Here is a 549,236-nt window from a genome sequence, read left to right as displayed (position 1 = left end):
TTCATGGGGGGTATATCTACTAAATATTGATTTCATTTAAATTTGAAAATCAATTAGAATTCCTGACATTTCTCACTTAGTGAGTTACCCTGATAGTATTTGCATATTTGTATGTGCAGAAGAAAAGAATGAGCAATTCGATGCTCTCATGTGTGTCCTGTAAGTAATAGAGAAAGCAAAAAATTGCTGAATGTTTATTTTTTTATTTATTTTTTACAATATATCATATCTATTGATAATTTTCTGTTGTAGGTATAAGTACAAACAACATTAATAATAGTCACTGCAGCAATGTAAGTACCAAATCTTTGAAGGGTTGATTGGCGTACCTGAGTATAATGTGCCTATAGGCACCTGAGATGTAAATTAAGCCTTGCCAATGATTGGAAGTGAAAAACATAATATATATAAATATCATGAACGTCATGATGCGGACTTTCTCATTTTTCCACACACACTCCGCCCGGCTAATTGCACTTCCGGAATCACTTCACACAGGTGGGGTAAGTTAATCACTCACTTTTGTGTATATATTTGTATGCTATGTGCATTATCACTATCTTGATAAAGACCCTGAAGGGTCGAAACGTTGATGTTAAAGTTGTGATTAAACACTTGATCCACTGTTGAAAAATCCAAGCGAGTGCTCCTGATTCTTACCTTCTATCTACTGGCCTGGAGGCACCCTGGTAATATACATTGCATATATGTTGCTTTAAGGTTGAGTGCCAGAGTCTGGACTATATATATATATATATATATATATATATATATATATATATATATATATATATATATATATATATATATATATATATATATATATATATATATATATATATGTGCAACATGAGACCAGTACTCCAGGAAATATATGAAGAATTTGGAGTTTATATGCTGAACACAGTATTGCAGTGTTTAAGAGGGACAGTATAGTCACCAGAACAACTACAGATTAATGTAGTTGTTCTAGGGGGTACAATCAGTCCATGCAGGCTTTTTGCATTAACATTATCTTTTCAGAGAAAAGGCAGTTTTTACATTAAAGCCTAGGGACACCTCCACTGGTCCCTCCTAGACGCTCTGCATGGAGACACTGAACAATTCCCATAGAGATGCATTGATTGTCCAGGCTGGCGTTTGGCTCCACCCCTCCCCGCCTCCTTGACAATCCCAGCCAATTCTGATGATGTCAGTCGAAGATGGTGGATCAGGGGCGGGGCCAGCACCAGCAGAGCTGGGCAGCACTGTAAATACGGTAAGTTTTAACCCTTAATAACGAGGCTAAGAGGGGCAAGCCACCTAAATGGTGGTATTAACACTATAGGGTCAGGAATACATGTTTGTGTGCCTCACTCTATAGTGTTCCTCCAAAAACAGATTTTCTAAATTTAGGCTAAATTATCAAAGCGGTGCCGATCAGAGACTCAGAGATTGTTTTAAATATTAAATTCTGTAAAAGCTGCCATTTCCACCTACCTCTGACAAGAATTGCATTCATTTTATTTATTTATAACATATGCCGCCAAGTATGTTCATTACGCCCTAGCTGTGATGTCACCATTACAGAGTAAGGAGTGGGGACCGCTGACTTCATTGCCTGTCAGTACAAAAATATTGTGAGGTGAAAATGTTTAAAACTATCAGGCATTTATGGATTTATTCACTAGATTTAGAATTTTGCTTGTCAGCTCTCTGCCAATCCCAAAGTGAAAAAAACTGAGTATTCACTTTTGCGAACATAGTGAAAATTCTGTAAAATGTGATTGAATAATAAAAAAAAAAAAAATGCAATTTTAGGCCAAAATAATCAATTTGGAAAAATGCTCCAACTATTTAGCTGTAATTTTGCAATTCAGTATTCAATTGAACGCGACTCACAGCTTGTGAATAAATAGCACATATAATCGCTATAACTCGTGGTTTAGTGAACCACGTATCCAATATCTACAATCAGTTGCCTTTCCAACATACATTGATAGAAAGGTATTTTAGATTTTTACACAAGAAAATGTTATTTTAAAAAAGCAGAAGATAACTAAGCAGTAAATGTAACTGAGATTCAACATGAGTGATTATGTTACTATATAAACGCAGGTTAATTAATTAATTAATACAGTGCTAATGAATTCAGGGAAAGTACATCAACGGTGTAAACTTCCAGAACTGAATCGTGAACATGAGCAATGGAACCTCCTCCACAACAAAGAAAATAATAACCTTGAAAAAAAAAAAAAAATGAATAAAATAGGTGCTAACCGTGCTATTCTGAGCTTAATGACTGGAAGCAAATTGTGAAATAATTAAAAGATCTCACACTGTCCATAAATAAATAGTGGTGTTAATGGAGCAGCTCATTTGAGCCTTGGTGATTAAAACATCTCGACAAACATCAAAATGGACAGTGTCTCTCCAATATACTGCTTTTTCCAAACTCTCCTCTCGTCCTACGGCAAATTAATGGATGAAATAAACAAACTCTTGACACATTATTGCTAAAATAAACACAGAGTGAAGGGCCCTTTTCTTTTATTATTGGCAATTATTATAAAAAAATTAAGGATCCAGAAAGGTCACCGGTGTGACAAACTTTATAGAAAGTAATCACAGCACATTGGTTTCATTTATGCATATTTTTTGTAAAAATAAATTGTGTGCACAGACCTTCAAACCATATCATTGTATTCTTGTGCATCAAGTTTTGTTAAGCAAAAGGAAAATACATACGACAAGTGGTCCCTTCTTTGTTTTATGATACCTCATGACAGCAATGGTATGTCAGTAAAATTCTAACACGGTCACTGTAAGCATTTAAAGGGATGCTATAGTCACTAAAACAAATTATTTAGCTTAATGAAGCCATTTTGGTGCATAGCTAAAGCCCCTGCAGTTTTACTACTCAATCATCTGCCATTTAGGAGTTAAATCACTTTGTTTCTGTTTATGCAGCACTAGTCACATCTCTTTTGGCTGTGACTGACACAGCCTGCATGAAAACAAAATGGTTTCATTTCCAATCAGATGTAACTTACTTTAAAACTTTAGATCTTCCGCTCTGTAAATTAAACTTTAATTACACACAGGAGCATCTCACAGGGTCTAGCAAGCTGTTAACAGAGCAGGAGGTAAGAAATTATAAATTAAACGGACAATAAAGGAAGTGTAAATATTAGATGACTCTTTACAGGAAGCGTTTAGGAAGGCTGTGTAAGTCACGTTCAGGGAGGTGTGACTAGGGCTGTATAAACAAAGTGATGTATCTCCTAATGGTAGAGAATTGAGCAGTGTGACTGCAGGGTCATGATCTATACACCAAAAACGATTCATTAAGCTAAAGTTGTTTTGGTGACTAAAGATTTCCTTTAATAAAGATTTTATGTTTATGAAATACAAATTTTTTATTATTATTATTTTTTTTTGTGGGTGGGTAACAGAGTTGCTTTTTTTAAGATTCATATTGGAATTTTCAACTTTTTTTGACTCAGAATGACAAACAGTAGTAGTCAAGAATGAAATACAATAGCAGAATAAATCAGCGAGGTTTGGATGACAGAGCCACTATAAGTATCGGGTATCTTTTTTTCTTCAAAAAGTTATTCCTCCTTCTGCCTCACTCTTCATCCCCCTCTGGCAAAAGAACAAACAAGCCACAGGGTAAGCTGATGGTATTATTATTATTATTATTATTTATTAGTAGATATTTATTATTGAACATTAAGGGTGAGTGTACTAATCAGGGACAACTGAAAAAAATAATTCTAGAAATGAAGAGTTTATTAAAGAGCACAATAATGAATTTCAGGGGCATTGCTGTGTTCCAGAAACACCTGGGGCTTGAGTCCAAATCAAAACTCAAACAGAGAGGTGTAGATATGTTGTGATTTTTGCCACCTGCTTATGTTATGTCTTCTCCTCGCTACCCATGTATAACGTGCTGCTGCTGTCCAGGCTGTCCAGGAAACACAGGCAGAAACAAGCACATGGTGCATAGTTGGGCAGCATAGGCAACCTTCGGCACTCCAGATGTTTTTGACTACACCTCCCATGATGCTTTGCCTTTGAGCATTATGGGGGATGTATTCAACAACATCTTGAGTGCCGAAAGTTGCATATCCCTGCTATCTAACTAATAGGTGGATGTGCAGCAAAACCCTGTCCCTAACTACCTTCTGCTCATGGTTATCTGGGTGGGCCTCCTCACCCCTTCCAGACCCCTTCCTAGTCTGGAGCAGCGCTATAATGCTGATCTTTCTTTTTATAATAGGTGTCTGAGTAAAATTCATAATTCTAATCCCCATTAATATCTCCTGCTACCCCCTACATCAAGTGTAGAAATCTGGGGCTAAAGATCCCACACATCTGTGGCTTGAGCCCTCAAAGCCCCTCCCCAGCAATGCCTATGATGACCGCTCTATCTAATTTTCCTTATTAAGATTGAAAAATCGAGGATACATAATTGTGCTACGGTGATGAACAGTGAATAAAATGATGCAGGTAAATTTAACCTGTACTAAATAACATGCTTATACAATACATTACCGGAATTTATTTGCGTGTGACCTGACAACATGCTAAAATGGTTCTAATTGGTAATTTACCAATGAAAATTATTAATAAATAACCGCCTGAGTAGTAAAGTCCTAAATGACAAAAAGTGGTGATTTTTTTTCTAACATCTATTTAAAAAAAAAACAAAAAAAAAACTGTATTACATGCCCTACTAAGGTCTCTTGGTAGTTCCTGAATTTTGACTCAAAAGAGGTTTATACACTAAACACCCATAGTAGTGAATTGAAAACCAAATTGCTAAATGTAATCTATATTAGCCAAGCTGTGACTATAGCAGACTTGTATAATCTTTCCAAATGTACTATTTTACAATAAATTTTGCAATTTACTTTTCAATTCAGTATAATGCAGTGTTTAGTATAGAATTCCCATTGTGTTTCCACAAAGTCTTTTTTTATAAGTTTGTATAATTTGAAAGCAATTCTTAATTTTTCAATGAGACTATTATTATTAAAACTGTGTTATAAACAAGGCAGAACAATGTCCCATTGGTTGGTCCAATCAGAACCAAAGGGTAATTTACTTAACTGAGGAGAGTGAAGAATTGCAGACATATTTCACATGTTATGAAAAAAAGATTGAACATTTGAAAAACTCTCCAATTCTGCTAATTTTTGCAACTCGGCTATTGTGATCTAAAAATCCTAATTATTTCCTGGTTTCATGCATAAACCCCATCAAGCCTAGTTCATGTTACAGGGGATCCGAATGCCAGTATGGGATGTGTGGAAAGTCGAATTAAAGAATTCAGGCAAGAAAAAAAAGTTTCACTTTATAGTTTATTTTTAGATGAACAAGTCTTAAACATAAGACCATTTACTGTTTTTGGCATTTCCTTTCCTTTCAATCTCAGCATAAGATGTGGTTGGGTGGGAGTTTAAATAGTTTCTTACAAACATTTTGGTGAAGCCACATAAAAAGATTCCTTAATAGCCCAATCTCATACAGCCCTTTGCAGAGTCAATTTTCGGTTTCTTTAGAACATCTCGCTGCTACTATATAAAAATGATAATTAAATAACTACATGTATTTTGAGCTGATGATAAATCCAATACTGTTTCCATTTACAATCTCTTTTAAATTGAACTTTCATTCATTTAATTATAATCTAAAATAAAGACCTCGAAAGTCAGTAAAATATATATCTCACATGGTTTATTTACAAACTGTTCTTGATGTTCTTCTGGGTGTTCCAATTGAATTAAAATCAAGCTAGAATTCTTCTAACCACATGATTAGTGATGAGAACATGCATTGATGAAAGTAAATAAATTAAAGATTCTTTGAGTGTCAGAAAATGTTGAATACTTGTCGTCATATAGCACTTATATCCTTTCCAATAATTCCTCACCCCTCAGTTAAACAGTCTTGTACCAACCATGGCCCCCTTACCTCCACTTTCTTCACATACCCTAAGTATCCCCCTTTCTCTCTCCTCACCTCTTTTTTTCCTTCTCTCTGCTCTCTGTTTAATTCCTTTTTCCATAGTCTGTCACTTTTTGATTCTTTCAATCCCATCTATTATCCAACTAATTTTTCCCCAAGTCAGGGCCACATTTGGCACTACAGATATTTTGGACTGTGTCTCCCATGATGCTTTGCCAGTACTATGGCTGTAAGAGCATTGTGGGTGTTGTAGTCCTGGAGTGCCTACGTTTGCCTAGGAATATAAACATGTATTTCTAAAGCTAGAATGTCCTAGTGCCTAGTTAGATTATTGCCTCCCACTCCCACATCAGGTTAGCGAAGAGATTTAATTACCTTTACTCAATCGCTGCGTCGTTCTGCTGTGCAGCTCCGTCTCCTTGGTTGAGATGATCAGTCTTGATGATGTCAGCCAATCCAATGCTTGCCTATAGGGATGCATTGGGAGGATAGTGCGCAAGTGCAGCAAAACGCAAGGCTCACCAATCAAATGCTCTCTCCGAGAAGCAAGTAATTGAGAATCGAGTCTCACTTGGCTTTCATAGTGCTGCATCTCTAGTGGTTGTGATGAAGACAGCTATTAGTGGTGTGTGTTAACCCTGCAATCATAACATGATTTACATTGTAACATTACAACTAAAGGGCCACTGCATCCAGAGCACATTGAGATGTGGTCTGGTTGCATTTAGTGGTCCTTTAAAGTGTCTCTGTCACTGTCTGTAGACTTTACAGAATTTGCGAAGACCCCTGATGGTAACATCGCAGCTGGGTGTTCGGAGGCTGGGGGGTCAGGCAAAGGTGAGTTATACTCAGCTGAACCTTTCCCACGCAGGCGCCACCATCTTCTCCCGGCGGGTCCTCTTCAACTCCAGGTGCTGGAAACTGAATGTATACATGTATCAATTTTTCAATTCAAATTACTTGTGGTTTGAATGTCTGGCTGGCGACGGGGGAGACCTAATGCGCGTGCCCCATAGGAAAGCATTGAAAATGCTTTCAATGCTTTCCTATGGGGATTTCAGCGACGCTGGAGGTCCTCACATAGCGTGAGGACGTCCAGTGACGCTATAGCACAGAAAATCTGTGCTATAAACCCGGAAGTGCCCTCTAGTAGACAGCCACTAGAGGAGGAGTTAACCCTGCAAGGTAAATATTGCAGTTCATGAAAACGGCAATATTTACAGTTGCAGGGTTAGGAGTAGTGGGAGTTGGCACCCAGACCACTCCGATGTGCAGAAGTGGTCTGGGTGCCTGGAGTGTCCCTTTAACTCATGGAGAGCAAAAGCAAACATAGCCTCCAGCCTGTAAGAAAAAGGTTTTACAAATGTACTGATAGCACATTGATTGAAATCTATATGTAAAGGTCATTTGTCTGTTCTGTCTTTATTCAAAATCCATTTTTTAGGAAAAGCAGGTGATGGGAGCTCCTGGGAGTTAACTTACCTATTTCACATCACAGCTGTGTTTTGATTAAATCTTCCAGGGTTATTGATGAAAGTGAGAATTTAAAATGAATTCAGAGAGAAATGTTATATTTAAGAACAAAATAGACGAACTGGAAAAATTCTCTTAGTCAGCTATGCTTTTAGATTGACTGCTCTGGCCTTAAAAGTGAAATTCACATTGAATTCGCTTTGAAGTTTCACTGTAGTAAATTACCCTGTTGGTTAATTTAGCAGAAACACTGTGTGATTTCTATAGGATGACTGCCAGGTGTGACTTACATAGCTTATAACAGTGATTGACAGGGAAACAAAATGGTGATGAGTAAGCCTAATATAATAATTTCTGGGAAGTGTCAGTCCCCCTTTAAATGAAAATACTTAGCCAGAATTACTGTGTATTAGAAGGATATGGACCTATCCCACTGGTATTGCATCCTCTAAGTGATATGACCCACCCGTAAAAACTGTTCGCATATGATGAATTTATAATGCGTTCCACATGATGGGAGTGTCATGGCAAAAGCAAATAAAACATAGCACAAACACAGTTTAAAAGGTGACGAAAGAACACAAAAAACACATTCTACTCATACTGTATATATTAATGAAAGGGAAGGGATAATGTCATGCATAAAATTGCATACTTTGTACTTGAGAGAAATTGTAACTGTGTAGCTAGCTGTGTGGACAGACGGAAAAAGATGTAGTTAAGAAAAAATCTAAAATTTTAAATGTTTGCTCATCTTTCTATTTATATAGTACAAAGTATAATTAAATGATTAATTGGTTAACATAGGATTGTCTCATTATGCACAAAGTCCCCCCCCCCCCCTCCCCCCCCACTGCTCTCTCTCTGTATATATATATATATATCTAAAAGCACCTCCATATATAAATATAGATAATCTTACCGGCCCTCCTTTTTTTCCTCCATTGGTTACTTCTCACTTGATCTCTGTTACCAAAATCGAGAAGTAGTGGCTCTCCCCTAGCCGTCAACCATCTTTTTCCCCATCAATCATTTATTTTTTTGGTGCCATGGTCATAATTCTGAGTCATGAATCAAGCAAACATGTTGGAAGATTGTGTGATTTGTTTGATCGTGTCTCGGCTATATTTTAGCTTAGAGTTTGGGAGTTTGTATAATCACACGAATGGCCCAATTTCTGAATTGCAGTTCATAATGAAACAAATCTCCAGTTCTAATGACGTCTATGAAGATACAATATTGCAGATCCCTAGACACAAGATTCTTGTTTCCAGTGCATTGTGTTATAAATAGAAGTTGGAAAATACCTTCCTTTCTAGAACTGCCTGTAGAGCACCTGAGGCTATGTTTTCAGCACTGATGCATTCTACATTTCATGAGCGAATTTTATTTTTTAACAGGAAGCAAATGCTGTTATGGCTTCAGCAAAATCATTTGTTGCAATAAAATATATTTTCAGACTTGAAATTTTGTATAGGTTAGTATAAACCCTTGCTGGTTCAAAAAGAAGAAGGTATCAATTATATTATTTCTATTAATACATTTATTAAAAACAACAAACCAGGTGGTTTTCAATGTATTTATGTACACTGGTCAGCTAAAACATTAAAACCACATGCCTGATATCGTGTGGGTCCCTCTCATGCTGCCAAAACAGCTCTGATGCATTGAGGCATGGACACCACAAGACCTCTGAACATCTCCAGTGGTATCTGGCACCAACACATTAGCAGCAGATCCTTTAAATTCTACAAGTTGTGAGATGGGCTCTCCATGGATCGGATTTGTTGTTCCTACACATCTAACACATGCTCAATCAGATTGAGGTCTGAGGAATTTGGAGGCCAAAGCAGCACCTTGAACTCTTTGTCATGTTCCTCAAACTAATCCTGAACAATTTTTGCAGTGTTGCAGGGTACATTATTCTGCTGAAAGAGGCCACTGGCCATGAAGGAGTGTACGTGGTCTGCAGCAATCTCTTAGTAGGTGGTGTCAAAGTCACATTCACATGAATTTGAGGACCCAAGGTTTTCCAGAAGAACATGGCCCAGAGTATAACACTGCCCCCACCAGTCTGCCTTATTCTCATAGTGCATCCAGCTACCATGTTTCCCCCAGTTAAATGATGCACACGCAAGCGGCCATTCACCTGATCTAAAAGAAATCAGATTAATCAGACCAGGCAACCTTCTTCCATTGCTCCATGGTCCAGTTCCTATTTCTCACGTTCCCATTGAAGGTGGTTTCGGTGGTGGACACGGGTTATCGCGTGCAGTCTGACCGGTCTGCGGTACTAACTACTGCATACAATGAACACCCCACAAGTCTTGCCGTTTTAGAAATGCTCTGACCCGGTCATCTAGCCATCACTATCAGGCCCTTGCCGAAGTCACTCAGATCTTTTTGCTTGACAATTTTTCCTGCTTCCAACACATGAAATTCAAAAACTGACTGTTCACTTGCTGCCTTATATATCCTACCCCTTGACAGGTGCCCTTGTAATAATATAATCAATGATGTACACTGCCTTTTCGGTTATTTCACTGAACTTCAAATAGCACTTAGTTTAAGTGAACTTCAAATAGCACTTAGTTTAAGCCCTAGTTTACACTTGGTAAAATAACTTTAGAATAATTCAAACAAATACAGGACATTATAAGAAACAAACACAAGTGGTATATCCAATGATAGTAAAAAGCTCAAAACACCTGTGAGGTATCACTTAACCCTACACCTTAAATCATATATAACACAAACAAATTAGGTGGAGCAAATACTATACTTTCCTCTCTTCTTAGTATATCCAGCAATGCTAAAAAAGATAGAGGGGTATGTAATAGTGCAGATATCTTTAAAACATACAAATATTTCGATTTCAAGAAACACACTCACAAGCGTAGAGCCATATACTAGACCTGGCTCTGGTGTGGATATCCTTAGGATCTTTTTGGGTGATCCAAATCCCCATGCAGATAGTCTGGAGGTCTGGAGGTGTTCCAATATTCTCCCCAAAATCAACTGCAGAATTGAAATTGGGTCAAAGAATTTATTAGATAAAAAAAAAAAAACAATGGATAAAATAAACGGAAAATGAACTCTTAATAATGTCCAGTGAATACAGGACATTAGACTACACTGTTAATGCAGGCATTTGTTCTAAAAAGAACAATCAAGAAAAACGAAATCAGAGAATAAAATTGAGATCAGGACACAATACTAATTTCTTCTGTAAAAAGAGCTCCACCTACTGACGGGTCTGCCAAAGACACTCATTATATATGAAAAATTACATTCATACTCCAACAGTACCATTGCTACAAACTATCTCAGCCACTCCCTGATCTTTGATTCATTTGACAATCAATGAAAATAAGCATGTCAATAACATCATATGCTTATGCTAATATGCACAACAACTGGTTTCTTTTGATGACCAAAGTTGAGAACGAATTAATGAACTAAAGCTTACTCTCTAATTAAAAAATGGTGTATATCTAAAGTATATGTAACCCTGTGAGAAATATATCTAAAAAGTGGTCTAAAGTACTACAAATGGGGCAAGCAAAATGGAAAAACAGTGGGCTGAGCACATTTGACAGGTGTTGATAATCACCCTATGCTGCAGTCTACCTTTGCTCACCATTGAGGCAATGTTCTCCTTTAGATGCAACTAGACATTTGGTTATGCTGGGTCAATCTGCTGTACACCTTACAGTTATGTACCTCCGTCTGACTTTTACTACTTAGCTGTTCTCTAGAGATTCCCGACAAATATCTACTATTCGCATTGACAGTCATAATCGGCTAATGGTTATCCTTTCTTTTTGGCAGCACTCTGGACCCCCTTATGCGTTATTTGACCATTCCATTGATGTACAATATCCAAACAGCATCTAGGAACAACAATGCCTTAAATCTTAGTACATATTATTTGACCTAATAATATAATAATATAATAATATTCTCTATATCCTTATGAGTAATATCCACCTATGGTCTAACAAGACTTCAATCTCAATTTCAACCTCCAATGTCAATGAGCTCTTCACTCTCTCCCCCCAATGAATGAGTGTTTTTTTCCAAGAATTCTAAATTTCTTCAGACCTTCACCCCCTCCAGAATTATACAAATTGTGATAGGAAAACTGCATAGTTAGAGTAATTTCACTCACTTATTTTGGCAGAGTCACTTTAATTAAATCAACTTTTTAAATTGTTTTACCCTCTACTGGTACTTTCTCGTTAAATATTTTAAGTCTCCAGCTGAATGGATAGAGATCCAAAATTGGTCTTTTCCAATATCTGCAGACTAGCAGCAATTTGGCTATGGATCTTGATAAAATATACATCTATGACTCTCAACTGGATCAGCAATCTCCGAACATGTCCCTGCTGCACATTTTGTCTCATACCTTCCATGATTAGTGCCTGGAAGATGGTAAGGCTTTATTTGACCTCCAGGGACAACACTTACTTTCTAAGACTTTTTGTAAGTGTACTTCTACCCAAGACCCATCCCGGCACTGGTGTGAAGTCTCTTGATCTGATATCACATCTGGAATAATTTTTAATGGGTTGTTTGTCCTTTTTTTTAGTTTAATTTACATTGTTTGTTGATCAAAATTGATTCCCCATTCAACGTTATGTTATTTTTTTTGTTGCCATACCACAGTCATATCCTGTACCTTTGTGCTCTTTCATAACGTCCCAATATTTACAACAAGGTAATTAATATAATCCTGAAGAGCATATTAAAGTCCACATCAGGATTTAGAATGACTAGATTGTAATTATGTTCAGGAAGCAAAACAACAGCCCAACAACACTTTAAAACTGTTTTACAAGTGACAAATGCGTCTTGTTCAGTAACTTTATTTTACTAATGCAGTCAGATTAAGTGTTCATTTACTGTATGTAATGAATAAAACACCTGTGAAAAGGTTAAGAGCATTTTAAGTATGTTAACATGTTACAGGCAGGTCCCTGGAACTAGCATTTACACATGATTGCACAGGTTTGAAGCCAACATTAAATCTGGGATTCTGTGACCAAATAAGAAACACCCAATTTAAGACATGATTAAAGGGAACTGTCACTTCTCATTATTTTAACATTATGTTTACTTATCCCTACATTTAACAAATATGTACTTGCTAGGGGTGACAAATGAATTTAAATGAAGAAATTCCTGCAACTGGGTTCCTCCATCTTAGCTCCCTGTCAATCATTTGCATCAGGTTATGAACACAGAGAAAGCATACAGAAAGTAACAGAAGTTAAGCATTGTTTGTATTTCTTCTCCTCATTTGCAAAGTGTGACTTGGCTGTGCTAGGACTGAACTGCATTATTATGTAATTTGTTAAATCTTTAATATAAATTTAAAAGAAAAATACAATACAAGATAAGTTCACTTTAAATTTTTGTGTGAGAGAGAGAGAGATCACATTTCACTGTATAATAGTCACAGATTTTATGTCTAATGCCTTTCCTTAAAAATTGAAATGCGGTGTGTGACCATTATGCGGTGTATGACCATTATGCGGTGTGTGACCATTATGCGGTGTGTGACCATTATGCGGTGTGTGACCATTATGCGGTGTGCGAGCATTATGTGAAGCTTTCTATTTTTGCAATATTATGGGAAGCTTTCTTTTTTTGCAATATTATATGCGAGCATTATGGGAAGCTTTCTTTTTTATGATATTATATGCGAGCATTATGTGAAGCTTTCTTTTTTTGCAATATTATATGCGAGCATTATGTGAAGCTTTCTTTTTTTGTGATATTATATGCGATCATTATGTGAAGCTTTCTTTTTTGCGATATTATATGCGATCATTATGTGAAGCTTTCTTTTTTTGCAATATTATATGCGAGCATTATGGGAAGCTTTCTTTTTTGCAATATTATATGCGAGCATTATGTGAGACTTTCTTTTTTTGCGATATTATATGCGAGCATTATGAGTCCTGTCCTCCTGCCATTTTAGATAAAAACATGCATATTTTCTAAAGCATTACATAGATAAAATGCACTAAAATACAACAAACTGATAGGTGATAAATCCGACAGACAGACAGATGTATTAAACCAGGGGGGGGGGGGAAGGGGAGGTTCACTCATCTGAACATGCATAAATGGGACGCTGCTAGGGGCCAAATTATACAATACACAAGATCTAGCGCACTCAATTAACCACTAAAGAGCAACTTCAATGCTGACGGATTTTATTAGTTTTTTTTTTTTTTTTTAAAACACCTAATCTAGGCAAAAATAATGGGGTTTAGTTATATTATATGATCATAAGCCTGCCACAACGTCAATGTACCGCATCTTTGGCAGGTCCTACTCTAACAGTCTAATGTCTGCTCTTATGAGATTAACCCACTTACTTGGGGGAAAAAATCCACATGGGACTCTCTGCAGTACAAGGCTAAATAGGGCCCTGGGATGAGGCACCTGTGACAGATAGATATATAGATAGATAGTCAGACAGACAGACGGACAGAAAGACAGACAGATAGATCATAGATAGATAGATATATCTTTGTACAGCGCTACGGAATCTGATGGCGCTATATAAATAATAAAATAATAATGATAGATAGATAGATAGATAGATAGATAGACAGTGTTCTGTATGCTTGAATGTGAATTCTTCAATATGACACTTGGATACTCAGTTTTGTTTTTGTCTTTAAACTAAATTTGGAAAAACAGGAATTCCTGTTTATCCTTTTTTGAGAGCCAAAAAAAAACTGAAAAGAAGATAATGAATTTATTTATAGTCTTTTTGCGCTTAGTCCTACACGTAAACAGGAATTTTAGTAATATGAATATTGATCTTGCTATCTGATAGTATGTGACATGGGTTGGCAAGCTTTTTCATTTTTGAAAAAGTACTTTGAGAAAAAACAATATTTTATTAACAGAAGATCATTAGTCAGATAGTGATGTGTCTGTCAACAGCTAATTCTGATTGGCTGATGTGGTCTTCCCTACCCTCCCCCGGTCTGATCAGTTATAACATAGTTATTCATAGAGAATGTGAACTCTTACTATTGTACGATTTATTTAGGTTTTATTCTGCCATGTGTCTGCATTTTAGTATTTGCATTCACCACATGATATTGTTTCTTTCCCTTTACATAATGAAAGGTTTTATGCTTTTTTACAATGTTCCCTTGCCCATTCGAGTCTTACAATCTAGGAGTTTTACAATCTTGCTAACACTTCTATAGTTGAGGTTATTTTTGCTAAGAGTCAGTTTCTGTGCTCGTCAATAAAAAAAACTCTTAATAGAAGATTTATTGGGAGTTTGCAGTAACTAAATAGTATTTTCCTTTTTACATCTAGACGGCCCTTCGGAATATTAGGCAGATTTTAATCAGATAGCATGGAAACCAGGTATTAGTTAAAGTTTAGCACCCCCTGTTAACCTCTTTGGGAGACATTAAAACTTTCAGCACCAGTCTTTAACTATTTGAGTTTCTGTAAAAAAAAATAAAAAAAATAACAGAAGTTACAATCGTTACAACATGGGTAACCCATACGTAGATTGGCAGCACAGCCGGAGTTGTAGTTCTGCTATAGCAGGTGGTCAACCGTACTGGACAAATAGTCTAATAGACAAATAGTCGTACTGGACAAATAGTCTAAAAACTTAATAAAGATGTGCACATGAATGCAATCATCGTGGTGTAATAGAGAAAATTCAATGTTTTGTGGACCCAGGACATACTTGAAAACAAGACAAATCTCAATGTATCTTTCCTGGTAAAATATTTTATAAATATCCTGTCACACCATAGCGACCTATAATCATCTAGACTTAACAGCCATAGTTGTAATATTGACCAGCGACCACACGCAGCCACCACTAGGACGAAGGGACACCTTACGACCCCTTGCACACTACGCACACAGGTGCAACCCAATGACCTCAGTCAGAAACAGACAAGAGAGCGGACTTAGCCCTCGAAGGGAAACCCACAGAAGGACCCCGCGACCACCATAACCCACTCCAGGTCTACGTGCAGTTGAACCACATCTTACACCCACAACCTCGAGACACAAGGCAGGGCATTAGACGTAATACCCAGACTTAGTCGTGACCATCCTCTCCCCGCCACCCAAGACCCCATAAAACAAGGGGTGACATAAGCAGACAGGTGCCCTCTACCATCACGGTTACATGACTTAACTTACTCACTATAACATTGAGACCAATTGTAATTACAAAATGTGTGTGAAAAGGATCTAGTAATGACTGTGTACGATATACACTGTTTTGACGTGTAGTGGCTGTTGTATGTTTATCACTTTGCCACACGAAAAATAAAGATTTATAAAAAAAATATATATATATTTTATAAATAAATAAATAAAATTGAGCAGTCTAAAATATGACAGATTGCTTTCAGCCACCACTCCCCTGTAAATCCTTTAATACCATTTTACATGACTTGGTTACTGTAATATTCTATTTTATGAGGCTGATGATGATAGTTCTGCAGCCAACACGTACAGTTTAGAACTGCACAAATGAATCTTTCTTTTCTGTGTTACTTTTAAAATATTATCAGTTAACGCCTTATCCTGCAGATCAATAAATCTGAGTAAGGTTTTTGAAGCTCCCCAGAGGAAAGTTTGAAGCAGATCAATAGACTGCATTTTTTTTCTAATTTGTTCACACTTTTTTTTTTTTCTCGAGGGGCCTTACTGTATTTTAAAATGCATTATTTCGTACATTATTAATGTTTAGTAAAGCGTATTTACAGGATATTCTAATGAGAGAACAATTCTGCTCATAAAACTGATGCATCCATATAGTGGCTATTTTAAAAGAACTCCTAGCACCGCCATCACTATACCTCGCTGTAGTGGTTATGGTGCCAGGATTGACAGTAGTCAAACTGTTTGAGCGTGATTTGACAACTTCAGAGTATGAGGTGGTGGGTGACTGGCCCGCGCTAGCCAAGTTGTCTAGCTGTTCTCAAATGGTTTGGCTACTTACCCTGGGTGGGCACCGGGGCACTTGTTGCACCATAACTACTAAGCAGAGGAAGCAATTACATTTCTTTCTTGCTTCTGCATAACTTATTATAAGTTGTGCCTACATGAAATGTCACTGTAAATCAATGTTTGTGGCCCCCATGAGATGATATATCTCTTTTTTAGTACTATTCTTCATTTAGTTTGGCTGACCTTATGTGTCTGACGTCACTTTTTGCTTAATCGGGTTCTGGTTCATTGGTGCATATTCACATGGATTATGTTTGCGGCACTCTGTAAGAAGTAATTATTTTATTAATTAAGTGTTTTGTTACTAATTGTTTAATTAATTGAATGGTTAATGTGAAGGTACATAGGTACATATGGTCGAATTATTTGTGGCTTTAGAAAGGCACTTGTGTGAGGCAAAATGTTGCCATTCCACTTCAATAAGGTCTACATTTTGGACACCCTGTGTAGTCTCCCTTGTTCGTGTGGCATCAGCATGTGAATCTTCTAAGAAAAATTCATGTTGTGTATTTTGAAGCTCGTTAATAGATTGGTTTCTGGATTGGCTAATGTCAATTCTGTGAAAGATTTGTTACACATAATGTCAGCCAGTAGCTGACAGTGGCCAACTGATGCTCTCATCCAATGAATGCTGATGCCACAGCTTACACCATTTGTAGCTCTGTAGAATTTGGAAGCACAACACCAGACCACCAAAGAGAACTAAAGCCTGGTGGGGATCCAGATAATGGGTCAAATCGGTACTATATGGTTTACCCTATTAGAAAGGAACCAGGCCATAGTACTCCTAGCATCATAGCCACTAGAGCAGGCTGTAGCAGTTATTATGATTGGAGTAACCCTCAAAAAAGGTATAATATATAATAGAGCAGCATTTACTATAAAACAGCTGTAAGATAGACAAAGGGAATGGGTCTGGTTCTGCAAAAGAAAACTGAGTGTCATTGATAAACGGGGAGAAAATTCAGTGTGATTAATAGTATTTATGAGGAAGAGTCCATGAGTGGCCCTAAGATAGAGAGTGTGGTTAACTACTTTAATATGCAGCTGTTCACAGCAAGGAATGCTGGGTTTATTTTAAATATATCACCTCTTGATCTGTCTATAATTCTGGAGCTTTGGAACGTGACTGTAGAGATTTAAATTATGACAACGTTCGACATATTCTAGCACAAGCCCCTTATATTGATTTGATTTATTTGTTCTTTTTTGCTGGAAAGGAAATTTATATAAATTAAAAAAAGGAAAGCGATCTGATCCCATGACTCTTAAATAAACCCAGGTTAAAATCATGCAATGAACTCAGTAGCAGAGTCAATCCTTACAAAAACAATTACGAAGCCCATGAATTACGATGATCCTTACATCTTCTTGGTGGTCAATATATTTGCCAAGTTGAGCTATAAAATCATTTAGCAGATGACACTGGAAACCTATTTTTAAGAAGTGCCTTTGTCTCCATAACTTAAGATGTATATGTTAGTAGGTAAGGTACGTAATAAATTATCTACAGGGATTTCTTGCCCTTTCCTGTTTTCTCTTCTTTAAGAAAGAAAAGTCAGAAGACAAGCAGCATAAGTAGTGTTGCCGTATTGACACTGTGACCTTTTGAAGAATCCGTTTATAATCCAAACAATGTGGAGTCCAGCCCACTTAAGTATAATAATTTCCCTTCCTCGGTAACACAATGTCTTGACCTTGGGAGATTTCTACTCAACTTTCTCTTATTATTGCAGGATTCCAAAAACATCAGCCCTGTCTTTGGAGACACCCATTCCAACAATTTCAGGCTACACTACAATAACACTTCCAACTGCAACAAACCTAACAGCAAAACTCAAACAGCACATGAAACACATAATAAACACATGTGACGAATTGTCAGATTAAATGGAGTTGACCCTTTAATATTTGTAAAATTTTCCCAAAAGGAAATAATGAGTTACAAAAAAATCCAATATATAAATTAATTAAAAAGAAAGAGAAAAACATGATATTCACCTTTGATGGTTTCTTCGATTTTGTAAATGTGTTACTTTTGTTACTTAGAAATATACATTTTTATTTTTTAAATAATATTAAAACATCTACATAGCCTCTTTAATCTAAAGTAGAGACCAGCAAATATAATAATATCACATAAATATATTATTAAAATATATATATATATATATATATACTCGTAGGATTTAATTGATGCTTTTATTGGTGCAAATTCATGAAAACAATTGTAGTCCTGCCTGAACTTTTTTCAGTGCATTAATCTTGAAACTTTAATTCAAGTGTATATATAATAAAAGAATAGGATTTGTAAAAAAAAATTTGATAAAGACCTCCTGGGTCGAAACGTTGATCGCTTAAATAATACACGAATACAACTTTAAAAAATCCACTGAGTGCTCTCTCTGCATTCATTTTTACTATATATATTGTATTCATGAATTTGCACCAATAAAAGCATCAATTAAATCCTAGGAGTGCGCTTATCTTGGAACGTGTATATCTGTGGTGTTTTGCACCGAGGTACAGACAAAATATATATACACGCACGCACGCACATGTTATTTCGATGCATAAAGCAGTGTTTTAAAAAAACCTGATGAATTATTGCTTTCACGAGGACCCCTGCTGGCTAAATAGGTAATTCAATTATACTTTGAATACTGTCATTGTATTATGACTCAATAAAGATTATTCTTTTTGCCCCTGTTTCTAATTTTTTTTTTTTTACATGTGATGCTTTCACACAATATATGGATTCTGTATTAATTCATTATTTAAGTTATTGATTAAACTTGTAAATGTTTATCTGGACTTTCATACTTCATATGTGTTGCCCTGTTCCCGCTGATTACAAAGGAGTTGCTTTTCACAGTGAAAAGACGCCAGCGTCCATAGGAAAACATTGAGAATGCTTTCCTATGGACTGGCTGAATGCTCGCGCGGCTCCTGCCGCGCATGCGCATTCAGCCGATGACGTCACTATGGAGAAGGAGAGTTCCCCGCCCGGAGCTGGAGAAAGAGGTAAGTTTAAGTTTAACCCCCTTCCTCCCCCTAGAGCCCGGCGGGAGGGGGACCCTGAGGGTGGGGGCACCCTCAGGGCACTATAGTGCCAGGAAAATGAGTATGTTTTCCTGGCACTATAGTGGTCCTTTAAAGAGACACTCTAAGCACTATAACTACTAATGTTTATGGTAGTGACTTGGGTGCATAGACAGCATTTATGTTTGTCAAACCATTTTCAAATGTGTGTGTGTTACATTCTTCTAAAATTCTGTTAGCATGCTTATTCACTTTATTATTTAGAAATCAAAAAAGTCTATTTTGATAGTGAGTCCCAAAATCTGAATTTCACTTTCAATTCTCGAATGACTATGGCCTCAATTTAATAAGCTTTCCAAAATATTTATTTTCAAAAAACGTCATAGTCTTTAATGGTGACTTTTGTAGATAAATAATTTGGAAAGTGATTTTAGCAGTATTGAAAGTTTATCAAATTTGATTATATTTAAGGTATTCTGTTCATACTACATGCATGTGTCATTAAATTGCACAAAGAAATGCAACATTAAAAAATAACATACGCTTAGTATTAGGGGAGTTAAAGCTTTTATGAGTTGAGAGGCCAGGATTGGGTTAGCACACCTTGGAGAATCCGGTCATGACAAGGGTCTTCCTAAAAGACGTAACTTGCGTCCCTGGTGATGCCCATAAGGGGTAGACCCACCCACTACATCACTGGTGACATCACCGGATGCGGGACAGCAGGGAACAAAATTGGGAAGGCGGGACATAACCCCAAAATTGGTGCTGTTGTGCTGAAAGCACAGTCACTTGGATTTGTGGGGTTTAGGATTGGGGTTATATAGGTTAATGAGACTGAAGGGTAGGGTGTCCTGCCATCATGCAGCTGTAAAGTGTAAATTCTAAATCTAATCCAGACTTTTCATAATTCCATTTAATCACTAATTTTTAACATGCAATTTTGTTCTACACAACCTTCACACATACAGTACATGCTTTCTGTATATTTTACAACAGCTACTGTGCCCTGCTACTATTACACCACGATCTGTATTTAGCTGCATCTCCTGCCTACATCAACACCCTAAACATCTTAATACATTATAAAAATAGCCATGGTCATCCCAGCTTTACATTAGAAAACTTTCTCTAACAGTAGTGTAATTTAAAGGAGAACTGTCAATTGCTTGGAGTTTTTAAATGTAGCTTTATTTATCCCTAATATTTAAAGGACCACTATAGTGCCAGGAAAGCACTATAGTGCCCTGAGGGTGCCCCCACCCTCAGGGACCCCCTCCCGCCGGGCTCTGGGGAGAGTAAAGGGTTAAAACTTACCTTTATTCCAGCGCTGGGCGGGGAGCTCTCCTCCTCCTCTCCGCCTCCGATCCTCACTAGGGGCTGAATGTGCATGCGCGGCAAGAGCTGCGCGCGCATTCAGCTGGTCTCATAGGAAAACATTTACAATGCTTTCCTATGGACGCTTGCGTGCTCTCACTATGATTTTCACAGTGAGAATCACGCAAGCGCCTCTAGCGGCTGTCAGTGAGACAGCCACTACAGGATTTGGAGGCTGGATTAACCCTATTATAAACATAGCAGTTTCTCTGAAACTGCTATGTTTATAAAAAAAAAAGGGTTAATCCTAGAGGGACCAGGCACCCAGACCACTTCATTAAGCTGAAGTGGTCTGGGTGCCTAGAGTGGTCCTTTAACAAATATGTATTTATTAGGTCTGAAAATTTTCTTTACTAAAGTGAATTCAGAGTAAATTTTAAATTTAAAGCTGGAGCAGCTGTACTCAAAGCATGCTGACAGAGAGAATATTCCAAGTTCAACTATTTTAACCATGTAAATGTAAAATTCCACCCTGGTATATTCACATTTATCCTGGAAGTGAGCGGCACTATCTTGGCTCATGGTTAATTATTGTTATAAGTCCGTCAGCAAAGGTGGAACTAATGTAGAGAGGGCACTGATGCAGGGAATTATGCTTGGCCAATTTCAGCTCAAGGGTGGCCAAAAGGTAATATTATTATTATTATTATTTATATAGCGCCACCAGGTTCCGTAGCGCTGTACACTGGTAGGTAGATCTTCAGCTGTCATACAAGCTACACAATTATTTGCCAGCTGGGGATCTATTATTTGCCCACCCTTTCAAGATTACTTAATTGTGAACAGTGTCAGTGTGTTTAAATGCAAGCATGTTTTTTATGGAATGTGTGTGTGATTGTATGGGTTTATTTGTGTGTAGTGTGTTTGCATGTACTCTTGCCATTTGAATGCAGTGGTGTATTGGTGTGTATTGTTGGTGTTTGAATGCAAGGGTGTATTTGTCTCTAGTTTTGGCATTTCAATTCAGTTGTGTTTGTATGTAGTTATGGTGTTTGAATGCAGGTATCCATTTGTGTGAAGTGTTGGTATTTAATTGCAATGGTGTGTTTATATGTAGTGTTGGCATTTGATTGCACAAGTGTATTTGTGTGTAGTGTTGACTTTTGAATGCTGAGATGTATGCACATATACACATACACTGCCATACACACAGATATACACACACAGACACACACAAACAAACTGACACGCACAAGATACACACAGATATGCGTACACATTTAGGTCTCAGTTTGCATATTTTAAGCCAGCCTCCTTCTTTCATAGCTTTTGAATGCTTGCCTCGGATCTGGCTTTAGCAGGTGCTGGCTGTGACTGATTGGCGTCTGAGGTTTGTCCAGGCTTTCAGTCTGCTCTTCCCACTCCTTGCTCTGCCCAATCTTCATTCTTTTTCTCTCTTTCTGGATCTCTGTAATATGGGAGGAAGTAACCTGCCCTCACTTCCTCCAAACACCGTAACCATTTGGGCAAAGGACTGGCACGGCCAGTGTCCATGAGGTGGCCCTAAGTTTGAGGTCCACCTGATGGGCCTCCCCGCTTGTGGGCTGCGATGCAGTCACAACAGCCTCATCGGTGGTAGTTTCTCCACTGCTTGGCAGTCAGCACAGAGAGATCATAAAGAGGAGAAAATTGTATGTACAAAAAGTACAGTACATATGTATTTTATGATCTTGTGTTTCACAACAGTTATGACTTCACAAATCTCTTTTACATCATGTATAGATTTTACATAAACTCTGTGTAAATCATTGCAATGCTTTAAAATTGGTGGCAGAACATTGCTGTACAATTGATCTCAGCCTGCAGTTATCATGCTGCTTAGCAAACATTGTTTAAATCTATAAAAGTATTGCTTTATAAATTAACATTTTATAGATAAATTACCTACAGCACAACGCCAACTTCCCAGCCATGAAGTAAATACTGGCCAAGGCTAGAGGTTACAGGAAAGGAGTTTAATTTTACAACTATTGTATTTTTAAAGGTCATCTTTAATAGTGCAAACATGACCCTTAGAATGTCATTCATTCCCCCAGTGCGGTTAGCTTGTTTCACAGTCCTCTGTTATTGCTTAATACCATGCTGTGATATGTTTGCTTGCATTTTTTTTCCATCTCCAAGTGTATTTTAGGGATGGTTCGTTTCAAACAGGAAAAGGTATGTGAATGTTTAATAGTAAGTTTTTCCTCTACTGCATTTTGATGTCATTTTGATAAGTATATATGTAATATTTATTTAATCAACAATATTCCTCTCAGCCAATGAAATTTTGGTTCATATTACTCTCTCATCTTTCTGGAGTCAATAAAATGAGTACCAATAAGTTGGGAAATTAAAACATCAATACCTTTGGACAAGCAAAATTAGTATGGAGGGGTGGAATTGTCAGGGTCTTACCTGAGTTGGGAGTCTGTAGCACAGATATGTCGCTCACCCTTGCAGATAGCCACAGGCCGAGGTGGTCAGGTAAGAATTCACCTGGCCTGTGGGTCTGTGCACGGGGGCTGTGCAGGATGCAGTACCAAATTCGCAGGACAGGCAAGGGCAGAACCAGCAGGATAGTCGAGGGATAGCCGAGGTCAAAGGATGCCAGAGGTTAGAATAAACGTAGTCACAAGCCGAGGTCAAATATACGAAGCAGAATAAACAGGAACACTGGTACGACACAGGAACACAGATCAAAGACTTGACAATGAGTGCAGGGCGAGGCTGGGTTTAAATACCCTGCTAATGAAGATCAGAGTCAGGTGAGAAGCAGACAAGTCAAGGTGCAGATTCCGGTGTAGTAGCCAAGCCAGGATGAACAAGACCGGAATCAGAAGTCTCTGGTAAAGCTGCTGTGGCTCAGAGGCAGAGAGCAGGACTGGGATAGATAAGTACCCCGGTTCAAGTCCCCTGTTGGGAATTCCAGGAGCGACCACGTCTGACCGTCTGTCTCACAGGTGAGTACCCTGACAGTACCTCCCCCTTCAAAAACGACCTCTGGGCGCAGGTAGGCTCCTCATTGAAATAATCCGTCTCACCAGAGTCACTCTCAGAATCCGTCGAGTCCCCATAGTGAAAGTCCTCAGTATGGGATCCCTGATTAGCTCGGGATTTCCCAGTACCAGCTTCTGGTACAGCTGACGATCGGTCTAGGTTCCGGGTAGGGGTGACAAAAACTTCCACAACTTCGGGGGGGACAGTGCTCGCAGCTAGCAGTGCTTTTTCGAACACTTCCAGGTCTTTTTTACAGACCGTAGTGCCATTAGAAGCAATGACACAATCCTTAGGTAAATCCTTTTCAAGTGGGCAGGAAGTAGTGGTGATAATACAGGAAGCAACTTTGGTAGTAAAGACAGACGACTCTGGAGCAGGAGGTCTAGGAGGGCGAACAGGACAAAGCGTGATGAAGTGTCCACCTTCTCCACAGTAAAAACACAGACCATGGCTTCTCCTTCGGTCCCTCTCCCCCGGTGTGACTTTGCAGTGGACACGTCCAATTTGCATAGGTTCCTCAGGATCAAGTTGAACACAGGATACCTCTGGAGTTCTCCTGGGAACTGGATCATAAGAGGGTATCACCGGGGTGTGGTGACGTAGACTCCGCGATTTTTTAGTAGGTGGAGCTGGCTTGGGCTTAGTGGTCCTGCACTGTGAGTCCAAAGCAATAATAAAGGACTCCCAGCTGACAAGGACAGGACTCTTCCTCTGCAACATTTGGTAAGCCCAAACTTTAATGCGTCCAGACAACAGGTTGATAGCCGCTCTGACCCTGATGAAATCCGTGGCGTAAGTTCGAGGCTTTAAAGAGAACAATACCTCGCAATCCATCCTGAATGACTGGAAGGACGTGTAGTTACCATCAAATCTGTCGGGCATGATGACAAAGGGTTCCGGAGCTGGATGTACTGCGCCTTTAAGAGAAAAAAGTTCCTGCTGCAACTCCGAAACAATCTGGGCCAGGCTGGACACTTGCTGGAGTGAGGGTGAGCACATTTCTGCGGACTCCATATGGGTCAAGTCTTTTGTCAGGGTCTTACCTGAGTTGGGAGTCTGTAGCGCAGATATGTCGCTCACCCTTGCAGATAGCCACAGGCCGAGGTGGTCAGGTAAGAATTCACCTGGCCTGTGGGTCTGTGCACGGGGGCTGTGCAGGATGCAGTACCAAATTCGCAGGACAGGCAAGGGCAGAACCAGCAGGATAGTCGAGGGATAGCCGAGGTCAAAGGATGCCAGAGGTTAGAATAAACGTAGTCACAAGCCGAGGTCAAATATACGAAGCAGAATAAACAGGAACACTGGTACAACACAGATCAAAGACTTGACAATGAGTGCAGGGCGAGGCTGGGTTTAAATACCCTGCTAATGAAGATCAGAGTCAGGTGAGAAGCAGACAAGTCAAGGTGCAGATTCCGGTGTAGTAGCCAAGCCAGGATGAACAAGACCGGAATCAGAAGTCTCTGGTAAAGCTGCTGTGGCTCAGAGGCAGAGAGCAGGACTGGGATAGATAAGTACCCCGGTTCAAGTCCCCTGTTGGGAATTCCAGGAGCGACCACGTCTGACCGTCTGTCTCACAGGTGAGTACCCTGACAGGAATATACAACAGAAAATATGCACAACGTGGAAGTAGGTATAGTGTACTAGCTCAAAAACACCTGTAAAGTGGTATCCCCTACACCACTTAAAACATAGAATAATACATACATAAAACAAGTGGAGCTTTTAGATTTCAGCAGGCGTTCTGTAAAAGTAAAATACATACAGAAAATAGTGCAATATGTCTATAACACAGTATATAGAAAAGGGTTAAAATATTTGTCAAACTCACAAGCCTGGAGTCATACCCTCATATGACTCTGGTGGTATAAGCCTCTGGACCATTTGGGGGTTGTCCAGACCCTTCTTTGGCAGCGTGCTGGATGTTGAGTAATTCCTTTGGTGTCTTTCTGACTGGTTTCCAAAATAGGAGTAAGTACCCAGTGTGTCAGGATTTAAAAAACGATTTATTCCAAAGAAATATAAAAACAAGATATATATATAATAAAAAATACTTATCCCAGGTAATACTGAGTAGACTCAATAGTCTCAAGTTCAAGTAGATAGTCCAATATATAGTTGGACTATCTACTTGAACTTGAGACTATTGAGTCTACCCAGTATTACCTGGGATAAGTATTTTTTATTATATATATATCTTGTTTTTATATTTCTTTGGAATAAATCGTTTTTTAAATCCTGACACACTGGGTACTTACTCCTATTTTGGAAACCAGTCAGAAAGACACCAAAGGAATTACTCAACATCCAGCACGCTGCCAAAGAAGGGTCTGGACAACCCCCAAATGGTCCAGAGGCTTATACCACCAGAGTCATATGAGGGTATGACTCCAGGCTTGGGAGTTTGACAAATATTTTAACCCTTTTCTATATACTGTGTTATAGACATATTGCACTATTTTCTGTATGTATTTTACTTTTACAGAACGCCTGCTGAAATCTAAAAGCTCCACTTGTTTTATGTATGTAGTATGGAGGGGTGTCCACAGAAAATATTCCAAGGGAAGGGTGCAAAGCAAAGATCAGAATAGGCACTGTAACTAGGCGCCATTTCAATTAGCTGAATCTTGTATCTGGGATTACACTCAAACCTGCTAATGCAATCAACAAGGGCTCCATGCCTCACGCCCCCCATACTACTCCCCAATGGTGGCATGTCAGCGGTGGAATTCGTCTGAAATGTGCCCTTCCGTACCTTGGGCCTTTGGTCAATAATTATACCTTAATAAATGTACTTTGGTCACTTGAACTATAATATCTAAATATTGTACTGTAAAAAGAATGATTAAATATTATGTAAATGGGTTGATTGGAAATGCTTCATATTTAGTGGAATATCATGTCTGAAAATTAGGTCCAAGTAGTCTTGAAAGCTTGTATTTAAAATGTTATACTTTGTATACATCTTATAATTATATGACACATTGTAACACTCTTTACCTGCATAAAGACTTGGGACATCTTTTCACTATCATAAAATTCAATGTTCTCTCTATGAGATGTAAAAAAAAAAAAAGTCTTAGTCAATTTAATCTCAGAGTAATAGTCCTAGAGGAATAGATAGATAGATAGACAGACAGACAGACATATAGATAGATAGATAGAGAGATAGATAGACAGACAGACAGACAGATAGAGAGATAGAGAGATAGATAGACAGACAGACAGACAGACAGACAGATAGATAGTATAAGAACCTTATTCTGAAAGAGAGATTAAATGCTCATAGTGCAAAACTGAAAGTCAAAATTATTACAATTATAACTCTATATAAGGAACCACTCACATATTACTGAGCTTACAGCCAAGCTCAGGGATATACGCTCTCAGGTCCGTAAAGGCGACCTTTCCCCTTCTTGTGTCCGAAAAACGTATCTCACGCTGTGGCTAGAGCTCAAGCAGAAATATATATGGTGCAATATAGTCTGGAATCCGTATTGGTATAAAAAATATATGTATTTATACTCACAAGTATGGAGCCACTCTTATAGGCTCTTTAACAGCGCGTTGTGTAGTTAAGGACTACACACCTATATAGCAGGAACCAATAGCCCAATATAAGAAATCCAAATGTTTTATTAAGGTATTCCTGGGGACTTCAATACTATCACCTTTATGCCCTTTTTTGAATATAATTATTTTTTAATTGTTTTTGAAGTATAAGTGTTTTTATACATTCTAATTGGCCATTAGAATTTTAAATTCAGAATACCTTAATAAAACATTTGGATTTCTTATATTGGGCTATTGGTTCCTGCTATATAGGTGTGCAGTCCTTAACTACACAATGCGCTGTTAAAGAGCCTATAAGAGTGGCTCCATACTTGTGAGTATAAATACATATATTTTTTATACCAATACGGATTCCAGACTATATTGCACCATATATATTTCTGCTTGAGCTCTAGCCACAGCGTGAGATACGTTTTTCGGACACAAGAAGGGGAAAGGTCGCCTTTACGGACCTGAGAGTGATGTGGAATTATTAAAAATTACTATTGTACTTGTATTGAATTATTGTACTAACTCCATTTTAACTTTATACTGTGACTTCCTCCTCCATTTTGTCCCCCTAACCTGACTCTTTCAATCCTCCATTTTGTCCTCATGACTTGACTTGTTCATTTTAAAACTACGTTACGTGACTGAACTTCTCAACCCAATTAGTACAGTAGACAAAGACTGTGTTTTCCTACAAGGACAAATACCAGGAGGTGCTGGTTACTCCTTAAGACTTGCTGGCTACTCCTTAGAACTTGTGAGATAGTATAGTTTGAAGGCCACAGAACACAGTAGTAATGAAATGTTCTATTCATAAGAGACCTTGCACCTGGACATGAAGCCTGATATCATTGACCGTGTAAAATGACGCTTAGGACCCCCTTATCCCCACCCGTGTCCAGAATAATCCCACCTCTGATGGGTGGGCACGGGACTAACCTTTTTTTATTTTTGAACCAATAGGTAAGACACTAACACCGACACTTAACAATTAATCCAATTGATGGTGTTTATTTGCTGATATTCTAATAATCAATGATGACGCAAAATGCCTCTTAAAAGGGCCTGCGCGCCCGCTTTTTCTTCACTTGCCAATAAACTTTCCCGAAGTTATTTTAACCTGAACCTTGTGTGTCAGACTTAATTACTTCAGCGTATATACGCAATTTAATTTTATTGATTTGGACAGGAACAGATAGACATTTGAACATTTTGGTTTACTTTCAAAAAGTACCATAACAACTTGGCGCCCAACGTGGGGCATCGGGCTATGTCCGGCCGGTGAGCCGTCCTAAGGAAGACAAGGGTGGACGGAGGAATCCGGGGGGAAGGAAAGGAGATTGATCTCCTCCAGGTACACGGTAGAGACTTCTGCAGAGCCACCGGTATGTTCCGGCCCCTTTGATTGACCCGTCCACGTGTCTGTGACTGCTTCCCGGGAGGACATCAAAGACAGGTAATATCTTGCCCGGTGCCTCGTTACTCACTTGTTTACCTGCATTTTAGTCTATCTGTTGCCTGGGTGTGTCTGAATTGTTTGTCTGTTTCCCCATTTTGGGATAAAGGGGGGCGGACCTGAGGGGACTTGCCTGGATTTTCAGTATATCTGTCTATCTGTTTGTATTTTACCCCTTTTGGGATAAAGGGGGGTTGACCTGTGGATGTGTTCCTGGGGGTCTTCCGTTGCCTGTTTACTTCTTTTAGGAGCCTCGTGGCTGTGGCTGTATGGAAAAAGAAGTTTGTGGAACTGTGGGATCTGTGTAGAATCATAGTTTCCTGTGATCCAATTTTGTGTCACTTTGATAGCCTAGCTAGCTTCACTGTGCGCTTTCGGACCATCCAGCTCTAGTTGAGTTGGGGACGTCCTGACCCGGACCATCCAGCTCTAGTTGAGTTGGGGACGTCCTGACCCGGACCACCCAGCTCTAGTTGAGTTGGGGATGTCCTGACCCGGACCATCCAGCTCTAGTTGAGTTGGGGACGTCCTGACCCGGACCCTTCGGCTCTAGTTGAGTTGAAGGTCCACTGATTATTTAATTGTGATAGTGAGACTTGAGGAAGTCATTCTCCGAGCGGGGACACTACGAGGTTGAGGGAGGTGACTTTGGAGTAAGCACATGTAAAAGGAAAGGGATTATTGTTGATTTCATTTGTACTGTGATGCATGCACTGTATTTCAATTGTATTGTTGTCTTGTTTGTCTAATTAGGAGTCTCATGAACTCCTGTGTCTGTCTCTAAGGATTTTCCTTGCCTTTCATCTTTTCTATACTTCCTATATTATTATACTATCCACTCCCATTCCTCTTAAAAGAGAAGTGATTGGTCACACACTTCTCACCTCGCTCCAATCCGTGTCTACCACCCCGGGTAGGCGGATTCAGTGACTAGTCTACGTTTTGGGAAGACGCACCTGAGAAAGTCCCACGGTTCTCGGGTGGCAGTCGAGCATTGTAGACGTTCTTGTTCAGTTTTCTCTCTCTCTCTCTATATCTAGGACGCTGGTATAGGGGTAGGGGGATTATGGGGCAGGATTTGGGTAAGCCCAGTAAGGGCTGGTTAGCATGTGATTTGGTAGAAAACAGAGAGGGTGAGGAGATGGTTAAAGGTGTTGTAAAGATTGCAAAAGTATGTAAAATTACTGTACCAACGGGTGGAAGATTGCAACCAGAAAGTTGGCGTAAGTTACTGGCAGAAATGAAAGGCAAGCTTACAGATAATGGTTTATTAAAGACTGCTGAAGCATGGTACAGAGTAGCGAAGGCTATTCAGCTAGAAGGTTGGGTTGAGGAAGAAATAAATCACAAAGGTGTGAAATTGTTTGTGTATCATCAGAATTGTGTTGCTGGGGTCTACCCTCAGCCAGCGCCCCAAAGTGGCGCCCAGGGGACGTCTATCCCCAAGGTTCAGTCAGCAGTAGGTGATAGCCAGCTGACTATGTTCCCCACTCCCAATCCTCCTAACACCCATCCCGCCACCTCCCCTGTTTGCCCGGTCCTGAATTCTGATGGATCTTTCTTTTCCCCCTCCCCGTCCCTAACATTCCCATCATCCTCATCCATCCCTACGCTACCTGCTGTACCTCTCCCTAACATTTCATCTGCCATTCCTTCCCTACGCTCCCTCTCCGTTCATGATCCCCTCCCCTCCTCATCCGCCCAACTAACCACCTCTTCCACCCTCGCCCCGACCCCTCCCCCTCCACCCACCCCTACCAATCCCTCTCCGTCCCCTCCCATTTCCACCCCAGTCCAATACCCCACCTCCTTCCCCTCCCCAGCCTGGCCCTACCCCTTCCCGTATCCCATGACTCTGCCCTATCCCGGATATCCACTACCCCTTCCCCAAGCCACTCCCCAGGTCCCGGTCATGCCCAGTCCGACACAGTCTGCTCCGGATGTGCCCACATCCAACATGGCCACCACTTCTTCCCTTAACCCTAATACAATACCCTTTCCGGCCACTAATATGGCGGCCCCCAGTACAGCCCTGATGCCGGTAATTCCCGGTGACTACCTATCCCCCGGTTATGACTCGCTAGCCACCCCCGCATCTGGGACCCCCGCTCATCCTCCGGTCCTGTCACCTTACCCGGGCCCTGCACGAAAGAAAGCTCAGATCATAGAATTAGATGAGGGAGATGAGGATAGTTCATCCCAGGACTCGTCGGAGGCTGCAGGAGCCGCTGCAGGAGCCTCAACTCATCGTTCCATCGATGATCCCTTTGGACACAAGGGCCGGGGTGAATGGACCCCTCCTAAATATGTTGCCTTTAACCCCACTCAAGCTAGCGCATTAATGAAATCGCTCCCCGACCCAGAAAAACAGCCTATGCCTTTTTACCGAGGGATAGTTCAAATTCAAAAGACCTATTCCGCCGCATGGCGTGATTTGCTGAGCATTTGTGCTATTAAAGCAGGGGATGCATACTGGCCGAGCATGGCCCGTCACTTCAGTACAGATCTACTTTCCAGTGATGTTGATTACCCCTCCGGGGTAACCTTTTGCACCCAATTAAGAGAATGGGCTAAAGACAAACTTGCGGATCAGGCTGCTGGCCTCACTGATGTTATTCAAGACAAAGGAGAATCAGTAGAAAGGTTCCATGCAAGACTGTATCAAATGTTTACAGATTTAGGATTTGATCTTACAGACAAAATTCATTCACAAATGCTGTCAGGTGCGTTAAAGACTCTATACGTAAGGGAATCATTGCTGCACGCCCTGAATATAAGGTTGTTCCCCTGGATACCCTGCTTCTAGTTGCTAGAGGTTTGGAATCTGTTCAGACCCCAAGGAGATCCAATCCAGCTCCCCTCATGGTGGCCCGCGCTACCCCCATCACCTCTGGCACCAAGGGAGTCAAGTTAGAGGATGTAATTTGTTTTAATTGTGGAGCTCAGGGACACTACAGAAGTGACTGTCCGGAACCTAAAAGGGAACCAGGGGCACCCAAAAAGTTCTCCAAGCCTGCCCCAGGCCCCAAGACCGAGAAAAAGGTTCCAATTGTTGAAGAACCAGATGATTAGGAAGCTGGCAAGCCTGTGTCTGTAACCCCTGTAATGGCAGTGTCTACAGGGGATAAAGGGGGGGCACTTGCCACAGTGACTTTGCCCATTGAAGGCCACCCCACCACATTTCTTGTTGACACAGGTGCAGCCCGTAGTGTTCTGCGAGAACAAGACCTGCCAGACCCATCTTTTCTGTCAAATATTGATGTCTCTTGTGTTGGAGTGGATGGCCAGCCGAGACATAGCCCTTTAACAACTCCACTACGAGTTGGTTCTAGCCTGCTCGCTCGCTTTGTAGTATCCTCCACATGCCCAATTAACCTGTTAGGTGCTGATGTTCTCTCACGCCTGCAAGCATCCATCACCTTTACCCCGGATGGGCAGGTAGAAATGTTTACACCTCTATCTGTATCAGACACTTCAGCCCTGTGCTCCTTGCCTCTGATGCTGCATTTAGAAAAGCCCCGTGAGGAAGCAGCAGAATTAAGGTCTAATTTCCCAGAGGAATTAAAAACACAGGTGCCCGCCAAGTTATGGTCCTCAGGCCCAGAGGACATAGGTCACCTAAATGTTCCCCCTGTGGTGGTGAAGCTCATTTCAGGAGCTAAGCTACCAAGAAAACCACAATATCCCTTAAAACCAGCACAGTCTGCTGCCATTTCTATCCACATCAAGGCACTCTTAGAGAAGGGTGCCCTGGTAAAATGTAAATCTGAATGCAACACCCCACTATTTCCTGTGAAAAAGAAAACTCCAAAGGGTGAGCCGGAGAAGTACAGGATGGTCCAGGATCTCCGTGCTGTCAATGAAGCTACCGTCCTGGATACCCCTCTTGTACCAAATCCCCATACTCTGCTCTCTGGAGTCCCACCATCTGCAAAATTCTTCACAGTCATTGACCTGGCCAATGCCTTTTTCAGTGTTCCCCTGGACCCTTCCTGTCAATACCTATTTGCTTTCACTCATGAGATGCAACAGTATACCTGGACTGTCATGCCCCAAGGGGCACAAAATTCTCCAAGTCAATTTGCAAAGGCCATGGGTACCATCCTTGATCCATGGCAAGCCGAGCACCCAGAAGTTGTTCTGCTCCAGTATGTGGATGATTTGTTACTCTGTGGAGCTGATATACCCACTACTGAAAATTGCTCAATTAGTCTCCTTTGCTATTTGGCAGAACAAGGATGCAAAGCTTCGCTCATCAAGCTACAGTTCTGTCAATCTTCAGTGATCTTCCTTGGACATTGCCTATCTCAAGGTACCAGACATCTTACTCGGGACCGGGTAAGAGCTGTTCTGGACATTCCACCTCCAAGGACTTCAAAGTCTCTTCATGCCTTCCTAGGCCTCATTTCCTACTGCAGAGCATGGATCCCAGAAGCCTCTCTGCTTATGCAACCTCTCTATGATGCTCTTAAGTCTGACCCGTTCTGTCTGACCAATGAAGCTCTGGACAATTTCGGTGCTTTAAAACGTGCCATTGCTTCTGCTCCTGCCTTGGGCCTACCTGACTACTCCAAACCCTTCAAATTATTTGTCTCTGAAAGACAAGGCCACGCAACAGGAGTTCTCACCCAAACGAATGACTTAAGAGGCCGCCAGAGGCCTATTGGATATTTCTCATGTCAACTAGACATTGTGGCCAGAGGGACTCCTTCCTGTCTCAGGGCTGTTTTTGCCGCAAGAGAGCTCATTGAAAGAACCTCGGACCTGGTCCTTGGCCACCCTCTGGTTGTTTTGGCCCCTCATGACATTTCTGCTATTATCAACCAAGTCCAGCTCAAGCACGTGTCTCCAGCCAGACACCTGCGCCTACAGTGTCATCTTCTTTTGCCTGACAACATTTCCATCCAAAGATGTCAAGTGCTTAATCCGTCCACTCTTCTTCCACTCCCTGAGGGGGGTATCTATTATGGATTTATCACAGATGAAACCTACATCTACCTGCTCTGTGGATGTATCAAGAAAGTCATGCATCCACATTTGTCATTTTATGAAGATGAGACACCTCTTTGTGAAGGCCCGGATTACGCCTTCTGTACCATGTGGTACAAGCCAAACATTACTCCCGAACCTTGCTATGAAGATGAGCTTTACCACTGGACCGATGTAAAGCTCACTGCACAAGACTTCTATTGTGACTCTGAAGGTAATAGCATGGTCTTGGTCCAGCTACCTCAACAACTTAACTACCTCTACCGCCACTGGGATACCGCTATCCCACATATTCCTGTTACCAAGTTGAAGACAAGGTCATGGAATGATCTTGGGCCCATGGCAAAACTATGGGCCACCATGAATGAAGAACAGCTACAGGAAAATGGTATTGCCAAATACCCAACAACTGACCTTCTGGAAGCATGGCCACGCCATTTCCTGGAAAAGGAATTTCAAGACCTGGTCATAAAGAATGATTATGACCCAGAAACACCTCATGACTGTTTTGAACAGATGAAAATGGAAACAGTACACTTACCAACTGTGCATGAGAATCCATTACCAGATCCGGATTTTACCCTGTTTGTGGACGGATCAAGATATGCCGATGAAGGAGGAACATATCACACAGGATATGCCGTAACCACAACAGACGAAGTCATCAAATCATCATCCTTACCGCCAGCAATGTCTGCGCAAGAAGCTGAATTACAGGCTCTGACTTCAGCATGCAAAATTTCCGAAGGAAAACGTGCCAACATCTATACAGATTCAAGATATGCTCTGGGTGTGGCACATGACTTCGGCCTAATTTGGAAGACACGAGGATTTCTTACCACCGCCGGTACACCAGTCAAACACAGCACTGCAATCAAGGAGCTAATGGATGCCCTCCTACTTCCCGAAGAAGTGGCCGTTTTGAAAGTCAAGGCCCATGGGAAATTGGATACAGATGTAGCAAAGGGCAACCATTTAGCTGATCAGGCTGCTAAGCTAGCGGCCAGGGATCTGCAGGAAGTGGATGAAGAAGTGTCCGGACAAGAAGAAGAAGAAGTCCCTATTTTTGCTCTGCAAACTCTTCCTACTGATTTGCGAATTTTACAAGAACAACAAGCTGCAGTCACTCCTGAAGAAATCCAGAAATGGAAAAAGAAAGGAGCTGTCCAAAAGGACGGAATATATTACAACAACTTCAAATTTTGTCTTCCCAGAAATTTGTATCCAGCAGTTGTCCAATGGGCACATGGGCCTGCACACCTGTCAAAAGAATTGATGGCCGCCCTCATACAGAAGTATTATGAAGCACCTGGAATCACAACATTGATCAATAGCTTCTGCAAGGCCTGTGTCATTTGTGCAAAATGCAATCCAGGAAGACCAGTTAAAGTACCTGCGAAACACCTGGCAAAGCCCATGTACCCCTTCCAGCGGATTCAAATTGACCACATCCAAATACCCAAGAGTGGGCCCCATGAATATGCACTAGTAATAGTGGACATGTTCTCAGGCTGGCCAGAAGCCTACCCAGTGGCCAATATCACTGCAAAAACAACCGCAAGGCGCCTACTTACAGATATTGTATGTAGATTCGGACTCCCAGAAGTCATTGAGAGTGATCAAGGCCCAGCCTTTACAGCAACTGTGACTAAAGAAATTTGGACTGCCCTAGGGGTGACTCTAGCCTTCCATACCCCTTACCACCCACAAAGTAGTGGTAAAGTGGAGCGCATGAATGGCACTCTAAAAACCAGAATGTTAAAAATGTCACAAGAAACAAAGATGCCCTGGCCAGAAAGCCTACCAATAGCTTTATTTAGTGTTAGACACACACCTAGAGGGAAGCATTCACTGTCCCCATATGAGGTTCTATTTGGGACAGCACCCAGGCTAGGTTGTTATTATCCGCAGCAGTTGCAACTCCAATCAGATGTTTTAGTAGACTATGTAACTGAACTTGCAAATGTCCTAAACAAAATACATGCCCAAGTTTTCTCTTCAATTCCAGATCCCGAATTGGATACAGGTTCCCATAACCTACTTCCCGGAGATTGGGTCCTGGTCAAGAAGTTTGTGCGGAAAAATACCCTAGAACCAAGATTTGACGGTCCATTCCAAGTTCTCCTGATTACCGCAACCTCCGTCAAATTGGCCGGTAGGCCAAATTGGATCCACGCTTCCCACTGCAAGAAATCTCCTGCCCCAGAGGAAGCGAATATCGCACAAACATGTATCTCTGGTACATCTTCTCCTTAATTAACCTTATGAAGGCCCAGCAAGTAGCCATTACCAAAGACATTAGTGGGTACACCTTCTGGTATAATTCATCGTGCACCCAGGTGGCTACTTATACCTTTGACTACTGTGATATTGTAGAATGCCCATTTCCCACACCACAAATCCAGAGCATCTATAGAGATATCCCTCATTCGAAAGACCCATATGTTTGTGTAGTTGACAAGCAATGGGGGCACAATTGTGACCATTGGGGGGCGGCGGGATGGAATGCCGGGCCTGCCTGGGGTTACAAACCAAAAAGTGCCGTATCTAAAGTAGATGATCATGGTAGATCCCTCCTCCAGAGGATGACTTTGAGAAAGCCTGGGGGGAGTACACCAATGAAATTAATTCTTAACATTGAGCATCCAAGCCCAACAGATGCGGACCAGTATGTGATGGGAATGTATTGGAAAAAGGGTTCCTACCAAAAATTAGGGCATTTCTACCTCAAAGATATGTGCAACTCTTCTGAGTGGCAAGGGGCCACCCATATGGTCCCTAACCCATTAAAACCTCATATCCAGACCTTTCAAGACATGATGGCCATTGCTAACCCCACTTTTGAAGATACCATGGCCGCTGAAACAGGTTTTAATGATGTAAATCTATGGTTAGAATGGATGAAATACAATGCTAATAAGCATAATAGAACTGCATGTTATGTGTGTGGCGGTGCCCGGCCTCACCTGGGTACCGTGCCTTTAATCCTACCAGTAGATATAGAAGAATGTGTTTTAAGCCTTTTTGCCTATCACTATAATTTTAACAGGTCCATATGTATTGCATGGACAAAGGAGTATCCTCTCCTAACCCAGGATGTCAAACCCCCAGATGGTATTACAATATATAAAGGTAATTACACTTGCTATGCCATGGACGATGGGATTGGTAAATTTGTGGGTAACTTTCCCGAAGGATATTGTGCTACATATCGAACTGTTCCTGTACGTTTACTGCAGCATCACACTAGGTCATTAGGAGATATTTACTGGTTGTGTGGGGATTTACAGTTAAGATCCAGAATGGACACAGAGTGGTGGGGGGAGTGTACTTTGACTAAGGCCATTATGCCTATACACATCATCTCTGACACACACCTCAACACCCATGAGCCCAGCCACACTAAGGTTAAACGTGAAGCCCCAGTAAAAGGAAGTTTTGACCCTCACATTTACATTGATGCCATTGGGGTGCCTAGGGGGGTACCCAATAAGTTTAAAGCAAGAGATGAGGTTGCTGCAGGATTTGAATCAATTTTTACCATAGTTACCGCAAACAAGAATTTAAACTGGATAAATTATATTTATTACAACCAACAGCGTTTTGTTAATTACACCAGAGACGCCCTCCAGGGGTTGGCCGAACAGCTGCAGGCCACATCCCAAATGACTTTTCAGAATAGAATGGCCCTAGATATGATCTTAGCCGAGAAAGGAGGGGTTTGTAAAATTTTGCCCGACACCATGACATGTTGTACCTATATCCCAGAAAACACAGGCCCTAATGGTAAAGTTACATTAGCCATAGAAAAGTTAAACGACCTGTCTGAAGAATTAAAAAGGAATTCTGGGATAAAAGATCCCTGGGAAAGATGGTTTGGTTGGATGACAGGATGGCAAAAGGCTTTAATGCAGATTGGTATGGCTATACTAATTTTTCTTTTTATCTTTGCTCTTCTCTTTTGTTGTATCCTCCCATGTCTGAGAAAATCCCTCATGAAGACTGTTGACCAAGCGGCACCCACTTTCACCCATCTCGAAGTTGATGACCAAGAATCCCAAGACATCAATTCACCCTGTCTGCCGCTGCAAACATTCCCTTTTGTTGATAAAGTGCAGGAATTCTAGGAAGGGACTAGCTTAGGGACAGCATCTGTCAGTGAATGGTAAAGGCCCCGTGCGGAGAAGTGGTGGGTTAGCTGCCATGGGACACCCATGGGTGTGAAGTGTTCGAGAGCCATACTGATGGATGAGTTAGCCTATTATTAGGGTCAGCTCTAGGGACAGACTTGCACTTTGCATTAACACCTAACTAGCGGCCACGGGGTTTCTGTGCCTTTGGGTTAACACGTCTTCTGATACTAACATAATAAAGTTTTATCTCTTAGAATCTAACATTTCATAGGGGGGACTGATGTGGAATTATTAAAAATTACTATTGTACTTGTATTGAATTATTGTACTAACTCCATTTTAACTTTATACTGTGACTTCCTCCTCCATTTTGTCCCCCTAACCTGACTCTTTCAATCCTCCATTTTGTCCTCATGACTTGACTTGTTCATTTTAAAACTACGTTACGTGACTGAACTTCTCAACCCAATTAGTACAGTAGACAAAGACTGTGTTTTCCTACAAGGACAAATACCAGGAGGTGCTGGTTACTCCTTAAGACTTGCTGGCTACTCCTTAGAACTTGTGAGATAGTATAGTTTGAAGGCCACAGAACACAGTAGTAATGAAATGTTCTATTCATAAGAGACCTTGCACCTGGACATGAAGCCTGATATCATTGACCGTGTAAAATGACGCTTAGGACCCCCTTATCCCCACCCGTGTCCAGAATAATCCCACCTCTGATGGGTGGGCACGGGACTAACCTTTTTTTATTTTTGAACCAATAGGTAAGACACTAACACCGACACTTAACAATTAATCCAATTGATGGTGTTTATTTGCTGATATTCTATTAATCAATGATGACGCAAAATGCCTCTTAAAAGGGCCTGCGCGCCCGCTTTTTCTTCACTTGCCAATAAACTTTCCCGAAGTTATTTTAACCTGAACCTTGTGTGTCAGACTTAATTACTTCAGCGTATATACGCAATTTAATTTTATTGATTTGGACAGGAACAGATAGACATTTGAACATTTTGGTTTACTTTCAAAAAGTACCATAACAAGAGCGTATATCCCTGAGCTTGGCTGTAAGCTCAGTAATATGTGAGTGGTTCCAGGGGCGGGCTGGGCCGGGGGGCAGGGAGGCAATTGCCCCCCAGGCCGCCCGAAATTCTTTTAGGACCGGCCGCGGCGGGCCGGCCCTTTAAATGCTGCAGCCGCCGAGCGCTCTGTAAAGAGCGCTCAGGCGGCTGCAGAACAGATTCTCCCCTCCCTCCCCTCCCTTGTAGGTGGCCGAGCTGGTCTCCGGTCCGCGGTCCCGGCCGGAGTGATAGGAAAGTGCACTAAGTGTGCACTTCCTGTCAGTCCGGCCGGGTACAGGAAACAGAAACCCCTGTTCCGCGCGGAACAGGACTTTCTGTTTCCTGTACCCGGCCGGACTGACAGGAAGGTGCACACTGAGCACCTTCCTGTCACTCCGGCCGGGACCGCGGACCGGAGTGCAGCTCGGCCACCTACAGGGGAGGGGGTAAGAAGAAGGGGGGGAGAGTAAGAAGAGGGGAGGGGGGGAGAGTAAGAATAGGGGAGGGGGGGAGAGTAAGAAGAGGGGGGGGAGAGTAAGAACAGGGGAGGGGGGAAGAGTAAAAAGAGGGGAGGGGGGAAGAGTAAAAAGAGGGGAGGGGGGAGAGTATAAAGAGGGGAGGGGGGAGAGTATAAAGAGGGGAGGGGGGAGAGTATAAAGAGGGGAGGGGGGAGAGTTTAAAGAGGGGAGGGGGGAGAGTAAAAAGAGGGGAGAGGGGGGAGAGTAAGAAAAGGGGAGGGGGGGAGAGTAAGAAAAGGGGAGGGGGGAGAGTAAGAAGAGGGGAGGGGGGAGAGTAAGAAGAGGGGAGGGGGGAGAGTAAGAAGAGGGGAGGGGGGAAGAGTAAAAAGAGGGGAGGGGGAAGAGTAAAAAGAGGGGAGGGGGGAGAGTAAAAAGAGGGGAGGGGGGGAGAGTAAAAAGAGGGGAGGGGGGAGAGTAAAAAGAGGGGAGGGGGGAGAGTATAAAGAGGGGAGGGGGGGAGAGTAAAAAGAGGGGAGGGGGGAGAGTAAAAAGAGGGGAGGGGGGAGAGTAAGAAAAGGGGAGGGGGAGAGTAAGAAGAAGGGGGGAGTAAGAAGAGGGGAGGGGGGAGTAAGAAGAGGGGAGGGGGAGTAAGAAGAGGGGGGAGTAAGAGGGGCGGGGGGAGTAAGAAGAGGGAAGAGAGGGAGTAAGAAGAGGGGAGGGGGATAATAAGAGGGGGGAGTAAGAAGAAGGGGAGATAAGAAAAAGAGGGGGGTAAGAAGAAGAAGGGGGGAGTAAGAACAAGAGTGGGGAGTAATTAGAAGAAGGGGTAAGAAGAAGAGGGGGGTAAGAAGAAGAAGGGGAGTAAGAAGAAGAGGGGGTAAGAAGAAGAAGGGGGAGTAAGAAGAAGAGGGTGGAGTAAGAAGAAGAGGGGGGAGTAAGAAGAAGAGGGGGGAGTAAGAAGAAGAGGGGGGAGTAAGAAGAAGAAGGGGGTAAGAAGAAGAAGGGGGGTAAGAAGAAGAAGGGGGGTAAGAAGAAGAAGGAAGGGGTAAGAAGAAGAAGAAGGAAGGGGTAAGAAGAAGAAGGAGGGTAAGAAGAAGGGGGAGTAATAAGAAGAAGGGGGTAAGAAGAACAAGGGGGGGAGTAAGAAGAAGAGGGGGGAGTAAGAAGAAGAGGGGGGAGTAAGAAGAAGAGGGGGGAGTAAAAAGAAGAAGGGGTAAGAAGAAGAAGGGGGTAAGAAGAAGAAGGGGGTAAGAAGAAGAAGGGGGTAAGAAGAAGAAGGGGGGTAAGAAGAAGAAGGAAGGGGTAAGAAGAAGGAGGAGGGTAAGAAGAAGGGGGAGTAATAAGAAGAAGGGGTAAGAAGAACAAGGGGGGAGTAAGAAGAACACAGGGAGGAGGGGGGTAAGAAGAACACGGGGGGGTGAGAACACACAGAGGGAGGAGTGAGAAGAACACAGGGAGGGTGGAGGGTGGAGGGGGGATGAGAAGAGCACAGGGAGGGTGGGTGAGTGTGAGAAGAGACCGCTAGGGGAGTGTGGGGGAGAGGAGAGACCACTAAGGGGCAGAGGAGAGCTCTAAGGGACAGAAGGGACAGCTCTATAGGACAGGGGGCAAGACAGGGAGCTCTTTAACACTACGCGCACACACACACACACACACACACACACAATGCATCCCTATACATACACAGAAACACAATGCATCCCTATACATACACAGAAACACACAATGCATCCCTATACATACACAGAAACAGAACATGCTTCCCTTACACACAGAGAAACACACAATGCATCCATTACACACACACACAATGCAACCCTTACACACAAAGACAATGCATCATTTGCACACATACACAGAAACATACAATGCAAACCCTTACACACACATGCAAACACACACACTGTTTTTCTTACATACACACAGAAACACAATGCATCTCTTACACTCAATGCACACACATACAGACACACACCTTGCATCCCTTATGCATACAAACACAGATTCACACAATGCATCCCTCACACACAACCAGAAACACATAATACATCCCTTATACACAAATACACACTGCTTCCACTACACACAAACACACTGCATCACCTGCACAAACTGGTATCCCTATACACTACATACCATAAGCACACATATTAGATAACACATAACACATTCCCTACACACTCCACTCCCTGTGAGCGAGCTCATGGGTGGGTGGAACATACAAGTGGACTTATGAGTGGGCCTTATGGGCATACTCACCGTCAGGCACTGGAGCCCAGACCTTGAGCTGTGTAAGAGGCCCCCAAAAAATGGAGCTGCTTCCAATTCTCCCAGAACGTTGAATTTTGTGACCACAGTTGCAAACAGCCTCCAGAGGTCCTGTTCTACACCAGACCAGTGGAGCCAAACTGCAGCCCATCATCATCCTCATCTAATTGTAAGTAGGCAATCTAGTATATTATTAGTGACACTAATCTATAATTTACCTCACATTAAAGGGACACTATAGCTTAATGAAGTGGTTCTGGTGTCTTTAGCTGGTCCCTGCAGGCTTTTTAATGTAAACACACACTGTGTGCAGCACTGGCGTTAGTTCATATGGCAGATCATACGGGTGGGGCATTGTGATGTCACATGGGGGGGGGGGCGGCGGCAAATTTAGATTTTGTCTAGGGCGGCAAAAATCCTTGCACCGGCTCTGATCCTGGGCAGGTGCACCAGTCTACTGGTGACCCACAGGAGGGGAGTGCACTGATTGCACTGCACTCTCCTCCTGCCCAGACCCGTCTTGACCGCAGTGCAAGTGCCCTCTGCCCCTAATTTACAGTGGCTCACACTCACAACAAGCAGTGCCTGGAGCCCTTTGCAGAGACGGAAACAAAGAGGTTCTGCGGCAGCTGGCCGTCCTGCAAGCATTACATTAAACAGCTGTTCCCCATGCAGCCACAGGTGGCGTTGTGCTGGGAGACTGTGATTACTCTTCATTTCCTCCCAGCCTACAGAGCAGCGCATGGGGGAGAGAGGAGGAGGCATGATTTAATCTTGAATAAATCCTCTAAGCAAACCTTTATAAATTTGGGGGGGATCAGCTCTAGTTTCCACAGTTTATTTGTGTTTACTCTCATCTCTGTATTAATATTGAGGGATGTCTAAGTAGTAACATCAGTGTGTGTCAGCAGGGCCAGCCGTTGGGGTGGGCAAGCTGTGCGGTCACGCAGGGTGCCATGACCACAGAGGTGCCCGGCGGCCAACACAGCTCACAAGTTGGGTACACCAGCATATTTAATTTAAACGATTCGCTGGTGGTCCACTGGTGCGCACCAGCAGTAGGTGCAGTCAGATCATATCCTCTCCCTCGTGGTTCCGGCGCTCAGTTACTGAGTCAGAGCACAGGCTCAGAGATTCTCAGCCTGTGCTCTGACAACATTGAAAGTCAGAGCCGTGAAGGAGCGGGTATGGCAAAGAGCTACTGATTAGCATTACATCAATATCCGTTATAAAACCAGAAAAAGGTGGGCATGGATGGTGAACTGATTTGGTGGCGCAATGGGCCACTTGACTGGTTTTGCCCCCCAGGCCTAAGGCTGCCAGCCCTCCCCTGAGTGGTTCCTTATATAGAGTTATAATTGTAATAATGTTGACTTGCAGTTTTGCACTATGAGCATTTAATCTCTCTTTCAGAATAAGGTTCTTATACCATCGACTCAGTGAATTTTGTTCGGGAGTGACAACTAAAGAGTTTGAACATATTTCAATTTGTATGTAGCGCTACACCTTTTGTTATATTTATGTTTTTGTGATTAGTGTATGAGGAAAGATTACACATGGTGATACAGCAGCTATTATAAAGTTTATCTTAGCATATTTTGTGGAAATTAGGTTTGTATAGAGCGCCAGTATATTCCTATATTTACTTAGACAGATAGATAGATAGATAGATAGATAGATAGATAGACAGATAGATAGATAATAGATAGACAGATAGATAATAGATAGATAGAGAGATATTCTATATAAGTAACAGAAAAGAACTTACAACTTACATTGAACTTCAGTTTACTAGAGTAGTTAATGAAGAAATGCAATATTAACCACCCAGTCAAATAATATGAATAGTTCATCTCTCTCCACTTACTGCGATCTTGCTTTATTTAATACTTGGCTGGAATATTTGCAGAAATGCACCAGTTTCTTCTTGTGTAAAGCACCATTTACTTTCAAAACATATTCAATTTTTACATCTCGTTTGGCCTTGCATGCTTTTTTGCTTTTACAGCTTACTCTATCTATACCATCTAAACTAATCAATAACACTCTTAATTTGTCATGACTTTTGTGTGTGTTTGCATATAGATTGCCTTGGCTAAGCCATTTAAAGGTTTCCTGTTATGGATTGGAAAGGAAAATATCAATAATGAAGGCAGCATCTTCCTAACAGCCCCAATAAGCAAAACGTTCATATAGAACTGTCTCCGAGAATATAAGCGATCTGGGCATTAGGCATGTACATTAATAGACCTATCATGATATAAATCAATTAAATGCACTGTACAGTACAGTCTACAGATGCAGAGTAAGACACGTCACAGGTAAATACAACTCCTGTCAGACAAGTTTGTTGAAATTCAATATAAATGAAAATCTTTTTTTCAGAGTGTGGTACAGCATCCATTATGCACAATAAATAGATAGATACATAGATAGATAAATAGATATACTGACAGATATGGACGGACAGACAGATAGATGTGGTACTTTTTCATTCATTGTATCTATTGTATTTTGGGCCAGGTTTCTCTAAATATGTCAAAATATGAATTTATATTAAATTAACATTTTCAGTGGGACTGGCACAGAAGTTGGCAAACCTCAGATACCAGTAGACATGTGCAATTCGTTTCGATCCGAATATGAATTTGGACGAATTTCGAGCAATCCGGGTACTTCCGAATGTCCGAATAGCCGAAGTTCCGAAAATACTGAATTTCCGAAGTGTCGAAGTTCCGAAGCACAGTATTGCCTAAGTACTAATATACTTACCCAGTGGAAGAAGAAGAATGTTACACTGCATACAAGTTTAAATAAAAAGTATACAAACATAGCCAGGATTCAGCTGTAAGCATTTGCAACACTAATATATATAAAATGTAAGTTACTTAGCCTGTCGAATGAATGACAGGAATGAATAAGTATATAACTCCCTAATTCCCACGGTATTAGGGAGCTATCTACTAAAAGGATGAAAGATCTGAATTGGTCTTTCAGCCAAATTTACTAATACTAAGTAAAGATTACTTAGTATTAGTAAATTATGCCCCTACTCGCTATACCGCGAGTAGGGGCATGTGTACTAAACAGTGAGCAGACTATGGCTGCTCACTGTAAAAAAAAACAAAAAAAACATGTCCCCCCTCCCAAGCCCCCACCCGTGCCGCACGAGTGGGGGCTTCTAACCTGAAGGGGGAACCTATTGCCCCCCCACCCCGAATGGCGGTAGGGGCCCTAAAGTAAAATAAGGGGGGGACCTTTGTCCACCCCCCACCCCCCACCCATGAGCGGTGGGTGGGGGCCCTAAATCAGAATAAGGGGGGGGCTAATGTCCTCCCCCCTGAGCGGTGGGTGGGAGCCCTAAATACTAATTAGGGGGGAACCTAATGTCCTACCCCCTGGCCCCCACCCCTGAGTGATGGGTGGGGGCCCAAAATTAGAATGAGGGGGGACCTAATGTCCTCCCCCCTGGCCCCCCACCCCTGAGCAGTGGGTGGGGGCCCTAAATACTAACTAGGGGGGGACCTAATGTCCTCCCCCCTGGCCCCCACCCCTGAGCGGTAGGGGCACGAAATTAGAATGAGGGGGAGACCTAATGTCCTCCCCCTTGGCCCCCACCCTATAGCGGTGGGTGGGAGCCCTAAATACTAATTAGGGGGGGACCTAATGTCCTCCCCCCGGCCCCCACCCCTGAGCGCTGGGTGGGGCCCCTAAATTAGAATGAGGGGGGGGACATAATGCCGAAGTGTCAAAGTTCCGAAGTGTCGAAATGCCGAATTGCCAAAGTCACGAATTTCGGAATGCCGAAACGAACCGAACTGAAATTTTTTCCCATGCACATGCCTAGATACCAGTGAGTTTAATTCAAATCAGTAGTTAAATCTAAGCAATTTATATCAAACACAATAAGTTCCCAATAGATTGCCTCTTACATTACTTTGGTGACTACCCAGAGCCCTGAGACAATTTGATAAAATTGTCTGGTAAACATATCTTATAATTTTCTCAAGCCTCAACCCCTCCCCCCAAAAAAGATAAAAAGATAGATTTGATTCTAATGGCAAAGTCTCATCATAAGAATGTTGGCATAATCCTAAATTTTAGAATAATTTTCGACTTTCCATTAAAATGTTAATTTGAAAAATATTTGGCTTTCTATATCTTGAAAAAAAAAAGTACAATCTGAATCTATGTATGCATAGATATAAATCTGAATTATAGATTTAGACAGGTAATAATGTCTGGGATACAGTGTTGTAATACAAAATTATTTGTGCTACGTTTCATACAGTTTTAAATAACTAACTGCTAAAAAATTATAAACGTCAGAACTCTCAAATAAACTGATACCTTAAAAATACAGAGCATTACAAAAATATATAGTGGTGTTATAAAAAGTTACCAGTTCTAAAAATCTATACAGACAGGTACACTTTATATCTGCGATGATTGTGCACTGTTGAAAAAATTTTGAACTTTTTGATTTCAGATAACTTTTTCAAAGACTGACTCAGAACTAATTTGTGCGTAAGAAAAGTCATCTAATTAAGAATTCAGTGGCAGCTGGTGTTGTGAAGTCTGTATAGTGTAGTTAATCCTGTTAAACGAGTCATCTGCTGGAGGCTTAAGATCCAAAATTAAAGAGATCTTTTTAAAAGTGAATTAATGTAAAGTAAACTGTATTCTCTATTACAGCATGATATAAATAATTCTGGCGCTCGTCAGAATTTTATTCAACCAAAACAACCAAATGGTTAATCTATCTTTGTGCAATATCTGTAGGACACAATCTTTTTATTCAGTTAGGAACCTTGTGATTGTATTTGCATACATATTGCAGGCAGTCTCACTTGATGGATAGGCCTCTATTCAGTCTGTTGAGTTAGCACTGATGTGAAATTGAGCCAAGTGTATAGAAATAAAGGAGAGTACAATATACCCAGGAAAGCTAAGATGCTTGACGGAATATAAATATCCTTTCACGCTACAATCATTGTAGGTTCTCTCTTTATTCAGGCAAGGAGGCTGGCAATCAAACATTCAGTAGCATTAAACCAAAACAGTAGGGGGTGCAGCTGTTACCAAGATGCAACCCCAAAGGGCCTGACAATTCTTCACTACTGCGGTCCTCTTCCATGATTGTATTTTTTAAGGAAGATCTGTACCTTCTGGGGTAAAATTTATTGACTCATCTTAAAAGGACACTGCACTGCATTAGTGACACTGAGGGCATAATTTCAGACATTGGTATCACCTCTTATGAATGCAGTAGAACATCATAATGTAGAGAGGTCTACAAGAAGTTTATTGATTTGCACATGGTATTTGTTCTCTTAACGTTGGATTGCAGGGAACTAAAATTTGCACTGCAAGATTTGGACTAAAATAGCCAAGCGGTGACTGTAGCAGAGTAAGAGAATTTTTCCAGACCAGCTATTTTTTGCCATTCATATTTAAAAGGAAACGTGACGGAAATGTTCTGTCATGCTGCCCTTTCACTTTTTGAAGCTGTGTCCTTAATGGGTTCATTGGCTACAAACAGTTTTGTGTCAGATTACTCCTAGATGAAACTATGCAAAATCTCCCCACTGATTTAAGTAAACTTTCAATGAGGAAGCTGTTCAACAATACCTTACCATAAGGTACTTTTAAAACAAACATACATATGATATACAGTATTTCACAAAGTGAGTACTTCTCTCATATTTTTGTAAATATTTTATTATATCTTTTCATGTGACAACACTGAAGAAATGACACTCTGCTACAATGTAAAGTAGTAAGCGTACAGCCTGTATAACAGTGTAAATTTGCTGTCCCATCAAAATAACTCAACACACAACCATTTATGTCTAAACCGTTGGCAACAAAAGGGAGTACACCCATAAGTGGAATTGTCCAAATTGGGCCCAATTAGCCAGTTTCCCTACGAAGTTTCATGTGACTCGTTAGTGTTACAAGGTCTCTGGTGTAAACGGGGACAGGTGTGTTAAATTTGGTGTTATGGCTCTCACACTCTCTCATACTGGTCTCTGGTAGTTCAACATGGCACCTCATGGCATAGAACTCTCCGAGGATCTAAAAAAAAGAATTGCTGCTCTACATAAAGATGGCCTAGGCTATAAGAAGATTGCCAAGACCCTGAAACTGAGCTGCAGCATGGTGGGCAAGACCATACAGCAGTTTCACAGGCAGTTTTCACTCAGAACAGGCCTCGCCATGGTTGACCAAATAAGTTGAGTGCACGTCATATCCAGGGGTTGTCTATATAGACCTATGAGTGCTGTCAGCATTGCTGCAGAGGTTGAAGAGGTGGGGGGTCAGCCTGTCAGTGCTCAGACCATATGCCACACACTGCATCAAATTGGTCTGCATGGCTATCGTCCCAGAAGAAAGCCTCTTCTAAAGATGATGCACAAGAAAGCCTGCAAACAGTTTGTTGAGGACAAGCAGACTAAGAACATGGATTACTGGAACCATGTCCCGATGAGACCAAGATAAACCTATTTGGTTCAGATGGTGTCAAGCGTGTGTGGCAGCAACCAGGTGAGGAGTACAAAGAAAGTGTGTCTTGCCTAAAGACAGTCACGCATGGTGGTAGGAATATCATGGTCTGGGCCTGCATGAGTACTGCCGGCACTGGGGAGCTACAGTTCACTGAGGGAACCATGAATGCCAACATGTACTGTGACATACTAAAGCAGAGCTTGATCCCCTCCCTTCAGAGACTGGGCCAGAGGGCAGTATTCCAACATAATAACTACCCCAAACACGCCTCCAAGACGACCACTGCCTTGCTAACGAAGCTGAAGGTAAAGGTGATGGACTGGCCAAGCATGTCTCCAGACCTAAACCCTATTGAGCATCTGTGGGGCATCCTCAAAGGAAAAGTGGGGGAGCGCAAGGTCTCTAACATCCACCAGCTCCATGATGTCGTCATGGAGGAGTGGAAGAGGACTCCAGTGGCAACCTGTGAAGCTCTGGTGAACTCCATGCCCATGAGGGTTAAGGCAGGGCTTGTAAATATTGACACTTTGGGCCCAATTTGGCCATTTCCACTTAGGGGTATACTCACTTTTGTTGCCAACAGTCTATAGACATTAATGGCTGTGTGTTGAGTTATTTTGATGGGACAGCAAATTTACACTGTTATACAAGCTGTACACTTACTACTTTACATTGTAGCAGAGTGTCATTTCTTCAGTGTTGTCACATGAAAAGATATAATAAAATAGTTACAAAAATGTGAGGGGTGTACTCATTTTTTGGAGATACTGTATATCCTATACTTAGCAGTGCCTAGAAATTGTATATCCACAGCAGTCCCCGGTTGCAAAGCAAGATTTCAATGTCCATAATTTTCTACATCGCTGCTGGCTCTAACTAGGACTCTGATTATCTAAGGCTAGAATTGGACCTCGGAGCTTTGCTTTCACATCACCAGTCACCTTGCTGTCAGCTTGGAGTAAGGCTGACATTTCAGCAGCATCACAGAAAAAAACATGCCAATTAAAGTGGATCTGCAACATTTGTAGTAAGCAAATAAAAAGTAGCTATTACTTTAATGGAAAATAACTTGCATTTATCATTATTCTAGCCCCATCTATTGGAGACTTGAACAGAAACCTTCCCAAACAATAGGTACCACTAGGAAAACCAGTGCAGGATAACTTTGGGCAAATTTGTTGCACTCCGAATGAAGAGTTCTCAATACAGTCAATGTACGCTGTACTGACAAGCTGATTTAATTATTAGAAATGGGAACAATGACAACATTAAGTAGATCAGCACAAAATCTGGGAAGAAGCAAACATTAATAAATCAAAATGGTGGAGTCAATAATCCAGATAAGTTGGCAAAGTTGAGTATTAGTCTTTTATGCACTTCTGCTCCATTGGAGGAAATAAGGGTAAATTGAAATGGAAAAAGTGGAAGAGTCCAGACAGTCAGAAAAAGTAATGGTGTCATTCACAAGAGGCGAGGGACAACACAAAAAGGAGAGTAAGTACCCACTCCACCAACACACAGAGGAGCAAATTTGGAGGAGCTGGAGAACAGCTATCACTGCAATTATCTCTGTGTACAAATGGTGAAGATTCCCATATATAATGAGCAATATTTAATTTTTGTTATAGGAGCATGGCCATTACTCTTTAAGAAAAAAATAAACAACAAATTAAATAATATAAAATGGACAAAACTAAATCGGAATGTGTGGGCAAAATGTAAGGAACGATCAGGCTGGAAATGTAAATGTAATGGGAAGGCTATATTAGTGATATATTTTAGGAAGAATCACATTACATTTGGACTGGTGAACTTGTATAATATTGCTCAGGCAACAGAATTACAGCCCATAGCTATTACTTACAGGTTATCTAGCGCTTAGAATATTCCTAAAACAACTGGCAACACTTGGGCGCCACTAATTCCTCTCTGCATGCAAAGTTTCCATAATTCAAGCCAAAGAAATTCATGGAGAGCTTTCAATATTTCTAAAAAGAACAAAAATGTAATAAAAAAAACTGTTATAAACACAAAACAATTAGGCAATGTACTTACAAATATTTATAAAATGGTTGGATCACTTTATCGCTCAAAAACAAAAAATTATTAAGCCGGTGTCAAAATACTTTTTCTTTTAATCAATATTTAAAAAGAGTTGTATGAATTAAATGAACATATTTTCTACGGGAAATGAGCACCAACTCTCAAACTTTCTTCAAGCACTATTTTTTTGCCAACGTTTGCTTATGATACATTGTCCTTAAAACCAATCAACAACCCAAACACGTAACCACAAGCTCTCTTTTGTGAGCCAAGTGTAGTATTTCAGTGATGGAATCAAGATAAATTTTGATGGTTGACTTGCAATACATTACGCATTACAATTGCTTTATGTGGTTGTTCGATGTTGCTGTATACTGATGCAAATGCTATAGCAAGATTCTAAAAAAAAACAAAAAACTAAAAAAACTATATCCACTTGATTTCAAATACGTATGTTCGGAGAAAATAATGGACAAATTTAATATTTATTAGGAATGATCTCTTGCTGATTATAATTGTGTAGATGAATTGATCCATTACAAACAATAATTATGTGCAACTGCTCTCTGACTCACAGCTAAAGCTTACCTTTATTACATTACTACCTTTATACCTGGCATTTAATAAATGTTTTGGTTTGTAGATTAAGTCCCCTCAGTGCTATAATGTTGTTCTTAAATTCTCCTTCCAATTACCAAGCTTGTGGCGTTTCCTGTTACGTTATTCTCAGCTTAATACTCCCTGATAGTCCCTTCAAATCAGGATCCCCTTTAAATAGAAGCCTTTGTTTGGGAAAGTCTATCATGATGTTCTGAGTTCTTGGCTTTTGATCTGCTTTTTTTGTATTGAAATCATCCGAAGTTCCAGAATAGAGACAGCCCCATGGACATTTAGCTGCTCCTTTGTGGTGTGGAAATAACAACTAAGACAAAGGTAAATGAACCAGAGCAGAATGATGGGCAGTCTTTACATTCAACACAGGTAACAGCTCATTTCAGGATGTAATATACCAATAGTTATGGTGATTATAGAATGGCCATGCCAGCGAATGTTACCACCCAGTTTTTTGAACAAACACAAGTCCTGGTTCACACCTCTTTGCATCCTTTCATGCGGTTAAACCAGCACCCAAATCAACAACAACTCTTATCATCCCCTGCTAGTGTACAGTGTAACAAGGAAGAATTCACTCTGAGATAAGTAGAAGATATTATAAAAACCAAAGAAAAGAAAATGTTACTTGCGCTTTTTCCTTAATCCCTATGTATATTTAGACAAATGGAGGTCATTTAGTTGCTCCAATGGCCATTGGAGGGATGCCCGCCTGCCAACGTCAAGGCAGACCCCCCCCCTAAGCGGGTCCTAACACTGACCCTTCAGCCTCCAGTGTTAGGACCCGCTTAGGGGGGGTCTGCCTTGACGTTGGCAGGCGGGCATCCCTCCAATGGCCATTGGAGCAACTAAATGACCTCCATTTGTCTAAATATACACAGGGATTAAGGAAAAAGCGCAAGTAACATTTTCTTTTCTTTGGTTTTTACTATATATTGGGGCTGATGTGTGTTGTAGTCCTTGCTGCTTAAGCGCAGGACTTCTCTTTTTGTATTTGTATTAGAAGATATTATGGCTACCAAAACCTATGAGCACGTGGCTCTCAGGTGGGACTGATGAACTCTGAAGGGATAATCCATCACGTGTAAATGATGATGTTATATTCAAAATGATGGGCCCTTTAAATAAAATACAAATGGTATACTCCAAATGGAACGATAAATGAGCTGATGTTCTTGAAATTATTAACTCTTTCATATTCTATTGCCATGATTCTGTGTATTGATTAATCATTTTTATGTTATGGACAATTTAATTAAAACAAAAAATAGCTGCAGCCACATCTTACATCAAAGGATTAATTTGGAGCACCCATCCGAGGCATTCAATCGAAAATGGCAAACACCTTACAGATGTATTGGTTGGAATCATCCAATTATAAAGATAGTCTTACCAAGAAACTCGCAGAATTGGGGGCTCTTTATTAATTCTTTAGAGAATGAACTTAGGAAATTAATTTGGGAGAAACACTCATCCATTCTTCACATTAGCTTCAGTCAACCTTAAAGTGTTACGTTTGTACTTACAATGGGAGGGAAAGGCTGAGGATACATTGGAAATGCTATATAATTGTGGCATCACTTACCTCCACTGAGCTGCTTAGACCTCCTCCTGCCGCACGGTGTGGATGAAACACGCGGCCGCGCGGCAGGACGTCTATAAATAGATATGGACTTGACATCACGCCCACTCTTAAAGTGACCACGTCATCATTGCGATCCTAATCTGTTTTGGATCTCAGTGATGACGTGGACCTTAAAGTACATAGGTAAGCCTATTTAAGGCTTGTTTTAGCCCCCATTCATTCCCCTATTGTGGTTTCTGTTAGATCCTTGTTTAGTGCTCCTAGGCATTCACTTGTGATTTCCTGTGTTTGACCTCAGCTTTGTATTTGACTTGTGATTTCTGGTATCCTTACATCGGCTTTCTTATTTGACTCAAGATATCTGGTATCCTGACCACGGCTTTGTATTTGACTCGTGATTTCTGGTATCCTTACATCGGCTTTCTTATTTGACTCAAGATATCTGGTATCCTGACCTCAGCTTTGTATTTGACTCGTGATTTCTGGTATCCCGGCTTTGTCGTGACTCTGAGTATTTCTGTAATCCTGACCTTGATTTATCTTGACCCTGTTTCTTGTTGTATTAATACGTTAAGACCGGCCAATCTAAGGCTCGGTAGTACATCTTTCGGATCCACCTTTTGTGAGTTTCCTCTTTCCTGCGTATTAGGGTATGACTTCCGTGACAATAATGACCCTAATGTGAAATGAGAGAGAAATGACACTCAAACATGCTGCACTGTTTGTATTTGTTAAGTTAAAAATTAGATGGCTGAAGTTGCTCTGAGGCTTGAAGTAACACTTCAAGAGAATTTAGAATTATACTGGATGCACTTGTTTGTAATTTTTTCTTTACATGTTTGTATTTCTCACGCTATAGCGTTCCTTTATACCAATATTACATACTGTGACGTTTACACTGTATTTTATTTATTATTCTATTGAATGTATTTGCTTACCTCCTACTAATAAAGAATTATTACAAAATATAGTTGAGCTAGAAAGAGGGCTGACTGGGAGATATTTTCCAGTTTGGTTATTTCGGCCTACAATGTGCAATCGCCTGAGTTTCCAAGAATTCACTATTTAGAAAATAGCCCTGTGAGTGATTTAATTTAGCATATTTAGAAAGTTTTGCAGTTTAATAAACAATGTTACATTTCCCAAACACTAAGACATACCTCCCAGTGTTACCAGATATGAAATAAGGACAGGGGGGTGGGGCAGGCCAGTGACAATACTTGTGTCAATGGCGACATTAATGAATATATAGCGGGCATGGCCATTTAGACAAAAGGTGTGTCAGACTGGAGTAAAAGCGTTCCAGGTTCACAGCCTCTATGGATGGCCTTACTACGGGCACTTTGCCGTGGGCAACACTGCTTCAGTAGTTGTCTCTGCATGGTCCTAATACCATCTGCACCACAAAAGCGCATCTAATGATGAGCTCCCGCTGTGCTGGCTGGGGACAGTTGCCTGTTGAGCCTGGACACTGGTCACCAGGAAATGAAATCAGTTTGGCGGAATAGGAGCCCGAAATTGGGATGCTCCTGACGAAATCAGGCCATGCTGATTTACTAAACCAGCACCTGGAGAAGGTATAAAGGGAAAACGCACTTTTTAAAAACACAAACGCCGAACTGGATTAGTAGCTAGGTTGTAGAATGCTTTCTAACTTTGGTATAACAAATGCAATTGTTTTATTCCTCAGAATTCCCAGTTTAGTGAATAAATCCCTGCAAATCTTCAAAGGAGTACATGGGAAAATAAGCATGCACAGCCTTGCTCCAGCTACATGTGGACAAAACCATAACACCTATATCTCCCAGTTTCATTACACCTCCAACTATTAAATCATATTAATGTTTCATTATCTATCCAAATTATACTTTGGGGGAAAAAAACATGTTTTATGTTTGAGCAAATAAAGAAAGCTTTGCCATTTCAGGTAAAATAAAGTGCCCATTGCTATTTTCATACATCCATTCTGGGCGCCATGACATTGGAGACCAATACCATCTTCCCATCTCAATGAATGCAGCACTGTAGCTCGCTGGCTTCACAATGATGGCCGTGCAGTGACGTCACTCACATGACATTCCAGCTCTCAGGCAATCTGCCCTTCCTCCTTTCGAGGGCCTCCCTGGGATAAAAAAGCCCCTCAATGCCTTGTGATTTTGGTGTCCACGTTACTGCCTGATAAAGATATAGGAGCAAAAATAAACAAAAGGCCGCACAAAATCATCTAATAGTGACGGGAACTTCCCGCAGAGGTTTCTAAACCCAGTGTGAGCTGGCTGAGAAGGTTCTGGGGCCGGGGAGGGAGCTGAGCTAAGGGAGGTTGTTCTGACAGGCGGTGCGCGGGCACCTCAGAGCACACGGAAGCCTGCTGGGTAGCTTGCTTGTTGTGACGGGAGAAGCCGGAGCAGGAAGAGGGTGACTGGAGCGGGGCCTGAGACAACTTCACGGACACAACTTCGCCTCATCTCCCGGCCATGCCGCTCTTCGGCTCCAACCCCTTCGATCAGGATGTGGGTGAGTGAGACGGGGCCTTGGTATAAGGCAGCGATACTGTGTGACCATGGGATAACTGGGCACCATGTCACAATACCTGGGCACAGTGTCAGGATACCTGGGCACAGTGTCAGGATACCTGGGCACCATGTCAGGATACCTGGGCACCGTGTCACAATACTTGGGAACCATGTCAGGATACCTGGGCACAATGTCACAATACCTGGGCCCCTGGGCACAATGTCACGATACCTGGGTGCTCTCAGAGGGCGATTGATCCCAGTGTCAGGATACTTGGGTGCTCTCAGAGGGTGATTGATCACAGTTTCAGGGTGTCAGGATACCTGGGTGCTCTCAGAGGGTGATTGATCCCGGTGTCAGGATACCTGGGCGCTCTCAGAGGGTGATTGATCCCAGTCTCAGGTTGTCAGGATACCTGGGTGCTCTCAGAGGGTGATTGATCCCGGTGTCAGGATACCTGGGTGCTCTCAGAGGGCGATTGATCCCGGTGTCAGGGTGTCAGGATACCTGGGCGCTCTCAGAGGGTGATTGATCCCAGTCTCAGGTTGTCAGGATACCTGGGTGCTCTCAGAGGGTGATTGATCCCGGTGTCAGGATACTTGGGTGCTCTCAGAGGGTGATTGATCCCAGTGTCAGGATACCTGGGTGCTCTCAGAGGGCGATTGATCCCGGTGTCAGGATACTTGGGTACTCTCAGAGGGTGATTGATCCCAGTGTCAGGGTGTCAGGATACCTGGGTGCTCTCAGAGGGTGATTGATCCCAGTCTCAGGGTGTCAGGATACCTGGGTGCTCTCAGAATCAGAGGGCGATTGATCCCGGTGTCAGGATACTTGGGTGCTCTCAGAGGGTGACTGATCCCAGTGTCCCAGTGTCAGGGTGTCAGGATACCTGGGTGCCTTCAGAGGGTGATTGATCCCAGTGTCAAGGTGTCAGGATACCTGGGTGCTCTCAGAGGGTGATTGATCCAATTGTCAGGGTGTCAGGATACCTGGGTGCTCTCAGAGGGCGATTGATCCCGGTGTCAGGATACCTGGGCGCTCTCAGAGGGTGATTGATCCCAGTGTCAGGATACCTGGGTGCTCTCAGAGGGTGATTGATCCAATTGTCAGGGTGTCAGGATACCTGGGTGCTCTCAGAGGGCGATTGATCCCGGTGTCAGGATACCTGGGCGCTCTCAGAGGGTGATTGATCCCAGTCTTAGGGTGTCAGGATACCTGGGTGCTCTCAGAGGGTGATTGATCCCGGTATCAGGATACCTGGGTGCTCTAAGAGGGTGATTGATCCCAGTGTCAGGGTGTCAGGATACCTGGGTGCTCTCAGAGGGTGATTGATCCCAGTGTCAGGGTGTCAGGATACCTGGGTGCTCTCAGAGGGTGATTGATCCCAGTCTCAGGGTGTCAGGATACCTGGGCGCTCTCAGAGGGTGATTGATCCCAGTGTCAGGATACCTGGGTGCTCTCAGAGGGTGATTGATCCCAGTCTTAGGGTGTCAGGATACCTGGGTGCTCTCAGAGGGCGATTGATCCCAGTGTCAGGGTGTCAGGATACCTGGGCGCTCTCAGAGGGTGATTGATCCCAGTGTCAGGATACCTGGGTGCTCTCAGAGGGTGATTGATCCCAGTCTTAGGGTCTCAGGATACCTGGGCGCTCTCAGAGGGTGATTGATCCCAGTGTCAGGGTGTCAGGATACCTGGGTGCTCTCAGAGGGTGATTTGGTCTAAACCCTGCATGCCCCCTGGTGGTCCGATTTGCAGTGGAAACGCTCACGTGAATAAGCTGGACCATTTTATACCTTCCGAACCACACCGTTCAGTGGAAACGAGGCATTAAGGGTGATCTGGGTACTTTCAGAGGTTGATTGATGGGGCTTTGGTATAAGGCAGCAATACTGACAGACCATGGAATACCTGGGTATTCTGAGGGTGATTGGTCCCAATTTTAGGGTACCAGGATACCTGGATGCTCTCAGAATGTGATTGGTCCTAGTCTTAGGGTCTCCAGCCACATCTTGGCTGTTCGCGGCCAACTTGTTGGTTTGCGCTATTGTATAGAGAGAGTTTTAAGAAACAGTCTAAACATCATGATAACTTCAGGTCATGGTAGAAGGCATGGTGCTTGCTATAAGTCTTTGGCACCGTCCTCTGTACTTTTTAATTATGTTGATCCTTCACAGAACCGTAGCATGCCGATAATTTCCTGTCAACTATTTCCACATTATCAAGCAGTAATGGCAGTCTGAACGTGCTGGAGGCAGCTGAGCCCTACATTCTCAGCCTGTCTTAGACATACATGATGTTCAATACTGATAGATGTAGAGATGGTACAGAAATTAGTACTTACCGATGTCCTCACACTTTTTGAACCAGTGGCTGCGACGTGTTTCTGGACAAGACTCAAGATGCATTCACAATTACTTGGCATTGCATATATCATTAGTTGTGTACAAACTGTCCTCTTACCTGACATTAACTGAGCCAATTTTGCTAGTACACACTTTTTAAACGGTCACAATTAGGACACAGCTGCCCCCTGTCCAATGTTGGTAAGAAAGTAGGGCAGGAGGTTAAAAAGCCAACCACGTCTACTTTCAGCAGGGTAGGTTTGATTTAAATCACTAGTCATTAAGATTAAATTTAAATCAAGATTTGTTTGTCACGTTCATAGGCTTTTGGCCCCGCTAAGACAGTTGGGAGAGTACTGAAGTGAAATGATTAATGACTCCAGATCCCTGGTTACCTGGTGCTAGTCCCAGCAACCAAATGAACTCCTGCAATCCCTTATACACTAACACCCTAGTACACATTTACTGCTACCACCAAGACTTAATTCAGTGTCTTGGGTTACCCCACACACAGTAGAATTATAGTATCACAATCTTACTTTACTGATCAGACATATATAAATAACCTTTTAGTGACTTGTTTACCTGAGCTTTCCTCAGGAGAGTGAGCTCATAGAGAACAAAGACACAAGCTGATTAAGCAAACATTTTACATTCTTATTATATAGCTTAAACTGTTTCTTTCTAAGTGGCCAGACCCCTGGGTGGATCAGAGGGGTTTGCCCTGGCAGGTTATTGTCCACTCCATCAAACCTGTCCAGGGCACTAGTGTGGATTTACTTGAAAACACAATAGGCTTTCCAAAATGTCCCATTTACAGTATCTCTCTATAATTATGTTATCATATTCCTCCAATTCTTGTGAGTTGTTAGAGATCAAACATGCTAACGTTAAAGGACCACTATAGGCACTCAGACCACTTCAGCTCAATGAAGTGGTCTGGGTGCCAGGTCCCTCTAGTGTTAAGCCTGCAGCTGTAAAACTGCTATGTTTACAATAGGGTTAATCCAGCCTCTATTGGCTATCTTACTGACAGCCGCTAGAGGCGCTTCTGCGCTTCTCACTGTGAAAATCACAGTGAGAAGGCGCTGACGTCGGCAGAGGGAGGAGAGTTCTCCGGCGCTGGAGAAAGGTAAGTGTTTAACCCATTCAGCCCCCCTCAGCCCGGCGGGAGGGGGGCCATGAGGGTGGGGGGGGACCTAAAGACCCTATAGTGCCATGAAAACGAGTTTGAAAATAGGGGAAAAATCGTGGGAGCGTGTTATACGCCGATATCCCATAATTACTTACCTGTCCTGAAGCATGGGCCGGCTTCACAGCTTGCACCGCGGTACAGGAACTTTAATTTCATGTTCCGGTTTCCGGCGGGACTGAAAGGAAGTGTGCACTATGGGAGGGGAGGGGGAGAGAATACTATGGGGGGGGGAATACTATGGAAAGGGGGGGGGACACTATGGGATGAGGGGGGAACACTATTGGATGAGGGGGGAACACTATGGGATGGGGGGGGGAATACTATGGGAGGGGGGAAATTTCCTGGAATTTCTTTCTAAAAATGAGGTGCGTGTTATACGCCGGTGCGTGTTATACGCCGATAAATACGGTACTCCATTGACTACAACCCTCTGTTGCCTGTCACTCAGCCACTGCCTTACCCATTCAACAATATTGGAATCTAAATTTAAAGATTGCAGTTTATTGATAAGCCTTCTATGTGCAACAGTATCAAACGCCTTACTGAAATCTAGGTAAGCAATGTCTACTGCACCACCCTGATCTATTATTGTTAAGTGTAAAGACTCATTATTGCTGGTAGTTATAATCTTTAATATTTGCAACCAGACAAAGATTTCATATTTTGAATAATAACTTGTCAGATTAGTAAAACAGCTATATCAGAACTGATTTTAGTTTAATAGGTTAATCACGCATATTTGGAGAACGACTTCAATTGTTTTAACTAAAAAAATAACTTTACATAGTATACATATTCAAGTCCAAAGGAAGAGTATATTGTTTCAGACCAGCAGAAGATACCACTTCCGGTAAAAGTGAAATTGTTACTTTAACAATTTATGAATCCAAATGCTTAAGTGACTTCCACCAGATCTCTGGTGTAACTTTCTTTCTTTAAAATGTCATTAGCAAACATATATTTCTTGAATGGTTGGTTCCCTCTTAGCTCTGAAGTTTATTATAGTTGGCAGTAGAAATCGATGATTGCTGGATACCCATGTCATGGCTAACTCCTCTTTTTTAGCACTTAAGGTTTGCGAGAAAATGAGAGTGCTTGTCCATCTGTTTTTTTTGTGGTTTTTTTTAAGCGCGTCATTTAATTTTGTCAGTGATATAATTTAATTAAAATACAAATAAAAATCAGATTTTTTTTTTAAATCATAGATTTTAATCAACCATGCTTTACAGGTAATATTGTATTATAATTAAATTTTGTGTTATGATGCCAAAGTCCTCTGGCTCATTCCCAGAGTAAGAGTGAAACCATTTTCAAATCAGTCTGTCCACTCTTCACAAATATATCTGAAGTAGACATTTCTGTATTGTAGTAGATGCATTAGTTTTGTCGATGTTATGATGCCTAGACCAGGGGTAGGCAACCTTTCAGCAGCACTGTGCCGAAATAGGATTGTGATGTCCTATTTTTTAAAATTGCGGTGTACATGTTGCCATATTCTGCTTGTGTTATTTATACTTCAGTGGCTTTGTATCGTTGTATTTGTGCGTATATGAGCTACTATATTGTATGTGTTCATGAGTAGTTTGTGGTATTGTGAACCAATGATGTGGGCTGCGTATGGGGACTCCTTGTGGAATATTGTGTGTGTGTGGATGGATTCGTCACCTTGTGTGTTGGGTAGTGTTTGTATGGGTGGGGCTGTTTGGGGTATTGCATGTGTAGTTGTGTGCATGTATGTGGATTGATAGTGGTGTTGAGTTTGTGGGGATTGTGTGTTTGTTTGTGTGTGGGCTGTTCGTATTATTTGAAGTAGGGAGGGTTATTCTGCAGGTCTGTGTATATCTAGCAGTGTGGGTGGCTTCCCTGGGTTCCAGTGGGGACCAGGCCGGCCAGGTAAAAATTAATACATTGGGATATATATATATATATTTGTGTAAGGGGCAAATAGCTGTATATGGAGTAAGGATCCAGCATAAGCGTAGGATAGTATAAAGGGAGCAAGTCGGTTGTGGTGTGCCGAGACCGACGATACGGTAGGCCTGTAAATAAAGAGGGCCCACCAAGGAGTAAGAAAGTAAAGTGTTGAAGTGTGTGTGTGTGTGTGTGTGTGTGTGTGTGTGTGTGTGTATATATATATATATATACAAGCGAAGAAAAATCAGCACTCCCAGGATTTATCCAAAGTGAAATGTTATTTCTTTATTCCAACAGTCAACGTTTCAGTTCCTCTAGGGAACTTTCATCAGGACAGAATACACTGTATTCTGTCCTGATGAAAGTTCCCTAGAGGAACTGAAACGTTGACTGTTGGAATAAAGAAATAACATTTCACTTTGGATAAATCCTGGGAGTGCTGATTTTTCTTCGCTTGTATCTATTCAGTGCAATCAAGCACCGGGTCCGTATTGATGTGAGTTGGAGTGCAAGGCTTTTTTTCTTTATATATATATATATATATATATATATATATATATATATATATATATATATATAAATAATGCCTTATGAACCATTGTCAAAACTAAACTATTTATAGTTGGAAGGATATATTTTTATATACGTAATTTTATAAGATTCATCAAAAACTGCACACTGGGCCTTGAACATGGTCTTCGTCTTATTTTAATGCCAATGTGATTGCGGTCCAAATAGTTTTTTTTTTAAATTTATTAACTACTACTTTCTTTTCTTTTTAGAAAAAGCCACAAATGAATACAACACCAGTGAAGACTGGGGTCTTATTATGGACATTTGTGATAAAATTAGCAATACTCACAACGGGTAAGATGTTCTTCTCCAGAACAGAGAGTTCTTTTTATACTCCTCTTCATTTATTTTTATTCTGTTTTATTCTTTTTTTTTTTTTTTTTTACTGGATTTTGAGCATTTTGGTGTAGTATATAGAGAAGGACAGGTATGGAAGACCAGGCAAACTAGATATTGCTGCGTGTAGCGTTCTCAGTTCCCTTCAAACCTTAAAAATCAAACAATATACCGTATTTATCGGCGTATAACACGCACCGGCGTATAACACGCACCTCATTTTTAGAAAGAAATTCCAGGAAATTTCCCCCCCTCCCATAGTATTCCCCCCCCTCGTCCCATAGTATTCCCCCCTCATCCCATAGTGTTCCCCCCTCATCCCATAGTTCCCCCCCCTTTCCATAGTATTCCCCCCCCTCCCATAGTATTCTCCCCCCCTCCCCTCCCATAGTATTCTCCCCCCTCCCCTCCCATAGTATTCTCCCCCTCCCCTGCCATAGTATTCTCCCCCCCTCCCCTCCCATAGTATTCTCCCCCCCTCCCCTCCCATAGTATTCTCCCCCCCTCCCCTCCCATAGTATTCTCCCCCCCTCCTCTCCCATAGTATTCTCCCCCTCCCCTCCCATAGTATTCTCCCCCTCCCCTCCCATAGTATTCTCCCCCTCCCCTCCCATAGTATTCTCCCCCTCCCCTCCCATAGTATTCTCCCCCTCCCCTCCCATAGTATTCTCCCCCTCCCCTCCCATAGTATTCTCCCCCCCTCCCCTCCCATAGTATTCTCCCCCCTCCCATAGTATTCTCCCCCCTCCCATAGTATTTTCCCCCTCCCCTCCCATAGTATTCTCCCCCTCCCCTCCCATAGTATTCTCCCCCTCCCCTCCCATTCTCCCCTCCCCTCCCATAGTATTCTCCCCCCCTCCCATAGTGTACTTCCCCCCTCCCCTCCCCACCCATAGTGTACTTCCCCCCTCCCCTCCCCACCCATAGTGTACTTCCCCCCCTCCCCTCCCATAGTGTACTTCCCCCCCCATAGTGTACTTCCCCCCCCCCCATAGTGTACTTCTCCCCCCCCCCCTCCCATAGTGTACTTCCCCCCCCCCCCCCCTCCCCTCCCATAGTGTACTTCCCCTCCCATAATTACTTACCTGTCCTGAAGCGTGGGCCGGCTTCACAGCTTGCACCGCGGTACAGGAACTTTAATTTCATGTTTCCGGCGGGACTGAAAGGAAGTGTGCACACTATTGTGCACACTTCCTTTCAGTCCCGCCGGAAACCGGAACATGAAATTAAAGTTCCTGTACCGCGGTGCAAGCTGTGAAGCCGGCCCACGCTTCAGGACAGGTAAGTAATTATGGGATATCGGCGTATAACACGCACCCACGATTTTCCCCCTATTTTCAGGGGAGAAAAGTGCGTGTTATACGCCGATAAATACGGTAATTGGCGCCACTACAGCAGTATTATGGTGGAATAAACTTTGTTTGGCATAAGACTGATGTTGTGGCTCCATTTCGAACTTGTTTAATTTTGTATTTTTTGTATTTTTTTTTTAGAGTACAGACTGCAAAAATACTTTTGAACTCTGCTTTGCTGCTGCTCCTTGCTTATAGTGTATTATTACTTTTTGTACTGCTAGAATAAATAAGATAAAGCTAAAGTTGGTTTGGTTACATACAATACTGCTTCCATCTTTTATATATTAGAAACGTTTTCTTACTTTCTGTTAATGTCGCATTCTTAAGTGTCATTATGTGCCAAAGTCAGCACCATCCGGTACCTGGTATCATATTTCTCTTGTTTATTATTGGTAATGATAACAGGGTTATAAACCATAGATTGTTGGGACTTCTCATGTGAATTCTAATATAAGTGAAACAATAAATGGCTAGAGCAAGTATTCACACTAAGTGTGGAACACAGATGTTTAAATATACCTTGCAGGTTCTGTTTTTGTGTAAAACTTCAAATTGGGCTGAAATGATGAATTCCTCCTACGAAGAGAGGAAAAATACCACAATTCACAGAAAAAGGGGGGTAAAAAAAAGAATGTTTATTCAAGTAAAGTTACATACAGCTTGTGCATACAGAGGGAAGGGCTGGATCTGTGCTCCCACTGCATGATTGGTTTAGCAGCATGATCGAGACTTGATCTAGCACTTCCCTCTGTAAGTCCCAGCTGTATGTAACTTTACTTAAGTAAATGGTTTTTTTTATCCATTTTTCTGGGAATTGTCATTTTCCTGTCTTCATGGAGAAAACCGGCACTTGAGCCCAATATTGGACTGCAAAATACATAGTTTAACACTTTAAAAAAAATAAAATAGTATAGATTAGAAACCTTTCTGTGTTTTTTTTATTTAATTTTTTTCATTTTCCTCTAATGCTTCCAGACAATTGGCCAATTATTATTTTTACTTTTCAGAGCAAAAGATGGCCTGAAATCCATAATGAAGCGAGTCAATCATAAAGTGCCCCATGTGGCGTTGCAATCGCTTACTGTAAGTAGTGTTCTCATTGATTTCTCCCTCCTTAACATCTGTTTACATTTGTCACATGACATGTTTCTCATCTGATTGACTTCTTATTTGTCCATAGCTATTGGGGGCCTGCGTGTCAAACTGCGGAAAAGCTTTTCATTTAGAAATATGTTCCAGAGATTTTGCAAGCGAAGTGCGCGGTGTTATAAACAAGGTACTTTTCAAAGGGCAACAGATTTTTTTTTCATCATTTCCTTAATTTACATTACTCTCTCTAAAAGAGGTTTTTTTTTTGTGTTAGCGTGTGTGTATGTAAAAGGTCACATATTACAAAAGAAATAGGAAATAACACGTAAATAAATGGTAATCTTTTACTCCATGTAAATATTTTATGAAAATCTACTTTATACAACATTAAAAGTTACTGGCTCACATACTTTCAATACAAAGCAAGCTGATTGCTTAGATTAGACTCAGAGTTATTCACTAAAATGAGAATTGCCAATAATAGGAATTTAAAATGTGTATATATAGTGTGTGTGTGTGTGTGTGTGTGTGTATATATATATATATATATATATATATATCTTTTTGAATGAATATATATATATATATATATAATTACTCATTATTACCAAGCCTACTAATAAAGAAAAAGAGTGCATGTAAACAAGGATAGGACCGACTCAAGGGACAAGCAAGGGTAAAAAGTGAAATGGACCTGGGAAATCAAGAATAAGGTGATTATGACACAGTCATGATATGTGTCATATTCTTAGCTCATTGTATAACTCGAAAAATTTGAAAAAAAACATAATCTTGCCCCAGCAGGTGCATATAGAATCTGAAAAGGGGAGTTTTAGTGAATTTGCTATGTATAAAGAATCTTTTGAAAGAAAAAATTATAAACCGTAAATGTAAAAATTATTTAAAAAAAACCCAAAAACTAAGAATAATCAAGATTTGCATTCTTGCTTAGGCATGCAGAGACCCTAATTCCCTTCCATTTATGCAGCGTTTAGGCATCTGTTAACGTTGCATTAAAAAGCAATTCAGTGGGTTTTTATTTAAACCTTTTGGAGTCTGTGTCTAGTGTGTGGATCCAACAAGCCTTCCGTCTCTGAAGCTCCTGGAGCCTATCACTTCCTTGTTGTGGCTCTTTAATATGTATTCTTGTTATAGAATATAGATATGTTTTCTGGTGCGGTAGTTCAGTGATTAGTGCTCCATCTACTTTTAAAAGCTATATGTAAATGTAGATGTAGAACTAAATGTGTTCGGTCGCTTTGCAAACTATTTTATTGATCTGGTTGCTTGAGAAGCAGTACTTATTCACAGCATCACCTTTGGGAATTAATTCCTTTATGACACACAAGAAAAAACAGTTTCCCATCATGTGATCTTTATTACTTTGCTGAAACATGTTTTACCCATAACTGGTTTGAGGCAGAATATTCCCTACTTGAAGGTGATGAATCTGTCATTCTAAATTCCATAGACGTCACTTACTGAATTCTTAGCTACATATCATGTGCCTCAGGAGCAGGTAATAGGTCACAAATGGCAAAAGAAATCGGAAATATCACGTGAATAAATGGTAATCTTTTACTCCATGAAAATTAACTTTATACAACATTAAAAGTTGCTGGCTCACCCAGCAAGCTGGTTGCTTAGGAGACACAAAGTTATTCACTAAAATGAGAATTGCCAATAATTCAACAGGAATTTAAAATGTAAAACCAATATAGTCAAGTTGGAATAATGATCTATTCTAGCTTAGCTATTTTGGACTTAAATTCTGATTCTTACTTTTTTGAATTACTCTATCATTCAACCTACATTCACATCTTATTCCCGAGGAAGGGAATATGGTGCAAGATTGTAATAGGAGGCAAATAGTACTGTGTGAGTTTTTTTGAAAACCGTGTGACTCCCCTCTGTTAAAAGAACTTTCAGGCTGAAAGGACACCCCTGCATGGAAAAAATTGCATTTAGTTTGATTGGCACGTCTTTGTTTAGGAAATTAAATATTCACTTTTGTGCAGGTTGTACACAGAGTGACCCTCTTCACTGGTGCTGGGGGGATTAAGAAATTGAGATTCAAGTCCAGGATCAAATATGATTAAGATCTATAATAGATAGAAAATGTCCACACTGAACCGGCCAAAAGTAGGAATCCATCATGTTTTCCCAGACATGTATCATTGTCAAATGCTGCTGGGCAGTACATGTAAAGTGCTGCCCGACCTTATATAGATTTCCTATGCCACAAGGATGGAATCCGTGAAGCAAATTATTATACAGAGGGGAAAAAAAAACTACATATTTTAAACCAGCTTCTTAGTGAACACTTGTCATTGGTAAAGTGTCCTACTTATATATTACAAATTACCTGGCCTCTCCCCAAGCTTGGCTAAGATGCTGCAGCCTTGCCACTTCAGCTTTTGTTGGACCACAATTATCTTCACTGTCAGCAAATCACTGGCCATGTCCAAGTATCTAGTCAAAACACACTTTGTGTATATAAGAAGAACTACGAAATCCAAGTCTGATGTAAGTTCACCTTGGTTTTGGTGCTGTCCAAAAACCTCCAGCAGCATATTTTGATCCCGATCTGAAATATATACTGACTTTATATTGTAATTGTGACTGCAAGTTTGGATTAAATGCATAGTCTGTAGATCTGGGTTAATCAGCAAGAAGCTCTCCAGTCAGAATACAAGTACATGTATTCTGCTCTGCAATCACTCTTACATCTTATCACTGTGTGAACTTCAGAACTACACGGGGAGTTGCGCTCGCACAAAAACGGTAGAGCTGTTTTGGCAGATAATGATCTACAGAATCCTATATACTGCTAGGTGAACCAAGATTTCTAATTATTGTATCAGAAGAATACTTATTTCAATATTGTGTGTGTTATTATTAGCTCGTTGTTATTCATATTTTAGCATTAATATGTACAGCGTCTGTGATTTTCTCTTTTGAAACTTCTAACATTTTATTTCAGGCCCACCCAAAGGTCTGTGACAAGCTGAAAGCTTTGATGGTGGAGTGGTCAGATGAATTTCAGAAGGATCCACAGTTTAGTCTTATATCTGCCACCATAAAATCCCTGAAGGAAGAAGGTGTCTCTTTTCCGACTTCAGGTTCTCAGGTAGGATTGCATGCAATGCATGACAGCCATAATTCTGTGGCTCAGAGATGTGTGCTAAAGACACATTTTTCCAATTTAGTTGTTGTGACATAGTATTTGAAATGCCCTGGTTACATTGTGCAGCAGTGACGGTCAGCATCTCCATACTCTGTATTGATTCAATGCATTATTGGCACAAAGATACCGAACTTGGGCAGGGCCGGCCACGAGGAGACCCGCATAGCGCTGAAAAAAAATGTGTAAACTGCCTTTTTCACCAGGGAAGTGGCAAAGGGGGCCAGACACCTAAGATGTGTTTTACACCTATAGGGTCAGAAATACATGTTTGTATTTGTAGACACTATAGTATCCCTTTAATCCTAAAAGACTCCAAATCTTGTCCAGTGACCTCCTCTTTCATTAGGAAACGTCTTAGATGTTGTGCACAATTCTGGTTCCTCTAAATCATCCCATTAGAGAAACACTGAGCATGTTAGCATGATGAGTTTCATGGGTTCTCCTCATCCTAGTTCTTCTAATTAAAAGATAAGCTGCAAAATGAGTATAGAAGTGTTGCTTGTTGGCTTGAATAAGCTCTTAATGCTCATTGGATTATGGGAAGTTATTTGTGTCTTACTAACTCACTTGCACTTACTGTTGAAAAGGAGTGCAGGAGGTTTTGAAGCTGTAAAATTGCTTTCCCTTCAAAGAGCTATGCTCCAAGCATCATGAAATACTGGATACTTTATGCTTGATGTTGCGTGATATATTATTGTACTTTTATCATTTGGGGTGCACTTTGCTCAGTTCATGTACAAAGCAGAAAAACAATAGGTGCATAGCTGTTGGCAGAGGTAGAGAAAACGTGAACTGAAGTTTTGTGGTATAGGTTAGAGCAGGCTTCCCCAATCTCCGGCCCTCCAGATGTTGCTGAACTACAACTCCCATGATTCTATGTGTGAAATCGATAGGCTGAGAATCATGGGAGTTGTAGTTCAGCAACATCTGGAGGGCTGGAATTTAGGGAAGCCTGGGTTAGAGTATAGGACATAGAAGTCCTTCATACAACAAGAGGGATTCCTGAACAAACAAAGAATAAATGGCCTATTCTGTGCATGGGCTGATCTTAAAGCGGCACTGTCATGCCGAGCTTACCTTTTCCCAGTAGATTCCTCTTCTCTACCTCTGTCAGGATCTGTTCTTCATTTCTTCCTATCTGCTCTAGTTTTCTTTAAAACATAAGACAAAGTAGAAACTATTTTGTCTTACGGTGGTTTCGTACGCTTGACCAGCGGAGGAACAAAGTGTGCTCCGTTTCCAGTGGTCAAAGCAATTTTCCCACAATTCTTACCTTTGCTCTGTGATCTTGCAATGCTTCCTGTCAGTATTCCTGAACGTCCTGTCACGCCGGTGAAACTACCAAATTTCGTCCTAACAGAATGAGAACAGTTTGTTCATTCATGTTAGGACGACATTCGGTACTTTTAGGTCGGTTCGAAATTTCATTCTAATGAATGAAATTCTGATCTGATTCGTGCCGCGTCTTGCAGCCGCTTAGTAGATAACTTCCTAATTCCCACGGTATTAGGGAGTTATTCACCAAAATGCTGAAAGACCCCCACCCCCCCCACCCCCATTTTCATTTAGGGCTCCCACCTGCCGCTCATGGGTGGGGTGGTGGCCTTATTGTAATTTAGGGCCCAATCTACCGCTCAGAGGTGATGGGTGGTGGCTAAGGGGGTCCCTATTTCCCCCGTTTACTTTTATAGCCTTTATAACACTGTCCCCCCGCTAGTTAATAGATGGGGTCATTTGTTGGGGGAGGGGCTTAGGAAGTGGAGGGGGGCTTAGAAAGTGGTGGGGAGCACTGCTCCCTGACGCTTTTATTTTTGCATATTACAAGGAGGGAGCTCTGCGACGGTAGCTCCCTCCTTGTAATAAACCAAACGAAGAGATCTTCTTTTGTTTGTTTGAAATGTCTATTCATTTATCCGTCTTTCTGACAAATGAATGACAAATAGATGAAATTCCCATTCGAATGCCCAAGTGTTTAACTGGGCATGCACAGGAATTTCGCAGCGCTATCTAGTGTGGGCAGATGACTTGTCCCACAGGGACTTCATATACCCACACAAAGATGGCGGTGCCCAGGACCTAGGTTCGAGCACAAAATAAGGATGCAAAAATAGGTAAGGGGGGCATAGGGGCATTTGGGTATGACTAGGGGAACAATTAGATGTAGTGGAGCCGGGAGGGGGTTAAAAAAAAAAATCGTGATTCGGCCATGACAGTGCCGCTATAAGTGCACTTCTAAGAAGTAATTACTTGCATAATTACACGTTAATTAACTTATTTGTTGATCTTTTTATTTCAGAGTGCATCAAATACTCCTAAAAATGGTGCAGTACCTGTAAAAAACAAAGAGGATGAAGATATTGCTAAAGGTATGTGTACTCTGTCTATAGATTTTATTCTAATGGATCAGATTTTTTTTTTTTTCTTTCGACTTCAAATAAACCGTTAAGTTAAAATATGAAGCAGCGTTGCAACAGAAACAAGCTATGCCTATAAATGGAAATAAACTGGATAGGTACTTTATAGGGTGGACTTCTTCAGCATTTGGGTAAGATATGTTCAGTTCAGGTTTCCTCCTAAGGAACATTCGGTAGTTATGTTGTGGTCCTATCTGTATTGCAGTTACAATCCTTAGCATTTTCATTAATGGTGCATTATAGGCACCATAACCCCTACAGAGTGTTATATATATATATATATATATATATATATATATATATATATATATATATATATATATTGGCTATGGTGCCATATGTCCCCTGGCACTGTCCTGTGGTAATGAATAAAACTGTTTTTCCAAAGGTTTTACTCTTAACTGAGTCCCCCAGGCACTCCCAGTCATTTTGTCTGTCTGTGATAATGGGAGGGTTGTCGGTGTCACAATTAGGACAAAATGTATAGTACAAAAATGAGATGAAAACCTTTGCTTTAGCAATGTCACAGAAGGACTACAGGTGGCCATGGGACCCAGGTAAGTTTCAAACAGTTACAAAAACAGTTTGATTAACTCTGTGGGGTGCACCACGGGAGCCACTAATATTGGCTAGTGGACAGTGAAGCTATCTCTTCCCATGAATTTTAATGCTCTGTTAACTTATCCCCATATTTAACAAATGCCTTTGTGAGGTGTGAAACATAAAGTGAAATGTGCGGAATTCAAACCACTGCATTTACCTCTACACTGTAACAGAGCACCCCCATCCTTAACCTTTAGCAATCGCTGCTATTAGTTCTGCCCTTAAATACAGAAACCCATCGTTTGCGCCTGTCAGTCAGCATAAAGAGTACGTAGGGACAGGAGGAATAATCAAGAAACAAGGTTTCTGTATCTTCCAATTCAATGTATACTTTGGGTGGACTTGGACTGGATTGTAATGTAATTTGCTAAAACTTTAATTGTTTATTGAAAATTTGGTTGTCAACCTGCCACAGTTCATAATTTTAGTAAATTTCCGCACCGGAAATTCAGAAAGCTTAAAGTTCATTTTTGCTTTTAAATAACAGCAATTGAATTGTCATTGCAAGAGCATAAGCCGACAGAGACGAAATCTCTGTATCCATCTGTGGAATCCCAGCCTGACAGTCAGAAGATGCCAAGAAAGGTCCGGGCGCTGTATGATTTTGAAGCTGTTGAAGACAATGAATTGACATTTAAAAGTGGAGAAGTCATCATTGTTTTGGATGATAGGTATGAAGTTTTTAATGGATTTATCCTGTACCGTGCCTCTCTTTTTATTACGATTGATTTCCTTTGTTCAGTATTATAAAATACAGTCCTTGTTTAAACAAAGGGTAGGTGTTTAGCAAAATTGAAAAAATTCATATTCAATCTCTAAAGCAAATCTGTTATGACACATAACGCTTTTAACCCCTTAAGGACCAAACTTCTGGAATAAAAGGGAATCATGACATGTCACACATGACCTGTGTCCTTAAGGGGTTAAAGCAATACACATATAATTTATCCTAACTATTTTTCGGTGGGCTTTATACTAAGGTTACACCTATCCCGCTTTGCTCTGTTTCTTCACTGACGCAAGTGGTCCTGCTTAGGAAAACTTCTGTCAATCATTCTCGGTGACGCCAACCCACTGGCTTCATTGCTAACGCATCTGTGTCAGAAAGGAGTGATATTTGTCACTCCATTTCTATATTCCGCTTGCAAGGTTTGGGAATAGTCACAGAAACTGTAGAAAGGACAATTTTCGTTGTAAATGAACATAATCTGTCTCTCAGTTTTAAAGCATACATATAAGTGTCTATCTCCAGGCTTGCCCTTTAAGGCTATTTTAAGTTCTCTTTGGTCGGATGTGTGGTTATTAATGTATAAATGGATAATGCCACCTGACTGCGCAATTTTTATTTGCCCAGCAATTGTGCTTTCAACTTTCCTGAATGGGCTTTGATCAGATAAACTGTGCTTTTAAATAAGGAACTTAAGGATAGTCTCTCCCACAAAGCAAGGGTAAGCCAGGAGATAATACATGCATCGCAAAATAATACACACACAAGCTACAATAAATGGAATATGTCATTTTAAAGAATGTGCAACATGTTCCTTTACTTCTCCATGTAATTATAGAGAATATATCCTGTCTCTTTTAAAAGGATGCTATAGTCACCAAAACACCTTAAGCCTAATGAAGCAGTTTTTGTGTATAGATCATGCCTCTCAAGTTTTATTGTTCAATTAATTGCCATTTACGAGTTAAAACACTTTTGTTTCTGTTTATGCAGCCCCAGACACATCTCCCCTGGCTGTGACTGACACAGCCTGCATGAAAACAGAATAGTATAATTTTTAATCAGTTGTTAACTTACTTTAAAACGTATCTCATACTCTGTGAATTGAAGTTTAATTACATACAGGGGGCTCCTGAAGGGTCTAGCAAGCTATTAACAGAGCAGGAGATAAGTTCTAAATTAAACAGAATTTGCAATAAAGGAAGTATAAACATTAGATGACTCTTTAAAATGAAGTGTTTAAGAAGGCTGTGCATGTCTCATGCAGGGAGGGGTGACTAGGGCTGTATAAAAAGTGATTTAACATAAAGTAATTTATTTAAAGTTTAGCATCTATTGAAATGGTACCAGTTAGTTGTATGTTTTTTTTTTTTAAATTTCTTAACAGTGACACTAACTGGTGGAAAGGTGAAAATCACAGAGGCATAGGACTTTTCCCATCAAATTTTGTGTCTTCAATTTTAAATGTTGAACCTGAAGCAGGTATGTGCCTATATTTTTGTGGTGTATTTTTATTGTTTATTACATGCAATTTGTGTAATGTTGGCACATTTACTAACCTATAGAAACCAACGATGATGAGAACATACTAGAATTCCTTGGTAGTTTCAGTAAAGCATGGTTCTAGAAATCCCACGGTGCATTTTGCGGCCGTGTGTTAGCAGCTATGGTGTCATAGGTAATCCTTGAATTATAGCTTAGTAGGGTTTCAACTGCACTATTTCCATTGCAGCTTTGGTTCTAGCAAGGTCAATTCACCCTCTAGTTCTTCTGAGGTCAATTGAATGATAGCAGTAAGATCCCAGGATGTGCTTGGAATCTCAATGTACCTTCCTAGTGAAATATTTTGATTCTATAATGAGTAATTTTGTAATATTTTTTTTTTATTGCCCCAACTCTTTTTAGTTTGAGAAGTATGCATATTGTTATTATATGCAACTCCAACTCCCCTTGACAGGGCTTCTTTACTTTTTATTAAAATCCTCCCATTTGTATCCAGGTTTGTTTTTAATGTAACAAACAGAAGTATCTGCCTCCTAAATCTGCGTTGGTTACATTAACAGTTAAACAATATCTAACAGATGGCAGCACCATTTCCTGTTTTCTCAGTTCCTGGAACAGTAAATGTTAATTGATGTCACGTTAATGAGCTGTGTTTATGACGATAATAGTTGCCATATTTTTCATGATATCTGTCTTTGCAGATAAGGATATTACTATGTTCTTCTGCTTTTTAATATGTTATAAATTCTCTCTGGCAAAAATGAGACTGACATTTGGATTCAAACATATCGGGCCACCACACAGTACTTCCCTTATTGAATATTTATTATTATTATTATTATTATTATTTATATAGCGCCATCAAAATTCCGTAGCGCTGTACAATGGGGTAGTTGTCCTCTTCCTGAGACTTTTCTCAGTGCTTAGTAAGGCAGGCAGTTGCAGGGGAGCACTTAAATCGGAAATATTTCAAATTGAACTGACCTTGTTGCCATTTAAGACCTTTAAGTGTTTGTGTTCCAAATTTTTTTTTTTTATAGAATGGATCCACAACTGTCTTAAAATATTGGTCATTGCGGAAACACTGACTTGCTCATGTAGCACCAAATCTGTGTGTATCAAGGAAGAATTGGCCTTAGGTTGTGTGTTCTAAAACCATGAAGCCCTGGGGTTGAAGTATAAAATGATAGTCCTGGTGAAACCAAGAAAAATGTGATGTCACTAGGTGTGGATGACCACCTATAAACACCTATGTTTCTAGCTTAGGGGTAGAAAAACATTAACTAGCAGAGAGTATTGTGCTAGTCCAAAGGAGCAATGAAATTTGCAACTTTGGTGATTTAAATGTCCTCCCATACAAAGAAAATGTAGTAAATGCAGTAGTTTAAATATGACTGGATGCAGGCTACCCTTGGTCCGGGCTACCTTTGGTAGGCCATGTTGAAGGTGCACTAGGCTGCAACCTTCCAAAGTGTTTTACAAAGGTGCACTTGCTAATACTGCTAATTTGATAATATAATGAGGGTACAGCCCTGTGTTTATAAAAAGAAAACACAATCACTTTCATTATATCACACGATCACTTGTTTCTCAATTAATTTAGTATATTTTTTAATTTCTACAGCAGTTGTTGAAAAAAGTGCTGTCTTTGAAGAAATCCCAGAACCCACCACAACAGCTGAACCTGAACCAGTATTCATTGATGAAGTAAGTAAAGGGAAGAGATTTGCAATGACTTACTAATGGCTGTGCAAACCTGTTGTGCAAGTTAGGATCAGATTCTTAAAATAATGAAATAAAACTTTCACTTCTGACTTTTTGGGGCGAGGTTTCATGATTCTAAGATAAGGGCAAGTTACTCGTCCAGGTCCGCATTTTAAATTGCCTGTGGCATAGCATTTCATCACAGGTGAAACTCTCTAGATTGTCACTGCATCCGATATCTGGTTCAGTGACTTCATAACTCTTGGAAGTGAAAATTAGAATAGCTTATCAATGATCCTGCACTAGGATGTCCGTGATGAGAAAAAAATGTCTGAAAAAGATTACTGCCTTCACAGTTTGTCTACGCAGCCAAACGTCAATCCCCTACACTGATACTAATAGGTTATAGATACTAAACACACTTGGGTTATGACAATGCCTCGTCTGACCTGATGCTGCTTGCTTTGGTTTTGTTTTATTTATTGTAGATGTCTTTCAAATGTTTTTATAGGAGAAAATGAATCACGCATTGCAGTTACTCCAGAGCATTGATCCCACCGACCCCAAGCCTGATTCTGCTGATCTACTGGATTTAGAGGGTACTGGATGAATGCATGTGTTTTATTTCAGCAAATGCTGGCAGGAGCTGAGGCTTCCCACTGTATATATTGTTGGACCTCTGTAATAAGGCTTGCAATACGAAGCCTTTGTTTTTTCAGTAATAACTTCAAACCTGCTTTATAAGCCCATTGTACAGCGCTACGGAATCTGATGGCGCTATATAAATAATACTAAGTCTTTCTTTTAAAGCTGGAACTAAGTGTCCACTATGTAAGTATTAAACAGCTGCTCAGCCCATTAAATTGCTTTTGGAACAGTGTGATAGCTGCACAGCGCAATGTCAGTGTACTTCTGTTTTAAGGATATTTCTTTGATGTAAAAGTGGTATATTTTTGTTTCCTGTGCTAGTTTCAAGGCACACTTTTCTTAAAGGCCAGGTGTTACAATGAACTGTTGTGTGAACACAACTGTAAAAGTGTTTTAAACATTCTATTCAGTGGTGTAATGGTTCCCCTTTATGTTACTGTTCCAGAATGGCCTTATCTCACCTTTTGTCCCACTTCCAACCCATCTTATAGCATGTAAACTGTTGAGCTATGTCTTCATCTCTTATGCAAAATGTTTATTTTTTTTTAATTAATCTACTAAATCATAGAATAGTATTGTAATCCAAGTGCTAGAAATCAAAGCCTATTGTCCTATCACTACAGTCACTTCGCTTATGCTAGAGGTCACCGATGTAATTTTGTCCCACTCTTACAAATTAAATTATTTGTGTTATAACCTAGTACGTATTTAAGGCATGAAATTAGAGAATCGCCTGATTCCTCGTGTTTATTTGAAATGCTAGAGAATACAACATCGGTCATTACTCCAGAAAAAAAGTAATGCAAACCATTCTTTTATTTTTGCAGACGTCTGCCAGCAAATGGGTCCAATGATCGATGACAGATTAGAAGAAATTGACAGGTGAGTCCAGAGAATACAAGCTTAATCTACTTGGCACAATGGCTGGCATTTGCTTGTGCCAAGTTTGCCATGAAATTGGTAAAAATTCCCCAAACCCCATCAGCTATTAGTTTCTTAAACAATGGTCTAATATGGAACACTGTTCCATGCATCCTGTGCATATCCTCGCTAGTCAGTTTGTTCAGTTGATATGTCTGTAAACAAATAAAAGCTTTTAAATGCATTGCTCATATTTATTCTTTGTGAATTTTAAAGTGTGTGTATATATATATGATATGTCTCTTGTTTTGTTTCTCCCAACTAGGAAGCATTCTGAACTCTCAGAGCTAAATGTGAAGGTTCTTGAAGCATTAGAGTTATACAATAAACTAGTGAATGAAGCTCCAATGTATTCAGTATACAGTAAGCCACCTCCACAAACTCATTATAACCCACCATCCCTTGGAGTTTCCATGCAGGTTCGTACTTGTCTGTCAAATGTTTTGTATTTCAACATTTATAACTGACTGAGCAGCCAAACATGAGTCATTTATGAAAATAGCAGTTCGCTCTTGTGCTTGGCAAGGTTACTAACCAAATCCTATTAGAGGCTATGCCAGTAGGCAGTTTGAACTTGGCCAGACAAGTTGTAATAAAATGCATTTTAAAGCGTATAGTTCAGGGCCATGGTCATGCATCACCAGAACAGGACTTCAAAAGAGCGAATTTTACAAATCCCCAGGGGAAGAAATAATCTGAAGCAAAGAATCACATTTTTCAATACTAAGGTTTATTGTGGATTTGGGTTTCCTGGAGAAATCACCAAACCTTTTCATGACTGTTATTAACACCCTAACTCCTTCATCTTATTGTAGTGCTTAAGGGCTATGAGACTATGAGAGAAGTCCCTCTAGTTTCTATTAAATTGTTTTACAGGGTCCCCAGCATTCTCTAGTCCCCCTCCCTCATAAAGATTCATCATGAGAAATTTACCTCCTTATGTCTCCAAAATAAAGCTATGAGCACTGGGTTATAAAAAAAATTGGTTGTTCTTTAATACAGGTTAAACTCAACAGAAGGAATTCACCCATAGATTTCTAACACCATAACCACTGGCATGATAATAGTGGTTATGGTACTTGGAATGTCCCTCTTTATGTGGCCTGCTAATCTTCACTTTTACTCTGTGTATTTTTATGGGCATGCTTATGTATACATGTATATTCTAATTTGAGAAGAAAATCATGCATGCTCCCCAATCAAACAATATAATTGTGAGTGTTATCTGTTATCCAGCTTATTTAATGTAGCACAGTACTTGGCCCCTGCATGGGATTCAAGTTTTGGATCCTCTTTGGGCAAGCACATTTTATTTATTCGGCTCCAGTTAACTGTGTACAATCAACTTATTGTAGCAGCACTGCCTTCTCAATGCAGTCAATAGTACCTTGATACTGCAGTGTTTCTAATGAATGTGTTTAATGCAATGTATTTTAGAATGTACTATTTTTTTATTTTATTTTTTTACAAATGAGGTATAGGTCCTTAAAAGGACACTATAGTCACCAGATCAACTACAGCTTAATGTAGTTGTTTTGGTGTCTATGGCCTGCCCCTGTAGTCTTTCTAATGTAAACATTGCCTTTACAGAGAAAAGGCAGTGTTTACATTGCTGCCTAGTAACACCTCTAGAAGCAGTTCTTCAGAGGGCCACTAGATGTGCTTCCTATCTTAGTGCTGCACAGAGGGCAGTACCGGCGTTCACCGTTTCGCGATTCCCATAGAGATGCCTTGATTCAATGTATCTCTATGGGGAGATGATGATGGGATTAGCTGATAAAGTCAAAGTGGATGATCTCGGCCATGGAGGCAGAGCAAGGTGGGACAAGCTGTGGTGAGACAGGATTGGTGCTTATGAAAGGTGAGTAAGAACACCTTTTAATGTATAGAGGGGGACCATGGACCTACGTAGTTCTTTTAACATGATAGTATCAAGAATACATGTTTGTGTTCCTGACACTATACTGTTCCTTTCAGCTAAATTTATAATGGAAGAATGGGGTCCCTTTGATTTTTTTCTGTATATTAAAGGACCGCTATAGTGCCAGGAAAACATACTCGTTTTCCTGGCACTATAGTGCCCTGAGGGTGCCCCCACCCTCAGGGTCCCCCTCCCGCCCGGCTCTGGAAAGGGGAAAAGGGGTAAAACTTACCTTTTTCCAGCACTGGGCGGGGAGCTCTCTGCCTCCGATCCTCCTCCGTTCCGCCCCGTCGGCTGAATGCGCACGCGCGGCAAGAACTGCGCGCGCATTCAGCCGGTCGCATAGCAAAGCATTTACAATGCTTTCCTATGGACGCATGCGTGCTCTCACTGTGATTTTCACAGTGAGAATCACGCAAGCGCCTCTAGCAACAGTCAGTGAGACAGCCACTAGAGGCTTTGGGGGAAGGCTTAACCCATTTATAAACATAGCAGTTTCTCTGAAACAGCTATGTTCATAAAAAAAATGGGTTAACCCTAGCTGGACCTGGCACCCAGACCACTTCATTAAGCTGAAGTGGTCTGGGTGCCTAGAGTGGTCCTTTAAATTTAGCTCCTTGTCAAAAATGCTTAGTTTGTCTTGTCTGTGTTGTGGAATCCAAATTACATAGGAAAAAATCTCACTGTAACAGAACTTACCTGTTGGTATTTCTCAGATTGCATTTAACATTTATAGCTAGGAAGCGTGAACACAAACTTGACATACCAACTGCTGTCTCCCTTTACCAGTCTAATTATCACATCTATTTATAACTCTAATTCTGTGGTTATATATAATCCGAGACGTTCGTTAAAAAAGGACCCTCAGACTTTCTCACCATTTAACAGGTTTATTAATATTTTTTTCACTTTATCGGAGTGTTCACTGCAACCAAGTGTTTAAATAGTACACAGCCTGAAACCCTTTCTTTAAAGGAAAATTCTCCCTTTCCAGGACATTGTGGCATACATTCAGAACTAGTTTATAGGAGCAGCGACGTAAAATAAACCTATTTTAGATATAGTAAGAACAGTAGGTTACTCGACAAAGATTACATATGAGTTGCAATATTGTAAAAAGATTGAAACAGACTTTGGTTAGGAAGAATAGACTATCCTAAAACGGCATAGAATTGCGAAAATAAATGCTATAGGTGTTTTCTCGTTTAAGAGAAACAACAGCAAGACATCTCAAGGTGCATAAAATCTATATCTGTGGCGGCAGAATATGCACTGCTTGCAGTATGGAGCATACATATCCCCAGGATTAAGTAAGAGCACTGAGACATTAATCCAGCATCTTCTTCAGAGGAAATGAGGAACCCTTGGGTTGTAACAGAAATATCCCATCACCATAAAATGTGACATAATAATTAGAGAAATCTATAACACAAACAAGAAAACTAGTAGGGGATCCAGTTAATCATGACGCTACAAGGATACATAGGTTAAATTTATGTACAGGCTGGATTTTTTTTTTCTGGACGGGTCGTCACAACAGATTCTAGAGAGAACTGTGTGCAGCTTCTTGCAGGCCCAAAGTGACGATAGTCTTGGGAATTACCCAGAAGTATTAAGTCAGAGTTGGCCTATATCAGTGTTAACCAATGGCAGTAGTTAAGTCACCATCGGTATGGGAATCAATTGTGCCCTGATGGTAATTTGTTTAACAGACTGTCTCCATCTTAAGGCATGTCTAATAAGGAAAGAAGAAGAAAGTGGATTCCATACTGCTCTCATGAATAAAACCTGGGCGATACAGAGGGTAACACCTCTGGGAAAATCTCTCTGTGCTCCATATAACTTTAGACAAAATGCACAATGCAAAGTTGAATATTTTTTAGAGTTTTGGTGGAAGCAATAAGGTGAAAGTCTCGAATTGGTAGTTACTCGGTACTGGCATCATATAAAACGCCATTCACATGCCAGGGTCCTCCTGTGACCATCGTACTTAGCTGCCATCTTAGATGAACAATCCGCCTGTGCCTTTTACATCTGTGATGGAATGGATGCCAGAGATGCCTTATTACCCTGCGCGCTTTTCCCTCCAATTTGTGTATTTCCTCACAGATTACTTTAATGTCCAATATAAATTTTGCCCCAGATATCTTGTTATAGCATCTTAATGTCCGGTTTTGTTGCTGTGAGAAGACTGGGTACTGAGTCCTTTAATGGGAATTGTATTCATCAAGCTTAGTCGATTCTCATCTGAGGTGAGTGAGCTGGATTCATTATAAGCAGCAGGCTCCGAAAGGGCAATTCCTCCGAATAGACCTCAGGAGCAAGCCGCCTACATCTCTTGTTCCCAGCATTTAAATTCTTCTTTTTTATTCCTTAGATTTTCTCCACATGTTTTGATATTCCATAACTACAGGGAATATTCAGTTTCTGCATATTCTATAAAGCAAGCACAGAGCTCACAGAATGTGTCACTGCTCGCACGGATGGCTGGCTCTTCCTCCATTATAAGTGATTTTCAGCATCATCTCAAGACACGGTTTCCCTTTAAAAACAGACTAACAGTTTGAAATATTACAAAAAGCCTTCAGTACGAACTCTAGTGACACAGAATCCTCCCTTTTACCCTCTCTCCCTTTATTTGATGTTTCTTTTCAGAGATCCTTGCTAAGAAACCTATCTTTAGGGCTAAAAATAGTTATAAAGAGAACGCAAGAAAGATCAGTTTGATTCAGTTATTTTATTGTATTATTACTATAAAGAAAAGAAAGTGTCATAAGGGTATTGTTAAATTGCCAGAATGTGTTTTGTTCTTATTACCACTTAAATATTGACCCATGACACTGACTGCTGGAGTACAGAATGATAGCAAAAGGGTTTTACTTAACACCTGAAATCAAAGGAGTGTGAAAGAGCTTTTCCCTGTACAATGTGTTTTACGACATTTCTGTTTGTATTAACTTGTATCTTTTGTGTGATATGTTTACAAAGTCATTAAAGGTACACTCTAAGCACCATAACCTCTACAATATATTTTAAGGTTATGATGCAAGAAGTGCTTGGGTGATGTTTTCCTGTTTTGACAAAAGCCTTTGCTATGTTGGTACCCAAAGCCTCCCCACTCAGATAATGCTAACGGATGACTTTTACATCATCCATTCAAAGCCATGGAACCTTGGACAGCAGTGTTAGGCTTGGTGGTGGGTTTTCAAACTGATTGAAAATTATTTGAATATTAGACTCTAAACATCACAACAACTATTTGCTATTTTGATTAGTGCAAGGCGCCTTTGTGTGTCTTTCCCTTTTTTATCAGCAGGGGGAAATAAGCATATATTTTGGTATAACTTCCATTTTATAGACTGGTACAATGATAATAAAAAAAAAAAAGTTAGAATCAATTTCATATAAAGCCTATAATTAAGCAATATTTCATTTAAAACATGTAAAGTGCTTTGCTCCTACCCCTTCAGTATGTGTTGTACAATTAACTTATAATTTATATATCACCAATAAATTCTACAGCACCTTACAATTGTAGAAGTGAAAGTATACCATAGTATGTTAATCTGACTTTGCATTTACCCTCCTTAGGGCTATCATGGACAACCACAGGGTGGCAACTATATGGTCCAGGGCATGCACCAGATTCAGCCACCATCACATTCCCAAGGATACATGAACACTGATCAGATTGGTCCACTGCGATCTCTGCCACCAAATATGAACTCCACTGTAAATACACAAACTGCTCAAACATCATACATGAGGTAACTATGAAGCAATTCTCTTCCTTGTATTTTCGGAGCTGATTTTATAAGATCAAGTGTGTGTGTAGTGAATGAAGCAAACTTTGTAGAAGACATTTAGGGGAAGCCCTGATATTTCTCAGGAAATAAAGTAGGGTTAAAAAGATTGTTTTACTGAGGAAGTGGGACCTAGATTTCTTCTTCTACAGACTAGCTTGAGGGAAAAATAAAGACTTGTGTACAATAGACTTGTTTTAAAGCACTTTAAGTGTGTATTAACGTTTATTTGTTTTCCCCCTCCCAGCACTGGACATGACGGCGTGGCAAATCCTCCATATTTAAACCAGAACTCAGGACATCAGTCAAACGCGGGAGCATACGGCCAACCAATTGGAATGTCAGCAGACATGCCTGCTTATCAGAACACTACAGCTTCCATGCCACATGTGTCTGGCTATTCAGTAGCAGGCCCCCTGCATTCTATTTCCCAACAACCCCCAAATTACTACCAGCAACCTCTGCTTTGAAACAAAATTTCATAGACCTATGTGAAGCAATCCTCAAGTTGCTCTCATATCACCAGATTATTGGTAATTAGATACAATAGGAGCATTTCCTATAAAATCGGACCACACACACACACAAATCTAAGATTCCAACAATACAACTGATGCGAGTTTCCCCTTCATTTTTTGTGTATCGTTATGTGTTTTTTTTTCTTCTTCTTCTGGTTTCAAGCTGTTTTCTTTACAAATAGCTTGATAGGTTATCACCTCCAGCTGCAAAGGCTTGTAAGGTAATTAACGGAACCTGGTTTGGGCCGACTGGCTGCTTCATGTCAAATGCCTAAATATAGAAAAGCTGTTAAGTCTTATTTTATGCAGGTGAAATGAAGCCATTCTACTTTTGCATTGATCTCTCCACGTACGTCATGCAGTCTTTGTAATTATGCTAATTTAAGCTTAGCTATTTCGATTTTTTTTTTTCTTTTACCCGTGAGGCTTATTGTACAGAGTTGACATTTTAAAAACACATCAAGTGCATTAGACTATTAACTTAGTTTCAGTGTTAAAGTGAAACAAGCAAAAAAACAATATATATATATATATTGGGCTAACGGAATTTCTAGCAAATATATGAATATCTAGCTTTAAATCTGGTAGGCTATTTTGTTTAACTGAGTGAGCTTGATTAAAAATATTGTAAAGTCATTAAGAGTTAGCTTGGTTTCTAGAGTTGTTTTTTTTTTGTTTTTTTTTTAACACCAGAAATGGACCAAATAAACGCCCACTTAGATTAAAGTATGACTTTGTTATTCTTGCAATCCCTTTATTTCATATCAATGTTACCTTGTTATCATGCTTTTGATAGCATGAGCTGCTGTTATGGACTTTTTTTCCCCTCAATATAGTCAGCCTTTGGTCCACAAGTGCAACAATGAAAATATTTACTGAAGAAACGAACAATGATACAAGTTCTCCTTTCCAAACAGGGCTACGTTTAAACATACTTTACTGTATATGTTGTATGTCCCAGAAGCCCCCATTTATTTAATAGCCTGAACGCTATTGACATTGGGCCACCTCAGATATGATGTTGAGCATCACTTTTCCTCAATTTACATATTTATTTATTTTGACTATAATAACATGCATACATAGGACATTGGTTATAGTAACTCTGCTACAACCATGAGGTAAACAGCCAATTCCTCTCCAGAATTTGGCAGGTTCTCTTGTGGGTTCCAAGTTCTGTTGGCCATATTGCAATGTCAAAGGCAATATGTGCTCTGTGGCAATCATTGAGTGCAGTCCTATACGGTGCTATGGGAGCTCAGTGGTGTATACTTACCTTTTTCTGCCACTATAGAATTGCTGTAACTTGCATTTGCAGTATCCAAGTAACATGAACTAAAGCTATAAGTAAAATATAGAAAAAAAGATACATTTTTGTAAATAGTTTCTAATTCTGTGTGTAGCTGTAAAATGATGTTGCCCCATTTGCTCTAAAGGTGCACTTCAAACCATATTTAACTGGCTTTCAACATAAAGATAAGTGTTAGTTACCTTAAAAAGTTCAGAGCATTTGCTTCTCCTGTGTACAATGTATGTTTCATTTAAATGTTTTAAAGTGAGCAAAAATCTATATTTTTTACAAGCCTATTCTTCATAATGTATAGATATGGGATCGGCAACCATTGACACTCCAGATTTTGTGGACCACATCTATCGTAATGTTATAACTTCCATAATTCTGGCAAAGCACCTTGGGAGATGTAGTCCACATCATCTAACATGCCAAAGGTTGCCTAATCCTGGTATAGATAATGCATAGCTTATAGCCAAACCATCGTATAGAGCTGGTCAACACAGAGTGGATAAGTATTTTACATTAATGCACATTGCAAATAGTCATGCTGCCTTAAAATTGTAGCCATTCTTTGTTTAATTTTACTTATCTGCCATAGACAGCGAGGTAGGTACTGTCTCTGCTGGCTGGCTGCCTTTCACTTTCCTCTCTGACATGTATATCACCCCTACATCACTGCCATGTTTTTGAAGCCTCACCCCCACCAGGCACTTGATAACACCCTCCAAAGCACGCTTTTTAAAAACACCCATCAAACCCAGCCGTTTTAACCCCAGCAAGCTTATTAGGCGACTTGCCTTTTCCTCATTTGTCCACAACATTATAAAGAAAGTTGCATAGTACTAAAACAATTGGAAACCAATTTTTCTGAACTTAAAGCTAGGAAATACTGTGTTCTGAAGCACATGGTAACAGTATAAGAAAAAAAGTTTAAAATAAAACCACTAAATAACGGTTTGCTCAACACGTAAATTTAGAATTTCCTATGGCTGATTTGTATAAAAAAAAAAAAACTAAAACAAAATTGTGTGTTGGTTTTTATTTTTATTTTGGAAGAGACTTTTTAGGGGCAGGGCAAGTTAAACCCTTCTCTGCCATAGGAGGGAATAGTTTGGAGAAGTGCAGAATCATGTGCTAGCATGTCCTCTTTAGCCTTTTTTGAACTTTAGGTCCAAAGTCATCTCAGTCACTAACTAAGATACATGATTTGGATAATTCGCAAACCTGTGAGAGAGATGCATGAAGTATTGTTGAAATCTGTTTTCAGTGTAACATTCTGCAACTAAATATAGTTCATTTCACCATTACAGTTTCCGTGTTATTTTTGTATTTTCTTAATTTTCCTTGAAATTGGGAAAGATGTTTTTTGGTATTATTTTTCTTCTTTTTTACTTCTGCATAGTCTTTCACTTGTGTGGTTGTAGTATGACATATGCTACATCTTTGTTTATTTCTCTTTAAGACTTGTTTAAAAGAGTTTTTTCACAAAGCATATGACCAGCTTAATCCCAGAGAATGTTTTACAGCAGCACAGATCTTTCAGTTTAATATATTGTATATGTCTGTAAGAATTAATGGAATGTCAACCCCCCATCCCATACCTTTACTCAACATAAAAACATGATTGCTTCTCGTATCCTATAAATCCCAACCCTTCTCAATAGTTGGTGTTATAGTATGCTGCTGCATATGGTTTCTCCTAAGATGCTGTTTGTTTGCAAGGGAGGTATAATACAATTAAAATGCTGAATCAGTTCCCACTTGCCTGAAAAAAACATATAACTTAAGTTTTTGTAGCAGATTATCTTTAAAGACTCCGTTTCTGTTGTCGTTTATGAAATAACACGTTATTTGTGTGTTTTATGTTTATGATCTGACTCTCCCCACTATCGATACTTTATCTAGCTCACCCATCCTTGTGGTGTAGACACATAGATGCTGAATAACAAACAGGAATTTGTCAAAGTTCCTACCTTACTCAATGCACTGAAGCAGCCAAATAGAACTTTGTTCATCTAGTGTAATTTGCAACGGTTGCTATAGGAAAAACCAGGTGGCTTAAATGTTCTCAATATGGACAGCGATCGAAAATAACAGCACCTTAATCAAAATCTTTGAAATGAATGTTCTTAATTGTAGCTCAACTAAAAAAACTAAACAAAAAAAAAACCTGATGTGAAAGTTATGTCATTTGAATACTTTTCTGTATGCACATAATATATGTATTTTATGTTTTGTTTCTTCTATCTCTTCATTTTATTATTTAGTGTCATTATATTCAAATAAGATTTATTACGGGGGCAGAGGGATGTTTTCCAAACTCTGTAAATTTTGCTTGGTATGCTGGAGTGATGTTATAACTTAAAATGAACCTTGCGAGTGAATTGATTTAGAGTTTAATGCGTTTATCAACAGATGTAGTCATTTATGATATAATAAATATATATAGTGTATATAGACAATTGTCTATGTTAAAATTTTATAGATAATGTTGCATAAACAATTTCTCTTAAGGAGAAAATACTTACATTTGTATATATGGCAGCATTTGAAAACTCATTTTGCTGATGTCTTAACTTGGATTCTAATCACATAATTTCAATGACATTATGTAGATTGTGTAAGAATAATTGTATCCATTTTTCCCCCCCTGAATAGAACATTTAGTAGATCTGTTGGTGTTAACAGGATAATTTTTGTTCTGTTCTCTCTGCACAGTACTAAATTGTCATATTTATTTTCAAGATTGTTCCCAATTAAACATTTTGCTGCCAACGTTTATTTTTGTGTAATTTTTTTATTTCTATATTTTGTTATCATATTCGTAATTCTCACCATTGTGAAACTACTCCCTAATTACCTCAGAGAAAGAAACTGCAACACATGCAGTGGCCCTGCTGTAACGTGACATCTGATATAAAAGTTAATCACATTAAAGTTAGTGGAGCCAGTACATTATTGTTAATTACTACGACATGTATTACATTTGCCGTGATTAACACTTATCTTTGAGTGTCCTGGCAAATCTACATTTATGAAAAAGAGAGAGGTACCTTCTCTTGATCTCTCCCACCTAAAAATCTGTCAGGCTTTGTTACAGTATTTGAAGTACACACTACACAGTATTTGACTTTGTTGTGAGCTGTTGGGTGACAGACAGATTTATACAATCTCTCTATAGAGCTTGAAACCATCGGTGCCCGGCCATATTGTTTAATGTCACTCTTGATGGCAGCATATGAGTCTTTCAAACACTATAGATCTGCTGATGCTTTTAAACGGCACTGAGCTTGGTCCTCAAGGCAGGGCTCAAAATATCTACTTCGTTTAGCAGGTCGAAATAGAGCCCATGCAAGTTACAATTAATTGAACATGTCTCATGTAACTCAAAGCATACCTCAAATTCCATCAAGGCTTGGTTGCAAAAGAAGTCCTGGAAAATTCTACAGTGGCCATCACCGTCACCTGATCTGAACTCCATAGAAATTCTGTAGTGGGATTTGAAGAAGGCAGTTACAGCATTCAAGCCCAAGAATATTACTGAACTAGAGGCCATTGATCATGAGCAATGGGCTAAGATGCCTCAGAAAAGCTGTCAGAAGCTGGAGTCTGGCTATGCATCTCTTTCGCAGCAGGTCATAACAGCAAAAGAGTGCTCTACTAAGTACAAAATGCTTACCTTCAAGAGGTTGAATAATTTTGAGACTGGATAAGTCATTATAAGTTGTATTTTCAGTTAAATTTGGGGAAACCACTTGAAGCATTTGTTGTGTTGAGCTATTTCAATTGCTTTTGTTTGATTTGTTCATTGCAAACTGCTGAAAGTCTGTACATTTTGATAATAAACCTGATTTTTAAAGGGGGTTGAATAATGTTGATTGCAAGTGTGCGGATATAAATATTGATCTATATCAGACCTACTGCTTTCGGAACACCGTTCTGGTTCTCCCTGGGGTGGAAGTTACATAAGATTTTGGGGCATTTTCCATGATTCAGGATATTTATAATCACATCCCAGCAGGATTTGCTGAAGCCAAATGCATCAATGAACTGCATTCAGTAACAAGCAAGTCAAATTACTAACTGTTAATCTCATGAGCCTGGGAAACTTTACCCACAAGTCATTTGAGACAACCTGCTGTCTCCATTCTGTGTCCTATATGCAACATTTCTATGGCTTTTGTTCTCAATGCGTCACATCCACTAGCCCTTCAGGTGACAAGGATAATGCTGTCACGAGTCTCTTCATGTGTGTGTATATATATTATATACCTTTTTTTTCATTAAAACCTATTTACTGTTGGGTTCTTTTAACCCCTTAAGGACCAAACGTCTGGAATAAAAGGGAATCATGACATGTCACACATGTCATGTGTCCTTAAGGGGTTAATTTATCTAAATAAAAATATCATTTATTTCAGGTATTGGATGGATAGTTTGCACAAAACATTTGTTGACTGTAAACTGATAATTACGGATGCCAAAAAAACAAATGAATATACATGTACGGATTTTCATTGGTACGGATTTTTTTATTTATTGACATGCACGTACGGAAATACATATGCTGTCATGATGGGTATACATGTCAAAGGTATGTTTCAGATAATAAAATATTTGTAACAGAAGGTGCTCTTATTTAGTAATTACAAATTCATTTCTGACAATATATATTGATTACAATAAACCATTTGTATGCGTTGAGACATGAATGTGTTGCAGAGGTAAGTGCACGTAAAACATACGGAAGAAGCCATGAAGTGTATTGCACTCCAAGGCGCTTTAACATATAATGCGTTTTAACATATAATGTGTTGAGTGCTTCATAGTACAGATATGTTCGGTTGAGGTGCACTTTGCTATCATGAAATCACATGACAAAATTATTTTATAAACTTAACTAAGAACTTCTGGATCAACCCGGATGGATGGGGAATCCCTGTCTGTCTATTCTCTGCAACCCTCTCCTGATCCCGAGGACCTTATGACACCTCGTTAGTCAATAAACTGTTCCCACAGGTCCCACACTTTTTGGAAAGTTTTAAGAGAATTTCGAACCTGTGCAGTTAATTTACCCATGAAGTAGTTGTCTTTAATTTTGGAAATGACTAGTGACAGTGGGGGATAGTTATTGGCTCACGTATGTCTTTGTTAAGGCACATGGGACAGCTAGGTAAACCATGTTGAGTAGTTTTTGTTTGTGTCGAGTTAAGCCTTCAGAAGCATATGTCTACTATAGACTAGCAATTTGCAGACTCCTGTTGCAGTAAGCAAAGAATGCCTGTAGTATCCTCAGTCTTCTTCGCCTTTCCTGGTTACTAAACTGAAACCCTGTAGTTTGACCTGCAAAGGCTTCTGTAGAGTTGGGATTCAGCATTTCTAATCATTCTGCACAAATACGGAGGGTAATATTCAAATTTTGGTAGAGAATTATGTTTATGTCACAGGTCACAAGAAATACACCGAAGGGTAAGATGAGTTTTACACAAATACAAAAAAAGGTGTAGCACTACATAGAAATAAGAGAGTCTGTTGAACCAGTCGAGGGGGGTATGTTCCACAGTGGACACAGCAACATTGATATATTCTATCTGGAGTGTGCCTAGAAAATGAATTAAAGCTTCAATAGTGTGATACTGTTGGATATTTAATATTAATATATAAATTTAGGAGAAAACACTCGCATTCTCCTGAGCTATACACCAAGCTCTGGGATAAAGATTGGCAGGTCCGTAAAGGCGACCTTCCCCTTCAGGTTGGGTGGTCTTGCACGGTATGCACTAGGGCTCAAACAGAAACGGATATATGGTGCAGTATATCTTTAAACCAGTGATCCAAATTTAGGTAGTAAATAATATACTCACAAAGATGGAGCCTATGTATCGGCTCTTTCACAGCAGGTATTGTAGTATAAGGACTACACTCCTATATGCAGGAACCGATAGCCCAGATATATAAACAAATAAACTTTTATTGTTCATCTTAGTAAAATTCTAATGGCCAATTAGAAAAAATTACAACATCGAAACTAACAATATAAAAAAATCTAGAAGAGATATATCAATAAAATATCATAAGAGCATACAGGTGATAAGTTGAAGTTCCCAGGACGCGTTTCGCCATAATCCAATCGGCTTCCTCAGCTGGGTGAAATTCAATATAATCATCCGTCTACCTGAAGTCCTGCTTTTATACGTCCGTGTGCTTTATACCATTTTCGCGCCAATTCTCTGGCGGTTTCGGCGGGCGTTGCGTTGTATTCCAAGCCTCTTTTTCGTTGCCGATGACTTCCTCGTGTGACATCACTTTTGTCGGTAACGTGTTCCGAAATTGTCCATAAAAATATGATTTCTCATATTAGATGACCATATGTCCGTTTAAAAATAAAATGAAATAAGAAGAGGGGTGAGGATAGGGAGAATGCATGAGTATAATAGATATAGTACATTGATACAATACAACGATGAACATTCTCTTATTAGCGGCTACATAGTAAAAGTGTATACGTTTGGATTCAAAGATGCAATTTTAATGGAGCGACAAATGTTTTGATATTACAAGTCCTATTCCTGGCTAAAAGTGGATGTCTGTGAAACTATATCTTTCCATGTACACAGTTTCACGTTAACCTATCTCTCTATTAACATCCAAAAAATAGTTCTTTTTTATATATATATATGTGAAAACAAGGACTGTATATAAATAAATAAGCTAACAAACAATATTAGAACTGGATGCCAGAACATAAATAGTAATATAAATAGTCATATAAAAGTATTCTGGTCGCAAAACAGTTTAAAATGTCTATAAAAATCTTTATGTAGTGAAACTACTATGCGAAAAAGTAAAAAAAAAAAAAAAAAGATTTGTGACAGGGTGGAGCTTCCTGGCGGCGGGGGCAGAGCTAAAAGTGCCGGAAGGAGTCCCTGCTTCCCCAACTAACAGTCTCCTGGACCTGCACTGCCTCTACAATGAACATAGGTAACTATATGTGATTGTCAGTGTAAGTGTGACTGTGTGTGATTGTGTGTATGACTGTCTGCCTCTGTGTGTGTGTTTGTGTGTATGACTGTCTGCCTCTGTGTGTGTGTTTGTGTGTGTCTGTCTGCCTGTGTGTGTGTGACTGTGTGTATGACTGTCTGCCTGTGTGTGTATGACTGTCTGCCTGTGTGTGTGTGACTGTGTGTATGACTGCCTCTGTGTGTGTGCGTGACTGCCTGCCTGTGTGTGTGCGCGCGTGACTGTCTGCCTGTGTGTGTGAGTGACTGTCTGCCTGTGTGTGTTTGTGTGGATGTCTTCCTGTGTGTGTGTGGCCGTCTGCCTCTGTGTGTGTGTGTGTATATGACTGTCTGCCTGTGTGTGTGTCTGTCTGCCTGTGTGTGTGTCTTCCTGTGTGTGTATGGCTGTCTGCCTGTGTGTGTGTGTGTGTGTTTGACTGTCTGCCTGTGTGTGTGCGTGACTGCCTGTGTGTGACTGACTGACTGTATGTGTGTGTGTATGACTGTCTGCCTGTGTGTGTGTATGACTGTCTGCCTGTGTGTGTGTGTGTGTGTGTGTGTGACTGACTGTCTGCCTGTGTGTGTGTGTGTGTGTGTGTGACTGCCTGTCTGCCTGTGTGTATGACTGTCTGCCTGTGTGTGTGTGACTGTCTGCCTGTGTGTGTGCGTGACTGCCTGTGTGTGTGTGTGTGTGACTGCCTGCCTGTGTGTGTGTGTGTGTGTACGCGTGACTGCCTGTGTGTGTGTGTTTGTGTGGCTGCCTGTGTCATTACAAATATCACACACAGCCAACACAGAGCATACATATCACACACAGTCATCACACCTATCACATACACAGACAACACAAACATTACATCATACATGAATGGGGCCGGCCCTGAACACTACACACATACATCTTTTTATTGTTGTAAGAAAGTAATAAATTGTATTTATGACGTCATGATCTTTGTGCTAGCTTTGTTTCTTGTTTACACATGTGTGTATGTATACATTTTATGCCTTTGGCCTTCCTTATCTATTTCAGTGGACAATCTGGCCCTCCAGAAAAAAAGTATTTTGACTCCCCTGCTTTAGGCGGCTCAGAGCGAGTTCTTTAATTTCCATTTGTAAACCCAACAACCGATATGAGGCCTGTTGTAGTCTATTTTTCTTACTTTTTATAATATTAAACCTTTGTAAGAAATCATTTCAAATCAGGTTTTGTAAAGTCTGTTTCATGTCTGGAATTCTTTCACTATTCCGCTGTTTTTATATTATTTAACATCAGATGTTTCTTTTTCATTTTATTAGTGTTTTATGTGCAGTTTCCATTCACGGCTCCATAAAGGTTAATGTGTTCTGTATATTTTATAAATTGGCAAGAAAAATACTCAAAGGCTCCACAGTAAGGGAATATAAATCAGGCATAATTCCATGGTTTGAATTAGCAAAATCTCCAGTTATCAGCTTCTTTGATATACACAGTTGTTTTCAAGGTTAATATTGTAAAGCGCTACGGAATCTGTTGGCGCTATATAAATGGCAATAATAATAATAAAGGTAGAGTGAGGCTCCTTATTTCAGTCATATGTGATATCATAGGGTGTGATACATATGGCCTAGATACACAATTGTATTTCTAGCATTATAGTATCCCTTTAAGTGCGACCACTCTTGGAGAGCCAAGTTGTATGAATTCTTGGAATAACCACACATTTTTTAAGTGTCGGGTGTCTAAATGGATGCTTAAAGCCAGAAAGGGGAAGAAGAAGGATGACACGTAGAGTCCTTAGAATATATAAACAAAGATGCAAGAACTTCTTAGAATAAATAAATAAAAAATAATTATTATTTGAGCATCGATGGAGGGTATGAATAAGACGGTAGCAGAATTTCTAAAAGGAAGTGCACAGATTAGGCTCCAGAAATTCAACAATAAACACTCCAAAATTACATCCAAATTGTAAATTTTAAGCTACCTGTTAAAATAATGGATGTGAATATCATTCACATAGGGACAATGTCAGGACTAGGGGCACAATGACATCTGGTTCATATTACACAGTAAATAACTGATATTATTGTACACCTATAAAATATTTTGAATATATTTAAGGGACATTATATGGTCAGTGTTTACAGCAAAAACATGTTCCTGACCCTATAGGGTAAAAACCATAATCTATTCCCCCCACCCTTGCCTCCGTATATATAGCAAAATCTTACTTTTGTTCAAGTCTGCCGCTGCTGGCTCTGCCCCTAATCTTGTAGCAAAGAAAGGTGCAACCTTAAATTAGTGATTAAGTGCAGCCTAAAAGACAGAACCCCCTCTTATGGTTCTAAAGATAAAGTGTAACCTATGTCTTGGGCACAAAAAACTAATTACATAATAATGCCATCACACCACTTAATAGTGAAAAGGTGTTAATGATAATAAATCTGTTACCTGGAGCAAGTATAATAAATTAATTTTACAAATGTAGATAAAGAGTGGGGAAAAGGAAAAAAACTTATAGTGTAGTATTTATTGTAACATAGTATGTGCAAACATAAAAAAAAAATACACACACAATATAAAATGGCACAAAAAGAACATTTTGTGCAAAAGAGCCTTGCCCCTCGTGGGTGCCACTTATCTCCAAAGGAATGTCCTCTCGAAAGTGTAGTAAGTCCTGTGGAGTCTTACCAGTCCTAAAACACCAAAATATGTCCTTCTTATCAGTCCCCAAATACGGAATGGAGAATGAGGGAAAGTACTCCTTTGTACAGGCTTATCCGAGAGTTCAAAGTAATGGATACTCGCTTGACGCGTTTCGTCTCTGGAATAGACTTTTTCAAGAGCTGTCTCCTATCAGGCTCTGTTTTGTTTAAATATCCCGCTCCGAGTATGCCTGCCCTCTTTCTTTGACATCATCCATGTGTCGGACGCAGCCGCATGATCGTGGAGTCGCATGAGATCATTTCTGCCCCTGATCTGCCTGCTTGGCTGACATCATCAGAAGTGTTGTTCTTGCCATAGGATTGGCTTAGACTGGCAATGAGGCAGATCAGGCAATGAGGCAGATCAGGGGTAGAGCCAGCACAAGCAAAACACAGCCCTAGCCAATCAGCATCTCCTCATAGAGACGAATTGAAGAATGCATCTCTATGAGGAAAGTTCAGTGTCTCCATGCAGAGGGTGGATACACTGAATGGCAGTGCTGCTTACTCTGCAGCACTGCCCCAGGAAGCACCTCTAGTAGCCATTTAAGGAGTGGCCAGTGGAGTTATCCCTAGGCTGTAATGTAAACACTATATTTTTTTCTGAAAACACAGTGTTTACAGCAAAAAGCCTGAAGGGAATGATTCTACTCACCAGAACAAATACATTAAGCTGTAGTTGTTCTGGTGACTATAGTGTCCCTTTAATGAGAATTGCCCATGTTCTGGATCTCTTCAATTAATGTATGTTAAAACAAAAACCTATAGAAACAAAAGCTTGTATAAGCAAACACAAAACAATATATTCTCAAATGTCCCACTCATTTAGAGCAGTGGCGTACATACCGGGGTCGCAGGGGTCGCGGCTGCGACCGGGCCCGGCCCACCAGGGGGCCCGGCCGCCCTGCGACCCCGGTATGTATGTCACTGGGCCAGCCTCTTCTCCTGGGGGGCCCAAGAGCCGGCCACCTCAGGGCCCCCCGAGGCTGGCCCTGCTGTCACCCGGCTGGCCGGTCCTGCAGGCGCGCGAGGGAGCACTGTCTCCTAGGTGCTTCCTCTTCAGCTCCCTCGCGCACCGCACTGATACCGGAGCCGGAAGATGACGTCATCTTCCGGCTCCGGTATCAGTGCGGCGCGCGAGGGAGCTGAAGAGGAAGCACACAGGAGACAGTGCTCCCTCGCGCGCCCGCAGGGCCGGCCAGCCTGACTGCTCGCCGGGTGACCGGCCCCCCAGGAGCCCAGCAGCACCACTGGACCCCAGGGAATCCCCTCAGCTCTCCCACAGGTAAGGAGGCTGGGGGGATTTAAAAAAAAATGTGTTTGTGAGTGTTAGTGTATGTTAGTGTTTGTGAGTGTGAGTGTATGTTAGTGTGTGTGAGTGTATGTTAGTGTGTGTGAGTGTATGTTAGTGTGTGTGAGTGTGTTAGTGTGTGTTAGTGTGTGTGAGTGTGTGTTAGTGTGTGTTTGTGAGTGTGTGTTTGTGAGTGTGAGTGTATGTTAGTGTGTGTGAGTGTATGTTAGTGTGTGTGAGTGTGTTAGAGTGTGTTATAGTGTGAGTGTGTTATAGTGTGAGTGTGTTAGTGTGTGAGTGTATGTTAGTGTGTGTTTGTGAGTGTGAGTGTGTGTTAGTCTTAGAGTGTGTGTGTGAGTGTATGTTAATGTGTGTGTGTGTGTTAGAGTGTGTGTTAGTGTGTGTGTCTGTTACTGAGTATGTTTGTGTGCATCTGTTAGTGAGTGTGTATGTATGTCTGTCACTGAGTGTGTGTCTGTCAGTAAATGTGTGCGTCTGTTCATGAGAGTGTGTGTGTCTTAAGCACTTACCTTTCTCCAGCGCCGGACTCCCTTGGCGCTGGGAATCTCTCCGCCCCGATCCGCCTCTCAGCTCCGAATGCGCATGCGTGGCAAGAGCCTCGCGCACATTCAAACCGCCCATAGGAAAGCATTATTCAATGCTTTCCTATGGACGTTCAGCGTCTCCTCACTGTGATTTTCACAGTGAGAATCGCAGAAAATCCTCTAGCGGCTGTCAATGAGACAGCCGCTAGAGGCTGGATTAACCCTCAGTGAAACATAGCCGTTTCTCTGAAACGGCTATGTTTTCAGCTGCAGGGTTAAAACTAGAGACCTGGCACCCAGACCACTTCATTGAGCTGATGTGATCTGGGTGTCTGTAGTGGTCCTTTAAGTGTATGTGTTTATGCATGCACTGGCGTACATACCGCGGTCACACAGGTCGCAGCCCTGCGACCCGGTGCCCGCCGCCATGTGTTGCGGCCCCAGCCCGCACAGAGTAAGCGCGCGGGGGGGCCCACGGATCAGTTTTCGCACCGGGGCCCCATGGGTTGTGTGTACGCCACTGATTTAGAGTAAGCAGATAAAATGCATGTAACATACAACATCCAGTGCACTCACTCATCCACTAAACAGCAATTTCAAGTCTCACAGAATATAATAGTTTGATCTACAAACACCTTACCTAGGCAAAAATAAAAAAAATGACAGTATATGATCATACATTGAAAACAAGAGAAATCTCAATGTATGCTTCCTGGTAAAATATTTTATAAATAAACAAACAAAGATGTTAAGTGTTTATTTACTAAGTAATAGGGCACAATAGGGCACAATGCAATCTCAATACAAAATCTCAATACAAAACAAATGCTAAAATACAGTGGTTGTGACAATAACCAATTTGGGGAATTCATCCAAATCAGCTACTTTGGACAAACTTTGCAATTTTGTTATCAGATCACCACAAGTCACTGTTTAATGTATACATCCCATGGCCATAATTTGGCAGTATGACCTTGTTGCTACAAAATAAACAAGAAGGGGCATATAATTTAACTAGATTAGGAGTGGAATTTGGAATGTTAGAGGTTATTTCCTTAACAGTCAAATTATTCCAAATCAAATGATCATACTCAGGGTTTATTCTCTAAATGTACATTTGAATTGCCTTCCACAAAAAGCATAAATGCAATTTTAGGTCAAATTATTTTTCTTCACCAATGTAATTAGACGTTTAGGAAATATATCTGATGTTTGGAATATGCTGGCTGTTTTTTGTTTTTTTTTTTGTTTTTTTTTTCTCAATAAACCACAAATATGTCAGGCAAAAAAATATGTTGAAAATCATATCAAGTGGCTTGTTGGGGTGGTTTGACTGTATCACTAAGTCCAGACAAAGTAAATCCCAATCTAATACTGAAAGTATCACAATATCATGTGAGTTAAGAATGGTTCATTAACATAACAATAAGTGATGTCAATGCATGGCACTCCAAAAGTTTCTGGAGCAGCTACATGTCTGACACCCTTTTCATAGTTTTTCTAAAAATGTCAAAAATATGATTAGGTGTAAAAAAATAAATTATATTCCTATCTGCTGAATTGACAGACTCACTGCTGCACCAATACTATAGCTCCTAACAGCATATTATTATGCAATAATTAATTAACTTGACTTGCAAACTCCTCTGCACTGAGAGTATTATTTTCACATAATAAATGGGTATACATATTCCAAAGTAGATCAAAGAATAGACAGGCAGTGGAGTAGAACACAGCAAGGTTACAATTATCTGGAATCATTTCAATATTCAGGGTTCTAATGAATGATTTGCTTGAGAGTATAGGGAAACAAATCTTACAATTTAATGCCAGAAGCATCTATATTCCCCTTCTGCACATAAATGGTTAAACCATGTTCAAATGTTAGCAGGTCTGCAATTAGATCTTTGCACACAATGTCCTTAAGAAATCTAAAAGCCTTGTTCTGCACACTGATGGATGTAGGCAATGGCATATGGTACTGTAGATGTGGAGCAAAATGCTTGTGAAATGTGATCCGGGACACACACAGCTCTAGAGCATTTAGCACACCGCACTAGAAGAGGATGGATTGTATACATTGTATCTGAGATATTTAGCACTTACATCCAGACAGCATCACACAACCAGAGCAGGCAGTCCTCTCTGGGGATGTAGAGGTTAATTCCCAGCTAAGGCAGTTCCTTGGAGAATCAGCAGCCTATCAGGTATCCGTATAAAATCCACATTTTAAGACTGGCAGAGCAGCTCTCCCTTCCTGGAAGACCTTGAGAGCTAGGTCACTCTCTGAAGCCTTGCTTGGCAGCCCCTTCGCAGTGATGCCTTGAAGAATGGATGTCTTCTCCCCTGCACTGGACCTGCATCTGCTGATGGGCTGAAAAGACTTCATAAAGGGTGTTGGTTCAAGCCTTGTTCATCTGAGGATGATGATGCTGAAACGGATATTAGCGAAGGGGGCTTTGATTTGCTGAAAGGAGAGGGGTCTCTGGAAGCACTCACTCTGGTGTAGTTGAGGTTAGATGTTCCTCACACTATAGATAACCTCATGTTTGGCTTGAGTAGACATGTCTAGGAATTCCTGCCCAGAAAAGGGCATCTGGGAAGAGCTGCACAAACTATTAGACTGGGACATCTTCTCCATCACCAACTCCTGATCACTCAACCAGGACATCTCAGCACTGGAGCTATGCATAAAAATGAGGTAAGTGTGGAGTTAAGTGGTCACACAGCATGGCAGTGACGGAGTTCATATTTTATTATTGTGTCGTTTGATGTAAAATTTCGGGCTATTTCCTGCAGGTGTATGTTGCTTATAACCATATTTCGTGTTTTCTGTCATTCTGGACAAGATTTCTTAGTTATAATTGAATGAGGACAGGTGTTTCTATAGATACAAAGTATATTGTAGGGTTCTAATCTTTTGTGTGAGTTCTATAATGTTTACTGTGACTCTACTTAATTTACCATTCTTTTATCTATCACAAATAAATAAATACAAGGTGAAATGATCACACGTATAATAATTTATTAAAATCCTATTATGCTCATTTATAGTCCATTCCTTTCTTTTTCCCCTAATGATAATGATATTGTTATGATTATTTAAATTCCCCCTATAAACATAATTTCATACATATTGTAAAATATATAAAGTAGGGATAGTTATGTTATAGTCATGAAAAATAATATATTTGTTGTGAGCCTGCCAGACACTGCTGGTTATTATGGATAGGGTCGATATGTGTTAAACTAGAATCTGTGTGATCTATTTTAGATCAAGGGTAGGCAACCTTTGGCACACCAGATGTTGTGGACTATTTTTCTCATAATGCTGTTACAGCCTTAATGTTGGCAAAACATCACTAGATGTGCCCCATCTAGTACGTGTGGTCCATCCAGAAGGATTTGCCCATCTAGTATGGTATTGTCCATCTAGTATGATGGTCCATCCAGTAGGGTATGTACATCCAGTAGGGTTTGCCATCTAGTAGGTTATGTCCATCTAGTATGATGGTCCATCCAGTAGGATTTGCCCATCTAGTAGGGTATTGTCCATCTAGTATGATGGTCCATCCAGTAGGGTATATACATCCAGTAGGGTTTGCCCATCTAGTAGGTTATGTCCATCTAGTATGATGGTCCATCCAGTAGGGTTTGCCCATCTAGTAGGGTATGTCCATCTAGTAAGGTATGGTCTTTCCAGTAAGGTATGGTCTTTTTTAGTTTTGGAAGGTTTAGATTAGCTGATGACATTGCTGTAAGCAAGTTCCTGATTAGACTCAGAGTTATTCCTTGTTGACAATATTAGGTATCCCGAGGGACCACATCCAGGAGGAGCAGGCTGAAGAGGTCAGATGGAAGCACCACTTCCACCAGTTTTATTCTCAGACAGGTAAGAACACGGTGTTCGATGTGAAACATGTTATTGGAGTAGAGAAAGTTAACCCCTTGTTTCAAAAAAATGTGTTCCCATTTTATATTGAGCTGTATGACAGATGGCCTGCAACTCCCCCAGTTCTAATGATTTATGGCGCTTGTGAAGTAATATTTTTTGGGGGGGTTGGGGGTGTGGGGTGTAATACAGCACCCTGGTTTTTAAGACAAGGCATTGATGAAATAAACTAAAAAAACACCTTTTGGGTCGAAGTTGTTTCCAAGGCAAATATGACCTTGCTATGCATGAACTTTAACTCATTCAGAACCATATGCCAGAATTGGCAAATTAGCAAGATGTATCATATTATTCCTGTGATCGTTTTGGTTTTCTTTGTAACAAACAAACATGTTGACATGCACATTTTGTCTCGCAGTTTATGCATTGTAATATTCATTATTAAAGCTCTGTTGGGTCCTTTGCTGTAAAAAGGAAACTACAATTCCGAACGTAAAGAGACTTCAAAGAGTTAATAAGATACGTTGTTTATATTTGGAATTTTTGCTTTGAAGGTTATTGATGGTGTCAGTAAGAAAATACAGGCTGTGATTTGAAATATAGATTATTTTAACCCTTTCAGAGTCAGAGGAGGGTATAGTTAAAACCGTTCTGTAATTTTCATTCAGAATAATCAGGCATTTAAACTACACACCTTCACAAAATTTACTCTAATATTATGACTCAATGCCAAGCTGACATCCCTTTAATGATTAATAACGTGTCTTGAATTTGTAACAAGCTGGCTTGAAAAATGTTGCATGATGGCCCCAAACTCTGCATTTATGTCCCTTTCACATTATATACAATGTCACGTAATGTCACGTAGTTTGAATGTAGAGAGTAACCCAGGCACTCCAAAATGTTCCAAAAGATAGGCAATTTTATTGGACCCAAGAACCAAAAAACAACGTTTCGACCCCGTAGGGCCTTTGTCAAGCTTGTTTACGAAAGCAAGTTATACAAATATATTTTATTTTGTTTCTTTAATCTTGCATTTAAAGAGTTAATGGTTTTCCCATAACTGATACGGTCATAGTACTAGAATTCAGCCTTTGATTTAATTGAAATGTCAAGTAAATATTCTTTGATCTTCATTCTAAATGTATTTTTCTGTTTGTTTAAACCTCTTCCATCTTCTAGTCATTTAAAATACATAAACTGTAAGTCCATTTCTACTATGAACAATCAATAAAACAACACACTTTGCACAGCATAAAACTGCATATTCTGTTTAGGAAGATGTATTTTTGCCGAGGAATAATAGCACCGTCTTAACCAGCAATTAACACACTCAACAATGAAGTATAATGGTTAATTCTTGCAATGACTTTTGTTGTGTTTGTTTATTATTGGTTGTTATAGAAATGTCAATTCTCTTTGGAATTAACAATGCACGGACATAACATACATTTATTTTTTATACCCCATAATAAATGGGCACGTCAGCCCCCTAGTGAGTTAGATGCAATAAATACAATACATGGTTATGTTGGATTTTTAAAACAATGGTTAAAAAAAAAAAAATTAAAAATTATTTTAAAGAGTAATAAAATTTGCTCCACAACCCATCTTTCTGGCCCTCCAACCCACGGTGCCTAGGGAGATATCAGCTATGCCTCACTGATGATGCCTTACAAGGCTAAAACGATCGTCTGGGGTTGCTGTGTCTCTCGTGCAGAGGGAACTTGCTGGCATTTCGGATCTGGACTGCCCGTATGGGTGGGACCAGTCTGATATGTTTCAGAGAAGTTCTCTCTGTAATGGCACAAGATGAGCAAAAAACAGCTTGAGAACTGAGCGGTGACCGACCGAAGGGCAGGCTATTTCAGTTGCTGCCCGTTCTCAGTATTCTCTTGCGACCCATTTTTTACTCTCCACAGTTTAAGGGATAATCCAGACGTGGACCCCTTGCTCACGGTGCCTAGGGAGATATCAGCTATGCCTCACTGATGATGCCTTACAAGGCTGAAACGATTGTCTGGGGTTGCTGTGTCTCTCGTGCAGAGGGAACTTGCTGGCATTTCGGATCTGGACTGCCCGTATGGGTGGGACCAGTCTGATATGTTTCAGAGAAGTTCTCTCTGTAATGGCACAAGATGAGCAAAAAACAGCTTGAGAACTGAGCGGTGACCGACCGAAGGGCAGGCTATTTCAGTTGCTGCCCGTTCTCAGTATTCTCTTGCGACCCATTTTTTACTCTCCACAAGTTTAAGGGATAATCCAGACGTGGACCCCTTGCTCACGGTGCCTAGGGAGATATCAGCTATGCCTCACTGATGATGCCTTACAAGGCTGAAACGATCGTCTGGGGTTGCTGTGTCTCTCGTGCAGAGGGAACTTGCTGGCATTTCGGATCTGGACTGCCCGTATGGGTGGGACCAGTCTGATATGTTTCAGAGAAGTTCTCTCTGTAATGGCACAAGATGAGCAAAAAACAGCTTGAGAACTGAGCGGTGACCGACCGAAGGGCAGGCTATTTCAGTTGCTGCCCGTTCTCAGTATTCTCTTGCGACCCATTTTTTACTCTCCACAAGTTTAAGGGATAATCCAGACGTGGACCCCTTGCTCACGGTGCCTAGGGAGATATCAGCTATGCCTCACTGATGATGCCTTACAAGGCTGAAACGATCGTCTGGGGTTGCTGTGTCTCTCGTGCAGAGGGAACTTGCTGGCATTTCGGATCTGGACTGCCCGTATGGGTGGGACCAGTCTGATATGTTTCAGAGAAGTTCTCTCTGTAATGGCACAAGATGAGCAAAAAACAGCTTGAGAACTGAGCGGTGACCGACCGAAGGGCAGGCTATTTCAGTTGCTGCCCGTTCTCAGTATTCTCTTGCGACCCATTTTTTACTCTCCACAAGTTTAAGGGATAATCCAGATGTGGACCCCTTGCTCACGGTGCCTAGGGAGATATCAGCTATGCCTCACTGATGATGCCTTACAAGGCTGAAACGATCGTCTGGGGTTGCTGTGTCTCTCGTGCAGAGGGAACTTGCTGGCATTTCGGATCTGGACTGCCCATATGGGTGGGACCAGTCTGATATGTTTCAGAGAAGTTCTCTCTGTAATGGCACAAGATGAGCAAAAAACAGCTTGAGAACTGAGCTATTTCAGTTGCTGCCCGTTCTCAGTATTCTCTTGCGACCCATTTTTTACTCTCCACAAGTTTAAGGGATAATCCAGACGTGGACCCCTTGCTCACGGTGCCTAGGGAGATATCAGCTATGCCTCACTGATGATGCCTTACAAGGCTGAAACGATCGTCTGGGGTTGCTGTGTCTCTCGTGCAGAGGGAACTTGCTGGCATTTCGGATCTGGACTGCCCATATGGGTGGGACCAGTCTGATATGTTTCAGAGAAGTTCTCTCTGTAATGGCACAAGATGAGCAAAAAACAGCTTGAGAACTGAGCGGTGACCGACCGAAGGGCAGGCTATTTCAGTTGCTGCCCGTTCTCAGTATTCTCTTGCGACCCATTTTTTACTCTCCACAAGTTTAAGGGATAATCCAGACGTGGACCCCTTGCTCACGGTGCCTAGGGAGATATCAGCTATGCCTCACTGATGATGCCTTACAAGGCTGAAACGATCGTCTGGGGTTGCTGTGTCTCTCGTGCAGAGGGAACTTGCTGGCATTTCGGATCTGGACTGCCCGTATGGGTGGGACCAGTCTGATATGTTTCAGAGAAGTTCTTTCTGTAATGGCACAAGATGAGCAAAAAACAGCTTGAGAACTGAGCGGTGACCGACCGAAGGGCAGGCTATTTCAGTTGCTGCCCGTTCTCAGTATTCTCTTGCGACCCATTTTTTACTCTCCACAAGTTTAAGGGATAATCCAGACGTGGACCCCTTGCTCACGGTGACTAGGGAGATATCAGCTATGCCTCACTGATGATGCCTTACAAGGCTGAAACGATCGTCTGGGGTTGCTGTGTCTCTCGTGGAGAGGGAACTTGCTGGCATTTCGGATCTGGACTGCCCGTATGGGTGGGACCAGTCTGATATGTTTCAGAGAAGTTCTCTCTGTAATGGCACAAGATGAGCAAAAAACAGCTTGAGAACTGAGCGGTGACCGACCGAAGGGCAGGCTATTTCAGTTGCTGCCCGTTCTCAGTATTCTCTTGCGACCCATTTTTTACTCTCCACAGTTTAAGGGATAATCCAGACGTGGACCCCTTGCTCACGGTGCCTAGGGAGATATCAGCTATGCCTCACTGATGATGCCTTACAAGGCTGAAACGATTGTCTGGGGTTGCTGTGTCTCTCGTGCAGAGGGAACTTGCTGGCATTTCGGATCTGGACTGCCCGTATGGGTGGGACCAGTCTGATATGTTTCAGAGAAGTTCTCTCTGTAATGGCACAAGATGAGCAAAAAACAGCTTGAGAACTGAGCGGTGACCGACCGAAGGGCAGGCTATTTCAGTTGCTGCCCGTTCTCAGTATTCTCTTGCGACCCATTTTTTACTCTCCACAAGTTTAAGGGATAATCCAGACGTGGACCCCTTGCTCACGGTGCCTAGGGAGATATCAGCTATGCCTCACTGATGATGCCTTACAAGGCTGAAACGATCGTCTGGGGTTGCTGTGTCTCTCGTGCAGAGGGAACTTGCTGGCATTTCGGATCTGGACTGCCCGTATGGGTGGGACCAGTCTGATATGTTTCAGAGAAGTTCTCTCTGTAATGGCACAAGATGAGCAAAAAACAGCTTGAGAACTGAGCGGTGACCGACCGAAGGGCAGGCTATTTCAGTTGCTGCCCGTTCTCAGTATTCTCTTGCGACCCATTTTTTACTCTCCACAAGTTTAAGGGATAATCCAGACGTGGACCCCTTGCTCACGGTGCCTAGGGAGATATCAGCTATGCCTCACTGATGATGCCTTACAAGGCTGAAACGATCGTCTGGGGTTGCTGTGTCTCTCGTGCAGAGGGAACTTGCTGGCATTTCGGATCTGGACTGCCCGTATGGGTGGGACCAGTCTGATATGTTTCAGAGAAGTTCTCTCTGTAATGGCACAAGATGAGCAAAAAACAGCTTGAGAACTGAGCGGTGACCGACCGAAGGGCAGGCTATTTCAGTTGCTGCCCGTTCTCAGTATTCTCTTGCGACCCATTTTTTACTCTCCACAAGTTTAAGGGATAATCCAGATGTGGACCCCTTGCTCACGGTGCCTAGGGAGATATCAGCTATGCCTCACTGATGATGCCTTACAAGGCTGAAACGATCGTCTGGGGTTGCTGTGTCTCTCGTGCAGAGGGAACTTGCTGGCATTTCGGATCTGGACTGCCCATATGGGTGGGACCAGTCTGATATGTTTCAGAGAAGTTCTCTCTGTAATGGCACAAGATGAGCAAAAAACAGCTTGAGAACTGAGCTATTTCAGTTGCTGCCCGTTCTCAGTATTCTCTTGCGACCCATTTTTTACTCTCCACAAGTTTAAGGGATAATCCAGACGTGGACCCCTTGCTCACGGTGCCTAGGGAGATATCAGCTATGCCTCACTGATGATGCCTTACAAGGCTGAAACGATCGTCTGGGGTTGCTGTGTCTCTCGTGCAGAGGGAACTTGCTGGCATTTCGGATCTGGACTGCCCATATGGGTGGGACCAGTCTGATATGTTTCAGAGAAGTTCTCTCTGTAATGGCACAAGATGAGCAAAAAACAGCTTGAGAACTGAGCGGTGACCGACCGAAGGGCAGGCTATTTCAGTTGCTGCCCGTTCTCAGTATTCTCTTGCGACCCATTTTTTACTCTCCACAAGTTTAAGGGATAATCCAGACGTGGACCCCTTGCTCACGGTGCCTAGGGAGATATCAGCTATGCCTCACTGATGATGCCTTACAAGGCTGAAACGATCGTCTGGGGTTGCTGTGTCTCTCGTGCAGAGGGAACTTGCTGGCATTTCGGATCTGGACTGCCCGTATGGGTGGGACCAGTCTGATATGTTTCAGAGAAGTTCTTTCTGTAATGGCACAAGATGAGCAAAAAACAGCTTGAGAACTGAGCGGTGACCGACCGAAGGGCAGGCTATTTCAGTTGCTGCCCGTTCTCAGTATTCTCTTGCGACCCATTTTTTACTCTCCACAAGTTTAAGGGATAATCCAGACGTGGACCCCTTGCTCACGGTGCCTAGGGAGATATCAGCTATGCCTCACTGATGATGCCTTACAAGGCTGAAACGATCGTCTGGGGTTGCTGTGTCTCTCGTGCAGAGGGAACTTGCTGGCATTTCGGATCTGGACTGCCCGTATGGGTGGGACCAGTCTGATATGTTTCAGAGAAGTTCTCTCTGTAATGGCACAAGATGAGCAAAAAACAGCTTGAGAACTGAGCGGTGACCGACCGAAGGGCAGGCTATTTCAGTTGCTGCCCGTTCTCAGTATTCTCTTGCGACCCATTTTTTACTCTCCACAAGTTTAAGGGATAATCCAGACGTGGACCCCTTGCTCACGGTGACTAGGGAGATATCAGCTATGCCTCACTGATGATGCCTTACAAGGCTGAAACGATCGTCTGGGGTTGCTGTGTCTCTCGTGGAGAGGGAACTTGCTGGCATTTCGGATCTGGACTGCCCGTATGGGTGGGACCAGTCTGATATGTTTCAGAGAAGTTCTCTCTGTAATGGCACAAGATGAGCAAAAAACAGCTTGAGAACTGAGCGGTGACCGACCGAAGGGCAGGCTATTTCAGTTGCTGCCCGTTCTCAGTATTCTCTTGCGACCCATTTTTTACTCTCCACAAGTTTAAGGGATAATCCAGACGTGGACCCCTTGCTCACGGTGCCTAGGGAGATATCAGCTATGCCTCACTGATGATGCCTTACAAGGCTGAAACGATCGTCTGGGGTTGCTGTGTCTCTCGTGCAGAGGGAACTTGCTGGCATTTCGGATCTGGACTGCCCGTATGGGTGGGACCAGTCTGATATGTTTCAGAGAAGTTCTCTCTGTAATGGCACAAGATGAGCAAAAAACAGCTTGAGAACTGAGCGGTGACCGACCGAAGGGCAGGCTATTTCAGTTGCTGCCCGTTCTCAGTATTCTCTTGCGACCCATTTTTTACTCTCCACAAGTTTAAGGGATAATCCAGACGTGGACCCCTTGCTCACGGTGCCTAGGGAGATATCAGCTATGCCTCACTGATGATGCCTTACAAGGCTGAAACGATCGTCTGGGGTTGCTGTGTCTCTCGTGCAGAGGGAACTTGCTGGCATTTCGGATCTGGACTGCCCGTATGGGTGGGACCAGTCTGATATATTTCAGAGAAGTTCTCTCTGTAATGGCACAAGATGAGCAAAAAACAGCTTGAGAACTGAGCGGTGACCGACCGAAGGGCAGGCTATTTCAGTTGCTGCCCGTTCTCAGTATTCTCTTGCGACCCATTTTTTACTCTCCACAAGTTTAAGGGATAATCCAGACGTGGACCCCTTGCTCACGGTGCCTAGGGAGATATCAGCTATGCCTCACTGATGATGCCTTACAAGGCTGAAACGATCGTCTGGGGTTGCTGTGTCTCTCGTGCAGAGGGAACTTGCTGGCATTTCGGATCTGGACTGCCCGTATGGGTGGGACCAGTCTGATATGTTTCAGAGAAGTTCTCTCTGTAATGGCACAAGATGAGCAAAAAACAGCTTGAGAACTGAGCGGTGACCGACCGAAGGGCAGGCTATTTCAGTTGCTGCCCGTTCTCAGTATTCTCTTGCGACCCATTTTTTACTGGCCCTCCAACCCAAAATCACATTGTTTCCTGTTTTGCTCCTAAAATACTGCTGTACATGATTACTTTGCCCCCAATTTTCTACTTTTGGGGTTTGCTCAGCAGTACTATAGACATTTACGTGAATATCAGTAAATTCCTGGTTTGCTGAGAGGTCACTATATATATATATATAGGCAATAAAATATATAGCTAGGTACCAAAATGATGAGACCAAACAAGACAAAAATCCCCACAGTTTAAATATATAAAAAAATATCAAAGGGATCGTCCGGGCTGTACGTGCATTTAAAAATGATGTATGTTGTTGTGTTTATAGTCACTGTGAGTCAATGTATGTATGTATGCAGTGTGTGCAGTGTCAGGAAGTGTGGCTTCAGAATATAATTAAATACATGTTGTTTTTGGATACATTTTTATATTTTTTATGTGTGTTTGTATAGCATGACAATATTTAGGAGTTATTTTTAGATTGTGGCAATGTGTTTGTATGAGGTATGCAAGGCTCAATATTTTGTGTCTTAAGTTGCTATTCTGGTGTTAAACATTACAAGCCACCTCAAATACTGGTGCAAGTGGTTATTCTTTTATCCCCACCCTCAATCATTAAAGAATGTCTATGACATCAGTATGTGTATGCAGGCCATATTTGTATTGAGAGCCTGTATATGCGTGGGTAATGCATATTTCTATGTAATTTGTGTGTGTGACCACAGGCTTGCATGCAGGTCTGTGTGCGTGAATGCAGGGGTGTATATGTGTGATGAGTGAATGTGCTTGAATACAGGGGCAAAGGTGTGTGAATTCAGGGGTGATTTTGTCTGTTGTTGCACTGTCTGTGTCGGGATCCCGCGGGCGGCTGCGAGGGGAGGCTGCAGTCCGCTCGCGGCTCTCACCCTCCAGCCGTCCGCGGTCCCCTTCCTGGCGTACGCTGGGCGGGCGGCATCCTCCCAGCCTCGGATGCTGTCCGCGTCTTCCTCTCCGTCCCCCAGCGGCAGCATGCATGACGCTGCACGCTGGGAGACTGCCCAGTTTTATAAACGCCGGGGTCAGCCACCTGACCCAGCGTTAAAGGCACAGTGCCTCAATCACAGTGGGAGGTATAGATATCTCCCACGTGTGATTGTTAATTCTGATTGGAAATTATCCAATCAGAATTAATCTAGGGGTTTAAATACTTACCTTTCCTGTCTCTCTCTGCCCTGTTGTGGTCTTTGCTTTCTAGTATTGCTGTGCTACTTGTGGTTCTCTCTGATTACGTACTCTCTGGCTTGTTTATCCGACCTTGCGACTTTCTCCTACCCTTTGACCTCGGCTTGTTTCTCGTTATTCTGTCTTCTAGTTCCCCTTACTCGGCTTGTCTCCTGACTATTCTTTGTGTGCTTAGCCCGGCCACTCTAAGGTCCGGTACTGCACCTTTTCTGTGTGTGTGTGTGATAGCGTGTTTTGGTTCCCAGAATCGTGACAGTCTGTGTGAATGAAGTAGTGTACATGTACTTTACATTGTCTGTAGTCTATTACAAACTCTAATAGACAGTTTTGTTTTGCTGGTTTGATCCAAAAAGGTATAAAGACCTGGAATGGTCTCAAGCAAATGCAGCTTGTGGAGTGGTACTGGCCTGCCCGTGTGAGGCCCTTATGTGATTCTGCCATGAACACCAAGAATAATGTAGCAAATTTGGAGGGTAGTGAATACATTGTTAGACACAGATCTGTACACACCTAAACATGCCATAAGAATTGCTTTTTCCATAAAAATCTCACATGTGCAGTGTTGTTACTGCTGCAAGGGATTCTGGGTGGACATATGCAAATGAGCGCAACAAAGAATCATCTTTTTGCCTCATGAATTTCACTTTAAACATGGATTCCTTGTTGAATATGTCTGCTGTATACAATAGCTTTTAAACACAACTCAGAAAGAGATACAAAGCCAGTGAACCACTCATGGACAGCTGTTTCATTGTTAATGCAACTCAGCAACATGAGGTTGGTTACTGGCTTGCTACTGAGGCTTAGCGTTACTTGCGGAGCACAAGCCAAGAAAGTTATGAGAGATTGAAAGGTGATTGAAAACCCCTTTCACCAGAAAATCAATAGATAGTAAATAAATATATAGACGAAATCCATACAAATACAAATAGCTTTAGAAGATAATTCCCTTAATAAAGCATACAAATCCGCAACCATCAGCCGAAGTCAAGAAGAAGGGTACAACAGAACTGGCTTTTAATGACCACACACAGGCTTTTATGCAAGTCTCCATGCAAGGGGACATCCCACAGGGAGGGACACAGTATAACCAATCGGTTACAGGAAAACAATAAAACACACCCAGCACAAACATACAATTCCCTCCCCTAGTCCTGGAGATAATCAAGTCTGATAAAGTAATAACTTGATTATCTCCAGGCAGAAAAATCACAATCAGAACACCCTTTTAGACATGGGGTAGCCCCACAAATAATATGTCCCCTGATATCCCCGATCTGGGTGACCAACATATTCAAATTTCACCCTGATCGGTTCAGGGGTTCTCAAAAAGTGTGGTAGTCCTTTGTGACCGGCTAACCGAGAGGTGGCTGCCCAAAATAGTTCTAGGAGTTTGGGTGGTTTTGCCGGTCTATTCAGTTAAGTGGTAAAAACCGAATACTTCCACAAATGGATTCCCCTGGCTCTTAGCAGCGATTGTTCCCCTCATTCGAATGCACAAAAGTACAGAATAGCGCTCTTCTAGCTATTCGGGAAAAAGAGATCCAGCATTTGCTTGTTGAGACGGGTGTTCGGGAAGTCGAGTGTCCGATTTTAGTTCCAGACCCTCAACGACCAAGTCCCGCTGCCTTTGTTCGCCTGAAAAAAGATGGCCGCCGTTTTCTCAGCCACGTGGCGTTCGGTAGTACGAATGCTGGCCGCACAGATAGAAGGTTCAATTGAAGCATTCTTTGAAGTTTAACGAGCCAGGGGGTGGTCTCTGATCGGTAGTTATATCTACCGAATGAATATGAAAGAAATAGTACACATAAAGAGGGATTTCTTCACAATTATGTAAACATACACATATAAAATCATAAACTCTGGTCTGTCTACTCTAACAAATGTTTATTCAGAGAGAAAAAAAAACAACATACAAATAATGACACACAATCTAACTAAGTATACCAACAACAACATACAAATAACAACTAAATCTTATAAAGTCACAGGATCCCACTCACAGTTCACCATTATAAAAATTAGCCCATGTCTGCTCACATCTGCTCAGTAGCACAGCCAAAAAGAAACAGGGAGGAATGAAGATAGAAGGAAGTGGTTATCCCTTTCCTGACTTGTAAAGGTGTTGAATTACCCAATTACCATATCAAAGGGTCAAGCTTATCCCCCTGTAAGCTGCTGCAAAGGTAACAGCTCGCTCCCGGTCCCCCCCCCCCCACATGATACACACCACTGGGCCACCAGGGATTTACATAGCCTCCCTCCCTGGCCAGGCAACAAGCAGGGAGGGGGGACAAAATAAGAAACAATTAAATATTAAAATAATCAAAATAATATTAAAATAAAATAAAAATAATATAAAAAAATACAAATTAAATAATATTAAAAATAATAAAAATGCCCTCCCCCACCCAGTTTACACACACTACACAAACACACACTCTGCATTCACACAAACACACACACACACTGCATTATATACACACACTCTGCATTATATACACACAGAGTGTGTGTGTGTATATAATGCAAAGTGTGTGTGTGTATATAATGCAGAACACACACTCTGCATTATATACATACACACACACTGCATTATACACACTCACTCTGCATTATATACACACACTGCATTCATACAAACACACACACTGCATTATACACACTCACTCTGTATTATATACACACACTGCATTCATACAAACACACACACTGCATTATACACACACACACTGCATTCATACAAACACACACTGCATTCATTATATACACACACACACACACTGCATTCACACAAACACACACTCTGCATTCATTATATACAAACACACACACACACACTGCATGCATTATATACACACACTACACACAAACACACGCACACTACATTCATTATATATACACACTGTAAATAAATATTCAATTAATATAATTTTTTGGGATCTAATTTTATTTAGAAATTTACCAGTAGCTGCTACATTTCCCACCCTAGGCTTATACTCGAATCAAGTTTTCCCATTTTTTTGTGGTAAAATTAGGGGCCTCGGCTTATATTTGGGTCGACTTATACTCGAGTATATACGGTAGTTATTTTCTGCCTCTGTGATAATTTTGTAAATTAAGATTATATGAGAAAGAAGAGGGGAGATATATTACATGTATATTACAAGGGTGACTAGAGGCCTAAGAGAGCATGTGGTTCAATGACAGTGGGATCAATGTTGTATATTAATGTATGTCTATTAATTAATTAATATCAATGTATTTAAAAGATTCATATATGACTTAGAACATAACAATTATTGACACAGAAAGAAATCAAATTATTACTACTGTTAGATGCAGTTAGGTCAAAAATTGAAGGTCACAGAGAATAGTATCATAATAGAATCAGTTCTGGATTTTGTCTTCACTGTGTTATCTAAGATTAAAATTATCATTTTATTCAGTGTCCATGTGGTGCTAAGATCTGGATAGTACATTTTTATAAATGGCCCGATTACTAAAGAAAAGCAATAAAACAAAGTCATCAAATGTTTAAATTTAACTAGAACAGAAATGTCAGCAGATTTTATGTCTATTGTAACACAGCCACACCAGTGTAATACAATATATATATATATGGAGTCTACCACACCAGGCAAGACCCAAGGTGCAGCCTGTGCAAAGAGGCCTCTGAGACAGGCCAGCACCTAGTAGCCAGATGCAAGATGTTAGCACGAACAGCATACACGGAGAGACACAACCAAGTTGCTGGGATTGTGTACCAAAACATCTGCACAGATTATGGATTGGACCTGCCTAAGTCCAGATGGGAGATACCACAGAGGGTAGTCGAGAATGACAGGGCTAAGATCTTGTGGGACTTTAAGATCCAGGCAGACAAGCTGAACGCTCCTGGAGGAAGTCTCGTACCCAATCAGACTTTCTCCATTATAGATTCATATTGTGTTCATACAGTGCAGCCCTTGCCCTTGCCAAACAGTCCTATTTTTCTCACTCATTAGTTCATGTTCCCGCAACCCCAGGCGTCTCTTTGACACCTTTAATTCTCTTCTTCGCCCTGCTGTGGCCACCCCCAAATCTAACCTTACTGCTGATAACTTTGCATGTTACTTCACTGACAAGATTGAACAGCTAAGGAAAGAATTCTCCCCTCCTTGCCTTTCTGTTTCTCAATCACACATAGATCATGCCTTTCCTACCCTTCAGACATTCTCCCCAGCTACTGACCAAGAGGTGGCTGCTCTTCTTTGCTCCTCTCGCCCCACCACTTGCCCGCTCGATCCTGTCCCATCTCACCTTATCAGATCTCTCTCCACTTGTCTCGTGCCTTCTCTAACACACATCTTCAACTGCTCACTCTCTTCTGGCATCCCTGCTGACCTTAAACATGCCACTGTAGTACCTATACTAAAAAAAACATCCCTCGACCCATCCACCCTCTCTAACTACCGTCCCATATCCCTGCTCCCTTTTTCCTCAAAGCTTCTGGAAAGACTTGTCTTTACCCGTGTGTCTCATTTCCTCAATTCCAACTCTCTCCTTGACCCCCTTCAATCTGGCTTCCGCCCTCTCCACTCTACAGAGACTGCCCTTATCAAAGTTACTAACGATATAATCGCAGCTAAATCCAAAGGCCACTACTCCATACTAATTCTTCTTGACCTCTCAGCGGCCTTTGACACCGTTGATCTTGCTCTCCTTCTTCAAACTCTTCAATCGCTTGGTCTCTGTGACTCTGTCCTCTCGTGGTTTTCCTCTTATCTCTCCCAACGCTTATTCAGTGTCTCCTTTTCAAATGATACCTCCTCCCCCCGCCCTGTCTCGGTTGGAGTCCCCCAAGGCTCCGTCCTTGGTCCCCTTCTATTTTCTCTTTATACTGCCTCTCTTGGCAAACTTATTACCTCTTTTGGATTCCACTACCACCTGTACGCTGATGACACCCAGCTATATCTCTCCTCCCCGGACCTCTCCCCTGCCGTCCTGCAACGTGTCACTGCTTGCCTTTCTTCCATCTCTGACTGGATGTCCTCCCGCTTTCTGAAACTCAATCTCTCAAAAACGGAGCTCCTTGTCTTTCCTCCTCCTAATACTGATCCTCTTCTTTCGCTCTCCCTTCAAGTTTGTGGTACCAACATCAGTCCATCCTTGCAAGCACGCTGTCTCGGCGTCATACTTGACTCTGGTCTCACCTTTGAGCCTCACATCCAGCATGTTGCCAAATCCTGTAGATTCCATCTTAAAAACATAGCCCGCATCCGCCCCTGTCTTGCACCAGATACTACCAAGGAGCTTGTCCATGCTCTAGTAATTTCCTGCATGGATTATTGTAACCCTTTCCTGATTGGTCTTCCCAATAGCTGTACTGCACCCCTACAGTCCGTAATGAACGCTGCTGCTAGATTGATTTTCCTCTCTAGTCGGTTCTCTCACACCTCACCCCTCTGCCAGTCCTTACATTGGCTTCCTGTATGCTATAGGAGTCAATTCAAGGTACTAACTCACACCTATAAAGCACTGAACAACTCTAGCCCCTCTTATATCTCCTCACAGATCCATAGGTCTCGGCCTTCTCGGTCTCCCCGCTCTGCCCGTGACCACCTCCTGTCCGTTGTCCGCACTCGTACGGCCAACTCGCGCTTGCAGGACTTCTCGCGGGCGGCTCCCTTCCTATGGAATAGCCTGCCTATGCCATCAGACTCTCCCCTAGTCTTGCATCTTTTAAGAAGTGCCTTAAAACCCATCTCTTTAGGAAAGCTTATGGCCTCCTAGACTAACCTCTACCTCACATACCTGTCTCTTGCCCTCTCCTAAAGGGCAGCCCACCTTATTTGATTGCAAATTCCTGTCCTAATGTGTTTTACACCCCACCTCCTATAGAATGTAAGCTCGATTGAGCAGGGTCCTCTTCAACCTATTGTTCCTGTAATTTTATTTGTAATTGTCCTATTTATAGTTAAATCCCCTCTCATAATATTGTAAAGCGCTACGGAATCTGTTGGCGCTATATAAATGGCAATAATAATAATAATAATAATAAGAAAGTGGTGGCCAACCAACCAGACATTGTGGTGATAGACAAGGAACGAAAGACTGCAGTCGTGGTGGATGTGGCAATACCCAGTGACTATAACATCAGGAAGAAGGAACATGAGAAGGTGGACAAATACCAAGGACTGAAAGAAGACCTAGAAAGGATGTGGAAAGTGTAGTCACAATTGTGATAGGAGCACTCAGGGCTGTGACTCCCAAGTTAGGGAAGTGGCTTCAACAGATTCCAGGTGGGACATCTGAGATCGCTGTCCAGAAGAGTGCAGTTCTAGGAACAGCTAAAATACTGCGCAGAACCCTCAAACTCCCAGGCCTCTGGTAGAAGACCCGAGAAGGAGGAATAAACATACCACCCAGTAGGGGTGAGAAAATCAATTTTTTATATATATATATATATATATATAAGTAGATATAAGCACAGTAGAATGTCTTAATTTGATATTCCTCAATATCCAATGAGATCAAGTTCAGGATGTACATTTTACCTGTAGCTAAGCACAGTGGCGTACACACAACCCATGGGGCCCCGGTGCGAAAAATGATCTGTGGGCCCCCCCTCCGCGCTTACTCTGCCAGTGCATGCAGATACACATACACTTAAATGACCACTACAGACACCCAGATCACATCAGCTCAATGAAGTGATCTGGGTGCCAGGTCCCTCTAGTTTTAACCCTGTAGCTGAAAACACTGAGGGTTAATCCACCCTTTAGTGGCTGCCTCATTGACAGCCGCTAGAGGAGCTTCCGCGATTCTCACTGTGAAAATCCCAGTAAGAAGACACTGAACGTCCATAGGAAAGCATTGAGTAATGCTTTCCTGTAGGCGGTTTGAATGCGCGTGCGCATTCGGAGCTGAGAGGCGGATCGGGGCGGAGGGATCCTCAGCGCCAAGGGAGTCCGGCGCTGGAGAAAGGTAAGTGCTGAAGACACACACTCTCACGAACAGACGCATACACACTAGCTAACAGACACACACATTTACTGATAGACACACACTCACTGACAGATATACATACACACTCACTGACAGACAGACACATACACACTCACTTACAAAACACAGACACCAAACAGACTCACTAACAGACGCACACAAACTAACACACTCAGTAACACACACTAACACACACACACACACACACACACTAACACACTCAGCAACATACACACACACACACACTAACATACATACACACTAACACACACTTTTTTTTTTTTTTAATTCATCCCCCAGCCTCCCTACCTTTGGGAGAGCTGAGGGGATTCCCTGGGGTCCAGTGGTGCTCCTCGGCAGCCGGTCAGCGGACGGGCTGGTGGGCGCGCGAGGGAGCACTCTCCCCTGAGTGCTCCCTTTTCAGCTCCCTTGCGCGCCGCGTACTGATATGACATCATCTTCCGGCTCCTGCATCAGTACGGTTCGCGAGGGAGCTGAACAGGGAGCACTCAGAGGAGAGTGCTCCCTCGCGCGCCCGCCAGCCTGTCCACTGGGTGATACCAGGGCTAGCCTCAGGGGGCCCAGAGGGGGGCCCCCCAGGAGAAGAGGCTGGCCACAGTTGGTTCATACCGGGTTGCAGGGCTAACCAGGTAATGCACCCAGTTTGAAAAGGCAACATTTGTAGTTCCCTAACAACCTAATTTCACGTGCAGTATCTGTTTTCAAAAAGGAAAAAAAATGCATAGCCCAGCTACAGACTCATTTTATTATCTAAGCACTTTTTGGAGATGAAGAGTCGTTCCAAACTGGGCTTATCCTGATGGATCGAAGACTATTTGAAGGTGTGTATCGGAGAATTGTGACTATTTTGGCCTTAAAGTTGCAATCCCTTTGTCAATTCTCTGCAGACACCTCAGTCAGTGTCAATAGAACTGCAGTGGCTAAGGTTGTACAGCACTGTCGTTAGAATCTTAGGCACTTATTGCCGGCTGTGACAATCCATAGATTCGCAGTATTTTTAGTAGTCTGGGCTGCACCTATAAATACCTAATGCAGATGAATAATGATTTATGGTTCACTGAGCTGTGATGATTTTCAGAAATATCGTCTGAAACACAAGGCCTTTAACGCTCCTGTTTTTAAGTAGAGTGATCACCTGCCTCCAATTAATATTTGTCACCTGACTTTATAGAGCAGGAGGGTCCAATTTGAATCTTCCAGTTGTAATTGGACTACAGTTTTTGGCAGCTAATTGGCCTTAAACATAATTTCCAGAGCCTTTGTAGCCTTTCAAATTTTCATGAAATAAAAATATAATTTAGCCAGTACAAGTAGTGGTATGGAAATTCACACTACCTAGAACTAACTTAATTCATTAAAAAATTAGTTGACAGCTGAAATTGTACAGCAGCTTCCATCCTGTGCAGTAGTGTCATTCATGTCTTTTCATAAATCAAATTACTGTTGAGTGGTGAATTACATATTTCATAATACTGGTGGTTTTAGAACCATAATAACTTAAATAAAGGTTAACAAATTTAAATCTGTTTAGTTTAGAAAAACAGCGCCTCAGAGGGCATATGATAGCATTATGTATTTATTCGGGGCTGATACAAACCATTGTCTGGAAATCTATTCATAAACAGGACGATACATAGGACCCAAGGTCATGCATTTAGACTGGAAGAAAGGAGATTTAGCATAAGGCAAAGTTTCTTACAGGTCTGTGGAATTTTATGTCTGAAGAGGTGGTTTTATTAGAGTCTGTGAAGGGATACCATTTTTATGTGGGGTAACAGCTGTATGATCGAAGGAGAGATATGACTGCCATTCTGGGGTTGAGGAGAATTTTTTTCCCCCCTAGTTTCCTGCAAAATTGGAGGCATTCTAAAGGCTTGCGAAGCATCATGGGAGTTGTAGTTCAACATCTGGGGATCTACCTTTTGGGCACCTCTGCAACACATTATAGAAAAGAAAGGCAAGTGGTGGCCCTTCATAACATAATATATGGGAAGACTCTCTTCCATATGTCTGTTTAATTAAACTTACGTTTATACAGCTGATCTTCCCACAGAAACTAAATATAGCATCTTAGGTGTGAATTTACAAAGATTTAAATAGAAAAGAACATTAACCTGGAAGGACTGAAATGAAACGTGTTGGCAAATAACTAAACACAGGTCTAAGAATAAATGCCATTTAGCTGCAGCTATAAAGAGAAGAATGGGGTTTGTCAGTTAGGCAGTATTTTAATAAGCCTGGTTTTAGTAGGAAGTAATATACCTCTGCATTAAGTATGTTATTTGTTCTCATACGATGCATTAATATATTATTATACATACAAACCACATGTGAGTGTAATGCAAATGCAAACTGGGTTATTTATTAAAGGGGCACTCCACTGCCCAACTGAAAAATAAACAAATCACTATTTGGTAGATATACCCCCAAATAAAAACATACATGTATTTAATCATGCAATTTTTATTTGGGGTATATTGTTCTCTTGTCTGAAGCATTTGCAAGTCCTCCCCTTCTTTCCCAGCCCAGACTTTCTGTGGATGTCCAATCACAGACTTCCCAAATGCAGCTCAAGTCTTGCAAGGCAGGTAGGTGCTCTGGGCAATTGCTGCCTCTTGAATTTAGTTTCATTTTTTTGCAAAATCAAAGAATAGGACACACTTTTCAGCAAGCTAAAGTGCTTTAGTGGCCTGGAGAGCCCCTTTAAATTTTATATTAAAGGACTTCTCCAAATCCCCACCATTCTGATTCCGAAACAGATACCAATATCTATTCAGTGAGAAAGAGCCCAATAACTTAACCCCTTAAGGACACATGACATGTGTGACGTGTCATGATTCCCTTTTATTCCAGAGGTTTGGTCCTTAAGAGGTTAAAGAACTACTAAAGGCACCAACACCACTTCATCTCAGTGAAGACTCACAGTCAGCTCTAAGGAAACAGCATGGATCAATATAATCCCACTTTGGGATCTATATATAGCGTCTACTTTATATTTCAGTGGAATATAGAATACAAGCACAAAAAAGAAAACATATAGTGCTCACTGTTTATGACAATGCTTATGGTAAGATGGACACCTACTTAAATTTTTGGGAGAATACAAATTCTCTGCTATGTCAGTAAGGGTGCTATAAGCCCCACCTAGGTTCAAGGTAAGTAAATGCAGAGGGTTTGATGCCAAACAATCTTCAGTTAGGTTACCAATAGTAATTAATTCAGTATTTAAACAATAGTTTAAAATAATTTTTAAAAAACCCAAGATAACAGTAAATTCACAACGCATTTCACATCAAGGGCTCTATCAAGTGAAGTTTTTAGACTCTTTCATATATAGTTTATTATTGTGTTTCTGTTTGCATTCTTTGTACTACCAGGCACAACCTGTTCTTTTATCCTGTATGTATGTAACTTCTTCTGTTAGGATCTTCGAGGGTAACCAAATTATCAGTGTTTGCTGCCCCATAAGTTAACGCCGTTTCCACTCTTTTTCTTTGATCTAATTCAGGTTTTGCCTAAGGTCTCAAAAAGCCAGTGCTTTCTCTTTTTCTGAGTGTTTGCGTATAAACAAAACAAACACCACAAACAGCAAACGAGTTTTATTGATATACTCATGCACACTGGACATTACTGAGAGTTTTATTGTCACGGAGCTCTGTGATTTGTTCACATACTGCCCATTACTGTGAGTTTAATCGTTTGATACAGTCACAAACTACACGTTGATGCTGATTTGATTGCTGCGATACACTTCTAAATGCCATTCATTCTGTCAGTTGTGTTGTTATGGAACTCTGTGACATACATCAAGCAGGGACAACTTGGTGACATGCAAGTACCATTTAGATATCGTAATCAGTAAATCGGTTTAGTCTGGCTGAGCACCATGAAACATGGAGGTCAGAAACATATTGGCTTCCAGGGTTAGACATTTTTTGTGCTTTATCAATGATTGCATTTAATCCGTCCATTAATTTTCATATAGTAAAGTGCAGTTACACGTCATTAAATATACTTTCTTTGATTTATTATTTTTTGTAACACCTGGGAAGTGAAAAATCCCTTTAAATATTAGAGCCAGCCAAAGAAGAGCCCGGGAGCTACGTATTGGGAATCGACGAGATACATTTTATCCGTTTTATCTGCCACAGCATCTGAATCAAAGTTTCATTAGGGAATTTAACCAATTACTGGGATATGGGGCAGCAGGAGTAAGTGGGTCAGCATAATGATAGAATCATGTGAATGTCACACTAATAAGACGGATTCTTCCTTTTACCGAATTCAGGCTGTAAGATACTAGTAACAAAAAAAAAATAAAAGTCCTTATATTTCATAGCAGGTGCTAGCCGTTTGAGTTTGGTGGTAGTCCATTAACTGGCGGTGAGTCTCCAGATCCCAGAGGATTATGGGAGTTGTAGTTTATCAGCAGATAAGAAAATTAACCCCTTAAGGACCAAACTTCTGGAATAAAAGGGAATCATGACATGTCACACATGTCATGTGTCCTTAAGGGGTTAAACCTTTTCTACTTAAGCCTTGGATTACAATTCCTATGATGCACAGCCAGCAATACGATTGGCTGAATATCAGGAAAACAGACCATCTGGTTAGCTGTTATCACGGTTTCAGGGTATGTTCTATCCAGATTTTGACCTTTTAGAAAGAAATTTTGGATTGAATCCAAGCTTTGATTCAGGATATATCCATTTTTAGCTCCTACTGAATTATTCTTTATTTTCTGCACAAGTTGTTTCTTTAGAGGAAATGGGGGAAAAAGAAAAATGGTAATAATGACCAAGATTTCCTTTAAAAAAAAATTTTTTTTGTTACTCAATGCTGCCCCCTGCTGGAATGATAAACTCACTTCACATTTTTTGAAACAATATTCAGATATCATAAAAACTGCAGTTAAGTGTTTGTTTTTGCTGTGTCAAAATAAGTAACTTTATACATTAATACATTTTTTTATAAAAACACACAAAAATCACTATTTACGTATTTTAGGTGAATAAAAACATAGCTTAGTTACTTAGTTGGCTCTAAAATCTGGTCAATTCCCAATTTAGTGAATAACTCAGTTAGAAATTGAAATAGCTTACAGTTTTAATTATTGTTCACTTTTTAATTGTTGTCATTGGCGAAGTACAATCTGAAGAGATAGTAACACTCAGCTCATCTTGTATAGTCTATGGGGGGGGGGGCAAACTTAATGTCAAACTTAATGTCTTTTAAAATTTAGAAATATTCAAGAGCTGCAATTACATTTATTGGAGTATTCAACAGAACCAAATATTGTCTCATTCCAAATATTGTTCCATGTGTCTCATTTCCCCAGCCCCTCCATGTGTCTCATTCCCCCAGCCCCTCAATTAATTCCCTCCCCCCTAGTTACTCATTCTCCCAGACCCACCAGTTGTTTCATTCCCCCACAACACCTCCATTCGTATGTTTCATTCCCTCCCCACCATGTGTCTCATTGCCCCAGTCCCCAATGTGTCTCATTCCCCCAGTGCCCCATATGTCTCATTCCCTCAGCCCCCAATGTGTCTCATTCCCCCAGTCCCACCATGTGTCTCATTCCCTCAGTCCCACCATGTGTCTCATTCCGCCTGCCCCGAAGGTGTCTCATTCTCTCCAGTCCCCCCCATGTGTCTCATTCCCCTAGTCCCCCTCATGTCCCCCCCCCGTGTCTCATTCCACCAGGCCTGAAGGTGTCTCATTCTCCCAGGTCCCCCCATGTATCTCATTCCCCTAGTCCCCCCCATATGTCCCTCCATGTGTCTCATTCCCCCAGCCCACAAGGTGTCTCATTCCTCCAGTCACCCCCATGTGCCTCATTCCCCGAGCCCCCAATGTGTCTCATTACCCCAGACTTCCATGTGTTTCATTCTGCCAGCCCCCAATGTGTCTCATTCCCCCAGTGCCCCCTATGTGTCTAATTCCCCAAGCCCCCCCATGTGTCTCATTCACCAGCCCCCAATGTGTCTCATTCTCCCAGTCCTCCCATGTGTCTCATAGCTCATGCACGGTACAAGTAATGACTGTCAGGAGGGGAGCACTGCGCCCCCAGGCTGGTGTTGCCGTAAGCCGCTTCCGCCTTGAAAGTTTTGTGAGCCTCATTAGACCGTCTTAAGACCGTCTAGACCCTATAGATGCTGCATCTGTTGTGGAGGCTTGTGGTCTAATTTAAATAGGAACAGTCACAGTTTTCCAGGAGTTTAACCTTTTGTTTACACATCCCCAATATTTAAAATATATGTGTTAGCAATGTCGGTAAATTAAAATTAAAGTTAGAAATCAATACTATATTGATCGCTGGTTAGGAACATGCAGTGCTTCCATTTTGACTCCTTGTCAATCATGACTATAAACTCTGCCCTTAGCTGTCATTTTCTTTTAAAAAGCTGTGTTTAACAGTGTCCATTGCTAAGTGTATCTGCAGAAAGGCAAAATTAAGTCTAAAATGCAATGCCTGTCTGTGGTCATTTGCATATCAAGCTGGGGACTCTGGGAAAGTTATGGAAATATGATTTATTGAGTTTCTGTGCCCAAGAAAGACTTCCAAAGTCAAACTTCATATATGCAGATCATGCACAACAATATTTTTTTCTAAGTGCACTGTGGGAGTTGTATTGTGTTTGGCCTCACCACAATCTTTTTGGCACCTAGCTATTTTAAAACAAAGCAACCTTTGCACCTGTTAGTCAGCATAGCGACCACCCACAGTCTGCATCAAATGTCTATAATTAGGGGGAGCTAATAACTGGCTATATTATTATTTTATTATTTATATAGCGCCATCAGATTCCGTAGCGCTATATAGAAATCCACAATGCTCTATTCTATAACTAGGCTCAATCAGTGCTCTGAATTATGTTCTTTGCACTATCAGATGCCAGGCTGTGCCTGGGCGGAACTGGATTGTGATGTAATGTAATACATCTTAATATACATTTAGATAAAACTGAGCGCCATGTGGACAAAGTTTAATAGATGTTATAGGTGGTTTTCAATGTTTTATTCAGTGGTCAAATTTCCAGAGAGGTGATGGACCTCCTTTATGGTTGAGATGTTGTTAGATCATTTATGTTCTAGGGAAGTTCCAACAAATTGTAGAAACACTGTGACTAAGAAAGATTGTGACCACACATATATTTTAAAATTATGTCTATCAACCCTGCCCACATTGAAACACACCACTTATTTCCTTTATTCTTAATGACGTGCTCATTCACATCACAATATTTCTATAATTCCTTTCTAGACTGCCTCCACATTGAGGCAGGACTACTATGTGTGCGTGCAAACTTACAGCTCTCCGGAGCCTAGTGATGGCGAGGTGACATAACTGCAAAGGGAAGTTTTGGACTTCTAGAGTTATAATGCTTCCATTGTTCGTCATTGATTATAATGGAATGTATACTATGCCCATGTTCCCTGAATGGCTTTATAATTACCTGACTATTTGATATTCTGTTTTTCTGTGTTAATCCCTGTTCTTTCTCATTGACAGTAAAATGCATTGCCCTCTTCGTGGGCAAACATATACTTAGAACTCAGATTCTGTGTTCTTTTTTTTAATATTCTTCCTCCTTCCCTGTTTTATGTGATTTACATTGGTTTATAGTATTGATAGATATTCATCGATGTGTCAGTATGTAAATAGTATGTAAATGATTACTCAAATGTAATGCTGTGGAAGCATAATATAAATCTAAGGTATTCCTTCCTCGATGACATATTTTGACTATATGGAGCCGTGGACCGTAGTCTATTGGCCAACACACAATCATTGTCCTGAACACAAGTGGCAACCGCCAAACTTCTCACACACACCCCACCGCCCCGCAGCTCCCATGGTCAGGAGCCACTACAAACGAAACAAGGCATACTTCCTATACCCAACACCTCACCGGGACTCACACAACATAGCCCATACGCCATGTACCAAAGAGGCTACATAACACGCTACACCACAAGCCCATAGGCTGAACGAACAAACCCTAGGACCCTCTATGAGCAACCACAGCACACGACTCTCACCCATAGATCAGCTAGAACACACCACACTCAAACACCTCAGAACAGAGGGGCGATACAATAGCGATCAAGGCCTACACAAACATGTTACAAAAATAAAATAGTGCAAGAATGTACTGTGACCCTGCTAACATACAAAATGTATAAGTTCCCTTTAATGAATGCTGTAATGACCATGCTTTGCACTGAAAAAATAAGGACTTAAAAAAAAAAAATTGTCCTGAATGCCATGTCATATCCTATTGTACATGTATCCTACACTGTTTATATATCAGTGCATTGCATTTCCCATTTAATGACCATGCTTGCAATGTTTGTGCATTGTTTGTATGCAGGTGCAGCTCAATGAGAAGTCTTTGCAAGACAGGTGCTCTCGGCAATTGCTGTCTCTTGAGTTTAGCTCTATTGAGCTAACCAAACCAGGAAGTAACCGGGCCTGTTGTCTGATTGACAACCAGGGGGGGTGTAACCAGGATAATCTATAAAAGTGACAATATCTATTAAAATCTTCACATTTTGTAAAATAATAAAAGAGGCCACATCACACACCAGCATTACATCAAGCTAAAGTGCTTAAGTGATGGGAGTGTCCCTTTATGTAAACTATTCCTAGAGAATTTGAAATGTAATTTTAATTCACTCATAATCTGTAGCAACTCCCTCTTAATAGCATGATGCCTTGCAGGATAAATTATTTCTCAGAGATCTGTTTATACTAAGGTGACTTTGCGAACGTGTCTGGTAAAACAGTGTTAACTGATATTAAATCTGTTCACAAACAATTCATCTTTTAACTTGCCAGAGCCTATAAGGCTCTTATAATGATGTTCGCTTTTGACTTTAAGAAATATTCCCCTTTGTATCTGAAAAGCTGACCTGCTTCCGGTCTCCATGGAAACAGAAATTCCTTCATTCCACTATGACCTGAAATTAAAAGACACGACTGAGAAACCAGACATGGTTCTTTCCGGGAAGGAATTCTTTTTGGTTGAACACTATAATTATTCCATATTATCCAGACTTTATTGATTCACACTGATCATGTTTATTTCAATTAAAACCCGTGAAAAGAATCACATTTATTTTTCGCTTTTTGGTTTACTGACATGGAATCTGTTTTAGAACCGAGTACATGGGGGTATTTAACCTCTTTACAGAAATAGTGGTAACGGCAATGTACTAAGAATTGCAGCCCCTTCCACTTCTAGTACACATAGGGCTTTATTCACTAAACAGTAGATTGTGGCAAATTGACCAGGAAATTCTCCATTTCAGATATTTTAGCTAAAATTTGGAAATCCTTTGTACCTGAATTCATTGTTTAGAGAATTAGCCATGTAGAGTAAGTAATCTGGCGTAGTACTTATTATTTGTTAGAATTAGAAATTCAGTTTTGTCACATACAGTGAGTGTGGCAAAAATAATTAATTCAAATGTCAAATACCTTACTTATTTTTATTTGTAAGGAATTCAACTTCCCAAAAATGCTACCAGAATATATACATAATGCCTGTGTGTAAACACATTTCCAGAGAGAATTCAAAGTGAATTTAACATTTTTTTTTTGTCAATCTGTATTTTATTGAGGCATAATAGATGGGGTACAGAATAAAGAGTGAGGGAAGGTTGCAGTTCAAATACAGTGCAGGGATCAATAACAATGGCATCTAACATTCCCATAGCATCAATACCTCTTTTTTTTTTTTTTTATATAATGATTTAGGGTCGCATTTGTAAACAGGTTTAGGCTATATGCAATTGGAGTCGCTTAACGTTAACTAGTTGGATGAGAAGCATGTCACGTATGTCATAATACGCCAGATTTTTAGCCTACTTAAAACAAGATTAACTGAACAGTTTTTAAGTAGATAAGTTCCAGGCTAGAGTTAGATTGTTCCATGTTCGTGTTGGGGGAGCGTGGTGTAGGTGAGTTGTGTCGGTAGTGCAGGCTATGTGCATGGTAAGGGTAAGTGTCCTGATTAGCCATCTGCTTGGCTTAGGTAAGTGCAGGTTATGTGGACCCCCTGGGGATGCACACATTATCAGGCTGAGCTAGGCATCAATTCAGACTAAGGCAGGGTGAGTGAATAGTAGGGTGCCGCAATAAGCTTTTACAGCAGTCATAGAGCACGTAGCGAGTTTGCCTAGGAGGCTCAGTAATCTGGACTGGGTATCAGAATCGGCTGCTTGATCAGTAGGTTATCACAGCGTTTACCAAGGTTTTCTAGCGTTTGAAGGGGGAGCGAACATATGTCTAAAATGCGCTCACCATAACATTAAACCGTGTAACCGTGAGCGTTTCTCGCGCATTATACATATACTCCTAAGGGGGGGGGGGGGGTTACATGTTCGTGTGCGTGGTGTAAATCGATTGGGCACTACCACCATATAGTATTTCCCCTAACCGTTGCACCCCATTATAACATGCTTGACATAGCCCAAACAAGCCCAAAAGACACTCGCTTAAAAAGCACACTTTAAAGTAAAACAGAATATAGAAAAAATAGTGATAAACAGTGACTCTTCGAAAGAAGCCTGGCATCTAGTGATGCGTTCCAATAACAGGGTACCTAATGGTGCTAAGGCTAATATACTATGTGGTGAGCAGTCTAGCGCTTAGGCTTGCTTAGCCGATGCCTAATGGTGGCGGGCTGCCCGACCCAGGCATCGTAAGTCCACCTGTCAGAGTACGGTGTCGCCGCTATTTTGCTTGACTGCATGCTCCTACGGGAGGGGTCAGTTGGACTTGTGAAGTGTGAGTAAACATGAGATTACAAAAATGCAGGTTACAAGCCATTTAAAAGATAACTTCACATCTGTAACAGTGCTCGTGAGAGGAGACCACAGAATGTGCCGCCGGACAGCATGGTCTCGCCTCCCGGGGTATGGTTAAAACATAAGGGAACAAACTAGTATTATTAAACAAAAAGATAAAGTCTTGCAATAGTGTAGGAGAAGGAAGTAATGTGGCTTCTGCCTGAGTAGGTGGCTTCACTGTGTGAGCTTTGGGCTCGATGCCAGGCTCGACCTATACTAGTAGTTGTCATGAGCAAGGTGTCGCCACGTAAACAGGCAGAGCTGGCGCGTGGCCAGGCTAAACATGTATGTCTAGGTTACCGTGCGAATGGCACGTAGGGGTATCGGCTTGAGAACAATAATAAAGCTATAGCAGTAAACACCGCCACCCTCAGTTAACAGAATGCTAATCTTAGGAAGTGGCCTAGTAGACCATGCATTAAACATATATTGGAGGTATCAGCAACTTTCATTGCCAATGGCGTTCCCGTTTGGGATAGCAAAGTTGAGTAACCCTTAACAGTCCATCAGTGTAAGTGTCCCAAAGTCTCTATGTTGTAACAGTTGCATAGGCCTCTGGAGTGGAGCTCTGGGGTATAAACGGGGCGCTCCGGTCTGGATCCCAGGTATGGGTGCGGTCGGGAGAGCTGGCGTCGCCCTTGTTGGCCAGGTCCACCGGCATTAGCAGATGTTGGGATAAATTCAGGAGCCGGAGGAAGGCCGGGGCGTCCCGCATATCCTGGATGTTGTGTGTGGTCGTCCCTCTTGTGACCGAAAGAGTCCTGGGAGGTCGCCACCTGTAGTCTATTTTGTGGGTTCGGAGGAGTAAGGTGAGAGGTCTGAGCGATTGGCGCCACGCCAAGGTGCCGCTTGATAGATCTGGGAACAGTGAGAGTTCCATGTTTTCAAATTTGAGGGGAGTCTTGCCTCGGAAGGCTGCGAGAACCGTTGCTCTGTGTCCGCTGGTACGGAGGCTCAAAATGAAATCCCTTGTAGCAGTGTTTGGAGCGTTTGGAGGTTTGGGGATTCTGAAGACCCCAACTGGGGTGATCGTGGCCTGCCTTCCCTGTGGCAGGGTTGTGAGTAGCATGCGGTCGATTAGTTTTGGTAGTTCAGCTTCGGCGATTTCGTCAGGAACTCCCCTGATTTTTATGTTTGATGCGCGCTTGGCGTCCTCCAAAGTCGCGAGTCGTTGTTCGAATTGCCGGTTCTGGTGTTCCAGACTTTGCACCGTGTGGTGTAGCCCAGCGATTTCCTGGGCTTGGGATAGCGACGAGCTTTCTAGCGCGGTGATGCGGCCTGTCAGGCCTTGCAGGTCTGCGCGAAGCGCTGAGACCTCCTCACAAAAGCTGTTTTTCAGGTCCGCCATCATCTCCCTCATGACCACCACGGTGAGCGGTTCTGATTCTGCTCTGCTACCACGGTGTTTTTTCTGACGCGGTGGGTCCGGGGGTTGCAGATATCCCCCTTCCTCCTCCTCGGATAAGTACTCAGAGAAGTCCGAGCACCCTCCGTGTTGGGCCGCCATGTTGGCCTCAGTGGCTCCGCGTGCATGCATCCACATTTCCCCGATCGTCAGCCCCGGGGTGGGCTTGTGTGGTACCGTTTTTTTCCCCTTTTTCCCCATCAGGGTTCATGGTGTGTGCCTGTGAGTTGGGGGTAAAAGGAGGGGGTATTTCAGGCGTTTTTCGCTATTTGGGGCTTGGAGCTCCGTTTACATGTGTCTGTTTGCTTCAGCGTTCAAGCCCCGCACCCGAATTTAACATTTAAGATCAAAGTAACCAAATTCAAAGCATAGCTGACTTAGAGAATTTTTCCAATGCTGCTATTTTAAATTTGAAATCTTTATTTTCTCACTAGGAAACAATAAGGTTCTTCACTAAAGTGAGAACAGTAAGGAATTCAAAGTAAATTCAAATTTAAGTTAAAATTAGCCAAAGTGGAAAGAATTCTTAACTCAACCATGCTTCTGCCTTGGCTACTTTGGCTTCAAATTTGAAATTTACTTTAAATTCACGACAATTCTCATTTTAGTAAATAACTCTGCTAATGTTAATTGGCTAAATACCTCTGTTTGTTATTACACTTTTGCATCAGAAGGGTGATTTTTGGAGATGTAAATCATGGTGGTCTAGTTCGGTGACATCTTCACCCTTTGTCTCATACAATACGTGTGTAGAGGTACCTGGAAAGATCTGTGCCACAAAGCCAATCGTTGATGTTATCCTATAAATAAATGGTGGATTTGCCCCGTCGTAGCAAGTGACGTGCTAGGACTGTCATTGTATCACAGAGTTTGTCCTTTGTCCTGAACATGTCAAATCATTTTCTTATGCATTATCTGTAGAATACACTCAAAGACGGATATTAAATGCATCCTAGGGAGGCGCTCACTAGTTAGTTGATAAAACCCATCACTTCATTATCTGAGTTTAACTTTCTTATTCAACTTTACTTTAAAAAAAAAAAAAAATCTTTAATCGCCTGTCACGCATAATGGTATTTATACAAAATGAAGAATGTGTGAAACAAACTAATATCCCGGTGTGTGGGGGAGAACATGAGTCAATCACTTACCACTGGTATAAGCCGTGCGAAGCACAAAGAACATTGCAATGAAAGTAACATAGCTTGAAGAGAAACCTCCCACATACTCTGTCATTAGTAGTGTCTCTTCAAAAATGTATTTTATACAATAATTTAAATGGATGTGACAGCTCTACCTAGTACATAGTCTACTTTTGTCTCAGTAGCTGGAAGACAGAATTTGTAGAACATTGTATAGAAATTGTACAAATGATCAAAGGGTCGTACCTCGTGGGCAAAGGTCATTTCGTTATCACAGAATTAATGCACAGTGTGTCAGAAGAGCAAGTAGTTTAACAGTTCTATATTCGTTTAACCCCTTAAGGACACATGTCATGTGTGACATGTCATGATTCCCTTTTATTCCAGAAGTTTGGTCCTTAAGGGGTTAAAGAGGGACAGTCACTTCTCAGAAAACGACACCAATTAATAACACATTAGAAATTGCCTTTAAGTTGTCTAACCTTTTTTTTCACTGATATTCAGTTTTATTTTATATATATATATATATATTAAAGATTTAGGAATTGACATCACAATCCAGTTTGGACCAGGCACAGCCAAGGCACACGTTGCATTGGAGGAGAAATGTTGTTTCTACTCCTTTCTCTATGCTTTCTCTATGCTTATTGATAGGTGCATAGGGCCTATCTAATAATAATGATTGACAGGGAACGAAGATGGAGACCTTTAGTTCCAGTATAGAGCTGTGTGGATTTCTACATGTAGTAATTTTTAGGCCTCACAAATACATATTTGTTAAATATAAAGAATAAATAAGCATAGTATTACAAATCATGAGAACTGGCATTTCCGATTTATATGCTACCCAAGTGAGCTGTATCTTACAAAGACAACCTTGATTTAACATTGTTCGATACGTTTTTCAAATGATTTAATGTTTTTCAAAATATTTAAATATCAATATATATACATAAGTAAAAAAAATAAATCTATCAATATGTCATATGTAAAATAATAAATCATTTTAAAAGTTTTTCCAAAAATATTTAATGGAAGCCATAATGTTTATGTTGCTCATGTAATGCTCGTTGAAGGCTGGCTGACCACATTTTACTGAGCGCTATTATAGTCCTAGTATAGGTCCCCTTTACCAAGTTATCCTCTTACATGAACTAAAATCTCCCTTTACTCAATGTATCACATTTGCATGCTGCCGTGATTCTCTTGGAAGTGCTCCCTGACAGTATGGGGTATTAATATGCTGTAAGAGTGAAATCACTCACATTGGATCCTTTAATAATTAAAGGGACAATATAAAACATATTTAGTACCCACTTCTATGCAATATATTGATAGTGTCTTATAATAAATCAAGATATTTAATAATAATAATAATAATAATAATAACAAGTTTTGTTCTGCAGATTGCCCCTCTATTCCAGTTTTTTCTTTCCCACTGATCTGATCTGCCTTTCCGGTTTCTGGGCCTCATTCAGGAACTGGCTGGCTTATCTCAGCTAATCCTCGTCTCCGTTCTCCTGAATGGGAAGACAAGAGCATGGCCACTAGCCATTGGCGAGTCAAATCTTAGCCCTGGCAAATAGAAATGTATACCTGCCTGGTGACTGTGACATGGACCCTCCAGGTTTGCAGTGGCAAGTATCTTTTAAAGCCTGGCTAGTAACTAAGAACTTGAAATGTTAAGTCCAGCATGTGCGCATGCACATCCATTTCTAATAATTGCTCATTAATAGAAATGTTTATGCAAAATTGTCTTGTGGACTGATATCTAATAACCGATAAAAATAATGAGAACTGCATGAACAACAAATGAAACGAAAGAAAGAAAGAAAGAAAGACATTCTTAGAAAAACAGTCTAACCAGGATACCTAACTGTAATCTAACTGATATGCTGCACTTAAAATGTGTGTCTTGAATTCCTGTAAATATTTTTTAGCAGATACATAAATTGGGACATTCAAAATGTAAAATAGAGAAATAACTGCATTTCCAATGTTTTACACTAGGTGGCAGTATGCTTTTCTTTATTCCTAACAGACTGTGTTGGGTTGAATCGATATAGAATTATTAAGATCATCTACACTTAAACGATTAAACAAACGACAAAACATACCATTATATGTACAGTTTAAATAACGTTTCAGCATTTTTAAAATGCTTTTATAGACAGCAGTACAACAACGTCATGGGTCAAATACTACAGCACAATGTACTGCACCCATAGTCTGCTTTTTTAAGCAAAAAAGAAGCCAAACTGGTAGAATAAGGGAAACGTTTCAGCAAATTTACATTTATAATAACCTGATTCTTTTCTCATTAACTATGTGTTTTGTTCATGATATTTCCAATCATGCACCTGACCCACTTCCATCTAGGCTGCTTATTTATTTATTCTAAATGTATGTAAACTTGTTTCACAACTGGTACAGATATTATTAAGGAAACTGCGACCATGAATCTGATTATTTACATGATGCAATGTAAGAATTTGGTTCAGAAGTAAGTAAAATAGAACAAACGCCCTGTATTATAGCTCCACCACTCTCCCCACCCCTTTGATCCTCTTGCGTCTAACAGGAAGTGTTTAGACCCTTACAGGAAGTTGTATCTTGATGTTACTTTTACATGTTTGATAATGTAGTTTTTTCTGTGTGGACGTTAATGGAACAAAAAGTGGGAGATTTTAGAAACTGACTGTATAGAGGACTCCTTTCAGTTTGGAAAAAACATGTGGAATTTCTAACTAGACCACGTCTCAACTGAGACATCACAGCACATCATAGGGTGAAGTGCCCAGCTTTGTACACCCATCTGCCCATAAAAGACGTTCAGCCTCTACTTGGGCAGTGATGTGTCCCTTTAATCAATAATGTATAACAATCATTATGTATTGCAGTAATCAGTAATATGTGACAATAGTAGCAGGGGTGTATCCTGGTTTTGTGCTGCCCTAGGCAGGACAAAACTCAGGCGCCCCCACCTCCCCCCGCGCCACCCCCACCCAACCTTTCCCCCCGCCCCGCATTCTAAATACACACACACACACTCGCTAACAGAAACACACACACACTAACAGACACACTCACTAACAGACAAACACACTCACTAACAGACACACACTCAATCACTAGCAGACACAAACTAGCAGACACACACACTCACTGACATACACACACACACTCACAGGCAAACACACACTAACAGACACACAGTCACACACACACTAACAGACACAGACACACAGTCACACACTAACAGACACAGACACACACACACTAACAGACACACACACACACACTAACAGACACAGACACACACTAACAGACACACACTCACCCACCCACATTAACACATTTTTAAAAATTTATTTTTAACACATTTTTTAAAAAAAAATTTAACACATTTTTTTTTTTTAACACAGTTTTTAAAAAAAAAATTTAACACGTTTTTTTTTTTTATTTATTTGTAACACATTTTTTTAAAATTTATTTTTAACACATTTTTTTTAACACCCCCCCCCCCGCCTCCTTACCTTTGGGAATGCTGGGGAGGGGGGTGTCTCTTCCTCCCTGGTGGTCCAGTGGCTGCTGGGCGATCGGGCGGCACTGCCTGGCGGGCGGGCGGGCGGCCGGCCGGCGAGGGAGCACTTCCCCTGAGCTGTCTGCTCAGCTCCCTCGCGCGCCTCAGAGTGAGGCTGTGAGCCGGAATATGACGTCATATTCCGGCTCCGCCTCCCAGCCTCACTCTGCGGCTGGCGAGGGAGCTGAGCAGACAGCTCAGGGGAAGTGCTCCCTCGCCGGCCGTCCGCCCGCCCGCCCGCCCGCCCGCCAGGCAGTGCCGTCCGATCGCCCAGCAGCCCGCCGGCATGTCTTTTAGCCGCAAGGCTAACAAGACATTTGCCTTGGGCATTTGGGGGCGGCTTTTTTTGCCGCCCCCTGGAAAATGCCGCCCAAGGCAAATGCCTTGTTTGCCTCGCGGCAAATACGCCCCTGAATAGTAGTGTTGCAAAACACTGCTATACTATATGCATCCCTCCAATAAATCACATGTCAGATCCAACGGATCAATGCGTCAATCAGACAGTGAAAAATAAATGTGGCAGATACTCCAATATTCCAGATTCTTTTTCCATTTGAGGGTGCGTGTGATAGTGGCAATGCTCTGGCTAATCGATAATAAAATAAAAGTAAAGTACCTCTTATCAAACATTACTCATTGTGCCAAGATCAGTTAATAAGTCAGTTGTTGGATTATTTCCTTAATTATAAAACCCTGACACCCTCAGATCACACATAAACACATGGCGCATGTATATCACTCATTAAATACTAGCAAGCATTAGGTTGTTACTAAAGGATCTGCCAAAAATGGGGTACCCTGGTGTCATGGCAGGCTTATGCAATGTATGGTCATATTCTCTAACCAAATCCCCGTTTTTATTGTCTTAGTCAGGTGTTTTTAAATAATCTATTACATTTTATGAGTTTTGAAGTTGTGCTGGATTCTGTAAAGCCCATTAAATACAAAGCACCCACAAGTCACATGTTAAACAAATGGCACCCATAACCCCCTCAATAAGGAACTACAAGCAGGAATGGGAAATCTTAAGGGAAACAGTTAATGCGATCGGCAGAGCCCAATGTGCAAACAAAAGTTGATATTTCAGGTCATGGATTAGACTGCATTCCAATAAGTACATCACTTATAGAATTAGCAAGTCCCAGAGCAACCAGTTGCAGTTACGTGTATAATAGCAGTATTAGTCAGTGACATTCCCACCCCAGCCGAACCATAGGAGCTTGGATGAAAAAGATCAGAAATGTCTATGCAAATAGCAAAGACAGGAGCAGAGAAGAATGTGAAAATGTATGAACGGCACTTAAAATGACACACAATGGCCACGTCATTTTTGTTTCATTGTAGCTTATTTCCAGGATCAAATTTTATCCAACTTAGTCCTTCATTTATTATTATAAAGTACGTTTTTCAAATGAGTTAATATTTTTGGATAAACTTTTAAGATGTGTAGGTTTTATTTTTTTATTTTTAAGAATATTAAAATATATCAATATATGAAAAAGTATGAAAATAGAACAAAATTAAAATATTTTTCCCAATAGTAAATATTTGAAAAGCTTTTTCAACAATGGCCTCGATTCAATATTGTTTGATACGTTTTCCAAACAATATCATATTTTTACATAACCATTTAAAATGATTTAAGATTATAAAAAATCTTTTAATTTTGTAATTTTTTAAAATTTGTTCAGGGTCAGGAACACAAACATGTTAAAAACACCATCCCATCTACCCCACCTTGTCCCTCTTGCCTCCCTAAATATAGTAAAAATCTGACTTGTATTCATGTCTGCAGCCTCTGCCCCTGATCTGCCTGCTTGGCTGACACCACCAGAAGTGATTCTGTGAGCCAATCACAATGCTTTCCCATAGGATTGGCTGAGACTGTCAAAGAGGGAGATCAGGGACAGAGCCAAACACAGCCCTGACCAAACAGCATCTCCTCATGCACTGAATCAATGTGGAACAAATACAATAAGCTGTAGTTGTTCTGGTAACTTTACTGTCCCTTTAACTTTTCCCCATTGCTTCCACTTTTCCTTCTCTGTCTTTTTTTTTTTTTCATTTTTCATCTATTTCTATGTAGATACCTAAGACAAAGTGGGGACTTTGTCTAAGAAAGTAGCTTGACTTTCTTAGACTCTGGGTGGAGCTTGAGTTCCACTTCCTGTGTCTAGGAAATTTTTCCCAGAATACTCACCTTTCCTCTCTATTCTCACATTGGCTCATTTCGCCCTTTGCAAACGCCCTGAGATGTGGGCATTGCAGAGGTTAGAGGAAGGTGATGCGATAAACATCATGTCCAGGAACACGGCTGATGGCGGTGCTTACGAAATAGATATGAAGAAGAAATGAGGCAGTAAAAAAGGAAATGAGGCATTTGGGGGTGATTGTAGATGATCAGGAGAGGGGTTAAAAATAAAGGATGCGGCCATGCCAGTGCTGCTGTAAATAATGTCCCCATCACCTATTAGTGATACTTTGTTTATCCGGCTTTTAGATGAATGCAATAATCAGGGAGAACCCCCATCAGCGAGGCTAGCTTAGCATCCATGGAGTTTCAGTTCTGCCACTGTATCTCCTTGTATCACAGTGTAACATTATCATATAATTAGCAAATCACATATAAACATGGCTTATATTCTGAATGCCACAGCATTTTTTCACCTAAATAGCCAGTGATTACCACATGTAGTCAAAGATACTAATCAGCTGTAAGAATGGTAAGACCTGAATGCATTCTCAACTCCCTGAAGATACAGGAGCAATGACTCATATTTGTGTTTAAAGCTCACTCCCACACATTTTGCTGGATTTTTTTGAAGCATTTTTTTTCCAGGAAGCCACAATGCAGAAATAAAAAAAAATAATAATAATTTTTTAATCAGGGTGTCCAATCCTTGCCATTCTTATCTTTGACTACAGTTCCCATTCCAAAAGTTCCTTCAAAGAATTATGGGAAATGTATTTTATTAACAACAGGTGGGTCAAGCGTGGACAACCCCTTTGGATAACTATTTGTCAAATGAAGTGCTCTAGCTTCTGAACTGCAACTCACAAGGTGCTCAGCTAATATTTAAAATGTAACACAAAGAATAGTGGCAAAGTCCCCTTTAAATTTAAAATATTTAAAACGAATTAAAGTTAGACAACGCTTACAAAGTCTTTTTCTCATTTCTAATCATCAGCGTTAATGCTGGGATTCTGTCATTGAAAGTGAGAATTCAGCTCATCTGTTTGTGTAAAAATATTCAACATTATAGAATAGAGTTGGTACTTTGCACTGATTTCCATGGTAACAAGTCTTCAGTGAATTTGAAATGGGAACACAGACTTCGGAAGCAAAATCAAGTTTAATTTTTTTCAATGCTTTCTGTACAATACATAGACACATTTTATTTAATACACCAAACAGAAAAGAGTATAGAAATACTTAACTGAGTAAAATTTAACAGCCTCCCAAAGTAGCCCTTTTCCCACCTGGCTACTGACAAATGGAAATATACAATATAAAACAAACTGGGATGTGGCTGTATACCTATAAAAACATAAAATAGAACATATAGTGTAATACCCTAAGGTATAATATGTGACACGCCAATATAGCACACTCACAGGATATAGGATGGTAAGCGCCTTGAGGGTGCCTCCCCCGAAAGCAATGGGGGGCTCAGAGGTATCCTTCGGTCATCCTTCTTGTAACCAAATCCAAATATAAATCGGCACAGGAACGAGGAAGGTAGAAAAACTGATATTTATTTGGTGTATAAAATGCCACTAGAAATACAGTCCTACGCGTTTCGTACCCCGTGCAGGGACTTCTTCAGAGACTCAATAAAAAAATAATAACAAAGTTAATATAATCACATAATACAAAATACAAACTAATTAGTTTGTATTTTGTATTTTGTATTATGTGATTATATTAACTTTGTTATTATAATGGTGTACAAGCCATGGCCGGGGCCATAGCCATGGCCGCCCAGAATTGTCTGTCAAGTTGTCCTTCACATTTGTAGGTCAGAACTATCTGAGGTGCCATCACCCTCCCCCCCCCCGCCCCCATCGCACATTCTGCCATTTCACGTGCCATGGATTTACACTCACTATAAAACTCAGACAAACAAATAAATGGATCAAGAGAATGTGTGAAACTTTGTCTGAGTTTCTAAGAGATGGTCCACATGGCACTTTGCCCATCTATTTTAAGATGCTCCTTATTAATGCCATCTCCAATTCCATATCCGGTCTGCTTGACCAGAATATTTGCAACTTGAGACGGATCATAAAATGGGATGTGAAACAGCAACTGCTACTGGCGGCAAACCTGCAATATGGAGGCATAAGAGTACATCATGTTATTAATTGTATTTATATTATGCCCTTTCATATTATCTAATATTTTCTTTTTCTGAACATTTGCTAATTTGTAATCAAGAAAATTTAATAGGATAGTTTTATTTTCAGAAATAATTTGCTTTTGGTCTGTGAAATTGTACATTTTAATGGTTAGAAAAATATTATTTACGGTATATATGCACAGACATCCCATCTTGTCATGGGACATAGGAAACTAGACTAGATAGATAGATAGCACTAAGGCTGATTTGGCCTACATCTCCCATGATGCTTTGTCATGCTTTAGCTTCCATGCCTGAACTGATGATGGCCTGTTGTATGGTGAGAAGCAGTATTATGGCTGAGACCTCTTCGTGTGGCCTATAAGATTCTATATATTCAATTAAAGTGTAGGCAGTTTCCTACGCAGTGATACAGCTGGTGATGCTAACTACTTCTAAGTTACACCTTTGCACCTGTCTGAGATGTCATATGAAACAGCAGGATGCATACAGCTGGCTAATCACTCCTGGGATTGTCGGGATTGTCATGTGACAGGCTTTACTGTGTCAAAGACAGGGCCAAATTAACATAGGGGCTGATGGAGCAGTAGCTCCAGGCCCCTGGAATAGTACAATTGTTAAAAAATAAAATAAAACAAAATAATATTTTTTTTTACTACTCTTCACATGCTCTTGCTTAAAGGACCACTCTAGGCACCCAGACCACTTCCGCTTAATGAAGTGGTCTGGGTGCCAGGTCCAGCTAGGGTTAACCCATTTTTTTTTATAAACATAGCAGTTTCAGAGAAACTGTTATGTTTATTAATGGGTTAAGCCTTCCCCCAAATCCTCTAGTGGCTGTCTCATTGACAGCCGCTAGGGCGCTTGCGTGATTCTCACTGTGAAAATCACAGTGAGAGCACGCAAGCGTCCATAGGAAAGCATTGTAAATGCTTTCCTATGCGACCGGCTGAATGCGCGCGCAGCTCTTGCCGCGCGTGCGCATTCAGCCGACTGGGCGGAACGGAGGCGGAGAGGAGGAGGAGAGCTCCCCGCCCAGCGCTGGAAAAAGGTAAGTTTTACCCCTTTTCCCCTTTCCAGAGCCGGGCGGGAGGGAGACCCTGAGGGTGGGGGCACCCTCAGGGCACTCTAGTGCCAGGAAAACGAGTATGTTTTCCTGGCACTAGAGTGGTCCTTTAAGCATGAAAACTTAAGTGAGAGATTAGCATAGGGTATGTGTTTTCTGATAGCTAAATCCTGTGAGATTCCCTCCAACACCATCTCCACCAGATATATGATGCTTGGGAGGTATAACTGTATAGGTGTTTTCTGTCCATAATTTTCTGTACTTAGGCCCTTCGTATTTATCAGCACCAGGCCCAATGGGCTCCTAATTTGGCACAGGTCAAAGGATGCCAGTCTTTGTGGAGGGAAAACTTCTGACAGGGAACTAGCTGTAGGAGAAGGTATGGCCTGTAAAACAGACATAGTGCTTGGAAAAAACACCGGATACAATTAGCAAACATTTGTTAAAACAGGGCAGAAAAAATGAGAATATACAAATTTACATTTCAGAGTTGCGGTCAGTGCATGTAACACCTCTTATTGCCAGAGTTAAAGGAGCAGGCCTCCATGACAACTTCATCAAAATAAAGTTGTTATGGTGCAAGTTGGTCCCTGGAGCATTTTACCTTTACAGGTTAAACCATTCATGAACAGTTCAACCCCCCAGTGCCATTCCTCACTGTACTCATCCATATCCACTTTCAGAACATCAGCTAGATGAAGCCACGGGCTGCAGCTGGGCAGGTGCACTGCTGATTGGCAACAGCTTAAGAAAGGTACATAGCTTGTTGTGTGGATGGGGACATCGAGGAATGCCACTGGATGTGAACGGTGCTTGAGAGCCAACTTTGATTTAATCCCTAAAGGTAAGAGAGCGCCAGGGACCTCCTGGCACCACACAAACGTTTTTTCAATTAAGTTGTTGTGGTGGCTGAAGTGTTCCTTTAAGTGAACATGCAACTTATTTTTAATGTTCCCTAAAAACATAATAACTTTTTGTAATACCAGTAAACAGATTTGTTCTGATGCTTTATGTCAGAAAGAGTTGGGAAGTATAGAAAGGGTACAGGATTCTAATGTCGCTCGCCCTAGGTTCCTTATCAGCTTCAGAAAACTGAAAAAAAGAGTTTCTAGTATCAGTTTCACCACTTTTAAAGCATCTTTAAAATATTAATGAGATTAATTATGCGTTTTAGCCCCTACTGGATGTGAAATGTGTGCTTAAAGTTTTCCAGCTAACGACCCTATGACTTCAGAGGTGTGTTTATAAATCCCCACAGCTTCTCTTCCTGCGTGGCAATCATCAATTCCATTTATCAGTGTCTTTCTAAAATGAGCCTGATATTGACACTATTGGAGAAAAATGAACCGATGTTTCCTACATTCCAGGCTTAATATTAATATTTCAGGCTACAAAAACGGTATTTGCAACAGTGTACGCGGCCGCTACAAAACAAAATTAATCTGCTACAGAAAAAAAAATGACAAATGCTTCAAAAAGTAATTTTATGGTCTCATAAAGTTAATTAGTCCAGGCTTCAATTAACCTTGAGCTACAATGTGTGTAAAAGAATATAATCGATAGTTAAATATCCACCCAGCATCAGAATTTCAAATCTCAGCAGCTAACGGCTGAGTGGGTTACACACAGGAGAAACCCACCCTTTACATTCAATGTGACTGATGGTTTATGTTCCCTCTTTACACTTGGCAAAAAGTGATGGATTTCCACTCACTGACTGCTGTAAGGGTTCATTTCCTTCATACTCTTATTTAAAGAGAAACTTTAAAGGAACTGTATGGTCAAATCAAAATTAAGTTGTTATGGTGCCCAGAGGTGTCTGGTGCTTTCTTGCCTGAATGGGTTAAACTGTTTAACCCCAAAAAATTGCAATCCAGCACCAGGTCTAGCTTTTCCTACCAGCATTCATAAAAAAGGTGCATACATTTGTTTTAAATGGGAAGCTACTGATTTGCATAGAGCATCATCTGACCGTTCTGGGCAATCAGCGGTGACCTTGTCCGGTGGCACTCCATACTTCCCGAAACAGAAGAAGTCAGATGCCACTGCGGAAAGGGAAATCCAGCACTGGAGAGCAACCTTTTGGATGAAACTGTTCGAGGAAGGTTTAACCCCTTCAGGTGAGAAAGTGACAGGGACCTATGAGCACCATAACAACTTTATTTTGAGTTGTTATGGTGACGATACAATTCCTTATATCTTTAATTTGTTTAGAAGTGATCTTGAAGTGGGCATTGAAAGTCATTTGTCGGTGTTTGCAGATGACACAAAACTAGCCAAGTTGAACATGATATTTCATTACAGAGGGATTTGGATAAATTGGGGGACTAGGCAGGTAAGTGGCAGATGAGATTTAGATGTCAATGTAAAGTCATGCATTTTGGAATAAGGAACCCACTAAGTACTCGTATACATTAGATGTAGAGTTGAGACTGGAAGAAAGGCGATTTCACTTACAGCAGAGGAAAGGGTACGAACAAGAAAGATGTGGAATGCTCTGCCTTAGATATGCTTCCCAATAGTCCAAATTTTAGCGAGATAGTGACGATTTCTGGGTCCTGTCCAGCTGTCCCACGTTAGTCTCCTGGTGTCCCACTTTTGGGGACACCATGGAACTGTCCCCAACAATCATAGTGTGAGTGCATCATAAGATGCGCTTGCATCAGGGCACTAGGACCCTGCAAAGAGCACTGTTTCAGTGCTCCCTGCAGGGTCATTCCTCAGTGGGCAGGCTAAAATGATTGTTTTTTTTATTCACACTAGGCAGACCAGCCAATAGTGTGGGTGAACATGCCCCCACTGCAGGCAGGTCTGCCCCTTTTCATATAATTCTGCCTCATTTTGGGCAGAGCCAGGAATGCAATAGCATCGCTGGCTCGCCCCCCTTTACCACCACCCCCACCAACATTTAGACTCTGGGACTGCTGATGTTGGGAGGTATGTAAAGAGGTTGGCATCAGATTCTGTAGATATTTTTTTTTTAAATGTGGATTTTTTTTTCTTTTTGCTAAATCAGAATATTCAATAATATAATTATTGTGTATGTTAACAGGTTGTTGATCCAATGAGAGACCTAACAGCCATTATGGAGTCAAGAAGGTTTTGTTTTTCTCCTTTTGTAACATAATTGGAAATCACTACAATTGTTTGTGTTTTGTTTAGGTTTTTTTTGCCTTCCTTTGGATCAACAGTATAAAGGAATAGGTTTTGAAGGTTGAACTTGATGAACTTGAGTATTTTTCTCAACCTAGATTACCATGTAACTATGTAGCTTTCACTTTACTATGTGACACAAGTGTAGCAAGCAATGTATGGATATTATGTGGGCTCATACAAATGCAGTAAATTAAAGGAACACTATAGTCACCTAAATTACTTTAGCTAAATAAAGCAGTTTTAGTGTATAGATCATTCCCCTGCAATTTCACTGCTCAATTCACTGTCATTTAGGAGTTAAATCACTTTGTTTCTGTTTATGCAGCCCTAGCCACACCTCCCCTGGCTATGATTGACAGAGCCTGCATGAAAAAAAAAACTGGTTTCACTTTCAAACAGATGTAATTTACCTTAAATAATTGTATCTCAATCTCTAAATTGAACTTTAATCACATACAGGAGGCTCTTGCAGGGTCTAGCAAGCTATTAACATAGCAGGGGATAAGAAAATCTTAATTAAACAGAACTTGCAATAAAGAAATCCTAAATAGGGCTCTCTTTACAGGAAGTGTTTAGGAAGGCTGTGCAAGTCACATGCAGGGAGGTGTGACTAGGGTTCATAAACAAAGGGATTTAACTCCTAAATGGCAGAGGATTGAGCAGTGAGGCTGCATGTTCTGTACACCAAAACTGCTTCATTAAGCTAAAGTTGTTCAGGTGACTATAGTATCCCTTTAAATTTAACTTTACAGACTCTTCCAAAAGCTAAACTTAAATTGATACATTTATGTTGCAGAGTCTTACAGGGATAAAAGTTTTTGGTATCAATTAATTAAAGTCATTGAAATTAAATTGGCAGAGAAAAAAAATCTTCCTGTCCACACACTAGTAGCTTTTGTTTGACAGAAGTATTGTCCACTTTAATTCAAAGTTGGGTCAGTTGTAAAGTTACATATTCACAACTAACAAACCCCTCGGGTCAGGTATAGTCCAGTATGCACTTTGTATTTGACATTCTGTCTTCAATTGAGAATCTGTCCCCGAGGAAGCCCCTGATAGGGTTGAAACGTCTAGGACTTGGACTTACCCTGTGAATCTCTTGATATCAGTTTCCCCTGCTATTGTTTACTTCTGTGTAAGTAAATACATTTTGCATTGTGCACTTTATCTATATGGTTATCTTATTTGGCTGCACTTTGCTTTTCTTTCATGAACGAGACTGACATCAATAAAACCCAAGAATTAAGACGATATACATCAAATAATTTCTGAAGGCTCTTTATTTGGCTATAAAGTGTGAGTGGCCAATTGGCACTTAATATACACCGATGTTTGGTTACACGGTATTGCACTATGTGTATTGCTTTTATTTCCTCAAGCTGGACAAACCCTATATATTGCATCACCTGATGTCCCAACCTGAACAAGAGGATGATAAAAATAGCCCATTGACAACTCAACAGCTAAATAAAACGATTGGATGTCCTAAAACTACTGTTCACATAAGTGTTAATAAGGATTACAAACACGGAGCATAGAGGACACCCAACTTCTCCCCCAAGCTGTAGGATGGGGCTGATGTAATATGACTTGAGTGTCCATAAGCAGGACCCCATATTAATGACCCCCTATTAATGCGGGGAGCATTTCAATACATGTTTATATTTCGGTATGGTTCGAATGCTCATTTGAGTATCAAATGTCCCACCACCTTGTTATGACTCTGCTGGAGTTACAGACCTCTGATTGGGTAGCTCAATAATTTTAACACGTATTCAACAATGCAGCCAATCTCTTTCAAGAGTCCTTAAGATTTATTGTGGGAAATCTAATACATTTCCTGGAGTATAGCAATGTTATAAGAGATGGCAGACCAGCTCTATGTTTATCACCAGAGTTATGCTTTCAGTAAAGCTACTTTGGCCTTACATTTAACATTCACCTTAAAGGGACACTATAGTCACCTGAACAACTTCAGCTTAATGAGGTTGTTTAGGTGAGTGCTACAGCTACCCGGAGCCTTTTTCTTGTAAGCACTGTATTTTCTGAGAAAATGCAGTGTTTACATTGGAAGCTTGGAACACCTCTTGTTGCAGTCAATCAGACGGCCACCAGAGGGACTTCCGAGTTCAGAGGCCCTAAAAAGGCCTCTCGTCCGATGCATTCTGGGTGAATGCATCAGACGGGCTATCAGCACACAAAGCACTGTGAACGCGCTTTGTGTGCTGACAGCCTGTCAGCACTGCTGTGGGCGTGGCTTCAGCTGACAGCTGAAGCCCGAACCCACAGGGATGCTGTCTGGCCACAATAGTGGTTGAAGGGGGGGGGGGGGGACGGACCTACTCTCCTCCCCCCGGCCCCCACCCCTGAGCGGTGAGTGGGGGCCCTAAAAATAAGGGTGGCACATACTGCCCCCCCGGCCCCCACCCCTGTGCGGCCGGTGGGGGCACTAAAATTATCAATAAGGGGGGACCTATTGTCCCCCCCCGGCCCCCACCCCTGTGCGGTGGGTGGGGGCCTTAAAATAAAAAATAAGGGGGGGACATACTGGCCCCCCCCCCCGGCCCCCACCCCTGTGCGGCGGGTGGGGGCCCTAAAATTCACAATAAGGGGGGGACCTACTGTCCCCCCCCGGCCCCCACCCCTGTGCGGCGGGTGGGGGCCCTAAAATTCACAATAAGGGGGGGGACCTACTGCCCCCCCCCCCCGGCCCCCACCCCTGAGCGGTGGGTGGGGGCCCTAAAATTCACAATAAGGGGGGGACCTACTGTCCCCCCCCGGCCCCCACCCCTGTGCGGCGGGTGGGGGCCCTAAAATTCACAATAAGGGGGGGGACCTACTGCCCCCCCCCCCCGGCCCCCACCCCTGAGCGGTGGGTGGGGGCCCTAAAATTCACAATAGGGGGGGGACCTACTGTCCCCCCCCGGCCCCCACCCCTGTGCGGCGGGTGGGGGCCCTAAAATTCACAATAAGGGGGGGACCTACTGTCCCCCCCCGGCCCCCACCCCTGTGCGGCGGGTGGGGGCCCTAAAATTCACAATAAGGGGGGGGACCTACTGTCCCCCCCCGGCCCCCACCCCTGTGCGGTGGGTGGGGGCCTTAAAATAAAAAATAAGGGGGGGACATACTGGCCCCCCCCCCCGGCCCCCACCCCTGTGCGGCGGGTGGGGGCCCTAAAATTCACAATAAGGGGGGGACCTACTGTCCCCCCCCGGCCCCCACCCCTGTGCGGCGGGTGGGGGCCCTAAAATTCACAATAAGGGGGGGGACCTACTGCCCCCCCCCCCGGCCCCCACCCCTGAGCGGTGGGTGGGGGCCCTAAAATTCACAATAAGGGGGGGACCTACTGTCCCCCCCCGGCCCCCACCCCTGTGCGGCGGGTGGGGGCCCTAAAATTCACAATAAGGGGGGGGACCTACTGCCCCCCCCCCGGCCCCCACCCCTGAGCGGTGGGTGGGGGCCCTAAAATTCACAATAGGGGGGGGACCTACTGTCCCCCCCCGGCCCCCACCCCTGTGCGGCGGGTGGGGGCCCTAAAATTCACAATAAGGGGGGGACCTACTGTCCCCCCCCGGCCCCCACCCCTGTGCGGCGGGTGGGGGCCCTAAAATTCACAATAAGGGGGGGGACCTACTGCCCCCCCCCCCCGGCCCCCACCCCTGAGCGGTGGGTGGGGGCCCTAAAATTCACAATAGGGGGGGGACCTACTGTCCCCCCCCGGCCCCCACCCCTGTGCGGCGGGTGGGGGCCCTAAATACAAAGGGGGTGGGGACCCTAGTTAACCCCCCCCCCCCCACAAAAAAAAGAACTTATCTCCCTACCTACCCCCCTCACCCTAAAAATAATGAGGGGGGACCATTAACTAAAAACCTGTAAAAAAAATGAGATAAAATCAACTTACCATTTGATGTTTTCTTTCTTCTAAAATCTTCTTTCTTCAGCCCCAAAAAAGGCCAAATAAAAATCCATAATAACCGACGCAATAAAAAAAAAAAAAAAAAAAACCCGAGCGCAAAAAAAATAATCCATCTTCACCCATGGAGGGCTCCGCGCAGACTGAGCTCCGCAGGGCGGGGGAAGGCTTATAAAGCCTTGCCCCGCCCTGCAATTAGGCTAAGAACACTCTGATTGGTGGGTTTAAGCCAATCAGAGTGCTCTTTGTCATTTTACAAGCGTGGGAAAGTTCTTTGGAATTTTCCCACGCTTGTAAAATGACACAGAGCAATGTGATTGGATGGCTTGAAATCCATCCAATCACAGTGCTCTTTGTCATTTTACAAGCGTGGGAAAGTTCTTTGGAATTTTCCCACGCTTGTAAAATGACACAGAGCACTGTGATTGGATGGATTTCAAGCCATCGAATCACATTGCTCTGTGTCATTTTACAAGCGTGGGAAAATTCCAAAGAACTTTCCCACGCTTGTAAAATGACAAAGAGCACTCTGATTGGCTTAAACCCACCAATCAGAGTGTTCTTAGCCTAATTGCAGGGCGGGGCAAGGCTTTATAAGCCTTCCCCCGCCCTGCGGAGCTCAGTCTGCGCGGAGCCCTCCATGGGTGAAGATGGATTATTTTTTTTTGCGCTCGGTTTTTTTTTTTTTTTTTTTTAATTGCGTCGGTTATTATGGATTTTTATTTGGCCTTTTTTGGGGCTGAAGAAAGAAGATTTTAGAAGAAAGAAAACATCGAATGGTAAGTTGATTTTATCTCATTTTTTTACAGGTTTTTAGTTAATGGTCCCCCCTCATTATTTTTAGGGTGAGGGGGGTAGGTAGGGAGATATTTTTTTTGGGGGGGGGGAGGGTTAACTAGGGTCCCCCCCCCCCCTTTGTATTTAGGGCCCCCACCCACCGCTCAGGGGTGGGGGCCGGGGGGGGACAATAGGTCCCCCCCCCTTATTGATAATTTTAGGGCCCCCACCCGCCGCTCAGGGGTGGGGGCCGGGGGGGGGACAGTAGGTCCCCCCCTTATTGATCATTTTAGGGCCCCCACCCGCCGCTCAGGGGTGGGGGCCGGGGGGGGGACAGTAGGTCCCCCCCCTTATTGATAATTGTAGGGCCCCCACCCACCGCTCAGGGGTGGGGGCCGGGGGGGGACAATAGGTCCCCCCCCCTTATTGATAATTTTAGGGCCCCCACCCGCCGCTCAGGGGTGGGGGCCGGGGGGGGGACAGTAGGTCCCCCCCCTTATTGATCATTTTAGGGCCCCCACCCGCCGCTCAGGGGTGGGGGCCGGGGGGGGGACAGTAGGTCCCCCCCCTTATTGATAATTGTAGGGCCCCCACCCGCCGCTCAGGGGTGGGGGCCGGGGGGGGACAGTAGGTCCCCCCCTCATTGATAATTTTAGGGCCCCCACCCGCCGCACAGGGGTGGGGGCCGGGGGGGGGACAGTAGGTCCCCCCCCTTATTGATCATTTTAGGGCCCCCACCCGCCGCTCAGGGGTGGGGGCCGGGGGGGGGACAGTAGGTCCCCCCCCTTATTGATAATTGTAGGGCCCCCACCCGCCGCTCAGGGGTGGGGGCCGGGGGGGGACAGTAGGTCCCCCCCTCATTGATAATTTTAGGGCCCCCACCCGCCGCACAGGGGTGGGGGCCGGGGGGGACAGTAGGTCCCCCCCTCATTGATAATTTTAGGGCCCCCACCCGCCGCACAGGGGTGGGGGCCGGGGGGGGACAGTAGGTCCCCCCCTCATTGATAATTTTAGGGCCCCCACCCGCCGCACAGGGGTGGGGGCCGGGGGGGGGACAGTAGGTCCCCCCCTCATTTATAATTTTAGGGCCCCCACCCGCCGCACAGGGCGGGTGGGGGCCCTAAATTATTATTGATAATTTTAGAAAGCGAGCTGAGCTGTCAGTCAGACAGCTCAGCTCGCGAACGCGCATTCCGCGCACATGCGCGGTAAAGCGCTCAGGTTCTTCATAGGGCGGCATTCAATGCCGCTCTATGAAGAACGCGATTGGTCCAGCGCGAAGCCGTCCCATTGGGCCCCGCGATTTCGTCATTTTGACGAAAAAGGGGGCGCGGCCTAGCGGGGAGCTCGGCGCTGGAACGGAGGTAAGTTTTTAATATAAAAACACCGATTTTTTTTTTTTTAATGAATGAAAGTTCATATAAAAGCAAGAAGGAAGGCTGGGGGACCTGTCTTTCTTGCTTTTATATGGTGACTATAGAGTCCCTTTAAATTCACTCCAAATTTAGTAAATAACCCTGTTACACTTTTTAACACTGGCCTCTAATAAAATTGACAATTTTTTAACTGGGCTGCAGCGTGCACTATCATGGTATTGCTCCTGCCACACATAGCTCAAATAATTAGTATTATAATTATTACTGTCACTTTTAGCATGGGGTTACTTAAAGGGAAACTCCAGTGCCAGGAAAACAATCCGTTTTCCTGGCACTGCAGGTCCCCTCTCCCTCCCACCCCGCAATCCCCGGTTGCTGAAGGGGTGATAACCCCTTCAGTCACTTACCTGAGGCAGCGGCGATGTCCCACGTCACTGCTTCCTCCTCCGCCGCCGGTCCTCCTCTGCATTACGTCGACCGGGGGGCGAGACTGACAATGCCGCGCATGCGCATTAGCGCTCCCATAGGAAAGCATTGAAAATGCATTTCAATGCTTTCCTATGGGGAAATGAGCGACGCTGGAGGTCCTCACACAGCGTGAAGACGTCCAGCGACGCTCTAGCACAGATAATCTGTGCTATAATCCAGGAAGTGCCTTCTATTGGCTGTCTAGTAGACAGCCACTAGAGGTGGAGTTAACCCTGCAAGGTAATTATTGCAGTTTATAAAAAAAACTGCAATAATTACACTTGCAGGGTTAAGAGTAGTGGGAGTTGGCACCCAGACCACTCCAATGGGCAGAAGTGATCTGGGTGCCTGGAGTGTCCCTTTAACCATCCTTCTAAATTATACTCTGTCTACACTCTGGCTGGAAAAAAATGATATTTTCCTGGATTTGAAAGGCGCATAGCAGCATATGATAGTGATAAAGAATGGAAATTTGCACTGTGTGATAATAAGAAGTTGCTGGGGAAGGTACTCCAATGAATAAGTAACTGCAATTGAAACACCCGGTACCTAATCAGTTAATTTCATAGGAACCAAAGAACACCAAGTAACAGACTAGGAATTTGACACAAGATAAAGCCTGCACTCCACACTCAGCCATGCTATTTTAAAGATAAGCAGGGTCTAAAAACACAGAACTAATTTTAGGAATTCTAAAGCACATTGTTATGGTTGATTTGCACAAAACCTTTTGCCTACTCCAACAGCATATTTTCTTTCTGAAAAAATGTACAACTCTATGTACCAACCAGTCCAAATAAAAATACAAAAAAATCCAGCAGGCATCTACTTGCCAGTATTAATAGAAAAAAAATATTGTAAAAAATGAAAAGTGCATGAAAAAAAAGTTGCAATATTGATTATTTTTGCCTCATTTTTCTTATTTATCGGACCAAAATCAAAATAGCAAAGAATATAATCGCACCCACAAGAAATAGTCTGTCAAAATAATTAAGCACATGCATTTTTAACATGAGGTCAGCCAATATGCTAAAAGATACAAAAGATTTTTCAATTTAAAAGCGTCAAGCCCTGGATATTCCAAAGCAAACGGTTAGAAATGATACAGTTCAATAAAACAAACCAATTTTAGAAATTAAATGTAGACCATAATAGCCGTTTTTTTTATAGGTAAGGATTAACTCAGTGATATTTTCAAATCCGTCATTAGTGTATTGCATATTTTAGACCATAATATCTCTGGCAGGAAAAATAGGTGACGAAAATTATTTTTTACAGTTTGGCTAGTTAATTCCCCAGTCGGTTTAAGACTATTCACTGTTTAGTAAATAAACAGGTTTACCATTTTTTAGTCTATTTAAAAATGAAAGGTATTTTTCTTACTGGGAAAAAAATTGCAGAGAAAAAAAAAAAGCAAATTCTAAGATGCATTTGAAAATAGCCAAGTTAACGCAGAGGTGGAGAATATTACAAAAGCTGCTGGTTTGGGCTACATTTTGGAATTTGATTTCAATTCAATGAAGTTTAACGATTAACTACCACATCTTCAGAAGTAAAAGAACGTCGTGACGGAACATTTCTGTCGTGTGTCCTTAAGGGGTTAAAATCCTGAGTTGTGTTCATTTATTCATTGATCAGAGTGTTGTGGTGAACCTGCAGCTGTGCTCCAAATTTTTGACTAACTGGCAAGCTGAAAACATTTCAGACTAAACTCATATCAAGCCATCCCAATCCATAATCTAGCACGGCTGTTTTATGGATGGATCAGCAAAGACATTTGTGATGAAAAACAGAGGTTGCCATTGTTGACCGTGTGACTGGTCCCACAAATGACAGGGAGTGTGTGATGGTGTCAGAACATCCATGTCTGATGTAAAGTGCAGTATATCAAGAGGGGGGGAGAACATTGCTATATAGCAGAGGTCTTCAAACTCCGGCCCAAAGATGTTGCTGAACTACAACTCCCATGATTCTTTGAATTACATAGATAGCCAGAGAATCATAGGAGTTGTAGTCCAGTAACATCTGGGGGGCCGGAGTTTGAGGACCCCTGCTATATAGAGTACAGCTTTCCTGATCTCCCATAAGTCCAGTAAAAACCCACGCCTCAACACTTCCAATGGATAGTTGCATAGAATTGGAAAATTCAGACCAAAATAGACGAACTGGAAAAATAGAGTTAGAGAATGTTTCCATTTAGTCAATCTGGAATAAATTCACAATTTATTATTAATAAACAACATAAAACTGTGTTGAGAAAAACCTGGAGACTTAGAAATTGATAAACAGCAGCTAATTGTTGAAAATACCAAGTTTAAGTTTGCTAGTTTGATTTTCAGTTTGGCCTTTTACTTCTGACCTTAAATTTGAATTCACTTTGACATCTCATTTTAGTAAATAATCCTGTAACTATAGGGATAGCAATCAGGCCAAACATATTCATGGTGCCCAGACCCCTATCTCACCAATGGGCTCCAGGCCTAATCATTGATAATTTTACAACTGCATTGCATTCATGACTTCATAATCAATGTAGAATATTAAAGGGACTCTCTATGCACCATGAGCACTTCATTTCATTGGAGTGGTTATGGTGCCTGCAGTCCCCTGGTGCCATCCCACTTAAGTCAGTCATTGTTAAACTGTCCTCGATTGGTTTGATACAGAATGATGGCCATTGAGAATCTGAGGCTGTGCCCCCTGCTGAATGGTATAGTTATTTTGTACTCCACGTTAGCGATACCATCTCATACCAGCGATCCTCATTCAGCGTCAAACTGATCGAGAGGAGTTTGACACTAAATAGTTAGGAGTTGCCAGGGCACTCCAGACACCATAACCACTCCAATGATGTGAATCAAATGGCGATGACGTCTAGAAAGGCCCAGTAAGGTTGAAAGAGTAACACTGAAAGAAACTCTCCAAAAAACCTATACTCTTTATCTCCGGTATTGTAGCCTAAATTTAAGAATCTGGTCCCCAAGTCACCCCATCAAAGAGGGTTTATTCACTTAACAGCGGATTGTAGGGAATTGAACCAGAATCGCTAAATCTTGGCAAAATAGTTTATTTTCCAAAAATCTCCAACTCAGCTACACTCAAGGAGCTTTATTATTCCAGCGTAAACATATTTTGTCAATGTATTGCAAGGCACTATTTAGCGAATAAACTTTATTGTTTAGTAAAAATATCCTATTTATAAAATATGATTCACAGGGGTGTTTAACACACACAACTATATTCACCATAAGGGGAGATTATTAATTTAAGCAGCAATAAATCCAGGTCATATGACAAGAGGCAACAAGAGGCAGCACGTCAAAATGGGTAAATAAAAATGTAATTATGAATGGGTAGAACGTTTAACATGTTTTTAACTTATTATAAATATAATTATGTTAATCTTCTAAAAAAGGTTTTACAAGATACAGCAATACTCGTCATCTGGTATGTATATAGGTGTATGTGTACATGTATTTATATATGTATGTGCGTATACAATAATAATAAAATAATAATAATAACTAGTGCTTATATAGCACATTTCTCCCAGTGGGGCTCAAAGCGCTTGTTAGCGCACGTTCTCGGAATTATTTCAATCGGCAGCTGAATAATAGATGTTATTATTACCCAGTTGATGTTACTCATGTATTGAACTCGGAAGGAGGAGAACCTGAGTTGATCCTGCTGGGTATATGTATATATGTATGTGACTATGTATGTGTGTGTGTATATAAATGTATGTGCATATGTATATGTGCATATGTATATATATGTGTGTGCGTGTGTATATTTATGTGTTATATGTGTATATGTATATATGTATGTGAGTATGCATGTGTGTATATGTATATATGCATGTGTGTGTATATACATGTATGTATTTATGTGTATATATAAATGTATGTATATGTGTTTATATGTGTATATGTATGTGAGTATGTATGTGAGTATGCATGTGTGTGTGTGTGTGTATATATGCATGTGTGTATATTATTTATTTATTACTATTATTTATGAAGCACCAGCATATTTCGTAGCCTTTTACAATATTATCAAAGGGGGAGAGTTAACAATAAATGAGACAATTACAAATGCTTACAGTAACAATAGGTTTAAGAGGGCCCTGCTCAAACAAGCTTATAGTCTATATAGGATATGTATACATATATTTATATATGTCTGTGAATACATATGTGTGTATTTATGTGTATATATGTATGTATGTATGTATGTGTGCATTATGTGAATGGATATTTCTATGCGTATATGTGTGTATATGTGTATGTATGTGTGTGTATGTATATGTGTGTGTGCATTATGTGAATGTATATATCTATGCGTGTATGTGTTTATATGTTTACATATGTGTGTATGTATGTGTGTATATGTATATCTGTCTGTGAATACATATATGTGTATGTGTATATATGTATGTATGTATGTTTGTATGCATGTATGTATGTGTGCATTATGTGAATGTATATATCTATGCGTGTATGTGTGTATATGTGTATGTATGTATGTGTGTGTGTATATGTATACATATGTGTGTATGTATGTGTGTATATGTATATATGTATGTGTGTGTGCATTGTGTTAATGTATAGATCTAGGTATGTATATATATTTATATATGTATGTAAGTATGAATGTATGTCTGTGTGTAGCTATATAAGTATATTAATGTACTTTATCTTTTTGTATTGACATTTAATAAGGATGCTTTCCAAGTAATCCCTAGCAGAGATCTCTCACACACACACACACACACACACAGACACACACACACACACACACACACACACACACACACACACAGAGCAGAGAGAGAGAGGCTCCTTGCATTGTACAGTATGAGGCTCCTGATCGTCATCTACTATCAAAGCGAATGCCTTTCCAGCTGAGTGCATGCAGCCTATCGCAGGGCTCACATTGCTGGCTCTGATCAGCCTGGGAGAGAGAGAGGGCTCGCTTTATGCACTGATTTTGGAAGACAGTTAAAATGCCTCTAGGGATCAGCTCCCCTCTATAATGTGAATGAACAGTGTTTCTGGCTGGGGAATCCACCAAAACCACAAAACCAGAGAAAGCATTGCCAGGCAGGCTTGGTCTGTGTCCCTCCCTGGCCCTCTCTGCCTGTGTTCCCAGCAGTGGTGGTGGTGCCAGACTGCTTTCTGCATTGAGAGGTGGTTTGGATCTGTAGCCCTCCATGTATGACAATTTGTACCTGCATGGATTTGAAGATTCGGAGGCGGTAAGCATTCTGTGTACCCCATCCCTCCCTCCAACCCCCACCCCCAATTTTCATTTTTTAAATTATATTTATTTATCTTTTTTTGTGCAAAATATTTATTTTAGCATTTCAGGTGATGCAGGAGAATGACAGATGTGTGAATGATACAGAGACTTGATTTTTTTTTTTTGTGCTGCATTTTGAAGGTACATGCTGTCTTCTAAAAGCTTAAAATATCCCTTTTTTTTTTTTTTTTTTTTTTTGCTCTACACCAGGCATTTTAACCCTTTCAGGACCATAGAGCTGTGTAGTGCAATGTGATTTTCTACCCATGGTGCTTCAGAGGTTACACCATAATCATAAATAATTTCCTTGTTTATTATACCACATCCTGAATATTTCTAAAAATGCATGACCCCCCCCCCCCTCCCCCCTCCATCCCAAAGGATATTTTTGTTGTGCTTTCTGATTATGTTTACATGCAGTGCAATAGCCTGCTGCATTAGATAGAAAATCTGGATTCAAATCTCATAATAACTGAGCTCACACCCTGGATGGATTCAGTGGAACCTAGATTCATTTTATTTAGTGTTCCATTGTCATTCACAGCAATCCTGAGCAATGTGTTTCACCTTTGGCCAGGTGTTTGAAACATCAGGGTGAAATATTGGCAAAAATCTTTTTTTTTTTTTTTTTTTTTTTTTTTATACTGGTGTAACTTTATCAGGGAGGGTCCTAATATAAGGGTATTGTGTTTGACAATAGAAAATGATTGGTTTAAAATTCTGACTGCATACAGTTGGTCTAATATTTGAGATGAAAAACCTATAAATGTGACTCATTGTCATAAACACGTTTTATTATATAATATGCAATAGGTTATCATGAAAAACCCCATGTAATACGTCATTGCAGATGTGCAAACCTTGTGCTTTGATCATCACAGGGGGAACTGATAGGGCTGGTTTTATGACAGTTCTTAGAATCTCATACTGTTACTCATTGTACAACAGGGAACTACAACTCCCATGATGATTTAACAGCCTTAATACTGGCAAAGCATCATGGAACTTGTAGTTAAGTAATAGCTAGTCATTCCTGCTGTAGCTAGTTTGGGTTTTACGACTGGTTGGCTATCTGTACTAAAACATGTGGCTCCTTTGAATTATGTGGCTGGCAGCCTGGCAGACTGCTATACTAAAAACGTGACTGGCTGGCTAGCTGACTGGCTAGCTCCTATTGAAATATGTGGCTGGCAGCCTGGCAGACAGCTTTACTAAAATGTGACTGGCTGGCTAGCTGACTGGCTATTGAAATTGAAATATGTGACCGGTTGGCTGCTGCACTAAAATGTGGCTGGCTGTATTATAAATGTGGCTAGCTGTACTATACATTTGGCTAGCTGTATTATAAGTATGGCTAGCTGTATTATACATGTGGCTGGCTGTATTATAAATGTGGCTATCTGTACAGTAAATGTGGCTAGCTGTACTATAAATGTGGCTATTTGTACTGTAAGTGTGGCTGGTTGTACAGTAAATATGGCTAGCTTTACTGTAAATGTGGCTAACTGTACTATACATGTGGCTGGCTGTACTGTAAATGTGGCTAGCTGTACAGTAAATGTGGCTAACTGTACTATAAATGTTGCTGGCTGTACTATACATGTGGCTAGCTGTACTGTAAATGTGGCTAGCTGTGCTATAAATGTTGCTGGCTGTACTATAAATGTGGCTAGCTGCACTGTAAATGTGGCTAGCTGTGCTATAAATGTTGCTGGCTGTACTATACATGTGGCTAGCTGTACTGTAAATGTGGCTAGCTGTGCTATAAATGTTGCTGGCTGTACTATAAATGTTGCTGGCTGTGCTATACATGTGGCTAGCTGTACTGTAAATGTGGCTAGATGTGCTATAAATGTTGCTGGCTGTACTATAAATGTGGCTAGCTGTACTGTAAATGTGGCTAGCTGTGCTATAAATGTTACTGGCTGTAATATAAATGTGGCTACCTGTACTGTAAATGTGGCTAGCTGTAAGTAAATGTGGCTAGCTGTACTATAAATGTTGCTGGCTGTACTATAAATGTGGCTATATTGTAAATATGGCTAGCTGTACAGTAAATGTGGCTAGCTGTACTATAAATTTAGCTAGCCATATTGTAAATGTGGCTAGCTGTACTGTAAATGTGGCTGGCTGATACCATATTTGACAGAGGGATTGATTGCAGACCTAGTCCGTGTTTTCGCCACAAGAAAAGCCATATGGGCAGTGCTGCTGGCGGAGAGGGTGCCCATGACCCAGTTTCTCTGCCATCCAATGCCTGTGTCAGTGTTTGATGGTTCCAGTAACAGTGTATCAGCTCAGGTCGAGAGGCCCAGGGAGCTCCTTGTAAGCTGCCTGCAGAGGATGTGCAGAGCCTGTTAGAGACCATTTAATTCCATCCTTTCTGGGGGTGGAAGAGGAGGAGGAGGGCTGCTGGTAACGGAAGAGACACACTCCTCTCAGGGGGATGTATTCTTTGTGTGAAAGCAGCGACTCACATTGGAGGGAAAATCAGAAAGGAGCACAGTGACTCTAACACTATAGGAATTGCCATCCATGCATGTTACTATAGCGTGTTTCTATCTATTCAATTTTCCGTCTGTCCATTATCTATCTATCACTCTATCTATCTATCTATCTATCACTCTATCTATCTATCTATCTATCTATCACTCTATCTATCTATCTATCTATCACTCTATCTATCTATCTATCTATCACTCTATCTATCTATCTATCTATCTATCTATCTATCTATCTATCTATCTATCAATCACTCTATCTATCTATCTATCTATCACTCTATCTATCACTCTATCTATCTATCTATCTATCTATCACTCTATATATCACTCTATCTATCTATCTATCTATCAATCACTCTATCTATCACTCTATCACTATATCTATCTATCTATTTATCTATCTATCTATCTATCACTCTATGTATCTATCTATCTATCTATCTGTCTATTAATCTATCTATCTATCTATCAATCACTCTATCTATCTATCTATCTATCACGCTATCACTCTATCTATCACTCTATCTATCTATCTATCAATCACTCTATCTATCTATCTATCTATCTATCAATCACTCTATCTATCACTCTATCACTCTATCTATCACTCTATCAATCTATCTATCACTCTATCTATCTATCTATCACTCTATGTATCTATCTATCTGTCTATTAATCTATCTATCAATCACTCTATCTATCTATCTATCTATCTATCTATCTATCTATCTATCTATCTGTCTGTCTGTCTATCTATCTATCTATCACTCTATCTATCTATCAATCACTCTATCTATCTATCTATCTATCTATCTGTCTGTCTGTCTATCTATATATCTATCACTCTATCTCTCTATCTATCTCTCTATCTCTCTCTCTATCACTCTATGTATCTATCTATCTGTCTATTAATCTATCTATCTATCTATCTATCACTCTATCTATCTCTCTATCTATCACTCTATCTATCTCTCGATCTATCACTCTATCTATCTTTCACTCTATCTATATATCTACCTATCTATCAATCACTCTATATATCTATCTATCTATCTATCTATCACTCTATCTCTCTCTCTATCTATCTATCTATCTATCGATCTCTCTATCTCTCTATCTATCTATATATCGATCTCTCTATCTCTCTATCTATCGATCTCTCTATCTCTCTATCTATCGATCTCTCTATCTATCTATCACTCTATCTATCTATCACTCTATCTATCTATCTCTCTCTCTATCTATCTATCTCTCTATCTATCACTCTATCACTCTATCTATCTTCCACTCTATCTATATATCTATCTATCTATCAATCACTCTATCTATCTATCACTCTATCTATCTCTCTATCTATCTATCGATCTCTCTATCTCTCTATCTATCGATCTCATCTCTCTATCTACCTATCTGTCTATTAATCTATCTATCTATCTGTATATTAATCTATCTATCTATCTATCACTCTATCTATCTATCTATCACTCTATCTATCTATCTATCTATCTATCTATCTATCTATCTATCTATCTATCTATCTCTCTATCTCTCTATCTATATATCTATCTATCTATCAATCACTCTATCTATCTATCTATCTATCTATCACTCTATCTATCTCTCTATCTCTCTATCTATCTATCGATCTCTCTATCTCTCTATCTATCTATCTATCTACCTATCTGTCTATTAATCTATCTATCTACCTATCTGTATATTAATCTATCTATCTATCTATCTATCTATTAATCTATCTATCTATCTGTCTGTATGTCTATTAATCTATCTATTAATCTATCTATCTATCTATCTATCTATCTATCTATCTATCTATCTATTAATCTATCTATCTATTTCTCTATCTATCTATTAATTTATCTATCTATTAATCTATCTATCTATCTATCTATCTATCTATCTATCTATCATCATATAGCTAACTATCTATCTATTAATCTATCTATCTATCTATCTATCTATTTATCTGTCTGTATGTCTATTTATCTATCTATCTATCTATCTATCTATCTATCACTGTCTGTCTGTCTATCTATCTATCTATCTGTCTGTCTGTCTGTCACGTTAGAATGTTGCTAGTATTCATAAATTATTTTGTTTGCATTTTTTGTTAATGACAGTCAGTTACTTTAATTCACAAATAAAGCCATGTTGCTGAACTGTGCTCAGTGTATAGTATACTGTCAGTTTATTAAAGGACAATTGTTACTTCCCACGTTTTTTTTTTTTTATCTTTTCTTTACTTACCCTCTATATAGTGTAACCCCAAGACCAGTTTAATCGCTAAAGTGTAAGTTTTTGGGAATTCACAGTTAATTTAGAAAGTAGTTGTCAAGCCTCCTGTAACTTATGCTCTTTTAAAAGAGCATCCAATTTCAATCTATTCAATCCTGTTCTAGCAAATGTGTAGTTTGGGTGAAACTAAACTATTTAAAAAATAGGCCTGTGTTCCACCTGTCAGTCAAATCTTCAGTATAGACTCTATGCCAGTGATGGTTAACCATGACACCATAAATTGTTTCTGGACTACATTTCCCATGATGCTCAGCTAGCTTTTCGACTCTAAGAGCTAGCTGAGCATCATGGGAAATGTAGTCCAGAAACATTTTATGGTGTCAAGGTTAGCCATCACTGCTCAATGCCGAAGAATTGGCGGAGTAGAGAGAGCAGAAAGGACCTCCCATTGACCATAGTCCTTCTGCTTTCCACACATAGCAACCACAGCGCATGTACTCTAGTTGCTATGGAAACTACCTAACTGATGCTACTTGCGCTGCTACGGAGTATAGGAACATAGTGACATGATGTCACTCCGTTCAAATTCAGACCGTCAATGAAGACAGCGTGTCGACGTCAGACACAGGAGGCCTGCCCTGCTTGGGAAAGTGTCCCCAAGCAGGGCAAATTAAAGGAACACTACAGCGTTAGGAATATAAATATGTAAAGGAGTTTAAGCATGCGTGGGATAGGCATAAGGCTATCCTAACTATAAGATAAGGCCAGGGACTAATGAAAGTATTTAGAAAACTGGGCAGACTAGATGGGCCGAATGGTTCTTATCTGCCGTCACATTCTATGTTTCTATTTTTCTATGTTTCTATGTTTATATGTTTCTATGTATTCCAAATGCTATTGTGCCTTAATCACCGTTTAGATCACCGTGCCAGCACTGCCATGTTAAAAGAGATAGTAAACTCACCTTTTTCTCCCTCACCGCAATGGTCTCTCTGCTCAAGCTCCACCTCTTTGGCTGAGATCATTAAGACCGATGATCTCAGCCAATTCAATATTGTCCCACAGGAAAGCATTGGGAGGCTAGCATGCATGTGCCGCAAAATGCCACGCTGTACCTGTCAGACGTCTCTCTGAAGCCGTCTGATTAAAGTAAGCAGAGTTTTACGTGCCTATTTTATGGAAGCACCTCTAGTAGCGGACATATTGACAGATACTAGAGGAAGTTTAACCCTGTAGAGAAAACAGTGTTCAGGCTGGGGGATTAAGCCACATTTGTATTACTCATGACAGGTTTTACTAGATTTGGAGGTTTAAATGTGAGATTTCCTGATTGGGTTATTTACTAAACCGTGAGTTTTGGGATTTGATCTTTGCATTTAATCTGTTAGGTCACAATAAGTGATTCTGCAAAAAAAGTCTGACAATTCCCTGTTTAATATATATTATACGATATACATATATCCAATAAATCATTTGACAACTAATAAGGTACCCGCCAGAAAAGCATTTCTTACTCACTATAAGAGCAGCCTGCAGACCTAGACTGCAGAATTTTCATTTTACCTTTTCTGTGGAAACAAATACTGACCAATATGTACTTCTTTATTGTTTGTTATTGACTCTGGTATGGATCATATTTTTCCTGATTTTTTTTTTGGAGAAATAATTCTTGCAAAATTGTAATGATCAAATTTTCTCCTGTAGAGTTATGTTTTCAATTTTGTATCTTTTACAATCCTCAAAAAAGATATTATGTATGTAAGGAAGATGTGTAAATGTGTTTGTAACAGATGCAGTAAAGTTGCAACAAAATTAACATCTGTGTCTACAACTATCATCACTAGAAATAAATGACAACAAACTTGTCATGGGAATTGGCAGAATTTTAAGCAGAGTTGGAGAATATTTCCTAAATCACTTATTGTGACCTAACACATGAAATGCAAAGATCCAGTCCCCAAACTTACGTTTAATTCTTAAAGGACCACTGTAGTGCCAGGAAATCAAACTAGTTTTCTGGGCACTATATAGTCCTTAGGTCCCCCCCCCCCCCCCCACCCTCAGGGAGCCCCTCCTGCTGGGCTGAAGGGGTTAAAACCCCTTCAGCCACTTACCTTAATACAGCGCTGGGCTCCCTCGGCGCTGGTGACCTCTCTACCCCCTCCGACGTCAGCCCCCGAGTGGAGCCGAATGCGCATGCGCGGCCAGTGCCACGAGCGCATTTAAACCGTCCATAGGAAAGCATTACTGAATGCTTTCCTATGGACATTCTGCGTGCTCAATGCGATTTTCGCATTGAGCGTCGTAGTGGTGCCTCTAGCGGCGGTCAGGAAGACAGCCACTAGAGGCTGGATTAACCCTGCAATGTAAACATAACAGTTTCTCTACATCTGAAGGGTTAAAACCTGGGGGACCTGGCACCCAGACAACTTCATTGAGCTGAAGTGATCTGGGTGACTATTAAGATTATTATAATGATTGTTTTGCAGGCTATCCATTAAAAAGGCAGAGGCATTCACTATTTTTTTTAAATCTATTTTAGAAAATTTTAGGTTTTCACTATACTCTAGCATTTCCTTACAAAAGTGTTAGATGTGCACTTTTATGGGTATCTTGGGGGGTTGTTTACTAATGATCACACTTGCAGCTGAAAATATCTAAAAATGTATTTAGTTATCTAAAATCTGGGTTTGGTTGCTAAAAATCAAAAAGTCTTTCTGCAAAGATCCAACTTTTAAACGGTCTTTCAATAAAATAAAAAAAATAAATAAAAAAAAAATCCCTTTGTTTCAGTTAAGGTCAAGCTTTCTTGTAATTGTCTAAATTTGCAATATTGCGACACCATCAACACTAAATATCAGATATCATAGAAACATAGAATGTGACGGCAGATAAGAACCATTCGGCTCATCTAGTCTGCCCAATTTTCTAAATACTTTCATTAGTCCCTGGCCTTATCTTATAGTTAGGATAACCTTATGCCTATCTCATGCATGCTTAAACTCCCTCACTGTGTTAACCTCTACCACTTCAGCTGGAAGGCTATTCCATGCATTCACTACCCTCTCAGTAAAGTACTTCCTGATATTATTTTTAAACCTTTGTCCCTCTAATTTAAGACTATGTCCTCTTGTTGTGGTAGTTTTTCTTCTTTTAAATATAGTCTCCTCCTTTACTGTGTTAATACCATGCAAACTTGGATAGATTTTCACTTGATAATATCGATAGTAATATAATGTCTGCATTATTTGTGCAACCGACCACTCCAACACAGTTTCATAGAAAATCAGGGACTATTGCCCATAGCCTCATAACACTATAACCACTGCAATAAACTGTAGTGGTTGTGGTGCCTAGAGAATCCCTTGAACAATGTAAATTAGTGTATTGTTTTTGAACGATATTTAATTGCAATGATGATAATAATAATATAAAACTTTCAGAATGAGATACAAACAGGGGACTTTTTTTTTAAAGAAATAAAAAGATAAAAAGTGCTATTACGTTAACAGAATAGGTACTCAACTAAATAAAATTAAAAAAAATCATGTATGAAACACTAATTTTAAGAGCAAAGGAGGGGAATGTGTTATATTCCAGGAATAGTGTACATTTGCTTCACTATGTATTGTTTAGCTTGAAAAAACATTTGATTTTCTTTTTGCTGAAACTCCCAGTGGACCAAATGATTAATGTGGATGATGTGAAGGAAGAGATATGTGGGACGAGAGAAGATACAGTGTTTTCTAAATAGCAAACTGCGAAGAATTGAAAACCAAATTATATATTTTTTATACCAATGTAGCTGGATTGGAAATAATAAATAAAATACATTAAAAAAAAAAATCTTTGCTATTTCATTCTGTGAAATATTGTCCAATTTTTCCATTTTATTTGATTAAAATTCACTGTTTAGCAAGTAACCCCCAAAATATTACTTTCTCTGGTAGATGGAGACATGTCATTATGCAGGCGTGAAAAAAACTAACCCTACAGTGAATGCACTGCATTAGGAACAACAAACTCCTACAATGACGTGAATGCAAAGATGCACAATATTTATCAATAAAATTTTTTTACATTTTCCCCTTTAAATCCAACCACTGCTATTGTAGTGTAAAATTATGTCTTATATCAGTATCACTACATAAAACCGAATCATTTAAAAGTATATAAATTAGTATTGTTTAAAAAGCCACATAAAGTTCTGCATTGCTGTATATTATAAATGGGTTGCAAAGATTTTTATTTACACAAATCAAAAGGTAACGAGAGACTCATTTGGGAGACTTTTTTTTAATTTAAAAAAGAAACACCTAAATTGAGATAATTTTCATTTATGAAAGCTAAAAAAGCGAGTTCCGGGCTGGCTAATCTGATTTCTCTGCATATTACTTGCACAGAGGGTCATTCATTGGCTCAGATGATGCTCTCAACTAATGAATGACCACCATAATCAGCATATGGCTTCTGCGTCACCTGACATTGGAAGAGACTTGACACGGGTGGAACCTAGGTAATGGGGCAAACTTTTGCAAAATGGTTTGCCCTATTAGCTGGGAATTATGATAACCACTACAGCGGGCTTTAATGGTTTTCGTGCCACCTAGATGGTTGATGTATCTGATAGCCAACACGTTGTTCATCTTCAGAAGAATTGTGCATTTAGAGTGAGTCAGAGACCAACTGTGGACCACGACGGCTCCAGCCAGAATTTACAGACAATTGATGTGAAGGGTTGATTCTACATCCGACCACCTGCTTATCCGGTTTTACTGCTCAATTCACTGCCATTTAGGAGTTAAATCACCTTGTTTCTGTTTATGCAGCCCTTGCCACACCTCCCTTGGCTATGATTGACACAGCCTGCATGAAAAAAAACTGGTTTCACTTTCAATCAGATGTAATTTACCATAAACTATTTTATCTCTTGCTCTGTAAATCGAACTTTAATCACATATAGGAGGCTCTTGCAGGGTTTAGAAAGCTATTAACATAGCAGGGGATAAGAAAATCTAAATTTAACAGAACTTGCAATAAAGAAAGTATAAACTTTAGATGACTCTTTACAGGAAGTGTTTAGGAAGGCTGTGCAAGTCACATGCAGGGAGGTGTGACTAGGGTTCATAAAAAAGTGATTAAACTCCTAAATGGCAGAGAATTGAGCAGTGAGGCTGCAGGGGCATGTTCTATACACCAAAACTGCTTCATTAAGCTAAAGTTGTTTTGGTGACTATAGTGTCCCTTTAATCATTATGTCTAAAACAATTTAAAGCAACGTGACACAGGGCAGACTGTGCATGTGGTGGTAACATGAGGAAACAACGGACTTGTGCAGACAGATGTTTTCAAACAGGAAAATGAAAAACATGTAAATGTTTTTTTCTTCTCAATAGTGACAGAAGACAGTTCAGGGTAACAATAAACACTATTAGTAAAATGTCAAAAAATTGGAATTTTCAACCCTCTTGAAAAAAAAAAAAATTGTTTTTGAGGGCTGCTGCCAGTGTTTGTGGTTGTTCAATAAAGTGAGAATTGATTGAAGTTAATTAAATCAACTTTCGATTTTAGACCCAAACAACCAAACTGGAATGAATCTATATATTTTCATTTCAGCTATTTAAGCCTAACATTTGAAATATACTTTGAATTTCTTTATTCTCTGAATGCTTTTGATTCTCGACAATTCACATTTTAGTTAATAACTCTGAATTGGAGATTATTAACTCTGAATTGGAGATTATTATTTTTTTTTTTAATCCAGTTAATTTTGACTAAATTTTGAAATTCACTTTACAGGGACATTCATTGAACTAATAATTGTATCTATACAATAAAGGACTTGGCACTAGAGATGTCCCGAACAGTTCGCCGGGAACTGTTCCCCGGAGAACATAGCTTGTCCGCGGTCGCCACGGCGGGCGAACATATGCGATGTTCGGTCCGCCCCCTATTCGTCATGGAGGTGGGAGGATCTGGGAGGGAGGGTCTGCTGCTGATTGGCTGGAATGTGTCTGCTGACTGTGAGGTACAGGGTCAAAGTTTACTCAATGAGGACGAATAGGGGGCCGACCGAACATCGCATATGTTCGCCCGCCGCGGCGACCGCGAACAAGCTATGTTCGCCGGCGAACAGTTCCTGGCGAACTGTTCGGGATATCTCTACTTGGCACATTAGGAAAAGCGCAAGGACACTCACCAATTCTGATAGATCTGTGTCATCTCAGCCACGGTCCCAGGGTATTCCAGTTTTGACGCATTCAAGTTAGCAACCTACCTCTAATATTGATGCATCTGTGCCAAATTGGGCATGATCACAGAAATTTAGATGCAGAGTTACTTATATAAAGCGTGGTTGCATAATTCTGGCTCCAACTGATGCAAGGGCGTTGGTCTATGAATACTCCTGCATTCTTTGTACTAGTGTCCTTTTGTGGTTTCTCATAGCCCTTAAGCGAGTCTTACCTCTGTTCCTTGTTTACTCTTCCTGATCTGGCTACTTCTTTGACCCTGACCTTGTTTATTCCTAGTTATTATGTAATTGGCCCTTTACTGACCATGAGTTTGTCCTTGTTCTGACTCCAGTTCCAGACTGTGGTCCATCCCTGACTCTGAGATTAGCCTGATCATTTTTGGTATCTAGGTTTGTGTTCTTCTACTGGTCTGGATTTTATTTAATTAGTTCTATTACATCTATCTCTATCCAGAGCAATACGTCTGGCCATCCTTACGTCCGGTAATATGCTTTTCCGCTATGTGTTTTGATAGATTGCTAACTTATATCTTGGTCTGGATCATCCGATACCCTGACCAAAAGGTTCAAGTAAGGTTCCATAAATAATGAACCATGTTTCAGCTTGACAAAAATTATTTTGTGAGCCAAAACGTCATTCACAATTCAGTAAACCTGCCTTGGATATTTACTAAGATGCCCAGTCTTTTATTGTATCGATACTTGGCTATTTTAACCTTAATTTTGTCATTTGAATTTTAATGTGCAACAAATCAGAGTTTAGTGGATACATATTTTGCTAAATAAGCTTGTTTAAAAAATTAATACAAACATTCACTGTTTTTTTACTATTTTGGATGTATAGACATGCCTCTGCATTCTCACTAATTATTTCCATTTAAGAGCTATATCACTTTTGTTATTGTCCATGCACCCCTATCCATACTTCAACTGAAAAGTATTTTTTTTCAATCAGATGTTAACTTATGATCAAAATGTTTATCTCCTGCTCTAATCACACACCAGAGGCTTTTGAAAAAAAATCAGAAGGCTATTAACAGGTCAGGAGATAATACATTAAACAAAATGTGAAATAAAGGAAGTTTAAACATTAGATGTCTCTTTACAGGAAGTATTTGCAAGTCACATGCATAGAGGCTGTATAAACAAAGTGATTTATCTCTTATGCCAGTGAATTGAGCAGTGAGACTGCAGGGGCTTGATCTATACACCAAAACTGCCTATAGTTGTTTGGGTGCCTATGGTTTCCCTTTACAATTTAAGGCCAAACTAGCTAATCTAATAAAAAAAGGCCATGCTTTCAGATCAGCTACTCTGGCCTGAAATTTTAAATTATGTTTGTATTCACTTTGAACTCTTTAGTAACTGGAAAATCAACGTAGTAATATGATTGGCTGTTAATGGTAGAGAATCCATTTTGTGTAGGCTCTTGTCTGTGTGTATCTATATATATATTTTTTTTAAATTTTTTTTTTAATTCTTTATTTTTGTGGTGCAAACATTGAGTACAGACGTTTGTTGTGCCACAACAGCAGTAAAAAGAATAGTGAGGTCCATCGTTTTTGGCATAGAAAGGTATTGCACACATTTTTTAGGTTAGTGAAGTAAAGTTGCAGGTTTCATGCTTATCCAACATTTCTAAAGTGAGTTTAAGAGGTTGTCGTCGCTATGTATCTAGACATGTTGGTAAGCTTGCTTAATTAGGTTAAAGAACATACTTTTGAACTAGGCAAATGCTTGTAAAACAGGGTATAACATGCACAGTGCTTACTAGACTAGCTAACAGTTCCCCGTTGAATTATACTAAGTGCGCTGTAGCTAAGTAGATGGTTATGCCTTTAAGATGCTTGTAAAACAGAGTATAACAGAGTATAACATGCACAGTGCCTGCTAGACTAGCTAACAGTTCCCAGTTGAGTATTCAGTGTGCTGACATAACCCTGGATGCAAATAGCATAGAAGAGACATATGGGCTGAAAACACAGTAGTAGTTTGTTGCTAGGTAGACATTTTGCCCAAAGCCCTGAGATTACACAATCCTCTCTGTATGGTAGAGTATTTAAAATAAGCAGTGGTCGCTAATTATACTTAAACAGGAATAGACTATACATGGTAGTAACAAAAGGTGAAAAACAATAATATATACATCTGTAATGTAGCCAGCTTCTTGGAACTGCGGATCAGGAGGCTCTGACAGTCCCAATATCTTTCAGCGTTGATTGCTTCAGTTAAAGTTGGTCTCCGGCAAGAATGCTGCTGTACTGCATGGTGGTTGTTGCTTGGGGTCATCTTAGGTGAGTATTGCATATGTCGGCCAGGAAGGTGCGCGTTGCAGGCCATGGGTACGGTGGTTCACTTGGTCCCTTCGCTCTCCAGTCGGGGTTCACTGCTTACCCGCTGTGCCCTTTGGTTAGGTCAGCGGCATGGTTCTATTTTGCCAAAGCGTTTGGTTAGGTGCTCCGTGTCGCCGCCATCTTTGTTTGTGGGACCTGGGTATTCAGCGCCCTTTAGTCGGCTCGATTTCGTCCCAGTGGGGACCGGGATGACCCCCCCGGCCCAGAGGGGGGGGGAACAGGGCCGGCAAGCCCCCATCCTTATAGCGTGTGGCAGTGTGGTGGGGAGACAGGGCAGCGGCCGTCCACCCCGCTCCCCCCAGGGTAGGCCGCAGCCCCCGAAGTCTCGCGCCTCCCGTGGGGGCCCCGAAACTCCCGATCTCGGGGATCCGCAACCTCTCCCACCGCTTTGTGGGTATTGTCAGGCTCCGTTCAGGTATGGGCATCTGCTGGTTGTGGCTTAAAGGCCCGGTTCCTCCGGAGCCTCTCCGCCATGCGACCGATCAGCATGGCGGTCCGGCCCCGCCCCCTCTATATATATTTTTACATTCACTTTTTTTAAATTTGTATCTCAACATTTATTTTGTTTGCATTGACGCCTCATTTTATTGCCCAATTTTGAGGATATGTGGGCATTGGTTGGCTATTTCACTCTATACTTAGGACATAGGGCTGGCTTTCTCTGGGCACTTGAGTGAGTGGGGGGTCAGAAAAGCGTGGCACACTGTGGGTACTTTATTACTCTTTATCTGTTTCAATCTTATTGTCTGATGGAGGCTGTCAGCCATGTACCATGTGTTCTGCAACACACAACCTTGTATTTATTGGAACTTCAAACAAAGCCCCAATAAGCAAGCAAGGTAATCAGAAAGATGAATAGAGAGAGGGTAGCAATTTGTGGCAATTCTACGTAGGAATGCTTTTATTTTTTGTTTATATCATCTTCACACATTCCATTTCAATTTTAGATGCTCTTTTGCCTGAAAATGTTTTTTTTTTTTCACAAACTCACTATTTTTATATAATTTAATTATTTAGAAGCACGTTGATTGCATTTATCAACAGGTTCAATGAAAAATAGTTTATAAACGGCCAATATTGGAGTATATATAAGCGGCCTACTTAGTACAGGGTATTCCTTACTTCCAAGTTGTTGTGGACTCTGAATTCTTTGATATAGAAATTATTGATAGGAAATGGTAAATGGGGCTCGACGGACTAGTACTGACTTTTTTAATGCATTGTATATGTCACGGCTCAAAATTGCAACTTGCCACTAACCATTGCTAGGGAACATGTAGCCCTGGCAAGTAGGAATTCATCCCTGGTGAGTGTTCCATGTAACCTCCAGACTCCATGTACCCTCCAAATTCCATGTACCGTCCAAATTCCATGTATCCTCCAGATTCTATGTACCTTCCAGATTCTATGTACCCTTCAGACTCCATGAATCCTCCAGACTCCATGTAACCTCCAGACTCCATGTAACCTCCAGACTCCATGTAACCTCCAGACTCCATGTGCCCTCCAGACTCCATGTAACCTCCAGACTCCATGTAACCTCCAGACTCCATGTAACCTCCAGACTCCATGTAACCTCCAGACTCCATGTGCCCTCCAGACTCAATGTACCCTCCAGACTCAATGTACCCTCCAGACTCAATGTACCCTCCAGACTCCATGTATCCTCCAGATTCCATGTACCCTCCAGATTCCATGTATCCTCCAGATTCTATGTATCCTCCAGATTCCATGTGCCCTTCAGATTACATGTACCCTTCAGATTCCATGAATCCTGCAGACTCCATGTATCCTCCAGACTCCATGTAACCTCCAGACTCCATGTATCCTCCAGATTCCATATAAACTCCAGATTCCATGTGCCCTCCAGACTCCATGTATCCCCTAGATTCTATGTACCCACCAGACTCCATGTATTCTCCAGACTCCATGTATCCTACAGATTCCATGTAACCTCCAGACTCCATGTACCCTCCAGATTCTATGTACCCACCAGACTCCATGTACCCACCAGACTCCATGTACCCACCAGACTCCATGTACCCACCAGACTCCATGTACCCACCAGACTCCATGTACCCACCAGACTCCATGTACCCTGCAGACTCCATGTATCCTCCAGACTCTATGTATCCTCCCGACTCCATGTATCCTCCAGTAACTTATAAAGTCTGGCTAGCGATATAGGACTCAGAATGTTAAGCCCTTGTATAGATAATGCGTAAAAAACCATGCAAGCCAACTCATATAGAGTAATAAAAAAATAAAAATGGTACTCACTTTTAAAATGTTTTAGTTAGTTTAGTGCAAATATACACAAATGAATCATCAGTCTTGCGCTCTGATCTCATCAGGAAGTAGCTTGGCCAATCAGAAGCCTCTTATTCAAGTCTGTAAAATCTGAGCTCTTGGGCATGTCGAACCCAGCATTGCAAAAGTTAATGTGCAGTTCTGCCCAGCAGAGCACTGCATGGGTTTCTGGGACATGTAGTTCAGATGTCATCTGCTTTCAAAACTACCACTCTCAGGGAGCTTTGCTGTGCTCCTTGCTGATTATTATTATTATTATTATTATTTTATTATTTATATAGCGCCAACAAATTCCATAGCGCTGTACTGATGACATGCGTTACGAGGAAGCTATACATACCAACAAGAAGAAAGTTTTTTTTTTTTTTTTTTTTTTATGTTAATGCCTGGAGTGTTGTTTATGTATATAGGATGCATTTGTGTATTTTTTTACATTGATAGTTTCTGTTTTTCTTTTGTTGGAATCAGCACATTATGTAGCTTTACTTTATGTTAGAAACACAAGAGAAGAAATCACTAATTAGTCTGATGTTCCTGGAAGCATTTTAATGGTTGGAGCCAAAAACAGGGAATGAAACAAACGTACGAAGCAACAATAAACTAACTATGTCACCTTTGTGAGTAGCAGATGCCAAATATGTCATGTCACTATGTAGATATCAGTGGGACATATAGCAGACGTTCTTTGGAGCTGCTCCAGAATGGAGGTGGGTGACCAGTATTGAGGGTAGGACTTAGCTAAAATTGGCAGGACATAGTGAATGACATCTAGGTTGGGGACAAACAACACTTTCCTGCCAAAAGTTGAATTTAACCTTTTAAAGACCAAAGACAGCTTATGTCACTATTAATTTGGTCTTTGTACACGCTATTCCAAAATGTAATGTCACACTAAGTTAAAGACAGCAATTCTGTACAGAGCTGTCATTAATTCTAAACAGGAAGGACATTGGAATGGAGAATCTTTACTACCAGCCTCTTTAACAAATTCAGAGGGTTTCATGGGTTATTAGTTGGAGTGAGCATATTGTAAGGCAACCCAGACATGGAGAATATAATCTACCGCCAGGATTCATATTATATTTACTTATCCCAAGCTAAATTAAAGGAGCACTTTAGTGTCAGGAATACAAATGTGTTCTCCTGACACTATTGTGTTAAAAACCCATTTTAGGTGGACACTCTTAAGAAGGGTGAAAAGTCACCCATATTCTTGTGCCATGCGGGTCTGCCTCCGCACCACCATCTTGGCTAAGAACATCAGAATTTACAATCCCAGCCAATGCAATGCTTTCCCATAAGACGGTGACATTGACGCTGGTGGACAGGGGGGCAGGGAAAACTGAGTTCTACTTGACTGAACCTGTCCCACACAAGTGCCGCTGTCTTCCTCTGGCAATTCCAGGTGCCAGCAGCTAATGTCACTGAGGCGAGAGTACAGCATTGAGGTCTACGGAGGATCCCGTAGACCCGTGACACTGCATGACACTGGTGACGACTGTCAGAATTGACACTGTAACTCCACCCAGTGTTTAAGAAAGTCAGACAAAGAAAAAATACATGACAAAGTAGTCCCTACTTTGTCTAATGTTTTTAGTTAGAAATAGAATGAAAAAAAAAAAAACAAGAGTAGTGAAGAGGAGAAGAAGAGTGATTGTAAAAAGGTAAGTATGACATGACAGTGTCACTTTAACATTAGTCACAGGCTATTTTTAATGCCCAGTCAATGGTATAATTTCCAGAGATTTTACAGTTTCAGTTGAAGGTCTCAGCAACCAAGCATACATTTTTTATTTCTATTTACTAGCTTACATACCACTCCAGTGTAGTTAAAGGTACAACACATTAGGTTATCCCTCCTTTTGACACAATGTAACAGGGAAAGGACGGGATGTTGAGAAAGTAATGTTGACGATAAGCTCTCCGCCTGAAAACCAGCAGAATACTTAGTGTGATTTTCAAGCAATTTGGAAGCTTTTCTGGGAATATTATTTTCTACAAATTGAAGAGGATCAATTAGCTTTCATATGTAACAGTATCCCATGGAGTAAGTATGGGTTCGACTTTAATCTTTACCTGTGCGATTGTGTTGCATTTGAATCAAATTATTCCGTAGGCTGTGAAAGCAGGCGTCACTCTGTGCAAAGCATCAACATAGGGAGAATTGCTGAATGTTTAATGGCTTCCCGGCTTCTGTCGGAGCAGCTGTAAATATCACAATCGTATAAAATCATATGGCATTTCACCTTCTTTGTTGCGTGTTGGGTTGGGAAACACTCAGCGTGGCTGGTAAGGAGGTTAAACACTGTTGGTGTAAAATGAAAAGAATGGCAAATGTTGGGGTTTATTCACTGAATGTTCAGAACTGAAATTGGAAATTGGAGTTTTAGGCCCAAATTGCAGAGCTTTAAAAAAAAAAAAAAAGAGGTTTGGTTTTCCAAATAAAAGATACAATATTTTGTCAGTTCTTTATTTTGGTAATAATACCAAGTATTTATATAGGGACTTTCTCTTTCACACGGTGAGACTCAAGGCCCTTTCCAGCGCATGCTCTCGGAATTAACCGAATCGGCAGCTGAATAATTATTGTTATTACTCAATTGATGGTACTCATTTATTGATCTTGGAAGGGTGAAGGGCTGAGTGCTCCATAGCGGCAAAGTAAACACCAATTTAAACATTTATGAAGAAACATTTACAGACTTATTCACTAAAGTGTGATTGTAAAGTCTTACGTTTTAAGTTCACTTGGAATTAATTTTTAATTCTCACCTTAGTAAATGAGCCGGTTAGTTTTAAAAGATGCCCTAGCTCAGCTATAGTCACAGTATACCTATTTGGCCTAAATTTACATTTTGAGTGTATATTTTGGGTTGTGTTGCTAGACACAGGTAACAGGTTGGCTATTCCAACTTGGACACAAATTAATTTACATTTTACTGTTTCCTGTGATAATAACTAAGACAGTCTGAGAACCATTTACAAGCATAAGTTATGAAAGGCCAATTACAAGGCCTGCTGATAACAAGTAAATAATGCCATGGGACCCAGGTCGCTCTCAAAGGGAGGCAGCACTTTGAGTTTTAAAGGTGCAACAGATTTGCAAAGGCAGACCTGCTTCTGGCAGCACAATCCTGATTTTGGGGTCCTTTCCCATGGCCCCTCTTCAGTCTTCTGGTGACCTACATCTGGGGGAACAAGGGAACTGTCCCCGGCAAGCACATGATTAGATGCACTTTTGCTGTGCAGCAGGCTCGAGGACCATACAGGGAGTACTTCAGTAGTGCTCTAGCTGCATGATCCTGATAGCTGTCCCTCGTGGCCCCACCCATCCATCCCAATTCACCCCAATGGAATGTTGGGAGGTATGCATAATTAGTGAATGTTTCAGCATTCTGTTTGTATGTATGAATTTGAGTGTATGTATATGTATGTAAATATATATTTTTTCTAAATAAGATGTTTTACACAAATGGCCATCATTAGGTCGTAATGTAACCTAAAATGGTACCACAACAGAAACACTCATAAATACATGGTGTTCCGGACCATTTTTTCATTATAAAAAAAAAAAAAAAAAAAGAGTACTTATGTTTTTAAATAGATTTGAATAATGTGAAAGCTCACTCAAGTGATTTCTTGCACATACATTATGGTAAGGGAACTAAGGCACTCTGCTCCATCAATAAATTATTCTTATTCCACTGCCCAGCGAAGTGGACGTGGTAATGTTTTGACACATGTCGAGGTTTCGTGAAGATAATGTGGGATAAATTGTATCAAAGGGACACTATAGTCAACAAAGTGACTAGCTTCATGAAGCAGTTTTGGTGAAGTTTCACTGCTTCATTTTCTACTGTTTAGGAGTTAGATCACTTTGTTCACATAGCCCCAGGCATACCTCCCTGCATGTGACGTACACAGTCTTCTTAAACACTTCCTGTAAAGTGAGAACTAATGTTTAGACTTCCTTTAATGCACAGTGTGTTTAATTTAGAATGTATTATCTCCTTCAATAATAGCCTACAAGACCTTGCAGGAGCCTCCTGTGTGTGACTAAAGTTACATTTACAGAGCGGGACATAAACACTTCTAAAGTAAGTTAACATCTGATTGAAAAATAAACCCTTTTATTTTCATGCAGGGTGTGTGAGTCACAACCAGGGGAGGAGTGGCCAGAGCATGGACAGAAACAAAAGTGATTTAACTCCTAAATGGCAGAGAATTGAGCAGTGAGACTGTAGGGGCATGATCTATACACCAAAACTGCTTTATTAAGCAAAAGTTCTTTTGGTGACTATAGTGTCATACCAATGGTAAATGAATATCAGTTTCCATGTAGATGTCAATGGGAGAACTGCTACTCAATCATCAGAGTTAAAGGAGCTCTATAGCGTTAGGAATACAAATCTGTTTTCCTAACGCTGTAGTGTCCCAGACCCTACTTGTAGGCAAGTTCACTCGACCGGTGCAAAAAAAAAATTAAAATAAATAAATAAAGATTTACACACCTTGTTCTAGTGCCGAGGTTCTGTTGGCACTGTTCACGTCTCCTTCTCAGGTGATGTCACAGAGTAGGCAGGGTTTTCTCCAGCATGGTCCAATCCCATGTTCCCCATAGGGGAGTATTGTAACCTAATACATATGTGCAGCAGACACCACGTGCACATTCACACTTTCCCATAGGAATGCATTGAATCTATGCTTCGCTATGGAGCTTCTGTGTCACATTACCTAGTTTTACTGAGTCAGTGCAGCGGAAGTGCCTCTAGTGACTGTCATACTTAAAGCCAGTAGAGGTGGACTTAACTCTACAATGTAAACATTCTCAATATAGTCTTAGATCACACAGAGGATAGCACAACAAAAACTAAAGATTCACTCTCCCAACAGAACCTTACTTTCAAATATACTGCACATGCACCAACTGACAGACTGTTGGCGGCTACTTCACCCCTAGGAAAGGGACTCCACTTTTTATTCACATGTTGCAAGCAGTTACTCTAGGCTAGATATGTTCTTCATGGAACATGATAGGAACTATCATGTGGTCTGACCATGCCCCGGTTTTCTTAAGCATACCAATCCAGGGGGAGATCTTACGGAGTACGAGCTGGAGGCTAAATGAGTCCTTGTTGGACGGCCTACGAGTTGTGGAGGATGTCCGTGAACGCAAAAGGTGAGAGCAGTGACCCCTGGGTATGGGAAGCGCATAAAGGTGTAATAAGGGACATTCTCATCAAATGGGGCGCACAAATTAAGAAATAGTGCATGGCAAAAATACATACCCTGACAGATGCTATAAAAGTTGAGGAAGCTGCTCATAAACTTGACCCTACTAGTGAGTCTCTCAGATGACGGACAGCCCTGAGAGTAGAGCTCCGCAACACTCTAACACTATGAGCTTATAGAGCATTACAGCTGACTAGAGGTACTTTCTATGCACATGGGAACAAGAGTGGGAAACTCCTGGCCAGAGCCTTTAAAGCCAAACAACAGAAAGCTTTCTTCTCGAAGATACAGGGGACTGATGGGAAACCTCTCATGACCACAGACACTATAGCCACCGCATTCAATGATTATTACCAAAGCCTACATAACCTCGGCCCACCCCAGGGCCACCCTGCTGACGTAACTGAATACATTGCATCCAACCTGCACTGTACAATACCCAGTTACTTAAAAGAGCAGTTGGAAGCACCCTTCCCAGATACAGAACCGGCATTAGTAATCAATACTCCCCCAAAATGGAAAAGCCCGGGTCCAGATGGCCTTACAGCGCGCTACTTTAAGTTATTCGAATCCTCCCTTAGCCCTCACTTCCTAAAAACAGTAAATGGTATGGCTACTGGAGCACAACTTCCCCCTCCGATGCAACGTGCAGCTATAACTGTGATTCTTAAACGGGGAAGGACCCAACACTCTGCAGTAGCTACAGACCCATTTCCTTAATAATCTGGATCTGAAAATGTTTGCAAAGCTTATTGCTAACTGACTCAAGCCTCTTCTACCTGGACTGGGCCACGCTGATCAGGCGGGGTTTGTCCCGGGCCGAGAGGCCAGGCACAACACCACCAAAGTCTTGAATGTGCTCCATGGAGCGACTGTAACCACAACACCCACGCTCTCAATCAACGCTGAGAAAGCGTTCGACAGGGTGGCCATGCCAGAGAAACTGAAGGCTCACATACAGACCACACTCACATATAAGTGGAATGAGACCGGACTCCCCTACTTGTGTATACGACTCACCCGAACATTCAATGACCTAGTTAAACTGACCTACCTCTCTCTCCTTGGAAACATACGTAGAGATCTGACAAAATGGGAAATTAAGCATTTCTCCATGATAGGTAGGACTAACATAATTAAAATGATGATATCACGCTGACTACTCTACCTGTTTCAAACTTTACCGATCTCATTAGCACACAGCTTTTTCAAGTCCCTCAGGTAGATTTTTACTTCCTATATATGGAAATCCAAACCCGTACAGTTGGCATACACCACACTGACAAATGACAGGAGCAGAGGGGGCCTGGGACTACCCCACATGTATAGGTATTATATAGCAACCCTCCTTACGAGAGTCCGGGAGTGGACGACATACGACAAGAAAAAATCATGGTATGAGTTAGAGCAGAGTTTTGCTAAAGTACCTCTACACACACTCTACTTGCAAAAATACCATTTAAACAGGATCTCCCATGTCCCCCACCTGCTCATACACCATATCCTGGCGAAATGGAGACATCATAAAACCAAGTGGAAATTGGCCCTGGCCTGTCCCCACTCTTTACAATGGCATCAAACCCGGACTTTAACAATAGACAAGGTGCCATTCTAGCGTTCCTGACGGGAGATAGCAACCTGACCATTGACAAGGTACTAACCTATGACACCCCTGCGGAAATCATGGACCATATGAGGTCAGATAGACAAGAAACACTATTGGAAGTCATGAGACTCTCCCAACTTAAGAACTTTTTACATAAGGTGGTAATACCCCTAGGCTAGATTAGGGACCAAACTCCTTTTGAGACTCTCTGTGGGCCTGGTGGGTCCCTCTCCCTCTGGTGGGTCCCACTATCCAAAATGTATAAACTACTGAAAGCAGACTCTGCCGAACACAATGATATGACATTCCAGATGAAATGGATGCAAGGCCTCCATATACATTTGACGGTTGGAGTATGGGCGATGACTCTTTCCACTAGCGTATCCAGGAGAGAGTCATTTTACATAAAGGCAATTAGGTGGTATAGAACCCCCATGCAAATACACAGGTTCTGGCTTGCGCTTAGCGACCGGTGTTGGAGATGTGGGGAGGAACGGGGCCATCAAACATATATGGTGGTTTTGCAGACTGATTAGACCTTACTGGGGACAAATAATACTGACCATAGAAGACATACAGTGGTACCTCAGATTACAAACATCTTGGTTAACATAATTTTCGGTTTTCAAATGGAAATCCATTGAAAATAATTCCTCGGTTTACAATTTTTTTCCACAATATGAACCAAGTTTCCCCAGGATGCATTGCGCCTGGGAAGCTCATAGCTCCGCCCGTGTGCATGCTGGAGTCTGTGGATAGCACGTGGCGTCAAGTGTGGAGGTGTTGGAGTTTTTGCATCGAGTTTTGGAGCCATTCTGGACATTTTTTTTAGCGGTTTTAGGACTTTTTGGAACTTTTGTGTTGCATTTCTCAAGTGGTGGAAGGGTAGGGAGCTGAGATTTGTCATTTGCATGCCTTTTATTGTGTGTTCTGCATTGTGGGTTGGTTTCCATGCCAGCTCATTTTCCGCAATACGAAACGTCCTGGAGAACGCATAACATTCGTAAACCGAGGTACCACTTCCTTTGACAAATAAACTGACACGATCCCAGGTTTTATTAGGCTGGCCGAACTCACTGCTGAACTGCCACAATCAAAAACTGTTGGGCCTCTGCTGGAAGAAGCCAATGCATTAATCCCGGTATTCTGGCGGCAGACCCAAATTCCCACCAAGGTACAATGGCTAAACAGGGTAGAGAATATGAGGGAATTAGAGGACCTACATTGGTCGGTAGATGTTAAAGGTGTGGCATATCTCCGAACATGGGAGCCCTGGTTAGAACATTGGAGATAAAGGAATTGTCGAGCAGCACTACAATAGCAAAATAACTGTTTACTCTCATAGGACATGAGATATAGGACATTCTCCCCTCTAACCCCACCCCACTCTATTTCACCTACCCCATCCGCTATACCAAGCCACAGCATTGCAGAAGTAACTTGAGATTGAGTAGGATTACAGACTCACCAATAGAATATTACGTATAGAGCAGGAGGTAAAGTTGGGCTGACCCCGTGGAGCAGGTCTATGGGAAAGGAGATAACATGATATGCAAACTCACACACTTAGAACCTACATAGCTCCCCATATCGGACAGCTGGCTAATACACCCTCATAAAGGATCCAGAGGGCAGTTGGACAGACACCGGCAAAGCAAACTAGGGAGTCTGGAAATAGAGTTGACACCCTAGACCCACTACTCACTGCCTGATCATATTCCCTGATTGTAACCAAACTTGTAATCAATCGGTGTATAATATGCTCTGTACAATGGCTTGACATCACCCTATGCATGCATAATGTCTTCCCTTTTTTTTCTTTCTGTACCCCAGATTTCTTATTGATTTGAAGAAAAAAAAACATTGAAATAAAATTTTTAAAAAACAATACGTTGCAGGTTTAAAGGGACAGGGACGGTACACTCAGACCACTTTATTGAGATAAAGTGGTCTGGGCGACTATAATGTCCCTTTAACATTATATTGGACTCCAGCCTAATATGCCTTGAAACATTGCTGGCTTCACTTTGTTGGATTTTAAAATAAAAACTGCAAGTTGTGTTGTTGTTTCCATTATGCTCTGTGGTTTAAAGGCATCTTAGGAACAAAGGGGAGTACCCGGTAATAATTACTCTTCAAATTAGGAGACCCCTTAGTACCCCTTGGTTTCATGATTTATTTTCTAAACATTAAATTGGTTAGGGACTCGGTGTATTAAACAATGCTCAGTTTTCATTCCTCCAGGAGTTAAATGTGAAACACACACTTTGAATGGTAGAATTATCCCAATAGATTATGGAACGGAATGCTTGCAGAATAATTATATGAGAGATATCTTGAGATGAGCCATCTCATAGCATCTTCGCAGCATGCTGCTGTCACTCCCATAGAGTGGGCAGTATTCTAAAGGGATATGCTGATGAAATGTGGGGGTGGGAGGTGGACTGCATACTGACACAGACTGGGAAACACACATAGATACAAGGTAGCCCGTCTCCTGGTATTAACCTCGTAAAAGCTAGGGAGAGCAAACAACAAAAAATGTGTTAAACCCCCCTTTAAACAATAAAATAGCAATAACATTATATATATATGTATAAAAAAAAACTTCAATCAACATTAAAGACAGTGTAATTAAAGGGCTGGCAGATGTTTGTATAAACCCAGGGGCTGGTGGCTCGGTGCCCCATACAATCTCTTTTACTGGTTTCTTACTGTAGGATCGCTGGCCTTCCAACTGACACACGTACAAACCATACAAACACACACATAGAAACTAAAACATACATACACACATACAATCATACATGGGCACACCTGCCTACAAACACAAATATATACATACAGATGTACATACTGACAAATATACTGACACACTCTCACAGATGGATGCTCAAAGGATGTCAAAAAAACAAACTCACAAACTAACGCACAAGCATAAACATACAGACACAGAAACTAATGCACGGCACATACACTTATTCACTTATTTGTGCTCACCAGGCAGAGAAACTTCCCATCGTTTTTAAGACTATAATGTGCATTTTGGGTGATGAGGTGGTCTTTTTAGATCCACGTTGTTAAACCCAGACTCTCAGCCTGTTGTTGCTTTTTAGATTGGATGAAATTGACATTAATAATGCGGAATGCAGCTGAGGGTAGAAATCTCTGGGTGCCAGACAGAGCCCTAATTTTTGGAGAAGGCCCCACATAGACTCTCAACAACATAACCACTATACTGATCTGTAGTGGTTATGCTGCTCAGACTGCCCTTAAACCAAAAGAAGGTTGGATTTATTGGTATTCAAATACAATCAGTTCAGTGCCGTCAATGCCCTCCTCAAATCTGTTGGGTGCAGACGCAAATAATGGCTTCAGGTGGAGTTAAGAGTTTGACCAACTTTTGATTGTGTAAAGATTGGGAGACAACCATTGTGGGTTCTCACATTGATTGTGTTCTGAGCAACTTTCTCTGTAAAAATACAGCCCTAAACATTATATCAAATTTAAAAAAAATTAAAAAAATTTATTGAGCCCATTTTTGCTCTGACGGAACACAAGGATCAATATAATGTGAGTCTGTTATACTTTTATTAGAAGAATAACATATTTATCAGAATCTGGCTATTTATATTTTATTAATTTCTGCACAGTGAGTAATATTTTAAGATGACTGCTTATGTAATGAATGAACTATCTTTAATTATGACCCTTCTTTCTGAAGATGAGTTAAAAGGACTCTATAGTCATCAAAACAACTTTTGCTTAATGAAGCAGTTGTGTATAGATCATGCTTGAAGTCTCACTGCAAAATTCTCTGTGATTTAGGAGTTAAATCACTTTTGTTTCTGTTTATGCAGTCCTAGCCACACCTCCACTGCCTGTGACTGACACTCAAATGCAATTTACTTTAAACGTTTGTATCTCCTGCTCTTAAAGTTGAACTTTAATCACAAACAGAAGGCTCCTGCAGGGTCTAGCAAGCTATTAAAAGTTTGTTTCTAAATGAAACAAACTGTGCAATAAAGGAAGTGTAAACATTAGATGACTCTTCACAGGAAGTGTTTAGGAAGGCTGTGTGACTAGGGCTGCATAAACAAAGTGATTTAACTCCTAAATGGTAGAGAATTGAGCAGTGAAACTGCAGGAGCACAGTCTATACACCAAAACTGTTTAATTAAACTAAAGTTGTTTTGGTGACTATAGTGTCACTTTAAGTACATTTTAGAATATTAAATAGCCACTTGTGCTCAAGGCGCCTTCATTTTTTTTTTTATTTTTATTTTTTTTGTAAATATGAATTTTATTGAACGGTTTCTCTTTGTGCTTTCAATTGCAATATAACAACTCTTTGGACTCGCAGGTCCCATATGACACATACAATTGTCAGGTTACAAAACATGTGAGAATAATTACTGGTTAGCATGGCTGCTCGCGGTTCAGTGTTAGTTTATGTCAGGCCATTCTTTAATGGACTCTCAGGTCCCATTTCCTGCATACACTCCTCTCGTAATCCGTCATGAAAGCGCATGGCCGTTATGAACATACACCAATTATATACATGCCTTGAGTTCGTGTCGGGAACCGTTCGGCTCCATATGTGGTGTCTGCGCCTGCGTCTGTGGGATCTGCAGTGTGGGCTTAGACTCGCAGGTTTCCTATCTTACTACGCTGTGCGCTGTCGTGTTCTGAGTCGCCATGCGCTGGTCTAGGGTTATTAATAGTGGTCCGGTGTGTACGAATTCAGGTAGTCAGTGGACTCCTATAGGAGTGCGCCGATATTCCTGTCTTTCGTCTTGTGGACGTGAGCTGTGGTTGCCTTTCCTGTGCGTGTGTTGTCTTGTTTCAGTGTGTGGCTGTTGTGGTTGTATCACCTCAGGGTGATTCGGTTGTGTTTATGAGTGTTTGTGTTTGTGTCGTGTGACCCTCTCTCTCCTTCTGCGTGGGGTGTCAGCTCCTGTATGGTCTTGTTGCGTCCCCGTGTGCGTTCCTCTGTCCCATCCAGTGTGTAGGGGGTTGATGTCCTATTTTCTAATTTCTGGCGGTCCAATACCTCCCACAGATCCGCTAGGCGGGTTCTCTATGTCGACGGCTCTCAGTACGGTCGTGAGCGCCCTGTGGTGGTACTGGGGGGTTGGTGGGTGCTACGGTAGGGGGTGGATGTGGGGAAGAACGGGAAGGTGGGGTTGTCTGCCTTCCTCCTCAGTGCACCCGTGTCCGCCTCCCCTCCGACGACCGCCCCGTCTCCGGTCTCAGTGCCTCTCATCGTCTTCCTGCATTACGTGCCGTGCAATATCCACGGCGTCCACCTTTCCACGTGTTTGTCATGTTTCCCTTGGGATTCTGCTATCTTTGCCCCTGCTATCTTGATGTCCTCCACCCGTTTTTTCCATTCTTCTATCGTGGGTGGGTGTTCCTGTTTCCAGTGTAGAGGGATCAGGGATTTGGCCGCGTTTAGTAGGTGCCTCAGTATCGACCTCCGGTAGACGGGGATTGGACTTTCTGTGTGATGCAGGAGAGCGGTTGCCTGTGGGTTCATCCAGTATTCGTTTTATCTCCCTTTGTACGCTCTCCCAGTAAGGTTTTATTTTCCTACAATCCCACCAAATGTGTTTTAGGGTGCCGGGTTCCTCCCCGCATCTCCAGCAGGTGTTTGGCATTGTCGGGCTGTATCGGGCGATCTGGGATGGAGTGTTCATTTTTTTTTTTAACAACTCACCAACTGTTACTTGACTGTAGAGGCATCTCAGACTGACTTCAGTATCAAGTTACTCAGCAGTGGATGCCAATAAAGACATTTATAATGCTTGCAGGAAGAGATTTCTATACAAATAATCAGCAGGATAGGATAAAGCCCTGAAATATTGGGAGAAGAAGGGAGGGGTGAAGCAGGGTATGGTACACACTACAGTTTATACCCATTAATGTTTTAAACTCAGATATGGCCATTCAGATTCCAGTCCCTTCTGACAACATGAGGTTAACAAAATTTTCAGATCATTTCTGTAGAGCTTTTTTAGTCATCAAAAAGCTGCGTTCACACACACTACGTGCGAAATTATAGGTGTGTAGCTTGGGAGCTCATGGTGAGAAGACGGAGATATGTTTATATTATTCCTCAAATCTAAAAAGCCTAGAAACAACATAACATACTGAGTGATACAATTCTACATCTTGGAAATCATTTTAAACATGAAAACATGAAAATGCCAGATTATTCGGTTATAAAAAACAGTAATGCTCTGCAGCTTTTTATCTTTTTTTAAATATTTTTTTTAAAGAAAATTGGCTCTATTCTGTTACAACTGAAACAAGTTAAATTGTCACATGATTTTCAGAAGGCTGTACTAAGATGGCTTCCTGCAAGGCTACATCCTGAGGAGCTGATGGAATCTTATATATCATCTCAAAATGTCTTTTGCTGGAATGCTAGCCCTACAGATCACCAAAGTAACCTCTTACAAGATTATTCAGTAAAGTGTGAATTATCAGAAATCATTTTTCACGTCAGCTATGTTTCCTTTTCGGCTGTTATGGCCTATAAATTGAAAATAACTTTGAGTTTTAGTGAATAACGTTGATTGGCATTGTTTGACAACTTTATTAATTCTCTCTGGTGATTCTCTGGGTTGTGACTGTTTTGGAATATATTGTAGAGGCTATAAGGAATTGTTGTGCCAATTGTGGCAGCATGTTTAGAGTAGAATTATTATGCCGGCTACTTCCCACCCTCCTTTTTCTAGTAGTATCTCTTCCATGTGCACTATATAAGGGGTAAAATGATACCCACTTGCATAATGCAATATATAATGATACCCCAGAAAGAGTCCAGGAGGGGTCATGGACTATGAAGTCTCTTCATGACAAGTGTGGAACTGCAAGTTGCAGAACATACAGGAACATACTTGGGATAAAAGGACAGAACCCCAAATTCCTCTGAGATGTTTCTAAACCATGTTTCATAAACATGATGTCCTGCCAGCCTAGAGACTAGTATAGCATGATATGTGGTTCACAAACAACTGGTGTGCCATGTCTAACCACCACAGTCACTGAACAATAATAGTTAAACACTGGATTTCCCCCGGTAGCGATCTAGGACTCAATGGCAGCAAAAACATAGCAATAATTATTTAACTGTTGTTTTAACCCTAGTGATCACAATCCCACCGTTCTGATACTTTTTTTTTTACCATTATCGGTTCATTGAAAAGGGGCGCTAAACCTTACGTGAAACACTGAGGTTTAGGCGATCACAGTCCTGAGGAAGAGGTTACTTAAACACGACAATTGAAAACCTAGCAAATTCAGCAACCTCAACATTTTTGTAACAATGAACTTTTACTATAATATATATATATATATATTGAAAATAACTTTGAGTTTTAGTGAATAACTTTGATTGGCATTGTTTGAAAAAAAAAAAAATATATATATATATATGTGTAATTTTATTTAATTTTGTCAATCCATTTTTTTTATTGAGTGGATATAATGAAACATAAGCCATATGTCATGGCTGCAAGTATGTCATTACAAGGCAAATAAGTCATCCAAATAAATTAATCACTAATGTTTCGACACAAATGAAAATGTTATGCATAAATAAGAGTAAACAGTAATAACATTCACTAGGCAGATAGTGAACATCCTAAGGCGCCTTTAAGCAGGTTCATTATAGTAGAACTAGGCTAAGCCTTGACATGTTATCTGCGCAAAAATAACACTGACCGTCTATCACATAAGCCAGTATTCTCATGGGTGTAACATAAAACTCTTAAACGAGGAAGATGATAAAAACAAAACATCTAAAAGAAAGAAAGAAAGAAAGAAGGACATCAACACCATGCTAGGCTGTACTGTTAGGAGGTGTCTTGAGATGCTATCTGACTCCTTGCCAGAATAATTTTATGCCAGAGCAGGGGAGAGATGGCAAGGACCTCCTGTCTCCCTGCCAACCAACCCAAGACTTCTAAGTCATCAGAGAGGATGACAACTGGCCTCGAGGTCTGTTTGCAGGCATTGGCTCTCCTGGCATCACAGACTGTCCCCGGTCTTAAGCCACATACAGGCCATCGTCTAAAGTTGTTTTGTTGCCTACAGTATCCCTTTAAGGACAAAAAAAAATGCCTTTGGCTATAATTCTAACATTCAAATGCTTAAAATGTAGCCAGCACCTTGAGGTAATTTCCAAAAGGGTGCAAAGACTTCTAGTCCCATCTCTGATAACCAATATTACAAAGGGTAAAATAAAATTATTAGCACACCTCTTCTTAATGTCTTGTGATCCCTTTCTTGTGGTCCCATAAATAGGCAACTGTTTGACCCACAGTTAGGGTCTTCATCAAGCCAGTATTAGCTTATTGAGAAGAAGTTTATTCGCTAATGTACACTTTAAATGTTCCTTAAGGTCTGCTTTGACTTTTGGTTAGCATTTTTCTGGTGCTGGTATTTTATTAGTGATGGACAATGTCCAACCTATCTCTTTGAGCTTGTAATCACCTTAATATAGCCTGTCAGCGGAGAACGTTAGAACAATCTGTTTAATAAACTGATCTTGGCTGCTCACCAGATCTCCTCACTCACATATTTTGGAGAGTCAATGCAGTGAAATATATTTTGTTCCGTAAGGAAGGGTGCTGTCAAATTGCCGAGGTGTTTGTTAAGTTTACATCATTTCAGTTAACCCCTTAAGGACACATGACATGTGTGACATGTCATGATTCCCTTTTATTCCAGAAGTTTGGTCCTTAAGAGGTTAAGATACGTTGTGGTTTTGTATTTGTCAAATGACATGATTTATTTAGTGCAGGGTAATAGATACGATTTAACCAGCAATAGCAAAGGACAACCCAGCAAATTAGTGAATGGAAGAAGAATCGATGAACTTTGATACATTTATTTACTACAAATGAATAAAAGTATAATAATTTAAGGCAATACAATCTGTCTGTCTGTCTGTCTATCTTAGGAGAAGATGGCTTGTAAAAATAGATGGAAAAATTGGAATTCTCTCAAAATAACAGATAATGTAATTAAATCTTGATAATCTGCACTTGTGTATTCCGCTCACTGATTTTAAAAAAACAACAACATTTGTTAATTTGTATTTCTACGCTCATCCAGATATGCTCAGGCTACATTTCCCAGGATTCATCCAATTTAAAGAATTCTAATTATTAAATGTTGTGCTCGTTTGAGCGCGGTCCTCTTCACCTCTTCACCTCTTATATCTGTTCTCACTACTTCCTCAATGCTTGTTTTAAATCCAAAATGTATTAATTTAATGTAAAGCACTGCGGAATATGTTGGTGAGATATAAATGATAATAATAATAACTAAGGCAGGGAAGTATTGTAGCAGGTTTGGTCACCCCGAACCCGCCATAGATTAGAGCATTTCTCTGCAGTGTAAAAGTAGCTCTTAATCATATCATTCAACTAAATTAGGGTGAGGGAGTAGCTCCGTGATTAGTCCTGTAGTGTCTCTATTTGCTATTCAAACTTCAGGGTCATACGATTTCTTCCTGGCAGAACTTCCACTGTCCATACAATATGAATCATTGAACTGGGAAATAAAAACTTCTATCTCCCATGGCATACTCGAAGATTACATGTGTCCTTCCTGGTTAAATGATTTGGTGTCATTAAATTGTGCAGACTTCAGAGGTTTGTCATCACTAATGGGTTATTTACTAAGGTAAGAATTCAAAGTGAATTTTATATTTCATATTTAAGGGAACACTATAGTGTTAGGATACAAAGATGTAATGCACAAGTATTTGGGCTTCCCTATATTTATAGTGTCCCTTTAAGGTCAAAGTAGCCAGGCTGGAAGTATATCTGGCTTAGAGAATGTTTACAGTTCTGATATTTTTACATTGAATTCGAAATTCACTTTGAATTCCTACCTTGGTAAAAAGTCCTGTGAGATCCCAAAATTTGCCAAATGCTTACTAAGTTGGGCTCAAGTGAAAAAGCGAGAAATCTGAGAAGATCTCATTGTATCAGGGGATTATTGGTAAATAAGATAGATAGATGAGAAGCTGGCTTTGCATAATGGAAATCTGAGTATATAGCAATGGAAGTAACAATGAGTGCCCGTCTTTACTATCTGTCTGACCATCATGAGACGGTAGTCCACAGTTACATGTCCTGCTGAAGTTATCCTAACATTGCCGGATCCTGTTCTTCGGCTGTGGATTGTAACTCCTGTTATTGTACGCCAGCACTTTTACTGAAATTGCTTCTTACTTAGTTAGACAAGAGGGATTGTATCACTAAATCATCTTCAGAACAGGGCCAAACGCACAGTATGCCGTGTTTGCAAAACATATTCCCAAATGTGTTCCAAAACTACGCACTCTAATAAATGAGATTGCCCCATCCCCCCACTGAGAAAATTGTGCTTATCAGGCAGTCCTGCACGCACAGGAATAAGAGCCTGGAATATACACTGGAGGTGTCACGTGGAACCATACCATTTCTGGGGGAAAAAAAGGTTTCTTTGGCTTCACGGCAGATCTGCAGTCATTCATAGCAACCCTTCCCTTTCTCCCCAGGCATCAGAAGACAAAAATGCAATAGAAATCCAGATATATAGGTTTTAACTCTTTCATTGCTGGTAGAGCTAGAAGAAACATACACTTGTCTCAAGGCAGTTATATATATATATATTTGTTTGTTTGTGTGTATTGTACTGTCTGTTTTCTCGATTGTACAGTGCTGCAGAATATGTTGTCGCTTTCCATATGCCAGTGATAATAGTGAGTAATAGTGAGTAAATATGTATGATAAAAGTCCTATGAAGGACTGAAACGTCGATTTGCTGTAACCCGTGAGTTATGAATAAAGACAAATCATTTTCTTCGAAAAGCCCAGCGTGTGCCTTTCTTCGTGGAGATTTATATATATATATATATATATAAATATATTTGTGTTTGGGGCTACATGGAATATGATATTAAATAAGATTGTAGTTAGCAAACCTGAGATAGGAAAAAGTCAGCTGAGGTGTGCCGAAACCGACGAATGCTGTAGGTCGGTAAGCAAACTGTACAATGGATATATATAAATACACACACACAGTTATTTTGGATTTCGCAAAAAGGTGTAGCATTTTTAGTGAGATTTAGTGAGTTAAACAATCCACTGAAAAGATCACTCATCAAAATAGCATTTTTTTCATTATTGCATAAATGTGCGATATGGTCAAAAAAAAACATGAATACATGTCCATTTTCTGATTCCTTTATGCATTGCGTGCCATTCCTCCCAACAACTTGGGACGTCAGTGGGCGGGTTAAAAGGAGGTGGTGTACTGAGGGTGGACAATAACTACCTTGAGTGTTCTGCAAACACATCTAATGATGTGCTCATTCTACACTTTTTGGGGGGATGATCACTGTTACCCTTGAAAGAAGGGCGCCAGTGAAAAAAGTTATGATGGTGGACAGACGTGACTATCCTGCTGACATTGGAACAGTTGGGAGGCCTGGTGTACACCTGTATTGCCAAGTGTTTACTCTACAGATGTTTGTGTACATCTAAGCAACATGTAAAATGTAGAAAAGGCCATCATGGTATGTTTACCATTTGGTGATTTAAACATCATCACAGTTTATCTATTACTTTTACATTTATTTTTTAACATTTCTTATATAGTTCTTGGATCGAGAGCTCTTTACCAAATGTATCCTTTAATCACGTTATGCTTCAGATAGATGATAGATAACATTAGCAAGGCGAACCATGCCTGTGGCTGTTACTCTATCACCTGTAGTAATTTTATACAAAGTGCTGTACAATCTAAAGGGATAATCTGAATTGAAAAGTTAGCAGAGGAGAAAATACAGTTGGCAACTCAGAATGTGGGGGACATTGTAGAATAATCTAGATAAATGTCAGGTCATGCCAGAATGTATCAGTAGGCTGTGAAATACAGCGCTAATCTTCCAGGTCTCCAAGTAGCCATTAGCCAGTCAACATATGGTCCTTTTCTGTAGGACATAATAAGAAAACAAACATGGGATCTCTGGCATGGAATGCTGAAATGGGATCTCAAGCATGATATTTGTCTCACAAAATCTGTCATCCATAACAATGATAGAGACATACCAGGGAAGCCATAGACCAGAATGACATTTTGTGCCCCAAAGCACGTACAGATAGACTCTATGAGTAAGGAATTCGGGTACAAAACCAGTCTGTTTTCTAAATTGTTATCTGGCTCCTCCTCTGTGCGTTATGGAATAAAGTGGGCTATCTGAGATCTCATTTAATTTATTTGCACATCAAAGAAAAAAACTGTTTCAGATACGAGCATTTGAGAAGATTGTGGAATAACCGGTATTTTGTGATTTCAACAAGATTGAGAATAATAGTCTATAAATCATAATGGAGAATGGGATGTATTGGAGGAATTGAAAAAGAGGTTGGCCTATGGCCTGTTGATTTTATGTGTGATTAAAAAAATAGATTTAAGGGACAGAAGACATAAGTGGGGGACAAGTAGAGAAACGGAAGAGCTTTGCTGATTTTTCTATGGCTTTTATTATACATATATAAACTGAGGAATGTGGTGATTGTTATACATTTTAACATTTTACACTATTTTATTAATTTACTGAATTGTTATTTAGCAAATTACAGTCAAATAAATGCATGAAAAATGTCAATACACTGGACAACATTGTATCCTCATATATATATATATATATATATATATATATATATATGCCAATTTACAATTTCCAGCATGGAAAATCTCCACGAAGGGTTTCCTTTTTACACTGAACAAAATTATAATCGCAACACTTTTGTTTTTGCCCCCATTTTTCATGAGCTGAACTCAAAGACTTTTTCTATGTACACAACAGGCCTATTTCTCTCAAATATTGTTCACAAATCTGTCTAAATCTGTGTTAGTGAGCACGTCTCCTTTGCCGAGATAATCCAGATCTTAGATCTTTGAGTTCCGCTCATGAAAAATGGGGGCAAAAACAAAAGTGTTGTGTTTATAATTTTGTTCAGTGTAATATTATCAGTGTAATCCTTTTGATCGTTAACTCATGTTATTGAGTGATAATAGCATCTCATTAAAAAGTCAAAGTGACAGTTTGGTGTCTTATAGTGGTATCCGATCACTGAAGGAAATTGGAGGATGTGGTGTTGTAAAACGTCAATAAAACATGCTGTGTCTTTCTGATAAGTATTTGCGTTAAATGGTGATAATGGTGATAAAAGTGCACTTTGCTTAAGAGCCACAATGCAATAGCGTTCGGAATAGTACATATTATACAATGTGATGCCAAGTAAAACTCATAGGGACAGCTAATAAAGATTTACAGGGTTACAGGGTTATTCACTAAACCAGAAATTGCTCAGAAGTTTTTTTACATTTTAATAAAAAATGTTATTCCAAAACAGTCAAAATGAAAAATAGCTAAATCTGCAATTTTTTTCAAATTTGGCTATTTTAGTTTACAATTTTAAATCCCCTGGTAAGTTCCCACTAATTCCCAGTATAGTGATTAACCCTGTAAGTGTTATAAACCTATAACTCATATCAATCTCGGTCAGCTGACTGTCCACTGGATGTCTTGTACTACCACTCCTGTCACTCTCGAAGCTGCCTAGTGAACATAAGGTTGTGATTAGGCAAAATGTGGACTGTAATTTTCCTAAGAATATTTTAATGGCTGGATACATATAATTATTTTACTGTGACATTATCTTTAATTTGTATGAATACTTATTATTATTACAACTTAACATGATGTGTATTGTGATTACACAGGTCTTAAAACAGTACTCAAAGAAATTGTGTTTTTTCTAATTTTAATTTGTTTCCAATTTGAATAGATTAAAGTTGAGCTGGGAATGAATAAAGTAAAGTATATATATATAACTTTTCTGGGTGTATTCAGGGAGATGCATAAGCACCTGTATGCTTCCCATAAATACAGACATGTATTTGCAACAAGACGAGCTGGACGCACAGGAACTGGAGATGTGGAGCGCCATAATGCTCAAGGTTCCATCCCAGAATGCTCTGTATGCTGCTGTACGTTGTGGGACCTGCAAACAGCTCTAATGTAATTGACAATGGCCTGAAATCTAAGCTTAAATGTTTCTTATTAAATGATATTTTATCCAAGAATGGCCCAGCTGGCTATGTACAACTAAAATTGGTCGAAACTTTGGTTCAGATGTATCAATTCATCCAACGAAAAAAATCCTAATTCAGACGACCAAATTTTGACTATGTCGCAGTCCAGCTCTTCTAAATATCGTCCATGCAGACGATTCTGGAAAGTGTATTTGGACAAACCAAAAAAGCATGAGAAATGTGCATATCACTGTACTGCAAAACATGTACATAATATTTATATGTATAGAAGTTTGCAGTACAGTGATAGGCTCATGAATGAAGCTAATCAGTCAGAATTCAGTCTACCAAACTGAATGGTATTTTACCATTCAAATTTAGTCTATTAATCTCTATTTTGTGTGTACAGTTACTTTTGAGCATTTGGGTGCTTATTTTAAGGTTTGATTGATTGATGTCCTTCCCTTCCTCCACAAAGAAACCTATTAGGCCATTGTCCATGTTGTTTGTCCCCCCCCCCCCCCCCTCCAGTAATACATGCATATGGCAGTTTTAAGGTATAGAACTTGGGCGACATGCTGATTAGCCAAAATTCAAACGTGTTGCAGTTTGCAAATTTGGATCTGATTTGTCTTAAAGTGATTTACAATTAATATAGTAAATTAAAAAAGAATCCTATCTGGAATAGTACAGCCATGAATACATATTTATATTCTGTTACTTAGCCCCTAAATGGCAGCTGCTTAAATACTTTTTTCCTTAGTGAATCAAGTGACAAAATCCAGCATGTGTGTAAACTCCTACATGTGGCATTTGGCTGAACAGTTGAGGTGCACACATAATATGAGGACAGGTGGACACGCGACAGTTATTGGCTTCAGTTCCTGCCAGAGATCACTGATAACGTCTAAAATTCCATTTGGCAATTCCAACATGTGCTCCACACAGCGGAATAAGACACTTTTGCCATCTTACATTGGAAAACATTCTTTTTCAGACAGTGTGATCCCAAATGATAAACAATGATCCTTTGAGGATCTGAAAAACATGTATACACTGATCAGCCTCAAAATTAAAACCACTGACAGGTGAAGTGATTCACATGGAATATATCATTACAATGGCATCTGTCAAGGTGTGGGATATAATAGGCAGTAAGTGAACAGTCAGTTCTTGAATTTCATGTTTTGAAAGCAGGAAAAATGGCCAAGCGAAATGACCTGAGTGACTTTGACAAGGGCCAAGTGCTAGATAACTGGGTCAGAGCAGGAATTAAAGGATCTGCTTGGTTCCAGATACCACAGGACACGTTCAGAGGTCTTGTGGAGTCCATGCCTCGACGTGTCAGAGCTATTTTGGCAGCACATGGGGGACCTACACGATTTTAGGCAGGTGGTTTTAATGTTGTGTCATTTATTCTGTCCTTTGTCATTGATGCCTATAGCCTTTTTACTACCATCAGCCCAGCCAAGTATGTCCCCTATCAGAACCAGTCTTTGCTGATCTACCCTCACATCTACTCAAACACTGTTCGATGAACATTGTCACCAAGCAGGAATCCCAAATGTCCCGGTTTCAGGCGGTGGGAGGGAGTCCCAATTTTATGGTCCTGTCCTGCTGTCCCTAAATTGTTCCCTGGCGTCCCACATTCCATGACACTAAATAACTATCTTTAGACACGACAGCATGAGAGCGCACGAGAGGAAAGTAGGAGTAGTGGGAGTTTAAGTGCAGGACCTTTTTTTGTGTAACTGTATTCACTTTGAATCGACACAGTCATGTTACAATGCTGCCACCCATCCCATGTGTTCCCTATTAAGGTTTAATAAGTATGTAGGTGTTTATAAAAAAAAATACCCCTCTCTGTCTCATTAGAGATTTCTTTGCCTGAAGCTCAAGGAAGCAAGGGGAATAGTCAGTGTAGGACCCACCTAGGTTTGCCTTGATGTGGCAGGTGGGAATGCATCTAATGGCCATTGGAGTAGCTAAATAACCTCAATGTATTTAAATATGTGTAGGGATTTGGGCTAGTGTACAGGTAACTCTTTTTTTTCTCGAATGTTTCCAGTAGCTATTTTGACCTTAAATTTGAATATCACTTTAAATTCCCTTTAAATTCTCACTCTAGTAAATAACCCTGGCAGTCTAATTTCTATGACATTATAATGAGTATGTTTGTGAATGGGCTTATCGCCATATTTTTTATTTGTGTTCAGGCATCTAATAATAAAATGCTGTACAAATGCATGAGTGCAGGGGGAATACTTCCAGCATCTCCTATGCAGCATTTACCCTCACACGCCAACGTCTGTAGAACCATGGTGATTACATTTGTCTACGTTTTATACTCTGGTGATGCCATTACAAAAACGGAATTCACGAGAACACTGGCAGCAGACAAAAATCAATAGCCTGTCCCTTGTCTTGTCTTGTCCCCTGCTTAGGTCTGAAACCGGTTTTAGCGTATTTGTGCCATTACACAGAGAACTTATACCATAAACACATCCAACTGATCCCACCCTCAAGAGTAGTCCGGTAGCAAAATGCCAGAGCTATGGCACACAGTGTGAGTAAACAAAATTAAAAAAATCTGTATTAAGTAAATAAAAAAAATAAAAAAAATACCACAACCCATTGCCAACCTTTATTTTGCTAATTATGGACATTTCACCTTAAGTTTTACAAGTCACTTGCACGGCAGTGCATCATGTATAAAATTATTTATTAAAGTGAAAAGTATTGGAATTCAAAGGGAATTCTAAATTTAAGTAGTTGAACTGGAAACGTTCTCCTGGTCATCTATGTTTCCAACTCTTGCCCTAACGTTGTAATTCACTTTGCACTGGGCCTGTGCATTCGACAAAAACATGACCTTTAATAGAATATATTACTATTTATCATTTCTCTTTTTTCTAAATAAAATTAATAGCCGATAAGTGAGCTGCCTTATGCAGTTATATTTCTTCATTAATGTAACTAAATGAATGCATCCCTCCGAAGTGTGCCTTTTTAGCAGGGACAGACCCTCTTTTAGTCATAATTCCCTCTGTCCCTCTTTTCTACCCTAATACCCATCTTTTCTAGGAGCTCTGCATTGTTGGTGTATAACAGAGCTCCACAGCAATAATGCTCCCATTAAGGTGTTTTTAAACTAAAATAAATGTGTTTAGAAATCAGTCTGTGTAAATAAGATACATCGTTCTTGTTCTAAATTACATTTTAGATGCATGAATTGTTATTAGTAAATCTCCTAAAAACTGCCCCTCCCCTGGCCACACTCGAGTCACACCCCTAAAATTAAAGTGTCCCTTTTTGTCCATGTCAAATATTGGGAGGGATGTAAATATTATATACTCTCTATTGAAGTAATTAATCTGTGTATTACTTTCTGTAAATGTGATATACGAATAGGGTTATAAGTCTGAATCCATTGAGGTGTCAATTGACAGGTCTGAGGATTTGGTAACAAAATCATAGACAAGCTCTAACTGGTGGCAACATGCACAGACCAGAGCTGTGGTTTTATTTTCTTTAGGCATGCATTCACACACTTGGTACATGCATATTGTATGTAGCTCTAAAGTCTAAACTGACCTATTTCAAATTCTTTGTTTCTGTAGGGTTCAGCAGATTCTTACACAAGCAGACCATCAGACTCTGATGTATCTCTGGAAGAGGACAGAGAAGCAATTCGGCAAGAGAAGGAACAGCAAGCCGCAGTCCAACTTGAGAGAGCCAAAGTAATGCGTATACCTTTACTGGAACCATACGGGCATGGGATCAGGGCCAGTCATGGGGTGTGCGACAAGCAACAATCATTATAGAATCATACGATTTCTGTTTGTAAAATGCATTAAGCAAATTTTGTTTTTTGATTTAGAAACTAATTGATTTGGTTTAGATTAGTAACAATATACATCTGCAGCTTTGTACACTATAGAGTTTATTCACTGAGGCATTGATGAGAATTGGCAAGGGAATGGTAAGTCTCACGTTGTGTTAAGCTAGAAAATTCATGGCATTTGGACTTATGATTGGCTATTTAGCCCACAGTTTTCAGTTTTCACTTCATTTAGCAGCAATCCCCAGTTTAGTGAAAACAATCCTTAAAGTTTTATTCTAATCAACATAACCACAAACGTTTACTGTTGTCTCCTGGGCAGAGTTGCCATAAGAAATCTCAGGTCCCCTTAAAAAATATTGGCTGGTCTCCCGCACCTAGATACATACCCCATGACACACACACATACATATATACGTAGAAACGGTCATACACACACTCTTTCAGAATATATACATATACACATTGCCAAACACAAATATACAATATCAGGCACACACACAGACAGTCACATACACACACAGACAGTCACATACACAGTGTTAAAAACACAGAAACAGTTTCCAACTGTCAGACACACAGTGGCACACACACATGGAGTCAAACAGACACACAGTTGGACACAAACACACTCTCATACACTGTCAGTCACACACACATACCCAGAAACTCATGAACACTTTGTCTGATCCTTAGCTGCCAGTTCTATGGAAATACTGGGAGGTAGTCATATCTATGATATCCCTCCCTCCAGCTCTGCCACCTGCAAAGGGGTTGTGCAGGCTCCTATTTAACAAAGCGCCACTCTGTTGCTGTTTGCCATTGCCCTATGTAAAATAGGTCCCCCAGCCTACAGGGCCATGGGTAGTGTTAACGGGACTTGCACATATGAAATAACCCAAATTGCAAAATATAGGCAATTACTAAGTCCAAAAACTCCAAGGTATTGAGTACTTGGAAAAATAAATGAGGGAAAAAAGGAAAATAAAAGATAAAAAAAAAGGAAGCAAATAACTTTATTGATAATTATAATAAGCTGAGACTTAAATGATCACTAAAGGGCCAGAACACAAACATGTATTCCTGACCCTATAGTGTTAACACCACCATGTAGCCGCCCCGGGCCCCTCATGCCTTCATGAATATAGTAAAATCTTACTGTATTCAAGCAAGAAGCTGTAACTCTGCTTGCTGTTAGACTCAGAAAAACAAAGCAGTCTGCTGACATCATCAGAAGTAGTTGCATGATCCAATCACATTGCTTCCCCATAGGATTGGTTGAGACTGACAAAGAGGCAGATCAGGGGCAGAGCCAGCATGATTCAAATGCAGCCCTGGCCAATCAGCATCAGGATCACTAGGCTGTAATGTAAACACTGCATTTTCTCTGAAAAGACAGCGTTTTACAGCAAAAAGCCTGAAGGTAGGGGGCGGGGCCTGACTACCATGGAGGACAGACGTGTTCTGGAAGAGCTCCTCTGAAAACAGGGAGACTGATGCCACTTTTAGCCCAACCAAACCTTTACCTGGAGGCACCAGTCGATCTTCCTGACCCACAACAGGGCAGGGATCCAGTTCAGCGGATTGTGTCCCTCCTGAAGCCTGCTGGCCGCAGTCCTCGAAGCATGAGGCCTAGCGCGTGTCGGGCGGGAGAGGCGGCCGATCTCCCGGTCCGGCGCTGTGCGATGCCGACCCACGACAAGCAAGAGCCCCGTTACTCCCCCCCCTGGACCGACGGGGGTGATCGCGGTCCACCCCAGGGAGGCAGGCCTGGAACAGAGGGGGTCCATGGTGATACACCACCACAAAGCTTCCGACCCAGTGTGGCACCCATCATGGCGGACGCCATGTGCCTCCCCGACCCTGTTGACTCAACGCAGGGAATCTTACAACAGCTAGACACACTATTCGCCAACTTCTGGCTTGAGCTGGAGAGCAGGACACAGCCACTTACCTCACTGCGACCAAGCAGCCATCCACCTGAGAGGCAGCCTGTAACCCGGCAGCACGCTCCACAGATCCAGCACGCGGTACAAGCCTCATCATGGCGGCGGAACACGCTGCTCACTCGACCCCAACACGGAAGGGTGAAACCCTATAGGAGACAAAGGTGCAAGATACGCCGGAGAAACATAAAAACAACGCCTCATCCACCTCACTTGCAGGCGCCTGGGTCTGCAGTGCAGCGAAACTCTGCTCCTCAACAGCTCTGGACCCGACGATCAGACCGGTCTCTTACACTGTCAATCTGGCGCAGAGACCCGAAAAGCTTTGCTGGGATACAGAGGCACAGGATAACCACGGAGGGCATCAGAGGCATGCAACACCAGCCGGAGCAACCAACTCTGTCAGGGACATTTTACTTCCCACCAACACACCCCTGGCTTTTCCCGAGCCTAGGAATCGGCTGACCAGTGACTTTCTGATGGGCATAGGCCTGCTGTCTACTATTTAAGCCTCAAAAGTGTTTAGATAGTCACCATTAGCTCTGATTAATATTACTCCTCTCTTATATGCCATGCTCTAGTGTTTATGTTATCATTCATTTACGTTTAGTAAATCTTTTCAGCTATCATTGTGCAGGGACCAGTGACGAGATGAATTCGAAGCTTTACACCTAGCCTGTTCTCCGACTCATATACTATATAATGCACAGGTCTGCTAGATCCTACATATAATTATATTCCTGCCCCGCGTTCTAAATGTCGCCAGCCTGGGAACTCACTGGGGGCCTACTCTTGTATACAATCGATACTTACCGTTCCTATTAAATTGCCTTTGACCTTCTTAGACATACCTATATTTGACTTAACTTACTGTTGAAAGCAGGTCTTAAGATATAAACTGTTGTTCTTAACGTGTTTTCCCTATAATAAAAAAACGTGCTGTTTTTGATATGCCATGTAAATGATTGTTACTGCATTGCTTGCTTCAGCTGTCGTGGCGAAGTAAACCTGTTTGTTATCCTCAGCACAACAAAATAAAGAATAAAAAAAAAAAAAAAAAAAAAAAGCCTGAAGGTAATGATTCTACTCACCAGAACAAATTCAATAAGCTGTAGTTGTTCTGGTGACTATAGTGTCCCTTTAAATCAGTAAAAAAAGTAAAACACATAAATCACCCATTACAATAGTGTAGAGGATCAGGAAGGGCTTTCTAACAATTATATAACATCCAATTTATTTTATGTAGTGTAGACCTGACCATGGGGTGTATCTGAGCCTACAAATATTAATTTCTGAAGTGTCTATTTTTGAGCACTATCTAGATACAATCTGTGTAGTAAAGGTACGGCTGCCTTCAATGGTTTAGGTAGAGACTATCGCATGTCAATTTAATAGTTGCTCTCACTTTAAATGCTACAGTGCTTCAGGTTCGTCAAACAATATTACATGTCTGTTTACAAGTATTTCTCTCCACAGTTGCTACAATGTTTCCGGTTCTCACATAAAGTAGTATACATTGTCGCCTGTTGCGATTGGCAGTGAATAAACAAGGGAACCAAATCAGGGGGTAGATGTTATTAATTAGCCCTCTAGTCAGGGGCGTATTAGCCGTGAGGCAAACCAGGCATTTGCCTTGGGCGGCATTTTCCAGGGGGCGGCAAAAAAAGCCGCCCCAAAATGCCCAAGGCAAATGTCTTGTTAGCCGCAAGGCACAAAACCAGGATACACCACTGCCTCTAGTTGGCTCACAAATTAGCCAGAAATACCCATTCTCTCTAGAAAGGAGGAAAGCAATTATAAATGTACCCAAATATATTTTATTTGTGAGGCAATTAACTGATCCTATACCAACTTCAGCTCTATTCATAAAAACACCCCTCAAGTTAAGGAAACAAGTAGGAGCCCCCGATATACAGAAATAGCGGAAGCTGAAAAGGGGTACGCTGGGGAGCAGTGCCCTATAAATTAGCATTAAATATGATGAGGAAATATCTACCTATTCCCCTATTCCATGCACTAAATCCAGAGCCAAAGGGAACTTTAAACAGAACCCACAACCTTCCAGCTATCCCAGTGGCTTAACTTTTTTTCAAGTTCCCCATACCTCTGAGTTTTTAGATTTAGAAATAGTCTATATGCTTGCCATTGCCATCTGGTTCATGGAGACATAGCTTTCTCACCTACTGGACCAATAAGCGCTACAAGGCCCCATGCGAATGCCTAAAGTGGGCTGGGCCCATTACAAGGGTACTGCCTATAGCCCCATGATGGCTGCTCTGGGCGCCATTACTCATCTAGCTGTTCAGGTGGGATGATATTGACTTATAAACTGATAAAGCTGAATTGCTCATTTCACATTATCAACACAGCCAAGATGGGGCAGTCCCAGGGCACCAGAAGACCCCCAGTTTACAACAAACTGGCAGTGAGCTGTAGTGGGTATATTACTTAGTCTATCCTTTTAAAGTTAACTTATAATGCAATCATAAATTATAAGATCAATAAATTAATTTAGTTATTGTGCCACCAAATCTGGCATTGATAGAAGGTGCATCTCTAAAAAAAATAAAGAGATACAAATTGATGGTTGTAACCATCTGAGCTCCACGGAAGGAAAGAACCTTTTTAGACATGCAATAGTTAATTTAGATGATGCTGATAAGGACAGACCTCAAGCGAGCACTCATTAAATTCCAACCTTTGCAAGGGAGGATCTCACAAAATCAATATTTGGACTGACCATACCTTTAATTAGGAAAGCTAATAGGATAAATTCTGCAGGACAACAATGACACTAAGTCTGCAGTACGCATTTTACACAATTATTTCTAGTGGATGGTGAGATATGATTGGTCTAAATATGGGGTGAATATTCACTATAACAGGATTTCAGGAGAATTAATAACAGGATTTCAGGAGAGTTGCAACTCAAGGCCAAAGTAGTCAATCTGGCAAACTTATTGAATTGGAGAAACAATTTAATTCCTTTATTTTTGGCCAAAATGTCAGAATCTCTAGTTGATTTTCCACAATTCCCACTTTATTGAATAAAGTAATTTGTGTATTTTATGACATTGATGCCTAGTACTGCAGAAGCTTGTAGATTTCATTTCCCATGATCCTTAGCAAGCCTTTAGCTCGTGAACATTCAAGAAAATATAGAACAATTACAGTATCAACCTTAGCGGACACCTTTTTTTAAAAGTATGACATTATGGAGTTAATGTGCATAGTGAGCGTTACTCTGTGATAACGATGGGTATATGTGTATTCTGCAGACCAAGCCCGTGGCATTTGCAGTGAAGACGAATGTAAGTTACTGCGGAGCATTAGATGAAGATGTTCCCGTACCCAGCACTGCCATCTCTTTCGACGCCAAGGACTTTTTACACATTAAAGAGGTAAATGTAGGATTCATTTTTCCTGCCACCAGTCACCAGCTCAAAAGAAATACAGCCGTCAGGCGACATCTTGTTAAAAACCAAAAGGAAAGCTGACCAGGTCTCAGGACTTTTAATTATTTGATAAACCTCTACCATACTGTAAGTGCTTCACCCTCCTGCATGCCAAAGTGATACCTGCTTTGCATAGAACTCTTGGCACCAAAGAAATGCCAAAGGGGTAAGCGCTGCACAGTTTTTGTTTTGTTAACCCTTAAGGTGTCAGCTATTTTATGTATTTATGTTTTTATTTTGTCAGTTCTCTGTACTCTCTTGCTCCCTGTGTCGCTTGGTTTGCAGTTGTGCGTAGGGTCTCTCTGTGACAGCACACATGAGTTAAAAGTAACTTGAGAATGTGTATTCTCAGTATAAGCTTGCACTCTATTTAGGCTAATGTATTGCTTTTTTTTTTAACCCCTTAAGGACACATGACATGTGTGACATGTCATGATTCCCTTTTATTCCAGAAGTTTGGTCCTTAAGGGGTTAAAGGGAAATATGTAAAATTGCTTGGTAAATTGGACAAAATGCATTTGCAGCATTCAATAAAACATTGAAAATCACCTATAGTTTGGTGCATGGTATATTGAAGATGTAGGAGTTCACTGTACAATTTGGTTCAATTCGGGTAAAGCCAGGGAACTTGTTGCTCTGAGGAAGAGAAACAAAAACATTGGGAGATATGTATAAAAGTGTAATAAAAAAGTGACGGTTTAATTCCATCATTATTTTCACCAAAGTCATCTAAAACGCCAGTTTTTCATAGAAATTTCCATTTCAGAACACTGCCTCATTTATAGTAGCTGAAAAAATACCACAACTTTTCTGTCTGAAAAAGAAGCCAGAAAAAAAGAAAGTTATAAATCCATTGCGATAGTGAAACAAATGGCACATATTCAAAAATGAAGGTTAGCATGCAAAAAAATAGCAGAAGACGAAACACAACAGATTTAATCATTTACACAAAAAATTTCCCCCCCAAAAATGACATAGAAAAGTGTCAGTTACAGTCTCCTAAATTCCTATCATTGATAAAAGAGACATCTTAGGAATTAATGGATCCCATTTAAACGGAGCACGGTACACGTCTCACTGCCGGCAATATGTGTACAGATAGCGATTTACACACTAGCAGATACTGCTTCAGGTGTAGCCCCGCTTATTGCGCTCTGTTTTATCCATCCTAACAGTATATACATTGCAAGGAAATAAGTAGCTACTATCAAGTGTACTGTTACCTGGATAGACAACATCTTTGACTGGCTGATGAGCATGCTGGGAGATGTAGTTCATTAGCTCTCCTCAACATTATCAACTTTATAACATTATCCTTGATGACAAATTTTAGCATACACTTGATACAACGTGTATATGTTCATTTTACCGTCTCCATCCTCACTATAGTCAACCTATGCACCTCTCTCTGTTTATATGTGCTTCTCATCCTTATAGACCAGAAGTAGGCAACTTTTGGCACTCCAGGAGTTGTGGACTACTTCTACACTGATGCTTTGCCAGCATTTTGTCTGTAAATGCATTGTAGGAGATGTAGTTCAGATCTGGAGTGCCAAAGGTTGTATACCTCTGTTACAGGCAGAGGTGGGGGAGATGATTTTAAAGAAATGCTGCTCTGAAAGGGATGCCTACTGAAACTAACACCATTCCCACCACTCTTCCAGAAATACAACAATGATTGGTGGATAGGGAGACTCGTCAAAGAAGGCTGTGAGATCGGGTTCATTCCAAGTCCTCTGAGGTTGGAGAATATTCGAATCCAGCAGGAGCAGAAGAGGGGTCGTTTTCATGGAGGGTAAGAAAAACATTTATTTTAATATTTCATGTTTCAAAGAGTTCCATGCGAATAGATGTTGAAATGTACACATTATGTAGCATGATAGAAGATGTTGGTCATGGGTTTAATTTAACTGCATTTTTTATTATATTGTGTCATCTTCAATATGTGAAATATATATATATATATATATATATATTTGCCAAAAAACTGCCGCTCACCGGTCTTGTAAAAGTCCAAAATTTATTAAGAAATAATTAAAAAAGAGACCAACGTTTCAGTCCCCGTTTGGGACTTTCCTCAGGGTAACAAAACAATAATAAATACATATGCAGCAAACAGACAATATATAGGTAAATATAATTGGTAAAACTCACCCAGGTGCAGTGAAAACGGATCCGCCGTGTGCAGTGGCCCTTCCGGGTATGCGCGCGCACACCCGCTGGGACTCCGCCCCCTTTACGTGCACGTGATACGTGCTAGGCGTGTGATGTGTATACAGTTGCTAAGCAACATGATGTGTGTGAAACCGGCTGGCTGGATAAGGACAAAATGAACAATATGACATGCCGGGATAATAAAAAGATACGAAAACGTATCGGTTTTGTGCCCAAGATCTACAATCTAAATGATCTTGTGGTGCAGAATCTTAAACATAAGTGATTATAAAATATATACTTAATGAAAACAGTGTATGTTCCGATTTATTACAGAACTGGACAATAGATGTACATGTGTTAAATAACCATGAAGATGTAGCATTTTTACTAATACCCACAGTGCAGTGTAAATAGTGTATGTACCTAGAAATGTAAGACATACTTACATACATGGTCAGTGAACATCTAAGTGTAAAAATGTCCATGAACACTTAGACCCATGTAATAAACACCTGGTGCAGTGTAAAATGCCCAACCACCACTTCTACTTAAACAGGCATGTGTACTAAATATTAAATCTGAAAAAAGAACATATATTAATGCCTTATAATCCGATTATCTGTATCTAATATAGGCAAATACCCGAGTACTGTATAAATCAAGATATATAACAAAATTAACTATGAAAAATACACTATAAAAATTAATACGTGTCACGTGTGGGCACATGATCCCATCTAAGAAGTTTTGCCATCCTCACACTAATAAAATATATGACATCAGACATACTATCACTTGCAAGACACCGTATGTCATTTACAAGCTTATGTGCCCCTGTGGGCTTTATTATGTGGGCAAGACGGAAACCCCCATCTGTGAACGTATACGTGGCCACCGGTCAAGTATCAGGCTGGCCTATCGAGATGGCCAATCTGACAAACCGGTGGCCAAACATTTTCTGGAGAAAGCACATCCATTATCCTCACTTAAATTTGTGGGTATAGACCATGTACCTTGCCCAAGAAGGGGTGGTGACAGGGGTCGTATGCTGCTCCAAAAAGAAGCGTTTTGGATTTATCAGTTGGGAACTATGGCTCCGAAAGGGTTAAATGAGAGTATCCCATATTATGCATTTATTTAACTCCTGTAACTTGTATTAATTTTTATAGTGTATTTTTCATAGTTAATTTTGTTATATATCTTGATTTATACAGTACTCGGGTATTTGCCTATATTAGATACAGATAATCGGATTATAAGGCATTAATATATGTTCTTTTTTCAGATTTAATATTTAGTACACATGCCTGTTTAAGTAGAAGTGGTGGTTGGGCATTTTACACTGCACCAGGTGTTTATTACATGGGTCTAAGTGTTCATGGACATTTTTACACTTAGATGTTCACTGACCATGTATGTAAGTATGTCTTACATTTCTAGGTACATACACTATTTACACTGCACTGTGGGTATTAGTAAAAATGCTACATCTTCATGGTTATTTAACACATGTACATCTATTGTCCAGTTCTGTAATAAATCGGAACATACACTGTTTTCATTAAGTATATATTTTATAATCACTTATGTTTAAGATTCTGCACCACAAGATCATTTAGATTGTAGATCTTGGGCACAAAACCGATACGTTTTCGTATCTTTTTATTATCCCGGCATGTCATATTGTTCATTTTGTCCTTATCCAGCCAGCCGGTTTCACACACATCATGTTGCTTAGCAACTGTATACACATCACACGCCTAGCACGTATCACGTGCACGTAAAGGGGGCGGAGTCCCAGCGGGTGTGCGCGCGCATACCCGGAAGGGCCACTGCACACGGCGGATCCGTTTTCACTGCACCTGGGTGAGTTTTACCAATTATATTTACCTATATATTGTCTGTTTGCTGCATATGTATTTATTATTGTTTTGTTACCCTGAGGAAAGTCCCAAACGGGGACTGAAACGTTGGTCTCTTTTTTAATTATTTCTTAATAAATTTTGGACTTTTACAAGACCGGTGAGCGGCAGTTTTTTGGCAAATATCTTTCTATGGGAGTTCATGCCAGGCACCCGGCAAATTGGACACACAACTAAGCGTGAGTGCGGGGGATTTTCAATTTTCTTATATATATATATATATATATATATATGATATTATTTTTATATATAGCATACTAATATAGCATTTAATATATTAGTGCATCATTGGAGTCATCGTCTAGTGAGAATTGATTGTGTCCCACCCTCGACATAAAATAAATATAATATTGTAATGTTTAATATTTGTGCAACATATTTATAATTTACTGTGCTAATAATATCCATTATTCTGACAGTAAATCAAGTGGAAATTCTTCTTCAAGTCTTGGGGAAATGGTATCTGGGACATTTCGTGCAACGCCCCCTTCTGCCGGTGAGCCCTATTTGAACATGCAGATATGTATTCCTATTTTATTTTAGTTGAAGTTAAAGCTCATTAAGAAATTTTTAAAACCAAGGAAAGTGAAGTACTCAGAGGCTGTCTCGCAACTTCAACCCAGGTCGAATTCATGTGTTTCAACTAACAAAGGCCAGGAACCCTTACAAAACTTACAATGAGATATTCACTAAAGTGTGAATTGTTGAACTTGTTGACACACACACACACAAAAGGACTGGAAGTTCTCTTCTAATAATATAATTACAAGTGCTCAGAATATCTATCAACATAATCCATTTATATTTAAATAAATATATCCAAGCTTGCAGGAACGTTGAAGAGCACACTTCAGATCTTGCTTTCCTCGCTAGGCCAACACTTCACTGTTCTATTAATAACCTTCCTATCGTAATCCTCTTGATTACAATGGAATGAAGCAAGGGAGGGTTATAATGGGTACATGATAACCGTGCCTTTACCTTTTCTAAACCCCTGTCCTATCAGTATCTGTGTCTCTGGCAGACACGCACACAAAGAGTACATTTAACAGCAGTGTTTGCGGGCACCTCTGACACAGAATTTGTTAATGCATGTAGCCCTTGTTTTATAAATGATTGGATTTTTCTTTAGAGGTGAAATTAAAATTACTCTCTTTGGTTTGCAGCCAAACAGAAGCAGAAAGTGGTGAGTCATTTTCTCAATTTTCTTCTCCAAACCTCCTGCAAATTCCACTGATATTAATTCATTTAATATCATTTCACTTGCAGACAGAACACATTCCTCCTTATGATGTTGTACCCTCCATGAGGCCAGTCGTTTTAGTTGGTCCATCTCTAAAGGGTTATGAGGTATGTATCTCCATTTAAAGATTCTGGCTCAGATTTATCCAGGCCTTCCAACTGTCCTGCTTTTGGCAGGACAGTTCCGATTTTCAGGTACAGTCTCGCTGTCCCAACACCAGGGAACTGTCCCCAACAAGCATAGAGCAAGTGCATCATTAGACGTGCTTTGCTTGGGGTATTAGGAGCCATCAGAGACCACTGAAACAGTGCTTCCTGCAAGGTCTGCCCTCAGTGGGTTGATCTGCCTATGGTTTGGAGGGACCCATCCCCATTCTGATTCAAAGGACACCAGAGTTGGGAGGTATGTTACCTTCTGATAATCCATAATTCAGTAAGGCTGTAAGAACCTCAGAAAACTTTGGAAAATTTGTTCAGCTAAAGATATTGGGATGAAGACACATCCATCTAAGTAAAAATACAACTCAAGGACCCATTAGATGGCATGAAAACACACACAGTTAATTGCAATGATTCTCAGGCCTTTCAGAAAACCCATACATTTATAAACCGGTATTTACTGGAAAATTCTGTCCTTTTTCTGTTGGAGGAAAAATTCAGATATTAATTGCATTGTGCAAAATGTTGAATATTCTAAACAAATGAAGGTCCATTCTCAAAAAAGCAACAGATGTAAAAATCTAATTGATTTATTTAACTACACCCATTATCCAAATATTTTTTGAAAAGATACTGAAAAGTGTTTGCGACATTCTGACAAACCTAACCAATCACATTGCTCTATTTTTTCCTCATTCAGTCATAGATAAATTAATGGACCAATATAAATGTATAGAGCATTCTGACACAGTTGAATGTATCTTTATGTTCTTTACAACAGCACATTATTGTTTTAATGAGATGATATGTAGGTTTATGTTTTTCAGATTGTAATTCCGCTAGCTAGGTTTTCTAAAATATCTAGAGAAAATCTCACTCGAAAGCTACAAAACTGTACCGCGTGACCAGACTGCTAATCTTATACATATAAAAATGTAAAACAATATTGGCCCAAATCTCTTCCACAAACTGATTGACTGAGTTATCGCACAGCTCCTACTGATTTATGTAAAAATGCCGATATCAGTGTTACTTTTGTTGAGCTTGGGAATCAAAGGTGTCTTTTTCAGAATTTAAATGTTTTGCATGTTTCACAGTTAAAAAATAACCTATAGGAGAGAAAACATGTAAGCATATATTTGCGGGTGTTAATTGATTCGTTAACAAAGCAGATAGCAAAGACTAGAAAATGTCACTGATTATCTGCAGGTAGAGAGTATTTCCTTCTTACAGAATCATTGAGCAGGTTTCCTTTGACCCTTTGCCATTGGTCTCCGAAAACGTTTGGCCAACAAACACTGTCTTTCTTTTTTCCTCTTTTCTGTTTCTCACATTATCCCTTTTTCCCCCCCCTCTTTCTTTCTGTACACCTTGACCTTCTTATCTCCTGTTCTGGGAAGGTGACGGACATGATGCAGAAAGCCCTTTTTGACTTCTTGAAGCACAGGTTTGATGGGAGGTGAGGAATGGCTGCATTACTCTTTGGCCCGTAGGCATCCGAAAACTAAAAAGTAGAGGCCCAGAAAAAATAATTATATTAAGTAAAGATTCCGTCTTATGAAGCTGTAGCTATACTGACCTACATTCTGGTACAGAGTTGCTTCAATCCAATAGTCAGTTCTTTCTGATAAAACAGGTTTGAGCACTAATGCTGGATTTTATAAATTGTAACTTAATACAGATATTGTATTGCTCAACAGTCAGGATGTGCTTCTGCCTATTGAATAGAGAATGTAAATAACAGCCACCAAATCTCCTTCCCCAGTGAAGACATAGATAGACAAACAGACAGACAGTCAGAGAGGGACACAAGATATATATGTAAATGGTAAATTAGTACTCATTTGCTGCAAGAAAAAGCACGTTATTTGCCCTGGATTCACAAATGTTGTCAAATTTAACACCTGAAATAATTTGGAAACACTTTTCTATCAATAACTTATATCTATAATATTTCTAAGTTTCTGTCCATGCTACAAACACCCCTTTCTCGACGATGTGTGCAAGGAATATAAACTACCGATCCCTTGTTAACCGATTGTACCAATTAAAAGAAAATTAAATCACTGAAACTACAATGTAACATAGCAAACTAAATGACATAACAAACATATAGGTGTCAATACCATAAATGTATATTTTCTTAACTATCTTACAAAAAACTATCACACACATGGCAGCGACCATAATTACACACCTGTTAGCCTCATCAATGCACCTGGCTGTTTGTAAGCTCCAACCTGTGATGTAATTGAATTGCCTGCAAAAGTCGTATTTTCTTTTTCCATTAACATTACAATATCAACCTATCGAGTTCAACATTGTGAGATTAACAAGTAAATCACGATTTAGGCCTGGTTAACTCGATAATGTTTTCTGAATTCAGTGACGTTACTGGAATTAAAATGTTCAGTGAATTTCAGATCGTGGTCTGTTCGAAACGTGATGTGTGATATTGTTTGTCACACAAAAAAAAAAGGGTCAATCGACAACTGTCACTGGATTATAATATACCCATTGATATTTCTGAACATTTTTTAGTGTTTACTCTTTTTGGTGTTTGCTATATTACTTTTTGAATGGTGTATGATTGATGCCATCCGTAAGGGTTCCTATAGTTGGCGATAAATATATATTTGGTTGCCCTCAAGAGTTCCACTGGAGACCATACATTTTATCTGTAAAAGTGGTCATTCACAACATTGTATTCTAACCTGTAAAATTATCATTTATTTTCAGAATATCCATTACTCGAGTGACGGCTGACATTTCTCTAGCCAAGAGGTCGGTGCTGAATAATCCCAGCAAGAGGGCGATAATTGAACGATCAAACACCAGATCTAGTTTGGGTAAGAACTTTATGCAGAACGTGCATAGTTCACTATATGTGCTCTAAAAAAAAAAAAAAATCTAGTTAGCAGGTATAAAAGTAAGGAAACTGTGTGTGTAAATCAACTACAGTAAAATACGTTTTGTGGCATTATATAGATAATACATTAAAGAATTACTCCTGACAAAAAAAACACTGTATTTTTATAAATACACAACCCATGTTTTTAGAGGTTATCAATTCCTCCCACTGCTGCCAACACTAGAGTGGCCCAGTCACTCTGTTAAAGGTCTGCAGGTCCCGACTGGGCCCCTGTTCAGGAATACACATTGGGTGGCCCTTTGTGCATGAGACCCCCAGTGGGCCCCCTGCAATTGCAATACTTCCGCTGCTGATGCCAATCAATGTAACCCAGCCCAGTTCACAGCTCAGTGAATAGGGGATGTGTGCAGTAATTGGGATAGACGTCGACAATGCTTGGTCAGTCCCAAAAAAGGGAGCTAAATAACTCAGCAATAGAAAATTTCTTGGTTATGATATGTGATGTGATTGACAGCTGACATCACATGCTATAATTAGTTATTGCTTAATCATGTGGATTAGAGTGTAAAAATTGTGACTCATTAACAAGATGGCCACCTTCATTCTGAAATACTGTCAGATCTTCAAGTGGTAATTAGAGTTAAATTACTGTAGTTTAGATGACAAGTATATTGTTGTTTTGGGATTGTTTTTAAATTAATTTATGCAAAGAATATTTCAGATGACAGAAATGTTTTAGATGTCAGTGCATGAGAAATTGATGTAAAATTTCAGGATATTAAAGGCCTAGCATGTTTAACTTGTTATACTGTATCGATTTTTGTTTGTAACTGGTTGCAAGACCAGTGAATGGTTACATTTCTCCCTTTACATGCACAACTCTTAGAAACAAACGTGAACAGAAATTGTTAGAATACCAGAGGAAAAAAATAAAAATAAAGAAATAAAATAATGTAGTCATATTTTTTAATTTTTAGTAAATAGCATGTTTACTAGTATTTGATTTACTTTTATTGATTACCAACCATGTGATTACAAAAAATATACAATCCTACCTCAAAATAACGTAAGGAACTAGACATATTTGTTTAAATTTATAGATTTAATAAACCAATGAGAATAATTTATGAATGGTACATTGAAACAGTTGTATCAGACAAAAGCATTGCAAATGGAGAATGACACATTTTAGTTATGTTAAACTCGTTTTCCTGGCTCTATAGGGTCTTTAGGTCCCCCCTCCCGACGGGCTGAAGGGGGAGGAAGGGGCTAAACGCTTACCTTTCTCCAGCACCAGGCTCCCTCGGTGCTGGAGACTCTCCTCCCTCTTCCGACGTCATCCACCGAATGCGCGTGTGCGGCAAGAGCCGCGCGCGCAATCAATTGAGAAATGCTTTACTATGGACGTTGGCGTCTTCTCACTGTGAAAATCACAGTGTGAAGCGCGGAACTGCCTCTAGCATCTGTCAATGAGACAGCCACTAGAGGCTGGATTAACCCAAATGTAAACATAGTAGTTTCTCTGAAACTGCTATTTTCACAGCAGGCAAGGTTAACCCTAGATGGACCTGGCACCCAGACCACTTCCTTTAAGCAAAATTCCCTATCATTAGGATCTGTTTAATTTACCTCAAAGGGACACCATAGTCATCAAAACAACGTTATCCTAATTGAGACGTTTTAGTGTATAGATCATGCCTCTGCAGTCTCACTGCTCAGTTCTCTGCCATTTAGAAGTTTCATGACTGTTTATACAGCCCTAGCCACACTTCCTGCATGTAACGTGCACTGCCTTCCTAAACACTTCCTGGAAAGAGACATATTATACTTATACTTCCTTTATTGCACAGTCTGTTTCATTTAGATTTTATTTTCTTATATCTTGCTCTGTTAATAGCCTTCTAGACCCTGCAGGATCTTAATTTGTGTAATAAAGTTAATTTGTTTTAGAGCAGGCAATACAAAGTTCTAAAGCAAGCTAACAGTTGATTGAAAATCAAACAATTTTGTATTCATGCAGGCTGTGCGAGTCACAGTCAAGGGAGGTGTGGTTAGGGCTGCATTAACAGTAACAAAAGTGTATTAACTCCAAAATGGCAGAACATTGAACAGTGAGACTGCCGAGGCATGATTAATAAACCAAAACTGCTTCATTAAGTTCAATTTGTTTTTGTGACTATAGTTTAACAGGCTATACATCAGGTGTAGCACAGAAAACAAAACAAAAAAAGCCTCAAACATAAGTGCCTATAGGTGTAAATCCAAGGATAGTAAATTAAAAAAACAGCATAGATAGCTCGTGAAAATTGGTGTATACAAAATATATAGGTGTAGAATTTAAATAGTATATATTTTGTTAGATGTCTCATATAATTTCGTATGCAGTATTAGCATATTCAGCAATATCTCAAAGCTTTGTCAAACAGATAGATCCACATAACTTTCTAATTTCATAGATCAGTATGAATTCAAAGTGCTAGTTTTTCCCCCAATTCATAGAAGGTGCCCTAAAATATTTGTATGCATTCAGGAAGTGCCAAAATGTTATCTGATAACGGATATTAATATATTGATCTGTAAACTGAATAATATTAAGTGTTGGAAAGTGCCTATTAATTTACACCCACAAATGTATGCAAGATATAATGTATCATATGTCATATTAACTATTCATCTATATCAATTTTCCATCTGGGTACAATTCAACACATTATGTCAAACTGTGACATTTGATAATGTTGTTGAAATGGAAAGAATTGGCTGGGCGTTCAAAATCACTCTCCCAGTTTGAATAACGTGGTCGGTTTGTGTATCGACTTCGACCAACTCAGTAATCGCCAAATATATTCTGATCTTATACCATATTCTTCCATGCTGACACAAGTATTCAATAAAAGTGTGAATCGACAGAAATTCAAAGTGAATTTCACATTTTGCAACCAAATCGCAAAACTGGGAAAAAGTCATTTATTTTTTATTATTAAATTGCTTAACAAACACTGTTTCAAAGGCTGAAACGTTGTCACTATGGGATGGAAGTGTTTCCATGTTACTCACCTGTTCTTGTGTGTCTTGTCCTCTCTTTTGTCTTCTGCGATTTCCTCTCTTTTGTCTTACACATATTAAAACTATATGTGTAGATTTTGCTTTGAATCTTTGAAAATTTGAGATTCGCTCTGAATTTGCGTGGGGTTTCCAGCAGTCACATAAAATTACCCAGATAATCTTCTCGGAGCTAATCCCTGGAGCTGTACTGATGAAAGAATTGGCACACCAAATCTGGCGTTGAACTTTAATGCTAGCTTTGCACTTTCTTAAGTAGCTGCCAAGGTACGCTGCATTAATTTATAAGTTATAATGCGAAAATATCGCAACTAAAAATAAACATGATATAACGCGGACTATAACACGTATGGCATTGCATACAGAATAATGACCCATGCTAAATGCACAGAGTTTCAATGTTAAAAAAAAATAAAACTACGAAAATGTAGCCCATGGAACAGCGCAGTCAGGGGAGTGGGCCTTGACAGAGCCAGGAGTAGGCAGGGGAGTAACCAGTTAAAGGGGTGTGGTTATTGGTAAATGGGGGTTGGACTATAGGAGTATATTAAGCGGCCATTTTATGACCAAGGGACATTTTAACTAAACTGACACTTACCTGGTAATTGTTTTTGGCAGGTCTGTGTTGGTTTTTTCTTTTGTCTTGCAGATCATGGCATCAATGGAAGAAATCCTGGAGGGAGTGAGAGCTGCTGTGCGGGATAGAGGACTGGCCTGGCTTCACGAGCAACTGGGGGCTCAGGGTCCCCCCCCTACAACCCCTGCGGCGGCTGCACGGCGTTCCATGAGGAGGGCGAGACCGCCCCAGCGGCTGAGCCCGGGCATGGAGCCTGAAGTCGGCAGACGGAGGAGCCCGTCAGCGGAGTCTGTTGGGGCCCTGGATGAGGTAGCGGGCCCCAGCGGAGTGGATGTACCGCGGCCGGCACCGTCGGTCCGACGCGGTGCTGGCCGGGCGCGGGCAGCAGCTAGGCCGAGGCCTACCACGCGGTGTGCGCCCCGCTGGGAGGCGGCAGGCGGGACGGTTGCGGCTGGAGCCAGGACCCAGAGCAGATCGGATGGTGGAAGCAGTGAGCGGTTGCGGCCCGGTGAGTCAGGGAATGGCGCTGGGGCTGGGCAGCGGGCGGGGGGCAGAGCGGAGGCCTCTAGTGATCAGGCGGTCCCCCTGATGGCAGGGGGAGCCCCTGGGCAAGGGGACACATCGGGGGCGGCCTCTAGTGGGGCCAGGTTCAGCACAAGGGACGCAGACGGCGGGTCCGCTCAGCCAGGTACATTGGGGCCGGCAGGGCCCGCGGCTTTAGCAGACAGAAAACGCCAGGATAGACAGGCGGAATCCCCAGTTCGCAAGGCGGCCCAAAAGGGGCCAGGTGCAGCAGGTCGGGATAGCTCCCAGGACTCAGCTCAGGGCATGGAGACAGGGCGGGCTGGGAGAGAGCGGGAGGGCCGCAGGGGCGGCTCCCGGGGACCGAGGGGTCTCTCGCGGAGCCCTAGGCCGCATCGCAGCAGGGAGCAGCACGGCGTCAGTGCCAGGCATGACAGGAGGCAGGCTGACGGGTGGAGGGGTAGAGAGAGGAGCAGGTCTGCAAGCAGGTTTAGCAGAAGGAGATCGGCCTCCAGGGACCGGAGGTGGAGGCAGCGGCGCAGTGCGTCTGGGTCCTCAGGCAGGAGCTCGCCAGGTCAGCGGCGCAGTGCTTACGGCCGGGAGGGCCAGGCAGGGAGTCGGGATATGGTGCGGAACTACAGGCATGAACATAAGGAGGTTGGGCGGGTATGTGATCATGTGGACACACTACCCAGGTGTCGTTCTCCTTGCAGGTCTCGCAGCACTACACCCGCGGTCCTGAGGCAGGGCCAGGCTGACGGGAGTCGGCGCCAATTGGATGCTCCGGAGCCAAGCATGGCGGACGGACGGGAAACGAACCCACAGCCTTCCGCGGCTTCGGGCTCAGGCGGTGAGTCAACTGTTACACCACACGCAGGAACACTATTGAATTGCTTAAAATCTTTCTTAGATTCATGGGCGGGTGGGGAAATGGCTTCACCTCAGTTTGGGAGAGTGTGGACGTGTGAGAAAGGCCAGGGGTTACAAGGTAGGGCCGTGGGCCCAACGCTGGATAGCGAAGTGGGGTTATCTGTGTCTGAAACTAGTAAGGAGTCGGGGGACAAGGTAGGTCTTGGGGGCGAAATTACCGACGCTGCGCGGCAAAACGTGCACGTGTCTTTTTCGGGCCCATTAGGTTGTCATCTGAAAATGGACATCAAGGAGAAAATTTGGAAGGGTGAGTTTGTGGAGGTTTTTTCCTTGCTCCCGCTGGAGGAGTTCTTAGACATGAAGGAGGAGGACAAGAAGGACGCAAAGAAGGAGGAGGAGGAGAAAAAGCGTAGGTATCGGAAGATTCCTAAAACGTTTGGGAACTGGCTGCGGGCCTTCTGTATCCTGGCCAGCGTGATAGGGGAAAAGTCGCCGGATAAATGCTCCCAATTGTTTTGCTACCTAGATGGGATTGGGGAAGCGTACCGGACCTATGGCGGGGTCGCCTGGTGGCGGTACGACGAGCAGTTTCGCCAGAGGTTAGCGGCGAATCCCAGCATGCGGTGGGATCAAATGGACCTTCCCCTCTGGATGCGGCTCATGATGGCGCAAAAGGCTGCGCCCTTTCAAGGGACGGCCGGTGCGGCCCCTGGGGGACCTGCATCGGCCGGGCAAAAGAAAGGCTTCTGTTGGCTCTTTAACGAGGGCCAATGTAAGTGGGGTGCGTCGTGCCGGTTTAAGCACGAGTGCTCAGGTTGTGGGGGTGCACACGGAGCCAGCCGGTGTTTTAAGCGAGGTAAGTCTGCACCAGGAGCGGGAGCCGTTGGAGCGTCGGCCCCCTCCGCTGCCGCGGGGGGCAACCCCGGTGAAAGTCGGCGAGATGCTGCCGTGGCTAAAACAGTACGGTAACCGTCAGGACGCTGAATTCTTATGGCACGGCTTTACGGAGGGTTTTTCAATACCGTTTCAGAGTAGGGATGTGGGGAGGTTATGCAGTAATCTCAAGTCGGTGGGTGAACACCCGGGAGTTGTGAGGGACAAGTTGCTGAAGGAGGTGCAACTGGGTAGGATGGCTGGGCCGTTCGAGGCTCCGCCGCTGCCTGACTTGAGGGTATCCCCGCTGGGGGTAGTCCCCAAGAAGGAGGCGGGTAAGTTTAGGTTGATTCATCATTTATCATTCCCGAAAGGGGCGTCAGTAAATGATGATATCGATGAGGCCCTGTGCTCCGTATCGTATGCATCATTCGACCATGCTGTCGAGTTGGTTCGGAGAGCAGGGCGAGGGGCTTTGATGGCGAAGGTGGATGTGGAGGCAGCATTCCGGCTCCTTCCTATCCACCCAGACTGTCACCATTTGTTAGGGTGCCTTTTTGAGGGTAAGTTTTTCGTGGACCTGTGCCTACCCATGGGTTGCTCCATTTCATGTGCGTATTTTGAAAAGTTTAGCACGTTCCTGGAGTGGGTAGCGCGCAGGGAATCGGGCGGGGGTACGGTGGTCCATTACTTGGACGACTTTCTGTGTGTGGGCCCGGCTGGGTCCGACAGATGTGCCCAAATACTGCGGGTGTTCCAGAGGTTAGCCCAACAGTTTGGGATTCCTCTGGCCGAGGACAAGACAGTGGGCCCGACCGAGTGTCTGAGTTTTTTAGGGCTGGAAATCGACTCGGTCGTGGGGGAATGTAGGCTGCCGGAGGAGAAGTTGAGGGTGCTCCGCCAGCAGGTGCACGCGATAAAGGGCGCTAGGAAAGTTACGCTGCGGGGACTGCAGTCCTTGCTCGGCAGCCTTAATTTCGCTTGTAAGGTGATCCCTATGGGAAGAGTTTTTTGTAGATTGCTGGCTAGGGCTACCTGTGGGGTCCGTCTGCCGAGTCATTACATCAGGGTGTCGGTTGGTATGAGAGAGGACTTGGACATATGGGACCGCTTCCTCACTGAGTTTAACGGACGGGTGTTTTTCAGGGATGTGATGAAGGCATCTGGCGAAGCCGGGCTGTTTACGGACGCCTCGGGGAGCGTTGGCTTTGGGGCTTACCTTGGGGGCAAGTGGTGTGCCGAGGTTTGGCCTGAGGCTTGGTCCGAGAGCCCCTTGATTCGGAACCTCGCCTTTTTGGAGCTTTTTCCAGTTGTGGTAGCGGTGTCACTATGGGGCGAGGAGCTCAGGGACAAGAAAGTTATCTTCCACTCTGATAATATGGCAGTGGTACAGGTAATTAACAGTCTATCGGCTTCGTCCCTGCCAGTGGTTAGGTTGTTGCGGCAGCTAGTGCTCTTGTGTATGTCTTGGAACATTGTCTTCCGGGCACGGCACGTGCCGGGCCTGCTGAATGTGGTCGCTGACGCTCTGTCTCGTTCACAGTGGGTGCGGTTCCGGGAAGCAGCGCCGGACGCACAAGCAACAGGGCAAGCATGCCCGGACGAGATGTGGCGGCTCGGGACGTTGTGCTTGGGCGATACATAAGGAGCTCACTGGCGCCGGGGACTTGGACCGCTTATACTAAGGTTTGGTGTGAATGGGAGGAAATGTTGTCCCAGGCGGGAGCAGGCGATTCTGCAGCTGGTAGGTTGGACACGCTGTTGTGGCTTCTTTGCAGGTTGGTGGCAGGTGGGTCATCCCCTTCTAGGGTGGAACGCTACATGTCTGCGTTAGCCTTCCTGTTCAAGTTTAACGGGTGGGAAGACCTGACCAAACATTTCTTGGTAAAGCAAACTTTGAAGGGTTTCAAGAAGGGCAGGAGGTCTGTGGATACGAGGAGGCCTGTGTCCTTTGCCACCCTTCAAGGGTTGGTGGGGTTGTTGAACGAAGTGTGTAGTTCGGCATTTGAAGTAACTTTGTTCTCTGTGGCTTTCGTGTGGGCTTTCTTTGGGGCTTTTCGTATTGGCGAATTGGTGAGCGCCAATAGGTCGGGGGCATCGGGCCTACGGTATGAGGATGTGGCTATAGAACAGGACAAGGTCGTGATTTGGCTCCGGCGCTCGAAGACGGACGTCTTCGGAAAAGGTAAGAATGTTGTCCTGTCCTCACTGCCAGGGTCCCCGGTGTGCCCGGTTGAGTGTGGGGACGTGTTTTTACGGGTTCGCCCGCAGGTTGGTGGTTGCTTCCTGATTCATGAGGATGGGAAGGCGCTGTCGCGCTTTCAGTTCTTGCGAGTCTTCCGCATGGGGTTGACGAGATTGGGCTTGCAGCCCGGACAATTTGGTACGCACTCTTTCCGTATCGGGGCTGCGACTGAGGCGGCGCGGCTCGGGCTGGGGGAGGAGCGGATAAAGCAGATTGGGAGATGGGAATCCATCAGGTTCCGTGCATATGTAAGGCCGGAAAGGTTGGTGTGAATGGAATGTTGTGGATGTGGGAAAAGGGTGCTCTGCCGGTTAACTGAATTTGTTTCCTTTCAGGCTTGGTCGCTTGGCTGGTGGGTCACTCGTTTGTCTACTGGGCGGAGAAGAGGGCCGCAGTTCGGAGACAAGGCACACAACTGGGTTTTCTTCTGGACACAGTGGACCTTCGGTGGTTTGGTTTTAGGGGTTTCAGCTGGCAGAGTATAAGTGGTGAAATTTTTGGGATGTTGTCCAAGGGGTTTGCCCCGGATATACTGTTGATTCACGGTGGGGGCAATGACTTAGGTTTGGTCCCCCAGAAGGTGTTGGTCAGGAGAATGAAGAGGGACCTGGACAGGGTGAGGGCTCTGGTCCCAGGAGTTACAATAGTTTGGTCTGAAATGGTGCCGCGGTTGAACTGGAGGCATGCCAGGGACCCGGCGGCTGTGGCACGTTGCCGTGGTAAAGTAAATAAGGCCATGTCTGTCTTTATTAGGAGACTAGGGGGGGTCCCAGTGAGGCACTTTGAATTGGAGAGCGGGTTGCCCGGTTATTTTAGGCGGGATGGTGTGCACCTGTCTGATGTGGGGTGTGATCTACTAAACTTAGGATTCCAGGAGGGTATTTCCAAAGCCCTATTTATGTGTGGTGGGGGTCGCTCGAGACATTAAGGGGTCAAGTCTCTTGCTATGGCGGGATAGGGCTTGGGTAATTGGAAGGTAGGAGGAGTATAAATTGGTTAGGCTGGATTAAACTGGAGTGTGAAATGGTTTGTGGGTTCGAGCTCATCGGTGGCTCCGAACCAGGTGGTGTAGGGGGGTCTCGGTACACCCCTACAGTTTAAAAAGTTATGGATATGGGGCCTCTTTGGTAGGCCATATGTTATGTGTTAATTGGTTATTTATAATGTTATTTATTGTTATTGGCGGGGTCATTGCCGGGGGTAATTTATGTACGGTGGGGGGTGGAGGTATATTTACTTTTGTGGCAATGACCCCAATTTGTTACCTTGTTTATAATAATAAATAAAGCTGTGGACTTTTTTATTCCAACAGAAATACGGTGTCTGTAAGTTATTGGGGGGTTTGGGGTAAACAGCGCACCTGCCGAATAATCGACTGTGCGCATGTCATGTAGCCCATGGAACAGCGCAGTCAGGGGAGTGGGCCTTGACAGAGCCAGGAGTAGGCAGGGGAGTAACCAGTTAAAGGGGTGTGGTTATTGGTAAATGGGGGTTGGACTATAGGAGTATATTAAGCGGCCATTTTATGACCAAGGGACATTTTAACTAAACTGACACTTACCTGGTAATTGTCCCTCCCACCCTCCCTATTGTTTTGGAGTTCCCGTTTGGTCACAGCGGCGGGATAGGGCTTGGGTAATTGGAAGGTAGGAGGAGTATAAATTGGTTAGGCTGGATTAAACTGGAGTGTGAAATGGTTTGTGGGTTCGAGCTCATCGGTGGCTCCGAACCAGGTGGTGTAGGGGGGTCTCGGTACACCCCTACAGTTTAAAAAGTTATGGATATGGGGCCTCTTTGGTAGGCCATATGTTATGTGTTAATTGGTTATTTATAATGTTATTTATTGTTATTGGCGGGGTCATTGCCGGGGGTAATTTATGTACGGTGGGGGGTGGAGGTATATTTACTTTTGTGGCAATGACCCCAATTTGTTACCTTGTTTATAATAATAAATAAAGCTGTGGACTTTTTTATTCCAACAGAAATACGGTGTCTGTAAGTTATTGGGGGGTTTGGGGTAAACAGCGCACCTGCCGAATAATCGACTGTGCGCATGTCATGTGAACTAATTATAAATGGTGCCTTTCTCTGATATTTGATTTTTGACTTGCGAATGCAGTTGCTATATTTAAAATCTCACATAGTAATCTGTGTGTAGTGAAACTGTGTAGATTCTGCTGTTGGGAAATGTGATAATTGGTCGAGAATTATAGATAGCTTAGTTCATTCGGAAAGATGATAATGAGATGCCATGTGAAGATGGTTCTTGCAGATTAGATATATTCTTAGTTACATTTAGGATCTTAAGCAGATTGCATTAAATCAAAACCCACATTGTAAAATATAGGAAAAATGATCAGCTCTGGAAAGATTGGCGAGTGCAGATATAGTCACAGCTTAGCAATGCGACCAAAGGTTTTGCAATCTGTTTTTTTAAGTCATTTCAATTCACAGTTTAATGAATAAACTAGATAATAAATTAGATCATCTCTGCAAGTTAATGTATTGGCAGTTACACAAACATGAAAGGAACATATATACAGTTTGGAAGTTTTTAATTCATGCCAGAATTCATAATGAGTACTGTAGCCAATCCTCTGACGTCTGTCACATTTTTTTCAGAGAAGGGCTACTAAACTGGTTCATGGATTGCAGGATAAAACTTACCAGGAAAGGTTAAAGGATCTTAACATGTATAGCTTGGAGGAAAGACGAGACAGGGGGGATATGATAGAAACATTTAAATACATAAAGGGAATCAACACAGTAAAGGAGGAGACTGTATTTAAAAGAAGAAAAACTACCACAACAAGAGGACATAGTCCTAAATTAGAGGGACAAAGGTTTAAAAATAATATCAGGAAGTATTACTTTACTGAGAGGGTAGTGGATGCATGGAATAGCCTTCCAGCTGAAGTGGTAGAGGTTAACACAGGAGTTTAAGCATGCGTGGGATAGGCATAAGGCTATCCTAACTATAAGATAAGGCCAGGGACTAATGAAAGTATTTAGAAAATTGGGCAGACTAGATGGGCCGAATGGTTCTTATCTGCCGTCACATTCTATGTTTCATAAAATAATTTTGCTTTAAAAGGATAACTTTCACTGCCCAGGATTTTAATATGATATTTACTCATCTCTATATTTAAATATCGATCACCTCGTTATCCTGCAACTGACACCTACATCTTAGCTTGCTGCCAATCATCCTTTAGATTGTAAAATAGTTGTGTCAGGGGACACTTAACCTATTATTTTGTTAGAATTAAATATGAATCTTGTTTGCCTAATGTACAGTGCTGCAGAATATGTCGGCGCTACACAAATAATTATAATTGTTATAATGTCTGTCCTTAGAGTACGTTTGTTAAGATGTACACTTGGAATATCGACTAGCGTGTTTATTTTCTACAGAGTAGTGGGAGAGATGGTCTTGCTTATAAGCACTGGGCAGTTAGTTATAGGGGTACATTGACTGAGTTGTGGAGTCTGACAACAGACATGCTACAATGAGTCTAAAATATTTTGACAAAGATCCATTGTTGAGAACTGCAGATTATTCTTCCAGAATTCCTATAAACCAAAAGGAACCAGTGGAACGCAAAATGGTACAAATAGATTTAATACTATTACATTTCCAGAGTTTAAATTCCGCTACATCAAAATATGTGTGGTTCCACATTTATTTCCCCATATGTGATGTTTTTTTAAAATCAATCACTTAACACTTCGCATCGTGTATACAACCTTATTTAAATAATCTCTTTCTTGTACCACCTTAATTTGCAGAAAATCTCACTAGTATGGTGTCAGGGCTTACCTGGGTTGGGAGTCCAGCAGGCAGAGATGTATGCTCACCCTTACAAGAAAACACAGGCCGAGGTGGTCAGGCAAGAATTCACCTGGCCTGTGAGTCGGTGCACGATAATTCCGAGTCGCGGTACTGGAACGGATAAACCAGGAGAATAGTCGTGGAAAGCCAGAACTCAGAATAAACGAAAACAAGAGTCAAAAAGTCAAGAGCAAACCGATCACCAGAGTCAAGGAACTGACACTGCCTTCTGGGAGAGGCAGTGTTTTATACCTGGCTAATGAGGCCATCAGCTACAGGTGTGCTGAGAATGTTGGAACAACCACAGAATAACGTCCAGCCCCCAGTGCTGGATACAAGGCAAGATACAAGACACAAACTTCAGGCTGTATGGTGGCTCAGAGGAGAAACAGCAGGCCCAGGACTAAAAAGTACCCAGGCTCAAATCCCTTATTGGGCACTTCTGGGGCGACCTCGTCTGGCAGTCGCGGTGAGAACCGTGACAGTACTCCCCCTTCAAGAACGACCTCTGGGCGTGAACAGGTTCTTTGTAGAGGTTGGATTCACCCTCTTCCTCTGAAAGGTCAAAAACATTCTCTGGTAGGAGGTACGTTCTCCCATAGGCATCCATGCCATATGTACGGTCTTCTTCCAGATATTTGGGAAACAGTAGCCATTGCTTTAGTAGTTCTCACAGGGGAGGCATTCACAGCTTGCAATGCTTTCTCGAACACCTCAAGATCCTGTTTACATACAACAGTGCCATTAGAAGCATATGTGCAGTCAGGTGAAAGAACTTCTTTGGCAAGGCAGGAAGTGGTGATGGTGCTTGCTTGAACAGGTGTTTCTTCGGATAAAGGTATAGATGTTTCTGGAGCTGGAGGAGGGACTCTCAGGAGTTGATTACTGTGGTCAGGGTTCCCTTTTGTGTCACGGAACGAGGACAGGCTAGACAGCAACCTTGGCAGATTCCAGGCTGTGTTGCCGGGATGACAGGACGGGTACAGACAGTACCTACTGAACAGTTTTAGGCAGAGGTGGGCGAGTAGGGCAGAGGGAGATAAAGTGCCCTCTTTCTCAACAGTAGAAACATAGGCCACACCCTCTCCTACTGTCTCTCTCCTTAGACGACAACCTAGTTTGGGTAAATCCAATCTCCATGGGTTCCTCCCTGTCCACTGGAGTTTCACGGCTTGCTTGAGTACAATCAGAGTGACAAGGCAGGTCCCTGAAGGTGGGTCCACGCTGCAACATGATGGGGACTTGGTATGTGCGTTTAAAGTCCTTTTCTCTAGGTAACCGAGATCTGCGGGTACATGGAGCAGGCTTGGGAGTAGCTTTCCTGGAGGCAACGCACTGAGAATCCATTGCGGTCATGAACGACTCCCAGCTGTCCAAGACAGTTGCTGTCCTGCAGCTTCTGGTATGCCCACTCCTTAATCCGTCCAGAAAGTAAATTCATAGCAGTACGGACCTTGACAAAGTCGGTGGCGTAGGTTCTAGGTTTCAGGGCAAACAGGAGCTCACAATCCATCCTGAATGTTGTGTAGAAGGAAGAGGAACCGTCAAATCTGTCAGGCATCACAATAAACGGCTCTGGATAAGCAAGTTCCGGGGTTAGGCGTACTGTGCCTTTAAGAAATAAAATTTCTCGCTGCAGCTGCAAAACAATCTGGGCCAGGCTGGACACTTGCTGGGACAGGGGTGAGCACTTCTTTGCAGACTCCATTGGTCAGTTCCTTCTGTCAGGGCTTATCTGGGTTGGGAGTCCGGCAGGCAGAGATGTATGCTCACCCTTACAAGAAAACACAGGCCGAGGTGGTCAGGCAAGAATTCACCTGGCCTGTGAGTCGGGGCACGGGGGCTGTGCAGGATAATTCCGAGTCACGGTACTGGAACGGATAAACCAGGAGAATAGCCGTGGGAAGCCAAGGATCAGAGGAAGACAGAAGTCAGAATAAACGAAAACAAGCCGGAGTCAAGCACAAACTGGAAAACAGCAAACCGATCACCAGAGTCAAGGAACTGACACTGCCTTCTGGGAGAGGCAGTGTTTTATACCTGGCTAATGAGGCCATCAGCTACAGGTGTGCTGAGAATGTGGGAACAGCCACAGAATAACGTCCAGCCCCCAGTGCTGGATACGAGCCAAGATACAAACTTCAGGCTGTATGGTGGCTCAAAGGAGAAACAGCAGGCCCAGGACTAAAAAGTACCCAGGTTCAAATCCCTTATTGGGCACTTCTGGGGCGACCTCATCTGGATGTTGTGGTGAGAACCGTGACATATGGTCACATTTAGATGCTGTAATTTTAAATGCTTTCCTGTTTCTACTTTGTTTCATCTTTTAATATATGTATTTAGTGTTATACCATTCTCCTTGCATGTAAATAAAGATGACAAAATCCTTTCTAGTATAAATTGGTCACCAAAGATATACATACACACTATGGTATGTGCAGTTTACAAAAATCCACCTGTCACATGGCGGGTGAATAGCAAGATCTCCACCTGTTGTTTTAATCTACAAATATCATGATGTTCAACCACGTAACAATTTAACTATGTATAGATTTCTTCAACCTCACCTCTAGCAAATACGAATCCTGACTGATTTTACTTTATAGAGAGAATTGTGAGCGATTGTTTTACTGATTTATCATAGATTATGGAAGGCTGGTACCTCCATATCTTCCACCACTAAAGAAGCTTAAATTCACTCATCTTCCCTATTGTAATGTTTACTTAAAGGGACACTATAGTCACCTGAACAACTTCAGCTTAATGAGGTTGTTTAGGTGAGTGCTACAGCTACCCGGAGCCTTTTTCTTGTAAGCACTGTATTTTCTGAGAAAATGCAGTGTTTACATTGGAAGCTTGGAACACCTCTTGTTGCAGTCAATCAGACGGCCACCAGAGGGACTTCCGAGTTCAGAGGCCCTAAAAAGGCCTCTCGTCCGATGCATTCTGGGTGAATGCATCAGACGGGCTATCAGCACACAAAGCACTGTGAACGCGCTTTGTGTGCTGACAGCCTGTCAGCACTGCTGTGGGCGTGGCTTCAGCTGACAGCTGAAGCCCGAACCCACAGGGATGCTGTCTGGCCACAATAGTGGTTGAAGGGGGGGGGGGGGGACGGACCTACTCTCCTCCCCCCGGCCCCCACCCCTGAGCGGTGAGTGGGGGCCCTAAAAATAAGGGTGGCACATACTGCCCCCCCGGCCCCCACCCCTGTGCGGCCGGTGGGGGCACTAAAATTATCAATAAGGGGGGACCTATTGTCCCCCCCCGGCCCCCACCCCTGTGCGGTGGGTGGGGGCCTTAAAATAAAAAATAAGGGGGGGACATACTGGCCCCCCCCCCCGGCCCCCACCCCTGTGCGGCGGGTGGGGGCCCTAAAATTCACAATAAGGGGGGGACCTACTGTCCCCCCCCGGCCCCCACCCCTGTGCGGCGGGTGGGGGCCCTAAAATTCACAATAAGGGGGGGGACCTACTGCCCCCCCCCCCCGGCCCCCACCCCTGAGCGGTGGGTGGGGGCCCTAAAATTCACAATAAGGGGGGGACCTACTGTCCCCCCCCGGCCCCCACCCCTGTGCGGCGGGTGGGGGCCCTAAAATTCACAATAAGGGGGGGGACCTACTGCCCCCCCCCCCCGGCCCCCACCCCTGAGCGGTGGGTGGGGGCCCTAAAATTCACAATAGGGGGGGGACCTACTGTCCCCCCCCGGCCCCCACCCCTGTGCGGCGGGTGGGGGCCCTAAAATTCACAATAAGGGGGGGACCTACTGTCCCCCCCCGGCCCCCACCCCTGTGCGGCGGGTGGGGGCCCTAAAATTCACAATAAGGGGGGGGACCTACTGTCCCCCCCCGGCCCCCACCCCTGTGCGGTGGGTGGGGGCCTTAAAATAAAAAATAAGGGGGGGACATACTGGCCCCCCCCCCCGGCCCCCACCCCTGTGCGGCGGGTGGGGGCCCTAAAATTCACAATAAGGGGGGGACCTACTGTCCCCCCCCGGCCCCCACCCCTGTGCGGCGGGTGGGGGCCCTAAAATTCACAATAAGGGGGGGGACCTACTGCCCCCCCCCCCGGCCCCCACCCCTGAGCGGTGGGTGGGGGCCCTAAAATTCACAATAAGGGGGGGACCTACTGTCCCCCCCCGGCCCCCACCCCTGTGCGGCGGGTGGGGGCCCTAAAATTCACAATAAGGGGGGGGACCTACTGCCCCCCCCCCGGCCCCCACCCCTGAGCGGTGGGTGGGGGCCCTAAAATTCACAATAGGGGGGGGACCTACTGTCCCCCCCCGGCCCCCACCCCTGTGCGGCGGGTGGGGGCCCTAAAATTCACAATAAGGGGGGGACCTACTGTCCCCCCCCGGCCCCCACCCCTGTGCGGCGGGTGGGGGCCCTAAAATTCACAATAAGGGGGGGGACCTACTGCCCCCCCCCCCCGGCCCCCACCCCTGAGCGGTGGGTGGGGGCCCTAAAATTCACAATAGGGGGGGGACCTACTGTCCCCCCCCGGCCCCCACCCCTGTGCGGCGGGTGGGGGCCCTAAATACAAAGGGGGTGGGGACCCTAGTTAACCCCCCCCCCCCCACAAAAAAAAGAACTTATCTCCCTACCTACCCCCCTCACCCTAAAAATAATGAGGGGGGACCATTAACTAAAAACCTGTAAAAAAAATGAGATAAAATCAACTTACCATTTGATGTTTTCTTTCTTCTAAAATCTTCTTTCTTCAGCCCCAAAAAAGGCCAAATAAAAATCCATAATAACCGACGCAATAAAAAAAAAAAAAAAAAAAACCCGAGCGCAAAAAAAATAATCCATCTTCACCCATGGAGGGCTCCGCGCAGACTGAGCTCCGCAGGGCGGGGGAAGGCTTATAAAGCCTTGCCCCGCCCTGCAATTAGGCTAAGAACACTCTGATTGGTGGGTTTAAGCCAATCAGAGTGCTCTTTGTCATTTTACAAGCGTGGGAAAGTTCTTTGGAATTTTCCCACGCTTGTAAAATGACACAGAGCAATGTGATTGGATGGCTTGAAATCCATCCAATCACAGTGCTCTTTGTCATTTTACAAGCGTGGGAAAGTTCTTTGGAATTTTCCCACGCTTGTAAAATGACACAGAGCACTGTGATTGGATGGATTTCAAGCCATCGAATCACATTGCTCTGTGTCATTTTACAAGCGTGGGAAAATTCCAAAGAACTTTCCCACGCTTGTAAAATGACAAAGAGCACTCTGATTGGCTTAAACCCACCAATCAGAGTGTTCTTAGCCTAATTGCAGGGCGGGGCAAGGCTTTATAAGCCTTCCCCCGCCCTGCGGAGCTCAGTCTGCGCGGAGCCCTCCATGGGTGAAGATGGATTATTTTTTTTTGCGCTCGGTTTTTTTTTTTTTTTTTTTTAATTGCGTCGGTTATTATGGATTTTTATTTGGCCTTTTTTGGGGCTGAAGAAAGAAGATTTTAGAAGAAAGAAAACATCGAATGGTAAGTTGATTTTATCTCATTTTTTTACAGGTTTTTAGTTAATGGTCCCCCCTCATTATTTTTAGGGTGAGGGGGGTAGGTAGGGAGATATTTTTTTTGGGGGGGGGGAGGGTTAACTAGGGTCCCCCCCCCCCCTTTGTATTTAGGGCCCCCACCCACCGCTCAGGGGTGGGGGCCGGGGGGGGACAATAGGTCCCCCCCCCTTATTGATAATTTTAGGGCCCCCACCCGCCGCTCAGGGGTGGGGGCCGGGGGGGGGACAGTAGGTCCCCCCCTTATTGATCATTTTAGGGCCCCCACCCGCCGCTCAGGGGTGGGGGCCGGGGGGGGGACAGTAGGTCCCCCCCCTTATTGATAATTGTAGGGCCCCCACCCACCGCTCAGGGGTGGGGGCCGGGGGGGGACAATAGGTCCCCCCCCCTTATTGATAATTTTAGGGCCCCCACCCGCCGCTCAGGGGTGGGGGCCGGGGGGGGGACAGTAGGTCCCCCCCCTTATTGATCATTTTAGGGCCCCCACCCGCCGCTCAGGGGTGGGGGCCGGGGGGGGGACAGTAGGTCCCCCCCCTTATTGATAATTGTAGGGCCCCCACCCGCCGCTCAGGGGTGGGGGCCGGGGGGGGACAGTAGGTCCCCCCCTCATTGATAATTTTAGGGCCCCCACCCGCCGCACAGGGGTGGGGGCCGGGGGGGGGACAGTAGGTCCCCCCCCTTATTGATCATTTTAGGGCCCCCACCCGCCGCTCAGGGGTGGGGGCCGGGGGGGGGACAGTAGGTCCCCCCCCTTATTGATAATTGTAGGGCCCCCACCCGCCGCTCAGGGGTGGGGGCCGGGGGGGGACAGTAGGTCCCCCCCTCATTGATAATTTTAGGGCCCCCACCCGCCGCACAGGGGTGGGGGCCGGGGGGGACAGTAGGTCCCCCCCTCATTGATAATTTTAGGGCCCCCACCCGCCGCACAGGGGTGGGGGCCGGGGGGGGACAGTAGGTCCCCCCCTCATTGATAATTTTAGGGCCCCCACCCGCCGCACAGGGGTGGGGGCCGGGGGGGGGACAGTAGGTCCCCCCCTCATTTATAATTTTAGGGCCCCCACCCGCCGCACAGGGCGGGTGGGGGCCCTAAATTATTATTGATAATTTTAGAAAGCGAGCTGAGCTGTCAGTCAGACAGCTCAGCTCGCGAACGCGCATTCCGCGCACATGCGCGGTAAAGCGCTCAGGTTCTTCATAGGGCGGCATTCAATGCCGCTCTATGAAGAACGCGATTGGTCCAGCGCGAAGCCGTCCCATTGGGCCCCGCGATTTCGTCATTTTGACGAAAAAGGGGGCGCGGCCTAGCGGGGAGCTCGGCGCTGGAACGGAGGTAAGTTTTTAATATAAAAACACCGATTTTTTTTTTTTTAATGAATGAAAGTTCATATAAAAGCAAGAAGGAAGGCTGGGGGACCTGTCTTTCTTGCTTTTATATGGTGACTATAGAGTCCCTTTAAATGAACACTAAATCGTTAGGAATTCAAACATGTATTTATAACATTATAGCGTCCTAGTACCTAGTTAGATTATAGGGCCCCCTACATTAAGACAGTAAACAGATTTACGTACCTTTACTTAATCACTGCCCCAGTCTCAGTCCTGCCACTCTGCCTTCTTGGCTGAGATCATCAATATTGATGATCTCAGCCAATCCAATGCCTCCCATTGGGGAATAGTGCACATGTGTGGCAAATTGTCACACTGTCTATCAGCATCTCCTTATAGTGACGCATTGAATCAATGTGTCTCTGTGGGAGACGCTAAATGTAGTTCCAGGTAAGATTGCACAAGCTCATCCAGAAACTCCCTCTAGTGGTTGTCCAAGTGACAGCCAGAGGTAGACTTAAGCAGCAATGTCAACACTGCCTTTTCTCAGCCTCCAGGGACAGGGTACATGCCCTAGAACTGCTACATTAAGTTGTAGTGTCCCTTTAAGTATTTACTTAACCACCTTGCTTTATACACTGAGTATCAGGTACATCTTTTGAAGGGTGGCTATTTCCTATAACAAATGGTGTACTTTGAAAGAGTAATATATAAATGCAAATGATAATAATTATAATAATAAGTGCTGGTGATGGATGATTTACCTGTAATGTTAGTTCTTGGTATTTATCCGAACCAAGGTAATTTTTGTATGGTTTTTTTGTATGTTTGTATGTTTCCCAGGTGATAGGGTTCTATATACTTTATAACAATTGTTTTCCTTATTTTTTTCTAGCTGAAGTTCAAAGTGAAATTGAAAGAATCTTTGAATTAGCCCGGTCGTTACAATTGGTTATTTTAGATGCAGATACAATTAACCATCCAGCACAACTCATCAAGACATCATTAGCGCCTATAATCGTACATGTTAAAGTGTCCTCTCCAAAGGTAACTCTTTCTTGATTTTTCTTTTTATATGTCTTTATAGAAGTTTTTTTTATTAATATTTGGACCTCTGAACTATACACTAATCTCCATTCTCAAAGGTTCCATAGTATATTACAGCGAGAGATATAACTATAACTTACCATAAAAATAGGCCTCAATTTAATATTGTTTGATAAGATTTCCAAATAATTTAATATCTTTGCATAAACTTTTCAAATTACCTTTTCAACATATAAAAATATGAAAACATATACCACATATATGTAATATATAAAATATATAAAATATATTAAATAATTTAAATATTCTTCATTTTATTAAAGGACCACTATAGGCACCCAGACCACTTCAGCTTAATGAAGTGGTCTGGGTGCCAGGTCCAGCTAGGATTAACCCTTTCTTCTATGTTTATAATAGGGTTAATCCAGACTCTAGTGGCCTTCTCATTGACAGCCGCTAGATGCGCTACCGCGCTTCTCACTGTGATTTTCACAGTGAGAAGACGCCAGCGTCCATAGGAAAGCATTGTGAATGCGTTCCTATGGACTGGCTGAATGCGCGCACGGCTCGTGCCGCCCATGCGCATTCAGACGATGACGACGAGAAGGAGGAGGAGAGTCCCCGCCCGGTGCTGGAAAAATAGGTAAATTTAACCCCTTCCACCTCCTAGAGCCCGGCGGGAGGGGGGCCCTGAGGGTGGGGGCACCCTCAGGGTACTATAGTGCCAGGAAAACGAGTATGTTTTCCTGGCACTATAGTGGTCCTTTAAATCATTTTAATAATTTTTGCAGAAATATTAAATAATTCGGAAAGCTTATTCGACAATATTTAATTGTGCCCTATATTTGAGACAGTTGTTTAAAGAACAAATAAATTATATATCCCTTCCAATTGACCCTCTTTGGGAGGGATATTCCCTATGTTGTTATATTTCGTGCTTTTTAAACATACATCAAATTTTCCCCACCCCAGAATCTGTTTTCTAATATATGAAGCATAAAAAAAGGATCTGAAAACAGTTTTATTCTTTACATTTTTCTATTCATAACGGAGATCAAAAAATATGAAACAGCAACGATTTATTCAATTACATTGAATTGTAGTGAATTAAAACCGTATTAGCTGAATTTAGCCAGAAAAAGTTGCAACTAGCTGTTGTAAACTAGCTATTTCCACAAATGCTAATTTTGCAATTCAGTTTATTATTATTTAGTGTTGAGTGAAACTCCACAAACTTTAACTGTGAGAACAATTCCCTCTCAGACAGACTTTTAACGTAATGTGCATATTCAGATATCATATGTCTCAAACTGATCACCTGTGAGGGTAAATAAGAACAAATATCCTATATTTGTATCAATTGTTATAATTATTCAAATTGCGTAAAGTAGAAACATAGAAATAAATTGTCGAACATGTTCTTATGCAATCCATCCAGTTCTTCTTTTAACTTGAAAGCAATTACTTATGAAAGCTTGCTCTTGAAACACAAAACATATTTGAAGATTTGTGGCTCTGTGGCTTCTCTCCAGCTTCTTTGGGACTGCAGCGTCCACCATTCTCAGCCAGCCATAGGTCATTTAAAGCTAATTGGAGTTGTTGACCTAAAGCAGTGGGAACATATGAAAATGATAAAATGATGAATGGTGTCGTTATGGCTAAGGGCAACCTTTGGCACTCCAGGTGTCGTAGACTACATTTCCCCTGATGCTTTGCCAGCATTATGGCGTTATGGTTCACAATATCTGGAGTGCTGAAGGTTGTCAGCGCCTGGCTTAGGGCTTTCAAAGAAATTGTAATTGTTGTGATTCATGGTTGTGGTAACCTCAACTACTGCAACTATTTGAGTTGCCACATTTGGTGGTATAAGATATACATTTTATACCAAAACATAAAATATGTTATATAAATATATATATATATATATATATATTTATGCTAATACGTGCGACCGATGTTTGTATTCTCTTTTTTTTTTTGTCTCAACGTGCCCTTATTTTTGCAACTCAGTTACCAACTCCCACAGCGAATAAATGCTTGTAGCTACAGGCGTCCATCTCTGAGGTGAAAATAAAGATTTTTTAACAAAAAACATGGTTCTGTTTTTGTAGGTGTTGCAACGGCTCATTAAGTCCAGAGGAAAATCCCAAAGTAAACATCTAAATGTACAGTTAGTGGCTGCCGATAAACTTGCACAGTGTCCTCCAGTAAGTGAACATAATATTTTCCCTCATTTTACTTGTTCTAATGCTTATTTGCCTCATATTTTCTTGTGTTTTCTTGACTCTTCTCAAATAATACCTTATTATTATGCTTTTTTAGCATCTTGACATTTGAATAGCATCTTGACATTTGAATAGTAATAATGTAACAATGTTTATTTTTCTTCCCCTCATTTGCAATTTGTGCCTTGGCTGTGTCTGGACTAACCCGCAATGTGATGTCATTGGCTAAATCATTAATATAACTCTAACAAGACATCACATGAACAAAAAGGCATAGCTCATTGGCTCACTCCACTAACACTCTCAGCCAATGAGCCAGGCTTAGCTTCAGCTCCATAGGATGCCCAATGCTTTGACTAATTATCCTCTTAAGGGAGTCATACACTAACAATTCACCTTTCTTGTTTGAGTTTAAAATACAAAATCTCTAATGCGACAGAGAAACCCCTAGAGATTTATTAACCCTTAATAGGGAACACATGGGGTGGGTGTCAGCACTGTAACATGTCTATGTGATACAAAAGCAAATACAAACATACAAAATTAAGCCCTGCACTCAAACTCCCACTACTCCTGGGCGGCAGAAATTACTATAGTACTCATCAGCCCTAACACATAGAATAAAAAAAAATAAAAGTTATCTGCGCACTCTCTCAAATCCCTATGTTTTTATATTCCCATAAGACTAATCAAATAAGGCCTTCCAGCATTTAATAGAGCAGGAGTATTGTACTATGGGCTCACATTAGCTGTATTCAAATCAATCTTCATATTTTAAGTAAGTCGGTTTATTCATATTGATAATGTGAAGTGCAGCCAGAACATTCCATAAATGGACCAACATTATGTAAAAGCATTGCACATTATATAAAGAATGCAAATTGTATCCATTCACTGGGAACCTTGAAGGCAATGGATTGTGGCGGTCTGATCTGTAAAAATTCTGCAGCAAAGTTAGAATGGCCTGATTGATATAATTAATTATCATGGCAGGGACTATTCTACAAATTATTAAATACAACTTTCAGTGCCTCACGGTCATGATCTCGAGCAGGTCAGATAGGAGACTTTGGCCAGGGTCTTTATTTGAGACTTTATTGGCGCTTTTAGACATATTATGCAACTTGAGGGAAAACAGACTTTAGACAATATGCCACAAAGCAGGATACTTGCCACAGAACAGGTTACTTGCAAAAATAAAGTCTGATCTCCAGGTAGGGTTGATACAAAGGTAGGTTGGTTTCAAAGGTAGGCTGGTAACAGAGGCAGGCTGGTTACAGTGGCAGGTTTGTAACACAGGAAGACTAGTAACAGAGGCAGAGGTCAAAATCATCCGTCAGAGTGGAGCAGGTTGGAAGGTAAGTCTGGAGCAGGTTGATATGGAGCAGGGTTGAAGGTAAGTCTGGAGCAGGTTGATATGAAGCAGGGTTGAAGGGAAGTCTGGAGCAGGTTGATATGGAGCAGGGTTGAAGGGAAGTCTGGAGCAGGTTGATATGGAGCAGGGTTGAAGGTAAGTCTGGAGCAGGTTGATATGGAGCAAGGTTGAAGGTAAGTCTGGAGCAGGTTGATATGAAGCAGGGTTGAAGGTAAGTCTGGAGCAGGTTGATATGAAGCAGGGTTGAAGGGAAGTCTGGAGCAGGTTGATATGGAGCAGGGTTGAAGGCAAGTCTGGAGCAGGTTGGTATGGAGCAGGAATGAGAGTAAGTCTGGAGCAGGTTCACATGAGCCAGGAACTGAAGTCTTTCAGGCAAATCACCAACTTCAATGTAAAGGCCACTTGGTTTATCGGATGTGGCCTTTTATAGCAGACTTGATTTTAGGTTATCCAGGTTAGAGTCTAAGATGACTAGTGGCTAGGGAGGCCACTAGAGGCGAAAGTCAGGTACTGTATTTAAAAGGACAGGATGAAAAGAAAAAAGGTTTTACTTGTCAGTATAGGAACCTGACACTCACTTGTACTAAATATAAATGTTAATTCATTATTGTAGAAAAATGGTGGCCTTCATGGATCATGGCAGTTGCTGTTCTAGAGCAGGTAAATGGGTCTAACTTTTGTCCACCCCTGCTGTAGAAAACTGGCCATGTGTATTTATTCTGCATTATCTGTTGTTTTAATTTCTAAACATGTTAAATATCTATCGAATACCATCCTTTGACCAACAGTACTACTCTTATCCATAATGTAATACACTCTAACATAGAGTATTACAGTGAGCTGTAGAAGAATACCATCAGTGAGGACTGGTGATGTTTTAAGATAGACTCCTCCCCGACGCAGTATTACATCACTTCCTAAAACGAAAATGAATAAGGGATACGGGACTTAAAGGTGCAATATATAATTTTGCCTCTAGATGTCACCAAAGGATAACATAAAACTTTTCTAATAATTATGATTATTATAGTTTACTATCACTGTATATAGGTCCAACTTATTCAACATAAACTTAGCAATTCTACAGTTGGGATACAAACACATAAATGACAAAATAATGCTCTGTTACGATAAAGCAAAATTCTAATCATATCTGTAGCATTCTCTCCTAACATGGAGATTCGTATACTGCTCGTGGACTATTACAGCATAACTCTGTCTACTTACCTTTTATCTGCTTGTACACAGAAAGATGACAAGTGTTTCATACACGTGTACCTCGTTCATTTTGTAAATGAAAAGTGCGTTACTTATTAATTTTTTTGTTAAACCAGGAAATGTTTGATGTAATCTTGGATGAGAACCAGTTAGAAGATGCATGTGAGCACCTGGCAGAGTATCTAGAAGCTTACTGGAGGGCTACGCATACTACAAGTAGTACGCCAATGACCCCTCTCCTGGGCAGAAATCTGGGATCAACTGCACTTACATCATACCCAACAGCTATCTCTGGATTACAGGTAGGGCCAGGTCTCGGAGTGCATTGACTAATATGTTTAATAATTATTTAGTGAATGTATTCCTTAAGAAACAATGTCCTGTTATTGTTAAGGGATAAGTTATCTGCCATTTTACACCATATAGTCTTGAATTACAAGAAATTGTTGGACACTTGGCAAATTGGACACTTGGCAAATTGACAAACTTCAAATGTATCTTTGCAATTCTTTATTCGAAAATAAGTTTCTATATTTTTTTCTATTTAATGTGTTTGTATGTATGGTTTCAGTTTGGTATTTCTTACCTTTTTAATATAATCAAGTTACTCAAGTTCTGTTTCTACTCCTTGTATACTGTTGAAGGCCACCTTCCCTTATTGCTGTACAATAATTTGCTTCGAATAAAGAATTATGATTATAAACATGTTATCTTGTTGAGGATTGGAATGATTGGTTATTGATGGCCGGGAATAGCACCAAGGCTTTACATATGTGACACATTGAATGTGAGGCCAATTGCTCTACATATATTTTTCTCTGTGTATATATACAGCAATTTCTTTAACAGTTTAGTCTTTTTGTGCCCCTCCATTGTATCTGTTTTTATGAAATAAGGAAAGTTGCAATTTTTATTGGAATTTGGTAAATCCTAGAAGATATGGCAAGTTCAGCTTTTCAATTACTATTTTAGTAGCAATGTGTCTTGGCTAAGTCTATTGTTTGACATGTTCTCCATCCTATGTTCTTGTTGCAGAGTCAACGCATGAGGCATAGCAACCATTCTACAGAAAACTCCCCCATAGAAAGAAGAAGTCTAATGACCTCAGATGAAAATTATCATAACGAAAGAGCTCGGAAGAGCAGGAATCGCTTGTCTTCCAGTTCCCAGCATAGCCGTGACCATTATCCCCTTGTGGAAGAAGAGTATTCTGACTCGTATGTGGACACTTACAAGCCTCACAGAAACCGTGGATCTCCTGGAGGTTATAGCCATGACTCCAGACACAGGCTTTGAGTTTGGGAACTTGATATAGAGTAACGATCATCCACCTACTTGCTCCAGACTCCACCAGCAATGCGTACTTATCTTATGCATTGTTGGTTAATCAATGCATCCACAGGGGGTTTATGGGATTTGTCATAACATACAGTAGATAGAACTACAGACCATTTTATTTTGCCAGATAAAGGCATCTTGTGATGCTCTATCATGGGTAAAATAGTTGACACACACATATATATAGACATATACATGTGTAGGTAGACATTTATTGTGCCCTGTTCACTAATCTTTTACTGACATTAACATTAGAGCAGTGTCTTTTTTTTTTGTGGAGTATTAAACATATCCATCTGTAATCTAGAACAGGCATTCCAAACTCTAGTCCTTGAATTCCCCCAATGTGGCAACTTTTGAAGACATCCTTGCATGTAGACTACATGTAGGTTGAGTCTTTGGAACACGTGAATCTCACAAAATGGCTTACCTCATGCTTGATTCACATGTATCCTCACCGGATGGTATAAAAAAAAACAAGTTTTGGGGATTTAAGGATAGGAGTTAGTGTTTCCTGTTCTAGGGTACTTGTCGAGGCAGGTACAGGTCGGGGTGACCTCACTGTTTCTATAATTAAGGATGTTTACAGAAATGAATAAATTTCTGCAGGGAAGCACTAAGTAAAGTTAAGATTGAAAGTACCATCTACGTTTGACTCGTTTTAGCCCTGCGGAATATTTTTTTTTTTTTTTTTTTAAATGTCCCTGATTATATCAGTGATGGGTTCACCCTAGTATAGGTACAATTTCCTGAACTGGGAAATTCCAAATGAACAGTTCCAGTTGGAACCAATTTATAAGCCAATTCCTGTTGGAATTTGGGTAAATTGACTGGAAAGTCTATTTGAGCATGTTGCATTAGCTTACAGATAATAACATTGGAGGGCAGTAATAGCCGATGTTAAAATGAAAAGAAAAATCTCTATTGACATTTATTTTGTTAGATCATAGGAGGTATTTTGTCTTAGTACATTACAGAATGTATATCTAAATGACACTAATATTACCAACACATATTTAACAGTGTTTGACAATTTAAATTTGAAGAGGGCCATACAGAGTAAAAATTGCACAAAATTTTATTGTTGATTGACGTAGATTTGATTAACTGTAGGAGTGATTGATTGGGCAATATTTTTTTTATGGGGCAATATTTAACTCAAAGTCACATGCTTTGAGGAAAAGCACAGCATATAAACCACAATATGATTTTCCATTGAACACCGTCACCTGTTAATAATGACTAATTAGACATGATTTGGTAGTTGTCAAAAAAAAAAATAGTATATTAGAAGTCAGACATATTTTTGGAAAGATAATTACAGGAACGTACCACTGTTTTGGTATTGATGTATGAAGCAATCAGGGCACTATTTTTTATCACCAATAATATCAATGTACCATTTATTGAAATGGTTATCGTATCCGATATAGTAGTAAGAGCATTTAAATACATACAGTCACACATAAGGTGTATTTGAAAAGTGTAAGTTTTTTGGCATCAGGCAGAGGATATACATGTTTACCCTATACTACTGATAAAACGGTAAGATTATTAAATATATGTATTTACAGGGTTCGTGCTTATAAATACGTTTTCTTGGGGGTTTTTTTGTAGAAAGATTGTATAATCTGATACAGAAAAAATGTGTTTTTCAACAACGGGTGGTCATAAAGATATAGCATGCCTGAGTATCTTTAGGCAAATAATGAACAGAACTTAAATAGAAAAATAAACACCCCTATTACTATAGAAGATCAGTTGCTATATAGTGGCTCAGCCACCTTCTGGAGTCTTTGCATATTTTGCAAAGACCCCCAATGGCGACATCTCTGCTAGATGCGCTGTGGCCCTGGGATGCAGTGCAGGTGAGTTATACTTACCTGGTGCTGTCCCCTGCTTCATCTGCCCCGAGACCACTCGTGCCGCCATCGATATTTTGTTGCAGGATAAATCATGATTTCCACAGCTGTCGTGAGTAGTCCTTGCTTAGTCGTATGATAACTTTTGACTGTGTTGCAATTTCACTAAAATGTCAACATCGTTTTATCAGCATTTCATAAAGATGAAATCTTTTTGGCGTTGACAGAGACACTTTAAAAAGACTTTGTCATTCATAGGCAGCCACATGTATATATTGTTAGCCATTTAAATGATTAACCCATGACTGGACAGGTATAGTATGTTCTAAGCCTGCCTGCTTCTTACCCAACATCCTGTTTGTTGTGTTCCATAATGCTTTGTTTCTCTGTGACAAATCACAGAAAATCCCAGGTAAGACACAAGGGCACACATACCTTTTGTGTTGCTACTGTGTAGACTAGAATGGAACTAAATGAAATTGTTTGAAACTTTAAACGGACCTCAATATTATGCAAAAAAAAGCCCTTTTAATGTAGTTTTAGTATCCTTAAAAATAAAATGTAATTAAGACTTTGTATTATTAGTTAAAACATGTGTAAGCTAATATATTTTATAATCTCTATAAATTATGTAAAGTTATACTTCTCTCAGAGAGACAGATGAGAAAGTCAGACTCTATACACGCAATTTTTTTTTGTTATAAATATGATAGAATTTTTTTTTCAAATAGGCGCATATAGTCCATTAACTGCTATGGTTTTTTTTTATATTTTGATTTTCATTCCTACCGTAATCATCTTGTGAATTGCCTCTGTAGAGAGTTCAACAGAGCGTTAAGAACAAGAGTATATGTATTTTCACTGTCATACCAGCCAATTTGGTTACTGTAAATGTTGACTTAGAATTAAAGGGACACTGTAGCCACCAGAACAACAACAGCTTATTGCCTTTGTATTTGTTGTGGTGTATGATTATTCCCTTCATGATTTTTGCTGTAAACACTGTCTTTTCAGAGAAAATGCAGTATTTACATTACAGTCTAGTGATAACTACACTGGCCACTCCTCAGATGGCTACTAGAGGTGCTTTCTGGGGCAGTGCAGCACTGCAATTAAGTGTCTCCACCCTCTGCACGGAGACACTGAACTTTCCTCTTAGAGATGCATTAAATTCATCTCTATGAGGAGATGCTGATTGGCCATGGCTGTGTTTGACTTTTGCTGGATCTGCACAGTCTTGACAGTCTCTAATTCTATAGGAAAACATTGTGACTGGCTCAGAGAATCACTTCAGATGATGTCAGCCAAGCAGGCAGATCAGGGGCAGAGCCTGCAGCAGCTGCAGACTTAAATACAAGTAAGATTTTACTATATTTAGGGAGGCAAGAGGGAGCCAGGGGACTAGATGGTGGTTTTAACACTATAGTGTTCCTTTAATAGAAGAATTGTATGTGTGTTATTTACTATATCTATCTGTTTTCTCAATATCAGCTGCTGGACATATAGCTGCTGGACAATATTTCAACAGGTTTGATCCACTATATTGCAAAATTCCCTTTTGTGAATATTAGAGATAAGAATTGGCGTAAAACATCTCCCAGCATTTTGTCATTTTTGCAGGAAAGTATTGAAAATGTAGTTCAACAACAAATATGAGTCCAATGCCTAAATGTGCCTGACTGATACATGGTCACATTGTAAAATTGCTGGAATAATTGTAAAGTTTTAGAATTATCGAGGAAATTTGTGATTTTACTATTTCTTATAACTGAGAAAGATTTATTTAGGTGCAACTTTATCCACAAAATAATTTAGACAGTTAACATTTTTACACAATGTGTTGGGTCAACCTCCATTAATATGGATTTGTGTAGTCATAAATGTATCTGGGGACAAAACTGCAAATTATCCTTCTCCCCAAAAGTAAAATACAAATGGTTTGCAGAGTATGAATGGGAATGGATGACGCAAACATTAAGCTACATCGGCATACTCCAAGGATACCCTAAAAAAAAATACACAGTAGCCAAGGGACATTTGGCCTTGTAGGCAAACAATATCAGCAGAATATGAATAGAGTAAACTTGTTGTTGTTTTTTTGGTTTATTTTAGCAGATTACACCTGATAGTGCTATTAAAGAAACACTCTATGCACCATAACAACTTGATTTTAATAAAGTTGTGATGGTGCCCAGATTGGTCCTTTAAGTATAATACAAGACTTTTACAAAATAACATTGCTTGGCAATTATTACATAAACATAGTTTTAGGTATAGTTAGTAATGGTCTAATTCTGCTGTGGACAGTAAATCCGAGTACTGCTGTGGACTGTAAATCCCACGCTTCCTGGTGTGTTAACACTTGCTAACCAAAAACAGTTTTCATTGCTGCATCCCAAACTTCAATGTATATTTTTTGATAAATGGTTTTTAGTACCGCAGTAATGGTCATCACCTAACAGGTGAGTTTTACCTCCGATGGCCTTTACAGTAGAACTAAAAACCTTTGTTATTTAAAAATGCACATTAAGGTTTTTGGATCGAGGATGGGTGACTTTTTTGTGGTTTATACATTGGTACTAAATGCTATAGTCAACGCAGGTGCCCATGAGTAATGGGAGTTTCAGGTGCAGCAATAAAATATGTTATTAGTATTTGCCTTGTGTAACGTCTGTTAAAAAAGCAAACAACTGCAGTATTTTAATATTCTTGGCAATTTGATTTCAGGTGTATTATGTTTGTTAATTATAGAGCTTTAAATTGAAATTTGAAGTAATTTACATTTCAAAGTATTTATATTGTTCTTTAACCCCTTAAGGACACATGACGTGTGTGACATGTCATGATTCCCTTTTATTCCAGAAGTTTGGTCCTTAAGGGGTTAAAGGGAAACTCCAGTGCCAGAAAAACGATCCGTTTTTCTGGCACTGGAGGGTCCCTCTCCCTCCCACCCACCAATCCCCGGTTACTGAAGGGGTAAAAACCCCTTCAGTCACTTACCTGGGACAGCGGCGATGTCCCTCGCCGCTGTCTCCGCCTCCGCGACGCTCCTCCTAGTGCTTACGTCGGCCGGTGGGCGAGACTAATCTCGCTCACCGGCCGAGGAGACCTAATGCGCATGCGCGGAAATGCCGCACATGCGCATTACGTCTCCCCATAGGAAAGCATTGAAAAATCATTTCAATGCTTTCCTATGGGGTTTTGAGCGACGCTGGAGGTCCTCACACAGCGTGAGGACGTCCAGCGACGCTCTAGCACAGGAAACCTGTGCTAGAAACAAGGAAGTGACCTCTAGTGGCTGTCTAATAGACAGCCACTAGAGGTGGAGTTAACCCTGCAATGTAAATATTGCAGTTTATGAAAAACTGCAATAATTACAGTTGCAGGGTTAAGGGTAGTGGGAGTTGGCACCCAGACCACTCCAATGAGCAGAAGTGGTCTGGGTGCCTGGAGTGTCCCTTTAATGTCTCCTTTCCAAAAATATATAGTTTTATGTTTTTTGGTATAGTGACCTGTTTCTCCATGAATAATGGTTATAATTACAATTAATAAGGGTTATAAGTACGTGGCAAGTTACAAAAAAATAACAAAGTACCATGTGTTATACCTCAGGAAGATATAATTAACATTCCGAAAATATTATCAAACATCACAATGTATGTAAACTAATCGTAAATTAAAGTAACACTAAAATGTTTGAAAAACAAACATGTATTCCTAAAGCTAGAGTGACCTACTCAATGTTTAGGGTACCCCGCCCCCCTCCCGATGTGAAGGTCAGCCCCAATTCCCTAAAGCATGCAGCCAGTCCAGAATCCTTGGCTGAGATCAACAATCCTGATGATCTCAGCCAATCCAATGCTTCACCCTACTAGCGCACATGTGTGGCAATTAAAAGTTTCTAAGAGACCATCTGATTGAAATAGCCAAATTTAACTCAGTGTGATTGCCATTACATGCATTTTAGCCCTGCAATGTAAACATTGCTGTATCTACAAAACACCAATGCTTTCAGATGCAGGGTTGAAACGACCGAGGAATGGCAATTAAGTAAAGTGGTCTGGATGCTTATAGTGTCCCTTTAAGGAGTAGAATCCCCATTCTAGTATTGTATGATACAATAATAAAAAAAAGAATATTAGGACTCACTAGAACTGATACAATGTTGAATTTGTAGATTAAACTCATTCTCTCCACAAAAGCTCATTGCAGTTATCTCCAAGAAGAATATTGTTGTCCCTTTGTTTTATCAGTAAGAACTTTTCTAACAAGGCATCGCTGTCATTGACAAGCAGTAGCAGCCCAGTGTCACGTGCAAGCACGTTTTATTAGGATTTCCCAACATTTTAATAAAAATGTAGCTATCCATAATATATCCATAAGACCCAGTATCTTACCTGTTTTAGATATCTGTGTTCTCCACTATTTATTTTCAATTAAATCATAAATGGCGTGTTGGAATAAATAGAGTGTTTTTGGAATAGAGAGACGACATATTTATTAAAGTACTATTAACATTTATTATATAATACAGAAGAATTAATTAACGCAGTATGCGACAAAAAAGATGGCAATTTTAGGGTCAGACTAACAATCACAACTATTTTTATATATTTAGTGCTCTGTTCCCCAGGGGGTTAAAACATATTTAACTCTTGATATTTTAACAAATTCTTTAGCTGATTAATAGGTTAGGCCAGCTTTATTTAAGCTGAGCAATTCCAAAATTGGTCTTCCTGAGCCTACATTTTGGAGGAGTTCTTATTTAACCCCTTAAGGACACATGACATGTGTGACATGTCATGATTCCCTTTTATTCCAGAAGTTTGGTCCTTAAGGGGTTAAAGGTTGTGTTCTCAGAACCACCAGGTCTTCCAGACTCATATCACGCTGTTGAGCAGTGTATGAAAAGTAATACCCAAACTGTGTAGCATTTCAATAGTTAATACCAAGAGAAATAATTTAACTAAATAAAGTTCCCTTAAGGTCTGCTTTAATTTGTTGAACTCTCTACATTCTGTAGTGTCATCTCTTTTCATGCTCTGCCCATCAGCGCGAAAAAGTGACATGTACCCTGAATTCATGGTAGATCTGTCAGTGTAAATTAATACAGGAAGTCAAGTCACTGTACCCCGAATCCATGACTGGTGTGTCCCTAATGGCTTGTTTCTATTACATACCCCATAATGCAAGAGGTAGCATTTTATCTAGTATTCTAAGGTGCAATAGAGTAATAAAAAAGGCAAATGTTTACATTTATACAGAAATCATTAAAAGCGCTGTATACCAATCACTATTTATTAAAGATGTTTCTGTATACACCCAAGAGTTTCTTGATAATAACAAAATCTTTTTTAAGTTAAAAAAATGAACAAAAAAAATAATAATTCACTACTGTAGTGTAATGTATATACAGATAAATATATATAAAATATCACTGCCTTAATCATAAGGAATACCTACAGGGTTTTTCACTACGAGGAGAAATCAAAGTGAAATTCAAATTTAAGGTCAAAATAGTCGAGTTGGAAAAATTCTCTCAGTAAGCTATCTAATAGTCTGGATACTCTGGCCTTAAATTTGACATTCACGTTTAACTCTAACTTTATTGAATTACCCTGATGAATTCACTTCATTGAACAGACAGAATTCTTTGGAGGTCGAAGGGGGTTGAATAAAGTATTGCTTGTAAATGCTTTGTACACTTTCACGGCACTTTGAGGTACAGGAGGGTGGTACAATCTCTCAAGCATCCATGAAAGAGTTAAGCTTTGATTAAAGAAATTCATTGAAAAACAAAATGCATGCTTTCTTTTCATAGAATGCGTTTTTTTTTTTTAACTTGTCAAGACATTAGTTTATGCTAGTTTAAACCATATGAAATTTGTTTTCTAAACAAACGTGGTTGATTTTTCTGTTTGCTTGTTTTCTCGTTGAGGCCTTGTGATTTTCGGGCCGTGATAAAGCATGCAACAAAAACAAAAATGTATATATATATATATATATTTCCTTTCCTTTAGCCCATACCTGTAATAAAGCTGTTTATGTCTATCTCGACATGAAAAAAAATGTGTTTTTATAACAAAAGCAAAGAGCTAGATCAGCATTGCATTGTATCACTTGCATTTTTTTTGTTTTTCAGCTTAGATTTTTGATTTTTTTTGCAGTAGTTGTTTTGTAAAAATGCTTTGTGCATGAGATAGACTGTAACATATTAAATAAAATTTCACCTCTATTAGTAGTTGTATTTAAATTTCACTTTCAAATTGCTCCAGTTTTTGAGCTTTTTAATTTTTGCCCCGCACCGCTCCCTGTTGATCTCATTAATGGTGATGCTCTAGTGCGATCCTCTGTTGTATCCATTGAGACAACAGAACCCTGCTTTTGCAGAGATAGATCTAACTCTCCAGCATTTAGACCAGATGTTTTACAGCTTCTATGATGCTTTGTAATTCTAAAAGCATTCTAAAGGCATGCAAAGCATCATTGAACTTCTAGAACATCTGGGGATTTACCTATTAGGCACCCCTAGACTGTTCTATATACATCTCTTAAAGTGATAAGAAATTGGAAGTTTCCTTACCCAGCCTTGCAAGAACACACATACCTCCCAATAATCCAAGATTTGACAGGACAGTCTCAAATTAGAGGCCATGTCTTGCTTTTGGTCTATAATTTCTCGTTTTGGAAGACCCTTGAGACTAAGTCTAAAGTGAAGTGCGATCATATCATTAGTCGCATTTTCACTGCAAAATTTCATCTGGGGGCATTCAAACTATGGGCAGGACAGTCTAATGGTGCTCTGTACAAATGTGGCACAGCGTGGAGCTAGTCTGGTGTGCACTGATGCCAGGCTTACCTGCCCTTATTTGGGAAGAACAATTCCATTTTTTGCACCAATAGTTTTCTTGCACCACCACCACCACTGCAATTAGTTGAAATGGTCACGGTGCTTATAGCTTCCCTATAAACCTATTACACATGCGTGTGATATTCCGAACACATAGATAGGATTATGCCACAAATTACATAAAACCAGTAAAAGTGATATGGAAAGAACAGACGTGAACCGATATATGATCATTTATATGTAAATTTAAAAAAACTAACATTTTAGACTTGGTAAGAGATGATATATTCCATTCAATTGTCAGATTCTATAGAAACAGTCCACATTGAACTGTTTTGTGGTTATTCTCAGTTAATTGACAGTTGAATTGTAACAACAGCTAATGGATCTTTAATAAAGACGTGGAGATTTTCAAAGTTTTATTTATTTTTATTTATTTTTCAAAGTGCTTTATCTTTTGGGTATTTATTTTTTTAAATTTTTTTTTATTTAGCGAAGCAGTGAGTTGTGCTGAGTTGACTGTATAATTCAGCAAATTTTTAGCTGAGATTGAAGCACATTTAAAGTGCACCTGTCAGGTTAAACATGACTTGGTATCACTTTACAGGAAGTAGAATTGAATTGCTGGACCGTTAGGAATGTTAACACATGCAAAGATCCAGAGTTATGCATACCTTTTGCATTTTGTTTCCTGCCTTCTCTGACTTTATGACACCCACAGGTAGCTGCAAGCGATGTGGCCACAGTCCTAAACTCCCAGCAGCCTAGAAAGGTCAGGATAACCTGTTTGTTATTTACGTCATGTTGGTAGATGAGGAAGTTATGAAGTGATCTGTAGGTAAATTAATTCATTTTCTAGGGCCCTACTTCTCTTAAGGTGGCACTGTCACACCAAACGTACCTTTCTCCAATTGTTTCTATTGACCTTCTTTGACCAAAGGAGGAACTTACGTCAGCTCCATTTCCTGTGTTATTGAGAAGGGTGAGTACTTTCTCTGACGGTGATGGATAAGCAGCTGACGTAAGCTCCTCCTTTGGTCAAAGAAATTCAAGTGTAGGGAAATACATAAGAGAAAGTCGTCCATACTTTGTCGTGTGTTTTAAAGACATTAGATCACAAATAAAGAAACGAAGAAGAGATTCTGAGATGAAGAGAAGAGGAAACAACAGGAGAAATGTATGTTTGCTGTGACAGTGCCACTTTAAGAGAACTAGGGCCCTAGAAAATGGATCCTTAATTTACCAACATAAATACATAAGACAAAGTAATCCCTACTTTGTCTTATGTCAAAGAAAAGTTCGGCGTGACAGTGTTATAGCTAAAACACTGCTGAGTTTGTCAGAATTGAGCAACTCAAGTATGCTGTCATTGCATTTAACATAAACCTTGCCAAAATCAAGAGTATTGGGTCGTCAAACCTTTGATTCTGCAGATGTTTTGACTACGTAGCAAAAAAGTGTGAAAAAAAAAAGTTCCAAATATGTAAAAAAAAAAAAAAGAATTGTGGTGAATGTAATAAGTATACTAAAAGTAATGCACTGAGATGCATATTATTAGGTTTATCACTCTAACCATTGGTATTTTTGATTGTATAATAGCTTCAGAAATAAATAACTATTAGAAAAGTTCTAACATTCCCCTCTTAGCTATCAAGTTGTTTTATGACAATATAATCTAAAAAAAAAGTGAATAATAATAATTTTAAAGCCTTTATTAAAGTCTTCCATGGTCTACTTGGGCATAGAGAGATGTTTACGTTATCATGTTCAGATGATTACATTATATTTGTGGAGTGAGGTGAAGATGTCTTTGAAGGGCTCGACATCTACAGGAATGTTATAAGTTATACAACTAATAGACTTGAGGTTTTTTGAGGAGCCAAAAGTAACTGGTGCTTGAGACAGAAGCAAAACTTGATGCTGCCTAGTACCTTCCTTGACCCCACTCTGCCTTTTTGATGATCCCGGCATACAGAATTAATCCCTAAAATGGGAAATTATCATGAATACTCCAGGGAGTTTAAAATGCTGGACCAAAATAGCTAAATTGGAAATATTCTCTTCTGTTTGTCATTTTTTTTTCCAGCTATAAATGTCTAAAGTATGAAATTATCTTACTGATTCAGGCAATTCCTGATGTAATGAACAAAGAAACAGAGAACAAAAAGTTCAGTGTCTCTGGGTGTACACCTGTGCCAACAACCCCGGATAACCCGAGGAAGTAATGCCGAGTGTCTACTCAGAGACTGGTGTACCAATTAGAGACTCCAGATGTCTCAAGAAGGGGCATAACCCCATATATACAAAATCAAACAACAAAAAGGACAGATGTGGTCAGATTCAAGAAATCAAATGAAACTAACCGCATCTCTGGAAATAGCTATAGCGGCAGTGTCTAGGATTATAATGCTGGCTGTCGGTAACAGGTGTAGCTGTAAACCGCTAAGGGTGTCACTATAGACCCATGAGCAGAAAAAATGCTACTAAATACCAAAATGAAGTATATACAAAAAGTGACTGCTAAATGCAAAAAATAAATAAAGTATATACAGTGGTACTAGGATTCCACGCCTGTCAATAGAAGGATATGTATAGGTAGGGATATAATGAGCCAAATGGCAACAGCAACTCACCCCTAATTATCAGCTTTAATATAGTGCACTATAAGGTGATGAGAAAAATCCCCAAGTCCCAACCATAAATACCTCCTATAGAGATAGTAGTAGATACAAGGTAAACAGAGGCTCCAAATGAGGCTAGTACAGGGGTGAAGGGAGATTGAGGAGGGTATGCAGTGTTAATAGCAGTCAAATTCGGACTGCTAGTTTTAAATTTAAACAACCTCTCTCCCTGTAAATCCTGTACAAAAAGGATTATAGGTCCCCAAATCACAACCATAAATACCTCTTACAAAAAAATACTAATGATAGATACAGAGTAGACAGAGGCTCCAATTGGAGCTAGTACAGAGGTAAAGGGAGATTGAGGACGGTAGACAGTCATAATAACAGTCAAATTCGGACTGCTGGTTTAATTTATAAAGCCTCTCTCCCTGTTAATCTAGCTAGACAGGCATAGAAAAGAAAGAGTAAAACAAATATACATTAAGTGATTAACATGGTGCTAAAACCACCAGTGCCCAGTGCTCATATCCGTGATATGAGGAAAAAACAAATTGCCCAACGTACGTTTCGGTGCTAAAAAGGAGCACCTTCGTCAGGGCCAGCCCCTGACGAAGGTGCTCCTTTTTAGCACCGAAACGTACGTTGGGCAATTTGTTTTTTCCTCATATCACGGATATGAGCACTGGGCACTGGTGGTTTTAGCACCATGTTAATCACTTAATGTATATTTGTTTTACTCTTTCTTTTCTATGCCTGTCTAGCTAGATTAACAGGGAGAGAGGCTTTATAAATTAAACCAGCAGTCCGAATTTGACTGTTATTATGACTGTCTACCGTCCTCAATCTCCCTTTACCTCTGTACTAGCTCCAATTGGAGCCTCTGTCTACTCTGTATCTATCATTAGTATTTTTTTGTAAGAGGTATTTATGGTTGTGATTTGGGGACCTATAATCCTTTTTGTACAGGATTTACAGGGAGAGAGGTTGTTTAAATTTAAAACTAGCAGTCCGAATTTGACTGCTATTAACACTGCATACCCTCCTCAATCTCCCTTCACCCCTGTACTAGCCTCATTTGGAGCCTCTGTTTACCTTGTATCTACTACTATCTCTATAGGAGGTATTTATGGTTGGGACTTGGGGATTTTTCTCATCACCTTATAGTGCACTATATTAAAGCTGATAATTAGGGGTGAGTTGCTGTTGCCATTTGGCTCATTATATCCCTACCTATACATATCCTTCTATTGACAGGCGTGGAATCCTAGTACCACTGTATATACTTTATTTATTTTTTGCATTTAGCAGTCACTTTTTGTATATACTTCATTTTGGTATTTAGTAGCATTTTTTCTGCTCATGGATCTATAGTGACACCCTTAGCGGTTTACAGCTACACCTGTTACCGACAGCCAGCATTATAATCCTAGACACTGCCGCTATAGCTATTTCCAGAGATGCGGTTAGTTTCATTTGATTTCTTGAATCTGACCACATCTGTCCTTTTTGTTGTTTGATTTTGTAATGAACAAATGTATGATTCTGTAGAGCAGGCTTCCCCAAACTCCGGCCCTCCAGTTTTTGCTGAACTACAACTCCCATGATTCTCATCCTATCTATTTCATTCATAGAATCATGGGAGTTGTAGTTCAGCAACATCTGGAGGGCCGGAGTTTGGGGAAGCCTGCTGTAGAGCCTCATCAGATCTTGTCCCTTAAATATACAAAGTGTAATAAGGCATCAGACACAGAATACTAAACATACAGAGTCGTACACACACAAAAAAATACATCACACTGGTACCCTGGGTTCTACAGATCAAACCTTTAGCAATATACAAGCAAAATGCCCTTTGTGTTTTTCAGATTGTAAAACTTTTAAGGTTAATCACAAAAAGAACTGTGGAGAATCGACAAAGGAATTGTGGTTTTGTCCAAAATTTGCTAGAAAAATCGACATGCTTACTATTTGGATGTTTTGACAAATATTTGAAATTCCCTTGACGGTAATCCACAATTCAAAATTAAAAAAAAAACAAACAAAAAAAAAAAACAGGCCACACAACAGGTATTTTGAGAGCGAATAAATGTATGCATTTTTTTCATTTTTTTTGGTGCAATTCTTAAGGGTTCACCTCTAAAACAAAATCCTGCAGATTGAAGATTATATTTTTCATATTTTTCATTGTACATTTGTGAGTAATTTGACTGCTACAATGTATATAGCTATTTGCATGACAGAGGCGGTTAAATACCCAAATGGCTGCTTGTTGTGTATTATTATGTGTCATAATATCAATCTCCACTGGAATGCACTTAACAGCTATCGTTGTATTTGCTTAAGATTAGCACGTTAATCAGAACTCATGTGGATGCCAAAGAAAGGGACTGATCGATCGTATAATCCTGTCATACAGCAGTATGTATTACTACAACACAGCTGGGGAATTACTATACAGCCTCAATTGACTATGTTTTGAAAATGTTTTAAAGTTGTATCTTTGGAACATGTGAGATCTGTAGAAACTGGAAGACTTGAGTTAGAACTAGTGTTTTTTTCTCTAACAAAAACATACATTTTGACATTTAGTCTAAATTAGCAAAGTGGGCACAACTCCCAAAAATATTAATATTTATAATTTAGAGTTTAGAATTTCAACATGCATTGTGATCTTGGGTTCATAATTTCACTCATAACATTGTTTACTTCAGATATTTGGTTAACTATTCTTACATTATTGTAGCTTTAAACGTTGCTTGCATTTTCTTCATAGTTGATATATTACGGTCATTTTCCTTTTAATTTAATGCCCATTAGTTAATTTTAAGGTTATTGGGCTAGAGGTTTAAGGTTACAGTTAGAAAGCAGATCCAGTTAATTGTCAAACCATTTATAATTTATTTAACAGCTTACTGCAGGGCAGTGCCAAGGGGCATCTGGCACAATAACCGTTACAGTATGTGGTGCACAAGCAGAGAATGCTCTATGTTCAAAATTTCAAGAGTATCCTACAAGGAACGAGGGACATTAAAGTAGCATTGTAATTTTAATGCTTTTCATAAAGATATAATCTTTATATGTAAAATAAATTAGGGAATACATAATGTGGTAATGGGTAGAGCTTCTACCACCACATCTTGAGCAATAGATGCCTAAGACATCTTATTAGTTACGGTATGGGGCAGCCAACCCCAGGTCTGGCAGCACCAGGATCCTAAAAAGAGTGCGGAATTCCTCCTTTTCGTTTAGGACATCTTATTGTTACCATCTTCACCACCGCCGTTGGCACTTCATCACCCAGTGCCAACGTAATAGCAAAATCTCCTATCCAATGGAAGAGCTGATACTCGGCAAAACGCACGTGGGGACATTAGTAGCAGAGGGTGACAGGGGATTATGCTGCAGCCTACAGTTCTTTCCCGGATTAGCCAACTTGCTATATTATTTTAACAGAGCTTTTGATGTAGCTACAAGGTAGCTTCGGCTACATCTTTCGTTAGGAGGATAGGAGATTTTGCTATTACTTTGGCACTGGGTGATGGGAGTTGGGGGGTTAGTTACCTAACTGAGGTTTTTGGTATACTGAAACTATCTCTTTATTTTTATTTTGGGAACCCCTGTGCCACAGGTGCTATTACCTGACAGGGGTAGTACTGTTTAACATTTATCTCCTTTTGTTTTTGTCCCCCCCCCCTGTTTTCTTTCACTTTTCATTATGATATATAGGGATTTTAACCCAAGACTATTAAAAGTTACATTTTATTCTATTTAATTTCTTCTAGTGTAGATGGGGTTGCTCTAATATTCTTAAAGCTTGAAGGGGAAGTGTTTAGATCTATCTATTCCCTTTCTGGATTTTTTGTTCTCTTCTCTTTATAACCTTGCTAGATATCACTAATAACCTTTTCTTTTGTTTTTTGTGATACACGAGACGAGAGAGATGGAAGTCAAGGATTCTGTTTGCCAACTTTTTGTGTGCCTGTTTGACCTGGTCATGAGCCTTCCACGGGAATCATTAGCTGAATTTTGGTACAATTGTAGGATCCTTGCTGTTCTCCATAAGTGGATATCATTATTTATGTATAGCTGTGATGGTGGCTGCATGTTTTTTGTGTTTGATTTTCGCTGTTTGCATGTAAGTGAAACTGAACATTCTTTGATGGGCTCTGAGATGGTTTACCACAGATGTGGAAGAGTATAGGTAATAGTGGTGGTTTCTGAATATGGATTTATTGTGAATAGCGGAGCCATCTCATTCAGTCTTGTGTGAAATTACTGTGCAAGCCACTGGTTCCCAACCCAGTCCCCTAACAGTCCAGGATTGAAGGATTACTCAATTGTGTCTAAGGTGTTTTTGAAAAAGAAAAAATACTTTAGACACAATAGGGTAATCCCTAAATCCTGGACTGGTAGGGGGTACTTGACGACTGGGTTGTGAACCCCTGACGTAAGCGATCATAAAGACATAACACATTCAAAATGTGTATTACATATTCCCTGGGGGGTTTCTTTTAATGCTCTGGCAATATGTGGTATAGTTCCTATTTAACCATGTATATAGTTGATATACTTAAATTGATTCATTGATATTTAGGATGCGTGTGAGGTTCAAGGTTGCTCAGATTGGTTTCATACATTGTAAAAAAAAAATCCAGCTGTAGGCTGCAAGGTTGGTGGAAAAGAACTTTTAAAACTTTTGCTAAAAATCTCTAATGACAAGTGAAAAGATACATAGGTTCCCAACGCTATTCACACAGAAAAAAAGTTTAAACATTTATTATATTGCAAATCTAGCTGCAAGGTGATGTAAAAAATAAATAAACAAACAAACTGAAATTCTGAATATCCCACAAAACAAAACAAAAAAGCAATTTTTTACTATTTTGTGTTCGAATAGTTCCGCTATGCCTGTTCACTAACTGACACGCTAAAATATTCACTTTTTTTTTATCTGTGTCAGAGATTTGCAGATTACAATGTATCACATAGAGTTGTTTAAAAATAGCAGTCACTGGAATCCATTAACATTAGAAAACACATTCATTTTTGTATGTTACTATATGTATTCTACTTTATTTGCGAGAAATTAGAGAAAATATTTGTGTATAAGAGATATAGTGTAGAACAAAAACAGAAAACAAATGTAAAAGAATTTAATAAATTAGATACTAGGCCCTTTATTTGGCTGCAATAGTAGAAATTGAGGCTGTGTACTTTTTTTTTATTTTTTACTGCTATGATGATGTCAGATATCCTAAATAACTGGCTTTGTAATGCACTTCAACAGTTATTACTGATATGCTGTATTTTAACATATGCCTTACAGAGACCTCTTTAAAGACACATAGGGGAAGACTCACAGGGGTTAATGAAAACAAGCATTCCACTTCCGTATTCTGCCATAAATCAAAATAGCAGTTAAACAGTAATGCTTCAATTCAAATATGGTTCATAGGAAAGCGTATCTAGATATGTTGAAATGTATATCTGAAAGTCTTTAACTTTGCTTTTTTTAAACTTTTGCAGTCAGAAGAAATCGGCAATATACAGTAGGCTGCCACTAAATTATCTTTAGTGGATGGAATTCAACTTCACTCTGAATCCTGTTTGATCCTTTCAACCAATCACAGTACAGCTTTTATTTCCATTGGGCTAGCTAGAATTTGTTTTATGTCTCTCTGCATACATCCACTAAAACGCAGAGCTGCTTGAAGCAGTAAAATACACGAATACTCAGGCATAACTGACCCTCTAAGGAAGAATAGAAAGTTCAGTTTTTTTTCAGGAAGCTAATAGTATCTCTGCTATTATGTCACCAAATAAAATACAGATTAACGAACAGTGCACACATAAAGAATTGCTAAGATAGGTGAATAAAAAGTTTAAAATCAAAAAAATTTTGTGTGTACGCTGTTTCTTAATCTGTATTTCTTATATTATGGTCTTTACGGCAGGTTCTGGGTGTTTACCCCCAATTCCCTATTTTTCTATGTTGCCAAATAAAACCATAGCAGTTCTTAGTTTTTTTTATGTACAGTTACAAATCAAACGATACCGGTAAATATAGACTTATGTTTAGCAAAAAAAAAGTAATGATGTGATCATACAATAATTGTTTTTTTAAAATACTCAGGTTTTACATTCACTACCTGTGTTTCAAATAAGACCTAAGAACAAACGCTAAAAATCAATAACAACAACAAAAAAAACCTAAACAATTGTACTATTTGGTGTCCCTAACTGTAATATTTTTGCTTAAGAATTATAGTTATCAAACTTTTAAACAGATATATTGACAATAAAAATCACTAAAGGGAGGGAGAGCTCAGACAATGGAGGACTTCCTCTACTAGTGAATCGAAAGTTCTTCTATTAACAAGGGTTTAAGCCCAGGATACAATCTAGTGGTGTCTACCTAACGTTTAGGTGCTTGGGCATTTTTTGCTTTGGTACATATTTATTCGTTATATTTACAATAACGTAGTGCGTAACCTTTCTGTGATGTTCTGAAACACTAAAATTTCAGTATGGAGAAATGAATAATAAGGGGAAAAAAAACAAGAATAATTAAATAAAAAACTGATTTCAATAAGATAGACACTGGTGATTTCCATTTATTATGTAAATAAAAATGTAACTCCACATTTGGCAAGGGCAGTGTTTAAACATATATATCACTATTTAGTATATCTACCCCCAATGAAAACATACATGCTTTCAAATATGCATTTTTTTCATTGAGCGTAATTCTAAAAACAAATTGCAAAAGCTGCAGATCTCTTTTCTGCAGCCTTCCCAAGCCCTCCCCTTCTTTCCCAGCCAAGGCTTTATGTGGCTGTCCAATCACAAACTTCCCAATGCAGCTCAATGAGAATTCTTTGCAAGGCAGGTGCTCTGTGCAATGGCTGCCTCTTGAGTATAGCTCCATTGAGCTAAACTACCAGGAAATCTGCACTTTTGTAAAATGATAAAAGTGCTTTAGGTGTTTGGAGAAAGTTGTTCTCAATTATGAGATCAAATTTCCTCTATCCCTTTAATGCTTTTTATTACTTGAAAGGGTAGAACATTGATCTATAAAGTCATCAATGTTTTCATGTTCCGTTTTATTTGTTTACCATTTTATCCGATTGCTAAAAGTCACAGTTATACTTTGCTAATAATATAAATGTCCATTGGGTTTCCTTCTTTTTCCTCAAACTGTCCCCTCTCCCCTCAATGGCTATGATATAGGAACTCCAAATATTTTCCATATTAAGAAAACAATGATCCACTGGGATTTGCATGTAGAGTGAGTTGGGAACTAGCAGTACTATAACATAATAGGGTGAGCCTTTCTCATCAAATTAACATGGCGCTGTCTTGCAATATTAACCTTTTGTACACATTTATAGCCAAATCGTTTTCTTGCAAATCGACCAAATAATGTATAATACTAAAACATATATTTTGCCAATGCAAGTAAAGATTTGGGAGAAAAGACATAAGGAAGCACACTTATACTAATTAGCACAAGTTTACAGTAACAAAAAAGGGTAGTATTTTTACAAAGGAAATATCTGTCGATTATTAACGTCAAGTATAGATATATTTAGGATGTTTTTTTCCATTAAACATTCATTGTAATGATATTTTGCGGTGACTGCAGTTTGTGGATAATTACAGATTTTTTTTTCATACAGATGTGTATTTTCTTTATTATGACATAGTAGCAAAAAAATACAAAAATAAATGACGAGAAGTTTATAATTCTCTCATGTACAAAGTTACGTGCTTACATTTTTGATTGTTATTGCCCTATGGAAAATTTGTGAACACAAGTTGGTTATTTAAGGAGAGCACACGTGTAGTAAGTAGTTTTAAAAAAATAAAATAACTAAAAAGTGCAAAAAATTTATTTTCGAAAAAGGCCATAAAATAAACAGAGTCCATTAGCAAATGTGTAATGAAAAATCAAAAGAAATGTTCTTCAAAATAAAAAAGGATTATGTAAAAAAATGGCTAGGCCACTAAAGAAAATGGAATTTCAGAAAATTATGTATTTATGCTTTTATGATGTTGTTCAAACAGTTATACCCAAAGCAGAACATTCGAAGCTGGACTGTGAAGCTGATTTTGCCTTTATTAAACCAAAACAGTCAAAAATTTGTATATGTTTTATGCTGATTAACCGTTTCTACTTTACTTCTTTGGATATGTGTAGCAACTTAACAAGGCATGCTGGGTAAAAAAAAAAATACTATGCAAAGGCGTACAGTGTTGCATGTTCTAATTTCCCCTCTGCTTTAGTGGCTTACAGAGAAACCAAGTGGTGTAATTTTCGTGAAAAAGGAACATTTAACAAAGACAATGCAGACTGCATGCATACAGCATCCTAATTTCTCTGGACTTGTTTTATGGAATTTAGAAGTGTAAAAATGAACTGCATTAACATTTTTTTTCTATAATAAATTAAAGCCTTGTAAGGACCGTGTCACGTGTTTTACTTGTGTTTGCTTCAACATCATTTATGTGGCTGAACGGTATGTGATAAAAACACTTATGGTAACTATAATAAACGTTCACTGAGAACCGTATTCTGAACCAAACAATGTACGGTGAAGCTTTAATTGTTTTGCATAAGTTACATAAACATCATTCTCTAGCTGTCCTATACCTCTTTATATTCACATTCATATTTTCGTTATTGCTATTCTATTGACTCTAAAAGTAAAACATACACTAATTGTTTGTGTCTTTAGACTTTTGTTTTTTATTTTGATTTCCTTTATTGTTACTCAGAATTCGAATTATAACTCAGTGAAAATTATAAATTTTAACTTATTATTCACCTAAGAACACAGCAGGTTCCCATAACTGTACTTGCTTGAATTTATGGAATGAAACCAGAAAGATGTCAAAGTAAGCACTGAATGTATGGGATTTTGCCAAAAGTAATGAAGATTACTTATTTCATCCCTATGACTTTTTCAAGGCCATACCGAACTTTGCTGTTACTGCATATTTCTATATCTACTTTGTACTGGAAATATAATTAATTTGATTGTGATACTATAAGATTAGACAACGAATAGCATATGAATGTATATATCTGAACAGTATAAAGCTAATTATTATAACAAAAACAAATGTATATCTCTGAACAGTATAAAGCTAATTATAACAAAAACAATCAATTTGAGATAAAACCCTATTATTTATCTAATTGTTTATTGAACGTGGGACTCTGTATATTCAACATTTAACGCTATTTAAGCTCACCAAGGTTTTCTTTGTGTCATTTAGACAGCAGTCAAAATGCGTGGATTTGAATTTTGTGTTCAATGATCATTGGGATATATCCCAGTTGGCGAACCAAAACCTGAAAAACATTGAAATTGTGGATCATGCACAAACCGTCACAGTACTGGATTCACAAATCCGACCTGCTGTTTCACTCCTGTAGGGCTGTGCCAACAGACATATTATTCCTGCATTGAAATGCTCTAAGGCAGCAGCCAAAAAACTCTCCATGCTAGTGACCTGAGAGACAATTTGCCATCCCATAATCACAGGGTATTTCTCAATGAAACACTGCCACAGTGATGTGGCAGGGAGAAGACATAGAATCGTATTGTGAAATCTTGTGCATATATGATTTGGCCATAGGTATGTGTAGCACATTTCTTTAGGGTGTGCACGCAAGAATAATTTATAGAAGGCTGTGTGCGAGAGATTACTGTGTTTTGTGTAGGTGTGGGGTGACTGTATGTGTTGTGTATATCTGTTGTATCATATGTTTGAGTAGCTATGTGTGATGTGTGAGGCTGGGTGAGCATATGATAGTGTATTTGGGTAACATTAAGTGATATGTGGCAGTGCATGATGTGTGGCTAGCTGTAAATAATGAGTTTGGATATCTGTAAGTGAAAAGTATTGCTGTGTGTGGGTAGCTGTGAGGGCCATGTGGGCAGATGAGTGTGCTGTGGATGAGTGGGGAAGTTGGGATGGGAGTAATATGTGTGGGAAGAGAACGATAGATGAGAAAGTGATAGGAGTGGGGGATGGTTGGGAGTGATGGGTGGCTACAGAGAAGAAGGGATGAGTTGGAGTGAAAGCAGGTTGAGGAGAGTGGGAATGATCAGAGGTTGGAGAGGAGAAAGGATGTTTTGGAAATGATAGGAATATGGAAGAGATGGAGGGATGATGTAAGTGATAGCTAGAGGGAGGGAAAGATGGTTGGGTGTAAGGAGGATTAAAAGAGAGAGAGGGATAGGTTTGGAGTGGTAGGAAGATGGACTGAGAGGGACAGAATGATAGAGGAGGGAGCAGAGGATGGGGTGAAAGAAAGGGAAGGGTTGGAGTGACAGAGGGATACGTGGGGTTGAAATGAGTAAGGGGTGAAAGGAAGGGATGGCTGGGTGGCAATAAAAGGAGTATGGGGTGAGAGGAAGGAATGGGTGGGAGTGATGAGAAGGGGAGAGAGTGAGAGAGGGATACATTTGGGGTAATAGGAGCATGGAGTGAAAGGGATGAGTGAGAGAGATTGGAGTGGGGAGGGATAAGTTGCAGTAATGGGTGGAGTGTCATGAGTGAGAGTGATAGGGGAAGAACAGGGGGATTAGTGGTTAGATAGGAGAGAAAGAGATCAGGTGTCAACAATAAAACAGCTCTGTGCAGTGTTACCCCTCCTATTTACAAGCTCCGCTCAGTAAATTAATACCAAGGAGAGCAGGCAGACACAAAGCCTGCCTATAATGCTACACTATACCCCCAACAGTAAGTAAAGCAGCATTAACTAATACACATGGTGCTGTTCAAATCAATCGGCACCACGTTACAGTAAATAAATGGGAAGCAGGCCTTGTCCGACTTTTTTTTTTCCTGGGTACACCTGGCACACACCTATGGATTCAGCAACAGTTAAACCCTCTTTCAGTACAGTGCAGGTTTCCTAATTATCTCTGGTTTAACAGATTTGATGGTCCTATCTCACCACTTGTTCCCTGGTTTCCTACATTTCTGGACAGCTCTTCAGAAGCTGATGTTTGTTCAGTTAACACAAGAGGAGGCTTGGCAACTGGTTGTGTGAAAAGAGGAAAATTGTTGTGAAATGGTTTGCTTCATTTGTGAGGAATGGCAGAAGGTTACTCTCAACAATATGACCACTACAGCAGGTTGTAGTGGTTTGTGATGCTTGGAGTAACCTTTTAACTCGTCCCACTGTAATGGCCTAGAACTGATAAAAGTGGGTACATTGTTGTATCCCAAGTCAATATTACATGGCTATGTGATACAAAAATGGTCTGAAATGTGTGATATCCTGAAGTGTCTACTTTTTCCAAATGTAGTTTAAATTTATGAGCGGCTAACATTCCCCAACATGTGGCACAGACCAAGGATCAATAGTGTAAGTTAAAAAAAATAAAATAAAGTTAAAGATATGCAAGTAAAATAAAAATTACTAAAATTTCAAATATATAGTTTTATAGTTTGGCCATGTTACTTCAAACAACTGTGCTAGATGGAAGCCTTTTAGAAATGAGAGTGATCAATGAAATGGATGGAGGAACTATACAACAGGGGTTACTGCAATATTGTAAATACAGAGGGTCAGCAGGTCCATTTCAATGATTTTCAGGTGATTGCTTTACAATATTAGAAAAGGGGAGAATTTAACACTAAATGGGACAATTACACAATGTTACAGGAACAGTAGGTTGTCCATTGTACAGTGCTATGGAATTTGCTGGCGCTATATAAATAATAATAATAATGTATCTGCTCAGACAGAGAATAAAATAATAATAATCAGGTCTCTGCTCAGACAGTGATCAAAATAATAATAATAAAATAATAATGAGGTCTTTGCTCAGACAGTGATTAAAATAATAATAATAATAAAATAATAATAATGTGGTCTCTGCTCAGACAGAGATTAAAATAATAAAAATGAGGTCTCTGCTCAGACAGTGATTAACCCCTTAAGACCGGAGGGCGTACTATTACGCCCAATTTTAAGCGGCTCTAAAATGCCGCCGGGCGTAATAGTACGCCCTCCGTTTTTTGTTTTACTTACCCGGTCGCCGGCGATCCCACGCCGGCGATCGCAGTTGGGGGGACTCCCAGGGAGCCCCCCGCGGCAGATCCGTCCTCTTGGGGGCCCCGCCCGGCCATGTGAGAGTGAGGTCCTTGCGAAGACCTCACAATCACATGGCTGGGTTAGCTAGCTCAGGCATTGTCAGCAGGGGGACTGCCTGTAATGACAGTTAGTCCCCCTGCTGGCTGGAAATAAAATAAAAGATAATCAGTGTAAAAAAAATTATAATATATATCTGATCTAAGTATATATACCGTATTTATCGGCGTATAACACTCACTTTTTCTCCCTGAAAATAGGGGGAAAATGATGGGTGCGTGTTATACGCCGATATACCATATTTACTTACCTGTCTTGGAGCGTGGGCCGGTGTTCAGCGTGCACCGCGGTACTGGAACTTCATTTTCAGGTTCCGGTTTCCGGCGGGACTGAAAGGAAGTGTGCACACTTCCTTTCAGTCCCACCGGAAACCGGAACCTGAAATTGAAGTTCCAGTACCGCGGTGCGCGCTGTGAAGCCGGCCCACGCTTCAAGACAGGTAAGTAATTATGGGACAAGGGGAGGGAAAGTGCACTAGGGGACACTATGGGAGGGGGGGGGGACACTATGGGAGGGGGGGGACACTATGGGAGGGGGGAGGAACACTATGGGAGGGGGTGGAGAATACTATGGGAGGGGGGGAGAATACTATGGAAAGGGGGGGAACACTATGGGATGAGGGGGGGAACACTATGGGAGGGGGTGGAGAATACTATGGGAGGGGGGGAGAATACTATGGGATGAGGGGGGGAATACTATTGGAGGGGGTGGAGAATACTATGGGAGGGGGAGGAGAATACTATGGGAGGGGGTGGAGAATACTATGGAAAAGGGGGGGGAACACTATGGGATGAGGGGGGGAAATACTATGGGAGGAGGGGAAATTTCCTGGAATTTCCTTCTTAAAATGAGGTGCGTGTTATACGCCGGTGCGTGTTATACGCTGATAAATACGGTATATATGATCTAAGTATATATATACACATATACATACACACACATACACTGTCTAGGTGTATTTTACTATTTATATATATAATTATATATATATATATATATATATATATTAATATCAAATTACACGTAGACTGATACTGATTAAATATATATATAATTATCGTTATATATATATATTTATATATAATAATAAAAAATATATACCGTATATACTCGAGTATAAGCAGAGTTTTTCAGCACATTTTTTGTGCTGAAAAACCCCAACTCGGCTTATACTCGAGTCAGAGTCTGTATTATGGCAATTTGCATTGCCATAATACAGACAGGGGGGAGAGGGGGGCTGTCAGAGCTGTAACTTACCTTCACAGCAGCTCCTGTCAGCTCTCTCCTCCTCCGCGCCGTCCGTTCAGCACCTCGGTCAGCTCCCAGTGTAAGTCTCGCGAGAGCCGGGGCTCTCGCGAGACTTACACTGTGAGCTGACAGAAGAGCTGAATGGACGGCGCGGAGGAGAAGGGAGCTGACAGGAGCTGCTGTGAAGGTAAGTTACAGCTCTGACAGCCCCCCTCTCCCCCCCACTGAACTACCAATGACACTGGACCACCAGGGAAGGAGAGCCCCCCTCCCTGCCATGTATCAAGCAGGGAGGGGGGACGAAAAAAAATATAATAATAATAAAATAAAAAATTATATTTTAAAAATAATATTTTAAATATATTTTAAAAATAATAATAATAAATTATAATAAATAATAATAAAATAAATAAAAATAATAAAAAAAATAATCTAACAAAAAAAATATTACCATTATAATAATTTAAAAAAAATAATAAAAATGCCCACCCCCCACCAAGGCTCTGCAACACACTGCACACACACACACACACACACATACATACTGCACTCACACACACTGCACTCATACACACACACTGCACTCATACACACACACTGCACTCATACACACACACTGCACTCATACACACACACACTGCATTCATACACACACACACTGCATTCATACACACACACACACTGCATTCATACACACACTGCACTCATAAACACTGCACTCACACACTCACTGCATTCATACACACACTGCACTCACACACACTGCACTCATACACTGCACTCATACACACTGCACTCATACACACTGCACTCATACACACTGCACTCACACACACACACTGCATTCATTATATACACACACTGTAAATAAATATTCAATTAATATAATTTTTTTTAGGATCTAATTTTATTTAGAAATTTACCAGTAGCTGCTGCTGCATTTCCCACCCTAGTCTTATACTCGAGTCAATAAGTTTTCCCAGTTTTTTGGGTTAAAATTAGGGGCCTCGGCTTATATTCGGGTCGGCTTATACTCGAGTATATACGGTAAGTCACAACAATAGACAATCACAGTCTGCTTAAACTAATAACACACAAAGAATGAAATGTTGCCATGTTTTTATTGAACACACCATGTAAACATTCACAGTGCAGGTGGAAAAAGTGTCAGGATCCCGCGGGCGGCTGCGAGGGGAGGCTGCAGTCCGCTCGCGGCACTCACCCTCCAGCCGTCCGCGGTCCCCTTCCTGCCATGTGTTCGGCGGGCGGCATCCTCTCAGCCACGGGTGCCGCCCGCGTCTTCTTCCGGGTCCCCCGGCGGCAGCATGCATGACGCTGCACGCTGGGAGACCGCCCGATTTGTTACACGCCGGGGTCAGTCACCTGACCCGGCGTTAAAGGCACAGTGCCTCAATCACAGTGGGAGGTTTAGATATCTCCCACGTGTGATTGTTAATTCTGATTGGAAATTAGCCAATCAGAATTAACCTTCTGGTTTAAATACTTACCTTTCCTGTTCCTCCCTGCCCTGTTGTGGTCTTTGCTTTATAGTATTGATTCTGAACGTGTGCTTTCTGGTTACGTACTCTCTGGCTTGTTATACTGAGAAATGTGACTTTCTCCTACCCTTTGACCTCGGCTTGTTTCTCGTTATTCTGTTTTCTGGTTCCCCTTACTCGGCTTGTCTCCTGACTATTCTGTGTGTGCTCAACCCGGCCACTCTAAGGACCGGTACTGCACACTTTCTGTGTGTGTGTCTGTGTGTGTGTTAGCGTGTTGGGTTCCCCGAATCGTGACAAAAAGTATGTGAACCCCTAGACTAATGACATCTCCAATAGCTAATTGGAGATGTCAGCCAACTTTAGTCCAATCAATGAGATGAGATTGGAGGTGTTGGTTACAGCTGCCCTGCCCTATAAAAAAACATAAAATAAATATATATTTATGTATATAGATATATATATATATATATTATTTCGTTCTACGTGTATTTTGATATAAATATCTATATATTAATATCACAATATAGTTAGAACTAAATAACACACATCTATATATTTTTTTATTTATTTTTAATTATTTTTTAATTTAATTTTTTAACGTATTTACATACCGTATATACTCGAGTATAAGCCGACCCGAATATAAGCCGAGGCCCCTAATTTTACCCCAAAAAACTGGGAAAACTTATTGACTCGAGTATAAGACTAGGGTGGGAAATGCAGCAGCAGCTACTGGTAAATTTCTAAATAAAATTAGATCCTAAAAAAAATTATATTAATTGAATATTTATTTACAGTGTGTGTATATAATGAATGCAGTGTGTGTGTGTGAGTGCAGTGTGTATGAGTGCAGTGTGTGTATGAGTGCAGTGTGTATGAGTGCAGTGTGTATGAGTGCAGTGTGTATGAGTGCAGTGTATGAGTGCAGTGTGTGTGAGTGCAGTGTGTGTGAGTGCAGTGTGTGTATGAATGCAGTGAGTGTGTGTGAGTGCAGTGTTTATGAGTGCAGTGTGTGTATGAATGCAGTGTGTGTGTGTATGAATGCAGTGTGTGTGTGTATGAATGCAGTGTGTGTGTGTATGAGTGCAGTGTGTGTGTATGAGTGCAGTGTGTGTGTATGAGTGCAGTGTGTGTGTATGAGTGCAGTGTGTGTGAGTGCAGTATGTATGTGTGTGTGTGTGTGTGCAGTGTGTTGCAGAGCCTTGGTGGGGGGTGGGCATTTTTATTATTTTTTTTAATTATTATAATGGTAATATTTTTTTTGTTAGATTATTTTTTTTAATTATTTTTATTTATTTTATTATTATTTATTATAATTTATTATTATTATTTTTAAAATATATTTAAAATATTATTTTTAAAATATAATTTTTTATTTTATTATTATTATATTTTTTTTCGTCCCCCCTCCCTGCTTGATACATGGCAGGGAGGGGGGCTCTCCTTCCCTGGTGGTCCAGTGTCATTGGTAGTTCAGTGGGGTGGAGAGGGGGGCTGTCAGAGCTGTAACTTACCTTCACAGCAGCTCCTGTCAGCTCCCTTCTCCTCCGCGCCGTCCATTCAGCTCTTCTGTCAGCTCACAGTGTAAGTCTCGCGAGAGCCCCGGCTCTCGCGAGACTTACACTGGGAGCTGACCGAGGTGCTGAACGGACGGCGCGGAGGAGGAGAGAGCTGACAGGAGCTGCTGTGAAGGTAAGTTACAGCTCTGACAGCCCCCCTCTCCCCCCTGTCTGTATTATGGCAATGCAAAGTGCCATAATACAGACTCTGACTCGAGTATAAGCCGAGTTGGGGTTTTTCAGCACAAAAAATGTGCTGAAAAACTCGGCTTATACTCGAGTATATACGGTAGATGATGATCAGATCACATTTTATGACCAATTTGTGAAGAAATCCACATCATTTCAAAGGATTCACATACTTTTTCTTGCAACTGTACATATATTAATTCTACACATATATTTATAGGTATCTTAATTATTTACAATTAGCGGGACCTGCCTGACAGCCGAAAGTAAAGGGAATTTAATTTGCTAGCACTATATTTAACCCTATAACTTTCCAAGACACCATAAACCCTGTACATGGGGGGTACTGTTCTACTCAGGAGACTTCGTTGAACACAAATATTAGTGTTTCAAAACAGTAAAATGTATTACAACAATGATATCGCCAGTAAAAGTGAAGTTTTTTGCATTTTTCACGCACAAACAGCACTTACACGGACGATATTATTGCTGTGATACTTTTTACTGTTTTGAAACACAAATATTTGTGTTCAGCGAAGTCTCCAGAGTACAACAGTACCCCTCATGTACAGGTTTTATGGTGTTTTCCTTTGAGACCCTATGGTAGCCCAAGAATGAAAATTACCCTTATGATGGCATACCATTTGCAATAGTAGACAACCCAAGGTATTGCAAACGGGGTATGTCCAGTCTTTTTTAGTAGCCACTTAGTCACAAAAACTTGCCAAAATTGGCATTTTTGCATTTTTCACACACAAACAAATACTAACGCTAACTTTGGCCAGTGTTTGTGACCAAATGGCTACTAAAAAAGACTGGACATACCCCATTTGCAATACCTTGGGTTGTCTACTATTGCAAATGGTATGCAATTATGGGTGTAAATTTTATTCCTGGGCTACTATACAGTCCCAAAGGCAACGTAACCAATCTGGCGAATTTCAATTTCAAATGTAACACGCTATATTTGACCCTGTAACTTCCCAAAACACCATAAAACCTGTACATAGGGGGTACTGTTTTAAAATGTCATGTAGAACTAAAAAAATAACAAAATTTCTTATTTTCTCCCATTTTTTTCATATTAAATTATGTTGCATAGCTAAATATTTGATATTAAATGAAAGCCCTGTTTCTCCTGAATAAAATGATATATAATAAGGGGGGGGGGATTTAATATGAAAGAGGTGAATTACGGTTGGACAGACATATAGCGCAAATGCCAGGTTTTGTTTACGTTTTGCTTTGTTCACAACTTGTACATTTGGCTCAGTCCTTAAGGGGTTAAAATAATAATAATAAAATAATAATAATATTAATAATAATGAGGTCTTTGCTCAGACAGTGATTAAAATAATAATAATAATAATGAAATAATACTAAAAATAATATACTATTGAGGTCTCTGCTCAGAATAATAATAATAATAATAATAATAATATCGAGGTCTCTGCTCAGACAGTGATTAACCCCTTAAGGACGGAGGACGGTTCAGGACCGTCATCGGCATTTTTGCATTGCCGACCGGTGACGGTCCTGAACCGTCCTAACCGTCCAATGTACTTACCCGATCGCCGTCGTTCCCCCGGCGGCGATCGGCGGTGCTCCCGGTGTGGGGAGACTGCCTGCAGCCCAGACAGTCTCCCCATGGCGGTTTAGGACCCCTGTGGCCATGTGATCGCCCAACAGGGCGACCACATGGTCACAATAGGTGTCCTAGTGTCTGCCTGCAGGGGGACTGTCTGTGCTGACAGGCAGTCTCCCTGCTGCTGTAAAATCAAAAAAAAAAATTAAAGTGAAAGTTAATAAAAAAAAAAATATTATTATATATGTGTATATATATGATATATAGACATATATTATACCTATATAATATATGTCTATATATCATATATATAATGTCATGCTAAGTGTATTTTTATATTAATATGTACATATATTAATATAAAAATACACTTATAATTAATTTACACACGTATATATATAATATATATAATAACTATATATATTGTATATATATATTATTATAAAATACGAATAATAAATAATTTAAATTAAATTAAAAAAATTAAAAATAATAATAAAAATTTACAAAAAAATTATATATCTATACGAAATTTTATTCTAACTGTATTTTGATATTAATATATATATATTTATATCAAAATACACTTAGAATGAAATTGTATATATATCTATGTATATATAAATAAATAAAAAGAATGCGAACTATTCATATGTCCATATACAAAATTACATAAATAATTATATAAATATACACGTAGACTTCAAATATATAAATATGCATATATATTTAAATTCTACGTGCGTATTTATGTAATATTTTTACATAATTAAGTTATTTTATTGATTGCAATTTAAGGGACCTGCCTGCCAACCCAGGCCGAAAGTCCAGATAATTTAATTTGCTATCACTGTATTTTACCCTGTAACGTTCTACGACACCCTAAAACCTGTACATGGGGGGTACTGTTTTACTCAGGAGACTTCGCTGAACACAAATATTAGTGATTCAAAACAGTAAAACATATCACAGCGATGATATTGTCAGTGAAAGTGACTTTTTTTTGCATTTTTCACACACAAACAGCACTTTTACTGATGATTTAATTGTTGTGATACATTTTCCAGTTTTGAAACACTAATATTTGTGTTCAGCAAAGTCTCCTGAGTAGAACAGGACCCCCCATGTACAGGTTTTATAGCGTTTTTGAAAGTTACAGGGTCAAATATATGGGTCAAATATTTTTACATTGAAAATGGCCAGGTTGGTTACGTTGCCTTTGAGAGCGTATGGTAGCCCAGGAATGAGAATTACCCCCATGATGGCATACCATTTGCAAAAGAAGACAACCCAAGGTATTGCAAATGGGTTATGTCCAGTCTTTTTTAGTAACCACTTGGTCACAAACACTGGCCAAAATTAGCGTTCAATTTAGTTTTTTACTTTTTTCACACACAAACAAATATGAACGCTAACTTTGGCCAGTGTTTGCGACTAAGTGGCTACTAAAAAAGTCTGGACATACCCCATATTGAATACCCTGGGTTGTCTACTTTTAAAAAAATATGTACATGTGGGGTGTTATTTAGCAATTTATGACAGATAATAGTGTTACAATGTCACTATTGATACATTTTAAAAATGTATGTTTTAAAACCGCAATATCCTACTTGTACTTATAGCCCTATAACATGCAAAAAATAGCAAAAAGCATGTAAACACTGGGTATTTTTGAACTCAGGACAACATTTTGAATCTATTTAGCAGTTTTTTTCATTCGCTTTTGTAGATGAGTAAAAGATTTTTCACTTAAAATTAAAAAAACGTGTATTTTTTTCAATTTTTCATCATATTTTTTTAAAATTAAATTACATGAGATTATATAAATAATGGTATGTAAAGAAAGCCCCTTTTGTCCTGAAAAAAACAATATATAATTTGTATGGGAACAGTAAATGAGAGAGCGGAAAATTACAGCTAAACACAAACACCACAAAAGTGTCAAAAAGATGCCTGGTCGCAAATGTACAACATCGCAAAAAAGTCCGGTCCTTAAGGGGTTAAAATAATAATAATTAAATAATACTAAAAATAATATACTATTGAGGTCTCTGCTCAGAATTATAATAATAATATTGAGGTCTCTGCTCAGACAGTGATTAAAATAAAAATAATAAAATAATCAGGTCTCTGCTCAGACATTGATTAACCCCTTAAGGACGCGGGACGGTTCAGGACCGTCATCGGCATTTTCCCATTGCCGACCGACGACGGTCCTGAACCGTCCTTAATTTAAAATGTACTTACCCGATCGCCGTCGTTCCCCCGGCGGCGATCGGCGGTGCTCCCGGTGTGGGGAGACTGCCTGCAGCCCAGACAGTCTCCCCATGGCGAATTAGGACCCCTGTGGCCATGTGATCGCCCAACAGGGCGACCACATGGTCACAATAGGTGTCCTAGTCTCTGCCTGCAGGGGGACTGTCTGTGCTGACAGGCAGTCTCCCTGCTGCTGTAAAATCATTAAAATTTAAAGTGAAAGTTAATAAAAAAAAAATATTATTATATATGTGTATATATATATGATATATAGACATATATTATACCTATATAATATATGTCTATATATCATATATATAATGTCATGCTAAGTGTATTTTTATATTAATATGTACATATATTAATATAAAAATACACTTATAATTAAATTACACACGTATATATATAATATATATAATAACTATATATATTGTATATATATATTATTATAAAATACAAATAATAAGTAAATTAAATTAAATAAAAAAAATTAAAAATAATAATAAAAAATTAAAAAAAAATTATATATCTATACGAAATTTTATTCTAACTGTATTTTGATATTAATATATATATATTTATATCAAAATACACTTAGAATGAAATTGTATATATATCTATGTATATATAACTAAATAAAAAGAATACGAACTATTCATATGTCCATATAAAAAATTACATAAATAATTATATAAATATACACGTAGACTTCAAATATATAAATATGCATATATATTTAAATTCTACGTGCGTATTTATGTAATATTTTTACATAATGAAGTTATTTTATTGATTGCAATTTAAGGGACCTGCCTGCCAACCCAGGCCGAAAGTCCAGAGAATTTAATTTGCTATCACTGTATTTTACCCTGTAACGTTCTACGACACCCTAAAACCTATACATGGGGGGTACTGTTTTACTCGGGAGACTTCGCTGAACACAAATATTAGTGATTCAAAACAGTAAAACATATCACAGCGATGATATTGTCAGTGAAAGTGACTTTTTTTGCATTTTTCACACACAAACAGCACTTTTACTGATGATATAATTGTTGTGATACATTTTCCAGTTTTGAAACACTAATATTTGTGTTCAGCAAAGTCTCCTGAGTATAACAGTACCCCCCATGTACAGGTTTTATAGCGTTTTTGAAAGTTACAGGGTCAAATATTTTTACATTGAAAATGGCCAGGTTGGTTACGTGCCTTTGAGAGCGTATGGTAGCCCAGGAATGAGAATTACCCCCATGATGGCATACCATTTGCAAAAGAAGACAACCCAAGGTATTGCAAATGGGGTATGTCCAGTCTTTTTTAGTAACCACTTAGTCACAAACACTGGCCAAAATTAGCGTTCAATTTAGTTTTTTACTTTTTTCACACACAAACAAATATGAACGCTAACTTTGGCCAGTGTTTGCGACTAAGTGGCTACTAAAAAAGTCTGGACATACCCCATATTGAATACCCTGGGTTGTCTACTTTAAAAAAAATATGTACATGTGGGATGTTATTCAGAGATTTATGACAGATAATAGTGTTACAATGTCACTATTGATACATTTTAAAAATGTATGTTTTGAAACCGCAATATCCTACTTGTACTTATAGCCCTATAACATGCAAAAAAATAGCAAAAAGCATGTAAACACTGGGTATTTTTAAACTCAGGACACAATTTTGAATCTATTTAGCAGTTTTTTTCATTCGCTTTTGTAGATGAATAAAAGATTTTTCACATAAAAGTCAAAAAACATGTATTTTTTTCAATTTTTCATCATATTTTTTCATTTTTTTTTTAAATTAAATTACATGAGATTATATAAATAATGGTATGTAAAGAAAGCCCCTTTTGTCCTGAAAAAAACAATATATAATTTGTATGGCAACAGTAAATGAGAGAGCGGAAAATTACAGCTAAACACAAACACCACAAAAGTGTAAAAAGATGCCTGGTCGCAAATGTACAACATCGCAAAAAAAGTCCGGTCCTTAAGGGGTTAATGTTTAAAGTCCCTGTAAGCCCCGCCCCCTCCTGGAGTCACCCAGCAGCAGGTGATCTCTGCTCTCTCCAGAGCTGCCAGGTGTACAGTAACACACTTCTGGGTCAGCTGACTGGCTAGTCACGTGATCCAGGCTCGCGTTACGTCACGCACTAGAGTTCTAATACTAGAGACGCAAAACAACAGTTTGCGGTGAAGGGGGCTGGACCCCCTTCGGGACACACACAGGGTTTCTCGCTCAGCCCGCTCCCCCTTCATTCACTCCCTTCTCTTTCTATTCTGTATGAGGAGTGCGGCTGTTTTTTTGGGCAAATCGTGGGGGGCACTTTCTCTCCAGTGTTTAGAACTCGTTTCCGGGAAGTGACGTGTGTGGCTGAGCCCAGCCGGCGTGACGTCATCAGCGCTGCGCCGGGAGCTGTGTATGAAGAAGGGAGCTGGTGCTGGGGCTGGGCGAGCGATGGCCGTGCGGAGCGGGGAGAGGCGCTGTGTGTGAGGGATGCTCGGGGCGGAGTGGGCCCCCAGGCACACACTGTGACACTCTCTGTGAGTGTGTGAGCATGGGAATCCTCTTCTCCAAGATATGGAGGCTGTTCAGCCATCAGGGTAAGAAGGCCCAGACCGCATTCAGGGGCCCTGCCCATCACCCTCAGCCAGCCTACTGCCTGCCAGAGAGTCCTGGGAGATGGAGTCCACTGCTGTCAAAATGTGCCCTGTACTCAAGGCCTATGTATTCAAAATGCAGCCTATAGGGCATCATGGGAATTGTAGTCCAATGCAATAAAATGTAGCCTGGCAGAGCATCATGGGAAATGTAGTCCAATGCAATAAAATGTAGCCTGGCAGAGCATCATGGGAAATGTAGTCCAGTGCAATAAAATGTAGCCTGGCAGAGCATCATGGGAATTGTGGATCATAACAGCTGGAATGTGAATCACCATGTTCTTATTGAATAGGACCATTCAAACATAGTGTGACAGCAGATGAGAACCGAAAGACCCTTAAAGGACCACTCTAGGCACCCAGACCACTTCAGCTTAATGAAGTGGTCTGGGTGCCAGGTCCAGCTAGGGTTAACTAATTGTTTTATAAACATAGCAGTTTCAGAGAAACTGCTATGTTTATCAATTAGTTAAGCCTTCCCCCTAATCCTCTAGTGGCTGTCTCACTGACAGCCGCTAGAGGCGCTTGCGTGATTCTCACTGTGAAAATCACAGTGAGAGCACGCATGCGTCCATAGGAAAGCATTATGAATGCTTTCCTATGTGACCGGCTGAATGCGCGCGCAGCTCTTCCCGCGCGTGCGCATTCAGCCGACGGGGAGGAACGGAGGCGGAGAGGAGGAGGAGAGCTCCCCGCCCAGCGCTGGAAAAAGGTAAGTTTTTACCCCTTTCTCCTTTCCAGAGCCGGGCGGGAGGGGGACCCTGAGGGTGGGGGCACCCTCAGGGCACTCTAGTGCCAGGAAAACGAGTATGCTTTCCTGGCACTAGAGTGGTCCTTTAAAGTTTGCCCCATATTGCACGTGCATAATTAACTAATTAGTTCCTAGGATTGTCCATTAAAGACCTGGGCATTCTTTAATTCCCTTGCCAGCTTTGTCTTTGCTACCTCTTTTAGAAGTTTGTCTGATGGGTTATCCACTCTTTCAGTTCGCGCATTGCCCTTCATTGGGCAAAACACAACTGAATATGCCACTACCTGCCAGTCATGTTTTGTAATAGTTATACAGAGGGTGACATAATTTAGAAATACAAAGAATACAAATCTTCATGTAACTTTTTTGGGGGGAGAGGGATGGGGGTGACGGGGAGGTCTACTCTTTTGTATTTAACCTTTGGCACCCAAGATGATGTGGTCTATAAATCACATGGTCTGTGTAGTGCTATTTTATGTCTGTTGAACTGACGATGCAATGAATAGCTATTGGATCACTTTAATTTTACCAATTTATTTTCCTTTTTTTTGTTCACTGAGTGGTATTGCATCACAAATAATGTTTTTGCATAGAAACAGGAAAACTATTTGATCTTGTAATCACATGCTTCGAATGAGCAAGGCCTGCTTTGACCTCACTCTTGTACCAACTTATTGGTATGCAAGCTGCAAAGTGTAATATGAATTGACAGGACTTGTCGCCATGGCCTTGAGCTTCGTTGTAAAGGGATAATCCACCCAACATGACCAAATTGTCATGGTGCAAAGACACTGTGTTATGTCCAGCATTTCAGTGAGTAGTGCTGCGCATGTTTGGATATTTTATATTTATGTCTAACTCCACCTTCCGCCAGCCTTCATTAACCACTTTGAAACAAGAATTCCAGGCTGGCTAATGTTAATTTTGTGCACAGAGGTTTATTCCTTGGCTGACACTCTCTGCCAATAAACAAACAGCAGGATCAGCTGCAGAAGCCACATGCTGGTTTATTCAGCAAGAGAGGAGGCCTGGCAGTCTCATAGCGACCATTTGATTGGTTCGGTGGGGCATTTTGCCATGTATGCACTTTAGTCTCCAATGCTTTTCTATGGTAAAGAATTGGATTGGCTGAGATCATCCAGATGGATCATTTCATCCGAGGAGGCAGGGTCCTCTATGACCAGTGACGTGCATCTGGCTTCTACAGAGCCACATAATCCGGATGCTGTTCCGATCGGCCATTCACTGGGCGAGTGCGTAAGCTAAGCACTATTAGCCAATGAAGGACATTCTGTGCATAGAAATATGCCCCAATGTTGCTGGTGGAATTAGAGCTCTAGCAGCAAAAGAAAGGGAGCGGGGGAGGGACTCGAACGTGCAACGTTTCATAGCAAACACTGCACATGCAGACGCCAAGCACTATGGGAGTGGTCAATCTTAGTCACAGGTTTAATTCCTGTCATGGTCAATTCAGTATTTTACCCTTTCAATGATGATAAAATTAATACCATTAAGGTGGGTGGTTATAACATCTACACCTCATTAAGTACTTGGAAACAGACAATCTTAGTATAATGTTCTTAGTTAAATTGTTTGATATTATTATTATTGTACATGGTTAATCCCCATAAAATTATTTTCCCCTTTTTTTTTTTTTTTCTTCTTCGTGGTGTGTGCTTTCTAATAAAGATCATCATTGTTAACCAGTCATAGCCTTTTATAAATAAGACCTGATGGATAAAACAAATTGAATGAAACTTTCTTGTGTAACTGTGTCATATTACAGAGGCCACATTTTCACAGCTCTTGTGCAATTATTTTGTTAATATTAATGTTGCAGCATTGTGCCAAAGCAGTTTAACTGTACTTCCCTCGTTAGACTGTAAACTATACCAGTGTCTAAAATATCTTCTAGAAACTTAATCTGTTACATGTGGATAAAAGGAGACAGTGTATGTGTTCTTCTTGAAATACAACATTTCTATAGAATGTAGCAATCTCTATGAAGCAAGCAGTTTGTAAAAACAAAAAAACACACCTATATGACTTTTCCCATAGTTGAATCATTTGTTAGTTTAATAAGTAACTATTTAACTTTATGTTTCAGAGCACAAAGTAATCATTGTGGGATTGGATAATGCAGGGAAAACAACAATATTATATCAGTTGTGAGTATCTATTTTTATTTTTTGTAAGTTTTTTTGGCAATTTTTCCATGAGTTAATTCTACCTTTAAGTGCACCCATACATATATCATTTTTTTTATTAGGGAAAATAGTAATTTCCTTTGATTGCCTATGTGTACTGATAACAGTAATTGGTGCTGGAAGCTGGCACAGCCCAGTGCTGATCACTGCCAGCAGGGAGGCATCACTTTAAATTCTGCAAACAGCGGATCGAACAGTCTGATGCCACTAATTGTGTCCCCCAGCTGACAGAAAGAACCCTCCAGTATCACTTGATAGCTGGTGCTTCCCGGTACCAGAATGGGATTCATCCCTGCTGGCACACTAGAGCCAAGGAATTCTATGCTGTTCCTAGGTGTTAATGCCTTCATGCAGTGCAGGACTTTGACCGTCATGTGGTCCTTATGGATTTAAAGGGGGGGGGGGGGGGGGGGGCTTATCAGACTATTTAAGTTTCAATTCAAAATTTAATGGACTGCACACTTCCAGTAGGTTAATGAAAGTCTCACCGGTGCCACAATGCACCCAGATTGGCAACACCTTTGCAGATGCAAATAGAAATTAATGGATCTGATCACTTCCAATGGAAATTGCAGATTTTAATAGGAAATCGAATGATAAAGTTTTGACCACACAATGTGGTTATATCTAGTGAGAATTACACCGCTTTTTGGTGCGTGATATGGATCCCATAGAAAGATCGTGTAAGCACCTTAATTAAATTTTTACAACGATGGTGCTAATTGTTTAATGATTTTAATGATATGTGTATACCGGTATGTTCTGTGTTGTAATGCTCACATTGTGTGGTGGAAACGGTATTGCTCCATTTCCTATTAATGTCTGCTGTTCCCATCTGATGTGCTCAGATCCATTACTTTATATTTGCTATTTAAGTTGCAGTGGTATTAAAAAGTGATACATGACTTACTACTCTAATAATCGATATACTAACTAATGTATATAAAATATTATTGTGAAATGATATCTACATATTTAAGAGAAACTTGCCTGAAGACTCTAACAAAGTACAGTTCAACACATGTAAACAAACATGGACGGCATTGTTCTTGCTTAGATTTCTAAAGCCGCTGTCTTCATTATGACTTGCTGCTTTAAAACACAGCTTTTTAAGTCATAAGACAGATTCATATCTCAGTGAACAAGTTTGCAGGAGTGGACAGCTGTCTTGCCAAATTGGGTTTTGTCAGCACTGCATTTTATATTCTGAGATTCGTTTCATGTCAGAAATAAAATGTAGAGAGGAGTCTAGCATTCTTTTCTTGTAATGCACTGTGCTTCATTTATAAATAGACAGTGGGATAACAGAATCATACAGTCTGCTAATTCAATGAAAGCTATAGTTGTGTAATAAGAAATGACAATCTGTTTCCTGTCCTAGCTCAATGAACGAAGTTGTGCATACGTCACCTACAATAGGCAGCAACGTGGAAGAGATAGTTGTTAATAACACACGATTTCTGATGTGGGATATTGGTGGTCAAGAATCCTTACGTTCTTCATGGAATACCTATTATACAAACACAGAAGTAAGCATTTCTGACTTATAGTTCCTTCTAACCCCTTTACTAAAGAATAGTTTTTATAAAAGGAAAAGTAAAATTTTATATGAAACCTGTGACAAATGGGTACCACAAAAATTCTCCAAAAGTAACAGTTCAATTTTAATTGACTAAATATTTTGTATTAATATTTAATAATTTTTTTCTGATTTTACAAAGAACCCTGAAACTCCTCTCTGCATAGGGTGTGGAGGCCATTGGGTGAAGTTGAAGGCCACTGTTTTTGCCTGCAGCAGTCCTTTAGAGCCGCCACCAACATCATCTTCCTGGGGACCTTAATCAGCTCCTGATGCTTTGTCTTCTTGGGGCTGTGTCAGTGCTCCATTCCTGTGTATGAGCATGTGTTCAACACTAAGGTATATGGAGGTATGGAGGATCCCATGAGACGCAGGAGCCTCTATAGATCCTATCTTTCAATGTGACTCAATGCTTGATTCACACAGACATTTATTGGGACAGCTGCTTTGATGAACATTAATGCAGTTTTTTAACTATTGTCCCTGAACCTTTGAGTCATATCCTTCTTACTCATAAGACAAAGAAGTAGTCCCTTCTTTGTCTTATATTATCTTTTGACTATATTGGAATTTGATTGCAGTCAGTTTGAGTACCATGATGGTATCTTCACGAAATACTAAAAAATGACAGCCGCTTTAAATACTCTTAATGAAAAACGACTGATTTCCCTTTTAGTTATTTTTGTTTCTCTACGCCAAAAACGTAAAGTACAGTGTCACATAACTGTAAAGGGACACTATAGGCATCAAAACAAATTTGTCTTAATGAAGCCGTTTTGGTGTATAGATCATGCCCCTGTAGGCTCACTGCTCAATTCTCTGCCATTTAGAAGTTAAATCATGTTTCTGTTTATGCCGCCCAGGCCACACCTCCCCTGACAGTGAGTCACACAGTCGGCATGAATAAAAATGATTTAATTTTTAATCAGACTTTAACTTGCTTTAAACGTTTTTATCTCCTTATCTGTAAATTGAACTTTAATCACACCCCGGAGACTTCTAAAGGCTATTCACAGAGCAGGAGATAAGAAATTCTAGATTAAACAGACTCTACATTACAGGAACCTAAAATAACCAGGTTATTTTTCAGGAAGTGTTTAGGAAAGCTGTGCAAGTCACATGCAGGGAGTTGTGACTAGGGCTGTATAAACATAGTGAATTAATGCCAAATGGCAGAGAATTAAGCAATGAGACTGCAGTGGCATGATCACTGCTCCAAAACTGCTTTATTAAGCTAAAGTTATTTTGGTGCTGTAGAGTCTCTTTAAATACAAAGTATATATATGTTCTTTAAACGTGAGAATTTTTTTTTTTTTTTAGATGGCACAATGTGTTTAAAGTGCCACGCCAGCCCCATAACTTAATTTAAGTGAAATTGTTACGGGGCCTAGAGTACCCGGGTTTTCAAATAATTTAACACCAAAGTTTTGTTTCTGGATGTCTGTCATGCCGCTTACTCTGCCTTCCCCTTTGCTGCTCTGATAATTGGGGACCATGTGAGAGTATCAGTAAACTAAAATTGTTTAACACATTAAGATACGACAGAACCTAGGAACTTCAAACCCAGTGACCTCTTTATTGAAATCAAAAGTTGTTTTGAGGCACGTGTTCCTTTCAAGGTCCAAAAGAACACTGTAGCATTCTTAATGCTATAGTACTAAACCCTTATCGGTTCACCACCCTCCCACCTTTAAATGTAAAATCAAAAGATTGGTAGACCAAAATAAGCAAATACCAAGTTTGAGAGCCCAGCCCAGTTCTAATTTGCATTTTTTTTTTTTTCATTTCTGAACGAGCTTTTATGGATTGTGTTTTCGTTTTCTTGTTATACAGTTTGTAATTGTCGTTGTGGATAGCACAGACAGAGAGAGGATTTCAGTAACTAGGGAAGAACTCTATAAAATGCTGTCACATGAGGTAATATTTTATTTTTTCCCCCCTATACTGTTGATTAATTTTGCTAAAAAAAATGTATGTGTGTAATATATTGGTACAAGCAATACACATTTATTTTATTCTTTTTGATTATACAAAATTCCTGTTGCTTTTACTATTACTTCACAAGCAATTATATATATACTGTTCATATAGACTTCAGTTTCAATGAATGGCAATCATGGGATAGTTATGAGAGTTTGCATTTCAGCATCTCTGATATATATATCTCTGTACAATTTCAATTCACCCCTTGCAAAAAGGCAAGTGGAAATTCAGCCAGGACAAGCTAGTTTTGAATGAAACCAAGTGATCAGGTCTCTAGAAAGTCCAAAACCAGAGTCACTGTCCATGTCATGAAGTACAGCATAGCCATTTGGAGCTGTGCCACCATGAGTTCTAAACCCAGGTCCCAACTCTCTTTGAAAGAACTCTTCTCACACCGTGTAGAGAGCCTAGCTCCCTGTGCTACCTACCATAAGGTCTACATTTTTACTGATTTATGTTTTTATATTTAAGGATTTGAAAAAAGCTGGTCTGCTAGTCTTCGCAAACAAGCAGGATGTAAAAGAGTGTATGACTGTAGCTGAAATCTCACAGTATTTGAAGCTTACGTCTGTGAAGGATCACCCCTGGCATGTACAGGCTTGCTGTGCGCTGACTGGAGAAGGGTGAGCATATATGATTTACTTGAATTAAAGAGCAGTAACCAGAGGATGTAAATATACATTAAAGCTTTGGAATACAGGCTGGTATTCCTAACTATTTAGTGTCCCTGTCCCTAGCTATAGGGGTTTGCCATAAATTTCAACTTTAAAAAAAAAAAAAAAATTTTACTTCCATTTATCCAGAACAGAGTCTCCCAATGCACTGCTTAGCTCTCCTCCTCCTCCAGAAATGTCATGGAGAAGGCATAGTCTCCTCCAGTGTGGTCCAGTTCAATGCTACTCCTAGAGCAGCATTTGGAACCTTACTGGCATCAGTGGTGAGCGTCACACACACATCCAAGCTTCCCTTTTGGAATGCATTACTTATTTTTTGGAGTACAGCAGCAGGCACACTGGGCACACACTTATGTAAATAATTATTTAGTGAATTTACTTCATTACCATTTTTCTTTCTCTGCTGAAGAGCAGTCAGTGGCCAAGTGCAAGCTGTCCATCCTTAATCGGACTACAGCTCCTTTGATCCTTTGCCATACTACCACTCTTAATTTTGGTGGCAAATTTTTATTACTAAAATAAAATATTAATACAAAATAAAAAGCCATTTTAGTTTTAGTGACCTTTCAGTCGTCTGAATCGTTTTGGATTTAGTCTACTAAAATTTAACTAAACCCATCAGATTTTAGTCGTGTCGACTAAAATGTACTGGAGATTTAGTCGACTAAAATTAAATCAATTCAGATGACTAAAATACAACTAAAACAAATTACTTTTTAGTTAAAAGACTATAACTAAAACTAAATAAAAATTTGCAGCCAAAATTAACAATGGAAGTATGGCAAAGGATCAAAGGAGTTGTAGTCCGATTTAAGGATGGACAGCTTGCACTTGACTAAAATTAGCACTGCATACTACAGCCCATTGTAAGAGATATTATTATTAGAATTGTAGTCTTTGAAACGGTCAGCTAGGCTTGGTTTTGGCTTTTAAGTTATGTGAGAGTGGATTGAAAAAGCAATTCATATCTTCTGTTTTTAATGTGATTTTTGTTAATTTTCTTTTGTTTGTTTCTGCTTCAGATTGTGTCAAGGACTCGAATGGATGATGTCACGGCTTAAGTCGAGATGACCACAGCTGCCTGTGTAAAGAGACATTGCATTCACAACATACTGTATTTATGGATCCCTGGTCTGCTGCAAACTAACCAAGATGTATTTATAATTGTGTCCCAGAGGTTTCACTGTCAAGAGAAAAATGGCAAAAAATTTCCCCAAAGGAAAATTGCTTTTACACTTAATATTTCCCTTTTGAGGATTCCATTGCATTTTTCACAAAAAAAAAAGCTGTGATTGGCATAATTGTATGTTTTATTCATTAATGGCAGGAAGTCAAAGTAGAGAACCTTTTTTTTTTTTTTAGTTGTTTGGACAGGTCTGACTGTTTAAGGAGTAAAATGTAACTTTTTGCCTGGTAACACCTAGCAGCCAAATTAAATTGTGCAAATAAGGACTAATCAGTATTTTAATTTGATTTACAAGCAGAGCCTAGATTATGTACATATCTCTTTATTTCCTGTGTTCTTGCATGCTCATATGTTTGTACTTCTGTATGTATAAAAAGAAAAAAAAATTGACTTGGTAACTATCAAATGGCACCATGGTGACTGAACCCTTTTTATTCTGGAAAGCTGAACAATGCACTGCGGCAGTGTGTACCACTGACAGGGTTACGTGATGTAAATATTTTCTTCCTCATTTTGACTATTTGTTCATTTCAAGCAGATTGATATGAATGGTCTTTTATTTATTTCATTATTTTAATTTTTTTTAAATCCCAAGCCTGTTTTAACATTTTGACAGTTTGATTTCTGCCATGATCTATCTAAACCACTTACACAGAAGAAACCTACATTTTTAATAATAAACTAGGGTGTCGAGATGTCTATTTAGTATTTGTTTATTCACTTTAAATAATCTGTGGACTATTAACTGTTTTTTGTTTTCATGTGTGAACAGGCACTGACTGATAAGTCTGAGATTTGTGCAATTTATATTGTTAGTTATAAGGTAAGCATAATGGATTTGAATATATATATATTTTTTTTGTTAGGTTATAAAATTTGTTGCTAATTAGCAGCAACATATACTTGATTGTTGTTGAACCGACCCTTACTCTCTTAAAGCAGAAAGCACCCACATTTTCAGTACTTGTCTAACTCAGCGAGGTCAATAACTGCACTATGCATGTTACCTTATCAAACCTCCATTACTAAGTGGAAGTGTGTTCTTAACAGCTGAGATCATGCAGTTGTCACTACAAAGTTAGTGTAATTTCTAACTTTATTTGCTTAGCTCATTGATTATTTAAATCATGACAAAAAAACTCAGCTAGTCTGTGAGGGCTTTTAGCAGCTGTAAAATGAGCATTAATTCCTCTAAATTTTGCTACCTCATAATGCTGAGCCATCATTCTTTGGCTCAGAATTGAATGCAGCATTTATTCTTGTCATTTATTCTACATACCTGTGTTGACTGGACTTTTGTAATAACCTGCAATAACAAATCGTGGATTTTTTTTTCAAGTGCAGAGATGTGGTTTGGACATGGGTATAGAAGGTTTTGATAGCAACTGTTGACGTCTTTGGTAATGCCAATCTTCTGCAGAAAATAGCTTCCAGATTCATATACCAGTGTATATATAGCTGCTAGCGTTTAAAAATACTTTTAAATAGCACTACACTGCTGATATGTGACTCATTAGTCTGCCACTAGATGGCAGTCTGTATCACTTTAAGGACAACAATTCAGAGGTATTGTGCCACTCAAATATATGGCATGTTTGCCTAGAAATTACTTATATATGCTTAATTCATTTTAGATAAGTCTTTTTAAAATATATATATATATATATATATATATATATATAGTTAAAAACTCCACATTCGTTTAAGTGAGAGGCACTAGGCGCCGATTAGTGGGCGTGTGGCTGCACATTCAAAATGACTGGGCAAGTAGTACATTTTGCGTTAAACTTGAATATTCCTCCACGGAAGCTATTCAGATGATTCATAAGGCTTTTGGGGACAATGCAATGAGTGCAGCGCAAATAAGTGTGGCACAAAAGCTTCAAAGATGGTTGAGACTCTGTTGAAAGATTTGGCACTCTGTGATTTTTGGCTTTTCCCAAAAGTAAAATCACCTCTTGAAAGGGAATAGATTTCAGACCATGAAATACGAGGCAGCTGACGGCGATTCCAACAAACGATTTTGCAGAGTGTTTTGAACAGTGGAAGAGACGCTGGGAAAACTTTGAGGTGCCTACTTTAAAGGGACTGAGGTGTCATTGTCCAATGTATCCTGTATCTTTAAAAAAATATATATTTTTCATATTACATGGCTGGATACTTTCCGGACAGACCTAGTATACCCAGAAATATTCATGTTGCATGGATCCACAGACTGTATTTCCTACATAAAAAGTAGGAAAGGTTTTCAGAGTAAATCCTCACTAATACATACTGAAGTTAATACCATAGTCTATGTAACGAGACAGTTGAGTTCCTGCATTTTGTCTAAGCTTTGAAGGTTATAGAGTTTGATATTGTGAGGTTCAGACAAATGAACATGTGGTGCATGCAGGATAAAGAAAGCCTACTAATAAGGGTGGCTTTATTGAAGATTAAAATAGGAAAAAGGGTTGAAGGTATGAGTGAGAAAATATTAAAAGATGAAGTTTGACTAAAATCGCATGAATGTACAATGCAGTTTGGAAAGGTAGTGATTAGAAGCTAAAGAAATTCTTGAAAATGAGTGAAGGAGGAAGAGAATGAATATCTGGAGAACACAATTCTTTATATGGCTTGTATGTGACAGGATCTATAGATTAATAGCCTAGCAGAGAAGCTAAGGACCAACAAGAAGTGATTTAGTGCCATTTCTGAAGGAGTTTAATGGTGGCTCAAATAAGTGTCTAGTTGTGGTCCTCACCTCAGAACATTTATTAGTTGTTTGCCAATTATCCAGCATGTATTTATTTAACCATTTAAGATGGGAAAAAAAGGAGTAATCCGTTTTTGAGGTTTGTGAGAATCATGTTTCAGGCATCGTCCAAAAAGCAGCAGAATGATCAGATGTGTCTCTTCTTTTTATGAATGATCGTAATACGACACAAAAAAACCCTGTATCATATTGTTTAAAGTGTTTTTCTCCCTCCAAGGGCTTTTGAATACTGTGGCGTTCGATAGAATAGTTGGCCAACATGCCTTTAGATCATGCCACCAAGAGGTCAGGTGCTGGGTTTTCAACCAGAAATTTACCGTACTTCAATACACACAATCCCACTGAATTCTAATGGAACAATGCTATTCAAGGTGGTGAATTAACCTCTCTTGTTAAAGAATATCAAGATATCACTGGTTTGGAAGCGCTTATCAGTTTCTTGATTATTTTCAGTCCAAATCTGAGTACTATAAGATAACGTGTATCTTCTGATCTTGACCTGATAATTCCTGAACACAAATTTGAAGAAGATTGCTTCAAATGAATCACAGATGGGAATGTAGCAAGAGAGAGCAAGAAGTAAAATTGTTAGTTTCATTGCTGCACACAACTTGTTTTACAGCACGTTTTTAGCATGTAAGACAGTGGTGCTATATATAAAATACAGCCAGTCTTGCTCTTAGCTGATTGGTTTTCTTTCCTTTGCTGCTTATGTCATGTTTTCCAGAGAGACACATTCTACAGCTGTTGCTGTCATTTAAGGGTCATAAATGTAGTTAAAAGCAGAGGCCCTGCTATTAACCTCTGTCAAGCACTGCAATTTCTTCTCTATCATTTTATTATGTAGAATAAAGCAAAATCTATGTATGATTAATTGTATGTAGAATTTCATGCAAATGCAGATATCTGTGTTTGTTCACTAATCACCAAGTTGAAGAAAATTGAAAACCAAATTGCAAAAGTTAGGATAAAATAGCTCCCTGTTGTGCAATTGGATAATTGTTCGACAAGCTATAATTGCTTATGTTTTGCCATTTGATTTTCATTTTGCTGCAATTTGGAGTTCAGTGAGAGGGGGAAACAAATAGTTTGTATAGACGAATAAGACCATTAGAATTAAACGTGCAATACTTTGAGTACAGGTATCTTTTAAAATGTTAATGGAGGAAATATACAAGAGTTTTTCGCAAAGTGATTACTTCCCACTGTTCAATCTCCGTATGACAATATGTCAGACTTTGCACCTGTTATGCTGCTGTGATGCTACACTTACTGATAACACATTTATCATAGAATATTTTTTTCACCAATTTCTATCCCTTGCAGCTAAACAGATTGGGAAAAAACAACCCATTTTTCTTTATTTTCACTAGTATTCCCATAATAGTATTCACTAAGGGGGATATATCATTTCTAATTTCAGGATATTTTACTTTGGGTTTAAAATTAAACAAAACATGGTGGCCATCAGCGTTGGTAGTGGAGGGGTTAATAAATAATAACAGCATTTTACACAGGCCGATCCCCACTCTGATTTAGTTTTCATAAGTGGGATTCCCTTAGCTCTGATCATCTGACAGGCAGTGTCACATAACGTGCGTACATGATTGAAAATTAAGATTCCCCCCCCCCCCCCAGGAAGCAGTGCTTTGCGACTTTAAAAAAGTATCTTGCTAAGCTCATTTAGACCGTCGCAGCTATACACTAAACCACAGTTAGAGAAAAATCGGATAAAATGGGAATAAAACCTCTCATAGCATTGCATATCTGTGCCTATTTTCTTCACATCATATAGACAATTTTGTATACATATTTTAAATATAGCACTACACTCTTGTTTTTGTTTTAGAATAGATGAAGCTGCTTGTGTATATATGTGAATACAGCTGATGTTCATATTGTGCTATTTGTTGAGATTTGGTATGGAGTCCTCTACAGGCAGGACACTAATGAAAACACCTGAAGCTATGGAACAGTGGTCCCATATTGGGACTGTACTGCCAGCTCATGGCACTTGATGAGTATGAGTAAAGTTACTAATATACAAAAATAATTGTTTTGCGTACTGTTGGCAGAGGGAATGGTGGGGTTAGCACAGCTGATGAGGATGTGCTAGAATTAAAACCTGATAACCGTTTGGCAATGAGTGTAAAGCCAGAGACTGGTTGCAACCAGATATCTGCTTGCAAATGCCAAAGGTTTGACAAGCTAAAGTTATTGGCATGGGGTAAACAATATTATTCGACTGTATCATACTCATGACTGGACAGTTAATTTAAATGGTTATATACATATTTTTGGAGGGATAGGAAGGAAGGTTGAATTATATGCTCAACATGAATTAACACAATACATTCCCATACATTTGACTTGATGAGGAGGTTAAGAAAAAAAAAAAGTCTGGGTTGTGTTTCAAACCAGCACCAATAACCGCTAAGCACTAAAACAACTTTAGCTCAATAAAGTGGTTTTGGCATATAGAACATGCTTCTGCAGTCTAATTACTTTGTTTCTGCAGTCCTTAACACACTTCCTGTAAGGAGAGATCTAATGTTTAAACTTTTTTTTTATTGCACAATTTGTGTAATTCCAAAGTTCTTATGTCCTGCTATGGTAATTGTGTGTGATTAAAGTGTAATTATTAGAGGCATAGATATCTTCTAAAGTAAACACAATGTGCTGTAAAATTGCATTAAAACTAAAACCAGTACTCTCATGTTGAAAAATGTTTTAATCACACCCAGTGGAGGTATGGCTAGGGCTGCATAAAGAGAAACACAAGTGAATTCACTCCTAAATGGGAGAGTATTGAGCAGTGAGACTGCAGGGGCATGATCTATACACCAAAAATGTTTTGTTAACCTAACATCTTTTTGTTGCTTGGACTGCACATATAATTTATGAAGATGGACATGAGATCTGCAACTTGTTCATGCTCTATCTATGTAATAGAGCAAAAAAAATAATACTAATTGCTAAGTAATTTTAGACAATGAAAAATAGAGGGGGGCGGAGCTAGCGGAGCAACGAGTCGGTCGCCATTTACAACCGCTCCGACAAACCAGCGCATAAATTAGCAAAATTTACCGGTGTACCCTCACCACCGATTAAGCAGAGCCACAGGCATCAAACCCGGACACTCAGCGGCACCCTCAGATGCCTTTCTTTCAACCATCGGGCACGAAACGCCGCACCAAAGGATCTGGGGCCTACCAGAGCTGTCGGCGTGGCTCGGAGCAACCTCTCCATACACTGAGGACGATTTTTACACCTCTGAAGACATGGGACGGAGATCCCTCAAACAGACCGCAAGTGCCCCCAAAACGCACCGGGACATAGGCAGCCTGCTACAATCTCCCCCTCTGGCGCGGACTCGGGCCGCTGAGGCGGTTTCACCTGAGAGGTCAGAAGCAGGGGATTCTACGCACAGCATGGCCGCGGCAGGCACCAACGCCGCACCCACACAATCCACTGTTGAATTGCAACCGGCAACTAAGCAGGACATACAGCAAATGCTGACCGGATTACAACAGAATCTACAACAGATGTGGCAAGCCGACCTGCAGGGGCTAGCAGCGGAGGTACAAACGGTGTCGGCCCGTACCCAAACCGCAGAAAAGGAGGTGAAAGAATTACGCCTAGAACTAAATGCCCTTAAAACCACGGTTACACACATGCAAACGACGCAGGCCAACACCAGCAGACAAATCTCCATACTCGATGACAGGGGCAGGAGAAAAAACATTAAGATTAGAGGAATTGCAGAAGCGGTGCCGTTGGACGAATTGCCCCATTTTGTCAGGCGGTTGGTGGCCTCACTCCTCCCAAACAAACAGGCAAAATATTTTGCATTCAACGGGGTATGCCGCATAGCCAAACCCCAGCAAGCGCCGAAGGCAGCCCCCCGCGACACCATCTTGAGATGCCAAACCCTAACGGATAAAATTGCCCTAATGAAGGCCGTCAAAGGACACTCACCATACGACTTCGAAACGCATAAACTTACCTTTTTCCAGGACTTAAGCAGAGACACTCTCCTGTGGCGCAAGAGCCTACAACCCCTTACCACCACCCTGCAGTCAGCGGGCATCACATACAGGTGGGCAAGCCCCAGAACACTGTGGGTGACCAAGAATGACCAACACTTCAAGATCTCCACTTTGAAAGAAGGCCCAGCCTTACTGACCACGCTGGGGATGCCACGGTACCAGCTACTGCCCACCCGGGGCCCACGCCTTGACGCTCACACGGACTGTACCACTAGCTTAACAATAATGTTGTTACTATTGTTTATGTTGTTTAATTTCATTTGTTTCTGACCAAGTTACGATACTCGCGTCCATAAGGAACCTTGTCCCGATCCAACCCGGTTGGAAAAAGTCATATAACGAACGGAGATTAGCATATAGACCACCACACTGGCCTCACATCCCCCCCCCTTAATGCCTGAGGTTAAAAGGCATGGCATGCTAAGGAGCTCTTGCGCACAATAAAACACTGAGCCTTGCAACCAGAAGGGTCTACAACCCAATCAAAAATCGTACGCTTAAGCTCCGCATCATAAATTCATATATAAGCGACACATAGGCGCCCAACCCATTAATCTAATAGGCCTATATAACTTCAAGCGAGCAGGGGGCCAGGCATTACATGAACCCTCACCTGTACCAAGATCCCAACATTGCTTAAAAACCCCCACTGGGACAAACCTGTGTCACACGCCACGGGTACAGTAAGATGACTCATTAGAACCACAGTCCTAGTTTTTAAAATTTAAAAAATTTTGTGCAGAATTGAATACGGCCTTACATGCATGACAACTACAATGTGAATGTACCAAAGCATACGCTGTTGTGGCGTCATTATCTATGTCTGTAATATTGCGAAGCACCAAAAATAAAGAATTAAAAAAAAAAAAAAAAATAGAGCCAAAGCAATACAATATACACAGGAAGCCTTCACAAGTAAACAGACTGTAAAATAGTTGTCGAAGAAGGAAATATTGGTCCAAATACTACACTGAATGAGTTTTGAAATGAGAACAAGAAGATGGCAATTTTTACAAAATATTTGTATATGACCAGAAATAATCCATTTTGCTCTGAACAATATCATTAACAGGAGTCATCATGGGTTTTGGAGGAAAGAACACTTTTAAAAGTTTTTTTTTTTTTTTTAATTCTTCATGGGTCAGTGTAATATTTTAAGGTGGCATCTGCTTTGTTAAGCCAGTTACTGTAGGATAGGTGTTTGAGCACAGGTTATTCAGGTCAGTTTGATTTCCAAACATGTTTTGATAAACTATTCCATATTACGAGAACTAATTAAAATTAAAGTATAACTAAGAGACAGAGTGACGTGTCTTTCCTACTGTCTCACTTTCTTCTAGTGATTGAAAAAGCAATATTACGTGTGGTGCCTTCATTTATTCTATAAAAGAGGTTCTCCAAAAAATGTAAATGACCACCAATATTTCTGGTTTTACTGATAATTCTATGGAAAAGATATTGATCATCTCTAAGTCCTGGACAACGGCTTGTTCTTGACGCCTTGTTCAAGACCTAGTGGTCTACACCTTTGCTGGCAAGAAAGCATTTCAAGTGATATTTTTCTCCTTCCAAATATTAGACCACTAGGATACATTGGTAATGTAGGGGTGACAGACGGGTGCCTGGTTGAAGTTGCACCTCCTGTTTTCTGTGGATCTACTCCATTAGTGGGATGTTTTGTCAACAATATGACCTTTACCAGCATCTACAGGCTCTAGCTAGAAATAGCAGTAAATAATGCTGAGGGGCCATCCCAAGTTTTGTGACCACAGGAGGATTACGGAACTGTTTTAAAAAGGATTAAATTGATGCTCATGATCTAAATTAAACGTGGAGCTACATTGTATGCGCTGAGCAAACTGATGAATTTTAGCTCAGCCTTACATATCAGCGTGGTGTCTCCCATGACCTGTTTTCTATTAATGTCTTAGGAGTCATAGTCATCAGGACATAAAAAAGAAGGGGCTCGGGTATTGTCACATTGAGTACATTTTGTTGTATGTGCAGAGCCAGTGAGTTGGAATTGTGCGAGATGGAAACACTGACCTACAGACGGAACAAAATGTCAAAATATTATAAGTCTTACCACCACGGACTGAGTATGTGCGCAGATGTTTACTGATACCTCTAATCTGACAACATTGAAATGTAAACAAAAACATTATATATAAAAATATTGTAATCAATGATTTTTCCAAATTGTAGATTCTGTCTACTAAGCCCACATCCATTATACTCCCATTAAAATAGACTGCTTATTATAGTGATTATGGGGCGAGAAACTCGAGTCTGAAAATGTACCTTCTAATTTTCTGAGTTTCTTTCTTCTCTATTTTTCAACTATTGGGGCCAAACTGCACACAGCTAGTCACTGATGTCATGGGGATAGTGTAGCTCAGTCTAGGTGGTTTCCTGACCAATTCTTTAGACATGCCTACCAGTCTGGGATTTAGGAATTACCCAGTTGTGTCGAAGAAGTTTTTAGAAAGAAAAAAAAAGGACCGTGACACAACCGGGTAATCCCCAAATCCTGGACTGGTAAACGTGCCTTGAGGACTGATTTGGAAACCACTGGTCTAGCTTTTCTATTCAACCAGTAAAGCTGGAGTTTGTTTTGCCCAGCACTCTGAGTTGGTCAGTTGTGCAATGTGAGTGTATGTTCACATCGCCTGCAAGTGAAAAAGTTTATCCTGAAGGCTGAATGAAGAAGCTTGCCTCCTGCGTATCACTTTAGTGTTTAGTGGCCTGGAACTTAGGTGCCAGAGATCATAATTGAAATAAAGGAAATTTAAAAAGATAAGATGCTTTTGTATGGACAGCTTGCTAGCACTATATTCACTATATTTGAGTGTTCCTTAACACTAGTCAGTGCAATTTTGTAGCTATATCCTGATCATGTTTTGAAATGATGCAATATGTAAAATCAGATTATTAATAACTCCTATAATCACTCGCATAAGATTGAATGTTTTATTTTTGGTTTTGAGGCCAGATGCATGAAAGCTCTATGCATTGCTGATAGTATTCCAATATATAGGCTACATTTATATGCACTATAGGTTTTCCAAGCAACACAAAGTCTAAACACTAAACTGGTTCAATGACTGGTATACAAAGAGGACAGAGAGAGGATCCAGATTCAAAAACAAACCATAAACTGTGAATAAGGTGAGGTATATTTTGTTAATGGAATGAGCGTGACTCTTTGTTGGCCTTTGGGGACAAGCTAAAGGGCTTTTTACATTCTTTATGTTTGTCTGTCTTGAATTCACAAATCTATTTATTTTTCACCGGGTCATGTTTGACAGTCCAAAGCACTTATGCCACACCATTCAGTTATCTCCAAACCTTTCTGTCTGAAACTCCAAAATGTGGTTGGTCTTACTCAGTGGCGTACACACAACCCATGGGGCCCCGGTGTGAAAACTGATGCGGGGCCTCCCCTCCCCCCGCGCGAGCGCTTACTCTGCGCAGGCTGGGGCCGCAACACATGGCGGCGGGCACCTGGTCGCAGGGCTGCGACCCGTGCGACCGCGGTATGTATGCCAGTGCATGCATAAACACATACACTTAAAGGACCACTACAGACAACCAGATCACATCAGCTCAATGAAGTGGTCTGGGTGCCAGGTCTCTCTAGTTTTAACCCTGCAGCTGAAAACATAGCAGTTTCAGAGAAACTGCTATGTTTCACTGAGGGTTAATCCAGCCTCTAGTGGCTGTCTCATTGACAGCCGCTAGAGGATTTTCTGCGATTCTCACTGTGAAAATCACAGTGAGAAGACGCTGAACGTCCATAGGAAAGCATTGAGTTATGCTTTCCTATGGGCGGTTTGAATGCGCGCGTGGCTCTTGCCACGCATGTGCATTCGGAGCTGAGAGGCGGATGGGGACGGAGAGATCCCCAGCGTTAAGGGAGTCCGGCGCTGGAGAAAGGTAAGTGCTTAAGACACACACACACTCTCATGAACAGACGCACACATTTACTGACAGACACACACTCAGTGACAGACGCACACAAACATACTCAGTAACAGACACACACACACTAACACACACACTCTAACACTAACACACACACACTAACACACACTCTAACACTAACACACTCACTAACACACACACTCACTAACACTAACACACACTACTCCGTTTTATTATTTCGAGTCGTTTTTTTACTCTTCATCAGGTATCATTACTTCTGTTATTATAGTAAACACTCTGCAGAGTTGTATCAAATCACCATGGGACATTGAAATATGAATAATAACCATCAGATCACACTGGCCATGACATTATTCAATTGGTCTTGTGTTTTGTGTTGTGTTTTCTTTTTTGTTTTGTGTTTTTTATTTTGTTTTAAAAAGACCTACTGGTGATATGTCCACAAAAGGAGATACATTTACCTCTCTTCCTCTACATTGCCACATTCTATCCATTTACATTTCTCTTTATTTTTTGAGGGTTCTTGTGTTTCACTAGTGTAAAAGTACAAAATGAAGGTCTGTGAAAGAATGAGACTGCTGACTGCTGTTTACAGTACAGGTGGAGGAGGCTATCTGAACATTTGCAATTTGCCATTGTATCACTTAATTACAAACCACTTCTCTTCTGTGATTTTTCTTTATGACTGTGATGTTTTCCTACCAACCCTTCCTCCTCTGTTTTGTTGCCTCTTTTTTTGCATAGTCCTGTTTTCCACCCCATCACTGTGCGTCTGTTCTTTGATTAGTTGTGTCGCTTTTTATTCTTTATAGTTATTCTTTTCATGCTTTGCACTGTTTTATCCCTATTACCCAAATTACTTATATTTAAAGGGACACTCGGAGCTCAGTGTACTGGTTATGTTGCCTGGAGTCTCTGGAATTTGTCCCTGTTTTTATATTAAACCATTTAGAAGTGGACAGAGGTATCTGAGTGCGACGAAGAGCCTCATATATTTGTTTAAAGTGTTTCTAAATGATTACTGAATGTGTATTAATCTAAATTCCTTAGTGGCAGTTTGATTGACAGCCACTAGAGGCATGCATGGGGTTGGATAAATAAAAGTACAGTTTTTCCGAACTTGCACTGTTTGTAACAGCAAGACTGCAAAGGTGCGATCCATGGACCAAAATCACTTCACTATGATTTTGATGCTTAGACTGGACCTTTAAACTATGCATTACCTGCTATGAGAAGCAACATACAACAGTTTTAAAATGGGCAAGTAGAGTCAGATTGGAACCTGATTATCATTATCATATTTTAGGCAAACATGTAATTTTAAAAATAGCACCAGCATTATATAATACACTATTAAAGGGACACTATAGTCACCAAAACAACTTTAGCTTATTGAAGCAGTTTTGGTGTATAGATCATGTCCCTGCAGTGTCACTGCTCAATTCTCTGCCAATTAGGAGTTAAATAGCTTTATGTATGCACCTTAGTCACACCTCCCTGCATGTGACTTGCACAGCCTTCCTAAACACTTCCTGTAAAGAGTCAGCTAATGTTTACACTTCCTTCATTGCAAATTCTATTTAATTTAAAATCTATTATCCCATGCACTGTTGATAGCTTGCTAGACCCCACAGAAGCATTCCGTGTATGATTAAAGTTCACTTTAGAGAGCAGGCTATCTACATCTAATTGAAAGTGAAACTATATTTTTCCATGCATGGTGTATGAGTCACAGCCAGGGGAGGTGTGACTAGGGCGGCATGGACAGAAACAAAAGGGATTTAACTCCTAAATTGCAGAGATTTGAGCAGAGAAGATCTATACACCAAAACTGCTTCTTTAAGCTAAAGTTGTTTTGGTTGGTGACTATAGAGTCCCTTTAAGGACACAGGTTTTCAATATTGATGGGTGACAAAACCATATTTAGTCCTTCCAGAAGCTTTTTGTCTGTTGCCTAACATTTAAGATTTGATAGATAGATAGATAGATAGATAGATAGATATCCAGTTTGATAGATAGATAGATAGATAGATAGATATACAGTTGTGCTCAAAGATTTATATGTCTGGTGATTTTAGAAGGTCATAGATGTTGTCATTGATCATGTGCGAATGGGTGAAGCTAAGTATACAAGTCTTCCATATTCATGGTCTATAATTAGGAGCTAGGCGATACATTTTCTCTGCTGTGTTATTGAGTCTTGATACACTTTCTCAGTCATAGAACGTTAAGAATACACAGTTAAATGGTGATAATCCTTAATGCTACACACTGGCATATAGCCATTTATATGAGAGCAGCAAAGAGTTGATATGGAAGGTCTTACATATTAAATAGGGTACAATATGTATGTAAATGAGGATCAATTGGTAGGTTTAAATGGACACCTCTGCTCAAATAAAGTTACAAAATAAAATAAATCATTGCTTAGTGGATATACCCCCAATAAAAACATGCTTGCATTTAATTATGCATGTTTTCGTTGATGGTATATCTGAAAACAGCTTGCAAAAATTGCAGATCTCTTGTCTAAAGCTTTTGTAAGCCCTCCCCATCTAACCCCGCCCAGACTTTCCGTGGCTGTCCAATCACAGACTTCCCAATGCAGCTCAATGCAGGTGCAGTCAGGTGTGCTGGGTTATTGCCTCCTGAATTTATTTCCACTGAGCTAACCGAACCAGGAAGTAATAGGACTGGTTGTCTAATTCACAGCCAGAGGGGTGTCACAAGGTTAAGTTATAAAGATTCCAGTTTCTGTCAAAGTCTGCACTTTTTGTAAAATGGAAAAAAGTACACACATTAACAAGCTAATGTGCTTTACTGGTCTAGAGTGTCCCTTTAAGACTGCTTTTCCTAACAAATTAGCATTTGGGGGGATCCATTTACTAAAACGATGGAGCACCTTGTTAGGAAGCATTTATTTTTTTTATTTTTTTTTGCTTTCTAGACAAGAATTTCTAATTTTTTTTTATCTCCTAGTTGAAAAGTAATTGTTTTAAAAACATTTTAAGGAAAATACCCGACCCCATTCCAGCCTTTAAGTAGTCTTCATGGAAAATCACCCCAATAAAGAATTTTCAGCTAAAGAACTGGTGTAAGTTATGATCTTCCAGAAGAGTTGTTATGATACAATACCATAAAAACAACAAATAGAGCTCTGATAAGTAGGAAATTATTGAGATCAGCATTTAAATGGGACACTACAAAAATAAGCAACATACCCATTGTAGCTGTAAATTGAGCATCATTAACACAATGTGCAGGGCTCCATTTCTTGCCTCTCCTAAACAGTTTGATAAATAACTGAAGTATGGAGCTCAGAGACGATTTTTAACATAAGTACTAGACTTGTGCATTTAGTTTCAAACAAACTGGGATTTGTCCGTATTTTGTCTGATCATTGGGTTATCCGAATTCTGTAATTAGGAAGCGCCACATGGACATATCATGAACAAATAAATTGGACAATTGATGAGCATGTTCATTTGTTTCATAATTTGGGATTCCATTTATTGTGCCAAAAAAATAAAATAAATACATGATTGTTGGGAAAAAAACAGGTGGTTGATGGTTAGGGGTAGGCCCATAAGGCTGCTAAGGCCATAGCTTCAGGGTGGCTCACAGGAGTGGGGCGGCACTGCTGAGCCATCTATTGATTGTGGTACAGCAGGAGAGCTCAGGCGAAAAGGCGACAAGCTCCTTCACCTTCTTGCTCGGCACTAACAACGGCAGGTCTTAGCATCCAGACGGCAGACGGCGAAACTGCAGAAGAGCGCACTGAGATGACATCAGCTTCATAACTCCGCAATACCTCCTGAACTTCCAGCTGCCTGTGTGGGGGAGAATGAGATGATGAATTGTGTGAGGAAGGGAACAGAAGAATGCAACAAGTATTTTAAATGATAAAGAAGATGAGAACAAGTGAGGGATTTGGAGGAAGAAGAGGAAGACAAGTGAGAGATGACGCGAATAGAAGAGGGGAACAAGTAAGGAAAGGGGGGCAAGAAGAACGGGATCAATTAGAGAAATGTAAGGTTATGGAGAGAGGGCATAATAAAGGAAAAGGGGAGAGGAACACATGTGATGAAGAGAACAATGAATAGAGGGGTCTGAAGAGAGATAAAAAGAAGCAGGTGGGAATTACCCAGGACATACTTGAAAACAAGAGAAATCTCAATGTATCTTTCCTGGTAAAATATGTTATAAATAAATAAAAATAAATAATTGAAAACCTATACATGCACTCTAAGTACCCAAACATGCACACTAAATGCCCAAACATCCACTCTAAATACCCAAACATGCACTCTAAAACTTCACACAAATATGTTCCTGCAAGCACACAGGTACTGTATATAGGTACACCACTATATTCATACACTAGCGCTCTACACAAATACACCAGTCATTCACATACACTCACTAACACTCCACACAACTATGCTCTTACATACATATTGCCATTAAGCCACCCAACCAGCCACTTACACCGAACTGATCATATTCCCCCATCGACCTAGTCAGATAGTGCCACCTTCTTACCTCCCAGTCATACCTACTCGCCCTGTCATATTCACACACTTGGCCACATAACATGTCACCTACCCCCCATCCACCTTGCACTTATTGCCATGCAGCCACCAACCTAATCATAATTACCATGCAGTCATGCTCATAACCAGTCCATCTAATCACATACCCCAAACTAGTCACATTCATCCTTCCAATCACATACAGCAAGCTTCGTATAAATGATTGGCATTGAGGAAACTGGCCTTGGGGCAGCAGAGAGGGAAAATCCAGCCCTGGTTAGGGGATATCCCAGCCACTAAATATTGATTTTATGCGCAAATCACACAGTGAGAAGTGGACCATATAAGGAAAAACTTAGTAGCAATAAAAAAATATATATATTTACTTTGGCTACTCTTTTTTTCTCACATGATCTGTGAGCCAAATGGCGAAAATATCAGTGTAATGCAAAACATATGGATAATATTTATATTTTGCCTTACACTGATTGGCCCGTCTTCTGTCTTGTTTGGTTTATTCTAATTGTAGCTGAACTGCCGCGTGGACCAAAATCAGACCACCTGAAAATTATTATTTTTTCATATGAATTGAATCAGCCAAACTGAAGTTGCACAAGTGTAATACCTTACCCCGTGCTAGCTGGCTTAGGTTTGTGTTTTTCCCTAGTGCATGCGCAGATTAGGCTATCCATTTGAATGACAACAAGGATACACATTTGTTTTCCGAATTAAAATAATCCACCAAGCAGAGATCTTGTTTGTTGTTTGTGCCACTGCATGCTAAGCAATGCTTGATACATAATGATCTAACTGTGGAATTCAGTGCCATAAAATCTGATGTCATTATCCATGCATGCTCATTTTGCCATCTGTCGTAGAGTAGATTTTTTAAAAGCAAACTAGGCCACATTGTGAGTGTTGTGACCAGTGCTAGCTGCAGGGATTGTTGCCAGCAGAGGAAGCCAGTAGATTTTCTAGATCTTATCCGTTTCGTTATTCACTGACAGTTGTGGCCGCAGGTGAGGTGCTCACTTATTTGGAGTAGATGAGCTCAAAACACAGCTACGTTGGAGCTTTTTTTTTAGTTTGCTTATTTTGCCCTAAAATTCGCAATGCCCTCTAAAAACCAAGATATTTCCTGGTTTATTGAATACAATTGTACGGCCAATATAGTCAAGCTGGAACCATTAATAGCAGTTTATGGTTAATGAATAACCAAGACCGCAGTGCTAATTTTGTTGACTAACAATTTTAGTAAAATTTTATTCGACGAAACTTTTCGAGATTTAGTCGACTAAAATACGACTAAAACGAAAACAATTCAGGTGACTAAAATACGACTAAAATTAAAATGTATTTTTAGTCATAATACTATGAATAAAACGTAATTGAAATTTGCTGCCAAAATTAACACTGCCAGACAGTGTATTGGATGATCAGAAACCTCTCTTTCCCCAGTAAAGAACCCCTTATTCACCCATCTGAAGCCTTGCTTGAAGTCTTAACCTTCATTCTTTTGCAGGTTAGTACTGGTATGATGAAAAACCATAAAAATCAGAATGCAACAAAAACAATCACGCACATTGACAAAGAAACATACGAGAAACCACCACAAACACATGCAATAATTACTGAATCTAAACTGTAAAGGTTATATTTATTCTTGAAAACACAAAGTAGAAGAATTATATTTCGAGGCCGTTTATAAGAAATTGTTACAGGTAGAATCATCTCTGGAGCTACACAGTGAAATGGGGCACTCTTATCCTGGTGCTAGTGCTCTTTTAACCCCTTAAAGACCAAGCTTCTGGAATAAAAGGGAATCATGACATGTCACACATATCATGTGTCCTTAAGGGGTTAAAGCACTTTATATGCTCTGACCTCTACACTGCTGGAAGGCTGTTCCATGTATCCACAACTCCAAACTAAGCTGACATTGCTGAATCTTGCTTATCCTGATGTCTACGTGCAGAGAAAGTCACCTCTTGTACATGTATAATCTGTTACATTATGGTACCTGAATACTTGTACTGCTTCACCCCATCCATAGTTATGTTTTTTAGTTTGTCTTGATTTACATAATAATTGCAGGCCTTGCACCACCCAGTATCTACTAAACTGAATAGTATTCTGTCTGCACCATTCAGCGGATCGGTCTTAAGAATTGCACACAACATTTAAAAAAAAAAAGTATTTGTAATATTGAATCATAAGCTTCCTTTTCCAAACATCCATTTGTCTAGTTTCTTATAATCCAAACTCATTTTCTTGACACTCCAGGAATATCTACCCAGCTGCAAATCTGTGTCATCGGAAAAAATACACACATTGTCTTCCTCAACATCTGTAGTGTTACTAATAGAAATATCACTACTTACTGGTCCACGTCCAGTTTTATCAGGGGGTTTATCCACTAAACAGTGAATTGTGATTACGTCAATGACACAAGATATATTACAAATAAATGTGTTTCCAACATTTCTAACTCGTCTATCGTGAAGAGTTTTTTTCTAATCCGCCAATTTTGTTTTCTTTAATGTATGTGAGTTATGGAATCAATGCCATTCACAGGGATATCCACTAAACTGTGACTTGCCAGCAATTCAAAATAAATTCAAAGTTTCGGTCCTGTGGTTGTGGCTTATAATTTGAAATTCACTTTTTTTTTATTGTAAATTACCAACCAATTGTTTGTGAATCATTTAATTTTATTAATGGGGTATTCAGAGGTTTGACTTCTGATGGTCTGAAACCTCCATCAGTTTAGAAACATCTCTTGGTCTCCGAGGACACGTAGCCATATTCCTGGCTACATTTTGGAGACATTATGGGGCAACATTCTATAGGTGGAACAACCACCAGGAGCATTCCATTGGTCTCCATGGTCACAGCACCACTTTTAGATCTCTGGCCTAGAACTGCTTTTTATGCAAATCCCTCTATGTCCCAATATTGGGGCCTTTAACAGACCCTCTCAGCTTGCCTTTTCATTTGCCAATTCATGTTAAAAGACATTGAGTACTCCCTCACTTGTTTGTGTGTGTGTTAGCCCAGAATGAAGCGGACTAGTCCCTCTCTCTGAGGATTTGCTGAACAGGTGGTCTTCAGAGGGGTCACTAGGTATATTTAGCATCTGAAACATGAGCTAGCTCCCCTCTCATTGGCTCCATTGGCCACATGATAATTTAGAAGCTGAGGCAGTTGCTTGCTCTCACCCAGCGTTTCTGAGGAGGGAAGAGTTGGAGAGGCTTTGCTGCTAAGGAAATTAATTAAATATCACTGGTAAGAGTTTGTTTGTTTTTTTTCGTTTTTCTTTTCCACTGTGATACTCTGCAACTCTGTAGCCTGCATGGTCCATAGCTCAGTGATCCTAACGCTCAGCCATCTGATTTTGGGTAAGGGAATATAACCTAGGTGTTGTGGACTGCAAATCTCATCATTCTCAGCTGCTGAGATCTGTAGTCCACATCAGTTGGATTAATACAAGTTACCTATGGACCATGTCTGTTAAAGCATTCTTTATCTACGAATTGTGGACTATTCTGTCTAAAAACTCCCCTTTATCTAGTCTTCAAGAGCGGCCTTTGGACATTTCAGCTGTTCATCAAATTGCAGTAGAATCACTGCTTGGCAGAGATAAAATATCTATGTACTATTGTACTGAGTGCAGTATGTCTTGTAAAGATTACTTTTCCCAGCATAAGACATAATTGATGTTTGTACACACTGTAACAGAATTATTGCAATAATCAGACACTATTGCACACACACACACAAACACAAACACACATACAAACACAAACACATTGCATTTTAATTTAGCTACTAAATTATTTTATTGTAAATTATTTTATTGTAAAGATACATTAATTTTCTCACTGGCACTAAAATGGAACAGTTCTTGTTCCTATATTTAACTTGCTGTAGTGGGCTCCACTTGCCTCAGAAGGTATTACAACTGAACTGGCTAAACAAATCCAGCCAATCAGTGCACGGTGTTAGCTTTCATGGTCACATATTTTGGACCATAGAACAGCTGCTGTAAGGCATCACAGACTAACTTTGGGAGCTGGGATCCCATGTTATAAAGCTTCACTTTACTACTCCCAGAGGCCCCAGCTAAACCATCCCACAGTGAACAAGAAAAAAAAAAATCTCTGTCTTTATATTCTCAAAATCAGGAATCCAAACGGTGGATTTTTATATTTTTTTTTCAGGTTTGCATCTCATTCCCACCCCCCACAAAAAAAGGTGCAGAAAAACTAAATTATAAAAGGGGACCTACAAGAAACGCCCATGCTGTACAGAACACAGATATTCTGGTTTCCCTAAGGTTACTATAAACATTTATTATACGTTATGTAGCTATCAGATGCATAGTGCTTCGATTGAATTATTCATGTGCACAAATTGTATATTTTCATAAATGGCTTTACTGCAGTGCAGCTAATTTTTTTTAATAAAATGTAATATTGTATATGTAATATATCGTTCAAGCACAAAAAAAATATGTATATATGATATTTATACTATACATTAAAATACGTTTTACTCAATTATACATATATATTCTTAACATGCCATTTTTGGATAATGATATTATGTAATGATATTTATCTCATTCTGCAAATATGATCAGTTTGTAGGTGAAAGACCCTAAAAATGGCAGACGACGAGGAAATTGAGGAGTACGAGGTAAGAAACAGCCACAAGATTTTTATTTCCCTAAAATGATTGGCAGAAAAACGTGTGCGTCTGTTTAACTGCGTGAGTGCTAAAGGGTCAGATAAAGTATTATTAATGGGCTCAAGGGTTAAATTGATTTCCAGCACGATTTATCAAAGCAATCAAGTATCAAAAACAAACAGTAGTTCAGTAATACAAATAAATGTAATTAATAGATAAATAATACATGTTCATTCAGTTTACTGTGTATTATATATTGATTATATTTATTTTATACGTATATAAAGTCAGTGGCAGTGAATGAGAGAGGGCTGGGAATGAACACATGCAAAAATCATCAAGCTACATCAGCTAATAGGTTTAGTACAGATAGAGGATAGGACTGTACTTTGATACTTAAATAGTCAGCAGTTCTGGACACATACAGAGATATGAAAGGTATGCACCCTTCCCATGATACAGTAGTCATACTCTGCAGTCACTTCACCCTTTTCATCTTGGTGATGTGCGCTGAACTCTTTACTTTAACTTGCTTGAAGACCACTGACATTATTATTATTTTATTATTCATATAGCGCCATCAGATTCCGTAGCGCTGTACAATGCCATTTTCAAACTCTGTACGGACATAGTATGTTCTGCTTATTTTACAATCTGCAGTCATATACAGCAGTGATTTTGCTAAATTAGCTGAATATTCCATCATGATATGGAATGTTATGGAATGATATGGAATGTTTAAAAACATACAATATAAACTGCCATAAGGTCTAAGTGGGGTTAATCTCTCCCGCATTGATTTAAAAAAAAAAAAAAGCAAAATTATCACGCAAGAGTGAAAGAAGAAGTATTACCATGGAGTTTGTGATAGTCCTGTTTCACTCATCTTATTAAACAATGCTGAAGTATTTTGGGGGGATGAGGGTTGGAGCTGAGAAAATATAATGCTATTAGCTACTAAGTACTTCCCATGATGCAATGCATGCTTATTAAAGTATATTTTTCCCATAATGCCATGTGCAGGCCTGCGCATCAGACATCCTTCCACTGGTGCCGTATGCGCATGCACATAAATAAGCCGTCTGCATGGCATCATGGGACAGGCTCGCATATGATGTAAACAAAAATATCAACAAAAAAAGGATGTTTTGAAAACACATTCAGCGTTATTCACAAAAGTGTGAATTCAAAATGAATTAAGCGAACTGGAAAGTTCTCTAATTTAGCTAAGTATTCAGGTAAGGTTCTTTGGCCTTCTTTAAAATTCACTTTGAATTCTCACTTTGGTTAATAACCCATCTTCTCTCCTGCTCTGTCTTTGGAATGCTGGACAAGAGAATATTTCAATTCAGTTACCCCTTTATGGAAATGTATAACATGCTGTGAATCCTAATACTGCAGAACGTAGCACAACGTTCTGTTACATCATGGTCAGATCTAGGTTGGGTGTTTGTGATTTATGCTGCCGTAAGCAAAAATGTTCATATGTAACTAAATATTTCACAGGGAATGTGTAAACTGTACCCCTAATAAGAAGTACGGTGCAATGTAATTTTTATAAATACGAGCATACCTCCCTTCTATCCTTAGATGAGGAATAATAGATAAATGGAGGCCCCACATTGGTATTTAAAAATATATCAGTAATGTGCTCGATGAACCTAGAGTGCACCAAAATATTGTATTCAATAGAATTTTTTTTTTAAATGCATTGCGAATGCACTTAATTATGTCTTTAAAAAAAAAATCAGATTTTATATATATATGTAATTTCTAAATACGTAGAAGAATACACTTCCTCTTTCAGAATGGATTCCAATGTATAGATGGATTTCATCTGAAGTATATATTGACCTATTCATGGATTCATTTACTTATTGTTATACATTTACCAATAAATACATACACAAACCCATTGGACAACAATAGCTATTTGGAACCAAATCTTCTCAATTAAATTTTTCATTTATTATTATGTTATTTATAATATCATTTATGGTTGTCAACACTGTTAAGTAAATAAACCCTTTGTCAACAATATTAGCTGTATATATATATATATATATATATATATATCTGCAAGTTAAAGGTCTCGGTATGAGACTCAAACCTAGATGTTAAATTCCCTTTTGGATTAAAGAAGAATTTAGTTGATTTAGAAACTCATCGAGTGCGCCTCATTCCATTTTGTAAATATATATATAATTGATAAAATGTGTCACAGTAAGTCTGTCGAATGTGTGGGTAGAAGGTTACAGTATGTTTATAATTTACTGTATGTGAAATCTGAAATGGTATAATGGTATGCTAAAATAGTTGATGTCTGTGAGCGTAACGAGAGCCCAGGCTGTTCTGATGCTGTCTGCAAGTTCACGAGTGACAGATCTGACTCGTTGATTAACCTTTTCATTATGTTGGCCTGTTGTCCCTCTTACAAAGCTATTCATTGAAGTGAGAATTGTCAAGAATTGAGAGTGAATTTCACATTTAAAACCGAACTAGCTGAACTGGAAGCATAGTTATCTTGCAGAATTTTTCCAGTTTGGCCGACTCGGCCTTAAATTTGAAATTCACATTGAATTCACTTTGAACTCCAGATAATTCTTAATTTAGGGAATATCCTTGCAAGTGTTTTTATGTAGTTTCATGAAAATTGTGTATGTGGTGAAAATATAGTATGGTATATTTATTCACAAAAGTATGACTTTGTGGTCATTTAAAGTAAATTTAAAGTAAATTCATTTTTACTTTATTTTTCTGCAAAATGTTCTGTTTGGCGACAACCATTGTCTGAAGACAAGCTCTATCGTCATTGTAGTACGAATTCATAGGTATATGTATCGAGGTATATTTCTATGTTTTAGACTTAGTGTTGTAATTTATTGCATTGTACTGTAAATGTTCTCATATCAGTATATTATGGGCTGCTTTAAATGGAATTATTTACTAATCTAGGTACTGTGGAGAACCGATAAAGAAAATACACATTTTAAGTAAACGCCTGGAAAGCGGACTTTGAGTATTTTCCTACTTCAAATATTTCGGCCTTAAATTTTAAATTCACTTTGGATTCCTGTCAATTCTCTCTTTAGTATATAAGCCCGATTGGCTTAACATTTTCCATTTGTTTGTCAATTTCCTGTATTGTGTTCTCAAAGAGCTATGGCCTAACTTCGAGGTTACCTATTCATTTTGCAGCAACTCCCCCAAAAATCCAGGTTTTAGTGAGTGAATCCCAAATATTAGCAGATAATTCAGTAAAATGGAGTCTAGCAAAAACTTGGATCTATTGGCTGGACTCCTGATTCTGGAATATTCCAGAAAGGGGTATGAATCCAGTGACGCTGACAGTACATGTAGAGCGGTGTAAAAATAAGTTTTGCAACACCCTGCAAGCATTTGACTTCCTCTTTCAGAATAGATTCCAGTGTATCACTTTACAACGTGCTGCAAAGGGTGTTGGACAAAATTCATCTCTGTCAGGTGTATTTCCTAAACTCCAAATTTCGAGAATGAAATCCATAGGGAAGATTTTTGACCAAAATTGCTGATTTGGAAAATTTACCAAATTCAGCTCCTGTCACAGTGTGGCTGGTTTACCCTCATTTTTGCTATTTAGATTAAATTCAGTAACATTTTAAGTTTGGTGAATAACCCTATGTATGTTTTAATATATTTGCTAAAAAAAAAAAATATTTGTTTAAAAAGTTTTATAGAACAATATTGTTTCTAGGCTAGAATGTAATTATTTGATACACACACTTTTGTCACATGGCCTAGACTAAGTATCCCGTTTGTGGGCCTAAAGCTATTTGCTAATTCCTTAACCTATTTGGCAAACACTGTGTTTTACAATTGACTTTTTTTGGAGTTGTTTTTGCACAGCCATATTAATCACAAACACACGGTCAATTCTGGAGCAAATGACCATTGAAACCATTATACTGTTACATAGTATTTAGCATTTTCCCCAGAATATCACCTGGTTTTCTTGATCTATTTGGCATGGCCCATACTTCATCAACAGCATAAGCTGAAATTAACAACAGAATTATTTACTAAAATAAATAAAACCAGAAAAAAATTAAATACAATTTCACCACTTATTCAATTTAGCACAATCAGTGTGGCGACCAAAAATGCACCTTTCAACTATCTCTAGTGTTCTTTGTAGAACTTATTGAATGAAAACCAAAAATAAATATCATGAGATTATTCTCTAATGTAAGAATGTGTCTCCAAAGTTTAAAAATTCTAGATTCATTGAATTACAATTCTAAAAAGCAATTAGAGCTAAAATGTAGGACAGCTGCCTTAAATGTGTGAATAAGTTTATTTATTTTTTCTAATTAATTGATTAATTAATTTACAAAGAATTGCTTGAGTATTTATTCCACAGCTATTTTTGGAGCTTGGAAATCAGGGAATTTGTGATCACTTTTTAGATGAATTCAGTCCAGTTTTTAAAATTCCAAGTTGATATCTCGAAGATATATAGCCTCTAAATTGCCCCAAATTGGTTAATTTTCCCCCCACCAATTTTAAAAATGTTACTGAATAACCTAAAAAAAAAAATCTTTACGTTTGGTTTTATTCAACAAACAGCAAATTGTGCTTATTTGAAAATGTAATTGGCAAGTGTAATACAAAATAACCTTGTTGAAAAAATAGCTCAGAAGGAAACATTTCTCTAGTTTGAGTTTAAATTGGCGTTTCCCATTCATTCCTCCCACTAATTAATTTCCGAGTATGAATATGTCCCTTAGTTATATCGTCAATATATCGTTGACTGTTCTTGCGTATCGGAGCTGGTCTTTTAACTCAGTGACTTGTGATCACATTTAAAACATGAGACATAGACAAAATAGACAAGTTGGTAACAGCAAACAATGCATATCAGCAAAGTTGGAGATATTTGGGTATTTTGATCTGAATTTAGCAAATTGGTTTGAAGCTGCCTCATTTAACTAGTAATTACTGATTAGACGCAATGTCAGAGACAATGACATGAGCCTCAACTCTTCTGCCTGTTGAGCAACCGGAAAATATGATTCTGGAATTTGTAGGCCATGAGAACGGTTTGCAAAAATAACCAATCAAGTCATTATATATCCATGGGCTAACCTTGGCATCCCAGATGTATGTGATCTACAATTTCCTTAATACTATGATAGCATTTCTAAAATTAAAATACATGCTCGCTTTATTTTGTGCAGCAGTTGTTTGGGTGAGGTATAAAACATATTTGACATTATGCTTGAATGTACAGTAAACAAAAAAAGACAAAAAAAGAGACAGTTAAAGGACAACTGTCATCACGTTTTTACATGTTATTTTAAAACATTAATTACCTTTAATGAAAAAAGAGGGAATTAAGGTCACACCTGAAACATGTGCAATGTTTGGCTTAACACGATATGGCCATATTGTGGAACTGAATCCCCATATTTGTTTGCTGAGATAGGTGATTTTAAGTAGCCTTGTACAATTTAAAACTGTATTTGTGTACTGTTCCGTAATCTGTATTCTATTACTGTTAATGATCTTTTTTCAAGTTATGTACGGTATATTGATTTAAAAAATAAAATTAAAAAATTTACTTTTTATCTGGCTGAGTAGCTATGTTGGGTTAGACACAGCTGTAATCTGACCACTTGCTGCTTAACTTAACTTGCTTGCCGATGAAGTTTCACACGGACTGATCACAACAGAAGGCAAGTTATGTCGAGCAGAAGTTGATGAGATAACAATAGATTCTGAATCATTATTCCTGCTCAACCAATAATAAAGGGAAATTCTTTCACAAAAATATCAATATGCATCATTTAAAAATATATTGTGAAATTTAATGTAATAAACTTTTTTTAAAAAGTGAAAATTTCAGGTTCCATAGATTTTTGCAAAGATTTGCTAGCGGAGTTTAAGATAGGGTGAGATAAAGAAAAGTAGAATGATCTAATAAAGTGATTAGCTGGTAGGTTTGGGAGTGAGAGATTGGGTAGCCAGAGGTCCTATATATTATGGAAAAGTTTGTGAATATCATGTAGAAAATTAGTGAGGAGATTCATGTTTATCGATTCCTTAACGAGAGAGATGGTAGTGGATGAAGAGGGAAGATATTTCAAGTTCCACAGATGAACACTTGTGTGTCTTGCGCCCAGGGCGTTTTTCACAACTAGCTTTTTTTTCCTGCATGTGTAGGATTGTCTAGAGGTTTAGAAAATAGACAAACATCAGGATCTAGAGGGATATGTTTGCCTAAAAGTGTGGGAGTAGATTACAAAAACAGTTGTATCCAAAACAGTTGCGTCCAGGAGTACTCCCACCATAGATACGAGTATTGACCATCCTCACCGCAGTTTTTCTAGCAGAGATTGTTAGTCATTCTTTCAGTGCTAAAAGGAGAGGTGGGTGTTAGATACTATCCCATTACATTACAAAATAATTTAATAGAAAATTTACGGTTGTGCATCACCTGCAAATCTCATGTTGGACTCTGAGAAATCCTTCTTGGGCTCAGAAACTCGAGGAATCATGTTTCCACAACTATCCCAAGGTTCACAATTTGATATGCAAATGACCACAGAAAGGCATCTTGTTTAAGACGTCATACTACATTTCTGCAGAGGCCCTTTGGAAATGGGCAATATTTGAACACAGCTTTTTTTAAACCAATGCATGGTCTTCCAAAAGGATCAGTGATCAGAAAACAGCCATGGACTGCAGTTTTGACCTTGTGGGTCTCATCAGCATGGCGCTGATTCTAGTCTGGAAGTTAAGTCTCTCAGATATGTTTAGCACTAATATCTCCTGCATAATGGTTGAAAATAGGCTCTTTCTACTAACCGCAATTCTCCTCTGGGTATTGGAATGTGAGAATTGCACTGTAAAAATTTGGGTCAATAAACTGTGAATTTGGATAATTTGGATAATTCACAAGGGCTTTACACATTTTAGGCCAAAATAGCTGAATGTAAAAAAATCCAACTTGGCTATATTTGCCTAATTATGTAACGTCTTTGTCAGTTCTTCACAACTTCCAATTTAATATTTAAATTACCTAATTATTTGACCAGGTTGGAGACCTGCATGGTCCCCTAAAATAGAGTAATCCAAGTGAGGAGATTAGCTAAATATAATATAAAGAACAAAGCGAGAAACAAAGGGGGAAAACAAAAGCAAAACAAAATTTATTCTATGTGTCTATGATCTTAAATATTTGTCCATATATTTGCATTGGTTTTTATCTATGTATGTGTCTCAGTATGTGTCTTCGTACCATTCTCTGGGACTGTGCTGATATACAAATGTTAGTAAAAGTGTATGTCTTTGTGTGTATATTAATGTGTGTTTGTCTATGTGTGTTAATGTGGGTGTATAGGTGTGTTCTATAAGTTTTAACACATGTAGCCAGGAGCCCAATAAAACAGTTAAAATTTTCTAACAAGTAAGAAGGGATAGGCCTACAACAGGCCTGAATGTTAAATACCCTCTTGGCAATCTTGACCTTAATAATTGGTTACAGAATCAAAATATAGCATAATTTTATACCAGACATAAAGAGCTGTATTCACTAAACAGCACACCGTGGTGACTTGAGAACTGAGTGTCAAAAACAGCTGAGTTAGATAAAATACCTATTTCAGAAACAAAATGTCTTCCTTTCAGCTTGGTTTCTATGTGCTGGGTTTTCCATATCAGTTGTCATGTTACCACATCTTGCAGAAAGACCTGGCAATGTTCTACTGTGTAAAAATACAAACAAGTGGTTTATTCACCAAACACTAACTTGTTAGTGAACGAAATTTAATAATTCGGTGTTTAGTGAATATACCCCTCAGTACTATTTGATGATTGCTATGTTCTCTAATTTTACCATTACAGATTACTCCCGTTGTGTTTCCCAAAATAGTGAGATCAAATTCTACCCAACCATATTTATCAAAGCTAATCTGAAGAACCTTAACAAGTGATGATTTTTAAACAAACAATATTTCACAGAAACCACTGGGATTTGTCATGTTGATCCTATGAAGCCACACATGGCATTTTTCACTCCCCTAGTCTTTCAATGGTAAACCTCAGACAATGTCTTCACATGAAAAAAACATCATCATTATCAAAATGTGGCTAACCAGAAAGTGAGATTCTAAAAAAGTGAGTTCTAAACTCAGCAGTCACCATGGAAACCAATTGAATCTGCAGGAGTGCTCCAGGTTTCCATGGTGACTGCCCTGTCTTGGTAGCTATTATCCATTTTATAGCGCTTTTATAAATCCCCACTATTTGTTATTAGTGAAACGAGATACAATGGGGGTTGTGAATAAACAGTAATTCTTGGAGCTGTCACGATGGAAACCAATGATATGTTCTGTTGGTTCCTTCTTCTTTTGGAAGTTCTTTTAGAACTTTGCACCAGAAATGTGGTTTATACATAACCCCTAATGTTTCTTTATTTTCTTTTGATGTCTTTAAGGGAAAGGTAAGTCTGTCCATACTGTATATTAATCTTTGGGATTTGACCTTTCCTTATAGTATTTTTATGAAGAAACAATCATCGAAGATGGTGACACTGTTGAGGATGAGGTAACATTTCATCGGACGTAGAGTCAGCGGCATTTAACATGCAATTAACCTGTGCTTCATTCGGAGGGTTTTTCCCATCTTAAACTATTGGAATCTAAGTGGAAATAATGATTTTCATAATGCTACAATATTTACAATGCTACAAAGAATTGTCATCCTCGAACAGTTTGTTTTCAACCTCCAGTCATAGATGGTATATTATTTTAAAACCAGGTTTTATGTTTATAAAACAAATACCAGATAAAATAAAAATAAACAAAAATCATCTCATAGTACTGGCTGGGTTACTGGCCTAGAATCCTGGCTTTCAAATAGTCTTCCCATATTAGGGAATCTCCATCTGCAAAATTGCAAATAATGTCCACAAAAGGGGTTCTGTTTATTAGGAATTAAATCACAGTAAACGACTACCTTTAATAGCTTTTCCTAAAGTAACCAAGTTGGAACAAAACTCCCTCACACTTTCCCTCATTCAGGTTTGAGATATATATACAATCAGGATATTTCACACAAAATTTTGAGGCCAGTTTTCAATTCGTTCTTTGTCAGTAGATCAATTAAGTAAAATAAAGAACAATATCCATTTCACCAGTATCAGGGTATTATTTAATTATTTAAATTCTGATAGCATCTAACTTGTTTCCTTACTCAAAGTAATGTTTGCGGTGGGAAAAACCTCCTCTGTGAATGAACAAAAATGCAAACAAAAACAAAAAATGCCGGAAAAAATACAAAACAACTTCTGCAGTTTTTTTCTTTTATTATGCTATAAACTCTTCATCTTATCCTACAACAGGCTTGCATCGATTTGATGCCAAATTAAGTGCAATGCAGTAACATTATCCAATCAATTGTCTTACGTAAGGAATTAATTTAAAACAAATTATGATTTTTATTTTTATAAGGAATCAGTGAATATTCGCATGTAAAAGCCAAATTATTATTAATGTGACCAGTTACTGCATTGACAGCCAAATCCATGCACGGAGCAGCATTTTGGGGAGACCTCTCTAAACTAAGTCTTCCCTTGCTTCATGTTAATTCTCTCTCTTTTTTTTTACTGACATTTCCCTTTCATCCTTCAATTAGCTATTAGAACAATGCTACAACATTTTGCATGCTCCACATTCTGTCTGTCCTCTTTCTTGTCATTCATGTAACAAATTGTAGCCATTTCATAGAATGTCTGAATACTTTTATTTACATGTACATTTTGTAAGTTTTGGAACAAACTTGATTGGGCCATATTTGGCTCTGGAGTCTTGCATACATTTTCTCTGTTTAGTGCTTTGAGTTTCATGTAATAAATTTTAGCCATTCTGTAAAATGGCTGAATATTTTCTACATGTGTGTTTTATGTGTGTGCTTGTGGAACATCCTAAGTGGAGTATATTTTCATGCACTCCGAGGTCTCGGATTCCAGACCATGTATAGTCTTTCGTCTTTGTTGTGTCATTCATGTAACAAATATTTTGTTGAATGTTTTCTACATATATGTTTTGTGTGAAAAACAACTTTTTTGTTGCGTGTTTCATGCTTTTTGGGTGTTATACATTGTTTTAATTTAATGTTGTGTTTTTCATGTTACATTCTTCATCCATGTCATAAAACAGCTCATTTTCATGATGGTGGGACAGTTAGTCCAGGGCAAATCATTTGTCTTTGGCTTTATGTCCGGTAACCCCATTTATACATGCACTTAGATAAGGTATCATTTGCTTTCTAAAAAGGCTTAAAATGTTGCCAAATGCAATGCAGCATTTTTTTCGGCTAAGCTAATTAATTTCTCGCTATTAGCTTTTCCATTGCAGAATATATGCAAGCTGTTGCTTCATTGCTACGTATTGATCAGTACAGACCAACGCCAGGGTCTGCCCTGTCATTTTTAGCTTTTGCTTTCTTCTACAACCTTCTTCAGTATTGGCCATCCTGTGTTTGTCATTTACCATCACCATCCTTACCAAAAAGTCATATAAATATTCATCCACATTCCACCAACCCACAACCGTGTCTTCACCCACTGAGACCCATTTCTCCTCTTGCCCCTACCAAGCTACCTTATTTATTTTCCCAAAAGCCTTGCCTCTCTTATCCCAGGCACATTTTCTCCCTATTGCATCAAAAATACTTCCTCCTCCTGCTATATATCCTCTGTCACCCTCCTTTATCATGGAGTAATACTAAACCAATTAGGAGAGGTCTTCTGAGTCTTAGAACCAGATCCTTAAGCTTGTGTTGCATGGATCACTGCCAAGGAGCCTACTGCACATGGCCTGGGTTAATTATACATATGTCCCTTAAAGTAAATGTATCATATAGAGTTTCTATAAAACCTTCAGTTTAATCTACTGAAAAAAGCCACTTTTAGTGCAGCTAGGGGGTCGGAATCTGGCCTACGTTATCAACCTTGTAATGGGTCTACAAAATATTTTTCAAACTTAGCCAAATTGTCAACAGCAAGCTACCCCTCCAGTTAAACAGAGTGGCAACTTTTTTAGTTCGTACAATGAATACCTGAGCCCAGCAGATCTGTATTGATTTTCTTTAAACTTCACAGTCAAAACAGTAACCTGCATATCCATCCAAGTTGCAACCATGTTTGCATTAGTAAATATCCAAGGTGGTCAATTAACCAGCCAGCAATATCACCTTGAAGCAAAACTGTGTCAACATGACTGTTTGACTCATAATTCCTGTAGTGCGATTTGGATGTGCTCTTTCAATCTGACTGATCAGGTCAGTATCAGGCAAGTATACAAGTGTAATGCCTACCCTGTGATGGACATATTGCATGAAAATCAATAGATATTACTTAAAAGACATTATAGTTACTTGAAAATTGGTTTCAGTTCCTGGTTGACAGAGTTTGTAAGAGTTACGTTACTTGCCTGCCTCCAAATTATACCTTTGGTATCATCACAAGAATTGTCACGATGTATGTTGGGGAAAGCACAAATTCTGTACATATGAGTATGTACATTATAGACAGATAGATAGATAAATAAATGGAAAAATAGACTGACAGATGCATAGAAAGAGTGACTAAATTAAAATTGTTCCCACCATGTCCTCTTTATGCACTGATACACAGTATATTGAACTTGTCAACACATGTCCTCTATCCTCTTCCAGTGCAATGCCTCATAAAATATCAATGTAGGCACTCTAAATCTATATATAAACTGTATCTGTATATAAACGTATATTCCTGGTGTAACTTCCACATTTAAAAAGATCCAAATAGCTTTAGAACAAGTTACAAATGAAACTTTTACTTATTTTAAAATGTGTGAATTCTTTATAGCCAAAGGTTGAAGAGCCAGTTGGCCCATCTGAACAGCCCACCAAGAGGAGAATTCGAAAGAAAGTGGACACGTCTAAGTTCATGACCCCTTATATAGCACACAGCAAGAAAATGCAAGACATGTTCAGTCAGGTAAGGTAAACCTTATATTTGGTTTTTCGAGAATCAAATGTGTTATCCAAATGACCCTCCGCTACCACCTAGAGGACAATTTTGGTTATGGCACAGAGACATGAGTATGGACTGGACTCAAACTAACAGACTGACACCATGAATACTGATAAGAACATTCTGATCATCAAGTCTGTACCTAATTAAATTTTATGCACATCTAAAATATTCTTAAACTTTGCTACTTCCATTGGAAGATAATCAAGATGTCTAGTACCATTTTCTCATTATCCATCAGGTTTACAACTTCAAACTTAATTTCATGCCCTTTAGTTCTGGTACTCCTGAGTACTGTACTATGCATATACTTCTGTGATACTTTCAAAAAATGAATACATATACGTAGTTGTTTGAAATTGTTACTTCACATATAAATAGGATCATAAAATACTGCCTGGAGTACATATTATTATGTAGCCTTTCAGTTCTGTAGTAAGGAATGCTTTAATGCATCTCAGTTATTTAAATTTACGGTATATAGTTTTGTGTAAAGAATAGCTCTGTTTCAAAGGTGCTAATATTGAACAATCTCCATGGAAACAATCTAATATTCCCAGTAACCACTTTACATTTTTAAAATTACTTTTATATTGGCAAGTAGTGTGGTTTTTGGCAAATCAGCTCTTGGTGGTTTCAATGTGGTGTCTAATCAATTGCTATTTAACTTTTGAAATTTATAGAATAAATACAAAGAAAAATATGAAAAACACAGGGGAGAGCCCTATGCCAGCACAACTGATACTCCAGAGCTCCGCAGAATTAAAAAAGTCCAAAACCAGCTGAGTGAGGTAAGTTCCATGCCAATCACTGCAAATTCTAAATTCTAGAATATGCTATGTAGAAATCAGCCAAGGGAGTAAGGGGATTCTTGCTTTTTAATGCCCATCAGACATGATTAGCAATGTCTACCTAGAGGCATCTAGGTAATCTCTGCACGTTTCATGCTAATATAATACAGTGTGCTTTGTGTAGACGTGGTTGTGTCGGTATATGAAGCCCAACATTGGGAGTCCAGTAACACATACAATATTATTTCTCATGGTGTTTCTACATTAGGTGAAATACCGTATGGACGGTAATGTTGCTAGAACCAACTGTCACGTTGATGAAAAGGCAAGGGACATTGAACATGCGAAAAAGGTGTCTCAACAAGTGAGCAAGGTAAGTGTGTTTATAGGGACTGGAAAACCAATGGTAAATATGCTCTAATTTGTCAACAGATGAAAAATGCTAATTTATGCAACAATTTTTTTATTTTATAGGTTTTGTATAAACAGAATTGGGAAGATACTAAAGACAAGTACCTTTTACCCCCTGATGCTCCTGAACTTGTGCAAGCTGTGAAAAACACATCTATGTTCAGCAAAGTGAGTTCTACATTCAAAGGGTTAATATTGAATACAGTGTTGCATGATAATTACCCAGGATAACTGTGAACCTTGTACCAGTGGGACAAGCCACGTGTTGTAGAACATCGCTTTGGGTACTGGCACAAGGATTGTTAAACTTTGTAGGAAATAGGAAATTAATGCAATAATCACTGTGTGAGCATTCGGTGATAACAATATATATGGTTAGGTGAGTTAGCATTGACTATACCATAATACTTTCAAGACTCATGTTGATTCATGTAAATTAGGAGGGATTCCAGGGGATTTACTAATTAGAAATTGCAGTGAGTTTAACAGAATGTGTAATAATTTGACAAAAATTACAAAACATTTTGTGATTTGTTTGAGATGCCTGTTCTTTAGAATTTTTCAATTAAATGAGAACCGCCAAGACAGATTTACTTGAAAATAGCAAAACTGGATTTGTTTGATTTTTTTTTTACTAACTTTTCTTTTTAACCTAAATTTTGTCTGTCAAATCTCAAACATTCACACCTGTTATTTAGAGAGTATACCCATTACATTATCCTAATTTTAAAGCTCTACCAAGTGGGGCACTCTGCCACGTTATTTTTTTTTTGTTTCTCTAAACGCTTCACTATATATTATGAAAATAAAAATTTCTAGCAACCAGTAATACTAGTTTTATGCTTTCATAGTTACGCGTTATAATTTTAACTCTATGTATGCCTTGGCTTCTGTTTAGAAAAATAAATGACAAAAAATATTTATTTTTTTCTAAGAAACTGTACACAGCAGATTGGGATGAGGACAAAAGCACATTTTTTCCTTATTCTGATAGTCCAGAGCTGAAGAGAGTTGCACATGCTCAAAAGGCACTGAGTGACGTAAGTATAACAAGAGATTTGTTAGCTTAACACTTATCATTCCACTAAAATATATGGGTGAGAAGACTTTCCTTTTGCTTGGCAAAACAATGCAAATTACCGGGACTTACCTTCTTTTTAACAGAGAATAGAATTTCATATTGTGTAGAGTAACACATTTTTGGGCAAGTATTCTATTCTGTTTCTCTACATCACTGCAGAAGGACTGAAAATAGCAGCCATTACACACATGCGGTCGTACACATTTTGCTCCAGTCTCAAAATGCACATGGTAGTACAGAAAACTACAGTTATTTGCACCATTCATCTGGCTGCTTGAATGTATGACTCTTTTGTTTATTTTTCAGATAAACTATAAAAAAGGATATAATGAACGACAGTTACAATTTACATCTCTTGCCGATCGACCTGATATTGAAATGGCAAAGAAGGTTTCACAGCAGCTCAGTGATGTAAGTGTGTTCTATTTACTAAATTACTTACTAGCGGCTCTCTTTAAATGTTTTCTATCTTCCCTCGAGAGGGTCAACAAACTCCTTCCTCTCTCCCTTCCTTCCTTCTTCCTCTCTCCTGCCCCCCTCCCTTGTTCCATTCCTCCCTCCCGCCCCCCTCCCTTATTCCGTTCCTCCCTTGTTCTGTCCCTCCCTCCATACCACCCACACTCAGTCCCTCCCTCCATCTCATCTCATTCTCCCTCCCTTTATTCTATCCTCCCTCCTTCCCTTCCTTTATTCCTCCATTATTCCCTTCCTCCTCTTATTCCTTCATTCCTCCCTCCCTCTCATTCTTTCTCTCTATTTCTTTCCCCTCTCTCTCTCTCTATTTCTTTCCCCTCTCTGTGAAACTAATTCCATGTTCCGATTTTAGTTACATTACTCCATCCATATCCCAGCATTAATTCGTCATTTTCAACCACAGATAAAATATCGCGAGGATTATCAAAAGAAAGTAAAAGGCAAATGGAGCCAAACCCCTTGTTATGAAATTGCTGTTGCAAGAATGAACGCTGACAATCTTAGTGATGTAAGTATATAATGAGGAACAGTCTTATAACTTGCTGAAAAAAAAATCACACTCAAGCAATGGACATTCTGGATCCAACCGCCCCCCCCTGCCACCCCCAAAAAGAAAAAAATGCCATTCGTCCTCTTTTTACTTTTTTGATTTATTTTATCTCATTCTTTTTTTTTTTTTTTAACTTTGTTGGATTAAACGTTTAGACTAAATTCACAGCTGTGTTTGAAAAGGCAGACACTGCGAATTTTCATTCCTCTACTTTTGACATGAATTCCTTGTTTCATTGAATTTACATCAACAAGCGTAATGCATTGGGTGCTGGGTCCTCATTGAAGTCAAAGCTGAGAAACTCACAACTGCGAGTAAATCTCAGGCTCCTAAGCCCCTAATGATTGTGACTCAGGATGTACTTCCATCTTATGGCAATTTTTTCGTTAGGATTAGGAATTATTGGAACATTCGCATAAATGATAAATCACTGTGAAAATAATCAAATATATACACTTGATAATTTCTGTTTAAATACATTATTATACTTGTCCTTGTCCTAACTTTTTTGTCCTTCTCTATAGCGAAAATACACAGAAGATTTTGAGAATGCAAAAGACCAAATCAACTTCATGCAGACTGATACTCCCGAATACAAGGCTAATAAGAAAGCCCGGCTAAATGCTAGCACGGTATGAATTATTTGTGCAAGTTAATACTTAGTCCTTTTTATACCACTGTGAATCCTTCACTCTAATCCAAGATCACCTGTATTTATACCTATTATGTTAGCATTAATGTCCTTTTCTCCCACATTAACCTACCTCCTATTTATGTTGATGCTAAACTCATCTAACACATCAATGGCATTCATATGGTTTATACGAATGTTTTACATATATTTAGTGATAATGCACACTGCATTTCTATATACAAATCTATTTAAATTATTAAGTGAATGTAAATCAACGCAAATTATGGTGTCTATAAAAATATTAACATTAATATTAAAAACAATCACTCATGGTTGGTAGTAAATGTGTCAATGTGTTCAGCGCCACCTAATATCTTATAAATGAATGTATTTTGTATAATTCACAGGTACAATACAAAGCTGATTATGAAAAGGCCAAGGGACCTACAGCTTACCATACTCTTCCCGCAACAGAAAACCCGTTACTGCGACAGCTCAAGTTAGCTGGAAGATCCCTCAGTGATGTAAGCTAAATGTTTTTACGATTAACTAAACCAATTGTTCTCATATACATACCTCACAGATTTTTAAATTGCAAAATTTCTAGGGGCCAAGTTTGTCTTTTTGGGTGACATTACGGATATGTTTTTTAAAAGCTATTGCTAGCAACATATATGATTAGTACAAGACCAGAGTTTTTTTTACACAAAGTAGTTTATACACAGATGAGTGTATCACAGAGAGCCTCAGCAATAAAACTTACAGTAATGTGCAGTGTTCTAGAGAGGGACAACATGGTAGGAAAGGGATCACATTAGTGTAATTTTCTAATACTACTGCTATGATGTTATTAAAACAATCTGTACACCTGTTTGTAGATTTCAGAACATGCAATGTAGTGTGTTATTCTTCATTTTATTGAATAACATGTAACATTTTTTCTACTTTTTCAGATATTATACAAGGAGTCATACGAAAAGGCTAAAGGAACAAGCATTAATTACTGTGATACTCCGAAGTTTCAGATTGATCATGTTCTGAAAGATTACAGTGATGTAATTATTATATATTACACAATTGTTATTGTTATTATTACCACTAGTAATACTGTTTTCTCAATAAAAATACTGCATCTTTACAAAAAACATCAGCAACTACCTATTATCTAAGCAGACACATGCCGCACATTACACAGTCCATTGCTAGATTCATACGAGAAGTAAACATACTCAGACTAATTTTTCCCCAGAGGATTTGGTTTTTAATATCCATTACCGAGGCAAGTCAAACAGTCAAGCCAAACAGAGTGTAACTCTGCCCAACCTTTCTACCCACAGCCTATACTTAGAAAGTCTCTGCTCCTCCCCACACACTCCCAACCGCTCTTACCAAATATCAGTCATCTTGCCACCAGCTCCATCATCTTTTTCCAACATAAAATTATCTAATAGATTGGTATGCTTACTGGTCGAACAAAGCCACAGCCCAAATGCCATCTTCCACGTAACAAGCATTCAACACTTTTAAGCAATAATGGAGGAACTAGTTCCTCTCCTTTGACCTGGAAGAAGGAGTTCTGCTCATGCCTCTCAAAAGCTATCCACAGAGCTACTATTATCTATGTAGAGAACATGGTGCCTCTCCCCACGCTGGTTTCTGCACCCTTAGCAGCCTACTAAGTTGCAACTTCCTAACATGATAAATGGTTTTGTTAGTAAAAAAAGTTACAGGTAATTGGATGTAGACTTGAAACAGATACCCAAGGGAAAAGATAATGGTGGGTTTCAACAACACTACTGTCACATCACTGCATATATGAGATGGATGTGGATCGAAAGGTGTGTGAAAACTGGAGTGAGAAAGTTTTGAGAATCTGGTACTTTCAGCCCTCCAAATGCCGTTCTGATTATATGTTTAATATAAAATTGGCAGAGCCGGGGACAGCCATAATAACACTCTCCGGCAAAGGCTATCGGACGATGGTGGGGTCATCAAGAGGACATTTATATTTGGGAGTTGTTTATGCTGGATTTCCTTTCTTTTTCTTCCTTTTTCTTACCTTCTCTCATACAATTAGATAACAATCTTTACTTTGTTAATGACAAATTGATTTATTAATTTCATCTGTCAATTCTATTCACAACCTTCTAATCGTCACTCTTTATTTTTTAATTTTAGCTTAAATACAAAGACCATTACAACAGGAACATTTTGGGACATTACATTGGCACCTACGAGGATCCTTATTTGACACATTGTGCCAAAGTCGCCAATTTTAAAAGTGATGTAAGTGAAAAATAAATAAATATATTGTGCGTGTATATTGACTTATAATTAATTTATTTCAAAATATGAAGTAAAAGGTATAAAGCTGCACTTTTCTTCTCTTTTTAGAAAAATTATAGAGCAGACTACGAAGAGGACAAAACAAGCTGCTACTTCCCTCAAACCCTCACCCAAGAATACGATGCTGTCAAGAAATTAGATCAGTGTAAAGATGTAAGTACCGCACGTGGCTTTCCATTTGTTTTCCTGTTATTATAATCTAATGGATTTATTTACTATGTGTTGGTAATAGTATAGACAAGGAGGTCTACTTTGAACTTCTAGCTTCCTTTTCTTGTTGAAGTGATCATTCAAGAACTATCAAAATAAACTTTAGCACATAATACACAGATTGGCCACCTTTACCTAGTTGAATGAAGGAATGAACATCTTCATTCGATGTTTATATTTTAGGAAAATAGTACCTATATTAAAACGAACCTCTTTCTTCAAATCCCTTAAAATTATTGTTGGTAAATATGTCTAGCATAATAAGCACTTGTGGTTAACCCATGTTACCTTCTCTTCTGTAAAATACAGGGGGACCTTGGGCTGTCTAACTAAGATAGATTTTCGTTTTGTCTGTTGGGCCTTAAATTTGAATTTCAGATTGAATTTCCCCCATTTGCACTCTAGTAATTAACTGTACAAAAGAAGAGTGTAGATGCAGAGCTATTATATTGCAGACTGTAACTCACTGTATGGTGCTCATAGAGTTATGAGCGTTTATATGACCATTCATAGAGAACTGTGCAGCCTTTGTTTAAAAAGTTTTTGTTTTTTTACATTTCCAATGGAATGACTTACATCAAAGAGCCCATTATAATAAATTACTTTCTTCCATATAAATGCTGACATTTTCTTTTTCATTAGTACGTCTACAAAAAACATCCAGACAAAATTAAATACACGCAAGTGGCTGATTCTCCAGGGATGCTCCAAGCGCAAGTCAATTCCAAGCAACTTAGTGACGTGAGTAATGTTTATATTTGTGCAAGTTACGGTCTCAATTACCTTTTAAAATAGATTCATTTTTGTTCAGAAGTAGTTCAGAAATTTTCCAATATCTTAATTAAACACAATGTGTTTGTAAATTATGTTATACTATTAATTTCTTTCATATCTTGGGGTGGCGGAGGAATTTTTATTTATCAATTTAAGGGTAATTCACCTCAATTTATAGGTTATTCTTACGTTGTTGTTTTTTTTTTTTTTTTTACTTTAGTTGAATTATAAATCAAAACACGAGAAAGAAAAATTTAAGTGTCATATTCCCGCCGACTCTCCGTTCATTCTTCAGTCCAGACTTAATGCCTACAATCTCAGCGATGTAAGTATCTCTGAACTTTGCTGCATCTGTTAGTGGCTGTGTACTGTAAAAATAATTCTACAATAAAAATACTTGTTGATTTTGTTGTGTCGTATTAATAAATTAAACCTTGCTGGGTGTCAAGATATTGTTTTTAATCCTATAAAAACTAGACAATCCATGCCCTAAGTGCAGTCTTTAAACACTGAAAACAGATAATAAAATTGCCGCCTATTAATCTTTACTGCCACAGATTTTACATAATTCTAACCTAGGGTAAAAAAAAGCATTAACACGTTTTGCATATAACTTGCTGTTGTAGATTCACACAGAGCAATCGCACAGCAGGCAAATTAGGTTGAGCAGCAGTTGGTCTGATGACAGAAGAATCAAATCCAACATGATTGCTTACCCAGATAAAAAAAAACATAGAATTTTCTAAAAATAAAATCAATATGCATCATTAAAAAAAAAAATCACTAAGTTTCATTAAATGTAATACACGTTCATAAAAATGAGAAGTGAAAATGTAATGACAGTTGTACTTTATATTAACAGCAAGAACATTAAAGCCCTCAGTTGTTCCACATATAAACAAAATGAAAACATTTCAAATATTATGGCCATTCTGTAGGACCACAATATAACCAGAGAGTTGATTGTTCCCTATAAAAAAAAAATACATTGAGTGCAACCAGTTACATACGGCAAGTATATGATTAGTGCCCAAAGCAATGGATAACCCCAAAACTAAGAATGTAATGTAGATTTGGAATGTGAAGGGAATTGTAAGCCCTGTCCTCCCTAGTCCTCATAGTGTCCCACCAGAAACTGAAAGAAAGACCTTGTTTACACCATTTACTTTCATACCTCTGTATGGTGGGGGAACATATAGAAGATCCATCACACTGGAGATATCTGGGAACTGGGCTGTCATTGGACACAAGCTACCCTGGGCTTCCACGGGCTGTGGGCTGTAAACATTGACTGTCATCTTACCAACATATTTTATTTTACAGAAATGGTACAAGTATGACTGGGAAAAGCAAAAAGCAAAGAAGTTTGACATTAAAATTGATGCAATTCCACTGGTGGCAGCCAAGGCAAACAGAAGGAAAGCCAGTGATGTAAGACACTAAACATTGAATACTTTTACATTTCTGATATTTTTCTCTTTTTACTTGGATTGACGTGTTGAATCGATTTGCAGGTGGCGTATAAGAAGGATTATGAATTGAACAAAGGGAAGATGATCGGAGCACTTAGTATTCATGATGACCCCAAGATGCTACATTCTGTTAAAGTGGCTCACAATCAAAGTGATGTATGTTGGTTTTTTAATCTGATGCTATAGTGATTTACATTTGTAAAGATTATTTTTAACCATGAACATGAAATTAAAAAATAATGAGAAAATGTTAGCTAGTCTGATATGATATAAGCCAGATTTCATACAGAAAACATGTTTTCAAGTAGCAAGAAGAGGCGTATGTTTATTGAAATAGCCAGGTTATTAGGGATAGTGTTTGCAGTAGAAGTATTGTTTGGGTGCCACGTCCCAGAGGTGTTGTGTTGACAATCCACCAAGCTGAAACAGGGTGGACAGCCTCTTTAAAAAAAAAAAAAAAAAAAAAACTTCTCTTGATCATGTGATACATCTTTAAATTGTTGTGATGTTCTGATGCATTATATTATTAAAAGTAAAGCTGTGAAATATAATGGCTTAATCTTTTCCCATTTCATTTCAGATTGAATACAAAAAGGATTATGAAAAGTTAAAGACCAAATATAGCACACCGCTAGACATGGTTGCCGTGACCAGTGCAAAGAAGGCGCAGGCTATCGCTAGCAACATTGATTATAAACACCCTCTTCATTCATACTTTTATCCTCCCGACTCTGTGAGCGTCTCACTAGCAAAAAAAGCTTACACTATTCAGAGTGATGTAAGTAGTTTTATGGTATTGTCGTATTCAGAGCTCAAAATGTCACATTTTATGTTACTAGTTGATGTTTGTAAATGGCAATGCACCTGTCATATATCTGACATGCCTAGGTTGGTCTCCATGTAAAATCATGGAGATGCCATAAACGGATGCTAATAATATAGATATACATTGAATAGCAACTGGTTCAGAAGCCCTAACCCTTATGTTTTTTGATATATACCACAAAACAGTGAAAAAATCCAAAACATTGCAATTTATATATTAAATGACGGACACATGAGATTCTTAATTTCAACGTAAACTATTAAAAAAAGTGACCATCATAAAATAGCTAGTAGTAATAAAAAGATATATAGAGGTCGTAATACAAATAATTTATCTGCTAGTTATACAAATGATCATTCAAGCATACTTCCTCTCATTTTGCCAGTCTATATTGTCTATCCAAATTTAATATCAGCTATGGAAATTAGAAGTATTTTATTTTATTTTTGCCCAAATGTTGACATTTTACCCTGGAGCCGGTTATTTAAAAACATGTATGATTAATTCACTATTCATATATATATTTTTCTGTGCATTCCAGATTGATTACAAGTCTGATTATAACAGCTGGGTGAAAGGTTGTGGCTGGAGTCCATATGGATCCCTGGATGAAGAGAAGGTTAAGAAAGCTGGGCAGATCCTAAATGAGGTGAGAACTTTAGAAATAATGTTTAGTTTTAACCACTTAATCTGATACAGTAAACATCCATTATTATAGATAGTTTGAAAAACATATACTGATCTTCTTATGTCAGAATAAATATAATGTTTGTTACAAAACATAACAAGGAATAAGCAAATATGCGAGTGTTTGACGGGTTATGGACAAGAAATTGGTTAATTGGTGAGGGTGAGAGGAAGAAAGAACTAAAAGGATTTGTGCTATGAAGTATGTTTACCTCTGAGGTTGGTTAAAGGAATGAAGGAGTGAGGATGGGAGGATTAAAGTTAAGCAAATTGAGGAAGAACATGGTAACGAAGGATGTTTGTTAGAGTGGGGAATGGAAGAAAGATGGAATAGGTTCTTCTGTATAGATGGGAGGAGGAAGGAAGAAGAAGGAATATGAGAAAGGTTTGGAGAGGGAATGAAAAGAGATCAGATGGTAGTAGGGGAGAAAGAGGAATATGGTCTTCTTAGAGCATGGTAATGGACAAAATGACAATATATTCTTCTTTGAGGGGAAGTGGAGAAAAGAAACGGAGCAGGTGGATATGAAGGAATAGGGTCTCCTTTGAGGATGCAAAATGGAATAAAGATGGAAGTAGCTTTTCTAATGGCAAGAGAAAAGAATAAGGTAGAGAATGTCCTGCGAGTATGTGGGAGAAAAGAAAAAGGAATAAGTTGCTATGTGAGGATAGAAATACAAGAACAGATCATTCTTAATTTTTGCTACTTTAGCACATATCTGAGAGTGAATAAAATGTACATAGAACATTTTCTTTTGTTTTGTCCACAGAGAAAATACCGTCAACATCCAGACACTATTAAGTTTACATCTGTGGAAGATGACCCTGTAATGGTCCAATCCAAAATCAACCAGAAACAGAGGAGCGATGTAAGATTTTTTTTTTTATGCCTTCCTCCTTTTTGGTAGTTCATTGAAGAAACCGAATGTATCCAACCGATTACAAATCTTTTTAAAACAAATGTGACAGTAAACTTAAACCTTTTCATTTACATCACGTTATGTTTGAAAAAAATATATATTATTTTATGTGTGGTCATTGCAAATTATGTTTTGAAAACTTTGCTTGTTTTTATTAAATCCTTGTGTTTCAGTAAAATAACTGTAACTTGCTTATAACTCATGGTCATTCTGTTTGACCTTGACTGTGAGAGTTTGGTTAAAAGCTGATAATTTTAACTGGCCTGATCCGCCCTCTGCCTTCATTTGGGAAGACTTGGCACTGTTGGCAGTCCATGGACTTTCGCTAATTTAAGTGTCCAAGGTCTTATGTGTTTTTTTTCCCAGAGACTATTTTTTTTTTAGTTCTTATTTTATGTTGGTTCACTTTTCTAGATTCTATACAAAGCAGCAGATGCGAAAAGGATTCATACATATTCACTGCCAGCAGATATTCCAGAATTCATTCAAGCCAGAGTTAATGCCTATAATCTGAGTGATGTAAGTATGTCCTCTTTGAGAACCTCTCTATTATTATTTTAATAAGTTGACCACCTCTAAGGAATTTTTATTTGTTATTCTTTTTGCCATGGTTTTTTTTTTTTTTTTCAGAACTACTACAAGCAAGGACTGGAGGAATTAAAGGCCAAGGGATATGACCTGAAGTCAGATGCTATATCAATAAGAGCCGCCAAAGCTGCAAGGAAAGCAGCTAGTGATGTAAGATCATGACATCAAAAAATAACAAGATGTTTAATCTTTATTCTATTATTATTCTGGACTCTATTATTTGATCAGGTTTTGACTTGTGATAATTTAAATTAAATTATTGTCCATTGTTTTACCTTTTCGATATTTTATGATACAACATAAAATGTAACTTCTTGAAAGTTGTTTTGATTTTGCTTATTGTTCGATTTTGCTCGTGTTTAGATTTATTTATCTATTTAAGCCATCTCTGTAAGATTATTAAAATCTTAAATCCAGAATCTGAGCTGCAGTAGAGAATTCTAATTATTCTAGCAGCAATAGATTGTAAAAGATATGGAACCCAATGATTTATGTGGTAGTGTGATGGATGGTGGATCTAAGTAGAAAGTGTCCAATATTGACGTTATTGAACTATGTCCAACAAAATATTTTTAAATAAATTTTTCATATAAAATGTAGTCCTCCACCCCCAAAACTGGTGTGTAGAGGCTAGACATGTGTCATGTATTCTTCGTCTCCATGTGACGAAAACAGATAATAACCTTCCAAAGATAGAGGGGAGTTCCACTCAGCGGTCTTCTGCTATCATGTCTGTCTTTTGCGGCATGTTGGTGGACGCCGGCCGCTGCGGACCCATGCAATTATATAGCCCCACGTCCATCCACGGTAAAGACGACGTCGATGTGTGGGTGACGTCACGCAAAAGACGAACACGCACGTTTTTTTACTTTGGCTTAGTTTTGATTTCTGGTACCCTTGACTTTTGGCTCTTCCTTATCTCTGTGTATTGTTCTTTGTCCCTGACCTTGGCTAGTTTTCTGACTATTCTCGGGTATGTTAAGTCCGGCCATTCTAAGGCCCGATAAGACGTTACCCTTAGTTCTAGGGTGTGATACTATTCTGCGTGCTGGATCAATATAATATAACAATATGTCAGCTCTATGCTGTTTAGTAGGATGCGTCACCCTTTGTTTTATGATAGAACAAAACTAAAGTGTGGCTAATAATGTATAGTACCTAGAGATTTAAGAAGTGGTATGGCCTATTGAGGACCATAGTAATATGAAACCAAAGCTAGTTCTAGAACAGACCCTAGATGTTTCATAATAGTCCTTAAAGCCTATTTTGTTGTATTACTGCTAAAGTTCAAAAATTATCACAAAAAACAAACAAAACAATAAAAAACTAAACTTTAATATTGTTATAATATATTTAATATTCTGTGAATTTTTTGTAATATTCAATACAATCTAATACATTTAGCTATAATAATTAAAAATATTAAAAATGATAAGAGGATCCTGGGCATAGGTAATATCTTGTATAGCAATAATGATTTGAAAATATTATAATATATTCATTTTTCTATAAAGTTTGTTTTCTGATCTGCTCGTATGATAACTATAAATGACAGGTTGTATTAAGGCATGCATGGCACTTACAAATTTTTTTATTTACTATTTTCTGTTGGTCAATGTTATTTTCTCAATTGTCTATGACAGGTGCAATATAAGAAAGCTTATGAAGATCAGAAAGGAAAACTTGTTGGTTTCCGTAGTTTACAAGATGATCCCAAGCTTGTCCACTACATGCGTGTGGCAAAGATCCAGTCTGAGCGTGAATACAAGAAAGATTACGAGAAGACAAAGACTAAATACAACACCCCATTAGATATGGTCAATGTTGTTAGTGCTAAGAAGGCACAAGATATAGCCAGTGGCATACATTATAAGCAACCGATCCATCATTACACATACCTTCCCGATGCCATGAGTGTTGAGTTGTCCAAAAAGATGATGGAGATCCAGAGTGATGTAAGTTTTACCAATGTCCACATGTAATGGGTGCAGCAATGTACATCATACCTCAGATAGTTGTATAAAATTCCACCACATTTTTTATATTTTTCTGTAGAACCTCTACAAGTCAGACTTAGGCTGGCTGAAAGGCACTGGATGGATCCCACTTGGGTCTCTGGATGTTGAGAAAGTCAAAAAGGCAGGAGCAGCTTTGGATGAGAAGAAGTATCGTCAACACCCAGACACCATTAAATTTACTAGTGTTGCTGACACTCCAGTCATGGTCCAGGCTAAAACAAATGCTCTTCAACTAAGCGATGTGAGTAGAAGATGTACTTTTATTGTTGGCATTTTGAACTGATGCTTAGAAATCTAAAGCTACTAGCTGGAATAGCTGGGGATGAATGTTCTTATATTAACTGTTTGTTACATTGGAATTAATACTACTGTGCATTCTACAGAATATAGCTTTCTATGATTTAATATGTGGACATCTAGGATCAAGGATGCATTACAGAGCAAAGACCTATCTGTAACGCAGATCCAAATGTTTCATTTTTTCATGTAGAATCAAATGATCTAATCTGTTGTGTAAAACCCAAAGACCCAGGCTTTAATTTAGAACTCAGTGATCTAATCTGTTGTGTAGAACCCAAAGACCCAGGCTTTAATTTAGAACTCAGTGATCTAATCTGTTGTGTAAAACTCAAAGACCCAGGCTTTAATTTAGAACTCAGTTGTCTAATCTGTTGTGTAGAACCCAAAGGCCCAGGCTTTAATTTAGAACTCAGTGATCCTATCTGTTGTGTAGATCCCAAAGACCCAGGCTTTAATTTAGAACTCAGTGATCTAATCTGTTTTGTAGAACCCAAAGACCCAGGCTATAATTTAGAACTCAGTGATCTAATCTGTTGTGTAGAACCCAAAAAAACAGGCTTTAATTTAGAACTCAGTGATCTAATCTGTTGTGTAGAAACCAAAGACCCAGGCTTTAATTTAGAACTCAGTGATCTAATCTGTTGTGTAAAACTCAAAGACCCAGGCTTTAATTTAGAAATCAGTTGTCTAATCTGTTGTGTAGAACCCAAAGACCCAGGCTTTAATTTAGAACTCAGTGATCTAATCTGTTGTGTAGATCCCAAAGACCCAGGCTTTAATTTAGAACTCAGTGATCTAATCTGTTGTGTAGAACCCAAAGACCCAGGCTATAATTTAGAACTCAGTGATCTAATCTGTTGTGTAGAAACCAAAGACCCAGGCTTTAATTTAGAACTCAGTGATCTAATCTGTTGTGTAGAACCCCAAGACCCAGGCTTTAATTTAGAACTCAGTGATCTAATCTGTTGTGTAAAACTCAAAGACCCAGGCTTTAATTTAGAACTCAGTGATCTGATCTGTTGTGTAGAACCCAAAGACCCAGGCTTTAATTTAGAACTCAGTGATCTAATCTGTTGTGTAAAACTCAAAGACCCAGGCTTTAATTTAGAACTCAGTGATCTAATCTTTTGTGTAGAACCCAAAGACCCAGGCTTTAATTTAGAACTCAGTGATCTTATCTTTTGTGTAGAACCCAAAGACCCAGGCTTTAATTTAGAACTCAGTGATCTAATCTGTTGTGTAGAACCCAAAGACCCAGGCTATAATTTAGAACTCAGTGATCTAATCTGTTGTGTAGAACCCAAAGACCCAGGCTTTAATTTAGAACTCAGTTGTCTAATCTGTTGTGTAGAACCCAAAGACCCAGGCTATAATTTAGAACTCAGTGATCTAATCTGTTGTGTAGAACCCAAAGACCCAGGCTTTAATTTAGAACTCAGTGATCTAATCTGTTGTGTAGAACCCAAAGACCCAGGCTTTAATTTAGAACTCAGTGATCTAATCTGTTGTGTAGAACCCAAAGACCCAGGCTTTAATTTAGAACTCAGTGATCTAATCTGTTGTGTAGAACCCAAAGACCCAGGCTTTAATTTAGAACTCAGTGATCTAATCTGTTGTGTAGAAACCAAAGACCCAGGCTTTAATTTAGAACTCAGTGATCTAATCTGTTGTGTAGAACCCAAAGACCCAGGCTATAATTTAAAACTCAGCGATCTAATCTGTTGTGTAGAACCCAAAGACCCAGGCTTTAATTTATAACTCAGTGATCTAATCTGTTGTGCAGAAACCAAAGACCCAGGCTTTAATTTAGAACTCAGTGATCTAATCTGTTGTGTAAAACTCAAAGACCCAGGCTTTAATTTAGAACTCGGTTGTCTAATCTGTTGTTTAGAACCCAAAGACCCAGGCTTTAATTTAGAACTCAGTGATCTAATCTGTTGTGTAGATCCCAAAGACCCAGGCTTTAATTTAGAACTCACTGATCTAATCTGTTGTGTAGAACCCAAAGACCCAGGCTATAAGTTAGAACTCAGTGATCTAATCTGTTGTGTAGAACCCAAAGACCCAGGCTTTAATGTAGAACTCAGTGTTCTAATCTGTTGTGTAGAACCCAAAGACCCAGGCTTTAATTTAGAACTCAGTGATCTAATCTGTTGTGTAGAACCCAAAGACCCAGGCTTTAATTTAGAACTCAGTGATCTAATCTGTTGTGTAAAACTCAAAGACCCAGGCTTTAATTTAGAACTCAGTGATCTAATCTGTTGTGTAGAACCCAAAGACCCAGGCTTTAATTTAGAACTCAGTGATCTAATCTGTTGTGTAAAACTCAAAGACCCAGGCTTTAATTTAGAACTCAGTGATCTAATCTTTTGTGTAGAACCCAAAGACCCAGGCTTTAATTTAGAACTCAGTGATCTTATCTTTTGTGTAGAACCCAAAGACCCAGGCTTTAATTTAGAACTCAGTGATCTAATCTGTTGTGTAAAACTCAAAGACCCAGGCTTTAATTTAGAACTCAGTTGTCTAATCTGTTGTGTAGAACCCAAAGACCCAGGCTTTAATTTAGAACTCAGTGATCTAATCTGTTGTGTAGAACCCAAAGACCCAGGCTTTAATTTAGAACTCAGTGATCTAATCTGTTGTGTAGAACCCAAAGACCCAGGCTTTAATTTAGAACTCAGTGATCTAATCTGTTGTGTAGAACCCAAAGACCCAGGCTTTAATTTAGAACTCAGTGATCTAATCTGTTGTGTAGAACCCAAAGACCCAGGCTTTAATTTAGAACTCAGTGATCTAATCTGTTGTGTAGAACCCAAAGACCCAGGCTTTAATTTAGAACTCAGTGATCTAATCTGTTGTGTAGAACCCAAAGACGCAGGCTTTAATTTAGAACTCAGTGATCTAATCTGTTGTGTAAAACCCAAAGACCCAGGCTTTAATTTAGAACTCAGTGATCTAATCTTTTGTTTAGAACCCAAAGACCCAGGCTTTAATTTAGAACTCAGTGATCTAATCTGGTGTGTAAAACTCAAAGGCCCAGGCTTTAATTTAGAACTCAGTGATCTAATCTGTTGTGTAGAACCCAAAGACCCAGGCTTTAATTTAGAACTCAGTGATCTAATCTGTTGTGTAGAACCCAAAGACCCAGGCTTTAATTTAGAACTCAGTGATCTAATCTGTTGTGTAGAACCCAAAGACCCAGGCTTTAATTTAGAACTCAGTGATCTAATCTGTTGTGTAGAAACCAAAGACCCAGGCTTTAATTTAGAACTCAGTGATCTAATCTGTTATGTAGAACCCAAAGACGCAGGCTTTAATTTAGAACTCAGTGATCTAATCTGTTGTGTAGAACCCAAAGACCCAGGCTTTAATTTAGAACTCAGTGATCTAATCTTTTGTGTAGAACCCAAAGACCCAGGCTTTAATTTAGAACTCAGTGATCTAATCTGTTGTGTAGAACCCAAAGACCCAGGCTTTAATTTAGAACTCAGTGATCTAATCTGTTGTGTAGAACCCAAAGACCCAGGCTTTAATTTAGAACTCAGTGATCTAATCTGTTGTGTAGAACCCAAAGACCCAGGCTTTAATTTAGAACTCAGTGATCTAATCTGTTGTGTAGAACCCAAAGACCCAGGCTTTAATTTAGAACTCAGTGATCTAATCTGTTGTGTAGAACCCAAAGACCCAGGCTTTAATTTAGAACTCAGTGATCTAATCTGTTGTGTAGAAACCAAAGACCCAGGCTTTAATTTAGAACTCAGTGATCTAATCTGTTATGTAGAACCCAAAGACCCAGGCTTTAATTTAGAACTCAGTGATCTAATCTTTTGTGTAGAACCCAAAGACCCAGGCTTTAATTTAGAACTCAGTGATCTAATCTGTTGTGTAGAACCCAAAGACCCAGGCTTTAATTTAGAACTCAGTGATCTAATCTGTTGTGTAGAACCCAAAGACCCAGGCTTTAATTTAGAACTCAGTGATCTAATCTGTTGTGTAGAACCCAAAGACCCAGGCTTTAATTTAGAACTCAGTGATCTAATCTGTTGTGTAGAACCCAAAGACCCAGGCTTTAATTTAGAACTCAGTGATCTTATCTTTTGTGTAGAACCCAAAGACCCAGGCTTTAATTTAGAACTCAGTGATCTAATCTGTTGTGTAAAACTCAAAGACCCAGGCTTTAATTTAGAACTCAGTTGTCTAATCTATTGTGTAGAACCCAAAGACCCAGGCTTTAATTTAGAACTCAGTGATCTAATCTGTTGTGTAGATCCCAAAGACCCAGGCTTTAATTTAGAACTCAGTGATCTAATCTGTTGTGTAGAACCCAATGACCCAGGCTTTAATTTAGAACTCAGTGATCTTGTCTTTTGTGTAGAACCCAAAGACCCAGGCTTTAATTTAGAACTCAGTGATCTAATCTGTTGTGTAAAACTCAAAGACCCAGGCTTTAATTTAGAACTCAGTGATCTAATCTGTTGTGTAGAACCCAAAGACCCAGGCTTTAATTTAGAACTCAGTGATCTTATCTTTTGTGTAGAACCCAAAGATCCAGGCTTTAATTTAGAACTCAGTGATCTAATCTGTTGTGTAGAACCCAAAGACCCAGGCTTTAATTTAGAACTCAGTGATCTAATCTGTTGTGTATAACTGTAGTGTGGAAGCCAAAGATCTTAGTTTTTTGTAGAATCTTTCTCTTATAGCATCCCAACAGATAACAGAGATTCATATTCATATGTATGCCAATTGAAAAATTAGCATGTGCTGTCAGGCAGCCTAAGCTACATGCAAAACCTGGGACAGCTACTTTAAACATACTAAAATTGAGCAACCATAAAACAATAAATTCAACATAAAAGACATAAAGGTGGAAATGAACATTTACAGCATATGATACAATAGTCATTAAATATTCAACCACTACAACCGATGCTTGAAAGCTGAAGGCAAACTAAGCATCAGCTTACTTTTTACAAATCTAATTTTTAGCATTGCATAACAATTGTACAGCGGTTCGAATGTTATATTGCATTTCTTATTTGTGAATAAGATTTATTAATGTTATTTAACACCCTATCTTATACAAGCACAAAGAGAGAAGGAAGAAAGTCATATCTATGTAATTTTAACCATTTTGTACTTTTTTCATGTTCTCATTATCCTACAGAGACTATACAAGTCATCGGGAGAGAAGACACTACATACATATCATCTACCCCCAGATGTCCCTCAATTCATCCAAGCCAGGTGTAATGCAGCTAATATTAGTGAAGTGAGTGCACTTGGGTTATCTTGACTGTGAACATGTCCTCTAGACTATAAGTACATATTATCAGTTCTCTCCACCTCTTTTCCCTGTATACCTAGACTTGCCATCGTTTACTTGTATGTTTTGTCTGCCCAACATACAGCTTAGCGGAGTATGTTATCACTTTATAAATTATACATAAATTGTATAATAAACGTTATGATGACTTACACAATTAATGCAGAACATCTCGTTTGCTCTCACAGTTTTTGATCGTATTTTAAAATCATGAAGGCACAGGGATATTTCTTTTAACAGGGTCAAGTAATCTCCCACAATACAGAATGTGTTGTTATAATTTGTAATGTTCGTTTGATAACTTCCCTTTAACAAAGTTTGAATGTAATATTTTACATAATCAATTGTAATAGCAACCGTTGAATGTCATTCCTTAAAAGTTCATTTTCTATAAACTAATGGCTGGGTTTATCTGTTTATGTCTATTCAAAACCTGGCTTCCATTGCAGACTAACTACAAACAGGACTGGCTGAAAACCATCAAAAAAGGACATCATGTTTTGGGAGATGCTATTTCGATTGTTGCTGCCAAAGCTTCCCACAATATTGCCAGTGATGTAAGTATTATTGGATTTTTGAAAATATATTACAGTGACCGACAGCATGCATTTCCAGTTAATCTCCTGTTAATAATGTATAAAAAAGCATACCTACTGCATATTTTGGGGTTTGGACATACAATAGAATATAACGTGTTGATGAACTATTAATAGAATAAAAAAAAAACATTGTTCTGGGTTTGCATTGAGCAAGACTTATTCACAGTGGCCGTTCTGTGTAGATATTTCAGTAATGTAATCAGCACTGTACATTTGCAAATAATAGCAGACCACTAGACATGCACCGTTGCAAGATAAATTAGAAAACGGTGACTTCAAAATGATGTGCAAAAGTGACCAAGGCCTTACACATGCTAGTAGATGAGACAAGGTTATTCATTAATATGTGAATTGTCATTAATTAAAGTTAATTTAACCCCTTAAGGACACACGACATGTGTGACACGTCATGATTCCATTTTATTCCAGAAGTTTGGTCCTTAAGGGGTTAAGGTAAATTTAAATATCTAGGCCAAAGTTGTCGAGTTTAAAAAAAAAAAATCTCAGTCACCTTTATTCTCAGTTCAACTATTTTGGCCTGTAATCTAAAATTTACTCTGAATTCCCAACAATTCACTGCTTATCGAATAACCCAGTTATATTAGAATTTAGAAATATGCTGAGTGATATTTCCAGAAATAAATAAGGAGCAGTAATGCTGAATCTCTTGCTACACAGCAATACTGGGAACAGGATAAGCAAATATTACACTAGTTGCAAAAGTATTTCCATTCATCAACATTGTTCGATGTGTTTTTTTTTAATCTAGTTCATGATTCTGTCAATTTACAAGAGTAAAATGAAAACATATTCTCTGTTGCCACGTTTGTCTTATTTAATTTCTTAAATCACTTTTTGTTTCCTAGTATAAGTATAAGCAAGCCTATGAAAAAGCCAGGGGTAAACACGTTGGTTTTAGAAGTCTTCAGGATGATCCAAAACTGGTCCACTTCATGGCTGTGGCAAAGATGCAGTCGGAACGGGAGTACAAGAAAGACTATGAACAAACCAAGACCAAATATCATACACCTCTAGACATGGTTAGCATTAGTGCGGCCAAGAAATCCCAAGAAGCGGCTACTAACATCAATTACAAGCATCCCATCCATCATTATACATTCTTACCTGATGCTATAAGTGTAGAACGATCAAGAAACATGATGCAGATCCAGAGTGATGTAAGTATATTTCAATGCATTCATATAACGCTTTTAATGTTTTAGCTGTCGTGATACGTTTGACATGTACATTCCATTTCAGAATGTTTACAAACAAGATTATAACAGCTGGCTTAAAGGAATTGGCTGGATGCCCTTGGGATCTTTGGAAGTGGAGAAAGTTAAGAAAGCCGGTAACGCTTTAAGTGAGAAGAAGTACCGTCAGCACCCCGATACCCTCAAATTTACCAGTATCCCTGACTCAATAGAGATGGCGCTGGCTCAGCATAACACCAAACAGAGGAGTGATGTAAGTGATACTTGCATGAGTTATAATTATTTAAATTTAAAAAAAAAAGATTTTAATAGTTTGTTTTCTTAAATAATGTGATAAACGGATAGAAATAGTGAGAGAGTGATTGAACTAAAAACATGAAAATCCAAATCGTGATTTCTAAACTTTGTGCTGAACATATAAGAATAGTTAATCAACCATCGCCTTAAGGCTAATTAAAAATAGATAGATCATAAACCCAGAGAAACAAATTCTGAGTACCCTGAAACTGAATTGGAAAGAATTGTATTTTCCTCCTAATGAAGATTATCCAAGAAGGAGCATAATACAGAAGCTCAACTGTTTATTTTACTTTTACTTTTTGGTACTTCCGTAAGAATGCTGTTGTTTATTATTAATTGTATTTTATTTTTTACTTATTTTTCTGCATTTTGCATGTTCTGTTTGTTAAACAGATAAAAAATACTGCCTATTTAAAATACCGACTGTCTTCTTTTAGATAACATACAAAGCGGATGGTGAAAAAGTGAAGCACAAATATAATCTGAATCCTGATGACCCTAATTTTATCCAGGCGAGAGTTAATGCATATAATATTAGTGAGGTAAGTATTGTCTACCTACCCAAGCGTTTCTACGAATACTAGTTAAATTATTAATTTATTAATAAAAAATAGTTTAAAATTATTAAAAATTTACATTTGTATTTTTTGTATTTCCTTTATTTATTTTAACAAGTAGTCCTAAATATAAATTCAATTCATTAAATAAAAATAAAAAAAATAAAAAAATGAAAAGTATATGTATATAATTTTTCTGAACTGACACTTTCAAACTGCTTATTGCAGCCTAAGATTCTAACATACTGTATTTAATGTGAGTTGAAAATGAATGGTAACTGTAATACTTTGCTTCACATTTAGTCCTCCTACAAAGCCGACTGGATTAAACATCTTGCTAAAGGCTATGATCTGAAACCAGATGCCATATCTGTTGTTGCTGCAAAAGCCTCAAGAAACATTGCAAGTGATGTAAGTATAATCTATTTCTTATCATTCTAATAAGTCCAACTATTCTGCTACTTAACATTCTTATCTAAAGAAAGGATTCACAGCTATCAAAGCCAATAAAAATACACCATAAATAATAATAATAATATATTGCTTTTACAAAAAAATATACAGCCTGCCTTACCCAAGTTAGAGTTAGCAAACTAGACTGTTAGGGCAAGGTTATTTAAATATATAGGAATGTATAGGGTTAAAAGTGAAAGTGGGAGAAAAGTGGTGAGACTGAAAAGCATGTCATAGGGAATGGGAACACTGCCACTTCCTTTAACCCCTTAAGGACACATGACACGTGTGATGTCATGATTCCCTTTTATTACAGAAGTTTGGTCCTTAAGGGGTTAAATAGATATATGCCTTTAAGGCCAGTTATCATCTATCAAACTAATCAAGAGAGCCCCGGTGTATTTAGTATATCACACATGCTTCTGATATTTCACATAGTTTGTAGATGGTAGGCATAGTTCACTACACAAAACTATATTACAGAGACATTCTGTTATCGTCACTATTGTATAGAAAATATAAAAATAAATATATAATATCTGCATATGTAAAACACATTATCCACCTTTATTCATTTAATGTTTGTATTAGCTTTATAATTTTATATCTGCTACATAGTGTGTCCTTCAAAGTGTTCTTTTTTTTTTTTTTTTAGAATGTTTCACCGTTGTAAACCATTTAGGAGTCATGATACATATTTTTTTCTTAGTAGTGAGTATGATGTTTATAGTGAGACTAGATGGGCCAAATGGTTCTTATCTGCCGTCACATTCTATGTTTCTATGTCTATTCATTTCGCTCTATTCCACAGGAATTTCATTATCGTGGAAGCCACCTTAATTGTTTTAACCAAAACTTCCACTGATCTGCTCCTAATCCTGCCAAGTTTAGCTAAAACTAGCAGCTCATCATAAACATATCAGCCAAACTTTATATCATGGGATCGTATGTGCTCAAATGACAATGCCATCTCAACTGTAGACAAGTTTATTATACCACATGGGTTCTATGCTTAGTATATCATGATTTCGCGAGTTGTTGCATTTTAACTTATTACATATTTTATGTCTTTGGCTTCATTTGTGTTTCTTTTTTTCTTTTTTTGCAGTATAAATATAAACAAGCTTATGAAAAAGATAAAGGAAAACAAGTGGGCTTCCGTAGCCTTCAGGATGACCCAAAATTGGTTCACTACATGCATGTGGCCAAAATACAGTCCGATCGAGAATACAAGAAAGATTATGAGAAGACTAAGTTAAAGTATCACACACCTGTCAACATGTTTAGCATTACAGCCGCCAAGAAAGCCCAAGAAGTATCCACCAATATTAATTACAAGCAGCTTATCCATAATTACACACTCCTACCTGATGCCGTCAGCCTGGAACGCGCCAAAAACATGATGCAAATCCAGAGTGACGTGAGTAATCATTCCATTTAATCCACTGTCACAAGTTCAGTTATAGTCTGTATAGTCAGTTGTGTTGGTCTAACAGAATGTTTGCAATCATTTTGGCAAAAAGCAATCCAGTTATCCAAAACATGTAAATGACAAAACATTTTATAATAATTCCAATTTTATTTGTAAGGTTCCAAAATAAAGAACTATATCAAATCCTATAATTTAGTTATGTTTATCTAGCGATTAGGAAATTGTTTACATTGTATAATTTTTATTATATCAAATCCTTGCTTGTTTAGTGTTTACATTCCACTTAACATAAATAGTGATGTCCCGAACGGTTCGCTGGCAAATAGTTCCCGGCGAACATCGCGTGTTCGCGTTTGCCACGGACGGGGGGGGGAGGACAGTAGGTCCCCCCTTATTGTTTTTTAGTGCCCCCACCCACCGTGCAGGGGTGGGGGCCAGGGGGAGGACAGTAGGTCCCCCCCCATTATTCTTTTATAGGGCCCCCACCCGCCGCTCAGGGGTGGGGGCCGAGGGGGACAGTAGGTCCCCCCCTTATTGTTTTTTAGGGCCCCCACCCACCGCGCAGGGGTGGGGGCCGGGGGGAGGACAGAAGGTCCCCCCCCTTATTGTAACTTAGGGCCCCCACCCGCCGCATAGGGGTGGGGGCCGAGGGGAGGACAGTAGGTCCTCCCCCCATTATTCTTTTATAGGGCCCCCACCCGCAGCCAGGGCCGCCATCAGGGGGTGACAACACAATTGTCTCACAATTACTCTTTGCACCTATATATAGCGATGATCGCTATATATAGGTGCAGCCGCGGGCCCCCGGCTCCCTATACTTGCAGAGGGGGCCCAGCGGACTGCAGGAGCACTTTCCAGCATTTCCCGCTCTCACTCCCGCGAGACGTGCGGCCGTTAGAGTGTTGCCATCGTTTACCATGGCAATGCCCCGCGCGGCGCGCACACCACATCTAGCGGGAGTGAGAGCGGGAAATGCTGGAAAGTGCTCCTGCAGTCCGCTGGGCCCCCTCTGCAAGTATAAGGAGCTGGGGGGGCCCCACAATGGCACCGGACCGGGCCACCAGGGATCAAAGAATCTTCCCACACACACACTGCATTCATTACACTAACAGACACACTGCATTCATTGCACTAACACACACACTGCATCCACTGCACTAACACACACTGCATCCACTACACTAACACACACTGCATCCACTGCACTAACACATACTGCATTCACTACACTCACACACACTGCATTCATTACACTAACACACACACTGCATTAATTACACTGACACACACACTGCATTCACTGCACTAACACACACTCTGCATTCATTACACTAACACACACACTGCATTCACTGCACTAACACACACACTGCATCCACAACACTTTAGGAATGTTAGGTGATTTATGCCCTTTATGGATTAAAACCAGACTCTGCATCAACTATGTAATTTTCCATGGGAGTTTTGCCATGGATCCCCCTCCGGCATGCCACAGTCCAGGTGTTAGTCCCCTTGAAACAACTTTTCCATCACTATTGTGGCCAGAAAGAGTCCCTGTGGGTTTTAAAATTCGCCTGCCTATTGAAGTCTATGGCGGTTCGCCAGGTTCGCTCGTTCGCGAACATTTGCGGAAATTTGCGTTCGCCATTCGCGAAGCGAAAATTTAATGTTCGAGACATCACTAGACATAACTAGTTATGAGACTATTTTGCTAAATAAAATATGACTTACTAGTACGTTGGGGTCATAAGACTTGTCACATTTCACCTTCGTAAATATCAATGTACAAGTAGCAGTTGTACTAATAGTGGTCTTTTTTATATCTCATATCAAATTATAGAATCTGTATAAGACTGATTTCAACAACTGGCTGAAAGGGGTCGGCTGGGTTCCAATTGGCTCGTTGGATGTTGAAAAAGCAAAGAAGGCTAAAGACATCCTTAGCGAGAAGAAGTACCGTCAGAATCCAGACCAATGGAAGTTTTCTATACCAAACGATGCAATGGATCAGGTCCTTGCAAAACATAATGCACAGACAATGAACAAGGTAAGGTAACACCCAATACAAGTAATCTAGTTTCGAACTGAGGTGTATATTCCCACCAACTGCCTGCTCGAAAAAAAATCAATAATTTAATTAATTGTGTGCTATTTTTCAGAGACTGTATATCAATGCCTGGGAAAAAGATAAAACCAAAATACATGTTATGCCAGACACTCCGGAAATCGTGCTTTCCAAAGCAAACCAAATTAACATGAGCGACGTAAGTGACGTAACACCGTAAAGTGTTTTTTTAGCCATCTTTTTTTATGTGTGTCAAAGTAATCAATTATTCAGTTGGTATGTTAATGTTTAAAAATAAACATTTTTATTTCAAATAGAATCAACAGAAAAAATAAATCACTTGTGCAATTACAGATAGTGAGATAGATTTGATCAATGTTCTTTTTGGACAACATGCAAAGATTGTGATGATTGTGGGGGATCTTATTACTAGTCTATTTGGTAATACACAAGAATATTTAGAGGCAATAACTATCGACCAATATTGGCTGGTTGGTGATGCTAAGCCAAAATCTAAATCTCTGTGGGTTAAGGGTAGCTATGATGACACCATTAATAATAGCTAAATATGTTAAAATACAGATTCTTGCAAATCTCCCACCACTGAGAGACTTGTTTAGTGAGTATGTCTCTCAGTGTCAACAGAGTTGAAATAAAATAATCGTGGTTGCCACAGATAATTTTTCTCATTAATATCAACCAATATGTGTAGACAGGTCAAATATTAGACACATTTAGATGTCTCCAGTGAGTTATTTTTTTGCTTTTCTGTTGCTGCTTCAGATTGCAGGCAAAATATGTGAATAATCATTTTTTTTATGTCCTTCACAGAAACTGTATCGATCAGGCTATGAAGCAGACAAAAAGAAGGGTTATGATCTAAAGCCAGATGCTATCTCTATAAAAGCAGCCAGAGCTTCCAGAGATATCGCTAGCGATGTAAGTTTTTATTTAAAAATTAGGTAAAATATTAATATGAAATTAAAAACATTCCTATTTTATGTAGCGTAATTCTGTACTTTTTTATGTTTATCTATCAATTGGAAAATAGTTTATACACTGTATAATTATTAGCCACATTTTCATATATTTTTCAAGTTGTGCATAAACATAGGATTAGATATATTGAAGCTAATATTGCACTTGACGAGTTTCAGCAGATGTTACAATGTAGCTGTTTTTTTTTTTATTAATTTCATTAATGAAATGTCTTGCTACAGCGTTTTTGGTTGCTGTGATAAAAATGTTGTGTAACGGTAATTGCTGACTTCAGGAACAATTTCTGGTTTGGTTCTCTGCTAATGGCAAGTTGGTTGCTATAGACTATTAGGCAAGATAAGCATAGATAATGTAACTGCATAACATAGCACGTCAGTTAAAGAACTGCTTTTCTATTACTGTAGTTAAGTTTATCTCATTGTCCATTTTATTAATTTAAGTAAGTGTTGCACAGCTCAGGAAAGGAATGTGGGTCAGCTACTGTTTGGAGTAGGGATTGATAGCTCTGTCTGGATATTTGGGGTCATGGAAATCTGCACACTACTTATTAGCCCCACTCTTTGAGCCTAAGTAGCAAGGGATATGCACACAACACCATCTTCTAGAGTTCACCAAATGTGTCTAGAGTCTGTTTTGCCTGTTTTGCCTACCTATCCTCTTTGTTTTACAGTACAAATATAAGCAGGCATATGAAAAAACTAGAGGCAAACATATTGGATTCCGCAGTCTCCAAGATGATCCTAAACTGGTGCACTTTATGCAAGTGGCGAAGATGCAATCCGAGCGGGAATATAAGAAAGGTTACGAAAAGTCAAAGACCAAGTTCCACACCCCAGTGGACATGTTCAGTGTTACAGCAGCTAAACTGGCCCAGAATGTGGCTACAAATACTAACTACAAGCAGCTGATCCATCACTACAACCTCCTTCCTGATGCCATGCCGCTGCAACTTTCCAGAAACAGAATGCAAATACAAAGCGATGTAAGTCACTTAGAGAATAGTCACCGAACGAAATCCACGAAATATATGATGGGTTTCATTTACAAACATACTTGTAATGTATTGACAGTTGGGAACAGAGTTACACCTCACGATTAACTTGACTGTGCTTTTAGGACCAGTTAATACAATATACTAAATACATTCCATAATGAGATTGCTTTTAAAGAATAAACATCTATCTTTGGTAAAATAATGAGAATATTAAGATTTAGTTTGTTTTTTTCATACTTTAAAATGTAATCTTAGAAGATGTTGGACAGTGTACGATAAAGGTTGTTTCTTGCAAAAAAAATGATATCTGTTTAACTAGTGTATTTTTATTTCTTCTTTTATAATTAGAATGTTTACAAATCAGACTACAATGACTTTGTCAAAGGTGTTGGATGGATTCCCTATGGGTCCCAAGAAGCAGAGAAGAATAGAAAATCTATGGATATTCTCAGTGAAAAGAAGTACCGCCAGCAGCCAGATACCTTTAGATTTACCAGCGTGCCTGACTCCATGCCGATGGTCTTGGCCAAAAGTAACGCCCAAATAATGGATCATGTATGTATATGTATACTACAGTAAATTAATGAAATATTAACATTCCATCTGACTGTCAACTGTCCTGATATGCTAATCAATTATAAGATTACGTGTCTTATGTAGTCGGCTAAACAAACTGGAGGGTATAGCTCACTTTATATGAAAATAAAGAGTACAAATTTCAAAAAGTAGAAAAAATAACATATAAGTGGAGAAACAAGATAAGAAATAAGGAAAGGCAGACATGTCCCTTAGAGAACTGGGTGCAGTCTACTTTGTTACCAAATGTACAACTCTTGAAGTATTCAGAAACAAATGTATGCAGGTGGTACAATTGTTTAAACAACAACCAGATTGGCAGACCATAATCATCCCATCTCATCTTGTTCAAATAATGCATAGTCCTCCGGCATCTTACCCTTCCCAAGTTCACTGGAACTATTAGTGATTATTTAATATGATTCTATGCATGGTTTTACACATGTATTTATTTTCAAACTATTTATATTGAACAGTATTTAAAAAAAACATATTTCACATTAATTTGGTATACAAAGAAATCAACATTTAACAATAGAAACAAGTAGAAATAAGAAGGGAAGGTGAAAAAATAAGGATCGAAAATAAATAAAATGTAAAAAGGTAGGGGACGGGTACTATCCAAATGTACAAAAATAAAATAGTGGATTTGTTCCTGTTAAAATATAATACAGAGAGTAATATAACAAATTGTATGTCTAAATATATTGAATATTAATATGAAACAGGGCGTGTGGAATTATCTGCAGGAGAAACTCTTGACTTATATAATTTTCCCAGGCATCCCAATGAAACTGCAAATTCACTTTTTGAGGTGAGGGTTGCCACAATGCCAGTTCATACCTTTTGTTATCGAGCACTAAAATCAGTGCTTCCTTAATTGATGCTAAAGTAGTAGACTACCAATAACAAGGTATGATCGATGTGGATGCAGTAAGAATGTGGTCTACCATAATTCTATCTAATTTACTTGATGACTTAGGGAGATTTTTTAATAAACCCACCTCTGGAGAGAATGTTATAATTGATGGATCTATCTTTTTAATCAATGTTGCACAGTGCCACTATATATGTGAAAGAGTACCAAGGCCTCTACAACCCCTCCAAAACCTATCTGAATATTTTGTATTCATTTTATGAAGTCTTGAAGGGGCCAGGTGCCACCGGTATGGTATATAATTGTGGAGTGATTTTCTATATGGTTGGAACAATGGGGGATCCCTTTGAGAGATGATGTGAATGCAAGCCATTCCTCCAGGTCCCATTGCAGACCCAAATCTTTTTCCCAGGCTAGAATATAGTCTGGTTTTGGTTCTTGAACTGAAAAAAAAAATAAGAATAAAATAAGGAGATCATATATATATTTTCAATTTATATTTTTATTTTTGATTTGGGTAAAATAAATAATTTTTTTCAAGGTGGTTAAAATGTAGAATTTTTCAAATTTGTGGTCAGGATTGGGGATGTAAAATTGCTTTTGTAGGATCTCAGTAATTGCGGAGTACCGGGGGGCCCAACAATCGTCCAAATCATATTTCATTTTAAATTTCTCAAATGACATTAGCGAATTATTGTTGCTATAACAATCAATATTGTTTATGAATTTGGAGTGCCAATCAGCTAAATCTATTTGTGGATAATAATGATTTGGAATAGAAAGCTGCATAGCTCTTGACCAAGACAAGCTAGGTTTTAAAATTTTAATACGTCCCAAGCTTCAAATTAGATTTTTGTTGATGGAAACATTGTAGATAATTTAGGTCTTTTAGAAATAGGGAGCCTTTAATAGAGTATGGGTGTAATTTTTCTGTTTCCATCTCTAACCATCTTGTTTTTTTTAATCTAAACTAAATTTAATAGCTGCTGCTGCATTGGCTGCATAATAGTATTTTTTGAAATTAGACACCCTCAGGCCTCCCCAACCCTTCAAGCTCTGTAGAACCACAACCTTAACTCTGCACATTCTGTTCCTCCAGATAAATCAAAGAAGATCCAAATGTATCTTCTTAAAAAAAGACAAGGGAACATTTAAGGGTAGAGATCTTATAAAATATAAAACTTAAGGGAGAATATTCATTTTGATAGAAGCTATCCTCCCCAACCAGGATAACTCAAGTTCAGACCATCTTACCAACTCTTTTTTAAGTTATGGCTACAACTTGGCTAGGTTAAATAAATTCATGTTTGACAGGTTCTTGGTCAAATTAATTCCTAAATAAGAAAGAAATTACTTTCTCCAATCAAACTGGTATTCCTCCATCAGTGTTTCCAACACAGGCCTTGGAAAATAAAATGATAATGCTTGAGTTTTATGAGAATCTATTTTATAATACGATATTTTTCAGAATTCAAGTAATATGTCCATCAATGGGCCCCAAGATGATTCTGGGTCTCCAAAAGATAAAATCACATTATCAGCGAATAGGCCCACCTTATGAACATCATCACCTATTTTAATTCCCTTAATTTCACTTGTCCTGCGTATGGTCTCAGCCAGGGGTTCCATAGCTAAAATGAACAATAATGGTAACAATGGACACCCCTGTCTGGTACCATAAGACAGCAGGAACGTATCAGAAACAAAGCCTGATGCATATACTTCTGCGGATGATCTGCAGTACAGTGCGAAAACTGCATCAAGAAAAGAGGAAGGCAAGTTCATCCTGACCATCACCTCTCTCAAATAGCCCCAGTGTATTCTATCGAACACCTTCTCAGCAGCCAAAGATAGGAGGAAAGAAGGCGTTCGATCAAGTTCTGGTGCCATCTGGTTCTTGTCTGCCCATAACAAATCTCACCTGGTCATTGTTAACAATTAAGGGAACAAATAAAGCAAATTATCAGTTCGATAATATTTTAGCATATTATTTAGAATCATTAATTATTAATGAGACTGGGTGAAAATAAGAACATTTATCTGGTGACTTTCCCGGCTCTGGCAAAGTCACTATTCTGGCTCTTAAGGCCTCTTCTGGCATAACACCCACATACCAATAATAGCAAAATAGTTTTGTCAAATGGGGCAAAAGTATTTCAGAGAATGTTTTATAATATTGCAAAGTAAAGTAATCTAGTCCAGGCGCTTTACCACTAGGGGTTTTTCTAAGGGTCTTCTAAAATTTCATCAGACGAGATATTCTTGGATACAAGTAAAAAAAAATTCTGATCGTCATATAAAAATTCAATTAAAATTAAATTCTTGATTGCTGGTTTGTTTGCCTGAGTTTAGCTGCTTTTAGAACAAAATGTTTGTTACACGTGTATTTCCTATGATCCCTGCATTTGTTTTTAGTCACTTTTTTTTTTTTTTGCTAGAAATGTTAAATTAAATTAATCATCATGTTTCTTTTCTAACTCCTTTGGGTGCTACATGGCTACATGTTTAAATAGAAAACTTCTTAGTATAACAACTGTTTACATTTAGGCGTGTATTTATCAAACACTAAATTGCAGTAAATCCCTAATTGCAAAATTCAGTTGAAAAATGGCGAAATCAGCTATATTGTCCTACATTTTGCAGCTTAGTATTTAATTCACCATAATTTAGTGAATAAACTAATAATAAATAATAAAATAACTATAATATATAGTGTATTGCAAAAAAGTAATAATTAACCTTAACCCCTTAAGGACACATGACATGTGTGACATGTCATGATTCCCTTTTATTCCAGAAGTTTGGTCCTTAAGGGGTTAAAGTTAAACATACGTATAACATTTAAGTTTTCAATTTAAAAAACGATTGTGGGTAAATGAAACATTTACAGTGTCAAATATGTGCTTTCAAAGGTAAGCAGAACATTTTACCAATATGTGCATTTTAAATTAACATTATTTATTTTTTTATTCTTAGAATTTGTATACTCAAGCTTGGAATAAAGATAAAACCACAATTCACGTCATGCCGGATTCTCCAGAGTTTCTTTTGGCTAAAGCTAATGCAGTCAACATCAGTGAGGTAATGTCTTCTCTCTAATGTCTTGTATGTCATATCAAAATATACAATGCAGAACTTGTGGATCCTATCATTAGAATGGACATGGACTCAACATGTCACGTAATAGCTAGGCAGTAAAATTGGCCTTGAAAATGCAATGGAATATGGTTTATTTAATATGCATCGATCTTGTTGTAAAAATTGCAGTAGGTACTCAAGAATCAAAATTCATCATAAAGCAAATATGCCGGTTCCATCCAAACTCTCATCAAATCCCCCCAAAAAAGCATAGAGAACCTCCCTTATTGAATGAGTATCTTTTTGCTCAAGTCAGCAACGGATGTTTTTCCAAGGAAAGACATGAAAGACACCCAGTGTTTTGGCTCGTCCACTTTTTTGTTGGCCTGCAGAAAGTAACGAGAGTTGATAGTGATGTTTCTTTTTAATGTAATAAGTTGGTCATATTCTTTATAAATATCAAGATAGAGAAATGTTTTAGTAATGAGAAGAATATGTAGAAACTACAGATATTATAACTAAAAAAGAATTGTATCTCACTGTGCCCAGTCTCAGTACTAGAAAACAGGTCTGCGTCGCAGCTCATTAGTAACTGTTCGTTAATCTTTTTAAAACACTGACTGCTTTTGCTGGGTTGCATCTTCCCATTTCAGCTTCTCTTCCAATAATTTAGTAGCGATTTTAGCAATGGCAAGATGCTGTAGATATTTTGTGCTAGATTAAAGTGACAGGAAAAGATCTTTAGAAAAAAAACAGCTATTATTCGAAATATTCTTACATCTTTTTTTTTAACCAATATGTATGTTATCAAATATTGCCTTAATTTATTCATATTAATTATCCCTGTTTTAATTTGTAGAAAAAATACAGACAAGCATTGGAGGATTCTAAAAAGAAAGGATATGATCTCAGGGGGGATGCAATCTCTATCAAAGCTGCCAAGGCTTCCAGAGATATTGCTAGTGATGTGAGTACCAGCTGCGGTAGACTCTCTGTGTTGTACACTTACAGCAGTATTTATCAGCTATTTTTTTTTCAGAAACAAAAAATAAGTTGTGTTTTTTTTGTGAGATGATTACAATGCCTCGCTTTGTCCTTTTTTAGTATAAATACAAGAAAAGCTATGAAATGGACAAAGGGAAGATGGTTGGATTTCGAAACCTCCAAGATGATCCAAAACTGGTTCATTTCATGAATGTAGCAAAGATGCAATCCGATCGGGAGTACCACAAGGAGTATGAGAAGACCAAAACAAAATACCATACCCCAGTGACGACGTTTAGCGTGATGGCAGCCAAGGACGCCCAAGAAAAAGCGTCTAACGTGAACTATAAGCGTCTCCTTCACAAGTATATCTTACTGCCAGACGCAATGCCAATACAGCTTGCCAAGAACATGAACCAAATTCAGAGTGATGTAAGTTTATAAATTCTAACATTCTGAGTTTGCTGATTTAAATGTTTTTTTTTCTATATTGTTTATTGACCAGTATCAACAGTTACAGAACATGGAATTTTCAACCTAGAATTTACTCCACTAATTCATTAATTGTTGCTTTTCTGGTTTCTAACAAATTAAAAACTACATCTTTCAAAGGAACTTTTTTTTGAACCATTTTAGTGTCCAAAGAAGGCTTTGTTTGGTCTGCTGCTGATTCCGACTTTACTATCTTGGCTGTGAAATTTTTGAAATCACTTTTATTATATACAAATGTAGCAATTGTCTGAAACTATCACACTGGTTAGTATAGCTATTCTATGTCAGCCATTGACACGGCTTTATTTGCTTTAAAATTGACTGAAAAAAAAAGGAAAAATTATTTTTCTATAGTTATATAAATAAATGACTTACATTAAATTCACTGATATACTTACAACTGTATCATGTTCTCTGTAGAATGAATACAAAGTAGACTACAAAACATGGTATAAAGGAATGGGATGGAGTCCACTGGGTTCCCTGGATGTGGAGAAAAGTAGAAAAGCCACTGATATAGCAAGTGATAACAAATATCGACAACACCCAAGTCAATTCAAATTCACCAAATCAACGGACTCTATGGATTTGGAATTGGCTAAACAAAATGCCCAAGTTATGAACAGGGTAAGAGCCTGTTAATAGTGAATAAATATGTAAAATGTAAATATTTTTTAAATCTGTCTGTCTATTGCTCTATCTGTCTGTCTATCTCTCTATCTGTTTGTCTGTCTGTCTATCAATCTATTATCTGTCTAGTAGTGGTTTTTAATAAACTGTACAATATATTCCTATGTCATAGTTACTGACTTACATTTTTTTAATCAGCGTTCCTACATCGATGCTTGGGAGAAGGATAAGAAAACAGTTCATGTGATGCCAGATACACCAGAAATTTTGCTGGCAAAGCAGAACAAGACAACTTACAGCCAGGTATACACCAGTGTTAAAATTTGTATATGTATACTCTATGTGTGCGTGTGTATTTAGAAAATGGGATGCTTATGTTTTATGCACCGTTAAATCAATAGACTAAAACCCACCAAAGCTCCAGCTAAATGTAATTACAAGTATTTATCCGTTATCATTCTAATTATTTATGACATGTTTAATTTGAATATAAAATGTTGTGTACTAGAATAATAAATGTATATGATTAGACCAGTTCAGCTACTACAGTTGTCACTAACTCTCCATTTCACTTGTAGAAACAATATAGACAAGGGTGGGAGGAAGCAATCAAACAAGGCTATGATCTCAGGCCGGACGCCATTTCCATAAAGGCAGCTAAAGCTTCTAGAGATATCGCAAGTGACGTGAGTATCTTGATCGACTCTTGATATTTGCAAACTCTATGTCATTATGTTCAGTGCAGCTCCATGCTTGTTACAGGAAAAAAATAAAACTATGACAGCTACAAACAACCAGAATTAATGTCTTGCTATGTAATATACAGAGTGGGCCAAATTTCAGAGTAGGTTTTGAGGAGTCAATACCTTTTTTTTTTTTTTTTTTATTAAAGAACCATTTCAAAGATATTACACACTGTGAATGCTTAACGTATGGAGATTTGTTTGGCTAGCTACGGAGAATGACATCTTTTAAATGAGCTCCACTTGCCACCTCGCAAAGTCGCGCTCTTTCGATTGCATTGTTCAAAGCATTTGTTAATGTTTGAGAATCTAGCGCTTACATTTCTGCACAGATATCTGCTCAATTGTACATGGCTTGTTCACATACACCCGCACCTTCGGATATCCCTTAGAGCAGTGTTTCCCAACCCAGTCCTCAAGGCACACCTACCAGTCCAGGATTTAGGGGTGACCCAGTTGTGTCTAAGGTGTTTTTTTTTTTTTTTTTCTAAAAACACCTTAGACAAAACTGGGTAATCCTTAAATCCTGGACTGGTAGGTGTGCCTTGAGGACTGGGTTGAGAAACACTGCCTTAGAGGAAGTAATCGGGAACTGAAATATCCATTTCTTACTATCTTACTGTGGCAGCGGTAAGCTCTTTGTGTTAAAATAATGGACCTGCCATGTTGAAAATAAAATTCCACTATTTGCACTCGTTGTTCCTTCGTGAAATTACACGTGATGAATCTCCAAGACTCGGTCATAATATGTAGCAAAATAATTGAACTACTAACAAATAATTACAGTTATTTACCTGTAAAATCTTACTCTGAATTTTGGCCCACCCTGTTCATAAATTGCAGAGACACCTACTAAATATTTAAGTAAGTGGAATAAATGATGAATTTGATTTAATATTCCAGGTATTAAAGATTACAAAAAGAAAACATCTTTGAAATGTGTTTGTAACAATTCATGTTTTTTTTCTATTTCTTGTAAATAATATGTTGTAAAATATTTTAAATGCATATGTGGAATTCTAGTTATTTTTACATTAACATGTTTCGAATTTTTTCTCTCAGTATAAGTACAAAACTGCGTATCGCAAGCAACAAGGCCACCATGTTGGTTTCCGCAGCCTACAGGATGATCCTAAGTCTGTTTGGGCCATGCACGTGGCCAAGATCCAGAGTGACAGAGAGTACAAGAAGGATTATGATAAATGGAGGACAAAGTTTAACACGCCAGTAGATATGCTGGGAATCCTGCTGGCTAAAAAATGTCAGACCTTGGTCAGTGACATTGACTATAAGAGAAGGCTACATAACTGGACCTGCTTACCGGACCAAACTGCATTCGTTCAAGCAAGGAAGGTTTATGATATACAGAGTGATGTAAGTTCTAAGAGACATGTTTTTCCTTTCACCATATCCTTTCACAATGGAATTATGGTTGTCAATGACCAATCGTGTATAATTTGTATAATGGCCTTATAAAAAAATTCAAACCTTCATTAAACTAATGTGTAGCCTTTAGCATACATTGTGTAATTCATCAGCCGCCAACTAACCATTCTGGGTCATAGTTCCTGTGTGTGTCTGCTGTAGACCAGGGGTCTAAATAGTTTAATGCGGCCCGAGAGTCGTGAGAGTCATGAGAGAGAGCTGTACCTGAGTCCCAGGCATCCCTTTCTATGTTTGCATTGTGAGTGGCCTAGTCCACACGAGGGTTGTGATCACGCCCTTATTTGCTGTGTTTGAGGAAATTATGTGCTCCTTTTAGCCTCTATATTAAAGCTCTGGCATTCTTTAGTTACATCACTGAAACTTCATAAATGAGGTAGACTGATACACACAGCACAGGGAAGCAGCTTCCATCAAGAGTTTGGCCACGCTACAGATGCTTGAGCGATGCATTCAACTGTGTGTATGGGAGTTGGTAACTGTGTGTAAGGGAGTAAGAATTTGTTTGGGAATGGGAGTATGGACTTGTATGTATGGGTGCATTCTGGCAATATGGATCTGTGGCTCCCATGAGAGATGACGACTACGTCAGATAAATTGACTGTAAAACCTCTGTTGTAGGGAATCATGAGTGGTGCATGTCAGTAGGTGTAACGTCTTGGATTTTCTACCCAAGGAATAGATTAGTATAACAATATATCAGGAAGGAGTATAATAAACTTATAGCTGCAGCAATTTACAAAACAAAATTGCTAAATAAGCCAGATATGATCACACTATCATTTAACCCCTTAAGGACACATGACATGTGTGACATGTCATGATTCCCTTTTATTCCAGAAGTTTGGTCCTTAAGGGGTTAAAATCTCACAACAGAAAGCTATTTATATTTTTTTTATTAACATACATTTTTTTTAATGTTTTAGATTAACTATAAAGCAGATTACAATGAATTCATGAAGGGTGTTGGATGGATTCCCTATGGATCTCAAGAGGCAGAGAAAAACAGAAAAGCCATGGATATTCTTAGTAACAAGAAATATCGCCAGCACCCAGATAAGATCAAGTTTACTAGCATTCCTGACTCCATGGAGTTGGTTTTGGCAAAGAATAATGCTGAGATCATGAATAAAGTAAGTTATGGATTTAAATATTTGGTTACAAGATAAAGACTAGAATCTCTATCAGATAAAGCACAGCATTACTGTTAATTTGTTGTCTCTATTAATACAAACAATCAAAGATACATGTTTTCATTGAGCTCCTTATTTGAGCTGCCTAATACATATGTATTTTTATATTTAGTCATCTAGAATCATCAAGATACATTATTAAATGTACGAAATCAGAAGGTCCAAATCTCAAAATACAAAAGTTTTAAAAAGTACAATGTCAATAAAACACCTTTAACCTTGGCTACATGAATTTATATTCAAGCATTATATTGTTACATACTATATTAATGTTCAGTATGTTGTTTTTTTTGTTTTTTTAAATTGACTTTATAGAAATGTTTTTTCTTTTTAACATGTTTTTCTTTTATTTTGTAGAAACGTTACATACAAGCCTGGGAAAAGGACAAGAGAGAAATTCACATTATGCCAGACACACCTGATATTCTTCTGGCAAAAGCAAATCTTCTTAACACCAGTGATGTAAGTGTTTATAATTCTTAATTATTGTACCGCTCCTGGTATGTAAAGTTACAAGTGATATTTTAAATTGCCTTTGTGGATAATCTCAGACAAATACTTACTAGTTGGTTAAAGTCATACCTTCATTGAGAACCATGTGGATGTTTCCATATTAAGGCTCATTAATACGTTGGCATATTGAACTGACATGGTAATTAAACTGAAAACATGAATATTAATGTAACTCTGTCATTTACAGAAACTATATAAAGCCGGCTATGAAGAAATAAAGAAAAAAGGTTACGATCTGAAGGTCGACGCCATATCAATCAAAGCCGCAAAAGCATCAAGAGACATCGCCAGTGACGTAAGGAATTAAACATGGTGGATTTTTGTTGTTGTTTTTTTTTTCATTGTAAAACTTTAAGTTGTGATTTTACCTAAAAATCTTGAGAATTCCTTTTTTGGGGGCATAGGGACAGGTCCCTAAGTTCTATATCTCTCCAAAATAGATATTGTAGAAGGCATTGGGAGAAAAGCCCCCCTGCTCTTCCAAAAAGTACAAATAGTTTAGACTTTTTTTTTTTTTTTTTTAGCACGTTGAATAATTTTGTGTTACAAGTACATAGTACTGTATTATTTCATTTTAGTACTTGAGGACATGTACTAAGACATACAAAAATAAATTAATAAATACAGCCTTTTCATTTTATTGATTTAGCACGTGTAGTAGTTTTTAATTGCCCGTAAATTTCAGAACATGGCAAATATATATAAATAGATATAAATAATAATAAATATAAACAGAAGTTGATCTCACATTAAAAAAAAACATACTATTAATTTGATTTTATAACGTTTTATGTTCTGGAAGTGAAATCACTATTTTCACAATTTTCTATATTATTTGTACCATTAAAAAGTAAATAAAGCAAATGACATGCCTTACATTTCCATGTCTCTTTTTCTGCACCTTTTCTTCATATTAATAATTGTAAATGTAAACACTCACAATCCTGTAAAAATCCAAGTTTTATGATGAAACAATTTCCCAACCATATGTTTTTATCCTGCCTCTGTACAGTACAAATATAAAGCAGCCTATCGCAAGCAACAAGGCCACCACGTTGGTTTCCGCAGCCTACAGGATGATCCCAAGTCTGTGTGGGCCATGCACATAGCCAAAATCCAGAGTGAAAGAGAGTACAAGAAAGATTATGAAAAATGGAGGCACCATTTCAATACGCCCGTTGATATGCTGGGTATCTTGTTGGCCAAGAAGTGCCAGACACTTGTAAGTGACATTGACTACAAGCACTTCCTTCACAAGTGGACTTGTCTACCTGACCAGAATGATGTCGTGCAAGCCAGAAAGACCTACGATATCCAAAGTGATGTAAGTGTAAACCCAAAAGATTCTCTTATCAATCTCACGCATCAACACCATGTACTTATATGTGATAAACGCAGTACGGTTTTTATTAAAATTTCAACAAATAAAAAAAATAAAAATAAATTACCAGTTCCAACACACTAAATCAAAGGTCAACCAACAAATTATTTTTCCTTTTAGAACCTATACAAATCTGATCTTCAGTGGCTTAAAGGTGTCGGGTGGTCTCCATCTGGATCTTTGGAAGAAGAGAAAAACAAAAGAGCATCATTAATTCTAAGTGATACGAAATACCGCCAACACCCAGACAAATTCCGCTTTAAAAGTATTCCTGATTCTCTGGAAATGGTGTTAGCCAAATCAAATGCAGACATTATGAATAAGGTATGACTCTGCTGTACTACTGGTTTGTGTTTTACAGTAAGTAGAAGTTTAAATCTCTCTTGCCCTAGATCACCAATATATCTTCAATATATCTTTCAATATATCGGGATATGCATGGTGAATAATCACTTTTTGCAGATTTGATTTTTGGGATTAATTGTCCTTGAGAAGGACATATTGCATTAACACCGGTAAGACCACCGAATGACTGATAAATGGTACAGAAAAGAAAATTGCAGATTATCTGTTGGTGATCTTCTACTTCAGTGCAAAACACACAAAATAAATAAATAAATACACACGCACACATGCACACACGCACACACGCACGCACGCACGCACACACGCACACACACATGCACACACTCACTTGCGCAAGCCTTATTTGTTAACATGTTGGGGAACAAATATTCAACTAATTGCATTCTTGTTCCTTTTTGTTTATTTATTTGTTTTTTAGCGCTTGTATACTGACGCATGGAACAAAGATAAAACTCAAATACATTTAATGCCAGATATTCCCGAAGTTCTTCTTGCAAAACAGAACAAGATCAACTTCAGTGATGTAAGTATCCTTTTGTAAATGTTGCTGTGTTTTCAAACTGTGTCACTTAGTTCTAAATTAGTATTGACTTTCCAAATGTTGTCCCAGTTTTAAGTTTCAGGGTAAAAATGCGCCAAGTAAAGTTTTATGTGGACAAACCGATGTCTGGCAATATATCTGAATTTCCCCTGGCCATGTGCTACAGCATTACAGCAGTTTTTGTTACAGCATTTTTGGCACTTTTTGATTTTGCCAAACAAGTGCCTAGTTATTTTTAATTATACTTAGATATTGTTTAATGTTTGCGTTATGAAATTTATATAGTTGCTGGATGAGAGACTGACCCTAAAAATGTATTGGTGCTTTGGGAGAATTTGCCAAAGAAAGTCAATGTCGATTCTTCAGAAGCCCCCTCAAAAATATTCCTACTCCTACCATGTGACCTCTTGTCTACCGCAACCACTCACACTATTCAGCTGCTCCATGAAGATTATGGATAATTTGACAAATAATTATGGTAGTTTGTCATGGCTTTTAATATTAAATAGATATTTCACTCCTTTATTTCATTGGCAATAATATTTTTAAGTTTATCCTATCATGGAATGCCAGACATGCAAGTAACAAAAATTCCAATACTATATATTTTATCTAGAAACTGTACAAGCAAGCAATGGAAGACGACAAGAAGAAGGGATATGATCTGCGTGCTGACGCCATCTCAATTAAGGCAGCGAGAGCCTCTAGAGATATTGCCAGTGATGTATGTATTTTTTTACATTATTATTACAGTATCATTTTTATTGTGTGTGCTAAGGAGGGCTAATTTGTTTCCATCATTTACTTTTTCATTAATTTTTTCTCTGTCATTTTAGCAAGATAACCATATTATTTTGACAGGTCAGATTTTGGAGGTTGTGCTTGATTTTATTTGACTGGTGAGATAGCTCATTGGCTAGTACTCCATCTGTGGTAGCACATAGCTAATTCTTCTTAGCAAAGTCAACTCAGCTTTTATTCCTAGCTTAATAAATATGTACAATCAAACTGTTAAATTCTAACATAACGCCCAAGAATAGTACAACTAAATGTACCTTAAAATAATGCTTTAGAACAGCGATTTACAAACCATAGATCCATAGACCGCCAGTGGTGGTTCCTGGATTCATTCAACATACTATACTAAGTATGGTAAATGACAGAAAAAAAATGTGTGGATGTAAGGGTAGCTGAGAAAAAAAACCAAAAACAAAGTATTATTACTCCTTACTTGTCTCTTGTTTTTGCTTTTTATTTTGAAGTTTTAAATTGAAAAATAGATTTCTAGGCAGCCCCTCTATTTTGAATAAGTAGTTTAAAATTAAGAAAAAACAAACAAACCTTTATTATCCACGAAATGCAAATAACTTATTTATTACCCACAATAGGCAATAAGACAAGAATTACTTTTGGCTAATTCATAAAATCCATAACACTTTTTATTCCCCACAGTACAAAACCACATATCCAAAACAATTGGGTGATTGCTATAATTCTGGTCTTTCTCTCTCTCTCTTTCTCTCTATAATAGTGATCTATAATGTATTTTAATGATGGATCATGCTAACATGTTTTGCATTTGTTTTCACTAGTATAAATACAAAACTGGATACCGCAAGCAGCTAGGTCATCACGTTGGATTCAAAAGCTTGCAAGATGACCCGAAATCTGTGTGGGCCATGCACATTGCCAAGATTCAGAGTGACAGGGAGTACAAGAAAGACTTTGAAAAATCCAAGACCAAGTACAACAGCCCTGTGGAAATGCTGGGAATTGTACTGGCTAAAAAATGCCAAGTGTTGGTCAGCGACATTGATTATAAACGTCGTCTCCACCGGTGGACTTGTCTTCCAGACCAGAATGATGTCATCCATGCCAAAAAAGCCTATGAACTTCAGAGTGATGTATGTACGGCAATAATTGTTATTAATGTTTGTGTTGTTTTCTGACACATAACTATTTTGGTTAAAAAAAAAAAAAGACAAATGTTTGTTTTAAGAAACCTAACATCTTTTGTTTTGATCTTCAGAATTTGTACAAATCAGATCTACAGTGGCTAAAAGGTGTCGGTTGGGTCCCCCTCGGTTCCCTTGAAGTAGAAAAGGTTAAGAAAGCTGGAGAAATCCTAAGCGATCATAAATACCGACAGGCTCCCGACAAGATTAAATTTACCAGTGTCACAGATTCCATAGAGTTGGAATTGGCAAAAGCTAATGCCATCACAATGAACAGGGTGAGTAAAAAGTAATAGTAGGATACAATAGACACATATCACATTAAACTATCTTTGAAAAATATCTTACCTTTCTGGCCAGAATTTAATAAGATGAAATGTTCAGTTAGTAGAGTCCATGCTTTTTCGATTCTGATCCTGATCTATTAGTGCGTGGGGGCAAACATGATCTTCTATCATGTACAAAACTCTGCTTCTTCTCATTGGATGAGATATAACATCTCCAGATCAAAATCTTGTCAAAGGTTGCAATTGAGCAAAATGTGGAACCACCAATTTGAGCTATTAATCTCAGATAGTTCCATTTTAGAATCCGACATACCCTACAAAGATAACACTGACATATATATGTCGAGCAGAACTAATTTAATTCCGTTTTACAGAGGTTGTACACAGATGCGTGGAATAAAGACAAGACAACCATTCACATCATGCCGGACACCCCAGAAATTACCCTTGCAAGACAGAATAAAATCAACTACAGTGAGGTAATCAAATATTTAGCTTGTATGTAAATTAGCGCCTGTGTCTCAATGTGAAGTTAGAAATCAACATTTTATGTTTGATGATTCCTGTTTTATGATTTAAAAAATACACACTATTGCAACGCCTTACCTGCAGTGTTATCCATTTTCATAAATGTTGTTCACTAGCATAAGACATTTAGTATCAACAGATATATATAAAATTCGAAAATGTATTGTTACAAAAAAACTGACGCAGTAATAGATGTGATGTTTCATGTAAATTAAATAATCTAGTTTTTATGAAGCCTTGGCTGGCTGCATGCCTTCACAAGCCCTCCCCTCTCCCCAGTGAATGTTTAAGACATCGTTATGCGTGCATTTTGGTATTCCTGTTTGTGTACTGTCTGTAATGTCTGTACCTGTGTGTCTTGGTGTTTCTGTCTGCGTGCAATGTCACCGTGAGTGTATAAGTGTTCCGGTAAGTGTGTAATCTAAGTACAAAATTAGGTAATGTGAGGTGAATCTCCCATCATGCTTAGCCAGCTTTAATGGTTAACTGGGAGTGCACAAACGGTTCACAAATAAAGAACATTTCAGCACTCCTCCAAAATGTAACTTGTTTTTTATTGGTGCACTTCCAGGAAGACAGTACGTGGCACTGTGCCCCTAACACAGTAGTCTTTGTTAAGCATTGAGCTGTGATTACTGTGTTAAAATAAAATGTTGCCATTTTTGAGTTCCATGGATCCTCCAATTAAACACACGTTACATTCTGGAGAACAGCAATACTTTTCTGAATTCTGGATTGTGATGCTGGTTTGGTGAAATTGAAGGTTCTTAGCGCCCTATAGTGAAGTAAGTGCTCATCTGTTTCTTTACCTAATATTGACAAACTTTTGTTCACAACAATTTGTATTCTCTCCCCCTGTAGTTATCTCTCCCAAGTGCTCCCAGTGATCTTTCTCCAGCCTCCCCCATCAAGTGATCTCTCCCTATTACATGTTAGATCTCTCTATCTCTTATACCTTCCAGTACTCTGTGTGATCAGTCTGTTCCCAGTGCAGCTCTCCACCTTCCTTTGCAGACATAATTTACTTTAGACCTCATGCAGCTGGCTGAAGTCCTGTGAGGGGAGAGGACAATGACATGATGTAATGTCAAACCTCCACCTCTATTAAGACCGTCACAGGGTTTATGTATTAAGGAAGATAAGGAGCTGCACTAGAAACTCAAACCTCAGCCACACTACATTAACTCACATGGACGGCCAGAGAGGATGGAGGTGGGCAATCTGCAAGTCCACATGTTGCTCGCTGGTCAGTTGTGGCGTTCTTTGCTTTACACGGCAGGCCTTTCACTGTGATGATACTTGCTCTCTGTGCATGCCCTGGAGTAATCATTATTAGCTATACATTAATGTGTACTACTGTCAATAATCATGTGCTTTGGTTTTCCTTTATAGAGTTTATACAAACAAGCTTTGGAAGAATCAAAGAAGAAAGGCTATGACCTGAGAGTTGATGCTATCCCAATCAAGGCAGCAAAAGCCTCCAGAGATATTGCCAGTGATGTACGTTCTTAAAGAGAAGTTGATTTCTTAATATAATCCATAACTTGTTGAGTGCTTCATGGCCTGGCTTAGGACACATTAAATTCAACAGGCTGAACATTCTGATTCTGAAAAACACAGACACAGAAAGAGGGAATGTAACAATGGTACACTTAACACATCAATGCTACAATCCACATTGTACAGAAGTATCATTCTAGACCAGTAGCCAGTGTTATTCCCTAAAGTGATAATTCATAGCGAATTTAAAGTTTAATACCAAAATAGCTGAACTGGGACCACAGCTAACACATGGTGCCATACACCTTTCTGTCTTATCTTTAAATTGATTATGTAATAATTTTTTTTGCATCCCAATGAAGGGGTGGGAACAATATATGTCACAGATTATATTACAGTAATGTGACCTTTATCTTTCAGTAAAGTTATGTTACATAACCCACGTAATGGTATACTGTAAAATTGGGATCTTAATAATAACATCCTGCCACGGATCAGTACTGGATGAACTGCTACACATTGTTTGCATGAGACCGTATCACATTATTTTACACAAGAAAATACTTACTTGGCCAACCCAGGTTTTCATTTCAACCTTTGCTATATAAAAAGTCAAAATAGTTTTTGTCTTTACATTTTATGTTGTGTATGCTTTATTTGTAGTTTTCTGTCAGTTGTGTGTGAGTGCATGAAGATATATACATTTCAAGATGTAAAATGCTCAACTCTTGTGTTTTAGTACAAATATAAAACAGGATATCGCAAGCAGCTTGGACATCACGTTGGCTTCCGCAGTCTGCAGGATGATCCAAAATCAGTCTGGGCCATGCATGTTGCCAAGATCCAGAGTCTAAGAGAATATCACAAGGACTTTGAAAAGACCAAGACAAATTTCAATATGCCCGTTGACATGTTGGATATACTGCTAGCAAAGAAATGCCAGACTTTGGTTAGTGATATTGATTATCGACGACATCTGCACCAGTGGACCTGTCTGCCAGACCAAAATGATGTCATCCAAGCCAGGAAAGCCTATGATTTGCAGAGTGATGTGAGTAACAATGCAATATGTATACATGGAAATATATGGTATTTATGGTTTTATTATTATTATTATTATTTTTTTTTAAATGGTTATTGAACTGCTATCTTAAAAAGAGATGTTGGATTTTATTGCTCCTTATGCATTACTTCTAGCAGTGTATATTTACTAAACAGAGAAAAGGTTTCCTTTGTTTTTAACTTTCCTGTGCAACTTAATTAGTAGAACATTCCAATTCTATTAACAGAACTTGTACAAAGCTGACCTGCAATGGCTTAAAGGCACAGGATGGGTTCCTATAGGCTCACTTGAGGTGGAGAAAAACAAGAGAGCAGGTGATATTCTAAGTGACAAGAAATACCGCCAGCACCCCGATACCCTGAAATTTACCAGCGTCACTGATTCTATTGAATTGGAACTTGCCAAAGCAAATGCCACGATCATGAACAAGGTAAATGCAAAAAAAGGATACTGCTGTGTTTATCATAGACTCATCTGATCACCAAATACACCTTTTAAAAACATGTTGTAGGAAAAGATAGTTGAAACACGGTGTGTGCTTGGGATAATAAATCAAAATTACTTGCGGGATGTTTTATTGTAGAGAGAAAGGGGGGTTTTAAATTGGGCTTAAAATTGGTCTTTTAATAGATAGTTGAAGGAGCCCTAATAGGCCACTGGATTCTTATCTACTGTTAATGATATTTCTACGTATTACTTGAGTAGCTTAGTAGGGCAATATATTTTTTTCAATCTAATGATGATTAATGAACATAATAACATGTCTCAGAGTATAATTAAATATTTTTATTGTCTAGCGTTTGTATACTGATGCTTGGAATAAAGACAAGACAACCATTCATGTGATGCCTGATACTCCTGAGATTCTACTTGCGAAGGCAAACAAACTTAATTTCAGTGAGGTATGTGTCACTCTTACTGTTGTATTTAATGCCATTGTATTTTCTGTAGTAATGGTGAAAAGGGACAACCTAACATGGTCCAGTTATATTTCCATGTATGGAATGAAATTAGTATTTGCGCAAACCAGTAGTCTCTCTGAAACTCACATGAAGCTCATTTTGTTTCTTTGGAAGCCACTTTTTTGTTTGGAATTGTTGAACATTGTTAAGTAAATGTTAACATTTGTAAGAAATTGTTATTTTTTTGTTATTTTTTTTTAGAAATTGTACAAACAAGCATTGGAGGAAAGCAAGAAGAAAGGCTATGATTTGCGTAGTGATGCCATCGCAATCAAAGCTGCCAAAGCATCACGAGACATAATAAGCGATGTAAGTATTAATAATTTTAATGAAGAAGACAGAAACCACTGTTATTTTCATATAATTTTTTTTTTTTTTAAAGTATGCCTTTTACTTCCATAGAATTCATTAAAATATTGGACATATATTTTTTTTTTTTTTTTTTTAATTCTTTATTTTGGTTGTGCATGTGGTTACAGGCTATTAACGGACGCCACAACAGCGTATTTCAAGATTAACAGTAGTTACGTAGTGGCATAGAGATTCGCACATTTTTTTTTTTTTTTTAGTTGTATATCATGTATGACTAAACAGTTATGTCGTCGAAATATGTTTAGCTCGAATAAAATAAAATAAAACAGCAATGTTTCCACAAACACCACAACAGCACATATTAACATATATCAACATAGACGAGGAGTATGACAATGGTTTGCATGTTCGCACATTTTCCTATAGATAAGTATGGTTATGCTGTTATCGCCTGTGGTACATTTATCGGTTAGCCTTAGTATTAACAGACGCCACAACAGCATATTTCAAGATTAGCAGTAGTTACGTAGTGGCATAGTAATTCGCACATATTTTGTTGTATATCATGCATGACTAAACGGTTATGTTGTCGAAATATGTTGAACTTGAATAAAATAAAATAAAACAGCAACGTTTTCACAAACCCCCCAACAGCGTATATTAACATATATGAACATAGATAAGGAGTATGAAAGTGGCTTGCATGGTCGCACATTTTTCTATAGATAAGTATGGTTATGCTGTTATCGCCTGTGGTACATTTATCATTTAGCCTTAGTAATTTAGGTAAACAAAGCATTAACTCGATTTAAGCGTTATGATAGTGTAGTTGCATGCAAGAGGTTCATTACATGGCAATTGCCAGTGACGGCAGGCTAGGCAGCGATTTTAAATGACATCTTATTTTGTGCATTGTATCCTGAGTGTAACGAGTTTGGGTACATTAACGCTAGGACATATTTATGTTTAGTGCCATATAAATGCAATAGATAGTGCTGGATAAAACAAGAAAACGTCCGCTTGTATTAACACGAGAAAACAGTAATATCTAAACTTGCTTAGTGTATGACCAGTGTCCCTGCATAACTGCATAGCGTCCTTTGGTGGTTGTGGGAAGGCAGGCCGCCTGCCCGCATGCCGATAGGTCATCCTATTCCTCTGAGGGGAAACTGTGGTGACGGTGTCGGGTAGTACTGGAGCATATTACCCTGGGTATAAGATGCTGGGGTCTTTGAAGGGCAAGTGAATCGGGTGTACAGGCGGGTTTCGCTTCGGTGCTTGGCGTCCAGGTAGCCTTGTGCTGTTTCCCGCCGCGCTGATCTGCGGCTCCGGCACCGTCGCGGAGTTGTTCTGGAGCCTCGGGGTGGATTTACTCCCACGTGGCGTCGGATTGCCGGGCGGATCCATTCCGCTACTGCTCGCATTACTCGCTTGAAGAGCAGTCTCTGGGCGTGTAGCTGTATCCATATGCTGGCTCGGAGTCGTTCATAAAACTCCAGTGCATGCTCGGGAGGTTCGGTAAGTGTGTGTATTGTTGTGGGCTGCTTCCTAGCCGCCATCTTGGTCGGGCCATGCTCTCCCCGCTTTACTCTGGGCTTTGTCGCTTGGTCAGACTTTAGTGTGGGGGTAACCGCCCCCAGCGAGGACCGGGATATCCCCCGCCGGTCCAGAGGGGGGGTTGGCAGGGCAGTATTTGATTGCCGCTCGTGAGGAGGTTCTGTGCCGGGAGAACGGCCGCTTCCCCCAGGCCTCAGGCTCCAGTCTGGTGTAGGCCGCGTAGCTGGTTCAGGCGCTCTTGTTATGTTTCGTTGCAGGACGGGTATCATTTTGTTCCCCGTGTGGTCCTGTTTCTCTTTTTGGGCTTCTTTTGTAGTTAGCTTCGTTTGGGTAGTCATGAGGGTCGTTGTTATACCTGCTGGTGCAGGAGCTCGCAAGAAACGCGTCTGGCCATGTTGCCTGTCAGGCCCCGCCCCCCCGACATATATTTTAAATATAATAAAAAACACTTTTTTTTTTTTTTTTTTACAAATCTCGTATGCATTTTGTAAGCATAGAGAAAAACACAAACAAATATCAAAAATATGCAAAAATTTAATTAGAAGAGACTGTCTGCAGGTAGAGACAAAACCCTCCCTCATCAGGAAGAGACTCCACCAATCCTTAGCCTCTAATTTTGGTGTATGAGGCTGTTCTTATCCATTAACTCCTATTCAGCAACTGTTTATAGGATACATAATGTATCCATCATCTATAGATCCACATATCAGATGATGAACTGTTTAATGAACTGATTAAAGCCATAGTTCAGCTACTGTCAGTTATACACAGACCAAGTCTCAGCTACTAATTTGCTGTGAATCAACTCCTTTAAGTTGCACAAATTGACGCAGCAAAGGATGAATTGCATGCTCCTCCCGTGTTAGATACGGTGCATGATAGTCGCTGCACAATACGTTTTCCTATGATTACTTTTAGCCCTTAATGTTTCATTTAACAGTGTAATGTTTTGTAATATTTAGTAGACACACTGTTGTCTCTGGCACTCAAAAGAACCTTGAGTTATTAAAACTCAACTAAAACTAGATCCTTTATAGCATGACATTCGCCCAAAATAGAATTTTTGATATATACACCAAATACTGTGTTAAAGAATAAAAAAATCTCTAGATATTTGTTCAGGTTTTAAATGTTGATGTTTATTTTTAAATTGTGTTTTCTCTAGTACTGTATCTAAAATGTAAAAAAGAATGTAATCAAAGAATAAAATATGCATTTCTCTTTACTAGTATAAATATAAAACTGGATACCGCAAGCAGCTAGGTCATCACGTTGGATTCAAAAGCTTGCAAGATGACCCGAAATCTGTGTGGGCCATGCACATTGCCAAAATTCAGAGTGACAGGGAGTACAAGAAGGAATTTGAAAAATCAAAGACCAAGTACAACAGCCCTGTGGAAATGCTGTCTGTGTTGTTGGCCAAGAACTGCCAGAAACTGGTCAGCGACATTGACTATCGTCATTATCTTCACCAGTGGACATGTCTGCCCGATCAGAATGATGTCATCCAAGCAAGGAAAGCTTATGACCTGCAGAGTGACGTAAGTTATACATAGAGACATAATTTGCTTTTCTATTGATAATGTTGCCATTTAATTCACATTATATATATCTTTCCCACAGGCTCTGTACAAATCTGATTTGGAATGGTTGAAAGGCACCGGATGGGTTCCTGTTGGTTCCCTTGAAGTTCAGAAAGTTAAAAAAGCTGGGGAAATCCTAAGTGATAAGCTCTATCGTCAGAAGCCTGACAAATTCAGGTTTACATCCATCCCTGACTCAATGGAGTTGGTTCTTGCTAAAAATAATGCTCTTCAATTGAATAATGTAAGTGAATCCATTGATCTTTTTTAGTATAGGCGTTTTTAAATCAATATTTCAACTGAATATAAATTCTATTTACTAATAATTATCTAGCTATTTAATATTTCTCTCAGAGAGGCCTATAGCACACAAAAATGTGTGAAGTCTTATTGAACATATTTTATTCTAATAAAATTAAATGTTATACTTTTTCATTAGAAAGTTTTACACTACTATGTCCCTTAGCAGTAAAAAATAAATCAGTACTTCTTTTTAAAATATTGAGCAATTGTCAAGTTCCAAGTTTCGGCAGCAGAAATCATTTTTCTGCATATTTTTTTTTTCTTTTTATATTATCTGTAATTTTCTTTTTGTGTTTTCCAGAAATTATATATCGATGCTTGGGAAAAAGACAAACAAACTATTCACGTCATGCCCGACACACCTGAAATTTTGCTTGCCAAAGCGAACTCTGTAAATATTAGTAATGTAAGTACGTCTCTCTAAAATGAATTATTTTACAGCATAAAATAGAAATAGCTTTTCATTTTTACAGATATTTCTCATGATCTATGCAGGGCCTCCCTTTACACTGGAGGATCCTTGTGGTGCAAATCTATATGAGCCCTGACATTTAACACTCCCCTACGACCATATCACAAACCACTTTCTGTACACATTCAGGAATATTTTGTGTAACACCAGAGCAAGGAGAGAAGGGTATGAGCACTGGAACTTGAACCTCCTAGAGCAGAAAAGAGTTTTCATGTCCCCTTCACTGTAGTGTCATTTGCAAATGTGTCCCATAATTTACCTTGGCGTCCCTGTCTAAAGGTGGACCTGTGTCTCCATGGCTTGTTCATTACTCATCCACTCAAGTTTATGTATCTTGTACCTTTCAGTTACACCATCTTTTTTCCTTCTTTTAGAAACTTTACACTCAAGGATGGGAGGATGCTAAAGCCAAAGCTTATGACATCAGAGCTGATACCATCGCCATTAAAAGTGCAAGAGCATCAAGAGATATTGCTAGTGATGTAAGCATGGACAATTTTGTTTTGTTTCTGTTCTTGAAAGTATAGTGTTTAAACACAAATAAAATAATAAATATAATGCACTCAATATGCATTCTTCCTTGAGAACATTTGTTTGAAAATGTCGTATGTCTATAATTCTGGTCTATGTATACATAATAGTGGTCTAAAATGTATTTTAATGATAATTTATGCTAACGTATTGCATTGCATTTGTTTTCACTAGTATAAATATAAAACTGGATACCGCAAGCAGCTAGGTCATCACGTTGGATTCAAAAGCTTGCAAGATGACCCGAAATCTGTGTGGGCCATGCACATTGCCAAGATTCAGAGTGACAGGGTGTACAAAAAGGAATTTGAAAAATCAAAGACCAAGTACAACAGCCCTGTGGAAATGCTGTCTGTGTTGTTGGCCAAGAACTGCCAGAAACTGGTCAGCGACATTGACTATCGTCATTACCTTCACCAGTGGACATGTCTGCCCGATCAGAATGATGTCATTCAAGCAAGGAAAGCTTACAACCTGCAAAGTGATGTACGTTATTTATTATGTCATAGTTTTCTTTTGTTATTTCTTTATTAATCAATGCAAATATATAACATATGAATAATAATAACAATAATATTTCTAATAATAATGATCTAAAAAGACAAATAGTGTTTAATAAGTCATGGCACTTAGAAATTAATATTTCTCAAATTAACTGATAATGGAAGCTAAATAGCAAGTTGTGACATGAGCTATATAGTTTACAATAAATTCATATTCTTTAGAAACTGTTCATTAATAGACATAGTGTTACTTTGTTGACAAGGTATGGGTTCCTTGTTTTGACAGTGGTTATATAAATCTGACATGGAATGGATTCGCGGTTGTGGCTGGATCCCGAATGACTCCCTTGAAGTGAATAAAGTCAAGAAAGCTCAAGAAATCCTAAGTGAGAAAAGTTATCGACAACACCCAGATTCTATCAAATTCACCAGCGTTGTAGACCTTCCATCTATTGTCTTGGCCAAATCTAATGCGCATCAGCTGAGTGATGTAAGATATTTATTATTATTTTACTTAATTTTTTTGTAGTTTGACAAAGAACAGTACTTTCAAGTAGCTGACATAAAAGCTGTAATATTCTTATGTACATATTATTTTCTGCTTTTTTTTATATTTTTCTACTAGTCTATTTACCGAGATGCCTGGGAAAAAGAGAAAACAAAGTTCAGTCTTCCTTCCGACACCCCTCAAATGGTCCAGTCTAAAATCAATGCTGTGACTATTAGTAATGTAAGTACACTATTATACTTTACTTGAAACATTACATTCCAAATATCCAGAAACTCTTTCTGGACAATATTTGCTAAAATTATATTCTGCTATGGAAATTATGTACAGATTTAATTAAAACTTCCAAATTTGTTTTAGATATTTTTTATAGATGAAATATATCTTTCATTTTCATTGAATAATAAAGTGAACTCTTCAAAAGAATAATGCATGCCAGTTAGAGTCATGATATGAGCATTAGTAGACCGAACAACAGTATGTTGACTGATACTTCCAAGTTATCTAAACTAATTTTGTATTTTCTCTGCAGAAACTATATCAGCAAGCTTGGGAAGATGTCAAGAGTAAAGGATATGATCTGAAAGCCGATGCCATTTCGATAAAGAGTGCTAGAGCATCCAGGGACATTGCTAGTGATGTATGTTGGATTTTGTCATCTAGCAATATAAAAAAGGGTTTTTAATGATGAATATGGTAATATGTTATACTGTATCTAATATGTAAACAAGAATCTAATCAAAGAATAAAATACTCATTTCTCTTTATTAGTATAAATACAAAACTGGATACCGCAAGCAGCAAGGTCATCACGTTGGATTCAAAAGCTTGCAAGATGACCCGAAATCTGTGTGGGCCATACATGTGGCCAAGATCCAAAGTGACAGGGTGTACAAAAAGGAATTTGAAAAATTAAAGACCAAGTACAACAGCCCTGTGGAAATGCTGTCTGTGTTGTTGGCCAAGAACTGCCAGAAACTGGTCAGCGACATTGACTATCGTCATTACCTTCACCAGTGGACATGTCTGCCCGATCAGAATGATGTCATTCAAGCAAGGAAAGCTTACAACCTACAAAGTGATGTACGTTATTTATTGCGTCATAGTTTTCTTTTGTCTGACATATATTTTAGCATAATTATGTCTCTATAAATAATGGTGATGTTAGAACATCTGTTTTTGTATTAATTCATAAGCACAGGGATCACTTGCTTGTAGACAAATGCTTGACAGCTGTCTAAGTGCAGCAAAACTACATTTTGGTTCTTTTCATAGAAATGGTAATATTTGCTGTTTCAAGGGAGTTAATAAATTCTACGGAATATAGATTTGGTATGTACATGTGTGGTGTTAAAAACATTTAATTCTTATTTTACCAGTGGTTGTACAAGTCTGACATGGAATGGATTCGTGGTTGTGGATGGATTCCTAATGACTCTCTGGAAGTGAATAAAGTCAAGAAAGCTCAAGATATCTTAAGTGAACGTAAATATAGGCAAAATCCAGACACAATCAAATTCACAAGCATTGTTGACCCCCCACACATTGTCCTGGCCAAAGCCAACGCACTCCAACTCAGTGATGTAAGTTTTTTTTATGTTTTTATACCCAAACTCATTTTGTACCCTGGTATATTTTACTTTAATTGCAATGCAATCAGAGTATGGTTCCAGACACCTGCTAAATGGCACTTTTCACCTTGGTAAGTAATTAAATGTGGAATATTTTGGTTTAATTGTGTGAAGAAATTTGAGTTTTACCTAGTTTTGGATAGCATTTTATAAAGGAAGCTCTGGTTGGAAACCAGTATTCTTTTTTTTTTTTTTTTTTTTATTCTTTATTTTATTTGCGCATGGAATGACAGCAAGCGTGCAGCGCCACGACAGCTGCTGCAAGCGGATTCATATACATTTCAAATCGTGACAGGTTAAACAGCGCAGTTTTTGTTTTTTATGAAGATAACAAACTATATAAGACAGACTAGAGCTATTAAAACTATTAACACTATTAAAACTATTAAAACATATAGTGACATTCAAGCTAGGTCTTATGAGATTGTCTTGGCACATTTGGTGTTGTCAACAGTTTAAAACAATATATATGCAATGACAAACATGAAATTGGTCAAGTGTTACTAGTTATGTGAACAGGCTAGATCGAAACCAGTATTCTTTTGTGACTAACATTGCAAGAATTGGGGAAGGAAAAAGTTTTCAATTTTTCACGTTGAGGGCAGCTGCATCGAATGTTTAATTACCTGTAATAAGCTAGACACAGCTAAGGCAACACCCATCTTTACTCATGTCAAAAACTGACAGAATTTAACTGATATATCTATCTGGCTGTTTAAAAATAAAAAGCCAAAAATAAATTAATAAAAAGCAGCTAAACAAAAAAATATATATCTATTAAAACTATATCAAAATCAGCTATATTTAGTAAGATCCAAATTTTAAAATATGTAGTATAGCTCATCTGTAAAAATTATCTAGTTCCAACATAGTCAAGACTTGGCTATTTAACCGTGGTTTTGCAATTCAGATTTCAGTTTGCTACAAATTGGAGTTTAGTGGATAATCATGAAGGTCTCAATAAGATTTCTAACTACTAAACTTTAGAATTCCGCAATAATAAATGCAGTAGGACTTTTTATCTAAACCATCCCATCATTAGTTGATGGAAGGCAATCCAAGGCTGAGGGAAATATACTAAAAAAAGCAACCATGACAGTCACATCCCAGTCACTTATTCAATTATTTTTTTTGACTATAATGAACTGTGTATTGGAATAATGAGGTTTTTTTTTTTCAAACAATTGATATTTTGTCACTTTCACATGTTTCTTCTCTTTAGCATGTGTACAGAGATGCATGGGATAAGGATAAAACCCAATTTAGTCTCCCATCAGACACTCCCCAGATGTTGCAATCCAAGATCAATGCAGCAAACATCAGTGAAGTAAGTATTTGTCATTTACCTATTGATTCACGTTAAAACAAGAAGACTTACTGAAAAGAAGGAGATCCACAAATGATGGATACAAAAACATAATCTGCTGATGGATTAACTTTAAGTCTAACTGAGGCTTTGCTTTACATTGTTATACAAAGCTGCTACGCTAAATATGAAGAGCACAGTCTCATGGGAGCATTAGCCTATATTAACGTGGTCTACCTTTCCCACATCCTGAGCTTACATGGAAGGGCCATCTAGGAGGAAGGTCCAAGGGCTAGAATAAGTTTCATAACTGCATCTTGGTGCCAGAGCAGAGGTCCGCACTGTGTCTACACATCTCAGTTGACCTTCTACTGCCTAGATCTCACCTCTCTTTATTGTTTTTCTGGTGATGGGACAGTATAGACATGTATGGATGGATAGCTACAGTCAAGAGGTCTAAAGCTTCCATTATGTCAGTGCAGGACAATTACACAGTATCATCTGACTTTTAATTACCTGTATTTATGTCACCCACTGACGCATTTTGTCCAAAAACCATTTCATGGGCCCAATTGCTGGTGAGAGAGAATAAAAAAAGCATTATTGGAGCACCCACTGAGATCTTTTGTAAAATGCATGAGCCATTGTCTGTTTTATTTCCTTCCCCATGTTAAGGACAACCCAACCCATAAATACGCATGCATGTCTTCATTAGAATAGAACGGCTGTCATTCCCTTCTGTCTGTTGTTCATAACGTTCTTTGTTCTTTACAGAAAGTGTACAAGCAAGATTATGAAACGTCCAAGAAGAAAGGTTATGATTTAAGAGCCGATGCCATCCCAATCCGCAGTGCAAGAGCTTCAAGGGACATTGCTAGTGATGTATGTATGATGCATTTATTTTAAGCAAATATATAAAAATAAAAAGCAAAAAAGAATTCTAAACTATCTTGTTTATGGTGTTCAGACCAGCATAATGTTATTGCTCCAAATGAGTTCTACTTCTGACACAGTAAACGTTATTAATACAATACACTCAGGTCTTATGATCAATCAGTTCATAACCAAGTCGATAATGTAACAACAATAACAAATAATCTGTACTTTTCCTTCTTATAGTACAAATATAAGAAAGCACATGAGCAACAGAAGGGTCATTATATTGGAGCCCCAACAGCTAAAGATGACCCCAAGCTGATGTGGCTGATAAATGCTGGCAAGCTGCCAAGTGATTTGAGATATAAAAAGGATTTTGAGAAGACAAAGACCAAGATTCAAATTCCAGCAGACATGGTGTCAATCCTAACAGCCAAGCAAGTCCAAGCAGCTGCAAGTGAGATCGACTATCGAACCCACCTGCATCAATGGACTTGCCATCCTGATCAGAATGACTGCATTCAAGCTAAGAAGGCCTATGAACTGCAAAGCGATGTGAGTATTGACTCATCTAAGTTCAATACATGCCAAAAAAAAGAATATATGAAAGCACTGGAAATGGACAAAAATCTAATTAACTTGCCCTTCATTTAGTACCTGGCCAGATCTCAAAGCTCACCTGTACAATTACAGAGAGAACCTATACAATTTGCAGACTCATCCCACCCACAAGGACAGTCAAAAGTCAAAATTCTGTCAATTTCCATCTCCATGGTAGATACAGCAACCCTAGAAGATAATTTCTGCCTTCTCAATGCCTTGTCAAGTGTAGCTGCTTAATTGAATTGAAATACTAAAATATATAGAGAAATAAGAAGACTCACAAAAAATATAAAAGTTGAGGGCAACTCACATTATACTATGAGTAGAGAAACTGATGAGTTGCCTGTGAATTTGGATTCAATTAATTTGATCCTTCCGGAAAATGCACACTATTTAAAATTATATTTACTATTCCAGAACATCTACAAATCAGACTTGGAATGGATCCGTGGGTGTGGATGGATTCCCAATGAATCGGTGGAAGTTAAGAAAGTGAAGCATGCTCAGGACATCTTAAATGATCATCTGTATCGTCAACCTGCCAGCTCATTGAAATTTACCAGCATAGTCGATTTGCCATCTATTGTCCTGGCTAAAACCAATGCTGACCAGCTCAGTGCCGTAAGTTAGTCACTATCATTGCAGTATGTGTCATCTTTCTGCCTACGTTAAGTTATAATAGTCAACTGATGTGTTTTGGTTTATTTTAATACAACCTATATTTTTCTTCTAAAGGCCAAATATAAAGAAGCTTGGGAACAAGATAAAAGAACAATTCACGTGATGCCAGACACTCCGGAGATCATGCTGTCGAGAGCCAATGCTGTTAATGTCAGCAATGTATGTACCCCACTCATTAGACATTGCAATAATTAATTTGCGTATTTCGGACCCTACCAGTATATACAAAATTGTGCTGTGGCAGTTAATTAAGTACCTGTGCTTCCAAAAAATGAATGGTGTTACTGGTTTCTCAGAATAACAAATATTTCATACAACAAAGTTTAGCATTTATCTTTTAGAATTCTCAAAAAATGTTAAATCTCAGTATAAAGTGAATATGTAAAAAAACAAAAAACAAAAAACTTAAAAAAGAAGAAAAACGTTATTGTGCAATATTGGTTTTAAAAGTGATTGTGCATTTGTAATATAAGAGTAAAACATCCACAAATACCAGATCCTTCTTTCCTGGCTCTGGTGTTAATATTCAGTGAGTTATTGGCACTAGACCACCCATTGTTCCATGCTTTTTGTTCTTCTCTTTCTTACATTTTTATATAGTAGAGTTTTATAGAGTATCACAGAGAACAGCAATATAATGCAAAATAGATGTAATAAGCAACACAATATTTTGTTATTAAATCGCTCATTTGGATTAGAGCTACATGTGACCAGACACGTAGTGTAAACACACATGTGTATTTTAGGGTAACAATGAACTCTTTCTTTGTAATCGAGCAGGCACTCACTCAGATGTTAAAACAGTACATAAGTGCAGTATATCAAATTATTACATACATGATTATGCCTACAAACAAGTAAAAACTATATGGAAACAAATTTCAAATGTGCGCTCCTGGGAAAAGGTTTTCCTTATCTGTGTTTAAGACACATTTCAACCATTCATAAACTTAAACTTTTCTTTATGGGCTGATCCATGCAGAGTGTATTTTTAATGTTGACTATTCAAACGCCCAATGTCATTTCATATGTCCGCATTTGTAATGTTAAAACCAGAGCTGTATTTGTGGCAAAAAAAAAGGTTCCACAATTTCAAATGTTCTGGGCAAAAACAGTTGTGGTACCTCCATACACTATATAAGAGAGTTAGAGGGATTTAGGACTGACTAGTACCCCAATAATGAAAGTTATAATGTAATTGATTATGTCAACAACAGTAGAACCTTAGAACCTTTCTATGATACAGTATATGTATGTATGTTTGTAATCTGATAAGTATGTAACCTGATAAGGAAGGTCGTGAGAAGATCTGGATATTTGTTGTCTTAGGTAAGATGAATGTCTGTAGTTCATATACATATACCTCTGAATTGTATTTTATAGCATTCTTTTATATCTTATAGAAGACCTACACTAAAGCTTAAGTTATCCAGTTGACATTCAGCAAACACACCCATCTTTTTTTTCTGAATTTATATTTTTACAATTAGTTTAAATAGTTTTGCGCAATGTGCTTTTTGAATATTTCAGAAACTGTACAGGGACAGCTGGGATAAAGTGAAGATGATATATGACCTAAGATCCGATGCCATTCCCATAAAAGCAGCTAAAGCTTCCAGGGAAATTGCAAGTGATGTGAGTATGTTTCTTTAAAAGTACCAATTCATATATATTCATCCTAAGCACAATTGTGATGACTGCCTTCTCTTATTTCATTTATTTCTGTAGTACAAGTACAAGCTATCTCACGAAAAACAGAAGGGTCATTATATCGGGACAACATCAGCTCAGGGTGATAACAAGATGGCCTGGTTCTTGAAGGCATATAAACTTCACAGTGACCTGTTATACAAGAAAGACTTTGAGAAGACAAAGACTAATGTGAACCTACCAGTAGACATGGTGTCCATCGTGTCAGCCAAACTATGCCAGACATTGGTCAGTGATATCGATTATCGTCATTACCTCCACAAATGGACCTGTCTCCCTGACCAGAATGATGTCATTCAAGCCAGAAAAGCATATGACTTACAGAGTGATGTAAGTGTTTCCATGTCTCCTCTTTTAATCCTTGATTCTAGAGACTTTTTACCAAGTTATTTTATTTCTGGGAATCTCCTTTATCCCTTTACCTAATCACACTACTTTTAGGCACCTTCAGAGAGTACTATTGTCTTTAATTTCTTACTTACCTGCTAGGTCCTCTGTCTTTTTCCAGTATATTTTGTCTCAGTTCTATATTTGATTTCATGCCTTGGGTACACTTGTACTATCCATACTGATACTGTCCCATTGAGAGCAGTGATCCTTTTTTGTCGAGTGTCCTCTTTTGTTATTTATTTATTGTTTACCAATTTAATTAAAAAAAAATCTCAAATGTATATATATCACATCAGATAATAGTCTAAAATATTAATAATTTTTCTTTTTTTTTTTAAATATTGAAAACAACATAGCATTTGATTAAATTGATTTGTATTCATGTAGCCCTTGTACAATCCCTGCAGTTAACTCATAGATAATGTTATTTATTTAACAGTTCACTGCTGCTGTGCCTTTGTTCAAAGAACAGAGTTAAGGAAACTGTGTACTAGAAAGAAGAACTAGTGTAAATGTTAACAATTACAAATCCTATAAGCTTGAACAAATTCCAAAAAAATAGTACCACCACTTTTCTATGTGTGGTTTACAACATGAGATGTCCTGCATTTCCTCTAGAGTTCCCTTATTCCACATAAGGCTACAAACTCCCACATTACATCTACGCTTGCTGACATGTAAACACATTAAACTGTTGACCAACATTGTAATATTTCGTTTGTTTAAGGCTACCTGTTACAGAATTAGTATCCATTTGTTTACATGTCTCCTGCGGAAAGCTCACTGTAACTAACCGGCGGCTATCTCAGAGTCTCTACACCAAGCATATCAAACACTGGCCTTTTCAGATGCTGATGAAATACAACCCCCATGATTCTGTGGCCATTTATTGCATTCAAGGGATTTTGGGAGTTGTAGACCATTAACATCTGGGGGAGCAGAATTTGAGATCCCTGCTCTAGCCACATTTGTATCAGTCAAAATATGTGTTGTCCATGAGCCACATGTCATGGATGGATGGGTGGGTGGATGGATAGATAGGTTGAAACAAGGACAGCCAGATACATAGACAGAAGGATTGATGGATAGATGATACTTGGATTATTGGATGATGGATTAATCAACAGATTGATTTATACAGATAACTTTAATTTAAAAATAAATAACGTATGTAAAGTGTTTTTTTACGAAAGCTAAGTATTTGTTTTCCACAATTTTTGCAGGCACTTTATAAGTCAGATCTGGAATGGCTCCGTGGTGTCGGATGGATGCCCAATGAATCTTTCGATGTCAAGAAGGTTAAATTCGCACAGGATATCTTGAGTGAGGTATGATTTCACTTCCTATCATTGCATCAGTATTTAATGGTCAACATCACCCACAAATAAAGCATTATACTCACACTGGCAATATTCATTCTTTTGTCTTTTGTAGAGCAAATATCGAACCAAACCAGAAACTCTAAACTTTACTCCTGTCACCGACAGAGTTGATTATGTATCCGCTAAGCAAGGAGCAGAGATTCTCAGTGATGTAAGTATTTCTGATGGATATTGGCTGTCAGCAGTTGGTATGACATAGCTGTGTTGGAACAAACAATTTGTACATAGATCCATTAATACACTCTGGAGAATAATCTCAGATTTTTTCAAGTGGTGCTAAACTTTTTCTTTTTTTTTTTCTAGTTTAATTACATTGGTTAAAACTCTTACTGGTATAGCTCTAGCTACCAATACAGCTTTCAGAGTTGTAGTGGTTATGGTGCCCTTATCAATAGCTATTTATTATTGGAAACATGTCAAATAAGATATGTATCCTAACAGGGATTTTGTAGTAAATTAGTTTTGTTTGTTTTTGTTTTGCTTGTGTTTAGTGCCTAATTTTAATTTCCTTTATTTGAAAAAAATAAAATTAAAACAAATAAAAAATATTCTGGAAGACGTAGGATTGCCAAATCCTAGTATTATGCACACAGGCATTGCGGTTTCTGCTTTTACATGTAAGCATATTTTCACTTGTGTTGAATGTCAAATAAGAATAAGAGACATGTGTTGTTTGTTTTTCAGATAAAGTATCACGAAGCTTGGAACGGCATAAAGACAAAATACACTGCTTTAAGTGACACTCCACTACTAATTACTGCACGGGAAGCAGCCAAAAATGTGAATAATGTATGTATTCTTTGATTTCGGCTTTCCTTTGTAGACTTTCAGAATAATTATCTTCATTTTAAAGTCAAATATGTAAACTTGCGGGGAAAACAAATCACTCCATTGAAGAGTCGCTGTTTTAAATGTTTGTTTATGAAATGGGACACTTACAATTTGTGGCATTTACAGATTACAACTGCAGGACGCTTTAAAGAGAGACTCTTAGCTGAGGTTGATAACTGGTAGATTTACAGAAGTAATTATGGTAAAGCATCATGGCAGTTCTGCTTCTGCAACCCCTACTGTATAAGAGGAAAGAATGGTAGCCAACTTGTAATCAAAACTGTATTCTGATTTGCTGAAAACACCAAGCCTCAATCAGAACTCTGCTGGACTTTGAATTGCGTGAAAATTCACAGATGAGAATATGCATTTTTCCACTAATTTTATGTAGTAAAGTGCAAATAGGTTCAGTATAGACAATTCCCACAAATCTCACGTTTATGGAAAATGCCTGTACTTGATACCTGTTTCAAAATATCACAGTTGTTGTCAATGCTGTTCAAAGATTTACAAAGATTTTGATCCTAGATATCTTACTATGCACCGGATAGGTCAATCCTCTCTTGCTAAATATTGCTAGACAAAAAATATTTCAACAAAACTATTTATGCTTGTAAGCTGACTTAACAATATTTGGGAATTTCAGAATTATGTGTAAAATTTCCAATGTTATATGCTTTTTTGTATTTGTATTTTTGTATTTTTTTTTCCTCTTTCACAAATCGTATTGTATTAATTATTAATTATTTAAATAGTAATACAAACAGAGCTTGGCTATTTTGGCCCAGATCTCCACTAGCTTGGTCTTCAACAAAAATATGTGGACTAGGTGATTTTGAGCAGATTTGTAATAAATTTCTTGAAAACATAATTTAATAACGTAATCGCAAAAGCTACCTAGATGTTTCATGTTAATGGTGAAATTGTTAATGTTTAATTATTATTTGTTCATTATTCTTCTGATATACTTTAAGCATTATTTGCATTATTAACCACTTACTTTTTATTATTTCAGAAACTTTACAAAGAAGGCTGGGAGAAGGTTAAAGCTACAGGTTACCTTCTTCCACATGATGCCGTCCAGATAAAACATGCCAGAAAGAGCGACACTGTTCAGAGTGAGGTAATGATCCATTGGGATAATCTATAATTGGGCATTCCATTTTATGTTTGGTCGATTTAACATGTTGAGGTTCTACAAACAATTCAATTGTGTACAATAACAGCAACAATCCATGACTTCACCACAATCGGTCCTTGAAAACAAAAAAATACTTCTTTTATTCACCACAAGCAACTCTGTGGTGCCCTAATAATTCTACAACAATCCAAACTTCCATAAGAATAGGGTCTTGAAGAACCAGATTGTTGTAGCTCATTATAAGTCGTTAAAGGGTTATAAACATAGAAATAATAGTAAATGTAAGTGGAGGTCTACATTGAAGTGAAGGTTTATTTATTTGTTGGATTATTTAACAAATACAAGGTACAAGGTCAAATCAGAGAATATATCAATTATATAATGGATACAAAATTATACATGTTGAAAGAAAAAAAATTATATTTCTGAATTTTTTTTAATATGATTTTTATAGTCACCCTAATGGGAATATTCTAGATTAAACCGAGACCTCAACTAGGATCTGATTTGCCATTCAGACAATTAATTTCTCAAAATTGTTATGTCAGAGAATGACATAGAAAAAATATCAACTAAAAAATGTAATATATACATGGAGAGATTGTTCTATGTTATAGCTTACTTGTTATACGTTACCATCTGAATTAAAAATTTTTTAGAGACTATTTGATTATTTTAGGAATATAAAAGAAATCATATAAAAATCACATTTAAGTAATATTTGTGAGGAATGCTAGGTAGACGTGTACTAAATGTTCCTTAAATCAGAGGAAATCACTCAAATTCCTAAAATAGCCAATTATCAGCCAAAATGTTTAAATGTTACTATTTTCTTCTCTATTTAGTTGAAATACAAAGCTGATTACATCAAACAAAGGGGTCACTATGTTGGAGTTTCCAATGCGGATCAAGATCCTAAACTTAGATGGTTCAAACACGCCAACTTTATTCAGAATGACCGGGAGTACAAAAAACTTTATGAAAAGTTAAAGTCGAAAATCACTATACCAGTTGACATGGTGTCTATTGAAGCTGCCAAGCAAGGCCAAACTTTGGCAAGTGATGTTGACTACCGTCACTACCTGCACCAGTGGACATGCCACCCGGATCAGAACGATTGTATCCAAGCCAGAAAAGCCTATGATTTACAGAGTGATGTAAGCAAAAAAGAAATACATTTCTTGCTAATGTGTGATCAATCCTTCATATGTTAATGTAAAATTTGTGAATTTTTAATTGACATTGTCCATTGATTTCCTAGAATCTTTACAAATCTGACTTGGAATGGATTCGTGGTTGTGGATGGATTCCTCTTGACTCAGTAGAACACCAGAAAGTAAGAAAAGCCCAGGAGCTGGTGAATGAGGTGAGAACACACACATTGCTATCATACTTAATAGCATTTTGAAAATGTATTTGCTTGTTTTTTTTATGCTGTCATTGTTTTGTTGTTGCAGAGAGCCTACAAAAAAGATGCTTTAGACAGTTTCTCCAATTTCACCCCAATCGTTGATCCACCATCAGTTGTGCTTGCCAAGCTCAATGCTGTCAACCAAAGTGATGTGAGTTTGCTCTTTCAATTCATTGAACTCCTTGTTTGGATTTTTAATTATTTGCATTATGTCAGACAGAGGCTATGTTTTCCTAAGGCACTTTTCAATAATATGGAATAATGTGGAATTTTCAGTGAAATTACAGTGGCTAGCGGTTATAGTGAAATATGCCAGAATGTTTGCCCAAGGAAGTTCTGTATTATCTCAATCCGGTATCACCCATTCCGACCTCTTTGCTTCCTAAATGCCATTTAATAATTTATTTTATGAATAAATTGTAATCTTTAGGATTTATTGTAACCAAGGATTGTGCAATTTGGTAATCCTTTCTAAGTTGCAATCATTGTAGATAAAAATGCTTAATCTAATTTCTAGGAATCAGTTCGGCAATCTGACTACCTGTCCCCCTACCCTTCACCCCTATACCCACTCACACACAACCCTTATTTCCAAAGGGGGTTGTCAGGTAAAAAAATACCAGCTATACTACACCACGGCTTTACTCATTCTCCAAACAGTATTACAAGAGAGAGGAATAAAAAAAGTTATCCCAAATCCACCTGACACAACCCCACACAGGCAGCCAGCATCTCCACTATGCACTATTGACCCACTTCATTCACTCCACTAACCTCCTACCGAAAGGCAACAGGGATCTCACGAAATTCGAACAGATGTGAATACAACTCCCACTGAAGAAGAAAATCCTTTCCTCCATGTATCCCATCCTTTTATCAACCCAAACAAAGGCCTTCCACACTACACAGAGAAGTGGCAGAGGAATTACAGACAAACCTCACACCGAGCCATTGAAAAACAATATTCCTACGAGCACACAAGACGTCCATGAACCTTGTCAGCCAGGAAAGCAATTAGAAACGACTTATCCGTTGGCACTACACCCAGCAAAACTACACAACACAACATCAGACGAGTGTTGGCAATGTCCCACAGTTCATACATTTTGGAAGCATATACACACACTTATTCAAGCAATCACTTCTTTGAAAATTCCTTTTTCCCCAGAATACATAATGTTTCTTTCACCCCTTCCGGACTTAAAGATATACAAGCCAAAATTGGTCACTCAGCTACTCATTGCAGTAAACCAACTAATTCCAGCCCACTGGAAGCAGGTAAATCGCCCCTCAGTAAGGGACTGGATACAAAGGGTAGAAAACATAAAACAAATGGAAGAGATCACATATTCCATTGCAAAAGGATACACGACTTTCACACAAATCTGGGGACCATGGACCAACTTTATTCAGGCGGATGTACATCCACATTTATCACAGATCATTATCCCTCCCAACTCCTACCTTTTAGTAGTCCTGGAACATATTGCTCCATGGCAAATTTCTTGAACTGCCCTTAAGCCTGTCACCCAATCCAATGCCAAACTCTTCTCATGGTAAACTATACCAGCCGCATTCCCAACCATCCCAACATTCTACTGCTCACTGGTTAATGGGCACATGAAATATATGAAAACTCATTAACGAACAACACATAGTAATCTAAAGGTTGGCAATACCATATTTGTTAACCTATTTCCATGCTTGGAAAATCTGCTTAGCAATAGCGGGTAAATAATCACCTAATGTAAATGCACCGAGGGTTATATGATTGGCCAAACCTCTTGGAAATCATTTGTATGGATTCAGTGTGTTATATAATATATGTCAAAGAGTTATCTAATACATAATATTTGTCTCATATACTGTACCTAGACCTGACCTATAGATGCATATTGTTATTAAGATTCTGTACGAGAAAAATCGTATTGTATTTTTATTTGGCACATCAATAATATGTACTAAACATAATGCACATCAATGATATGTACTAAGAAATGTTACCACTTTTTTCTGTTTACTAAGAAATGTTACCACTTTTCATATGTTATTATATGTAACTGCAAGTATACAAGTAAACAAAATAAAATTACAATAAAAATGCTTAATCTATATATATGTATATAAATAAACAAATAAATAAATATTTTATTATTATAATTATTTTTACAGTTGAAATACAAAGAAACCTTTAACGCAGAGAGAGGCCTGTATATTGGGTCTGCAGAAACACCTCAGCTTACTCATTCTCGAGAAATGTCCAAGCTTGCCAGCGAGGTAAATATGAAGCTTTCAGAGTCTGTTAACACTGATTAGTAGTACCGGAATGGTAAACAGAGTATGCCCTTAAAAACACCACCCACCCTGAACAAGGGGACAGGCTCACAAGAGGTTTGGGATTGCAGAGGCACTAAAACAAAATAAAGATAAATAAAGGGGCATTAGTCTCTACAATCACAGAGCTGGAAATCTTGAGTGTCAAGGTAAGAAGGGGGTGGAAAAGTGTCATTGTCAGTTTGTAGCCTATGGTTGGGGAAGGCAGCATAGAACCATAGGTTAGCCAGTGGCCAGAATACCAGATGCTAAAAAAAAACACCTCAAACATAGCCAGGAGCACAGCAGGAAGTGAGCACAGGTATGGAGGAGCAGAGGCTCCATGCAGGGCTGCAGCAGGTTCAGACGCAAAAGATGCTTAGAAGGCTTGAACAGCTGCAGGAATAATCTAATGAGGAAGAATTCCTAAACTATAAAAGAATGCAGAATATAAATTCAGGCTTTCAATTGTAGACCCATCTGTATCTGTAGTGCTATGTAGACTTACCATAAATAGAAATACTGTGCTCTTTGATTTTCACATTAACACATCTTCCATTTCCAGAAATTATACAAAGACTCATGGGATACCATGAAAGCATTGGGCTACCAGATTCCTCCCGACTACATACCCATTGTAGGTGCTAAGCATGCAGGGCTGGTTTCAAGTGAGGTAAGTGATCTTCTGGCATGAGATTACTGAGGTTGCGATGGGCCATCCATTTGGCTTTTATCTTCCATAAAAAATATGTTCCTGCACTCAGTTAATACTTTGTTTCTTTTCAGCTCAAATACAAGGAGAATCATGAGAAAGAGAAGGGACACTATCTTGCTGGAGGACACATTGATGATTTCCCAAGTGTTGGGCGATCTCTAGCTTTCCAGAAGATGAGGAGCCTGGTAATTTTTTCCCCCCTGAATTAATTCATTGAAGAATTAAAAAAAACAGTTAATTTACAGGATTTTTAACTTTTCTTTCCAGATCATATAAATCTAAACATAAACTTACCATTTGGTAAAGATTTGCATTTCTCTCTTTTCCAGCTGCGCTACAAAAAGGCCTATGAAGATAATAAGGCAAAGATCAATATCCCTGGAGACATGTTAAACAATGTGCTTGCTAAGAAATGCCAGCAGATTCTAAGCGATATAGAGTATCGTCACTATCTTCACGAATGGACATGTCTGCCCGATGAGAGGAACGTTATCCATGCCAGAAAGGCCAATGAGATATTAAGTGATGTACGTATTATTAGAATATGACAGTTGATGTCTTTGTGGCAGATGTCACCTTATCAGTTACTCTCAAACATTCATTCAACTCTTGCTCGTTTTTATCTTTTCATTTTAGAATGTCTACAAAGAGGATCTGACCTGGTTGAAGGGCATTGGATGTTATGTCTGGGATACCCCGGAAATCGTACGTGCTAAGAAGTCATACGACCTTCAGAGCCAAGTAAGGAGTACTCTGTTTTCAGGGAAAGTACTGATAGTTCTACTGCAGCTGTTTAACACCATATCATATTTAATACCACACTTCAAGAGATACATTTCCTATACTGTGAAGTGCAGTGACCTAAAAATGTAATTGAGACATTACTGTCGGCATAGATGAGTCGGCAATAGTTATAAGCAAGATATTTTTCTCCGGTTCTTGTAATTGTTGCATGTTATTTTTCCAACTCACCTCAGTTCAGTGTGTAGTGTAAAAACCACCAAATACCAAGTCACCGTAAAAAGCAAAATGCAAAATAGAGCAAATGTTTTCTCTGGTGCCAACCAGCGTAAATATATATGAAAATGTGTTAACTTGTGCACAGTTCTTGAAGAAAAAAAATGGCCTCAAGGAGGTTTCTTTAACTAAGTTCTGAATTGTGGTGAATTAAAATCTGAATGACAAAATGTATTAAAAAAATACTGATTTGGAAAAAAATGATGGTCACAACTTGGCTACTTAATCCTAAACTTTGCCATTTCAATTTTAGCACATTAAAATGTTGATTTATATGAAATATGAAATGTATTTTTTCATCAGTATATTTTTAATACATGGGCATATATTATGTATTATTCTGCTTAGCAGATGAAAGGGTGTGTGGGTTTGTAACATGAATGTTATTTGTGCAGAACTATTAAAATGTCATTTTCTAGATTTATAGTCCAAATAAGAAAATGTTTTATGCTTTAAGCACTTAAAATAAAACACATGTTTATACTGGAACCAATATTTCACGGCTAGCTTTCCAAATATTTGGAACCTAACTAAACTGTGTGAGGCACACATCCCACATTAAACATTTGTTCATGTAGTAAATATATTGCTTTTGCAAAAACAAAATTTAAGTCTGTGAAAATCACACTTTAAGTAAAAACATTAAGTTGTCATTGAAAAAAGAAGATACAAGAATTTCACAATCCAAGCATTACACATCCTGTCTGGCAATGAAAGGGTTAAAGCCAAATGTAGGTCTCTAGCTGCAGTAGAACAACATCCTCTATTATGGATTATTTGCCAGCCTTAAAGGGACACCATAGTCACCAGAACAACTACAGCTTAATGTAGTTGTTCTGGTGAGTATAGTCAGTCCCTGCAGGCTTTTTGCTGCAAGCATTCCCTTTACAGAGAAAAGGCAGTGTTTACAGTATAGCCTAGGAACACATATAGTGGCCACTCCTCAGACGTCCACTAAAGGTGCTTCCTGGGGCAGTGCTGCACAGTGTGCACAGTGCTGCAGCACTAATTTTCAGTGTTTCCACCCTCTGCATGGAGACGCTGAACCTTCCCCATAAGGATGCATTGATTCAACGCATCTCAATGAGGAGTTACTGATTGGCCAGGACTGCATTTGGCTCCACCCCACCTCCTTGGCTGAGATCATCAGAATTGACAATCTCAGCCAATTCAATGCTTTCCTATGGGAAAGTATTGTAATTGACCGAGATCATCAATTCTGATTATGTCAACCAAGGAGGCGGATTGGGGGCAGACCCATGGGAGCCAGCGCTGGAAATAAGGGTAGATTTTCCTATATATAAGGTGGCTAGGGGGAGCCAAGGAGGCTAAATTGTGATTTTAACACTGTGGAGTCAGGAATATGCATTTGTGTTCCTGACCCTATGGTGTTCCTTTAAATATGATGATGTAAGCATATATTTTATTTATAGGTAAATCATTTTGTTTTCTTTAACCATTGTTGTAAACCTAAAACCTCAACTACAAATTGGAAACAAAAATAGAAAAGAAATATGATGAACCAAGATTTCTTAATTTTAGTATCATTTGTAAGAGTGTTTTGAACCACAGGGCAATTGTAAGCTGTTGATTATTTTCGGCTTACATTTACAAAGGCTGAAAGGAGACTTGCATCCAATTTCAGCCCTTCTCACGTCTGTTTGTGCTGATGATTCAAAAGTAGGCAAAAAAATTAAAAACTGTGTGAAGCGCTTTCCAATTTTGCAACAAGCTAGGAAAAAAAATCCTTCTTTACCCCAGAATGGCAGTCAGATCTCTCCTTGGATCAATGAGCTATTAACCCATTGCTGTTTACACATATGTACAGACTCTGATAAAAACCACCTCTTCAGGCAGAGAATTCTACATTCTTATTGTTTATGAATAGATTGGCCCTGCATATATTTGTAAAATGCTATCAAATAGATTTTTCTAAACAAAACAGATTTACATTTTTTTTTGTTAACCTTTCTTCATACCTAAACTGTTCCATTCCTCTAATTAATTTGGTAATTTCTAGTGCCATAATATCCTTCTTTAAAAAAAGGTGCCCAAAATTGCACAAAGTATGCAAGGTGTGATATTACCATTAATTTATAAAAAATTAAAATTATATTTTCATCCCGAGACTAAAATTTGCAAATCATGTTAAGACTTAACTGACAATTGGCTGCTTAATAATTACACTTTTCCTGGAATTGCTTGGACCCGAGTTATCAGAAAGCATCACAGACTGAAACTCTATATATAAAACAAAAAGTTTCCTAATACCACACTGTTACAAATGTTACATAATATCTACCAAAACCAGAGATGGAAAAAACATGCATAGAATATTAAAATCTCAGGTTAAAATTGTTATGTCTTACTTTTTAGGCGCTATATACAAATGCTGGAAAAGAGAACTTGAAGAATTACAGTCTTGTTACCGATACCCCGGTTTATGTTACGGCTGTGCAGAGCACCATCAACGCAAGTGATGTAAGTAACGTATAGCAAGTGACATATTTTAGCATGACTTTTCTTAATGATGCATTCTTTGGGTCAGTATTGAATGTATCTTACAACTAATTTTTAAAAAAAAATTTATTCTTACAGGTAAAATATAAAGAGGATTTCCATAAAACCAAGGACAAATATACAACAGTTCTAGAAACGGTGGATTTTAACCGTACTCAGAACCTCAAGGATCTGTTCAGTCACGTGAGTATTAGCACGAGGTGTCAGAATAACGGGTCGGGAATTGAGATGGCTGTAGTTAAAATATTTACTCAGATACACAGGTGAATATAAGAATATTATAGAAACAAAAAAGAAACAACAAACTAAACAATGAGATAAAAAATGAGTGTCCTGAAACCTATAGCAGCAAAAGGGAAGGTAAAAATATAATTAACGAGGCAAAGGGGCTAAAGGGGGGGGGGGAGGAGAGAGATAATAGTAATTTCATTCATTATGCAATGTGTGGAGGAAAAGCAAGCTGGAGCAAGGTTGTAGTGACATGGATTTTGATTTAATTGAGAGAGAGATGAAGGATAAACGAGCCAGAGGTTCCTGTAAAATTGGATTAGTACAATTTGTTTAGCAATATTTCCCAGGGAAGTGAGATAATTTAGTAGCATTGGGAGACCAGTATTGCCTCTGTAGCTCAGCAATATAAATCACTATTCTGCTTTGTGGTCTTACAGCTTACAGGTCACGGATGGCCCCTTGACATCCCGGCTGGTGGGGACTATAGTTTCCATACAAGATAAAAAATGAATCCCTACTTCTTCAGGAAATAGAGCATATCCCCAAACAGTACCGTTTCCTAAACAAGATGAGAGATGTTTTTATCATTTCCATCATTGCCTATGATATATGTATATCTCATCTTGTTTGTGAATGGGAACTGTTTGTGTATATATCTATGTATACATTGTATAGAAACATTGGACCACTGGAGGCTGGTTATCTTCTCCAGTCAATAGATTTACACTGTCAATGCTTTCTATACTGACATTTTGGGGTTTGCTCATGTAGCCAGGTATGACGAGAAGTAAAGTGGGGTGTATTTTATGAAGTCACCTGTTTTAGGATATTGCATGCAGCATCATCAATGCGTTTAGCATATAGTATTCCTAAAACATTTAGTATCCAGAAACACTAATACATTTAGTATACAGCATTATTGATACGTTTCTGTTTTATTACCATTTAGAATCTCTACAAACAAGCATGGGATTCGATCAAGGCAACAAGCTACCAGCTGCCTGCTGACACGGTTGCATTGGCCTTTGCTAAAAAGAATAAACACATGGCCAGCCATGTAAGTATACAATGTACTGCCTGTGTCCTGATGTATGATCCTCTTAGTATAACAAATCTTACCATTTGCCAACCGCAGCAGACAAACTGTATGTTCACCATAAACTATTCTAATCACTAATAGAAATATAGAAACATAGAATGTGACGGCAGACAAGAACCATTCCACCCATCTAGTCTGCCCAATTTTCTAAATACTTTCATTAGTCCCTGGCCTTATCTTAAGTCTAGGATAGTCTTATGCCTATCCCATGCATGCTTAAACCCTTCAATGTGTTAACCTCTACCACTTCATCTGGAAGGCTATTCCATGCATCCACTACCCTCTCAGTAAAGTAATACTTCCTAATTTAAGACTATGTCCTCTTGTTGTGGTAGTTTTTCTTCTTTAAAATATAGTCTCCTCCTTTAAATGATAAAAACATAGAAAAATGTAAGTTGAGATTTAATTTGTGTTTCTTTCTCCATTATCCAGCTGAAGTACCGTGAGGAATATGAAAAGTTCAAAGCTCTTTACACGTTACCACGCGGTATCCAGGATGATCCAAACACGGCAAGATGTCTTAGGGTTGGCAAGCTGCCTCTGGATGTGAGTGTATATTTAATATTTTTTATTTTTTATAATTCTTTATTTTTGTAGTGCTTTGCAGATTTCACATATAAACATAGACATTGCAAAAGGTAATAACAGATCCAGTACAGAGCATCACATGTCTGATTCACAGCACTATTTTTAAAGTAATGTGGTTTCATCAAGGGTTAAACTTCTGTGTCAGTTACAGGTTACGACATATGAGGTACGGATACAGAGAAACATACTGACATTTTTTGTGGGTTATTGGGTCGCAAGCTTAGCCAAGATAGGTATAAAGGCAAGTTACCACCAGGTAGAGTGTAGCATACTGGGCAGACATCAGCAGAAGGCATGAAAAAAAAAAAGTAACATTTACTTTAACATTAACTGAGGAGATACACACTATCAGTAAATGCAGCCTAAGTGACCTCTGATGTGGCTAACAGTGGTACAATACACGTTGTGTGTCTTGATTCGGATATGTTATCTGAAACTGGGGTCGCTGCTGGCTCTGGTAATGCGGAAGATAGGAAAAAGCAGCCTGTTCCTGTGACATGAGGTGAGTCCCTGTAATGCACCTAAGAGGCCCGCTGAGTCCCAAAGTCCCGCCATGGCCACAGTGTGTACAGACCGTTGTTGACAGGCTTCCCGGCTGTTGGATGGTTATAGTCGCAGTACTTTCCAAGCCACAGTGTACAGGTGCGGGCTGCAGTATAGTGGAGTTGGTGCATGGGGATGACTTCCCTGAGTGCACTTCCAGTGTTTGTCTCTGGCGTCGGTTTGAGGACCGGTGGTCAGGCGCACTCAGTCGGAGTAGGCACTGAGCCAGCGTCTAGGGATTGCCACTGCAGTGTGAGTAGGTGTAATAAATGCAGGCTGCTGTGGTTCTTGCCTGTCTTCAAGCTTATTCCAGGAGTATTCACTTTGAATGACGAGAGCCATCTGAGAATCCCCACGATGTCAGCTCGGATTGTGAAGTGTACGAGCACTGCTGCAGCGCGCCACAGAGGGTTCATCCTTGGTGGCCAGTGGGATCGCTGCGCCGCCGACAGCCATTTTAGTGAGGTCCTGTGGGAGCCTTTTGCTTTTTGCGTTGAGCCGCCCAGGTTGGTTGCTGAGGTGGTAGTTTGCCTGGTGGGGACCGGGATAACCCCCGCCGGTCCAAAGGGGGGGGGGGTAAACAGGTCCAGGAGGGCCTCAGGTACATTGTAGTTTAGTAGCAGCCGGGGCAGAAAGCGAGGCAGCGGCCGTCTGTCCCACTCTCCTCCCGGGTAGGCCTCAGTCCTAAAGACCCAGAGCATCTCCCCAGGACCCAGAATCACCTGATTTCAGGTGCTCCAGCTGCACCGGGACACTCCAGGACCTTTTACTAAGAGCTTCCAGTGTGTTGCAAGCAGAGTAAGGTAAGTATTTACCCGATTTTTGCTGGATTTCTCAGGAGACACAGTGACTTGCAGCCTGCTAGCATGGCCGCCTGGCCCCGCCCCCCTATATTTAATATTTACCATATATTTGGGGGAGTAAAAATATCTCAAAACTGCAAGTGTTTCAATTGTTTAATGTTTACCTTAATGGCAATGAATACCTGTTGCCCTTGGCAATATGGATTCCAACCATATACCGTATAGCAAGGAAAAGAGAGATTTAACTGCTGTGCCAGTTGTGGCAAACAACCTTAGCAGCCCACAAGAGTTCTAACTTATTATGAACACTGCATGGAGGATGCTCAGTAAATATTACACACAGCTTATGTAGTTATTGTCATCTATCTATTGTGGGAGTCCTATATCTGTAAGGTGGATATATTGAGTGAAAACATTCTCTAGTTGACTCTTATACAATACAAAATAGTCATATTGCTATACATGAATATGCATGTATAATGCATGTATCTCTTTAAACTCTGGAATACCTAACCCTATACAGTAACTCCAGATCTTTTTTATTAGTGTTAAATCCCTTCCATTTTCACCCAGTGATTTGTATTCTGTTATAATAGAGCAGGCTTCCCAAAACTCCGGCCCACCAGATGTTGCTGAACTACAACTCCTATGATTCTCAGCCTATCTATTTCATTCATAGAATCATGGGCGTTGCGGTCCAGCAACATCTGGAGGGCCGGAGTTTGGGGAAGCCTGTAATAGAGGAACAAAAATGGGAATATATTGCATTAGACACCTAATAGCATCTGATGCTTCTTCATGCCAACGTGGCAACTTGGACTACGATTTTTATTGTTATCTAGGCTAGGCCATAAAGAATGCATACATTACAGATATCACAGCTTATGCCAATGTCTAATTAGACATTTATATTAAGATACAGCGAAAACAGATATGTAGAATGTTAAAATATCAGATAGCTTTAGGTGTGTTTTTAATGCATGATCTGTAAAAGCTCAAATAAGAACGACACAGAAACTGTATAATCCATCCTAAAAGCTAAATTCTCATCTGTATTCCAGCGTCTGTACAGAGACGTGTACGAAAAGAACAAATCCAAGATACACATTGCTCCTGACATGCTGGAAATCATTGCTGCCAGGGAGACACAGGATAAAGTCAGTGAAATTGATTACCGCAAACGTCTCCACGAATGGATCTGCCTGCCTGACCTTCAGACGTACGTTCACGCTCGCAAAGTCAACGATCAGCTGAGCGATGTGAGTGAATTACAGTATTTTCCCGCTGTGTCTCATTCTTTATAGTTGGTTACAATGTATGAACGTTCATTCTTTCATCGGCATTATTCTCTCTGAAAGCACATTAAACAATACAAAGAAGTTCACAAACTGAAATTGTCTCACCTCAATATATGTATAGAGCGTGTTTGCTTTGTTTTTAGTGATTATCTAATGCTAACCAATAAATATTTATTTCCAATGTGTCATTTTAGATCGTATATAAAGATGATCTCAACTGGCTCAAGGGTCTTGGATGCTTTGTCTGGGACACCCCGGAGATTCTTCATGCCAAGCATGCATACAACCTCCGAAACGATGTAAGTCGAGTAAAGGCTCAAACGTTGCATTGTAATATTAAGGGTAAATATCCTATTTCTTAATGATCAAATTAACATAGATGATACATGATTCTATCACCTAAAGGAAAAAAGGCTTCTCATTTATCAGCTGGTCAACTACACCAAAAATAATTTTCTGAACAGCCTTTAACAGGTCCTATTAGGAATGCATTTCTTCAAATGGAAATTCAGCAATGCCCGGCAAGCCCAGAAAGAGGCCATATCCCCCAACACTCTGCACATTGTTTCTTAAGCGGATGGTATCAGACTTAGAGCTAGCAATCAAATTTTAAATTGAAGCCGCATCGGGCAGTTAGGGTCTGTAAAGCCTTTAGTGTTTAAATTAACATTATTTTGAATAAGAACCAGACCTAACACAGTCAGAAAAAACACAGTTGCTGCATTTTCCATCTTTATTTCACTACAGGTATACAAACTACAGAAATGTTCTTAGAGAAAAGGCTAGCCGGTATTATTACAGTTACAACAACATTAATATCGTCTCAACTAATTAAACTCAAATATGCAGATATTTAACTGTGAACACCTACCTTTTAAACTATTGTATATCTCGCTAACAGCTGACTGGTCGTGAGGTTTTAGGTGTATTGAGCTGGGTCAGATAATACATTTTCCCTCCATTCAATAGTTTCTTCTCCCACTGTATCACGTCTACAGAACAAAGAACATTAATCAAACCTAGAGTGATTGGTGAAGGCTACTAGTTACATAGTTACTTTTAATGAAAAAAGTCTATTTTTTACAGTTCATATACAAAGCCAAAGCCGAGGAGATGAAGAAGACGTACTCCTCAGTGATGGAAACCCCAGTTTATGTTCAAGCTAAAGCCAGTGGCAAGCAGAGCAGTGATGTAAGTATTTCTTCAGTCTAATAGACTACCTACCAACTTTATATTAAAGGTGACACATTATAGGAGGCTGGGGTATTGATTGTGCAAGAACATGTCAGAGTAATAGACAATGTAATAAAGCAGCAGGAAATGAAAGAGGGAAGTGCTCATGCCATTGTACGGAACACTGGTGAGACCTCACTTGGAGTATTGTACGCAGTACTGGAGACCTTATCTTCAGAAGGATATTGATACTTTAGAGAGAGTTCAGAGAAGGGCTACTAAACTGGTTCATGGATTGCAGGATAAAACTTACCAGGAAAGGTTGAAGGATCTTAACATGTATAGCTTGGAGGAAAGACGAGACAGGGTGGATATGATAGAAACATTTAAATACAGAAAGGGAATCAACACAGTAAAGGAGGAGACTATATTTAAAAGAAGAAAAGCTACCACAACAAGAGGACATAGTCATAAATTAGAGGGGCAAAGGTTTAAAAATAATATCAGGAAGTATTACTTTACTGAGAGGGTAGTGGGTGCATGGAATAGCCTTCCAGCTGAAGTGGTAGAGGTTAACACAGTGAGGGAGTTTAAGCATGCGTGGGATAGGCATAAGGCTATCCTAGCTATAAGATAGGATCAGGGAATAATGAAAGTATTTAGAAAATTGGGCAGACTAGATGGGCCGAATAGTCATAACTAATTGCAGAGATTTATGGAGTATTGAAAAACATAGAGTAACACAGACATAGCAAAAAGACAATCAGTTGGAAAACCACACTTTGAAATGTAGTATTAGTTTACTAACCTTAAGGTGCATGTTATCATAATATGGTGTTGAGCTATGGGGTTAATAGTTTTTTTTTTTTTAAAAACTAGAGACAGGAAGTCTGCTGGTGCATTACAGACCAATGAGCAGAGAGAAGAAATGGTTTAGGAACTTGATGCAAACATTGGTATTTTATTATGTTAATTATGTATGTTTCTTTCCCAGGTTATTTACCACTCTGATTATGAACATAATGTCAAAGGAAAGGTTACTTCATCAACTACATCAATCGATTTGGACAGAGCAAGAAATGCTAACAAGATCCAGAGCGTGGTACAGTAATTTGAGATAATTTGATGGACAAAATATTAATTAAAGCACATTTTTATTTGTCTCTAAATAAATGTTATACATAAAATCATACTTAATTCACAAAATGGTTTTGAGTTTTTTTATGAATGTTAAACACACACATAGATACAATACTTGGATATTGTAAAAATAACTAGTATTGAGATTTATAGGGATACTCCACTGCCCAAATACAAAACATAAAAAATAATCACCATTTAGTGGATATACTCCAGCTTATAAGATGTACATTTAATTATGCATGTTTTCATTAGGGGTAAATCTAAAAACAGCTTGAAAAAGCTACTACTCTCTTATCGCAACCTTTGCAAGCCATCCCCTTCTTCTGTAGCTGTCTAATCACAGAAGTATTTTCAAGGCAGCTGCTTTGAGCAATTGCTGCCTCTTGAGTTTAGTTCCAGGGATAGCGAGGGGGTTGCAGCAAGGTTAATTTATAAACTGGTCAATTTGTATTGGTATCTACACTTTTTGTAAAATAAAAAAAGAGGACACATTCTTCACACACAGCGTTTCAGCAAGCTAAAGTACTTTAGGTGTTTGGAATGTTCCTTTAACATTAGTTCTTTGATTTACTTACATTGTTTTTATTTTATTATAGAACCTGTATCGTGAGGATGGTGTCAATTACCTTCCTAAAGGTTACAGTCTTCCAAATGACACCCCACTCATTAAACTTGCCAAGAATGCCCAGGCTATTGGCAGTGATGTAAGTATTTTACATTTAAACATTCTACTCTCTCTTTCTCTCCTCATCTTCCTGAACTCCCTCTCTCTTCAATCCATTCCCATCTTCCTGAACTGTCTCCTCAACCCATTCACATCTTCCTGAACTCCCTCTCTCTTCAATCCATTCCCATCTTCCTGAACTGTCTCCTCAACCCATTCACATCTTCCTGAACTCCCTCTCTCTTCAATCCATTCCCATCTTCCTGAACTGTCTCCTCAACCCATTCACATCTTCCTGAACTCCCTCTCTCTTCAATCCATTCCCATCTTCTTAATATGTTTCCTCAATTTATCCACATCTTCCTGAACTTTATCCTCAACCTATCCACATATTCCTGAACTCCCTCTCTCTTCAGTCCATTTCTTATCTTCCTAAACTCCCGCTCTTTGATCCATTCCGATTTTCCTGAACTGTCTCCTCAATCTATCCACATCTTCCTAAACTCCCTGTCTTTAATCCATTTCCATCTTCTTAAACTTTTTCCTCAATCCATCTACATCTTCCTGAACTTTCTCCTCAATCAATTCCCATTGCACCAAACTCTAACCCTGTCTTTCTGAACTCTCCTCCATCCATTACCATATTCCTGACCTTTCTCTCTTCAATCTATTTGCATCTTCCTGAACTCAATCTATTTCCCATACATTCTCTCTTTGCAGTCCGTCCCCATCTTTCTGAATACTCTGAATCATTTTAGTCATGCACTCTTTCCTGTGGATTGTTTATCTAGACCATATATTTATTATATATATGTTCTGTATACTCTTATGTTATAGCTGAAATATAAAGAACTCTACGAACACGCGAAGGCCAAATCTTACACATTGGGTCCAGACAATGTCAACTTTGAGAACATTAGGAAAGTGAATAAAGTCCTTAATGAGGTAAGATATAGAGGTGAAACCTGCGGAAATCATTACATTAATTTTATAAAAGAGAAACATTAAAATGTAATTTTACCATTTGTCAAGTGTAAGGCTGAAAATAAATGCTGATTTGATCACAACTGTATTATGCTTGTTTCTAGTGTACATAATACAAAACATGCTTTTAGGTTTCTTAAACTTTTCTGGCTGCTTATTTTCTGCGTATATTTTTTTCAGTTTGAACCAGTAATATTTATAATGTTATTTCAGACGGTTAAGCTTCAGAAAAGCTAAATTGAAAACTTTGCCTTGACATGTTTTCTTCTTATATTGATGGGCGTAAGTCTAGAGGTAGAATAATACCCTTCTACATTAAAAAAAATTTATATTATTACTCTATAAAACATAAGCAGGTATATTTACATTTTTAAAATCTTTTTCTTAACGAGACTTAATTTTATTATTTCAGAGACTCTATCGCCAGTTGTATCACAAACAGAAGGACAAAATCCACACCACACCAGATACTCCTGAAATTCGCCAAGTCAAGGCCACTCAGGAAGCCATCAGTGATGTAAGTTTAAAGCATTTTCAGTTTTATAGGCTCTTGTCAATAACTGTCCAGCCAATCATTGTTTATTCTGTTACTTTGTGTTTCAGTTGGTCTACAAATCCGACTACCACAAACTACAAGGGCATTTGATCTCCATGCCATTTACCCCTCAAACCATCCATTGCCGCTATGTTGGAGAAATAACCAGTGATGTAAGTATCTGTACCGTAAAAATGATGTATGTATGTGGCTGTCTATCAGTGGTGGCTGGTGAAGTTTTAAGATGGTTGGGTGCCCAACTCCCCCCCCAGACTTTTACTCCTCCTATTACAGTACAGATATACTCATACAATACAGAGAACTGGGCTTAATACAGAGATGTTCATACAATAAAACAAGCTGCGCACAACATAAATATATCTATAAAATACTTAGAGCTGAGTGTAATACAGAGATAACCATACCACAAACAGAGCAGAGAAAAAATAGAGATATGATACACAGAGCTGGGCACAATACAAAGATTCCTACACAGTTCACAGAGCTGCGTGAACTACAGATATCCATACAACAGGTAAAATCCTGGGAATAACACACAGAGCTTTATATTAATCTGTAAAAGGCTAACGTCGATAATGTTTTTTCGTTTTGCTTCTATCAGAATAAATACAAGGAAGACTTACAATGGCTGAAGGGCTTAGGATGTTTCCTGTACGACACCCCGGATATGGTGCGCGCTCGGGACTTGCGCAAACTTTGGGTAGGTTGATTATTTTTTAACAAATCTATTTTCCATGTTCTTTGTTTTAACAGTAGAATGAATATTGATCCATAATATGATTTAACAGTATTGGATTTAAACGGAATTCTCAATAATAATATTAATATTAGATAAACTAACGTCAATCACATAAAAGCTGTTGAAATGTTTAAATATCAAAGTCGTGGAAACTGAATAGGCAACATTTAGACCAAATTAGCTAAACTAAGAAAATAGTCAAACACAGGCATAACCCCAACTTGGCTTTTTTGGTCTCAACTCTAATTTATAAAATTCAATTAGTAAACAAACCCACGAGTGTTGGAATGCATACAGGGATCAGCCATTTGTAAGAAATGCTGATTGTCTTCTGGAAATGGGTCCAGTATGAAAATAAACCAGGTTTGCTTATTTTGAATACATTTTAAAAAGGATGTTATATGCTCATTGCTTATTACACCTCATATTATTATTCAGTTTCTAGTTAACTTTTACTGTGATTTACTGTGACGTTAATGGTCCATATAGTGTAAGAATAATAAATACATTATTAATCTCTTTTTCTAGTCTCACTACCTGTACACTACCCCTGCCAAGAAGATGTTGGATAAATACAGTGTGGTTTTGGATACTCCTGAGTACAGAACAGTCCAGGAGTTAAAGACACATCTGAGTCAGGTAAGTCAATGTTTATGTTTTAATACACACGTTTGTACATCAAAAGTTTGTAATTATTAGAATGACATTTTCCAGGAACATGAAATTAGGTATAATTTAGCAAAATGGTTAATAAACCATGTTGAGCAATTATATCTTTCCATATCTGTACAAAAAAAATATTACTTTTTTTTAGGAAAAACACAGCTTTTAGACTGGAGTCCTCTGAGGACACGAAAATAACATATTTTAAATTATTAATGCTGTACGGTGGTCGGGATTAATTCTGTTGACTATAATTCCCATGATGCTAGCCAAGCATTTTATTTAATGTTGTTCAGAGCAGCTAAGCATCTGAGATTGTTTGTCAGTAGATACAAATTACATATTTAGAACACCTGTACAGTAGGACTTAAAATAAAATCCAAAAGAAGTAGTATCTACATCTAGTATAATCTACATTCATATATAGTCCACCCAATTTCCTATGCCTAACACACATTTCCACGAACTAACTGTTTTCCAATTCTTCACCAGTTTCCCATGCTCGCCCACTTTTCGATTTTGTAAATATCCTGTCTAGTTACATAGTTACATATCCCACCTTCAATGTTGTTTAAGAGATGTGGAAGGAGCTGTCTAGCCATGATGCCTATATGGGTACCAGGGATCAAGAATCAGGCATCCCTAGTGATATTGGGAAATAATTAACATGTGCATCCTGTGCTTTCAGTTTGTGTACAGAGCCGAAGGTAATAAGCAAAAGTCAATCTACACAAGTGTTCTCAACACTCCAGACTTTGTCAGAGCCAAGAAAGGACAAGAGATACAGAGTCAGGTGAGTCAATAAAAAATGCCTACAACACCATTATCTATCTATCTATCCATCTATGTATCTACATATTATCTATCTATCTATCTATCTATCTACCTATTATCTATCTATCTATCTATCTATCTATCTATCTACCCATTATCTATCTATCTATCTATCTATCTGTCATCATAATAAATACAGTTTATTCCATTTTCTTTAGTACCTGTATGGTGAGGTTGCCTCTAAACTGAGACCAATTCATCACGCTGATGGACAGACTCAAAGCCTCAAACTTGCTAAGCATGTGAAGGAACTTGTCAGTGAGGTGAGAGTAACATTAAACAGTCTATATGTGTTTAGATTTTGAGCATCTGACTGTTATAATAGATGTATGAGTGTAGTGATATCTAATAATATATCACCATGGAAACAGCTTTGTAGGTACTGTGCTTGAAGCATATGGACAGTGGCAGATGTACATGTACAGTGCTAGATATATGGCTGAAGTTCTAGATCTATGGCTGTAGTGTTAGATATATGGCTGTAGTTCTAGATCTATGGCTGTAGTGTTAGACATATGGCTGTCGTTCTAGATCTATGGCTGTAGTGTTAGATATATGGCTGTAGTTCTAGATCTATGGTTGTAGTGCTACATATATGGCTGTAGTTCTAGATCTATGGCTGTGGCGTTGGATCTATGGCTGTAGTTCTAGATCTATGGCTGTAGTGCTAAATATATGGCTGTAGTTCTAGATCTATGGCTGTAGTGCTAAATATATGGCTGTAGTGCTAAATATGGCTGTAGTTCTAGATATATGGCTGCAGTGCTCAATGTATGCTGGGGTAACACTAGATGAATGGCCGAAGTTCTCTATAAATACCTGTAGTGCTTGAGATTGAGTGCACGTTGAGGGATGTCATATGATGCTTAAAAAATGTATTGCATGGTGTGACTGACACTGTATAGAGCCAGCACAGCACTGGGGCATGCTTGCTCTGGACTGTACAATATTAGTGGGAGTTCGAGGTAAAATCTTGTCACTCTTTCCTGTAGTTTTGCCTCTTTTCTTCTAATACTGTTTAAGCAATAGGCTAAATTAAGGATAAGTTGCCACCTGGGAAGGTAAGTTCCCAAATCTCCAGCACATGTATGGTCTGGTGGTGCTCTAAGGTTAAAAAAAACCCTAATACTAATTCTAACCATACCCCTAACTTTCCAAAATCATGTAATATAAAAAAATACATAAAGCTGACATGTATTAAGGGAAAGCTGTGCCATATTGTGTTCTTGAGAAAGACATAAACCACTAAACCTTTTGTATTGTGTTTTATGAGGATTTTCTCTCAAACTTCTCTATGGTATTATCTTCCATTATTACGTGCTTTATTTTTATGTATCTTCTCTCGCTCTCTCTCTCTCTCTCGCTCTCTATCTCAATAATTGTTGAATGGAAGAACTCTAGCAGGAAAATATCTGCCCAATGAATATCGTCTATATAACTACAAATATTTTCTTGTTAACACTGCTGCATCTTTGTCTTAGATATATACATTGCCATAAATTAAATCTGTTCTTTTATTTTACAGAAAAAATACAAAGCACAGTATGAAAAACTGAAACACAAGCACACTTCTATTGCTGATACACCCATCATCCTACGGGCAAAGAAAGCATACCTAAATGCTAGTGATGTAAGTACCATATATTTTGTATACAACGTTTGGAGGCATGCTGTAGTGTAAAAAAAAACATACCCGTCAAATCTGTGATTTCCATATTCAGGATTTTGGCACAATCTATGTCCTTAGTTTTGAGTTTAAACTCCACAAAAAATGGGGTTGAGCACAATCTATATATTTAGATTATAATTGACACTTTAATGGCAGTCAATGAGCCATTCACCATGCCAATACAATTGCAATGTCACCATTTCGATACTTTTTAACATCAATCTTCACATTTTATGTTCAGTGAAAAAGCCCAGTAAACAGTCAAGCTTAAACGATCACAATCTGTCTCAAAATGTATTATCAAAAAAATAACAGAACCTTTGGACATTTTTCGATTCAGCATCAAAGAAGACTTGAGAAGCCAATGGAAAACACTTTTCAAACAATTATTCAATGCTCTGAAAATGTTCAAAGTGTTTGGACATGAGCAGAATAGACACCACAAACATCTTATCTGAGTCGGTCACACAGCCAAACTAATACAAACAATTCCTTCTTGATAAATTACAATAAAACTTAGCAAAATCGACAACACAACAAACAGACATACATTATACATAAAATGTCCTTTTTGAACAACTTAAAGAATCACATACATCATTTGGAACACAACAGGTTAATGACACACATCACCAATTATTACCATTACCACCACATTACCATTGCTAACCTTTCACGTTTACCATTCTAAATACATTTTTTGGTGGTAACCATGCAATCTATGCCTATTGACCTCAAGATTGCATGGTCAATGGTAACAAATAGTAGCATTAAGCATAATTTGAAATCAATAATGCTGTCTAACTTTGGAAGAATTACTGTGAAAAATACAAGTCCAGAATTTCTGGGTTGCCATCATGAAAACATTTGCACAGTAGGAGAGCAAAACGTACTGAGAACAGACAACAGCTCAAATAGCCCCTTCGGTGGGTCCCCGCACAGATTTCAAGCTGGTTTTAGCTCATCGTGTGCCATTACAAAAATAACCAGGGCCATTTGCATATCAGACTGGTCCCACCCATAAGGGCCCATTATCATAGTAGTGGTCGATGTGTTCTGGATTGAACCCCAGTGCTAGCCTGTGATGATGTGCAATATAGTAGTGGACAAACCATTGGCTGTCGAAATGAAAAGCAATATTTGCAGCCCTTGTCTCTCATATTGGCTGCAAAGGCAAAGTGGTTCAGTAAAGGGTGAACGGTTAGAAATTCAAAGTGAATTCAAAAGGAATTTCAAAATTGTAAAAAATAAATTTCAGTCAGCTATTTTCAGTTTGGCTATAATGGTCTAAAAATTTAATTTTCTTTGAATTCCTGACAATTCACCATATAGTGAAAAAAAAACGTCAGTAATAAAGATATGAAAAGACACAGATTTGTATTTTGCCTCTACAGAAACTACATTTTAGTGATTCAGACCATGTCATGATTAGAGATTGTCTTAAGTTACCATTAACTTTCTATTACATACTGATGTTGCAGTATAAAATATTTTCTTTCTTTAGCTGAGGTATAAAGAAACCTTTGAGAATGCCAAGGGCAAATACCATACCGTGAAGGATGCTCTGGATATTGTATATCATCGCAAGGTCACCGATGACATCAGTGCTGTGAGTGTCCAGTGTATTTACTATTTCAGATCTGCAATCCATAAACATTTCTATGAGTGGCTTTTTAATTATGAAATGTTTTATTTTGCTTATTTTCAGGTTAAATATAAAGAAAAATATGTCAGCGAACTGGGTAATTGGAGATCAATTCCAGACCGTCCCGAGTACTACCATCACCGCGCAGTCACGGATTCAGTTAGCGACGTATGTTTACTGTCATCTTTCTCATTTCTAGAGCATTATCATTTATCTATCTAGCACTGACAATTTACACAGTCCTACAGAGACAATCTGAAACAGCGTAATGAGGCACCATGTCATCTTGGAGGCTTCTAAGTGCCACTTTTCCCACCCAGCAAACATGTCCTACCATCTTTATGGTCAACAGCAAGAACAGAGATGTGTGAAAGTTTGAAGTTAACGCGCATCAGGTTTTTTTTTTGTAACTTGTTTTAGAGGAATTGGTGGTCTATTCAGTGGAGGAAATATTTTTTTCTGATAATAGAATCCAATCTAAGTTAGAAGACCATGAAAGGATTTAAAAGTCGCACATTAACTGAGAACATGATAGAGACTAGTTTTAAGTCAAAAACAGACCTGACAGAAATGAATCTTCATCTAGACTGAGTTAGACACTTTATCCATCATGTCTATTTTGGCCTATGTTGTTCAAGTCAGTTGTCAGTTCTCCACAAGTTACTATTTCTTGAAAAAAAATAAAAATTTTGTGTGAAATGGTGGGAGTCTATACTACATATCACGCTGGCAATGGCAACATCATACGCAATCTAACGGTTATCTAAAATGAGGAAAGTCAGGCCAGAAAATATATTTTTCTGTAGGAGAGTCTTGCTTCTGATTCAACCAAAATATTATGTTTCCTGACATATTTGTCTTCTTTTTTTCTTTTTTTTTTTACAGTCCAAGTACAAAGAAGACTTGACATGGCTGAAGGGAATTGGCTGTTATGCATGGGATACCCCAGACTTTACTCTTGCGGAGCAGAACAAATCACTGTACAGTAATGTAAGCTAGTGCAAGAAAATATAAAACAATATGGGTAAATGGATCAGATTCTACAGATATTTTTTTTAAAGGCCTCGATGCTTTTTTGCATAAACGGAATATTTAAGGATATTATGGATGTGTATGTAAACATAGTCTGTTGATCCAAGGCGAAATCTGATTGGCATTATGGAGTGAATAAGGAATTTGTTCCCTGTTTTTGCATATTTGGAAATGACTACAATTGGGTTTTTTCCCTTCTTTTGAATCAATATCATAAAATAATGGGTTTCAAGGTTCAATTTGATGGACTTTATAGTCTTTATTTTCAACCTAGACAACTATGTAACATGTAATTGTCCTGTAATTGGTTCCAGAATATTCCCACCTGTGATCACTCATCTGTGCTTGTTAATTTTCTTCATGTAAATTCTCACCAGCAAACTGGCTTTGCTTCTTAAAGCGGCACTGTCACCCGCTTTAAAATTACATAATGATTTACCAGTCACTTAAATTTATGCTCTGGGGCTTGTTTAATTTCCAAGGGACTAGGTTAGTTTAGTATGGGGATTGGGGTAACTTGCTCTTAAGTACCCTTATCTTCCAATCTTCTAATCTAAGGCAACATTTCCTTAGAATGATATCTACCATCCGGCAACTCTCTAGTTATTTGAATAAACGGTGGTGCTGATGGTGAAGGACATAATGGTAGAGATAGAATGATTTAATTCTATGGCTAATTCTATAGTTTTTCTATGGCTAATTCTTCAGCCAAGTTATTTGATGTTCTAGTACCCACAGTGAGTAAGGACTAACTATTTTTCATTCTCTTACATGCAGTACAAATACAAAGAGTTTTCTCAGAAGACAAAGTCTATCTTCAAATACACAGCCGATACTCCTCTGTTTAATCATTTCAAGTATGCCACTCAATTGCAGAACGAGGTAAGGTATCCACTTAAATATAAGAGAGACACGATTCTCCATGATTGACAAATCTTATATGACTGTAAGGTAACCTACTGCAGACCATTACCTACAACCCATTTTAGAAATTCAATTTTTACGATTCTTAATCCAGAGTTTTCCAGAAGAAGATCAGAGCATCGGATCTTGACTTCTGGACTTCCCCGATATAGTATATTATTGATTCGAAATGGCTTCTGCTGTCTTGTAATCACTGGACGTTATGAAAAGGGTTAAATATTGCCCTCATTTTCATTTTCAGCCTTAAATAGCAGCCCAGTAAGTAAGTAAAGCCCTAATAGGAACCTAGTACTTGGCAACCACCAGTTCCCAAAGACTGACTTATGTGCTCTCAATAGATGACAAGACACTCAAGACAAATGTATGAAATAATCTTGTCTGGGTCAGAATCACATTTCCATTTTAGGCATGAGAGGATCGGTCAGCAAATGACTGTGTCGGAAAGAAAGCATGGCATCAGACTGGAACAAGTGTGTTCCTGTTTTTTCTGTAGTTATTCCACTAGCAATTATGATGAAATGTATCAATTAATTGTATTAAAGAATAAATGTATACCTAATCCAACCCGCATATACATCACGTAACCTTTATACTTTTGTTTTTAAAGACTAACTTAATTTATATATTATCTTTACAGTGTCTCTTGTTTATCTTCGCTTGTGTCACTTATAAAATGTGTTGTTGTTTTTTTATCCCCATTAGTTGTATTTGTTTTTGTTTCATCAAGTACACAGGTAGTTTTTAATGATTTCCAATATTGTATGAAATATATCATGATATTAAACTATCACCAATGTGCTATTCTGAGCAGAAATTATACAAAGCTGACTATGAGAAATGGAAAACACACTACAGCGTAGTAGTGGATGACCCTAGGCATCTTCTGGCTAAGAACGCAAGTGAACAGATTAGTCAGGTAACGGTGTTGCCTGACATCGAGATAAGGATTGGTGTTTCGTTTGCACACAGTGTCGTCAGGCAAAGATGTCTTCTGCTCAGATCTACTCATTTTGCCACTTAAATATCACCACGTATTTGAGTGAGCCATGACAAAATGACATTTACTACGGAATACTCTTGGCAAACCACGCTCTTTAAACCAGAAAAGAGAGGTTTTCAAGTTGGAGATAAGAACAAATTAACTCTGTGTGTAACTGTATTGAGCAAATAAGCAACAATTCAAAATTATATTCAGAATTGTATGCATCCCTATAGTAGTAGACACATTTTTGGATGAGTGGAGAAAAATATTGTGCCTTGGTTTGCCAGGGTATATCTTGGTATGTGTGGTTTCTCTGCCTATATCCCTTCACAAACGTGTCAAGGGATTTAGAGCTGTCTTTCTTGTCTTTTCTCAACTTTGTTGGTTTTTTGCATGCACAGAAAAAGTACAAATCTAATGCAAAAATGTTGCTGCAACATGGTTGTACTGAAATGCGGAGGCCAGATGTTCTTCAGGCCCTTTACAACACAAGCATGTGGAGCCAGGTAATCGAAGTTTTGTTATCCCATCAATGCTGCCTAAAACCACTACGTGCTCTTAGCTAGCAAACATACAATAACACAGAGGTATCAATTAATACTGTATCTGAGCAATCTGGAGAAATGTTGGGCTTGGAAGTCAGATGCAATTAACAATAAGGGTTCGTCATTAATACAAAATTATTGCTTATTAATTAATCGAATAAAAAAAAAGCTGTTAAAAATGTAGTTTTTTTATGATAATACCACTGTTGTTTCCTGACATACTTTCACGAGTTTAAACGAACACTAACTCATTAGGAATATAATAATGCTTTAGTGTCCCTGTACCTCCCCTGTAGGGAGATTCAGGTCCCACACCATTTTTGCAGTAAAAATTAAGAAAACTTAAGTTTTGCTAAGCTTGATGCTGGTTACTTCTCCACCTCCCACAATGTCATGGAGGAGGCTTGGCCTCGGTCACAAGAGTTTAACTCGTTGTGTGCCATGGAAGCGCCTCTTGTGGCATGTCAGTATGATGTAAACATTGCCGTTTCTACAAAAATTGCAGGTTTAAAAGAACAGGAACACTGCACCCAGACCACAGTAAATGCAGGATTTAGGTCTAAACTGCGAAATTGGAATAGCTGAGCTGAGGATTTTTTCTTTGTCCGTCCCCATCTAATTTGTCCTAGAAACTGTGATTCAGTCATCAACTTCACCGCAATTCACTGTTTATTAAATAAACCCTAAAAGGTTAATCTAGGTTTACCATGTGGGTCATTAAAGAGTATTGTGGCACTACCCATCCTAGAATGCTGTAATATTTATTATGTTAGATAATTATTTTAGAGAACCAAACAAGCCAAATTGGGAACAATAAATGAATTAGAGTTTTATCCTTGAAATTACGATTCATTTTTCACATCACTTTAATTCGCTGTTTAGTAAACAAATCCCAAAAGGTCTAAGCCGGAGGTATCCATCAGCACATTTACCCTATGACACGTTTTTGTCATTCCATCCATCCATTCAAGAAAGCTCTAGCCATTGTTAAATTGTACCATTATCTTAGCAGTGTTTATCCTGTTATATTATATTATTCATAAAGCTAACAGGGCCATCTTTTGGTTAACTTGGGAAGGCATTGGTTAAGCAGATACAGTCAGAAGGAAGTCATTTCCAGGCCCAATGGTAACAATATAATGAATCATATTATCTCAATCTGAGAGCCCCGGTGTTTTCATCAAACAAGTATTGGCTCTTGTGTAGCAGAAATCTCAGATTAATGCTGCCCATTCTCACGGCCTGGGAAGTGTAATTGTGTCACTAAAGAGATCTAACGTGGGTGGGTTGAGACTGCAAGACTACAATGAAGTAATCAATCTACAGTCAAAAGGAGAAGAAAAAGGTATTGTTACAGATAAACGTCTGTCGTTAGACGCTATGGCAGTCATTCATTTTATTTCATTAAACACCGTGTTCCACAGTTAGCAGACAGACCTCGAGGCAATGCATGACTTATCAAAATCTATAACTTTTGCATGCTGACTCTGTGTCTTCCGATGTGATCTTTCTCTCTTGTCTTATATGTGTTGAACTTTGTGTGTTTTTTGTAGTATGTCTTATGAATGTGTTTTTATAAACGTGTATTAAATCTCAGCATGCATTTAAATGATTTTCTTGAAAAACATATCAAGAATTTGATCATGTCCCTCTGCAGCAAATAGTAAAAAAACGAAAAAAAGGAAACATATACTGTTACTGACATACTTTATTATTATTATTATTATTATTATGATATTTATAGAGCGCCGTCAAATTCCACAGCGCTTTACAATGAGTGGACGAACAGATGTTTATTCTTCACATATTTTAAATATCATATATTAAAATTTCCAATAACACATAGTATAGTATTCATTTACATTAAACATACACTATCACATTGTATACACATTTCACGAAGTAGAACAGTGCATTCTACACCCTAACACTTGCATTGCTTTCTGGATGCATAGGACTAACTCTGTGGTTCTCTTATTAGTGGAAGTACAAGCACAACTATGAAAAACTGAAGGACAAGTACACGTCTATTTTGGATACTCCTGAAAATCAGCGAGCACATAAAGCAAGCAAGCAAATTAGTGATGTGAGTATCTTTCACCTCCGAATACCATTTAATTCATTCCAGAATTATAAACCATTGACTTTACGTTGCAACATTCTATTATCAAAGGAACCTCTTCCAAAATGGAATGTTCCACTCTTTACAGAGAAGCATGTCTAGAAATAACTGCCATTGCTAAATTGTCAGGGCATTCCATGCTGTCATAAGGTCTATATACTAAACTAAAATTTTACTATTTTACTTCACAGAATGTTTACAAAATGGAACATAATAAAAGCAAGGCCAAGGGATACACATCTATTCACGACACTCCCATGTTACTGCACGTGCGCAAAGTCAGCGACAAAATCAGCGATGTAAGTACTGAGCAATATACTTCCTGACGGAGAAGTCTAATCATAGATTTGCCAGACACATTCAGATTTCAACATGACCCTTACGTACATTTTAAGTAATGCTTCAATAACATGTTAATACAAATTTTCTAGAACTTTTATTGTAAAGTTATTTTTAAAAAATTGAGTACGGCTATTTTGAAATCGCAAGTTGGTACCGCTAAGTGCCAGAATCTCCTTTGCTCTAATAAAAACATTTTTGGTAACACGTTTCTGTAATACCTGAAGAGTCCGCAGTTTTGCGGGTTAACCAGAAATGAATCAATAAAATTTGTGGATATTGTACTTTTTGGACAAAGGGAGATATAGAAATTCCTCCGCACAGGAGGCTCAAGATAACTCTGTTGTTTTTTTCTAGTTGTTTACGTGTTTAATGAGTGTTTCATTGTTAGGACACCGGCAGTTACTGTCAATACAGAACATTATCAAATTTTTTTTATTTTTTTTTGACAATACAAACATTTCTGTTAATTGGTATTTACCTATGTTTTATTATAGCTGAACTCCAATATCTTGCCATCTATTATAATAATCCATCTTAACATTGAATAAAAGAACTCTTAGTACATTTTTTATAGTATTCTACAATGAAGCTTTTTTTTGTTTTACAGCTGAAGTACAAAGAATTGTATGAGAAGAGCAGGGGACATTGTACAATGGGTACGGATGCTGTGCAAATCAAGACGGCAAAGGAAGCATACAAATCAATCAGCAATGTGAGTTGCCATCAGCACAGACAAATGTTCTTTTTATTTGATACCTGTAATAGCTCACTTTATGTAACACACAGCAACCCCTATCTTTTAATTTTAAAAGAATTTATTGGTATTTTTAGATAAATATAAAGTACAAAACAGGTACAACATTCATCCCACAGTACAGTACAATGTTTATATAGATAGGGATATAGAAGCATATACTCCATATTACCTTCGTATTATACAATAAAAGACCTTTATGTAATTTGTCTATTCCCCCTCGGATACTTCCATCATATAATCTTTTATGAAGAAAAAGAAAATAGTGCCGAAATTTCCTTCTACCTCACGCTGTCCCTGAAGCCAGCCCAGATCTGTCTTTAGAGACTATAGACAAATCCCAGTGCCCCTTATCAGCAGATAAAACATACACCAATCAGTACAGTACATTGTATGTAAAATTAGAGGTAGGGGAGCATATGCTCTATAATACAACATGTAACCCTTAATATGAACAATTGAGCAGTTTGTCTGCTCTCCATACAATTCTTCCACCGTATGCACTCTGCTGGGAGCAAGGGTATCGGAGTCAGAGTCTCCTTCCCTTTCTTTCCTTCACACGTACTGCCACTGTACACATTCATAAACAGACATACCAATAGTAAAGTTGACATTTCATTATTTGTGGGACATATAAAGATTTTTTGCCTATCCTGCTACTGCACATAAATCTGCCGCATTTAACTAAAGAGAAGAAATGTCTGCTGATACATGCTCTGATGGCATTTAAGGTAGCCATAGCAAGAAATTGGAAGAAAACTGCAATTGACTCTTGGCCACTCATTAAGGCGACTATTTTAATTCAATGCAAAATGGAAAGGGGTATAGCATTACACCTAAATATTAATATTCGCTTATTTGAGATATGGGATGAATGGATAAAGGTTCTTGAAAATTCAACCGATAGCTTACTCTGTGACTAATGGGATTTCTCAGAAAATGTGAAAATAACTACGAAGCAACCCCTATCTTAAAGAAATAACGAATCGCAGCCTTTAGAGCAATTATGACCAGTGTTAATTCTCTCAACAGCTGGACTACAAAAAGAAATATGAAAAGACCAAAGCCCAATGGCAATGGACTGTGGACAGACCTGATTTCATGCAAAATGCTAAGGCTTCTCTACAGCAGAGTGATGTAAGTAGCACACGGAGTAATGGGATGTATTATACAATACAATGCTTTATGGCAGAGTGATGTTAATAGCATATGTTCTATTGGTAAACAATAATGTGGAGTATCATACAATACAATACTCAATAGCAGACAGTATCAGTATTGTTTTGGGATTTTTTATGATTTTTTAAAAATTTATATCTTTTCATTTCTTTCAGTATGAGTACAAGTTGGACAGGGAATTCCTGAGAGGATGCAAGCTGTCCGTTACTGATGATAAAAATACTGTTCTTGCTCTGAGGAACGCAGAAATGAACAGTAATGTGAGTAATGGGAATTGTAGCTTAGTCGTTCTATGATCAGGGATGTTGCAAGGTGGTTGGGTAGTTCAGCTCTGCTGGTAACTCCTTCATTGTGTAGGAAATTGGGTCTAGAGTACAAACTCTGGTCTAGGAATGAACAGCAGGCACTTAGGGTCTGCAAAAGGAAAGTGCCTTTCTCCTATAATAGCCCTTCTCTTAAAAGACAGGGTGCTGGATATGAGTTCACAGAGCAGGTAAAGTTACAAATCTCCTGCTCCACTGCTAGGCCATCAAGTAGAGATTGGGTCAAAAGGTATCCAGAACCTAGTCTCAGTAGCAACCCCTGGGATTCTCAGTTATGTCACTGGCTCTAAATAATTTTTCAGAAAATATAAATGAGTTCAACCCTTAATTCCCATCAAATGACATGAATAAAGTGTGCTAAACAGACATACAGATAATAACCATCTGACCTTTATAGTGTGCCGTTGTGCAATCATGTACAGTCTGTAATTATTTGTTTCAACGCATACAATTAGTCATTTACTGCATTTACTATTTCCAGTAAATTACTATTCCAGGTATCTACTACCCTTTCTGGAAATCAGTATATTGGGCATGATAGCACCCAGTTTTCCCAACTACCGATCATGACCTCTGTCTTCTCAATCATATATGTCCATCATTCTATCTCACAGGAGTGTCAATGCATTTCTTTCAAGCAATCGAATGCTCTTGCTAGCAGTTCACTAAAGAGATTCATTTAATGATGTTGCTGGTTCTTTTACAGGTGAAATACAAGAAGAGATATGAGAAAGGAACCTACGTAGGAGAATTTGGAGTAGTTGCAGATACACCTCAGATAATTCACTCTAAATCTATGAATACTCTTGTATCTGAGGTAAGGAATACATACAGCAAGTTGGCTATGCTTGATATACCAATGATGGCTAACCTTACCAATGCAGATGTGTGCAAACTCCATTTTCCATAATGCTCAAAGCATTGTGGGAAATATGGTTAATAAGCATGAAAAGTGTCAATGCTAGCTTTCATTTCAATATACATTAAGCTTTTTAGAAAACACAACTAAAACACAAGATATGTAAGATGTCTTATTTTACTCATTCAGAATAAATACAAAGAAGAGGGCAAGAAGATGCTGCCACATGGTGCATACACCAAGCTCCCCGATACACGGGACACAACTCATGTCAAAGAAGTCACAAAGCTTGTCAGTGATGTAAGTACCAATGACTGTAATTATATACTGTAAATGAGTGCACCCACACTCAATGGTAAATGCTATGTAAAATGGATTTTTTTAATAACCAAACTCATTATTAAATGTGTGATGAGAAAAGGCTCCATTTAGTAAGGTTTATGGCATCTCAGCAAGGTTATTTAAAGAGTCTTAAGATGCCTAGAGTGTGAAAGATACCGAATCTCTTTTTTTCTGTTAGACGCAGTACAAAGAAAAGTTCAAGAAGGACAAAGGCAAATCAAACTACGCAAACATGCAAGAACCACCAGAGGTTAAACACGCCATGGACGTCGCCAAGGTTCAAAGCAACGTGAGTAATTGAATTATAAGCGTTGTCCATTGGAATTTGACTTTTTTGGAAACACTGTTGTGGCAGGGACATTTTGGAAGGGTTGACATTGACAGGAGTTGTGAAGGATGTTGTAACTATAGCTAACTTTTTATTGAGTGTTGGGTTTACCAGATATAATTTAAGCTTAGAGGCATTCTGTTTAGATGTATGGGACTGTAGGTTTTAAGGAAAGGGATATGTGTTAGTTATATAAGGATTAGAGTTTATAATTGAGAGAAAAGGGTTTGAGACATTAGTGTCAGGGTACCTGAAGTCTCTACCTCGGAGGAGGTTAGACTTTCCAGCGGCCGTCCTCTCAGGGGGGCTGATTCACCCAATCCTCCCAGCTCTCATAGCGTTCACACGCCGGCCGCGATAGCCCCGCTTCCTTTTATGACGCGGCGCTCAGGAGCCGACGTCATGACGGCAATCACATCCCGACCTGTCAATCTAGTTCTGAACAACGAATCAGGGCTCGGCAAGGGCGGAGTCATCAATTAAAGAACCAAGGTATAAAAGAGGGATGTGTGTAATGGTTCATTGCCCTGTCGTGGTTCTAGCTTGTCTGGTCCCTCAGTGCTCTTATTACTATTGTCTATTTGGTTTTGACTCGGCTTGTACTTTCGTTCCTGTTTATCTCTCGTGTCCTTTGACCTCGGCTCGTCTCTCGCTTACCTGTTCTCTCGTTCCCTCGACCTCGGCTTGTCTCTGACCATTCTTTGCTTTCTCCTTACGTTAGTCCGGCCATTCTAAGGTCCGGTATACGTACCTATCTCCTGTTTGTATTCTGCGTGTTGGATCCCTGTCCCGATCCTGACAATTAGGATCAGACTTAGACAAAATGATGGTACTGATAGGGTGACCCAAAACATTATACACAACTTTGTCTTTTATCCTCCACTACCCCTGACTAATCTCATACCCTTACAGTCTTGTCACTGTCACTGCTTTTTGAATGGGCATGATTAGATTTGTTTAAAATGTCATATGTGTTCAGAATTAGCAAATAATGTTCAGATTAGACAAAGCATCTTATTTACTTAGAAATATGGTGTAGTATTGACTGCAAGGACAATGAAAGAAACATGATACTAGGGTTTGCTGGGTTTAGCAGCCTTTCCCCCTAAAGGTGAGTCATTAATATTGTCCAAATAGGGCTTTAAACAGTAGCACTGAATGAGATGTGTTCCATTGGAAGACAGCAGCTTAAAGATGTTTTCAAGATATTCCATTGTATACATGAAATAGTGCAGTGCCAAAAATGTGACAACAATAGGGTAGTTATGGGAGTATTAGTCTTCAGTTACTGTAAACACTAAAGAGTTAAATTCACTGAGGTTCGTACTCAGGAGAAACAAGCTTTTTAATATGACCAAATTGAATTTTTTTACATTTGAAATATTTTAGGAAAATGTTAAAAAGTCTACAGCTTGTATTATATTATTTATTTAACTTTGTTTTTTATTTTTCTTCACGGTGTAGGTGGCATACAGAAAAGAAGCCAAAGCCCACCTTAATTATACCAGCATTGCTGACAGACCCGATATTCAGAAAGCAACCCAAGTGGCCAAGTTAGTCAGTAATGTGAGTACCCTTCATGTTGTACTCCTGCAGGCTAAAATACTGAGAGCTGCCTAAATGGGTTGGTACAAAACCAGGGGTACACCCTCTCTTGTTGGGTTACACCCTAATAATCCTTTGGCTATCAATCTCAACCTGCTTTATATAGAAAACATTCCATGCTGCTACCGCCGCACGCGAAAGTGATGGTTTCCTCAAAATACATAAATAATTGTATAATGTCTTTTCTAGATTCAATACAAAGCCAAAGCACGTGCGGAACAAGGACGTGGTATCTCCATAGTTGGACGTCCGGACATTGAATTGGCCCAGGAAGTGTCCAAGCTCACAAGCCAGGTAAGAGTAAAAATAGAGTAAAATATTGGTGCTGTAACCATGAACAGACAATATCAGATATAGTAACATTTTGCACTCCATCTATTGTACACTGCCAGATGTCGGGAGGTCAAATGTTTATCATTTGGGTGATTTATATTCTTACTCCTATTCTTATACTTACCCTTTGCCTTAAGTTATTTAGTGGCAAGATTGATATATAAATTATCTTTTTACTGAAATGCCTTCATATAAACGTGTTAAAAGCAATATTCCCAGCAGATTAATATTTACTCTCATCTAGCTAAAATGAATGTAGCTATAGTACATAGTTACATAGTTACATGAAAAGAGACACATGTCCATCAAGTCTATCTATTTCTTCCCTGGTCCAAGAGATGAATGGATACATTATGTGTACTTACCAATATGTACAACAAACATTGTGAGAAAACAGAATATTTCCCATGAGAATTTCCATAAACAGTGAAGTGCCATTAACTGTTTTTATGTTTCTGGTACAACTCTACTTAATTACTATAACTGCGAAGAATCTTTTCGAGAATTACAATGTTTCTGCTTAGTTTTAGTTGTTTAGTTTTCTGTTTATGATTTACCATGTTGTAGTTTCTCCAACACAGTACTTCTAATCATTGTAACTTGGATACAGCGGTTCCATTAATCCTTCTCTTAATCCCCGAGGCCAGTGTAACCATAGCATGCTTTTCTAACCTGACCATGATATTCTGCTGCACATTGTAGGCTGAGTACACCAAAGGAAAGATGTGGGGTCACGGAGCGGCATCCTATGACACTCCAATAATGAGAACACTTAAGAAAGCAAATGAGCTGACTAGTAATGTAAGATACATGTGGTTAGAATGTGGATGTGGGATCTCAATGGGGATTACCCACGATGCATCGTTTGCATATTGAGTTTATCAGCAAGATAATTGTATAGACGTTGACAAAAAGCTATTTTTCCTTTATTGCTCCTTATTATGTTCCACGTAACTGAGTATAAATTGAGTAATTTTTTACTCGTAGTTTATATTGGTTTTAAAAATAAAAACATTAATACATTTTTAAATTATATATTTTAAAAAGTTAACTTTTTTTACATTGTGATTCCAGCCCCCCCAAAAAATCAATTAAAAGCAGATTGCTATAAACGCATTGAGGAGTAAATAAACGTAAACAGGTGGCCTTACCTACCAGGGAAAATGTAATGAGTTCAGGGGGACATTACCTTACAGGGAAAATGAAATTAGGTTAGGTCTACCTTACCTTACAGGGAAAATAAAATGGGGTTGGGTGGACCTTACCTTACAGGGAAAATGGAATAAGATCTAGAGGACCTTACCTTGCAGGGAAAAAAATGGTGTCGGGTGGACCTTACCTTACAGGGAAAATGGAATGAGATCTAGAGGACCTTACCTTACAGGGAAAATAAAATTGGGTTGGGTGGACCTTACATTAAAGAGAAATGCAATGAGATCAGGACGAGGCTTACCTAGCATTAAAAATGTAAGAGGATTGAGAGAGGGGGCTTTCCTAACAGGGACACTGCAATGAGATTGGGGGGATCTTACCTAACAGGAAAAATGCAGTGAGAATCAGGGGGAGGTAGCTTATCCAAAGGGCAGATGCAATAAGATTGGGAAGACCTTACCTAACAGGGAAACTGCAACGATATTGGGGGGATCTTACCTAACACGAAAAGTGCAGTGAGATTGGGGCGTTGGGGGATGGATTATGCAAAGGGGAGATTAAATGAGATTGGGGGACCTTAACTAACAGTGAAATGCAACAAGATTAGAAAGGCCTTGCCTAAAGTTTAGCATCATGGGAGATGTAGTTTTGCAACATTTGGAAGACTGCCTGTTTACACTGCTTAAAGCACTGCGGAATATATTGGCGCTATATAAATAATAATAATTATATAACAAGATGATGTTAACATTCATTTTAAAACTGATGATAATGGAGTATGAGTGTTAAAGGAAAAAAAGCTTTTAAAAATACTCTTCCAATTTGCACATCATGTAAACCTGTTTTGAAAGGTTTATGATATCCTGCCTGTTCAGCATGTCTTATTGTGCACATATTCTGCATTCTGAAAGATGTTAAAGACATTTTATTGTCAACAGTGACAATGTGTGTATGTTTTTGGATTGTGGATTGTGTTGTACGTCTTGGGTGAGTTGATTGATCATAGTGAATGAATTCTGCTGGCAAAGCAGAGATGAAATACAAGAAGATAATATTATTGTCATCACAATACTCACGTGTCTGTACCCTACAATAATATTAATTATAATAATGTACGGTAAGTATAACAAAACAACCACATAAACATGAACACAACAGCATCTCTTCTGCTTATGCATTCTTTAAACTTTTTTGTCTCTTTATTCTTCATTCATTCACCTTTTCCATTTGTGTTGGAAAATTCTTAAACATTTTATGAAGAGAGATTATTTCATAGTCCTTTGGTCATGTCATTGAAGTAACCCATTCGATATAACATGTAGGACATTCAGGGTCCTATTAACATGATGGGGCACTTTGCATGAATATTTTTAGTGCCTTCGTTCTCTTTCTTTTAGAGCTCCTCTTTTTTTGTTTGTGGTCCATCCTCTACCAAAGTGGTACCTCTCCTGAGTTTAAAGGGTCTAGTGGTCTAGCAGTCGGAGCAGGAGCCTATGCAATCCAACTTGGCAATTCTCTCTCTTCCTTGCTCACCAAGCTGTTTTAGATGCAGGGAACAATAGGTGCCACATTGTATCTCCATACCATGTGTTTGTTCTAGAAAACACTAGAGGAAGTGCAGGGGATGACATTGCTTCTTCACCCCTGCTAGATCACAGCCTCTAGAACCAGGTTCCTTCAGCCTCTGTACGTGTTGACCCCCTGTTGGTATGCTATGAAATATACCTGGTGAATAACTAATTATACACGTTGAATGACTGAATTAACGAATATTCAGTGAAACATGTAGAAAGCATTGCATGTCAGATGGCCTATGGAAAAGATCAGCCAAGCAGATATCCAGATTTAACTGTATTCATTCCAAATATGATATTTCCAAGCTTGCTCTAATTTTACTGTTTGCCAGATATTTATACAAAATTGGTTTAACCTCATATTCCGCTTTATTCACTGAAGTGTGAATTTATCAGAAGTTCAAAGTAAATTTGGAGTGATCTTCAACATTTAGCTAAATTAGCTGAACTGGAAAACATCACAAAGTTTACGAGTTTTCCATTTCATCTATTTTGGCCCAAATTTAGAGATTCCCTTTGATTCTTTGACCATTCATGCTTATGTGAATACAATACACCTCAGTTGTAACATAGCTCTGCTGGTCTTCTCTTCTGCCCCATGTTTGCATTGTGAAAGAGTGCTTACATTTTTTACATTTATAGCTTTCCTTCAGACCCAAAATTAAGCTGCATTTTTTACTTTGGGCTGGGGAGGAGCTTTTGATTCCAAGGATTTCTTTTTTTTTTTTTTTTTTTTTTAATAAGAAAATGTTTTATTTAAGTTAATACTTTATCTGTTTTAGGTGAAATACAAGGAAAACTTTTCTAAAGATAAACGCAAAAGGCCACAGTATGATCTGAAGGAGGCCCAAATATACCAGACCTTCAAAGACGCCAATACTCTGGCCAGCGAGGTAGGCGGACACACACAGAACATGCGCGTAGCTAGCACATGGTCGTTAATTACAATATAACGGACCATTACCTAGGAATTATAGGTTTACTGGTTTATTAACATTTTAAAGTACCTGTGTTTCATGAAAATATACTCATGTGTTAATATGCTAGTTTATAGCTGTTTTATTTTTTGTTTGTTTTTTGTGTTATTTGTTTTAAAGTATTCTGAATGTTTGTTCCTTTACATGTTATATATAGTACATTTGCGCTTTTACAAAAACTATTATTTTGCTTTCCATACATAACTGTCTGTCTGTCTATCTATCTATCTATCGATCTATCTATCTATCTACCTATCTCTCTATCTCTCTATCTATTTATCTGTCTATCTATCATGCTAAAATGCAGTGCCTGTAATATTAATTTATTTATTATCCTTTGTCAATTGAGTTATCATAAAATTATTAATGTAATAAAAGATAAAGTAAGAGTAGGGCTGTGATCACTTTTTGTTTGGTTGTAATTTTGTTTTGTTTTTGTTTTAAATAAAGGTTAAATACAAGGCAGATCTGAAGAAGCTCCACAAACCAGTGACAGATATGGCAGAATCTCTAAACATGCAGCACATTACAAGCACCAGCAAGCTATCCAGTGACGTAAGTGCTGCATACATGGCTAATAATTTGCTAACTATTTTTTAACAGCTTCCATCTTTCTCTCTGTCTTCGGCATCAAATAGTAGTCACCCTTAACAAATTTACCCACTTATATACTTTCCAGCCTTCCTTGTAGTCTTAATATAGAAGTGTGTGTAGATTAAAAACATACATAAAAAAAGCTTTTTTGATAGAAATGCAATAGTATAACAAATTAAACAACTAAATAACAAATAAAAATATAATAATCTCAAAAGTAATTATCTAACATTCCAAGAAATCATTAACCTTCGTCCCTAACATATAACAACCATAATATGTAGTAATAATGTTTTTAAACATGCGTTTTAGTCTCATTTAATTTGTTTTACTTAACCCACAATATATATTTAACTAAGTAGCGTTTGTTTTATTTATTATATTTGAAAGTAATTTTAATGACTATGTTTAAACTGAAAAATAATCTAAAATATGTAACTCAAAAAAAATAAAAATAAATATGCAATATTTTAACTTTTTACTATTTATAATGATAAAGAATTATGGAACATTTCATAAATAGTAATTACTTAATGAATTACTCATGGCTGTTTATTCACTAAAAACTGAGCTGTAGTCAGTTGGTATACAATTTGCAAAATTTAGGCCACCTATAATGGTCTAAATTTTCTAACTTGTGCCTCGACTAACCACATCTCACCAGTTAGGGAATAAATCCCTTGATATCTAAAAGTGGACAGATAACCTGTTAGGCCGTATTTGAGGCAGTTTTTGACACTTTCCTTCAGTACCGGTACAAGAAGGAATATGAGAAGAATAAGGGTCACTACCAACTTATAACTGATAATCTTGAGCAAGTTCATGTAAAGGAGGCGACAGATCTTCAAAGCCAGGTAAGTTTAAAGCTCAGTTTTATCATGCTAAACTTCATCACGCTGTTCCATGCAAAACTAATCTCACGCCTAAAAATATAATTTGGCTTTTGGATTGAAGTTGCCAATAATCTTATAGCTGGGATTCATATGTAGTAGTAGATTTAACCTTTTGAGTGTTGTATTTGTGAGTCGTATGATGGGGGAGATGTATAAAAGTGTATGGCCCAGAAATGCAGAACCTGCAAAGTTCTAAAAATGTGTATGAACTTCAGTAAAATCCCACTGGCCTCCATGATGACCGTTTCATATTGTAGTACCTGGTCCTACTGCTGCGTTCTATACAATATCCTTCCACGAAGAAAATAGTAATACTTATAATTGTGTTAATCATCCCATTGATACAATCAGTATCTCAAATACATTGTTTCAAATATTTTGCAAAATTTGTTTTATCGAAAATCCTTGATGTATTGTTCTAGAGCAAGCCATCTCAATCCACTTTTGGTGGGCATTCAACAGTTCCATATCCTTGATTTGTTTTGAAATTCTGGATCATATGTACTGTAGTTTGATGGCCACTGTTCTAGAATGACAGTAAAATTAACACAAAAGCTACAAATAAAATGGCTGTTAATTTATTTTAAAGCATTAAACGTACATTTGCAGTTACCATGTTAGCAAGCAGATAAAATATTTTAAAACCATGTTGATGGCTTTTCTGCTGAGGATATGATGAAGGGAGGGAACGCGAAGTGTAGATGTATCCATTTCTTCAATTTAACAGAACTGGACAAAGCAAAATACATTAGCTTAAATAATTCATGGATCAGTATTTGAGAGAACAACCAGCGTGTGGACTGGGGAATACAAATAAAAAATATCGTAAAGTCTGTATCTTTGCAATAACAAGAACTACAGAGCACTAATCAGAGGAGCTAGCCTTTCACTTGATTGCACTAGAAAACCACAAATGATCAATTTTCCTGTTGACGCTTGCATGTTTTAATTCAATCTGTCTATCTCAAGCTGCACAGTACTATCTCCAACTACAAATGCATGTCACAAACGAGATAGACAGACAGATAGACAGACAGACAGATACAGACAGATACAGACAGACAGACAGACAGATTAAAACCATATATATATTAACTATGAATTATAGATTTACCTGTCTATTAACATTTATTTATGTATTTATTTATTTCTGTGTGGTTATAGAAGTTTCCATTTCGATGTTCAACCATGATTAAATTAAATGTGATATTTGAAATTGCAGAAAATTAGCACAAAGTAAGGGTGGTCCAAGTTACAGACAGTGATCCTTGGAGTAATAGCTGCACGTGTCAAATTCACTAATACAAAATTTGAAAAATTATTAATTGACACTTTTTAATGAAAACACTGACTGTAAACTTCCAATTCTTTTAGAATATTTGCAAGTATGAGCAAACATAAGTTACTGAAACAGTTATCTCATCGAATCAGGAACCATTTCTTTATTTCACAGGGGGAAAAACTGGAAAGTTGATTTCAGGGCAATCATGGGTTAAAATTCACCTTTATCTTAATGCATTATATATACATAATGCTTAAAAAATTACAATAAAATACATACCATTACAATTCACAAATGAATCACTGTTTAGTGGGTCTGTCTGAAGCTGTAGATAGAACAGGAAGAAACCTCCAATAAGGAGCAACTAATTTTGGTCCACATAGTCTATCTGCACAGCAGGACTAAATAGAACAAGTGTTGTATCCCCAAAGAGCAGTTCCAATCATCACATAGGATAAGTGGAACTGCACTAAAACTGATAGCGCCATGCCACATATTATGAACTGCGCTTAGAGTTGCAGACTGCCCAGGTATGATCCAATGTCTGGCTTTCTCTCCAGGCAGTAGAAAGTCAACCTAAGATAGGTGCTTTGTATGCAGATTACACAAGTAAAAAGTTGACATTGGGTACCTAGAACCAAGTATCCCAGCTCTGTCGTCGGTCTTAGTGCTGAAGGCATTTTTAAAAATCACTACAATTTTAAACTATTCTCAGTGCAGAGAGAAGTGATATGTACACTATCACCTCTGCAATAATATACATCTGTGATGGTGCTTAGAGTGACCCTTTAAATAACAAAATCCAAGAATTATCAATAGTAAATATATTTGTTTTAAATTTCTAACATAACAACTTTATGCAAGGCACATTAGTGATTATACTCATCAAAAAGGCATTTCATATTAGCTATGAGAAAGTAATTAAAATCATGTGATAAAGGAGAGGATAATTGGTGAGATTATCAAACCTTAGCCAGTATCCCCTTTAAAGAATTGGACATTTGACATCTTGACAATGTTTTAATTTAAGTTTACATGTTTCTAACAAATAGGTTAAATATAAAGAAAAGTATGAAAAGGAAAGAGGAAAAGCTATGATGGATTTTGAGACCCCAACATATGTCACAGCAATGGAATCCCAGCATATGCAAAGCGAGGTAAGAGTCACCATGACTTCTGATGGTATAATACATACACCTTTAGTGAGATAGGTCAGTTGGTTAATGCACCAACAGTAGTGCCTTTGCAAAATTTAGGGCTGCAGATTAAATTCCTGTTAGGGTGAACATGGATAATACATTCTATACCCCAGGGCACACTTGAATATAAGAGAGTACTCTATGTATTCTTATTAGTAAAATTATTTCTTGATTATTGTTTTTAATTAAAACAAAAACATGATAGATTTGCCGCAATGTTATATATATCTAAAAACAGCTTGCCAAAGTTGCAGATATTTTGTCTGCAGCTTTTACATACCCTCCTCTTCTTCCCCAAACCAGACTGTCTATGGCCGTTCAATCAGAGATTTTCCAATGCAGCTCAATCATAGGTCTTTGTAATGTAGGTGCTCTGGGCTGCCTCTTGAGTTTAGCTCCACTGAGCTAACCAAACCAGGAAGTAACATGACCAATGGACTGATTGACAGCCAGGGGGGTGTAGCAAGGTTCATTTATAAAAGTGTCAATTTCTACTGAAATCTGCACTTTTTGTAAAATGAAAAAAAAAAAGAGGACACACTCTGCACACATATGTGTGGAGTGGTTTGTTAGGATTTAAACAGGCACTACAGTTGGTGTATTAACAATCTTATCTATGTAAGCATTTAATGAAGACCTCATTATATTGTTAACACACATTGCCATTCTATGCAAATCACAATTTACATTTCTCTCTTTACCATAACGTGATACTTGGGTGGCGTTTCTCAATGGTATATCACAACTTGAAATGATTGCGTTTGTCATTATTACACATTTTTACTGAAGTTATTTAAAGTAAAGTTTTAGTACATATACCTCGCTTGAGACAGATATTTTATGCTGTTTGTGGTACCCATGTGAATGATTTTTTATTATTTTTTTTCTCTCTCTGAAACATTGTGATTTAATTACCATTTTTAGATGACAAAATTGAACTATTATCTGCAATTTTTATGTTGCCATTTTTTATCAAATATTCAAAACCAATATTCCAAAAGACATCTATTTTAGTAAACGCTAAGCTTATTCAACTTTATTTCTCCAAAACAGCTATAAGGTATACTTTTCCAGATTAAATTTTTGAATAGTATTATTGCAATAGGAGTAAAATTAAGTAAAAGTAATAATTTATATAGATAGATATGCAAATTGCATTGTGAAAGAAATGTATGTATAGTTTAACTGATTTACCGTTAATGTTCTAAATGAGGGTTTATGTTTGTGAATTGTGTCCCAGTATTTTCTATCGATCTGTCAGTCAATTCTTCAAGCTTAAATCATTTTAAATCCTTGAAGTTGATGTTGTAGTGTGATCAAAACAAAAATTATACAAACTGAAATATGCTTGTATAAAAAAATATTTGTATTGTTCTTTTTCTTATTTGACTGTGTCCATCAATCTTCCTTGAACTTCATTTGCCAAATCTACTGAAAATGTATGAATTTAAACACATTCAGTAAGAGGCGTCTATTCACTAAACAATGAGTTGCTGGGCAATTGCAAACTAGAAACCATAGTAGATGAGTCCAACTCATCTCAGTTTAATTTTTATTTCTAACTTGTCTGATTTGTCTATATTGTGCAAACCCACTGTGATTTCACTGTTCAGTGACTATGTACCTTAATATACATTGTGTTATATATATACGTTTCCCCCTTGACACTAAAAATTTATAACATGATTCTGTGTATGATATTTTTCTTCCTGCCTCTAATAGAAAGAATATAAGAAAGACTTTGAAGAGTGTTGTAAGGGCAGAAACCTAACTGGTTTGGAGGTTACACCATCAATGTTACATGTCAGACATGCTACAAAAATAGCAAGCGAGGTAGCATCTGCGCTTTATCTCATTTTTGCAATCGAACAGAATAATGGCACTAATATACACTACATCTCTTTTGTTTATCATTGTGATCTTTTCGGACATTTTGTGTTTGCTTTTATGTTTGTTTCCGTCTCCTGTTATTTTGTTCGTTTGTTGTTGTTTTTCTTGTTTGTTTATGTAGTAATTATATAAAATAACAAGTTTATATAATCTTTGTATGGTCCCACTGTCAAGTGTTTATGTTTATGTGATACATACAACATTTGTTAACACCTCAAGGACCTGGATCTTTGCGAATCTCTTGTTACGTCATGACATGTACGGTAGTCATCACATGATGTTGGTCCTTAAGGGGTTAGTGTCTTGTGCTATTCGGATCTTGCATAATCTTAGTTGTTCTCACGCAGTCTTGTTTGCACCTTAATATTTAATCTTTTCTTCCCCTTTAGAAAGAATACAGGAAAGATCTTGATGATACCAAGGGTAGAGGCATCACTATTCTGGAAGAGACTCCTGAGTTCTTAAGAGCCAAGAACGCAACTCAAATCTTGAACGAGGTATGATAATGCCAGGAAGTGACTGACACAGTCAGAAACAGTATGACCCATTCCAACAGTAGTATTTTCATTTGTCTAGACTCTAGCTGTTAAACCTGAAGAATATATTCAAGTAGTTCAATCCAATGCAAAAAGAAACATACTAATGCAACATATATCGCAGTGGGCAAAGTCCCCCTTCCATGTAGCTGGCAATACCCTTGATCTTATTTTCTCTCATGAATGTACAATTTCTAATCTCTGCAACACTCCATTTCCTCTCTCAGATCACCACCTCTTATCATTTGCTCGCAATAGTCCCTTACCCCATAACCCCATAATAGTCCCTTACCCCCATCTCAACCTAACCCCCCTCAACTAAGAAGAAATTTGAATTAAATTGACCTCCAGCAGCTATCAGCTAATATTAATTCCCAACTTCTATCCATCCCTACTTTCTCCTGATATTGTAAAGGGCTACGGAATATGCTGGCGCTATATAAATACCAGTAATAATAATAATAATATATCCTAGATACATTAAAAAAAGAAAATCAGACCACTTTCTATGTGCTACAGGCTACTCTTAGACTACACACCATTGTCAGAAGCTGCACCGGCGACACAATGGAAGGTAGAGCTTGGGGAAGACATTACCCAACAACAGTGGGACGACTTGGTGGTTGCCCCTAAATATTTTGTTAAATCAGCGTCACTCATAGAACAACATATGAAAATAATCTACAGATGGTACCTGGTACCTGCAAGGTTACATAAATTCTTCCCATCCAGCTCATCAGAGTGCTGGAGATGCACCACACAGGTGGGCACCGTCCTGCATGTTTGGTGGCACTGCCCACTGGTCAAACCCTTTTGGAGGGTCATACAACAGGTGATTCAGGAGCTCATGCACGCCGAACTAACCCACCGCCCACACACATATCTACTTCTTTCACTCCCCCCCAGGACACTTCCTCATATAAGGAAAATTGCATACCACATTCTACTCACGGCCCAACGCATAATTGCAAGGACATGGCAATCCCACAATACCCCGTCCGTAGAGACAGTTCTTGCGGAGGTGGATAACCAACAAATCTATGAGAAGCACTATCATAAAATCTGCCCTCCTAACGAAACAACACTGGCTACCTGGGAAACTTGGGAAGCATGGAGACGAGGGCACCCCACATATGGTACCCTGCCATGCCCCGTAATAGAGCTTAAGACACCTAATGGAAATATAATAGGCAGGGACAGGTTGAGACATGTTGAATGAGAAAAATTTCAAAAGTTAAAGCATTTCCCTGCTGTACTTACGAACAGATGAACTAATGTTTTGTATATACCACTCGTGGCTTATAAGTACTTGGATGAAGCTGACCCCTCCCCCTATTCTCCCCCCCCTTTTTCTTCCTTTCTTTTTTTTAACGAAGATAGTGTTTTACAGTTACATATGTGCATTATGTTTTGTGTAACAGAAAGAATACAAGAAAACTCTAGAACTGGAAATTAAAGGTAGAGGCCTGTCAACCTTGGTAATGGAAACACCAGATTTCATGAGAGCAAAGAATGCTACCGACATAGCAAGTCAGGTAAGAACTGCTCAATAATAAGGCCACAGCGCTTATTTCACCAAGACGCTGCTATAGTGACTGATGTTTCCAATAGAAGAGTAGCGTGGCTTAGATAAAGCCATGCCGGTTTTGGTGTGTGTTTGTGGTGGCTGAGTGTTCTGTGTATGTGTGGAGGAGGCTGAGTTGTGTGTGTTGGGGAAGGTGCAGCATTGGTTATGGTGTATACAAGTAATGTAAAAACCAAAACCACTCAGGTTGAGTTCTTTAATAAACAACAACCCTTGATGTTTTCAGCTTTATGGCAAAAACTCTACTGAGACAGTATGTATTCTTATATTACCATACAGACTAATTAACCTTAATTAGAGCATATATGGGAGCAGATATAAGGACCCGTAGTATACAAACAGATAAAACATGTATGTTAATGCTGAGTTCAAAATTATATCACTCTCGCACAGCAGTATTGGCGGTGGTATTTAACCACAATGCATATATTAAACAAAATCAAAAGAGTGGTTTTGAGAACCGAAGGGTGATGGAAAGCTGTGGTTTACTTAATATAATCTGGCAGTTGGCATTAAATTGCATCCAATGTTTTGGCAGGTGAAATACAAACATTCTGCGGAAATGGAAAAGGCCAACTACACAAGTGTTGTGGATACTCCAGAAATTATCCATGCTCAACAAGTCAAAAATCTTTCAAGCAAGGTACAAAGTCAACAAAAACAAAACAAAAACAACAACAATCGTAACATAAAAGTGTTTCAAATAAAAGCTCATAAAATTATGATATCATTTAGATTTGGGAAAAACAAACAAAAAAAAAACATCTCAAAACTTGGGTTAAGCTTAAAAAAAAAAAATGCATCCCTTGTCAAATAGGCTGTACTTCTTTGATGTATGTTGTGTATATTGTAATGTCCAGAGCAATGACAGTTCCCTTTTAACTCCTATAATACCTCCGATTAAACTTTTATATCCTAAAAGCAAGAGACTTATGTCCATTGTAAAACGTATGTAGTTTTGAAGAAGCTCCATAAATAATGTCACCGATAGTATAGCTACAAAATGTTTTCTCTTCCTCAAAAACAAACTATCAGAATTGAAAAGTTCAATAAACAGAACATTTATTTTGATCATTAAATGACTGTATATATCAATCATTGCAGAAAAAATACAAAGAGGAAGCAGAAAGGAATATGTCTTATTACGTACCTGTTTACGACACACCGGAAATGCAGAGAGTCCGTGAAAACCAGAAGAACTTCAGCACTGTAAGTTATTTATTTCATGAATTTATTACTTCCTTCCTAGGTCAAACTATTATTTTCTATTCTATATTGGGCATGACAATCTTGTGGTTCCTACGGTCAGCACAACTGGTAAGGCTAGTAATGCAATCCAATATATGGCTTAGAATTAACAGTACATGTCCGTGTCTTATGTGTTTTGGATTACTACTGAATGGACCATTTCTTATGACTATCAGGGTTATTTTCTAAAGTTTAAATTCTGGATTTCAAATTCTAGGGCTAAAGTGTCTGAAACACACACGCTTTGGTGATTTCTTCCAGTTCAGATATTATGGACCAAAATGTTCAATCTAATGTGAATTCACCTTGGATATTCCTTGTAGGCTAATTCTAAAAGTTTGATATGGAACCTTGGGCTTTAGTAGACAATCCACTGTCTCATCTTTTAACAGAAGGGATTACAGGCCATGTGTTGTGCCCATGTAGATTTATGTCTTTCTTTTAATTGTTCTGACCTAAATGTTGTCATTATCTTCCTATAAAGTATTTTCCTCCCATGGGAATACTTTAATGATTTGTCTTGTAGTCGGTCTGTATATTTAAGTGTTTCTTCGATTTTGATCCTGAGCATCAACCAAGAAATGAAAGAATAGTAAATATATAAAATAATAACATGGTTACTAGACAATAATTATATTGATTCATAGCTATTTAACTCACAGTCTTAGAAAGTGAAAACTGTGTTTGTTCCATATGAATCTTAATGCCGTTTTCAAATCTTCTCTTCTTATAGCTTCAGTACCAGGGTGACCATATGCAAAGTAAAGGAAAAGTCACAGTGGTAAAAGACACACCAGAAATACTGCGTGTTAAGGAAAATCAAAAGAATTTCAGCTCGGTATATAATTTACATTTATTTTAAATCCTAACAAAATAATCTCATTAAAAGAGAAACATTCTAACGTAGCCCTCTTTTTAGCAAGCTAACATTAACTGCCACTTATCCCGATGGCTGTCGCTTTTTTATCTTTATGCTCATTCTGTAGTGTTTCCTGATACCAGGGTTAGTAAGTTGCAAGCCCACCTCTTCCCCCAGCACCCTAGGAGGGCTGATCATATTCTGTAAATCACTTTTTTTTGTGATGTCCGATCAAAATTGTGAGTCTTCCTATTTGTCTGTTTTCAGTTCGTAGATTTTGTGTAGATGTAGATGCTGATGTTGTGTCTTTGTACCACCCTTGTATTGTCGTATTTATGTGTCACATGTGTCACACTTTAGCTCTCAGTAGATTAGGTTCTCAACGTATCTTAACTTTGTATTGCGCTACAACTAAACAAAAAAACAAAACTCCCTAGTCTTTTTCTAACTCAAGCAAAACCGTTTTTATATTTACTGATTTGTCACCTTCATTCCGAATGTTAAGATATTGTACAAAGAAGAAATTGGAAAAGGAACAGCTATTGGGCACACCCCTGAGATGGAGAGAATTAAAAGAACTCAGGATGCCATTAGCACGGTACAGAAAAGCTAGTTTAAGCTTCTCAGTTGGTCTAATCATCACTAGTGTCTTACACCTAACAATGGCTGCAAGAAAATAATAACCATTATCAAAAAATAACAGCTAATATAAAAAAAAGAAAAGAAAAGTTTCCTTCCCCTAAGTATTAATCTTTGTCTAAACATTCTGCTGAATAACATTTTTATTAAAATTGTCCAGGGAAAACTATTGCTTTTTGAGTGTTTTACACACTAATATGAAAATGGCATTGTATCTGTACTTAATTAAGTATATTAATGAACGTATAACCTGCTAAAAAAGTGTCACAAAAAAAATTAAAGGAAGGAGGAACTAATAAAGAATTAATAATGAGAAAAGTTCTACGAGTGGAACTATCAGCAAGACCAGTCCATTGGGGCCAATAGTTTCCATGATGGTTGCTCCACTTGTAGACATTTGCACTATAATTACTCTGTTATAGAACTCACAGAATAATTAAAATCATAACTTTAAGCCTGTATTTACTGATGATGTGAATTAATTCTAATAACCAAAATGGTCTTTTAAGAGCAAACGATATATGAATATGCTAGAATTGCTTTGGAAATTTGTAAGTTGCCTGCTGCAGAATTAAGTTGTTTAAACACTCGTATTAAATAGTGGCTTATGTTTTATTTTAATTGAACCCTAATTTAAATAAAAAAAATACATCTTACAAGCCTAGAGACTCCCAAATCAGTTCTAGAATGGTTTCTATCAAAAGTGAGTTTAGACAGTTATCCCAAAGGTTCTTGAATCATTCAATTGTACTAGAGGGTACAACCCCTTCTGAACATAGGAAATAAAAATTTTCGAACTCCACCAAAATAAATGAATAATTCTCCAAAAATCATTAGAAAAGATGTGCACAACATCAACATCATAACTGATTGACCCAAACCTCTTTCCATCTAAAGTAAAGATGGCTAGCAGAGTATTGTGGGTAATGTAGTAAACAATAACTGGAGTTCTAAAGTTTAATTCTCTCTGCCATAATATATATAGATTGAGAATATATCTGTCCATTACAATCATGATCATGAGCTGCCAGTTGTGTGTGAACATACATGCAGTCATGTATGAAGATGTCCAATGTGCTTAATGTGCCTCGTTCTCTGTTTTCCATTGTATGTGATTTTATAGATTAAGTACAAGGAAATTATTGGACAAGGGACACCAATTTCTGACCTTCCTGAAGTGAAACGAGTAAAGGAGACACAGAAGAACATCAGCTCGGTAGTGGCTGATATTTTTTGGTTTACTGTGTTTGAGTGTGTTCTCACCTCCCTCTACTAAATAGCCCTCTTCGTTCTAATGTCTGTCTACTGTTCACTTTGAAAAATGTCTGAGAGATAAGGGTGAACAACGCATTGCAGTGATATGCGTTACCCACCCTTCTGGCACAAGTTGTCCAACACATCACGGTGCAGGTTTATTTTATTTTCCCTTTTCTCTTAACCTATTTAATTGCTTGCAATGTGTTTAAAATAAGATGTTTTTTTGTTCATGTTTTTACAAAAACCTAATTAACACTGTTTAGGATTTGCCTGCACTGCAAACATCATAGAGTTGTGAAACTCAGCAATTTTGTATTTTAATCTGTAAACTTTGTAGAGCAAAGGGAAAAAATGGCCCAAGGTATCAGGATCGTCTGTACACTGGCTTTAGATCAGCCTAATTTAAAGCATAGTATGACAACACCCTTTGCATAGATCAGGGGTAGTCAACCTAGTCCCTATCGCCCACTAGTGGGCGGTTTGGGATTTCAGGTGGGTGATGATGGGTTCTGCAGAAAACGCCCGATGGACCTTCATGGCTGTGGACCAAGGCTGGCAGGGGAGATCCTTTCATCTCTCCTGCCAGCCTAAGCAGAGCCAGCCTGGCAGTATACCCTCTCAGGCTGGTGAGAAGATCAAAGATGTCTTTATCTTAATGACTCCCCCTCCCTTCTTCTTACCTTTCACCAGGGAGGGGGGACATAATGTCAGTGAGAGACATCTTTGATCTTCTCATCAGCCTGAGAGGGTTAATGAAAGGCTGGCTCTGCATAGGCCTTGCACTATAAAATTAGTTACTGTGGCACTGGTGAGCGGTAGGAAGTTTTACCATCAAAAAAGATACAAAAGAGGGCGGTATATATTAAAAGGTTGACTACCCAGACAAAGATAATAGGTAATTAAGACTTTTGATTTGATTTCATGTGTATTTACATGTGACACCTGCTAGCAAATCAGATCATTTTCCTCATTTATCATTGACCATAAATTTGGAGAATTTGTATTAAAAAAACAAAGCTTAATTAAATTGTCTTGTCTCAAATTGCAGCTATACGGGACTTTTACCAATATATTAATACTGACAGTAACTGGGTGAATTCTGAAACTGTCCCCTTCCCTTTCTGTCCTTATTATCCTGCGTGATTAAATAAGATTTGCTAATTGCATTTTTTCTAATATTTACAACTAGACATTCGTTGTTTCAAATAATGTATTTAACTTTTACTTAATATGAAGTTTATGAATGAAAGAGAAAATGGATGAATGAATGGATAAGAGTATTTTTTACTGGTAAATGTATTTATCTTCAATGTGCATTAAGCCTATAGCAGAGAAAGCCTTTTTTCATTAAACTGGAGAACGTAGCTTCTATAGGACAACATAACGAGATTGGCAAGATCAAGCTAAATTGGGATAATCAGATAAATGGGGGTTTATATACACTGGAAGGTATAATATATGTAAGATTCAAATACTGGAGGGGGTAGCAAATCCTATAGCTAATCAGTAAGTCTTATCAACAAACTTGGTATTTTAATTCTATCAGTATAAATGGCATGCCAGTTCATTTACCAGTGTTCACAACATTTTTAAACCCTCTCTAGATTATTATTATTATTGCCATTTATATAGCGCCAATGTATTCTGCAACATTGTAAAATTAATCATTTTACAGGATTTTTGTTTTTCCTTGAACTATAAAAAGTAGAGATTATAGATTATGCCAATTTAATAATAGATCTGATCTGATTTAAAATGTTGGTTTGCATATATATCTCTATAGCTGCTCTCATTGGAACCAATCAGATATTTGCAAGCCGAAATATTTTAAACCTCGTGTTCCTATCCAATGATAACTTAAAATAGATGGTGATTCTTCGCTTACAGAGACAAATGTAGTGTCTTACAAATTCCATTGGTTAAGATTGGGAGAAATCTTGACTTGCAGCTGGTAATGTAAGGACTTCTGTAAAGTTAAATTCAATATAAAAGATGAACTACTACAAAAGCATAAGGTAAACATTATATTTCAAATTATCAATATAATTATCTGTGAACCCCTGCCAGGATTTCATTCACTTCATCCTTCCCTTGTATTAATTGTCTGATAATATTCTATCAGTAATGCTGAAATCAAAATTAACAACATATTAGTAATCAATCAGGGATCTCTATTTGCGATAAAACATTTCAAAATACACTGCATAAAAGAAACATCGATTGAATAAATCACAATAAAAAAAAAAAAAAAAATTGTAATCAGTTTTCCAGTGACATGAATGTGCATTTGCAGAAAAGTAAATTTGACATGTGTTGGAAGAAACAAATGCCGGTTAAGGTTTTTGGTGCTATGTTAGATGCTATTTTGTATCTCTAGGTTATGTACAAAGAGAACACAGGGCAAGGAACATCCACACCTGTAACTCCAGAGATGGAGCGGGTCAAACGCAACCAAGAGAACATTAGCATGGTATTTTTATATCGGAGAATGGGTTTTACAAACAGCTAACAATAAGTGCTTTAAGAACATCGGCAATATAACAGTTCTAGACGCCATTTTCACCCATGCTTAGTTAATGAAACTACAGATGTCGTAACACTTCGGTTTTCAACATTGGTCCTCTGCTGGGACAACAATTCTGTTCACCTGTTGATGAACCCATAATTCTCTGCCTGCTAATGGTTGGAGGTAGACACACAGAGTTATTCACTAAGGTGAGAAATTCAAGTGAATTTAATACTTAATACCAAATTTGCCAAACTGAAAGCATAGCTGACTTATAGAATTTTTCCAGTTTGCATATTTTGACCTTAAATGTTAAATTCACATGAATTCTCACTTTAGTAGATAGCTCTCTCATCAAGCAGGTTATACTGAGAATGTCAGTGGCTCCATTAAAACAACGCAGTCACTGAGTAATCCCAGTGTGAATTGAATGTCCCAAGGACTGGCTTTGAGAAACAATGCTTAATTACAGTTATTTGCCTACTTATAAGAAATATCGTAGAATAATACAATTAACTGGTTTCATTTTTCCCTTTAAATTAAACAGTTATTATTTTACTAAACAGTTTGACCTACAATCCTATTTGTGCTTTTCTTACAGTTTATTCTTCGTTTTAACATTTCATTAACCAAGTGCCCTCTGTTGAGCACAGACTTACTATTTTTCATTATTTTTGGTCTCTTAAACACTGACTTACAGAGTGAGGCCTCTAATTTTGCAGTTTTCTACTAAACAAAAATTTATGGAATGTTGATCAGTCTCTTACTGACCAAGGTATTTATCCTTGTTTGAATTCCCTCCAGAGAAATATATTTTATTGTCACCTGAAAATCTTCCATTCTCTATATTGTTTTCTTTTATCGTGCTCCTGGCTACTTCCTTGTACCTTCAGGTAATGTACAAAGAGAATATGGGGATGGCAACACCAATACCCGTGACTCCAGAAATGGAAAGAGTTAAACGCAATCAAGAAAACATTAGCTCGGTATTTATAAATCAGAAAAAAAAAGATCCCGCTAACATTGAATTAAAATATACAATATACCAAACCTATTTAATAATCTAAACATGAATACTAAATCCCCTACTGATTCTAGAGGGAGGGGAAATGAATTTACTAAAATTAATTTAACCTTAGATTATCTATTTAAGTTTCATCTGTAATCCATGTTTTGTTTTTAACAAATAGTAAATATCTAATTGTTTTAACAGTTTTATGTAAGTAAACATTTAATTTACAAGATTAATGTACTGAATGCAATGTTATAAGTGAAGGCTATTTGTAATCTGATTAAGAACTGTATTTAATCAAAATGGCTTTAATCTAGTTTTGTATTTTAGAATATATTTTTTTGTATTTCCTAAATTTGATAAAATGCTAATTTGTTCTTGAGTAGAATGCAGATTGCTGTTACAGATACTGTAGTCTTTTTACATTTAAAGAGTTACGGTCTCCTTGAATTTAGCACAACCTAATGGTTAACTGAAAGTTGTCAACTGGTTGTACTATTTTTCTTTTTATATAATTTTTTTTTATTTTAATGTACATGTTAGTACGTGCAAAGTATGTAAATTTATCAACTCACACAAAGTTTTGCTGCATCATATGAAGGCGCATTTATGCACACAGCATTTTAACTTTAGATGCCCAAATGTGCAGGTACGCACCTGAGGCATTGAAAAGGCAGCAACGTTTTAAACCAACATCCTCTGCATTATGCATTCCAGTAAAATTTGAATAGCATTTACTGGGGTGGAAGAATGGTCCCTTCTCTGTTTAATCTATTGACACTCAGATATTGACTTTTCTAAGATATTTTTCTTGTCATGAAAGTTATCTAATTTATGGCTGGATATATATGTACCATAGGTTTATTAAAGGGACACTATAGGCACCCAGACCACTTCAGCTCATTAAAGTGGTCTGGTTACAGTGACCCTGTCTTCTTAACCCTGCAATGTTAAATATTGCAGTTTTTGAGAAATGGCAATAATTACCTTGCAGGGTTAAGACTGCCTCTAGCGGGTGTCAATCAGACAGCCACTAGAGGCACTTCCTGCTAGCAGGGCAACTTTTGGTTGCCTAACTGACGCTGAACGTGCCCACGCTCTGCATGAGAACATCCACCGTCAATCAAATCCCCATACGAAAGCATTACAAAAATGCTTTCCTATGGGAAGGGCCTAATACACTCACAGTGCTCCCTGCGCTTGCACATTAGACCCCGTCAAGAGATGGCGGAGGCGGCGGAGAACCGACCAAGCGCAGAGGGAGATCGGCGCTGTAATCAGGTGAGTACTGTAAGGGTTTTTTTTTAGCCGTAACAGCTTTAAAAACTGATAGAGAAACATTGTGGACATAGTGAGAAAATTTAGAAGCAATACAAGCATACATGAAAATAAACATTTAAAAAAGATATATTTAAATGTAGTTGAACATAATTATATTATTAAATACTGAGAATTTTCTAATTTAGCTGAATAAAATAAAATACTTACATTGTACTGGAATTGATCCCAAAATGTGCTTTAATAACGCAGACAAGTCTTCAGGCTTGGAACTTGGAAGATTTATTGTTTTGCTCTGTGAATTTAGGGTTTCTGCTTTATTTATCAAACTATATAATCTCACACAGGAGGCTGCTTTGCAGTAAGAGGCAATTTAGATTAAAAATATTTAGAATAACATGAAACATTTTACAATTAACACTTATTTTCAATAAGTGTGTGGGGAGATTGTGTGAGCCTCAGCCAGATTGTATGCACCAAAACAACTTCATTCAACTTAAATGGTGTTGTTGCTTAGGCTGACCCTTTACATTGAGCAAGTTACACTTTGGGTTTTATTCACTGAACGCAGAATCCTAGTGAACTAAAAACCGAACTACAAGAGTTAGGGAAAAAAAAGTGCTGATTTGCAAAAATTGAGAAATCATTAAAGCTTGCCTGTACATCGAAATTTGGTTTCAATTCTGTACAATTCTGGGTTTAGTGAATGAACCGATTAATAATGATTGACTAGAAAAAATCAGGAGATATTAAGACCATTGTTTGTGTCACTTTGGATCCTTAGGTGCAATACAAAGATCATGTTACAGTGGGGACCCCCACACCAGTAACTCCTGAGATGGAGCGAGTTAAACGCAACCAAGAGAACATTAGCTTGGTATTTAATATTTCCTAAAAAGTAACTTTTTTCCCCATTACATTTCACAGCTTAACAATATTTTTGCTTCTATCCATAAAGTTGTAAACTGGTTTCGGTTTGGAGATGATTTACTTTTATGGCTAACTTTTATTTGTGTTTTTTATTTATTTTGTTTTTCAACGTTCATGCTTCCCCAATATTTTTTATAATATTAATCTCTACCAGTATTTTGGGATGGTGCATACATAAGGTTAGAAATATACAGGATTCACTTTCGTAATCGGGAATTCAAAGTGAAGTTAGAGGGAATCTAATATTTAAGACCAAGATAGATTATTTGTAAATGCTTTCTATGTCACATATTCCCTTCCAGTTCAGGTATTTTGGGCTAAAATTGGATAATCACTTTGATTTCTATTTTAATTCTAACGTTAGTTAATCACTCTTGTAGTTTAACCAGGTAAGTTAAATGCCGGCTTAGTTTATGTGAGAAGAGAAACAAATAAAACAACAGACGGGAAAAATGTATCTCAGATGAGGTGGAGATTTCTTTGAATTTGTCTATCCTGACCTAAATTTTGCACGACACTACGACTTAGTATAATTCACTGTTTAGTGAATAGGAGCCATTTTGGAAGATTCGTTTTCTTTTTGTTTTAAATAAGAATAAGGGTAGAACAAACAAATTAAAACCGGAAATAAACAACTGTTTCAAAAATAAGAAAATAATATTTTAAATAATAATTTAATAATACATAAATAGTGTGAGTTATGACTTTTTGGTTAAAAATAAATAAATAATTACATTTAATGTTTTTTTTTTCTTATCCTTTTTTATATCAAAACGGCATACTAGTTAAAAAAATAATAATTTCCACTTTATGTATCGAGCAAAGTGAAGTGTAGTGTAGTGTAGTGTAGGACCCAGGATTGTTTTTCGTTGTTATTTAACACTTATATTTAAAAACTAATCAGTATTTTTCCGCCATCATTATTCTGAAAAATCTATTTCATGTGCATATTGATTACTGCCTTTGTAACCTGTAGGTTTCATACAAAGAACATATGGGGCACGGAACTCCCACCCCTGTCACTCCAGAGATGGAGCGAGCCAAACGAAATCAGGAAAACATTAGCATGGTATCATCTAAAAAGAAGGCTACCTCCATATAACACTCTCTCTTAAACCACCCTCCTATTTCTATCATAAATACTTTTGTTACCCTTCTTCATCGACCGTAAACCCCTCATTTCACTTGTTGGATCAAGTTTAGTCAATTGCTGTGATTATCTGGATTTTTAAAATCACATTAACATAATTTCATAAAAATATAATTTGTGTATTAATCCCTAAGTCAATTCCTTGCAGATTTACCAGCATACATAAAATATTCTGACTTATAATCTTTTATTATTCCTGAAGTATATAAAAGGATAACCAACAATACTTATAACATTTAGCATTTTTACTTTGTATTATCCCCATGCAGTGGTGAGTGACATTAACCCATCTTGGTATTTTTAAGAAATATTTAAGTGACACCTGGATGCTTTTTTTTATACACTGTAGGTTTTGTACAAAGAAAATTTGGGAAAAGCTACGCCAGCACCCGTTACTCCAGAGATGGAGCGAGTAAAACGCAATCAAGAAAACATTAGCTCGGTATTTTCATACCAAAAACTCGAGAAAAATCCCTTCTTACAATATTTAATACATTAATAAATGCAGTGTTTTACCCCTTAAACTAAATCTTATTTATATATTTAACATTCTCTCAAAATTTACAACCCTGACTATATACTAAATTATAACATTTTTCTACAAAGGGTTTTTCCACCTAATAATTCAACATTTATCTGCAATAATAATAATAATTATAATAATTATAATCATAACAACAAGAATCCTTTAGAACATTTTGATCTAATCAAGTATTACCAATTTCTAACTTCTATTTAATTTTTGTATTCCTTGCGGGCAAATAAAAAATACATTATATTGAATCAAAGATATTACGAGTTAAATTACAAAATAGGTTTTTGAATGGCTCCTGTTGGGACCTTACTGGAACAATATTTCTTCGGAAAAAAAGTTTAGATTTTAAAGGGACACGTTAGACTCTATATAACTATTTAATCTCATTAAATTTGTTAAAGTGCCGAGTACCCCGGGCACTTCTCCTCCATTCAGTGGTAAGCCCTTTTGAACAGTTTAACACAGAATGAGGGTCCATCGCCACCCTCAACCCAGCACCTTCTGGAGATATGGCAAAGACAGAGGTTACTCTTTCCTAGCCACATCAACTAATATTCATACCAGCAATGATAATGTGATAGGCTGAAAATGGTCAGCTGACACTCAGACAACTACTACCAACTATTGCTGCTCAGGCTAATGAGGAAGAAGCACATAGGCAATGGGAAGCCGGGACTCTCAATTAGCATTTAACCATTACAAAATGTATAACACTGAAAAGAAGGATGGAGCCAGGGGACTGCAGACACTATAACCACTTTAATGAGATAAAGCATTACAGTGCCTAGAGTGTCCCATCAACCTTTTAGATCTCTGTACAGATTGCTGCTTATCCGTCCAATGGAAGCAGCTGCGCGTATATATACAGAACTCTTAAATGGTGCATCTCTTTTTGGCAAGTTCCCAAATGGAGCCCACCAAGAAGGAGGGGATCCCCAATGCTCCCAATAACAAAACTCTGTATAACTTGATTTCTGTGTTTCTTACATATGAAAGGTGTAGACATTTTTTTGAGGTGTTTTAATGTTAGGCAGAACAGCTTTAAGATGATCAAACTCAACGCAATACAAAAAAAATTGATTGCCATATCTGTGTTTCAGTGCCACGTAAATATATACATATCTTAACCTGAATAATTATCACTAAATACCTACTTCTTTGAAAAAGTTGATCTTACTACTCGGAACCTTTCTAACAAAACAAAAATGTACCTGAAATGGTCAGATGGGCTCTGTATATGTGTGGTACATCACCAGTTACATAACCAGTTTCCATAACCAAAAACGTAACCTATTCCTACCGCATGGAGAACAGAAGCGCAGAGCAGCACAGTCGCACTAACAATATCTTCTTTGAATTTACCAGGTCTTGTATTCCGACAGTTTCCGCAAGCAGATACAGGGCAGAGCAGCCTTCGTGCTCGATACACCTGAAATGAGAAGGGTTCGGGAATCACAGCGCCATATTTCTTCGGTAATATCCACTTTTTTTCTTTATTATTTACTTATTGTATGACAATATTAACCACAGCTGGGTTGTATTCACCAAACATAGAATTGTACTGAACTGTGCCGATTTGGAAAAGTTCTCCAGCTCGGCTATACTCAGTCCTTGGATTTGGTGTTCATCTGTGGTGGTGGTGGTAAGAGGTTTGAAATTATAGCATCACAAGGTTGAAACTTGATTTATATTTATCAGCTTTGCAATATACTTGGAGATTAATTTTGTTCAGAATGGTAAGTCGTCTAATTTGGGCTGATCGGATGATCATCCACATTCTCAAATTTCAAGCCAAAATCTAGAAGAATCATGAATCATACGCAATGCCATGGACAAGCATGTCTGTTTTGATTTGTAATTCGGTATTCTGCCCATTGTTCCCCCCGTCCCCCCCACCCCCACCCCAAAAGGAGAGTGAGAGATTGATCGGAAGAGGTCAGCCATTAAATTAATTTATTCACAGACCAAGTGAGTAGGGACCAAGAGAGAGGAAAAAAAAAAAACTATATATTGAATAAATATATAATATATGAATATTTTTTTTTACAACGCATTTTTCCCTCCATTGGTCTCTTCTCCCTTTTCCCTCTATTGTTTACTTTTTTCTCACTTGATCTGTAAAAGAAAATTGTGGGAAAATGCTCCTATCAGTCTACTGCAAAATTTTTACATATTGTATTATGTATCAATTTTGCAGTACACTAATTGACCCATTTTACACTATTTTTGTTTCATGTGATTTTTTTTTTCCAAACCTTTTTCCATTAATGAAAAAAAAATCGTATGAGCCAAACTGACAAATGATTTGTCAATCCTAAAAATATGGTTTGGCCAAAACAATTGGTTCTGCCATGTGCAATTCTACTTTGCAACATCCTTTATAGCTATAATCAAAAGTCATTCTAAGAATTGTCAATGATTATAAGGATACATCTAGATATTAAATGAATATAAATAAAAAGTGAGGGACTGTATTTGGTCAAACCTTCATGTATCTGTGTTGTAAATAACTTAATATATGGTTTTAGGTGAAATACCATGAAGACTTTGAGAAACAGAAGGGCAGTTTCACACCAGTTGTGACTGATCCAATAACGGAACGTGTTAAGAAGAATATGATTGATTTCAGTGACATTAACTACCGTGGAATTCAGAGGAAGGTGGTAGAAATGGAAAGAAAACGTAGTGAACAGGATCAAGATGTCACAGGTAATATTGAGAGCCTCTTTACTGTCCGGTGATCAACATAACAGATTTATCAACGTGTTGTGCTCTAGTGGTAAAATACGTCAAAGGAGGAGAGTCACCATCTGAACGTGCCTACTGGTTCCCCTGGCTTCTGTTGTTATTGCACTATTTTAGTTCCATTTTACAGATGATACTATTTTAGAAACAAAAAAGATTAACCTATTATCCAGTGCATTTCTGGTCAAACCATGGCAGTTGCTCCGCCTGCTAGGAGTTCATCAGTGATGATACTGACCTTGGACCAATACAATCTCTCAAGGAGATGCATTGAGGCCCTATGGAGCATTAACAGCAATTGCCACACTGCACCAATTAGATATATTGGTATCACTTTGTGCCGATACATGACGATATTAATCAATATTTGTGGAGATAGATGGAATCTCATTTGTTATTTACTCTCCTGTTTAGATCTGAGAGTGTGGCGTACTAATCCTGGCTCAGTTTTCGACTATGACCCAGCAGAAGACAACATTCAATCAAGAAGCTTGCACATGCTTTCAGGTACCACGTTCTTTACTCATAACGTGTGTCACAATATATTTTTTTGTAAAGGAGAAGGTTTTAGTTTTTTTTTTTACTAGAACATGGACACCTATTTTAATTAAAACATAATGTTTATTTGTATAGCCGTTATAAAAAGAAAAAATGTTTCAATATTAATACAAAGTGAGTGAAAGTCTTTCTAGGGCAGCGATAAAATGCAGGTTAACCATAAATGATCAAATTGTTGCTATCAAAATGAATGCAATGTATACAATATATAGCATATCCGCAACAATGTCACAATATAAGTATGAAATGTCAGGGACTACGGAGAGGGTAAATTTGGTGCGCACAAAATCCCCACGGCTAGAGCAGCATAATTGTGACTGATGTGAGTCTGATAGCTTTCAAGTTACATCCTTGACAGCAATATGACCGTTTTCCTCTTTACACACTTCGATTTAGCAGCTGCTCAAGCATCGCTTTTGAGCCATACTCAGATATATGGTCTGCCAAATCCTCTTTACACAACATGAGTCCTTAGTATTAATATTGTTTTTCAAGACCATTGTCATTAAATTTTTGGGAAACTGAAATTCACCAGTGCTTACATGATAGTTCATTCTTTTTGTTAAAATTATTTTTCACCAGAACACCAGCTACCTTCACTACAGCGAATGTTTGCAAATTCTCATAACTGAGAATTTGCAAACATTCCTTGTAGTGAAGGTAACTGGTGTTCTGATTAGTGAAGGTAACTGGTGTTAATGATTGGCCCTTATATCCCAGTGGCACCTCATATAACTGGGCCATAGGAGATTGGCGAATGGAAAAATTCACAGTTTTGGGGGACTCGTCCATTTTCATTGTCAGTCTACCCAACTGTGTCTCCTTCCTTGCACAACAAGATATACAACCCACTGAACTGCCTATTTTCTCTTGTTACAATTATCACCATTAATTCCACTTTCCATGTAACAGTTGCTATTTTTGCAAGAGCAGTTCGGAATATCTACTGTATTTATACACACTATAGAAATAAAATGTTCATTTTGTGTATTGAACTTTCTAATTCCTTACAGTGCAAGCCCGTCGTAGCCGTGAGCATTCTCGCTCAGCTAGTGCATTGAGTCTGAGCGCTGGGGATGAAAAATCTGAATCTGAAGTAGCTGATCACCATCATTCCTATTACAGCAATGGAGGCATCTTCACTACAACTACTGTAACAGGTATAAAGGGAAGGGCTGGGTAGAGTTATCTCCATAAGTGTAACAATGTGCAATACTCATTATTGTTGTACCACACATACTTGTAGGCCACAAGGAAAGTGCACAAGTCCTGTTTTACCAGGGTAAGTGCTATTGCTAAGCTATACAAAGTAGCCTAGAAGCTTTACATGCTCACTGGCAGCGAGTGACTAATAACCAACGAATAATTGTTTTGTTTCTTTGATCTTAGTAAAAAAAGCCTTATTTGTATTTGTTTATGTAGCAGGATACAAACAAGCAAAAACCACTGAGCTTCCTCAGCAGAGGTCATCTTCTGTTGCCACTCAACAAACAACTGCATCATCTGTGCCATCTCATCCATCCACTACTGGGGTAAGTGATACAAGAAATGGGTTTGCGGATTCTCACACTGCCACTAGGACCACAAACAGTCCAAGAATTGACAATCTGTCCTCTCCGCTTAATTTGTCCTACTTACTATCAATCTACCAGTTCTATTGTAAATATTATTTGGTTACTGGGAAACTATCAACTTGGCCAATTTCACACCTCAGTTTCCCTGAATGTACATTCTTAGATCTGATTGTAATGTTTAATTTGGTGGGTATGGTCTCATTAACTATGAAGGATCTAAAAAAGTTTCTTCCTTCCACAGAAAACCTTCCGAGCAATGTATGACTACAGAGCAGCAGACAATGACGAAGTGTCGTTCCGAGATGGTGATAATATAGTCAATGTTCAGACCATTGACGAAGGTTGGATGTATGGAACAGTCCAGAGAACCGGCAAGACTGGCATGCTTCCTGCCAACTACGTGGAAGCCATCTAAGCAACACCATCTAAGACACTACAGAAGGAACGAATGACACTACATTTACACAACATTAGAACTGTATTAGTGGCTAGTTTGTTTTTTCTGTTACATGTATGGCTAAATTAAAGAAATAAAAAAAATATTAAAAAGTCAATCTATAACAATGTTAACACCCGCAGCTATTTCATAGCATAATAGATAAAATTATTCCATCATCATCATCTTCATCATTTCAATGTTCGTTTGCATAATATATCAGTACTCACGAATGATGTGATTCACAATAGAGTATGTAGCAAATGGATAGCTGCAATATTTATGTTCAACTTATTTCCTACAGAGACTTAGCATTTTTATTGTCGGTGATATGAGGAAAAAAAAAGAATCACCTAAAAATATTACCAGTAAGCACCCTAGAATTTTACAGATCGGAAAAGCCTCTCCCCTCCTCCGCTTGATGAACGCTGCGTGCATGTGATTGTATTCTAGGGTCAACGGCAATGAATTACTCCCTGTAAATTAACAAATAAAGCTGGAGTTTCTGCACTATTTTATTTCCTCAGTCAAAAAAGGTATTTGGTGTAAAAAAAATATATATACAGTGATATATATCGTTCATATATAAGCAAAGTAATGGCATAAGATAGGTAAAATATACAAAATGGGTTTAATTTACACGCGGGGGGCACTTTCACTGAAAGGTGATGATGGACACAGAGAATTGCCGCTCAGAAGAAAATAAATTGCTAATGCACCCAAAGTCCCAATACCTGCAGCAAATTCATCTCAAATTGATGTAAGTAAAGTTCCCACTGAAGTTCCGGCACACACAGCTAGTAATCTCAGAGTGCCAGAACTCCAGTGGGAAACTTGTCATAACCCTGATCAGCCTTCCTCTCCAGACTCCTATGATTTTTCTTTTAGTTTTGAACGGCCTTCCAGCCCTCTCCGGCGGACGAGCTGATCGTTGAAGACTGGGCTTTCCATGCAAAATACATACAGATACGCACATTGGCACACATATGTACAGATACACACACTGACACACAGATACACAAACACACTGACACACACAAAGATACAGACATACATACACACAGACATACGGATACCTAGACTGACACACAAACATACAGATTCGCACACTGACAAACTCTCAGATTCACAGACTTACAGATACGCACACTGACACTCAGATACGCACATTGACAGACAAATGCACAGACATACTGATACAGTGACACACATTTTATATATATATATATATATACACACACATACACATAGATACACTGACACACACACACACACACACACACACTGCACAAACACTACATACATACTGACACCCAAAACACACATACACATACCTTTTGGGTGGCTTCTGTGGCTGAGGCTGTTGAGAGTTGAGGTCCCATCCTCTCCATCCTGCCCCCTTCTCGGCCTCCTCCCGCGCAGCTTGGTAACAGCTGGGAGGAAGTGTGCATCTTCCAATCACTCCCTCCCAGCTCTCCGGTCAGGTTAGAAGGGGGCAGGTTGTGCTATTAAAGCGCTGCAGCGCATGACCAGGCCCCTCATAGCACATATCCACCCAATGTACCCGCTCACCTTGTGGCCCCCAGCCTGCCATTACCGGGTTTTTTTTACGCGTACCCCCTGGGGCACTGAATTGTACCCCTAGGGGTACGCGTACCAGGGGTCGGGAACCGCTGCTCTGTATCATAAAGATACATAGTGTATTCAGTGCAAAAATATAAAGATTTACTCACCTTTTCTCTCTGTGTAACACTCACCTCCTGGCTGTCCTTCACTCTGCCTCTGTTCTACTTTGATTAGACCTGCTATGGGCTAAACCCCAAGCAGGACACATCTTATCAATGATGTCTGCATACTGACTTTGTTATCAGGGTGGCGGTGTCCGGCGTGGACGCTGAAGGATTGACTGACAGCTGCACTCGGCCACTGTCCTATCAGTTCAGTTAATGACAAACATCGGGGCCACATTTACTAGACATGTGCAATTCGTTTCGGTCCGAATGTGAATTTGGACGAATTTCCGGCAATTCGGACATTCGGGTACTAACGAATGTCTGAATAGATGAATGGTCGAAGTCCCTAAATTACCGAAGTGTCAAAGTTCCAAAGCACAGTATTGCCTAAGAACTAATATACTTACCCAGTGGAAGAATGAAGAATGTTACACTGTATACAATTTTAAATAAAAAGTATACAAACATAGCCAGGATTCAGCTGTAAGCATTTGCAACACTTACAACAATCAAGTAACATACATTCATATAAAATGTAAGTTACTTGGCCAGTCAATGTAATGACAGGAATGAATAAGTAGATAACTCCCTAATGCCCACGGTATTAGGGAGCTATCTACTAAAAGGCTGAAAGACCTAAATTGGTCTTTCAGACAAATTTACTAATACTAAGTAAAAGATTACTTAGTATTAGTAAATTATGCCCCTACTTGCTATACTACGAGTAGGGGCATGTCTATTAAACAGTGAGCAGCCTATCCAATCAGAGTGCTCTGACAGGTAAATTGAGAGACTGACAGGTAACCTGTCACAGCACTCTGATTGGTGGGCTTGAAATCCACCAGAGTGCTCTGTGTCATTTTTCACAGCGTTGGAAAGTTCTTTGGAATTTGACTCATAACTTTAATTGGTTACTTAATCCACCAAAGTGTTATGAGTCAAATTACACAGCGTGGGAAAATTCCAAAGAACTTCCCAACGCTGTGTAAAATGACACAGCACTCTGATTGGTGGATTTCATGAACCATGAGAACATAACAGTCAATAAAAGCACAGACATCACTTTTTGCGTTAGTGCATAATTTAACATTACAGATTGGTCAAGTTAAAACTCAGACATCTGACTAGGTTTTCACAAGTTGCAATAAGTAGGCAAAAGAACCTCCAAGAAAGATGGTCAAACAAAGCTTTCCCTCTGTTCTGCATTTTTGGTTATGACCATTTCCCCATAGACAGTTGATTGAGGCACTAACAAAAAGCATGCTATACAAGTGATCATGTAACATTTCTAAATCTATGAAATATTTGGGACTGCTGTACAATTATTTTAATATTTATATAGTGCCAGCAAATTCCGTAGCGCTGTAAAATGGGTAGGGAAGCATGTATATCAGACTATATAAAATCTCAGTTTTGTGGTTTACATTGGGCCACAAGCCAAGAACAAGCAAACTCCACAATGTACCAGGGTTCATGTGTAAAGGTTTGATATTGAATCCAAATGCAGAAAGGACTGAACAAGAACACTTCCCGAGGCACATGCCCTTAATGAGGTTTCTATCGAGAATTTCAGTGACACTTTAAGAACTTTTTATTTCAAATAATTAAATAAAGCTCTTTTCCACTGGATTATATAATTTGATCTGTCACCAGGAGTGGCATCATTAGCAAATAGACACATGGATACGTAGATAGAACCTCAGATAGGGCTCCATGACACGAGTGAAACCAGTTACGGGTTTTAGTCCAAATTGTTTCATCATAAACTATCATGTTCTTTTTGGTCTCTGAGAATAAGAAGTCAATTGAGGTAGGGAAGGAATCCCCTATGCATGGCTCCAAAGTGGTTAATTAGAACATTTTGGGAAGTTGGCATTTTGGAAAGTTATGACACAGAGTTTACATATTATATATTACATCATCTGCATCATTGTGCATTTTAGATATTTTTTTTTTTTTTTTTTTTTTTTAATCCATTCCGTTGGAGATCTATACATACTGATATCAGACTGCCATTCAGGGGTCAAGAAGGATCTTGGTCTAAATATTATTTATGGAAAAAGTCATCTTCACCAGCTTTTCTTAATTAATAACTTACTTTAGGAGTAATTCAACTGCAATTTTAACACATTTGGTCAAATTTATGATGTTTGTCCCCCCCCCCCCCCCCCCCCCCCCCAGGACACGACTACTACTGAGATCTTTTCCACAAATAAATCAATAACTGCTATTATTACTGTTCTTATTCACGAATAACCAGATACTGCTATTACGGTTCTTATCTACTAATATTCTATATCTGCCCAGAATTCAGATACTGATGGTATTCGATAGTAATATTCTAAAGCTTTCCAGATATTATAGATGTTTTGCGGTTTACAGATAAGATTTTGAGAGTGTTTCTCTGTAGCCGAGCCTACCAATTACTAGGAATTATCTACAACAAGCCGCGGTTAAGTGACAGCATCACTTTGATTACCTGTAATGGGGCCACACAAGAAATTTCCGCATGTGCACTGTACATGATCTCTTCACTGTGGTGTGCATTAAAAAAAAAAAACAGAAGGGAAATGTAGTGGCTAGTAAGTACCCCTTCAGGCGTATCCATGCATGTACAATGCGGTTGGACCTCATTCTTGCAACACACCTGGACTGTTTGGCCCACACTCTGTTGCCCCACCTGGTTCAGAAAGCACAGCTTTACAGAGAATACTTGTAATGTTTATAAAAAAAAAAAACGATCCGTTTTCCTGGCACTAGAGGGTCCCTCTCCCTCCCACCCCCCACTCACTGAAGGGGTAAAAACCCCTTCAGTCACTTACCGGGGACAGCGGCGATGTCCCTCGCCGCTGTCTCCGCCTCCGCGACGCTCCTCCTAGTGATTACGTTGGCCGGTGGGCGAGACTGATCTCGCCCACCGGCCGAGGAGACCTAATGCGCATGCGCGGCAATGCCGCGCATGTGCATTACGTCACCCCACAGGAAAGCATTGAAAAATCATTTCAATGCTTCCCTAAGGGGTTTAGAGCGACGCTGGAGGTCCTCACACAGCGTGAGGACGTCCAGCGACGCTCTAGCACAGGTTTCCTGTGCTAGAACCCAGGAAGTTCCCTCTAGTGGCTGTCTAACAGACAGCCACTAGGGGAGGAGTTAACCCTGCAATGTAATTATTGCAGTTTATAAAAAACTGCAATAATTACAGTTGCAGGGTTAGGAGTAGTGGGAGTTGGCACCCAGACCACTCCAATGAGCAGAAGTGGTCTGGGTGCCTAGAGGTGCCCCTTTAAGATGATGTCCCTTCCGAAGGTACTATACCTCATGCAGGCACTTCCCATCCAATTTGCCCACACATTCTTTGCCACCCTCGCATATCCTACCAGGTGTTGACAGGAACACGGGGAGATGGGGGGACACGACAAGGCCGCCCACATATCTTCCACTACAATCTCACTGCATTTTCCCTAGGATACAGGAGTGGACCAGCCCTGACATACAGAAGTCATGGCATACAATAGAACAATTGTTTGCTAAAGTTCCCCTCCACACCCTCCTGTGGCAGGTCTGCCCAACACATGACCTGATTGTACCTTTCCACCCCCTCCTCGGGCATATCCATCATACATGGAAACGCCTCAGAAACACCCTCAAACTAGCTTTGGGGATTTCCCCACTAACTGATAACCAGAGTTTCCAACGGGGCCTCGAAACTTCCACTCTTCACCGACTGATCGCTACTGGATACCTTGCGTTAGCACCAATTAGTACACTACCATAAAAAACTGGGGCGATACAGACCAAGAGATATGAATCTCTTTGAGACCAATCTCGCAGATCTATCAGTTGATACAACAAAACACCTCAGAACCTAAACCCAGACAATTTCAACAACAGTGGGCAACTGGGTTTAGAGTCCAGCGTTCAGAGAAAGACTGGGCCTTTATTTTTGGAAAGTTATGATGCTTCAGTTAACCTATCCAGGAGAGAGGCCTTTTTCAAACGTGCCACTAGATGTTATAGAACTCCATCCCGCCTACACACTTATGGTTAACAAGGAATGCTGGAGTCAGGTGGATGAAGGGACAATAGAACACATTTGGTGGCACTGCCCAAATATACAGCCCATTTGGAGCCAGGTTCCATCACTCATCAAAACGATTTTACCAGAGATCCGCTCTCTCACGCCCTCCCAAGCTTTGTTAGGGTGGCCGAAATCCCTTCAAACACTCAAGAATTATGGATACTACTTAAAGGAGCAAACTCCTTAATCCCTGCCTACTGGAAACAGACCGCAATACCTTTCTTTAACTCAGTGGGGTACATAGAGTGGAAGACACTCGAACCATGTCGGCAAAGGGTCCGCAGCTAAAGTATATAAAAGTCAGGACCCCCCCACCGTTGACATTAGTCCTCCATTAATAGCCTAAACTCCCAAACCCATCCTAATGAGTAGGCTATAGCCCGCTGGGATGGGCCAACATCTCTACCCAATGAGACCATTAAGACCACACTCCCCACTTGCGCTTTCCTAATGCTTACTTTTTGCAATACAATGTGTGTCCCACATCCTCCTCCTTTGCTTTCCTTAATTCAAGTTATTTTGTTAAAGTTCCTCCCCATATTTATATATGTATCGAGTACCACACGCATTTATGTATTGTGTCGACTCCGCACATGATACAATTTAATACCAATGTAGATTACCCACCTGCTGGGTAAACACTGATATGCCTTTTCTATATATTGCCAGATGCTAGCATTCCGATGTCAATGTCATTCGTTAATGATGCATTGTATGATATGGGTATGGTTTTCTTCTTATACAAAAAAAAAAAAAATATCAAAGCCCCTGCCCCCACCCTAAGTTGCACCTTCATGTACTGTCCAGCAGCATGGAGACATGACAATCTAGCTCTAGCATTCTACTTACAAGACTTATTTGGCAAGTATTAGCCTCAGGAAAGGTGTCCCGCAGAATGAGAGATATACATCAATATCTCGGTATAGCTTTATCATTTTTAATTTTTTAATTTTTTTTTAACAATGAGAATCAAATTGAGGAAAAAAATAAAAAAGCCAACTCGCAAGCTCTTTAATACTTTTATTTTATATGTAAATCTAAAAACCATCTGCAGGAAAGAACATTAAGAATCTTGCTGTAGACTTAAATTATATATATACACAATGTGGATTACCAACTAAATAAAACCACATAACTCACCTGCTGTCAGCTATTTACATAATGTACATTGTTAACATTTGCAAGGATCTAAGAAAGAGCAAAAATCTGTAAAAATTGAAAAATGCAGGTAAAACATGCAATGTCTGGAGAAACATTGCTTTGGAATCCCAACCTAAAGCAAAGTATGTGAAGGTTAAAAACAAAACAAAAAGAAGTGTGTATGGTGTGAATGTAAACAGTTTGACATCAGGAAGTTTTGGACTTGACCAAACTCACAAAAAAAGCAGCACTTTTTGCTGATGTAAGACAGCTATTTCAAATTGTTAGAATACATACACATGTTTGACACAAAAATATTGTTAGTGCCAATATTAAGTAGCCTAAACACAAAAGCATTAATGAAAGATTAACATAATTTATACATATTGCCTTCTAAGATAAAGGACTCTGGTTAAAGTAACCAAAACAGCTGTATAATGTAAAGTGGCTTGTGAAGTCAGAGATATTAGATAATTCATGAAAAGTTGATCTGTACTATAAAGTTGAACAAGCCAAGATCAACAGGTTGTTGAAATACAGAGTTGGATTGTTCAGGGTAAAAATGTGTGCAAGACAGCTGACCCTAGGATGCTATGTATATGTATCAATTGTCCAGTCTGAGGGACTGGGAGTATTCACAACAGTACTTCTTACCATGGGGATAATATCAAGCACACTACGGTACAGAAGATTTTTTGTTTAAAGTTTTAAAAACAGCTATAATTGCAGGTATTGTCCAATCCTGCACTAAGCCTTCATTTAAAAAGAAACTGCAATAAACTCAATATGTATACACTCACTCCATGAAACGGATTGCAAGAACACTAGAAGTCAATGAGAAAGTTGTGCAACACATGCTGCATCTTTAAAGACCCAGGTGTAAACCTGCAGGGAAAATACACAAAAAATAAAAACAACAAAAACAAATACATTTAAGGAAAAGTCATCCCGGTCCAATCCCAAAATTAGACCGAGCCTGAATGAGGAGGAGACCTCCATTGGGATTGCAGATGTTTTAGGATGCAGCCAGACATGCCTGCTAGTTTATCTTGCATTTCAAAGAGTTGGCTTCCTGAATATTTGCCGAGATCCTCGGTAGAAAGCTGGAGGGAAAGTGCAGCAATTTGAGATAATATGTCTGGAGTCGGAGGTGTGTCTATAGCAGTGGCCGACTGTTCAATCAAGTCTGAAAAACAAAAACAGAATTTTCAATATGACCGCACAGCCAAAAACATACCTTCAACAGCTATGGCTGAGCTGCAAGGGAGGGCAATTAATTACCTGTTGCAAGTTTCTCTTCATCGGCAGAAGAGGTTTTCTCATCAATACCATTCAAAGGCTTTTCAGTCTCTCCAAGGACAGCAAATAAATCAAACCCTTTAGACTTGGTCTATGGTTTAAAGAAAAACTAAGTTTTAGAATGTGATTTAAAAAAAAAAAAAAAAAAAGGCTGGTTGCAGCAAGAATTTAAGTATTTACCATACTTGTAATTGCACTTTATTTTTTAAGTATGTGTAATTTATATAAAAGTGAAACTTTCCAAGGAACAAAAATATTCACAAAATAATTTTGAAAACAAACTTTTGCTACGTGTTTTTATATCTCATATTGCTTCTAATAATGCAATTGAGATATTAACTAAACTGGGGACTGTGGAATTAATAAAGGGATACCAAAATTATAGGCCAAGGGATGAGCAGAAGTAACCAATTTGGAGCTTTCTTCAGTTTTAAAATGGGTTTGAATGTACAATTGCCATATCAGCTTTATATAGCGTTAGTTTAGTGATTTGACCATAACAATCTGCATTCAAAATAATGAATATCATTTATGTTCTGCTCGAAGATGGAAGGGAAAGGTGCCAGATTGATATGGTTTAAAAAATAAAAATAAAAGTTACAAATATAAATATGGAGTGTTCGATCGAGTGGCCTTTCATGATAGGATTTGGTCTAACTGGAGGACAAGTAGACTAGACTCCAATGCAGTATTTGAAGGTTAATATGACCTCTGGCATATTCTTTCATGCAACTTCACACTTTCCCTGCTCATTTACTCCATTTAGGTTCTTGTGAATAAATAGGTTACTTTTTTTTTTTTTTTTTAAGTGAAATGATCTAGTAACATGCCATCTCAATTTGGATGGTGTGTTCTACAACTAAATTGCTGCGCCCCCCCCCCTCCCCCCCAAAAAAAAAATCCCAAGAGAAAGAAGAGAAACAAAGTGAAATACAAAGAGGTGAAACATGACCCATTAACCACAACGTATTTTTGAAATTTATAAATTACTTCATTGTTACTTATTTAATGTATACATAAGCGTGTGTGCACGTGCACTGAACAAAATATAAAAAGCAACACTTGTTTTTGCCCCCATTTTTCATGAGCTGAACTCAAAGATCTAAGATTTTTTTCTATGTACACAAAATGCCTATTTCTATCAAATATTGTTCACAAATCTGTCTAAATCTGTGTTAGTGAGCACTTCTCCTTTGCCGAGATAATCCATCCACCTCACAGGTGTGACATATCAAGATGCTGATTCGACAGCATGATTATTGCAAAGGTGTGCCACTCTAAAATGTTCAGTTTTACTGTATAGGGGATGCAGTGCAACACTGTGAGTCGATCAGGTTGTTGATTGTGGCCTGTGGAATGTTGTTCCACTCCTCTTCAAGTGGCAGAATATTAGTAGGACCTGGAACACGCTGTCGTATACGCCGATCCAGGGCATCCCAAACATGCTCAATGGGTGGCATGTCCAGTGAGTATGCTGGCCATGCAAGAACTGGAATGTTTTCAGCTTCCAGGAATTGTGTACAGATCCTTGCAACATGGGGCCGTGCATTATCATGCTGCAACATGAGGTTATGGTCGTGAATGAATGGCACAACAATGGGACTCAGGATCTCGTCACTGTATCTGTGCATTCAAAATGCCATCAAAAAAATGCACCTGTCCATACTATAACCCCACTGCCACCATGGGCCACTCGATCCACAACACTGACATTAACAAACCGCTCACCCACACAACACCATACACGCAGTCTGCCATCTTCTTTGTACAGTGAAAAACGGGATTCACCTTTTTTAAAGTGCCATACGCCAGCGAATGTGAGCGTTTGCACACTCAAGTTGGTTACGATGACAAACTGCAGTTAGGTCGAGACTCCGATAAGGACAACGAGCATGCAGATGAGCTTCCCTGAGACTGTTACTGACAGTTAGTGCAGAAATTATTTGGTTATGCAAACCAATTGTTGCAGCAGCTGTCCAGGTGGCTGGTCTCAGACGATCTTGGAGGTGAAGGTCATGGGCTGGTGTGGTTACACGTGGTCTGCGGTTTTGAGGCCAGTTGGATGTACTACCAAATTTTCTGAAATGGCTTTGGAGACTGCATATGGTGGAGAAATTAACTTTCAATTCACGGGGAACAGCTCTGATGGACATTCCTGCAGTCAGCATGCCAATTGCACACTCCCTCAAAACGACATCTGTGGCATTGCGCGGTGTGATAAAACTGCACATTTTAGAGTGGCCTTTGATTGAGGCCAGCTTAAGGTTCACCTGTGCAATAGTCATGCTGTCTAATCAGCATCTTGATATGCCACACCTGTGAGGTGGATGGATTATCTCAGCAAAGGAGGAGAAGTGCTCACTAACATATTCAGACAGATTTGTGAATATTTGAGAGAAATAGGCTTTTTGTGTACAAAAAAAGTCTTAGATCTTTGGGTTCAGCTCATGGAAAATGGGGTCAAAAACCAAAGTGTTGCGTTTATAATTTTGTTCAGTGTATAAATAAAATTAAGCCATGTTTATTATATTGAAACAACTTACTCCTTTGCAATAAAAAAAAATTGCACATTGCACTTTAAACGTACCAGTCAGGAAATTAACATTAATCTTAAAAAGGAACACTCCAGTCACAAAAAACAATTTAATCTAAATGAAGTTATGGTGGCAGGAGGCCCCTGGGAGTTTTTTTTTTTTTTTTTACCTTAAATGGGTAAACATGCTCAGTGCGTTTTTTTTTTTTTTTTTTTTTTTTTTTTTTTTAACAGGGAGCTACGGATTGACTTAGAGGATCAGCGGTGCCCCTTCCCGGTGGCACACCACACTTCCTGTAAAGGAGTTTCAGTTACTTGAGATTGCTCTGGAGCACGATTTAAACCTTATAAGGTAAAAGTGACCAGAGCCTCCTGGCACCATAAAAATTCATTTAAATGTGGATTTTATGGTGACATCTTGGTGATGGGGAATCAACTTTTATCTATACTTTTGTTTGTGCACAAGCAACATATTTTATGTACAAACCATAAAGGCAGCATGAAAGGTCGTTGGCTTTTGACCTGTCTGTGCTACGCAAACAGGGTTTAGCAGGAGAGGCGTGTCTTAACCCCTTAAGACCGCAGGACGTACTATGCCGTCCTTATTTGGGCGGCTCTAAACGCCGCAGGACGGCATAGTACGTCCTGGGCGGTCTTACCCCCCACGTGGCCGGCGGCACATGGCCGCTGCAGATCGCGGTCGGGGGGCATGCCTGGCCCCCCAGGCAGCCCCCCTGTACCTGGGGACCGCAGTCTGCAGCTTCCGATCGCAGTGACAGGCTGTCACTGCGATCGGTATTTACCATGTGTCAGCCGATTTTAAAATCGGCTGATACATGGAGCCGCGGCATTTTCACTGTGCAGATCGCGGTCGGGGGACATGCCTGGCCCCCCAGGCAGTCCCCCTGCGGTCAGTGACCGCGATCTGCAGAGTCTGATCGCAGGGAGAGGCTGTCTCTGCGATCTGAATGCAGAGACAGCCTCTCCCTGCGATCTGATCGCAGTGACAGCCTGTCACTGCGATCAGAGTTACTATGTGTCAGCCTATTGGCTGACCCATAGTAACTGCAGGCAGGATCCCCCTGCAGATCACGGTGGGGGGCATGCCTGGCCACCCAGGCACTCCCCCTGTGGCCAATAACCGTGATCTGCAGGAGGTGATCACAGTGACAGCCTGTCACGGTGATCACTGATCCTGTGTGTCAGCCAGTGATGTAAAATCACTGGCTGACACTGTCTCTGCCCCCCTCTTAACCCCTTAATGTTACAAAATAAAATAAAATACAGTTACACATCAAATAAATATATATATATACACACACACACACACACACACATTTACACATACACTAAGTGTATTTTAATATTTATATATATATATATATATATATATAATTATATATATATTAATATCACAATACACGTAGAAGGATATTGATTAAATATATACATAATTATAATTATATATATATTTTATAATAAAAAAATATAAATACGTTAAAAAAATAAATTTAAAAATTTAAAAAAAATAATTAAAAATATATATGTGTGTAATTTCGTTCTAACTGTATTTTGATATTAATATATATATATTGATATAAAAATACACGTAGAACGAAATAATATATATATGTATATACCTAAGTATATACGTATACATCACTATATGTATACCTATATATAAATAAAAATAATTGTAAAAAAAAATTATATACATATATATATACATATATATCCACACACGTGTATATATAATAATTTTACATAATTAGGTATCCTAATTAATTACAATTAGCGGGACCTGCCTAACAACCCAGGCCGAAAGTATAGGGAAATTTAATTTGCTAGCACTATATTTAACCCTAGCACTATATTTAACCCTATTTCCAAGACACTATAAAACCTGTACATGGGGGGTACTGTTTTACTCGGGAGACATCGCTGAACACAAATATTTGTGTTTCAAAACCTTAAAATGTATTACAACAATGATATCGTCAGGGAAAGTGAAATTTATTGCATTTTTCGCACACAAACGGCACTTACACTGACAATATTTTTGCTGTAATACTTTACTGTTTTGAAACACAAATATTTGTGTTCAGCAAAGTCTCCTGAGTATAACAGTACCCCTCATGTACAGGTTTTAGGGTGTTTTCAAAAGTTACAGAGTCAAACATAAGGCTTGTGTTTCAGTTTTTTCACAATGAAATTTGCCAGTTTGGTTACGTTGGCTTTGAGACCGTATAGTAGCCCAGAAATAAGAATTACCTCCATAATGGCATACCATTTGCAAAAGTAGACAACCCAAGGTATTGCAAATGGGGTATGTTCAGTCTTTTTTAGTAGCCACTTAGTCACAAACACTGGCCAAAATTGGCTTTCAAATTAGTTTTTTGCATTTTTCACAGACAAACAAATATTAACGTTAACTTTGGCTAGTGTTTGTGACCAAGTGGCTACTAAAAAAGACTGGACATACCCCATTTGCAATACCTTGGGTTGTCTACTTTTGCAAATGGTATGCCATCATAGGGGTAATTCTCATTCCTGGGCTACCATACAGTCTCAAAGGCAACGTAACCAAACTGGCAAATTTCAATGTGAAAAAACTGAAAAGTGTAACATGCTTTATTTGACCCTGCAACTTCCCAAAACACCATAAAACCTGTACATAGGGGGTACTGTTTTACAAGTGAGACATCGCTGAATACAAATATGTGTATTTTATTGCAGTAAAAGCAAACAGTATTATGACATTCACAGTTAGAATGTCACATAGAACTAAGAAAATTTTAAAAAAAATCTTATTTTCTCTCATTTTTTTATATTGTTTTCATATTACGTTATGTTCCATACCTAAATATTTGATGTTAAATGAAAGCCCTGTTTCCCCTGAATAAAATGATATATAATAAGTGTGGGTGCATTTAATATGAAAGAGGTGAATTACGGTTGGACAGACATATAGCGCAAATGCCAGGTTTTGTTTACGTTTTTTTTGGATCACAACTTGTACATTTGGCTGCGGTCTTAAGGGGTTAAAGAAAGTGTAATCCGTTGATAACAAGATTGACGCTCTTAGCAAGTATACAGGGGTAATAAATGTTAAATATCACCTTTTAATCATATTAAAGTAAACACTATTATATAGCATGAGCAAACCCAGTTGGTTGGAAGACTGCAAACCATGCATGACAGGTTTACTTTAAATGTAGGTTTTCTAAGATTTTCTCATTTACACATTACACTTAATAGATCAATGAACACTACTCGCCTGCTGCTCGTGATACACCCTCAGAGCTTTCTTCACTGTAGAAATTTTGGGAGACCGGATCGGAAGAGTTTTGATTTCTGAAGGAGTCAATGTGCTGAGGTCACCGACAGTCTTAATATTCTTTGCTCGTATGAGTTGGCCCAGTCCTCTAGCCCTTAAAGAGTAATAGGAGAACCATTATTGTTACAGTTCTAATTAACCAATCCGTTGTGTTCAACTTCATTAAAACTATTACAAGCAATTGGACAAGTCTCATTACAACATGAAATGCCTCGTCTGTTAATGCTATTCGTGTAATTATAACTGGTCAAAACTATAGCCACTTACCACATATTAGATGTAATCTGAGGTAAGATGACATCTATTGGTGTTGTGCAGTTCATTAGAGCAGGATACACACTTTCCTTAGGAGAAGGCATAGATTCTTTGGTCATTTCTGAAATCTAAGAAACAATACCAATAGGTACAAATGAGTAGAGTACAATCCTAAGCAAGCCAGCAACCACATGTAAGCAATTCTAAGTGCACATAAAGGGCAGTAATGATAATGAAATCAATAAACACATTTCATTTCATTGTAACCACAAAACAGTGATTTGGCAATAATATTTGTTTATGTAAACCACTGGACAGAACTGAGACCTATAGTACTCTCCTTTAAATTATATTAAACCCCTTTTATACAATATCTAGCATTTGCAAAGAGAAAAAAAAAAAGTTAAACCTACCAAATTTTTCTTTGAGCTTTTAATTCCAAGTGTGCGTGATCCCGGAGAAAGAAATCCTTTGGTGGGAGTTGTATTAAGCTACGAAAGAAACATTACATTACGAAAGAAACATTAATAGGCCAAGTTAAACTGCAAACCATCTTTAATGAGGCCAGTGCACTCCTTGGGGGTTCCTTTAAGAAACCCTGGAATTCTCCCTTTTTAAAAAAAAAACAAAAAAAAAAACCTGCTCTTGGGAAGTAATTCATGATTTCAAAGCAATTCCACTCCACTTGGAAATATTATAGAGGGAAACAAAGACAATGTATGTGACTTAAGAATTAAGCTTGTATTTGTATAGCATGTAAAGCAAAACCGATAGGACATGTTATCAATTTTTTTTTACCTTCGGCTGACAGGCTGTTAACATTTTGAGACTTCTAGAGGATGGAGAGCTGTTTTGACTCCTTATAACAGGACTTCTCCTGTCAATGTCATCTGCCAATCCTTCCTGATATATTGGATCTGCAAACGAGACTCTTCGTATCTAGAATAGAGCAAGAACAAAAAAGGTAAACAGGCTAAATAGTCACACACACACAAAAAAAAAAGCCTACTCAGCCACGCCCACTGATAAAAGAGTTACTAATCACATGTATGTAGCAACAACAGCATTGAGTGAGCTGCTTTTAATTCACAACCTGGCCGCAGACAGAGAAACATAGGTAGTTATATCCCGACTATAGCTTTTCCTTAGTGTCCTCCCTTCTAATGCAGATCTGCTTTGTAATTCAGTACTGCCTACTGGCAGAGGTGGAGACATTATTAAAAAAAAAAAAAAAATAGATTTGAGTCTTTCCGTTAAAAACCTCTCCCCAGATGGTCTTAATGCAGAATTTGATCTTTTTAACTTTTGTTTCTAACAATATCTGCTTTTTATAATTGGTTTTTTTAAATATATTTTGTAATGTCTGTATTTTAACATTTTCTCCACAGCTCATCATTGATATACTAATTTTCATATGTAAATGTTCTTACACTTATCTTATGTTCATACAACACTCATTTTTCCATTTTATATTTATTTTCATTATTTGTTATTTTTAATAGTTATTGTTACTGCTATACTTATTTTTACTCTCTAATTTGTATATCTTTCTTTACACTTAATTTTTTATTTCTCCAAAAGATTTGTCAGTAATGGGTCTTCTTGACTTTGGGTTGTTGTTATTTCTTTCCTCTACCAAGAGGTTTTCCTTTTGCCGTCCACCTCTACTGTTCCCTATCCATGATGGCATGAGGATCTGCCTTATTGATCACAATGAGGTAGGCTACGCCCCCAGTCCTAATATATACGGAGCTATATACATACATTTGAGGAGTGAGGGGCGTGACTAAAGAGGCAAGTTTATGGTGCAGCATTCTGCAAAACATTCATTTTTTAAATGCAAAAATTATAAAGATTTGAGCACGAAAATAAACATATTAAAGGGACACTCCAGGCACCCAGACCACTTCTGCTCATTGGTGTGGTCTGGGTGCCAACTCCCACTACTCCTAACCCTGCAAGTGTAATTATTGCAGTTTTTAATAAACTGCAATAATTACCTTGCAGGGTTAACTCCACAGCCACTAGAGGGAACTTCCTGCTCTATAGCACAGGAAACCTGTGCTAGAGCGTTGCTGGACGTCCTCATGCTGTGTGAGGACCTCCAGCGTCGCTCAAATCCCCATAGGAAAGCATTGAAATTCGTTTTTCAATGCTTTCCTATGGGGAGCGCTAATGCGCATGCGTGGCATTGCCGCGCATGCGCATTAGGTCTCATCGGCCGGTGGGCGGGATCAGTCTCGCCCACCGGCCGACAGAAGCACAGGGAGGAGCGGCGCAGAGGAGGAGGCAGCGACGAGGGACATCGCCGCTGCCTCAGGTAAGTGACTGAAGAGGTTTTCGCCCCTTCCGTAACTGGGGATTGGTGGGTGGGAGGGAGAGGGACCCTCCAGTGCCAGGAAAACTGATCGTTTTCCTAGCACTGGAGTTTCCCTTTAATGAGGCCAGAACCCATAAAATGCATTAAAGCTGTATTGGTGCCTGGAGTGTCCCTTTAAGGTAGCATTTATAACAAATTCTTTAGAGGGCAAATACAGATCCATTAGTTCATCCCAATTTTTTTTATGGAACCTGGAGTACACTGGCATCATCTTACTCTTACAGTGTTAAACATTTCCTCAGCCTCCCATCAAGTTCCATATCCTTAGCCATATGGCTAATGAGGAAGCATTACTTGGCTTCCAGTGACAGGCTGAGAGAGTGTCAGATGACAATTTTTAACACTAAAAACCACAGGTCCCGCAGCTTCATTGAGACGGAGATTTGTGGAAGAGTGTTCCTTTAAGCATGCTTCAGTTGTTTACACAATCGGTTATTAGGTTGCGCCACAAAAATAATTAGAATTATGTATTCTAAAGAGTATAAGAAATTGTACTTACAGTAACAGGCCAAACAGAATAGTTACAGTGCAAAATTGTAAAATACAGGAAATAAGTCCAGTATATGAGGTACTTATGTAGCTCTGTATCGTGAAGGTCTTGGGATAGTGGTGTATCTTGATCCAATTAGGACATAAAAAGGAAAATAACTGAACCACACAATCCTCATCGCCACTTTCCTACTAGACACTACCCCCATAATCAAAACTATAAGACACCAAAACAAACACCCAATAGATACGAATCACCACAAAAAGATGGTAATCAATTCTGCCATCACCAGACTATCCCAATCGCACAACTACATCATATAACCAACCGACACATAGACTCACAAAGAACATCACAACATTTCCCGAAAATCATAGTCGTGGGAGTGTTATGGACAAAATACTTAAATGGATAACATGTCTATTTACTAATGTCTATTCTGTGTTCACTGTGTAAATCTGGCTGCTAGAGTAAAAGCTGCAATGTGTCCGGTGTGATTTACTTCTAGAAGACATGCGCACAATTTGAAAAGGAGTAGATAGACAAATAATCAAACGCTTGATTTGATCCAAAACAGGAAGTCCACGTATGCACGCACGTCCCATCACCCGCCCCTTTCCTTCTCTATCACAAAGCCAGCACTTTAACTATGCCTGGCATTTAATCCCCATAAGGTACTGCGGCCGACCATGTGACGCAATACGTCCCTATCCATGCGCATCATGTAGTCGGACGGAAATGAGGAAACAAAAGTTCTAAATAATATACACACACAAATCTAACCCTCGTTTCTAACTCATAATTACAATTTTTAATACTATATCCAATGTTATATTAATCTTTTAATACGGTTTGCATTGTATAAACCAACTTTAAGTCCCATGTCGATGACGTCATTATGGCGCAAAAATTTACATACATACCCTTATGCACCAGGTTAATGTTTTTAATTATACCACCTACGCCTATATAAGTGAGCAGTACTTCCTGCTCACTTAAATGTGAGTATGAGACATTTTAAATAGTTTTTATACAGAAAGCACTATTTTTGCCTCATCTCTCTCCCTTACCGGTACAACTCTACCCTGAGGAAAAGACGGAAATATACCATCACCTATATCCTACCAGTGTGGGATCAACGCCTCTGAACACACCTGAGTTTGTACTAGCTCTATAATAAGGGAGTACGATCACAACGTATTCTACACTTCCTAACGTGCCTGTGACATACACCATTTTAGTTCTTTTCCTTTTTATGTCCTAATTGGATCAAGATACACCACTATCCCAAGACCTTCACGATACAGAGCTACATAAGTACCTCATATACTGGTCTTATTTCCTGTATTTTACAATTTTGGACTGAAACTATTCTGTTTGGCCTGTTACTGCAAGTACAATTTTTTATACTTTTTAGAATACATCATTTTAATTCTTTTTGTGGCGCAACCTAATAACCATCCGATTGTATACCACTCTTTTCTTTGATGGTTTTTGAGGGAACCTCATACTCCCAGGTTTTTGCTGCCGATCTCTTATATATCTTCTAGTTCGCCACTATGCGCCGATCCATCCATTGTTTCTTTTTTTTTTTTTTACAGTTACTTACACAGATATGACCTACATGATCATGGACATCCACTTTCATAAGGCTCATGAACATGCAGGTCGAAGAAAAGGGACATATGAGCGCATTTAGTTTTGTTACAAAAAGATAGCTTAGTATTCTAGTAGCCATGACCACACGATTTGTGGGTTCATTACAAGTAAATTAGTTAAATAAAATACAGTATTCTAGCTAAGTTTGCTGCTGTCCTAGCTATGTATTAATCACTGAAAGAAAGGGGTTTGTGTTACCTTGTTAATTGGTGACGGAGAGTCATTATCCTGTTGTCTCTTTATGCCTTTCTTTAATATGCTAGTCGATGGAGATGCCGACGGTGACCAGCTGCAGTATCCACTAGGACTATCATTAGCAGACGTTAAAGCTACTAATCCTTTAATCTTAGGAGGAGAATCTGTGGCAAACCTTCCATCGAGGACACCTTCAATGTCATTTTTTTTTATTTCAGTAGGAGCTGCACATTCTTCTGTTTGAACAGCAGGCAGGTCTTCAAGTTGTTCTTGGACTCTGACAAGCGAACTGTCCGGTTCCAAAGCACTAACAGACTCTTCCATTGGCTTAGTCTTTGAGGAATCATTTTCCACAACTACAACTTCAGATTTGTCCATTTCAGTTTCCATCTCTTCATTGACTTCATTCATCGTAGACACAGTTGTTACTACCTCAAAAGTCTTACAGCTGATTGGAACCAAGTTTACATGCCATGCAGGAGGTTCTTCATTATCTGAACATTTAGCTTGTGCATTATTGATTTCCAAATTAGTTCTCTCAGGTTGAGATTCTGACTGTTCAGAAATTACAGACTCATCACCTATAGGTTCAGACAATACAGGATGATCCACAACAGTTTTTGTAAGGACACATACTTGAGTTATTTCTGCTTGGCTGACTTCACTTAATGGAACCAATGTGTGCTCCTGTTCTGATTCTGTATCATATTTGACATCACTAACACTGGGTTTGAAAAAGCAAGGATCATTATTTTCCATAACTAGAGGTGTGCTAACCGCACATGGTCCAGAAAAGAGCGTATCATCAAACGGCAAATCAGCAGAGGACACATTTGAAACACAAATGTTGGGAGGCACTCTCGCTTTAATAGTTTCTTCTGTAACAGACTTGTGCTGTTTAAGCGATATTTCAGAACAACAATCGCAACTCTTTGACCGTCTAACACGTCTTCTCCTTTTATGGGGACAATCAGGTGACTCCTCTAACTTACTTTCCGACTGCGGGAAAACATCAGAAACTGCAGTTGAGAAGTCGCCAGTTGCAGGCTCTGTCAACAAACTTTGTATTGTGCTACAGACAGATGGGGCGTTTTCTGTAATGCTATAAGTTTTGTTTTCTACTTTGGTGTGAAAGGAAGGGTCAGGGTCATTCTTTGTAATGTCAAAGGTTTTATAATCCTCCTTCTTAGATGAGGGTTCAGGGTCATACTTTGTAATGTCAAAGGTTTTATAATCCTCCTTTTTAGATGAGGGTTCAGGGTCATTCTTTGTAATGTCAAAGGTTTTATAATCCTCCTTTTTAGATGAGGGTTCAGGGTCATTATTTGTGATATTGTAAGTTTTATTTTCCTCCTTTGTAGATAAGGAGGGTTCAGGGTCATTCTTTGTGATATCATAGGTTTTGTTTTCCTCAGGGCATAATGAATGCTCAGGTTCCACGCTAGCTTTATCTAGGATAATTGAATTTGCACCAACATTTTCCATAACAATTGCGCAAGTTTTATTGTCCAAGCTTGTAGTTTGAGAACCATCTACTTCAAGGTCCTTTCCTGAAACAGGCTCTATATTTTTAAGAGAAGAAAGTGTTTCTGCTTTAGGATTGTTTTCCATCTCAGAAAGCAGAGTACTTTCAGAATGATCATCCTTGCCAGAGAGATCAGCACTTTTTGGTTTACTTTTTGAGGTCCGCCGCCGTTTACCGTTTTCTTCTCTGGTCTCTGAATTGTCAGACTCTGAATTTTCAACACCAGTCTTCAGCGCTTGCAAAGATCTCCTTGTCTGATATCTAGGCCTACTTCTAGTTACCTCCTCGCTTTCTCTGCTTACATTAGAATCGGTTACCTCTTCGCTTTGGTTTACATCAGCAGTCTTTGCTTTTTCATCAATTTTTGATTCTGACAGAGAACTCCGTGTTAGAGTATGGTCCAATATATTATCCTCTTCACTTTGCCGCTTTTCAACCTTTTCTTGTTGCTGTTGGCGTAAGTTCTCTTTAGATTGTGCCCCTTTCTTCTGGACGGATGATTTTTCCTCATTTTTTGTCTGCTCTCTCCTTTGGCTCACATTTTCACTTCTAACTACTTCTATTATTTCTGATTGTCTTCTTGATGACCTTCTCAAAGAAATTTTATTTGTAGAAGGTGCCTGATAATTTTCATTTTGAGAGTTGCTCCCAGTCTCAGGAGGGGTGTTTTCCTTTGACTCCACATTCTTTAAAGCACAGTTTCCTACTAGTGTATTCTCAGAATTTTCTACAGGCTTTGGACCTTGCTCCTGGGTTTCAGAGTCTGCTATAGAATCTTTAAGTTCTTCACATTTGGCATCTAACTTTGTTAAGGATTCATTGGTGCCTTCAGGATTAAGTTCTTCAGAAGCAGAACGTTTGTCTTCAGGGTTCTCACTCATTTGAGAAGTTTTGGGCTTTCTTCTTTTGGAAACCGATTTTGGCAGCTTAGTATTTAAAGATTCTTTATTGTCTTTCAGAGACACATCTTTATTTTCATCACTTTCCATAGCCACAGTTTCTTGGCTGTCTGGAACTAAAGTAACTACAGCGGCTTTTGGAAACTTGGCAATTGGAACGGGGCTAAAAGTTCTATTTGGTGAATGATCAAACTTTTCTAATGTAATAAAGGATTGCCTTCGACTTGTAGGCTGTGGTGGAGTACCCAAGACCATATCTGAAGAGACAGAGCTGTTGCTGACATTTGAAGAGTTCGGAGATTCCTTTTCGGTCTCTTTGATTATAGATTCATTTAATACTTCTGGAGGTTGTTCTTTATTGTCCAACATTTCGACATCTGCATTCAAATGTGTTACTTTATTTGGCTCTTGCTCTGTTGACAATGTTTCCGGCATGTTTTCCTAAACAAAAAAAGAATTTTAAAAATATTAAGTTAGTTTCAAATTTATAGAAGACTTTTAAAAGAAAAACCACACATTTCACACCACTCTACCTCTAGCTACCATAATAAAATAAAATATTTCAGTACGACATATTGTGATCAGTCCTTATATTCTACTTTAACATGCACTTACAAATTCAGTGGTACGATTCAAGCATATACAAAAGGTAGATCTCATAAATTGACACACAAATAAAATAGAATGTTACCTTTGACTCCCTGCGATCTTTTAATTCTTCAGATCCAGCTGTTTTTTCCCTAGGCATAAAAAAATATAAATTGAAATGATTGTACAGTGCATGCCAATAAAAACAAGACTAGCAATACATTGATACACTTACAAATAATTTTCTTGGCTCTGAGAATATTGACTGAACAAGTTAGTGTCTTGAGAAGCATCCAAATTGTTATACATGGTAGGTATATCCACCCTAGAGAGGAGAGGGAAAAAATATATATATAAAAACCACACACCCACGTGAAAATTCAATGTTCACACACTTTATGGTGTAAGACAAGGAGCCCACATGGTGCTCTGTTAGTTTTTAGGGTGTATGTTACAATCAATAGCATGTAAATGTCACAGCTGAAGGTATTTCTCCAGTTACAGTCTACCATCTTAATTTCTGAAGCTAACCACAAGAAGGAGAGAAAGAAAAGTGAAAAACATTTTTTTACTGGCGATTGGGCTGTGTTATGGTATCTTCTTTTGCAAATTCCCCCCCACACCAGTGTCCAACCATCACCAATATCTGTGTAACCTCCACCACCTCAACCAACCTTTTTGTTCTGAGAACTTCTTTCTGGTGTTCGGTTAAAACACGCTCTTTTGTTTCTGGCGGTATAAACACAAAGTCAACGGACTGCTCCTCTTCTAAGAGCTTCAGTTTACGTTTGGGTGAAGAGAAATCCAATTTTACCTGTATAAAAACAGCAAATTGTATTAAACCCAAGAGAGGAATAAGAAAAAAAAATAAAAAAAATGTATGCAGGTTGCACCAAGAGAGCGAGTTTGCCACAGACCAACTTCATACCTTGACCTGTGATGGTCGGATTGGAGTTTCTTTCTCTTTAAGCTCCTCAGCTCTGGACAATAAAGAGTCACGTTTGCCAGCCGACTTAACCTCAATCCCACTTATCTTTGTTTCTAATTGTGAATTATCAGTCTATAAAACCAGAAGTTAAAAAAAAAAAAAAAAAAAGCGAAGTCAAGGATATGTTTAAACACTTACACACAATCTTGCACAAAATAAAGAGCTTTTGTATATTCTGTAAGTTTCCTATTTTGTACACTAACTTACGTTGTCAGAATAGGGACCACTTAATTCCTCTGTGGAATTCGAATATGTGAATCCAGGCAACAGAAGAGGTGTTTTGGATTTCACTTGGCTTAACACTGGTCTGGGAAAAAAAAAAAAAAAAATTACAAAAAATTGCACGTTAACATTTTCAGATTTAAAAGGGAATATGAAAATCAATTTGTTATCTGGCAAACTACATGTGTGAAAATAAAAGATTTGCAGATCAATTTTATGAATACTCAGAGCATTCATAATTCTGTCACTCCAAAATGTCACAAAATCCAACATTCAAATGAGTTTTCAACCGATTGCATAAGATTGGCTGAACGAGGAGGTGGCAAGCCTTCCAAGAAATCGTTATCCCTGGACTACAGACATAAGTTTGCAAGGTCTTTGTCGCATTTATGGCAGCTCAATTTAAGGCAAAAGATCTTGTAAAGGACTATGGAAAGCTAATGTTAATCCATTATTAGCAATTATTTAATCCTGACTGATAAAAGCACACAATGAATGCTTTACAAGGTTTAAAGAAAATTTAGGCAAATTTGTGGAGTCACTGATGCACTGCTGAATGTAGTTAATTGCAGCATTTGCTGCCAAACTGGACATTTCTCACTATTGAAGAAGTATTAAATGTCAATAACTGCTCATCTAATGTTAATCCAAGTCATTTTATCTGTGCCTGTTTGTGATCAGGAATACATGGTTACAGCACTAAGAGTATTTGCCCAACCCAAAATTACAATAATTAGGGTTTTGGTTTTTTAACTTCAGTGTTAACGGAAAACATTTTCAGCACATTATAATTCATACTTTAGTTCCTCTGGATACAGTAGCCCTGTAGCTTTCCCAAATGATCCATTCCAGAACTGAGCCACTTGATTCCGGATCTGCTTGTTTTTATGCAGAAATATAGCACAGAGCAAGGGAGACAGAGCTTCAAGCAACTCGCTGTCATAAGATCCAGTGTAACGTGACCCAAGGCTAAGGAAGCCATCTGCAATAAACCTATCCAACTGCAAAAAAAAGAAAGAGCCTAGATGTCAAAATTGTGATACATGCAATCATTGAACCCTTCCAAATATGTGAGACATGTAGGTAAAGTGGGAATGCCTTCCTCTGTAATTAGGAAAAAAACCAAAGAACGCCTCTTTATACTAAAAAATGAAAACGCAAATTTTTACGTAGACACCTTCCTCGCCACCCAACCACTAACAAAAGAAAACTAAAGTTTTATTTCTTACCTTACTGCCAAGACTACTGTAGACTTTAGAAGATTCAGACCTAAGGGAAAGGGCAGAAGTATTTAGGACACAGTTTAGCTTAAACATTTCAATAGAATAAATCTTCCTCCTAAAACACAAAGCAGATTGCAACTGCATATCAGCACCAATATAGATAGGGTTTTAAGTTCCTAAACATAAAATTCTACAGAACAGACTAAGATGTACGTGTGTGGGGATATCAATGCGCTGCCACTTTAGCCACAATTAAACAGGACCCTTACAATGATCTAAAATTCAAGGCAGGTTTAAAATTTCCAGTTGTGTGTAGACATTAAAAAATGTAAAAGGACTTACTTTGTTTTGTCAAAGAAAAGGGAGATAGGCTTAGTAAGCATCACAAACCCCATTCTAAGTAGGGAAGGCAACGTTATATGGCTGATGCATGTAGACAAAGCTCCAATGACTGAACCACCAACAGATACTAGCGTCTGAGAACTTGTTTCTAACACAGATTCATCAGCGCTCAGAGTATGGAAACAGTCCATTATTTGAATAAATAATTTCAACAAAGAATTCAGATTTCCTAGTGGTTCCTTCTTCCTCTTAGACCATTCAGTTGGAGTGTGTGGAGCTTAAAAAAAAAAAAAAAAAATTATAAAAACAAAATTATAAAAACTGAAAAGGATATTCTAAATACACACGCATCAGCAAAAACAGACCATAACACTATATAGTTTAACCCCAACCCGCTTTAAGCGGGCTTTAAAGCCGTTGCAGCGGCATGGAACGCCGTAACTGCTTTGAGCCCTGGAGCACCCGGTATACTTACCTTACCGGCGCTCCGCTTCGGGAGGACTGCCTCACAGCCCAGGCAGCCGCCCCACAGCAAAAGAAGCCCCCGGGGGCCATGTGATCGCTCTCAAAGAGCAATCACATGGCCCCCTATAGCTGGCCGTGGATCTGCCAGCAGGGGGACTGTCTGAAAAAAAAAAAAATCAGACAGTCCCCCTGCTGGTGGGATCTGTAAAGATTGGTTATGTTGCCTTTGAGACCGTATGGTAGCCCAGGAATGAGAATTACCCCCATGATGGCATACCATTTGCAAAAGTAGACAACCCAAGGTATTGCAAGTGGGGTATGTCCAGTCTTTCTTAGTAGCCACTTAGTCACAAACACTGGCCAAATATTAGTTTTTTTCACACAAAACCAAATATGAACGCCAGTGTTTGTGACCAAATGGCTACTAAAAAAGACTAAACATACCCCACTTTCAATACCTTTGGTTGTCTACTTTTTCAAATGGTATGCCATTATGGGGGTAATTCTCATTCCTGGGCTACCACACCGTCTCAAAGGCAACATTACCAATCTGGCAAATTTCAATTTGAAAATGGAACGTTCTATATTTGACCCTGTAACTTTCCAAAACACCATAAAACCTGTTAATGGGGGGTACTGTTGTACTCGTGAGACATCGCGGATTACAAACCTTTTTTTTGTTGCAGTGAAACCTAACAGTATTATGACATTCACAGCTAAAATGTCAGACGGAAATACAAATTTAAAAATAAAAATCTTATTTTCTCACATTTTTTTTATTCATAATGAATTATGTTCCATATGTGAATAGTTAATGATAAATTAAAGCCCTGTTTCTTCTAAAACAAAATTATATATAAGTGTGGGTGCATATAATATGAAAGAGGGGAACTACGGGTGAACAGACATATAGCGCAAATTCCAGTTTTTGTTTACGTTTTGTTCAGAACGTGCACTATTGACTCCATCCTGAAGGGGTTAAAGTGCAACCCTTGTTAAAAATTTGGAACACTATTCCTTTTTTGTATTAGATAATACTTTTCCCTGGATTTGCTCTAGTAGGAGGTTATCTTAACTGTCCCATGCTGATCTGTATTAAAGTCACACACTTTTTTTTTTTTTTAAACACAATAGGCAAGCTTAACATAAACATACAAATTGCTTACCTTTTGTTTTTGGCTGACATTTGGTGGTATATGGGGAAAAGTTGAAACATTCCACTATTATTGTGACAACTTGAACAATCCTTTCTAAAAACTGCAACCCCTGAAGAAGAATTGTTTTTATTAAAAAATTAGTATTCTACAAAAATGTTTCAAAACATGTAAATACAAAAAGAACTGGCAAAACAAAAAAAGTGCTATGAATTGGACATATATACAAGTGACAGAATACTCACTGAGGGACACTCGCAAAAAACAGAAAGAATTCTTGAACACAGTTCTTCACAGCACACGTTTTCGTCAGTGGTTGTAACCAGCGCTGCACAGCGTGCAAAAGCTTTGTATAGTTCTGACCAGGTTCGCATCAAAGTCTTCATTGTGGGCTATAGGAAAATACAAGAGAGGAAATTACCATTACTGGATTTACCAAATCAACGCAACAAATATGATGCAAGTTACAATGTGATAATCTTAACACAATATAATTTTTAATAATTAAAAAACAAAAATAAAAACACAGGTTTTAAAGATTTATTCAAACTAGGGATGCACTGAAATTTCAGCTGAAAATGGGCCTATCCCATTACAGCCGAAAAAGGGTCAAATCTGCCCAAAATATGGCAGAGTGACTTGTCAGGTCCTTGGTCCATGACCGAGGACCCGACATTGGGAGGGGGCCCTAGTGGCTTGCCCTGTGTGCCGCCTGGTGTGAGGCCCCTCCTGTCTGCCCGGGGAGAGACCCAGGACAGTTTGCAGCTCCGTCCGGTGTAAGCTGCAGACTGTGCTTATCTCGCGATCTTTTGCCAATCAGAGCGTTGCCATGTGTTACTACGGCAAACGCTGACTTCTGGGTATCGCTAGATACAGCACAGTCTGCAGCTCACACTGGGCGGTGCTGCAGACTGGAGAGAGACAGCACAAAAAAAAATAAAAACCCGCTCCCTCCGCCATTAGTCACCCCCTCAAGCTGCCACCCCTATCCCAGCCTACACCATGTGCCCTACACCCCTACCAGACCCCCCACCATGTGCCACACACACACACACACACACACTACATCCCTAGTCCACTCCACACTATGTGCCTTACACTCTACACTGCACCACACACACACACACACACACACACACACACAATTCCATACACACAACACAATCTTAAAAAAAAAAAACACTAACATTTTGGGTTTTTGGCCAAGGGCATCCTGAATTTTCTGTTTTGTCCCAGAATTTTCATGTCACTGCATCCCTAATGTAAACAAGTGATCATGTACATAGTATATAACCATAATTTTATAGAAAATGAAAACGTCACCTACCTGAGAAAAGCCAGTGATTGGGAATATATGGCTAATGGGTAGCATTAACGAACTATGCATTGCACTGAAGTTATGTTCGAGAGCATCTCCCTGATTCACTTCATTGGTCTGAAACAAAATAAGAAACTTAAGTGTTCAACTAAATGAGAAAAATCAAAACTTGCTCCAAATACGGATTCAATGAATAAGATTTAAGAAGAAAGAACTCTAAAAGATTCAAATCAGTCCTCAAAATTCTTGAACAGATTCCAATGTTGTGTTGTTTAGAATAGACAAGATATAATATCCTGACTTGTTGGAAGGTCTCAAGGACTAGTTTAATATTGCTACCCAGTTTTTGACCCATCCTTTACTGTATACCACTTCCTAAAAATATCTGCCAGCCTTTGTGTATTTAAATAAAGGAAAAACAAACCCCACACACCACTACTATCCTAGAGCAAATACAACTTACCTGATTAATGCGTTCAGTCAGTGGATTTATTAGAATACTCCACATACGCCACAGAGTTTCTTTCTCAAGGACCTTTGCACACTGGTTCAACTCAACAAGGACAGATTCACTAAATGCCAGAGGAGATGTTTGACCTGACAGTACATAGTTCACAAGTGTCTCAAAGTTTATAAAGTACCTGAAAAAGTTAATACAGATGTCAGCTAAAAAAAAACCCCCCCCAAAAAAAATTAAAATGACAGTCAAAAAAAAAGGTTTAACATGGTACAGATCAACTTTTTTTTTGGTGGGGGTGGAGGGAGGGGCAGCGCACTGGATTTGAATATTAACAGACAAATCTCAGGTTAAAAAAAAAAAAAAAAACCACAAGTTTAGATAAAGTGCTTTTGGACATGAAACGGAACTGCTGGCACCCAGACTGGGTACCTTCGGTTGACTGATGTTCCTAATGCTTCCCAAGGGCTCCAAGCACTCAACTAGACACCATAACCAACGCAGATCCCACTAACCGCCACAACTTGGTTGGGGTCTCGCCGTCTCCTACCCACCCTGGACCCAAGACCAGGCTCCAGCTTCCAGTGGGTGAACCTCTCCTTAGTCCAGAGAGCAGGAACAAGCTCTTTCCAGTGCTTAGTGATTATACCTTGGGGAGTATAGTGATTATAGCAATCCCCAGAGTGTAGTTCTCCAATCCCCCAAACATGAGCCGAAACTTCATGAAGGTGAAAGATTATCTGTTAAATGAGCACAGACGCATTTCTTTTATACACATTTCCAGGCCAGAGGCACGCCCCCTGGACCTGGTGTTAAACTGGGACAAACCAATGGGAACAATAATTAACACATTAACATTCCCACATACACCGTAAAATCCCTCCCTCTATCCTGGAGATGGCTTAAGTTGCTGTAGTAAACTCAATTATCTCCAGGTACAGAAAAATATTCCTAAGTTAAAACTAACAAAAACACAATACATAACTTATGTTTCACAGAACTGAACCCCCACATGTGACAGGTCCACAGATCGCTTTGATCTGAGCTCCCAATATATCCGAACAGCGCTCAGATCCCACAAACCTAGTCAAAAATCGCCATGGGGTTCAATTGTCTAGGGAGGTCTCTTCTGAACGACCGCAGCATGGCTTTCCTGCCCAAAACAGTTCCATAGAATTTGACGGTGCGACCAGTCTATTTCCCATGTTAAAGTAAGCTCAAATAGACGAACGGCGACCGTTGGTGCAAATGTCAATGGTAAAGCAGCATTCGAATGTCAATGTTAAAGCAGCATTCAAACACTGTTTCGACTCACGAAGTTCAGAGAAGGTAAAGTTCAGCGGTGTTGGTGCCATTGCGTGTCTGATTTGAGTTCCATGAACTCTACAACCAAACACAGCTGAACGCGTTCGACCAAACAAGATGGCCGTTGCCACGTGTTCGACTAAACGAACGGCGACTTCCCAGCTAACCGCAGCTCCTGAGAGGTAAATGAGTGCCACACTCCACTTGTGTGTGGTCCGGCTGTTCGTTCGTAAACACCATGGGCACAATCCATTCGGCTGTCCCATAGACTGAACTGGGGAAAAAAGAAAAAAAAAAAAAAAAAAGACACAAACAAAAGCCCTTTCTCCAGTCTGTATCCCAGACTAATACATGGGCCATAGTCCTGGGGCAAGACACTGGCCAGCAGGCCCCTCCAAACACCAGTGACGATTGTGCTTTCGTCACAGGACACATTTTGAACACAAAATTTTGAACCTACATTAATTTATGTTAGCAGCAATAGGATTACATTTTTCAAGAAAAAATAAATAAAATGTAATATGAAAGTACACAAACTAATAAACAGAAACCTACCTTTCTGAGGAGATCCCATGTTCTAGAATAGGACCATGAAAATGCAGCTGTATCAAAAACAGAGCTGGGGTACCCTAGAAGGAGGGGAGGGAGTAGAAGTTAAAAAAGGTGGCAATTTGTAAAATATAAACACACGTCATATTTAAGTACTATCATACTGCTTTCGAGGGTTAAATAGTTAATAAAAAGCCACAATCAAGGTAAGTGCGCACCATGTCAGCATCATGTGCTAGCTTTGCACAAAAGCCAAAGATAACAGCACATTTGTGGCAACAACCCAAGACATTTCTTACATTAAGAAGATCCATATTTGCCACCTGATATGCTGCAGATCCAAGAATTTTTTGAGGTAGTCCCTTTACGGTGCACCCCAGCATGTTCTAAATAAAAATAAAAAATTAAATTACTTAAAATGCCATCACTTTAAAAAAAAAGTCGCAACAGCCACATATGTCACTGTGTGTAAAATACTCACCATTGACTTTTCCACCTGAAGAACATCAGAAGTGATGATATTTTTCAATGCTTGTAATAAGTGGGTTAGCACTTCTGAACCTTGTCGGTCCTTTTTGTTACCTGATGAGACAAAGATTAACAAGAAGGCCATTTATAATCCTTCAAGTGTGGGAACCCATAAGCAGAGGTTTACAAGTTCTCATCCTGTTTTAGAGTTCGAAAATATTTGATACAAAAAACAGATAGAAAGAGATATAATCACCATGGAAACCAACAGATTTGCCAGGAACATTCAAGTGGCAACATTTTCTTTTTGTCCCCCCAACATGCTTTAAGACTGTTTCAACTGGATAAACATTAAATGCACTGCCTAAAACCACTACACACAAATTACCTGTATCCATGGCTGCCTTCACAAAAGCGATCATATCTTTCCATATAGCATTTACCACTACCCCTAGAAGCAATTCAGAGGACAAAATTAGGTTTAGTTTGCCAAAGAAAAATTTTACACTTCAAATAAAAAAAATAAAAAAAACACAAAAAAAACCCAACTACATTAAACAAATTAAGCTGCAAAGCGTGATCACAGATCAATATGAAGTTGGCAAATGTAACCATCTAAAACTTGGCCAGATCAGGCAGTTACTGAAACCCAAGTGGACGAGTTACCCACTAAACAGTGAGTTGTCATGAATAGTAACATTTAGGCCAAACAGAAGATTTGTAGGATTTTTTTTTTTTTGATTATTACTAGTGGCTTAAGTCAAATTCCTGTTTAGCATAATAAATAAAAGTCTTACATTTAACAGGAAATTGCAAAATGTGGAAGCTCAAGCAAAAAAAATTAGGCACTACATGAAAAATTTATATCATTTATATATTCTTGCTGCATTGACATTGTATTGAAATTCTAAAGCCAACATGAGTTTTTAATTTAAAATATTTAACAGAGCTGCTTTCTTGGAAGCATTTGTTAAGAAGAAAGTTTCAAACCATCCTAACATTTTGTAATGACAAATCTATATTCACGCAGCATCAATAGTTGCCATAACATTGTCAAGTGTCTTACCAGAAGCATCTTTTCCTATGACAATAAATCCATCTTGCACGGAGGCCAGCAGGACAGCAGCATGCTTACAGAAGAACGAAGAACTACTGATTAAGGGATGCTGAAGAGGTTCTGCAAGAATAAAAGCGAGGGCTATTAACGCAACAGCCAGAAATGTTCAAGCATGAAAATGGTATGCAGAATAGCACACAACCAACCACATCTTACTGAGACAAAAAGTGAAGGATTATGCTGTTCCTTTGCATCACAGGTTATCATACCTAAGCTAAGCACAAGCTTGTGCTGGTTGGCAAATTTTACAACTTCCGGACCAAGTAGAAAATGAAGCATCATTTCGATTCCCAAAAGGTGAACAGATGGAAAAGCCACTGAAGTCAAAAGGCTGGAGTTCAAGCTAATTTTTGGAGTTGTAGGACTTGAGAATGAGTAAGTGCCTAAAGAAAAAGAAAACATAACAGATTAAAGCCACTCTCGCCAGCAGCAGTGTACTACTCTCAAAACAACATATCCCAAATGAGTTAAGGCACCCACTGCAACTCTCCACTGTTAACATTTAGTAAGGAGACAAATAAGTTGCATTCAAAAGGTCTAGGGTGGTAACTTTGGATACATACATACACACACAAAAAGAAAAGTTGACATTCAACATAAACAATGTGAGGTCATTGTGGTTAGTATGAGAAAGCACATGCATAAAATAGGAAACAAAAGCATACCTAATTTCACCCGAATAAATAAATACCAGGTACCTTTCTGAAGTGGTGTAGATGCAGTTATACTGTGATTAGATGACCTTAAGGGGGTAGATTGTACTGTGGATGACTCAACACTTAAAGCACTTTGTATCAATGGTAAGCACACCTGAAAGTAGAATATAAGCTGATTATACAGACTTCAACCCTAAATAAACACACACAAAAAAAAAAATGTTAAATGCACGTGAATAAACTAAAGAGAGGATAGAAAGGGAGTAAGAATTGTTTATGCAAAACAAACAGGAAAAAATTACAAAATTAGTGCCGACTCACAAGTTTGTTTGCATTCAAAGAGAAAATTCACAGTATGACAACAAATACGAAAAAAAAAAAAATTAACTGAGGCCAGTAACCCAAGCTTTATTTTACAAGGAAAATACCCACAAAACCTTTAGAAGACATTTGCTTCTATCCAAAATGTTATATTCACTAAAGTCAGTGCATCCAATCTTCCAGAATTGTGAGATTTATGTTCACAAATAAATCAGCTCCAGAGCACAAAGTTCAGTAAACCTAATTTTTCATAAAAAATAAACAAAAAGTTTCCTGCACTCTTCCCAAATCCCTATGCATAAACAAATGGAGGTTAGTTACTCCAATTGCCATGAGAGGGATGCCCACCTGCCATGTTAACGCAGCCCTCTTAGGTGGGTCCTATACTGACTTCACTTTGCTTCCTTGAGCTTATTAACCCTTAATAGGGAACACATGGGGTGAGCACAAGACTTGTTTTTGTGTCTTTGTATTCACTTTTTATTTTTTTTAAATTAAAGAAAAGTGTTTGAGTCATGCTTGTAAAGCTATAACAATATTAGTACATCTCCCTCCAGTAGTGTTGGATCTGTGGGAATGTCCATCAGATGTGGAACAGTGTGCCCAGTTTCCTGCCGCATCGCCAACATTCTGGTGGACAGTAATGGTTTATGGAGAAAATTCTCCCTAGTGTTATACCAGTGAGATATAATTTTGTATCCGGACTCCTGGTATTCTGTACTAATGGAGGATTCATGTGTCAATATGAAGGTTTTGGTCCATCGTTATTGAGTCAAATGAGAGCCTAGGTTTCTCTCCCAGTGTCGAACAAAATAAGGGTGTGTGGTTATATTGCAGTGTAATCAGAAGGCGATATAGCAGTGAGATGGCATGGGGTGGGGGTGAGTGTTGAGTGCATTGCATCCCAAATATGGTGAGAGTTCTTGTGGCTGAAGTTAGGTTCGGTACTTGATTGAGCATGTGGGCTAGTTGGTGATATCTAAAGCTGGTCATCAGGTCTGGGGTCCTCCTGCCCACGTGTTGTAGCCTGCAGAGTAGTGGTAATCCGAAGCTAGTCATGATCCGAGTGGAGTAGATTATGCGGAACGACTGGCTGCCCGTGATGGAGTACGGGGAGAAGGTAGGTGGTGAGAAGTCCGTTCTTGGAGATCGTCTCTCCCAGATATTTAGGGTGTAAGCTATTGTGGGGTGCCCCCCCCCCCATCTTGTCTGGTCGCCAGACTTGGGGGTTGCCATAGGAGTGTATGCAGAAGCAGCGCTGAGAAGCTAGCTTCTATGGCGATCCAAAGTTTGTCCAGTGGCGCTAATAACTATTCGATGACGCGCTGGAGGTGGATGGTCTTGTGATACTTAACTAGATCGGGGAGGCCTAAGCGGCCCTGCAATTTGGGTTTGATTAGAATTTCTTATTTGATCCTGGCTGTCCGGTTTTTCCATATGCAGGTCGTGAAAGCTCTGCGTAGCCGAGCAAAAAAAGATTGGCAGCGTCTGTAGCAGGTATAAGAAGCATGGGAGCACATTCATTTTAAGAATGCTCACCCTTCCGAGTCAGGTGATTTGCAGCATGGACCAATCCTTCAGCTCTTTAGGCACCCGGTCTAACAGAAGTGGAAAGTTGATCTGGAATAGATGAGAAGCATCTGCAGCAATCAAGACTTTAAGATACTTTGCTTCTTTACACCAGTGGAACGGGTTTTTGCGTTTTAAGAGAGGGGATTAAGGTGCGATCACATCCGAGGTGTAGTATCGATTTTGTATAATTAATTTGGAGATTCAATAACTGCAAGACAGCCGGGACTACCGATACTGGGTTTCGGACTGTGAATAGTAGGTCATCGGCATGGGCAAGATTTTGCATTCTCCCCACTTGCCACATATGCCGATGATGGCTGCCCTTTCGCACACTGCATTTAAAAAGGGCTCCAGGCTTAGTAGAAACAGCAGGGGTGAGAGAGGACATCCCTGCCGGGTGCCATTGCGTATTGAGAACGGACGTGATAGCGTACTATTCACATAGATCCTTGCCGATGGGTTATTGTATAGGGCTTCGATCCATGCCCGCATGTTCGGACCAGGTTCCAGATGCTGCAGCGTTGCAAACAATAAGGGCCAATCTACACGGTCGGATGCCTTCTCTGCATCCGTGGATATCAGGAGCAAGGATGTTGAGGTTGTCCAGGCAGCGTATATCTAATTGATGACTTTGGTGGTGTTATCCCAGGCTTCCCTATTCTTGACGAATCACACGTGATCCGGGGTGGATCACTTTTGGTAGGATCAGTTGGATGGTGAGGGCTAGGATCTTCACGAATAGTTTCAGATCGGTGTTCAACAGGGAGATTGGCCTATAGCTGGGGCGTCTTTCCCCTCCTTCGGCAACACTACCATGTGCGTCAGTAACGTGTTGGGGGTCAATTGTATTCACTTTTGTATCACACAGCTATGTTACAATGCTACCGCCCACCCCATGTGTTCCCTATTAATGGTTAATAAAAGCATTTAGGGGTTTAGATATATTTGCCAGAAGCTCAAAGAAGGAAGGTTAAGTCAGTTTAGGACCCATCTAAGACGTTTGCCTTGACATAGCAGATGGGCATCCCTCTAATGGCCATTGTAGTAACTAAATAACCTCCATTTGTGTAAATATGCATAGAAATTTGGAAAGAGCACAGGTAACTTTTCTTTGTTTTTTTACTGTACATATTGGGGCTGGTGTGTAATACAGTCGTTGCTGCCCCCACTCCCCACCCTAGAGTATTGGGGCTTTGAGCACAGGACTTATTTTTGTGTATTTGTATAAAACTTAATTTCGCAAAAATAATGCAACTCTACTTGGCAGACTGAAGGGCACAAATTATTACTGACAACTGAATTATAACCGTGAACAAAAAATTAATATCACCTACCTGCTCAAAATGTAGATGAAGCTGAGATCCAAGTCTCATCAAAAGATACCACCATACTTCGATCTTGGTCAGTGCCAGGGCCTCTGTCCTGACATGAATAGAACTTAGAGGCTGCATAAGCAGTTTCAGTCTCTTTGTACTGCAAAGGATATCTATAAAAAGCAAGTATAAAAACAAGCAAAGGGTAAAACCGACTTTCTAGGCTCCCTACATCACAACTTACAATTCAATTGTACAGTGCCACTAAATATGTATGTTGAAGCTTTCATTATTATGTTTTTAAAGGACCACTCTAGTGCCAGGAAAACGAGTCACTAGAGTGCCCTGAGGGTGCCCCCACCCTCAGGGTCCCCCTCCCGCCCGGCTCTGGAAGGGGGAAAAGGGGGAAAACTTACCTTTTTCCAGCGCTGGGCGGGGAGCTCTCCTAGTCAGCTGCGCGCGCATTCAGCCGGTCGCATAGGAAAGCATTTACAATGCTTTCCTATGGACGCTTGCGTGCTCTCACTGTGATTTTCACAGTGAGAATCACGCAAGCGCCTCTAGCGGCTGTCAATGAGACAGCCACTAGAGGATTAGGGGGAAGGCTTAACCAATTTATAAACATAAAAAAATGGGTTAACCCTAGCTGGACCTGGCACCCAGACCACTTCATTAAGCTGAAGTGGTCCTTTAACTCTCAACCTTTTGTTGAAGGTACAAATAGATTCACAAAAAAAAAAAATTCAATATTTAACATTTAAAATGCACTCTCCAAAATACAATTCACAATCCAGACAATACAAGCTTCTTAACGAGAGTGTCTGAATAGAAAAATAAATGGCATTATTTGGTAGACATAACCCCAAAAATATGCATGCATTTAAAGCAGACTTCTCCAAACTCCAAGTGTTGCTGAACTACAACTCCAGAGATTCTATGAATGAAATAGATAGGCTGAGAATCATGGGAGTTGTAGTTCAGCAACATCTGGAGGGCTTGAGTTTGGGGAAGCCCGATTTGAAGTAACTCTAATGTCAGGAACACAAGCATGTATTTCTGACAGTGTAGTATTAAATTATTTAGGTGCCCACCCCCCTCTGTAATAGAAAGGGGAGTTTACTCTCCTTTCCTCCTTCCCCCCACCCCCCCTGCCAGTGTCACAGTGGCATGCCCCGCTCTTTGAATCCTATATGCAGTCGCAATGCCTACAACTTTATGCACTTGGGTAGGATGAAATTATCCTGCTATAAAAAAAAAAAAAAAAAAAAGTCAGGAATTTACCTGGATTTAATGCAAAATTATCAATAAGGCTCTTCCAAGCAATGAATGCAATTTTCTTCACTGCAGGCGATCCACTTCGAAAACCCAATTCTTCAAGCTGCAGTAGAGAATTAATGAATGTCCCACTGCGATGTAATGTCTGGGTTGTGAGAAAAGAAAAACCCAATTGGTAAATAAACAACTAAAAAATATATATTTTTTTTAATAAAAAGTATTGTGGATTAAGGTTTACTTACCTTTCCAAGTAATTTAACAAATAATGGCCACAATTTCAACACATACGTCTCATTTTTACTTGCAAAGAGTTTCTGCATTTCAGCAAGGATTTTCTGCAATATGTGGGGGGGGGGGGGGGGGAGGGAGGAGGAGAGAAATAGGTTATTCTCACACAGAAAGTACACTGAATACAAAGGTTTCATGAAAATACTTCAAATTGAAGTTTTAGTAATTAGTTACACTGATGTACAGCAACACTTTAAACCACTCAGAAATCAATAGACACTTACAGACGACATCAGCTGTTCTGTTACAACTGCCACTTCCTGCTGTTTCTTAAGCAAAACCGGCATTCCAATTTCTAAAGCAGTTGCACTCCTTAACCTAACTTTGGGAGCAGAATGAACTACCAAAGGGATAATGAGCTTAGCCCATCTCACAGCTTCATCTGTCATCTGTGTAGGAGCCTGGTCCAAGAGTCTGAAATAAAGCAAGCCAGATTATAATGAAACAAGCAAACATGGTTATTTTGACACAGGATGGCATAACGCAACATTGCCAAATGACTGAACTACCATACAAATAGAACATTTAAAAAAAAATTCTGAAGGCTTGCTTGATCCCCTTAGTCACAAGACAGCATGAAAACTTAATTTTGGATGGTTTGTCTTGAAATCATGTTACATAGTGAAATGGAAGTTTATTCAGCCATCAACAAACAGGCAGGAACCAGCCTACACCTACATATTGCCGTGTGCTGATTATTATTATTTTTTTTTTTAAATTGCTAATTTGGAGGGGGTGTTTCAACCAAAAAGCTAGCCTGGGACACAGGCACTTGAATACAGGATTCATTTGCAACTATTTTTGTTGCTATAGTGTACTAGTCACCGTGGACTCCGTGGTTAAAGGTACTTCAATTACCTTTTCTCCAACACCATCCTGCTCCCTGTGCAGTAATCAAGCCTCCTTGGCTGAGATTATTAAGCTTCATAATCTAAGCCAATCCAAAACATCACTCTGCACCAAATGGTCTCGATGACAAAGGCTTGTTTTAGGGCCAAAACATTGATGTACATTGTTCCTTAATAAAACTCCCTCCCTTACTTGACGTGTGCATCATTCATTCTGTACACTAGGTCTCTAGAGACCATATGATTGAAATAGAGCTTCACCTGTCTATTTCTGCAGAAGCACATCTAGTGACTATCATACTGACTGTCACTGGAGTAATTTAAACATTACAGTAACAGACGATAAGACTTTATAAACAAAAACATGCATGCAAAGTAAAAACGTGTAACATTGCTTACCGGATAATAACATTTAGTGCTTCATACTCAATAACAAGTGACTGAACATCTTTGTTAAGAACACTTTCTAATGTAGAAAGTATAGAGGGTACCTGGAAGGCAATAACGAGGTTGTTAAAATATAGCTAGAAACATACAATAGCTACAAATAAATGAAATAATGGACAAATTCTGTACTATCTACATTGCTTGCTAGTAACACATGTCCAGGATTTCTCTGCCGCCCCTCCATGCAACTGAACGAGGACATTTTTCAGTCAGTCACTCTGTATCACCTAGTTTTCTTCTGGTTGGTGTACAGCATGACAACTATTTACACACAATCTATGAATGCAGCTCCCTTACAATACATTCAGTTTAGGATGTGCATGGCAGCACCATAATAAAATAAAGATAGACTAGGGAGCAACTGTTAACTACTGCTTTTACAGAAGAAAACCAGGTATCTTCATAGAGAATCAGTTTTATTACTTAAATGAATAAACAAACTACCAAATCACCTCAAATGTACAATGTGCATTTTTCTTGCACTTGACAAATTGTGGAGTTTATGACAAGTTCCACATTTTTAGTGTAACAAAGGAGCCTGCCTTGAGGCACACCCATTGTCAAGTGTGGCAAAAATACATAGATCAGAAAGCAAAGAAGTACAGATTCTAAGAGGAAAAATAGTAGAAATAAGTTGGAAGTGACAGAGCAACTTTAAGGCTCTGCTTCTTTAAACCAAAACCTTAAAAAAAAAAAAAAGCACACAAAAGCCCAAACTACTTACTGCTTTTCCAACTTCTTCAGAGGAGAAGCTTTGTTTTGAAATCACCCAAAGTGCTCGTGTGCATCTATTTTTATCTGTCCCCTTAGCAGCAATACTGTTCAAAGTTAAAATCAATTCTTCAATCTCAGGAGCTGGGGGAAAAAAAAAATATATAAAAAAAAATACCAAGACGTTTCTACTGGGTATATGACTAAAGTAATTAAGCTAGACACCACACTCCGTTTATTTTGGGGAAAACAAAAAAAATGCAGTTAAATTAGGAAATATATAATCAAATTGCCATCTAACATACAAAGGGTCAACGAATCTGAAGTGGTTTGAAGCAGGATTTTTCATAACTCTTCAGAGGGATTACTTGATGTTATGTAATATCTGAAAAGCAATGAGTGTGCATCCTTTATGCTATAACATTTATAGAGGTAAAATAAAATGCTTGGGGAATATTATTTACAGAGCAATGGATGTAATCACAAGGTTTCTGCATCACATTCCAAGTCACTTTATTACCTGATAAACCGGATGCAATTTTGCTGTTAAATACACAAAATCCCAATGCCTGTAGTGCAGCATTCCCAAGATCAGAGTTCGCATGAGAAATGTGTGCCTGAAATATAAAATTAGTTTTAGCGTGAAAGATTTTGTGGAGAGGGCAGCTCGGAGACTATTCCAGACCAGTAAATCCTATAACTAATCCCTCTAGGGCTCAAGCATATCCAGTCACAAAGCTAAAAAGGAGTTTGCAGGTCTGCCTTAAAGAATGGTTAAAGTAGAGAATTTCCTTCTGTCACACCAGGAAATGCACCCAAAAAAAATCAGAAATCCATTTACTATTTAGAGTGCAGACATGCGCTTATTTGTATAATGATATTGAGTACGCCAGATTTTATTTGATATATCGATTTAATTTTTTTTTTATTACTTTTCACGTTTGGGTCTCTCACTTTTTTTTTATACAGCACATCGGGTTATTGCCAGTGACAATTTTTATACTCTTATAACAATTAAACATTTTTTATTTTTGACCTTGTGTCTTTTATATATGATAGATTTCTCTTTATCTGGAGTTATCCCGTACACAATTTGCTACGCATCCCAGTGCCCCCTTTGGTACACTACTTCTACTCTACACATTTATTACATCTGGGGTTACCCCCCTTAATTCAGTGTACCATTTATAGGCTTGTTTCAGTTCATTTTCCATTTGATAAAGCACAGTGCAAACTTAATAGCCAGATTTTCAAATAAACAGTGCAAAATGTGAAGAAAAAAAACAAAAAAAAAAAAAACACACCAACTGTCTCCCAACAAGAAACCTTCACATAGCAACCATAGAGCATATGAGAAGTGTTCACACCAAACACAAGTTGAACTCTAAACTCCATACCTTAAATACTTTGCAGAGTCGTTGAAATTGCCCTTCAACAAGCACCATAAACTCCTTGCTGTCTTCTCCACTTATACGGCTAAAGAGGAAAAAAAAATTAAAAAACTTTTACTATACAACTAACAATGTAGCAATTTGGTTTTTAATTCACTGTTTAGTGAACCAACACTAAATAGGAGTTTTCTTGGTGCCTTGATGAGACAGTACAGAAGCAAACAATCTTTCTGCACAAGCAAATAGGTTAGGTTTACAGGGTCAGGTCAAAGTATACCCTGATTTAACAGAACAATTTCTGAAGTGTATTACTAACTTCTGTTTAATGTCATGGCTAAAAGGAGATTATGTGGCGAGACTATGGTTTCTATAGGTTCCTTTTTATAATACAGTACTTCAGTATATTTGCTCTTATGAAATTCTGAAATGTTGCTGCTCCTATCCTAAGCACTCCTCTTGGATGTAGATAAAACCATGGCCTACCTGGTCTTTAGCAGCTCAAAGAATTACCTCTGCGGCACATACAGCATCTGTTGTAATCAGTCTTAGATGTGGTACAATTTGCTGATATAGCAATGTACCAGTAAGTATCAGTGACTCTGAGACGGGCCTCCAACAGTTCGCTGCAGCCCCATTGGGGACAAAATTGGCACAAATTTTATTTTTTTAGATTGTCGGTTATGCTTACCTAACAAGGGAAAGATATGCATCTGTTTGTTCTGTATGTGAACAAGAAGAGTCCTCCAAAGTTTCTAATAAAGGTAGCAGACGCGATTCCTCTGAACAAACAGCCATTTTTTCAGCACACTAGATGGAAGCAGAAATAAAGACACTTAAAGATAGGTACACATGTTCATAAAGATTCCCGCTTAATTGGCACTAACAAACGTATAATATACAGATTAAAAAGAACACTCCAAACGCAACAACCAATATAGTGTGCTTTAGTGGTTATGGTGCCAGAAGAGCCCTGGTGTTCCCTACTGTAAATAGACAACCCGTGACTTCTTACATGACTTCTGCTGGGTGCTGCTCCCCACCGCTCCTAAGCTATTAGGAGCTCCCATCAAAACTCCAGAGTAAAGGCCTGCACCTTCAGGCTTCACTCAGTGCTTCCAGCAGGCCTGTAACTTTAGTTGAGGCAGTGATTGGCAAACAGCAAAACCAAAGTGAGAAGTCAAATCTGTTCTCAAATAATTTGACTACTTATAATTGTGGGGTGGCTTGAGGATGATGGTGCCAGTACACTCCTGGGACTATAACCACTACATTGGTCTATATGGTGTTTGTGGTGCTTTGAGTGTTACCGTATTTTATTGTTGCACGTGTCAAACACTAGGACATTACTCACACCGCTTATATTAGGATTCACACTTCCATGTTGTATTATTTTTAAATTGTAAGAAGGAATGAGGCTAATACAGCGATAGGGGGAGGTGGAACTAAACTTTTGTTTGCAGTTTTTAATGCAGCAGAAACAATGTTTTCCCCTAAAGTGTCAATAGTTTAAAACAATGAGGAACTGGAGCAACAGTCAGAAATATATGAACCTCACTCCGAAAACCTTATTTGTTTTATGTCAGTCCTAACATTTAGCCATATAATGTTTGACAGGCAGAGTATGTTAATCATAAAAGGATGCAGACAAGTTTAATGTAGTGCCCATTAACAACAAAGGATTTGAGATCTCAAGTCATTAATAAACTGCTTATTTTTAGAAAAATGTATTGGGCGCAAAATATATGGTGAAATTACATTTGAACTGAGCAGTGTATACAATAGATGATTGCCATTTGAATATGTTTCAAGTGGATTTGAGTTTGCAGGCTCATCACGGATCTACAGCATGGTTCAGTTACTCCCTGGGTTCAGATCACAACTGCCATGAAGCTAATAAGTAGGTATTAAACAACTGACACACTGTCTTATTTCATTATTTTATACTTATTTTTGTAAAAAGGAGATGGTTGACAAAGCATGACAGGAGCCCTAATCCCCAGGTGTTGGATTGTCAAACAGTGTGCCACCACATATATTGTGAAACCAACAACTATTATAACTATTTACAAATTATTATAAATGTGAGTAATAATCCTGCTGGTAACAGGATCTTAGTTTCTTACAGAACTCGAAGAAATAATGACCCTCTTACACGGTCATACACCTCAGGCTATACCAAGGGTGTCCAAAAGGCTGATCTCCAACTGTTGCAAAACTTTGTTTCCCATGATGCTCTCAGTCACCCTTCAGGCAAATCCTCATGGGAGTCCTGCAACAGCTGGGTGACCCACCTTCACCTACCTCGGGCCACAGCTGGGTGACCCACCTTCACCTACCTCGGGCCACAGCTGGGTGACCCACCTTCACCTTCCTCTGCTCACAGATGGGTGACCTACCTTCACCTTCCTCTGCTCACAGCTGGGTGACTGACTTACCTTTACCTACCTCTGGCCACAGCTGGGTGACCTACCTTCACCTACCTCTTGGTGTGGTACTTACTGGTCACACCTGAACTAAAAACAGAGGGGGGAGGGGTCCCTTCATAACTCTAATAAAGTATATTGTACCCACTCTAGGCGTTGGCAGAATACACTAAGGTCAATAAAGGGGGCAGCAGACTATATTAGCCGGGCTGTTTCCATGGTGATAGCGCCACAGCGCTCAGTTTGCTCCAGATCTGCCCCATGGCCGCAGCAGCTGCTGCAGAACATCTTAGAAAGCCAAGTAAGGGGCTTGGATAGGGGAGCTGAGGGCATCCCCGGCCTCTATTTCTGAATAACGTGGGCCCCCAGCACGAGCCCAACCAGGGGCCCCCCAGCACGAGCCCAACCAGGGGCCCCCCAGCACGAGCCCAACCAGGGGCCCCCCAGCACGAGCCCAACCAGGGGCCCCCCAGCACGAGCCCAACCAGGGGCCACAGCCCCCCTTCCCCGCAGAGAGCCTCACCGTCTCAAGTCATCTATAAGAGTCGGTCTGCGTTCAGAGGGGCCCAGGCTCCGTCTCTCCCGGGTCGCCGCACCTGATTTCCCCGCGCTCTGCAGACACCTGCCCCTTCAACTCCCGCTTCTAAAATGGCGCCAGATCGGGTCAAACGCAGCAGGACCGCTAAGCGATCCCAGCACTGGTCGGCGGCGGCCAATCGGATCGCGGAGGGCTTTTTCCCGCTGTGAGATGTTCATCACGCAGATGTCTAAATCGATTGCCGAGCGGATCGGTTTAAAGTCAGTAGCCCAGTCCAGCAGGGCTGCTATCTGCACATGTTATTCAGTAACTAGTGAATTTCTGGGTTATAAATCAAGCTGCAGCTATAGCTGGGCAGGAGACTTTGTATGATAGTTTGCATTCTTTGAAATGATATAGTTTAGTACAATTCACCATTTAGTGAATACAACCCCTGGATTCTCAGTATTACTATGGGTTTATTTATTAAACAGGTATTTGTAGAGGATTAACAAGGACTTTAGACATTTTAAGGCCAAACAGCTAAATTGCAATGATTTTTCACCTCTGCTAGTGTTACATTGATGTTTAATGGAACAATCGGGGCACCATAACAACTTCATTTGAATTAAGGTTCCTGGCGCCGGCTTAATGTCATTGGTTGAACTGTTAATGAACTGGTTAACCCCTGTCCAGCGCTGGTCAGCTCTGTCCTCTCTTGAGTCCGCTTGAGTGTGACGCTTATTATTACTGCCAATTATATGGCTCCAAAAGATTCTTTACAATATTATAAGAGGATGAGATTTAACTATAAATAGGACAATTACAAAAACTTACAGGAACAATAGGTTAACGAGGACCCTGCTCAAACGAACTTAGTCTATAGGAGGTGGAGTGTAAAACACAATAGGTTAAATCAAATAAGGTGGGAGTGAAGTAGTGCTGGAGGAGAGTAGAGTGCTGCCCTTTAGGAGAGAGCAAGAGACAGGTAAGTGAGGTAGAGGTTACTCTGGGAGGCCATAAGCTTTCCTAAAGAGATGGGCTTTAAGGCACTTCTTAAACGATTGAGGACTAGGGGAGAGTCTGATGGAGGTAGGCAGGCTATTCCATAGGAAGGGAGCCGCCCGCGAGAAGTCCTGCAAGCATGAGTTGGCCGTACGGGTGCGAGCAGCGGACAGGAGAAGGTCTGACAGAGGGGTGAGGTGTGAGAGGACCGACTAGAGAGGAAAATCAGTCTGGCGGCAGAATTCATTACAGACTGTAGAGGGGCAATACGGCTTTTGAGAAGACCAATTAGGAGAGGGTCATAATCCATGCAAGAAATTACTAGAGCATGGACAAGCTCCTTAGTAGCATCTTGTGTAAGAAAGGGGCAGATGCGGGCTATGTTTTTAAGGTGGAATTTACAGGATTTAGTAACAGACTGGATGTGAGGCTCAAAGGTGAGGCCAAAATCAAGTATAATGCCAAGATAGCGCACTTGCAATGATGGACTGATGTGGATACCACTAACTTAAAGGGAGAGCGAAAGAGGAGGATCGGTATTAGGAGAAGGAAAGACAAGGAGCTCAGTTTTAGAAAGATTGAGTTTCACAAAGCGGGAGGTAATCCAGTCAGAGATGGAAGAAAGGCAAGCAGTGACACGTTGAAGGACGGCAGGGGAGAGGTCTGGGGAGGAGAGATATATCTGTGTGTCATCAGCGTACAGAATCCAAATCAGGTAATACGTTTGCCAAGAGAGGCAGTATATAGAGAAAATAAAGGGGACCAAGGACAGAGCCTTGCGGGACTCCAACTGAGACAGGACGAAGGGAGTAGGTATCATTAGAAAAGGAGACACTGAATAAGCGTTGGGAGAGATAGGAGGAAAACCACGAGAGGACAGAGACTGAGTGATTGAAGAGTTTGAAAAAGGAGAACATGATCAACAGTGTCAAAGGTAGCAGAGAGGTCAAGAAGAACTATTATGGAGTAGTGGCCTTTGGATTCAGCTGCGATTAGGTCGTTAGTAACTTTGATAAGAGCAGTCTCAGTAGAGTGGAGGGGGAGAGAGCCAGATGGAAGAGGGTCAAGGAGAGAGTTGGAATTGAGGAAGTGAGACATATGTGTAAAGACAATTCTTTCTAGAAGCTTTGAGGAAAAAGGGAGCAAGGATATGGGACGATAGTTAGAAGGGGAGCATGGGTCAAGAGATGTTTTTTTCAGGATGGGTACTACAGTGGCATGTTTAAGGTCAGCAGAGACAATTACAAAGAGAGAGCAGTTGAAGATGTGTGTTAAGGAAGGCACAAGACAGGGGAAGAGAGATCTGAAAAGGTGAGATAGGACAGGATCAAGCGGGCAAGTGGTGGGGCGAGAGGAAAGGAGAAGAACAACCACCTCTTGTTCTGTAGCCGGGGAGAAAGTCTGAAGGGTAGGAAAGGCATGATCTACGTGTAGTTGGGAAAGAGAACGGCAAGGTGGGGAGAATTCTTTCCTTTGGTGTTCAATCTTGTCAGTAAAGTAGCATGCAAAGCTAGTTTGGGGGTTGGCCACAGCAAGGCGAAGAAGAGAGTTAAAGGTATCAAAGCTACGCCTAGGATTAGCATCAACTACTGAAATAGGAAAATTATGACTGTTTTGTGAGGGTTGTGCTGTATGAACACAATAAGAGTCTATAATGGAGAAAGTCTGCCTGGGTGCAAGACTTCCTCCAGCAGCGTTCAGCACAACGGGAGCATCTTTGCAGGTAGCATGATGATTTTATTAAAGACACGGAGGCTCCTATTATGCATTCTCTTTCTTTATTATACTCCCAGCAGCAAGAAAAGGGAAGTATGAGAGAATCATAGAAAAAAAGAAACCATAACAATAGCCTGGTAACAGTAGCACCAATCAGCATACAGTATAATCCATATAGGTGTAGTGTTCCTTGACTCCTCCTCTTTCTTGCTGCTCCCTCAGACAAGTTAAGTACCTCATCTTGCTACTCCTGAAATTTTATACATTTACTTGTATTTAATTTTTACACATTAATTGTTTATTCACTAAATTGTGTGTAATACTTATATTGTGATATCATTATTGTTTGCTCCTGTGGTGTATCCCCTTCTGGTGTCAGGAGAGTGCTTCTTGCTTGCTTCAGAGAGTGATTCCTCCCTGCCCTCACCTATTGTTTCCCTGTTAGGTGTCTGGGGCTTTTTATTCTACCTTCTGGTGCTTGGCTTGCACCTCCGGTTTATGTCCGCGGTCTTTCCGCGGTTTTGCGGGCGGCCGCGCATGCGCGGTCCCTGAAATTAATTTTCCGCTTTCAGCCCGGTCGCGCATGCGCAGTTGGTAGCGCGGCGGCCATCTTTTTGGTTTTATGTCGCCGGGAATGTAACTTACACTCGCGGCGGCCATTTTACCGCGATTTCGGCGGGAATCTGCTGGGTTTTAGCTCCTACCGGCTTCTCCTACCCGCCAAGCACTCTCCTAAGACCCAGACTGGGATATTATTACAGGTTATTGGCTGTCATATCTCTACCAAACTGTAAGTGTGGTGTGGAGGATTAATCTATCCTGACACCCTTCTTTTGTGCTGTTTTTTCCTCAAGCTAGTTCCTTTACAAGCTATATATATTGGCTAGGTACCAAGTGTATAGAGGATTTTACTGGGCCCAATATTTTCCACTATTTGAACTAGGGTATATATATTCCCTGTAAGGATTTATCTGCTATGCAGGATCAGAGTGACAGACCCTCAGGGTCTATGTGCCCCACATCAGGCGTTTCCCCCTCTAACAAGGGAGGTTTAAGTGACGCCAGCCTCATGGCATCCGAGGAGTTTCAATCCCTCCTGGACGCTACCATGGCACAATCCATTAACAGAGCTTTAACCTCTGCGATGGGGGTAATGTCGTCCTCTATCACTCAGTCTATAACAGAGGCACTGATACAGACACAGACTAGTGGAATGCAGAACACACGCATCCCGATACCCAATAACGTGGCACAACCGGGACGTAAGGCGTTGGCAAAGAGCAGACATGTGACCTCGAGAAGAGAACGGAATCTGTCCTAATTGTTATGGGGATATTCCCCATATGTCAAAAGAAAACAGTTAAAAAGTTAATCTTTATTCGGTAACATAAACTGATTTATGTACACGGGGGGAGGGGGGAGGAGAAGGGAGACGATGAGGTGCTCAGCACCTTAATCAATCAATTTAAGTTAAAAATAACAATAACACTACCTAACCATAAGGTGGTTGTAGTGAGATACTCAGTACTGGCCAGCGTTAGTGCTGGTTTTTGATGGTAATAAATCAATGGTCGTGATTTAAATGAAAAGTAAAAAAACCCACCCGGTCTTAGGTAACCTGACCTGTCGCAGACACTTCACCTGGGCAGACACTTGCACCCACTCTCAATCTCTTTCTTTTCTTTTCCTGATTTCCACAACGATATTGTTTAAACCTCATTCCGGAATTTCTGAATGAGTACCGGCAATCCATTTTGAGCCTTTTCGGCCACCGTCCCCTAACCCCTCCCCCTCAGGCCTCGCGCAACCAATGAGGTCTCGGAGAGGGCTATTTAAGACTCCTCAATCTGGGGAGTCTTTTTCCCCTGACGAGCCTGTGACACTCAGGCGAAACGCGCGTCGGGCTAAGACAACCGGGAGATCATATCCACTCTGCCGACACTCACACCGACCTAGGCTTTACCTCGGGTGAGACCCTCACCCGCCCCACTGGACCATACAGCTGGGCTTCTCATTACCTAGAACCTACACTGATGCCCTTCGGGCGACTATTACAAAGTTATTCAATTAACTCAGTGTTTTGACCACCTAGACGGGTTACGTGTGCACTCAGCACTGTACCCTCTCCGTTATTATTATTATTTTTTTCTTACCTCTCTCTTTCCTATCACCGGTACCCACGAAGGCACCATTCCTTTTTACTCTCTATTTTGCATATCTAGGATACTCAATCCTTACAGGCACAGATTAGGGGTTACAGTACACTGCATTGTACTTACCACATGCAGACTGGCAGGCGAGTTCTGTTACATTATCTCAACCTAAGGCTCTCACTAAGGAGATATTTCTCTCCACGAGCACCGTTAATTTGTATACTGAGTTCTGGTTATATATTCTAATAGTGTCCATTACCCTGATCCTATTAGCAACTTCCCCGGACATATACACTTTAACCCTGAGATAATCGCAGTACTCCCTAAATAGCCCTATCGCATTGTGAGTCAGTATTTGCTAAATTGGCTAATTTATGTACTGGGATTTGTTTGCATATGTGAAGGGTGTTCATCTTATCGATCCTTTCAGCATCACCCCCGTACACGTACATCTTAGCCCTTAAACAATTACAGTACTCCTTAAACCCCGCTCTGCTATAATCGACTCTGACCAAAGCGGCACAGCACTCTGGTTACGGTGGGCTCTAATTAGGGGCATATATCCCTCGACGAGTATCACCAACCTGTACACGAGATGCTGTTAGCACCCTTTGGACAGTAATTGACACACACACTGATCCTATGAGTAAAACCCTGGACAGTCCAGCCTACAGCTGACAGTGGGCTGTACGAGCTTGCGGTATCTATTGCTAACCCCGACAGGTCAGGTTACCTAAGACCGGGTGGGTTTTTTACTTTTCATTTAAATCACGACCATTGATTTATTACCATCAAAAACCAGCACTAACGCTGGCCAGTACTGAGTATCTCACTACAACCACCTTATGGTTAGGTAGTGTTATTGTTATTTTTAACTTAAATTGATTGATTAAGGTGCTGAGCACCTCATCGTCTCCCTTCTCCTCCCCCCTCCCCCCGTGTACATAAATCAGTTTATGTTACCGAATAAAGATTAACTTTTTAACTGTTTTCTTTTGACATATGGGGAATATCCCCATAACAATTAGGACAGATTCCGTTCTCTTCTCGTTTTCATTCCAATTACGTAGGGTTACCCCCTGTTCTGTCCTTTGGGACCCACTATCCGGCCACCCCTCTTTATATGGACATGTGACCTCCCCTCCAGAACTGCAGGCTCAGCCTGCATTGAATGACACGCCTCAGGCTGTCAAAGATGGCGCGATACCACCGCGCACTAGAGCCCCTGGCCGGGCAAAATCGGCCAGAACTTGGAAACGGGCAGGTGCCCATGGGGATTCGTCCGATTCGGACCGGAGTGTGGAGGAGGAGTATGAAGACTCCTATATGGATCACTACAGCGCGGAACTTTCAGATTCCGGGTCTGACATCCAAACAGGCGTTGCTACCCAAAAGAGTACGGCTCAGGGCACTGCGCCTCCTGACTCTGGCGAGGGCGACCATTTGCGGGACCCACTGGGTAACCTGTTATTTGACCCAGATGATCTCCGTCACCCTCGCTCGGCAGCATGGGAGCCGCCTACTCACATTGCGAAGTATCTCGCACTTCGGGTGCGAAAACCTTTATCCAAAGAGGGGCGTAATAAGCTACGGGCAGAATGCCCACGTCCCATCCTCCCAGACTCGGTGGAAAAGACACCAGACGTGGACCCTCAGCTGGTCCAATTCTTGAACAAGTCTGGTTGGAAACCAAGGAAGGGATTAGATTTTTCCCTCAGAAATTGTCAAGACAAATTCCTTGATACTTTGGGACCCATAACTAAACTATACGAGCTAGTGGAGTCCGCCCAATCGGGCGAAAGCGAATTTGATTTTGAAGTAGCGATAGGCTGGTTGCAGAGATTAGTCTGCATGGTGGGTAACGCCAATGCGGCTATGGCTACCGAACGCCGAAAGGCGATTCTCCTAAAAATTGAGCCCAAACTGACCAGCATGGCAACCAACGAGCCGGGCCCAGCGGCTAAAGGCTTATTATTTGGCGAATCCTTTATTAAGGATCTGGGGCTGTACGTTAAGACGTTCACGGCAATTGATAAGGCTCAGACATCTCTTAAGAGAGTTTTTGCACCACGGGTTTTTGGAGGGGCCGGCAGAGGAAGGAGCCGTCTACCCGGCCGTGGATTTCGAAGCTCAACCAGAGCCGGCAGAGGCTCCTTTAATAATCAGAGACCAGTACCAGAGAGGCACTATACCCCTTTCTTCCCTTCTCGGGGTCGGCCCTGGAGTTCCCGTGGACCACGGGGGTCTGTTTCAAGCAGACGACCTTATGGTGAGTACCGAATATCTCCGTTTTTCCCATGTAAAAGTGGGGGGCAGACTGGCATTGTTTCAGCATGCTTGGAAGATTTTAACCGCAGATGTTTGGGTTTTAAATACGATACAAGGGTACATGCTGGAGTTAACCTCCCACCCGGTTCAGACACAGTTCCCTCGAGAACTAAATATGGCCAGCCAACACCAGATGATGATCTCTACAGAGATCGCAGAATTAGCGTCCAAGAACGCTATTCAACAAATCCCATGGGACACAGAAGGTTTCGTGAGCAACTTGTTTCTGGTCCCCAAGAAAGGAGGCGGGGTACGTCCAGTAATAAATCTCCGGCCCCTAAATGCGTATGTCCAGTACCACCATTTCAAAATGGAGGGTATTCATTGCCTTCGGGACCTCCTCATACCATCGGATTGGATGGTCAAAATAGACTTACGGGACGCTTATCTGACAATCCCGATCGCAGAAGCGCACCGAAACTTACTACAGTTTCAATGGCAGGGAACGAAGTGGAGGTTTGTATGTCTGCCGTTCGGCCTATCCTCCGCTCCATGGTGCTTCACAAAAGTGCTAAAACCAGTGATTGCTTTCCTGCGCACACGAGGGGTCAGATTAATAATTTATCTGGACGACATCCTTCTTCTGTCCCAATCTCAATCCCAACTTCGCATTCACCTATCCTGGACGATCCACCTTATCCAAAACTTAGGATTCTTGGTGAATTGGGAAAAATCAATTCTACAACCCTCCAGGCAGATGGAATTTCTGGGTTTCCAAGTCGACTCTGTTCAACAGAGGTTGTGTCTACCCAAAGACAAAATGATTTCGATCAAGAAGGAGATCAGACGGCTTATGCACCGTACAACTATTTCCCTCCGACAACTTGCGAGGATCATAGGACTCTTGGCATCGTCCATACAGGCGATCTTTCCAGGACCGCTACACTATCGTGCCCTACAACGACTCAAAGCCTCATATCTACGCTCTGGTCACTCATACGAAACCTGCGTCACACTAGACGAAGACTCCAGGGAGGAACTAGACTGGTGGCTAGCACACATGGAGGCATGGAACGGACGGGCGATATTTGGATCGACGCCGGACCCGGTCATAGAGTCGGACGCCAGCTTACACGGCTGGGGCGCGCATTGCGGGTCAGTTTCCACCGGTGGCAGATGGTCGAACAAAGAGTCTCTGTTACACATCAACTGCCTAGAACTACTAGCAGCGTCCTTTGCCATTCGCAGTATGACCCCCACAGGCATTTCATGCTCAATCTTAATCAAGATGGACAACGTCTCAGCGGTACGTTATATCAACCATCTAGGGGGTACAAAATCGAAGGTTCTCGCTTTGATGGCTCGAGATTTTTGGCACTATTGCCTGAAACACAGCATTTCGGTAGTAGCAGAATACATTCCGGGGCAAGACAATACAATGGCGGACTGGAACTCCCGATACCTTCGAGACGCAGGGGACTGGCATCTCCATCCAATGATTTTCCAGCGCCTCTCGCGGCTCTGGGGACCTTTCAGTATAGACCTCTTCGCGTCTCGACTGAACACCCAGCTTCCTCGGTTCTTCAGTTGGAGACCGGATCCAGATGCTCTGGCAACAGATGCATTCCTGCAGGACTGGACCAAGGACAGGAACTACGCGTTCCCCCCGTTCAACCTCATTTCTCGGACCCTGGCGGTCCTTCGATATTCCAAGGGGACGCTAGCACTGATAACCCCGTTATGGAGGTCACAACCTTGGTTTCCTCAATTATTGGAAATGTCGATAGATTTCTCACAACTGTTGCCGGACATTCCCTACCACTTAACCAACCCAGAGGGAATGAGTCACGAACTGGCCAACCAAGGCCTACTGCAACTGATGGCATGGCTCATTTCAGGAGATCATGGAATCTCGAGGAGGTTTCGCAGACGACACTCAGTCTCTTGGCAGAGTCATGGGCACCAGGTACCAGACGTGCCTACGGATCGGCTTGGAGAAAATGGTCTGATTGGTGCATGGGACAGTCAATGGATCCCATATCAGCTTCTACAGAAGCAGTCCTACAATTTCTGACTCTACTCTTTGAGGCAGGGAAAGCCTTTCGTACTATAAATCTGTACAGATCAGCTATATCGGCGGGACATATGGGGTTGGATGGCACCCCAATAGGTAAGCATGCCCTTATCTGTCGTTTACTCAAAGGCATCCGTCTTACTCGTCCTCCTCAAACTCGATATTCTTCCTTTTGGGATGTCAATGTGATGTTGCGATTGATCGAATCGTGGCCAATGAACCAGGAACTTTCACTGAAACAATTGTCGGCCAAACTGTTGATGCTGTTTTGTTTACTTTCATGTAAACGAGTCGCTGATGTCAGGGCGCTAGACTGGCATGCACGTGTTTTTACCCCAAACGGAGTATCCTTCAATATTTCACGTAGAACGAAATCCTCGACTAAGGAAGTTTCCTACCCAGCATTGCCGGACAACCCAAATTTGTGCCCGGTGTTATGTCTGAAGGAATATGAGCATCGCACGGCTTCACTCTGTCCAGGACAAATCCATCCACTGTTCATCTCATTCAAAAGACCTCACCTACCAGTATCTACTGCTACTTTAGCTCGTTGGATCAAGTGGCTGCTGTCAATGGCAGGCATAGACACCTCGATTTTTTCCGCACATTCCGTTCGCGGAGCTATGGCCTCTAAAGCGTCCATGTTGGGTTGTAAATTGGAAGATATACTACGGGCAGCCGACTGGTCGAATGAGTCTACATTTCGTAATTTCTATTTACGCCCAGTGCAACACATTTCGAATACAGTGGTTGCTCAGCTTTGAAATAGCATAATAGGAGCCTCCGTGTCTTTAATAAAATTAACAGATTTTACTATTAACATGACGTAAAGTCATGATTTTATTAATGACACGGAGGCGAGTATTATTCCCACCCGCCCTACCCAGGGTGGTGAGTGGATTACAACCCAGAACATGAAGCATTTAGGATGCCTTAATACGGTAGGTACAAGATCATTCATGACACAGGTGAGTGAGTAGTCTATGAACATACAGACAAAAGAAATTAGCTTACTATATGATACACTAGAAAGACACACCCCCAAAAAGTGTACCTCACACACACTATATAAAATATGCACAAAAGCGTGTATAAAACCCCAAGGGTGATATACACAGGTAGAGGGTGGTACAAAACAATACAACCTGTTTATGGCTGATCGTGAACGTGGAATCTATTGAATAGCAAAAATACAAAATATGGTGAAGTAAATAAGGCAAAGATAAATTTTGCACGTGGTAGAGAACTTACAAAAGAGAGATGGTAATCACGCCTGTCACCCTGTCAGGGGTATTGTCCAAATGAAGGATCAGATGTATATGATATGCTAATGCTATCCAGTCTCTATCATATACATCTGATCCTTCATTTGGACAATACCCCTGACAGGGTGACAGGCGTGATTACCATCTCTCTTTTGTAAGTTCTCTACCACGTGCAAAATTTATCTTTGCCTTATTTACTTCACCATATTTTGTATTTTTGCTATTCAATAGATTCCACGTTCACGATCAGTCTATGAACATGACTTATGTGATACATTTTTGATCTAGCAATATGGCTGAAAATTTTCTTTTTATATAGTTACATCGTTTGATTAACATGGTTTACGAGTTGTTGATTGCGGAATGACAGTCACGAGATTTCGATATTACCATATTTCTCCTCTCTTTTAGCTTGAATACAACTGGAGAGTTCACGGTTGAAACGGTTCTAGATTGAAGTTCCAGTTATGGTTTTTTGTTCGTGGATTCGTATTTATGGTTGGAATACTTGAATTTGCACTAATGGTCTTCAGGATCTACGCAGAAAGAGGAGGAGTCAAGGAACACTACACCTATATGGATTATACTGTATGCTGATTGGTGCTACTGTTACCAGGCTATTGTTATGGTTTCTTTTTTTCTATGATTCTCTCATACTTCCCTTTTCTTGCTGCTGGGAGTATAATAAAGAAAGAGAATGCATAATACTCGCCTCCGTGTCATTAATAAAATCATGACTTTACGTCATGTTAATAGTAAAATCTGTTAATTTAGTGTGCCATAGTTGAGGGCGTGTCTTCCTCGAGGTGCATGTTTGAAGCAGGGCTGCAGCGTTCACGGCAGAGGTGAGGGTAGTGTTATATTTGGAGAGGGCCAGTGAGGTACATGAGAGGAAAGGGATGGAAAGGAGAAGTGAATCAATATCAGCTGACAGCTGCTGGAGGTCAATAGAATTAAGATTCCTTCTGAGTTGAGGAGGATTAGGCCGAGGTTGTTGGGTGAGGGGGTTCTCGAGAGCAAATGATAAGAGATGGTGATCAGAGAGAGGAAATGGAGTGTTGGAGAATTAGACACTGTACATGCATAAGAGAAAATAAGGTTGAGGGTATTGCCAGCCACATGGGTGGGAGAATAAGCCCATTGTGATAGCCCAAGGGAGGAAGTGATTAAAAGTAGTTTATACGCTGCTGAGGTCAAAGGTCGGTTAATGGGAATATGGAATTCTGGTGGCCAAGCAGCAAAGTGATTTTTAAACATGTATCATTGGACGGGGCGCTGTTGATAGGTTGAATGTCAGCTGACACTCTCAGTCAGAGGCTTCCCTTTCACAAAACAGCTTGAGCAATGTACATACATATGGAACCACTATTTCCTTTTTGTTTTGTTTTTTACATTTGCTATAGTTTTTTTTTTACTTTACATAAGCATACTTCTCAACAATTGGGAGGTGTAAACTGGCAGGGGAGGGGGGGCTGGGCTATGAGCTGACGTCACCTGTAATGTGACCTATGTCACTAGCTATGCCCATAATGGGGTGCGCCCACCCTTAAATGGGCGTGTTAGCCCACTGACAGGCTTCTTAACCAGTCCCAAGCCTTCAGAACCATCCACAGTGTGATGCTGCGCTCCATACCTAGTCCTAGGGCCTGCTTCACAACGCAAGTGCGTATAATGAAGCTTTCTTACTGTGCTGCCCGGGGACAGTTCTCTGTTGTCCCCAGATGCAGGACATAGGGATACTGAAGCGGGACAGGGCCCCCAAATCAGGACTGTCCTGGCATGCAAAAACTAATTTCAGGGAGGTTGCTTTACCCACCCCCTTCCCTTGTTATTCAATACTGTGCATGCTGCATGCTCCACTATGAATAACTAGGAAAAGACAACTAATTCTGGTGCAGGTTCAAGTAAATGTTGGCTTGCAATTGCTTTCCTTTTAAATTACACTACTGGAAATGCAGTATATATGCTGATATACTGATTACACTAACAGCTTCCATTCCCCTTGAAAAAACAAACAAACTATATTTACTGACATGATTTTGGTATTTACCGTATGTGTTCATAAAATATTAAAATAATGCTTACACCTTTCCACATTTGCCAAGTGCATACTGTATTTTATCGTAGCTGTAATTCTATCTTCTTGGGTGCCTTGTTAAAGGGACACTATAGTCACCCAGACCACTTCAGCTCAATTAAGTGGTCTGGGTGCCAGGTCCCTCTGGTTTTAACCCTTCAGATGTAAAAATAGCAGTTTCAGAGAAACTGCTATGTTTACATAGCAGGGTTAATCCAACCTGTAGTGGCTGTCTTCCTGACAGCCGCTAGAGGCGCATCTGCGATGCTGGATGCAAAATTCACATCCAGCGTGCAGAACGTCCATAGGAAAGCATTGAGAAATGCTTTCCTATGGACTGTTTCAATGCGCGCGCGGCACTTGCTGCAAATGCGCATTCTGCTCCACTCGGGAGCAGACGTCCGCGGGGTAGGAGAGGTAGGAGCCCGGCACTGGCTTTAGATAAGTGGCTGAAGGGGTTTTAGCCCCTTCAGTGCCAAGGGAGGGGGACCCTGAGGGTGGGGGCACCCTTAGAGCACTATAGTGTCAGGACAATGGGTTTGTTTTCCTGACACTATAGTGATCCTTTAATTTAGATCAGGCGTGTCCAACCTGCGGCCCTGAACCGCTTATAATCCGGCCCAGTTACCGCCCGCGCTGCCTAATACTTACTGTGTCCTTTATGCACAGCCCCTTTGCGCGCCCTGCAGTGAGCCAGTAGCTGGGATATGATGATATACCAGCATCGGCATCACTACTGGGCGCATGAGGGACCTGTGCAGGAAGAGCACAGTGATCCCATCACAGCAGCAACCACTGGCTACCAGGGAGGGGATCCACTTCAGCCTTCCCAGTGCACAATAGGGAGGTTGGGTGGACCTCTTAATTACTAAATATGTGTATGAATGTTATTTCTCTCTGTGTGTGTGTATGCCAGTAATTATGTGTGTATGTGATTGTGGGTCTGTGATTATGTGTATGTCTGTATGTGTATATATCTGATTATGTGTGTGTATGTATGTGATTGAGTGTATAGGTCTGGGACTGTATGTGTGTATAGGTCCGTGATAGTATGTGTATGTGGGTTTGTGTTATTTCTTCCAGTATGTCTTAAATCCCTGAAGAAGCAGACAATTTATCTCCCCAGTACACCCTCACAGGAGAGAAGAGCTGGACCTCTACTTGCATAAGCTGGTGAACTTAGGTAACAAATACGGTGGTACTTCATTCTATGATTACCACCGGTCTTTTTCAGCGAAGGCTCAGTTTAAAATCAAAACTGATTGGAGTCAGATGGACACTGAGCTCTTTTGCAGGTACTTCGCTGCTCTGTGGACACCAAATCTGTGCATCCACTTCACATGCCACGGATTACTGTCCGATAGTACCCGATACCTCTCCTTCTATGACTTTCCCGGGAGCCAGAACCAGGTCTGACAAATCAGTTAAGGGTAAACTGGGTCACGCCATAGTGTATTTAGGGAAATCACAGGTGTGTAATAATTTCAATGAGCGGTTATAGTGCCTGCCGCTTGTTGCATGTATGCTCTCACTGCTTTAGGGCACATGCAAAGTCTATGTGCCCAAATAAAATGCATTCTAAACCATATCTTACGTAGGTGAATGTTGACTCTCTGGCTGGCTCTTTAGCTTCTCACCCTTCCACACACTTGGTTGATTTTTTGATTAAGGGTTTCACACAGGGTTTCCATACCGGTCTTATTCACATTCCAGCAGGCATTGTGGAATGCAATAACCTCCAATCAGCTTTGGCTGATACTGATACGGTTGATACCCTGCTGCAACAGGAACTGGGGGAAGGTTTTTTATTAGGCCCTTTTAAAGGGACACTCCAGCCACCCAGACCACTTCTGCCCATTGGAGTGGTCTGGGTGCCAACTTCCACTACCCTTAACCCTGCAACTGTAAATATTGCAGTTTTCATAAACTGCAATATTTACATTGCAGGGCTAACTCCTCCTCTAGTGGCTGTCTACTAGACTCAACTCGGCCTTATTCGAGGTATATCCCATCATTGCGGCAGCTGTAGCATGAGGCCAACTAGCTTGGCCCTTTCGACAAATACTCGCCAATCCTACACTAGGGCTTTTTAATACAAACATTTCCTGTTAGAACACACACTGGGTAAGATGTTTGGCATAACATCTTTGGTAGCATTTGATACTTTTTGCCACCTCAGGTTAAAGCTATCTCACAATACCATCAAGCTATACTTAACCGGCATTCAACATGTATTTATTATTCCTAGACAACCCCAATTTTCTTTCCTCGTATCCAGTTAAGACTATACTAAAAGGCATATACAAAGCCAGCAGTCCTACCCCACATCAAAGATTACCCATTCATAAACAGTTATTTAAAGATATGTCAGATTTGCTAGACGAAGCCCCTTTCAAACTTATCACTAATGCCGTTATTAAAACGGCAATTTACCTGGCTTATTATGGGTTCCTTAGACCCTGAGAGTTCACTATCCATAATAGACATAACTCCCAAGAATGCCTAAAACGCTCCTACCTGGTTAAACACCAAGATCACTATGTCCTATCATTACCAATTACTAAAACAAGCAAACTGGGTTAGCCAGTGCAGATCGCCTATTACCCTGCGCAAAATAAATGGTGCCCGATGAAGGTCCTAGATGCCTATCTCTGCACAGTACCAACACAACCAGCCACACCTGTTCTGTCCCTCCACGGGGCCATCCTGACCACGTCAAAATTCATGATGTATGTACGAGTATTACTAACTAGACTGGGGGTGAATTCTAGTAGATACTCAGGACACTCATTCTGGATATGGGCCGCATCCACGGCCTCCAGCCAGGACATACCCGTCCATGTTATTAATCATTAGGTCTATGGAAGTCCTCTGCATTCTCTGTATATATACCTCAACCTGTTCAAGAAATACGGAGGGCTTTTGAGAAAATGTCATCTTGAGGTATATACCTTGCGTTATGTTTCTGTGTATTAATAAATATTCTTTGGCATGATACTTCTGTTTTTGCCCACTTTATTTATCCGGCCTACCGCATACGTCGGTTCTGGCACACATCAACAGACTTTTTCCTCTATAAAAGGTTACGTCAATACAAAGTATACATCACTCTTAACAATGGTTTCCCTGAACACAAATGTAAAGGCTTGGCCTGGAGTTGTGGGAGGGGCATGTGGGACCTATTTGAGGGACTCCCCCCTTACCTGCCCTAACGTAATAGGCCTGACGATCTGCATGCCCCACCCTCCTCTCTCTTTAATCTTAACTGTTTTCTCCCTCTACTTATTATACTTAAGTGGGCCCACTTTATTTATCCGGCCTACCGCATACGTCGGTTCAGGCACACATCAACCGACTTTTTCCTCTATAACAGGTTATGTCAATACAGAGTATACATCACTCTTAACGATGGTTGCTCCGAACACACACACACATATATATATATATAAAAATTCAAAATCCCCCGCACTCACGCTTTAGTAGAATTCCACTTTGCCGGGTGCCTTAGCTTGGACTCCAATCGAATATTCCAACAAAGAACAGCTGCTCACCGGTCTTATAAAAGTCCAAAATTTATTAGATAAAGTTTAAAAGAGACCAACGTTTCAGTCCCAGCTCGGGACTTTCCTCAGGGTAACAGAAAGTCCCGAGCTGGGACTGAAACGTTGATCTCTTTTAAACTTTATCTAATACATTTTGGACTTTTATAAGACCGGTGAGCAGCTGTTCTTTGTTGGAATATATATATATATATATATATATTTCATTTTTTTTTTTTTACTGGGACAATAGAATATGGATGTGTAATGCTTATTCCTCTGTGTACAATCTTTTGACTATTCATTGATAGATTCAAAAATACAAACTTATATAAGAGATAATTTATTAAGGTCTGTAAAAGCTAAAATGTTCCTAGTCCTGTTTTCTTTCAAGTTATGGATGTTTTTCTACAAAGATACTGATGACTCCTCTTGAAAATGGAGCCGTGGTGATTTGTTCAACTGTTCATGAGCTTAAGATACAAAATCAGTCGGTGTTTCGAGAGTAGAAGTTTCGTTTGAGATGGGTTCTATTGCACTGTATTTAATCTTAAATCCTCCTCCGGTAATGGAAGCATCTGTCAGGAATTTTAACGTCATGACGTTTCCTAGAATAAGAGCGCACAATGTTACCATAGACAGAAAATATAACATGATTAATGATTGCATTCATTTTCTCTAAAACAACGATAGCATATTCGTCTAACATTTCTGAAAAAATATATAAATGTAAAATGCTACTACTCACTACACAGCATGCTATTTAATAAATAGCTCAGTAACCCAAAATATTAAAGAGCGTTATATTTTTCCCCAATTCTGCTGTTTTGCATCTCGAATCTTCACAACTCACCGTTTGTCCCTATAACTATAGATTTACACTGCTGCACTAACTATTGGACGAGATCTGACTACAAAATCGAGTAATATTGTATCTCCCTTGATCAGATCAGGCATCTCAAATGCTTCTTGTACACTGGCCCCAGTTCCAGATTCTCCAGCCTTTTGTTTTTGTTTATTAATTCTGTTTATGTTTGTCCACCCACTTTCTGGGAGCATACCCCCTTTCCAGTGCTTCTCAGGGAGCGGCGATCTGCAACGGTGTAACCCCAGTATATTTCCTGTTAGCTATAACTTTGGTATTGTGTACAATAAACACAGCTATTCTACCTCTAAATCTGTAATTTAAGTTCTGTTATTGGGAGCAAGACACATTCCTGTTAGTGACTGTGGGCTTTGTATTGTGACATACTGTAGTCTGTTACTATAAGTGCCTATTTAAATGCATCATCCATCCTCTTGATAGAGTGGGAATAGACGTGTAGAAATACTAAAGGGACATTGCGGTCACCAATACAACTTTAATGCATTTGATAAATTTTAACCTCATTAATACGCTGTATTTTGCTGCATGCTCAAATCTTTGTAGTTTTTGCAGTAAATAAATAAATATTTTGCAGAATTCTGCACCAAAAGCCTGCCTCCATAGCCACACCCCCTCATGCCAAAAATACTTCCTTATCAGGTATGCACACAGTCTCAGCCCCAACATAACTGAGTGTGCTGCTTTAAATGTGATTGGCTGAGCTGTGTACATACATTTTTGATAAGGAAGTATTTTTCTGGAGTGAAAGGTTGTGGCTAAAGAGGCGGGCTTATTTTATGCAAAAACTATAAAGAACTGCATATCAATGAGTCCTAAACTTAACAATGCATTAAAATAGTATTAGTGCCCAGGGTGTCCCTTTAAATGTGAAATTAATTTTGGAATTCCTGACATTTCTCAATTTAGTAATTCGTTATGAATGCATAAAACAGCCCAGAGAATCAAATGACTTGTGGGTCTATTGACTAAACATCAAAATGTGCGGAACTGAAAACAGAATTGCAAAATCTAGGTTAAAGTAACTGATCAAACAGCTCAAACCACCAATTGGTTTTGCAAAATTTGCAATTCCTTTTTCAACTCACTATAATTCAGTGGTTATTGAACAAACCCATTGGCATCAATGATTTCAGAAGGATATTAAACTTTATAATTGTAAATCCTATGTCAAATAAAAACAGTCTGGTGTCTTTTTTTTATTAAATGCTTTACATAAAACACATGGACTTTGTTTGGGAGTAGATGTACTGGATTTCGCTTTCAATATAGGGAAGGGTTCCTTACAGTAAAATAGCAGTGGAAAACATGACCAACTGTGACTGTTTTGGCAGATACATTATATACCTTAAATTACTGAATACATTTCTCAGAATGTTGTTACAGCTGCAATCACGTAGGTAAATTTCTATCTACAATGCCAAGTATTGTTCTACCTCAAAATTAACTGTATGTACAACTTACAGGGTTACTGCCTGCCTTTTTTTAACCCCTTAAGGACCAAACTTCTGGAATAAAAGCCAATCATGACATGTCACACGTCATGTGTCCTTAAGGGGTTAAATCACAACAAAAGTATAGTATAGTATACATAGCCATAACAAGAGATATGACATATTCTAAAACTCCTCACAGTGAAAGATAATATAGTACAGGGCTCAACAGTCTAACTTGTCCACTAGCCATTGGCAAGTGAAAATTCTGTTCTGGCAAGTAGATATTCCCTGGTTAGTGTACTGTGGACTCTCCAGGCTTGCAGTAGCAAGTAACCTTTAGGCCTGTTTAGTAGCGTAGGAATTTTGATATCAGGGCTGATTACTATTTACAATACTGGGTTAGCCTCTACCCTAAAACATTGAAACATCTTCATGGGTGGGACAGATTGGTATTCACCAAAGGGTACTAAATCGAGGCATTTTTTATTTCAGTACCAAATGCCAAGCAAACCGTTATAAATGTGCTGAATGCAGATTTTATTTAATGTTCTCTTTTTTCCTGACATGCATTATTTTTATAAAATAATAATGTATTATGTGATTTACCTGTACTAATTATATCATCAGGAAGCTCATCACCACAGTACCTGTAAATAAAGATATATGTTATATCACATGAAAGAAGTATGTGTGCATTGGTTACTATTTGAAAGATGATAAAAACATTTTGCTATAGTCTCCTTGTTGCAGTAATTGTTTAGTGACAGAAAAACTATAATGAATGTATAACAATGTATATATATATTATGACAAGAGAATTTCATGAAATAGCAATATTATGTAATTATATCAAAACAGTTTTTATGAACCGTTTGGTAAATGAAACTAAGACAAAGACAACTTTTGCTCTCATGCTGTCAGTGGATTACATTTGTAGAGTAAAGACAAAGCTCGAACATTTGGACAAAAATTACTGTTTATCATGAACTACTCTGGATAGAACTTGAGTTTAACAAAATTATATAAATCGGGCCTTAGCTCTTATTATTTATATATTTTATAAAGCGCCAGCAAGTTCCGTAGGTGGAAGGTGGACTAACAGACACATAATTGTAACCAGACAAATGGATGCAGAGGAACAGAGGTGTTGAGGGCTCTGCTCAAAGAGCTTACATGCTAGAGGGAATGGGGAATAGTGACACAAAGGGTATACGTAGGGGTAATGGAATAGGTTGCTAGAAAAGTATTCACTGAGATCTTATTTTTGACAGTTGCAGAAGAGGAGTCATGGGGACGGGGAGGGGGTAAATGAAAACCCCGCTAACAATTTAAATGATATGCTTTCCTAAAGAAGTGTGTTTTCAAAGGTTTTATGAAGGAGTGGAGACTGGGTGAAAGTCTAACGGAGAGGGGAAGGGAGTTCCACAGAAAAGGTGCAGCCCTGGAGAAGTCTTGGAGGTGAGCATCAGATGTGGGAGTATGGACAGAGGATAGAAATAGGTCTTCGGCATAGCTCAGGGGCCTCGACAGAATATATTTGTGTATTAGGGAGGATAGGTAGGTTGGAGCAGCATTATGTAGGGACTTGTAAGCAAGCACCAGAATCTTACATTGAGCCCCATATCTAACTGGAAGCCGAGACTGCGAGGTAGAGGTGATGGTGGCACAATTGACTTGGAGGGAGACAGACATGGGAGTAGCAACACTTGAGGGAGGAAAGACAAGAAGTTCTGTTTTGCACAGGTTGAGTTTAAGGAAGTGAGCAGCCATCCAGTTGGAAATCGCGGAGAGGTAGTCATAGTCACGACTCAATATGGGCAGAGAAAGATCAGAAGAGGACAGGTAGATGTGTGTGTCATCTGCATATAACTGATAATGGAAGCCAAAGGAGCTGATGAGTTTACCAATGTAGGCAGTATGGATGGAGAACAGTAGGGAACCAAGGACACAACCTTGGGGAATGCCAACAGAGAGGGGTTGGGAAGAAGAGGCAGAGCCAGAGAAAGAAACACTGAAAAAGCGCTGGGAGAAGTAGGAGCAGCACCAGGAGAGAGCAGTATCTCGTAGACCGAGATTACGGAGAATAAGAAGAAATTGATGATGATCAACAGTGTCAAAGGCAGCAGAAAGATCAGGGAGAATTAGGATAGAGTAATGGCCGCGAGATTTAACAGCGATTAAATAGTTGGATACTTTGGTCACAGCTGTTTCAACAGAGTGACGAGCGCGGTGTTGAAGTGACTTAATTTTGCAGAAGAAAGAGCCAGAGTGTAGGAGCGCAGCATAATCTTATAGTGGAGGAAGTCCGATGCAGAGTGAGACTTTCTCTAACAGCGTTCAGCAGTTCTGGAACCTTTTTTGAGATATCGGGTCAGCTTGGTGTGCCAGGGTTGTAATTGGGAACGCTTGCTTCGTTTAAATGTAGGAGGTGCCATGATGTCAAGTTGAGAGGAGAGAGTGGAGTTGTAGAGTGAGGTTGCAGAGTTAGGGCAAGTGAGATTTGAGATGGGTAAAAAGAGAGTTTGGAGTTTGGTGGAGAGATGCTGGTGATCAAGGCAGTGGAGGTTTCTGTGAGATTGGAGAGTTGAGGGTGGTGAAATTTGGGTACACACATTCATTAGGACCGAAGATAATTAGTGTTAGTATCTAAAAATGTTACATAGATAAAAAATATATTCAATGCCTGTGAGGACAATTTTAGCTAAAGCGAGTTGTCATGAGAGTTTCACTCTAAATTGAAGAATTGAAGAATTAGTCTCCAAAACTGATGAAATGTACGTAGTCTGGATCATTGTGGAAACATTTAAAAAACCATTGCTTTACCGTTAAGTTATCACTTATTTATGCTATCACTCTGGTAGGCAAATGAAAAAGATTTACTAGGAATTATAATAGGAGAGGCCAAAAGTAGTTCTTGAGCTACTGCAATACAAAAACTCCCATGATGCTTTGCTAGGCTTAAAGGGACACTATAGGCAGAGACTGCAGTGCTTTTTTTTAGTGCTAACCACTCCACTCCTCTGGCTTTCTCTCGGACGGCCACTAGATGGAGCTTCCTGGTTAGTAACTGAGCAAAACCTGGCTACTTGACATCTGACGTCCTCACATTTTGCATGGGGACATCTAATGTCATCTAAATTCAATGCAAGCAGCTCTGATGTGAGTGCTTCTCCACTGAAGCCTACTACTGCAGAAGCCCCATAGGAAAGCATTGATTCAATTTAGGTCCACTATGTCCTCTCCGCGACAATGCTGAAGAAGGTGTGAGCAGCGCCAATGAAGCCTCAACGCTGGAAAAACGGAAGTAAATATTTAATATTTTAGGTTTTTTAGCAACCGAGTTGGGGACACTTGAAAAAGAGTAATGACTAAAACACTATAATGTTAGGAAAAAAGATTTGTATTCCTAATGCTAAAGTGTTTCTTTAAGCGCAGAAATTGACCTTTTGCCCAACATTAGAAAATACATTTACCTTCCGACAAGGCCATAAACATCATCATAGCTATCGTAGACTTCAAAGTAGTCAGACAGGCAATCCGTGTCGTCTTCAATATCGATCTCCAGAAATTGTATGTAAATGCGCTGTCCCAGTTTGAGTCGTATATGCCAATAACAGATTTGTTCATTCTCATATTCATTGGGATAACCAGGTGATTTGATGATTCTCTCTGTCTCTGTTAGTACTCCGCCACATTCCTTCCCTGAAATAAATAAAAGACACCTTAATCCAAATTGATGTTTAAAAAAGAAATTACAATGCCTTATTTTTTTAAATTAATCTTTTTATATAAATGTTGAAGGAGACTGTCAAAATCATACATTTTACAATTCACCATACTTCATAATAAATGTGCAGCCAAGTGAACTACTAGGAAATGGATGTGTATCAACATTCCTCCCTATTACTCCTCCTATGGGGATACAAAATATAAGGAATTATGTAGGAGGTAAACTAGTACCTAACCTTAAATACACTGATAGGAGACAAGTCTCCTTTAAGGGGTTACTTCAAACATCATGACCACTTCACTGTTTTGAGTTGGTTATGATGCAAGGACCCAGTATTTGCAGCTTTTCAGTGTGAAACGCTGCAAATACTTCGATATTTTATATTGATGCAAGAGGTTTAACTCCACCTCCGTTAGCTTACCATTACCAGCATGTCTAATGTTAATTATGCACATATTCTTTGCACAGATGTTCTTTTATTGGCTGAGAGGTGATGCTCTCAGCTAATGAATGAATGGTGGGATCTGTATCTGACTTTTGCAGCTCTGCAGATGCCATATGCCAGTTCAGATGGCATGAGAGGAAGCTCGATGCCCTGCTGGACACGGGTACGAGTCAAACCATAGGCGTGCGCACGGGGTGTGCCTGGGCACACCCTAATCCCCGCGGCACGCCTATGTATTGAGACCGGCAGGGGAGATCTCAGGATCCCCCCTGTCGGTCCATGCAGAGCCGGCGTTATCCGAGCGCCGGCTCTGCTCTCAGCCTCTCTCCCCACCGGCCCACATGCAGGGAGGGAGGCTGGAGAGGACCCGGGGAGCTATTGCCAGCAGCTCCGCTGGGTCCCTCTCGCGAGATCTGAGCGTTGCCGTGGCAACGCTCAGATCTTGCGTGAGTGAACTCTAGCCCTGCGGGGCTAGAGTTCACTCTCCACTGGACCACCAGGGATGGATGGCAGCAGCAGGATCCCCCCTCCCAGGCATAAGGTAAGAAGGGAGGGGGGATATTAACTGATCTGCCCCCACCTCCACTGGACCACCAGGGAAGGCAGCAAGGAAGAATCCCCCCTCCCTACATAAAGTAAGAAGGGAGGGGGGATATTAAGTAATGTACCCCCACCTCCACCCCCCACAATCACCCACACACACACATACACAGCACCAACACACATACAGCACCCACACACATACACAGCACCTACACACATACAGCACCCACTCACATACACAGCACCTACACACATACAGCACCCACACACATACACAGCACCTACACACATACAGCACCCACACACATACACAGCACCTACACACATACACAGCACCCACAGACATACACAGCACCTACACACATACAGCACCCACAGACACATACAGCACCCACAGACACATACAGCACCCACAGACACACAGCACCCACACACATACAGCACCCACACACATACAGCACCCACAGACATTCACAGCACCCACACACAGCACACACACACACAGCACCCTCACAAACACACAACACCCTCACACACATTACACAAACAGCACCCTCACACTCACACAGCACACTAACAGTACCCTCACAAACACAAACAGGACCCTAACAAACACACACAGCACACTACCAGTACCCTCACACGCAAACAGCACCCTCACACACAGTACATTTACAGCACCCTCACAAGTGCACACACACACACAAACAGCACCCTGACACACAGTACATTCACAGCACCCTCACAAGCACGCACACACAAACACCCTCACCCACATAGTACACTACCAGCCCCCCCACACATACACATCACACTAACAGCACCCTCACACCGCACACACACAGCAGTGTGTGTGTGTGTGTGTGTATATGTGTGTATATATATATATATATATATATATATACATACATACATACATATACGCGGCATGTGCTTGTGCTTTAGGGTGCACACCCTAATGCAATAGGCTGCGCACGCATATGAGTCAAACTGTTAGAAAACTGTTTGTCCCATTACTGGGAACGGTGCCAGAGTACTCCTGGCCTCATAACCACTACAGCGGGCTGTATGCTCTGAGTAACCTTCTAACAGATATATTGTTAGTTTATTTATTGTTTCATGGCCTTACTTTTCTAATGAATAAATATAATTGCAAATACAAGTTTCCATTAATAACAGGAGGGATTTGTATCACCACCCTTGTTGAGCTTATATAGATATATCATATATGGTTACATATTATTAAAAACCAAAAGAAAAACGTTACTTGTGCTCTATCTCAAATCTCTACGCACATTTAAATAACCGGAGGTTTCTATTATCACTCCAATGGCCATTTAAGTGCAGGCTCACCTGCCACGTCACGGCAAACCTACTAGGTGTGTCCTATGCTAGCAATTCACCTAGCTTCAGGTACAAACTGGCTAATAAGGCAGATACGGGTATTTGTCTAAACCCTGCATACTTATTAACTCTTAATAGGGAACATATGGGTGGGCGGCAGCATTGCATTGTTAACTACTATTATTTTGAAATATTAAAGGGACACTATAGGCACCCAGATCACTTCAGCTCATTGAAATAGTCTGGGTGCACTGTCCCAGACCCCTTGACCCTGCACTAGTAATTATTTAAGTTATTGAGAAACTGCAATAATTACTATCTAGAGTTAACTCCACCTCTAGTGGCAACATTCGGTCACCTAACTGACGTTGGATGTCCTCACGCTATGCATGGGGACATCAAGCGTCAACCAAAACAAATAATAAAAGCTTTCCTATGGGGCTGTCCAAATGTACTCGACGTGCATGTGCCTTAAGTCCCTGACGTAGGCCGATGTCGGGGAAGGAGGAGCCAAGGTTATTGGCGCTGGATTCAGCTAAGTGACAAAAAGGTTCTGCGCTGTGTGGGGGGAGGAGTCGCACAAATGAGGGGGGCACTATAGGAAGCTATAGTCCTAGGAATACAAGTTTGTATTTGTAGCCTATAGTTTCCCTTTAACTTGTTTATTCACATATATTTCAGATAAATATTAAAGAACCACTAGTCACTACTAGCATACCGGTTGGATTGTAGCAATAGGTATCCCATTTTTCACTCTTGTTTAAACGATAACCATAATCGATGATGCCTTTTTTCCCGAAACCACAGTTGAAAGTTGGTTTTACTATGGGGTAACCCACTCTTCCTCTGTGTAGCCAGCCTGCTGCACACACGTGGAAACCTATAAACAGCACAACGATAATAAAAGAACTCTTTAGGAGGATGTCTCTCTCTTGGTAAGTCATAAACTTCTTTAAATTTTTTTTTATTTTAAAAGCTTCCCTTATAGCTTCTGTTACACATTTGGAGATGTTCAGTGTATCAATAGACTCCACATGCAAGCTCTAAATTCATTTCAGTAAAGAGAGATAATTTTCTTGACAATGTATAGGAACTCAACATACAGACACAATTCAAAATAATAAAATAAGTCAAGTTAACAAGATACGGAGTATAAATACTACTGCTTTGATGTCAAATCATACACATTCTAGACTGGAAAAAAACTTGCTTTTAAGTTATTTTATGAGAACACAAGACATGGGAGCAATGTGTTACTAAATGAAAGCAGACAGAACTCTGTGTAATATATAAATGTATAGAACCCACTTAAATATTATATCAATGGCATTTCAAAACGTGAATAAAATAAAGAGAAAATTGTGAGTGTTACAGGATACACATTTTTTGCCTGAAATCTAAAATGATCTCATATCAGCACATGGAGAATTGGAACTACCAAATCACTTCTGGACTTACACAATACCATTATTCTACTGCTGCCAAAATGAAATGAATTACAGATGCTTTGGGAAAGTATATCACTTTTGAACTTGTTAGGGAGGATTTGTAAACTAAACAGGCACATTTGGAACCTCTAATTTACAACAAAGCTTTTTTTTGTCCCTACGTATATAGAAGGCAGTGGTCCAAAGTAACAATCAGGATGTAATCACAATGGGTATTATTCGTTTTCTTAGCAATAGATTAGTGCATTTAACTTCCATATGTAGAAATACATTGTTTTTTTGTGTGAAATAAGTTAACCCCTTAACATTACTAATCACTCTCCACCCCCCACCCCCGATACCTTTTCCACATCCACGGATATCAATATCTTCACATGGGAGAGAAGGGGGGAAGAAAAAACGCCAAGATCCTACAGTGATCCTGAACACATTTTCAAGTCTATGTAGACTCTTAATAAAGCATTATCACGTCTATGTAGATACTTGAAAAAATATATAAATAGACATGAAACACTTCAGGATCACTCTTGGATCATAGGGTCCTTTCCCTCCCCCCCCTCCCCCCCTTTCCCCTCCCCCCTCTCTTCTATGCCATGTGAAAATATTTTAAGTCTTGGAAATGTTGTTATATTTATATTATACACTGGTGGATTTATGTCATATTTGCACTATTCCTATTAAATTGCCACCACAAGATAAGCTTCCTTTTTCTCTTAAACTTAAAGCATCTACCTGAGTGCGGTGTACATACTTGAGATTTTCTGTTTGATGGATTTCAGGAATTGAAACACCAGCACCTGGGGTTTTACTAAGCTTGGAAGTCTTCAATACAAGTGCATAGTTAGAAAGTTACATCTTCCTGATATATTGTTAAGACTGGAGCAGTGGCTTAGAAAATCTTGAATTCCTGGTAAAGTCACTTCAGCTCCTAATCCTTCTGAACTCAATAAAAAAGGACCATTGAGTTGGGCAACAATAACATGTAGACTCCAGACAACATTTGAAAATTAGACAAATGCAATATTATTGTTAGCAAAAGCCTTTTTGATGTTAATTCACACTTTTAATTGATAAACCTCTGAGTTTTTATTCCTGATCTCAAGTCCTCTGTTTCCATATTTATAATCCTCCAAGTTCCCATTAAACGCTATTAATCTTTTTACGTCCTCTCCCACTCATAGTGCACTCCTGCCAATATTGTTCAGAATGTAAATTCACGTCCCGTATTATTACTGTCTCTATCTATCATTGTGTTACAATAGACACACCCAGCATATCCTATTCTCCCCTATGACCTCTTCTTTCTGCTGCTCAGTCATTACCGTACTCACATTTCCCATGTAAAACCCACTCTCTCCATAATTGTAAAAACGCCCATTACTGCTGTACCATTATTTTCCTATTACAGGTCCCCACTTGTGCATTTATGTGTGCTTTAGAATCATACCAGCTCCATTTCCCAGCCTTAAACATATCTTAACCCTAAAAGTGAAAATCACATGAGAAAACAAAAGATACATTCTGAAATAAAAATTAGGAACTCTCTGAGAATAAGATGAACGAGCACTTTCTCTCTTCAAATTCTGCATCGGCACATTAGTCTAGGAAATCATTTTCTCATTTTGAATACCCTTTTGTACGTTTAATATACCTCTACAGTATAGAGTGGTGCTGATTATTTGCATTTATATTTGTTCTGATATAGACAATTACATAGATTGAGATTTGTTTGTGTCCGCATATCAAATCCTTTTGACAATTCATATTCACCTTAACAATACAGTTCTACAACCCAGGACTGACCTCTGACCTCTGGATTGTACTATTTAAAACCTAATTTCTCTATGGTTTCCAATGAACTCACTTCCCGACTCGATACGACTCGATATGACATATCGATTCATAGTGACTTGATATGCGTAATCAGATGCTGGAAGTTTAGAACCCCTTTGTTGGCATAAAGAGAAACCACATTTGTGTGTCAGTCAGTTAAAAGCACAATGGAAAATTTTATTGAGACAAGGCTACATGGTAATTATATTGGATATTCTATCCCGCCTAATCTGTGTTTAAATTGCAAATGATAAAAGACCCAGATGTACCCCTTAGAACTAAGGATATTTTAGGCTGTGACACTTTTGTGACCAAAAGGCTTTTTGGAACTTTTATCTCGCATTTATTCGACCGCAATTTAACTTTTTCTCTTTAAGTGCAGTGTATTGTTTTTGTTTTTTTTAAAAGAGAAATAAGGATTTTTTAAATACCCTATTTGCATACATAACGCAACCTTAAATATGAATAAAATGTTTTAAAAATGGAAACAAAAGAAACATTTTTTTTTCTTAGTTTTGCATTTAATAATTTCTACACAAGAACAAGTAAAGAAAAATAACTCAAGATGTATTCACTAATATGTCCTGATTGTTAAAATAACCAGTAATTTAAGGATTTAAATTTATTTTAGATGTTATAAAACAATTATTGCAAGAAGTGAATTAAGATTTTAAAGATAAACGGTTGAAATATTGGCATGGTTAGATTACAATTTCATAGTCACAGAACCCAAAACGTCTATAGAAAAGTATATATTTATAGAAAGTAAATCACCCGGTTATTTAACCGAGACACACTTTTCATTTACCCATCAACTTCAGTTAAATGTGTAAACCCATGCCAGGCTTAATGACAGTCTCCCAGCCGGGCCCATCCAGGGCATGAAGTCATAGTCTTTCTAATGACAGTGCCACTCCAGTAATAAACTGGTAAAAAAAATCTCTTCAAGTCTCATGTTTTAGGTTAATTCTTTGTCCTAAAATGTAAAATTTCCTTTTAATTGTAAACAATCTGCATATTTACAACACTGTATGTGTTATGTTTTTAAGAAACAAAGTTTTTTATTCACTAAATTCCTAAATGTAACATAACAGAATCAGAAAGGAAAATTAGGGTAAAATCACCAAGCTGTGATTATTGCTAAATTCGATACATTTCCCAGATTACTTATTTTTTGCCGTTTGGAAGCCATTTAGATTAGAATTGCAACAGTTTGCGGTTTAGTGAATAAACCACAACATTTCCTTAGGAACAGAAATGTAAACATGTTTAGGTCATTTGGAAGTTAATCAGACTGCCCCGCTATAGGGAAATATAAATAAATGCACATGGTATTGCTCATGGTGTTTAACATTTTCCTTTAATGTGGCCTGGAATATATTACTCCATAGGAGTTCCTGGGGACTTTCCCTTCTTCTGCAACACTAAATAAAACCAAGGAAAATAATCAAGATTGTTTTAATCTGCTGATTATATAGAGCCTTTATAGTCAATGGAACATGTAATGCCTCAGGCATAGCCTTCTTGCTTTCAAAGGTTTGATAGAAAAACTGTCACCACATTGACACTTGGTGATATTGGACACTAGTTATACTAGACATAGACTTATTATGCAATTCATGAGAAATACAAATTAAACTAAACTGGGTGAGATAAACATGGGTTTGTGCTGTTAGCCAGTGGTACCCACAAGAGGTTGATGTCCTATAACTTACAGAATTATATAAATGCAATAGATAATGGGAGAGTCATGGGAGTTGCAGTTCAGCAACATATGGGGTGCCGGAGTAGGAGATGTCTGGTTTAAAGGGATACTCTAAACACCATAACCGCTAAAGCATGCTGATTGGATGAGAAGGCCAGGAAGGCAAACGTCGGCACGGCGCCTCCGGGATCGAGGGAGTGTGAGGTAAGGAAGTAGGATAGCGGGGGCCTGACATATGGTGTCTAGAGTGTCCCACTATACATTATGGCAACCAGTCACTTACTGTACAATATTATAACATGGAACTAGCTGGTGGTCACTAATTTTACCTACAGCCATCATTGTGATCACTAATTATTTGCCAATAAGTTATTGTAACAAGCAGATAAACAAACTGATGCTCCAGGAAGGGGAACTTAAGGGAGAAGTTCTGATTGAATACAGCTGCTTCACGACAATTCCGATTGGCTGAAGGCAGTCCGGCTATGAGATCCAGCAGGTATTTAATCCCTTGGATATGGTGGAGAATGTTACAGTACTTGTTTGCTGGTGCTTACAGAACATGTTTACCCTGAGGAAGTCTGTCGTACAGACAAAAAGCATAGGGCTTTGCATTTTAACTTTCATTTATTTTTTTATTTTGATTATCAGTTATTTTAGAGGACTTTCTTAGCTCTGAGGGAGCTTTCCACTTCCTGCTTTTTTTTATAAGCACAACATTTCCCCTGTAGATATGGACTAACTGTTCCAGAACTTTCATGATGAGCTTACCAAATTGTCCTTCTTCTAAGTTTTAAATCATTAAAGCAGTGTGTGTCTGTTTTTAAATACTACACCATGTTTTGTTTCTTTCTCCACATGTGTATATAAATGAGATAAAATACCCTGAGTGGAAGAACTGTTTTATGAAGTGCCATTTATACCATTTGAAGTGCCTACTATACAAGGTTATCTTGTGAGTTTAATCAGTTTATATTAAATTATCTGAATACCTCTACTCTACTACTCTATCTGTGTCCTATATATTTTGTACCTGTAGATTAACGTTGGTGTGGAGTTTTATACAAGGATATAGAGGAGTTCTGCTCTTTTCTGCAGAGTACACATTTTTTTAAAGGGTAATACCTGGATTTGTTTATTTATTCAGATTATTCAGATAAGAGGTGTATGCGAATCGGCTCTTGGTATTTCTACAGTAAGTTATCTATGACTATCTCTAACGCCAGTATACTTTGCCATAATTTGAAAAGATCTCCATATAGCACAACGTGAGAGCCCTGCTTTAATCAGCTAGCAATATTATCTATACATTGTCCTAGTTAGCAGATATTGTCTCCCTTTTTCCAGTTCAAATATTAAGCTACAAGGAAATCGTGTGTGACATCCATAACATTCCCTAATTGGTTCCAAGAGTGAAGCCTTCCAGAACGTCCACTTGAAAATGTGTAATGCAGGCTCTCATTAATGCCATTCTACAATAAAACCACTACGTCTTAACAGTGTTTTTGGTGCTTAGATGCTTCTTTCATGTGTGAGATGTCATTGAACAGAAAACATTTTTAGTGCAGATTTGCACCAAGGATAATCCGAATGATTGTACCTATTTTCCGAGCTTCTTCTAGTTGTTCGTAAGTAGCCAGTTGACCTCCTTCATATTCACACACTGCCTTAGCTTCACGGTAGGTTAGCTGGTATTTCCCAAGTCGAGATTCTCTATGATAAACCCCAGCAGCTTGTTCTGCAAAATACAGTAAGGAACAATTGAGACATTGTTTGTCCGTCCATTTGTTTACCTCCCTCTTTCATTGAAAGTAACAGGCGGAGACACAACTCCCTGCCAATAGCAGACAAAAGATCAATATCATGACCAAGACAATGCTGGACCATTGCCCAGATAACAACAACACGGTGTCCCAAGAAATGATGAATATTTTACCATACAGCTCTCAAATTTAAATTTTGGGCTTCAACCTTTCACACTTGGTTTATGACTGATTGCGAGTGTTTGATACTTTGTATTGGAAAATGTAAGTGTTATATCAATATGTTCTCTCCAGCAATGATTAAGTGCTCAGCAGGGGAGCTTTTAGAAATTAAACTTGAGAAATACAATAATATTAAAAATGGTTAGCCAGAATGTCAAGGAATTCCTTTGCAAAATTACTTTTTCTGAAAGCATATAATTTATTTTTTTGTATGCCAACTTTAGTCTGTTCTGGAATTAGTTAACTGAACTAATGTTTTCTGGACTATAAGCATATAAAGCATTTTAAGACCTTCCATCTCTAACACAGGTTATACATTTACTATAAACCCATGTTTATTGCTTTTCAATAGAAATCATTGGACTTTCAAAGTCCATCCATACTATGCTCTCAGTCAGTTCCCTAGGAAAACATGCAAAACAGGAACATTCGAGGTACCTTTTCCAAAGTACTTAGAATAAGGTAAACCCTTATTTTACTCTTTTTTATATAGATAACGTTTAGAGGTACATGCGTTTGGAGTGGGCTGTCTGCACAGATATGTTGACCAGTTTCATCTTCTAAGGAGTAATGTACATCTTTTACTCTGTACATTTGCTGGTGATTTTGCCTCGTAGATCATAGATCAATGTATACCCACCCGAAGGTGATCTTATTATTCACACGTTGTGTTAATGAAAGGTCTACTTCAAACTATACAAATAATTCTCAGTAATTGCTCAAATTATAAATTTTATAAACAGTTAAAAAAATCTCTCAATGGGGAACATTTGAACAAATAAACAGATTCAGAACATATGTGGAACATTTTAGTCAGGGACACGAAATCTTAGAAACCACCATCTCCCGGGAATTGGCCTGCTCGTAGAAACTCTCTTAAGTATTAGGAAACAAAATGTTAGTTCTTGTCGATAGAATTGGCATCAGTCTTGCTTTGACTTGTGCTTTGACCTTTCACCTGTCAGTGTGACCAAGTGCTAAATTTTTGACACAGCAAGTCAGATTGTATTAGTTTATTGCACGTAAATGCCAAATACTTAGAGGAAAATGGCAGGGTTTCCTTTTCTAAATACAGTGCTTTTTTGTTATGTTAATAAATTCTTAACGTAACACTGTATGCACTATAGCAACTTCATCTTTATAAAGTTGTAATAGTTAGTTAAATAGTTCCTCCGCCTCCTGTCATTTAACATCATGTATTTCTATTGGTTGAAGGCTTGAAAGCACGGCTTCGAACGATGCCTCCAAGCCGTCTGAATGGGAGACCCATACCCATACATTCCTTGACTGTGCACGTGCAGTGTCATTCCCAGTTTTAAATAGAGAATCAGCATTCAACGATTCTGTATGAGAGAAATTTCATAGGTGGGCACGTAGGGTCCACAATACTTAGAAATGAGAAGCATCGGATTGGACCTTTGTCGGGTGAACTCATGATGTCAGAGGGGGCTCCTAATGGAGCTAGAATAAAGTGATATAGCTGTTTTATTTTAGACAATATTTAGTCTTAAAGGGATACACCAGGCCACTAAATCAAATTAGCTTCTTGTAGTGCTTTATGGATGAAGAGTATGTTTTAATTTTTAAAATTTTACAAAAAAATGCTGATTTCAATACAAGTTGACACTTTTATAAATTAACCTAATTACACACTCTGGCTGTCAGTCAGACAACGAATACGGTTACTTCCTGGTTTGTTTAGCTTAGTGGAGCAAAACTGCTCATTGAGCTGATTGGGCAGTTTGTGATTGAACAACCACAAAAAGTCTAGTGCTAGAATAAACATTTGAGACAAAGGACTTATTTTAAAATAATTGTACTAACTCAGTACAATGTTAATTCAATTTGAACATAGACACAACAAATATTTTTAATAATAAAACAAATAAAACAATGTAAAAACTGTGCAACTGGTGATTCAAAGGAACACTCCAAGCCCCATAACCACTTCCATGCGCTGTAGTGGTTATAGTTTCAAGAGTAGCCTGGTGCCCTTTTAATGTAAGGCATCACACCATTATAGACTTCTTACCTGGGTTCTGCTCGGTTCCAATCCCACCTCCATTCTTTCTTATTGAAAGCCTTAAGCTACCAATCGGGAGCTTCTGCAAGATCTCATGAGCAAGGTCTAGCCCATTGTCTGAGAGAGAGTCAGCTGATCGCTCTAAGCCAGTATGCACAACCTTGCACCTCACTGTAGGCAAGTCAGATAGAGCACCTCTGGCTCTTCATAGTAAGCAGTGGAGGTGACAATTGATGCTCTGCAGACACCAGAAAAGAAGTCAAATTATTCTAAAATGGAGTTCCAGCTGACAACTTTCAAGGAAGTGTGTAAACTCTGCCTTAGCCAAACCTCCATTAGTCACCAGACTGCTGGTAGCCACAAACCCTCATTCGGGTCATTGATTGTTAAACTGCTAGAAAAAAGTTTAATACTGAATGGTGGGACATTACCCATGGGACTCCAGGCACTGTAATCAGTTCGATGAGATGAATTGGTTATACACCCTACACTCTACCTTTACTGATTAAGGTGCAAATACTCTTCAGGTGTTGCCTCCTTGGTTAGTGTCAAACCATTTGAGTTTGACTAAAACAGTTCTCTTCTCAACTAGCTGTCCAACGTTGAATGGCAGTGATGGACTGGTTAGCACATCATTCTCAGCCTATTATTGCTGTCCAAAAGTGAATGCATAATGTAGAAGATTACTTTTGCATTAACAAAGAAAAAGAAGGGGGGCCCCAGTCTTTAAGAGAGCCTCAATTTTGGTCAAACCGCATTAAAAAACATTAAAATTCAATGAGGAGATAGTGAGTGAAGACACTGCACCAAAACCACTTCAGTGACTGTGGTAGTTATGGTACTTAGAGTTTCCCTTTAAATATATTTCAATATTTATGCTAAAGAATGGAGAATACATTTTCTGTTATTTTAAAAAAAAAAAAAGGAATGTGCAGATTATGTTCGGTGTCTCATTGTGGAAAATTTGCTAGCTGAGTGGATCTGGTACAAAGGTTTACTGGGATCAGTAGTTACATGCACGTTGGGCACTGCCAATCAAAAGGCTGTTTCTTTTTAATTGCACAAAGTGATGATGTCTTCTTAGGAAAAACATTATATTGAATTACTGTAATGAAACCGTAACTGGGTGCTTTTTTATACTGGAAAGCATATTTTCCATATGCCAAGCAAATTTTGAGCTCTAACGTTTTATGAATGTTATTAACTGAAAAGTTCTGCAATTACACTTTTACAGCCAGGGTCTACTCAGGCCAAATTGGCTCAAAATGAACTGAAAATTTGTAAGAATTTTAATCTCTCAGTGGAATGGACTGGGAGAAACCGTAAGTCTGCAGGAGGGAAAGCACCAAATTGCTTCTGACTTTAGATCCTTGCAAATGTATTCCTCCTCACTTTGAGTCTAAAATGAAATACTTGCTTTAAGCAACATAACCACCGCAGGTCGGTGTAGTGGTTATCTTGTCCAGAGTCTCTGGGCACCATCTCCTGTTATTTTTTCCAAACTATTTTCGATCACTTTGCTATAAACCAAGGACCTCCATGGCATCTACAGACCGCCCCCTCATTAGTCACATTGTTAATGCATAATTACCACTTCTAGATGATCGATGTTTATGTCAACCTAACATTGATGATTGGCAGAGAATGCTTGGGTGGGATAGCTCTATGTTCTCAAATCACTGCTGTCCAAGTTTTTAGTAGAAAAGGTTTGTGGAATTAATATGTCCCATTCAAAGCTTAATCCAAAAACGTTTCATACAGCATATTGAAGGGATACAATATGCAGGTTAGTTCTAATGTATTATTTACGTTAAAATCGTCAGCCTAATTCAATGCAGGCACCTTTCGTGCTTCCAAAACAGTTCGGTTGCATCAAAGCATGGACTCCACAAGAATGAATGTGTCCTGTGATATCTTGCACCAAGACATGAGCAGCAGGTTCTTTTAATCCTGCAAGTTGTGAAGTAGGGCCTCCATGGATTGGATTTGTTTTTCCAATGTCAGGGGACAGCATTGCCATGAAGGCTTGTTTGTGGTCTGCAACAATCTCTAGGTAGGTGGTACATGTCAAATTAACATCTATGTGAATGCCAGGACACAAGCTTTCCCAGTAGATTATTGCCTAGAGCATATCACTGCCTTCACTTGTCTGCCTACTTCCCCTAGTGTATCCTGCTGTTATCTCTTCCTCAGGTAAACAACCCACATGTACCAGGCCATCCACTTGATCTAAAAGAACATGTGATTCATCAGACCAGGCAACATTCTTCTCCAATGTTACATGGTCCAGTTCTGACACTCATGTTCACATTGAAGGTGCTTTTGGCAGTGGACAGGGGTCATCATGGGCACTATGACTGGTGTGAGGCTACACAGCCCAATATGCAGCAAAGTACAATGCACTGTGTGTTCTGACACCTTTCTATCTTGGCTAGCATTAAGTTTTTCAGCAATTTGAGCTCTAGTAGCCCTTTTGTGTAATCGTACCAGACGGGCTAACCTTCACTCCTTTTGTGCATCAAGAGCTTTGGGCAACCATGACCCTGATTCCAGTTCACCGGTTGTCCTTCCTTGCACCAAGTTTGATATTGTACTAAGTACTGTATAACAGGAACAAGACTTGTCGTTTTGCAGATGCTCTGACCCAGTCGTCTGGTCATCACTAGTTGGCCCTTATCCAAGTCACTTTTTTTGCTTGCCCATTTTTCCTGCTTCTAACACATAAAATTTAAGAAGTAACTGTTCACTTGCTGTCTAATATATCCCACCCATTGACAGGTGCCATGGTAACAATATAATCAAAGTTATTCACTTTACCTGTTAGTGGTTTTAATGTTGTGGCGGATCGGTACAGAAAAAGCAAAAAAAAAAAACTATACAAAAAATTCTCACCTTAAAAGTTCAAAAAAAATCTGCAAATGCATCATCAGGCAGAACCCTCACAGATTAGGAAGATATTTCACCATTCATGATCATGTTACTCTGATCAATGGGGTTTTACTTACCCCTACACTCCTGTCCAGCAGGGGTTTGTGGAAGATGCAGTTTATCCTGCATAAGATGAGTCAAACTGCTCAATAAACTGATAGCTAAATAGAGATTAAGGAACAGGGCACACAGAAAAATACAGTTTTAAATTTTACAAGGTTACTTAATTATTTAGTTATGGCACTTTATTTTATGAATTGTGTTTTTGCTCACATTTCTTTAAAATTATTGGTTTAATTGAAAACGCTTCAGTTTAAATTATATTCATATAGCACTGGCACTACTTAAGTTAGCATGTTTGCTCCCCACGTCAAAATTAGTTTAGGACCCACCGATATTGGGGGTACCGTGGCATAGTGGTGGACTTAACACAATATGGCCATATAGTGGAACTGGATGCCCATATTTGTCTGATAAGATAACTGATTTAAAGTAGTTTTTTTACATGTTTTATTTTTGCTGTTCCTTAATATGTATTTTGTATAAATCTTGTTTTTTACAGTAGCTCCACTGATAAGAAATGCACTTTCTGAGTGTACCCCCAATTTCCCCTTTTTTCAATAAAGGGATAGAATGCTTAGTTTTGCCACTGACAATCAATTTACACCCGGGATTACATCTTGGTCTCTCTCCAGAACTGGAGCAAGGTTTGTCCAAGTTGTGTGTGTGATGTGTGTATATTGTGTGTATAGCTGGATCGATTTCTCTGCACTATGACTTGTGCAATGATATGGGGTTATTATGATTTTTAGAGTGACTCTTTAAGCTTTTTTTCCGACAATAACTTCATGTTAAACTGGGATAGGTACCCTCTGGTACTCCAATTGCAGTGGACTATAATTACTATAATCCCCTCTTCTGAAACAGCACTACTAATATTGGCATTTCCAAATTACAGTTCCTTATTATCAAGAGTGAATCAGAGCGAATCAGTCCAACCTTTGGATGGCAATGATAGGCTCAGAGTGCTGGGGACAGGTAAGTGTACATGGACTAATAGCACTGCAACAATAAGATGTAGTGGTTATGGTGTATAGACTTTAACAATGCTCAAATAATTAGTCCCATGAAGAGCAACGTCCTGCAAGCCTTTGTATGAATTATCAGTAAGATGCAAATCCATAAATTAGAAAAATGCATGGTGCCACTACATTGCATGCAGAAAACTGGAGAGAAGATATTGTTGTTAATACAAGTACAATTTTGTTCTGGTCCTGAAATTAATCATTTAATTTTCACAATTTTTGATAGCTAAACACCCATCCATCTATTCATTCATCCATCCACCCACAAAACTATCCACCCATCCATACACCCACAAACCTATCCACCCATCCATCCATCCATCCATGTATCCATCCACACTCCCACCAATCCATCCATTCATCCAACCCCCTACCAACCTATCCATCCATCTATCCATCCATCCATCCATCCATCCATCTATCCATTTATCCATTCACAAGCCACCTATCCATCCACACACCCACCTATCAATCCATCCATCCATTCATCAACCCACCAACTCATCCACCCACCTATTCATCCATCCATTCATCCATCCACCCACCCACCTACCAATCCAACCATCCAACCTCCCACCAACCTATCCATTGATCTACCCATAAACACACCCACCCACCCACCTATCTATCCATTCATCCATCCATCATTTACCTATTTACCCATCCATCCATCCTTCCATCCATCTCTTTTTCACAAATAGATTTACTCATCTGTGTAGCTAAGGATTCATATAATACCTAAACATTGCAAAACAAATAAAGATACAAACAAGGGGGAAAACCCTGCTCAAAGCAATGCAAATATATTGCAGCATTTGAAGTAAAACAAGTTTTAATTAAATACGGTATGTTTTCATTTAATATGGTGAAATGCATAATTACCAACATGTGAATTGTTTTAACTCCTGGCACTCAGTTTATTTTTTGTTAGTTATTTGTTGTGATGACCAGCTCAGGAATTTTGAAAAAGTGAGTCTACGTTTAGAGTTTGCAATAAGAGGTATTGGATTAGCTCTAATTTTAGAGCACAAACTAATGCCTTTACTTATTTCTTTTAGACCCACACTAAGGTTCGAACACACTGAAGGAATTCAATAAACGGGTTGCTAAAAGAAAAAGTCAGGCAAAGTTCCTAACGTGGGGCAGTCTCCATGGACACCAAAGTAATCAATAGCTACATTCCAATTGATTATTGCTCCATTTTTCAGAACACTGCACCAGTTTTATTTTACTGACACTTCTATACTCCCCCTTTTCTATTTTTAACCATTCAGCTGCTAGAATAGGGTTGGGTAATTCTCCACAGAACAGTCAGTGGATACAAACTTGATGACCCAAAACAGATGAATAAAATTGTACCTACCTAACCAGATGGAGTTGTGTAGTATTCCATTCTTAAAACCCCATTCAAAAGTCTCCTCCAACTGCAAGATAACCAACACTAAGAGAATAATTCTTTTCATGTTCCAGCAATTTAGAAAAAGTGATGCTGTCCAGTGAAAACTACTTCTTCATCTGATCGAATCCTTCTGAATCATCTGGTTGCCAGACCTTTTTAAGCATTTCTTCCCCTTCTGAGTTCAGTAAGCTTTCACCAATAACACAGGCAGCTGTAGTATTTCACAATTAGAATGACGTCTGCATATATTAGCTGGAAGGAGTTCATAATATTCTCCACCTGTCTGACTAGCCTTGAGGTTTTAAACCCACAAGACGCCGTGGGAGGGGGTTCATCAAACGTTAATAACCATTAACCTTTTAGCCTTCTCGTATTTGGAAAACATTTGTCTATTATGTATGACTCTATCCTTTTAATGCCAATGTCCTTTTTCAGAAATGTGTAATGTGTCCTTAGTTATTTTTACTTTTATGTAAAGAGAACAATATTGGATGAGTTTGTCAGGTCAACCATTTATTCCTTGAGACATATCACTTCTACATGCTGATGTCACATCCAGCAAGACTTCATTCACCTGGTTACAGTATGTCTCTTCGGTGGGCTTGTGTCAAATGTGACATACAGTGACTATTCCTGGACCAGAGGCAGGTGTCATGATGTCGCAGCCAAGCAGACGCCTATGACCACCATCAGTAATCAAGGATCATTGGAACTGTACCACGATGAAGTTGATATATCCTGCAATCACATAGAATACAACCAAAACACCACTTCTGTTGCCTAAGGAACAGCCAATAGTACCCACAACCCATCCTTTAAATAACTAGAGGACTACTCCACCAGTGCTCGGTTATTCAGCTACCACTGTGCCCGTAGCACAGAGCTCATCATTTTGACCCTGTGTCAAATTTCTGCCCTTATACTGCAACTACTGTTGTGTAGCTTTCTTACTTTTGGCCCTCAAACTTAACTTCCATGCTGCCTGCCCCTGACCTTCAGACCCGGTTTGATGACAAAATTGTCTGCTCTTTGGGTTTGGCACTGTGGCTTCTCTATCACCTGTCTTATCCCAGCTCCTGTTACCCCAACTCATAACAAATCTTTTGATTAAAGTCATTTCCTTGGACTCTGTTTCTAACCTCAGGCTGTAAAAGTGTCTTTAACAAGTGCATCGGGTATCCTTTGATCGAGCTCTGTAAATAGCAATTACTTATTGTAATTGGGGATCGACTCATTATTTAATGTCGTTACTTTGTGATCTATTCTTTATTAATTGATTGACTTCCCTCCTACCGAATATGAATCTTACCTGTTGCAAAGCAGCAATGTTCTTGTAATCTCCAGCCACATGAAGAAGTGATATGTGTCCGGGAAACATAGAGGATATGTATTGTTACCCATGAGCCTTTGCTGTGTTTCTGTCTGGCAAAGGTTGTTGTTTTGTGGGTTGTAGTTTGCTTCTGTCGAGTTTCTCTATAATAATACTATAATTAGAGGGTGGTGAAAGGTCACATGCTCTTCTTGTGCAAGTATGAGAAAATAGCCAATTTTTTGCTCTTCGTGAGAACCCATTACAAGTATAAATAGAGGTTCCTGCTTTACCCTTGAAAAACACTCTTTTGGTGAACAGCAAGCGGGGGTTACAGTGCATCTTTATTATATATTGTCTCATGCGGCAGATCTTGCCTGATTGGGGTGAAGCTAACTAGGGAGGCAGATAACTCAGAACACATTATTCTAAAATAAATGCATTGGGTAATTGTATACTATTGTATATGAGTATCTGATGTTGTTTAGTTCCATCATTGACTTACCTTGCTACAGGTACCCCTGTTTGTGAGTAACTGGAGTGACTGAAAAAGTGCAATTCTTTGATTATTTTGCAGACATGATATCCACGGAATCTAAATTTTTTTGTAAACCACAACTATCTTGTGAGCATGCTGTTTGTTAAATAAATGTGTTTGAATACTAACCGTACTCTCGTTTTCTTATGTTTGTTGTCGTGTTACATGATCACTCACATGTCTTGTGGTCCCTCTTCTGTATTATATATATATTTGTTGGGGATGGGTCTTTGTATATTTCAGTTTTCTCCCCTTTTCCCATTTTTGTCTCATTCCCTTTCAGATTTGTTGCTTTTTTCCTATAAAAAAGTTATTGCAAAATATTCAATACAAATTATTTGAAAAGAATGGGACTTGCTCCTCCGATTAAGTCATCAGTCGTGATCAGTTTTGTCCAATCCAATGCTTCTCATAGAGAAGAAATCACCACAATCTACGATCACGTGATTCTCATAGAGAAACATTGAATTAAGCTGAATTTATCAATGAGAAGCAATGGGTACCTCCAGTATCATTACAAATAGCACTAGATGACACCAGTAGAGTCATATCCTCATGAAGACCTTAAAAAATCGAAAGTCTTGACATTCAGCATCATCACTCTTAGCCTGAGGATGCAGAAAGCTGTGAATGCATCTTAATGGCGAAGCTTTAGGAATGATGCACATGCACCAAAGGGCCCCCAGAGTTCTTCTATGAGAAACATTGGATTGGACTGAGATCATCCAGTAGAATGACCCCGGAAGGCTAGGAGCAGATTCTTGACAGAATCTGTTCTTGTATATGTGAGTTTAAATGCTTTTCTGCTTTTTTAAAATTTTTAAAAGTGGGTGACCTGAATCTAAACAACAAAAAAGAGCACGCACAATTAAATAAATACCTTAGAATGTTCCTTTAAATGATGACACCCATTCTGAAATGAATCCTCCCCACTTAGAAATACTAATAATGTATATGTAAGTATGTACCATTGATTCACAGAGGTGTAGTATAGGTTTTATCAGCGCTGTATTTAGCATGAGGCTGACAAGGCATTTGCCTTGGGTGGCACTTTCAGGGGGGCGGCAAAGAAAGCCGCCACCTAAATGCCCTGGCAAATGCTTTGCCAGACTCTTGTCCTGGGGGGCCCAAGAGCTGGCCAGCTGGCCTCCTCAGGGCCTCCTAAGGCTCACAAGTGCTGATGTAGGCGAGCGGTGAGGGAGCACTGTTCCCTGAGCTCTCCCCTGTTCAGCTCCCTCATGTGCACCACAGTGATGCCGGAGCCGGAATATGACATCACTCCGGCCCCTGCATCACTAAGAGGTGCACGAGGGAGCTGAGCAGGAAGATCAGAGCTCCCTTGCCGCCTGTCTCCAACGTTCCCCTGTCTGCCGGCCAATCGCCCGCCCGCTAAGCAGCAGCCAGCCCCACTGGACCACAGGGAAAAATCCACTCCAGCATTCCCAAAGGTAGGGTGGATTGATTTTTTTTTAAAATTGTCAGTGTGTTAGTGTGTGCGTCTATTAGTGTGTGTTAGTGTGTGATCTGTTAGTGAGTGTGTTAGTGTGTGTTTGTTAGGAAGTGTTAGTGTGTGTCTGTGAGTGAGTGCAGTGTGTGTGTCTATTAGTGAGTGTGTTAGTGTGTGTTTGTTAGTGAGTGTTAGTGTGTGTCTGTTAGTGAGTGTGTCTGTTAGTAAGTGTTAGTGTGTGACTGTTAGTTAGTGAGTGTGTGTCTGTTAGTGAGTGTTAGTGTGTCTGTTAGTGTGTATCTGTTAGTGAGTGTTAGTGTGTCTGTTAGTGAGAGTGTGTGTGCCTGTAAGTTTTATTGTGTGTCTGTTAGTGTGTGTCTGTTAGTGAGTGTGTTAGTGTGTGATCTGTTAGTGAGTGTGTTAGAGTGTGTCTGTTAGTGAGTGTTAGTGCGTGTCTGTTAGTGTGTGTCGGTTAGTGAGAGTGTGTGTGTCTGTGAGTTTTAGTGTGTGTCTGTTAGTGAGTGTTAGTGTGTCTCTGTTAGTGAGTGTTTGTCTGTTAGTGTGTGTGTTAGTGTGTGTTTGTTAGTGAGTATTAGTGTGTCTGCTTGTTAGTGTGTGATCTGTTAGTGATTATGTTGGTGTGTGTCTATTAGTGAGTGTGTTAGTGTGTGTCTGTTAGTGTGTCTGTTAGTGAGTGTGTTAGTGTGTGATCTGTTAGTGAGTGTGTCTGTTAGTGAGTGTGTTAGTGTGTGATCTGTTAGTGAGTGTTAGTGTGTCTGTTAGTGAGAGTGTGTGTGCCTGTGAGTTTTATTGTGTGTCTGTAAGTCTGTTAGTGTGTGTCTGTTAGAGTGGGCATGTGTTAATGAGTGTGTGTCTGTCACTGAGTGTGTATGTGTGTTTTTCAGTGAGTGTATACGTGTTTGTCAGTGAGTGTGCATGCGTCTGTCGGTGAATGCGTGTCTGCCAGTTAGTGTATATGTGTGTCTGTCGGTGAATGTGAGTGTGTGTGTAACTGTGAGTGAGTGTATTTATGAATGAGTGAGTGTGCATGTCTGCGAATGTGTATGTTTTAGTGAAAGTGTGTGTTGGTTAAACAATGTGTGTGATAATGACTGTGCATCTGTAAGTGAGTGTGTGTCAGTGAATATATCAGTGAGGGTGTGTGTCTGTCAGGAAGATACATTTGGAAGGGGGGAGAGGAGTGGTCCCAAGTTTTGTCATGCCTAGCGCAGCACAAAACCAGTATGTTTTATATAAGCATACACAGTTAATAAACCCTCAATAAAGGGTTGTTGAGTAAGCGGGTAACATTTATCCATGAGTGTGTACAGTGCAGCTCCATACAATTGCTTTGTGAGTCATTACAGATAGGATAAAACATTTTCAAAAAGAGGTATCAAAGTTTATCCATGGTAACACTTACAAAGCAAAAACATACCTAAGCAGAACATATCAGGTTTTCAATAATCTTCAAGTAGACAAGTCTGTGGACATTCTGTTACTATTATAGTTATTTGGCAAACATTGCAAATGAGTTATCCTAGCAATCAATAGATCTGTCTGACGTTAAAAAGGTTTAATGTTCGTAATTTCACTGCGTCATATACACTTATTCCTATCCTCATACAAAAAACATCACTTTCTCTCTGTGAGTATGAAAGAGTGAATTCCTCCATCTATAATACATGTTTTTAAATACATTTATCCTTGGGATAAACAATATCATCTAACTTCTAAACTATGATTTATTCCATACTCAAGCCTTAAGACCAATATTGTAGTTCGCTGACAAAAACGTTCCTACCCATCATGAACAGTATAGCAACTTATCTTTGTCAGTTTTAAATAATCTACTTAGTGTTTCATACCATGTATTGTATCACATTATGCTAAAGCTGAACATTCCCAAGATCACTGTTGCTGTAACACTGTTAAGATCTCCCTCCACTTGACATTAGGTTCTTAGCTACAACCATAAATATTTAGCACAATACCATAATTCTCCATGTTTGATGGAGAGGCCTGTTTGATTGATTCTTAGAATGCCTTTCCAATGTTCTAGAGTTCAATGACATTAAGCTTTACCCTACTCTAGGCATGTGAATGTCACAAAACACCATTTTATGAACATCCTGATGAACAGTCCGCACGCTAGCTTTACATCCAAAGGAAATTTGGAACATAATAGTTACTGCTGCAGTACAAACATATTATTTGTTTTTCCATATTATTATTATTATTATTAAATGGCCAAAATAATATGCAATTGTTGGGTTGTAGCAAATAAAGATAACATAGCAAGTTGATGGGAATTACAATATGAATGAGCACTAGAATGTTTAGAAGAGAGCTGGCATTGTTTGGCCTTGGTTAGGGGCGTGGGGGAACCACCCAGATCTCTATAGCCAGTCCTTTGCACATGGAACATGTAATGTATACAGATTTGACAGGGAGAGGCTGATGAAGCTGCAAAGTGTGCCATCATATGTACGTCCCTGCAGCCTCCGTCCATATGACCTGCACAGTATGCAGAACATTCACAGAGATCTGTTCCCCATCACGTTGTGTTTTTTTGGTTATTATGACCTGAGCAAAGATCCCATAGGACCCTAGGTGGGATGCAGTTTTGAAGCCCCGTTTTCATTCTTCAAATAAGAATGGTGAGTGGTACCAAGCAAATATATGGTTCCGAAGCCCTTTTCTAAGCCCTGTCTAAGAACTTATACTTAACGGAACACACATGAGCATTTCTCCTTGCACTGTATGAAAGTGGTGATTTCTGTTTGCAATCTGCACTTTTGTAACTAATGATGATATCTCTTGTGTGCCCCTGGGAGGGATACAGAAGAGCAGGGCAAACCTGGAAATTGTGTATTTATCCAGTTTAATGTTAACTATAATTCAACTATAGATGGGTTCGGGTAGAGAAGCAAACACAGCCAGGCTAGCTGTTAGTGGAGGGATGGAGGAATGGAGATGATTTTTAAGCACTCTGTACATCAGGCTACTACAGAAAGACACTAATTAGGCTGGCAGGAGCACATAGCCTCCTCAACAACAGCAAATAAGGTAAAGAGCATGGCCCTAATCCAGAACATGCCACCAGCAAACCAAACATATAGAGATATGCCCAAGATTCAGATATACCGCTTTATTCTGGGATGTGTGACTGCGGGCCATATGAAACTATCTGAAGGGCTGGAAAGTACCGCCAGGTAAGTATTTTTGAGGCCATTGCTTTAAATATACCCACAAACCATAAAAAGGCTATTAATCTGTATACTAGGACGTATGTTGTTTCCTTTTCTAATAACATTTAATGAAGTAGAAGAAACTGTACAACTCTACTCTTACTCCAGGTTGGAATCAGAAAGAAAGAGATGTGAGGAGTCCGCAATCATTTCATTAAAATAATTCAAAAGAAATGCACCTCCATTCCTGAGAGCTGGCTACAAGAGGCAAGACACTGAAAAAAGAATTTAAAAAGCCCATAAATATGGAGAAATAAAAAAAAAAAAGAAAAAGAAAGATAGCAAGATTTAAGGGAGAATGCCAAGCAGTGTTGCAAAGCCAAATTCAGTATCGGATTGCTTGCTCACCCAAGAGTTCCACAAATATTTGTGATTTATTTTTTTGTTTTGTGTTTTTATAAGACTTGCCATAGTTACATGTATTCTAACAGTCTGTATAACAAATGTTGCCAAGTGTATAGTCTGGAAACCTACATATAAACTGTTTGTTTGATCTTCAGAATCCAACAAGATGCTACTAATTATGACATTCTGTCCCATGTTTGCAGAGGCAGTAATTCATACATAATTACAAAGACCCATTGCTTTAATTAGTAGGTGTTTAAAGCTGCGTCCCTCCATGAAAAATGGACACAAAACAACCACATGAATGTAATCTGTAAATGCCTGTCGGCTATGATTATGTATTTTTTTTTTTTTACATTTTTTAACGTAGACATATGGATATAGAGAGAATACTGATTTTTGGATGCCGATTCTCAGTGTGGCAATAATTGTGTCAAATGCTGTAGCTTTAAATGTTGTGTATCACTTGATCTAATACTAATGCTAGACGTGTTTTTTTGGTTATTATGACCTGAGCAAAGATCCCATAGGACCCTAGGTGGGATACAGTTTTGAAGCCCCCTTTTCATTCTTCAAATAAGAATGGTGAGTGGTACCAAGCAAATATATGGATCCGAAGCCCTTTTCTAAGCCCTGTCTAAGAACTTATACTTAACGGAACACACATGAGCATTTCTCCTTGCACTGTATGAAAGTGGTGATTTCTGTTTGCAATCTGCACTTTTGTAACTAATGTCAGAAATACCTCCTTGGCTGTCAAACTTCCCTATTCCATTAACTGTGTGAGGTCCCAAGGTGCCTACTTTAAAGGGGACTAAAGCATCATTGTCCTTGGTACAATGTTTCTATTATTTTCTTCAATAAATGTCTCTATTTTTCATATTACATAGCTGGATACTTTAAGCACAAACTTCATATATAAATTACAAATGCTTAAAATGTTAAGTCCTACATTACTAGCCAGCCATTAAAAGTTACTCACCACTGCACGCTTGGAGTACATGCCATACTAACCAGAGGTCCATTTCTACTCCCCAGATCTAAATTTACACTAGCCATTTGTGTGGTGAGTAGAAATTGTGAGCCCAAGTGGGACCCTTTAGAGCCAGATCCAGTTCAATAGAAATTCAAAGCTGTTCCCCAATTTTAGGATGGATTTTATTCTTCATAACATTTACTGTAATTTATATTTAAAATACAAAACAATGTTTCATTAATAATTCTGAGAACCTCATCTAAAACTAGTTACCTTATAACAGTGATTCATAGAGTTTAACAAGGGTCCAGACTAGACAGTCATTGATCATAGGCAGAAACACAAGCATACTATGCTCCTGGACATATTTTTTTTATATATATATTTTACTTGATTCATAAACACAAGAATGTCTGAGATGCCAAATTGCCAGACAATTTTCTTACGTTGTCCAGTAATGCATGAACAATTTCCATTCTCACGCCCTTTTTTACATGTATCTGTGTAACAGAATGATACTTTGATGATGAAGGAATTAAATCTATGATATATATTTATGAAATATCTGAGGTCATGTAACATGAATAGGATACACCCGTTAACCGTCAATAGAAGTGTGTCATAATTAACTTCCACTAAACTAACTTACTATGTAAGTGGGCAATTAGCTCAAGTTACAAAGTTTAGGATTCCTGCCAACTCTTGGATGTCTTTCAATAATTTCTGTAAACTGATTAAGATAAATTAAAAAGAAGGGCTTTCCCCCCAATATTATAAGTATACATTGTGCAATTCATAACTGCATTTTTATATATCTTAGTGTAGATAAAGATAAAGGTATATTTAGGCTGTGTATATTTACAGTTTTAGCTAGAGGTATATTTGAGTAAATTAACAAAATCTGTTTGTGCCAAGATGTAGATGGAGTTGTTGTCCTCTGTCCTACAGTAATTATTTACTTTGAGCAACTTACTTATGAAGATTATTTTATTATTATTATTTAAATTAATATATATATATATTTTTTATATTCTATGTGCATGTAGATTTGTAAAGCATGTATATAGAATTAAATATCTTTTTTTTTTTTTTCAATGTAAATCCTGGCTTACAGTTGCTCCATTAACTGTTATTATTATTTTCCCCTTTCTTAGGTGATGAAACACATTTTACTAGCCTCATTTTGCATATGAATAATTTCTTTCCTTATGGCTATACTCTTCCTTCTGTAGAGACATACCAGCTCAGCAGGGACGGATTAAGAGTTCATTGGGCCTGGTGCTGACAATTATGTTCATTACAGAATCTTATCAACAGAAAGCACTAAACCAGTCATATATCTGGTGGAGGTGGTGCTGCAGGGAATCTCACAGGATTTAGCTATCAGAAAACACATACCCTATGCTAATCTCTCACTTTCATCTTTCAAGTAAATCCACACCCCGTAACAGCAGTGTCCGGTGAAGCAGGATTTCGGTGAGCCGGGTAAAAGGGTGGACCACTGATGTGAATCACGTAACCAGAACCAACCAAATGGAAAAACATACACCAAAAGGGGGCGTGTCTGCATGAAGAATCATGTGGTCAGCCTGGCGTGAATTCCCATCAGGCTGCCTGCCAATCATGCAGGATGACCAACCAAGGGCATACTGTGCAGACAGCACCCTGAGCTTGACATAAATCAATCTAATGATGTGCTAGCTCTACACTTTGTAAGGACTGTCTCCTAGCACTTGCTGGTCCACTCTTCTCCTTACCTCCTGTTACAGAGTTTGGAACAGAGAAAAAGTGTATGTAGTGAGTGTATAAGAAAGGTGACATACCACAGTGTTAGAGAGACTGAAGCAGCAAGACCATTTACATAGTGCCTAAGGTCAGCTTTACCTTAACTAATTTAATTGTCAGCCAGTCCACATCAGTTTTGTTTCCCTACATCCTCCTAAGTTTCCATACTTAAGCAAGAGCATGTGAAGATTAGTAAAAAAAAATATATACATTTTTTAAACAATGGGCCTATTCAATAGGCATGGGCCTGGAGCTACAACTCCACCAGCCCCCATGTTAATCCAACCCTGCAGCTCAGGACACAAGCTGTAACTTTCTTGAGTTCAGACCTCTTAACTTCCTGTCCTCCTACTAACTTCAGAGCATCCATTCCATTTTGTACCAATGGTTGTAAGACTTGTGCTACATATCTTGGCCTCATTCTCCATTTTTGTCCAGTAAGACTGCCATTTTAAGTAATCTTTGTTCAGAATCTGACCCAAGCTGACATTCTTTTGCCCAACTGCTGGATGTTCACAGAGCGATGGCATTAGCAGTCAATGGCAATGGTCCAACTAGAAGCCAGTCAGATCATTTGTTTCCTCGACTGGTCTGAACTGCTCTGCGTTTTTTTGCAACGGTATGGAACTAATCCTAGTAGGCAAGGATTCATGTTTGTGATACTTATACATTTGTGAAGAAGTGATTAGGCAAATACAACAATTGCATGTGAAACTCCTATCTAGGGAGCTTATATAATAAATTAATAAAATGTAAAATAATGCAAAACACAAACCCCATTAATAAATTTTCGGGACAAGCAGTTCCTCAATTCTATCGGCTCATTTTTAGTTAGACCCAAGCTCAAACAATCTTAATGCAGCATTTAATATGGTTCCTTGCCCATGCGAGTGGCATTCGTTGGCACAATCTGCTAGCTAAGAACTGCTCGAACATCAATAAAAACTCATGTGTATCAGTGTGGCTTGCCAATTTATTGCAATCTTTAATTGCTTAGGACTTTCCAAGAAGTAATTACATGTTCTGTTTATATTGGCTTTGTCTAGACTGGACTTGTGCAGCTTCCGAGGAAATGACTGAAGACAGGGGGGCATTATCTAAAATCCTATCAAACACACTAACACAAAAAATAAATATATTCATTTTTAACATTAGAGTGTTTTTTAAGCCTTATAAGCATTAACCATTGATGTCTCCAGCAGTTTGAGGTTGTTCAATAAACCAATTTCTTGTAGGCCAGCATGTGGCCACCTACCTTACATAGTATTTTTCTGTGTTATAATACGTAATCCATCCAAATATTACTTTAATGCTTCATAGATATTTGTATCAACCACACGATTTACAATAATATGTTGCTGTGGAGTGGTCTAGATCAGTGGTCCCCAACTTAGTCCTCATGGACCACCAACAGTCCAGGTTTTCTCATTGTCTTCGTTTGAATAAAAAAGAGGAATACATTAATCCTGGACTGTTGGTGGGCCATCGGGACTGGGTTGGGGACCACAGGTCCAGATGTGCTGATGCAATGACTGCCTATTTTATGATTCTATTCAGATATGCTTGTTTTAAATTCTTTTATTTTTCCTGCATTTATTTACATAATGTAACTCTATGAAATTTCTGCTCTGCCAGTAAAGATCCAATTCTTATTAGTTGTATTTACTTACCCAGGAATTGTTGGAAATTGATCAGGCAGTTGAGCTGAAACTTTTCCAAGTTTATAGATTTCCAGTTTGCCAAAACTGTGATTAGTTTGTCAGTTCTCCATTATTTCCTGTTTCATGAATAAGCCAGTGTACCATTACTGTGAAAACGTTATTTTGTGTACAGTATCCTGTGTTTTGGATTGTCAGAGCATTTCTTTGACAATTCCTATAATGACCTTTATATATACTTGGTGTGGATACGATGTTTATTTTTCAATGATTTCCTGATAAACAATTTACAGAAGTTATTAGTGTCATGTATAAAGGTCAGATTCCTTTTAAATTTTCCTTCTGCTGGGTCTTTACATTTTTTTGTAAAATCGACTTGTTGTTTTTACATGCCTGGGATATAAGCCACTTTCATTTCCTTTCCATTATCCTGAAATCTATGAGTAACATATGGGATATAAAACTCTTATCCAGTATATAAGATTTACATTTTTCCTGCCAGCTTAAAGGACCACTCTAGGCACCCAGACCACTTCAGCTTAATGAAGTGGTCTGGGTGCCAGGTCCAGCTAGGGTTAACTAATTGTTTTATAAACATAGCAGTTTCAGAGAAACTGCTATGTTTATCAATTAGTTAAGCCTTCCCCCTAATTCTCTAGTGGCTGTCTCACTGACAGCCGCTAGAGGCGCTTGCGTGATTCTCACTGTGAAAATCACAGTGAGAGCACGCAAGCGTCCATAGGAAAGCATTATGAATGCTTTCCTATGTGACCGGCTGAATGCGCGCGCAGCTCTTGCCGCGCGTGCGCATTCAGCCGACGGGGAGGAACGGAGGCGGAGAGGAGGAGGAGAGCTCCCCGCCCAGCGCTGGAAAAAGGTAAGTTTTACCCCTTTTCCCCTTTCCAGAGCCGGGCGGGAGGGGGTCCCTGAGGGTGGGGGCACCCTCAGGGCACTCTAGTGCCAGGAAAACGAGTATGCTTTCCTGGCACTAGAGTGGTCCTTTAACCCATTCACTGTAAGAACACTATAAGCACCCAGATCACTTCAGCTCATTGAAGTGGTCTTGGTGCACTGTCCTAGTGCCCTTAACCCTGAAATAGTAATAATTGCAGTTATTGAGAAACTGCAATAAGTAATATGTAGGGTTAATTCCACCTCTAGTGTCTGTCTACAAGACAGCCACTAGAGGGACTTCCGGGTTGTTAGGTGACTTTCGGTCACCTAACAGACACTGGACGTCCTCACGCTATGCATTAGGACATCCAAAACCCCGCAGAAAATGCGCTTGTGGCGCTCCTCGCGCATGCAATTTATGTCCCTAATGTCAGGTAAGTAGAAGCCAAGGCGAAGCCTGACCCAGTGCCGAGGGATATCGTAGCTGGATTCAAGTTTGAATTCCTAGCGTATAGTTTCCATTAAGGATTCATAGCATACAAACATTTTACACAATTTTGTGTATAGATTACTTTTCAGACAAAACTTAAAAATGTTAATTATGTAAATTTACACTATTTTTTTTTACTTTTCATTTCAAGAAAAGGTCACAGGGTCAGAAATGACAGTATAGCAACAAATTTGTTTTTTCTTTTACATACAGTTGGTATGACAAACATAAATAAAAATAGTCAAATAGCCTGCATATAGGTATTTCTAAGAACCCTGAAGACATTACTAGCAGTACAGTTTACTAAAAACAGCAACAGAATGGAAAAATAAAGTCTGCACTTGAGCATAATGCCAATGTACAGTAAAAACATTAAATCACATATTTCTAAAATAAATTAACTTAAATAGAGCTATGCAATCTTTATCACTCTATGGAATGGTATAGCTCACTCATCCCTGTCCTTGACTGTAGGGATGGTATCACCCACTGAAACTTCCTTTATATGTAGATTCTGGATTGAAGGGATTAATTGAATCACTTTCATTTTGTTCTGCATTGTCAACCAAAAATAAGACGGTGCTTCAGATCCCTTATAAACTGGGTTGCTTTATCCCAATGGTCCCCTTTCCCACTCAACCAATGTGTGAAGGAAAAAGAGGGTTATTCACTAAAGTGAGAATTCAAGTGAATTTTAAATTTAAGGTCGAAATAGCTTAATGAGAAAAATTCTACTTTGGCCTTAAATTTAAAATTCACTTTGAAATAATTTTGAATTATCCTGTTGATGATAACTAGTAGAGGTTTTGGACCTGAAATGAAATGGGATAGTTTTATTATTTCCATGTCCAACGTGCTGTGGAATGCTGATAGAGTAGCAGGTTACATTGCGTTTGCCCCTTTCAAAATGGCAAAGAGCCAGATGGATGAACAGTCTTATTGGAATGGATAGTGCTCAGGACCCCAGTAAATGCCCAGAGATCCAGTCCCCTGGCGGAGGTGTCTTCAACGTAAGTTAAAATTAATTTCTGGTTTATCACACTTTTAAAAGGGATTCCTTGTAATACAATGAAGGTAAGTAAAAATACTTACAAGCTTGGGTAACAGAGAAATGCTATACATGTGCATGTGCACTCTCTTACGGGATATATCCACGCACATACACTGTGTATACAGCACTCTGGAATCACCTCGTTTACATAGATTGCTGTGATTATGTAAACTAAACTAAAACAAAGTAAATCAATGTTAAACTAAATATTCAGCAACAAATCGCTAACTTTTATCTCTTGTTTAGAAGTTCCATTGTTTCTGCACTTCTCAGAGCTACATTGTATATTTTTCTATAAATTGTCCATACTCACGAACTTTTAAATTTTTTGTATTGATGCTGTATTTGGATATTCTATTGGAGGTTATTTGGGCAGCTCGCTATTATCCTTAGTACAGCCATCATATTTTAAATTGGGAAACTGCTTTTAAAAAAGTCAAATTCTAACCCTTTTAAGCACCTTATAGTTGTGCTATTTTAGATTCTACACTGAGGAAAGTGTCTCAACGTTTTAGTAGCTTGTACTGATTAATGTTCCTATATTTCCTATATTTGGATTACCTTTTATTGTGCTTTCTTTAATGTGTTTTATTTTGAGATTAGTGTTCTAAATTAAATGATCAATTACACAAATGGCGATCAGCTGATTAAATAGACAATCTAAACAAAATAACCACCGAGGCTCACTGTGAACTACATAAAATTAAACAAAAGGTATACATACCTCTCCACATTGGGAAGTATTAATATGGAACAGAGAGTAGGAAGACCTATGATGCCACCTATGTCTTTGGCGATGCCCAAAAGTGGTGGTCCCACTGAAACTCAGGCCTGCAGCAGCAGTTCAGGAGTGGGCAGTGAATTGGTGAACCCTGATGAGGTTCCATTTCAGACTCCCATATAGTAAGCATACAGCCGAGGAGACTTGGATTTTACCTCCTGCATTTAGAAGGAGCACCTACATCAGAGTTTGTGTTACATGCATTAGACCCCTCAGCTCCATGTGAGTACACTACATTGCAGGGATTTTCTTTTTGTATGTTTGTTATGTTTTTTTGTTTATCTTTGGGAATAAAGGACAGTGCAACATATAGTCTGTGCTTTGCGCTTTTTAGGAATTATCTACAGAACCCAAACTAGGAAAAAAGTTGGTAGTCATGCGGAGGGGCACGTCAGCCTAGTATGAATGCATGCCAGACTGACAACCTCCCTGGCTTGTCCCCCTTGTGGCAGCACATGTACAGAGCACTTTTAAAGCACTGTGGCTTTGGGCTTAATGGCAGGCCCCCAGCTGTTGGAGACAAACTGGGTATACAAATTGGGGCTTTGAACCCTGGATGCCAAAAAGTCCAAAGTCCTCCAACCCAAGTTGTGGGATTGAGCCCTTAGTTGCGCTGCTCTATCTGCACATTTCTCTGTACATGTGCATTTTATTTTGTGAGTGTGTTTTCAACTGTTGTTTTATTTATTGCTGATTAAATTTATCTAGTACACGATGATCACCTTTGTTTTATACTCGTATGTATGAGAACAATTATATTCCAGTGGATCGTTTCATAATTGAAATCCTCATACCCGAGTGGTTATTTTCTAATTTATTAATTTATTGGTGTTATGGCGTCTTCTACTGCATGTAGGGTTTTCTATATGCATTTTTGTTGTATATTAATTATTATTAATAGTAACAGCATATCGTTTGAAGTGCTTATGTTATGCTTATTGGGGATATTTTCCCGGGGTCCTCAGACTAAGCAGAGATGGATGGACACTACAGTTGCCCAAATTCAGGAGGGCCCCGCTGAACTTAGGACCTTTGGGAGGTATGATTAAATCCTGTTAATTTCCTGTCCTAAAACACCCAATTTTATGGGCACTCTTGTGTCCAGTATTATCAATCTTACCAGTTCCCACATTGAAATAGTTGGCCGTTTACAATCCCAGTGCTTCTGAAACTTTTTTTTTACTTATACTGTAAATTATACTGGAAATTAAGGTGATGTTGAGAAGTTTCAGTAGTAGTAGGGAGACACCTGCTGCTCATAATGTGTCATTACATCCACTCTAAATATAAAAAAATGTTCTATCCCAGTGGTTCCCAAACTTTTTAGGTTCAAGGCGCCCTTAATATTTCAGTATTTTTCCAAGGCACCCAAGTCAAAATGTCTAGGTTGTATATCTGTACAGCGCTGCCGCATATACTGGTGCTATAGTGTCATGTACAGTGTTGGTGTTTGAAGGGGTGCTTGTATATAGTTATTGTGTTTTAATACAGGGGTGTGTTTGTATGTAATGTTTGCGTTTGATTGCAGGGGTGTGTCTAAATGTTCAATTTTAAATGCAGATGTACATTTGTGTGAAGTATTTGTGTTTGAGTGAAGAGGTGTGTTTGTATATATATATTGGTCTGTCACTGTGAAGCGGGCGTAACCCTTACACTACCTGATCGATACAACATCATACCTGATGTTTTAAAGCACGTTATTCCAAACAATTGTTAGGTGATTTATGTCCTTTATGGATTAAAACCAGACTCTGCATTAACTATGTAATTTTCCATGGGAGTTTTGCCATGGATCCCCCTCCGGCATGCCACAGTCCAGGTGTTAGTCCCCTTGAAACAACTTTTCCATCACTATTGTGGCCAGAAACAGTCCCTGTGGGTTTTAAAATTCGCCTGCCCATTGAAATCTATGGCGGTTCGCCCGGTTCGCCCGTTCGCGAACATTTGCGGAAATTCGCGTTTGCTGTTTGCGAACGGAAAATTTTATGTTTGCAACATCTCTACTCATGCACATACACACACAAACTCATACACACACTCACTCAAACTCATACACATACACACACAAACTCATACACACACTCACTCAAACTCATACACATACACACACAAACTCATACACACACTCACTCAAACTCATACACATACACACATTCATACTCACACACACTCAAACTCATACACACTCATATTCACACTCAAACTCATACACATATACACACACTCAAACTCATACACAAAAACACACCCATACTCACACATGTGATGCTTCCGTGGCTAAGCAAATACGGTAATCAAGAGGATGCAGCGCTTCTACGGGAAGAGTTTACTAGAGGGTTTGTCATTCCATTTAGAGAGTGGGCGGTTGTTCACTATTTTCATAATTTGCAGTCCATTGTGCATTACTCGTGGAAGTCCAATTGGGGAGGAGGGCGGAACCTTTTGATGGGCCGCTGATTCGTGATCTGTGTATTTCACCATTGTGTGGAGCGTGCCCAAGAAAGAGGCAGGAAAGTTTTGATTACGCCCGCTTCAAAGATGATGTATCTTTCTTATAGTGAATTATGACATTGACGGGGCGCTCTGTTCGGTTTCCTACGCATCATACGACCAAGCAGTCGAGTTGGTTCAGAAAGCTGGTCTTGGGGAGTTGTTGGCTAAGGCTGATGTGGAATCATTGTGATGTGGAATTTTTTCCTATTCACCCTGCGTGTCATCATCTGCTGGGTTGCTTATTTGATGGTAAATGCTTTATTGATCTCTGTCTGCCCATGGGATATTCCATCTCATGAGCTTACTTTGAAAAATGTACGAGATGGGACAAATTGTGTATTGATAAAAAACTACTTATAGTATGTAAACCAATCTCCACATGCTACTAATTATTATTAGCTTACACACCTCTCTCAGACGCTACACCAGGGATACAATGGGTAGAAGATTTGGATATTGACATCTCCCAGGAACAATGGACTAATGGACTAACAATGGACTAATATATCTAAAAATACTAAGAAACTGATTAAATCAGCTTCACTCATTGAACAAAATAAGAAAATGATTTATAGGTGGTACATGGTTCCAGAGCGGATACATAAAATGTTTCCTTCTACTTTACCTACCTGTTGGAGATGTCAATATAACATTGGATCAGCTATACGTATATGGTGGAAATGCTCACGAATTCAACCCTTTTGGGAGGAGGTATATATCTTTTTACAAGACCTTACAAAAATTCAATTACCATACGATCCCCTCACGTTTTTGCTATTGTATTCCCCCCTTACATAACCAAATATATCCAAAAATTAATTTTCCATACAGTGTTAACGGCTCAACGCCTAATTGCACGAACCTGGAAAACTTCAAATATTCCTAAAATTCTGAAAATATATTCTGAGATGGATGAGCAGAGGCTTTACGAACGCTGCTTCAGTAGCATACACCAACCTAATCAAATAGCTATAGCAGCATGGAATACTTGGGACAAGTGGAGATTGGTAAACCCTATTTAGGGAGAAGTAGTAATGTATTATAAGGGCTATACTACATTGTTTTAAATATATTGTGATTTCAGAGTAGGTTAACATTTCATCATCTAGAAGGAATTACTTAGTTATATGTGAATTATTGACTTATAGGTGTTTATGATGATGTACTAAGCTATTGTGTAATAATACTTTATTACTGTGTATTGCTAAAGCTAATTACGTTTTTTATCTAGTTCTAAGTGATAGATGATATTTGGATGCTCCCCCTTTTTTCCCTTCCCCCTTTTTTGCCTTTTGTATCCCTCCCTTTTCCCATGTTTTGATAAATGAAATAAAAATTGTCAATTTAAAAAAATTAAAATGTAGTACTTTTCTGGAGTGGGTAATTAAGATGGAGGCGGGCACCAAGTTTGTTGCACATTATTTGGATGACTTCTTGTTTGTTGGCCCCTCGGGTTTTCTTTTGGAAGGAGGCAGTTTCGACAAAGGAACTAAAATTATTTACTGATGCGTCAATGATACTGATGTTTACTGATTGTTTACTGATGCGTGTGGGTTTTAGGGCCTACTTTGCGAGCCAATGATGTGCAGAAAAATGGCCCGCAAACAGGATCACAAGCTCGCTTATTAGGAATTTAGCCTTTTTGGAATTGTTCCGGTTATTGGTTGCTTTATAACGATAACATAGGGGCATGTTTTGAAGGACAGTAAGGTCGTTTTCTTTACCGACAACATGGCAGTCGTGGATGTGGTGAATAATTTATTGGCTTTTTCAGTCTCGGTTGTAAGACTGCTTCAGCGTTTTGTTTTGTGTTCCATGCGATTAAACGTTGTTTTTCATGCATGTCATGTGCCTTGTTTCTTAACCCCTTAAGGACGTAGGACGGTTCAGGACCGTCATCGGCATTTTTCCATTGCCGACCGACGACGGTCCTGAACCGTCCTAAATTTAAGATGTACTTACCCGATCTCCGTCGTTCCCCCGGCGGCGATCGGTGGTGCTCCCGTTTTGGGGAGACTGCCTGCAGCCCAGACAGTCTCCCCATGGCGGATTAGGACCCCTGTGGCCATGTGATCGCCCAACAGGGCGACCACATGGTCACAATAGGTGTCCATGTGTCTGCCTGCAGGGGGACTGCCTGTGCTGACAGGCAGTCTCCCTGCTGCTGTAAAATCATAAAAAAAATTAAGTTAAAGTGAATAAAAAATATTATTATTATATATGTGTATATATACACATATATAATAATAATATATATATTTTTTTAATTCTTTATTTTACTTTGTGCTTAAAGGTACATACACGTGTGTTCTGCCGCAACAGCAGGCATTTAAAGCATTCCGTCAGTACAAGTGATATAGCATTGTGGCATATGATGTCCAAGCACATATTTCTTTTTTAAACATGTTTTAAACCTTCAATTAACAAGTGTTTAGTAACTAGACAGGCATAAGGTTACCACAGGGTTGTGTGTCCAATTTGCCATAGTCGGCGGTTCAGGTGTATGCATGTTGGATTGAGGTTTGGTTCGTGTTAAACTGGGTCGGCACATGGGAGTGTTAGCCCGGGAAGCAGTACCCTTTGTGGTGGTGCAGGGAAATATGTGAACTAGGATGTCCACTTAATATGAAGTGGGGTAGTGCAGGCTAACTCACGGGGTAGGTCTTATGACAAGATATCTTGTGTAAGTTCAGGGTTGGTAAATGAGTCGTGATAGATTCAGGTGAGGATGCTTTGAGGAAATGGACACCAAAGTATTCAGTAGCCCATGTCCCCAAAGGTGGTTAGTAGCCCCTGACCAAGGGGGTGGCGGGGGGGTGTTTGTTGCTTTTCCCTTGAGGGAAGTGGTGCTGCTACCATTTAATGGGCTCCTAAATGGTGAAGTTGTCTTATATGTTGTCAGTTGTAGGAGCCTTGTTTAGGTGTGTTTAATTCGTGGGATGGCATAACGACAATTAGGTACATGCTGGGATTTCACTAGAAGGCAAAAGAGCGAGAACAACGTCATAAAAAAAGTCATAAAAGTCAGTGTGGTTCTGTACATCTCCGTCCTGCGCCAAAATCCGCGCGGGCTCTTGGTAGGATCTCTTGCGCGGTGTCCAGTCAGGTGACTCTGTTTGTTGGTTCCGGTGATCGCGGGATAAAAGGTATTATGGTGTCCGGGTCCCATGTCTGTGTAGGTGCTCGTGTGGTATGGCCACAGTCCCAGTTTGGCGAGCACAGCAGGAGCTTCTTTGTCCGAGGAGATCTTATGAGTGGTTCCGTTGTGGGTGATCAGGAGGGCCCTGGGTGTGCCCCATCTGTACTGCACCCCAGCGGTGCGCAATTGGCTTGTGAGGTGGTGCAATGTACGACGCCACTGGAGCGTGGCTCTAGTCAGGTCCTGAAAGAATAATAATTGTGCACTTTCAAAGTCCAGGGGAGTTTTACCCCGTATTGCCGCCATGATGTTGAGTTTGTCCCGTGAGGTGGCCCAGCGCAGGATGACGTCTCTGGAACTTTTGTTGGGCATATTGGGTGTAGGCAGGAGCCTGTACATCCCGTCAAGAGTGGTTTTCTTGGCTGTTGCGGCCGGCAGGATAGTGGCCAGAAGCCTCCTTACATAGTGGGGTAATTCGTCAGGTGTGACGTCAGCGGGTATTCCGCGTATTTTTATGTGATTGTGACGGGCGCGGTCCTCATGGGTCGACATTTGTAAAGCGAGACCCTGTTGATTAATCTGCATTTGTTGGAGCTCAGTTTTTATTTGTGTTATGTCGGTTAGCAGGGTTGTGATGGTCTCTTCTGTCCCCCTTACTCGCTCCGTCATCATTTGTAGGTCTCCTTTAAGTATGCCCACATCCGTGGCTAGTGTTTGTTTTATGTCCTGTACCCAGTTGTGCAGGTCCTGTTTAGTGGCCAGGGTGTTATCTGGAGGTGCTTGGATTGGTGCCCCTATGTGTTCTTCCTCCCTCTCTGCATGAGCGGGTGTTTGGGGTTGAGAGCGGGGTGGTGTCGGGGCCCGTGAGGCCTCCGCGGCCATTTTGGATTGCGCCTGCCGCTGCAGTAGAGCTCCGATGTCGGCCTGCTCTGCTGGCATACCCTGCTGCGACTTTTGAGTGCGTCTCCCCATGCTAGTTGGGGCAGTGTCAGGGGTCGGCTGGGGGCTGCCTGCTAGGTCTGGCTCACCTCTTGTGAAGATCCCGTCAAGGAAATACTCCAGTCCGGTGGTATTTGGCGTGGGGTAGGCCTTAAGCCTCCGTTTCACCTTACCGGATCGTGGGGTTTGGAAAAAAGGCATGAAAGTGTGCGCCTCTCCCTCCCGAAGCCGTTTTTGGGGTAAGTTTAGTGATCCGTCCGTTTTGTTTCAGGATGGCGTCGGATTTGTAACAGGAGGATTGGGAGCTCCCAGAAATGGCGACCGCTCCGCTTCGGGTCCAAGCTCCGCCCCGTCAATAATATTTTTTTATTCACTTTAACTTAATTTTTTTTTATGACTCCCCTATATAATATATGTCTATATATCATATATATAATGTCATGCTAAGTGTATTTTTATATTAATATGTACATATATTAATATAAAAATACACTTATAATGAAATTACACACGTATATATAATATATATAATAACTATATATATTGTATATATATATTATTATAAAATACAAATAATAAGTAATTTAAATTAAATTAAACATGTAAAAATAAAATAAAAATTAAAAAAAATTATATATCTATACGAAATTTTATTCTAACTGTATTTTGATATTAATATATATATATTTATATCAAAATACACTTAGAATGAAATTGTATATATATCTATGTATATATAAATAAATAAAAAGAATACGAACTATTCATATGTCCATATACAAAATTACATAAATAATTATATAAATATACACAAAGCTTGACAAAGCCCGGTGTAGAGGGCGAAACGCGTTGATGTGATATCGGGTGCAGAGGTCTGATGCTCATAGCCGGCTTACAATCGTCCACACACTGATGCTCCCATGCTGCAGGAGAGAACCCACCGTATCAGCGCTGAGATCGGGCGGGAATTTTGAAACTACTGAGAGCAGCGGACGGTAAACGGCTACACAGCCTCTGATTTTACAAATGTGTATTTCGTGATATATTGGAAACAAATATCACAACTTGCTCAAGTAAGGGTTCCTATTTGGGGGGAAGGGTATCTTGTGATTTAATAAAACGGTTTTACACTATGAAAGTTTTCTTTTGTATCTTTTAAAGGTAAAAGCTACAGTGTATCTCCCATCTCAACACAGGATTAACCCCTTCAAGACTCCCTTATAAGACTATATGGACTCTTAAGCAAGTTTTTTATATATTTTTTGTGCATAAATCTAGACTACTGTGGGATTTAAGTGTTTCTATACATTTACTACTAAACTCACAGAGTTTTGTTTGATGATTTTTCTGCACATTTTTATAGGTTGCCTCACTGTATAGGCTACCATATATAGCGCTGACATTTTTTATTTTTCATATAAATATACACGTAGACTTCAAATATATAAATATGCATATATATTTAAATTCTACGTGCGTATTTATGTAATATTTTTACATAATTAAGTTATTTTATTGATTGCAATTTAAGGGACCTGCCTGCCAACCCAGGCCGAAAGTCCAGAGAATTTAATTTGCTATCACTGTATTTTACCCTGTAACGTTCTACGACACCCTAAAACCTGTACATGGGGGGTACTGTTTTACTCGGGAGACATTGCTGAACACAAATATTAGTGATTCAAAACAGTAAAACATATCACAGCGATGATATTGTCAGTGAAAGTGACTTTTTTTGCATTTTTCACACACAAACAGCACTTTTACTGATGATATAATTGTTGTGATACATTTTCCAGTTTTTAAACACTAATATTTGTGTTCAGCAAAGTCTCCTGAGTATAACAGTACCCCCCATGTACAGGTTTTATAGCGTTTTTGAAAGTTACAGGGTCAAATATTTTTACATTGAAAATGGCCAGGTTGGTTACGTTGCCTTTGAGAGCGTATGGTAGCCCAGGAATGAGAATTACCCCCATGATGGCATACCATTTGCAAAAGAAGACAACCCAAGGTATTGCAAATGGGGTATGTCCAGTCTTTTTTAGTAACCACTTAGTCACAAACACTGGCCAAAATTAGCGTTCAATTTAGTTTTTTACTTTTTTCACACACAAACAAATATGAACGCTAACTTTGGCCAGTGTTTGCGACTAAGTGGCTACTAAAAAAGTCTGGACATACCCCATATTGAATACCCTGGGTTGTCTACTTTAAAAAAAAAAAATGGACATGTGGGGTGTTATTCAGCGATTTATGACAGATAATAGTGTTACAATGTCACTATTGATACATTTTAAAAATGTATGTTTTAAAACCGCAATATCCTACTTGTACTTATAGCCCTATAACATGCAAAAAAATAGCAAAAAGCATGTAAACACTGGGTATTTTTAAACTCAGGACAAAATTTTGAATCTATTTAGCAGTTTTTTTCATTCGCTTTTGTAGATGAGTAAAAGATTTTTCACATAAAAAGTAAAAAAACATGTATTTTTTTCAATTTTTCATCATATTTTTTCATTTTTAAAAAATTAAATTACATGAGATTATATAAATAATGGTATGTAAAGAAAGCCCCTTTTGTCCTGAAAAAAACAATATATAATTTGTATGGGAACAGTAAATGAGAGAGCGGAAAATTACAGCTAAACACAAACACCACAAAAGTGTAAAAAGATGCCTGGTCGCAAATGTACAACATCGCAAAAACAGTCCGGTCCTTAAGGGGTTAAAAGTAATTGCTTATTTGCCTTTTTATTTCCAGTGGGCGAGGTTTCGAGCAGAAGCTCCGGGAGCACAGGTGGAAGGTTTGGCCTGTCCAGAAGAAATGTGGAAGCTATAGACTTCCTGCTTGGAAGCCTGATCAGGGATTCCATGGCACTGGGCACATTGGCAGCCTACAGTAAGGTTTGGGAGGGAACATTGACTTGTATCGGGGGTCATCATTTAGGGGAAGTTTGTCTTGAGGTCCTGTTGTGGTTCCTTTGTCAATTGTTTGCCTCTGGGGATTCTCTGTCAGTGGTCCATTGGAATTTGGTGGCGTTGGCTTTCCTATTTAAACTAAATGGATGGGAGGACCTGATGAAACACTTCCTGGTTCATCAGGCTCTTAAGGGTTTTCGGAAAAGGAAGAAGGCTCCGGACTCAAGAGGCCAGTGTCTTTTGCGTCGCTTCACCGGCATGTGGGGGTATTTCTGGGTATTTGTTGTTCTCGCTATGAGGTTTTACTGTTTTCGGTTGCTTTTGTTAGGGGTTTTTAAGTCGGTGAACTGGTAAGTAGTAGTCGGCTTCCTGGAGGTGGTTTCCAGGCTTTGGACGGGGAGGTTTGGGGTGATAGGGTATTGATTAATATTCTGCGTTCGAAAACGGATGTCTTTGGTAATGGATGCTTGATTACTTTGTTTTCCTTACCAGGGGCAATTGTTTGCCAGGTGGGTTGTGCCTGCGTTGGGGGCTCTTTCTTCTTACATGAGGATGGTTCTTCCTTGTCAAAGTTTCAGTTTGCTCGTATTTTTCATCTAGGTTTGAGTCGGTTGGGTTTGGATGTGTTGCAGTTTACGCATTCATTTCGGATCTGGGTTGGGTGATGAGTTGGTGAAGAAGGTCGGGCAGTGGGAATCAGTTAGGTTCCGGTCCTATGTGCGTCCTGATTGTTTGGTGTGCTTCATAGGTTTTGGAAAGGGGTTTTTGTTATATGTTATGGTGGTGTTAAGTTGTTTCCTTTCTTCCTCCAGTATGGATCACTTGGCTGATAGGCCACTCCTGCATTTATTGGTCTGAACGGAGAGCCGCAGTTTGTTACCAAGGCATGCAGCTGGGCTTTCCACAGGATATGGTCTGTCTACACTGTTCTGGTTTTTGTGGTTTTTGGTGAAATAATGTTTGTTCTGAGCTGTTTTGGAGGCTAGGGCAGGGACAGGCTCCGGATTTCATTTTGATTCACGCCAGAGGGGATGATCTGTGGCTTCTGTCCCAGAGGGAATTGGTGCGTAGCATGCCCATTCACTTTTATTCGGGCAAGAGGGGCAGGTAGATTGGTTTTTTATTTTTTATTGCTGGGAGTTGGCTAGGATCTTGGTGACACTCTGTCTAGACACCCTTAGTGGGAGGAGGAGGGTGGACAATGGCATGCCCACACCTTTATGACATTAATACAAGCATACCTAAAGCCCGTGGGTGGGGGCTCTTAAATATTATTATTATTATTAAAAGTGAGAGAAAAAAGTACTTGATCCCCTGCTGATTTTGAATGTCTGTCCACTGAAAAAATAAATTATCAGTCTACACTTTTAATGGTAGGTGTATTTTAACAGTGAGAGACAGAATAACAAAAGAAAATCCAGAAAAACGCATGTCAATAAAGTTATAAATTGATTTGCATGTCAATGAGTGAAACAAGTATTTGATCCCCTATCAATCAGCAAGGTTTCTGGCTCCCAGGTATCTTTTATACAGGTAACAAACTGAGATTAGGAGCAATCTCTTAAAGGGAGTGCTCCCAATCTCAGCTTTTTACTTGTATAAAAGACACCTGTCCACAGAAGCAATCAATCAGATTCCAAACTCTCCACCATGGCCAAAACCAAAGAGCTGTCCAAGGATGTCAGGGACAAGATGTAGACCTACACAAGGCTGGAATGGGCTACAAGACCATCGCTAAGCAGCTTGGTGAGAAGGTGACAAATAGTTGGTGTTGCAAATTCTCAAATGGAAGAAACACCAATTAACTGTCAGTCAACCTTGGTCGGGTGCTCTATGCACTTTGACACTTTATTACAAGTTTGTTTTAATTCTATATTTGTTTTTTAATAATAAAGTTAATTTCCAAAATTACCTTTATTTATATTATTCAATTGAAATCCTGCTGCTGCTCTATTGCTTCTGCTTCCTGCACATCCCAGGTGAGGATTGTACCACCTTAAGCGCATACCACCAGAACAAGTTATTGCTCTTAAAACTGTAAGTAGGATACCTTCCTTTTATATACTTCATATTATTTACAAAATACTGTGCCATTGGTTCTTTTTTTTTTCTTCTCTACTTCTCTTATATATCCAACACTGAGAATTGGATGACCAGTACTTGAAACTTCTACATATCCTGAGATGGGGATTGTACCGTCCATGTGCTAAACAGCAAAGCTCTTAGCAGCTCAAGAAAGTGTGAGTTAGCATTTTATTGGGCTACAAATTGTTTAACTATTAACCTGACATACTGTACTATCACCTGTTCCTATCTTAATTTTTTGAGGTCTTCATAAAACCATACATCAGTGGACCTCATATACTGTATGTATTTGCATGAATTTGTTAAACGTACTTTTCCCTTTTGGCACGGTTTCCCTAACTCTTTTTTCCACACATTCAGATTACATCCTGATGATGTTACTTTTGCCCAACATCCAGGGGTTGTTACTATTACCCAATTTAATAGTACTCATTTTATCTACCTCAGAAGGATGAAGGGCTGAGTCAACCCTGCCAGGATTTGAACCTGCAACCCCCAAGGGTTCAACAGATGATGCATTAGCCCACTGAGAAATCTCACTATTATTCTTATCTGGCATTATATGTTACCACAATGGGCCCTATTGGTTTTTTTTTTTATATATATTTGTTTCCGGTATATTTATCTATAAAACTACATATCCGTCAGTGGGGATTGTATGGCGCTTTACTTAGAGCTGGTTTAAGGCTCCATCAAATGTGAGTGCTTGTTTTCATATCTGTGTTGTGAGTCCACACCTAGCACTAAACATATTGCACTATTATCTGCCATGTCTTTGTATTATTTCATATATTGGATTACAAGCCAAAGTCTGGAGAACCGTTAACTAATCATCTTTTGTCCATCAATAATCTTTTCCTTTTTTTGGGGGCAAAATGGACAGTATTTTGAATCACAAAACCAATAAAACAATTAATTAATTCCTCATTTCACAATCCAGTCATATGGGGATTGTTTAAAATTAGTGAATATTAAATTTTAGGCGAAAACGACTGAACTGGAAAAAGATCTCTAACTCAGCTCTATTTCATTGAGTTATTTTGGCCTAACATTTGAAATTCACTTTAAATTTACTCTAAAATCCAGACATTTCACACTTTGGTGAATATCCCTTATATGATTATGCTTATGCCCTCAAACGTAACATAATGAAGTTATAACAAACTAAGAAACTGTCACGACTTCCAACAGGAAGTGAGCATGTCCACAACGCTACAGGGATTGCATCTAACTTATCTATAGTGTGGCAGATCGCCCCCTGTTCCTCCTGCTCTTCTGTGCCCAACATGAGTGGCTTTCGGAAGGTCCTGCTGCATTCCCGCATCACATATTAGCCCCGCCTCAAACCATGCCACTGATGCATGCGTCATCACGTCATCAATGCGCACGTCAGGCTAGGGAGGCTTATTTAAACTCTGTAATGCATTTTATCAGTGCCCTGTTGTGGTTCCCCTTGTGGCTGTGAGAGAGTGCGTTCCTATAATGACATAATCTGGTAAATTGACTTTGGCTTTTATTTTGACTCTCTTTGGGTCCTGAGATGGAGCTGGCTAGACTCCTAAATATATACATATAGAAGAAAAACATTGTTCTCTGGCTAGACTCATAAATATATACATATAGAAGAAAACCATGGTTTTCTGGCTAGACTCCTAAATATATACATATAGAAGAAAACCATTGTTTTCTGGCTAGACTCCTAAATATATACATATAGAAGAAAACCATGGTTTTCTTCTATATGTATATATTTAGGAGTCTAGCCAGCTCCTTGGTTTTGCACCCCTCCCTGTTACAGGTGCCTCATCTCAGGACCCTATTTAAGACTTGTACTGCAGAGAACCTGAGATGGAAGGATTTCCCCAAGTGAGTAGCTCATTTAGCAGACAGAGTAGGACCTGCCAAAGATGGGGTACATTGGCGTTGTGGCAGGCTTATGCAATGTATGATCATATAATGTAACTAAACCCCCATTATTTTTTGCCTAGATTAGATGTTTTTAATAAAACTAACAAAATTGTTCAGAACTAAAATAGCTGTATAGTAGATAAGTGAGTGCGTTGGATTTTAATTTTTACTGTACTTATTGGCCCCCAGCATGACCCCATTTAAACATGTTCAGGTGAGTGCAGCCAAATCCCTGTTTTCTCTTTTTCTCTCGCTCTTTTTCTCTCTCACTTGAACTCAATTACAAAATTAAAAATTGTATGTGTCTTTAAAGGACCACTATAGGCACCCAGACCACTTCAGCTTAATGAAGTGGTCTGGGTGCCAGGTCCATCTAGGATTAACCCTTTCTTCTATAAACATAGCAGTTTCAGAGAAACTGCTATGTTTATATTAGGGTTAATCCAGCCTCTAGTGGCTGTCTCATTGACAGCCGCTAGAGGCGCTTTCCTATGAGACTGGCTGAATGCGCGCCGAGGAGGAGGAGAGGAGTAAAGTCCCCCGCCCGGCGATGGAGAAAGAGGTAAGTTTAACCCCTTCCACCCGCTAATAACTAAGTACTAGTCATACTTTTAAAAGTCCTCTGAAGCCTCAGAAATCGTCATTGGGGTGGTGCCATCCCCTCTATATTGGCACAATACCTATTATCCTTAGAGCCAGGATTGAATGCCTCTGTACAAGGTCAGCTTAATACCTATTTTATATTTTATGGTTTTATTGGATATACTACATATTGGATGCCTCTCTCTCTTTTATCTTTTGACGGAGTGAATATCAGAATGGAGGAGTGGTGTGTTGATGCCCTCAAACCACAAAAGACCTTTTTTTACAGAGCCAATATATGTAAAAAAGGTATTTTTTTTTCTTTTTTTAAAAAGGTATTTTATATATAGGCTGCGATAACATGTGTATGGGCTGATTTTAAAGATATAGCATTCATATTTTTTTTTACCATCTGCACTATATTATTTTTGTTTTTTATCATGTATGTACTTGACAGGCACTTTCTTATCAAGAAAACGTGGGTTAAGCTACCCCCGTAATATTTATTACAGCTCTCCACTAATGGTATATTGGTATATGCTCTACTTATGCCACTTGAAGTTTTGTAAGTAATGAAACCATTTGAAAATTGTTTGACAACTTAAGAAATGAAAAACGTCTGTACGAAGATCCAAATTAATTTAAGGATATATTTAAAACATGATGTTTCCTCATGACAAGTTCCTGTTTATCAAAATTCTAAGAAGATAAAATATAATTTTTCAGATAAAGTAGATATATTTAGGTAGGATATCAAAAACAGTTACCTTCAAAATGCTACATAAAAGGAGAGAACATTTTCACAATGATTCACAATTCAAACATAGTGCTCGTAGAGAGAAAACTTGTAAAGCAAGTTAACATCTTAATGAAACCAAAATATTGGAATGACACTCCTGTATAGAGTTATAAATAAATTAAATCAAGTCTCACAATATATAGTGTACACAATTATAGTGTGATAAGGAAAATAAACACTACATGAGACAATACCACAGCTAATTCAAATGCTTCATTGTGAGAAAATACCTTTATTATTGCTAGGATTGCGTGGAATGTCTACTAAATATTAAAAAGTAATTACAGTCCAGTCTATGATTAGCTGTCCTCAAAGAGAGCCTTGTTAACAAGCCTGATCGTAAGGGTCATTCTGATCCCCTATCTAGTAGAGATATATATATTCTAGAATCTACTATTTTTTTGGAGTGGAGGCCACTAGGAGATATCCTCGGTGAAGATTTACACCTTAATTTCTATATAAGTGACTTTGAGGATTAGTTCCATCCTCCTCTGACAGCTTGTCTTAACTATTCCCCACTTTCACTGTAATTACTTTTTAATATTGAGTAGACATTCCACGCAATCCTAGCAATAATAAAGGTATTTTCCCACCTTTTTTCCCCTTTTTTCTATTTTTTAACCTTATAGCAATGCCCAGTAGGAAGGCTGAGCTAGGTAGCCCACTTACTATAGTCCACTATAACAGACAGACACACATAGAAGACACACATACAATACACACACACACACACAAGACACACATACAGACACATACAGACACACAGACAGGCACACATACACACATACAGACACACAAGACACACATACATACACACACAAAGACACAGACAGGCACACAGACAGGCACACATACACACACACAAGACACATACATACAAACAGACAGGCACACATACAAACAGACACACACATACATGCACACACACACACAAGACACACACACATACAAGACACACACATACAAGACACACATAGGACACATACAGACACACAGACAGGCACACATACACACAAACAGACACACAGACAGGCACACATACACACATACAGACACACAAGACACACATACATACACACACAAAGACACAGACAGGCACACATACAAACAGACAGGCACACATACAAACAGACACACACAGACATGCACACACATGCAGACACACACACACACATACAAGACACACACACACACATGCAAGACACACACACAAGACACATATAGGACACATACAGACACACAGACAGGCACACATACACACATACAGACACACAGACAGGCACACATACACACATACAGGCACACATGCACACATACAGACACACACAAAGACACAGACAGGCACACATACACACACACGACACATACATACAAACAGACAGGCACACATACAAACAGACACACACAGACATGCACACACACATGTAGACACACACATAAGACATACATAGACACACACACATGCAGACACACAAGACACACATACAATGACACATACATACAAAGACAAGACACACATATATACAGACAGACACACACACAAGACATACAAAGACACACACACACACAAACAAACACACACATTATATTTAAGTCACCCTCCTGTTTCCTACCTTTAAGGTGCAGGAGGGTGACTTTTCCTGGGGTCCAGTGGTGGCTCAGGTGGATGGGAGTCCCCAGAGTTCCCACTCTGACTCCCTCTGCTTCTTCCCGCGCGGCTCTCAGTTTTAGCTGGGAGGAGTGACCGGGGAATCACTTCCTCCCAGCTCTGTGATGTCATCACAGGGGGCCCGGTCACGCTGTTAAAGCGCCCAGCGCTGACCGGGCCCCCTTACAATCCGCATCCATCGGGTGGCCCTGACAGCATGGGCCACCCGATGGACACTTTGGAAGGCGGCCCCGGCGGTTTACCGCGCGGGCCGGAGCCGCAAATGGTCACAGCGGTACCCAGTCGCACGGGTACCGCCGGCTCGCGCCCGCCCGCACTATCAACCTGGAAATTCCTACCGCCCACCTGGAATCCTGAAATGCCCACTAGTGGGCAGTAGGGACCAGGTTGACGACCCATGCTATAGACAGACCACATACATTAAAAGTGGTCTGGGTGTGGTGGGCCTGTCCCTTAAACGCTGCAAAGTAAATCATTTCAGTTTTAAAGAAACTGCATTTTTTACATTTCAAGGTTTAGACTTCCTCTAGTGGGTGTCCTCTAGAGACGCTTCCTGGCTTCTCACAGAGTTTAACTCGCTTTGCTTGAGGACATCCAGCGTCTTGAAAACTCCATAGGAAAGCATTAATTCAATGCTTTCCTATGGGGAGGCTAAATGCGTGCATGGCACTTGCTGCACATACGCCTTAAATTCCTGTATCAGTGTGATGTCGCGGGAGGAAAAGCCTGATTCAGAACCAAGGAACATCCGCACTGGAATCAGGTAAATGAAAGATTTTTTTTAACCCTTTCTAGACTAGGGTGGGGGCAGTGGCAGGGGTGCACTATAGTGTTAAGAATACAGTTTACAACTCGCACAAGTGGCCATGTGGCACGCGCCATTGGATGTGAGGAGATGGGTGGACTTGGAATCCCTCCTAACAGGTGCAGACCTCCCTCAATACCACATATGGGTACCCAAGGCAGATAGGCCTATTCTAAGGACTACATGCCCAGCCATACTTAACTCCCTGAGAATCTGGGACGCTACTGCACACAAATATAAATTGACATCCTCCCCGTCACCACTGACCCCCCTCCTGAGAAACCAGGTATGGCAGCGAGAGATTTCACAAACCTAGAAAAAGTAGGACTGCAGAGGATATGCCATATTTTGAGCACGGCCAGTTGGTTACCTTCGACCACCTAAAACAGCTGGCACACCTCACCCCCACAGATTTATTTCGGTACTTACAGATTAGGGACGTACAACACCCACAGGTGCGACAAGCCGCTAGGGGGCCACAAACTTTCTTTGAGAGAATGTGCCTTAACGAAACCGCACAGCGGGGATTAATAACTACGATGTACACGCACATATGCTCAGAAACAAAGGAATGGGGTACCCTAGCCTATGCAGACGCCTGGGAGAGGGATCTAGGGGAGATCCTGGAAGGGGTAGAGTGGAGGGAAATCTGGGAAGCAAATAGTGCCGTATCCATATGCGTTTCCCTTCAAGAACAGTCCCTTAAAACAATGTTCAGGTGGTATACCACCCCGGCCAAACTGCACCGCATTAAACTAACACAGACCGATAATTGCTGGAGGGGATGCGGCCTTAGAGGCACATATATCCACATGTGGTGGGAATGCCCACACGTGCAGAATTTCTGCACGAAAATACACAACCTAATTAACAGAATTTTCCACAGAGCGCCCAAATTAGACCCTTGGACATATTTACTCAACAGATCCTTAGATGACTGGACGAAGAGGGAACAGAAACTGATCCATAAGATCACACTGGCCGCTAGGAGAGCAGTAGCGCAGACGTGGCTACAAGCAGACATGCCACCCATACAAAGGGTAATCTCCAACATTAAAGAGGTGTATTTAATGGACAGTTTGACCGCCCGGGTAAGAGGATCAATGACCAGATTTGACAAATTGTGGGAACTGTGGCAGAGCAGCGACCTCTCAGATGATACGACACATAGCCAACCCCCTTAGGCTAGGGACGATCCTAGATTAGGGCCTAAAAAAGACGGACATAAATCACAGAACTTCACACCACTCTGAACTGACGTACAACCTTCCCCTACCCCCTCCTTCCTTCTCTCTATCGCCTCCTCTCTCCCCTCTCTTCTATCTTCTTTTCTCTCCACTTTTGTGCTCTTTGTTTCACAATATTGTGGGGGAACCGGGAACCGAACCTTGTTTGATAGCGAATTAGAGAACCCCTGGCCGGCCCAGGGTCACACCACAAGGGACGGGAGACAGAGTTCCCTCATGACAAAAAAAACGCTACCTTACTACACTGTATGCAACGTAAGGCAAAATGATGTATGTTTAATACCGTTGGTTTCAGATATAGAGTACGCTAACGACTGAATGCAATTTGTTTTGTTGAGGCAAGCACTTGTCCTATAAAGTCGGGACATAAGGGAACGAGATTGCATAACAGATGAAAAACCCACAATGTTCTGCACCCCTATTGTGCTTCGTAAAATTGCAACTGTTGGGACAAAATGAGCAAACAATACCATTGTTGTGATTCTTAACCGAAAAACCCTTGACAAGTAGCAGAACAAACTAACCCAGAGGGTACGAGATGTAATGCATACATGTATCATACATGTGACAATGTATAT

At 39.4% G+C, this 549,236-nt stretch overlaps 6 protein-coding genes across 31 annotated transcripts; 4 read left to right on the top strand and 2 right to left on the bottom strand.

The window, feature by feature from the left end:
* The first annotated feature begins 54,900 nt into the window (after nucleotides 1-54,900).
* On the top strand, nucleotides 54,901-82,301 carry STAM2 (signal transducing adaptor molecule 2). 2 transcript variants are annotated; one of them, XM_063429460.1, is made up of 14 exons: nucleotides 54,901-55,043; nucleotides 61,277-61,361; nucleotides 63,766-63,841; nucleotides 63,939-64,034; nucleotides 66,831-66,977; nucleotides 69,331-69,400; nucleotides 70,539-70,722; nucleotides 72,166-72,260; nucleotides 73,909-73,988; nucleotides 74,497-74,584; nucleotides 75,461-75,515; nucleotides 75,820-75,973; nucleotides 81,067-81,242; nucleotides 81,526-82,301. In XM_063429460.1, the coding sequence occupies exons 1-14, from the start codon at nucleotides 55,004-55,006 to the stop codon at nucleotides 81,746-81,748; spliced, it is 1,569 nt and encodes a 522-aa protein (XP_063285530.1). In that variant the 5' UTR covers nucleotides 54,901-55,003; the 3' UTR covers nucleotides 81,749-82,301. The 2 variants fall into 2 exon arrangements, with proteins under 2 accessions (XP_063285530.1, XP_063285529.1); XM_063429459.1 differs by having other exon boundaries at nucleotides 73,906-73,988.
* A 14,694-nt stretch (nucleotides 82,302-96,995) lies between these two features.
* CACNB4 (calcium voltage-gated channel auxiliary subunit beta 4) lies at nucleotides 96,996-234,496 on the top strand. Of its 4 annotated transcripts, XM_063429529.1 has the most exons (15): nucleotides 96,996-97,225; nucleotides 97,426-97,436; nucleotides 98,418-98,501; nucleotides 192,127-192,246; nucleotides 197,572-197,694; nucleotides 199,413-199,543; nucleotides 202,247-202,323; nucleotides 202,994-203,013; nucleotides 203,097-203,177; nucleotides 204,629-204,687; nucleotides 205,968-206,077; nucleotides 225,809-225,960; nucleotides 228,072-228,167; nucleotides 230,895-231,080; nucleotides 231,814-234,496. In XM_063429529.1, the coding sequence occupies exons 1-15, from the start codon at nucleotides 97,174-97,176 to the stop codon at nucleotides 232,072-232,074; spliced, it is 1,563 nt and encodes a 520-aa protein (XP_063285599.1). In that variant the 5' UTR covers nucleotides 96,996-97,173; the 3' UTR covers nucleotides 232,075-234,496. The 4 variants fall into 4 exon arrangements, with proteins under 4 accessions (XP_063285599.1, XP_063285596.1, XP_063285597.1 ...); XM_063429526.1 differs by lacking the exons at nucleotides 96,996-97,225; nucleotides 97,426-97,436 and adding an exon at nucleotides 97,287-97,310; XM_063429527.1 differs by lacking the exons at nucleotides 96,996-97,225; nucleotides 97,426-97,436; nucleotides 98,418-98,501 and adding an exon at nucleotides 151,425-151,841.
* Nucleotides 141,008-476,770, bottom strand: RIF1 (replication timing regulatory factor 1). The gene is made up of 37 exons (XM_063429519.1): nucleotides 476,665-476,770; nucleotides 474,407-474,525; nucleotides 473,725-473,803; nucleotides 472,848-472,944; nucleotides 472,341-472,471; nucleotides 471,569-471,660; nucleotides 470,546-470,735; nucleotides 470,276-470,368; nucleotides 470,040-470,178; nucleotides 468,780-468,931; nucleotides 465,595-465,706; nucleotides 465,106-465,279; nucleotides 464,846-464,956; nucleotides 464,168-464,230; nucleotides 463,793-463,893; nucleotides 463,611-463,697; nucleotides 463,318-463,391; nucleotides 461,464-461,641; nucleotides 461,010-461,117; nucleotides 459,928-460,074; nucleotides 459,695-459,794; nucleotides 458,064-458,340; nucleotides 457,728-457,767; nucleotides 457,297-457,499; nucleotides 456,484-456,583; nucleotides 456,217-456,348; nucleotides 455,963-456,102; nucleotides 455,524-455,613; nucleotides 455,392-455,440; nucleotides 452,280-455,141; nucleotides 448,351-448,491; nucleotides 447,966-448,043; nucleotides 447,565-447,680; nucleotides 447,238-447,391; nucleotides 441,410-441,518; nucleotides 441,053-441,314; nucleotides 141,008-141,023 (listed from the first exon to the last, which is right to left on the bottom strand). The coding sequence occupies exons 2-36, from the start codon at nucleotides 474,511-474,513 to the stop codon at nucleotides 441,094-441,096; spliced, it is 7,047 nt and encodes a 2,348-aa protein (XP_063285589.1). The 5' UTR covers nucleotides 474,514-474,525; nucleotides 476,665-476,770; the 3' UTR covers nucleotides 141,008-141,023; nucleotides 441,053-441,093.
* ARL5A (ADP ribosylation factor like GTPase 5A) lies at nucleotides 266,357-275,711 on the top strand. Its single transcript, XM_063428598.1, has 6 exons — nucleotides 266,357-266,575; nucleotides 269,491-269,551; nucleotides 270,972-271,119; nucleotides 273,003-273,086; nucleotides 273,624-273,775; nucleotides 274,849-275,711. The coding sequence occupies exons 1-6, from the start codon at nucleotides 266,530-266,532 to the stop codon at nucleotides 274,895-274,897; spliced, it is 540 nt and encodes a 179-aa protein (XP_063284668.1). The 5' UTR covers nucleotides 266,357-266,529; the 3' UTR covers nucleotides 274,898-275,711.
* NEB (nebulin) lies at nucleotides 293,482-433,690 on the top strand. 22 transcript variants are annotated; one of them, XM_063429498.1, is made up of 146 exons: nucleotides 293,482-293,578; nucleotides 294,514-294,629; nucleotides 294,936-294,991; nucleotides 303,518-303,568; nucleotides 306,873-307,004; nucleotides 307,724-307,831; nucleotides 308,100-308,204; nucleotides 308,306-308,410; nucleotides 309,178-309,282; nucleotides 309,630-309,734; nucleotides 310,201-310,305; nucleotides 310,872-310,979; nucleotides 311,389-311,505; nucleotides 311,935-312,036; nucleotides 313,160-313,267; nucleotides 313,376-313,480; nucleotides 314,180-314,278; nucleotides 314,532-314,636; nucleotides 315,635-315,742; nucleotides 315,826-315,939; nucleotides 316,364-316,561; nucleotides 317,151-317,258; nucleotides 318,067-318,165; nucleotides 318,631-318,735; nucleotides 318,847-318,954; nucleotides 320,448-320,759; nucleotides 320,860-321,063; nucleotides 326,287-326,391; nucleotides 326,895-327,002; nucleotides 327,911-328,222; nucleotides 328,305-328,511; nucleotides 328,996-329,100; nucleotides 329,419-329,526; nucleotides 330,677-330,988; nucleotides 332,841-333,047; nucleotides 333,160-333,264; nucleotides 333,897-334,004; nucleotides 334,735-335,046; nucleotides 335,407-335,613; nucleotides 339,488-339,592; nucleotides 340,449-340,556; nucleotides 340,694-341,005; nucleotides 341,486-341,692; nucleotides 341,894-341,998; nucleotides 342,274-342,381; nucleotides 343,501-343,812; nucleotides 344,808-345,014; nucleotides 345,432-345,536; nucleotides 345,775-345,882; nucleotides 346,600-346,911; nucleotides 347,089-347,292; nucleotides 347,753-347,857; nucleotides 348,492-348,599; nucleotides 349,468-349,779; nucleotides 349,905-350,108; nucleotides 350,492-350,596; nucleotides 352,038-352,145; nucleotides 352,885-353,196; nucleotides 353,435-353,638; nucleotides 354,006-354,110; nucleotides 354,372-354,479; nucleotides 357,269-357,580; nucleotides 357,663-357,866; nucleotides 358,227-358,331; nucleotides 358,772-358,879; nucleotides 359,103-359,414; nucleotides 359,718-359,921; nucleotides 360,057-360,161; nucleotides 360,472-360,579; nucleotides 360,711-361,022; nucleotides 361,319-361,522; nucleotides 362,793-362,897; nucleotides 363,651-363,758; nucleotides 363,996-364,307; nucleotides 364,773-364,976; nucleotides 365,091-365,195; nucleotides 366,567-366,671; nucleotides 366,765-367,076; nucleotides 368,360-368,464; nucleotides 368,571-368,669; nucleotides 369,203-369,307; nucleotides 370,365-370,472; nucleotides 371,336-371,647; nucleotides 371,752-371,856; nucleotides 371,948-372,052; nucleotides 374,074-374,178; nucleotides 374,780-374,887; nucleotides 375,001-375,114; nucleotides 375,259-375,456; nucleotides 375,566-375,670; nucleotides 378,323-378,427; nucleotides 378,545-378,649; nucleotides 379,647-379,754; nucleotides 380,229-380,342; nucleotides 382,792-382,989; nucleotides 383,223-383,327; nucleotides 384,115-384,219; nucleotides 385,196-385,303; nucleotides 385,941-386,048; nucleotides 386,846-386,953; nucleotides 387,405-387,509; nucleotides 387,596-387,700; nucleotides 388,150-388,248; nucleotides 388,816-388,926; nucleotides 389,639-389,743; nucleotides 389,943-390,047; nucleotides 391,310-391,414; nucleotides 392,958-393,062; nucleotides 393,162-393,266; nucleotides 393,984-394,088; nucleotides 394,908-395,012; nucleotides 395,866-395,970; nucleotides 398,563-398,667; nucleotides 398,895-399,002; nucleotides 399,653-399,757; nucleotides 400,832-400,936; nucleotides 401,134-401,238; nucleotides 402,008-402,118; nucleotides 402,350-402,460; nucleotides 402,681-402,791; nucleotides 404,295-404,396; nucleotides 404,625-404,729; nucleotides 405,471-405,569; nucleotides 408,277-408,387; nucleotides 408,922-409,026; nucleotides 409,815-409,919; nucleotides 412,293-412,397; nucleotides 414,162-414,272; nucleotides 414,719-414,826; nucleotides 416,287-416,400; nucleotides 416,989-417,093; nucleotides 417,555-417,659; nucleotides 418,432-418,536; nucleotides 419,063-419,155; nucleotides 420,320-420,412; nucleotides 422,831-422,923; nucleotides 423,853-423,945; nucleotides 427,156-427,248; nucleotides 427,679-427,771; nucleotides 429,230-429,337; nucleotides 430,393-430,573; nucleotides 431,024-431,116; nucleotides 432,181-432,327; nucleotides 432,414-432,449; nucleotides 432,593-432,699; nucleotides 432,983-433,690. In XM_063429498.1, exons 3-146 carry the CDS (start codon nucleotides 294,959-294,961, stop codon nucleotides 433,154-433,156), a joined length of 19,872 nt encoding a protein of 6,623 aa, XP_063285568.1. In that variant the 5' UTR covers nucleotides 293,482-293,578; nucleotides 294,514-294,629; nucleotides 294,936-294,958; the 3' UTR covers nucleotides 433,157-433,690. The 22 variants fall into 22 exon arrangements, with proteins under 22 accessions (XP_063285568.1, XP_063285566.1, XP_063285588.1 ...); XM_063429496.1 differs by having other exon boundaries at nucleotides 432,590-432,699; XM_063429518.1 differs by lacking the exon at nucleotides 432,414-432,449 and adding an exon at nucleotides 426,034-426,126.
* Nucleotides 476,771-493,082: 16,312 nt separating the features above from the next.
* On the bottom strand, nucleotides 493,083-515,751 carry TNFAIP6 (TNF alpha induced protein 6). Its single transcript, XM_063428597.1, has 6 exons — nucleotides 515,507-515,751; nucleotides 507,723-507,860; nucleotides 501,855-502,016; nucleotides 498,548-498,776; nucleotides 495,681-495,721; nucleotides 493,083-493,363 (listed from the first exon to the last, which is right to left on the bottom strand). Exons 1-6 carry the CDS (start codon nucleotides 515,604-515,606, stop codon nucleotides 493,230-493,232), a joined length of 804 nt encoding a protein of 267 aa, XP_063284667.1. The 5' UTR covers nucleotides 515,607-515,751; the 3' UTR covers nucleotides 493,083-493,229.
* Nucleotides 515,752-549,236: the final 33,485 nt, after the last annotated feature.

Source organism: Pelobates fuscus, chromosome 8 (assembly GCF_036172605.1).
Source record: "Pelobates fuscus isolate aPelFus1 chromosome 8, aPelFus1.pri, whole genome shotgun sequence".
Classification (NCBI taxonomy): Eukaryota; Metazoa; Chordata; class Amphibia; order Anura; family Pelobatidae; genus Pelobates; species Pelobates fuscus.
The sequence above is the reverse complement of the archived record's forward strand: the minus strand, read 5'-3'. Positions and strand labels throughout refer to the sequence as shown.

Bases quoted from the DNA above. Each gene is read 5' to 3' on its own strand.
- ARL5A (XM_063428598.1), top strand. From the start codon at position 266,530: ATGGGAATCCTCTTCTCCAAGATATGGAGGCTGTTCAGCCATCAGG. The intron at 269,552-270,971 runs GTGAGTATCTAT...TTCCTGTCCTAG, and splicing joins ACAACAATATTATATCAGTT to CTCAATGAACGAAGTTGTGC. The intron at 273,087-273,623 runs GTAATATTTTAT...TTTATATTTAAG, and splicing joins ATAAAATGCTGTCACATGAG to GATTTGAAAAAAGCTGGTCT.
- CACNB4 (XM_063429529.1), top strand. From the start codon at position 97,174: ATGTCTAGGAATTCCTGCCCAGAAAAGGGCATCTGGGAAGAGCTGCAC. The intron at 202,324-202,993 runs GTGAGCCCTATT...TTTGGTTTGCAG, and splicing joins TGCAACGCCCCCTTCTGCCG to CCAAACAGAAGCAGAAAGTG. The intron at 225,961-228,071 runs GTAACTCTTTCT...CTGTTTTTGTAG, and splicing joins TTAAAGTGTCCTCTCCAAAG to GTGTTGCAACGGCTCATTAA.
- STAM2 (XM_063429459.1), top strand. From the start codon at position 55,004: ATGCCGCTCTTCGGCTCCAACCCCTTCGATCAGGATGTGG. The intron at 63,842-63,938 runs GTAAGTAGTGTT...ATTTGTCCATAG, and splicing joins TGGCGTTGCAATCGCTTACT to CTATTGGGGGCCTGCGTGTC. The intron at 75,516-75,819 runs GTGAGTCCAGAG...TCTCCCAACTAG, and splicing joins AGATTAGAAGAAATTGACAG to GAAGCATTCTGAACTCTCAG.
- RIF1 (XM_063429519.1), bottom strand. From the start codon at position 474,513: ATGGCTGTTTGTTCAGAGGAATCGCGTCTGCTACCTTTATTAGAAACT. The intron at 463,698-463,792 runs GTGAGTATTTTA...ATTTTTATTTAG, and splicing joins TTCAGGTGGAAAAGTCAATG to AACATGCTGGGGTGCACCGT. The intron at 461,642-463,317 runs GTAGGTTTCTGT...TAACTTTTTCAG, and splicing joins CATGGGATCTCCTCAGAAAG to GTACTTTATAAACTTTGAGA.
- TNFAIP6 (XM_063428597.1), bottom strand. From the start codon at position 515,606: ATGAAAAGAATTATTCTCTTAGTGTTGGTTATCTTGCAGTTGGAGGAG. The intron at 498,777-501,854 runs GTATGCTAGTAG...TATTTATTTCAG, and splicing joins CTATTGCTACAATCCAACCG to GGAAGGAATGTGGCGGAGTA. The intron at 493,364-495,680 runs GTAAATCACATA...CTCTTATTCTAG, and splicing joins TGATGATATAATTAGTACAG to GAAACGTCATGACGTTAAAA.
- NEB (XM_063429518.1), top strand. From the start codon at position 294,959: ATGGCAGACGACGAGGAAATTGAGGAGTACGAG. The intron at 374,888-375,000 runs GTAAGTGATCTT...GTTTCTTTTCAG, and splicing joins CAGGGCTGGTTTCAAGTGAG to CTCAAATACAAGGAGAATCA. The intron at 385,304-385,940 runs GTACAGTAATTT...ATTTTATTATAG, and splicing joins CTAACAAGATCCAGAGCGTG to AACCTGTATCGTGAGGATGG.